This window comes from Schistocerca nitens, chromosome 1 (genome assembly GCF_023898315.1).
Source record: "Schistocerca nitens isolate TAMUIC-IGC-003100 chromosome 1, iqSchNite1.1, whole genome shotgun sequence".
Taxonomy (NCBI): domain Eukaryota; kingdom Metazoa; phylum Arthropoda; class Insecta; order Orthoptera; family Acrididae; genus Schistocerca; species Schistocerca nitens.
In genome coordinates this window covers 354,488,255-354,913,643 of record NC_064614.1, presented here as the reverse complement: position 1 = coordinate 354,913,643, position 425,389 = coordinate 354,488,255, and the positions used below count along the sequence as shown (strand labels likewise).

The following is a 425,389-nucleotide window of genomic DNA, read 5'->3' as shown; positions in this document are numbered from 1 at the left end:
AATGGAAACTAAAACAGTAATTACTTCATACCATTTTAATCCTTTCTTACACCAGTTCCATTAGGTGTGAGGATTCTTAGTTACTTGCCATTGTGTAGCAAATTCATTGGTGCCTAAGTGTGTTTGTGGTTAATAGTGCAAGTGATTTAAATTGAATTGTGAAATACACATCACATAATTAAAAGTGACTCCTGCACAGATTATTCATCTCTGCCAAGGGTTTGGGGGTGTGTTGCTCAGTGCAAAGGTTATGAGGCATAAAACTGGAAATACCCAGATATTCAAAGAGAAAGTAAAAGGATTTAACAACTACTTCAATAATTAATCACAACATCTGCTATCTCAGCAATGTAAATTCCAGTTAACACTGTGTGGCTGAACATTACATTAGTATGTAAGCAACTGATAATGTTCTGTATAAAGTTACAGAAGTACTGCAAATTTTAGGTAAAAACAGCTGGGCAGTGATACAATTTTTATAGAACACTGCACCCTTAACTATAACAATAATATAATAGATCTGAACTATAGTGATGAAACAAAGTTTCATTCAATTAAGTGACAATAAGTGAGAATTACAGATTAATGAACAAATTGACTTTTTTGATATCAGGATATTTATAGCATTAAGTTAAATGGAAACATGAGAAGAAATATTCAGCAAAAATTAAGTAAATAATATGTTTGAGACTCAGCATTGTAGGAAGGGTCATGAACACAACCGGTAAAATTTGAGTTTTTGCTGCCCCCCACCCTGTCACCAATCAGACTTACTTTTTTAGGAAGAGAGAAAAACATAATATCAAAAGTTTGTACCCCTGAGGACTGTGCCTATGACAGCTGCCCACCTCCAGCCACCAGCTATGAAACTGCTGAGAATGTCCACAATTTGTATGTTTATTTAGATATAACATTTCCTATGGAAAAAGTGAAGGGTTAAGACTGTTAAAAAAGGTTGGGTGACAAGGGATTATAATTTCCATGAGACGGAGGGGAGATAGAAAAAAAAACTTCACTTTTCATCAAACACAACACTAAATCAAAATTTAGAAACTGTAGAATATAGTCAGATTTTGAACAGACACATGTAATAACAACATATAAGATGAAAGCCGTCTTGTATGTGGACAGATCATAAACTGGCACATAGGTTACACCAAAAAACATATTTTTCCTCTGGTACAAAATTACTTTCAGACCTAAGATAATTAATTGATCAGTTCAATAAATATTTTAGCAACATTGCTAAACTGTACTTCTAGAGTACTAATCTGACAGACCTACATGCCTTTCAGAAAAATTAAAGGCTACTGTTACACCTAGTCCTTGAAGTTAGATTAAGTTGAAGTCATTTAAAAACAAATATTTGCGTGTTTCACATTATATATTTAAAACCTCATTATGTATTAAAGCCAATATAGTTAATACAACCTTTTCAACTTTAACTTTCCAGAGTAGCTTAAGCAACTCACCTATTCAAAAAGGGAGACACTAATACAAGCAAGTGCCGTGCATCTCAACTTGGTTTTCTCACAACTAAAGTCAGTGTCACGTTGGAAGGTGGCCCAATTTTCAGCCGTTCTGCGCATCCCCCTCCACTAGCCACTGGCAAACAATAATATTTATTTTCTTTCTGAATGTCTAGCAACAAGTTACAGCTAGACAGCGAGAATCTCTCTCCAACATGCTGCACTGATGCCGTACTTTGAAACAGCTGAATTATTCATGCAACTGTCAGTTATTTTTATTTTCTATTTTTCTCATAGCAGTACAGGTGTGAATGTGAATCTGTAAATGTTAAACACATTCTTTTTTTTTTAAAAAAAAAAAAAAAAAAAAGAGAAGGGCAGGTGACGGCAATAAATGTGATGTACTTCACAAGTAGGTGAGGGAGATAATTTACCACATTTATAACTTTTTCAAACGTAGACTTGAAAGCAGGGCTCCTCCTGTTGACACCTGAAGACACAAGAACGGACTCCAGAACCATGTGGTGGTAGCAAGAGAACTGTAAAGAGCATTGTATGAACCGTACAAAAAGTTGGTTTCATGTGGCCTGGAAAGCATCAAAATCACAAGGAACCTGTAACACAATTGGATGATTTCAACAATGTTTTTTTAAAGTGCTCCATGTGAATGATGATTGTCTGACATCGCAAAAATCGTGTTACAACTATGTACGAGAAAATTAGCTTCCATGATAAGCGCTTCGTCAACGGAAAAATTTTAAGACATTGATGCCTGACATTGAGAAGAGTTTTTAGTTAAAAGAAGTGACGTAGGTGCAGCACAAACTACATCCCATATAAAGATTAAAGATACAAGAGGAGGAAGTAATTCAACAGTGTATTACTTGATGAAACACAAGCAAATTAGAATCAATCCAGGAAGATCCGGTGTAAAAGGAGTGATGGTACTGGCAGTTTCAAAATTTTCTTAGGATTAAGTTCTTGGATAAGTGTTCTTCATGCTGACTCTTCTTCTGGTTTTGTTTCTGCTATTAAACTTGTCTTTACATGTAAGAAAAACAGCAGTGACCACCATTCAGAAATGAATGTGGTCAGTTTCAGGACGAGATTCACAATTCTTGTCATACCTTGCTTTGAAGTTGGTCATTGCCAGTTATAATTCAACAGTGACAGAGAAAACACAAAGTACGAACACCAGAAAAGCGAATATTTTTCCCTGTCTAAAAAGTACGATAAGGCTATATGGAAGAAAAAAAACACACATTCAAGATAACATTCACTCAATCGCTTGTGCATGAGGCAATAGATAACAACCCACCTGTATTGTGATCAGTCTGTGCAGCATGCTGAAAAGCTTCAGAAAGAATAATTTTACAGGGAAGCAATGACTGATATATGTCTTGAACCTATAATGGTAAATTTACAATCAGATTGTTCGGAAACAGACTCAAATAGAAGAGACAGTATCATTATGTACGCTTTGGAACAAAGTAATAATATTTTTTAGTTTTAAAGTCTTGTGGTTTAAAAAAATGTGTTTGTCAACACATCAGTTGCATACATAATTATGAGAACTTCCAAGCCTTTTTGATTAGCACTTTGTATCCTTTGAATTATGCAGACTATAACATTAGACATATTGCCCAAGGAGAAGTTAAGCTTCTCCCACCATGTTGTATGCTCCAATAACACATGAGAATGCAGCTGGATAAATTTGTCACATGTAAACCCCTGTCATTTTCAAGGCATGAACTGGGTAATGCCCCAAAATGACAGTAATTGTTACTGGTCGAGATGTCGTTGGTATTCCATGTTATCGATCATCATTCCCTGGAGTTACTCGCAGATGATGGTTAATTCTTTGCTTGTTCAGTGGATTATAATTGTTTCTCACTGTAATGTTGAACGAGTTAGTTTACACTCACAATGCCCACTAGCAGCAAAAAATAAGACAACTTACTGACAATTTTTACGATAATCTTTTCATTAGTCTCTTCTACCACGTGTTCTTTTTTGCGCGCGCGCGCGCACACACACACAACCACCACACACATTTTTAAAAATTTTATTGAGAGAAGCAGTTGTCAAGCAAATATAAAGATATCAGATTGTGCTTAAGTTAATTTCGTTGTGCGTTAAATTTTTAGGTATAATACAGTTCAAGTCGCAATAAATAATACTTATTGCAAGCAGTTTCAATGATCTTGTCGTTGGACAATTGTCATTTTGAGAGAAACTGTACTCCACATATTCAAAAAGCTGTGTCCACTGTTCTCACATCATGACATCACGCAGAGTAAATCTGTGGAGCAGTGGTTGCCACATTGTCAAGACATGAATTAATATTTGTCTCATGATAACTGATCAAAATTGGTTTTAATATTTACTATTCGCCTCATAGATTTGAACTATAATACTATGTACCAAGGCAAATGAGCCTGACTGTCAGTAGCAACACAGCTCGGCAACACGGATTTTGTTTGACCGCTCTCTGCTGCACGCATGCACAGTTCTCATCCCTCCACTGCTCTGCCTCTGTGTGTGGAACTGTCATCTTACATGATGCAAGCTATAACAGTTTTTCTTAAATCAGGCTTAAAAGCTACATTGCAAAATATAAAGTAAAAAATTCACAAAATCAGCATGGTTTTGGCAAATAAGAGTCAACAGCTAGCCATAAGCATTCAGGATCTGGATAACAGAAAATACCACTAACATTTCACTAGATCTGTCGAAAACATTTGAAATAATTGAACAGGGCATTATCATCCACAAACTAGCTGAAAAATGTCTCGGGGATTCCAAACCAGTGCAGCAAATGATGATATTAAGGCCAGATGAGTTATTAGACTGGCACATTCATCCACTAAATCACTTACAGAATATGTTGTACCACATGTCTATCTGAAGACTTCTGTTTCCTCCTTGACATTGATAATAAAATTAAAAGTGATATGACTGGATCAAAAAATTGTGCAGATGACACCAGCATTTTAATTGCACCTGCAAATAAAATGTCCATACAGTCATCAGTCACTGAAGTGCACTGAGACTAGGCCAAAACTGGTAATTTTATTAAAATAATGTCACGGCCTAGACCATTTTTTCCACTGATTTTACATAGCTCACAAGATCATTGTTTCCCAAAAATGTTAACAAAAATACTGTATCCTGTATTAACAGTAAACATCACCATCCTGCTTAATTCTATTAATGCTCATGCCATGTAACTAAGTAAATCAGAAAAAAAGCTGCAGTCCATCCCCTCAGTTATACTAGATAGCTGTTGTATCTCTGCTATTGGTACCTTAATATTTACTTGCTTACAATGACATTTTTCAAATAGAAAATTCCCCCAGGGGTCTCGCCACTCTTTGGAGGGTTAATGCTTGGTGACCATGGGGCTCCAGCCTTTGCAGTATCTTTTCCCTTCTGTGCTGCACGTCTCTCCTCTTGCTATTGTTTTTCCCCTCCCTTGGGGACCAAGGCTGGAGTGTTATTGGGAATGTTCTGCACTGTCAGTCACTGACGTAAGAACAGTCTGACCACTTTTCTTCACTCCCTTTTCCTTTTTTTTTGTTTCCCTTCTCTCACTCCTCCACTTCAGCATTTGAGCTTCTTCTTCTTCCTCCTCCTCCTCCTTCTCCTCCTCCTGGTGCACTCCTGAAGGCCAGCCTATGTGTCTGACACGTAACAGATGATTGGGTAACGTGTAATTCCCAGCCCCGGTTCGACCAGTAGGGTTCACACATACCCCTGGTACTCGCCAGGCCCAGTGAGGGGTGAGTGCCTGACCTGCAATATTCCCAAATTGCCAATTGGCCCTTCTGTCAGGTGTTTGGGAGGTGTGACCTGAGGTGTGAACAAGCCTATAAGGTGGGTGTGCCCCCTTGTGAAGGAGCACGCCATTGTTGACGCTGGCAACCAAGGGGATTTTCTCACAATTAGCCCATGATCTTCTCACTCAACGTCTGTGAAACGTAAACGTAAATGTAATGAGGCTAAAGATTCAAAGAACCTTCCCTCTGCACCATGGTTCCTAGTGGTCTCACGTACTGAAGACTCAATCCTTCGCCAAGGTAAATCCGTTTATTATTCACAAAGGTGTTGATGCAGTTGCCGGCTGTGTGAAATCCTGCTGTCGTTTATGGAATGGTACTTTGCTTTTGGAGACTACTTATGATTCTCAAGCACAACTACTGCTTGCCACCTAGCTTCTCCATGGACATCCTGTTCGCGTCGAGGTCCTTAGAACTTTGAATTCTTCCTGTGGTGTTGTTGACACTCGGCTGCTCCATGGTCTCACCAAGGCCTAAATCCAATCTTACATCTGACCAGGGTTTATTGACAGCCACTGGGTAATGAAAAAGGTAGGTTCCTCCTCAGTGCCCACTCGAACTCTTTTTCTCACTTTTGATAGAGTGGTGATTTCGTCCCAGATCAAAGTAGGCTATGAAATTATCACAGTCCGACCATACATTCTGAATGTGGTGGGTTGCTACCAGTGACATCGTTTCAACAACACTAGAATGTCTTGTTGACACCCAGCCAAATGTGTAACCTGTGGTAGGGCTGCACATGAGAGCGATTGTCCACCTCCTCCTCCTCCTGACTGCATCAACTGCAATGGCGGCCATGCGGCCTCCTGTCAGGATTGTCCCATTTATTTTGATGAGCGGACTGTCCAAGAAATTTGGGTAAAGGAAAAACTGCCTAACCCAGTCACTTGCATGTTATTGGATAGTTGTAAACCCCATGTTCTCCCATGTGGCGCCTATAGTTCTGTTCTTGTTCTCTCTCACTCCATGAAGGACATGGCCACACAGACATGTGACCTCCAAATCAGCTCTGAGGTTGTGAAATCACCCGGTGTCAAGGTAGCATTGACATCCCCCCCCCAATTCAGCTGTGCAACAAGCCATCAAGCTCTTGCCTCAAGGGGCGAAGCCTCCAGCGACACAACCAGTAGGCCGGAAAGAACAGTAGTAGTAGTAGTAGTAGTAGTAGTAGTAGTAGTAGTAGTAGTACTACTACTTCCCTCCAGCCAACCAATACCTGACTCTTCCTCTAACCGGAAAGGAGCGAAGAAGTCCACCAAAGGCAAACTGTCTTCTCCTTCACCACTTCGAAGATCATCTTAGACGGTATCACCACATGATACCTTAGCCCGGCCAGCCTCAGTGTTGCTGGTGCGCACCACCTAACGTTTTTCAGCATTGGACTCCACAGACTGACCGCACAAGCAAGCTGATGCTTCTGTGGGCCCCATGGAGCAGGATACTCCTGTTTCTGTGCCCCATAGGTGCAACTCTTTCACAGGCTGTCTCTCGGCAGCTGCCGAGGTGACACCCCTACATCTCTTCCCCATCATGACTCTTCTCCAATGGAATGTTTATGGCCTTTGGTCCCACAAAGAGAATTTATGGCTGCTTTTAGCATCGCAGCGTCCCCTTGTACTCCACCTTCAGGAAACGAAATTGCAGCCTCAAGACCGCTTTGAGCTTTCTCATTTCTTACTGGTTCATTTTGGCCTCTCCCTGAGGTCTGCATTCCATCACATGGGGACATCATGCTGCTCATAAGGTATGACACTGTCAGCCCATCTCCCTGGCTACCCATCTTTAAGCTGTTGCAGTTCACCTTTTCCTCTCCCACTTGACTTTTCCCCTCTGCACTGTTTATGACCCTCTGTCATTTGATTTCACCAGGGCACACTTCCTTCAGCTTATTGGGCAGCTACCTCCCCAATTTCTGCTACTCTTAATGTACATCATCCCCTTTGGGGTTTTCCCAGAACCTGTTAGAGCCCTCTTCGCTGATCATCTTAACCAACTCAACCTCTTCTGCCTTAACACTGGAGTACCCACTTTCCTTTCCAACTTCTCGCACAGCTATTCCTATTTGGACCTCCTCTTCTGCACTGCCCAGCTTGCCCTTCATCTCGAGTGGTTCATTCTTTCTGACACCTACTCGAGTGACCATTTCCCATGTGCTATCGATTTGCTGACTCCTACCCCACCTGCGTGCACACTCAAATGGCAGCTTACTAAGGGTGACTGGCGGCTTTACTCCTCCCTAGCAACCTTTTGAAGCACAAGATTTCCCCAGTTGTGATAACCAGGTGGAATATCTCTCAAACGTTATCCTTACCACTGTGGAACATCCCATTCCTCACACTTCCTCTTTACCACACTGTGACCCAATGCCTTGGTGGACTGAGGCATGCCGCTATGCAATTTGCCCACGGAGATGAGCTCTCCACATTTTTCAGCCATCCTATGATGGAAAACTGATGCGTGCAATGTGTCACCGCATTCTTCGGGATAGCAAAAAAGCTTGCTGGATTTCATTCATCAGTTCTTTAACAGTTTCACTCCTTCCTCTGTCATGTGGGCCAATTTCCATAGTAAACGATGTTATCGTGGACCCTATTGCTGTCTCAAATACCTCGGGCTGCCATTTTGCAGAAGCTTCGAGCTCTTCCCATGATCACCCTACCTTCCTCCATTGGGAATGTGCAGAGGAGGCTTGGGTGATACCATTCTCTTCTCAGAATTGTGAGTGCTACAAGGCCACCTTTACTAAGAGGGAGCTACATCATGCTCTCAGTTCATCCTGATCCTCTGCCGCAGGGCCAGACGCCGTCCACATTCAGACGCTGCAGCACCTTTTTCTTGTGGGCAAGCGCTTCCTGCTTAATGTGTACAACCACATCTGGGCAGAGGGCACATTTCCTGGACTTCGGCATGAAGCCACCATAATACCCTTACCTTAAGACTGGTAAGGACACAAACCTCCCTTATAGCTACCACCCCATCTCTCTCACCTGCTGCACTTGCAATGCGATGGAAAGTATGATTCATGTCCGACTGGTACGGTGACTAGAGTCTCGCAATTTACTGACGAACATCCAGTGTGGATTTTGAGTACCTTTGTCCACCTGTCATGAATGATTTTCTGCTGAAATCCCAGACTGTGGCCGTGTTTCTTGATTTGGAGAAGGCCTAAGACACCTGCTGGAAAACTGGTATCCTCTTTACTCTTTAAAAGTGGGGCATCCATGGCTGCCTGCCCTGTTTCCTACAGTAATTTTTAAAAGACTGAGTTTTCAAGGTGCATGTGGGTTCTGCCTTGTCGGACGCCTTTATCCAGGAAAACAGTGTGCCTCAGGGCTCCATCCTGAGCATCATCCTCTTTGCTATCACCATTAACCCTATAATGGCCTGTCTCCTGCCAGGCATCTCCAGCTCCCTGTTTGTTGACGATTTTGCCACCTATTGCAGTTCTCCATGGACCTGTCTCACTGAGCAACATCTTCAGCAATGTCTTGACAGTCTTGACTCGTGAAGCATCGACAATGGCTTTCGTTTATCCACTGACAAAACCGTTTGTATGAATTTCTGGCGGTGCAAATGGTTTCTCCCACCATCTTTGCATCTTGGGCCTGTTGCCCTTCCTTTTGTTGAAACTACAAAATTCCTGGGGCTCATGCTCGATAGGAAACTCTTGGTCCTCCCATTTGTCTTACCTGGCAGCCCGCTGTACGCATTTCCTCAATGTCCTACATGTCGTCAATGGTACTTCCTGCAGTGAAACATCCTCGTCCGTTTGTACCAGCCCCCTGTCTGTTTGAAACTCAACTATTCATGCCTTGTTTGTGCATCTGCTTGTCCATCCCTCTTACGCTGTCTCAACACTATCCATTATTGTGGCATCCGATTGGCCACTGGTGCCTTTTACACTAGCCCACTTGAGTGTCTATGCTGAAGCTGCTGAACTACCACTGTCTTACCACCGTGACTTTCCCCTCAGCAGGTATGCATACCATTTGTTTGCAATGTATGGCCTCCTCCTTCAATGATTTCCTTGATTGCCAGTATGGGGCACATCCCTCTTCTCTGTTATCTCCTGGAGTCCGCTTTCGGCACCTGCAACTTTCATGGTGGGTGTGAACCCTTCACCACCTTGACTTCGTGAAGCAACCCATGTTAACCTTGGCCTTCAATCGCTTCCTAAGGACACTACTCCAGCTTCGCTCTATCGCCTTAAGATTCATGACCTTCACATGGAACTTCGCGATAGTACCTTTGTGTACACCGATGGCTCTTGGACTGATCATGGGGGCTGGGATTGTCATTGGTGCCCGTGTCTTTCGATAGCGGTTTCTGGCAAACTGCTCTGTCTTTACAGCCAAGCTCTTTGTCCTGTATCAGGCCAAGGACTATTCAACTGTGTCCTCTGCTCAGACTTACTCAGTGCCCTTCAAAGTCTGTGTGTTGTACACCGCCCATACCTTATTGCAGTGGCTCCATTGAAACTGTCACTTGCTCAGTCTTGGTGGAACCAGTGTGATGTTTGTGGATTCCTGGTTATATCGGTCTGCCAGGAAACGAGGCTGCTGATGCTGCTACCAAGGCAGCAGTCCTCGTACCTCAGTCCACTAGTTCTTATCCTCCCTGTGATCATCTCTCTGTTGCAGTCTGTCCCTTTGACATCGCCAATGGTTCTCCCTTCATGGGCATAAGCTCCAGCTTAAGCGTCTCCCAGCAACTTGGATGATCTTTAGATTAGATTAGTTTTCGTTCCATAGATCCGTGCTGAGGAGATCCTCGTGGATGTGGAACATTGTCTTGACACTCTTCCAATGGAATGTCCACAGCCTTTGATCTGACAAAGACGACTTAAAGCTGCTCTTGAAATTGCAGCATTTGCTCGTTCTATGCCTCCAGGAGATAACAGGGCAAAAAAGAATGAGGGTAATAACTTTACTTCTATTCCATTTTTGGGGAACGTATCATATAAGATAAGAAGACTTCTACAGAAACAATACCGTTACAGAGTTACCTTTTCCGTAAATAATAGCCTGAAACAAAGAGTGATTCATACTATTGGAGCATGGGAAGAATTTGGCACTAAATCCGGAGTTTACAAAATTACTTGTAACGACTGCCCAAACTATTACATTGGACAGACAGGTAGACCCATTAAAGTAAGGTATAAAGAACACATGCTAGGTAAAAATGGGGAAAACGTACGTAATTCCACGTTTGCCAAACATCTATGGCTCTTACAGCATACGCCACGTAAACTGGATGGCGTAGAATTGCTTCATGAAGCGAGTAAGGGTTACAGACTGGACCTGTTCGAAGAATTAGAGATTTTCAAGCATCTGTCTCTAAAAGATGGTTTTGTTCTTAATGAACAGGTGCAGCTTAGAAACAAAAATTTTTAGACAGTTTGAAACCCATCCTTGCCTTAATGTAATATAGTCTGGTTGACTAAAAGTTAGTTTTCTTGCCTGTTGATGCTGGTTAAATGCATTTTTCCTGTCTTGTTGGGATTTTATGTATTTTCGATATTTGTTGTTTGTGATTTTCAATGTGTATGTGTGGTTAATTGACTTATGTTTTTATTCACGACGACAGATGGTTTCGTTTTACTGTAACATTTTCGCTAGTATGCATTTTACTGCTTACGTTACACGAGACTCTCACACATTACACTAGTGTCCTCTCTTGTTAGATGTGTTCCATAGCACAAGCTTCATCTGTTTGACACTAGGACACAGATAAATTGGTTCCATATTTTCTATTTCACATAGATGTTTTTAAATGGTCTGATATGTTTTATTTATTAAGACAGAAGGTTTGAATTAGCACAACTTTTATTAATTTTGATGCGCTTGTGTATGCATCCATGGATTTTAATATGCGCGAGTGTCTGGCACATACCACAAGTGCCCTCTCTCGGCGAAACCATCTGCCCTAGTGCTTTCACACTCTCGTCACGATAGTTCATAGACAAAGTACTGATGCTAAACTGTGTTCGCATTGACCCTGTGTCCATAATCATGTTGTACAAATGAGATGATGTCTTAACTACTGACGACGCCTTTTGGCACAATTGTTTTATTAACCTCCATTGCAGGATGTAATTTTAGTAAGTAACTAAAAGATTTTGTGCCGGTAATACTCTGGTAATTTTACGGTTACTTAAGCTTTAGTGTTTTTTCTTTCTCATTTCCGATACTAAGGTTTTGCTAATAAGTGTCTTCCTGTTCAGGATTTTTTACTTCTGATGAAGGTATATTTATATATACCAAAACCTTGGTCAAGTATTTCAATAAATCTTTATCCAGCAACTGTTTTGGCTGTCATCATTTACCGTAAAGATATAGGTGTTCATTCTTTCCACACGCTGTAAGAGATTGGAATAATAGAGAATTGTGAAGGTGGTTGGATGAACCCTCTGCCAGACACTTAAATGTTATTTGCAGAGTATCCATGTAGATGTAGGTTGTGTCCCTGTGTCTTCACCACTGGTCTCCAGGGAATTAAACCTCTCCCTGAGGCCTGGACGACCACCTCTTGGCCCTTGTCACTAAGAGATCATTTTAGCTAGGTTGCACATTGCACACTGTCTTCTTAGCCATTACCATTTAAGTGGTACTCCCCACCACTTTGTGCTCATTGCTCTCAACTTTTGCTGTTCACCATTTCCTGATGGAATGCCATTTTTTTAACCACTTACATTCTCATTTGTTTGCCATCCGAGTTACTGGGCATCTTGATGAATGAAGCTTGGGCTGTCAACTGCGTTTTACCTTTTATCCGTTGTAACAATATGGCAAAGGCCATTTAACCTTTAGTTCAGGATCTCCACTTTTCTATAGCATATTTTATGGATCTTTCTCCAAGTCGCTGTTTTTAGCTGCCTTTCCTTCTAGTGATTGGGATTCACATGTAGTCATTTTTAACTCCTTTTTTGTCATGTTTTTGACATGGGTGTGTATAACCCTAGTTTTTGCACTCTAAAACAAAACATAAAACAAACAAGCTATGTCACGGGCATGAAACAATTTGATGTGTTGTCAAGGTAAGACTACTTCCAGGCAAGAGGAATGGATTGATATTAACATCTCAGTTTTCAAAGTGGAGTTTTGTGAGCCACACACAGGCAAGGTCACAAAACATATAAAGAAGAAATTTTTTTCATTTTCAGCTCTGTTAACGTTTCATTTCCAAGTTTTATTATTTTCTGTGGGGAGACTAATATACAAAATCCAAACTAAGAGGCAGTTAATAACTTCTGCTCATTTAAATGAATCATCGTCCTGTTGCAGGTAACTTTCTTATGCACTTTTGAAGAGACTAGAAGGCATGAAATTAACCCATTTCACACATTCCAGAAGTGATTTGTTTGTCTCAAGTTTTATAGATTGGTGTTACTACAGTATATTTGTTGGGAAATATCACAAGTCACTTATCGCAAAGATAGCATATGGGTAATCATTCCTATCAAGTCAAAACAAAATTTTAATACTCTGCCAGAAACACATACTCAGTACAATTGCTACTTTTCAGTGATCTTGTAAATTTTTTAATAGCTTCTGTGGTTGTATTTCTTAAAGTGAGTGTCTGATGGTGCATCACAGTATCTACAAAAGTAAATCTGATGTATCTCTATTTAGTTAATTACTGGGTGCAGTGTTTCTGCTGCCACTGTGAGAAAATAATCATTGAATTTGGTGGCCAATTATTGGAATGTGTTTGCCATTTGTGCCATAGTTATGTTATGGGGGCTCAATTCAAAAGATGTTTCTTGTTTAATTTGTGTCACCCTCAGGATGTTCCAGGAGGAGTGGTAAATATTCAGGGATATGACAGGAAAAATCGTTTGAAACAATAGAAATTTATATGGATATATGTCCTATTCTAAATAATTTCAGAGAGAGATGACATTTAATGTATATTGTTATTTTCTGTATTACTCAGTTCATTGTCATTGTTTACAATGAGTCACAGTAGTTTAGAGGAAGTTGAGACAAACATTTTGTTGCAAGGGAAGTTGAGGTCTATAAAGTCAAGAAACTACCTCAAACTGGATTCCAAAAACTGTCTAAGCTACAGTGCAAGTGTTTCATTTACAACATTCTCTCGCTCTCTCCATGCAACCTCATAGCCCTAAAGAAAAAATGAATAGTATTTTTTTTCCCCTCCAGGAAAGTTACAATTTTCACTCTGCCATAGTGTGTGTGCATGCACATATGAAACTTCCTGGCAGATTAAAACTGTGCTAGGCAGAGACTTGAAATTGGAACCTTTGCCTTTCGGGGACAAGTGCTCTACTGACTGAGCTACCCAAGCACAACTCGCAACCCATCCTCACTGCGTATCTTCCACCAGTACTTCATCTCCTACTTTCCAAATCTCACAGAAGCTCTCCTGTGAAACTTGAAAGACTAGCAAGGCAAGAGTCTGAGTTAGTCTTGGTCCAGCACACAGTTTTAATATGCCAGGAAGTTTTAATATAGTTTACTTTTGTGCTGTGACAGACTTCTACTTGAGGCCACAGTTGTAGAGTTATTTATGAAAAACATACAAAAGTGACATTAAATGTGTTCAATCTCGGATACCATTTGCAATCGGACAATGTCCATATGTTTATTGCTTCAATGAGCATTCCTGTCATCAGTGGACACTGGCCATTCATCCTGGGACACCCTGTAGCGTTTGTGTTATTCTTGGAGCCTTATGTTTTGAGTGTAGTACACAAGTTTAACTTTTTTTCCACAATGGACTGGATGATTAAATATTGATGGTACTACAGCCTGCCCGCATATAACATTGGAGTCCTTCCTATTTGCAAATGAGTATTTTTAGAGCAGATAAGGAGATGCGCAACAATTTTTTTCCATAGCAACAATATAGGAAACCCCTGTAATATTCACAGCTCTTAATCCAGAGCAAAAAAGTATCAAAAGTGTTCACACAACGCTTAAATTACTCAGTAGCCTACCCAGCCCTTTTAAAAGTAAGGGTAATTCATACATAGACACACTCATCATAATAATATTAGAATCCAATATGGTCTACATAACAAAGATAGCTGCCTACTACTGGTGAGACATGGAATTCTGCACTGAGCCAAGAAAAAGCAATGTGTTCCTGAGCAGTGAGGTTTGCAAGTGGCAGTGATAGCATGGATACTAGAGGTTGCACTTAATGTTCGCCACTGCCACTGCTGCCCCCTGTCTCCCATGCATGTGTGCATATGCTGTGGGAACACACACAAATGGAGAGTGGAAGGGGTAACAGCCAATGTATATAGGATGTCAACCTGAGCAGAGCAGCAGTCATTTCCAGGTGGTAACAAATCTGTTTTCTGAACATTAGGTTTGTGCAGAAGTTCACAGTGTTTTCATTTTGCATGTTGGTATTTCAGTTGCCATGGATTTACTTACCAATTTTCATTTTTTATTTGTAGTTCACTATTGCTGTTTGAGTTTACATAGTGTCATTTGGAGAGAGTGCAGCTGTGGTTTCTAGAAAGTGGAGTGCCAAGTAGAGAAGTTGAAATGTTTCCAACACATTACTCTGAGTTCAATAGAGGGGTGACAGCAATAGTGGCAGCCAGAAACATTCGTGCTGTGTATGGGGATAATGCCATTGGACAGAGCACAGCAAGAAAACTATTTTCTTGTTTAAGGAAAACCTTCAGAGTTCGACGAAGATCATTGAACACATTAATCCGCAATGATCCACATCAGTGTACTCGAGAACTGGCAGATGTGATGAATTGTGATCATTCCACCACCATGCAAAATTTGTATGCAAGGGGAGGTTGAAAAACCACGTGTATTGGCATCACATGCTCTAAGCCAAAATCATAAAAATCAGCGGGTGGCCACATGAGCATCTCTGCTTGTTAGCCATCAATTGGCTTATGCTAACATAAGAAAAAGGTTGAGCACAAGCAAAGCAGCAGCTTCTTGTACAGAGGCCTGCTTCAATCCACAAAAGATAATGTTATGCACCTAGTGGAACAGTGACGGTGTGGTGTACAATGAATTGCTTACCTGAAGTGTAACCATAACTGCTAATATCTGTCAACAACTGAGACATCTTGCAGAGACAATCAAAGAACACTGACCAAGAAAACTGCACGAGTAGACACTACTCCACAATAACATCTGCCTGCATTCTGATGACGAAAAACATACAGGAACTGGGTTTGGAAGATATTCCACACCCAACTTCTTCACCTGACCTTGCACTCTAATAAGATTTTCACCTATTCTGCTCTCTATCGAACAACTTCCAAGGAACTTCTTGTGTGGATAGAAATATCCCCAAACATGACTTGAGTTCTTCATCATAACCACATAATTTTTACAGTTGTTGATTCAAAAAGTTACCCACTTTTGACAGACCTGTAAATAGTGAAGGAGAATATATTATTGATGACTAAAATTTGTTACACATACCTGTTGTGTTTATCAAACTTATGGGAATATGCTTAGAACCTAAGTACCTCCAACTTATGTAACCCAGAAGGGTACCTCAGAGTAGTGAAGATTGAAACTTAGAGATGACTTCAATATGTGATGCTTTTAATATCTTACACAGTGCTTGGTATTGGGCCCATTGTTCTTGATTGTTGTTAATGACCTTTCACAACAGTTTTCAACAGCTGATACTATACTATTTGCTGATGACACCAGCTTCATTATAAAAGGGAAGAATGATTGAGATGCAGCAAAAAATTGACAAAACAGCAGAAGTGGCTGCAAAATGGTTTAAAGATAACTGACTGGTTGTCACTGACAAGAAAACTGTATGGATGAACTTAAACTATATAAGGAACCAAAATAGGTCCAATGTAAAATTCACATGATTAAATAGCCAAATTCAGTAAAAGAATCATCAAATTTTTAGGATTGTGAGTGGATGAGCATCTAATATGGGAAAAATATGTAGAAATGCTTAACAAAAAATTAAGCAAGGACTATTACATATTAAAAATGCTTAGAGATTGCTGCAATACCAAAACAGTGTTAGTGCTTATTACACATACATGCATAGTCTACTGAAGTATGGTATAGCATTCTGAGGAAATACCTCTTTTGCAAAGCACTCTTTTAAGCTTCAGAAGAAACTTAAGATTAATAAGTTATGCTGCTTACAGAGCATCATGATCTTACCATCTATGTTTGAAAGTGAGGGAATATAGTATAGTTGTAGGTAAACAACTAGAATTCTCTCATATACAGATTTATTCACACTTAGCTTCTACACAGATACAAGTCCGGAGGCTAACTGCCGTTAGCGTCCAACATCCTGCCCCAAAGCCATCTCCTCAAAGATAGCACACTTGCGCACAGAACAAATATCGATATTTATGGCGCTCTACGCCACATAGCCCGCCCCCCCCCCCCCCCCCCCCTGCACAGTATGGAGTACGTCCCTGTGAATGGGGGGGGGGGGGGTTGAGAAGTTAGGAAGGTAACGCACAGTTCTTCCGTGTCAGGCAGAAGCTGTCGACTGGTAGGAGACCGGGACGTGAAACCCGGTACGTCGACGGTGAAGTCAGCAAGCGACGCCAGCGGTTGAAGACGACGTCCCGCCCTGGAGTGGAGGTGTAGCACTTCGTCAGCCGGCAGGCGGAGAATCACCTTGCCAGAAGGCCTAACAAAGGCACGCAAATTGCCACACGCAGCACTTCTGCTCAATTTAAAGCGGCGCACCACACGAGATTCTGCACTTCCTCCCTCAATATTGTCACACGCGAGTACCACACACACCGTATCGCCATCTATGACAACAGATAATTTATGTATGTCATCAGGGGGCACATATGTTGTGAATTCTTGGATGGCACCCGTACGAGCAATGGTAGGGAGGCAGGGAGGTGTGGGAAAGCCATGGCAGGGGGAAGCATCTGCTAAGAGGGGGGTGGCAGGTGCACTGGACTGCGCAGGAGACAACCTTGGGCGATCAGCTGACAGACGAGGAAGGGTGACCGAAGGCAACGAGGAGCCAGCGTGGATTGAACGGCGTGACAAAGAGCTGTCACATGAAGATGGTAACACAATGGTAGAATCCGAGTGGTTGGCAGTTCGACTGCGAGGGCTGTGAGGAGTGAAGCCCCGAAAAGATTGGCCGCTCGAATTAGATGAACGCGGAGAAGGAGCAGTGCTCGGCAGAGAAGCACACTGGAGAATCAATACACAAATGCATTGTGTGGGAAGATGGATGGCCGCTCGAAGCAGGAGTGGGAGAAATAGGGGCAGAATCAGGGAGGTTCACCTGAGGCTCAATGAAAGCCGGTTTCACTCGGTTGAGTGAGACCGTGGTTACAGAGTCTTTTATGAGGAGATCCATGTTATTCTCAGAGCGTTTGACGACCTTGTAAGGACCTGTGTAGGGTGACTGAAGCGGGGCTTTGACTGAGTCATCTCTGAGAAACACGTACTCACAAGAGTCTAGCGTGCGCGGTACGTACACGCGCAGAGGTGTATGAGCAGCCGGAGGGGGCGGCTGAATCTTGCTGCAGTGCAAACGCACCCGCTCGAGAAGTGAAGGGAGTTCAGAGGGCTGTGGAAGTGGGGTCGGAGTGACCAATTTTCCAGGAAAAACCAGAGGTTGGCCATACACAAACTCGGCTACGGAACCCTTGAGGTCTTTCTTGAAAGTCGCACGAAGGCCAAGAAGCACGAAGGGCAGTGCCTCTGTCCATAGTGAGTCATGGCAATGCAGGGCAGACTTTAAGGTGCGATGCCATCGCTCAACAAGCCCATTGCTTTGGGGGTGGTATGCAGAAGTATGAATTTTGACAATACCACACATTTTACATAAGTCAGAGAAAACTGAAGACTCGAACTGTCGGCCCTGGTCAGTGGTGAGGTAAACAGGTGAGCCAAATCTAGAGATCCACGAATCTAAGAATGCTCGACTTACTGTCTCAGAGGTAATGTTCAGAATAGGCACAGCCTCAGCCCACCGAATCATCCTGTCAATAGCTGTAAACAAGTAACGGAAACCCTCGGAGGGGGGCAAAGGGCCTACGAGGTCGACAGGAACATGGTGAAACCGGCCTGGCGGTTGGGCAAAACAGCCAAGGGGTGGAGAAGTGTGCCTGGAAACTTTGTTCTGTTGACACACCATGCATGCCCTTGCCCAAGACTGACAGTCACGGCGCATGTCTCTCCAGACAAACTGTTCAGCTACCAGACGGGTGGAAGCTTTGACACCGGGGTGTGCTAATGTGTGTAGTTTGTCAAAGACCTGGCGTTGAAGGGGCTTAGGAATGAATGGCCACAACGTACCAGTCAATTCATCACACCACACTAAGTCAGTTATGCCAGAGAAAGTAGAGCGTACCGGTTGGAGAGAGGAGCTGTGGTCTGAAATTAACTGCATGGTATCGGGGTCTGCCGATTGCAACCGAGGTAGGTCCGTTAAGTCTATTAAGGTTGTGACAGCACCAACACGCAAGAGAAAATCAGCGACCACATTGTCCGCTCCTCGGATGTAGCAAATGTCATTTGTAAATTGCAAGATGTAATTGATGTGACGAAAGCGTCGTGGGGGCGGATCAGCCGCAGGATTTTTTATGGCAGGAACCAACGGCTTGTGATCGGTGAGCACATAGAAATCTCGTCCCTCAACATCAGTTCTGAAGTGTCTTATGGCCTCGTAAACTGCAAGTAATTCTCTGTCGAATGCTGAGTATTTCTTCTGCGCGTTGTTTAGCTTTTTTGAGAAAATAATTAACTGTTCCGATGAACCTGCGTGATTCCTTATAGGTCTGAGGGCGTAGCATCTCAAGAACACGCTTGATCTTGTCCTGTGGTGGTGTCAGACCGTCCGATGATACAACATAACTTAGGAATGTGACGGATGACTGGTGCAATTGAGTCTTTTTATTGTTCAGTTCAATACCAGCGGCCGCTAAAATATCTGTCACGACTTGAACACGCTCCTCACTCTGTTCCAAAGTAGAAGCAAAAACCAATATGTTGTCCATGTATACGAAACAAAAGTCTAGATGGGATAAAGTTTGATTGATGAAACGCTGCCACGTTTGGGGGGCGTTTTTCAACACAAACGGCATAAATTTGTATTGGAACAGCCCGAAGGAAGTGGTTATGGCAGTCTTTTCAATGTGTTCCGGAGCCATAGGAATCCGATAAAATGCATGCTTACAGTCCAAAACAGAGAAGTACTTTGCACCTGCGAGCACATGATTGAAGTCTGCGATGTGTAGGACCGGATATTTATCAATGATGGTGCGGGCATTTAAACGCCTATTGTCTCCGACCATACGCCAAACAGGATAGGACTAGCCCAGCAACCGGAAGAAGGTTCAATTATTCCCTTTTGTAACAGATCGTCCAATTGTTCTTTTGCAATTTTCATAAATTCCGGCTTGAGGCAGCGTGGACATTGCGATATGGGCGGCCCATCGGTTAGACGTAACCGATGAACTGCGCCGTTAGTGACTACTGCAATACATGGCACGGCACAACAGTCATATGTCCGTGAAGCGGAGCAGGCAGTGGCAGACGGGCCAAGCTGTGGCGCTGAGGGCACGGAAGTACAGGTGTGCCACCCGCTCGTAGGCTGCGTAAAGGCCGCACACGTGTTAACATGGGCGAGGTTGGTACACTGGTTCTTGGTAGCGGGCCATGCCGCTATGAGCGCTGTAGGCACGAGTGGGCGTGGCCGGACAGCAGATGGCCATAGTTCATTGCCACGAGCTTGGCAAGTTAATTGTCCATTCGGAACGCAAGGAGCATGAGCACTCGGGCATACCCTATCATTACAAAAGGGGGTGCTGACACAGTTTACAGAGTTCACAACATTGTCGTTAACGTGCGCGGGCACGGGAACACCAGATTGGCACGGAGTGACCTTGTCTTTAGCCGACGAATCGTCTGCTTGTAGTGCCACGAGGCATTGTTGTGTGGAGGCCAACTCGTGGTGTATGTCGCGGAGATGCAGCAGCATTTCCATACGTTCCATCCGCAACTTCGAAGACTTGGCGCACTCCACTAGCCACTTGTTTGTCCAAGATTGCAGCTCCAAGGATAGGTTTACACACTTCTTAGCACAGCACACATGTTTGGTGTTAGCCGAACTGTCACTCGGCGAAGCGAAAGGAATATGTTTGTTAACGGAGGGATAAAACACAGTATTTTTCACAAAATCTAGTGACAACTGATAGTGCTTGAGGAAATCAATTCCGAGAATAGGTTCTCCAATTGTTGACACTAGAAACGTCCACTCCAGCTTGCACTCGGGCGAAAGTTTCACTGTATACAAAGTGGAATCCGAACACTGTAGGGTAGACAAGTTCACTGCACGAAGTACTGTTTTGTGTGGGTGCACTTTATTGGTTGCTAGGCGAACCGGCAGCAAAGAGATGTCTGCGCCAGTGTCTACCAGAAAACATACACCTGATCGTAAATCGCAAACATAGACCCGACCACACTTACTGTTATTGTCCGAAATAGAGTACAACGTGGGATGGTGCCCGTTGATTACATCGCAGGAGGTGGCACCGTAGCCTACCTGCGGTTGGAGTTTGGGTAAGAACACGGTGACTGTCATTTGCAAGCTTGCTCCCCGAATCTCACGTGGAAGAAACAGTAAGGTTGGGTGGGCCTGTGCTCCTGTGGGTAGTTGCTAGGTGACGGAGTATGTGCCCCAGAGTCTTCCACAGAGGCCGATGCACTGTCGTTGCGAGGAGTTGAAGGTGCAGGCAGGGCGGCTAGTTTAACAAACTTGTTATTAGCAGCACCAGACAAGGGCGTGGCGTCAGAAAGCATCATAGTGCGGTCACGTCCAGACTGCAGTGCATGGAGCTCACGTTGCCTGGCGGAGTATGCTCTGTCGGCGGCGCGTAAACGTTCATTTACTGGCCTATCTTCATACGCAGAGATTGCAGTCTGGACAGGCAAAGGCAGCTTTTCAGTCCAGATTTCTGCGAGCGTGTCATCAGGCATAACTTGCTCATCGACGAGAAGACGGATGCACCGCCACAGCTGGGACGGAGACCTGTCGCCGAGACGCTCTTCATAGATGAGCTGTCGCACATTTTCTCTCCTGGTTTTTGAGACGCGCTCCAGTATCGTCTGTTTCGTCACAGCATACTTCCCTGCTAGGGGGGGTGCTTTGACCAGATCGTAAATTAAATCGACGCGGTCTTGAAGATGGTTCATGAGGCAGGCAAAGCGTGCGTCATCGTCCAAAGCACAGACATTGAATGTCTGCTCAACCAGGTTAAACCAGAACTCCGGGTAAGCGGGTTTCAAGTCTGGTAATTTCGGCAGATTCGGCACTGCAGTCACTGCGGAGGTGCGCCTATTACTTCGGATGGAAGTAGAGCATGCAGAAGATTGCGAGTCCGAATTATTGGCGTCCCGTAATGCGGGAATCACGAAATTCACTTGACGCCGGCGGGGCGGCTGAGAAGTGGCGGACACTCGAACGGCGTGAGGATCGTAGTCAAAATGTGCATTCTCATTGACGTGGTAATTCGGAGAGAAGCCACAAGTGCTTAAGTACGCCGGTGAATGTCCATTATGCACACAGTATTCACTCAACCGTGAGTGGTGGGGCTGGTTGTAGATGTCGAAGTAATTACTGTCCAGCACAGAATTGTGACTTGATTAGAAGCAACACAAGGATCCCACACATGTCCACTAGGATGCACACTCGGTGTGATATTTGCTGTTTGGCGAGCATTGAACACCTGTTGACTAGCCGGCGCAGAAGGATACACACGTGGCGGGAACTGATTCGAGTTTGAATTTACTACTGGATTTTCCAAAGTAGCAAAACCTCGCTCGACGCCACGAACTGTATTGAGTTGTGTGTTCGACACAGGAGTAGGAATGTTCCAAACAAAACTCTGTGGAGAACACGTGGGAAGGTACAGGCTAACAAAGCCAGAGTCCACGACCGTTGGCGGTTGGAAGATACTGGCGGCACTGGAATTCCACTGCATGTTCTGGCTGAAGGATTCCGAAGATTCTTGCGGCATGTCCACTATGACGGCAGGAGTGCTGGAGAGATGTTGCTGGAATCCGGGCGGCGGTGAATGCTGAAAGGCCATTGTCTGGAGCTGAACAAAGGCCCTTGCGATCGCAGAGAAACCCGACGCGGTAGGCGCGAAAATAACCTTCGGGCGGTAACTCGGACGCGTATTACGCAAAAATGGGGTCACCAGTGAGGGAATATAGTATAGTTGTAGGTAAACAACTAGAATTCTCTCATATACAGATTTATTCACACTTAGTTTCTACACAGATACAAGTCCGGAGGCTAACTGCCGTTAGCGTCCAACATCCTGCCCCAAAGCCATCTCCTCAAAGATAGCACACTTGCACACAGAACAAATATCGATATTTATGGCGCTCTACGCCACAAAAGTATCTGCTTCAGATTTTTTTTTTACAACAGACTGCCAAATACCATAAAAATGTTAAAAGGAAACACACTTTAAATAAAATTAAAGCAGCTGTTAATTGCTAAATGTTTGTACTCCATCAAGGATTTTTAATGTTGTATGTACTTTATTTCTACTACTAAACTATTATTATTTTTCATGTATGAACTGACTATGTCCACAACTGTAAAAGTTATTATGGATAAATAAACTATTATTATTATTATTAAAAACCAACAAGTTAGAGCTTTGAACAGTGAGACCCACAATTATCAAACAAGGAACAAGGATGACTATCATAGGGATGAGCACAGAAAATCATTACATCAGGACAGTGCTGTTTACAAACCAAAAATTATTTACAGTGCATTGCCAGATACCATAAAAAATACCAAACATCAATACATTCAAAAAAGAACAGTTCAAAAATCTAATAAAAAAACAGCTTCTACAGCATTAACAAGCATCTGGAATTCTGCTCAAACCTGTAGGTCTGCTTCATAACTCTAAACAAAAATTCATAAAGCTATTCCTAGGTAAAACTGAACTACTTTTATCCATATATGTATCTAATTATGCACCTAACTTTTGTGCTGTATGTTACTATGTCTATTTAACTAAAGTAATGGTATTTAATAGTTTTAGTAAAATCAACCAAGGTGTTTCACTATATTAACTGTATATAGGCATATAATTTTATAATGTAATTAAGTAGAATAATGTTTTTGTTATAAAGATGTGTTATTACGAATGATAAGATTTTGTACATTATGTAATATTTTATACTGTTTTATACTTTAAGTCCAATATCATGAATGTGATAATATGGGTGATAAATAAATAAATAAATTAATTAATTAATTTCCATTTATTTATTTGTCTCTAAATCTGATAGAAAATCTAGATTGTGAGAAGAACATCCGCAGCAAGCCATAATAAATACCACCCTCCACTGTGTGATACCGATGGTAATGTTAACAATGACAGCATCACTAAAGTGGATTTAATAAACAGTTTTCAAAATTTCTTCACCAAGAATAACTAAATTATGCAGAATTAGGATCAAGAAAAACTGCCAGCATGAATTATTTAGAAGTAGATATCCTTGATATAGTGAAGCAGCTTAAATCACTTAATAAAGACAAGTCTCTGATTAAAATAGTATAGCAATTACTTTTCTTTCAGAATATACCCCATACTTAGCAACTGAATACAACAGCTCACGATCAGTACCAAGATGGGAAAGTTGCCAAAATCACTCCAACACAAAAAAATAAGAATATTCTGATGAAATACAGATCCATTCACTGACACAGATTTTCAGTGAGATTTTGGAACACACTTTGTGTTGAAACATCATGTTGAAGGTAAGTCTAATATTGTTCTTCTGAAACAAAACTACCTCAATCCACATGAAGTGATGAGTGCTGTTGATAGTGGGTCTCTGATTCCATATTTCTAGATTTCCAAAAAGCTATTCCTCACAAGTGACTTCTAATCAGATTACATGCCTATGGAGTATTGTGACTGGATCCATGTAACGGAAGGAAAATAAAGTAAAACAGAAGTGGTATCAGGTGGTCCTCAAGGAACTCACAGGCCCTCTGCTGTTCCTAAAACGATCTAGGAGACAACTTGAGCAGCCATCTTAGACTGCCTGCAGATGATGCTGTCATTCAGTGTTTAGTACAGTCATCAGAACATAAAAAAATAACTTAAACAGGTATAGCAGTATGGTGGGAGAAGTGTCAATTCTCTGAGTAAGAAAAAGTTTGGGGTCATCTACATAAATAACAAGAGAAATCCATCAAATTTGGTTACATGATAATCAATCAATCAATCTAAAGGCTATAAGTTAAACTATGTACCTGTTGTTGTTGTTGTTGTTGTTGTTGTTGTGGTCTTCAGTCCTGAGACTGGTTTGATGCAGCTCTCCATGCTACTCTATCCTGTGCAAGCTTCTTCATCTCCCAGTACCTACTGCAACCTACATCCTTCTGAATCTGCTTAGTGTATTCATCTCTTAGTCTCCCTCTACGATTTTTACCCTCCACGCTGCCCTCCAATGCTAAATTTGTGATTCCTTGATGCCTCAAAACATGTCCTACCAACCGATCCCTTCTTCTGGTCAAGTTGTGCCACAAACTTCTCTTCTCCCCAATCCTATTCAATACCTCCTCATTAGTTATGTGATCTACCCATCTAATCTTCAGCATTCTTCTGTAGCACCACATTTCGAAAGCTTCTATTCTCTTCTTGTCTAAACTATTTATCGTCCACGTTTCACTTCTATACATGGCTACACTCCATACAAATACTTTCAGAAAAGACTTCCTGCCACTTAAATCTATACTCAATGTTAACAAATTTCTCTTCTTCAGAAACGTTTTCCTTGCCATTGCCAGTCTACATTTTATATCCTCTCTACTTCGACCATCATAAGTTATTTTGCTCCCTAAATAGTAAAACTCCTTTACTATTTTAAGCGTCTCATTTCCTAATCTAATTCCCTCAGCATCACCTGATTTAATTCGACTACATTCCATTATCCTCATTTTGCTTTTGTTGATGTTCACCTTATATCCTCCTTTCAAGACACTGTCCATTCCGTTCAACTGTTCTTCCAAGTCCTTTGCTGTCTCTGACAGAAGTACAATGTCATCGGCAAACCTCAAAGTTTTTACTTCTTCTCCATGAATTTTAATACCTACTCCGAATTTTTCTTTTGTTTCCTTTATTGCTTGCTCAATATACAGATTGAATAACATTGGGGAGAGACTACAACCCTGTCTCACTCCTTTCCCAACCACTGCTTCCCTTTCATGCCCCTCGACTCTTATAACTGCCATCTGGTTTCTGTACAAATTGTAAATAGCCTTTCGCCCCCTGTATTTTACCCCTGCCACCTTCAGAATTTGAAAGAGAGTATTCCAGTTAACATTGTCAAAAGCTTTCTCTAAGTTTACAAATGCTAGAAACGTAGGTTTGCCTTTTCTTATTCTTTCTTCTAAGATAAGTCTTAAGGTCAGTATTGCCTCACGTGTTCCAATATTTCTACAGAATCCAAACTGATGTTCCCCAAGGTTGGCTTCTACTAGTTTTTCCATTCGTCTGTAAAGAATTCACGTTAGTATTTTGCAGCTGTGACTTATTAAACTGATAGTTCGGTAATTTTCACATCTGTCAACACCTGCTTTCTTTGGGATTGGAATTATTATATTCTTCTTGAAGTCTGTGGGTATTTCGCTTGTCTGATACATCTTGCTCACCAGATGGTAGAGTTTTGTCATGACTGGCTCTCCCAAGGCCATCAGTAGTTCTAATGGAATGTTGTCTACTCCCGGGGCCTTGTTTCGACTCAGGTCTTTCAATGCTCTGTCAAACTCTTCACACAGTATCTTATCTCCCATCAAGTAGGTAAAAAGACAAGGGCTAATAGAAATCCTTGGGTAACAGAAGAAATATTGAATTTAATTGATGAAAGGAGAAAATATAAAAATGCAGTAAATGAAGCAGGCAAAAAGGTACTATGTACCTAGGAACTACAATTACTTACAAGCTGAACTGGAATGATCACATAGATATTGTTTTGGAGAAGGCACACCAAATACTTAATTTTGTTGCCAAACACTTAAAAGGTGCAACAGGTCTACTAAAGAGAATGCCTGCACTATACTTATCTGTCCTCTGATAGAGTACTTATCAGATAGGATTAATGGAAGACTTAAAAATGTTTGTATTATGAAACAGAGTAGTGTGTGTTATGTATGTGATAGGTGAATTGGGTCGGCAATAATAGAAAACCAAAGATATTTTTGTTGCAGTGAGATCTTATCATGGAATTTCAATAACCAACTACCTTCTCTGAATTGTGAAAATATTTTGTTTACAACCAACATATGGACAAATGGTAATCATAATAAAATAAGAGAAATTGGAGTTCACCTGGGAAGAGTTAAGTTTTCATTTTTCCCCCAACATTGTTAGTGTTGAATGGCAGAGAAAGAGTTTGAAGGTGCTTAAAATAGCTGTCTGCCAGGCACTTCAGTGTGAATTGCAGAGTAGTCATGTCAATGTAGATATAGATGAATTCTAAAAGTTAGAAATATGTCAGCAGAGTCAGATTACATTTCAAGAACAAGATTTAAATTATGAATCTAGGAATATATTTTCATTTTCTACATATTCTTGTAAGAATTGCGAGTAGAGCATTGGACTAATTAGGGTGAACACATGCCTTTAAGCAATCAGTCTTCCAGTGCTCCATATGTCAATGGAATGGGAAGAAGCCATAATAATGCCACAGTGAGAAGTACCCTGTGCCATGCACTTCAGTGACTTGCAGAGTATGGATGCTAATGCAGAGGTAGTTATAATGTAGTGAAGGCTTTTGTGGCTGGCCTTAATTACTGTTAAGCATACTAGGCTGAGAGGTTCATGGTTAATGAATAAAACTGTTAATTAATGGTCTGTCCTCAACTGCGGGGTGGCGGCACTTTCAGAGATGAAACTGTGGTACCCTCAGATTTATAGAGGCATTGCAAACTGTGTAGAGGACACCACAATGTGTCATGTGATTCTGAATACACATGATTCTCTGAAAGGTGACAGTACTCTACATTACAAGTAATCCAAGGTTTCAATCTCATCAGTATTGGTGTAGCATACATGCTACATCCATCTTTAATTTTTTTTTCCAGCTTGCTGTGCCTGATTATAGCATATTCCTTACACGATGTGTAAGTGCTCTTTCTCTCTCTTCCATTTCTGTGTGTTCTCTGTATATGGCAGCATTGCTTGAAAAAAAAACCGTTTATTAGTGTCAGCAGGTCATACAGAAATAAAGTTAATTTTTGTTTTTAGTAATTTCAGACTAAAATGTGTTTAGGATATGCTATAATGTACTGATATACCCTACTCTATTGAAGAGTGATTCTTTATTTAATCAAAACTACAGCAGTATTTTTTATTCCACATTCAGCAATGATCTATAATTACCCATTCCAGTGAAAATACTTCATAAATTTTAGATGTTTAATATGGAGTTTTCCAAGGACAACACATTTTTTTTTTTATTTTCCGACAAACACACTGATGACAAAAAAAAAATCGCAGCATCGAGGAGGAGGAGGAGGAGGAGGAGGAGGAGGAGGAGGAGGAGGAGGAGGAGTGCAATGTTAATGGAAGTTGATACCCATGTATGTACATCAGAAAGATGATGTCTGCTCAAATTTCATGCCAGTCACTTAAGAGTGGCACTAGTAGCACTGCTGTGAGCATGTAAATCAGGTCTTCATTACTGTTAAGCATTCTAGGCTGAGAGGTCCATGTAAGAATGTCTGGTTCCACAAGGGGAAATTGTGAATCAAACTTTAACAGCTCTTGAAGGCAAAAACAAGGTATCACTGCTATTATGTGATCCACGCAAAGCATTAGACTGCATTCTTGTTGACAAGCTAATAAGGAAGCTGGAGTTTCATGGGCTGTGTGGGAGCACATTAGCTGTCATTCATTCTTATTTAAGCAACAGCAAATAGTTTGTCTCCATCAGGAATGAAATTCCTCCTTAATGGAAATCAGCATAGGTGTTCAACAAAGATCTATTCTCAGGCCCCCCTTCTTTATTGCAGCTCTCACTCAGTGATTTGCCTAAAACATAGCTCATTCTGTCATATGTTATGCAGATTATAAAATGCTATTTACCACACATTGGAGTGTGTCAGATCTGAAAGAAACTCTTGATATAGCCTTGGACTGGTTTGTAGCTAAAAAACACCTGTGTAGTCCTGATAAAACTCAACAACTCCTAATGTGAATGCATAAGTCACTAAAATTTTAGGTATTTACATTGACTCCAGACTCAACAGGGAGGAACATATCAATCACGTATGTGAAAGAAATATCTTGGGCATCAGGACTCATTTTAAAGCTAGGGTCCCATTTTGAAGCTAAGGGATTTAGTGAGCTTGGATTACTTTAGGGTGACATACTTTCGACTATGCCAGTCACACATGTCATATGGTCTGATTGTATGGGGACACACCCCTCACACCAAGAATATTTTAAAAATAATAAAAAAACCTCCTATATATAATGCATACAACAGGATACAGGTAATATTCTCACCCTCTTTTTTTTCTTTTTTAAAGGCTCTGAATACTCACAATTATAAATTTATGCTTACATGTGCCTGTGCTCTATGATAAAAATAGTATTTCAGAATTTGCTGCTAGGGGAAAAACTTGTGAACAGCGCTAAGGCCAATTTAGATGTACCAAGACACAGGTTAGGAAGAACTGGAAATTCTCACCCGGTGAAACCACTTAAAATTTTCAACAGATTACCAGTTTATGTTCAGTCTACAGATCTAAAAAAATAAAAAATAAAATAAAATAAAAAGAGAATCTAAATGGAACAGTTGGCTGTCAGAGCCAGATGCCTGAGGAGGATATTAGCATTTAACAAATTTTCTTATAATCTACTGTATCACTGTGTGATGTTTATGTTGTCAGTGATGTAGACTATCTTTCCTGTCTCATCTTTGATATGTTGTTACATTTGTTGTGATGTGTTGAAATGGCAGGATTGTACTCATTGTACGTGTGTCATGTGGAAATAAAATACATTCTTCGACTGTGATGTGCTGTGCATCTGCGTGCATTCCCTGGCACACTCAAAAGAAGATTAACAGGTTATGGCCCAAGATCGCCAACCCACTGTGACATGGAGTAAGGGTGCCATCTACATGAAGACAGGATGGAAAATCGTTCAAAATGCTGGGAAACTGTGAGTACTGAAAATTTTCCCTTTTGCAGATTGCGAAGAGGATTTGCAAACGATATTACGAGATCAGTGTGAAAGTGATAGATGCGACTGAATTCCTTGAAGTGGGAAAATATAGGAATGGAAAGTTTTTCTTTCCCTTACTGCACAATATATTTACAGTAAAAATATGGTGGTGATTGAAAAATCAAACTATTGAACGAGTATAATTACCATCACTGGATGCAGAGAATAAAGGGAATACTCATGAGTAAACAATGTTGGTGGGCTATCGGTCATGCCATGGGAAAACATCCACAACGGACAAACATAAAGCAAATGAATGGATGACCGAAATTCTACTAATAACTGTATATAATAATTTACATGAGGATGTACAAGACTGCCAAACAGCAAAAGAAATATGGGATGCACTGAATGATTCACACAGGTACACATTTTGATTTATGGGATGGAATGCTTGCATTAAAGGAATATGCAAACATCGAAATGGAAGTAGAAGAGTCGGTGTTAGATTGTCTTGCAAGGCACAACACACTGATGTTCAAAGTTTGTAGTTCTGGCATTGAATTATCAGACCAGCAAGCAGCTGTGCGTAACTTGATGGGTCTACCTTCTAAATACGAGACTTTTGCAAGAAGTGTGTAGTGTGATGAGAGAGATTTCTCGCTTAAGAAATTCAAAATCCAACTGTTAGAAGAAGAAGGATGGCCTAGAGAAACAAAATGTGAAAGTGATGTGAGAATGTTAAAAGTTTCACTATTCAGAAGAGGTCAACCTCAACAAACAAAGCAAGGAAGAGGTATTCAAACTGGACGAGGCCCTGGGAATGGCCAGTGTGATAAGTCTGGGAATTTATGAGAAAACACATGATCATGGTCCACGATGTTTTTATTGTCAGGAATAAGGACTTATTGGAAAATACTGCCCACGGTTCAGTAATAACACTTCAAATATCGAGCATGCAAACTGTAGGAAGGAGGTAGATAAAACATCAAATTCTGTTACACTGACTGCAGCAAAAGAACACTACTGACAGAGAAACATACAAAACTCACTCTATAAATAAGTTACATGTCTTCATGTTAAACACTGCTGTGTATTCACAAATGACATACACAACTTTCTGTGAAAACGAAAGTAACAAATGTGTGGATTCTCAACAGCGGAACAACAGACCACATGACTTACCACCTCAATAAATTTGTCACTTTCACTGAACATAACAGCCAGTAAAGGTAGCAGGCATTGTATGCATATGCTTGTCAGAAGAATGTGGAGGATGTCAGCTGAATATAAAAACAAATGGCAAGAAGCAATATTGGAAGTATTGGAAAACTCAATGCAAAACCAAACCTGGGCATTTGTAGCATGTACCAACAACACAAATACATACAAAGAAAACAGGTATTCACACAGAAAAATAATAGAATGGAAAAATTGCTAGACACAGGCATAAGTGTAGTACTATTTATGAGAACAGCAGCTGCACGAGATTTAAAAGTTCATCATTTATATGTTTTTGCAGCCTATTTGATGACTGACATAAGAAATGAAGCCTATGTGGAATTACACATGGGTTTACAGATGCCACTGACAAACTAAGAAGAAAACTCAGTGGTATACCAGATCAGGAAAAACAGGTGTGAAAATTGACATGTATAGTGATGCAGACTGAAGAGCTGATCCAAATCATCATAAATACTTTAGCGGATATTTGACAGCAGTAAGTTGGAGCAGCAAGAACAATCAACTGTGGCAGTAAGTACTGCTGAAGCAGAGTTTGTTTCACTAAGCGAAACTGTAGGATAAACAAAGTGGATGAACAGTTTTCTTAGTGAGACTGCTCAAGATTGTTTTTTGTACCATCCTTTGAAAATTTTCATTGATCATCAAGTTGCGAAGAAACTTGCTGAAAATAATAAGGCTTCAGAAAGAACTAACATATGGATGTAAAGATGTTCTTTGTACAAGAGGAGATGGAGGTCAACAACATCAGTTTGGAATATATCGGAAGTGAGAAGAACGTCGCTGATTGTCTGACAAAGGCAATTGACAACCTGAAGTCGAAAACCAATCCGAAGTTAATGAGGGTCATGGACTGGAGAGTGTGTGAGGGGGGGGGGGGGGGGTGTTAGTGACATGGACTATCTTTCTTACGCCATCTTCATATGTTGTTACTTTTGTTATTAGGTAATGAAATGGCGGGATTGTATCCATGCATTTGTGTCATGTGGAAATAAGGTGTTCTTTCAGCTGTGATGTACTGTGCATTTGTGTGTGTTTCCTGCCACGTTCAAAAGAAGATTAACATATGTTTTGTATCATTATGCATCTATATTTTTTTATTATGTTCTGTCTACATTATCCAATTATTACTGTACAATATTTGTACCATACTCTATCATAGTGTAATTTATGGACACTAGCTCTTAGATATCATCCTGTGGCATACAGTATTTTGTTACTGTGGTGCTTAATATGTATATTAGGTAGCTGACATAAGGTTTTATTTTATTATGATATACCTGTATGTATTATTACACCATGTATCATACAACAATGATGCAGCCTATTTCACTATAAAATGAGCTATGGTGAATAAAAATTCTTGAGTCATAATTCTATGATGAAAGTTTGGAAGACGTGAAAGTTCTGATAAACAACATAAAAAATTGCTTACAGAGCATGGGCACCTCGAGAGTGGCAACCACTCCGTAGAAAAACCATGCATACGGGAACAAAGTCCCAAGCCTTACATCAAGGTAAGAATACATAATTGAAATATTTTAACAAAGAAGAAGAATAAGAAGCATCTACAAGATCTGAAATTTGGGAGACTAATGTTACCAGACACTTACCAACAATAAGACACCATTAACACAATAAAGAAGAAATACAAGAAGTACTAAACCAAAGGTTTTAGCAATTACAGTTATAACGACAGAGTTGTGATACTTTATTGCAGTGTCAACAACTGTGGAACACAAATATTGCAAATAACGTATCTACAACTTATGAATAAATGTTATTTATTAATAAAGAAATTGGGCTGAGTTAACCTGAGTGAAATTAATTTTAAGCCAAACGCGAGAAAATTCAGCTTGACAGCAGCAGTATAAATACGAAACTGTTAGGCAGATAAACAACAGTAAACATGCCTTCCACAATGAAGTACCGGTATCACATGTATTTAATCGGAGAATGCCTCCCCGATTAAACTTGGAAATCTCCCAGAGGAAAATTATTAACAATAATGTACATTCCACGCTACCATCAAGAGTGAATCAGACCAAGAATTGTGATTGTGCCCATACAGTGCCACCATCTACAAATACCTCAACGTGGTTGCCAGCTTTTGATGAGTTCCGTCCCATTCTGAAACAATCCACATCACACACAGTGCACAGCTCTGAGACGAGTGACTCAGTAGCTGGCATCATATCCGCCGCACAACTGACTCAATACGGTGGGTATCATTAAGGAAATGATTATAAATTACAACACAATCTCAGCAAGTGGCTACCTTAGTCAAAGAAAGCAATATGTAGAAATAAGAAAATCAGAGACATTCAGGCACTGCAGGTCAGATATACTACATACAAAAAATGGCGTCCCTCAGGGATCTGTCCTTGGCCCTTTTCTTTTCATATTGTTCATAAATGATCTCCCAGAACACATACCAAATGCCACCTCCTTTCTGTATGCAGACGACACAAATATCCTGATAACCAGTAGAGGTGACACACTGCAAGATGCAGTTAATGAAACTACTTGTCATTTACAATCGTGATTTGAAGCAAATAGACTACTCATAAATACTCAAAAAACTGTAAGTATGAAGTCCCATATTAGACAAAATCTAACCCCCCTTCAATGCAGTTATAGTTATCGCAAAGATGACATTACGAACAGGCAGGACACCAAATTTCTTGACCTTACCACCAGTAACACACTAAACTGGAAACCATATATTGAGGCTTTGTCACAAAAGCTTAGTAAAACCTGCTATCTATAACGATCATTAAAAGACACAGCCAGTGTAGATACCTTGAAGCTGGTGTACCATGCCCTGTTTGAGTCTGTCATTAGCTATGGCTTAATCTTCTGGGGAAAGAGCTTTGATTCTCTCACAATTTTCAAGTTACAAAAACAAGTAGTAAGAATAATGAAATGTAAAAAAAGAACTGAACACTGTAAACCATTATTTCAACAGCTAAAAATCCTGCCACTGCCATGCCTCTATATATTGGAACTAGCTTGTTTTACGGTACAGCACTTGGACGCCCTCGACAGAAATGCAGACCGCCACACACGACACCAGAAACAAAACGCAGTTACAAATTATAGCCCACAACACAACATTATATGCGAATGGGGTTAAATGTATGGGCATTAAAATATACAACCACCTCCCAACAGACATAAAAACAAGCAAAAACCCAAAAATAATGAGAATTAAATTAAATTTCAGCTGAAAAATCAAAATTCATGACAAATATAAAAAATGCACCAAAATACATAGAAACACAAATAGGTAAAATAGAGTGAGTAAATAAATTTAAATATCTTGGAGAAACTATACAACAGAGTGGACTAGAAAAATCTGCAATAGATGTAAGAATTAACAAAATGGAAAGAGCATATTGTTTGACCAAAAATATTTACAACAAGAAATGTATATCTACAAAAACAAAACTAAAACATTACACCACAGTGGTATGACCAGAATGTTTATATGGATCTGAATGCCTAACGATGAACTATAAGATGGACAAACTAGAGGTACTGGAAAGAAGGATTATTAGAAAAATAATGGGTGCAATGAAAACTGCAGATGGTTGGAAAATAAGAAGTAATGAGGAGATCTACAAAAATATAGAGAAAATATCTGAAGTAATGGCCAAACGAAGATTAACCTTTTTTGGACATCTCTACCGAATGGATGGAAATAGACTAACAAAACAAATATTCCTATATTTCTGGAAGAAGAAATTGACAATAGCATGGATTACAGAAGTAAGAAAAGATCTTGAATGAAACAACATCAAAGAATCAGAAATAGCAGAAAGAAACCGTTTTAAAAACAAAATACTAAATTTGGAAGGCTTTCAAAGCAGAATAAATAAAAAATCGGGGACAACATGGACAGAAGAAAGGAAGAGACTTCATGGGGAGAAAATGAGGGAATACTGGAAAACTTTGAAACAACAACAAAGTAAGAAGAGGAACTGAAGTTGTTAACGTGATCCTAGTTGGTCAATACGGTGGTTTTTTTAATAAATTTATCCTATATGTATTCTGCTATGTGACTTATGTACCACAACTGTCATCTCTCATCATATACCATCTTAACATAATTTTTCAAATTGACTTGTCCTATATCATGATGTGCTTTGCTGTACAAATTGTATGATCTACAGGACCAATAATAAATCACTGTTTTCTATTCTGTACATGAATTTCTTGAAACAAAATTCTAATTACTTGCGATACGCTGTTTATTCAGTTGTATATGTTTCTACTTAGTAAGATAATTTAATTATTGTATCTTATCTATATTCTGTCTGTATCTCATACATGTTTTCTGCTATGTGAACTATGTACCGCAATATTTTAATTACTTGTAATAAGCTGTATATTCACTTGTAGATATTTCTACTTAGTAAGATAATTCAATTATTGTTTGTTACTCATATCTGTCTGTATCTCTTATATGTATTCTGCTATGTGCAGTATGCACCACTGTCATCTCTCATCATACACCACCTTTTTTATATTTTGTCTATTTATCCTATATGTATTCTGCTATGTGACTTATGTACCACAACTGTCATCTCTCGTCATATACCATCTTAACATAATTTTTCAAATTGACTTGTCCTATATCATGATGTGCTTTGCTGTACAAATTGTATGATCTACAGGACCAATAATAAATCAAATCAAATCAATTTCCCATCATTATATTTAGGATAAGATTAACTAGAAAATTAGGGAACACTTTATCATCAACATTACTCATTGAGTCTACTTATTTGGATCAGAAGCAAAGTATTTCATCTAAGGCTTTCATAGATAAGCAAATGACAGTGGTGTCGTTCACGCAGGCAATACTGCAACAATTTGCTGATGTCACCAAATAATGGAGAAAATGGATCATAGATTGCTTGATTTGACTTCGTAATTAAATCGCAGAATAAATCGCACAGAGAAAAGATTAGATTTGGGTTTCAAACATGTCAAGGATATAGAGGAGCATCAAGAGATCATCGAGAAGAAATTGGGCAATACAGTGTGAACATGTGTGTAATTTACTTCAACGGACTGGCACTTTACGCTATTATCTCTCCTCTCTCTTCGTCCTCGCCAGCACAGGGAGTATTGTAGGACTGGTGCTCCCAGAGTCGAATGCTAACCCCCATACTTCGGCTACGGAAATGGTATTACGTGATATCTGTGACTAGAACTCTTTCAGCTTTCGCAATAATGTGTTTAGAATGTGAATCATAGATCATGTATAGTTCCAGATACGTTCTTCTGACCTAACAAAAATGATATGAAAAGTTGAAACTCCTCGGATCTTCGTTTTTGCAGGGAACATCTATCTGCGTGGAGCTTCTATCACTATATAAAATATTATTTTGCCGTACTGTTATGCGTGAGCAATGTCTTCTATAGTACCAGCCGTATGTCCGTGCATTTCCTGAGTAGACCATCCATTGCTTTTCTCTTCGTTACTATCCGTTATTTACGACCATTTATGTACGCTAAATTATTTTCATCTGAAGGGCCACAATGGAACTCGCAATGTCCATTAGTTATCCACACCAAACGTGCACGCCATGGCCGAAATTTTTACTGCAGAATTCGTATGCAGTTTACCCTTTACAATATGAATTCAAAAAATAATAATTTTTCGAAGGGTGCCTACTGTATACAGGGTGGTCATAAACAGTTATAAAGGCATGGAAGGGTGTTGCAGGATACGTTGTGCTGAGAAATAATTTTTAAGAAAAATATTCGATATGTTACACCATTTTCAATTTAATTAGCATTGAAGTTAGCCAATCAAGCCGTTGGCCCGAATTCAAGTGGCACATCTGAGACATTGTCAGCATACGTGTTTTTAGTTTAGTTTTCTAAAACCATACAAGAGAGTGATAAAAAATTGGACATGGGATCGTAGTAGGGATCGAACCCGAGCCAAAGGCAGAGCAGTCTCGTGCGCTATCATTTATGCTATGAGAACAACAAACAGTAATAAATCTATCTGGCGGGCTGCTTGAATTTGCCGCCAAAACGATCTGATTGGCTAACTTTACTGCTAATTAACTCGAAAATGGCACAACACACAGAATTGTTTTCCTTAACAACTATTTCTCAGCACCACAACTTACTCTGAAACACTCTTACAAGATTTTCAGACTGTTTCTGGCCATCCTGTACAACGAATATTCGCTCGAAACTTCATATTTCCAGGACCAAGGACCTTATTTCTAGGCTACACGTTGAGTGGCGAAGTTGGAGGCACATCGTATCTCTGCATAAATGACTGAATCCACCATTTACTATCTTTAGTTGAAATAAATAATGTACTAGCAGTGAAAATGTCAACCACCATCAGGATTCCAATTGACTTACTTCCGTGACGAGCACCACCACACAGTCGTGCATTAATGACCTTGGCTACAAATGCTGGTAACAGACACTTACAAAAAGTTTTCATAGATTAATCTCAAAGGACGGCTCAAATCTTTTTGCCGAATCAGTGTCTATACTAAGTCACTAGCTCTAGAAACATGGAATTTTGTGCTATAATGCAACAATCTGTCTAATAACATTTCTGGAATATCTTTTGCTGCTCGTGCTACATCGAAGCGAACTACTCGCTAATTGGATACAAAGGATTCGAAATATTAAGTAAATTAGGTTGTACCGCAGGCCAGGTTATCATTTCAATTTCACTATGGAAGCCATAATTTTCACAATAACTTTATAAAAACAGTAATACGTAATTTGATAATGTAATGGCTGTAAAATATTTTCTAAGTGACTTTAAAAACTGACGAGTACCAGTAGCTCTACTGCAAAACTACGAAATTGTAAATAAATGAAACATATACAGTTTTTTAAATATACCACAGCAGGTAATATGCCAAAAAGTCCCTTATTATTTATTTTATAGAACTGTTTAAATTAATAAAGTGAAAAACTCTCCTTACAACATTAATATCTACACCAGATACTCACCGATTGTTCAGAGGGCCATGTTGTTGAAATCAAAGGCATGCAACTCATTTACTGCAAATCAGTTTTAGAAATTATGCCTGTCACTTGAATTATTTTTTACAGTTTTATAGCTCTAGTTCCTTTCACAGTCTGTTTTAGGCAGAATAGTCGTCAATTTGATAGCTGGCATATCACATGTAACAGCGCCAATCTCCAGCTGAGTTAATCGTTAGGTTAGCCATGCCAATGGCTCGTCCACTGTCTTCTGCTCTCTTGTTTCTTTCACAGAAATTAACATCACTGTTACTAGTTAATTCTCTTAGCGCTGGATACCGATCTTACATTTGTAAGACTTAAAAAAATGTCTACACGTTTTATAGATAATATAATATCGCACAAATTTTATACAAGCCAATAAAATGCAGAGTGATTAAAATTTTAACTTTAGCTGCTTGAGCCAATTTAGACGGAAAACTAGTTTATGAGCACCCAACTTTACAGGAGTGATGTTCAGAGTGTGCACTCTTACCACTGTAGGAATTGCGTTGTTAGTAGACTTGCCTTTAGGTGCATGTACAATGATGGAAAAAATATTAATACACTGTTGTTCATGTAGAATAACTTTACTTATTGCAACTAAGAATCACAGCCAGAGATGTTATTTGGTAAACTAACTAATTTGTACATATAATAGGATTAACTAAATTAGCCTACTGCAGAAAATAAATAAAAATTCCGCATCAGCTGTGTTCACGAAGAGGGGAAAAAGTACTCATACATAAAAAAATTCAAAGTTTATAAATATAATGACAACGTTCATACTTTGTAGGCATTGCTCTTCTATTCATCACTTTTGTTTAACCCTCCGGCATCGAATAAACCAGTTTTTTGATAGTCTCTGAGTTAATATTTTGCATTTCTTGGTGTAGAAATTGTGTGAGAGCAGTCTTATTTCGTATTTCATGTTTACTGACCATTCTTTCAAGTGTAAGCCAAAGATGTTCAGTTGGTTTAGAGGCTGCAATCTGTGCTGGAAACTTGAGTACATGGGGAATACGGTACAATAACAGACGCTGTATGCTTAGGGATATTGTCTTGCTGATAAAAGTAATCTGTGCCTAAACCCTACTTTTTTGCACATTTTTCTTTACGATATGTAAATACTGAAATCTATCCGTAGTACCTACAACAAAACAAGTTGCTCAACACCAGATGTGGCCGTACACGCCCATACGACAAGTACTCCAGCAGTGTGCTTTACTGTAGGTTGAATCTGTTTGGAATCCACCGCAGTATTTGGTCTTCATACCAAAGTTCTGTCATCATTTACAAATATGTTTAATTTACTTCCCTCTGTGGATAGTACCTCGTCCCAGAAATTTATGTTAATGTTTATATGATCCGTAGCAAATTTAAGTATCAATTTCTTGTTCTTCTTGCTGATGTATAGTTTTCTTCTAGCTGTCCTAGCTCAACGACCTGCACTATTTAAAATATAGCAAACAACCCTTGGTGTGATTTCCTTACCGAGTTTGTCGTTAACATGCACAGATAATTCAGAAGCTGTGAATTTTGAATGTGTTTTGACCATCCCTATTAATACATATATCTTACTTTGCTATGCGTTGGCTCCTATGGTGGACCTCTTTTTTCGCTATTAGTGAGAATATTTCTTTCTCTAAACCGCGATTTTATGGACTGCACACTTGCCCAGCTTCTTTCAATAATATCAGATATTTCTGAAAATGATTTTCCTTTTTTTTGTGTTAGGAGAAAGCTATGTGTATTTCCTCTACAGTTGTTTCCTTCCCTTTGCGGCCCATTTTGCTGTTGCACGGCATTCGCCGCGTATGAGAACCAACATGCACGAGATGCAACTTGTCACTAAAGGTGTTCCTTGTTGCAAGCTGTTCGTTAGTTGTTTCTATGGTTGCGTTTCTTGTAGTGTATGAATACTTCTTTCCCCACTGTGTGAAGCCAGCTGGTACAGAACTTTTAATTACTTTCTCCAGAAGACTAATTTAGTTAATCGTTTTATATGTACAGTTTAGGAAGGAAGCTCCATGATATTACTTTACCAAATAATATCTCTAATAGTTTTAATAAATCAACGGTGTTAATAAAACAACGGTGTATGAATACTTCTTCCATGACTTCGTATAAGCTATGCATAAGCATCTTTGTGCATTACTACTGTAGACAGACAACATGACTCTGGACAAACTGTTTTATCAAAACAACAGCAATAGCAGTGCTGCTCTTCGCAGGTATTGACACATTGCAGGAATCAGGAGAGGTCCTCTTTCCGCACCGGGGATAAAGGATGTAATTCGAAAGTTAAAATTAAGTGGCGATTTGGGAACGGCTCCTGGGAGAGGCAAACAGCCAACTGCGCCACAAATTGTTGAAGTTACTGTTGTCATGGCCTTGAATGCTGGGCGCAATTTGCGATCTTCAAGCAGTCCACGAGTTGCCACGACAGCTGAATATTCCATGGTCCACCGCTGCTATGGGCAGCAATAAAGTAATTTCTAGTGCGGATCCAGACAGTCGTGTATGCAGAATATCATCTCATGTGGGAAATAAAATTGTTTCTTTCACTGGTTATTTCTCTTCCGAACGTCCTCACAAATGTTTCCAAAACGTTTCATTGTCGTACGATATCTACATCTACATTTATACTCCGCAAGCCACCCAACGGTGTGTGGCGGAGGGCACTTTACGTGCCACTGTCATTACCTCACTTTCCTGTTCCAGTTGCGTATGGTTCGCGGGAAGAACGACTGCCGGAAAGCCTCCGTGCGCGCTCGAATCTCCCCGGGAGGTATAAGTAGGGGGAAGCAATATATTCGATACATCATCCAGAAACGCACCCTCTCGAAACCTGGACAGCAAGCTACACCGCGATGCAGAGCGCCTCTCTTGCAGAGTTTGCCACTTGAGTTTGCTAAACATCTCCGTAACGCTATCACGCTTACCAAATAACTCTGTGACGAAACGCGCCGTTCTTCTTTGGATCTTCTCTATCTCCTCTGTCAACCCGACCTGGTACGGATCCCACACTGATGAGCAATACTTAAGTATAGGTCGAACGAGTGTTTTGTAAGCCACCTCTTTTGTTGATGGACTACATTTTCTAAGGACTCTCCCAATGAACCTCAACCTGGCACCCGCCTTACCAACAATTAATTTTATATGATCATTCCACTTCAAATCGTTCCGCACACATACTCCCAGATATTTTACAGAAGTAACTGCTACCAGTGTTTGTTCTGCTATCATATAATCATACAATAAAGGATCTTTCTTTCTATGTATTCTCAATACATTACATGCGTCTATGTTAAGGGTTAGTTGCGACTCCCTGCACCAAGTGCCTATCCGCTGCGGATCTTGCTGCATTTCGCTACAATTTTCTAATGCTGCAACTTCTCTGTATACTACAGCATCATCCGCGAAAAGCCGCATGGAACTTCCGACACTATATTGTGAAAAGCAATGGTCCCATAACACTCCCCTGTGACACGCCAGAGGTTACTTTAACGTCTGTAGACGTCTCTCCATAGAGAACAACATGCTGTGTTCTGTTTGCTAAAAACTCTTCAATCCAGCCACACAGCTGGTCTGATGTTCCGTATGCTCTTACTTTGTTTATAAGGCGACAGTGCGGAACTGTATCGAACGCCTTCCGAAAGTCAAGGAAATTAGCATCTACCTGGGAGCCTGTATCTAATATTTTCTGGGTCTTATGAACAAATAAAGCGAGATGGGTCTCACACGATCGCTGTTTCCGTAATCCATGTTGATTCCTACAGAGTAGATTCTAGGTTTGCATAAACGACATGATACGCGAGCAAAAAACATGTTCTAAAATTCTACAACAGATCGACTTCAGAGATATAGGTCTATAGTTTTGCGCATCTGCTCGACGACCCTTCTTGAAGACTCGTTTTTCATGGAGGTCCTATCAACTAGCGAAAGATCAGTTTCACTACCCTGTATTTCTGCTCTTGCTGCTGACCTACACCGAAGAGACAAAATATTATGACCACTGGTCACCACGAGACTGAAAGCCGCTTGTAGAGTTACGCTGTAAGGAAATATACAGTGTCTCTCGCATGGGCTGTCAGGTACATTTTCTCTGGTGGTTCAGCAGACATCTGCAATTTATTTTTTGCAATGTGTTTGTGCAGTCACCCAAACAAATATTGCTCATTACGACTCGCATGCGACGTCCATTTTCCGAGGAAAGTGTTGCTTTGTTTCTCGTTACAAACAAAATGATTTTTGAATAGGAAGTTTACGAGCCCATTCGACAGAGTGGTCCCGTATTAGGCTATTGCGTTATCCATTTTATCGATATGTATTAACAGGAACAATAAAACACGAAGAAAAACTAGTACTCCAGCAGGGACTGAGGAGTCCTGCTGCGTGCTGGTAGCAACCAGTGCGTGTCAGGGCGGTGTTATCGCTGCTGGTGTACTGGTTATTCTTAGAGTTTTACTGTTAACACATGTCGATAAAACGAATATCTCTCTAAACTAATTTGGGACCCCTCTGTCGAATGGGCCCATATCATTCCTAATTAAAAATAATTTTCTATATCATGGGAAACAAACCGAAACTTTCTGTCGCCGCTGGGTGTCGCATTAAAGACGTGAGGAGCAATATTTATTTGGACGGACGCCAACTACACTTTTCAAAAATGAAAATACAAATATTTGCTGAAACGCAACAGAAAATGCGCCTGAATACTCCTAGGAGAGACCCTTTACAGTGGAACAGAAACAAAGGGGGAATCAAGGGCTGTAAAAAGGAAATCCACTGACATAAGCGACTTTTACAAAACTCAAATTATGATGACTGGGCTCCTGTGGACAAGCATCTCGGAGATGGCGAAGCTGGCCACATGTTCGTGTGTAACTGTCTTTCATCGGCCTTTTAACAACTTTCCACGAAGTGTGTGTCCACTAGGAATTTTTTGTTTTCTTTATTGAATTTCAGTGCCCCATATGGGGTGGGCTGGCAGCAGCATAGGCGCCGCTCTTCAGCCGAGAGACAGTACATAACAGGGAGACATTTAAAACAACATAAAGGAGGAAATATGGCGAAACAGACATATTAAAGGCGAAACATAATGGAAGATAGCGTAAAAAGGGGGTGACTGTAAAAATGGTGATAAAAATCTAAAAAGCGTACACAAAAACCATGCACTGTGACGATTAGAAGAAACACGAGGCGAAGTATGGTCGGAGCATAAAAGTTGTGATTCGACCAGCCGGACCAAATGGACACCCATAATGAGGCCCCTCTCAAATTCTGTCACGTGCTGATAACGCTATCTCAGGCGAGTACGCGGCACGCTGTATCCTCCATAGTGATCACTCAACATGTTACGCTTATCACGCCTCTTATATACCCTACCAGGCAACAACAACATTAATGCACTCTGGTTACTGTTCTACATGCCACAGAGAAATGCGAGTCTAATAATTTAACAGGGCGATTCAGAAGTAACTGTATGCATTTCGTGGGTGTAATGTATGAATCAGAATACGAGTAAAATGTTAAATAAAGTTTTTTGTGAAACTGCCTTGTTTTCGAGTTATGATGCATAATGTAATTTGTGGTAGGCACTACATCGAGGGCTTTTAGCGAGTCGTGGTCGCCTGCATGTCGACTGATGTTGCTTTGTCGTTGGCGCCCCTGCAAATTTCAGTCGGGAGGCAAGAGAGTATTTCAAGAGTTGCTTATGCTGATAAGTGGACACGACGCGCAGGATTAGTTGCTTGGCCCGCTAAATCTCTGGATCTCAACCTCTGGACTTCTACCTTTGGGGTCGTCTCAAGGACCTCGTGTATGGTGCTGCAATTGAGATAGTAGTACAACTACTGCAGCGAATTGAAAATAGCTGTGCAGTTATGCAGAATGAAAAGAATGGAGCCTGCAACATGCCACTCTTTTCGACTACATGGACATCATTTTGAACATGTCCTACGGAAACGTACAGTGCATAGCTGAGTTAAATTTCGGGTTCCATCTTGTTATTGCTTTCTGAGAAGAATTAATTTTGTGTTGCACTTGTGATCCCTACTCTACTGCATAACTCTGAACTAAAGCAATTTCAGACTTTTTTTTTTTTTTTTTTTTTTGTCAGGCGGTGTATTTAGAAGAGATATTGTGCAGTGGGCTGCACGTGTTCGGGACATCTTGAGCATTCTCAAAGGCTTTAGATATATCTTTACTATTTATGTCTTCTGTGTACATCGGAATGAATTCGCCAAAGAAATACTATTAACTTAACCTTAGCAAAGATAAGAAGAAAACGTTCACACAGACAAACGAATACGAAACAAACGATTCGCATACATGTGAAAACAATGTCCTATTGAAAATGAGCAAAGGTTCGTTATACGTTGACCCTAAAAAAGAAATAACACCGGTAAGCAGAAGAAAAAGAAGAGGAAGCAGTTAATGTAATAGATGAACTACCATTAGTTGTTATGTGGAAAGGATGGGCCTATCGTTTGAAAGGTAAGATATTGTTGTCTACCATCCAACCCAACACCAACCCAATCGAACCCCTCTGCTTGCACACAACCTTCAGAATACCTAACGTTTTCTCTCTTCTAATTTATCCTTCTCCAGCGCAGGTCTTCAATTTTTAGTTGAGAGCAGTGCTTCTTGTAAGACCGTTACCAGTCTGTAACGCCTTTTAAATACCCGTTTATGTATTTTTGTTTTACTTTTTAGTTTTTTTTTTGTTTTAATAAAAGTCGAAGGAAGTTAACATTCTAACTTGATATTAATAGCAACAAAGATGGTCACCTTTGTATTTATTTAAGAAAATTATGTAAATGTTACAGCATTTAATTGTACTGCTTTATCTTTACTTACTTTCCAGCCTTTTGGCAGAAGAGCAAGATGTCCGTACTGCGTACTGCTCAGTCCAGCAAATTGGGACGAGGAGGGTGAAATAACTATAAATAAAAAGAGTAAGTTACTCACTTCTGTATAAAAGAGAGCCTCGGATCCTTAATCTGGCCAGCATTCATAAAATAAATGAAAAATTTAGGACTCGTGCCCCCATTTGAATGTTACATGTGACCGCCTTGCAAAACGACCCTTTCTCTTTAGCTAGTAGCGATCGCTTCCTGGCGTGTATCTCCAATAATTAGAGGCAGTGAGGAGGACTCTGCCACACAGATAAGCGGCCCATTAAGGCGGCGACGCCAGAAGCTGCTGCGGCGCTGTGCAAACGGGAGCCAGACGCGGCCTCGCGCTGCCTCCACGCTGCCAGACAGCGCCGCAGCGGGAGCAGACCGGGGTACCGTCCGTGCCAGTCTTCATTCAGCGCAGCAGAGGTGGGAAAACATAACAGCGATGCAACAGCATCGTTGCAACAATAACAATGTATTGCATTATAGAAGCACATAACGAGTGGTCTGAAAACGCGTGAACAGTGTTACAAGTGGAGTCTATTTAATATTTTTGGCAGTGGGACTGAAAGACTTCAGTCTATAGAATCATATTATCTTACGTGATGTAGTTAAAATAAGCTTGGTAGCATTTTCGCACAACTGATACTTCGTTAACAAAATGGTGCAGCGAGTGTAGTTCGAACAGCAGAAGGGAATTTTACGGTGGGATTCTGACAGGACCTCGAAGGGAACGATCTATTGATACGTAATCTGCATGGTTTCAGAAAAGATCGTTCTTGTGCAACGCAGCTAGCTCTTTATTCGCACGAAGTAATGGCCGCTATCGACAGGGGATCTCAAATTGATTCCGTATTTCTAGATTTCCGGAAAGCTTTTGACACCGTTCCTCACAAGCGACTTCTAATCAAGCTGCGGGCCTATGGGGTATCGTCCCAGTTGTGCGACTGGATTCGTGATTTCCTGTCAGGAAGGTCGCAGTTCGTAGTAATAGACGGCAAACCATCGAGTAAAACTGAAGTGATATCAGGTGTTCCCCAGGGAAGCGTCATGGGACCTCTGCTGTTCCTGATCTATATAAATGACGTGGGTGACAATCTGAGCAGTTCTCTTAGGTTGTTCGCAGATGATGCTGTAATTTACCGTCTAGTAAGGTCATCCGAAGACCAGTATCAGTTGCAAAGCGATTTAGAAAAGATTGCTGTATGGTGTGGCAGGTGGCAGTTGACGCTAAATAATGGAAAGTGTGAGGTGATCCACATGAGTTCCAAAAGAAATCCGTTGGAATTCGATTACTCGATAAATAGTACAATTCTCAAGGCTGTCAATTCAACTAAGTACCTGGGTGTTAAAATTACAAACAACTTCAGTTGGAAAGACCACATAGATAATGTTCTGGGGAAGGCGAGCTAAAGGTTGCGTTTCATTGGCAGGACACTTAGAAGATGCAACAAGTCCACTAAAGAGACAGCTTACACTACACTCGTTCGTCCTCTGTTAGAATATTGCTGCGCGGTGTGGGATCCTTACCAGGTGGGACTGACGGAAGACATCGAAAGGGTGCGTTTTGGATTATCACGTAGTAGGGGAGAGAGTGTGGCAGATATGATACGCGATGTGGATGGAAGTCATTAAAGCAAAGACATTTTTCGTCGCGGTGAGATCTATTTACGAAATTTCAGTCACCAACTTTCTCTTCCGAATGCGATAATATTTTGTTGAGCCCAACCTTCGTAGGTAGGAATGATCATCAAAATAAAATAAGAGAAATCAGAGCTCGAACAGAAAGGTTTAGGTGTTCGTTTTTCCCGCGCGCTGTTCGGGAGTGGAATGGTAGAGAGATAGTATGATTGTGGTTCGATGAACCCTCTGCCAAGCACTTAAATGTGAATTGCAGAGTAATCATGTAGACGTAGAGGTTAGTTTTGCTGTATTTCTTACCTCTATGTATAAAAGGCAATGTCCCGAGTGACTGACTCACTCAGACTCACTATCGCTTAGCCCAAACCACTAAGAATAGAAACTTGGAATTTCCAGAGGGTGTTGATCTACAGGCGTCGTTTAAGAAAGAATTTTTTTAAATTCCACGCCAGAGGGGGTGAAATAGGGGATGAAACGTTGTTTGAAAATATGTCGCTATTAAGACAGTTTTGATGCAAGACCTACGAAAACTGGTATTTGGTTAATTGGTCAGGAATAAAGAAATACTTGTTTCAGCATTTTTGGAAATTTGGCCCTTATGAGGGTGGAATAGTGAGTGAAAGTTTTTTTAAAAATAAATCATCATTAAAGAACTACACATTGCTTTTAAAGCTACATCTATGATAATTGGTATTTAACTTTTCAAATAGAAATAAAAAAAAATACGTCTGTCAGTGTTTTTGGAAATTCACCCCTATGGGGATAAAATAGGGCATGATAAGTTTTGTCAAATTATCCAAAGCCTAATCTATGAAATCTATGAAAATTTGTATTTGGCAACTCTGTCAGAAAGAAAAAAATAAGTGTTCCATAGTTTTTGGAAATTCAACCTCCAAGGACGTGAAATAGGGGATGAAAATGTTTAAGAAAATATTTCGTTGTGTTAAAAAGAAAGCTAAATCCATGAAAACTGGTATTTCACTCCTCGGTTAGATATAAAGAAATATGTGTTAGGAGATGAAAGTTTCTACGGAAATATCACAAGAACGCAAAAGGCATGATTAACAAAAACTTGGGACTCCAGCTACCATCGATTTTTGGTTAGAAGTGCATACGGAAAAAACCATGCATTAGAAACATAATTAGCGTGAAAAGTTTAGAATGTGCTGCAATTTGTAAACTAAATCAAAGAACGCTATTTAACAGTCGCTACAACAAATTGACTTTATCAGAATTCCCTAGAAAAAGAAACGGCTCATTAATACATTAATTTTTCGGTAGGCCTAATACATGTTTACAAAATTATTTTTGATGTAGTTACTACGCAAGCGCGAGCGAAGCAGCGGGCGCTAAGCTCGTACTCTCTATTTTAAACAGTTAGCCACGACATCATCAGCTTGCACTCGAGCAGCTATGATCCGCTCAACTATTTTATACTGAACAGAGTGTTTGGAAGTGTTATCCACGCATAGCACGCTTCTGTTACGACAGGAAATCTCCTGTTAACAAATAAATAACACAATTGCAATACAATGCAAAAGAGTTGAAAACTGATCCGTCGACGCTAGCAGACCAATAATTCTGTAGGAAGACATATTAGCCGAGACTCCAGAAAAGATATTCCCAACAGAGAGCTTCGATGTCAGTTTAATTAATAGCATATTTGTTAATGCAAATACAAGAGTATAGCGTAGATTCGATGTTTGATAATGAGCGACGGTTACTCGAACTAGTCGTGAATAAACAGATGTAATTCATAATACATTAATATTGTGACTGATTACAGGAGATAATTTTCAGAACAACGATTGTTCAGACTTATAAATTCAGCTGTCCTATTGCTGGCCCCGTCTGAGTGTGTTAAATACAGCCTTGGTTAGTAAAGCGCTCATTCTACATACACTATGTGAGCAAAAGTATCCGGACACCCCCAAAAACATATATTTTTCATATTAAGTACATTGTGCTGCCACTACTGCCAGGTAATCCATATCAGCGACCTCAGTAGTCGCAGCGCTCTGCGGAACTCGAGGAATTAAGGTGACTGGGTGTCGAATGTGGTCAGGTGATTGGGTGTCACTTGTGTCATACGTCTGTACGCGAGATTTCCACACTCCTAAACATCTCTAGGTCTACTGTTTCCGAGGTGATAGTCAAGTGGAAACGTGAAGGGACACGTTCAGCACAAAAGCGTACAGGCCGACCTTCTCTGTTGACTGACAGAGACCGCTGACAGTTGGAGATGGCCGTAATGTGTAATAGGCAGACATCTATCCAGACCATCACACAGGAATTCCAAACTGCGTCAGGATCCACTGCAAGTACTATGACAGCTAGGCGGGAGGTGAGAAAACTTGGATTTCATGGTCGAGCAGCTGCTCATAGGCCACACATCACGCCAGTAAATGCACACGACGCCTCGCTTGGTGTAAGGAGCGTAAACAGTGGACAATTAGGCAGTGGAAATATGTTGTGTGTATTGACGAAACACGGTACACACTGTGGCGATCCGATGGCAGGGTGTGGGATGGCGAATGCTCGGTGAACGTCATCTGCCAGCGTGTGGGGTGCCAACAGTAAAATTCGGAGGCGGTGGTGTTATGACGTGGTCGTGTTTTTCATGGAGAGGGCTTGCACCCTTTGTTGTTTTGCGTGGCACTATCACATCACAGGTCTACATTGATGTTTTAAGCACCTTCTACATCTACATCCATACTCCGCAAGCCACCTGACGGTGTGTGGCGGAGGGTACCCTGAGTACCTCTATCGGTTCTCCCTTCTATTCCAGTCTCGTATTGTTCGTGGAAAGAAGGATTGTCGGTATGCTTCTGTGTGGGCTCTAATCTCTCTGATTTTATCCTCATGGTCTCTTCGCGAGATACACGTAGGAGGGAGCAATATACTGCTGGACTCTTCGGTGAAGGTCTGTTCTCGAAACTTTAACAAAAGCCCGTACCGAGCTACTGAGCGTCTCTCCTGCAGAGTCTTCCACTGGAGTTTATCTATCATCTCCGTAACTCTTTCGCGATTACTAAATGATCCTGTAACGAAGCGCGCTGCTCTCCGTTGGATCTTCTCTATCTCTTGTATCAACCCTATCTGCTACGGATCCCACACTAGCCGGCCGAAGTGGCCGTGCAGTTAAAGGCGCTGCAGTCTGGAACCGCAAGACCGCTACGGTCGCAGGTTCGAATCCTGCCTCGGGCATGGATGTTTGTGATGTCCTTAGGTTAGTTAGGTTTAACTAGTTCTAAGTCCTAGGGGACTAATGACCTCAGCAGTTGAGTCCCATAGTGCTCAGAGCCATTTGAACCATTTTTTTTTATCCCACACTGCCGAGCAGTATTCAAGCAGTGGGCGAACAAGCGTACTGTAACCTACTCCCTTTGTTTTCGGATTGCATTTCCTTAGGATTCTTCCAATGAATCTCAGTCTGGCGTCTGCTTTACCGACGATCAACTTTATATGATCATTCCATTTTAAATCACTCCTAATGCGTACTCCCAGATAATTTATGGAATTAACTGCTTCCAGTTGCTGACCTGCTATTTTGTAATTAAATGAAAAGGGATCTATCTTTCTATGTATTCGCAGCACATTACACTTGTCTACATTGAGATTCAATTGCCATTCCCTGCACCATGCGTCAATTCGCTGCAGATTCTCCTGCATTTCAGTACAATTTTCCATTGTTACAACCTCTCGATACACCACAGCATCATCTGCAAAAAGCCTCAGTGAACTTCCAATGTCATCCACCAGGTCATTTATGTATATTGTGAACAGCAACGGTCCCATGACACTCCCCTGTGGCACACCTGAAATCACTCTTACTTCGGAAGACTTCTCTCCATTGAGAATGACATTCTGCGTTCTGTTATCTAGGATCTCCTCAATCCAATCACACAATTGGTCTGATAGTCCATATGCTCTTACTTTGTTCATTAAACGACTGTGGGGAACTGTATCGAACACCTTGCGGAAGTCAAGAAACACGGCATCTACCTGGGAACCCGTGTCTATGGCCCTCTGAGTCTCGTGGACGAATAGCGCGAGCTGGGTTTCACACGACCGTCTTTTTCGAAACCCATGCTGATTCCTACAGAGTAAATTTCTAGTCTCCAGAAAAGTCATTATACTCGAACATAATACGTGTTCCAAAATTCTACAACTGATCGACGTTAGAGATATAGGTCTATAGTTCTGCACATCTGTTCGACGTCCCTTCGTGAAAACGGGGATGACCTGTGCCCTTTTCCAATCCTTTGGAACACTACGCTCTTCTAGAGACCTACGGTACACCGCTGCAAGAAGGAGGGCAATTTCCTTCGCGTACTCTGTGTAAAATTGAACTGGTATCCCATCAGGTCCAGCGGCCTTTCCTCTTTTGAGCAATTTTAATTGCTTCTCTATCCCTCTGTCGTCTATTTCGATATCTACCATTTTGTCATCTGTGCGACAATCTAGAGAAGGAACTACAGTGCAGTCTTCCTCTGTGAAACAGCTTTGGAAAAAGACATTTAGTATTTCGGCCTTTAGTCTGTCATACTCTGTTTCAGTACCATTTTGGTCACAGAGTGTCTGGACATTTTGTTTTGATCCACCTACCGCTTTGACATAAGACCAGAATTTCTTACGATTTTCTGCCAAGTCAGTACATAGAACTTTACTTTCGAATTCATTGAACACCTCTCGCATAGCCCTACTCACACTACATTTCGCTTCGCGTAATTTTTGTTTGTCTGCAATGCTTTGGCTGTGTTTATGTTTGCTGTGAAGTTCCCTTTGCTTCCGCAGCAGTTTTCTAACTCGGTTGTTGTACCACGGTGGCTCTTTTCCATCCCTTACGATCTTGCTTGGCACATACTCATCTAACGCATATTGTACGATGTTTTTGAACTTTGTCCACTGATCCCCAACACTATCTGTACTTGAGACAAAACTTTTGTGTTGAGCCGTCAGGTACTCTGTAATCTGCTTTTTGTCACTTTTGCTAAACAAAAAAATCTTCCTACCTTTTTTAATATTTCTATTTACGGCTGAAATCATCGATGCCGTAACCGCTTTATGATCGCTGATTCCCTGTTCTGCGTTAACTGTTTCAAATAGTTCGGGTCTGTTTGTCACCAGAAGGTCTAATATGTTATCGCCACGAGTCGGTTCTCTGTTTAATTGCTCAAGGTAGTTTTCAGATAAAGCAATTAAAAAAATTTCACTGGATTCTTGTCCCTGCCACCCGTTATGAACGTTTGAGTCTCCCAGTCTATATCCGGCAAATTAAAATCTCCACCCAGAACTATAACATGGTGGGGAAATCTACTCGAAATATTTTCCAAATTATCCTTCAGGTGCTCAGCCACAACAGCTGCTGAGCCAGGGAGCCTATAAAGACATCCAATTACCATGTCTGAGCCTGCTTTATCCGTGATCTTCACCCAAATCATTTCACATTTAGGATCTCCGTCAATTTCCTTCGATACTATTGCACTTCTTATCGCTATAAACACGCCTCCCCCTTCACTGTCCAGCCTGTCTCTGCGGTATACATTCCAATCTGAGTTAAGGATTTCATTACTGTTTACGTCTGGTTTCTGCCAACTTTCTGTCCCTAGTACTATATGGGCGTTGTGACCGTTTATTAATGAGAGCAGTTCTGGGACCTTTCTATAGACGCTCCTGCAGTTTACTATTAGCACATTAATATTGTTATTCACTGTTGCATTTTGCCTACTCCTACCTTGCCGCGTCTCAGGAGGCGTCTTGTCGGGCCTAGGGAGGGAATTCTCTAACCTAAAAAACCCCCATGTGCACTCCACACGTACTCCGCTACCCCTGTAGCTGCTTCCGGCGTGTAGTGCACGCCTGACCTATTCAGGGGGACCCTACATTCCTCCACCCGATAGCGAAGGTCGAGATATTTGCACCCCAGATCTCCGCAGAATCGTCTGAGCCTCTGGTTTAAGCCTTCCACTCGGCTCCAAACCAGAGGACCGCGATCGGTTCTGGGAACGATACTACAAATAGTTAGCTCTGATTCCACCCCGTGAGCGAGGCTTTCCGCCTTCACCAATTCCGCCAACCGCCTGTACGAACTGAGGATGACCTCTGAACCCAGACGGCAGGAGTCATTGGTGCCGACATGAGCAACAATTTGCAGTCGGGTGCACCCAGTGCTCTCTATCGCCGCCGGTAGGGCCTCCTCCACATCTCGGATGAGACCCCCCGGCAAGCAGACAGAGTGAACACTGGCCTCCTTCCCCGACCTTTTCGCTATTTCCCTAAGGGGCTCCATCACCCACCTAACGTTGGAGCTCCCAATAACTAATAAATCCCTCCCCCCGTGTGCCTGCTCGGACCTTGCTGAAGGAGCGGCCACATGTCCACTCACAGGCAGAGCGGGCGATGCCACACGGCCAGCCTCCACATTTACCCTCCGCCTCGTGCGCCGCGAACGCCGCTGAACCCGCCACTCCCCTTGGGGAGAGGGTGGCCCAACCGCGCCCGGTACCCGCGAAGATGTCTCGACAGCAGGGACAGTGGGTGAAGCATGTAACACCTGGGGTGTACCTTGCGACGCACCAGACCCCCCATTGCCGCTAAACTCCGAGGCAGCAGCCTGAAGACGGCTGACCGCGGCCATCAACACGCTCAGCTGTTCGCAAACAGTGGCCAGCTCCTCCTGCGTCCGTACACAGCAGTCACACATCCTATCCATCCTAAGGAAACATCCTATCCATCCTAAGGAAAAATTTACTGAAGAGAGTTAATCAACTTTTAACTAGACTGCTAATTCACTAAAGGCGGCTGACTATTGACTAAACTGTGATTGCTAGCCACTTCTTGTAGAAAACAAAGAAAATAGCACTACCTGTCTCTGGACTGTATTGAAAACAAACACTAGCACTACTGGCACTGTGGTTGACTAAAGGGAGTCTCTGACTGTATTCAAAACAAACACGAAATCTATGGAACACTATTACTAGTACTCGACAAATAAAGCTTCCTAAAAGCAAAAACACACGGAAGAAGAAGTGACAATTAAGAAAAATACAGTTAATACTTAAATTAAGGTAGCTCGCTGCAGAGCAGACGTGAAGTAGACGGCGGTTAGGACGACACTGACACTGCTTGCTTCCCACTGTTGAAGAGCAATTCGGGGATGGCGATTGCATCTTTCAACACGATGAGCACCTGTTCATAATGCACAGCTTGTGGCGGAGTGGTTACACGACAATAAAATCCCTGTGATGGACTAACTTGCACAGAGTCCTGACCCTCACTGACCGACATCGATACATCTCCTCAGTGCAGCACTCCATGAAGAATGGGCTGCCATTCCCCAAGAAACCTTCCAGCACCTGATTGAACGTATGCCTGCGAGAGTGGAAGCTGTCATCAAGGCTAATGGTGGGCCAACACCATACTGAATTCCAGCATTACCGATGGAGGGCGCCACGAACTTATAAGTTATTTTCAGCCAGGTGTCCGGATACTTTTGATCACATAGTGTAGATCAGTCTTAGGTGGGTCCTTCTACCACAATAAACCAGCAAAACTGGTAGAATTCTACTTACTTTCAGCCACTGTGATTGAACCAGGCCCTGGTCTGTCTGTAAATATATGATTTACTACCTGTTTGCTTGCCATGGTGTCTCGTCTGAGATGTTGCACCAAAGCGTGCTTCGTTCTGGGAGGTAGGCCGAATGAGTAAGGCACCTCACCCGACCATTTTTCTGGTGCCCAGATCTTGTGATAATGGACGTTCGCTCAAACGCACTTACCTTGACATTGTGTATCATGCTGCCGACTTAAGGGCTCGAGTCCTGCAGCAACTACCTACTTGCCATTTACAAGCTAAAGCATGAATTGTCCTGTAATCAATGGGCCAATCAGAGCAAATTTATCTCCTGACAGGAAACCATTTACTTAGCAGTGCGACCTTCCTAAAACAATATAAAGATTAAAGCACTTCCACAAATACAACTGTGTCTGCCCATCTTCTCTTATCCTCTTTCTCTGATCCTGAGGCTTGTTTACTATAATTGCAAACGAATCTTGAAAGGGTTAATCGGTTGGTATAACTGGTGTAGGTGGTATGAGAGAGACCTCTCCAGCTTCTTGGTCTGTGAGGATAGTAGCTTCAGTGACAATATTTCGCATAGTTTTAATCTGCGAATAGGTAGGATTACAATGTATCAGACGATTCAGATTCCTTAGTAATATTCTAATCATAAGCTGGTAAGCTATAAATACAACTTTCTTGTTTTCTGTGAAACCAATGGCGTGGAAGCACTTTCTTGTGTATATAATTTTTGTTTAAAATTATATAAAAGGAGAAAGAATGTACTCCGCTGGAAAAAATTAGTACAGCCTTTTATAGGTTTCCAATTCACTCAGGATTTTTGTTTCAACAGTGCATAGAGAATACCTGAAATGATTACATTTGCAGATCAATAGCACAAGCTGGTTTGAGGTACCAGGTATCGGCCCATGCTGAAACACCCATATACAGGGTGACAATTATTGAACTATATGAAATAAAATCGTCGTAACTTCTGAACGGTTTCCGTTAGGACGTTCAAACTGCACGGTTGGCCGCGGGGCATGGCGGGAATTAGTATGTGCTGTATGGTTTGGTTTAACGACGAAGCCCACTTTCATTTGGATGGATCGTCAATTAGCGAAACTGGGAAGTTTGGGGAACTGAGAATCCGCGTTTCGCTATCGAAAAGTGTCTTCCCCTCAACGGGTGACTGTGTGATGTGCAGCGTTCAGTCACGAAATAATCGGTGCGATATTCCTTGATGGCACGGTGACTACCGAACGGTACGCGAAGGTTTTGGAAAATGATTTCATCCTCATTATCCAAAGTGACCCCTATTTCGACAAGTTGTAGCTTATGCAAGACGGAGCTCGACCCCATCGAAGCAGGAGAGTGTTTGATGTCCTGGAGGAGCACTTTGGGGACCGCATTCTGGCTCTGGGGTACACAGAGACCACTGGTATGGGCTTCGATTGGCCGTCATATTCTCTGGATGTGAACACATTAAAGACAAGTTGTACAGCATTAATCCCAAAACCATTGCTGTGCTGAAAACAGATATTCAGAAAGTCATCGACAGCATTGACGTTCCGTCACTTCAGCGGGTCACGCAGAATTTCGCTATTCGTCTGCACCACATCATCGCCAATGATGGCGAACATGTCATGATCTAATCCGACTATCTGCAGTGACGTTTAACGTGTTGAATAAAGTGTGTGCATTACGTAGTTTGTAACTAATTTACGTTTTTTTCATATAGTTCAATAATTGTCACCCTGTAACTATGTGGTGTAGCCTCCATAGGTGGCAATGCAGGCACTTACTGGCGCCCAGTCGATCGTACTGATGGCGAATACTGTCCTGAGGTACGTTAGGCCACGCCTTCTCGACCTGTTCATGTATTTCTGTAAGAGTTGTTCGTTGACAAATCGAATGAGTCTCTTCTCATCCCATCATATCTGACATGTGCTCAATTGAAGACAAATCCAGAGACCAGACTGGCCACAGACAGTGAGCAAGCGTTATCCTGTTGGAAAAGCACCTCACCTTACTGTCACAAGAACGGTAAAACATTCTGCACGTACTGGGAGCTGATTAGTATCACCTCTAGAAAAACCAAAGGTGAATGAGAGTTGTAGCTTATCTACGGTTGCCATATCTAGCGGGGAACTCGTCGGGACACTCTGAGATGGGGGTGTAGAAATGAAGTAAGAATTTCATTTCATATAATGACTTTTTATTTAGAACACATTTACATGAAACTTGTTCCGACAGAAGTATCGGTAAACCATATTTTTCGGAAGATTTCACCTTTTTCAGCAAGTATTTTTTCCGTTTACGTATTTATAAAGCTCCGTGCAAGTCAGCCTTTAGTTAAACTGGCACTGTAAGATTGATTCCACGGTCCACGGCAGCAGTCAATTTCCCTCATCAGTCCCCTGGGCCGACATCAGCGAAAATACTCTTTCCACAGGGGTGTTGTGTGCAAGAATAGAAAACAAATACCAGCATAATTTTAGCAGCTGGCATTTGCGTTCAGGATTTTCGGTTTTCTTAAGAAAGTAAATCCAACTTTCTTCCACGGAGTGTTTAGACTTCCATTCTTCCGTGTCACGCTTGATTTCTAAAAAGCTCTTCAGATACATCTATTCCTAAAAACAATTGTTGCCTGAAATATTCACAGCATTTTTAGTCACAGGTATATAATATTGTGCTACTGGTAATGTCGTATTTTCTCGAATCACAGCGCTAGATCTAGAAGCTGCTTGCATCGTCGATACAGGACACCCATCATGCAGTGCCATCTGTGAGACAACCTTGTCAACATAGACTTGTTGACATACACTACTGGTCATTAAAATTGCTACAGTTCGAAGATGACGTGCTACAGACGTGAAATTTAACCGACAGGAAGAAGATGGTGTGATATGCAAATGATTAGCTTTTCAGAGCATTCACACAAGGTTGGCGCCGGTGGCGACACCTACAACGCGCTGACATGAGGAAAGTTTACAACCGATTTCTCATACACAAACAGCAGTTGAGCGGCGTTGCCTGGTGAAACGTTGTTGTGATGCCTCGTGTAAGGAGGAGAAATGCGTACCATCACGTTTCCGATTTGATAAAGGTCGGATTGTAGCCTATCGCGATTGCGGTTTATCGTATCGCGACATTGCTGCTCGCGTTGGTCTAGATCCAATGACTGTTAGCAGAATATGGAATCGGTGGGTTCAGGAGGGTAATACGGAACGCCGTGCTGGATACCAACGGCCTCTTATCACTAGCAGTCGTGATGACAGGCATCTTATCCGCATGGCTGTAACGGATCGTGCAGCCACGTCTCGATCCCTGAGTCAACAGATGGGGACGTTTGCAAGACAACAACCATCTGCACGAACAGTTCGACGAAGTTTGCAGCAGCATGGACTATCAGCTCGGAGACCATGGCTGCGGTTACCCTTGATGCTGCATCACAGACAGGAGCGCCTGCGATGGTGTACTCAACGACGAACCTGGGTGCACGAATAGCAAAACGTCATTTTTTCGGATGAATCCAGGTTCTGTTTACAGCATCATGATGGTCGCATCTGTGTTTGGCGACATCGCGGTGAACGCACATTGGAAGCGTGTATTCGTCATCGCCATACTGGCGTATCACCCGACGTGATGGTATGGGGTGCCATTGGTTACACCTCTCGGTCACCTCTTGTTCGCATTGCGGCACTTTGAACAGTGGACGTTACATTTCAGATGTGTTACAAACCGTGGCTCTACCCTTCATTCGATCCCTGCGAAACCCTATATTTCAGCAGGATAATTCACGACCGCATGTTGCAGGTCCTGTACGGGCCTTTCTGGGTACAGAAAATGTTCGACTGCTGCCCTGGCCAGCACATTCTCCAGATCTCTCACCAATTGAAAACGTCTGGTCAATGGTGGCCGAGCAACTGGCTCGTCACAATACGCCAGTCACTACTCTTGATGAACTGTGGTATCGTGTTGAAGCTGCATGGGCAGCTGTACCTGTACACGCCATTCAAGCTCTGTTTGACTCAATGCCCAGGCGTATCAAGGCCGTTATTACGGCCAGAGGTGGTTGTTCTGTGTACTGATTTCTCAGGATCTATGCACCCAAATTGCGTGAAAATGTAATCACATGTTATTTCTAGTATAATATATCTGTCCAATGAATACCCGTTTATCATCTGCATTTCTTCTTGGTGTAGCAGTTTTAATGGCCAGTAGTGTAAATGGAACTGACTGCGGCTGCATTTACATGTTGTAAGATGGCTTTACTTCAGTACTTGAGCCAACTCGTAACACTATTTCGCAAAATCGGGACAAATCTAGGGTCTTTTCGAGATGCTGGGGACAAGAAGGTCCCTAACAGTGATGCTCCGGATATATCGGGGTGGATGGCAGCCCTAAGCTCATCGCGCCTCAGACCTGTAAGGCCTAGGGTGGGGCTAGTGTGTCTTGGACGAATACACACAACGAGGCAGCGCTCAACAGGTCTACGTCGTACCTGCAAACGACCATCAATTGCGTGCAGGCAGAATCTGCTTTCATCGCTGAAGACTACAGCGCTAAGTGTCACTCTGGCATCAGCAGTCGAGCTGTGCACATCGATGCTGTGTCGCGACCGGAAGATGGGCTAGAGGTTGGCGTGCCCGTAGTCCCACTGTCAGTAACGGGTTCACAAGTCTTCTTATCTGTGCTGTGATACGTGTACGACCTACCACTGCTGCCCTTATAGCGTGACGATCCTGGCGGGCGTCTGTACTGCGTGGGCGTCCAGAACCTCGTCCACTGGTGTGAGAATGTTCATGTGACCACTAATACTAGCATCGTTGCATAACTGACGCAGCATGTCCAGCTTGTATGGAAATTCTTCAGAAGGACTGTCCCGCCTCTCAAAAGATCACAATTTGACCACTTTGAAACTCTCTCAGTTGGCTGTAGGAAAGAAGAGTATATCCCCGTGGCGTGGTCGTCTGCTTGCTTCACACGTTTGCACCACACTGAGCCTTCTGGCAGAGAGCATCCCGTATTAAAGGGTAGACACATATGGCGCTCCTTTAGCTGTGCAATTTCGCTATCTGTTGGTGGACAAGCCGGCCGAAGTGGCCGTGCGGTTAAAGGCGCTGCAGTCTGGAACCGCAAGACCGCTACGGTCGCAGGTTCGAATCCTGCCTCGGGCATGGATGTTTGTGATGTCCTTAGGTTAGTTAGGTTTAACTAGTTCTAAGTTCTAGGGGACTAATGACCTCAGCAGTTGAGTCCCATAGTGCTCAGAGCCATTTGAACCATTTTTTTGTTGGTGGACAACGCTGAAACCGTTATCAGCACATCAGTTGGCATATGCTGTCATCGGATCAAAATCGGCGTCGTCTTTCCAGGTGCGCAATTTTTTTTCAGCTGTGTACATGGGAGAAATTGTTTGTCTAATGGTTTACATGCTCTGTTATCGTAATTAAAGCTTACTGCGAGAAAGAAAACGAAACCGCACATTTTCACAGCATAGCATTCTCTCTGTCGCAATCAGCTCTGACAGAAAACCTATACATTATCATTTTAAAAATATGTACCGTATGTAGGTTTATAAACGTGTCGTGTAAAAATTTGACGTAAATCTGTCAAAAACTTCTCTCCCTCCCTCTCTCTCTCTCCCTCTCTCTCTCTCTCTCTCACTCTCTCTCTCTCTCTCTCTCTATCCACACAAATGTTTGTTAGAGAATTTGAATTAAACCGGACAAGTCCTTTTCGAGATTTCTGCTAACAATGTTTCCCCATTATATATTATATGCATATTTATATACTATGTACAGTGTGACCTAAAAGTCTGTTAAGATTCGAAAATTTAATACCTCACGGTATAATATAGGTTGTTGTTGTTGTTGTTGTTGTCTTCAGTCCTGAGACTGGTTTGATGCAGCTCTCCATGCTACTCTACCCTGCGCAAGCTCCTTCATCTCACAGTACCTACTGCAACCTACATCCTTCTGAATCTGCTTGGTGTATTCATCTCTTGGCCTCCCTCTACGATTTTTACCCTCCACGCTGCCCTCCCATACTCAATTGGTGATCCCTTGATGCCTCAGAACATGTCCTATCAATCGATCCCTTCTTCTAGTCAAGTTGTGCCACAAACTCCTCTTCTCCCCAATCCTATTGAATACCTCCTCATTAGTTATGTGATCTACCCATCTAATCTTCAGCATTCTTCTGTAGCACCACATTTCGAAAGCTTCTATTCTCTTCTTGTCTAAATTATTTATCGTCCACGTTTCACTTCTATACATGGCTACACTCCATACAATTACTTTCAGAAACGACTTCCTGACACTTAAATCTATACTTAACAAATTTCTCTTCTTCAGAAACGTTTTCCTTGCCAATGGCAGTCTACATTTTATATCCTCTCTACTTCGACCATCATAAGTTATTTTGCTCCCTAAATAGTAAAACTCCTTTACTACTTTAAGCGTCTCATTTCCTAATCTAATTCCCTCAGCATCACCCGATTTAATTCGACTACATTCCATTATCCTCGTTTTGCTTTTGTTGATGTTCACCTTATATCCTCCTTTCAAGACACTGTCCATTACGTTCAGCTGCTCTTCCAGGTCCTTTGCTGTCTCTGACAGAATTACAATGTCATGGCGAAACTCAAAGTTTTTAGTTCTTCTCCATGGATTTTAATTCCTACTCTGAATTTTTCTTTTGTTTCCTTTACTGCTTGCTCAATATACAGATTGAATAACATCGGGGAGAGGATAAAACCCTGTCAAACTGCCATTTGGTTTCTATACAAATTGTAAATAGCCTTTCGCTCCCTGTATTTTACCCCTGCCACTTTCAGGATTTGAAAGAGAGTATTCCAGTCAACATTGTCAAAAGCTTTCTCTAAGTCTACAAATGCTAGAAACGTAGATTTGCCTTTCCTTAATCAACCTTCTAAGATAAGTCGTAGGGTCAGTGTTGCCTCACGTGTTCCAATACTTCTACGGAATCCAAACTGATCTTCCCCGAGGTCGGCTTCTACTAGTTTTTCCATTCGTCTGTAAAGAATTCGCGTTAGTATTTTGCAGCCGTGACTTATTAAACTGATAGTTCGATAATTTTTACATCTGTTGACACCTGCTTTCTTTGCGATTGGAATTATTATATTCTTCTTGAAGTCTGAGGGTATTTCGCCTGTCTCATACATCTTGCTCACAAAATGGAAGAGTTTTGTCAGGACTGGCTCTCCCAAGGCTGTCAGTAGTTCTAATGGAATGTTATCTACTCCCAGGGCCTTGTTTCGACTCGGGTCTTTCAGTGCTCTGTCAAACTTTTCACGCAGTATCTTATCTCCCATTTCATCTTCATCTACACCCTCTTCCATTTCCATTATATTGTCCTCAAGTACATCGCCCTTGTATAGACCCTCTATATACTCCTTCCACCTTTCTGCTTTCCCTTCTCTGCTTAGAAGTGGGCTTCCATCTGAGCTCTTGATATTCATACAAGTGTTTTTTTTTTTCAAAGGTCTCTTTACTTTTCCTGTAGGCAGTATGTATCTTACCCCTAGTGAGATAAGCCTCTACATCCTTACATTTGTCCTCTAGCCATCCCTGCTTAGCCATTTTGCACTTCCTGTCGATCTCATTTTTGCCATAAAGTCGGCAATGTTGGCTCTTAATATTTCCATGCATACATCCTTCTCCAATGCTTAATCTATGCTCACATTTGCTCTGAAAGCAATTATTTAATAATTCTTGCGAAAGTGGAATGAGGTGGAATGGAGCGTGGACTCTGTCTCATTGCCATGCTTCAGTGTGGTGGATGCTCTGTCACGAGTGATTGAGCACACTGGGCGCTCCCGCCTGTTATCTGTGACTCATGTTGGCACTGATTACACCTGCCTCATGGGTTTATTTAGTTATTTATTCATCCCGTTGCTCTTATATAGTACAATGTGCAAGATGATGTTGGCATAATTCTAGTCTTCGTAATCAAGATTTACGAGTAATTTAGACCTATATATTACAAATACGAAAGTTGCAAATTACATATATTTAAGTTCTGGTATTCACTTACTGAATCTACGTGGATAGCCGTCTGTGTTAGAGCGCTGCTTACCCAATGGGGAGATGCTTTGGCCAGGATCAATTCCCCGTGGCGGATTAACAACGAGTATTGGAGTGCCAACCAACACGGATCTGGTTTTTAGGCGGTTTCCCACCTCCAACTAGGTGAATAGTGGGCTGGCACCCAAGTTATACAATTCGCAAGCTTTACACACTTCGCAGGAAAGGCATCCTTCCATGAGGAACCAATGACCTCGTAGTTTGGTCCCTTTAACCCCTTCAGTCCATCCATTCATCCTTAAACTAAGCATGCCAAATCCGTAAATAACCACGTCGATTCTGCGCTGATGTGGGACAATGACACAAGAAAAAGAAGAAGAAGATTTATCCATTTACTGAATAGAAGCACTGGTACTATAGATATTCCCTAACAGAGCTTGCAAAAGCGTTAATATTCAGTATACATTTTATCTCCTTTGGCAGCTTATTGACACTTTCATTCCCATATAGCATGTACTACTCTGATACAAACTTGTACGGCTGCGAGTACATGAAAGTTACCCTTTAAATTAGTGTTGTGATTATGTAAGGACCACTTTTTCCCAAAACAGTACTACTATTACATAAAATTTAATTTTTAAAAATATACGTTACACTGAGGTGACAAAAGTCGTAGGATATCTCCTAATATCGTGTCGAGCCTCTCTTTGCCCAGCGTAGAGCAGCAGCTCGACATGGCATGGACTCAACACGTGACTGAATGTCCCCTGCAGATATACTGAGCCACGCTCCCTCTATAGCCATCCATAAGTGCGAAAGTGCTTCCGGTGCAGGATTTTGTGCATGAAATGTCTTTCGATTTTGTCCCATAAATGTTCAATAGGATTCACATCGGGCGATATGGGTGGCCAAATCATTCGGTTGAACTGTCCAGAATGTTCTTCAAACCATGGCTTCGTGGGGTCTGCGCCACTCTTGAACTCAACCATCAGCTCTTACTAACTGAAATCGGTACTCACAGTTTCCAGTCGTCTAGGTCCAACCGATATGGTCACGAGCCCACAGTTTTCCATTCGCCCAGGGTTCAACCAATATTGTCACGATCCCAGGAGAGGGGCTACTGGCGAAGTCGTGCTGTTAGCAAAGGCACTCGCGTTGGCCTTCTGGTGTCATAGCTCATTAACATCAAATTTCACTGACTGCCCTAACGGATACGTCCGTCGTACGCCCCACATTGATTTCTGCGCTTACTTCACACAGTGTTGCTTGTCTGTTGGCACTGACAACTCTACGCAAACGCCGTTGCTGTCAGTCGTTAAATGAAGGCTATCGGCCACAGCGTTGTCCGTGGCAAGTAGTCATACCTGAAATCTAATATTCTCGGCACGCACTTTACACTGGATTTCGGAATATTGAATTCTCTAACGATGTCCCAAACAGAATAGCTTACAGAACATTTGCAGTAAACATTTTCAGTATGGTCTTTTTAACAACATTCAACCATATGCCTATTGAAGTAATAGTGATACATGCTAGGTGACTGTTGTCTTTAATGCTTTCCTGTGAAAGAGAAAAATCTGCTTGTAAACTGACTTGAATCTGAGTTAAAAGATGATAGAAACAGGATGGAGTGATGGATTGAGATGGGGTTGAAACAGGGCACGATTGGTGGACTGATGATGCATTCTAGAGAAATGGAGATGTTGCTGCAGGTCGTTTATCCCGCAATGAACCATATTTTCCTTTGTTCTCTCGGTATGTATCATTTGTGTGGTGTAAATTGTGTACAATTGCATGTTCTGTGTGTGGCTTAGGATGCTATCTACCTGCAATCATTAACACCAAACCTCTCCATACCACAGTCAGCAGAGGAATTCCAGAGCATGTGTGATGAAACATGTCCATCGATTGAAAACCTCCTCTAAACGAACAAAGATGTATGCATCTTGAGCATAAATCGAGTCCTCAGTTTCATAACTGCAGTGGTTCTAAGCTAGTGGCAGGTGTTTGTGAGGTACTGTAAACCCAATGTATACATTTGCTTGACAGATGTTGTGTGTGGTAGAGACTGTGTTCTGTTTCTGGAGTTAGAGCAGCATGGCGTGTAATCTCATACATCTAACACTGCTACTTTGTGTTTTATCTGTTTCCTTGCAAGAGGCAACTCCATTGCTGATGAACATTTTATAGGACTGATGTGAGCTTAGAATTTCTGAACCATGATCAGATGTAAACAGTGGGTGCTATATACCTCCAGAAAGCTATATTGTGCATTTATCACAAAGACTATGTTTTTCTTTGATGTAGAAGACAGTAGTTTCATCTTCTTAAAGTCTGTCACAGTAGTGAGTGGGTAGAAAACTTGCAGTGTTGATTTGAGTCAGATGTTGGACGTACGTGTTCTGCATTAGAGTATTAAGAGTGTTGCACTCTGCATGACTAATATTTCGAAAACCACATGGCTTTGACGTAGTGTGCCTTATTTAGGTGCAGAACTGTGTAGCCTTAGAAGTGTATGTGTTTATGTTTTATAATCATTCCTCTCTTGCCAATATCTTCTTGGTACTGACTGCAGACTCTAGAACAATACATTAGAATTGATAGTGCAGTTGATTGATATAAAATGCTTCTACCTCCGTCATGCATAAACGACATGTTTCTTCTAAACCATATAGTCTATCATCACAACGCTCTCATATCTACTATACACCGATAAGGGTATAACCTCCTCGACATGCACGCATCTGGAGAGATCTTAACCACTGAATGGGTACTGTGAGTAAGACTGCTGTGGAACAGTCTTTGAAGAACAGCAGTTATGGACTCATTTCGCTCTGTCCCTTCATGAGACGTGGAATGTAGTGAGTCCTACTTCTGTTCAACTGGAAATTAAATCGGTGACCGTGTTTAGGGAGGGTTAGTCGAAGAAAGTGTGGAGGGATCTTTCAGTCCTCAACTTTATCCTAAGATAGCGAGAATGCTCTTTGACTCTCATCCATATAGGGAAAGATGGGCAATCGTAATAGTAAATTATGCTCTATGACGGAAGAGATCGAAATATGTATATAACCTAACTGCATCAGATAGGATGCTGTCTGGTGTAATTTGGTGTATATGTTCGAAAATTAACAATGAGTGGATGTGCTGCACAGTAATCTATCTACATTCGCAATCTGGTATATCCAAAATAGTGGAGGGGTGGTTTAGTAACGATACAGAAACTGGGAAACATCCTGTCATGTCATTAGTTGGCATTGAAATTACGGAAAAAACTGGTAAAATTGCTAAAACTGATCGCACTATCAACTGTGGTGCTTAGTACAGTGTATTGTCCTACAGTATGTGATCAAAAGTATCCGGATACCCACAAAAACATATGTTTTTCATGTTGGATGCATTGTGCTGACACCTAATAACCGGTACTCCATATCAGCGACCTCAGTAGCAATTAGACAACATGAGAGAGCAGAATGTGGAGCTCCACGAAACTCACGGACTTCGAACGTGGTCAGGTGATTGGGTGTCACTTGTGTCATATGTCTGTATGAAGGATTTACACACTCCTAAATATCCCTAGGTCCACTGTTTCCGATGTGATAAGGAAGTGGAAACGTGAAAGGAAACGTACAGCACAAAAGTGTACAGGCCTACCTCGTCTGTAAACTGACAGAGACGGCTGACAGTTGAAGAGTGTCAGAATGCGTAACAGGCATCATCTATCCATACCATCGCACAGGAATTCCAAACTGCATGAGGATCCACTGCAAGTACTACGGCAGTTAGGCGGGAGGTGAGAAAACGTGGATTTAATGGTCGAGCGGCAGCTCATAAGCCACACATCACGCCAGTAAATGCCGAACGACGTCTCGCTTGGTGTAAGGAGCGTAACCACTGGACGACTGAAAAGTGGAAAAACGTTGTGTGGAGTGACGAATCACGGTACACAATGTGGCGATCCGATGGCAGGGTGTGGGTATGGCGAAAGCCCGGTGAACGTCATCTGCCAGCGTGTGTAGTGCCAACAGTAAAATTCGGAGGCAGTGGTGTTACGGTGTGGACGTGTTCTTCATGGAGGGGGCTTGCACCCCTTGTTGTTTTGCGTGGCACTATCACAGCACAAGCCTACATTGATGTTTTAAGCACTTTCTTGCTTCCCACCGTTGAAGAGCAATTCAGGGATGGCAATTGCATCTCTCAACACGATCGAGCACCTGTTCATAATGCACGGCCTGTGGCGGAGTGGTTACACGACAGTAACACTCCTGTAATGGACTGGCCTGCATAGAGTCCTAACCTGAATCCTACAGAACACCTTTGGGATGTTTTGGGACTCCGTCTTCGTGCCAGGCCTCACCGACCGACATCGATACCTCTGCCCAGTGCAGCACTCCGTGAAGAATGGGCTGTCATTCCTCAAGAAAGCTTCCAGCACCTGACTGAAAGTATGCCTATGAGAGTGGAAACTGTCATCAAGGCTATTGGTGGGCCAACATCATACTGAATTCCAGCATTACCGATGGAGGGCGCCACGAACTTATAAGTCGTTTTCAGCCAGGTGTCCGGATACTTTTGAGCACATAGTGTATATCGACAGTGTCTTTTCCACCTCATCCATCCACTGGTAAGCTGTTGATTACCACATAATGATTGACTGATACTACTTGTCTGAGATGGATAGAGTCTTGGTGGAGCAATACCTTCCAGGGTTAGCCAGCACCGAAACAGTGATTGTGTACATGAATTCAACTCTGTGAAACAGAACATCTAGACATCTGCTACTCTGTCACTGTAAAAGATGAGATTAAATGTAGATGTCATAACATTCAGACAGCTGTTTGGAAACGCTCTGCAATGCTGCAAACTCTTCGAGGTTCCATATGTTGTGACGTATTTCCCATTTTTGTCAATAAGAAACCATCTTGTCTATTGTGGGAGCAGCATAGTTTACACCATGTCATGTCTAGCTTTCTGTGAGAGCCAATGGATCGAAACGTGTTAATATTGGTTTAACACTTGATACAGACCTCGAAGTTGTAGTGGAATAGCAAAATGAATGGCGTGTACAAAGATGCAGTCATTTAGTGCTTGGATGTTTTACAATAGAAAAACAATGTATCAAACTGCTTATGAAAGCACAACACAGGAAGTCACTCTTGCAATTCATAGTCTTTGGAATGGAGAGGTGAGGGGGAGGGGAGGGGCGGGAACAGGGGATGGGTGGGGAAAGGAGAGGTGGGGAGGGGAGGGGAGGGGAGGGGAGGGGAGGGGAGAGGAGAGGAATGGAGGGGTGGGAAGGGGAGGGCCAACAGCGCCCTCTGTTGTTGTTGTTGTTGTAGTTGTTGTTGTGAACTAGGTCAGTTGGTCTTGGACCACTAGGTGAAGAGACAAAATTTGATATTCCAGCAATAAATTTGAATTTCCCATTATTTTTTTGATTTCTGACCAAAATTTCAATTTCCCACCATTTCCAAGTGTGGGGGAAGAGGAGGGGAGGGGATGGGAGGGGAGGTTCTGGGGAAAACCTACGACATCATCAGAGGGTGGCATGTATTTAATTGATCAATTAATTAATTTACCTAATTATTTGATATCAATTTGGTATCAAAAGTGGGCACAGAGCCCCATCATACCAGTACTCACACTGAGCTGTCGTGCTGGCTCCACTAGACCAACAGACCCTACATTTTTTCCCAATACTCTGAAAAAACAGGAGTTTATTGTAATGGGCAACTTATCACTTTAACGTGGTCACTAGATTTGAAAACAGGAATAACTTTGGATGTTTCCAAATGCTCAGGTTAGATACCCAACTCTAATGAGTGGTTACACATGTGAGTGAGGGACTCGGCTATATTTTGGAGAGGGAACTATAAGATCGTATGAGATATGCAATCAGTCTCTGTTGAGTATGTTGTTTTTAGGTTTTTAACTGCCCTGTCGAAAGAAGGATGTCCAAGTTCAGGCTTGGAAAAAAAATGCCTCTGAGGCGGAGGATCTATCTGATGCTGTGATAGAAGATGAAGTGAGAGTCTATATGGAAGACAGATGGGATCCAGTATTAGAGTTTGTCGGAGTTTGGTCAAATAAAGTAAGAAGTATAGAAAATATCCATTCGTAATTTCTAAAATTGTGGTGGAAGTGGCAACCAAACGATTATTCCAGTATGTGTGTAGAATATATGAGACTGGAGGCATACCAACAGACTTTCGGCTAAACGTTGTCAACACAAACTCGAAAATAACGTATTGGGCCACCTCTGGCCCTTATGCAAGCTGTTGTTCTGCTTGGCATTGACTGATGTCATGTCCTCCTGAGGGATACAGTGGTAAATTCTGTACAATTGGCGCGTTAGATCGTTCAAACTCCCGAAGTGGTTGGAGAATCCTGCCATAATCCTCGAAATCTTCTCAGTTGGAGAGAGATCTGGCGACCTTGCTGGCCAAGTTAGGGACTGTCAAGCACGAAGACAAACAGTAGAAACTCTCATCATGTGCGGATGGGTATTGTCTTACTGATATCTAAGCCCAGGATGGCTTGCCATGAAGGGCAACAAAACTGGGCGTAGAATGTCGTCGACGTATTGGTGTGCTGTAAAGGTGTCGCTGGTAAAAACTAAAGAGGTCCTGACATGAAATGAAATGGCATCCCTGACCATCACTCCTGGCCATTGGGCTGTATGACGGGCGATAGTCAGGGTGGTATCACACTGCTGTCAGGGGCGACTCTAGACAAGTCTTCACTGGTCATCAGAGCTCCGTTCGAAGTGGGGCTCATCGCTGAAGAAACTTCTAGTCCAGTCAACGAGATTCCAGGCTGATAGCGTGTGACACCACTACAAAAGAGCTTGTTGGTGCACAGAGGACAATGGTAATCGGCGCAAGGCGTACCGTGAACTGCGCCCTCTTTCTGTGAGCCTACTATTAATTGTCCTTGCGGTCACTGAAGCACCATTTGCATGTAGGATCGATAATAATGATGTACGCAGGGGGCTGAGCGTCTGGCGATTGTTCGGCCCTCACGTTCTGTCGTCTCTCTATCTCGACCACTTACTTCTTGACGTTGCGGTCTGCCATGGTTCACTCATTGATGCCTACATCATCTAATTATGGCATCGCTCCTATTCAAACGTTGAGCGATTCGCCGGTTATTCCATCCGCTTCTCTGAGCCAAAGTACACGTTCTCTCTCAAATTCTGACTTCAGCATATGTTGTTCACACGCCTGTCTGTGAGGCATAGTTCCTGTTTAATTGAGTACAGGGTATGAATTTCCCAAGGACTTTATGCCCTGGCATTGACATGTCCGATGTTTACTATACTAGGCAGCTGTGCGATGAAATTGCGCTGCAGCGTCACACATTCATCCATTTTGAATTTTCCATCGATACACGTATGACTATCATTTTGTGACCAACTTCCGTAACTTCTTCGTGGGCGTCTTAGAGTGTAAATGTCAACGTCCATAGCTTTTGCTCGTTTTATGTCCTTTCGTACAACTTTTGTAAATGCTTTGTGTGTGCATACCTGCTGTGACATTACGTTCCTTGCAAATTTGGTGTAATGCTCTCTTTTTCTGATAAGAAATTTTAATTCCCTTATTTATGCAGCCATAGCCTCTTGTATCATTTCTGATACCATTTTAGTTGGAAGGCTGTGTCAAAGTGCTTTATCATTTTCCTAGAAATATACTGCATTTTCTATCTAGACTTTCCATTTCATTTACAGCAATCCACTCTTCACTGTACAATAATAAGCTAGAATTGGTTATGTTTTCCTGTCGGAAGGTCCTACGTTTGATCTTTGATATGTTGTTTTATGCCTGGCCTCCTTTGATGGTAACACGAATTATTAAACCCTTATGGTCACTGAACCCAAATCGTACACATTGTAAGGAATATTTAAACTACTCTCTGCCAATCAGGATTTGTTCCAGGGTTGTGTGACTGATGAGTGTTAGTTTCGTTGCAAAGTCTATTGTGACAGTATTATTTGGTGATATTTGTAGAATGGTTCTCTGCTTACACTTACTGTGAAAGTCTACGTTAGTCAACAGAGACTATAACATCACATCATTTTGCACTTACTTTATTTAGAAACCATTATGTTTTTCCAGAAATACTCCAAAATGTCCTGGTGGATAACAATGCATTGTGACAGTTATCAAATTTAAATTTGGAGTTTTAATCGCTGCCATCTCAGTCGCCTTTTACTAATTTGAAGAGTATATTAACTATATTAGCAACATATGTGTCATGCTTGGCTAATGTGGCTAGTAGGTGTACAGTAGTAATCAACCAAAGATAAATTTTGAAGGGAGAAACCTTTAGTTTAAGTACAGTACTTCTCATTTGTAAGTGTTGTTACTATTGCAGAGGCGTCCTTTTGGAGAGGTAATGCGTGTTGCACAGGTGTTCAATGATTGTACATCAGTTGTAGGTGCATGGTGCTGGTGTTTCTGTCCTCGAATAAGGTCACGTCTTCTTTTATGTTGTGGGCTTCCTCTTTTTCCCGCTTTCGTTAAATTCTGGAATTTGTGTGTGTTTTTCTGTATCTGCAATTTGTCGTTGCTTTCGAATCAAATCAGGCAGGAATTCGTCCGTTTTAGCACTTTTGCTGTTAAGGATGGCATAACACAATTAAAGGCTTGATTTTGTTGTTGTTTTCGCGGAGTACTTTTTCTACTGTGTGAGTTACGGTTGTGGTAAGATCTCGGCTGTCGCACTAATTCAAGCGCGCATCATGTCCAGTGAAACAGCTCCTTTCGTCGCTAGACCACTAATGCATAGTAACATAATAATAATAGTAATAATCTCTCTGCTAAAGCATGACCAATCAGGTAGATCACACCTGATTAACGAAGTTATGCCTTAAAACTGGGGAAATTTAAAAATTTCAGCATTGCGATCAGTTTCTTTATAAAACTATTGGTTTCATTTTATTTTACGTCGTCTGAATCTCCAGTCAAAACGACAGTAATTTATCTTTAGACTGGAGTGTTCATTGGCTATGCTTACAGTTATCTCGTCGAAACTAGCTCCAGGTTTTACTTCGCCGTAAACATATCGTTCTTAGCACACACTGACATTAGATTCGAAATGTTCCGTAGACGGCTACCGAAAAATAACTTTACCTTCATTTTTTTCGGACACAGCTGCAATTTCACGACGATCTTTCTGCGTCCATTTGTGTTTGAGTGACGAACGTACCTGTTATCATTTTTTTCCGTTCAGTGTTTTGTAACAGTGCTATTTACAAGCAACAAATTTGTCACATTTATCTTACTCATCCATTGAATTTTCTTTTGCACACTATTCAGAGATACGTTGTTCGTTGGTCCGTGCCATGTGTCCACAGTCTCTTTTCTAAGTCTATGTATTTTTCACTGAGAACAATGTTTTTTACAATTCTCTGGTAACAGTCGATAGTTAAGTTTTATGTCTGACAAAGATTATCTCTGCTGATCACGTGTAAACTTGAACACGCCAACTTTATACAGTATTTATATCGTCCGACTCGGCAGTCGGCAAGACAGCGTCGCCAGGAGCACCTTCGTAGACGTCCAGCGCAGCGCTGGACGAAGCATCAGGAACCGAAAAGTTTCTTCGACCACAGCCAGAAGACTCTTTAGCAACTATGACATCCGGTCGTGAAATCCTTCATTATAGGAATGTGTTTAAAGCATCGATCTCACTCTGAAGCACTTGAATTATTTCATTTTAGTCCCTGACAGCATTTATAATTTCTCGTTAATGTAAGTTCGTAATATAAGTATTACATGAGCGTGTAAAGTCGTTCTTTATGAATTATTTTTTGAATATTTCTCATGGAATCATCGTCACATTCAGTTTACTGAATTCCTTGTACTACCTTTTTAGGAACACTTTACACTTTTAACTACATCTTTTTCCATTATTGTTTCACTGAGGAAGACAATAGTGCGGTTGCTTTAAACGGTCACACTGACGTCAAAATGACATACAAAGCACTCACTCCGACTTCAGGCCACGAGTGGCCTACCGGGACCATCCGACCGCCGTGTCATTCTCAGCTGAGGATGCGGATAGGAGGGGCGTGGGGTGAGCACACCGCTCTCCCGGTCGTTATGATGGTATTCTTGACCGAAGCCGCTACTATTCGGCCGAGTAGCTCGTCAATTGGCAACACGAGGCTGAGTGCACCCCGAGAAATGGCAACAGCGCATGGCGGCCTGGATGGTCATCCATCCAAGTGCCGACCACGCCCGACAGCGCTTAACTTCGGTGATCTCACGGGAACCGGTGTAGCCACTGCGGTAAGGCCGTTGCCGAAAATGAGATATGAGGGGTAGTTAAAGTAAAACGAGAGAGACGGAAGAAAAATAAGTAAACTGTTTATCATTTCAGACTGTTAACACATTTATCCGACTATGATACAAGTCGGTCAATGCCTTCATGGAAAAATGTTTGCGGTCGCCTACAAAATCACGACTGTACACGGGCTTACACATCTTCGGCCGAAACAAATCGACAGCCATGAATGTCTTTCTTCAGGGCTCCAAAAATATGGAAATCGTATGGGGACAGATCGGCAGTGTATGGAGTATGTGTAAGTGCTTCCCAGCGAAACTTCTGCTGCGTATTTAAAACAACATTGGCAACTTTTGGGTCCGCTCTCTGGGAAGCACTTAGACATCCCCCATACAGTCCCATCTGTCCCCATGCGATTTCCATATTTTTTTAGCCATGAAGAAAGACATTCGTGACCGTCGATTTGTTTTGGCCCAAAATGTACAAGCCTGGACGCAATCATAGTTCAGTAGGCAACCGCTAACACTTTTCCATGAAGGCACTGACTGTTTTCTCTCACACAGGGATAAAAGTATTAACATTTATGACGATTATTTTTGAAATAATAAACAGTTTACTTGCTTTTTTTCCATGTGTCTAGTTTTCTTTTGATTGCCCCTTATACACTCCAGGAAATTGAAATAAGAACACCGTGAATTCATTGTCCCAGGAAGGGGAAACTTTATTGACACATTCCTGGGGTCAGATACATCACATGATCACACTGACAGAACCACAGGCACATAGACACAGGCAACAGAGCATGCACAATGTCGGCACTAGTACAGTGTATATCCACCTTTCGCAGCAATGCAGGCTGCTATTCTCCCATGGAGACGATCGTAGAGATGCTGGATGTAGTCCTGTGGAACGGCTTGCCATGCCATTTCCACCTGGCGCCTCAGTTGGACCAGCGTTCGTGCTGGACGTGCAGACCGCGTGAGACGACGCTTCATCCAGTCCCAAACATGCTCAATGGGGGACAGATCCGGAGATCTTGCTGGCCAGGGTAGTTGACTTACACCTTCTAGAGCACGTTGGGTGGCACGGGATACATGCGGACGTGCATTGTCCTGTTGGAACAGCAAGTTCCCTTGCCGGTCTAGGAATGGTAGAACGATGGGTTCGATGACGGTTTGGATGTACCGTGCACTATTCAGTGTCCCCTCGACGATCACCAGTGGTGTACGGCCAGTGTAGGAGATCGCTCCCCACACCATGATGCCGGGTGTTGGCCCTGTGTGCCTCGGTCGTATGCAGTCCTGATTGTGGCGCTCACCTGCACGGCGCCAAACACGCATACGACCATCATTGGCACCAAGGCAGAAGCGACTCTCATCGCTGAAGACGACACGTCTCCATTCGTCCCTCCATTCACGCCTGTCGCGACACCACTGGAGGCGGGCTGCACGATGTTGGGGCGTGAGCGGAAGACGGCCTAACGGTGTGCGGGACCGTAGCCCAGCTTCATGGAGACGGTTGCGAATGGTCCTCGCCGATACCCCAGGAGCAACAGTGTCCCTAATTTGCTGGGAAGTGGCGGTGCGGTCCCCTACGGCACTGCGTAGGATCCTACGGTCTTGGCGTGCATCCGTGCGTCGCTGCGGTCCGGTCCCAGGTCGACGGGCACGTGCACCTTCCGCCGACCACTGGCGACAACATCGATGTACTGTGGAGACCTCACGCCCCACGTGTTGAGCAATTCGGCGGTACGTCCACCCGGCCTCCCGCATGCCCACTATACGCCCTCGCTCAAAGTCCGTCAACTGCACATACGGTTCACGTCCACGCTGTCGCGGCATGCTACCAGTGTTAAAGACTGCGATGGAGCTCCGTATGCCACGGCAAACTGGCTGACACTGACGGCGGCGGTGCACAAATGCTGCGCAGCTAGCGCCATTCGACGGCCAACACCGCGGTTCCTGGTGTGTCCACTGTGCCGTGCGTGTGATCATTGCTTGTACAGCCCTCTCGCAGTGTCCGGAGCAAGTATGGTGGGTCTGACACACCGGTGTCAATGTGTTCTTTTTTCCATTTCCAGGAGTGTATGTCGAAGAAAGTGAATACTGGATAGAAAGTAAACTGAAATCGCTAAACACATGATAAGCTATTGGAACTGACGGGATACCAATACGATTCTACATAGAGTATGCGAAAGAACTTACTCCTCTTCTAGCAGCAGTATATGTAGGTTTCTGGAGAAGTGGAAGATTACTAATGATTAGACAAAGCGCATGTCATTCCTGTTTTCAAGAAATGTCCTCGAACAGATGCACGAAACTGTTGCCCTGTATCTCTGTTGATGACATTTTTGGAGACCACAAGTCTCCTTTGTGGGAATCAACATGGGTTCCGAAGACACCGATGGTGTAAAATCGAGCTCGCTCTGTTCGTCCACGTGGTACTGGTGCCCAGGTCGATGCCGTGTTCCTTGACTCCCATAAGAATTCGACAGAGTTCCGAACTGCCGCATATTGAACAAAGTAGGAGTTATATGATTTGACTGAACAATTTCTAGCAAACGGACGTAAAAATAAGTTCGGCCGCATCCAAGGGCGAGTTGTAGGGTTGTTACTTTTCACAATAGATACAAATCACCTACTGGAGAACGTCACACGTCCCATGAGGCTTTTCGCGAATGATGCTGTTGTACACTGAGAAGTTGCAACGCTAGAAATCAGTAGCGATATGGAGGAAGACCTGCAGAGGATCGACACTTGGTGAAGGGACTTCAACGTAAACAAATGTAACGTATTGCGCACAAATAGAACGACCCACTATTGTATGATTATACGATTGTAGAACAATCACTGGCAGCAGTCATGTCCATTGAATATTTAGGAGTATTTGTACGGGACAACTAATCGCAGGAAGGTAGATACTAGACTGTTCATTGGAAGAATGAAGTAGCTTGCAAAATCATCGGTCGACCAGTACCTGAATGTTGCTAGCTAGTCTGCGTTCTCTAGCACATAGGACTAATAGAGGAAATAGAGAAGGTTCAGCGCGTTTCTTTACATATTCATTTAGAAAGAACGAAAGCGTCGCAGAGATGATCAACCAACCCCAGAGGCAGACGTTGGGGGTTGGGGATATGGGGAGGGGCCAGGCATTCTGCATCACGGTGTAGTTTACTGTTAAGGTTCCGAGAGCGTACCTTCCTAGAAGATCAACAAATATATTGTTTCCTGTTGTGTCTGCCTCGCGCGGAGGTGAAATTAGAGAGCCTCGAGCTCACACTGAACCTTACAATCGTCTCACTGAGCACCGTTCTCGACTGGAGCGGGAAAGGGGAACAATAACAGCAGAACACAAAGCACTCTCGGCTACAAATCATAAGGTAGCTTGCGAATATAGATGTAAATGGAGACGTCGTGTAGACAGCAGTAGCATACACTCACAGCATCTGTCCAAAGAGATGGTCACCGATCTCAACGCATGCACTACGACTAAACATAAATTTCTGCCACACTCTCTCAAATGTCACTGTACTAGTTGTGCAGAGCGAAAGGCAGCCAGGTCTCTTTCAAACAGTGCCTCTTCATTTCCTAGTCGGATTTCATACACGAATAACGTCACGTAACCCCAAGAGAAAAAAAGTACTGTCGTCACAAACGACTTTGTACAGTTTCTAAGGTAGAACCAACAATACGAATATTGACACACACTCTTTTTTTTCGTAAACCAGTTTCCATTGCTGATATTAAATGGTCATGAAAACATCCAAGTTCCTATTCTTGACTCGCTGGTCGTTTGCTGGATTTAAGTTTCCGCAATCGCTATTTGTTCCGTGTAAACACACTACTACAGCATTTGAGTCGTGATTGGGTTGTCACGTTGCTGCTTACTTTTTAAAGCTTTAATTAATGCAAACAAAGTGATTTTGTGTGGAATGAAGGGGACGAAGACTTATTGGTCTGACCATGAAGTTATTTGTTGCCACTGAAATGAAAAGAAGCATAATTCATTTTTGTTACATGGAAAGAGATACATAAATAATGAGATATTTTGTTTAATTAACAAAAGCGAACTGATTGGCAACAAATCTGTATTACACACAGCTGTCTAATTTTTATAGTGATATATCCATTCTCTCTTCTAGTGGCAAAGACTCTCGTACAAAATCAATGGCTGATGACAAAACATTCGCTAATTATGTGCACTGCAGTGGGATATATTTACTCATTATGAAATTTTCTAGACGTTTCCCTTTTTCCGACACGTTAGGTGTACATAATATTTCAGCAGGGATTGCTTAGCACCTTTTGTTTACGATACATGTGATCTAGATGTTTGTAATGAAATAGTTCTGCGCGCTTTTTTTCATTGTGAATGTGATTGTTAAACATTTCTAGTTCAGTCTCTTTCTCCTCTTCCCCCTCCTTACAACTTTACTGACATCCAATGGTGATTATTATTAGAAAGGCACTGATAACCTCATTTCACAGTGGGGGCTGTTACGAGTATGTGGGCGGGTTATTCGTCGACCTAGCACAAGGCTGAGGAAAGCTGAATCTGCTTGCTGGGGTTGACGCGAGTTGGTTGGAAGAGTACGTCATGCGGCCGCCCCGATCATGTCTAGGTGCAGCGTCACCGGAAACGGGTAAATTGTAATGCTGGGTATTTGGTCGGCTGTCGCTCGCGTTGCCTTTCTGTAAGAATTGGCGGAATATCAGACAGTCTTAAAGGTGGCTAAGTTACAGTTCTTTGAGATTCGACAATGTCTCACAGTCAGATATTAATGCAAATCTGAATACATCTGTGATCACAGAAAAATGAGGCACATCCAATGGCACAACAGTATTTCAGTATCTTTAAAACTACAGAAGTTAATATTTCACACCGAACAGACATTTACATAATGAACATCTGACTTAACAACATTTAATAGCTTCATGCGATTTGAACAAATAGTGTCTCAGATTGTAGTATTGCACTATAGCTACCATCCCTGAAACTTACGTATCTATCTCTAATTTTTTTAAATTGATTTATGACGTCTTTTATATCTTTCTCATTATGCGAATGTTTGTCAGAACATCGTATTCACTACCTTTACACTGCAAATGAACACACCATGAATACCTCATGTTTTTTCATACTTGTGCATTTATTTAATGAGCAGTTTACTATTTTGCCAGTAACTTTAGTTAAACGATGATTGCAAGTACTATTAAAAACTGCGCTAATTTATAAGTGATTAATCGCATGTGTTGGCAGATGCCATGACTGAAAAGAGAACTAAAAGACGCTTCCAACCAGAAGGCATAAATAACTGTTTAAACAATAGTTCAGGACAATCTGCTGACATTTATCTCGAGCATACTTGTGCAAGAATGCTGGCTTATTTTTTGTGAACCAACTATTACTTACATTTATTGTAAATTATCTGAGTGTAGCCGAATGTTTATACATTTCTTTATTTAAATATACTTGTAATATATTAGGTTAGTGTGGGGAGCTGGTCAGCTTGAATCACATCATGTCTGTAAAGCGTAAGGGATGATGTATGGTTGGTGGAGATGGTCTTCAGCCAATGGAGAAGCATAAAGTAGCACAACACTACAGGGGTCAAGTGGAGACTGGGACTTCCCGAGTGAAGAACTCAAGGGGGCGATTCTGGACACTTTATGTCGAGTTCTTGAAGAAGGCAGACCATCATGATGTAACGTGCCTCATTCAGGCATATAGGTGATTGAGTCTGGGCGCTGAACAGTCACTACCATACCTTAGCTTCTGAAGGGTCTTTATATTTCGAGTGATCTGAATGTGCTCCAGAATAGGACTGTAACTATTTCCATTTGTATTAGAGAACTGATAATAGACAGAGTATGAGTTACTATTCTACGCATCGTGGGTGTTAATTTGTGAATCGTCATGCTGAACTCTGAACTATTTTGGGCTGATGAATATTTCGTGTGTTGTGATCACGAAATGGGCTTAGTTTTCGCGTATCTTCGATAACAAGTTGGGTTTGTGATTTTGCTACCATTCTCGTAACACTCTCAACCTAACTTCACCGCATTTGATAAGAGTGTTTTCTGTCTGTGTTTTAATTGAATATCGTAGGACCACTTTCCATTTATTTGAGATGTCCTTTCTTGAACAAAGATTATTCACCATAATTCTTTGTCGTCTAGATCAATTACAGACGTTGGAATAGAGCCGTTTTTATTAAATAGTTCATTTATATTTTATTTTACATTTCCGTCTGTTTTATTAATTCGCAATCCTAGCCAATGCATAGACTATTTGTCTGCAGGATCACAGCTAGAGATTAATAATTGCAGTGAGTTAGCTACGGCGCATGAAAGCAGACATGCGTGGCTCGACCCTATGATTAGATCGAGCTATATTTTTTAAGCAGAGTCGTTCATGTACCAGGCACCCAAAGTTTCAGTAACTACAGGTAAAGGCGCCACTGGTTTGCTCGTATGGACTTCTGTTTAGAAGAACGACTACTCAGGAGGCACCGTTATGTACCGTCGCAATCGGCAACTCGTGCAAGATACGAGCCTAATCGCTTTAGAATTGCAATTGTAATTCCAACACGCCACAATATTCTGTGATTTAGGACCCAAATCTATTGAATGTTAAGCAGTTTGCGTGAGGACTCTGAGCGTAAAATTTTACAGCAGTTGCGTGTGTGAGAATTGGTATCAAAAGCTGGGTGTGAGGAAGTTCGCCGCGGAACTTCAGGAAAGAAGAAGAAGACTATGCAGAGGCAGCCACGGGAACGTGGGTCACGGGAGGCGACTTCGAGATCTTCAGCATCGGCACTTCGGACAGCAGCAGTACAGAAGAAGCAGCCAGCATGGCCAAGAAGTTAAGTACTTGTGCCGACATCGTTAAAATGTGCGAACAATATCAGTGATGTAGCTTCCAACGATTAAGCAATCACCCAGCATGTGTAGTTCAGATAATGTTAGTGGGTGAGTTAGTGCAAAATGTGACGATTGTGTTGTGGTCTTCAGTCCTGAGACTGGTTTGATGCAGCTCTCCATGCTAATCTATCCTGTGCAAGCTTCTTCATCTCACAGTACCTACTGCAACCTACATCCTTCTGAATCTGCTTGGGGTATTCATCTCTTGGTCTCCCTCTACGATTTTTACCCTCCACGCTGCCCTCCAATGCTAAACTGGTGATCCCTTGATGCCTCAGAACATGTCCTACCAATCGATCCCTTCTTCTAGTCAAGTTGTGCCACAAACTCCTCTTCTCCCCAATCCTATTGAATACCTCCTCATTAGTTATGTGATCTACCCATCTAATCTTCAGCATTCTTCTGTAGCACCACATTTCGAAAGCTTCTATTCTCTTCTTGTCTAAACTATTTATCGTCCACGTTTCACTTCTATACATGGCTACCCTCCATACAAATACTTTCAGAAACGACTTCCTGACACTTAAATCTATACTTAACAAATTTCTCTTCTTCAGAAACGTTTTCCTTGCCATTGCCAGTCTACATTTTATATCCTCTCTACTTCGACCATCATAAGTTATTTTGCTCCCTAAATAGTAAAACTCCTTTACTACTTTAAGCGTCTCATTTCCTAATCTAATTCCCTCAGCATCACCCGATTTAATTTGACTACATTCCATTATCCTCGTTTTGCTTTTGTTGATGTTTATCTTATATCCTTCTTTCAAGACACTGTCCATTCCGTTCAACTGCTCTTCCAAGTCCATTGCTGTCTCTGATAGAATTACAATGTCATCGGCAAACCTCAAAGTTTTTAGTTCTTCTCCATGAATTTTAATACCTACTCCGAATTTTTCTTTTGTTTCCTTTACTGCTTGCTCAATCTACAGATTGAATAACATAGGGGAGAGACTACAGCCCTGTCTCACTCCCTTCCCAACCACTGCTTCCCTTTCATACCCCTCGACTCTTATAACTGCCATTTGGTTTCTGTACAAATTGTAAATAGCCTTTCGTTCCCTGTATGTTACCCCTGCCACCTTCAGAATCTGAAAGAGAGTATTCCAGTCAACATTGTCAAAAGCTTTCTCTAAGTCTATAAATGCTAGAAACGTAGGTTTGCCTTTCCTTAATCTAGCTTCCAAGATAAGTCGTAGGGTCAGTATTGCCTCACGTGTTCCAACATTTCTACGGAATCCAAACTGATCTTCCCCGAGGTCGGCTTCTACCAGTTTTTCCATTCGTCTGTAAAAAATTCGCGTTAGTATTTTGCAGCCGTGACGTATTAAACTGATAGTTCGGTAATTTTCACATCTGTCAACACCTGCTTTCTTTGGGATTGGAATTACTATATTCTTCTTGAAGTCTGAGGGTATTTCGCCTGTCTCATAAATCTTGCTCACCAGATGATATAGTTTTGTCGGGAATGGCTCTCCCAAGGCCGTCAGTAGTTCTAATGGAATATTGTCTATTCCCGCGGCCTTGTTTCGACTCAGGTCTTTCAGTGCTCTATCAAACTCTTCACGCAGTATCATATCTCCCATTTCATCTTCATCTACATCTTCTTCCATTTCCATAATATTGTCCTCGAGCACATTGCCCTTGTATAGATCCTCTGTATACTCCTTCTATCGTTCGGCTTTCCCTTCTTTGCTTAGAACTGGGTTTCCATCTGAGCTCTTTATATTCATACACGTGGCTCTCTTTTCTCCAAAGGTATCTTTAATTTTCCTGTAGGTAGTATCTATCTTACCCCTAGTGAGATAAGCCTCTACATCCTTACATTTGTCCTCTAGCCATCCCTGCTTAGCCATTTTGCACTTCCTGTCGATCTCATTTTAGAGACGTTTGTATTCCTTTTTGCCTGCTTCATTTACTATATTTTTATATTTTCTCCTTTCATCAATTAAATTAATTATTTCTTCTGTTACCCAAGGATTTCTACTAGCCCTCATCTTTTTACCTACTTGATCCTCTGCTGCCTTCACTACTTCATCCCTCAAAGCTACCCATTCTTCTTCTACTGTATTTCTTTCCCCCATTCCTGTCAATTGTTCCCTTATGCTCTCCCTGAAACTCTGTACAACCTCTGGTTTAGTCAGTTTATCCAGGTCCCATCTCCTTAAATTCCCACCTTTTAGCAGTTTCTTCAGTTTTAATCTGCAGTTCATAACCAATAGATTGTGGTCAGAGTCCACATCCGCCCCTGGAAATGTCTTACAATTTAAAACCTGGTTCCTAAATCTCTGTCTTACCATTATATAATCTATCTGAAACCTGTCAGTATCTCCCGGCTTCTTCCATGTGTACAACCTTCTTTTATGATTCTTGAACCAAGTGTTAGCTATGATTAAGTTGTGCTCTGTGCAAAATTCTACCAGGCGGCTCCCTCTTTCATTTCTTAGCCCCAATCCATATTCACCTACTTTTTTCCTTCTCTCTCTTTTCCTACTACCGAATTCCAGTCACCCATGACTATTAAATTTTCGTCTCCCTTCACTATCTGAATAATTTCTTTTATTTCGTCATACATTTCTTCAATTTCTTCGTCATCTGCAGAGCTAGTTGGCATATAAACTTGAACTACTGTAGCGGGCGTGGGCTTCGTGTCTATCTTGGCCACAATAATGCGTTCACTATGCTGTTTGTAGTAGCTTACCCGCATTCCTATTTTTTTATTCATTATTAAACCTACTCCTGCATTACCCCTATTTGACTTTGTATTTATAACCCTGTATTTGCCTGACCAAAAGTCTTGTTCCTCTATGCCACCGAACTTCACTAATTCCCACTATATCTAACTTTAACCTATCCATTTCCCTTTTTAAATTTTCTAACCTACCTGCCCGATTAAGGGATCTGACATTCCACGACCCGATCCGTAGAACACCAGTTTTCTTTCTCATGATAACGACGTCCTCTTGAGTAGTCCCCGCCCGGAGATCCGAATGGGGGACTATTTTACCTCCGGAATATTTTACCCAAGAGGACGCCATCATCATTAACCATACAGTAGAGCTGCATGCCCTCGGGAAAAAATTACGGCTGTAGTTTCCCCTTGCTTTCAACCGTTCGCAGTACCAGCACAGCAAGGCCGTTTTGGTTAGTGTTACAAGGCCAGATCAGTCAATCATCCAGACTGTTGCCCCTGCAACTACTGAAAAGGCTGCTGCCCCTCTTCAGGAACCACACGTTTGTCTGGCCTCTCAACAGATACCCCTCCGTTGTGGTTGCACCTACGGTACGGCTATCTGTATCGCTGAGGCACGCAAGCCTCCCCACCAACTGCAAGGTCCATGGTTCATGGGATGGGGGTGGGGGGGGGGAGAGGAATGTGACGATAACAGGGACGATATTAGTGGGGCAGACGGTCTAGAATCGGAGGAAGGAGATGTAATTGCATTCTGACAAACATGAACTCTAAAATGGGGGTACTGGGTACAAAGATAGGTTCGATAAAGACAGAGATGGGTTTTGTAGAGACACGGGTAGGACAAAGTGTGAAAGCCGAGATACAGAAAATTAAATCCGATACAGAAAGGATGATAGATTCAAAATTAGGAACTATAAGGGCAGGTGTAGGCAACATTTCTGAAGAGATTGGTCTGGTTAACACCAGAGTCGACACAATGAAAAAAGATTTCGGGGGCAAATTGGAAAAGGTACATTACGAGCTGGATGGCGATTTTAGTAATTGTGTACTGAGGCAAAATGCACACTAGGAAGTGACCACTAAGTCTATTAACAATTTGTCTGGCTGGTTGGTTGATTTGGGGAAGGGAACCAAACAGTGAGGTCATCGGTCTCATTGGATTAGGGAAGGATGGGGAAGGAAGTCGGCCGTGCCCTTTCAAAGGAACTATCCCGGCATTTGCCTCAAGCGATTTACGGAAATCACGGAAAACCTAAATTAGGATGACCGGACGTGGGTTTGAACCGTAGTCCTCCCGAATGCGAGTCCAGTGAGCTAACCACTGCGCCACCTCGCTCGGTAACAATTTGTCTGGTTGAGTGTGAAAAACAGGTGCTGAAAAATAGACAACAGTTGGCAGCAGAGATCTATAACGAAGGTTTTCAGCGGGAACAGCAGATTAAAGACTTGCGGGCAGAATTACTTGCTTCAGAAGCGAAACAGGCTGCTACTGTGATGTGTGTTCCATGGGGTAATTCAGGAACGACAAAGTGTCTTGCAAATGATGACAAATACCACCCAGATTATGTATGTAGAGATGGTTTTGTGAGAGGAATGTCGGAAGAGATAAAAAATTAAATTAAAGGACATCTTGAGGGAAATACATAGTCATGGGCAAATGTAATGAGTGCTTCACTTACTAAGTATGAAATGTTTGAGAATTGTGGACTGAAGCATATAAATCGTCCGCTGGGAGTGTTGACGGAGATTACGGCGCTCAAGATATGCTTACTGGAACATTTACAAAGGGATTTTGTCCACAGTCTGACAAATTCCATAGATGAATTCTTAAATTTAATTGAGCAACTTGGACAGGCGTTGAAATTCAAGCCACATAATGGGAAAATAGGCAGAGAAATGGGTACCAGAAGGGGAACAATTGTAATATCCGCAACAACTATAATAATTATAACAGAAATAATTATCACTGTATAATAATTTTCAAAGGGGAAATGGAAATATGAACTTTCATAATGGAAATCAAAACCGGGAACGGCGATTTGAAGGGCAACCACACGAAATGTAACGGCGGAGTACGAGGTCGGGAAACTAGAGATCGCGGTATCTCATGTCCGGAGATAGCACTGAAATAGCACTGAAAAGGACACGGTATTTAAAAAATTCTCTGGGTGTCGAAAATTCGACACGTAAGCCACAAACTTTGGGGATGGAGGTTATGAGAAATAAAACGAAATGGGGAATAATTTTAAAAAGCGCGACCATAAAGGGGGGGGGGGGAGGCAAGAAACGTAAAATGTGTAGAGAAATTTGATAATGATGATATGAGGCTGGAAAATTTATTTTGTGAAATGGAAGTGAATGGTGGAATGAATGTATGTTAGTTGTAAGATTCTGTGATCAAAAGAGAAGCTGAGGCGGATCTGAATTTGATGTAAGTGGAATGTGTGACGAATTCTGATGAGGTACTGGTCTGCAACAACAATTATAGTAATCTAGGTGAAAGTAATGTAGATGATTTTGGATCGAAGGAAGTGCATGAAGCTATCTCTGTACCCACGCCAGCTAGAGACGAATTTTGTGACGTATCGACGGAAGTATGTGAGGTTATTTGTAAGGCGACGTAGCAATAATCTTGTCGACTGGTGATGAATTTTATTATATATCGGCGGATGTGGGGTAAATTATTGTCGTTTTAGGTGCTGAAGTTGCGAAGGTTCAAACTACTGATCTACGAGAAAGAAATTTGTACATTTATTTCTATGATGGATTTGAACCGATGGCTCTTGATGAAAGCATGAGTTATGAGTGGAGGTTGAAGGACTAATGTGAAATTGTGTTATTATATTACATCATAAAGTAATGGAGGCGTCTGAAAGGGGAGAAAATGTGAAGGAGAAAGGGTTGGTTCTGACTGTATTTTAACTGAATATTGTAGGATCACTTCCCGTTTATATGAGACGTCCTTTCTTGAATAAACATTATTCACCATAATTCTCTGTCGTCTGAATCAATTACAGACGTTAGAATAGAGCAATTTTTATTAAATTATTCATTTATCTTTTATTTTATATTTCTATGTATTTTATTAATTCGCAGTCTTAGCCAATGCATAGACTATTTGACTGCAGAATCACAGCTACAGACTAATATTTGGAGCGAGTTCACTGCAGGGCATGAAAGAAGATGTGCGCGGCTCGACCCTGTGACTACATCGAGCAATTCTTTTTAAGCAGAGCCGTACACAGCCTAAGTGCAGGGTGACAGTAGTTGGACTATATGAAATAAAATCGTCATAACATCTGAACGGTTTGCATTAGGACGTTTAAACTGCGTTTGGCCGCGAGGCATGGTGGGAATTAGTGCGGTTTGGTTTAGCAACGAGGCCCACTTTCATTTGGATGGATACGTCAATAAGCAAAATTGGTGGATTTGGGGAACTGAGAATCGCATTTCGCGACCGAGAAGTCTCTTCACTTTTAAATGGGTACTGTGTGGTGACCAATGTCCAGTCACGGAATAGTCGATGCGGTATTCCTTGATGGCACGGTGACTATCGAACGGTACGTGAAGGTTTGGGAAGATGATTTCATACTTATTATCCAAAATGACCCTGGTTTCGAAAAGATGTGGTTCACGCAAGACGGAGCTCGATCCCATCGAAGCAGGAGAGTGTATGATGCCCTGGAGAGGCATTTTGGGGACCGCATTCTGGCTCTGGGATGCCTAGACATGTTCCACATCCTGGAGGACCTCCTCACAACGGACCAATTGGAATGAAAGTAAATCTAATGTAATCTAATCTAATCTAGAGGCTACTGGCATGAGCCTCGATTGGCCCGCCATATTCTCCGGATATGAACACATGCGACTCCTATTTGTGGAGCTATATTAAATATAAGGTGTACAGCAATAACCACAAAACGATTGCTGAGCTGAAAACAGACATTCAGGAGGTCATAGACAGCATCGTCTTCCGACATTTCAGCGGGTCAAGCAGAATTTCGCTATTCGTATGCGTCAGATCATCGCCAATGATGACAGGCATATCGATCATGTCATAACCTAAATCCAAATATCTGTAAGTTGTTTACATGTTGAATAAAGTGTGTGCACGCCGTAGTTTGTAACTAATTTATGTTTTAGTCCATTAAATTTCGGGCATGCAGCCGCGCAAATGAAATTTCCTTCACTGATATTTCGGCCGCGTATCGTCCGGCCATCCTCAGAGTGAGTCTCAAGACTGACGACAAGAAGCCAAGCGTGGCCTTATATGCCCCACCGCGGCGGTACTGCTGGTCGATGGCAAAGAAATACGCTTACACATTCACCTACTGTGGCGAAGGCGTACAGACATTCGATTCGCTTATCGATGTATGTTCGGCGGCGGTGACACCATTCTCTGCAGTTTAATTACCCCAAGAGCCCAATTCCATGCTTTGTCCAAATTAAAACAATTATCTCTATTTATTAAATTATTAGCTAATCTAATCTCTATAGGTTCCTTGAAGACAGATTCCCAAAAGGAAGAGGTGGATGTTAAAATCTATACATCACTGTAATTCATGGAATGCCCTGTATCAATACAATGTTTGGCCACAGCTGACTTGTCTGGCTGTGATAGCGTGTGCATCTTCGACGCTCCACACATCCCTCATGAACGGTGTATGTTGTTTGACCTATGTATGACTTCTCGCAATTTCTGTAAGGAATCCGATGCGCACCCGCTTTACGAAACAATAAATCGTCCTTTACAGAGCCGAGTAAAGCTGCAATCTTCGTGGGGAGGGGGGCGGAAGATAACCTTAACACAGTGTTTCTCAAGAATACGGCCAAGGGGGTTACTTGAACAAGACGTCTGGGTCGTAAGGTCCTTTTCTTGTAAACTATTCATTACAGTCCTATCAGACACAACGGCTACAGTGGCCCTTCTGAGATCGTCTTGCAGTGCTCTGGCGGTATCTGTACGGCGCAGCAGCGCAGAGATGGCCACATAACGATCTTTACGTGGTTGCGAAGCGGCGGTGACCTTGACCTACTCGCCTAGTGCCCTTACTGCCTTCCTGTAGCCTGTCCACAACCTATGGATGACACATGGAGAGTCATAGGCATCTATAGCAACACAACCCATATTCCATCCATTTTGGATCAAAACTGCAACTTGCATTGCACTAAGATATCACATAGCATGTGCTTGGTTGAATACAATGTCCATGAATGATAACTGTCATCTGTGAACCTCACTGAAAACACTAGAACCCCGGTACTCACTTCCTTCTGAGGAGCGCGTAATACAGCCAACATGTGGTGAATGGTTTTAATTGTTGCCTACATTGAAAGCGAAGATCTCAAGCCATGCAATAAGACCTCAGGTACCGCCTGTATAAGAAAAAGATTTATCATACTTTACGTTGATACTCGTGTTCCCCTAATTCCTTTCAACAGTGTTATCAACGCATTACGGCAATCCATAATGGACTTGTATGTCTTTGAGCAATCAGGTACTCAGAGATCTCGTTTGTGGCTGTGTCCCTGCGTCTGTTATGAGACACATTACATGGCATACCTTACTGAAGATCGATGTGACACACTTCCGATGCATGGTGAATGCAATGAAAGAGCAAAGGATCAATTTAAAGTTTTGTTTTAAGCTTAGCAAGACACCGAAAGAACGCATGCAATGCTGGTAAGTGTTTATGGGGATCAAGCTCTGTCCATGATGTGTGTGTACGAGTGGTTCGCCCATTTTCGAGGAGGCCGGGAAAGTGTTTCTGACAGTCCCCGTAGAACCCGGAAGAAAGCCTGTTCTAAAACATTCTGACAGACGCATTCCAACACAGATTTCATGTGAAAATTATTTGACCATTTAATTGACAGCTTGCAAGATGCAGCAGGAAGTTGTTTTGGCAAAACTTGTAAGTCAGGTAGGAAGACATTGTTAACAAATGAAGGGATGTTCGAACATTGTCCCTTTTACTCATTAGCCTTGACCAGAAGACGTGTAAGCGATTTAAGCAGCTTCTATCCTTTTGTAAATCTCCGCAGTTGGCGTCAAATGTGAAGTTAACGTCTGAGGCAAAAATACTGCGAAGTGATAAAGCAGTAACTAGCGCTGCTGGGCTGTGGCGGCTGGAGACTCTGGAACTGCTAAGCTCAGTGTAACCGACCGTGGTTTAAGAACATGTGATACAAAAGTCTAGAATATTCTTTGCTGAAGCACATTTAGCGCTCAAAAAGTGATTAACTACATTACAAAATAAGAAAAGTAAGTAACTGTTAGCCTAGGTATTTATTCTTGCATTGCAACTTGCCTCGCTAACAGTGAACAACTACAATTTTGCTGCGAATTTCACTTTTTACAGATGTACGAGGCTGCGAAAGCCTGAATTCCATTTAAACTATTAATCTCAGAAGAACGCTATGGACTGTGCTGTCCATCCCATGTGTGAGGTCTGTACTCAGACGAGGGAAACAAGTTCCCCGTCTCATGTAAGCACGTCAATATTGGCAGCAAATTTTCGAAAAGAAGTAGAGGTTTCAGTAATTCAAATAAGAAAAAATTAACCAAACGCAGACTTAGCACTTCTTCGGCTAACGGGTTAATTCCAATGTTAGCACAGTAAATAACGTATTGATTTTGCAGGAATCTCGTCATTCCATATTGTGATAGCAACACGAATTTACTGAATGTTGCTGTCGTAGTGAGCTAGAACGTTGCTGTCCCTTACCAATATTGTGCTTCATTGTCAAATTCCGTTGATTTCTGTTGCTGTTTTTCCGCTACTGTTTAGCAGAATGGTTTCGTGGATGTAGGACAGTACACATTTAGCAGCCACACTTTCATTATGCAGTGACTTACATTTGACAATTCGGAGCGACGTTATGCATCCTTTTGGATCACAGACAGTTCCTTCCTCCTGTATGAGCTGCACTAAGGCTTTTACCATTTATATACGAATGCCCAAGATTTTATTCGAACTTTTGTTTCTTAGGACATTTTTATCACAAAGAAAGCAAAACGCCGTTTCAATCAACTGGCTGAATCTTTCTTCCACCTAAATAAACACCCTATACGATATAGAGAAAGAACAGTTTGCTTCAAGTTGTTCCATGGAGTCACCAACAAATTTGCTGTTGATTCATAAGCAAATAATTTCGCTTTTTATTATATTTAATCAGCTAGTACTCGAGCATAAGCTAAAGGTTTCTATCGCTCCAAACCACACATCAACGTTTTTAATATTCTTCTTCGTTTTAAATACATTTATGGGATCTACATCATCATTTTTTCTGTTTTCCGTCTTTTCCTTAGTCGCTTTAAATTCTTGGAGGTATGTATCGTCTATGCAACCAATTGAAGGCAGTTTGTTTGTTACCATACGCGTTTCGCTCCATTTATTTGGGAAGCATCATCAGTAGCCTGTAATACATGTTTCCTTTCTTACTTACAATAAAAGTATTATGTTGTAAATATAATATGCTGCTATATTACATTTTGTATTATATAATATAGCAGCATATTATATCTACAACATAATACTTTTATTTTATGTAAAAAAGGAAACATGTATTACAGGCCACTGATGATGCTTCCCAAATAAATGAAGCGAAACGCGTATGGCAACAAACAAACTGCCTTTGATTTGTTGCATAGACGGTACATACCTCCAAGAAACATTTATGTGATTTTATGAATAGATAGATGCATCTCTTCCAGAATTTTCCCGGTCATTTGTGTGAATAGTATGTTTTACCATTGAACAAGGATGACGACAAACTTGAAAGGAAAGAAGCTTTTTAATCAATCCATCGGCTTACACCTTTGTCATAAAGCCATACGAATTTATTCCAAGCGTCTATCTCATTCAGGCTCAAGAGACTTTTGCAAGTAGGTTTCTGATAGGAATCAGACCATTTGTTCACCTCCAACATTGAACATTGCTGAAAGTTTTCTTGCCGATAATCGTGTCCGACGATTCAGAAACTTCCGTCGCCCTGAAGAAGATGGAAAAGATAATGTGACGTTGAACAATAGCTAATAAGAATGTCTCTTTTATGTAATACTGCTAAGTACCGTAATTAACCATGAGATTCAAAGTCTGAGAGGTAAGACCATCATAAAATGTTGAGAGATTTAAAGTTACGTTTTTCAGGAGAGTATTTTCCTAGTCCATTATACTGTTCCGTTACATAATTTTATGCAGAGATCTTCAGTCAGCAAAAACAAAGACATTTCGTGTACTTGATTAAACGCAACATTGGCCATGAACATTACGGTAGGTTCATTGAGAGATACAAATCCCAAAAGGATTTTACATAATATCATACGAATTTCTGTATATTCTCCTGCCGATAACTATGGGTAGACTGATCCTGTATGACGATATCAAGAAGTCCACTGGCAATGGTCATCGGCAAAATATGATTAACACTAGGCATGCAGTCAAAAATAGCTGAAACATACTTTACTGTTTGACATTTTATCATCAATAGCATTAGCTAAGATTTGGGGCAATTTGCTTTCAATAATTTTTCTTAAATAATTTAGATGTCATGTATTCTCCGTTTTAATACTCCAGACATTTACGATCATTATAGAATCAAAACAGGAAATCTATGGATCTTTTTTTGGAAAAAATACTATTTACTATTATTATTACAGAAGACCAAAATCTGTGCAATTAGTGCTTTTTACTAGAGCTGTTAAACCCTGCAAGATTTGATGATAAGGATTTATCTTTTATTTACAGTTTTATCAAATCTGTACTGGCTGCAGCTGGATTTTGTCTAAGACTTCTACGTAAATCAGTTGACGAGGGTAAATTTTATATTCTTGACGCTTTTCCCTTGTAAAGAAGGAACTGATTATTTATTATACCAGTCGTCAGTCCCTTTGTGACCAATGCAGGCGTGTGTACTTTCACTAAAAATTTTATAGCAAAAACAGAATCATTTATAGCTAGAAACAGGTTCTGGGGCTATTCGCGGTATACCTTTTTCACATTCGGAGACTTTGTGTTGTGCTGTTAACTTTGTTCAGACACATTCTCAACTTTAAGTGTTCTCAGTTTTATTGCACCCATTTTTAAATTTTCGCAGGAAACTGCCTCTGCGTAATCGATTGCAGTGTTTCCTTGACTTTTTTCCTTTGATCTTCTTCAGGCTTTTGCTAGGCTCAGGCTAGTTGTTACGTCTACGTCTTCACTGAGTCCACCACTGATACCAGTTTTAACGACTGGTATCAACACGTAATTATCTCTTATTGAGGATCAGAGGGACTGGCCAATGTTCATTCCAGACGCCGACGCCATGCACCTGTAACTACCCATGAGCAACAAAGATTGAGAGGCTGCTCACCATCCCTCTAGACTGAAGTTTATTAAGACCCACACAAGGACGACTGACTTATAAATGACAATACTGACTGAAGTGAGACTCGAGGACTCTGCCGATACATGATCAGAACAGCAATTGGTGGTATGGATCCCAAGATCAGAAACTTAAGAGGCACTCAGGCCATTGTGAGACCTGCTGAGAGCGCACACTGCCGAAGTTTAGCACTATTCACGTCTCTCTCCAAGTTCTTAAGGCGTTCTCTCACGGGACGTGAAAACGTTCGCGGACATGGAGTTCGTGACGCCACATCATAGAATTCTACCTACCACTACATTGTTAAAAGTGAAAGTAAGGATCTACCACGTCAGACTTTTGCCTCGTAAGGAGGAACGTGGTCAAAAACATGCAGCATCGCTGTTACGTCACAACAGAACTTAGAATAGGTCTTATTGTATTGAGTGGATTTTATATTATACCGTATGTGGTATGTATATGAGCTGTTTCAAAACACCAGCACATTGAGGTCCTCTCGAAAACGCGTCATTTTAGGTACGATTTGATACAATAAAATGACAAGAAACTACATCTCGGTAGTTTAAAACTTATCGTATTTGATGCTTTTCGTGCTATAATCTGCTTGCTATGAGGTTATACTATTTCACTGTTGTGGCACAATGGTGGTTTACCAAAAGCTTGTCGCTTTTGCCACACTTCGTCATGATTAAAATCAGATAATGACATTTGTAGTTACAGCATTTAAACATTGTGTATCATATACACTGATCAGCCAGAACATTATGACCTCTGCCCGCCGCGAGATCCTCTGCTGCCTGGTGGCCCTCAGGGCACGTACTTGTCGAATCCATGGCACACAGAGTCACTGGAGGGTTGTGTTCCAGAGGTGGAGCAGTAGGTGGTCATAATGTCTTGGCTCATCAGTGAACGTTAGGCACTGCTGTCATACTGAACCTGTAAAGTAAAGTATGAGTGAAGCAGTGACGAATGGGGAAATATTCTAGCGACATAAGTGGTGCAAATGCGGAAATCCGCTGATTTAAGAGACTTTGACGAAAGCCAGATTGTTGTGGCACAGTGCGTGGGAGCAAGCGTCTAGGAAACGGCGAAGCTGGTCGGCCGTTCGCGTGCTACTGTCGTGATCGTCTATGGAAGGAGGTTGAAGAATGCCGAAACTACGAGTAGGAGACAAGAAGTTGGACGTCCATACCTCATGTCAGAACATAGGGATCCGAGCGGTTATAGGCGCTTCTGTCTGGAACCGCGCGATCGCTAAACCATTTGCCCGCCCTCTAAAGTAGGATTGGCGGCGATTTGTGGCAGATCTGACGACAGAGTACAGTGTTGGTGCGGCACAAGTGTTTTGGAGCTCACCATTCAGCGCTTGATGTAGAACATGGTGTTCTGCAGCAGAGGACCCCAATGTGTTCCCCTGTAGACCAAACAACAGTGGGCACGGGACCATCGAGATTGGACCGCGGGTCAGTGCAAAGCTGTCGGCTGGTCGTTTGAATCTCGTTTATTGTTAAACCAGGTCGATGGTCGTGTCATCAATGCAAACGGCTGCTTGAAACATGCAGCGCACCACGGATGCAAGTCTGTCGGAGCAGTATTATGTTATGGGGTATACTCACCTGGGCTTCCATGGAACCTGCGGTAGTAATCGAAGGTACCATGACAGTTGTGGTCTACGTGACCGTTTTTAGGTACCACCTGTAACCCATTATGCTTGATGTCTTCTCCAACAGCGATGGTATCTTCTAGCAGGATAACAGTCCGTGTCAAAAGGCCAGAACCGTGCTGCAGTGGTTTGAGGAGCATGATAATGAACTCACGTTGATGTCTTCTCCGTCAAATTTGGTTGATCTGAATCCGATGACACCCAGCTGGGACACTAATGGGCGCCAGCTCCGCGCCCTCAAACCAACAGCCCGTAAATTACGGGAAGTGTCTGACCTGTGCGTAGGCACCTGGTGCCACAAACCTCTGGAAAACTACCAAGTACTTGTCGAATCCATGGTACGTAGAATCACTGCTGGACTGCGTTCAATAGGTGGACGAACACGCTTTTAATTAGGTAGTCATAACATTCTGGCCCATCAGTGCTGTTATACTGAAGCTCTAACATAGTTGATAGCATCGTAAAATATAAACAGAAAGGTAGTAGGTTTATGTATAACTGTTTACAATTTCTTTTCTCCTTTTGTTTCTCAAAATAATTTGGGACTTTCTTATAGATTCAGTAGAAGTATTATCAGTAGTAGTCAATATTTTTTTGTTATAAATAATATATTTGCTGCAATTCTTGTTGCAGAGGCCAACAACTGGAATGTTTCCCCAGTGGCCAGAAAACTTAATGTGACAGCCATTATGTGTCAGATAGTATACACAAATTACATACTGTCAGATTTCGGTATTATGAAACTTAGTGTAAATGATATCTGTCCCTCTTTTTTGTTTGTGTATGGCTGGTCAAAATCTTTTTAATGATGGCGACTAGCTTCGAAAAAAATCTATTCTTACACTCGAACGAAATTTCGAAACTAATCTCGATCTTGAAACTAGTCGGCCGCTGTGGTCGAGCGGTTCTAGGCGCTTCAGTCCGGAACCACGCGGCTGCTGGTCAGTATCTTTTTAATGGTGGCAGCTAGCTTCGAAAAAAATCCCCTCTTCCACTCGAATGAAATTTCGAAACGAATCCCGATCTTGAAATTAGCCGGCCGCTGTGGTTGAGCGGTCCTAGGCGCTTGGTTCGGAGCCACGCTTCTGCTACGGTCGTAGGTTCGAATCCTGCCTCGGGCATGGGTGTGTGTGATGTTCTTAGGTTAGTTAGGTTTAAGTAGTTCTAAGTCTAGGGGACTGATGACCTCAGATGTTAAGTCCCGTAGTGCTTAGAGCCATTTAAGCCATTTTTCTTGAAACTATTTCATGAAGTTCATTGCTTCAGAGTGAAGGTAGTCAATACAACATCGAGAATATGGGTACTACGCATGTGCAAACTGACATTAAACATTATATTTAAACTATATACAATATAAAACCGATGGAGATGAAATTTCATTAACGAGTAACTTCTAGTAGAATGTATTTCAGATCGTTTTACGTCATACATAGCGTTCCTGAACCGGCAACTCCCTGTGCAAGCCATCGACGAGTCCACAATCTTCTTCGCGATTTACTCCTTCCTTCTTTGACGATCACTAACAGAGAAAACGCAACTATTTTACGCAGCTGCTTTCAGTGCATCCATTTTCGTAAAGAAGCCTGGTGATCAGCGCGCCAGATGCAAACGAAAACTGCCGCTGTAGAATGCTTCGATTGCAAATCACGATGAGCAGCACATATTGTGAGACGTAGCAGGTCCCTTCAGAGAGTGGAGCAGCAACGACGGAGACCACGTCTGGCGTGCTTCGCGATGAAAAACACGTCCCGTGTGAGGACGGCTGTAGAGTTCTGACAAGCGGACCTATCTTGCTGTGTGAGGCGTGAAACTGTCTCGAACTGCGATTCCAGGGGGCATTGAAGGCTGAGTGCACTAACCAGAACTAAACGTTAATTATTAATTTGTACTCAAAGCTACGATACTAATAATTTTATTTCACGTATAAACATGGTTCAAATGGCTCTAAACACTATGGGACTCAACATGTGAGGTCATCAGTCCCCTAGACTTAGGACTACTTAAACCTAAATAACCTAAGGACATCACACACATCCATGTACGAGACAGCGTTCGAACCTGCGACCGTAGCAGAAGCGCGGTTCCGGACTGAAGCGTCTAGAACCACTCGGCCACAGCGGCCGGCTATAAACATGGAAAACAGTTTTATATATGTGACATGTTTCTAAATATGTATGACTCATATGTTTAATTGGGTCTCAGAAGTTGAAAGATAAAAATTAATTTGACAGACTAGTCACTAAATGAAGAGGATGTAAATAGGAAAGAAATTTGCGAAAAACCGTTATAAGAAGAAGCATCAGGTTATGGCGACATCTTCCATGGCACCCTGGCATTGGTCCTGGAATTATCAGCAGACGGCGAGAATGTTGGGACAGGTGAAGACGATGGACGTTGCGTCTTACAGTGATTTTATAAAGCGATTGAGGACAGCTTCATACCTTTGGAAAACGATAAATGCTGTATGTTAAATAAACTGAAATGGCTATCGCACGTAACTATAATGATAGCTCTGAGGAGGCAAAAGCAGCCGTATGTAATGTGTGCAGTTCGTGCAGTCCAAACTGACGTGCAGAAAAGAATTTGAGTAATCACGTGTAAAAGCGTCTAAGCTTTACACGAATGACCAAGAGTATGATCATACCATACGCCATCATTTCGATTGTTTGAAGCGTCAGGTGAAAAAAGGTAAGCATTGTTCAAAATAAAGTATTCATGTGTGTGCTATTGGTGCGCTGATATGTTAGTGACCTTCGTCATTAAAGCGTTCCTCGGAAGACGGCCCGTGGCTGTGTGCTCGTCATTAGCGCCACTAACCGGCTTGTACTGCCCACTGTTTGTAAACATCTGGCGCACTCAGCGCAGCAACGCAGGCCCACCCTACTGCAGAGTTGTCTCAAGTTCAGATCAAGCTGCAAAACTATTCGTATTACACAGACAGTTACGTTTTTCTTCTTAATGTATTCACGTGACGTGCAGCACGTGAATCGTATTACAGCAATGCTTAAATTGGAAGGAACACACAGAAAATGTTGTGGAGAAGGCTCACCAAAGACTGCGTTTTATTTGCAGGACGCTCAGAAAATGTACGGTCTAATAAAGAGACTGCCTACACCACGCTTGTCCGTCATCTTTTAGAATACTGCTACGAGGTGTTGGATCCTTACCAGATAGGATTGACGGAGTACATCGAGAAAGTTCAAAGAAGAGCAGCACGTTTTGTTTTATCGCGAAGTAGGGGAGAGAGTGTCACTGAAATAAGACAGGAATTGGGTTGGACATCATTAAAACAAAGCCGTTTTTCGTTGCGGTGGGATCTTCTGACGTAATTACGATCACCAACTTTATCCTCCGACCTACGTAGGGAGAAACGACTACCACAATAAAACAAGGGAAATCAGAGCTCGCACCGAAAGATACAAGTGTTCGTTTTTCCCGCGGACTGTACGAGAATGGAGTAATAGAGAATTATTGTGATTTGCAGAGTATTCATGTAGATGTAGATATAGATGTAGAACAGCGACTGTTCAGCTTGGCACAGAGCAATGATGAGTTACTGTGATATTTGCAAACAGATACAATGCAAAACTTCCTGGCGCATTAAGACTGTATGCAAGACGAAAACTCGAACTCAGGACCTTTGCCTTTCGTGGGGAAGTGCTCTATCGACTGAGCTACCCAAGAACGAGTCGTGACCCATCCTCACAGCTTTTACGTGCGCCAGTACCTCGTCTCCTACCTTCCAAACTTCATAGAAGCGCTCCTCCGAAACTTGCGAGACCAGCACTTCTCGGAAAAAGAGTACTCTAGTGGACTGACAAGGCAGCCAGTCCACAGTGACGGGTAGCCGAAAGGCACGCGTACACACACGCCGACTGGCGTGAAGTCTGGAACAGGATACGTTATGAATGCTATAAAGAAAAGAACGGAGCTTCTAGTATACTTAACTTTTATTCACTTCTGCGGTACATCGCTCTTGATAATACAAGTGAGACTCTCTCCAGATATGGTTAATGGCGCCTTGCTAGGTCGTAGCCATGGACTTAGCTGAAGGCTATTCTGTCTCTCGGCAAATGAGAGAAAGGCTTCGTACGTGTAGTCGCTAGCAATGTCGTCCGTACAACTGGGGCGAGTGCTAGTACGTCTCTCGAGACCTGCCTTGTGGTGGCGCTCGGTCTGCGATCCTGACAGTGGCGACACGCGGGTCCGACATGTACTAATGGACCGCGGCCGATTTAAGCTACCACCTAGCAAGTGTGGTGTCTGGCGGTGACACCACAAGTACCGCGGAGACATGGCTTAGCCACAGCCTGGAGGATGTTTCCAGAATGAAATTTTCACTCTGCAGAACGTGCAGCACTTGCCCACGAAAGACAATGGTCCCGAGTTCGAGTTCGGTGCGGCACACGATTTTAATCCACCGGGAAGTTTCATATCAGCGAACACTTCACTGCAGAGTGAAAATTTCATTCTAGGTGTCTCCACAATATCCTTTCTTCCAGGAGTCTTATAAGTTTCGCAGGAGAGTTTCTGTGAAGTCTGGAAAGTAGGATAATACTTGCCCGCGAAAGGCAAAGGTCCCGAGTTCGAGTCACGGTCTGGCACACACTTTCAGTCTATAAGAAACTATCATATCAGCGTATAGTTCAGAGAGATAATTACATTACAGATGCAATACAACATGCTTGATTGATGCAAACGGACTGACCGCAGTTGATAGTAATTATTGATTGATATTCACGTCTTAGTGAAAGAGACAATTTCAAAGTACTAACTGTTACATTTACACCAGGAATATGTAGAAGTGTAGCTCTTACGAGGCGCTCCAACTGAAATATCAGTGGTCTTGTACCACATGTAGCCAGTGTTATTGTGCCTTCTGTCGCAGTTCACTCCTTCCCTGAAAGCGGAAGCAGTCAGTAAACTAACCTCTACTTTTATCTTCAACTCAACAACGGAAAGTTTTATCAGTTCCATTTTTGCCACTGACAGTCTAATACCAGAGTTATCGGTAATGTACACTGATGTGACAAAAATCTTGGGATACTTCCTAATATAATGTCGGACCTCCTTTTGCCCGACGTAGTGCAAAACCTCGACGTGGCATAGACTCAAGAAGTCGTTGGAAGTCCCCTGCAGAAATATTGAGCTGTGCTGCCTCTACGCCCATAACTGAGAAAGTGTTGCCAGTTCAGGATTTCGTGCACGAAATGACCTCTCGATCACGTCCCATCAGTGTGCGGCGCGACCTATGTCGGGCGATATGGGTGGGCAGATCATTCGCTCCAATTGTCCAGAATGTTCATCAAACCAATCGCGTAAGTGGATCGAAACAGCATATCCAGACACTCTGGGATGATAATGGCATTGAAACAGAGGGTGACACGCGTAAAGCTGAAACACTAAACACCTCTTTCCAAAGCTGTTTCACAGAGGAAGACCGCACTGCAGCTCCTTCTCTAAATCCTCGCACGAACGAAAAAATGGCTGACATAGAAATAAGTGTCCAAGGAATAGAAAAGCATCTGAAATCACTCAACAGAGGCAAGTCCACTGGACCTGACAGGATACCAATTCGATTCTACACAGAGTACGCGAAAGAACTCGCCTCCCTTCTAACAGCCGTGTACCGCAAGTCTCTAGAGGAACGGAAGGTTCCAAATTATTGGAAAAGAGCACGGGTAGTTCCACTTTTCAAGAAGGGTCGTCGAGCAGATGCGTAAAACTACAGGCCTATATCTCTGACATCGATCTGTTGTAGAGTTTTAGAACATGTTTTTTGCTCGCGTATCATGTCATTTCTGGAAACCCAGAATCTACTCTGTAGGAATCATCATGGATTCCGGAAACAGCGATCGTGTGAGACCCAACTCGCTTTATTTGTTCATGAGACCCAGAAAATATTAGATACAGGCTCCCAGGTAGATGCCATTTTCCTTGATTTCCGGAAGGCATTCGATACAGTTCCTCACTGTCGCCTGATAAACAAAGTAAGAGCCTACGGAATATCAGACCAACCGTGTGGCTGGATTGTAGAGTTTTTAGCAAACAGAACACAGCATGTTGTTCTCAATGGAGAGACGTCTACAGACGTTAAGTAACCTCTGGCGTGCCACAGGGGAGTGTTATGGGACCATTGCTTTTCACAATATATATAAATGATCTAGTAGATAGTGTCGGAAGTTCCATGTGGCTTTTCGCGGATGATGCTGTAGTATACAGAGAAGTTGCAGCATTAGAAAATTGCACCGAAATGCAGGAAGATCTGCAGCGGATAGGCACTTGGTGCAGGGAGTGGCAACTGACCCTTAACATGTATTGCGAATTCATAGAATGAAGGATCCTTTATTGTATGATTATATGATAGCGGAACAAACACTGGTAGCAGGTACTTCTGTAAAAATCTGGGAGTATGCGTACGGAACGATTTGAAGTGGAATGATCATATAAAATTAATCGCTGGTAAGGCGGATGCCTGGTTGAGATTCGTTGGGAGAGTCCTTAGAAACAAAGGATGTGGCTTACAAAACACTCGTACGACCTATACTTGAGTATTGCTCATCAGTGTGGGATCCGTACCAGGTCGGGTTGACAGCGGAGATAGAGAAGATCCAAAGAAGAGCGGCGCGTTTCGTCACAGGGTTATTTGGTAAGCGTGATAGCGTTACGGAGATGTTTAGCAAACTCAAGTGGCAGACTCTGCAAGAGAGGCGCTCTGCATCGCTGTGTAGCTTGCTGTCCAGGTTTCGAGAGGGTGCGTTTCTGGATGAGGTATCGAATATATTGCTTCCCCCTACTTATACCTCCCGTTGAGATCACGAATGTAAAATTAGAGAGATTCGAGGGCGCACGGAGGCTTTGCGGCAGTCGTTCTTCCCGCGAATCATACGCGACTGGAACAGGAAAGGGAGGTAATGCACTGGCACGTAAAGTGCCCTCCGCCACACACCGTTGGGTGGCTTGCGGAGTATAAATGTAGATGTAGATGTAGAACAGTTGGGGCACAGTCACATGGCGCATTATCATGTAAAAAAATTCCATCGTTGTTTGGGAATATGAAATCCATGAATAAATTATTTCCAGTCAGTGATCGGTTCAGTTGGACCAGAGGATCCAGTCCGTTCCATGAAAATGCAGCCCACACCATTATGTTGCCACCACCAACTTGTACAGTGCCTTGTTGTCAACTTGGGTCCATGGCTTCGCGGGGTCTGCACCAAACTCAAACTCCACCATCAGCTCTTACCAACAGAAATCGGGACTCATCTGACCAGACCAAGGTCTTTCCAGTAGTCTAGGGTCCAACCGACATGGTCACAAGCCCAGGAGAGAAGCTGCAGGTAATTTGCTGCTAGCAAAGGCACTCGCGTCAGTCGTCTGCTGCCATAGCCCATTACAGCTAAATTTCTCCGCACTGTCCTAACGGATACGTTCGTCGTACGTCGCACATTGATTTCTGCCGTTATTTCACGCAGTACTGCTTGTCTATTAGCACTGACAATTCTACGCAAACGTCGCTTCTCTCAATCGTTAAATGAAGGCCATCGGCCACTGCGTTGTTCAAATGGTTCAAATGGTTCTGAGCACTATGGGACTTAACCTCTGAGGTCATCAGTCCCCTAGAACTTAGAACTACTTAAACCTAACTAACCTAAGGATATCACACACATCCATGCCGAGGCAAGATTCGAACCTGCGACCGCAGCGGTAGAGCGGTTCCAGACTGTAGCGCCTAGAACCGCTCGGCCACTCCAGCCAGCACTGCGTTGTCCGTGATGAGAGGTAATGCCTGAGAGTTGGTATTCTCCGCACACTCTTGACATGTGGATGTCAGAATACTGGATTCACCAAAGATTTCTGAAATTAATGTTCCATGCGTCCAGCTCTAACTACCATCTCGTATTCAAAGTTGGTAGATTCCCATCATGCGCGTAATCACGTCGGAAAAATTTTCACATGGATCACCTGAGTATAAATGACAGCTACCGAAAATGTTCTCCCTTTTATATCTCGTGTAGGCAATACTACCGCTGCCTGCATATGTATGTATATCGCTGTCCGATGACTGGTCACCTCAGTCTATCTAACGCTGCGTTGTAGCAAGATATTGTACTTGTGACGGAACTCTCCGTTTATTCTTTAGCCATAAATCCAACTCTCTTCATACTGATTCTATTGTTTCGCAAGCAACTTCGTACTTAGCTTTTGTAGAACGTGAATAAAAGACATTTACCAATGTCCTCTTCATGCCTGCATTTCACTTCCAATTTTCCTTGCGGTTTAACCTATTCATGATAACTTTTTCTAAATTTGTACTAGATGTTCCTGACCTACTGTACCAACCATTTTCCTTGGACAGGACACGCCCGGGATAATGAGTTCTAGTCATACATTTAGAGAAAAATGAAAATGGTGAAAAGTCACAATTTTAACCTGACTTTTCTCACGTTTAATGCGTTTTTGATCACCTTTTAAAAGACTATTAGGTCGCGTAAAGGATGCGATAGGCAGATTTGCAACGCATCGGTAATAACTAAACAATGAATATGCATATATTTCCTTTTTCTTATAGATCCGCAACTTCCTTTTTAATTCTCATTACAACTGTAACTTGCCATCACTGTGCACTTCAGGCAGCTTGTAAGTGTAGTAGGCGCTTGTCAGAGCTGGGCAGTAGGACGAGGGAAGGACATTCTTCTTAATGGACAGAGCGAACCTGGGACCCTATTCTGTCGTCTCCAGATTTTTTTTAAGCTTTTTTCCTTAGCGAACATTTTCCTTTGCGAAACTGAAAACATGAATGTACATTTCGTTTTACTGATTTCACTGTGTTAGAAATTGGTCTCACTCTCTCCTTGCAGGGAATACAGCGCCATCGGTAGAGTGGAATCTAAGGAACACAGTCACAGGACGCAATATCACCACCAACCACACAGTTCTAAAGTGTTGTCTTTGTAAGGCAGAACACGCGAGTCTACATTTCGTTTTACTGCATCCACTTTGTTAGAGATTGTCCTTCCTCTCTCCTTGTAGGGAATACAGCTACATCGCCAGAAGGGAATCTTAAAACTGCAAATATCATCCACCACACCCTTCTAAAGTGTTTTTCTGTTTGGCTCCAACCTATTGTGTGGGAATGCTGTAGCATTATGGGAGCGCAGGTCCTATTGGCAAAGATGTTATGACATCAAGGCCGCGGCTGTCGTGTACCCCAGCTGTAATAGAAATCACAAATTGAACATTTGCTTATACAAGACTCTTTTATATTTCGATAGCAACAAAACACTCGTGGCTTTCAGGCCTGTGGTTGGAAAAGACAAGTGAGAAAGACAGAAAATTAGTGGGGCTATGAGATTTCGTAATTCCCACCGGGAAACGTACACTACACTCTTGATTCTACTCTCTTCACTCTTGATACACTGAACCAGACGGGCCGGACCGCGCTGTTGTCACCAGATCAAAGTCATCTAACTAATCCCATGCGATTCCAGGAATACAGGATGTATCAAAAAGAATCATCCGATTTGGCACGTCTATGTTTCTGAAACTAACAAACATACACAACGAATTTTGTTTTTTGATGAACGGAAAAATCAAAAAGTTTTTATTCATACCTTTTCATAAGTGTTCAATAGGCCCGCTCCTTGAGCTGCACGGTATATGTCAATGCGGTATTCAAATTGTTCCCACACTGCAGCGAGCGTGTCTTGAGTTACAGCTCCCGCAGCTGCTGTTATGCGATGTCTCATTTCATCCATTGTTGTTGGCAACATAGGCACATAAACAGTCTTTTATAAACCCCCACAAGAAATAATCACATACGGTTAGGTCCGGTGACGTTGGAGGCCAGTAATGTAAGGCTGAATCATTTGGTCCAGTGCGACCGATCCATCGTTCAGTAATCCTCTGATTTAAAAATTCCCGCACTTCCACAGATGCCAGTGGGTGGTGCCCCATCCTGTTGGTAAATGAAATCTTTCGAATAAGTCTCCAACTGTGGGAAAAGAAGTTCACAAGCATATGGAGGTATGTGCTTCCCGTAACAGCGGTCTCAGCAAAGAAAAAAGGACCATACACCTTTTCCCGTGAAACTGCAGAAAACACATTAAATTTTGGAGAGTGCCTCTCATGTTGTACAACTTAATGTGGTAGTTCCGTACCCCATATTCTCACATTATGACGCTTCACCTTTCCATTTAAATGTATGTTGCCTTGTCACTAAACACTAACCGTGGAAGAAAACTGTATCCACCATCTTGCCAAGAACGAAATTACAGAACTCCACACGTTGTTGTTTGTCACCTTCCCGAAGAGCTTGCAGTAGCTGAATTTTGTACGGTTTCATGTGTAAACGTCGACGCAGCACATGCAAGACGGACATCGGGGGCATGTTGAGCTGTCGAGCTACACGGCGAACGGGTTTCTGCTGTTTCCTCGTGAAACTGCGGCTGATGTGGTTCAAATGGCTCTGAGCACTATGGGTCTTAACTTCTAAGGTCATCAGTCCCCTAGAACTTCGAACTACTTAAACCTAACTAACCTAAGGACATCACACACATCCATGCCCGAGGCAAGATTCGAACCTGCGACCGTAGCGGTCGCGCGGTTCCAGACTGTAGCGCCTAGAACCGCTCGGCCACACCGGCCGGCCCGCGGCTGTGTGTTCGACGCCTGTGGTAGACACAGGGTAGGCCCAGAGGTTTGCCTTTAAATAAACAACCTGTTTCTCGGAATTGCTCATGCCATCGTCTAATGCTGTGCGCTGTAGGAGGATCCACACCATACCTAGTACGAAAGTCACTCTGAACAGTTATTACTAACCCGCAGTGTGCAAAACGTAGAACACATAACACTTTCTGTTGTCCCGACACCATTTTTACTAGAAACGATGAGGGCGCACACTGCTGCTACCTAGTGGGAACCCTGTAAAACTCAAGAGTTTGCTCTTTCCAACATTACGTTGTTCACCCACCACATATCTCAAATAACATAATATAGTTGTGATTTTTTTTTTAAATCGGATGATTCTTTTTGATACACCCTGTACTTCTGCCTTCGCTTGGAGTCGCGGACAACGTTTGCGTAGCCCTATGCAATTTTGGAATGACCTTCTGCCTTAGCATTCAGACAAGCAGACAGCTTTATGTTTATGAAGATGGCATCTATTCTTTCGGACATGTCACAAGAACAGATGCCATTGATGACTGTGCAGCTCTCTAGAATGAAATTACAATTAAATCAATACCATTAGGTGCTGATGGTGGTTGATATACATCAAGGGCGACAGTTGAAAATGTGTGCCCCGACCAGGACTCGAACCCGGGACCTCCTGCTTACAAGACAGATGCTCTATCAATCTTAGCCACCGAGGGCACAGAGGATAGTGCGACTGCAGGGATTTATCGCTGGCACGCTCCCCGTGAGACCCATCGCAGCTTATAGTCCACACACTACATTCGTAGTGCCCCTGCCATTATCCCTATTACTCGCAGCAGGCAATCCACTGAGTCCCGTAAGAGTTCAGGCAAATCGTGTGCATCCGCACTGAAGGTCATCCGCCGGTGAGCCTTAAACGATATGAAGATGCCATCTGTCCTTTCGAACATGTCCGAAAGAACAGATGCCATTGGTGACCGTGCAGCTCTCTAGAATGAAATTACAATTAAATCCCTGCAGTCGCACTATCCTCTGTGCCCTCGGTGACTCAGATACATAGAGCGACTATCATGTGAGCAGGAGATCCCGGGTTCGAGTCCCGGTCAAGGCACACGTTTTCAACTGGCTCCGTTGATGTGTATCAACGCCCATCAGCAGCTAATGGTATTGATTTAATTGTAATTTCATTCTAGAGAGCTGCACGGTCACCAATGGTATCTGTTCTTTCGGACACGATTGGCCTGAACTCTAACGGGATTCGGTGTATTGTCTACCGCGAGGAATGGGTACAATGGCAGGGGCACTACGAATGTAGTGTGTGGACTGTAAGTTGAGAATGTGGGTCTCACGGGAAGCGTGCCGGCGATAAATCCCTGCAGTCGCACTATCCTTTGTGCCCTCGGTGGCTCAGATGGATAGAGCATCTGCCATGTAAGCAGGAGATCCCGGGTTCGTGTCCTGGTCGGGGCACGCATTTTCAACTGTCCTCGTTGATGTATATCAACGCCTACCAGCAGCTAATGGTATTGATTTAGTTGTAATTACGCTTTATGTTTAAGCTCCTGCCTTGTCAGGTTCAATTTTGTCTTTAGATATGAGATTTGATGAACGTCTGGTTCAGATTTCTGAAAATAGAGTGTACTAAGCATTTTTCGAACCAAGTAGGAGAGCTTCACGCTAAGTCCAGGTTCGGTGTGAACATCACTCAGAATCATATATTTTAGTGAATTTAATCATTATAACTTTATTCATACTGACAGAATTTTTATTAACCTGTAATTTGATTGTTGGAAGTTTATGAGGCGTTTCCATTGGGCATGTTGTCGCCCTCATTAAATTAAATTCCAGTAGGGATTTTTCGGTACTTATTTCAGCGTAGAGCAGGGTTAGTTGTATTTCCACCACGAACCACTAGATGTTTCTTTACAAATAGACGTATCATGCAGAACATGAGCCAAGCCATCACACCATGAGATGCAACCACGACGGCGCAGCACAAATGTTTGATATGTAAAGTATAGCTCAGCTCCGGCAGTGCATGAAATTCGGTGCCTACTCCTTCCGCAGCTCTGTTCATGATTCAGTTGATCAGATTTTCAAGCCAACTTCAACACTATTGTGCACATCCAGTGTTGAGCAGGAACAGCTTATTCTGACGTGAATGAGCAGTGGGAAAACTGTCAGACCACCACCATCCTTTTCCCTTGCTTGAAAACAAAAGTCATAACCATTAACTAATTTCACTTTGTATTTGTCTAATGACTCTTGCTTATATTCACCGCCTCAACAGCATTGTTTCCGAAAGATTTTCAATGTTCCTTTTTGTGGTTTGTTCAAATAAATGAAATTCTTAAAACGTACTACCTTTCTTTCGAGTTATAAATATCAGTCATCATTTGTATCTGTAGATGATTCTTAACGGGCAACGGCTTTGACGCAGTGGATACACCGGTTCCCGTGAGATCACCGAAGTTAAGCGCTGTCGGGCGTGGTCGGCCCTTGGATGGGTGACCATCCAGGCCGCCATGCGCTATTGCCATTTTTCGGTGTGCACTCAGCCTCGTGATGCCAATTGAGGAGCTAATCGACCGATTAGTAGCGGCTTCGGTCAAGAATACCATCATAACGACCGGGAGAGAGGTGTGCTGACCCCACGCCCCTCCTATCCGCATCCCCCACTGAGAATGGCGGTCGGATGATCTCGGTAGGCCACTCGTGGCCTGAAGACGGAGTGATGATTCTTAAAAAAGATACAGCCACTGACTGAATTTCATACAATTATTTTAGAAGGATGCTTAATTTTTTTTAGTAAATTTGTTGAAAGTGATTATTCATATGTCAAGGTTCCCACCCTTGAGTGGCTAACTTATTCATACGTTATCCAGTATCCACTTTGTAATTTTGTTAGGCATTTAACTTACGGGAGGGGGGGGGGGCGGTGTTGTGTTTCACATACACGCACACAATTTGAAGTTATTCGAATATACTACAAGCGAAGGGGTCAAGCAGTGGAAGGTAATATAACCAGGAATCGGCATGACACGAAATTAGTTTCAGAATTACAAAAAATGGTTCAAATGGCTCTGAGCACTATGGGACTTAACATCTATGGTCATCAGTCCCCTAGAACTTAGAACTACTTAAACCTAACTAACCTAAGGACATCACACAACACCCAGCCATCACGAGGCAGAGAAAATCCCTGACCCCGCCGGGAATCGAACCCGGGAACCCGGGCGTGGGAAGCGAGAACGCTACCGCACGACCACGAGATGCGGGCAGTTTCAGAATTATACGAAGAGAATGTACCAAAAGTAGTATAATTACATAGAGACGTTACTATTAAAATTATTTCTGACTTGGAAGTCTTTCACATATGTGCCTGTTTGGTAAAGCTATCAAAAAAATTTCCTCATGTTGTGACATATGGAGAGGATCATGAATTTTTCTGTGTCGCTGGAGTTGTAGAGAGCTTAAAAACCGTTTCTCATGTATTTTAAATAGCGATATTTTTTATAATTTCAGTGCCACATAGCTTCAAATTTTTAAACTAACAAGATTCATCATCTTCAAGAACTATTATGGAAGAAAACGTCTGGCTCTTACCAGTTAACTACTGCTAGAAACAGCTGACAAGTCTCCTGAAGTTAATCAAGTTTTTAAAATTCCAAATTGAGGAATTATTTTTTACCTCCATACAACATTAGCTAGAGGTTTTTAAACCTATCCCCTATGCAATAAAATTTGTGGTTCTTTCCTTAGCATGATAGAACTCACGAGTGATGATAAGATTTTTATTGCTTTTAATAGATGTAATCAAATAACGTCAATACATCAAAAATACCTGTCAGAAAAAAGGTTTCGTTCTGAAAGTCATAGTTAGCGATAACAGTTTTACACCGTCTTCCTATTTGAAATTCTAAAGTTGAATTTGTTTCCACCAATTTTCAGCAGGTTCCTATTTGTATTTGATTCACGATTTAAATTGCAGATAACTATTCGCTTAAAATGTATCTCACAATCAGTCAAAGAAATCTGCTAGTACTGTTTTCAAGAAAAAAACTAGGGGGGTGGGAGGGGGCGTTAATCCTCAATGAAGCGCCAAATGTTCAAAAATCATAAGAAACTTAAAATACATTTGATAATAATTACTACTGAATGTTGGTAAGAGATCACAATATTACAAATGAAAACGAGTAAAGTCTAAACTAGTTAGCTGAGATTGTGGAAAAACATTAATTCAAAGGGGAAATTTCGGACATATGTGCCTCTAACAATCTAACAATAACTACTTCATTTTCATTACAAGGTTATTCAGAAATATACTACTTACTCACAATGAGGTGCACAGTGGTTTATTAACCGTCGATGCTCTTCTGTCAAATAGGATTGAAAATCACACATAGACCGCTGTATATTTGGTTATTTATAAAATTAATTCACCTGACAGATATACTGCAGCGCCAAAGGAACTGGTACGGGCATGCATATTCGAATATAAAGATACGAAAACAGGCAGAATACGGCGCTGCTGTCGGCAACGCCTATATAAGACAACAAGTGTCTGGCGCAGTTGTCAGATCGGTTACTGCTGCTACAAAGGCAGGTCATCAAGATTTAAGTGTCTGAATGTGGTGTTACAAGTCAGCGCACGAGCGATGGGACACAGCATTTCCGAGGTAAAGATGAAGTGGGGTTTTCCCGTACGACTATTTTAAGAGTGTACCATGAATATCAGAAATCCGGTAAACATCAAATCTCCGACATCGCTGCGGCCGGAAAAAGATCCTGCAAGAACGTTCAACGTGACAGAAGTGTAACCCTTTTGTAAATTGCTGCAGATTTCAATGCTGGACCATCAGTCGAACCATTCCACGAAACATCATCGATATGGGCTTTCGGAGCTGAAGGTCCATTGGTGTATCCTTGATGACTCCACGACACAAAGCTTTACGCCTCGCCTGGGCCCGTCAACTCTGACATTGAACTGTTGGTGACCGGAAACATGTTATGTTGCCAAATCGGATGAGTCTCGTTTCAAATTGTACCAAGCGGATGGACGTGTACGGGTATGGAGACAAGCTCATGAATCCCTGGACCCTGCGCAAATTGGTGAAGGCTCTGTGATGGTGTGGGGCGCGTGCAGTTGGAGTGATATGGGACACCTGATACATCTAGATACGACGCTGACGGGTGACACGTACGTTAGCATCCTGTCTAATCACCTGCATCCATTCATGCCCATTTTGCATTCCGACGGACATAGGAAATTCTAGCAGGACAATGCGACACCCCACACGTCCAGAATTGCTACAGAGTGGCTCCAATAACGCTCTTCTGAGTTTAACTGCTTCCGCTGGCCACCAAACTCCCCAGACATGAACATTATTGAGCATATCTGGGATGCCTTGCAATGTGCTGTTTAAAAGAGATCTCAATCCCCTCGTATTCTTACGGTTTTATGGACAGCCCTGCAGGATTCATGGTGTCAGTTTCCTCCAGCACTATTTCAGACATTAGTCGAGTCCATGCCACGTCGTGCTGCGGCACTTCTGCGTGTTCACGGGGGCGCTACACGATGTTAGGCAGGTTTACCAGTTTCTTTGGCTCGTCAGTGTATGTTATGAAAGAGAATATAATACCTTTCAAACAGCCAAACATTATTCATGAGTAGGGGCCAAACAGACAACATAGAATATTACAGCAAAATATTAAATAATAGCACTTTTTAAATAGCTAACAGGATACTTTGACTAAAAATGAAATTAAAATAAAAAATTACTAGAACAAAGGGAATGAAGAATTCAGTAATTTTTTTTTAAATGAAAGCAAACGAGATAACCTAAATTATTAAACAGCAAATAAACTCACGACCATATTGACTACAAGAATCCATAAGCCTTAGTGAGGGGACTGTCTAAACAAGCAAAGAGGGAAATCTAAGAACTGTTTTAAGAGATAATAATATGACGTTACTGGAACATAGATATTTGGGTTCATAGTTCACAAAATCTTATTTGGTAAAACAATAGACGAACCCAAAAAGAAACGTTGTATTAGACGAAAATTGGATCAATTATTACAAATAAATGTTTGTCAATGCAGATGCGCCATGTTACACAGAAGCTAAGAAAATCTGTGAATTTCACATTGTTAATGGGGTAAATTGGAGCACTCTGTGACGTAATTTAAAAATAGAAAAGCAAATGAGAATAATGATACTAACGTAAACATTACAAAATTTCGAGCCCAAAACGTGTTTGTGCAATGATTAATTAATTAAAATTTGTATGTAAGGGGATAATATTGTGGCAACTTCTTCATATCAGAGTAGCACTCGCATCCTACGTCTGGGTGTTTCGCAGTCTCTGTCTTCCCTTGCAGTTTTTACTCTCTCCCCAAGTGCTGTGCCATACTGCCTTCTTCTTGTCAGTGTTTTCTATATGTTCATTCCCTCTCCCATTCTGCGGAGAACCTCCTCATTCCTTATCTTATCAGTCCATCCTAATTTTCAGCGTCCTTCGATAGCAACACATCTCAAATGCTTCGATTCTCTTCTGCTACATTTTTCCCATTGTCCGTGGTCCACTACTATACAATGTTGTACACCAAACGCACATTCTCAGACAATTCTTCCTCATGTTGAGGCCTATGTTTGATACTAGCAGACTTATCTTGCCCAGGAATGCACTGTATGTTTGTGTTAACGTGCTTTTTACGTCCTCCTTGCTTCGTCTATCATTCGTTATTTTGCTACCAAGGTAGCAGAATTCCTGAACTTCCTCTACTTCGTGGCCCTGAATTTTGCTGTTAAGTTAATTGATAATCTCATTTCTGCTGCTCCTTTTTAATTTAGTCTTTGTTCAGTTTACTCTCAATCCATATTCTGTACTCAGTCCATATTTTTACTCTTGCAAATAACTTGGCCTCTGAGCAGGAAAGCATTCTTGTCCTCAGTGCTGGGCGAGTCCATTTCTCTGTTCTGAAGGGACACCTGCTTCAGTTGCCTGTCTCCTACTGAACTGTGTGCTTCGTCTGTTATAAACGAAACGTTAGGCGTGCGTACGCCGCGCCGGCTGCACTGTAACGTTCCTCAGTTTTAAAGAAACTACTTGGTAAGAGTAAATGATTCTTTTGCATCTTATAGCCTCATTTCTCAGCTTCATGATGCAGTATGTATCACTTCTTTAATTGTCGTAGTTATTGCGACACTTCTATATTAACCCATTAGCGCCGGAATTATTTTTTTCGTGATTTTTTTTTTAAATTTGCGTTATTATGTCTGTAAAAGGCATAAATTACACAACAGATTTGTTTCGACGAAAGTCATTACCGCCTTTAGCGAGATATTTGATGTTGCATACGGCAACGCTAGGCGCTTTCACTACCTAAATTTATATGGATTACAACTTCAAGTAAAATAAGTAGGTTATTGAAATTTCTTATTACATATACAAGTTTTGTGCAAATGTATTATTCAGTCTTCATCGTACAATTGATACTTCACAGTACAATTAATAATCAAAAATCAAACCTTGAACTCAGCATTATTATTAGATGAAATGGAATAAAACAGTCAATACACAATCCCACATTACACTTTGAATTCATTGTTCTCACAATAGATTTACAGTCCTTGTGTGCACACCTTTTCTTCTTCTTTCCTTCTGTGTGTGGGACGAGGTGGTCAGCCTTATCAAACCTAATTGAATCTGATATGCAGCTGTCGGAACATGCCCTTGATGCAGGTCTCCCGGCTCCTTTTGGTAAAGCTTGGTGTCTTTGCAAGTACACTGTTGCTACTTCTCTCTTGAAATCAAGCTGATCAATAGTTTGGTTTCTTGCTTTATTATACAAACTCCAACTGTTTTGTATGAAGACATCTAACATCCATGTAAAGAAACACCAGTACCATTTCTTGCTTCTTATTGCAATACTATAGCATGCTAGATTCTGATCCATCTGATCAGTACCTACCATTATGTATTATATTTGGCTACCAGTTTTGGTCTGGGAATCATTATATTTCGCTTTTTTAGTTTTGAGAATCTCTTGACTTGGTCAACTTCTTGTGCACCACATGAAGAAGAGATCATTGTGACAACTGAGTTGTCCAGCCACCACACATACAATAATCCATCATTCTTCTCTATTCGGATCTGGGGGCTCAACAAACACATCACCTTCAATATCGTCATTATAAAGAATCTCCAGCGATTCAGAAAGCGAGAAACCTCTTCTAAAACAAAAAATAGAAAATTCATCCTTTTACTGAGTACAAGCGCCTAGCGTTGCCATATGGCAACACCGACGTACAAACGGCCTAAATGAACGTAATTTATTTCACAGCAAGTAGTAAACTCCAAAGAATATGTATTTGAGTATTTAAAGCACAACCATACTATAAAACCAAATTATATATCGTAAGTTACTGTGTAAAACATACTTACTCGAACTTATACTCCATTTTTCTTCGTCATTCAGCAAACAACGACTTCCAATACTGCTTACGTCGCAGAATTTAAATGTATTGTTAAAACTGTTGCATTGTAGTGATCTTTACAATCTTGCGGAACGGAATCCAGTGCTGCCAACACTCTCGCTTCGTTGATGTCGTGGAATCAACGATTTTAAAAAAGTGTTACAAACGTTGCCATATGGCAAAGCACGGCGCTAATGGGTTAAGCACTGTGTGAATTTCGAACAATTCGCAGTGAAAAAGAGTGGTAGCTATAATTTTTCGTTTGATGGATGTTAGGTCGTACAATGCTGTGCTCAAAATGCAGGTAACAATTTTAAATTCCCTTTACACCTGAGACGATATCTATATCTACCTTAAATCTTGAGAAAATAGACTGTATGTAGTGCTCACACTTCAGACCTCCTTCCGTGCCTAGGAACTTATCCTAGTAGTGTCTAACCACTCTCATCATGTTCCCAATTACTTTTCAAGTCGTATTAGACCTTCATTACCAGATGGCACTTGTATTCTACATAATAACGTAACTTCAGTACTTGATAATTTTACTGTGCTTTCAAAATAACAATCGAAAATTAAGTTGTCTATCTGATTCGTTAATTTCCACTGAACTTTAGTCAAGAAATTAGTAATTTACCAGTAGAATAAATTGTTACCCCATACTCATTTTGCGTAAATATAGAAGGAAAATAGGTATGTGTCAAAGTGACCCCGTAGTAATGACGAAATAGTCAGTGTGGCATCCCATCTGCACCAATACATCTCGCATCACCATTATCCCTTAGCTACACAACCGTAACGTGATTCCTCCTTAAAGATCTTTATGTTCGAGCACGCTACCAGTCATCTGTATTACTAGTGCTAACGGAATAAACTCTGTTCATGCCTCATGGCTCAAATTCACAGTTGCAGACTTCCTATGAAACGGCTTCCAGCGGCAACAAAAATTTGATTTTCAATATTTTATATGATTATTGAAAAATTTTTAAAATTTAAAATGCTATTATAATCTAATATTTCATGTAATTATTGACAAAATTTAAAAATTTAAAATACTACGATAATCTAATCATTAAGAGTTATAATCTTACATTTAAGTTTTACCACACCAGGTCAAGTTTTAAAGTTGGAAATTGCATACAAGTCTTGGGATAGTGTAACTCACGGCACGCAAATACCCTGGTTATATTCATCCAGTATCTGAGAATCGGCGCACTTGGCGACTGTCAACAAACTCTAAACATAATTTCAAACTTTTATGAAACCTCTTCTCGTCTACGCCTCCACATAATTACGAAAAAAAACTTTATCGTTTACTACATTTTCGCTGTTCTTACAGGCAAACTTCCGCATCGGGAATTACGTTTTGATTTATTACTTCTTTCTTACTAACGCTATTAGCAACACATTTTGCAGAGGAATATCCTCATGAATTACTGAGTGTACCTGATAAATTATTCCATTGTCCAACTCATAGTTCAGGAGATTTGATGTCATAAACATTGAGATGCGTGAGAAACAAGCTTTTGCTTGAAATGGGGCGCTGTAAAACTTCAGCATCAGGCATGACGTTTTGAATATATTACTTCTTTCCTACTGCCTCTGTTTGCAACACACTTTGCAGACAGTATCTATGTATATCACTGAAAGTATCTGCAAAATTATGCCGTTATACGACACTTAGTTCGGGACGTATGACGTCATAAATATTTAAGTACTTGAAACACTTACTTTTGCTTAAAATGAAGCGCAAATTATCCAGACTATATTCATCCAGTGTTTCATGATGAAAATACTTAGTGACTTCCAACAAATTGTAAACATAACTTAAAAATTTTATAAACTTTTTCTCGCTTTCATTTTTAACGTCGAATATCTAACAGGTTGACTCATTTGTAAAATAATCAGAAGTTTGGAGCTGTTTTATACACGAGGATTCGATTCTTTCAAGAATCGGGCTGTTAGTGGTTTCATCTAATAAAAGACGATAATGCAGCCAACCCAGCAATAACAAACGATCCACGCGTTTGTCTCATGCTGTCATCAATCTATTACATAAAATCGTATATTTTAAATTTCTTCATTCTCTTAAACTAAATTTATTATTTTTATCGACTGGAGCCCCTTTATTTGCAGCCAATGACAACTCGCCTCTAAGTAATGAACCGACAACAAAAATAAATTTTCCCCTCTCCTCGCAGCCAAATAAGTCTTTCTTCCATCAATTGGGCACAACTCAGGATTTTGGGTTTTTTCTGTACTGCTGGTTGAAATTTAAGCCTCAGCGCGCACACTGTAAAAGAAACAGTACATGGAATCCGAGTGCACTAATGAAGGAAACCGCGTGTGATGGCAAAGCGGTTTAAAGCCTGAACTCATATTGCTGAATTCCAACAATCCTGATTTTACTGCGCCGTGATTTCCCTTAACCACTTGTGATGAACGTAGGGATGGTTCCTCCAACATCCTTCCTTCGTTCGTCCTTGTGCAGACAGACAGCAGCTAAGTGAAATGACTTCGATGTTCGCGAATTGATAAACTTAGGAGAAATATAATGCGTTAAGGGGAGCCGGAGGTGGTCAAATCCAGAAAATTACGATTTTTTTTTGCTACCGAAAATTAATTGGAACATTCCTCTTTACTGTAAACATTGAACTATTGTTCTACTCGCCCTAGAAGTGGAGTTATTACCATTTTCCCCCACGCCTGCAGAGGAAATGGGCGGCCGCTGAATGCATCTAACACCCTCTCGTGACTTCCTCGCGAACTGCTTGGGATTTTCTCGGCCTGTTACGCATACAGCGCCTTATGTTACGCATACAGCGAGTGTGCAAGGGTTGGCTACATTGTTTTCTGTTACAAATATTACCCATATTTCCTTACAGCTTACTCCTATTTTCCTCAGAATTTCGAACATCTTGCTCCATTTAATATTGTCGTACACTTTTGTTCTGGTTACGATGCCACGTTTTAGTAACCGTGTATATAAGAAGAGAAAGAACGTAGAGAAAAGAAAATTAACACTAATACCAAGTTGCGATACTACAATGAATAAGAGCGCGGAACATCGTCTCTTTGCTGTTTACCGTTTCGAATTAGTTCAGTGTTGCGCCTGTTGTTGGTAGTATTATACTTCTTGTGTAAAGCGGGTAATATGCAGTATGTACAAGAATCAGGAGGGAACAATAAAACTAATTTTTCATGACTTAGCACGGCCAGAATTGTTACACAAATGTCTACACGGAAAGACGCAGAATCCTAATGAGAGCGTAAACAATTTGATTTGGAAAGTGATTCCTAAAAGGGTGTTTGTAAGCATAAAAACACTGCACTTTGGCATTTATGATGCAATAGCAACCTGCAGCCAAGGGAACAGTGTGAAGTGTGAAGTTCTGAAGGCATTAGGATTTACAGCTGGGGTGAACACTGTACGAGCACTAAGAAATATTGACTGAGAAAGGATAAGAGGAGCAGAAAGAAGAGAAAGGCATATGAAGTATGATGGAACAACAGGCCAGAAAAGAAGACAGAAGAGGAAGCTTTTGGAGGATGAAGAAGAAGACCCTGATAATCCATCCTATAGTGCAGGAACGTATTGAGAAACTTTGATAGCCATTTCCTGTAAATTAGAATTTTTCGAATATAAGAAACATTTTCTCAAAATCCACTCAAGCTAGAGAGATGAAATTTTTATACAGCACTCCTAGTGGTCAAACTTACATTGTAACACAGCCATTTGGCAATCTGTTCAGTAGTTTCATTTCTGTTTAATTATAAAACAATTATTTGTAAAAAAATTTGGGTCATTAATAAAAAAATAATTGTAAGGAAACTAGAAAAGATACTCCAAAATCGCTCAGTCATAACTGCAATACTAAACCACTCTATATGTAAAAAAAATTCAAATTTTTCTATTTGGTAGTTTATTCATAAATGTTCCTCAAACTTAGTGATTTTAACATGGGCAGCATAGGCACCTCCGGCTTCCCTTAACTGACGTTTGATATGATTTAAGCTCTGCCCTTTCGCTGTCTAAGCAAGCAAACGTAGGAAGGCACGAGCGTTGAATCATTCGAGCGAGTACAAAGAATCCTCTAAAGTTCGTTGCCTCTACCTTTTGGGAGTATGGCGGTGGTAGCTAAATGTCATACGCCGAATAAATAAGCGGCCCAGCTGAGGAACAGCTGCAGTAGTCTGTACGTCTGCGGCTCGTCACAAGCTGAACGTTTGCTGTGCTAGCACTATCACCAAGGATAGTAACTAACTCTGTTCCGAAGGTGAGTGCCTTAAACTTTGAAAATCAGATAATGCTATATTAGTCAGAATATTTTCCGATTTCCAGAAACACTGCACTCTACAATTTTTGACACGTTCTTGACATACCAGCAACACTCGTAGTGAGCAAACGTCAAATGCTTCATCCTCTTCTGTACTGTTCACTACCACCTTTGACCAATATAACCGGTAACTTAAACTTTCAGTCATTTATGTAATCTGTGTTACTAAACCGCTGTCTCGGAACCCGAAATCAGTTGCAGTGTGCCTTTCCAACTGTTACCAGGGCAAGAAATTTTGATTTCCGGCATTTCTCGTAATTATTAACCTAATTTAAAAACTTCAAAATGCTGACATAATCTACTCATTAAGAGGTATAATCTTAAGTTAAATGCTCATCACAATAAGACAAGTATTACAGTTAGAAACTATGTGTGTGTCTTAAAGGCAGCATAAACGACAGCGCGCTAATACCCGGACTATATTCATCCAGTATTTGAGAATCAGAGCAATTAGCGACTTCTAATAAACTTTACACGTAATTTCAAACGCTTACGAAACTTTCTCTCCCAGACGCCTTCCACAAAATGATGAAAAAGGTATGTCGCTTACTACATTTTCGTAAGCATCAGCATAATGCATGACGATTAGATTTATTAATTCTTTACTAGCGATTCCGCTCGCAAAACAGTTTTCAGACAGTATCCACATATACTACTGAATGCGCCTACAAACCTATATCATTGTACGACACACAGTTTAGGAAATATGACGTCATTAACACTGAAATGTTAAACTAGAGCGCAGATTGCCCAGACTATATTCATCTAGTTTCTCATAGCGAGACCTCTTAACAACTTCCAACAAACCCTAAGCCGAATTTCAAGTCTAAACTAAACTTTTTTTCGATTACATGCTTAAAGTCAAATATTTAACACATTAAGGGGGGACGTACATGAAAATGTGAAAAATGTCATTTTTTAAATTTATTTTCTTTCGTTAGCTCAACTCATTGGCAATAATCTCCTGAAATTTCACACTCCAAATCGCAACCTAAGTAACTTAAAAAAATTAAATGCCTAACGTGTTCGTCCTGCCACGCCCACTTGGTTGAAGAGACTCTTCAGTATTAGTTTTCGTATTACTTACGGAAACAACAAGACGGCTTTGAAATGTATGTAGTATATTCTCTTTGTGTTGTACATCGTATGTGACTGTTGGACATTGTCGCTGGAAACAAAAGACAACGATAATCCTTGTATACAAAGTCGCGAATACTTGTATTTATTTGCGTTGTTGTGCTAACTTCGTCATTGTATTTTGTTGTGTTTTTTAATAATGCCACGACAAAGAAACGTTTTCAAAAAGATGTGCAAGAAGCGTGTACGTGCTTTATTAAATTGCAGACACGCAAATAATTTCGGTCATAGTACCGAGTTGTCTGACGAGACTATGAGTTATAAACATGTGAACTCTTCTCCCAGCAGCTCAAGACAGAAGATTTCAAGTGTCAATATTACTGAAATGGTGATGACTGTCATAACACTGGATATCGGATGATTCAGATTGAGTTGTTGTCTAGTGCAGTGCAATTAGCATGCGTATGCAAGACATGTGGTTTAGACAATCTGGAATTATTCGATGATGGTAACAGAGTGGGCGTGGTGTGTATGTACATATTTTATGCAAGGACTGTGATGCTGACACTTCATTTAAAACATCAAGATCAAAAAATGGAGCGAATATGAGGTTTTTATATGGCATAAGATGCATTGGTGTAGGAAGAGGAGGAGGAAACATACTCTGTGGAATGATGAATATGCCAGCACCATGTGCTAGATTTTGAACGCCAAAAACTGAATTGGAGAAGGCACTTTATGAAGTTTGTGAAGAGAATTTGTCAGCAGCAACAGCAGAGTCAGTAAGAGAGAATGACGTGGATCGTAATCACGTGAACACTGATCTGGTTGTTTCATGTGATGGCACATTTATGAAGAGAGACCAAACATCCCTATACGGCATTTCCAGTGTGGTAAGTGTTGATGTAGGTAAAGTACTTGATGTGCAAGTAATGAGCAAGTACTGTCAAAATTGAAGGGGATAGACACTCAGCATATACTTATTGGCTAATAAATCCATTGAAGACCTTGCAAAGCTGACAAGACAGAAAAGAAGAAGACAGAAGAGAAGTGTGGAAGGAAATGAGGACAATGGGTATAGATATGATGTCTTTTGAAGGAGGGAACGACAATGAAAGAGCATGTTAAACTTTAAAAGGAATTTTCTCAGAACTACTATTTACGTTTTTCAGGTAAATTTTTCTCCAAAACTAGAAAAGATGTGACTGTGATATTTTGCTTGTCTTTTGTATTATCTATAAGAAACATGTTCACAGAGTGAATATTTAATTTCATGCATGAATGCCAAGATATATAATTAAGAAGGTAGAATTTTAATGTACATTATTTCAGTTAAAAAACAATTAAACATAGAAAATCGTTAAACGTCAATAAATTGAAATGTTTCTGTGGGTTTCTTTATATGAATTTAGAGATTATACTGTAAAATTTACTAGACAATTTCTTAGAAACATTCTTGGTAAATGGTACCTATGTGAATCGTGAATTCAAAAATTTAAAAATTTCCAAACAATTTGAAAATTTCAATTAAAATTACAAAAAACTTTCAGTAGATTCCTTGAACTACCATCAACCACTGTACATAATTTCAGTTATATAACTCAAAAATTATGGATTTGGTGGCAGGTCATATTTGTACCTGTATTTCACGTAGGTCCCCCCTTAACTCTTTTGTAAAGTCATCAGATTCGGCTATTTTATACAAAGGAGATCGATTCTTTAAGGAATCGGGCGTTTAGGTGTTTTCTATGACATGGCTTGTCAGATTAATGAAATAAAGAAGAGAAGTTGTTTACAACATGGAGGAAAAATTGCGAAGGCCACACGTGTTAACCATAATGAACACATGTTCTGTTAACGAGCTTGTGCGGTAACAGGTAACACTTGAGGTGACACCGTAGGCGAACAATTACGACTATAACAAACATGCTGAAGAGACGCAGTAACAAGCGTAGAAATGTTCATTCATGAAAATCTGCGCCGAAATGCAACTAGGTGGCGCTCATAGATGATAAAATTTTAGTAATTCGTCACAACGTTGATGCAGAAACATTTTTAGGGAGTTGCTTTTTTGTATCGAAACATTTTCAAAACACGCAACACGAAGCCTAGTCAGAAAAGCCGAGCAACTGCGCAATGTATTTTCCAGTCGGTTTTTATGTGGCAAGTAGAAGAAACGTCCTTAACCTGGCTAACTTTCAGATATCCGTTTTAGGGTCATGACACGGCTGGTTTATTTGTTGTTAGGACTTCCACGCAAACGTCAGACCTTCCACTGCGAGCTTAGCATTATCAAGCCTTACCTAATATTCTTTATGCTCGTTGTTTCGAGGAATGACAGATTTCTGATATCATATATCGGACAGTATCTTCTCCTTCCTCCGGTTTTTTATCTGTTGACTGTTTTCCTAAAGAAACTGGTGTCTAAGCCAATTAATATGTCTACTCTTTAAGAAAAAGTATTTTTCTCTCGAACAGTTGCAAAATATTGATATTTTGACTGTCTGCCACACACGTATTTTAGAAATATGACTAATTTTTTGACTGATTTATAAAATTATTCATTGAGTATTCATTATTCACAATATTAAAATAAAGCCACAATAGTGGTATTAACTATTCGTTCGGTCGTTGCTCTGGTTTGTCTCACGTAATTGTATACGCAATTGCTGTGTCTGTCAACTGATATCTTGTAACATAACGAGTTCTTTTTTCTAAGTTCGTGTAGGCAAAAGATTGCTTAAGATTCATACACTATAACACATTACAGTAGTAAAAAACACATGGATAACGTGACGTTCCGTGTAAAAAACGTAAATTTAACAATTTCAAGATGGCCATAGCATCCTGAAACGAGCCATGCCGTATAAAGCTATTTTTTAAGAAAACGTGGTTGCTGGCTCTTCATTCAGAAGACACGAGTCCTGTTCATCTGTCTTGTATTAGCGACGTTGGTGTAGCTTTCAAATCCTTTAATTGGGAAACAAAGACAGAATACATGTTAATGGATCATCTCGATTTTACTGATTGAGTTGTATTGTCTGCCTCTAGTTGTTGTTGACTGGGTTCAGGGCGCTCAACGTCGACGTTATCAGCAGAGATTTAATGTTTTTGTGCTTATAAGAGTAAAGTTCGTAGACCTATGATTTCAATATTTTATCAAGGTAATAATACTTTTAAAAATTCAATTGGCTATCTAATAAATCACAGACACATGTGTTTTTTATTGATGTGTGGGTGGTTGATCTACATCTACGTGACTACTCTTCTATTCATAATAAAGTGCCTGGCAGAGGGTTCAATGAACCACCTAGCTGTCTTTCTACCGTTCCACTTGAAACTTCTTAATATAATTTTACTTAAACTGCTGAATGCTTACTCAATGTTCTTAAACTGCTGATTGAAACTTTACTTGTCTTTATCGTTTCAACACTGATCTACAGAATTTGCCTGACATACACAATACACACTTCTCCTATTCATTAATTACCCATAATATTCAAACGCAACGCAATCTGACTATTACTTAACAAAAATGAATGGCCCTGAATTAGAAGAAATCCTAACAATACGCCATACATTTCATAAGTTACTTACCTCACAGAAAATCTTCATTACATGAACTACCGCAATACAGCAAGCACCAATACAGCCAGCCAAAAAAAGATTCTAACTGCTGTAGGCTCTAACTACTAATAAGCATGTGGTTAGCAAAGGAAAGATTTTGTTGCAAAGCACACAATGTATTTAGCAAATTTTACCTTAATCATGTGACATACAGTTCAAAAACTATATAATCGTCCGTGACATCCGGTTCCAAAAATTATATAATCGTCAACAAAATTAAATCTCTGTGACGGACACGTCCAGACCGTCCGCTCGCACTAACACTTCAGACCTCTAACCTCCATCACTGCTAACTATTAACTTCCAACCTCCATCACTGCTGTCTATTCACTCCCAACTGCGAGTCCGACCAGGCACAGAGTTTCTTACAGAGGGCGCACAGCGCTGTCAGATATTTAAATATAGTCTATAGCGCTGCCAACGTACAAACACATAAACAGGCTACTTACATAGCCCACTGCTCCTCTCAAAAAATTTTACAAAGTGCTTTGGGCAGTGGCCAAGATTAATTTATTAAAACTTTTTTATATTAGCAATATCAAATAGATCAGATGCACACGATTAGTAATATACTGTTGGTCAATAAAGAAAAAAATTGTCCTCACAATCCCTAAAGACAGTCTTAATCATTCATCATAGTAGTAGTCTATGACAGCTTTATGCACAAAGTCTGAGCAGTATTTGAAAGTATACACAGAAGTAGTGGACGTCCATGCAGTCTTGAAGAAGTAGTGTTGTCCTCCCAGCGAATACACAGTGCTGACTCGTGACATGAAGACTGATAATGGGCCACAACAGAGCAAACCCACAGCAGAGTCAGTCGAAGTCTTTAAGAATATTGGTAGAATTGGTAGGTCACCAGAGAGCAGACCCACAGTATTCCTTGTAGAGTTTATGGTAGTATTGGGCCACCAAAGCTGCAGACCCACTGTAGTCCCTGTAGAAATTATGGTAGTAGTCATCCGTTGCGACTGTGTGGGTGCACAATCACAATTGAAGAGTCTTGATGGCACTGCAGCAGGTCTATAACCAACACTTGTGCACTTACTAAATCTTTTTTTGCAATATACTGAGAACCAGCAATGCTGTTAACCAGTCCCTTGCTGAATTATGAACACACGTGCAAGCACAAACATAGTGATATAACATCTAACATTTTAAATAAACAGTACGACAAACAGACAAATGTATGAAGTAAAATGAATCCCTACTATTTACTGAACTTGAAGAAATGGTGTCTATACAATAACAATTTTACAGCATAAGAATACAATTACAAACGTACAGAAAACATAATTACAGTCAAGAACATGATAATACAGATAACATTTGTAGTAATACAGGTCTTACAAAAGAATAGAAATAAACATATACATCAGTATTACAAGAATTATGACATAAGTAAAGAAATGAAAAAATTAGAATATTCTTAGAAACATTAACTTCTCACATGAACTGTAACTTTCAACCAAACCTACTTCATTTCCAACTAAAACTTCATTTATCTCTCTTACTTCAACATTTGTTCCCCCCCCCAAAAAATGCTATTTATCTGTATTTATATTTTCGTATCTTTCTTACCTCATCACTTGTTTCCAAGAAAATCCTACTTAACAAAATAATTGTTCCTCATTATACAATACTTTTTGGTCAAACCTTTTTGTTATAGCCTCAAAATGCATTACTTCCCAACTCATCATAACCCATTTTCTTGTACAGCATAGCCGCACTTAAACTAACTTAAATCTACTGAGCTCAGATACATGAACTAGAGAACGAGGCAATGCAGCAGCACAAAACAATTAACACAAACAACAATGACAAAAATGCAAAGCAGTAAGGCAAGCAGCAGCATATCTAAGTTGGCAAAGAAAATGTAACATTATGACTAGTACAAAGCACTATGAAGCAAACAAATAAATTAGTGGTAAAATTGGCTTAGCACAGTAATACAAAGTAAAATTCAGTAGGACAATGCCTGACAAATAGCAGCAGCAAACACAATAACTTATACCTAAACATGACAAAGCACAAGCAAAAAAAATATTACAGTAAAGACAGCAATGCAGATAAGAGAGATGTTTATTCACATATTAATGTCTATGTCACATCTGAATACTAGAGTGGTGCACCACAACAACTTATTCCACCAAAAAAATTACCAAGTCCTTGAAAAGAAAATTATGTATGCAATTCCTGTTACTAGTCTTTTCAAGCGCTCTTTCATATTGATCTTTCCTTTCCAAGTGCTCTTTTTTAAGAATGTAGGTCATAAAATTATTATTTAATGGATCTGTTGACAGAAAGTGTTTACATTAGCATATGTATTGAATTGTATTTTATAAAACCAATGCTACAGTGTAGCTAAAAACCGAATATCAAATAAAATAAGCAAATATGTACAAAGCAAAGCATAAAAACAACATTCACAAACCATATGGCATTTCAGAAGTCAGTAAAAATTCTCTCAACTTTCGTAGAGAGATACTTGTCATAATCACGTGTGTAGACATAAGAATATTTCTCATCACTTCATAAGCATTTCAGTAAGTAGCACAAAGTACGAGCTCCAAAGTGTAATCATATGTTTCCAACTAATAGTGCGTCATGTTTGTGGTGCGTTTTGCAATGAAATGTCAATAGCAAGGTAAACAGCCTCTCTTGTCTGCAGCTATGGGAGCGCTTACAGGAGTGCGGCAAGCATCAAAGTGACTAAAGCGGCACAAGTAAAGTTGAAAGACCACATAAAATGAGTATATTTCAAAGCGGCTAATGCGCAGCTGGGTGCAGCAGAACATTACATCAAGGCCACATTCACTTTTTACGAAAATATTTATGACAACAGTTTCAACTATAATGACAGTTTGATACCAATAAAAAATTTCACAGGTTGAAAATTTACAGGAGAAGTGTTTAGAAACGAAATTTCATCAATAACAGTGTCCAAAAATTTCTGTCAGCATTGTGGTACTCACATTCACATATATGCTCGCATCTCATAACCATTAAAGTACGATTCTTGGTTTCCAACATTTTTTTCACAAACCAGAGTCCCTAACCACTACTCATTGCCTTATTACACATATACATATTCGTCGATACTTCTTTAATATTTCATCATAATAAACATGTAGCATGATCACATTACTCATATAGCATCATCTTATTGATCATAAACATATCTCAACATCATAATACATATCATCGTCGTAATAATATCATCATAACAAATCAATAAAATCTCAAAATCATAGTAGCTTCCTTCAATAATTTCAAAATCTTAAAAAAATGCTCTCTGGCTCGTTTCAATAGTGTCATCTACCTCAAACGTACTTCAAAAATCATGATCCCATCATGATTTTTGGTTCCAAAAGTAAATGTGAACAGTTCCCAAAATTCAGACAAAATACAATTTCATAAGTGTGAGTAACCAGCTGTGTAATTAACTAGACATGTACCAGAGACTTAGTAAAAAATATCCATTTCTCTCTGCTAACAGTTGTGTAATTCTGCATTAGGAAAATATGGTACCGATGTGTAAAACTGTATAAGCAAATACCACATTAGCTAGGGCTCCTTGCGTTTGCCACACGCATGGTACACGAAGTGGGTGTACCCCCATGAGGGATAATGTAATTATACCTCAGATCTTAAAAAACTGCAGAATGAAATGTATCACGGAAAACCTTCTCTGTATCATTGTAGTTCAAAAATATTTCTAAAAATGTTCCAAGTACAAAAATTAATCACTCAAATGGGTGTTCTGTAGCGCTAAACTGTGCTTCTTGCTGTAAGAATTTCTGTCATTGCTTAACGGTAAAACTGTATCAAGTGTCGTAGTTATCGTCGTCCATAAGCCAAGTTCTCCAAAAAACCAAGTACCTACCTTGACATACACAAAAGTAAAGTGCTATGTGTATAAATATCGTAGTTTTTACGTTGATTGTCGTGATACTGAAAGTACTATACTGTAATGTATTGTTGTGTTAAGAAAATACGTGTCTCAATGTAGCTATGTCACAAAAGTCATAACTAAAACGTGTTTTACTTTCCAGAAGAACGTAGAAAAACTGCGCAGACATAAAATAGATGCAGCGCAAAAGCAATAATGAAAATTATGTCACTCATAATTAGCGTCGTAGTATAATCGTGTAGCTGTCAAACCTAGTACTGTGTCGACTTGACCTCTCAGAAAGTACTTTAAATAAAAATGTCTTTTCAAGTAAACCAAAATGTTGCAGTAAAACCTCATTAGCAGTATGTGTTCCAAGAATGTAAGCCTTACAGTAGTTACGCAATCATGCAACTAACAAGCAAAAATGTACACAAAATACGACTGTCGTCTGTTCCCCATAAAAGTGGACTCGTAAAATATAAGTTCCATAGGTTCCTGATTAGATAGTTATCTTCAAAACATCGCTCCATGTTAACAGTTTCTAAGTGCGACAAAGCGTGACAGTAACGTGAAGTGAAAATTTATGGCAATGACTAAGTCAGGAAGCAAATTATCTCTCAATAAACCGTTTTACACGAGAAATGTGGTATAATCTTTTGTTAAATTTTTTTCTCTGATGATCAGTTCGAAGGAAAGCAGTAAGAAAATTGGTAAAGCCAAGCTTGTGGAGGTGTATCATCACTAGAATTCTTAAATGTTCTGAATTTATGCATAGTGATGAAGAGCTCATAGTCAAAGTCATCGTGCCGCCGAGTAGCAAATCTGTCATTCTTACGTGAAGTCGGCGGTTCCATCTCAAAGTTCGGTGCACCCTACCGACTCCTTTCAAGTCTCCGAAATACCATGTATTATTGCCGTGTTACTTTTGTGTCATAATCATATCTACTGTTTCCTTAAGGTTTTCCTAATTTTTTACAAGATGCGTGACCGTATCGGTAGATGCAACAGAGTCTCAATGTTAGCCTGCAAGGTGTCGTGATTTTCATGTACAAAAATCTGCAGTTCTTTTATGTCAGTGTAATGATTCTGTAATGTGTCTTCATTTCACGAAAATATGGGCTGAAAGTGTTCACAAATTTGTGTTTTTACATCTTCAGAAAATTTTTGATGTTTCTATTCGATATCGGATCTCTCAGCGGTTAAATCTTCACGTGTTTGTTCAATTGTGTCTAACTTTTGAAGTTGTTGCAGAATTCGTTCCTGATTTTGTTCCATTGTGTCTAACTTTTGAAGCTTCTGGGTTTTTGATCAACTGTTTGAATTAAATACAATACCAATGCATAAATGACTGAAACATGTTCGATTGCGCTTTTCGGCAGTGCATTCGCGCCGGCAATATCCATATATCGAAAAACAGAAAGTGTGTCTTGACTAAATTGAGAAAAGGGTAATTACGCAAAACCTAAAGCTACGGAATTTGCAAGATTTTGTTCTGTTATTTCGCATTCCTGAGGCGAACTGTTACCGACCTATCGACCGACAATAGTTGCGAGTTCACCGATTGTTTCCATATCTACCCCGTTATTTACTGCCTGGTCCATGTCCCTATGCACAGTTATCAAATTACTGTCTTAAACATTTGTCAATTCGTTACAAGGTGATACTAATGAGCTACGTTCGTCGTCACTGTCATTTCTCAGTTTGCTTTCAGCCTAGTGTTACGCTTGTCACACGCCATGATCGTCACACTATTCCACACGATAACACACAAAAAGCAATTTGAAAAGCAAAAATAGGTAGACACACTAAAATAGCACTGAAATAATCAATATCTATTTAATTGCAAACGGGACTGCGAAATACGTAGTGCAAATCCACGTGCAAGTCACAACTGCTTCGCTCACTACAATGCAGTGCAACAACAAGAAACTGCAATTACAAAGGAAATTCTCTATACAATTACGCGCAAGCAGTAAAGAATAACTTATTTCTAATCGTGCACTAATTATTCAATCAGACGATTTCAGTGAAGTATCGTCAGCTAAGGGTCGACAGGTGAAACTTCTTAATATATTTTTACTTGCACTGAAACAACTGAGAAGGTGAAACTTCAACGTTATTTAATTCTGAAACTGCTGACTGAAAGTGAATGCAAGTGAACGTGTTTTAAACTCCTGAGCGAAACTGAACGTACTGACAGTTTGCTATTCTTTTTATCATTTCATTTCTGACCTACAGAATTATTCCTGACAAATACAACTCAAACTCATTCCATTCATTAATTACCCAAAATATTCAAACTCAATCTGACTGTTACTTAACACAAAAGAATGGTCCTGAATTAGAAGAAATCCTAACAATAAGCCACACATTTCGTAAGTTACTTATCTCACAGAAAATCTTCATTCACGAACTACAGCAATACAGCAAGCACCAATACAGCCAGCTAAATAAAAGATTCTAACCACTGTAGGCTCTAACTACTGATATGCACGTGACTAGCAAAGGAAAGATTTTGTTGCAGATAAAACAATGTATTTAGCAGATTTTACCTTAATCGTGTGACATCCACTTCAGAAATTATATAACTTAGTGGTCCGTGACATACAGTTCCAAAAATTATATAATCGTCAACAAAATTTAATCTCCATGAGGGACACGTCCAGACCGTCCGCTCGCGCTAACACTTCAGACCTGTAACCTCCATCATTGCTAACTATTAACTTCCAACCTCCATCACTGCTGTCTATTCACTCCCACAGAGTTTCTTACAGAGGGCGCACAGCGCTGTCAGAGATTTAAATATAGTCTATAGCGCTGCCAACATACAAACACATAAACAGGCTACTTACACACTCTTTGTACTTTTTTGATGTCATCCGTCAGTCCCACCTGATGCAGATCCCACACTGCACAGCAATACTCCAGAATAGGTCGGACAAGCATGGTGTAAGCAGTCTCTTTAGTAGACCTGTTGCACCTTCTAAGTGTTCTGCCAATGAATCCCAGTCTTTGGCTTGCTCTGCCCACAACATTATCTATATGATCGTTCCAATTTAGATCATTTGTAATTGTAATCCCTAAGTATTTAGTTGAATTTACAGCCTTCAGATTTGTGTGACTTACCGTGAAATCGAAATTTAGCGGATTTCTTTTAGTACTCATGTGAATAACTTCAAACTTTTATTTATCCAGGGTCAATTGCTACTTTTCGCACCACACAGGTATCTAAATCATTTTGCAATTCGTTTTGGTCATCTGATGACTTTGTAAGGCGGTAAATGACAGCATCATCTGCAAACAATATAAGACTGCTACTCAGATTTTCTCCTATGTCTTTAATATAGATCAGGAACAATAAGAGCCTATAACACTTCCTTGGGGAACGGCGAATATTACTTCTACTTTACTCAATGACTTTCCGTCTATTACTACGAACAGTGACATTTCTGACAGGAAATGACGAAGCCACTCGCACAACTGAGACGATATTCCATAGGCACACAGTTTGGTTTGAAGACGTTTCTGAGGAACGGTGTTGAAAGACTTCTGGAAATCTAAAAATATGGAATCAATTTGACATTCCCTGCCGATAGCACTCATTACTTCATGAGTATAAAGAGTTGGTTGTGTTTCGCTAGAACGATATTTTCTGAATCCGTGCTGACTATGTATCAATTAATGGTTTTCTTCGAGGTAGTTCATAATGTTCGAATACAATATATGTTCCAAAACCCTACTGCAAATCGACGTTAGTGATATGGGCCTATTACTCCTACTTCCTTTTTTGGGTATTGGCGTGACTTGAGCAATTTTCCAGTCCTTAGGTACGGGTCTTTCTGCGAGCGAGTGGTTGTATATAGTTGCTAAATATGGAGCTATTGTATCAGCAAACTCTGAGAGGAACCTGACTGGTGTACGTTTAGACCGGAGGCCTTGGCTTTATTAGGTGACTTGTTACATCGAGGATATCTACTTCTATGATTCTCGTCTTGGCAGTTGTTCTTGATTGGAACATTTACGTCGTCTTCTTCGGTGAAGGAGTTTCGGAAAACCGTGTTTAATAACTCCGCTTTAGTGGCACTCTCATCAGTAACTTCACCATTGTTATCGCGCAGTGAAGGTATTGATTGCGTCTTGCCACTGGTGTGCTTTATGTATGACCAGAATCTCTTTGGGTTTTCTGCCAGATTTCGAGACAGTATTTGGTTTTGGAAATTATTAAAAGTATCTCGCATTGAAGTGCGCTGTATACTTCGAACTTCAACAAAAATTCCCAGTCTTGGGGGTTTTTCGTTCTTTTAAATTTCGCATGCTTTTTTCGCTGCTTCTCCAGCAGCGATCTGACCCGTTTTGTGTACCATGGGGGGACAGTACAATCACTTATTAATTTATGTGGTATAGATCTCTCAATTGCTGCCGATACTATCTCTTTGAAATCACCCCACAACTTGTCTACGTTTACATGGTCAGATCGGAAGGAGTGAAGACTGTAGCCAAATGTCATAAGCCTAATAAATAAGCGGCCGAGCTAAGGGACAGCTAGCTGCAGTAGTCTTTACGTCTGCGGCTCGTCACAAGCTGAACGTTCGCTGTGCTAGCACTACCACTGAAGGATAGTAACTGACTCAGTTCTGAAGGTGAGTGCATCAAACTTTAAAAATCCGATAATGCTATTCTTTCAGTCTTCACTGCGTCTTAACGCATTTTTATCAGCTTTTTTAAATAAATATACTTTGCGTTTCTTTTTGATGGTTGTAGGTGTTACGGTATTCAGCCTAGCAGCAACTGCCTTGTGGTCGCTAATCCCTGTATTCGTCATGATACTCACTATTTGTCCAGGATTATTTGTTGCTAAGAGGTCGAGTATGCTTTCGCAACCATTTACGCTTCAAGTGGGCTCATGAACTAAATGTTCAAAATAATTTTCTGAGAAAGAGTTCAGTACAGTTTTGGATGACGTTTTATGCCTGCCGCCGGCTTTAAACGTATAATTTTTCCAGCATGTCGAGGGTAGATTAAAGTCACCACCTACTGCAATTGCATGAGTGGGGTACCTATTTGAAATGAGACTCAAGTTTTCTTTGAACTGTTCAGCAACTATATCTTCTGAGTCGGAGTGTCGGTAAAACGATCCAATTAATAGTTTAGTTAGGTACTACATCGCGGGAACTATCTACTCCAATTTCACTACAAGGCAAACTACTTCTGACAGCAATAAATACTCCACCACCAACTGTATTTAATCTATTCTTTCTTAACACTTGTAACCTCCCCGCAGAAATAATTGATAATATTTAAATGACAATGGAGCCAAGTGTAACCTCCCCGTGAAAATATGAAAATGAAAAGAATTGAATAGAATTGCAAATAGTGCCAAATGTTAGCTTCCCACAGTAATAAAACTCAATGATAATAAAAATGTACAAAAATGTTAAGTCCCCACAAAATTAACGTTAAGGTGAACCTGATAAATTTTATAAGGGCAGCTGCGCTGACCTTAGGCCCTGTGCAATAATTAATCTGATAAATTGATTCTGGGAGGAAAAGCATAGGAAATATTGTTTCAATTGGAATGATTCTTTTCTTAAAAACGATTGCTTTGAAAACAAAATTATTATTGGGGCATTTCTTGAACAAATTAATTATAATTAACAGATGTTATTGGCTGAGCGCAATGCTGCTTCATTACCTTATTTAACAATATACCTCGTCCCGAACCGTGACCAGAGACCCATGTCGACGCCCGCCGACTCCTCACACATAACTTCCGACTGAGTCCAACTCGCAACTGGACTCTCGCGCAGTCAAGCGCAGACTAGCAACGATAAATAACTCTGTGGTCAGAGATTCTGTCATGCCTCGCCATCGCTGGTACTGAATACATACGCGTTTCACACTGTTAGATCGCTTGGAAAAATTTCGGCTGAACTTATTTCTGGCTTTAGCCAGCTTTCTGTACCTATAACTATTTGAGCTTCGGTGCTTTCTATTAGGGCTTGGAGCTCTGGTTCTTTCTCAAAACAGCTACGACAATTTACAACTACTAAAAAACCTGGAAAAAGCCAGCCAGTCTGCTAAGTTTTCTGATAGTACGTGGACACACACGCACACACACACATACACACACACACACATTCTCAGATATACCTCAAATCCCAATCGGTCAATGTTTTTAAAAAAATCTAAAGTGCGGAAATTCCACAGACAGACGCAAGGTAAAACTGAATATGCAGATTAGTGTGACTGGCTGAACAAGCTACATGTTGAATAAATCAGTCTTCGACTGATTAAAATTTCTTACCTGATATTATAGGAAGGACTGTTGATAATGTATAAAATTTTAAAATACAAACTACGTTAGTTCTATTACTACCCCTGTCTAATCCAAGGGCAGCCCTTCAGAAAGCGTATAAAACACAGTTAGTTACATAATAACCAATGTGTCTTAGCGTTTTGGCTGCCTGACCCGTCAAAATTCCGATAGACTGCCGATCCAGTTATTTGACGGAGGACGATTTCTCCCTCTTATAAACAAGAAACCACGTATGTTGACGGTCTCCATCTGACTTCCTTGTGTTGCAGTGGTCATATAGGTTCTGAAACAGCCATAAAAATGGTCGGCATTCGGGAAACTTGGCCGGCAATCAAAGTATTAAGCACCACATGCAAGACCGTCCTTGCCTCGGAGCAAGAATCAATAAGCTAATGGAGAGTGGCCAGTAAGTAAACGTGGTAGGGCGACTTCGTCTATACTTCGCGGCTCTCTGAAGTAGGCCGTAGTACTATTTCCGACGTCACCACCCATCGACACTTCTCGTCGCTTGTTGCCAGCCACAATATCACGGTTACTGCCCCCCCCCCCCCAAGCCTCCTTCGCCATTACAGCTTGTTACATTGTTTCCAAATAAAATAAAATGCGTCACAACAAAACGTGGAGTTCTTATTGCCAATTTTTCCTTTAATTCTAGATGTTTCGTCATCTGATAGTACATGAATGCATTCATATTTTAAGATTTCATAGCGCACAGAATTCGTGGCTTCCGTTATTGTAGATTTCAGACGAAAGGGGGGGAGGGGTGAGGGGCTGATACAGGTTGCAGTCAGCTTGGACGAATTCAGGCAGCCCGCTCAAAAATTCTTTTAGAAACGAACGAACTATAGAATGTGCTATCATCACTTATGCCTGTTCTGCCCTCCACAAACCCTTTCTCATCGTTCCGTATCGGAACTGGTTTTCATAACTGAGCACCACTCAGTTGACCAGGTTGGACGATATTTCGTCATTTCAACTAATAATGACAGAATTTTGGGCACTTTTTTTAAATTAATGCAGTCATCGCTCTTTGGGCGATATTTTCGTTGATCAACGCGATTTTTTGGGTACAAAGGAAATCGAGGTGCGATTTTTACACTGTTTGTAATGTAATGTTATTTGTAATCATGTTTACCGCTCCGCTGCATTGTGAAATACTGAAATATTGCAACCCCAAAGTTCTCAATGTATGTGACAAAGCTCGGAGTGGACAACCACGTATGACAATCGACGAAACTCATCGGAATTGGGTTGATAATCTCATTACAAAAAACCGTCTGATAATACAGATACAGTGAGTGTGTAATATCACGAAAACGTGTACAGGCCATCATTACAGAACTATGGTACAGAAAACTATATGCATGGAGGGTGCTTTGAATGCATACTCCTGACACGAAACAGGGAGAGCTTATATCTGTCAATAGTTTCTTTTACTTTCTTTGCGTGAGGGTGATGGGTTCCTTAACAACATTGTGACTGGTGATGAAAGCTAGGTTCACCATTTGGACCCTGACAACAAGAGAACATCGGTGGAATTCTGCCACACAGGAGACCAAAACAGTTCAAGACCATCACTTCAGCGGGCAAAGTCATTCCCACTGTGATGTTCAAGGTGTGGTGCATTTGGAATTCATGCCTAAGGCACCACCATAATCTCAGCAAGGTACTCTCAGAAAACTGAAAGCACAAAAGAGTGAAGCACCATCTTCTTCAGGATAGTAATGCTAGACCACACTCAGGTGTTGTGACATCTGCAAAAATCCGACGCCTTGGGTTCACTGTCATCGATCATCTTCTATACAGACCTGAGTTGGATCTATCGATTGATTTTCCTCTGTTTCGAAAACTTACAGAATATATTCGAGGACTTCATTTTGATAGCGATGAAATGGTGCACGTAGAGGTGAGATTGAGCTTCCATCAACAAAATCAAACGTTCTACAGTGACAGAGTCAACAAACTGGTCTCTAGCTGGAAGAAATGCTTTCATCGACAGGGTGACTATGTCGAGAAATAAATATGTAAACGCGAAGAAATAAGTACATCGAACGTTAATTAAGTTCGCTTTATTAATGAGCTTTAAGATATTTACATATAAAAAATACGAAGGCTTTGTTTTTCAGCATTCCTTCGAAAATGATTTGTGCAATATTATTTATCTGTAGCGCCAGCGCAACTTCCGTAGTTTGCATAATATACATTACATTAAATACTCCCTACATGCAGCCGGCCGGGGTGGCCGAGCGGTTCTAGGCGCTACAAAATGGTTCAAATGGCTCTGAGCACTATGGGACTTAACTACTGAGGTCATCAGTCCCCTAGAACTTAGAACTACTTAAACCTAACTAACCTATGGACAACATACACATCCATGCCCGAGCCAGTATTCGAACCTGCGACCGTAGCGGTCGCGCGGCTCCAGACTGTAGCGCCTAGAACCGCTCGGCCACTCTGGCCGGCCTAGGCGCTACAGTCTGGAACCGCGCGACCGCTACGGTCGCAGGTTCGAATCCTGCCTCGGGCATGGACGTGTGTGATGTCCTTAGGTTAGTTAGGTTTAAGTAGTTCTAAGTTCTAGGGGACCGATGACCTCAGAAGTTAAGTCCCATAGTGCTCAGAGCCAAGCCTACATGCATCTCAGTGTCGTGATTACGTTGATATGATTGGTTTTTCGGTACAATGAATCTGTAATTTACTGTTTAATTTCAGAATATTGCTCAGCTGCCATAACTTTCATTTTGTGACAGCCTTCACCTTCCTCCAGAAGCCGATTCTAAAGCTACCTGTGCTCTCCACCCCTAGGACCCTGGCAAAACAAATTTTCCGCTCACTTGACCGCTCTCCAAGGCCGCCACTCTGGCCTTGGGCGGCGCGGGGTCCCTCATTATTGGAGGTATCTCATAGACTGTTATCTGCAGATAAAAGTGTCATTAGGGTTTTCTGCAGAATTCTTAGCGAGCCGTTCAGAATTGTGCTTGCAATTTCTTTTTCTTGGCAAATTGGGAAATAATTTTTTTACAAGCTTACATTTTTGCAGATTACTGTTTTCGTCGTAAAATTCTGCAAGCTATTCAAATTATGTACAGAGAGCTCTCAAAATGGCTCAAATGGCTCTGAGCACTATGGGACTTAACCTCTGAGGTCATTAGTCCCATAGACTTAAACCTAACTAACCTAAGGACATCACACACATCCATGCCCGAGGCAGGATCCGAACCTGCGACCGTAGTGGTCGCGCGGTTCCAGACTGAAGCGCCTAGAACCGCTCGGCCACTCCGGCGGCCGGCACAGAGAGCTCTAAAGCTATAGAATATTTTTCAAGAACTCTGAAAAAACGTTTATTTTACGAAATTCGGGAGCCAACTTCACTGAAGCTCAGCATTCGCTGTACCAATGCTCATGACTTCAGTAACTTTACGTAGCTGACAGTTGGTCAGCATACGTGGCATGTCGTAGTGTGTTATTGTAACAGTGTGCCACAATGGGTACTGTCAGAACCAAAAGCTGTGGTCTTCACTACAAACAAGAAAAAGTCTACTCCCACATGGAGAAGGGAGGTTATGGTTTTCCCTGCTGGTGGACTCAAAAACAGTTCTCCTTCAGATGGCTTACCGAAGTTATTGGAATACGAAATAATATCATGCACTAGAAGTTATGTTGCAAACAGGATACGGTGTTGTGGTATAAATACCGTCTCGCTTCATTTGCTGTCCTGGGGTTTGTGGGATAAATGCTGGATAAATATCTGTTCCAGATTTCTCCACACATTTAGGTTTCCAGCAATACGCTCTAGTTCCTGCACGTTTTCTTATGTCATGTAAACATCTCTTTATTCGGAAAATGCTGAGGAAGCACAGGCTGTTGCAGTCTCGGTTTCAAAAGAGGAAGTTAAAATGATGATAGGCAAAGGTTAGCAGAGATTCGAGAGTCTGTCAAAATATCTTTCTGCGAAGCATACAACTACCACCGAGAACTCGAGAAAATTCTTGTCGTATGTAAAATAGCTAAGCGGGTCTAAGGCTTCTATCCAGTCACTCGTTAACCAATCTGGAGTAGCGGTGGAAGACAGCAAAATAAAAGCTGAAGTTTTAATCTTCGCGTCTAAGAAATCGTTCACACATGAGTATCGCACAAATACATCGTTGTTCGACGATTGCGCATACTCCCTTGTAGCTGACATAGTAATAAGCGTCCCTGGCGTAGAGAAACAACTGTAAGAGTTGAAAACGTTGAAAACAAGTAAGTCGCCACATCCGGATAGAATCCCAATTTGCTTTTTCCGGAAGTACTCTAAATACGGCATTGGCCCCTTATTTAGCACGCATTTAACCCGAATCCCTCGCCAAGCACGCAGTCCCAAATTATGGAAAAAAGCGCAGGTGACTCCTGTATATAAGAAGGGCAAAAGAATAGACCTGCAAAATCACAGAACTCTATCTTTAATATTAGTTTGGTGCAGAATTCTTAAGCATATCCTGAGTTCGTATATAGTAAATCTTCTGTCCACGAATCAGCACGGTTTTAGAAAGCATCGCTCGTTAGTTACTTAGCCTGGCCTTTTCTCACATTATATACTGAAAACTATGGATGAAAAGCAACAAGCAGATTTCTAATTTCTAGACTTCTGAAAGGCATTTGACACGCTGCCCTACTGCAGACGTAACAAAGGTACGATCATATCAGATATGATGCCAGATATACCGAGCGAGGTGGCGCAGTGGTTAGACACTGGACTCGCATTCGGGAGGACGACGGTTCAATCCCGCGTCCGGCCATCCTGATTTAGGTTTTCCGTGATTTCCCTAAATCGCTCCAGGCAAATGCCGGGATGGTTCCTTTCAAAGGGCACGGCCGATTTCCTTCCCCGTCCTTCCCTAATCCTATGAGACCGATAACCTCGCTGTCTGGTCTCCTTCCCCAAAACAACCCATGATGCCAGATATGTGAGTGGCTCGAAGACATCTTAAGTAATAGAGCCCAGTGCGTTATCCTGGCAGGTAGTGTTCATCAGAGACAAACGTATCGTCAGCAGTGTGCCAGTGGGAAGTGCGATAAGACTGTTATTCTTTTCTATACATGTAAATGATCTGGCGGACAGGGTGGGCAGCAAACAGCGGTTGTTTTCTGTGGTCCACTGGAAGATGTTGAGGTTGCGCGACTGTAGGAGAGTACAAGATAACTTAGATAAAATTTGTAGTTGTGTGATGAATGTCAGCTAGCTCTAAATGTATAAAAATGTAAGTTAATGCAGATGAGTAGCAAAAGCCAACCCATAATGTTCGAATGCAGCATTAGCAGTGTGCTGCTTTACACAAACAAGTCGTTTAAATATCTAGGCGTAACGCTGCAAAGTGGAATGAAATAAAACGACCATGTAAGGATTGTGATAGGGAAGGTGAATAGTTGACTTCGTTTGATTGGGAGAATTTTTGGAAAGTGTGGTACATCTGTAAATGAGACCGCATATGGGACGCTAATACGACTCATTCTTGAGTTCTGCTCGAGTGTTTGGGATCCGCACCAGGACGGATTAAAGGAAGACATCGAAGCAGTTCAAAGACAAGCTGCTAGGTTTGTTACATGTTGGTTCGGACATCACATAAGTATTACGGAGATCCTACGGGAGCTCAAATGGAATCTCTGGAGAGAAGACGACATTCTATTCGAGAAACCTTGTTGAGAAAGTTTAGGGGACTGACATTTGAAGCTGACTGCTGATCGATTCTACTGCCGTCAACATACTTTTTGTGAAAGAACCATGAAGATAAGATACGAAATTGCGGCTCATACGTAGGCGTATAAAGAGTCGTTTTTCCCTTGCTGTATTTGCGAGTGGAACAGGAAAGGAAAAAGACTTTTAGTGGCATAGGGTACCCTCCGCCACGCACTGTGCGGTGGCTTGCGCAATACGTATGTAGATTTAGATGTAGATATAGAAGGCGAGTTCAGATCTTTTAGAAAGTTTTTGTCGTCGACACCACTCGCAAAATAATGAAAGGCAAAATCTTTATCTTTTACTACAGTTTCGATGATCAAGCAGCAAAACTTCAGCAGCAGGCAAGTCGTTTAATGTACTACTTGTTTACTGCTAACTATGTTCGCAACATATTTTGCTGACGGTATCCACATATACCACTTGATGTACCTGCAAAATTATACCATTGTGCAATGCATAATTCTGGAGATACGACATTATAAACATGACATCATAAACATCTGGGTCGACCCAGAAAAGTCTCCCAGCACAGTGACGTGCGAAGAAGGTGATCACGTAACTCTTGGAAACTGGATCGATGGTGTCGTTTTCCTTTCACCGCTTACTGCAGTATTTGATGATCGTTGTTGGAAAATACGGCGGTGGCCTGGTAGTAATGTACTTTTCAGGCATTGAGTCGCACAGTCTCAGCAGGGAAGAGGGACAGTCTTGCGGATGTCTGATGATCGTTGTTGGAAAGTACGGAGGTGGCCAGGTAGTAATATACTTTTCAGGCATGGAGTCGCACAGTCTCAGCAGGGAAGAGGGACAGTCTTGATCTGGGTCAATATCATGGGCGAATGTCGGAAGCTTCTCAACTTTATCGAGGGGAATTTGAGAGCTGAGAAGTCTTGGGACAACATCCGCCAACATATTGTCCAGTTCTACAGTCAAAATTTTAGCTTTGAAAACGTTAGGAGCCCACTATCCACAGCTCTGGAATATGATCCTTCAAGCAGGCGGAAAAGACCGAATGGAACGGCCTGTGGCATCATCTGACATGAACTCAATTAACCAATTAAGACTTGCAGTGGGTCGTTGCAGGAACCCTCCTCAGGTACTGGATGACCCCAGGGCCACCACTGTCGAACAGTGCGGTAGCATCTCGACCAACATGCCAAGGGGGATCCAAGTCTGTTACAATACTCAGAGTGGGGCAATGCAATGTTCAATGTTACCCAACACCAGTTTTTGGTTTCACAGACCCACTACGATGCGTATTTTCGAACAGACGGCATTTATTTTGATTATTGTTTTGTTTCTGTTTAACAGCACGACTGTTTTTAGGTTCGTGGGTCTTATTTATCATTTCCTGCTCCTCTTGAATCTAAGTCCACTCCCATAAGCAGTTATGAAACATATTTTGAGGCGTTTTGTATTCTCCATGAAGGTTTTGAAGACTGAGAGAGACCACGTTGTTTTCTTAAATACAGAGAACTTTTTCTTTGCAACAAATGAAGTGTTACGCCACTAACAAGGCTGGTGCACGTGCTCAAATTTTTTAAGGTTGTACCAGGCGAGCTCATGGCAGAGGAGGCTAGCTCTGGGCCGAAGAGCCAATCGGAATGTCAACAAGACGTACCGCCGATGTGACGGACGTCAGGGCACGAAGCGAGCATTGCCACACAACCTCCGCGGGAGGAAAGCAGAAACGCAAAAGCTGCAGTGCTACATAACAAGGTAGCATGAAGCACCCGAGCGTCATTGCAATAGCGAAACGTTGCGGAAACATCCAAGCTCAGAAACCCATAATAATTATTGAATTACCACAGCGAGCAAGGAGCGCTGACGAGACCGATAAACGAGAGCAAATGCGATCATACACCCAGAGCCACAGCATCATTGGTGCAGGCTTGGACCTTTGAATAACGAGGCTTTCAGAACTCAAAGACACATCCAACTGTGCTGTCATTCTGTCCTTGTTGCTGGAACCAGAGTGCACGATGGTTTACTGAGTTTCACTGAAGCTAATCGATGATGGTCTACCTGCTTGCCGACTTCAGCATCAAGATGCAGCCAACCTGATACATGTCACAGCCGTGGTGTGCCGTTGCTGCCTACTGAGAGATCGCGGATGAGAAGATTAGTGTGCAGCCAGCCCTCTTCCACTGAGGGACATTGTGGATGATCTACAAGCCGTCATCTCTGCACAACCAAATGTGGTGTGTTCGCACAGTAATCTGGCTGACTCGTGAACATCTGCTGCAGACTTGGTCGACCCCTGGTGGATGACTAGTGCCTAGTCTTCTTGATAGCTGACGTGCTGGACCACAATCACGTGTTCTCACTTGAGCGTTGACGGGCAGTCTAAGAGAGCGCTGAGGCGACACTCGCACTGTACGACAGAACGTCCGAGCGGCCGACGTCTTCTTGTCCCCACGCTGCGGCCGTGGCTCATTGACCTGCGGCAGCGACGTCACCACTCGCTGACGAATCGTCAGCTCTTCTTTGTGGCAGCATGGCTGCCGACTGACGCCCTGAGATACTTTATAACTCTGTAAACTCAACCTGAGAAATAAATGCTATTGCAGGTACCACTGTGTCACTGACACCTCCGTGCATAAACTAGACCATCCAAGCACACTCCGTACCCAGCCTCTTGCATACAACGCGACCCCAGCTCCTGCGTCGCAACAGTAGTAACTAATCTAAAAAATAAGAGTTGGTCATCATTTTTCAGTCTTACTGCCCAAGTCAGCGCTGTTTTTATTGCACCAGTAGCCAAATACTACACTACTGGCCATTAAAATTGCTACACCACGAAGATGACGTGCTACAAGCGCGAAATTTAACCGACATGAAGAAGATGCTGTGATATGCAAATGATTAGCTTTTCAGAGCATTCACACAAGGTTGGCGCCGGTGGCGACATCTACAACGTGCCGACACGAGGAAAGTTTCCAACCGATTTCTCGTACACAAACAGCAGTTGACCGGCATTGCCTGGTGAACCGTTGTTGTGATGCCTCGTGTAACGAGGAGAAATGCGTACCATCACGTTTCCGACTTTGATAAGGTCGGATTGTAGCCTATAGCGATTGCGGGTTATCGTATCGCGACACTGCTGCTCGCGTTGGTCGAGATCCAATGACTATTGGCAGAATATGGAATCGGTGGGTTCAGGAGGGTAATATGGAACGCCGTGCTGGATCCCAATTGCCTCGTATCACTAGCAGTCGAGATGACAGGCACCTTATCCGCATGGCTGTAACGGATCGTGCAGCCACGTCTCGATACCTCAGTCGACAGATGGGGACGTTTGCAAGACAACAACCATCTGCACGAACAGTTCGACGACGTTTGCAGCAGCATGGACTATCAGCTCAGAGACCATGGCTGCGGTTACCCTTGACGCTGCATCACAGACAGGAGCGCCTGCGATGGTGTACTCAACGACGAACCGCCGGCCGGTGTGGCCGAGCGGTTCTAGGCGCTTCATTCCGGAACCGCGGGACCGCTACGGTCGCAGGTTCGAATCCTGATCCGGGCATGGATGTGTGTGATGTCCTTAGGTTAGTTAGGTTTAAGTAGTTCTAAGTTCGAGGAGACTGATGACCTCAGATGTTAAGTCCCACAGTGCTCAGAGCCATTTGAATCAACGACGAACCAGGGTGCACGAATGGCGAAACGTCATTTTTTCGGATGAATCCAGGTTTTCTTTACAGTATCGTGATGGTCGCGTCTGCGTTTGGCGACATCGCGGTGAACGCACATTGGAAGTGTGTATTCGTATCGCCATACTGGCGTATCACCCGGCGTGATGGTATAGGGTGCCATTGGTTACACGTCTCGGTCACCTCTTATTCGCATTGACGGCACTTTGAACAGTGGACGTTACATTTCAAATGTGATACGACCCGTGGCTCTACCCTTCATTCGATCTCTGCGAAATCCTACATTTCAGCAGGTTAATGCACGACCGCATGTTGCAGGTCCTGTACGGGCCTTTCTGGATACAGAAAATGTTCGACTGGTGCCCTGGCCAGCACATTCTCCAGATCTCTCACCAATTGAAATCGTCTGGTCAATGGTGGCCGAGCAGCTGGCCTGTCACAATACGCCAGTCACTACTCTTGATGAACTGTGTTATCGTGTTGAAGCCGCATGGCCAGCTGTACCTGTACACGCCATCCAAGCTGTGTTTGACTCAATGCCCAGGCGTATCAAGGCCGTTAATACGGCCAGAGGTGGTTGTTCTGGGTACTGATTTCTCAGGATGTATGCACCCAAATTGCGTGAAAATGTAATCACATGACAGTTCTAGTATAATATATTTATCCAATGAATACCCGTTTATCATCTGCATTTCTTCTTGGTGTAGCAATTTTAGTGGCCAGTAGTGTATTACTTTGAAGCTGAATGGCTTTTAACTTCATTTGGAAAGTCACAGATTCGATGGCAGCAATTCATTCCAAAAAAAGTAAAAATAAAAACGGGCGTGTTGTTGCTCATTCCCTCAAGGCAGCTCGTCACGAAGTAGCATCTAGTTTTTGGATGTATTGCCCAGGATTTAATACTGACAGAATAACAATGTGATTGACACTTGAGAGTCGAAAGGGGGGGGGGGGGGATGTTGACGGTTCGCCTTTCGCTCAAGGCACAGTGCTCCGGTAGCAGCAGCTGTGAGACACCGTATTGCGCACTTCATAGGTTCACAGTTAAGGTGCACTATTGAGTTCGGTTTGCTGGCTTGTAATAGTCTTATTACCTTTCTACGCAGCTGCACAGTTAGCTGCACAAATTCCACAAAAGAAACATACCGCTCTGAGAAACAAAACATGTAATAATAGATCGTCAGCAGGTGACTGGTAACCGGCAGCTGAGGTAACAGAGCGATATGACAACTGTGCCCAGGACACACATTGTACCCATACTCGTGCTCTCTTTGGTTCTTGCTACATCAGCTGTCCTGTGAATAACTAGCTGTCAGTCACTTTGTTATTCTGATACAGGTACAGGTGTCAGACTGTGAGAAGTAGTACTCGCCTAGTTGGAAAATTTCTCAAACTAAGGTTGCTGCCATAGAAGAGGACTTCCAGAGTAATTAATCTTCACCAAGGCGACGATTGATTACCTCAGCTACAGCCGTATTTCACCTGGCTTTTAGATGAGTGTCGTAATGATACTAAATAAATCTCTCCAGAAAAATTGAATCCCAAGTGGTAGGAATTAATTACCTACATGCACCTTCCCCGCCTCCCCCAACCACAACCATAAAAATATATCAGTAATACAAAACAGACGCCAAGCTACAATATGTTATTTCATTTTGTATTTCAAATAAAACAAAGCAAACGAGTTACCTTATTCCCTATTACCTGCAAAGAATTAAATTTTCCAAAGTGTTTTAAAGCAACTTCTTCCAAATTTCAGAGTAATACCTCACAAAGTCCAAGTCATTCGTATAGTGGGTTGAAATGTTACAAATGAAAACAGCAAACATTCCCATCATGTGCAAAAAGTCCATACTTCGAAAGCAGTAGATTATCCTATCATCCCGCAATAATTTTTGCGTCTCGGGGTTATAACACAATCAGCGCCCTAACAATGTGAATTTCACTGAAAATTTCATACTAATTCCCCGCTTAAATGGTCAGAATTCGTTACAGATTTTGAAAGTAGAATTGCACGTACTGCTAAAAGACGCTACTCTTGATATACGCCGATGGAGGCTGTATTAATAGGATTCTGCACCGTTGCGTTGCACTCTGGAAATATTTGCACCTGTCTAAAGTGAGTGTTTTCGGGTGGATTAGTCATGTGGATTAATCACGGTGTTCCCTGGGAGTGAGTTGCCTCTCAGACAGCACAGTCTAACGCCAATTCCTTTGGGTGAATTTTCTATCTCACATGCAGTCCTAACACGCCAGGAATTTCCGAAAGGATGTGTTAAATGTCTATCAAAGGTGTCAACTTATAGTGCTGATGCGGGCAGACATTTCGATCACTGTTTGTCAAAATTGTGACTTCACAAGAGTGTTTTAAAGTTAGTTTCTGTTTTACACCTCGTGGATGAAGTACTTCATAATTACGAATCTATTTGTGAGAATAAAAGTTCGTTTTTGTGCTACGTTCTGCGTGTAAAATTAAAACAAATCTCTTTAGATTCAGCAACAACTATGCTCCTAAGGAACCTAATGTTGCCTGCTTGCCATTTCAGTGGTGCATCTTTTTCTAGTATTTTTTTATTCAGTTTAAGGAATAACGTTAATCGAATTTAGCTATTTACTCCGATATCTGGAATGGCAAATACTTGATAGCACGAATTAGGGTAACTGTGTGCCAGTGTGTTCATACCACGTAGAGAGACAGGATTTGTTGGACATGGCGCTACCATCGAGAAGTTTTAACGTAAACAGATGAGAGCGAGTGTTATCAGCAGAGGAAATTCAAAAGATAAAGTACGGATTACATTAAATTATCCTAAATTACTTTTAACTGTAGCCAACACTATGGACTACAGGCCAGATTTCATGTAAAATAGTATCTTCATGTAACTCCAAATGTTTTAGCCTTTAAAAAAGACTATCGAAGCGCCCACCTTGAATGTGTTTATATCATAGAGTTATGTTGTTACAGATGATCTGAAACACGTCAGATATCGTGAAAGAAAGCTAACATAGTTGACACGAACAAATAAATGGAGTAGTTAACACGTAAAATTCATACATCTAACTGAGAATGTCATTTTTATAACGATGTCCACACTATTTTGATAGGAAGAATTGCACACAAATTACATATCGCTTCCATGTGGGAACATTTTCATTTTCTGTGCCTAGCTATAATGGGAATGGGCAGTGTGCACTAATGATTCACTGCAAGTCACAATTGCTTATTTACTGTAGCGGAGCAGATTTGGCAAGTCTGGAAGCTGAACCACACCAGCATCCAAGCCGCTCGCTGTGCTAATGACTTAATGTGACACATGTACCAGTCAGCCCGGCTGCAGTTTACATACAGAGTCCTGTATCTGCTTAGCTACAGTAGATGTCGGGTTGGTTTCCGGAATAGCTCTCACAAACACAACACCAAACGCTTCAGACACCAAAACACTCAGATCAGCGTTAACGAGATTCATACACGGATGTACCACACGAAGTAACATCACCCACTTTCCCGCCCGACTGCTGTGACCTACTCACATGCCTTGTTGAAAAATATCTTTGCCCTTTGTTAAAAGAATTTCTGAAATATAAAATATTTAATTGCTTTTATGATTTCACTTTTTGACACAACTTCTTCATTCATAATATGGAGAATAAGGCTTACCATAAGCTGTCCAAAAAAGTTTGCACCTGTTTCAAAGTGTAGTGGAGTGGAAAGTAAACCTGCAATGGCAGTGCAGTACGGTAGAGCTGTGCCTCCAGTCCTGAATGGGACACTGTGGCTAACGTATACTGTTTCAGTCTGTCAACATGGCTAGAAGCGTCATCTCATGCCCTGTTAGAATGCGCGCGCAACGTCACTGTACTGCAAGAAGGGTTGTCCTCACCGCGAGCTGCCCTCCGAATTGGCATGCACCTCAGTGATCTCATTTGTACTGTCGCCCGATTTGTGAGATACAAAAAATTGAAGTCTGACTCTTAGTGCACGAAAAACCGGATTTTCTTAAATCGGAGCGAAAATTACCCAGACTATACAAGATGAATCACCTATAGCTTGCACCGCAAATGCTGCGGAAATGGAAAATGCTATTGATGTGCGCTTTCACAGAATGAATTGGTAGTTACGGGCTCACATTGTTAGCCAATAAACAGAGTGTAATAATACTTATAAAGAGTATTTTTTGTGCAAATATACATTTTTCTAAACGGAAGCATGTATGTTGGCACCAACAAACTAAAAGTAGGTAAATTAGAATGTCAGTGACGTTTATTACATGATTCTAGTGCGAGTCGCTTATGAGTTTCCACACCGACACTTGTTTGTGCTACTCAACCCGCTTAGTTGCTAGATACGATGTTTTAATGTTTGCTTACAGTGTGTTTGTGTGTTCCTTGAGTGCTTGTCAGTTAACACGTAACAGTCCAGCCAGAAGGCCGTGAGTGGACGATGGCATTTACCAATGTAGAAAAATCCGACTTGCTCATGGTGTATGGAGAGTGTAGGAAGAATGCAGTTCCTTCTTGTACGGTGTATGCGGCAAGATATTACAATAGATGTCAACCACCTCGACAGTTATCTATCAACCTCTCCAACCAGTTGCGTGAAAGTCGTAGTGTAGCAACTAGACAACATTTCGGAAGGAAACAAGTGACGACAAAAGAGGGGGAAACTAATCTTCTTGCCGCTGTTGCAGTTGATCCGCACGTTAGCTCCTGCTCAATCGCACGAGGAAGTGGCACGAGGAAGGCAAGTGTTCTAGGCATTCTCCATCGAGGTAGGTCCTATCCCTACCACATCTCTCTCCACCAAGAGCTGCACGGAAACGATTATGAGAATCGTGTTATTCTGAACGTAAGTATTAAAACAGGGTACGTCCGGCATATCTTGTTTAGTGATGAAGCCACTGTTACCACACGGCCAGGTAAACCGCCGAAACATGCACTATTGGTCTGTTGACAATCCTTCGTCAGATGAAACATCAGCGTTTTTGGAGTGTAAATGTGTGGTGTGAGGTAGTGAACCATAAGCTCATAGGCCCGTTTTTCGTGGATGGAACACTGAACACGGATAAGTATCGCAGCCTCCTAACAAACCATGTTCCACTGATGCTAGAAGAAGTTCCTCTGCAGACTATGGGGAACCTGTAGCACCAATATGATGTCTGTCCAACCCATAGTGCGCGAAGCACTACAGCCCATAGTGCGCGAAGCACTACAGCATGTCTTCACGAATTGTCTCCAAATCTTAGGATTTGACGCAGTGGACTTGTATCTTGGTCCCAGGATTTGACGCCTGTAGACCTTTTTCCGTGGGGAAAGGTGAAGGACGCTGTCTATTAGACGTAGCAACTACACCAGAAGATATGCAACGACGTGTAACTGGAGCCTGCTCGGACATCTCCGCTGAAATGTACAGCAGTCGTTCCATACTAGACTGGAAGCGTATATCGTCGCTGTCTGTGGTCATTTTGAAAATAACCTGTTATGGTCGAATGTCTCGTTACTGGTCAGGATCCACACAACTAGTTTATACACTTATGTTGTTCTTTAGTGTCTGCTACTCAGATGTTGCACAAGTATCGATTTGGGAACTATTCAAAATACGATATCTCGTGAACGACTCGCACTAGAATCCTGCAAAAAACAACAATGACATTCTAATCTACCCTGCTTTTAATTTGTTAGAGCCAATAGGCATTGTTACATTTTAAAAAAGCGTATGTTTGAACAAAAAATACACTTTCAAAGTATTATTACAATCTGTTGATTAGCTAACATTACGAGCCCCTGACTACGAATCCATTCTGTGAAAACCGCACATCAGTAGCACTTTCCATTTCCACAACATTTGCGGTGCAAGCTGTAGGTGATTCACCCTATAGGCCTATACTCACAGCGGTGGCCTCAGGAAGAGCTACGGTTCACCCCCCTACTACTATACGCCGATCCCGTGAAGATGCGGGACAAAGGCTTGAAAAAAAGAAGAAAAAGGAAGAGAGTGCCATGAATTTGATGCGCGAGTTGAAGAAGCAATCGTTAAAACGAAGAATTTTCTTGTTGTGGGGAGATCCTTCCACGAAATTTGAATCACCAACTTTCTCCTCCGAATGCGAAAATATTTTATTATCTCCCGCGTGCATAGGGAGAAATGACCATCGCAATAAAATAAGATAAATTAAAGCCGGCATGGAAAGATTTAAGTATTCGTTTTTCCAAGTGCCTGTCGAAAGTGGAACGGTAGAGATATACATTACCTGATCAAAAGCATCCGGACACACCTTTAAACTGCGTAATTGACCACCAGATGTCACGAGGGTATAAAAGGAGGCGAGGAGTATTGTGTTGTAACAGCTGAATGGGTCGCCAGGAGACCTCAATGACTGTGAACGTGGATTAGTCACTGGAAATCATTTGCGGAACGAATTCATCCGGGATACGTCAACTCTCTTAAAGCTGCCCAAGTGTTGATGTGATCGTGAAGGTGAAACGCGAAGGAACAACCACGGAGAAACCAAAACCAGGCAGCCAACGTGTACTGATGGACGGGGACCATCGAGCATTTCGGACCCTGATTGTAAAAAATCGCATGAAATCGGTGGAAGGAACCACTTGTCAGCGCTACCAGCAGTCCAGTTATCACAATGACTTTGCACAGGGAGTTAAAAAGAATAGGGCACAGCGGTCAAGCAGCTCCTCACAGTGCTGCAGTCAGCGCCAAGCCATGCTTGCCTTGGTGTAAAGAGCGGCACCAATGGGCAGTAGACGGCTGGAAACGAGTGTCTTCAAGTGATGCATCGTACTATACCCTGTGACAATCCGACGGAAGAGTTTGTGTTTGGTGAATGCTGGAGAACGTTATCCGCCATCATGTGTAGCGTCTACAGTGAGGAACGGAGGGGAGGTGTTACGGTGTGAGAGTATTTTTTCGTAGTTTGGTTGAGGTCCGCTTATTGCAATTAAGAAAACCCTAAATACAGAAGGCTGTGAATACATTTTACAGCATTGTGTACTGCGTACAGTGGAGGAACAGTTCGGATATGATAATTGTTTGCATCAGCATGACAATGTTCCCTGTCATGAAGCAGCACCTGTGAGGGAATGGACAGTTGACAATAAAAATCCTGAAACAGGCCGGCCTATCTGGAGTTCTGACCCGGAACCAATGGAACACCTTTGGGATGAGCTAGAGCGTCGACTCCGCCTCACATCTACATCTACATCTACATGGTTACTCTGCAATTCACACTTAAGTCCTTGGCAGAGGGTTCATCGAACCATTTTCATACTACTACTCTACCATTCCACTCGCTAATGGCGCGTGGGAAAAAGGAACACCTAAATATTTCCGTTCGAGCTCTGATTTATCTTGTTTTATTATGATGATCATTTCTCGCTGCGTAGGTGGGTCTCAACAAAATATTTTCGCATTCGGAAGAGGAAGTTGGTGACTGGAATTTCGTAAATAGATCTCTCCGCAAAGAAAACCGCCTTTGTTTTAGTGATTGCCATCCCACCTCGCGTATCATATCAGAGACACTCTCACCCCTATTGCGCTATAACACGAAACGAGCTGCCCTCCTTTGCACTTTTTCGATGTCCTCCGTCAATCCTACCAGGTAAGGATCCCTCACCGCGCAGCAATATTCCAGCAGATGGCGGACAAGTGTAATGTAGGCTGTCTCTTTAGTGGGTTTGTAGCACCTTCTAAGTGTTCTGCCAACAAAGCGCAGTCTTTGTTTCGCCCTCCCCCCAATATTATCTATATGGCCTTTCCAATTTAAGTTGCTCGTAATTGTAATTCCTAGGTATTTAGTCGAATTGACGGCCCTTAGATTTGTGCGATTTATCATATATCCAAAATTTATCGGATTCCTTTTAGTACCCACGCGGATGAACTCGCACTTTTCTTTGTTTAGTGCCAATTGCCACTTTTCGCACCATACAGAAATTCTCTCTAGATCATTTTGTAATTGGAATTGATCGTCAAATGATTTTATTACACGGTAAATTACAGCGTCATCTGCAAACAGTCTAAGGGGGCTGCTCAGATTATCACCTAGAACATTTATGTAAATCAGGAACAGCAGAGGGCCTATGATGCCACCTTGCGGAACGCCAGATATCACTTCTGTTCTATTCGATGATTTACCACGTATCACTACGAATTGTGACCTCTCAGAGAGGAAATCACGAATCCAGTCACACAACTGAGACGATACTCCATATGCAAGCAATCTGATTAATAGTCGCTTGTGAGGAACGGTATCAAAAGCCTTCTGGAAATCTAGGAGTATGGAATCGATCTGAGATCCCTTGTCAACAGCACTCATTACTTCATGGGAATAAAGAGCTAGCTGTGTTGTACAAGAACGATATTTTCTGAATCAGTGTTGGTTATGTATCAATAAGTCATTTTCTTCAAGGTGCTTCATTATGTTCGAGTACAGTATATGCTCCAAAATCCTACTGCAAATTGAGGTCAGTGATACGGGTCTGTAATTCAATAGGTTACTCCTATTTCCTTTCTTGAATATTAGTGTGACCTGTGCTACATCCCAGCGTCCATCATCACTGCCTTCGCTAGTTTGCCGGCCGTGGTGGTCTAGCGGTTCTAGGCGCTCAGTCCGGAACCGCGCGACTGCTACGGTCGCAGGTTCGAATCCTGCCTCGGGCATGGATGTGTGTGATGTCCGTAGGTTAGTTAGGTTTAAGTAGTTCTAAGTTCTAGGGGACTGATGACCACAGATGTTAAGTCCCATAGTGCTCAGAGCCCTTCGCTAGTTTCTGGTCTTGAGGAAGAGTGGGCTGCCATTCCTCAACAAACATTATTAGGCGTGTCTCGTTGTAAAAAAAAGCAAATAAATAAAATTATTGCATCGATTTATGTCTGATTCAAACAGAGGAATTTTATTAGAAGATTATCAGTAAACGAAATAAATTTGGAAAGTTTACTGGCTTCTTGATGGGTTGCAATGCCCATCTCAAAGGACGATCACAGAACGAAGCTAGTAAATGAGGTTTTTGAGATATGTAGCAGGATACAATTCAATGAATAGGAAAGAAAGAAAGATATTCGTATACAATTAGAAATTCAGAATGTTATTGAAATAATAATACAATATCAGAGATTTGGAAGGAGATTGTTCATTGAATGGCAACGTGAGACTATCCAAAACCATGAGTCCATATGTACTAAAAGGAAAACTAACCTTGAGAAGACGTAAAAGGAGACAGCGAAGTATATTGAAAAGAACCAGAGCGGGACCGCTCAAAGCTTGATGTAGATGACGTTGGCGATATTGATGATTGATGGTGTAACCGTTATCTGACCGATCAGAATGGTCTGTGGTTTTTCGTATTTTCGGGAATGATCATTGGCAACAACATATATGTACCGCTATAAACATTATTTCACTCTTGTTCGGGAAAAGTGGTAGGGGAACTCGGGGCGGAACGGGATACTTAATGTTTAACAATTTCTATAAAATAAGGGAACACAAGGGAACACTTCTTAAAGTGATAAAAAAACACCTTGTAGTGTAACCTAATGTACCTTATTTTAAAATCACTTAAAACAATACATTCTGCATTTTTTACAATTTTTCAAAGAAAGTCTTGCATATTTCCCGTTCCGCCCCACCCACGGAGCAGAATGGGATAAGGGTATTTTTTGTTAAATTATTGCAGAAACGTTGAATTTGAATTACGAATATCGTATTAAACTATGACAAAATGTTATATAACAGGCAATTCAGACTAAGGAATGTATAATTTAAACAATTAAAAAGTCATTCTTCAAAATAAGAAAATATTTTAACGTCATTCTGAAAAATGTACAATGCTTAATAACCACCAAACCACTAACTACTAGCCCTTTCGACAATACTCAAAAATCAGTATTTCCTCTTCATCTTCACTGTCTATGCCAGCACATGAATTGTGTGCCCACTCTGGCATGCGACCCAGCCCTCATTAGAAACGGAGTAGAAGTCCCCACAGTGGAGACACTCAGCATCATCTCTCTCTGATTCTCTCTTCTCCATCATCTTCTTCCTTTTATTTTTCTTAAGGTCTTTGATGTCCTCTGTTTTGGTTTTTTATTGTGTACAGTTTGATATTTTTGCCTTAAGTTGCAATGCACCTGACGTCTCTGTCCTGACATTGTTTATATTTGTGCACCCTCCTCCTTTCTGTAGGCCTACTTTACGTGCGATAGCATTCTGCAGTTCCTTCTTATAAGGAGAATTTGTTAATACGACGGTTTTTCCTTTTCGTCTTGTAGTCCGCCGAGTATTTTGGCAGATTAGTGGAACTGGAATGACAGCCTCGGGCGATATCTGGAAAGCTGAGTTGTTCGGCAGACATAGCTGGTTGGGAGAGTCTGGCATCCATGAACATCCAGGCTAGGCTTGCTTTCTACTTGCATCAAAATATGACGGGGCAGAACGGGACACTATCCCATTCTGCCCCGTCCCGTTCCGCCGCAAGAGCACTTTTGCGGTTAACAACTTTTATGGAGTGTAATAACTGACGTATTTAAACGCATTAAATAACTAAAGTATAACAAATGCCATGCACTTTCAGGGAATGCGTATTTAAAAGCATTAAATAACTAAAGTATAACAAATAACATGCACTTTCAGGGAATGAGTCATTTTAGGGTATATAATTAACAATTAACAGCTTACCTGGCGTTGCAATTCACCATACGTCAGACCAACGCAAGCGGTAAGGCGACGGACAACAATTCATTTAGATCTCGCACTTCAAACTAAATCAGAATGGCTGCCGTCACTTCCCTTCCATTCGGAGAAATAGTTACATGCCCATACAATAGGTTGCAAGACTGTCCAGTCTAGAAAAGAGCAATTTCCCATTGTGCCCCGCTATCCCGTTCTGCCCCGAGCTCCCCTACATATAGAAAGCAAGGAAAAACTGATTTAGAATGGTTCTCTTACAGGGAACAGGCTTGGTAACAATATTTTATTTCAGCCATAAGGTACAAACCTATTTGAATGCCTCAACCAGGTACTCTGTTTTTGCGATTAACATGCGCCGGCCGCTGTGACCGAGCGGTTCTAGGCACTTCAGTCCGGAACCACGCGGCTGCTACGGTCGCAGGTTCGAATCCTGCCTCGGGCGTGGATGTGTGTGAGGTCCTTCGGTTAGTTAGGTTTACGTAGTTCTAAGTCTAGGTGACTGATGACCTCAGATGTTAAGTCGCATAGTGCTTAGAGCCATTTGACCCATTGATTAAAATGCAGCTTTATAAATAACTTTGAGGTAGTGATACATAAGTATCTCGTGGTAAATTCTGGAAATTGGACTTAACACGATTCTGCCCGAAGTTGGGCGATCAACCGTTCCCTACGCAGCTCTTCGGCAATTAGAAATGATAAAAATATTCGACACATCCGTAAAAAGTACTAGTTCTGATCGATGTATATGAACTTACTTGTTTTGCACTCAGTCACTGGAGTTTAAAGTGTACAAAACGTTCCCAGAATACATTCTTGGCATAGTTAAGAGTTCTAAGAATTTATGCCTGTTGTATCAGTGCTGCAAAGTATTCTGCGAAGCTACACGGCGAGCAGCCTACCTCACAGGCGAACCACATATTGCTGGTGGGCGCTGCGTATTACGTGTGCAGAGAGGGCCCCAGCCCTTACTGGAGTAAAGGATCTCAGAGAATTGTGATCGTCTACTACTGCTTTATAGGCCTGCTTAGAATTAACTTGAATTGAAATACTGAAAGAAGTAGGCGAATTTTGCTATTTGATCCGCAAAATAACTTAGAATGGCCGAAGAAAACAGCATATTAAATGCAGATTAGCAATGTCAAGGACAGCGTTACTGAAAAAGAGAAACTTTTTGAAACTGAATACAAAATTAGATGTTGAGAAACCTTTTCTAAAGATATTTTGTTTGGAGTGGAGCCTTGTACGGAACGGAAACGTGGATGATAAACATTTAGCCGGCCGAAGTGGCCGTGCGGTTAAAGGCGCTGCAGTCTGGAACCGCAAGACCGCTACGGTCGCAGGTTCGAATCCTGCCTCGGGCATGGATGTTTGTGATGTCCTTAGGTTTAACTAGTTCTAAGTTCTAGGGGACTAATGACCTCAGCAGTTGAGTCCCATAGTGCTCAGAGCCATTTGAACTATTTTTGATAAACATTTCAGACAACAAGAGAGAAAGGTGCTTTAGAAATGTGGTGCTACAGAGAAGTGCCGAGGATTAGGTTGGTAGATCGAATAACTAATGAGGATTTACTGAACCGAACTAGGTAAAAAGAAATTTGTGACACAACGTGACAAAAGGAAGGACCCGGTTGATAGGACATAACCTGAGGCATTAAGGAAAAGTCAGTTTGTAATGGAGGGAAGTGTGGGAGGTGAAAGCTGTAGAGGGAGACATTGGTATGAACACAGCAAGAAGGTTCAAATCGATCTAGGTTGCAGTAACTATTCAGAGATGAAGAGGCGTGCACAGGACAGGCTAATGTGGAGAGCTACGTCATACCAGTCTTCGGACCGAAGACCACAACAACAACAACTACGCAACGTAAGTCATTGATTTCCGGTATGACGTTACTTGTTTTGTCAAATAAAGAGTGTGTCACTTCCCCAGTAACAAAATCAGTGGGATTCTGATGATTATGTACCAAGTTCTTTGAAGCATATCGTGTGAATAGACATGTTTGGTTTAGAGGTACAACAATATACTTCGAATCAACTACCACCGACTTTTCTTTGCTTCCAAACTTTTTTAGGTAACTATATCCGTGTATTCATTTTCAGTGGCAATGTAGGCCTAATGCTCATGTGTTATTACTGCCTTCTTACAGCTGTGGATGGGGTATTGCATGAGTGTGGGTAAGGTGATATTTGCTGCTTACGTTCCCGCAAATTCGACAGGCGGTACGAGTCGGGAGACAGGAGGGCAGAGTTCTCGATGAAGTGATGTGACGAAATAATCAGGTTTTAGCAAACAACGCTTAGGTGCGGTACCTTTGGTGGAATGCTCTGCCTACAATGTAGCTGTGGCTATCAGGAGGCCAGCAGGTACACCAAAGGGTTACTTACTGCGATCCCAAACAAGTGACGGTTTAAAGGTAGACAGTGGTATGAGGACCATAAAAGGGATGAATCAGAGCTAGCAGCGATTTATTTCACAGCTGCCAAAATAATAAAGAGAACGAGTAACAGTACAAAATATGGTTCAAATGGCTCTGAGCACTATGGGACTTAACTTCTGAGGTCATCAATCCCCTAGAACTTAGAACTACTGAAACCTAACTAACCTAAGGACATGACACACATCCATGCCCGAGGCAGGATTCGAACCTGCGAAAGTAGCGGTCGCGCGGTTCCAGACTGTAGCGCCTAGAACCGCTCGGCCACTTCGGCCGGCTACAAAATATGTAGAAGTGCCATATGAAAGAATAAAACCAGGCAGGGAGTCACATACAGAGACCCAATCCGTATGTGGAATAGTGTATTAATGAGTAGTGATCTATGTAGTTCCACAATAATTAAGATATCATGGCAGCATATGATGTGACATCAGAACAGCCTTATGCTTAAATAGTTAATTAGAGTAATGCTACGGTTTTCTTGTGGATCAGAATAATGCTAAATTTTTCTTGTTGTCACAGTACAAACCATTCTCAAACAAAGACTCCGACTCTGATTCCGTCGGAACAGGCATCTGAAGGCACAACGGTACCGACCGACCACCGTGTCGTCCTTTGCAGACAGGCGTCACTGGATACGGATATGGAGGGTATGTGATCAGCACACCGCTCTCCCGGTCGTTGTCAGTTTTCGTGACCGGAGCCGCTACTTCTTAATCAAGTAGCTCCCCAACTGGCCTCACAAGGGCTGAGTGCACCCCGCTTACCAACAGCGCTCAGCAGACCGTGACGGTCACCCATCCAAGTGCTAGCCTGCCCGACAGCTCTTACCTTCGGTGATCTGACGGGCAAGGCCGTTGGCCATTCCCAATCAAAAAACCTCACGTAAAAGAAGATGACATTCTGGTTCAGAATAATACATAACCAGGGCATCTGTGAGCAACTTCCGCACTTTTGCAGTTTTAAATAAGGCCAGTACTGTATTTGGAATAATTGTAGTCGTTTAAGTAAGAGGTAATGAAGAGAAATCATATTTGAAAATGAACCGAACGCTGCGAAATAATCATCATGAATTTATGATACATCCATGTATATGCATTTCCATGCACATAATTTTGGAAAAACTCTTTTCGGAGCATTACAATACCTCGGTGTAAAAGTTATTTGACGTAAGAATGTAATCTTTAATTGCAATTGCACTTCCTACTTTACGCTGTAGTAGCAATATAGTACCAGTAAATAAGTACACTATATATACAGTCAGTAATTACAAATATCTATTTGTGTCAAAAATGTGTCCAAAAATATGTTTTGCATTCGGAAAGTTTGTCCCGGCTTGTACGACGGGTAGAGATCATGGACTGTCAGTAGGGCTACATAAACCGTATCTTTAACTCGAGAGACATTTTCAGTTACAGTAAGCACGTTAGACGGTCGTAACAAAAGGTAAAACATAAATCACAATTCAAAGCGACAATGGCGAATATGTTTATTTTTCGAAAAGTATATTCGTTACGAAAAGTCGGCTTGTACGACGGGCAAAGATAATGGACTACCCCAGTGGTCACGGTTCTTATCCACGACAACGCTATATACAAATGTTACAGCTCATACGTACTTTAAAACAAATAAAATTGCATTTGTAATAATATAATATGAAAAGAGAGTCTTTTATTCGTGGTTAATAAGTTAGCTTTGTAAAATATGGGTACGAAGACAGTTAAAAGTCTCTTTTATGTTGAAATTTTCCACAAATAGTAAGTTTTAGTGCAAAATCGGTATGCAAAAGCCGATTAAAAAACCTTTCTAACGATACCTCATTCATCCCTGTACGATTAGTATGGGTCAAGAAAAAGGGACATTGACTTGAGAAATATACATATGATAGCAATAAGTATAGCGTAGGGTTTGTTTATAAATAGTCCGCGAGCGCTGGACGAGAGATTGTAACTAGTAATTTAAGAATAATCTCAATAAAAATGAGTCCGCAGCTCGTGGTCGTGCGGTAGCGTTCTCGCTTCCCGCGCCCGGGTTCCCGGGTTCGATTCCCGGCGGGGTCAGGGATTTTCTCTGCCTCGTGATGACTGGGTGTTGTGTGCTGTCCTTAGGTTAGTTAGGTTTAAGTAGTTCTAAGTTCTGGTGGACTGATGACCATAGATGTTAAGTCCCATAGTGCTCAGAGCCATTTGCAGCCATTTGCTCAATAAAAATGGTACATTTTAACATGGTAGAGTAACCAGATCTGCGCGAACAGTTTGACGCAATTAGATACGTGTTTTTAGTAGTACTAAGGACGATCTACGCATTTTTGCAATTTCTCTCTCCCTCTATTCGTTTAGTCGGTTCCGACTCTTCGTGACCCCATGAACCAAATCACGCCACTTTTTCCTGTCTTGCACTTTCTCCCGTAGACCTTCCAGGTTGGAACACATTGCTTCTGTGATGCCATCGATCCATCTCATCTTCTGACGTCCTCTTCTTCTAGCCCCTTCAATCTTCCCCAGCATTAATGTTTTTTCCAGCAAGGCATGCCTTCGCGTTGTGTGTCCAAAGTAGGTCAGCTTTTGTTTTAACATTAGACCTTCCAGGGAGAAATCTGGTTTTATTTGCTCCAATATTGATCTGTTGGTTCTCTTTGCAGTCCATGGAACTCTAAGAAGTTTCCTCCAACACCACAATTCGAAGGAGTCAATTCTTCGCCGTTCAGCCTTTCTAATGGTCCAGGTCTCACATCCATACATCACAACTGGAAAGACCATAGCCCTCACAATACGGATCTTTGTTGCTAGTGTTATATCTCTGGACCTTATAACCTTGTCAAGATTTGACATCGCCTGTCTACCGAGCAACAGGCGTCTCCAGATTTCATGGCTGCAGTCGCCATCAGCAGAAATCTGGGAACCGAGATAACTGAATGTGGTCACTACCTCCATGGTTTCTCCTGCTATATCCAACGAATTGGTAGGTGTAGTTGCCATAATTTTCGTTTTCTTCACATTCAGCATAAGACCGGCATTTTCACTTTCGTCTTTCACCTTCAGTAAGAGTGTTCTCAATTCTTCTTCACTTTCTGCCAACAGGATCGTATCATCCGCGTACCTGAGGTTGTTTACATTTATTCCAGCTATTTTAATTCCTGTTTCTCCTTCATCTAGCCTCGCATTCCTCGTAACATGTTCTGCATACAGATTGAATAAGTACGGTGACAGTATGCAACTTTGCAATTTAGAAGGCTATAATAACGCATGCGGCAGCTTTGGTCGCAGCACTCAGTCATGCAAACTTGTCAAGGAAGGACTTTTGTGCAGCCAGTGGAATCTTGCTTATGTATGGCCTAGATATAAAATTCAGACAGGAAATAGCAAAAAGACCTTTTCTGAAGTAGAGAAAAGTTTAAACATCTGAAGTAAATTAATGTTTTAGAAAGTCTTTTCCGAAAATACGTATTTGTGTAGAATACACGTAGATGGTACGCAGTACAGACGAGAAGAAAATAGAAAAATTTGAAGTGTGGTGTTACAGAAGAATGCCGAAGATTAAATGGGTAAAGCGGATAACTAATGAAATCAAACGGAATCTCATCGGGGAAGAACAGATCTGTGGCACAGCGTGACTAAAACAATTGATGTCTGGCAGGAATCTCTCTGAGGCATCAAGAAACAGCTAATTTGCTAATAGAGATAAATACGGCTGGTAAAACTGTAGAGGAAGACCAAGGTTTGAACACATTAAGAAGGTTCAAGAGAGTGGGTATTGCAGAAGTTATACAGAGACTTACACAAGACAGAGAAATTTGGAAAATTGTATCAAACTCGATTTTGGAATCAACGCCAGCACAAAAACAACCAAATGTTAAGCAGTCAAGAAATTGGTACGTTTCTTAAGATGACCACAAGCTTAACTGAAAAACTCTTCATGTACCACAGAGCTCAAAGCATGTAATTAGCTCAGAAACCGAAGACTGACATTAAAAACATCCAAATAAGTGCAAGTAGTACTTACGCACCAAGGTTGCTGTACAAACTTAATCACGTGGAGAATCTCGACGATTTTTACCTGTTATCAACATTGATACAGGCAAGATACCGTTCCCGGGAATTCCAGGGCTTTCGAGAATGTTTTAATTTTGAGTTTGTAGTCGGATAAAAAAAGGTTTTTTCTTTTGATACATTTAAAATTAACAGTTTTCAGACTTCTTTCTTTATTTATTCTGTGAAACCTTGCTTCTTCCCAAATTTCGTGATTCCAGGCCAACGAGAAGTGTTCTACAGATTTTGATGAGTGAGTTAGCGAGTATCAAAATATGTGACAGAAATCGCCGTATCGTTTGATTGCATTGACTTGGAAGCTTGAATTTTTACTCCGCCAAGGGACCATAGATTATAGTACTTGGCATAAATTTTAGCTTGATACGTCTAGACTTCCCAGAGAGGAATGAATTTTAACATTCGGACAGACAGACAGACAACGAAGCCATACTACGAGTAAACGGTTCCGCTTCTACCGATTCAGGTAAGTAACGCTAAAAAGTGGTTCTGTGAAGGTTCCGTTTTTACCAATTGAGGGTTGGAACTCTAGAAAGGAAAAAACCTCTTCCACTATATAAAAAGAATAATAGGGAACTTGATTATCCCTAACTGACACACACGCTCGATACCAACGTAGGTTCAGGGCAGTAGTGAGAAACAGCTGTGTGCATGTCTGGAAAAGTCCTTTGTGGTCACTGAGGAGTTACATTTCATCTTCCCAAATCATCTCGGCAACGACTTGTGGGATTCAGATCCGAGGACCTCTCTAGATAGTCCCTGCGTTGAGTTCTATTCATCTGCGAAATATCTGTCGTACAGAGAAACTCGATGTGGTCGGGCATAACCTTCCGAGAAATAACTATTACCTCGCTCGTAGGTTTGCTTCATGTCTTACACACATGAATGTTAACAGCATTCCTTTCTCGACCAGCGGTGTAACCCTAACCACCAGGAGACCACAGCAAAGAATTGATTATTTTCCACGGTGTTCCTGTGACTGCATCGGCTACCATTTTTCTGTCTAGGCGAATCGTCGACGAAAGTCATTCTGCAAACTGAAGATTAATTGTTCTGCAAATACTATATTCCTTTGTTCATTCTTGGCCCAATATCACTATAATTTTTACTGCCGGGACACTTAATGGGTCCGTATCTTCATTGTTGTGAGCTACACAAACACACACACACACACACACACGCGCGCGCGGGCGCGCGCGCGCATAGTCGAACATCTGACATACATACTAACTATTCAGAGGCTCGGATATATTGTTTCATAGAAACTTATAATTCATGAGCCACCTGTATGGCCTGCGGCAATCGTCTTGACGATATGGTTGGAATTTCCTGTGCAGTCAAGGGCAGATGAGAGTATTGCGCGGAAGCTTTTGGTCGACTTTGTAATAACTGAAGATTAGGGTTTAACGCCCTGTCGACGATAAAGTCATTAGAGACGGATTGTGGAAATTTGGAGAACGAAATTGGTGGTATATTTTCAAGGAACCATTTCAGCATTTTCCTTAAGCAATTTAGAGGAACCGAGGCAAAGATAAATATGGATGGCCACCCTGAGATTCAAACTACCGTCCTCCCGAACACGAGCCAAGTGCCTCACCACGGTTCCATTTCGCTCCATGACTCTGTAATGAAGTACCACGTGCAGCTCATACATCTCGACACAGTCTCCAAAATCTGTGAAGAACATTTCACAGTACATATTTTAACGATACCCCTACTTTTGTCGTCGTCTCTCCCGCTTCAAAGCGCGCAAGTATACTGCAACTCGTGGTCCAGGTATGTTCAAATGATTCAAATGGCTCTGAGCACTATGGGACTTAACATCTATGGTCATCAGTCCCCTAGAACTTAGAACTACTTAAACCTAACTAACCTAAGGACATCACACAACACCCAGTCATCACGAGGCAGAGAAAATCCCTGACCCCGCCGGGAATCGAACCCCGGAACCCGGGCGCGGGAAGCGAGAACGCTACCACACGACCACGAGCTGCGGACCCAGGTATGTTGTTATAACTTTACGATGGAAACTTCACGAAGAGAGTTCAGCGTTTTCGCACAGGAATTGTATACACAGCTGTTGCATTATGGGAACAGTGGAATGTTTTCCGTTATCTTTGAATCACGTGCTTATTAAGAGCTTTCCTCGAATAGAGTAGCACAGTACAGGATTGTGGAGAAACTCTGACGGCCATTTACTTTATTTCTTGTCACTTTCCTCTCTTCCAGATTATTCATAACTTTTGGACATACGTGTAAACTTTAAGTGTACCGTATCATTGAAGGCCGGCCGGGGTGGACGAGCGGTTCTAGGCGCTATATATTGGAACCGCGCGACCGCTACGATCGCAGGTTCGAATCCTGCCTCGGGCATGGGTGTGTGTGATGTCCTTAGGTTAGTTAGGTTTAAGTAGTTCTAAGTTCTAGGGGACTGATGACCTCAGAAGTTAAGTCCCATAGTGCTCAGAGCCATTTTTTTTCGTGTCATTCAAGGTGGCATCGGTGAGCCGTGTCTTCGGCTACTGCCGACACAACAGGCTGTTTCTGGTATCAGGGGGAAGGGGGTCTTGCTCTGTGGTCGTGGTCTACCATGCTGATTTCTCATTTGTCGTAATCTGTTAACAAAACCACTTGTTTCCCGTATATGGCAAAGGAATTCAATGTTTTAAAAAGATGTCAAATCTTTACGAAAAATAATTAATACTATGTTTTTGTTGATCTATATTTATGGCGCTGAATTTTTGATGTCGAGCCTATAGTACTAATAAGAATCGAAGGTTTAGAAATTTAGTGTCGGTGAAGAAACGTTCACACTCTATACAGAGGTCCCCATATCCATAATGCGGTCATAGAGGAGCTGAGTATCACAGCTACATTCTTAGTAGTATTCAATAAATCATGCGAACACTTCTTTGAACTCAGAGTACAACGCAGCAAAAATAACTTAGAAGAAGTAACCATTTCAGGAAATCTGACCAGAGACAACGAGGATGGGATTCCATAAACTGAATTAGGAAGGATAACATTGTGGGGCAGTGTGGATACCACAACAGCGTGGATGCAAACGAATATCCACTTCCTTAGAAGTTGGAGGGGAAAATGAATTTCAATTCGAAAGGACTGGGGTCAAATCCCAGTGCGCGCATCGTGCTTTTTGTTTCTGTTTTATCACTATATCGCTTAAACGGAGTGGTTCATTCAGCAAAGCTACAGCCGATTCCTTTACATGTCATTCAACTGGTGTTAGATTTTCCTGTCACCAAAGATGTCTCTGTCAGTTGGAGGTTAATTATAACTTGTTTTCTTGTCACATCATATGGCGGACCCCAGCAATGAAGGGAGGCAACAAACCAGTATACCATCAACATCACAGCAATATGATTTGCGAACAAAATAGCAAGGGGCCCTCCGCCATAAATCATCATAAATCAAAATAGTAAAGGATAGAGTAGCTATATTACGCTACAGTACAAGCCCTGTGTTTGGTTAAATGAGTTGCGAAACGACGCAAGGATCATGGTAGTCTTGTCGACATACCAGTACTGTTGTCAGTACGCCATCCTTATAGGAACAAGCGCCCTTAACGTATAGCTGTTATCCTGCGAGCAGTTGTATTTTTAGTGAAGTGGAAAGTTTTCTTGATCTGAAACTTAAATTTTCGTGAGATAGCTCCAACGGCTGGAACAAAAACGCGTTCCTCGTAACAGCTAGTTACGTTGTAGGCTGTGATAATATTTCCCACGTAAGGAGTCACGTAATTTTTTTTGCTACAATTGCGACGATACTCGTAGGAAGAATTGTAGTTATCCTTTCAAGCATAACAAAAGATAAAAAGCTTAACTGTCTCATTTTCTGTAACTAGGGCGTATGTCCTGTTATCGATGCAACGTACTTACTATGCTTAAAGTTGAGCTCCCTTATCTACTTTACGTTTCACGAAGCCTAAGCTATAAGCTTGTGTTCCGTGCTTGAGAACTGCAGTCTGTGTCCAAAGAGTCGGTGGCCAGGAACATTAATAAGCCAAGTATGTACCAATATCCCACTTCTTCGTTCTATTACTGATTTTAAGGGTGTGAGAAGACCTCCTGGCAGATGTTGATTAATATATTAAAAACAGAGAAAATTTATACCACTTTTGGGGTACATTTCACTTACTTCTCCGATATGCCAATGACGTTTCTAGTGAAATGATAGGAACTAGACTTATGGAAGAGGGGAGGGGAGAAATCATGAGTAGGGGAGAGTGGTGTACCTCCAAACACTTTTCACGTTTCCGTCTTTTGTAAGTCTTGTAATAGAAGTTTAATTTATTTTCTTATTGCATTTTAAAATGATAACGTTCTAGTTATGTAAGCTGCAGTCTTTTTCAGAAATTTTAATACTTATTCTGGAAAGTGAAGTTATACCGAAAGTGAAAATCTGTTCGACATAGTCATTTAGAAGTGTTGCAATCGAGAAAATCTCGTCAATACTATATTTAATAGTCTGTGTCTTACACCATTACCCTGTTACAAACAATGGATCAATAAGTGAAATCAAATTAAGAAGCAGTACTACATAAATAACAGTTACTGGTTAGAAACGTTTTGACGTTGAATCTATTGGCAACTAACACAGTCTTCCATTTTCAACACAGGCAAAACTGTTAAGGGGATACGGAATCGCCTATCCCCGCAATGTTAAAATATGGCTACTATAGAGAACATTTTCTCACAAGCTACTGGAGACAGAGTGATAAAATTTTTACTGTATGTGCATTGATATGTTATAACACTACTGAAACAACAGTTTACTGTCAAAGTATTTTCTTACAGAGATATTTTACATTTATTTTAAGTAAATTTTTTCCATCACTTTTTGCTAAATTATCACCCCTGAGTCTTTTGTAAATCAAGTAATTAAAAAATAGTTGTTTCAGTGTGTAAAGTGTGTAAAAGAAACCCATGTGACTAAGTCATAAAAATTTCAGACTTCTAGGTTCACCAGTGTCTGAGATAATGTTCCTAGAAGAAGTAAAAAGCAAGCGTACTGGAAACGGAGAAAGAAGATTAAAACATTACTGATCCATAGTTAATACCCCTTCACAGTCTTCCTAATCATCTTCGAGTCTTCTTTTGGCACCCCTCTGCACCTGTCTTGCTTTTTTCACTAGTGTCTTGATTATATTGTCAGCATGCCTTAGTCTGTGCTGATCTGAAGTCAACATAGAACGTACTGTGCGGCAACCAACACGCAAACCTAACTTTTGAAGGACCTGGCATTTAGTTATATTCCCAAGATTGGAGGTTGCCACAGCATCATACACCTCAAAATGTAGTGTATTAATTCCGACGAACACTGTTTTTGGGAGACGATGCCATATCACACTATTCAAGCACTCTTTGGGGTTCTGCGTTATTCCATGAAGACATTTCATCAGGAGACTTCTGTCAGCCAGATCTCTGAAAATGGGCTTTATTTCTTTCATGATGGCTAATGGTAGACTATGGGGGTTGGGTTGTTTGGGGGAAGAGACCAAACAGCGAGGTCATCGGTCTCATCGGATTAGGGAAAGACGGGGAAGGAAGTCGGCCGTGCCCTTTGAAAGGAACCATCCCGGCATTTGCCTGGAGCGATTTAGGGAAATCACGGAAAACCTAAATCAGAATGGCCGGACGCAGGATTGAACTGTCGCCCTCCCGAATACGAGTCCAGTGTGCTAACCACTGCACCACCTCGCTCGGTGGTAGACTATGGTGGCGAATGTATTTCTCTCCAGTTGTTAATCCCCTATTGTATTTACACCAGCTCTTTTCACCTTGGGGCACAAACCATGTTCTGGATGCTCGTTTGTGTGTGCGGCGTGGAAATACAAAGCCCATATAGCATTCCTCATTTCTTCAAGATTGTATTTTGCCTGATTGCAAGACCATAGCAATTCTGAATATGGTTTATTATGGAATCAGTCAATCTTCCTTTGCCATGCAAGGTTTTCCCATCATCTAGCTTTTTCCTTTTCATAACTGATTTTAACCTTCTCAGCCTGACTCCCATTCTCTTCTGCACATGATCTATTCATTCAAGTTTGCTTATATTTACACTGCTCCCATATGGTTTGCTTTCCAAAACTTCTTTGAATGCTTTAGAGTCACCATCTCCTCCATTGTACCACTCTGAAGAGCGATGAAATTTTTTTTCACCCCAGCAACCTCCATGCCACCACCACTACCATAATAATTGGCAACACAGTCATCACTATGTTCATTTTTCAGCCTATCTCTGCATCTACAGTATTTAGACATTATTGCAACATCAATAACCTTGCCAGTGTCAACACTACTTGCTGTTACAACACCATTGTTGGAGGTGTGATCCCTTTTTCTGCCACGTGCCATCAAAAGCTACTGTGAGGTCACGACTGCCATCATTTTCTTTCACTGCTTCTTCCATAGCTACCTGCATTGACTTCTGTGCTACATCTTCAACTGCGGATCGTAGTACACAGTTATAAGCATCAAACTTTGAAGGTACGCTTGGAAGATTTAGAACACCATATAGCATATCACCAGCTGCTTTGTCCTTACCAATTGTTCGCAATCCATGAACTAACCTAATATTTACACTACAAAGTTCAGTTTTCTTGTATCCATTATTTACAGTTACTGAAACAGAACTTGGAAACTTAACAGCTATACTTACAAACTCTGCATATTACATTAAACTGGGCAGCCAGGCCAACATGGGAATCTACTTTCAGAGAAACGTTTCCTTGACTTTTTTGCGGCACACACTGTTTTCAAGAGCTTCCCACAATATACACGTACTAATTAATTCAAAAACTTCTTTCCCTTTCTCAAGTAAATTATATTTCTCTTCCAAATTTTCCCTTCCAAACCGTTATGAGAAGCAATGATTTCATTTCGAGTAAGATCGTTCGGCAAATCAGTAGTAAGTGGACTCACAATTTCCAACAGTGATGATGAAGAACTGCTTTGCTTTGCTAATTAATCATCATTTCTTTTCTTTTGTCAGTTCACGTGCTTTTTAAACACTTTTGCTCTAGCTCTACGCATTTTCACTGCGAAAAGTGAAGCACTAAATACGAAATATCTCGACAACAACAACTTTCATATAGCACACTGTTTACAAACAATCCCGTCACAAAGTCAACGAATAACTTGAGGAAACCAGAGGGAAACATTTTCGGACAAATAGTGTATAAATAGACGATGGAAAGTGGGATATTTGAATTCATGTCACATAACTGTACTGCCAAAAGGTTTATGGTCAGCCATGGGAGACATGTATAACTAAAGCGAAATACCCGATCTCACAAATCTATAAAAATAAAATAGTTATAATTCTAGTAGAGCTATGTATAATACATCATTTTAAAGGGGAAACTTGGCGGAATACAATACGTTAATAAAACGAAAATCGATTTTTTAACTCAAAATCGGATTCTGTATCCTCTTAGATATAATATCTAAACAAACTCGGTCCATTTGCGAATATCATGAGTTCCGCGGTAGAAGACCCTCTTCCGTTTCAAGGTACAAGATGGTGCACGACCGAACACGCGTTGTGTAACTAGTTTTAAAAATATCAGAGTTGCACTCACCATAAAATTCAGTAACTAAAGAATTAAAAATATACTCGAAATAACTCTATCATATTATACAGGATTTAAATATGTGGAACTCGTAATATTTGCAAACGCTGCTCGAAACACAACCATACGTCTCACTACAACAGAAACAGTACAAAATGCCGGAAACCGCTTGTGATGGCGTCTAGTGGGCATTCCGTTACGTGATTCTAAAATCAGTCGCTAAATTGAAACATCGACCATCGTGAGTTGCTAGGTAAACTGTCCTCCACGTACGACACTCTCCCCTGTTGTTTAGTAGTCTACTTCCACGTTAAATGACGTACGCAACTCAGCTACTCAAAACGTAGCATAGTATTCAGCGTTTTAGGAACGTCAGGCGGAAGGTGAGATGACGTCCCTTTTGAACTGGAAGGTGGACACTTTTAACAACATATGTGATGACTGTACAATTCAGCAAATGACGAGTTTAATGCAGATTTGCTTCACAGAACACATCCTATGTGCTTCTATTTTGATCACTATATGTTTTTTAATCCTCGTTACAACAACTTTTCTTTTTATACGTACGTGAGGGCCCCAATTGTTAAATATTGTCCACTACTTTGGATGCATCGCGAATCTACATCTATATCTAGATTATACTCTCCAGTTCACGATTAAGCGCGTGGCAAAGGATTCATCGAACCACCTTAAAGCTATTTTTCTACCGTTCCACTCTAGAACGGCACGCGGGAAGAACCGGCACTTAAATCTTCCCGAGCCAGCTTTGATTTCTTTTATTTAACAATGATGATCATTTCTCCCTATCTAGGTGGGCGCCAACGAAATGTTTTCACACTTAGAGGAGAAAATTGGTGATTTAAATTTCATGAGAAGATCCCGCCGCAACAAAAAATGTCTTTGTTTTAATGATTGTGACCATAATGCGCCATATCACATCTGTGACACTATTTCCCCTATTTCGCGACAATACGAAACGAGCTACTTTTCTTTGCATTTTTTCTATGTCCTCTGTCAATCCTAACTGATGTGGATTCCACACTGTACGGCAATACTCCAGAAGAGGGCGGAGAAGCGCAGTGTAAGCAGATTCTTTAGTAGCCCTATTGCATATGTAGGTATTCTGCCAATAAACCGCAGTCTTTGGTTCGCTTTCCCCATAAAATTATCTACAGGATCAATCCAATTCAAGTTATTCGTAATTGTAAACCCTAAGTATTCAGTTGAGTTGACGGGTTTGTGTGATTTATCGTGTAATCGAAATTTAGCTGATCCTTTTTAGCACTCATGTGGATGACTTCACACTTTTCATTATTTAAAGTCAATTGCAACTTTTCGCACCATACGGATGTCTTGTTGAAATCATTTTGCAATTGATTTTCATCTGCCTCGTCGACGTCGATGAATGAGTTCGTAGTCGGGAGCTGCTGCACTGTTTGGAGCCGTTTGGCCCGAGCAGTGTGCCGCCGCTTCGGGACGGTGAACCCATCGTCTGGCGCCTGGTCTGCCTCAGTGGGGGCAGGGTCGTCTGCCATCTTCTGCTTCTGGCTTCTCCTGCAAACAGACTGAGAGAATGTGGAGGAGGAGTCCTCCTCTGTTGCTGCCGGCCTCTTCCTGGAGGGCTGCGGTGTTGCCATGGCTTCCACCTCGAGCAGGTCGCCAAGGTTGGCCTCTATGATAGTGTCGTCACGTGGCAGGATGGTGACGTCTTCTCTCGTCACGCCTGGCGGTACGGTTTCCGGTATATCTGTGGCCTCTTCACTGGAAGAGACCGGAGTGGCACCCAGCAGTGCACCAGTTTCTTCTGTAACTGGGTCTGGTGGCGCAACACTCATCAGGGCCGCCGCTGGCAGAACAGTGTCGTCTGTATTCAACACGCCTGTCAGGGCTCCCGACAGTACTCTCTCCTCTTCATTGACCACGCAACCGAGTGACTTTACGTACTGGTGGAACAAGTGGAGAGCTCGTTCGTCGGCTGCTCGTTCCCGGTAATCAGTATCCCGTGACATTCGGTGCAGGATGAGGTCCAATTGCGCCGCCGTAAGCGGGCCTGTTTCCCTAGAATATGCCGTCTCGTAGCCCATTGTCGTTTGCTGCGTCGTCGTACGTGGGGGGCTTGGCGGCGATCCGCCACACCCTTCGCTTGAGTAGCGTGGTCCTGCTTGCACTGCATCGCTCACTCGAGTGGGGGAACGTCCAATTTTTTTTTTTTTTGTGTGTGTCACGTGGTGTTTTACAGTTCCTTCGGCTTTGCCGAATCTACGTGTATTTGTGTGTGGTTTAGTTTTGTTATTCTCTGTGATTAATTTTTATTGACAAAAACAAATCGTTGGCTTTGGAGGGCATGGTCGGTAACAATAACGCCTTGCGGCTCCCGACCATCCTCGATTTATGAGGCGTGGGTTTTAGTTGTTTGGTTCTGTGCAGTGGGTGCAGCGGGTGCTGCTTCCCACTGCTTTCCTTTTGTGGAGTTGTGCCAGTCGGCCGCTCGGCGAGATGTGGTCGTCGTTCCGTGGCGGCCGCTGGGCCCGTTGTTTTCCGCCGCTTGCCCGCTGGGTACGGGCGTCGTACATTCATTGGTCTGCAGCAGGTCTGCGTCTCACTTTAACATTTATTCTCAAACCATTTAGTCAAGTGTGGTTTACTCTAGTTTACTCTATGTAGCTAAGGGTGGTCGTGCAGCCGACAGAGAGTGGGGGGGGGGGGGGAGTGGGCTTAGTTACTACATCTTAGATTTAGTTAGGGTCCTACGCTAAGTTGCTTGGGTACAAAAACGGTAACCCAAGGGTATCTCGATTTACACATTTATCTAACACTATTAGGTTACAACAAGGGAGCACAATCAGCTAGAAAAATTTTAACTACTAATCAAGGCACAAACAATTTAAACATATTTCTGTTCTCTATTGGTTCCCAACAAGGGAGCAAGGATTTTCAAGGACAATAACAGGGTATATTATGTTAAGGGGAGTGCTACTGGACTAAGCTAGAAACGAAATCTTATTAAACTATTAGGCTTTTCACTATTGCTTACTAATCTATGGGGTCTTGTATGATTTGGCGTGGCACTCTCTGCCTGTGCCACGTTCGGGGTATCACAGTACCTGTGCCCCTGAGTTGTCTACTTGTATCCTCTCGATTTCCACTGTTTCGTGGAGCTCTCGTACGGGTGTCCACGGTGGGGCGTCCAGAATCCACCTTAGTACCTTGTTTTGCACCCTTTGCAACTTTTTGTGGTTAGTCTGGCACGTGATTCCCCACGCAGAACACCCGTACGTTAGTGCTGGGAGGACTGTTGTTTTGTATAGTGTTCGTTTTGTTTCCATCCACATCTCCCTGCTGAGGAAGAAGGGCAGGAGGGCTTTTGCGAGGTTTATACCTCTCTTTCGCTTTTCCCCGATGTGAAGGTGAAACAACATTTTTTTGTCTAGTGTTACGCCCAGGTAATTCCTGGGCGTTTAGGGACAGCTGGTTTCTGAGTACCGGCCGCTTTCTTGTGAAATAGACAGCTGTAGTTTTGTCTGCGTTTAATGTCATTTTGTTTCCCCTACACCAGTCTTCTACCATGTCTAGTTGCCTTTGGAGGCGTGCTATGCTTGAGTGGTGCTGCCTGCCACTCGTGTAGAGGGCTGTGTCATCCGCGAATTGGGCTATCCTGGCATGCGGTGACAGGGGGATGTCGTTTGCGTATATGTTGAAAAGTGTGGGTGATAGAACCGACCCCTGGGGGATGCCGGCCCTCAGTGTCTTTCTTTAGGAGCGTTTTCCGTCTACCTAAACAAGAAACGTCCGGTCTGTCAGAAAGCTGTCTATTAATTTTGTGCACACATCGGGGATCGTCGTATTGTGGTGTATCTTAAATGTCAAGTTGTCGTGCCAAACCTTGTCGTATGCCTTTTCCCAATCGAGGAATACTGCTGCTCTTGAGTTTGTGTAGTTGAAATTGTGTGTAATGTGTTCTGTTAGTCGAAGGACTTGTAGCTCTGCAGAGACCTTTTTCTGGAACCCAAATTGTTCCGGTCTGATGGTTTCATCGTCTATGAGACATTTGTTGATCCTGTCCAATACTACTCTTTCAAGTGTTTTCCCCATTGTGGAGAGTAAACTGATAGGGCGGTGGTTCGCCGGTAGTTTTGGGTCTTTCCCTGCCTTTGGGATTGTAATAACTTTTGCTGCCTTCCCGGCTGCAGGGAATTTTTGTAGCAGCATGCAGCTATTTATTATGCGTGTTAGCAGGACTAGTGGTTTCCTAGAGAGGTTCTTTAGATGTATGTTTGAAATTTTGTCTAGTCCTGGTGCGGATCTGCCCTTTCTGCAGGCTATTATTTTCCTTATATGTGTCGGTGTTGTGAGTTCTGGTGCTCTTTGTGTCGGTGTGTCTCGGAGATTTTGAACTGTTTGTGTGACATTTTCTTCCTCAAGCTGTTCTGCGGCTGTGAGGTCGATCTGTGGTGTTGTGTTTTGCTCCTCGTACGTGTCCGCAAACAGTTCGGCTTTCGACAAGGCATCAAACACGGTTCCCTGGGGTCCTAGCATAGCCCTTTTAGCTGGTCGCTGCTGTCGAATGTTTTTGACCAGTTGCCACTCGTCCTGGGTTTGGAGGCAGAATGTCTCCATCCTGTCTTCCCAGGTTTCTGCGCGCCATTCTTTCAGCCGCTTTTCAAGTTCACGAGACAGTCTGTTCATTTCTCTCCGCTCCCGCGGGTCCCTGCTTCTTTGCCACAGTTTTCTGTGTCTGTTTTTCTGCCATCGGAGCTCCCGCAGTAGCGGAGGGAGTTCTGTTTCGTGTCTACCCGGTAGTATTGTGGTTGTCCTGGTCTGTTGAACGGCTTTTTGTATTTTGGATGTCAAGTATTCGACAGAAACGTCCAGCTTTTCCTCTGACGACAGGTCCAGTGTTGGGTCTATTGTGTCTGTGAGGACCCTGCGATACTGTTCCCAGTTCATGTTTATCACTTTTCTTGGGACGTCCGGGATAGAGTTCATCCTGCAGAGCCTCACTAGTACCGGATTGTGGTCAGACGTTAGGTCCTGGATCGTATCTAGCGTGACGTCGTCTCCAATGTTTTTCGTCAGCAGTACGTCCAGGACGTCCGGTCTGTGTCCGGCTATGACTGGGACGTGTGTCGCGTCGTCTGGGCCGCGGACGATGTAGCGGTACGCGTCCTCCAGTTGCAGGAGTTTTGTTCCTTTCGGGTTCGTTGTGCGGGAATTCCACGCTGGATTTTTAGCGTTTAGGTCCCCGCCCAACGCCACCCTATGGTGCCTGTCGAAGATCACTCTGAGGTCTTCTTCCAGCAACTGGCGGTTTGGGGCTAGGTATGCTGCCCCCACCGTCAATTTCCCTCTTTCCGTGTTTATTGTGACCCGAGTGACCTCGATGTCCTGCACCGGAGGCGCGTCCACCACATCGTGCGGGATTTTCCGTTTTAGGAACACAGCCGTACCGCCTCCTCGTTGATTTTGTCTGTCGGTGCGGTATCCCGTCATGTTCCGCAGTTTAAAAGTATCGTAGGGCCGGAGGTGTGTTTCGGAGACTAACAGGACGTCCACATTGTGATCCGATATGAACGTCTGTAGCTTCGTCTTTTTGTTTCTGATGCCGTTTGCATTCCAGATGCAAAGTGTTGTGTCAGTGTTTTGTCTGCGTCTTTACATGAACGCACTAAGCAGACCCTGTAGTATTATGTGTGTCTTTTCCGTCCTGTCCGATGCTTGACGGAGCGCATTTGCCGTGTGTAATATTGTTGTGACGATGTTTGAGTCCTGCTCGAGGGAACGGATCGTGTTTATGATCACCCATGGGGCGTCCACGAGCAGTCCTTTCTCATGTGTGTGTAGTGTGGCACTGGTTTTCTATTTGTTTTGTGTTGTCTCTTTTTGTATTTGCGTTGATTTTGTCGTGTTTGTTTGGATGTGATTTGGTGTTGTGTTGGTCGTTGGTGATGTTAGTGCCTCTCTGAAGGAGCGGCGGCGAGGTGTTGGCGTGTTCTTGTCTGTGCCTGCCGCCTCCGCGTGTGCGGCTGCGGCAGTGTCCGGATGGACCTATCGTCGCGCAGGGAGAGGTGGAAACTGTGGTCTTGTTTGTTGTGAGCGTGGGGGGGGCGTGGGGAGCGTGCGCCCTCTGTTGGGTGTGTGTCTGGTCTGTTTGCTCTGCGTGTCGTTCTTTCTGTTTCGTCATTTGTCGCCTGTTGTATTGTTTCCCCTGGAGTGGGGACTCTTACTGGGAGGTTTTCTCCGTTTGTTTGGTCGTGTTTTGTCTGTGGTGTGTCTCTTAACTCCCGGTTGGGGTCTGTACTCGTCTGTCTTTCGCCCTTACTTTTGTTTTGTCGGGGTTGTCTGTTTTTCGAGGGCGCACGCTGTTTGTGCTGTCCCTCTGTCGGCTGTCTGGGGCGGTGTATATACTTTTGGTGTTCCGGGCAGCCTTTCCAAGATGCTGGATGGTCTCCGGAGCACAATACACACTTTGGCGGCTCGCTCTCTGGTTTCCGGCAGTCTTTTGTGGCGTGGAGGCCCGCGCACTTTACGCACCTCGCCGGCATGTTACAATACGAGGTGTGGCTAGAAAAAAACCGGACTAGTACTGGTGAAACAATAAAACGAATGCAATAAGGCTGAAAGTCGAGTGGCCTGTCACGTGACTCTCGCTCCGCCTACTGCTCGAGTTTCATCTGCCTCCTGCACTCAGTCTGCCCATGGCGTCTGTTTTAAGTAGTTGACGTTTTGTCTGTGCGTCGGAAAATGTTGAGTGTACAGAAAGAACAGCGTGTTAACATCAAATTTTGTTTCAAACTAGGAAAATCTGCAAGTGAAACGTTTGTAATGTTACAACATGTGTACGGCGATGATTGTTTATCGCGAACACAAGTGTTTGAGTGGTTTAAACGATTTAAAGATGGCCGCGAAGACACCAGTGATGACACTCGCACTGGCAGACCATTGTCAGCAAAAACTGATGCAAACATTGAAAAAATCGGTAAACTTGTTCGACAAGATCGCCGTTTAACAATCAGAGCAGTGTCTGAGTTAACAGGAGTTGACAAGGAAAGTGTCGAACAAGTTTACCGATTTTTTCAATGTTTGCATCAGTTTTTGCTGACAATGGTCTGCCAGTGCGAGTGTCATCACTGGTGTCTTCGCGGCCATCTTTAAATCGTTTAAACCACTCAAACACTTGTGTTCGCGATAAACAATCATCGCCGTACACATGTTGTAACATTACAAACGTTTCACTTGCAGATTTTCCTAGTTTGAAACAAAATTTGATGTTAACACGCTGTTCTTTCTGTACACTCAACATTTTCCGACGCACAGACAAAACGTCAACTACTTAAAACAGACGCCACCGGCAGACTGAGTGCAGGAGGCAGATGAAACTCGAGCAGTAGGCGGAGCGAGAGTCACATGACAGGCCACGGGACTTTCAGCCTTATTGCATTCGTTTTATTGTTTCACCAGTACTAGTCCGGTTTTTTTCTAGCCACACCTCGTAGTTTGCCGTGTGCGTTAGGCGCTGGCAGCGGTGACACTGTGCGCGACCTTCCTTGGGACGGTAGGTTTCTACCGTCACCTTTGTGTGGAGGATGTACCGCACTTCGTATATCCTCTCACCGCCCGAGCCCCTGGGGAGGGAAACTTTGTACGTTGGCTCTCGGATGAGCCTTCGTGAATTACGTGCTCGTTTTTTGAACTGGTGCACGTATGTAGGTCTGAAACCTTTCTCTACAAGGGCCTCTCGTAATTCCTCCTCTAGGACTTGGGCTGGTAGGCCGTGGACGACCACGTGTAAATCCTTTTTCTCGGGCGGTTGGTGGTTATAATGCGGTACATCCCTTTCTCTTAGAAAGGCTGCCGCGGCATAGTAATCCCTTAGGGACTCGAAATTATACTTAACCGAGTCACCCCGGAAGATGGCCTTTAAGGGGCCTGATATCTTGCTTTTTATATCTTTGTTTAGTTTGGTGTACCCCTCTAATTGGTACACCACTATTGGTGGTACATTTCTTGGATTTGTCTCGTCCTCTCCGCTGTCGGTGGGCTGTTGTTGACCCGCGACGGCGGGAGTCGAGTTGTCGTCGTGTGACGTAGCGGTGAAAGCTGCTGGCGTATCCCCTGGTGGTGTTTGCTGTGGTGGCATTGGCGGGTTGACGTCTGGGGAGGCGGTTGTCTCGCCTTCCTCATCCGAGTCCCCTAAGGCGTCAAATTGGTTGGGACTCTCGAAATTGTGTGGTATTCTTGTGGGGATCTGTGACTTTCTTTTCCCTGCCCCTTGCTGTTGTCGTGGGGTGGAATTTTCTGGTGTGTTCGTCGTCGTCGGTCTGCTCGCAGATGCGGAAGTCGACGCGACGCGGTTGGTTGGGGTTTTTGCGTGGGTTTCGTGATGCCGACGCGGGTGCCCTTTGTGTTCTTTTGTGGCGCGGACAGAGCACGATTTTGGCGGCTCTGTCGGGCTGTGGAGTATTTGGCGCTCGCCGGTTTGGCGAGTTTCTTTTTAGCCATTTCTTTTGCTAATATTTCACTCTCCTTTTCTCGTCCCCGCTGCTCAGCGGGAGAAAGGAGTCGTGGTGTTGTATAGTTTGGCACGGTCGTGCCGTCTGTTTGGGTCTTTTCCCCGTCTGGTGTTGTGTTTTTTGTCAGTTTTGTATGGGGTCCTATTTTCCCCATTTTCTGGCTGGCGGAGGTGGTAGTTGGTATACCTCACGGGGAGGGCATTTTTCTCCTATGGTTAGGGTTTGTGTGGGAGACTACTTTCCCTGATCGCGAAATTCACTTTGCCCTAATTTATTGAGACTGTCCTGGCAAAGCGCGGGCTTGTCCCGCCGCAGCAGGGGCCCTGACCTTGCAGCGTTCCCTATGCTATCCAGTCCCTACTATTCCGGCTTTCCAGAATATCTCGCCTGTCTTTTTTGCGACCTGACTGGACACGAACAATTTTGCCTCTTCTTTCGGCGTCCCCGGCAGCGTAGGCGGCGGCTGAGAGCGCCCCCAGCTGCTGCATGGTGGAGCGGCGCGGCGTGCGGACGACCTCACGCTACGGCGGCTCGGCCGCGAGTGGGGAACGTCCAGAGCGGCAGGGGAGCGCCACTCGCGGGCGCGGACCGAAAAGGGAACACCAGGAGGCCACCACCGCAGATGGAGGCGGCCAGAGCGGGCGCGGACGGAATAGGGAACGTCCAGAGTGGCAGGGGAGCGCCACTCACGGGCGCGGACCGAGAAGGCAACACCAGGAGGCCATGATTTTTTTTTTTCTTTATTGAATTTCAATTCCCCCCGAAGGGGGCGGGCTGGCAGCAGCTTACTACGCCGCTCTTCAGCCTACAGAATTTGTTTTTAAAAAGATGAAGATAATAAAACAAATAACAGTCAGCGATAAAATCGGTGACTTAAAGGTAAAATGGCAGAAAATTCTGGAACTGAAAACATAAAACACAGGGTTGATGACGTGAAGAAAATACACAAGAAGCAGAAAAATAACAGATAGACAGTTAAAAAACACGGCGACAGTCTGGTTTCTGTTCGCAAGATATAAAATGCACATCCAGCGACAGCATGATTTCTGTTCGCAACACTGTGGAAAGACGCACAACACTGAACACGCACTTAAACACTGCACGAAAAAGGGGGCACAAATATGACATACCACAGCCGAGAGCAGGTGGGGGGGGGGGGGGAAACTGGACAGATGATGGAGAAATAAAAAAGGGGGGGGGAAGGAGAGGAAAAGTGAAGGGTGGGAGGGGGGGAAAGAAGCCAATGGAGAATGAGGACCCAGAAGAGGGGTGGGGGGTGCTGAGCAGAAGTGCCAGGGAGTGGGGAGAGGCCACGACCGCAGTTGGAGGCGGCCAGAGTGGGCGCGGACGGAATAGGGAACACCTAGAGCGGCAGGATAGCGCGACTCGCGGGCGCGGACCGACTAGGGAACGGCAAACAGAACACCAGGCACCGGGCAGGCATAAATATGCGATCCGGTCCAGCATGCTGCCCACTCGCTGAGTAGCAGTCGAGGGTTGAGTATCGCTCCTCTCACTCGCGTACTGTCAGCCATAGGCCCCCGCTTGCACGGGTGACAAAACAAGAGATTATTCGGCTCTGCTTTTATTAAAGCATTGGCGGTAACTCACTCACAGGTCTACAGCAAGCAGCGGCGGGCAGGATTCATTACTTTGCGACGCCCGGCAGCAGAATTGTCGTGTTTCTTTTCGTTCTGCAGGTTGTCGAGCTCCAGTGGTGCTTTGGGGTCAAAGCGGTCAACCGCTGTTGACAAAAAGCGCGTCTTGTATTTGCCGCGGGCCGCGTCGTCGGCCGTCTCGAGCGCCCCAGCTGCCGCAGAGCCAGGCTCTGCTCCTCCCAAGAGTAGGGAAATTGTGGGCCAGGACCTGGAAGCCGGCCGCGGAACCACAGAAAAGGTTTCCGCCGCCGCCGTCCATACCTCCGCGTCCACGAATACAGTAGGGCCAGCAATGCAGCCGGGAAACCTAACGGTGCCAACGAAGGCTGTAACTGGCACCCCCCTGACAGCGCCCCCCTTCTCCGCTCCAGACATGGCAAATAACACAGCAAATAATGCCACCCTACACAGAACACCAACAACCTCATACATTGTCAGTACTTGCAATCCCGCCCCTCCTAACCTCGTCCTAACTCCGCTCCTGCTTGCCAGCGCCACCGGCACACTACCTGAATACATTGAATCCATGAAAAATGGCAAGCAGACGATCCGTCTGCCGACCAAAATCCTCCCCAAATCCACCCCCTCGACTCAGTCCTCCACCCGTTCCAAATACCTTAAATCCCCCCCACACAAGTCCACCACATCCAAGCAGCGGCGTGTAAAGAAGGACAGGAAGGAGAAGCACTCCAAGGGGAAGAAGCAATCCACCAGCCCCACCCCAACCACTTCCACACTCTCTGAGGAGCCTGCGCCCCCGACAGCACCTGTCGTCGCTCTGGAAGGGGACCAGGAAACACCAGCACTGGAAGGGAACCGTGTAACCGGGCAGGATTCGGATGGTTTCGTGCTGGCGAAGAAAACGTTTCGCCAGCCGAGGCTTCCACCAGCCCGGGCAGTGGAACCCACCCCAAACAGATTCCAGGCGGTTGCTGAGGAGCCAGAGACAACAGAAAACACAACACAAACACAGAACAAAGTCGCCCACCACCTCCCCCCGATTGTCGCAGAGTTTCCTCAAAACTACGAGGAGCTCTTCGAGTTGCTCAAGACAGAAATCGGGGGAGGCAGTTTCCAGGCAAAACCCGCCGGTGGAGACAAAATAAAAGTCACAGTACACACACTCGAACACTGCAACACAGTCAAAACACTATTCAACACAAGAAACATACCTCACTACACATTCCCAACAACAAAGACACGAAACAGAAACATAGTTATTAGAGACCTTCCAAGACGAGTGTCCCCCCGGGCAATCAAAACAGACTTGACTGCCCGGGGGTACGTCATCAAGGTGGTACAGCAAATGGGCAGCATAGACAGCAAGTGGCCGCTGTACCAGGTAACACTCTCTGACATACCGCAAAACAAGAGGGAGATTAAGATGGTCCTGGCTGTGCCTGTCACCACGGAGCCGCTGCACAGTAAAAACAAGACGGTGCAGTGCTTCAGGTGTCAGGGCCTGAACCACATCGCTGCGCACTGCACCATGTCAGTGAGATGCAGGAAGTGCGCCGAGGCCCATGACACCAGGACATGCACACTAAAACACACGGACCCACAAATTAGGTGCGCGCTGTGTGGCAAAAACCACACAGCGGGTTACCAAGGTTGTGAGGTCCACAAAAGACACTCACAGCAGGCAAAGGCCGCCCCCCACACACGTAAACAAAACACGACAAACCCAACCAATTACACAAGAAAACAAAATACAACAACACACACAGACAAGGCCTGAGTAAAACCAAGGCCGGACACACCGAGGGCGACATATGCGGAAGTGGTTTCTCCTCCGAGGAACCATGAAAGCGTGGCCCAATCATCACAACACCAGACACTATCACGAGAACAACACCGGGAAATACACAGCATCAACGACCAGGTCCACCATGACGGAGGAAGCTCTAGGGAACCCCACACACACTCCCCCCCCCCCCATGGATCAGTTGTTAGGCGTAATGGTGCAGACCATGAACCTCGTCATGGAAATGATGAAGGAATTCAGGAAAGCCCAGAAGCAGAACACACAGATCCTCGTTGCCCTTCAGGCGACAGTCCAGCAGTCGCTCCCCTCTGCGACTTCCTCAGTAGTTTCAAAACCCCATCATGGATAGACGACCAAACATCCATGGCCTGACAATGTGCGTCTTTAACGCAGACGGCATTGTTAACCAAGAGGTCGAGTTCAGAGAACTCATGAAGGAGTTCTCCATCGACATATGCATGATGGGGGAAACCCACTTAAAACCGGGAATAAAAGCGACAGTCCCCAACTATGTTAGCTATCGCAAAGACAGGCCAACCCATGGCGGAGGAGTGGCAATATACATAAAAAGAGGGATCCCCCACCACCAGGTATTCTTACCAGCTACCAATAAAATCGAAGCAGTGGCAGTGGAAGTAGCCACTGCCACTGGACCCCTAACAATCGTTGCAATCTACCGACCCCCACAAGACCAGATAGAAACATAGCTACTCTAGGGCAAATTGGAGGCAAACTCATAATAGGGGGCGACTTCAATGCCAAACATCCTGATTGGAATTCTAGAGTAACCTCCAGAGCAGGCGCCAGATTGCAACAACTAGCGCGCAACCACCATTTCGAAACATGGGGTCCAGTCGAGCCCACACATTTTCCAAAAAATGGAGGCAGGCCCGACGTGTTAGACATAGCTCTCACTAGGAGGATTACGGGGTTTGTGACCGCGAGGACAATTAACAGAATGTCCTCCGACCACAACCCAGTGATCCTAGAGGTCGACGTGGGAGAATGGGCAGCATTCCCACGGTACCAGACGTCTTACAAACGTACAAAGTGGGAGCGATACCGAGAAACTGTCGCCTCTGATATCGCTCGCGCTCCGCCACCTACTGCCGAAACAGTAGAACAAGCGCTACAAGACCTAACAGGTACCATCCTGCAGGCAGCAGAAGAGGCCACCCCTCCACAAAGGGATGGCCCGCCGCCGCAAATACAGCTCCCGGAACACTTGCTAGCTCAAATTCGACATAAGAACAGAGTGGCAAAAGAGTGGAAGATAACCAGAAACCAGGTCACAAGGAGGCTGCTCAATCGTCTACAGAGAGAATTGAAGGTAGCGCTCAATGAGCACAGAAACCAGTAATGGCAAAACCGCCTCACAACCCTCAAAGTAGACGATCACACACTTTGGCAAGCAACCAAACAATTCACAAAAAGACGCGCTAGGATGCCGCCACTGCACGGCGAGCGGGGTGTGGCCTACAGCCATGCTGAAAAGGCCAACGCCCTCGCCGACACTTTCGAGAAGCAGTTCCAAGCGGCTGAACCCCAGGATGATGAGCTTGAAAGAGTGGTCCGTCGTCAACTGGCTGTCTTCCTCAATGCTGAGGAGGACCCAGAAGACGAACCCACAGTTTTTGCCCCTGAAGACGTGGAAAAAGTAATTAGGTCCCTCCCCTCCAAAAAGGCGCCAGGACATGACAATGTCACCAACCAGTTGGTCAGAAACCTCACACCCACGGCGATCGAACACCTCGCCAACGTCTTCAACGAGATTACTCGTACCCGCGAGTTCCCAGCTTGATGGAAACACGCGGAAGTGGTCGCAATACACAAACCAGGGAAAGACCCTCTATTCCCGCAGCACTACAGGCCGATTAGCCTCTTGCCAACTCTCAGCGAGATCTATGAGCGCCTCCTGCTAAGACCCATACAAGAACATATTACCAGAGAGCAAATTCTGCCGGATTTCCAATTCGGATTCCGGCAGAACCACTCTGCCCCACAACAGATCATGAGAGTGGTTGAAGCAGCCACAGAGGGCTTCAACCACAGAGGCTACTGCGGGATAGTGCTACTAGACGTAGCCAAAGCCTTTGACTCAGTATGGCATAGAGGGCTACTCTACAAGTTGTACACTCAAGGGTTCCCCGGGAGCATAGTTAAGCAGATCAAAAGCTATCTCTCGAACAGAACTTTCTCTGTCAAAGTAGAAACAGCCACCTCCACCAAGAGGCGTATTCGTGCTGGGGTGCCACAGGGATCGGTCCTGGGGCCCGTTTTGTACAGTCTGTACACTGCGGACACACCAACGGCCCCCCTGGTGCGCACCGCTCAGTACGCTGACGATACAGCCTTCTACACAAGAAACGCGAACAAGGACCTGGTCATCCGTAGGCTACAAAGGGTTTTAGATGACACAGAAACTTGGGCCCATCGCTGGCGAATCACCATCAATTCTGAAAAGACGCAGGCAATGCTGATTACCCGTAGGCTCGGAAGACGCGAACCTCCTCAACGCCCCCCCCCCCTCCACCTTCACCTAAACGGAACCCAACTCCCCTGGCGCAGAACCGCCAAGTATCTTGGCGTAACCTTGGACTCTCGCCTTACGTGGAAACCCCACATAGACGAGGTCCATAGGAAGGTCTGCGCCAGAATGTCCATCCTGTACCCAATCCTCAACTCATCCAGCTCCCTTTCCTGCTCAGTAGGAGTGAACGTATACCAGGCCCTGATCTGGCCAGTCATGGAATACGTGTGTCCTGTCTGGGGATACGCGGCGAAGCAGCACCTGGACAAACTCCAGAGGCTGCAGAACCGCGCCCTCAGGAGGGCACTGCGTTTACCCCTAGGATTCCCTGTTGACGATTTGCATGCCGCTGCAGAAATCCCACTCCTGAGAGAGCGTTTTCAAGACCTGGCAAGGCCCTTCTATGAAGGTACTTCCAGGTCGGGAAACGCCCTCATTCACTCCCTAGGTCGGTATGACATGTCCCGCGATAAACACAATCGCCCCATGACGATCTTCGACGACAAAGTCGAAGAGAAAAATCCCAATACCTATTCCCAAATCCTGCTCCTACCCAAATTACTACAATTATCTCGCCAAACCTCAGGCAAGTACCAGACTCACACAGAACAATCATCACATTTCACAGACGCCAAAAAAGTACAGAAATAATCACACGCACAAGTACACAGGGTAGTAAAAGGCGAAAGGCTACAAACTCCCCCTCACACTTCCCCAAAGAGGGGAAAGTATTAGATGAAAGCAGCAGCAGCATGCTACCCAGATGCCGCCCAGAAGAGATGGGAGGCCGGGCCGCCGCATTGTGGCCGCCTTAATGGAGCGTCTTGTCACCGAGGCGCTCGGTTTCGGTGGCGGCAAACCACGCCGAGATGTGCAGTGCTTCCGGTGCCAGCAGATTGGCCACGTGGCTAAATACTGCCGGCGCAACCAAGTGGTGCGCATGAAGTGCGCGGAAGCGCACGACACCCGCGACTGCACAAAGCCGCGCGATGTGGCGCCGAAGTGCGCAAACTGCGGAGTAAAGCACGTCGCAAGCTTCCGTGGCTGCAGTTATATAGTTAACTGGGGTCGCGGGAGCAACATGAGGAAGAAGAAGCGACGACGGAAACGTCCCGGCCGTGGGCCAGCGCCTGCGGAAGGGACAAAGCAGCAGCATCACCATCAGGGGGCTCCTCCGCCCCCCGCAAGACGCAGCCATGACGCCGCAGTGCCGCACAACAAGTTCCGTGCGGCCACAGAAGAGGCTATAGCGGACCTCAAAGCCGCATTTGCGGCAGAGAGGACCGCCCTACGGGACGAGCTGGCTGCGGCTCACAGAGAGATACAGCGGCTCGGGCTGAAGTGGCTTCTGTCGCGAAAGCCTTGCGGCCCCCTGCACCTACTCCCCCCCCCCCCCCCCCTCGGGGCGGGAGCCCACTGAGGCAATGGATCGGAGGCAGATCACGTCCAGCCGCCACCCAAGACGAAAGTGGCGGTGCAGATCACCAAGCAGTTAGAAGGGCTGCTCGAAATGGCCGCCTCCCACAAGGTTGAGACAGCCACCAAGCCAAAGGCAGCCCAGGTGTCCGACGAAGAAGAAGAAGCTCAGACGAAGAAGGTTCAGGCGAAGGCTGCTCCAGAGCAGCCAACAACCGTCCGACATATACCTCAAGTCGCCGGGAACGCACTTCGTGACCTTTTGATGGGGCCAGGGTCATGTACGTTCTCCGAGCCTTAACGTCATCGGCGCGTTGGGGCACAGGAAACCAAGACGATGCCGACTACAGACATCCCATTCCCTGGTCAACCAACACCCTAAAAATCCTCAAACGAGTTAAATCCCCCCATCCATAACCCCAATTACCAGACACGAGGGAAGAGACACTTTGTCCCGGGCCTCGGAATATATAGGGGTCTAGAACCCATCAGACACTCCAGTCAGTCAGTCAAGCAGCCAGTCTCAGGGAACACCTGATGACGTCGAAATATCGTGTTTGGAAGACGCTGATATCCGGCAGAAAACCCGATTTCCACGAGATGTCATCAAATCACCGGGAAAGTCTAATAAATTACATTATCGACTCTCATTAAATTGGAAAAAGTGTCGATACATGGACGAAAAAATATTGTCGTACCGGCCTATAAAATATTGGCTGCACTCTGTAAATATACTGCCAGTTTTAGATCTATATATTTAAGTATTGATTTATTATTAGATATTCTGTACATCAACAAGCAAGCTGCCTGCATATCCCCGTTAGAGCAAGAACAGAGAGGAAAACGATTACCACTTTGCTAACAATGGCAACTGCATGCAAGTGGCATGATAAAAGGTGTCCGATGTGTCCATCGTTCGGTTTCATCACAAACGGATTTGTCAGTAACACTCCATGCCGACTTCCCTGTCTTTTCATTTCTGCAAACGTCAGCGACCTGGCAGCTATAGTGATGTTCTATTATAATTTCAAAAGAACAATTTCATATATTTACGGAAAATTGCGAAAAAATATAATATGAAATAAAAATATCTCCACTCGATACTGCCATTTTGATATTGATTAATTATACAACGGCATTATAATTAAAGTTAAAGTTTCAAAACGCTGCAGAAAGAACAACATTGTTCAGAATGACTTAAAATTGCAAAGAAATATTATCGGAGAAGGAGGAAAAAGTATGGCAGAAGAAAAAAAAATGGTGTGAAAATTAATCATTAGATGGCGCTGCATGTGTCGGAAAACGAAAATGAAAACACCTGTGATGCGCACGACCCATTAAAGTCGGTATAAACACGCCGGGTACACGGCTTTTCCTCCTTTCGCGTCGGCGTCGTTCGCCATAACTGTGTTAATGCAGGATCGCGCTCTGCTTGTAAAGCTGTATTACAAGAATGATTGTGCACACGTCGCTCTACAGAAGTTCCGGACACTGAAGGGTTTGAAAAAAGGCGTTAGTCCGATGACTGCCATGGGTCTGGAGAAAATGATTCGGAAATTCGAAAAGACGGGTTCTGGTTGAGGGATGAAACGAATTAATTCGACGTCAGTGGAAGCAGTGGCCACAGCAATGCAGGAGGAGACGAGTGATGGTGTGCAAACGTGTAGTGCACGGAGAACTGCCCGAACACTGTACATACCCGTGAGCACGGTGTGTAAAATCCTAAAAAAAATCATTCTTTGCTATCCATTCAAAATTACCCATGTGCACGAGTTTCTTCCTGTTACCTGCCAGCAAGAGAGACCTTTGCTTTAGAATTTCTTGTTCGCATGGAAGTGGACAATGATTGACCGTGGAAGATTTTGTGGACAGACGAAGCCCACTTCTATCTGACAGGATACGTCAATTCACAGAATTGTCGAATATGAGCAACAGAAAATCCATACGCAAATCAACCAGTACCACTTCATCCACAAAAGGGTACTGTGTCATGTGGGTTTACGACATCATTTATTACAGGGCCGTATTTTTTCGAAGACATAGGTGCTTCCTATCCTGTTACCTGTACCGTCACTGGTAAGCGCGATGAATGTCTTTTGCGCAACCACGTCATTCCAGCTCTCCGGCTTTATGCAAGATGGCGCACCTCCGCACATTACAAATCCAGTTAAGCAGCTACAGAAGCACCATTTCGGAAATGCTAGAATTATCAGCCGCCATTTGCCTACAGCCTGCCGGCCGGGGTGGCCGAGCAGTTCTAGGCGCTACTGTCTGGAACCGCGCGACCGCTATGGTCGCAGGTTCTAATTCTGCCTCGGGCATGGGTGTGTGTCATGTCCTTAGGTTAGTTAGGTTTAAGTAGTTCTATGTTCTAGGGGACTGATGACCTCAGAAGCTAAGTCCTATAGTGCTCAGAGCCATCTTGAACCTACAGCCTGGCGTCCCGCTCACCTGATCTTAATTCGTGTGACTTCTGGCTGTGGGACTATCTGAAAGATATTGTGTTCAGTGTTCCGATTTCAAACTCAACTGCATTGAAGACACGCATTGTGCAATACATTCTGAACGTGACCGCGGAAACAGTTCGATCGGTTGTGGAACATGCTGTTTCTCGATTTCAACTTGTTGCAGAAAACGGTGGACAGCATATTGAAACGGTGGACAGCATATTGCACATGTTTTGCGCCAGTCACACGGAAATTAATAAACTGATCTGATTTTGACTGATGCTTTTTATACGGTTTTAGCTTCAGGACAATTAAAAAAACCGATGTGATTGATGCTTTTTATGCGGTTTTTGGTCTCAGGGCAATTAAAAACCGATGTGATTGATGTTTTTTATGCCGTTTTTGGCATCAGAACAATTAAAAACCGATTTTCCCATCCGATGCGATATGACCTTGCCGTGGTGGCTGGACTTACATAACTAACAGTATCACACCTGCACACCCAAACACACTGAGTAGTACAGCTTGTTTAACGTCAAACGTACACCTTAGGCATTGTTGCATGATTCATTTGTCATTTGTTATTTTTCTTCTGCAGTACGTTTTCCCCCTTCTCCGATAATATTCGGTTGCAATTTGACGTCATTCTGACCAGCGGTGTTATTTCTACAGCAGTTTGAAAATTTAACTTTAATTATAATCACCCTGTATATCGGGGAATAATATCGCTGATATGTGTCGGTAATTTTTGGAAAAGTATCAGTATATCGATATTTCCTCAACATCCCTACTTGATAGCACTTCGGAACTCAAGAGTGATTCTTTCTGCTGATTTCATGGGATTTTTTGCAGCCACCCTGTGTAAAACTTGATGGCGCCTGTCCGTCAGTACACGAGATCTGCCTGCCTAGTTTCGGTTCAGCTGTGGTTGTTCCTTTACATTTCCACTTCACAGTCACATCGCCGACAGGCAACTTGTACAGGTTTAAAAGGGTTGAAATGTCCCTGATGAATTTATTACTCATGTGACATCCAGTGAAAAGCCCACGTTTGAAGTCACGGGCTGTCTCGACCGATCGATCGTGCAGTCACTGTTTCTCTATTGACAGCACAATACTCCGCGCTCCTTTTATAATGGCGGGTCAGCCTTTCGTGACATTAGTGGTCAATTCGGCATTATATAGCGGTGTCCGGATAAGTTTGGTCTGATAGTGTATTTGTCCCAACAAAGGATGTAGTTCATTTATGTTCGTAGACATGATTTTAAATATGGCATGACGATAAATGTTGATACAATATTGGTGTACCTATAACTCTTTTTCCTCGTCTTGGTTGCAGTTTCTTTTAGAAAAACAAATAACTTGTATAATCTCGTACATTTACAAAACGTGCAGTTCATTAACATGACAATTTTCATTTCATTTTAAAACAATCAACAACTTGAAATACTTTTAATCTAATGTGAATAGCTGCTAGAAATACGCCTAATACTCTGCCACAGGGAGGGGATTCCATACACCTAGATTCCCCTAAATCACACCGGCTGCGGTTGTTACATGCGCCCACTACTAAGAGACAGTGAGCTTCGTTCAGTCTGTTGCAGGTACTTGTGGCGGCTATTGAAACAAAACAATTTATCGGAAAAGTTGGTTTTCAGTGACCAAGCCATGTTTTATGTATGTGTCTGAAGCACTGAATATCCACACGATTGACCTAAATTTAACGTCTTTTGTGCCACGTCGTCTTTAAAAGTTTTCGGGCTTTTTTTGCGGAGAAAGCTGTTATTGGTTTTGTACACCCAGACATGCTGCAGGAATGGCTTATGCCACAATTATAGCAAGACAGTGGAGACTTCAGTTTGCAACAAGACCACGCCATCTTTCAGATTTCTTTTTTACATGTTTTACATGTCATGTTCTGTAGGGCCAAATTGAGCAGCAAGTCTTCATGGTCATGGAACCAGTCAGTACATGAAATTATAACAGAAGAGTAATAACAGATAAAATGAAACGTATATGAATCTTATGCAGGCGACAAGCCGTGAGTTTAAATAAACATGATCAACAATGTAACACAGGAATTATGGTATTTTTTAAAATTTTTCCGTGTGTTCCTTGACAGAATAGAAGGAGAGGGCCATGAAGAAACTCTCCAGTTTACACTTGAAAGTGCATGGATTACTGTTTTCGATTTTTGAATTCACATGGCAGCCCACTGAAAATGGATGCAGCAGAATATTGCACGCCTTTCTGCACAAGACTCAAGGAGGTGCTGCCTAGTATTAACTGAGTGAAAGCTGCTAACTCTTGGGAATAAGCCGATATTGTTAACAACAAACGACGTTAAATAAAATGTGTATTGTGAGACCAGTATAAGAATTCCCAGATTACTGAGCAGGGGTCGACAGGAGGTTCGGGAACTTACACCACACATTGCTCGAACCGCACATTTCTGAGCCAAAAATGCCATTTTTGAATCAAAATATAACACCACGCGTCACAAGCGAATGAAAATAAGCAAAGTAAACAACTTTTCGTGCTGAACTATCATTTATTTCAGATACTGGCCCAATGGCAAATAAAGCAGGATTTACTTTTTGAACAAGGTCCTGGATATAGGTGGGCTTTGCACGACAGTTTACTATCCATCTGAACGACTAGAGATTTGAACTGTTCATTCTCACTAATCATATTTTCGCGATTACCTCAGTGGCGAACTGGACTGGACGTCCTCCCCATCATAACTCTCTTCCTCGGAGGCCCCCCCTTATCTCCAAGTGATTTCTTCCGATTTGGTTATGTCAAAGATCTTGTGTTTCCACGTCTGCTGCCACTTAATTTGGAAGAGTTGCAGGGAAGAATGATTAATATGGTCATTCACAATGACTTGTTGCCACGTGTATGGCAAGAGTTTTACTACCGTATTGACGTTAGCTGGGTCACAAACGGAGCCCACATCGAGTACCAGTGATGTGAGTTAAGAGCTTGGAGAGATTCTCTGTCTACTGATATATGTCTATTTTCTGTATGTGTTGTAGTTTTCACGGCATGTCTTTTTAAATCTTGTACCGGGTGATCAAAAAGTCAGTATAAATTTGAAAACTGAATAAATCACGGAATAGTGTAGATAGAGAGGTGCAAATTGACATACATGCTTGGAATGACTGGGTTTTTATTAGAACAAAAAAAATACAAAAGTTCAAAAAATGTCCGACAGATGGCCCTTCATCTGATCAGAATAGCAATAATTAGCATAACGAAGTAAGACAAAGCAAAGATGATGTTCTTTACAGGAAATGCTCAATATGTCCAACATCATTCCTCAATAAAAGCTGTAGTCGAGGAATAATGTTATGAACAGCACTGTAAAGCACGTCCGGAGTTATGGTGAGGCATTGGCGTTGGATGTTGTCTTTCAGCATCCCTAGAGATGTCGGTCGATCACGATACACTTGCGACTTCAGGTAACCCCAAAGCCAATAATAGCACGGACTGAGGTCTGGGGACCTGGGAGGCCAAGCATGACGAAAGTGGCGGCTGAGCACACGATCATCACCAAACGACGCGCGCAAGAGATCTTTCACGCGTCTAACAATATGGGGTGGAGCGCCATCCTGCATAAACGTCGTACGTTCCAGCAGGTGTTTATCAGCCAGGCTGGGGATGATGCGATTCTGTAACATATCGGCGAACCTCTCACCCGTCACGGTAGCACTTGCTGTCCAGCGCCATCTGTCGGACATTTTGTGAACTTTGTTTTTTTTTTGTTCTAATAAAACCTTATGTCATTCAAAGCATGTGTGTCAATTTTTACCTCTCTATCTACATTATCCCGTGGTTTATTAAGTTTTCAAATTTATACTGACTTTCTGATCACCCGGCATACAGGGTGTTACAAAAAGGTACGGCCAAACTTTCAGGAGACATTCCTCACACACAAATAAAGAAAAGATGTTATGTGGACATGTGTCCGGAAACGCTTAATTTCCATGTTACAGCTCATTTTAGTTTCGTCAGTATGTACTGTACTTCCTCGATTCACCGCCAGTTGGCCCGATTGAAGGAAGGTAATGTTGACTTCGGTGCTTGTGTTGACATGCGACTCATCGCTCTACAGTACTAGCATCAAGCACATCAGTACGTAGCATCAACAGGTTAGTGTTCATCACGAGCGTGGTTTTGCAGTCAGTGCAATGTTTACAAATGCGGAGTTGGCAGATGCCCATTTGATGTATGGATTAGCACGGGGAATTGCCGTGGCGCGGTACGTTTGTATCGAGACAGATTTCCAGAACGAAGGTGTCCCGACAGGAAGACGTTCGAAGCAATTGATCGGCGTCTTAGGGATCACGGAACATTCCAACCTATGACTCGCGACTGGGGAAGACCTAGAACGACGAGGACACCTGCAATGGACGAGGCAATTCTTCGTGCAGTTGACGATAACCCTAATGTCAGCGTCAGAGAAGTTATTGCTGTACAAGGTAACGTTGACCACGTCACTGTATGGAGGGTGCTACGGGAGAACCAGTTGTTTCCGTACCATGTACAGCGTGTGCATGCACTATCAGCAGTTGATTGGCCTCCACGGGTACACTTCTGCGAATGGTTCATCCAACAATGTGTCAATCCTCATTTCAGTGCAAATGTTCTCTTAACGGATGAGGCTTCATTCCAACGTGATCAAATTGTAAATTTTCACAGTCAACATGTGTGGACTGACGAGAATCCGCACGCAATTGTGCAATCACGTCATCAACACAGATTTTCTGTGAACGTTTGGGCAGGCATTGTTGGCGATGTCTTGATTGGGCCCCATGTTCTTCCACCTACGCTCAATGGAGCACGTTATCATGATTTCATACGGGATACTCTACCTGTGCTGCTAGAATAGAACATGTGGCTTTACAAGTACGACACAACATGTGGTTCATGCACGATGGAGCTCCTGCACATTTCAGTCGAAGTGTTCGTACGCTATTAAACAACAGATTCGGTGACCGATGGATTGGTAGAGGCGGACCAATTCCATGGCCTCCACGCTCTCCTGACCTCAACCCTCTTGACTTTCATTTATGAGGGCATTTGCAAGCTCTTGTCTACGCAACCCCGGTACCAAATGTAGAGACTCTTCGTGCTCGTATTGTGGACAGCTGTGATACAGTACGCCATTCTCCAGGGCTGCATCAGCGCATCAGGGATTCCATGCGACGGAGGGTGGATGCATGTATCCCCGCTAACGGAGGAAATTTTGAACATTTCCTGTAACAAAGTGTTTGAAGTCACGCTGGTACGTTCTGTTGCTGTGTGTTTCCATTCCATGATTAATGTGATTTGAAGAGAAGTAATAAAATGAGCTCTAACATGGAAAGTAAGCGTTTCCGGACACATGTCCACATAACATATTTTCTTCCTTTGTGTGTGAGGAATGTTTCCTGAAAGTTTGGCCGTACCTTTTTCTAACGCCCTGTATTCCTAGCCACAGTAATACCGTACCGTAGCGCACGAGACAGCCGCGCTAAATTTCTAGGGTTTATAAACGGAATTTCGTTTGGGGGTATGACCCATTGTATAGACATTAAGGCGGAGGACACTGAGGAGATGCAGCAATGGTGGGTGGGCTGTTGCAGAATGCGAGAGGCCCTGTGGTTGGTGGTGGTGGCGGCGGTGGCGGGTGCGGCACGCGGCCAGAACTTCACCGGCTGCGACCTGTACCAGGAGGTGACGGTGGGCACCACCTACACCCTCTATTCGCCACTGTACCCCAACTACTTCCAGGGCGCGTACGCCTGCCGCTGGAGCGCCGTCACGGACGCCGCCGCCAAGATCGTGCTCAGCTGCGACCCCTTCAGCCTGCCAGCGGTAACTCTGCCAGTCTCATCACCACGCATGTACTGTACGCGCAATGTAACTCGATAGATGTCACGGACGACACCAGGTGCGGAGGTATCGATACACGTCGCCCGGTATTCACTATTGTCCAGTATATGCCAAACTCATTTACGAAACAATACTTTTTTACAATAGCATTGTACAGAGGTATTTCATAATCTGTAGCATCATGACTTCTGTTTCGATTACACATAAAGATATTTACATTATTGTGCAAAATAATTTAAAGGGTCGTTATCTCCGCGTGTCATTTTATTTCGCAGGAACACTGTTGCATTCTTGCCCATGGCTGCTGACAGCCACTGTGTGACTGGGGCCCATCTCCAAATTCAAATTTTATTGTCACTTTAAATGAGGTTTGATATTGTTTAAACATACCACATTTCGGGGAACATTGTAAAAAAAATACTTATTGGTATGAAATATAGAACAAATATAAGGAGTGTTCAAATAGAAAGATACGAAACGTCGTGACAACCAAATGGGTTGGAATTTACTTATGTCACTTTGGGATGACGTAGTGAGACATCTAAGTGTGCAAATGTAGTGTTGTCACCTTCCTCTACAAACTTCGAATCTGTGTCTTAAGCATGCAGGGTTATGCTCACCGCCGGCGGGAATGGCCGAGCGGTTCCAGGCGCTTTAGTCTGGAACCGCGCGACCGCTACGGTCGCAGGTTCGAGTCGTGCCTCGGCCATGGATGTGTGTGATGTCCTTAGGTTAGTTAGGTTTAAGTAGTTCTAAGTTCTAGGGGACTGATGACCTCATATGTTAAGTCCCATAGTGCTCAGAGCCATTTGAACCATTTTGATGCTCACCGTCTTTTTCGACGTCCGAAATACAATACTCATCGCATTCCCTGAGCACGGAAAGAGCATTGGCAGTAACGTGCGCTATGAGACGCTCCGTAGCCTAGTCAAGTCCGTCACGAGAAGGGTTGGGTTGTTTTGGGGAAGGAGACCAGACAGCGAGCTCATCGGATTAGGGAAGGACGGGGAAGGAAGTCGGCTGCGCTCCTTGAAACCGTCAGGAGAAAACGGCCTGGGTTGATCAGGGAGGGAGTGATTCTGTTCGGCAATAACACGCGTCCACACGTCTCCAAGACCACACAAAATATAATGGCAAAGTTGAAGTGGGAGAAGCTTGAGCATCCGCCCTACAGCCCAGAAATGTCGCCTTGCGACTTCCATGCGTTTGGCCGCCAAGAAAACATCTCAAAGCGAAGCGCATCAACTCGGACAACGAACTGGACACAATGGAGAACTGGCTCCTGTCACAGCCACGGGTATTCCGGGAACAGACAATCCTTCAGCATGTGAAACAGTTGTACTCAAGTCTCCGGTGATTACATTTGAATAAAGGCTTCAATTATACCCACGGTTTTGTTTCGTATCTTTTCTTTCGATCACCCCTAATTTCTTATTAAACACTAAACATACTCCCACAACTGCAATTTGTAGTATCCATCATACGAGATACTGCTGACGAAATTCGAACGTACTAATAGTTCTTTATGGTACAGTAGGATGAATCACAGCACACAGTAGTACAAACGCGTGTATTGTCTAGCCACTATTAATAGCACTAAGTTCGTTCGTATCTTGCATGCAGTGTTATTCTCTATTACAGACAATCGAGTGAATTATACAGTCTGTGACATGACATTGTGTTGAATTTAGCCCCCGAAGAAATTACGCGAAGTGTTTCGACATGATGCAGAAAGTTTATACAGGGTGTCGCAGGAGAAATGGTCAATATTCAGGAATATGACAGGAATGATCATTCGAAACAAAAAAGTCCAGTAAACATGGGCTCTAAAATGCATACCTTATGACTTATGAACACTTCTTAATTATAGATACTGTGAAACAAATTTCTTCTACTTCAAGCTCTTTGCCTTCCATATTTTGTGAGGTGGTAGCATGAACCAAAACAAGAAAAAATGTCCAGTAAACATGACTCTGAAGTGCAATAGAAGAGATGTGCTTCACAGCAGTAAAGATGAACAAGTGCTCATACCACCTATTACATGCATTTTAGATTTCCTAACCAGTGCTCGTCACTTAGATTTTAGGTGAGTTTATTTCGTTTGTAATTCTCACCATGTAAACAATGAAGTATTGAAGTTAGTTTATATTAAGTCACAGAATAACTTCTGTGAAATTTGTTTACTTAGTTCCGAATATTAAAGTCTGTAACCCTATGCTTCTACGAAAGTGCTGAGAGACAGGCTTCCTGATTACAGAACTGACCTAATTTTTTCCAGAGCACATTTTTTGCATTCACATTTCTGATTTCCACACATATTTTCACTCATATTTATCCTATATTGACGGTAGTTACAAATTTAAATAATGTATATAAATGCAGTTTTCATTATATTTAATTATAATAATTTCGTAGGAAGAAAACAGTTTGTAGCAGACTTGTGCCACTGGAAGATCGTACTTTAATGAATGTTGGTCTGGAAAGTAGTGATGAAGACAATTATTAGGAACGCAAGACCATCACAGTTAAGGAACTGTATGACTGCTCGACAGAGATCTGCGCGGATGAATTTTCTAGTTTGACATTAGAAAATACTTAATAATGAATTGTTGCGAAATATATGTACGCTCTTTTTAATTTTATTTTTTAAATTGGATAAATTTACTTTGACTGCACCTCAAAACAAAACGCTAAGTATTATACTGATTTGCACACCGACGAATGTTTGGTGTAAGATGCGCTGCGATATGAAGTGTTCTGTACCCGCTCGTTCCCGTTGTGCCCACACATTCCACCTAACAGACATCAGCACATTCGCATGTAAACCACAATGAGTCTTGCAACAGCAACAGGTGGTATAGCGTAACGTATTGGCCTATAAGACTGTCAATGGCATTTTGCGAGCCTTTCGTTCAGCAAATGTTTGAATCACATTATCAAAGTCTGGTTGTTTTGCCAAATTAGAGTCAGACGCCGAGGTCCCCAAATCTGTGAGATGTTATTGTTGCATAGTGGATCCGAGACATTTTCAACAGAAGTCTGAGTGTTGAACGACCTTTCTTGCTTGAGCTTGAGCTACAGCCACTGAAACAGTGCAAAGGATGTGAAAAGCTTCACATACATTCGTAAATAAACTTGAAATTTTAAGCTCTTGTATCGTATTCGAAATGTATAATGGGTCCAAAGAAATATCTACAAAGTTTGAATTGTTTTGAAATATGTAATTTATTCTTTTAAATCTGTTACTACATCATTATAGTATTCACTGATAAACTTTCATGCCTCAGCGACCTGATCATTTAAATACAATCATAAAAACCCAAGTATTTCATCTGAATACTTGAATAATGATATCAAAACCAGTGGCTGTATTTGAATCCAACGTCGTTTATTCTTTTTAAAACATACTGCTAGTGTTGACACCAAATGGTGTCATCTTCAGGCCCCAAGTGTAACCTGCCGACAATGACTGTTTTCATATCCAATGAACAGAATCGTATGCAGCGGGCTAAAATTAACTGGATTCCGTACCTTCCGAGGCAATAGCAAGCCCAGCATACCAGTGTTTTTTTCCTTTATTGTAATTTCATGCTCCTGCCCCATATGGGCAGGGGAGGGCTGGTAGTGACACAGTCCACCGCTCTTCAGCCGAGTGGCTTTACAAACGTATAAAAAGAGGGAACTCACACATAAAAAGGCGAAAAAAGGGGATATAAAATCACAGAAATGGTGAGAATGATAGTTAAAATATACAGGGTGGTCCATTGATAGTGACCAGGCCAAATATCTCACGAAATAAACGTCAAACGAAAAAACTACAAAGAACGAAACTCATCTAGCTTGAAGGGGGAAGCCAGATGGCGCTATGGTTGGCCCACTAGATGGCGCTGCCATCGGTCAAACGGATATCAACTGGGTTTTTTTTTTTAATAGGAACTCCCATTTTTTAATACATGTTCGTGCAATACGTAACGAAATGTGAATGTTTCAGTTGGACCACTTTTTTCGCTTTGTGACAGATGGCGCTGTAATAGTCACAAACGTATAAGTACGTGGTATCACGTAACATTCCGCCAGTGCGGACGGTATTTGCTTCGTGGTATATTACCCATGTTAAAATGGACCGTTTACTAATTGCGGAAAAACGTTGATGTATGGCTATTGTGATCAAAATGCCCAACGGGCGTGTGCTATGTATGCTGCTCGGTATCCTGGACGACATCATTCAAGTGTACGGACCGTTCGCCGGATAGTTACGTTATTTAAGGAAACAGGAAGTGTTCAGCCACATGTGAAACGTCGACCACGATCTGCAACAAGTAGGTGTTTTAGCAGCTGTCACGGCTAATCCGCACATCAGTAGCAGACAAACTGCGTGAGAATCGGAAATCTCAAAAACGTCGGTGTTGAGAATGCTACATCAACATCGATTGCACCCGCACCATATTTCTATCCACCAGAAATTGCATGGCGACGACTTTGAACGTTGTCTACAGTTCTGCCATTGAGCACAAGAGAAATTACGGGACGATGTCAAATTTTTTGCACGCGTTCTATTTAGCGACGAAGCGACATTCACCAACAGCGGTAACGTAAACCGGCATAATATACACTATTGGGCAACGGAAAATCCGCGATGGCTGCGACAAGTGAAACATCAGAGACTTTGGTGGGTTAATGTATGGTGCGGCATTATGGGAGGAAGGATAATTGGCCCCCATTTTATCGATGGCAATCTAAATGGTGCAATGTATGCTGATTTCCTACGTAATGTTCTACCCATGTTATTACAAGATGTTTCACTGCATGACAGAATGGCTATGTACTTCCAACATGATGAATGTTCGGCACATAGCTCGCGTGCGGTTGAAGCGTATTGAATAGCATATTTCATGACTGGTGGATTGGTCGTCGAAGCACCATACCATGGCCCGCACATTCACCGGATCTGACGTCCCCGGATTTCTTTCTGTGGGGAAAGTTGAAGGATATTTGCTATCTTGATCCACCGACAATGCCTGACAACATGCCTCAGCGCATTGTCAGTGCATGTGCGAACATTACGGAACGCGAACTACTCGCTGTTGAGAGGAATGTCGTTACACGTATTGCCAAATGCATTGAGGTTGACGGACATAATTTTGAGCATTTATTGCATTAATGTGGTATTCACAGGTAATCACGCTGTAACAGCATGCGTCCTCAGAATTGATAAGTTCACAAAGGTACATGTATCACAATGGAACAAACGAAATAAAACGTTCAAACGTACCTACGTTCTGTATTTTAATTTAAAAAACCTACCTGCTACCAACTGTTCGTCTAAAATTGTGAGCCATATGTTTGTGTCTATTACGGCACTATCTGTTACAAAGCGAAAAAAGTGATCCAACTGAAACATTCATATTTCTTTACGTACTACACGAATATGTAATAAAAAATGGGAGTTCCTATTTTAAAAATCGTAGTTGATATCCGTTTGAACTATGGTAGCGCCATCTAGCGGGTCAACCATAGCGCCATCTGTTTTTCCCCTTCAAGCTATATGAGTTTCGTTCTTTGTAGTTTTTTCGTTTGATGCTTATTTCGTGAGATATTTGGCCCTGTCATGATCAATGGACCACTCTGTATACTAACATGGGGACATGCACTGGGGGACAGCTAAAAATTCGACATAAAATTAAAAGAATACAGCGTAATGCGTTACTTAAAATACTCTGGAGGAGTCAAACACAAGTTAAAAGTCGGCCAAAGTATAAAAATCTCACAGAGCGAGACACTTATAAAAAAAAAGTGATGTCCTTAGGTTAGTTAGGTTTAAGTAGTTCTAAGTTCTAGGGGGCTGATGACCTCAGATGTTAAGTCCCACAGTGCTCAGAGCCATTTGAACCAGCCAGTCACTGGCGTAAACATGATGTCTTTCAAAAAATTCTACATGACTGTGAATCCCAGTTACGAAAAGTTTATTGATGTGTGTTCCGTGGTGGTAACACCTTGACGACTTCTCTGCAACTTCATTACAGCAAGAGCCGGATTCCACGTCTTATCCATATTAAAATCATTATCTCTATTCATTAAGTTATTGATTAATCTAATTTCTATGGCTTCCTTAAAATAGACTTCCAAAAGGAAGAGGTGAATGTTAAAATCTTCACGTCACTGTAGTTCATCAAATGACCCGTATCTACACAATGTTCTGCCACAGCTGGCTTGTCTGGATGCAGTAAGCGTGTGTATCTCCGGTGTTCTACGCACTTCTCATGAACGGTGCGTGTCGTCCGACCTATCACAATTCCCGCAAGGATTCTGACACACACCCGCCTTATGAAGTAATGCATAAATCATTCTTCGCAGAACCGTGCAAGGCTCAATCTGCGTAGGAGGCCGGAAGTATTACTTTCTTTTTCCACATCACTTACTTGTGTTCTAGAATTCACACTGAATTCTCTGCTAATTTTTTGCCGGGAATATCCATTCGCTGTAAAAATACTCTTGAGGTGTGTGAGCTCTTCTGGCAAATTATCATTGACAGATATACAGTGTCCCCTGTGCGCTAAGGTCTTAAGGACACCTACGGTTTGTGAAGGGTGATGGCAGCTACTGGCATGTAAATGCAGATTGGTATGCTTTGGTTTACGATAGACAGCATGTCCTAATATGCCATCAACTTTATTTCGATCACTGAGAGGATATGAGCGTGGTAAGTAGAGGGAGGATCAAGCTGGTCACCTCTGGGTGCGGAATGGTGCAGTGGAAGATTTCCCGCAGTACTGTCAACACACTCGTTTTGCACTTGATACTGATCATCTAGCTGCACTGGACGCGATGCACAGAAGAAACAAGATTTTGTGAAAATGTTTTGAAAGAGACGTAAAACACAGATCATTCGCAAACAGTAAGCTATTCACTGTGTAATGATAGTGCCGTTCCACATGGCTATAGATTGTCTGTATTAGCAGCAGTCACAAACGACACAAAGCCTTCCAGATTCTATAGATGAGTTTCAAGGAGGTCTCACACGGGGACAAAAACAGTGAGGCAACCAAAAGTGGCTGGACAGATGTGAACAAACGCAAAATGAAATACATTCTTGAACGTAAACCGAGATCTAGCCAAGCTTCAGGTATCGCTGTTATATTCAACTACGAACGGCACGCGTTCAATGTCTTCAATATGTTGCAAGAGTCAGTCAAGTCAGAACAGTGTTCTACGTAATTGTTCAAAATGTGTTCGAATGTCTGTGTGAATTCTTATGGGACTTAACTGCTAAGGTCATCAGTCCCTAAGCTTACATGCTACTTAACCTAAATTATCCTAAGGACAAACACACACACCCATGCCCGAGGGAGGACTCGAACCTTCGCCGGAATCAGCGGCGCAGTCCATGACTGCAGCGCCCTAGACCGCTCGGCTAATCCCGCGCGGCTATGTAATTGTGAGTTAAGGGGGCCCATACCCGGGGGGGGGGGGGCAAGAGGTTCCCCTCCCCTCACCCCCCCCCCACCCGCTCTTAGGAAAAGGAGAAAATATGGTGCAGTTAGGTGTTTTTCTTTCAACAAAACTATTTAAAAGTCGGTGTTACGTACGTTTTTAACAAGGTTGGAACTGGAACCAGGTCTAGCCCTCCCCCACTACAAACTATTGTATAGGCGCTCTAGTTGAGAGTGCATTATGTCACTGCTAAGCGAAGTCGAAGGTGGGAAATTGTGGGTGCTCATACGGTGGATGTTTCTGTAACCGAGGTAGCCGAAGTGTCTGGTGTTTCGCGAGACATTATATTGAAGATTCATATCGCGTACAGGGAAAACAGAAAAACAAGATGCGCTAAATTACAACGCGGACGAAAGTGTATATTGAGTGATCGTGACAAGACCATCATTGAAGGGGATTGTGCCAAAAAGCAGGGGCCACCAGCTGCAAAACTCACAGAAGAACTGAATGTCGAACTCGTAAATCGTGTCAGCACCAAAGCAGCAAGGCGACCAAGAACGGCTCATCAGTGATGTAAATGTCCGTAACGTAAATACGTGGTGCCTAGATCATAAAACGTGGACTGTGGAACAATAGAAGAAAGTCATTTGTTTGGATGAGTCTCTTTTCACACTATTTCCAACTTCTGGCCGAGTTTACTGTGCAAGAGTGATGATTTGGGCAGTCATTTTGCGATATTCCATGGGCCGCAGAGTTACTCATCTAGGTGGCAATGATGCTTACCCTTTGTTCCATACGCAATACACTGCTACACTGTGAGAAAAAGTAAACAACTGTACTGTTTGGCATTGCGTGATGAGGAACGGTGCGGGGAGACAGTGTTGTGCAGTACTGGCAGCTTCGCGTCACTTGCTGATAATTTGCTATGGTAGAAATGTGTCGTGAAAGCGCATGATAGCTCTTCACTCAGGGTCACCCACTGTCAGTGAGTACACTGGTACTATCAATATAGCGCTACCTCCTGCCAGTTTGCATACGTCGGCAGTTGCTCCAACGACGACAAACGCTGGTCGGAGACAGCGGCTAAATTGCAGCTGTAAGACAGTAAAAAGTTATACGTGTATCCTTGCTGTTTTCACCAGTTCAATTTCAGCACACTTCTCATTAATTTCAAAGGAAGCTTGAACACCAGTTGAATGACTTCTATTTCTTTCATTATCAGTGGACAGAGCAAAGTTATCACGCTATAAATGGAAATTATTTACAATAATGCATCCCTGAAAATAAAATTAAATGAGATAACGAATTTTTCTCCAGCTTGAACATCAGATGCCTGGTTTTTGTGGTCTTGTAAACCATTGCACATTGAGGTAGAAACAAATCCTGGGGAGACCGATGGCCTTTGTAGTCTGGTCCCTTCAACCCCCACAAACCAACAAATCCTAAGCTGAATAAACTTGCCTGACCTTTTTCCCCATTCTGCACATTCTGTCTCTTTTCTTTTAATTGCCCCAGACTTGTGTCTAGATTCGATAATGTTAATATGACTTAAATCATGCTTGTACTCTGCACAACAAACTCACAAGCGTCAAAAGTTGTAAAACAAATCACTTCAGTGTTGCAAATTCAGAAGTATTGAGACGAGCTGGATTCGCACTGCAGTCAGCTTTTCGCATCGCTATGCATGACTTTACAGAACGAATGTTACTACTGCTCTGTAGTTCCCCCGCTCCGGGTACAGCTGACACGTAACTGATTAGAGCGAGGATCTTTTTGAGGAAGTGCAAGGGGAATCCCAGAGACAGTGTAGTTACAATAATTCTCTACTTCGGTACTGGCGAATGCTGTCTTCCGTTGACGCGAAGAGAACTGAGGAACGGGGATGGGGTTATTAATCATTTTTTGGCTGTTTATTGGTCTCAGTACTGGTAACTCGTAACCGGTGAAAAAAAAAACGGCACAAATTCAACGTCTCGTATCAATGGTGTTAAAATTGGCAGTTACTAATTAGAAAGTTTTTATCGGTAAAATTTCGATTTGTTTCAAATACTGTGTTATTAAAACTAAAATACAACAATCAGTGCTTGTTTAAAATAATCCCAAGCAACAGCCACGTGACACTAGAAGCGGTATGGTATTATTGAACTAATAATATAGCTGTCAACATATACAAGGGTTGGACAAAAATACGAAAACACCGCTAGAAAAGCATGCTTGAACATAAATACAGACGCTAGCCAAGCCAGTAGCTTGCCCTGTCGTATTTGACCACAAACGGCACCTCTGCAATGTCCTAAATATCTTGGAAGTGTCAGCCGTCGTCAAAAAGTGTTTTGTGTAGTTGTGAGTGCGTTAAGTCGGGACTAAGTGTATCCGAACGCGGAAAAATTATTTTTGCTCGTATGGTGGGTGTTTCAGTATCCAGCCAAGAGTCACTAATTGGACATTTATACCGCACACAGGGAAGGCAGGAAAATATCATCCGCTATGTCACAACGCAAAAAATTTTCAAATGTGTGTGAATTTCTAAGGGACCAAACTGCTGAGGTCATCGGTCCCTAGACTTACACACTACCTAAACTAACTTATGCTAAGAACAACACACACACCCATACCCGAGGGAGGACTCGAATCTCCTACGGGAGGGGCCGCGCAGTCAGTGACATAGCGCCTCAAACCGCACGGCCACTCCGCGCGGCAGTCACAACACAAACGAAAGTTTGTATGCAGAACATGTTATGAGGAATGCGAGACTAGATGAAGGAGAAACAGGAATTAAAATAGCTGGAATAAATGTAAACAACCTCAGGTACGCGGATGATACGATCCTGTTGGCAGAAAGTGAAGAAGAATTGAGAACACTCTTACTGAAGGTGAAAGGCGAAAGTGGAAAGGCCGGTCTTATGCTGAATGCGAAGAAAACGAAAATTATGGCAACTACACCTACCAATTCGTGGGATATAGCAGGAGAAACCATGGAGGTAGTGACCACATTCAGTTATCTCTGTTCCCAGATCTCTGCTGATGGCAACTGCAGCCATGAAATCCGGAGACGCCTGTTGCTAGGTAAACAGGCGATGTCAAACCTTGACAAGGTTATAAGATCCAGAGATATAACACTAGCAACAAAGATCCGTATTGTGAGGGCTATGGTCTTTCCTGTTGTGATGTATGGATGTGAGACCTGGACCATTAGAAAGGCTGAACGGCGAAGAATTGACTCCTTCGAATTGTGGTGTTGGAGGAAACTTCTTAGAGTTCCATGGACTGCAAAGAGAACCAACAGATCAATATTGGAGCAAATAAAACCAGATTTCTCCCTGGAAGGTCTAATGTTAAAACAAAAGCTGACCTACTTTGGACACACAATGGGAAGACATGCCTCGCTGGAAAAAGCATTAATGCTGGGGAAGATTGAAGGGGCTAGAAGAAGAGGACGTCAGAGGATGAGATGGATCGATGGCATCACAGAAGCAATGTGTTCCAACCTGGAAGGTCTACGGGAGAAAGTACAAGACAGGAAAAAGTGGCGTGATTTGGTTCATGGGGTCACGAAGAGTCGGAACCGACTAAACGAATAGAGAGAGAGAGATAGTGATAGAAGATCATTGAAGAGGATTGTGACGAAAAATAAGAGAACGGTAGCTGCAAAAGCCGTTGCAGAACTGAATTACGCACTTTCGAAAGCTGTCAGCACCATAACAACACAAAGGTAGCTCAATACGTAAGTAATTACAGGACGCGCTGGAATTCCAAACCACTCATCCATAATCCAAATGCCCGTAAATGGAAAACTTAGTGGCGAAACCTGAACTATGGAGCAATGGAAGAAAGTCATCTGGTCGAATGAGCCTTGTTTTACACTGTTTCCAACTTCTGGTGTCCCGTGAGTGAAGCGTGGTGAGGGTTTGGTGATGATTTTGGCAGCCATATTATGGTATTCCATGGTTACTCTGCAAGGTCGTATTGCTGCCAAGGATTATGTGACCATTTTGAATGGTTATGACCATCCCGTGGTACAACATTTGTTGCCCAGTGGTGATGTGTTCCAAGACGACAAGGCCCAGCTCGCACGTTGTGAGAACGACGATAAACTGTCACATCTCTGCTGGACACTGCAGTCCCCACATCTCAATATTACTGAGCGTTTGTGGTTTACTTTGGAAAGAAGTGTGCATCATCGCTATCCACCTCCCTCATCTTTACCTGAACTTGTCACTATTTTGCAGGAAGAATAGTATAAAATCATTCAGGACCTGTGTTTATCCACTCGGAGACGACTGGAAGCTGTTTAGAACATCAACGTGTTTTATACACCGTGTTAGGCATCGTAATGTTTTGTGTATTTGTTGTTTCCTTATTTTTGTCCACCACCTGTCCACAGACTAGCCTATTATTCGTCCGCAGAACAGCCAAAGTAAAAGTGAACTGCCATTAGCAACCTTGTGCTGGTAGAGACGTACACTACGGGCCATTAAAATTGCTGCACCACGAAGAAGACGTGGTAGAGGCGCGAAATTTAACCGACAGGAAGAAGATGCTGTAATATGCAAATGGCTTTTCAGAGCACTCACACAAGGTTGGCACCGGCGGCGACACCTACAACGTCCTGACCGATTTCTCATACACAAACAGCAGTTGAGAAGCGTTGCCTGGTGAAACGTAGTTGTGATGCCTCGTGTAAGGAGGAGAAATGCGTACCATCACGTTTCCGACTTTGATAAAGGTCGGATTGTAGCCTATCGCGATTGTGGTTTAATGTATAGTGACATTGCTGCTCGCGTTGATCGATATCCAATGACTGTTAGTAAAATATGGAATCGTGTGGGTTCAGGAGGGTAATACGGAGCGCCGTGCTGGATCCCAACGGCCTCGTATCACTAGCAGTCGAGATGACAGGCATCTTATCCGCATGACTGTAACGGATCGTGCCGCCACGTCTCGATCCCTGAGTCAACAGATGGGGACGTTTGCAAGACAACAACCATCTGCACGAACAGTTCGACGACGTTTGCAGCAGCATGGACTATCAGCTTGGAGACCATGGCTGCGATTACCCTTGACGCCGCATCACAGACAGAAGCGCCTGCGACGATGTACTCAACGACGAACCTGGGTGCACGAATGGCAAAATGTCATTTTTTCGGATGAATCCAGGTTCTGTTTACAGCATCATGATGGTCGCATTCGTGTTTGGCGACATCGCGGTGAACGCTCATTGGATGCGTGTATTCGTCATCGCCCGGCGTGATGGTATGGGGTGCCACTGCTTACACGTCTCGGTCACCTCTTATTCGCATTGACGGCACTTTGAACAGTGGACGTTACATTTCAGATGTGTTACGACCAGTGGCTCTACCGTTCATTCGATGCCTGCGAAACCCTACATTTCAGCACGATAATGCACGATCGCATGTTGCAGGTCCTGTACGGGCCTTTCTGGATACAGAAAATGTTCGACTGCTGCCCTGGCCAGCACATTCTCCAGATCTCTCACCAATTGAAAACGCCTGGTCAGTGGTGGCCGAGCAACTGGCTCGTGACAATACGCCAGTCACTACTCTTGAAGAACTGTGGTATCGTGTTGAAGCTGCATGGGCAGCTGTACCTGTACACGCCATCCAAGCTCTGTTTGACTCAACGGCCAGGCGTATCAAGGCCGTTATTACGGCCAGAGGTGGTTGTTCTGGGTACTGATTTCTCAGGATCTATGCACCCAAATTGCTTGAAAATGTAATCACATGTCATTTGTAGCATAATATATTTGTCCAGTGACTAACCGTTTATCATCTGCATTTCTTCTTGATGTAGCAAATTTAATGGCCAGTAGTTTAATTACCTGTATAATATTGCCGACTTGGCAACGCTCACTTCCATCATGACTGATGAATGTTAACATCTTTGGATATGTTGTCAAACCCAATGTGATACAAGATTTGTGTTACAATAACAACCTGGCATTTTCCGAATGAGCAGTCTGGCGAATCCGAACACTTGAGGTACTTGTGCTCCCAGCAAGGCTTGGACCCCGGGGATTTTGACGCCCCACCTTCCCCTGTCCACCCACTCGTCGCGACTGTAAATGACCTGATAAAGTAGTGTTTGTGATAGGGAGGGGTCCGCAGCGGCCCTCACGCAAAGTGCCAAGTTACATTCTGTTTGTACGAAGGTCGACCAATAAGACTTAGAATTTGATGACCATGTCATTCAACATTTCTTTTACATGTACTACTTGTCTACATGGTCTCCATCACGTTCTTTGGCCTTGTGCCATCCTTGCTTAAGAGTATGTATTCCCTGTTGGTGTGCTCGCAGCCATATTTTCCCTACATAGATTACACTCTCCTAGTGTGCAAAGTGAGTCTCACGTAGAAAATAGTTAAATGGTCCCAAGAGACGGCCGGCCGCGGTGGTCTCGCGATTCTAGGCGCGCAGTCCGGAACCGTGCGACTGCTACGGTCGCAGGTTCGAATCCTGCCTCGGGCATGGATGTGTGTGATGTCCTTAGGTTAGTTAGGTTTAAGTAGTTCTAAGTTCTAGGAGACTGATGACCACAGCAGTTGAGTCCCATAGTGCTCAGAGCCATTTGAACCCAAGAGACGGAAGTACGACGGCGCAAGAGAAGCACCCATTCTCTGCACTTCCCCACTGTATCCATCGCCCAGCGGCACTCCTATGAACTGCATCATTATCAGACTCTGCACCAAAAGCTTATGGATGTTCGCCACGATTTCCTCTTTCCACTACCAAGAATTCACTTATAACACGTTAACTGTAATGGGCGTCTCGCGAAGTCGCCGTTTTGGTGGTTCAATACCGCTCTGCTATCTGTCGCAATGCCGCTTACGTGCAGAGGAGACATCAAATTTGAAACTTTTAAAAAGGCGTTTTCCTTTCTCCATTGAAGGCTGTAATAAAATGAGGCGTCATTTATTGGAAGACCATCGTGGTACATCGGTCCAACAAGACAAAGCATCCGTGTCTAAAATTGCTAACATAGGCTATTAATATCGTATATCATTAAAGAGCCCTGAGCTTCTCACAAATCTCACGAAAGACGTACAGTGAAGAGGAAAGATCTTGAAATGTCTGTATGAACTGGATATATGTACAGGCTGGAATCCGTTGAATAGAGTGGAAGTGAATTTAGAGTCTAATGTTTCGTTGAGACGGTCAGGAATGGACAGCACTTTCTACAAAGATTAGGATCGAAATCGTCTGGAATATTTACGAAGAGACTTATCTTTACTCTCAATATCTTTCTGAAAACCAAAATGAAGGGATTGTGGGCGCAATCCTGAATGCAGTGACAGGAGATACATCGCAATTTATCCTAGAAGCGAGCAAATTAGGGTAACTGGTCAACGACGAGAAAACAAGTGGTAGTCTCTCGTCGACAAAATGATATGGACGCCAGTGGTATAGAAGGCCACAATTTTGAAAGAGACGAAACTTTCAGTCATCTGGGGTCAATATTATCGAATAAAATTGAGATGGAATAGGAAATTCGACAAAGAGTAATAAATGCGAACCGGTTGTACTACAGTGTAAATCATCTACACATGTAACGCACTGTATCCCAGGAAAGCGAGATCTATACATGTCCCTAGTGTGATCGGTTATATTGTATGGTTGTGAGACATGGGCAAGTACACAGACAATGAAAGAGAGTAACAGTTGACTTGAGAGGAAGATTTTAAGGAAAAATGACTGGAGATACTCAGTTGGAAAAGCTTAAAAATTATTTCGTATAAAATTTTTTGCCATTTTATTACTAATGCAACTGGTATTCACTGTTCAAAGACTGAAGCACACGAGTCATTAGGAAAAGTATTAACTCTGAATTAATAATGTACAAATGTTTATATTTTCCTAGCAGTGGCGAACATAGTTTGTGGTATACTAACACAACATTGCTGAAAGTTTCACATCTCGTCTGCAGACGAATCTGCATTCATCGTCTGTTGCGTATGTCTTCTTAGTTATTATTGCTCCGTAGATGTTGTGGTAAAAAGAAGATATACACTTCATGCCGGATTGAGGTTTTCTTTCTTCTTTGGGTCAATTGGAAGAGACCCGGAACACTTCTTTCGAAGACTGGTACCTAGCAAGGTTGGAGGACGACCTCGTTTGTTTAAGTTGACTTTCTGTCAATCTTCCCCGTGAAATGTATTTAATCTAACAAGATCTCCGGCTCATCTGTAGTGAGGATGAGCTGTACAGTACCTCCCAGAAACACCTTGTACCCTTCTTCCGAGATATTCTCCAGATAATACGCAGATTTCATGTCACTGCAGCATACAAAATCTTTTGAAGCCTTAACATGGGCACAAAATGGCATGTTTTGGCCACACTCCTTGAAGCTTCAAACTGAGGGGGGTAGCGCAATGATTAGCCCACTGGACCCGCATTCGGGAGGATGACGGTTCAAACCTGCGTACAGTCATCCTGATTTAGGATTTCTGTGATTTCCCTAAATCGCTTAAGGAAAATTCAGGGACGGTTCCTTCGAAAGTGTTCGGCCGATCTCCTTCTCCATCCTTCCCTAATCCGAGCTTGTGCTCCGTCTATAATGACCTCATTGTCGACAAGATGTTAAACACTAATCTCCTCCTTTTCCTATTCAGGCTTCAAGATGTTCACCCAGTCTTCAGGGGCATATGCAGACTGTGCATGTCGGTGAATATACTTCTCCACGACACCGAAGTCTCAATCTCTTGGCAACATGGAAGGTCCAGCTATTGTGTGAAAAATGCTGCTTTTTTCAGTATAAAGCATCTAAACATACTCAATGTTCCAAGTTTAGTTTTGCTCTGATCAGTTGCCTGACACTGCAATCAACTTATTCCCTCATATACTGTGATCTTAGAAATGCTTCAATAAGCATTCCTGTTTCCTCTGAACTCCTTGACGCTACCGTTCCATCCCAAACAAAAAAAAATGACCTGATGACGAATTACAAGGACAAACGTTGAAGTTAAATGTCCCCAATTTCCTCTTATAGAAAACTGGCCCATTAGAGAGTTCAGGAGTGATCATTGTTTCTTTTAGATCAAAAACTGCCTGCTCTGTTTGTACTTTCATATTATCTTGCCCTGCCTAGTCTTTTCTGTGATGTAATCCCCTCCGTATATTTATTTCTCTTAACTTTTCCAGGTCATTTGTCGCAGCTATCAATTCAATTTCATATTAATCGCACTTTGGGGAAGTATCTGATACTGGAAGTTGAATGAAATACTGAAATCTTCAATAAAGATGTGAATATACTTATCGAAAGATACAGGGCTCTCTTTGATGTCAGAGCAATATTCATATTTATAGTGCTTATAGCAACCTTGGTTATCAGGTGACAACCAGAACTGAAAATCCCCTCTCAAACATTTCCAACTGAGGTTCCCTCTACTCCATTTCTAGAACGCAGTGATGTTCGGCTGAAAATGACGAAGTCCTATATCCGCTCTCTATGCTGCCTCGAACTTGGAATGGAGAAGCCTCCCAATCTAGTGGTATACACGGTGTTACAAAAAGGTAAAGCCAAACTTTCAGGAAACATTCCTCACACACAAAGAAAGAAAATATGTTATGTGGACATGTGTCCGGAAACGCTTACTTTCCATGTTAGAGCTCTTTTTATTACTTCTCTTCAAATCACATTAATCATGGAATGGAAACACACAGCAACAGAACGTACCAGCGTGACTTCAAACACTTTGTTACAGGAATTGTTCAAAATGTCCTCCGTTAGTGAGGATACATGCATCCACCCTCCGTCGCATGGAATCCCTGATGCGCTGATGCAGCCCTGGAGAATGGCGTATTGTATCACAGCTGTCCACAATACGAGCACGAAGAGTCTCTACATTTGGTACCGGGGTTGCGTAGACAAGAGCTTTCAAATGCCCCGATAAATGAAAGTCAAGAGGGTTGAGGTCAGGAGAGCGTGGAGGCCACGGAATTGGTCCGCCTCTACCAAGCCATCGGTCACCGAATCTATTGTTGAGAAGCGTACGAACACTTCGACTGAAATGTGCAGGAGCTCCATCGTGCATGAACCACATGTTGTGTCGTACTTGTAAAGGCACATGTTCTAGCAGCACAGGTAGAGTATCCCGTATGAAATCATGGCGGTGAATCGAGGAAGTACAGTACATACTGACGAAACTAAAATGAGATCTAACATGGAAATTAAGCGTTTCCGGACACATGTCCACATAACACCTTTTCTTTATTTGTGTGTGAAGAATGTTTCCTGAAAGTTTGGCCGTACCTTTTTGTAACACCCTGTATATGGCTGAAAAAAGAAGTTGCATAACACTCCGCTCAGATCTCGTGAGTAGGAAATGAATTATGTAGTTTATGCAGATTTCGAACAGAAAATCTCGAAGGAACATTAAGCTATCACTTGTGGAGGATACGAATCTTAAGTTAGAAGCAGTGCAGAGAATAGGGAGGAGGCTTTGCGCAGCCACTTGTTGCGCCGAGATAGCGCAGTTCCCACTAAACGCTTAACATTTCCTTGGGGCGGAAAGTGCTACTACGACTGTGTTCCAAGAAGTCACAGTACGACTATCTTGTTCGTCCCCGCCCCTCTGTAACCTTGACAGCCCCTTAAATTATGGGTTTTTGTTGTTGTTATCTGAGACGAACGTCACATGGGCAAGGTCGTCGCTCCTCTAAGCACTTGACGACTCTTTATCAACCTGTTTGCAGCTGCTTTAATTTAGTCTCTACATTGTTTAGGTCCCTGGTACGGAGTGATAGACAAAAAGTAAATGAATAAATAAAAGTAAACGTTGCAACTTACTTTAACTTCTTTCTATGAAATAAACTGATAGATTTCTAGCAATTCATTATCTTTCGAAAATATTTTATACTGAGGATTTTGGTGTTCGAACATGTTTTAAATATGATTTTACTGTAAACAGAGGCTGGAGCAACGAAACTCGGACTCTTTCAGATAACTGCAGCAATTAACAAATTCTGCCGTCACATAAGACAATGAATTTGTAACAGGATGTTTCACGTGGACGCGCCTTACAGATTGGTTTCTTGTACTCCATATATTTTAAGAGTGCTCCACCATAATACATGACCTAAATTGGTTCTAAATTAATTTCTTTGTATTGTCCAAGCCCTGTGCAGTGGCAAGATGAAAGCGGGTTACAGTTTCTTGTATGGTAACAGCGAGCTTCCTAACACATGCGTTTCAGGTCGAACATCTGATACTGGAAATGGAGCTATAAGCAAAGTCTGGCAGCCCTAACGTGTATACAATTCAGTTACACAGTAATGTAGTGGCTTCGTAGAATCTCTGTCAAACGATATCTTTGTCTAGATTGCGGATTGCGAACGACGCAGCGCGTTATCTTGGATGCAGAGCCATCGGCAGATATCTGCAAATGTATTATAGTAGTAGCTTCATGGAAATTTGCTGGAATCCTTGCTGTTAATGGCGTCTATTAATGACAAGTTTCATCCAACTAGGACTTATAGAGCTTAATGATTACTTAACTACAAGACCACTTAAATTAGTAGGAAGATTTAGATGTACAGTCGTGCTCGAAAGTTTCCGAACGACCTGAATTGCATTTCGCCTGATTCTCATGCAAGCCACATAACGCAGCTGTCTAGCAGGTCCTCTAATCGCTCCTCGGTACAGTCGTTTGAATATTGAAAATGGTTCCAACAAGTCACCACTAGAAAACACTGCTCTGTATCGCAATAACTCAAGATGTAAAGCTATACCACGATACTACAAATATCAGGGAACACCTTATCACAGATAAGACTGTCCTTAAGGCTTGTAAACTCACATTTATTACAATAAATGACATACCTGAAATGTTACCACTCTCATTATTACGCCAGATAGGTAATGCATGTAGTAAGTTCGTCGTATTCATGATTTCCTCTTCAAAGTACCATACCGTACTTATTATTTAACACAAAATGACATTAAAAATTTAAGTTATTCACGAGCAGCTAGTTCAGAATATGTATGAACTTCAAATGACACGACGAACCGTCTCGTTCTGCATATGGATTCAAACCCAGGTCATGCAGACTAAGCAAAGATTTCGTGACTGACGGAAACTAACAGTCATTCCTAACTATGCATACAGAGAGTGATATACCTCGATTTTAGACAGTATTAGTTAGCAAATATCAACTTTAAATTACATAACGTAAACATTTTTAACGGACAGGAATTCCTACCCAGCATCTATTGTCCCTGTTAACGAACTACGAGGAATGTCAAATATTGCTTCTTTCTTGAGTTAAAGCTTTGTGTTGGACAGGGATTCGAACCCAGAACCTAATCAGATTGTTATTGAAGCATAATCAACTGCGCTTATCGGATTTTCTCAGCAGTAGCTAGATGTTTTAACTGAAATGACGAGACGAAGCATTAATTTTTTCCTTCCCAGGTCTCCAACCCGACACCTATAGCTGTTATATTCTAGAGAAAACGAACGTTAAATATGGTTTTTTACGCCAGCAGCATGTGAGCATGTTTGAAGTAGAAATAATATGACGAAGAGTTCAGTGCTGACTGCGAATCGAGCCCCACACATATCGTTGTTGACTACACACAAAGAGACGTCAGCTACCGAATTTTTCTCCACCAGCATCCTTGAACTTACAGTTATCTCGCAAATATTTCTGTGTCTCACTGGGAGTCAAAAACGTCAGATATCGTTAGTATTGACAACGAATGAAAATACATTAAAAGTCAAAATTATTATCCACCAGCAGATAGGTGTTCTCATGCTAGAGCTTGATAATACATAATGAAAACTTTAGTGCTGGGCCAGGATTCGAACCCATTCACGCGCAATATCTGGAGATGTTGAAGAATCTGCAGTTTTGAACAAACAACAAATTGTAGTCGAGCTGTATTGCCACGAAGGGATCAAATTCGGCGTTAAAGGCGGTCTGAGTTGCATTCACAGTTCAGAACCAATTTTATCGACATACAGAAGCTCAAATAAAAGATGGAATGAGCGTCCTGTACCCTACATAGCGTTTGTTTCGTCACAAGAAATAAATAAGTAGTATAATAAAGGTTACTGGTGATAGAGTTTCTACATGTCCCCACTTTATTGTGGTTCAACGTAATATCTACATGGAAGCGAAGGAATATCAAGACTAATGTGAATTTCAGACCACAATGCCATTACACCTTCTTCACTCGGCGTAGCCAGAAGAGAATAGAATCTGTCTCTCCCTATCAAAAATCATCAGCAGAAGTTGGAATCGAACCCAGACCATAAGTATATGAACCCATGATCAATCCAACAGACCACCAAATCCTCTGGTCATAACGCCGTTGCGCCAGACTGAATCAGAATTCTGACACACAGGCTCCCTGTAGTGGTTTGCAGCATGTTCAGTACATTCATTTACTTGGTTAACCGAATCGCCATGAACTACTCGTAGTTGCCTCAGTTACCCAGTGCATACATTCGACTCTATTTTGTAATCACCGAAATAAAATCACGCAACTTCCACCTACACAGAACTGCCAACAGTGTAGGATGCAGAAATTAAAATAGGATTCCTTTCCACTTGAGCTACTCTATAGCGCTATCTGTTTGTTGGAAACGTAGTGCAGTGCAAAAGAAAAGCTGTAACTGTCTCTCTCTCAGAAGTCTAGATCCGGTCATACGCATTATCTCACAGCATTTTGGAATGCGGAACTTCCGGAGGAATTGTTATTGACTTCTAGATGTGCTATACCTACCTGACAGCTAGTAGCGTAATGGTAAGCGTCGTGCACCAAAGATAAGATGTCGCGAGTACGAGTACATTTACTGCTACATTTTTTAAAACGCAATTCTGCTGTCTGCTGAAGTTATCGATCTAATGGAACTTTGAACACGATTTCCTTCACTTCTCAACCCAAAATAGTCGCATGTGGAAAAAGGGCTAACTTCTGCGACATTTTGTACTTTTAAGGTTTAATAGACGGCCAGGCTGCAGATGCATCTCGAAACTTTTGTATTGTGTATAGGGAGAGCGCATCGTGACAAAATACGTCAGAAAAGTATTTTCTACATTAGCTGTCGTGTGGTAGTGGCATTTTATTCTTCTTCAAACCTTTTTTGACAGCTTTAACCCAGACCAAGTTTTCTACATGCATGTAATCAAAAAACTGCATGTGCATTGTGAGACTGTTATAAAGAACACTAGAGAATTGGCATGTATCATTGATGATTAATTTCTCTCTCATGTTTACTATTGTTTTAACAACACTAAAAGAAACCTTACGAAAATTGTGCACTGTATTATAAGAAATGAAATAAAACTTCCCACGATAACCTTATGACAAAAGTCTGTTTTAATAAAACTGTACACAAGCGTGCCTCTATCGGCACGAATTAGTAAAATACTACTCACTTCGATTGCGATTGGGACTGTGTTTAATTAGTATGCTGTGTCACACTCAAGAGGTACGCAAATGCGGCATTTCATAAATAAATTTATGTATTCCTAGAAACCCAACATTTGCTTGTTAGCAGCGGAAAGAGGCGTTAACTGTAGTGCAGTATTGTAAGTTTTTCACCATTGCACTATGAGCCGAAAGTATTTTCTTGCGATTTCCTTATCGATGTTTGATCTGACTGCCTGTAGCTCTTTCACAGAAGGGATAAAAACGTTACTGTCAGCGAAACTGGAATTGCGAACCATAACAAACGCTTTTTCACAGGTCATAACCACAGAGCCAGCGAAGAGGTCATTGTTTTGACATCTTCTTACGTGGCCAATAGTGCCTAGAACTCGTGAACAGCTATTTAAAGGACGACATTAGTTGCGATTTCCACGTGCAACGAATTTCTTGGGCCTAAAACCGTAAATTTACAATCTTTTGTTACATCTCAAGTGATAATAACTCAGATTATTCAATGGAAATGACATGAAGAATCAAGTGATCTTTGATGCCTAATTCCGTCCACTCCAGGAAGTAACTCGTCGATCACAGAGTTGCCAAACATACCTTGCCGTGTTCCCAAATCTCAGTTACAGTACCAACAGGAAGAAGACGAACCAATGTGAGCCTACAGAGGGCTGGGAAGTGACCATAGCTGGCGTCGCAAAGACGCAGCTGCTATGACCTGGAATACGTAATGGTCTGATTCGCATTTCTGTAACTAGGTTTAGGGACTGAAGCGTAGTTACTAATAATACTCAGAACTGACTTCCTCCAGGAAATTCTGCAGACTACAAAGTTGACAGATCGAGCATATTGCCAGATAAAGAATTCTGAGGGGAGCACGACTGTATTGTCCAACTTACATGAACGACTCAGCGGTCAATTTTTTTGTCTAAGACTGTATCTACAACACATACTGCACACTGAAGACCCTGAAGAATTAAAAAAACTAAATTCGTTTATGACAGCAACATTAACTATAGCGTTCGAAGTATTCATAGTATTGTATACGTGTGTGTAAACGCCCTACAATGCCCCCTGAAGGAAGACAAGGATACACAGTCTAGCTTCAGTATTATAAATACGCCTCAGTTTGTGGATGAACTCAGACTTAGGTTGATAATCATTCTGAATATTTATCAGTACTGTACCCATTGGTGTTAAACTCGTTTTCAACCAACAATTCCCATAGCTACAGGAACACTGATTGTGAAAACCTCTTTGACAAAATACTTACGCAGTGCTATCAGATGAAAAGATCGACCTGACACAAACTGTGTGAAGTTTGTTTTACAACCTTCGTGATGCTTTTGTGATGAGATCGGTGAGCATGTGTGCCTTGAAGTCAGTGCTTCCGGCGATGGTTTCAAGGTTTCCGTCTTGTGCTGTTCCTCTTAGTCTCTCCCAGTCAGCTTTATGGAATAGTAAGTGTCAGGTGTGTACTGTTTTGGTCGTGTTGTTTTGTCTTGTTAGTCTCACAGTGATCGCGTTGTGGACGCTGACAATAATGTGGTCTTGCATTTTCCAGTCCGATATGCGTTCTCTGGTACCGTTATTTACGAATGTGATATCTATATTACTTTTCGATCCGTCATTTCTTCCGTGTGTCCGTATGTTCCCTTCTACGTTAACTACGTGTAGTTTTACTGTAGGACATCGTTTATTATGCGTCCTCTGTCGTCTGTTATGTTGGAATTCCACAGAGTGGACCTGGCGTTTATGTCCGAGCATATTAGAACCTTCTTACCTCATTTGTATTCGGCTATTAGCCATAGGCGCTATGGAATGACAGTATCGGGCATACAGTGAACCAATTATCCATATATCTCCTTGGTATGAAAATTTAATTGTTACCAAGTGTTCATTACATAATTCAGTTATTTTAACTATATTTATATGTTTATTTAATATGGAAACTGCTGCCTGACTACCGGTTATGGTTATCACATTTGTCAGAAAGCATGTTAGTTTGCCTTGGTTGGTGTATGGCTCTTATAGAAACAGTATATCTATATTATGTCTTTAACTGTTTTGGGAAGTTCAGCACTAACTTGCTTGCTCCTCATTGGATTCCGCTAAAGAATGTTCATAAGAGATGCTACGGGTGTTTAACGTGTACGTAGCTTTTGCTACCAGTTTGAATATAGTCTAAGTACGACCTCACGTCGGCGCCCTGGGACATAGGTGTGGTGTCGGGTGGTGTGCCGTGGTCGGCGTTTTGTGGCGTGTGCTGTGTATCTTGATGTTGCATTATCGTCACTACGTCACACGCATTAATCACCTCTTTTGTCACACGCAAGGCTCTAAAAATACTTCGCACCGTTTTTGGAAGACGCTTTTCTTCTGGTTTTACTGGTGTTACGATACCAGCTGTACACTGGGAGTAGGTTTCTTCTGATTCGGGTTGTTGTTGTAAGATTGAGAATTGAATGTTGGTGGGGGTTTATCGCTTTGCTCTTTTGCGGCTGTTGCGGTGGTTCCATTTGTTGGTGTGTTTTGATTATGTATGTTACATGTATCAATTGGGAACCTCTATTCATCATCATTTTCATTTTCATCGTCACCACCTTCGTATTCATAACGTATTACATTTTGTGTATTCGCAGTCTCCGGTTGTGATTCTGGGGTCAGTAGGGTTCCATGCGTCGATGTTTTTATGTCTATGTCTCCCTTTTCTACCGTCTCTTTCTCGCCAGTTTTGTTGTCGTTGCAATCTATAACATGTGGTTTGGTTACAGTACTTGGTTGTATTGTGCCCTGGTTGAGTAGTTCGCCTGGTAAAAAAGCTACAGGCTTTATGTAGTGCTCACATTTGGTTGTATTGTATTTACTTTTCTCCTTACTGGATTTTTCTAGTTGTGTTTGGTTTTCGATACTTGTGTGTTTTGTGTGTTGTCTTGAGTTTAACCTAGTGTTTCGATTGTCTATTCTCAACGCTGTTGTTGATACGACGGTGTGATCGTCCTCTAATTCCTGTATTCTTTGGGTTAACGAGGTTTGAAAGTTAGTCCAGAAGAACATCTGTTTGTTTATTAGTTTTTCTGCCTTGTTGTATATCGATCCATTTAAGGTCACATCGTCAATATACTCCACTGTACTTGTGTAACGGGCCGAGCGGTTCTAGGCGCTACAGTCTGGAACTGCGCGACCGCTACGGTCGCAGGTTCGAATCCTGCCTCGGGCTTGGATGTGTGTGATGTCCTTAGGTTAGTTAGGTTTAAGTAGTTCTAAGTTCTAGGGGACTGATGATCTCAGAAGTTAAGTCCCATGGTGCTCAGAGCCATTTGAACCATTTTGAACTTGTGTAACTCTCCGCTAGTGTTATTGTATGTAATAGTGCGGGTGTATGATCATAATTGCATTTGCTGTACGGTAGCAGGTCCAGCTGTTGGCGCCATGAGATGGCACGCCGGAAGTTTCTGCTTCCCGTGGAGGGAGATTTGTGCTTTCTTGTGGTAGTGTCGTGTATATTTTCATTCTCAGTGTTGTTCACTGTGTATTGATTAATTACCATAGTCATTACTGTCTATGAACCTGTCTAGTAACTGTCTGTATTCCTGCACTCTCCTCGTTTTGACTTATTACATTGTCTTCTGTTCCTACATGGAATACGTGTTGTGGTTTCCCTGGTCCTGCATTCGGACTTTTTGTGGCCGGCTTGGCCACATTTGCTGCATATAGCCTCTTGCTTTCTACATGTTGTGGTGGAGTGACCATAGTCGTTGCACGTACAATATTGAAAATGGTTCAAATGGCTCTGAGCACTATGGGACTCAACAGCTGTGGTCATAAGTCCCCTAGAACTTAGAACTACTTAAACCTAACTAACCTAAGGACATCACACACATCCATGCCCGAGGCAGGATTCGAACCTGCGACCGTAGCAGTCGCGCGGTTCCTGACTGAGCGCCTAGAACCGCTAGACCACCGCGGCCGGCTACAATATTGACACAACGGTGAAGTCTCTGACACTAAGTGACTCGAAGTCAATGTAGACCTTTTATTTTTTGGCGAGGTACCAATAAAGTTTTGGTGTCAACCTGACGGTTGTAGCCACGCCCTTTGGGACCTGTTTTGAAGGAAATTTTCGCATCTTGCTCGAACTCTTCTCTAAACGTTTCGTTGCTTAGGTTCTGCTCATAGAGACTCCCGAGAAATTCGTTGTCACTGATTCAGTCATAGACTCTGTGGTCTGTAATTAGAGCCTTCCGTTTTCTGAGACCTTCGTACACGATGGTGCCCATTTCCTCCGTTTTCTTCCATAATTTTTCTGCAGTCATCTTGGGTAGCAGTCTCTACGATAACTGCAGTTTGTGTTGTTCCAACTGATTTGATATGCAGGTTCTCTTCTAGGGAACTAATGCGGAACTACAGTATAAGGAGCGATCAAAAAGTTTTCATGTTATAGCGGGAGTTTCTCACGACAAGGATAAGAGGTCGCCCTAAAACTCTGTCCGCTCCTCCGCCCTCTTTGACAAATGTCAGAACGAGGTGACTCATTATACCGGAAGTGTTAGGCTGCCGTTGCTGATGACCTTTATTCAGAATTTAAGCAATGGTTAGGATCGAACCCAGAACCCATGTCGTTTTCATTACTAATCGAAGACAGTAGCCTTCGACAACGCGTGCAAAATGCTGCTGCTATCGTGTCATTGAGTCACATTTGGAATCATTCAACCCATATATATAACTGGTTGTAACAGTTTGTAAGCATATGAAATGGAATGGCCAACAGTCTCAACTGTAGGTAAATAAGGTGGCAGAGTTCGGTTCATTGGCAGAATACGGGGAAAATGCGTTCAGTTGCATACGGGATTGCTTACAAACCATTTGTGTGATCCATACCAAATAAGATAAACAGGGAATATGTACAAAGGATGACAACGCGAAACGTGACGGGTTTGTCTGACCCGCGGGAGGGGGTCACGGAGGTGCTGGAGAACCTGAGCTGGTAGATGCTTCAATGGATACGTGCACAACTTAGTGAAAGCCTGTTTACAAAGTTTCAAGGACCAGTTTTAAGTGAAGACCCTGGAGACCACCAGAAGGGACGCCTAAGACAAGATTAGACTAATTACAGCGTGCACTGAGGTATTTAAGCAGTCCGTCTTCTCGCACTCCGTTATTGAACGGAACGGGAAAAAGATGTGGTACATTGGTAAGCATCCTCTTTCCTTCACTTCATAGTGGTTTATACTTCAGTAGAAGACGCTGGACATGGATTCTGAGGAGTGGACATCAAATACCGTCCGGCCACAGTATTTAAGTTTGCCGAATATATTCTTTCGATTAGTCGAGTAACAATGCGGCCACTTTTGTCCAGTGTCGCCAGCGTAGCATATCCGGGCCATACAGAGCTTCGTGACAAGACGGTCTCACAGCACTTAATAATTTAACGAAGCGGCTTGCAGGAAAGACTTTGGCAAGGCCTTCCATTTGCCGTCTCTCTTTCGGGGAGACTTTCTAATCACTGACCACAGCGAACTTGGAAATTCAGTGAACAGTATTGTTCTATTTAGCCTTAAACTTATAGAATGCAACAAATAGCATTTCTGCTACTGCACCAGTTGCTGACTTACAAAGACATACTTTGTGCGATCACCAGTTTCGGTCAGAACTGCTGATCTTCAGATGACATTTGCCGTTAAAACTCTTATTTTGATATCAGTAATATGTGGCGGACTGATTAGTTGCAGCGATGCATCTACGATTCCATGGTATAGCTATATACACCAGAGACATAGTGTTAGGAGTATAGTGCGGATATTGTGGTCATTGGTACCTTAATATGTACACACTTCTGTGTGTAAGTTGTTTTTTCTCTGCATCGAACAGTCTTTCCACAAGCTCGTAACATGATTTACTACCTGATGTTTTTTGCACTGTCGTAACTGGACCACTAAGTGGACTAACCTTTTTGCGTCCATGCGTCCACATTTCAGCAGCTGACCTGATGCCCAGGAGAAAATAAGCATTAGTGGCTTGCTCTTTCCGCGTGTACTTCAAGGTGCCAACCAACCTAAAAACATCCTACTCTTAATAGCTATAAATATAAGCCTGCAAATGAAATAAATACTGATGTAACGTTGTTCGGTTTACTGTCCGCAGTCACGAATTAAAATATCTACACTTACACTCCTAACACCCCGTGTATGTGATGTGGAGCATAGAACTGTAACAAGTTTTTTAACCTATTTAAGAAATCATGTATGGGCAGAGAAAATATTATTGCGAAGAAGAACCCTCTGAGATGCGATACGAGTAACGCTATAGACTACGTGATACAAGTAATTGCCAGAAACCACTTGTATAAAATGCGGTCACTATTCGTTACCATTAATATATAAGCCTGTATTTACCAAAAGAAATTAAATTAACAGAGAAGCCGTTACTCTGAATAAGCCTTGCTGCCTTCCTAGAATGTGCTGCTCATTAATTATGGTTTGCTTAGTATTTACATGAGCGCACTGAAAACATTGACACGAGATAACAGTTATCTATGTGCTGTTAAGAATAGAGGCTTATTTGCCGCGGATGTTTTTACTTATCTTGGTATTAATAAGAATATCCAATCCCGCAGTATATATATAATCAGGTAATTTACAACGGAGTGACTAGTAACAAGCGTGTACAATTTTATTTCGAATTTTCTGGGATTCCCTGTTTTACTGCCTCATATCTGCAGGCAGCTGATTAAAGAGCTTTGTACTAGAACACACAATCTCACGCTGAAACGTTGACAAGGATGGAAGTGTATAAGTGAAATTTCCCATGTCTTGTCTTACGGCTGTATAAATTCCTGTTCATTTGAAATTGCTTCAAATTAACAGGATGTGAGTGCCTGAAAGTAATGCCATTGAGCAGGTATCTGCAAACTATGTGTACTTTTCACAATATTCTTATTGCTCGCTTTTGTAGCAGTACTTTCATTTCAGGAACAATACTCCAGACGATGGCTACACAGGACTAGAATGACAAAAGGGTAGAAACAAGGTAGCATTTTTTTCTGTTTTTCAATGAAAAGAGAACTTCAAAATCAAAATTTGTCGAACTGAGCTTCTAAATTAGTTTATCAACGAACTGTCAGTACTTTAGCTTGTTATCCTTCATTTTCATTTAGTACCTGACATGCGTAATTATGTTACATGTTGGTCATTTTTGTTTTCAGTTTCAAAATACACATTCTCGAAGTTGTAGACCAAGCTTGTCTGCTACAAACCTGTTGTATGTCGTTCAACCACAGCCTTATTGGTCCTTGAATAGTATACTTATGTCTCCGGATAACGTTAACGTTTTTTGTTTGTCGTTTAATGTCTTTACAAGGTCATTTATGTAGATTAAGAGCAGGAGTGGACCCAGCAACGAACTTCGCGGGTCTTTACACATTTCACATTCTACATTCATATCAAGTCAGTCTTTACACAGACGAATTCCTATTTCTAGCGAAATCGAACCATTTTCTAGACTATGTGCACTTTGTTACTACACGTCAGCTTACACTGACAAGGGAACCTCCCCATCGCACCCCCCTCAGATTTAGTTATAAGTTGGCACAGGGATAGGCCTTGAAAAACTGAACACAGATCAATCGAGAAAACGGGAAGAAGTTGTCTGGAACTATGAAAAAATAAGCAAAATATACAAACTGAGTAGTGCATGCGCAAGATAGGCAACATCAAGGAACGTGTAAGCTTACGAGCACCGTGGTCCCATGGTTAGCGTGAGCAGGTGCGGAATGACAGGTCCTTGGTTCAAATCTTCTCTCGAGTGAAAAGTTTAATTTTTTATTTTCAGATAATTATCAAAGTTCAGGCACTCACACATAATCAACTTCGCTCTCCAAAATTCCAGGACATGTTCAGATTTGCTTGGACATATACAGGATTTGACGGTCTACGCACGGAAACATTTGAAAACGTAAAAAACATATGTTTTGACAGAGCACAGGGAAAACTGTGCGACTGTGAAACTGTTGCATTCATTTGATGCAGTTTATGTGACAAACTCCTATGTTTTCATCACTTTTTTGGGAGTGATTATCACATCCACAAGAAAACCTAAATCGGGTAAAGTAGAAGAATCTTTTTACCCATTCGCCAAGTGTGCAAGTTAGGTGGGTCGACAACATATTCCTATCATGTGACGCACATGCCGTCACCAGTATCGTAAAGAATATATCAGACGTGTTTTCCTGTGGAGGGATCGGTTGACCTATGACCTTGCGATCAAATGTTTTCGGTTCCTATTGGAGAGGCACGTCCTTTCGTCTACTAATCGCACGGTTTTGCGGTGCGGTCGCAAAACACAGACACTAAACTTATTACAGTGAACAGAGACGTCAATGATTGAACGGACAGATCGTTACTTTGCGAAAATAAAAAAAGTAAAATTTTCACTCGAGGGAAGACTCGAACCAAGGACCTTTCGTTCCGCAGTTGCTCGATCGTTACTTTGCGAAAATAAAAAAAGTAAAATTTTAACTCGCGGGAGGACTCGATCCAAGAACCTTTCGTTCCGCAGTTGCTCACTCTAACCACGAGACCACGGCGCTGGTCAGCTAATACTGTCCTTCATGTTGCATATCTGACACATGGACTACTCAGTTTGTATATTTTGCTTATTTTTTCATAGTTCCACACAACTTCTTCCTGTTTTCTCGATTGATCTGTGTTCAGTTTTTCAAGGCCTATCCACTGTGTCAATTTATAACTAAATCTGAGGGGGGTTCGATGGGGAGGTTCCCTTGTGAGGTGACAAAAGTCATCGGTTACCTCCTAGTATCGTGTCGGACATCCTGCAGTCCGGACTAGCGCAGCAACGAGGCGTGGCATAGACTCAACAAGTCTTCGGAAGTCTCCTGCAAGAATATAGAGCCCTGCTGCTTCCATAGCCGTCCACAACTGCGACAGTGCTGACGATGCAGGATTTTGTGCACGAACTGACCTCTCGATTGTGTCCCTTAAGCTTTCGTTAGGATTCATGTCGGGTGATCCGAGTGGCCAAATCATTCACTCTATCTGTCCAGAATGTTTTTCAAACCACGGCTTCATGGGGACTGTGCCACTCTCGAACGCTAACATCAGCTATTACCAACTGACATCGAGACTCATCTAACCAGACCACGGTTTTCCATTCGCCTAGGGTCCAACCGATATGGTCACGAGACCAGGAGAGGCGCTGCAGGCGATGTCGTGCTGTTAGAAAGGCGCTAGCGTTCGCCGTATGCTGTCGTAGCCCATTAACGCCAAATTTCGCTGTGCTGTCCTAACGTACGAGGGTCACTCCAAAACAAATGCACACTATTTTTTTAATCCGTCTTTTATTCTACATGTTTGAAAGTTTTACAGTGTGTAGATACATCCTTTAGGAACAATATTTTCATTTCTCCACATAATTTCCATCCCTCTCAACTGCCATACGCCATCTTGGAACCAGCGCCTGTATACCCGCACGGTAAAATTCTGGACCAACCTGTTGGAGCCACTGTTTGGCTGCGTGCACAAGGGAATCATCTTCAAACCTTGTTCCACTAAGAGAGTCTTTCAGTTTCCCAAAGAGATGATAATCACATGGAGCCAGGTCAGGAGTGTAAGGCGGGCGTTTCAGTGTTGTCCATCCGAATTTTGTGATCACTTCCATGGTTTTTTGACTGACATGTATCCGTGCATTGTCGTGCAACAGCAAAACATCCTGCTTTTGCCGATGTGGTCGAACACGACTCAGTCGAGCTTGAAGTTTCTTCAGTCTTGCCACATATGCATCAGAATTTATGATGGTTCCACTTGGCAGTGTGCAGTACGAGCCCTGCTGCTGCGAGGACAATCCTCAATATTGCCGTGCCCGCTTTCATCACATAACCTGCTTGCCCACCGATTAACTGTACCGCGATCGACAGCAGTATCTCCATACACCTTTTTCAACCTCTTGTGGATGTTTCCCACTGTCTCGTTTTCACAGCACAGGAATTCTATGACAGCACCTTGCTTCTGACGAACGTCAAGTGTAGCAACCATCTTGAAGACATGCTGTGACGGCGCCACTCACAGGAACAGGTTGAACTAAGTTTGAAAACAAGCAGGAAAGATGTATCTACACACTGTAAAACTTTCACACATGCAGAATGAAAACTGTATTTTTACAAAAATAGTGTGCATTTCTTTTGGAGTGACCCTCGTATATTTTCGTCGTACGTCCCACATTGATTTCTACGGTTACTTCACGCAGTGTTGCTTGTCTGTTAACACTGATAACTCTACGCAAACGCCGCGCTCTCGGTCGTTAAAGGCGTCGGCCATTGCGTTGTTCATGGTGAGAGGTAATGCCTGAATTTGGTATTGTCGGCACACTCTTGGCAGAGTGGATCTCGGAATATCGAATTCCCTAACGATTTCCGAAATAGAATGCCCAATGCGTCTAGCTACAGCTACAACTCCGTGTTCAAAGTCTGTTGGTTCCTGTCGTGCGGCCGTAATCACGTCGGAAACTTTTTCACATGAATCATCTGGGTGCAAATGACAGCTCCGCAAATGCACTGCTCTTGTATACCTGGTGTAGGCGAAACTACTGCCGTCTGTTTATGCACATATCGCTATACGATGACTTTGTCACCTCGATGTATATCCAAGACTTTCTACAAGAGTGCACTTATTTATGTAATCTCTCCCATGGATGTTGGTTCTGAAGTTGAGGCAGACGCCAGAGATGTCCCTTTACATCATGGGATATCAAAGTACGAACGACTGACCGTCGCAGTCAGCAGTCAGATTTGTCGTGAGCGTGACTATTTTCTTATGAATTATGTGCTTGTCTGTAATGTCCGTACAAGTACGAGTTGGCCTGTACATTTATTCCAGCACCCATGTAAAATTTTCGAATCTTTCGCTTCTGTTCCTTAATGTAGACTACTTCCCCCACATGGTAATAGAAGCTATCCGCGTAATCATGTGGATGAAGGGGTTACTAAATGGTTCAATTGGCTCTAAGCACTATGGGACTTAACATCTGAGGTCATCAGTCCCCTAGACTTAGAAATACTTAAACCTAACGAACCTAAAAACATCACACACATCCATGCCCGAGGCAGTATTCGAACCTGCGACCGTAGCAGCAGCGCGGTTCCGGACTGAAGCGCCTAGAACCGCTCGGCCACAACGGCCGGCGAAGAGATTACTGTTGCACACAGTTAAATACGAGTGCAGTCAACGACGTCACATGTTCCATAACACTCATTTGTTCTTTCGTGACAACTGGCTGCAAGATCCGGTTCCAAACCAAAGAAGTGTATGGCATCGCGCCTCCAACGAAATCATGTTTAGAAGGAACTGTGGTGGGCAAACCAACCTTCGCACTGATGACTGTTCTACTTCACTGCTGAATATGTACAGGAAACTGATGAGTAGTTGCTCTTTGTTCACCGGAACATGTCTTTCACGTGCCAGGGAAGTAATTCATGACTATCAGGTCAACCACAAATCGTCCAAATGTCATTACCCAGAGTAACACGTTCCTTAGGTTCACCCGCTGTTCTTATCACGCCGTTGCTACTTTATCCCAAACCTGTTATTTCGCGCCTCCAAGGTTACGTTGGCAGTAAATAGCGCCGGAACATAGATAAAGAGTCTATGGCTTTGGAAGACAGCCACCTCACGAAACTTTTCGTGTCGCTACTTCGTAATATTTCTGTATATACCGATCGCTGTCGAGATGATCGGGTTTAAATCCGGCAACAGTCACTTTCCCTTTTATTTAACTTGTTTTATTTGTCTTTGCTTACACGCAATCATCTGAGTCAAATATTCATCACCAAGCAATACAACGTTTCTCGTTACTTACATCCTGGATTTTGTAGAATCTTGCAGGATGTGCACTGTGGCTAGAAGGCCGGCCGCGGTGGTCTAGCGGTTCTAGGCGCTCAGTCCGGAACCGCGCGACTGCTACGGTCGCAGGTTCGAATCCTGCCTCGGGCATGGATGTGTGTGATGTCCTTAGGTTAGTTAGGTCTAAGTAGTTCTAAGTTCTAGGGGCCTGATGACCACAAATGTTAAGTCCCATAGTGCTCAGAGCCATTTGAGCAATTTGTAGCTAGAAGTGTTGTTGTCCTAGAAGATGCCATCGAGATTTGGAAAAACAATCAGATATACCAAATACACAAGAAGAAACTCTGAAACCACTCATTTTTATTCTTTTGTTGACATCAAAGATTCAACGTCCTTAAATGTAAGTTCGCAACGCAACATAAACGGAAGTCATTAGCCTACACCACGGACACTGCAACATGGATCCAAAGCCTAATGACTTCAGACCAAGCACGAGCCCACCCACCAAGTTGAAAATTTGTGCCCACCGTAATTCGAAGCCGGTGTGTGACATAAGTTGAGAGTTTGGGTCTCACAGGAGGTATGTTGTGGTAGTCCATGCGCTTGTGCTGACCACTATGTCGGGATGGCGTTGTGGTCAGCGTATCTGGCTAGTAAACAGGAGACGTGGGTTCCAATACAAGTCCAGCACAAATTTTCAACTTGCCCCATTGATATAAATCAATGCCGACTGGCAGCTAATGTCTTTAATTCCTTAATTACCGATATGACAAAAGCTATAAAACATTGGAGCCGGCTGTTTTCTTTTTCCTTGTTTAAGCCCAAAGCATAGTGTTACACAGTCGAGATTTTCGAGTTACGGGTATTTAAACTGAACCAGCAGACCACACTCGAAAAATCATTTGTAAATCATACTGTAGTATATCGGGCTGTAACATTTCCATCGCTTCGTGATTTGTTGTCGATCATTCTTTAATGTAGACGATAACAACAGACATTGAAGACGGGTAAACATTGGTTGTCCACGTCTTGCTTCCTGACTTGCCCCTCCTGGCCTCTTGTCTGTCTGCTACCGCCACACTGTAGTGCTGCTCACTCGCTTCAAGACTATCGGTTGCTCTTCGTATTTTTGTCCCTTTCAGTACAAATCATTAAGTAAAATATCGACTTGACTAAATTCGGCCAGTTAAGAACATTTAGTTTCTAACGTGAAACAAACAAAGCGATCCTTCCCGTCGACGCTGGACTTTACGTGAAACGCTGCGGCATTATCATTCACTGGTGCACAAAAAATCATTAATATTCGTTTGGAATTTGAAAATACTGCAGATGATTTGATTGGCACATATTGCGGATGTAGATCATAGAGAACCAAAAGCATTGAGTGGTAACGCGCAAATAATTCATTTCTTAAACGAATACTTATCTTCGGGAAGTATAATTCAGTCGTACCCGTGAGTTCTTTTTGTAAAGAAGAGTAATAACCAGAGGAATATTTCCATTTAGTATTCCGTTTATTCTTTCTAGTTTCACCACAACAAAACAAACTCGCTACAAATTTTAACGGAAAGTAGCACATCGCTTCAGACCGATTAACACTCAACATAGACTCTCATGAATGCAATCAGACTAAAAACCCAGACTGAGGCATTTATAAAGTATAATAGTTGAGATGTTTTACAACTTTTGTTGGTTCTTAAACAGTAAAAAATTATAGTTTTCCGTATGATTATCTTTCCATCTGATCATGATTGAACATGTAATACAGTTCCAATAATTTATTAAGAATGTGCTACAACACACGTAAATTCTGTCCACATAATCTGCAAGGTAATTGAATGCAGTTTTCTGTTTAAATTTCATAAGTCACATTATGATAACAATTAATTTCAAAATATATTTAATTAATCTTTAATTACAAAGTAGTTTTTGAAGCTAACAATTATACAGCATCTTTATGTAGCAATGAGCAATATTCATCTATTATTTTCAAAGTCAATGATCTGGGAATGTGATATCAGGAATGGACGTCATATAATTTTTTTTCTAAAAATTTCTACAAACGTAGGTGTCTGTGAAAATGATTTGAAAACCTACTTGGGCATAATGTAAGTATAAATTCGTATGCAAGTAGCAACAAGATTGATCATCATAGTCGTCATCTATACACGATCGATAACTTCATAATATTATTTCCTAGTCTGCCACGTTACAACGCATAATGACTAGTAATTATTTGGTCTGAGTTCCTCAGTATATTTGCAAAAGCGACTTTACAAATATCTGGCGGTCACTGTGTTTCACTAAAGCAGCATGAGTAGTCTGTGTAAAACTGCAGAACTTGTTAAGATATTGCAGTGCAAACGAGGGCCGAAATCACCCCTACTACCAGCTGATCATTATACACTGATGTGACAAAAAGTCATGGACTAGCGATACGTACATATACAGACGCGTACACGTATCAAAGGGCAGTGCACTGGAATAGCTCTCATTTGTACTCAGATTATTGATGTGAAAAGGTTTCCGGCGTGATTATAGTCACATAACGTGGAATGGTAATTGGAGCTAGACGCATAGGACATTCTATTTCCGAAATTGTTACGGAATTCGATATTCCGCGATTCACTGTGTATAGAGTGTGCCGAGAATACCACATTTCAGGCATTACAACGCTGCGGCCGACGGTCTTCACGTAACGATCGAGAGCAGAGGCGTTTGCCTAGGGTCGTAAGTTCTAACAGATATGTAAAACTACTTGAAGTAACCGCAGAAATCAATGTCGGGAGTACGACAAACGTATCCGTTAGGACAGTGTGACAAAATCTGATGTTAATGGTCTGTGACAGCAGATGATCGACGCGAGTGTCTTTGTGAATAGCACGTCTACATCTGCATCTATATCATACTCCGCAAGCCACCTAGTGATGTATAGCGGAGGGTACTTTCGGTACCATTATCTGATCCCTCCAACCCTGTTCCACCCGTGAAAAGTGCGCGGGAAGAATGATTGTTGGTAAGCCTCTGTATCGGCTCTAATTTCACGAATTTCCTCCTTGTGGTCAATACGCGAGATGTATGTGGGGGGAAGTAATATGTTGTCTGACTTCCTGAAATGTGCTGCCCCGAAATTTCAATAGTACATCTCTCCGTGATGCACAATCCCTCTCTTGTAACGTCTGTCAGTGGAGCTTGTTTAGCATCTCCGTAACGCTCTCTCGCCAGCTAAACGATCCCGTGGCGAAACGCGCCGCTCTTCGTTGAATCTTCTCTATCTCCTCAATCAGTCATACCTGATAGGGATGCGAGATAGATGAACAATACTCAAAGAATCTGGCGAACAAGCGCCTTAAAAGACACTTCTTTTGTCTGTAGCGCCTCTCCTGGGCTCATGACGACATCAGTTGGGCTCTAAAAGACTGGAAAACGTGGCCTGATCAGATGAGTCCCGATTTCGATTGGTGAGAGCTGTTGGTAAGGTTCGAATGTGGCGCCACCTCACTAATCCATGGACCCTAGTTGTCAACAAGGCACTGTGGAGGTCGGTGGTGGCTCCATGAAGGTTGTAACCTCCCAACGGTAAAAATATGTATATAATTCACATTCAATGTAACCTCCCAACAGTTTATTACTCCTTAACCTCGCAATAATAACGTGTAACTAATCTCTCAATAAAATTGTGGCTCACATACAACCCTTCAATAATTAACTGACTGTGAATCTAAACTGGTAAATTTGGACGTCAGCAGTGCTGCGTCATGGCCCTGAAAGATCATTCTGAATAAACTGAAAAATCTTACCTCAATGAAGTCGCCGGATAAAGCGTATATATCTGCTCATATAAGAAATTTTACTGGCACAGCCCAGTGCAATGCTGGCCGCTAGATTTGACATGTATAAAGAGAAACAACAGATTTTTCCTTACGATAATCGGGATGACCATGGATTGGAGAAATTAGCAAATTCTTTAAATTCAGATGAGTGATTGTCAAAAAGTTAATTATATAAAAAAGATTATGATTACAAGATTTTTGAAACATTTACATGGGACTTGATATAACAATAGAACAAATTTAGTTTAACAAACTATATATGCGCGCTTCTGATTTTACCTTCTACTACATCGCTCAGGCACCGCCATCGCTCCCAACGACCGGCCCAGCCAACTGCATACACACGACTGCTAGCTACTACTTACTCCTACTGACACAGCTCTTACTGCAGCCAACACTGCTCTCTGGTCTGAGATTCTCTTATAGCTTACATATCGCAGACAGCATGTGAGCAATCCACCGCAATTACATCTGCTCGAGTGCGCTAGCAATAAATCCCTTAGTCACGGATCTCTTACAAGGTGTGGGCTCTCTACATGGAATGCACTGGTCCAACTGGAAATGGTTATGTTAGGCTACTCGGAGACTATTTGCAGCCGTTCATGACCTTTACGTTCCCAAAGAATAATGGAATTTTTATGGATGACAATGCGCTGTATCACATGGGCCACAATTGTTCGCGATTGGTTTGAAGAACAATTCGAGCGGAAGATTTGGCCCCCCTGATCGCCTGACATGAATCCCATCGAACATTAATGGGACATAATCGAGAGATCAGTTCGTGCACAAAATCCTTCAGTAGCAACCCTTCGCAATTATGGACAGCTGTAGAGGCAACACGGCTGAATGTTTCTGCAAGTGACTTCCAAAGAGTTGTCGAGTCTATGGCACGTCGTGTAGCTGCACACTTCCGGCAATGTATGTCCGACATGATATGAGGAGAGATCCCACGACTTTTGTCACATCAGTGTAGACGCGTCAGCTTAGCGGTTGGCCTTTCCCGTTGTGACGCTGGTGCCGACTGCCCACAGACGGGGCAGTGCGACACGGCGCGCCTCAGCGTGTCGACGTCTGGCGACGCATCGCTGTCGGACGCGCATCTGTACTGCGGCGAGGGCAGCTTCTCGCAGTCGTCCGACGCCAACCGGCTGGTGGTGGCGCTGCAGACGGCGGTCACCAACGCGGGCTCGCGTTTCTCCTGCACCATCACCGCCGTGCAGCAGCAGCAGCCGGCGCCCGCCGACTGCACCTGCGGCGTGAGGAAGCAGGTAACACTCGCAGCCTCATACATTACACATTGTCATCGTCTTTCATTCAATGTCTTCTCTCTTCACAGAGTTCATGTCCATCATTTCCTTGGTCGACCATGTCTCTCCTAGCTCGCCCGGTTGGCCGTGCGGTCTAACGCACGGCATTCCGGGCGGGAAGGAGCGCCTGGTCCCCGGCACGAGTCCGCCCGGCGGATTTGTGTCGAGGTCCGGTGAACCGGCCAGTCTGTGGATGGTTTTTAGGCGGTTTTCCATCTGCCTCGGCGAATGCGGGCTGGTTCCCCTTATTCCGCCTCAGTTACACTATGTCGGCGATTGCTCCGCAAACAAGTTCTCCACGTACGCGTACACCACCATTACTCTACCACGCAAACAGAGATTACACTCGTCTGGTGTGAGACGTTCCCTGGGGGGTCCACCGGGGGACGAACCGCACAATAATCCTGGGTTCGGTGTGGGGCGGCAGAGGCGTGAAGTGGACTGCGGTAGTCGTCGTGGGGTTGTGGACCTCTGCGGCTGCGGCGGGGACGGAGCCTCTCCGTCGCTTCTAGGTCCCCGGTTCACATACAATACAATACAATACAATACAATGTCTCTCCTTCCTTCTCCTTGGGTAGTCTTTCGTCATCATCATCATCATCTTGTTCTTCATCTCACTTCATGAATTACGGGGGTAGTTTGATAAATCTGGCTAAAAAAAGTAATAAAAAAATGTTTATTTCGTAACACCTTACTTTTCGATGTAGTTTCCTTTGAGGGAAACCTCCACTTTTTCATCTGACCAGAAAAATAGTTTCCGTCAAACTCTACAAAATACTCGTTAAATGCAACTATCACTTCTTCATTTAATGAAAAGTTCTTCTCAGCAAGCCAAAGTTCCAAGTTAGGGAACAGGAAGACGTCAGTTGGGTCTAAGTCTGGTGAATAAGGTGGATGAGGAACCAATCTATGGGGATTATTCCTTAGGAATCCCAACAAACAGCGACCATCATTTACCAGCTGATCAAATGGTCTTTGCCTTCTTCGGTGCACTTTCACCAGCTTTTGTCCATAATTTTGTCCGCAGTTGTGACTCTTGCGTGTAATTATTGATCCAGATTTCGTCAACAGTCACAAATGGGAGCAAGAACTCATGTAGACTGCGATTAAACATTACCAAACATTGAGTCGAAATGTGGTGCCAGATGTGCTTTTCGTCAATTTAAAGCAAACTTGGCACCCACGTCGCACACAGCTTCTTCACAGTCAGTTCTCCGTGCAAGATATTACGCGCTCGCTTAGTTGAGATGTCTACAGGCTCAGCAATCTCATGAAATTTTATTCGACCGTCTTACATTACCATATCATGGATTTTGCAATGGTTTACTTTGTGATAACCTCAATTGGACGACCGGAGTGCTTGTCTCACCACGTTTAAATTCATTAATCCAAAAGTAAATGGTTTTGAGTGATAGTGCAGTGTGCATGAACTTCATCCCGTTGTGTTGTAATTTGTGCGCCAGTCCAACCCTTCAAATGAAAACGTTTGATCACAACATAAAAATCGGATTTCTCCATTTTCAATCGTAGTCGATAAAGTGATCAATTCCGACGGCTGTCAAGAATGAACTGTACGCTGCACATTGTTGATATTCTTTATACGATTGTTGGAATAACCAAGCTTACCAACAATGAAGGCGCAACAAAAATGTTCCGTACTTTCATGGAAATTTACCAAACTTATCATACCACTCTCGTAGACATTCTTGCCCATTACAGCTTCACAGTTGTCTCTAGCGTATACAGGATCGTTCTCAACCTCTTTTTTTCCCTCAGGCATGAATTGCACACGTCTGACAGAACCGACACCACTCATATCTACAATTATATGGGTGCGACGGCTGTTCGATAAAAAAAGATTCAGTGCGGGTGCACAACCAACGCCAGAACTCCTACGGGAATCAGAAACCTGCTTGTAGGGGGTTAACGGGCCGGGATCGTTGCGGTGCGGCGAGGGGTAAGTTGCGAGTTTGGGGTGATGCAAAGCCTGTCCAGATGGCTGAGCGGTTAAGGTAACAGTTCTATAGAAGCAGAACGTCCGCGTTGGATACCTGGTCCGGCACACATCTTCAACTCTCGCCGTTGCATTGCCGCAGTGCCCTGCGCAGCTGGAGGTAATTATTTCCTTCCTCTTTCCCATCCCGTTTCCTTTCCATACTTTTCGCCTCAAATTATTAAGCCTAGTATTCTCCATTCTTTGTAAGCAACCAGTCCAACTCTGCCTTTTATTTAAGATTTATTATACACTTATTTTATATATCATTCTGTCATCTTCATTTCGTATCTTATCTATCCTCGTACATCCTAATGTAGGTAAGGCCATTACTTTATAAAATTTCATTTTCGTTTTTCTCCTAGCTTTACTTTTAACAGCTATTTGAATGGTCCCACATACAGTTTTAAATTTGCTAACTTTTTGCTCAGTCTGTTCACATTTGACATGTTTCTGCCTTCTCCCACATTCAGTTATTTCCTCATTATCAGCGTCTTCATTCAAATCATTTCGAATGTTTTAATTTTATATTAAATATCTTCTTGTGAAGCCCTTTACTCGCCTGAAGATTTTCATATATGCTTGTATTTTGATGTTATCTTTCTATTTATTTATCTACATCTACATACTTACTCCGCAGACGAAGCAAGAGCCCACCCATCAAACTCGGAAAAAACATGATTCATCGTACCAACTGACATTCTCCTCGGCGTCCAATTGGCGCACTGTCCAATTGCTACTTTGATCCTACATGTGTCATCGACTTAATTGGTGTAGATGCAATAAATTATTACGTGTGAGAGTAAAAATCACTCTCTGGGGTGTTCTTTCGACTTTAACGCCATAATTCTGAGTCTGTTCACAGGTTAGGTGAGAAGCGCCATTTGACTCGACTCTGAAACATTTGTTGTCCTCCACGGCTGTGCTGACAGACTGCCATTTCCATGTGTGGCTCAGTGACACATTGGCAGTGGCAGCTCTCTGACATTCAAGTTTAGTTTGCGAGATTGAGAGGACGGAATGTGACCAAAGCACAATATGATGGTCATTTAGTTCGCCTGGCTGTAACAGATCATACTGTTTGGTGCACAGCGTTCAATCGTTGACCTGTAAGTGCAACATATGCAGAAACGTTCAGATAACTTACTGGAATACAGCCGGGTGCCGCTGTCGACAACCGCCAATATTTTGACAAGTGCATACACTGTCATTTTCAAGGGAAAACAGTGGGGAAAACAGTGGTAAGTAAGCGCTATGCAAGGGAATTTAAAACCTCGGTTTCCAATTCAGTTGCGGATAGATCACACACACACACACACACACACACACACACACACACACACACACGAACCAAACATGACCAACGTCAGAAGTTAGCGATAGTGAAAATTAATAACCAACCAACGGGTGAGATAGCATTAACTTGAACCCTTTATTTTTTTACAAGGGAGAGAACAGGATTTCACGCAGAATTTAAGTGAAAACTTCCATCTCTATTAATAAGGTTACCTGGCAGTTTAATTTCAACTGCTTCTCTACTAACACTCTTCTAATAGCTGGAAGTGCATGCCGGAATCCGCGTGTTGTTATATTTCATAGGATGACCAGTACCAAGACAATGTTCAGCAACACCAGATTTGCTCGGCTGTTGCAAGTGTGTGTGACGATTGTGTTTAGTACACTGGTCCTCCACGGTCCTGATAATCTGATCAATATATGATATTCCAGAACTTCAAAGAATACAATAGGCACCCGCCTTACGCAAAGCAATATCATCCTTTAAGGAACCTAAAGAGACCCAAACCTTTCACATTAGCCGGCCGGAGTGGCCGTGCGGTTCTAGGCGCTACAGTCTGGAACCGAGCCACCGCTACGGTCGCAGGTTCGAATCCTGCCTCGGGCATGGATGTGTATGATGTCCTTAGGTTACTAAGGTTTAAATAGTTCTAAGTTCTAGGTGACTGATGACCTCAGAAGTTGAGTCGCATACTGCTCAGAGCCATTTGAACCATTTTTTAACCTTTCACATTATATTTCCGCAGAACGCGATCAGTCCCTTTGACAAAAAGGCCGTAGACTTCGGTGCCTCTTCGGTATTATAACCACTCTCCCGTTAATTGTGGCGCAGCGTACATCTGATCTTTCGCTCTAACCATTCTGACGAAAGGTTACCTCAAGATGGCCTATGTCACCTGACAAACTCTCAGGATACAAATTAGCGTGGACCCTGTGAACCGAGGTACGAAGTATCCCTTCACGCTGAGCCAGGAGGTGACAATTCTCCAGCTGTAGCTACAAGTCAGTGTGAGTAGGCTTACTATAAACGGCATGAGCCAACGTACCATCAACTTTCCTTTTCACCAAGGAAAGGAAGGCAGTCCTCCTTCACCTTGAAATGAAAATTCAGGTGGATTGAATTTAGGTGTTCTAAAAAGTCCTTCAAATTCTCACTGCCACAAGACCAAAAAAGAAAAGCATCATCTGCATATCTGAAAAAAACACTCAGGTTTCAAAGTCGCCACATCCAAGTACATTCCTCAAAGTTTTCTATAAAAAAGTTGGCAATAATAGGTGACAATGCTTCCCTTTGGAACTCCATCTGTCTGCTCACCAGTAATGGTCACTGAATGCAAGTCAAAACACGTTGAAATTGGTTCGATAGTTCAACACCAAACCTAACCTCAATTAACCGTAACGAACCATACAGAGGAACGCGAGAGAAGAGAGAGGACACATCAGAACTTACTAGAATATCAGGCATTCACATGCAAGCCCTCTAATCGACGTAAGAAATCCGCCGAGTTCTTAATGTGATGCTCGTACCGTCCTACTAGTGTGCACTCGACAGAGTAGCAAGGTGTTTTGCTACGTGATACGTCGGAGTAGCAATGTTACGATCGGCCTAAGGCGTTGCTAGCCATTTTTTCTGCTTCATTTAATGATTGTTTAAAAAATCTCGGATGTTTCCTGGGACTGGCCCGACAGTGCTTCATGGTCGTAGTCTGACTGAGAGCTTCATTCTGTAACTGCACGTCATTTGGCAGGATCGGTGCTGACCTAACAAAAAGTGTTGAGAGAAAGAACTAAAGTTCCTTGTCGTAGGGGACTATCAAGAGTCTTAATTATTATTGTAATGTTCCCCCTAGGTTAGAAGGCCTTTGGAAAGTTCAAAAGGAAGGCATTCCCTTTAGGCTGATATAAATGCTGCGCAAGCAACCGTGTGGTGCGTGACGGAGTGTACCCTGTACCACTACTGGTCATTTCCTTCCCTGTTCCACTCGCAGGCAGAGCGAGGGAAGAACGATTGTCTATATGCCTCCGTACGACCACTAATTCCTCGTATCTTATCTTCGTAGTCCTTACGCGAAATGTATGTTGGCGGCAGTAGAATAGATCTGCAGTCAGCTTCACATTTCGGTTCTCTAAATTTCCTAAATAGTGTTCGTCGAAAAGAACGTCGCCTTCCCTCCTGGAATTCCCATTTGAGTTCCCGTAGCATCTCCATAACACTTCCGAGTTGCTCGAACCTACCGGTGACAAATTTAACAGCTGCCTCTGAACCGCTTCGATGTCTTCCTTTAATCCGATCTGGTGCGTATCCCAACATTCGAGCAGTACACGAGAATAGGCCGCACCAGCATCCCCCATACGGTCTCCTTTACAATGAACCACACTTTCCTAAAATTCTCCCAATAAACCGAAGTCGATCATTGGCCTTCCATACCACAATCCTCACATGCTCGTTCCATTTCATATCGCTTTGCTTTAAACGACATTATTGTGTTAAGCAGGTCACCAGCAATACTGTATCTGAACATTATGCCGGCCGGTGTGGCCGAGCGGTTCTAGGCGCTTCAGTCTGGAACCGCGCGACCGCTACGGTCGCAGGTTCGAATCCTGCCTCGGGCATGGATGTGTGTGATGTCCTTAGGTTAGTTAGGTTTAACTAGTTCTGAGTTCTAGGGGACTCATGACCATTTTGAACATTATGGGTTTGTTTTTCCTACATTCATCGCACCGACTAGAAATTTTGTCTAAGTCATCTTGTATCATCCTACAGTCACTCAACTTCGACATCTTCCCATACACCACAGCATCGACAGCAAGCAACCGCAGATTGCTGCCCACCATGACCGCCAGATTATATATATATATATATATATATATATATATATATATATATATATATATATATATATATAGAAAATAATAGCGGTCCTGTCACAATTCCCTGGGGCACTCCTGACGTTACCTTTGCCTTTGATGAAAACTTGCCGCTGAGGACAACATACTGGGTTCTGTTACTTAAGAAGTCTTCGAGCCACTCACACATCAGGGAACCTATTCCGGATGCACGTACCTTCGTTAACAGTTCGTAATGGGCGGCTGTGTCAAAAGCTTTTCGGAACACTAAGAGTATGGAATCTGTCTACTGCCCTTCATACATAGTTCGCAGTATATCACGATACAATGATAATGGTACCGCCATAGATTTTAAAATTGAATATTTGTATTTTTTCGTTTTTTGTAGTGAAATTTTCTGATTATTGTTCAGCATGTTGCTTAAAATTTGTGCAGCTTGTCATCTATATCATTATGAAAATCATAACTCATGTTGCAGCCCAGATGTTTAAAATTTGATACATGTTCAGTTACTTTGTTTTTAAATACTAGTCTCGACCTTACTGAATATTTACCTTTAAAGGCGGCAACTTTTGTCTTATATATTATTATATTTTAAGGTTATATTCTGGACATATTTGGTTTGTACAGCTGAATGGAGATAATCTTCACTGCCTTGTATTATTACTTCATTCTCTGCATCCAGCAAGATGGTGCGCGGCTAGCACACTGGATTCGCATTCGAGAGGACAGCAGTTCGATCCCGCTTTTGGCCATCCAGAGTTATGTTTTCCGTGGTTACCCTAAGCTGCTCCAGAAAATACCGGGACGTTTCCTTTGAAAGGGGGTTGTTGATTTCCTTCCTCCTCCTTGAATCTTTCCGAGTTCGTGCTCCGTCCCTAATAACTCCCGTGTCAACGGGACGTTAAATCCTTATATTGCTACTTTTTTTATAATTTGCAAATGGTAATGTAACTACATCAATGTGTTTAACTAATTTAACTCTCAATAATTATGTATCTTCCCGCCCACATGTTACCAAAGATGTTTCGACTACGCTATATGTGTTTTTGTAGGAAGCCCTCCTTACACATCCTCCTTATAGCCCCGACCTCTCCCCATGCGATTTCCATATTTTTGGAGCCCTGAAGAGAGAAATTGTAGCCGTCGACTCCGGACGAAGAGCTGCACGCCTGGGTACAATCGTGGTTCTGTAAGCAACAGCAAATATTTTTCCTTGAAGGCAGTGACCTACTTGTCTCACAGAGGGATAAATGTACTGTTATAGCGATTACTTTTGAAATAATGAACAGTTTTCTCCCAACTGTTTCGTTTCCAGTTGACTGCCCCATATACAAGACCAGGCCTGGTAACAACACTACACATGAACAAGACCATCTTCCGAGAGCGTACCCTTTTTGTTAGGCAATGTAAATTATTATATTTCATGTGAAAAAGTAAAATGCGTTAGTTTGTTAACTGATCATATTTAGACATCAGGATAGAATAAAATTTCAGGCCACATTTCACGTCGACACACAGTAGAAAGAAGCGATGCATCCATTCGGAAAAGCTGATATGCAGTATGTGTAGCGGTGCACGCTGGGAACCTGATTCGGCGGGAGAGTTTGAGCACACTTTCGTATCTGAATAAGATAAAAATTAAAGTACGCATTGTCACTTTAGAGATATGCGTTGAAACAACGTAGACAAGGATACTGTAAAGACATACCTGCTGAATTTGTTTTGGAAACTGAAGCTCCGTAGCTGCATTTTATTGTTTTTATTTTATTTATTTATATTTCATTTTTTGCGACTAGTTACGTGGTTGCAGCCCCTTTCTCAAGCGCTTATTCTCACAGTCGTCCATGTTGTCGAGTTGAAACCTGACATCACTGGTCACAATTTGACTAAGATTGTAAAAATGGAATCGGCAGATCACATTACACGATTCCATTGCTATTTGGTCAAGATTTTGTGCTACTAAGAGTACTTATGTCACCTCCTTGGATTCACATCGTTTACAAGCAGTATGGCAATACCAGTACATCATTTCTTTTTTATTTTTGCTGAGACCTGGTACTTAGGGAAAGGCAGCATTCAGTGTGGACGGGGCCGTAATCAGTTACCGTTGGTTGCTCAGTGTTTTTTTTTTTTTTAATCATGCACACTTTATTTGGAAACAATCACAAATATAGTTGACAATAAGGAACAATTATCAAATTTGATTGTTAAGACACAATGTCTAATTAAAAACTTCTTAAGCAAGTTGAACTCATGGCTGAAGGCCTCATTGACCAGAAATACAAATTATTTGTCGGCTGAAGACCCTAATAGTAATAACTCAAAAACAATTTGACGGCTGAAGGCCTGGATAGCAAATTCTTAAGAAGCAGTTAAACTTCTCCAAGAGGTACTAAATATTTTTAAGAAAAGATAATCAGCAAAATTTCACTATTAAGAGACAATATCTAATTAAAAATTCTTAAGACCAGTTGCATTCACGGCTGAAGGCCTTATTGACAAGAAATTAAAATTATTTGTCGGCTGAAGGCCCCTATAGTAATAACTCAAAAAACAGCTGGACGGCTGAAGGCCTGGACAGCAAATTTTTGAGAAGCATTTAAAATTCTTCGAGAGATATTTAAAGAATAGTCATCAACATTTCAATGTTAAGATATTTTGTCTAATTAAAATTTCGTAAGACAAGTTACACTCACGGCTGAAGGCCTTATTAACAAGAAATTCAAACTCTTTGTCGGCTGAAGGCCCAAACAGTAATAACTCAAAATTAAAAAATATATTTTTTTAAATCATCACAATATGACGAAATCAAGAGAGTATTGGGCCTCAGACAGTGCTCCAAGGTTCCACCTTGGATAGTCGCTCAACTTCGTAAACGATGAGGCAGGCAGCCAAGAGCTGTATTCACTTAACCGGATGGCAACTCAAACTAGTGACAGTTTAAACGCAGACCAACACTCTTGCAAAATCTACCTAACGTCTGATTACCAATACAACGCTGGAATAACCCAGACAAGGTGGAACTGGCAGACAGCACAGCGTCTTCAGAATCCAGTGTTTGGAACATCCAGAAGCAGAAGGAAGCACTACGACCAAAGTAGTCCAAAAGAAACAAAATATCCGGACCACAATCAAGGAGGCTGTCGAACTACATGCCTTACCGGACACCAGCGGCAAGGCGAGGGAAGGTACACTACCGCGAAAATACGCTAACCTCCAGGGCAGGTAACTGGGGCGTTAGCGGCCACTAGGCAGAAAAATACCGCTGGTTGAATTTCACCAACAGTAGCGCAAGGAATTCAATGATTAATAATAAGAAGTGGAGGACGGCTAATTAATTTCGCCAACTCCAAACACTCCACTCGTTGCTCTTTGTCTCAGCGACCCTGCGAGCAGCAACGCGTGAACAAACGGCGTGATCTCAAAATAGTGGAGGTTTCACTACTGGGTTAATGTTAACTCAACTCAAACGTCCTCGGGCCGGTGGACAACGAGATTATGGCCCACGCAACTACAGCCCCTCGATTCAGCTGTGCCTGCGTGCCACCAGCGGTTCTGGCATGTCCCCGCACTGCCGGACCTCACTGCTGCTCCGTCCCAACTGAACTCCCTGACACACCCGACCCAGAAAACACTTGACGTCCCTCCAAAGATAGTACAACCGCACTAGATATCAATAACCGCTGCTGCTGCCACATGCAGACAGACAACGCTAGCAAGCGTAGTGGCGCCAGTAAACACAAGAAGAAAACGAGACGCCACTATCCCTATTACACGATGCCAACCTACCAATGGCACCAACGTGAGCCGCAATACGGCTCCACCTCCTCCCCTCAAACACCAACTCGGGGGTAACCCAACAAGTGGCCAAACGAAACTTAATTTGATTAAGATGAACCTGGTATTGCTTACCGGTGTGGTTGTCCTTAACTAGAAGATTAACTGGGCCCAATATACGCATAATAGTACAGGGACCCAGGAAACGGGGAGTGAACTCCCGGGAAAGTTACGGACATATACGTGGTCTCCTGGTTTACCCCTAAAGTCTCGTCGATTACGGTTGTAACGGTCAGCTGTTGTGGGCCCTGAGAATATTGCGCCTGGCACGATTACAGTTTTCTTTGACGATCTGAGGGGTAATATCCGCAGGAATTAGATCTTGAATTCCCTATAAGTTCGAAATGGGGGAATTAACAGGATAAGCAAAGATCAAGGAAACCTGAGTAGCCTTCAAAGCCTCATGGCTGGCGGTATTGAAAGCAAAACTAACTAAGCCAAGGGAGACTAGAATCCCACTTACTGGGCGTCTTCTGATGAAAGATAATCAGTGCGGATTTGAGATTACGACTGACCCTCTTCGCTATAGAGCCCTGCTGGTAATACGGAGTGGTAGTCACGTGCTTCACACTGCTTTGAAAACAGAAAGCCTTGAAGGGAGCCGAAAGAAAGGCCGGCGCATTATCACTAACAATTTGCTTAGGGGGTCCAAAAACACTAAATACGTTAGTTAAATGCGCTATAGTAGTAGCAGCAGTCACGTTACGACTCGGAAGAAGCCAGGTGAACCTCGAAAACGCGTCAATAATAACCAATACGTACCGATGGCCTCTTTTGGTGCGAGGTAAGGGCCCCACATAATCGATATAGAGTTTGTCCATGGGGCAGGATTCGCGCTCAGAACTCAAGAAGCCCTGCTGAAGAGCGTTCTTAGGCTTGGCCAAACGACACAACCGACACCGAGAAACCATCTCTCTAACGTCCCGTTACGCTGTTTTAGTTGACGCTGCATTTTCTAGACGCATGTAACGTAGAGACTTCAGAAAGAAAGGTCCACTTCTCGCCACACGCTAAACCCATTGCGCAACAAGAGTGGCGCTTTGTCAGAACAGAACACGTGTTCCCCTTTTTCCTACACACACAGTTCCGCTGCATCACAGTGTGCGACTGACATTGCGCGGATACTGGAAACGCAGCCAAAAGTTGAAGTACGAGGGACAGTACAATTACTGTGGTGAAAACGTCGAAATTGCATACGGATTCACCGTGAAATTCTGGCAATATGTGGACGAAATGCAAATGTCTAGTCCAGTTGTAGTGAAATGATGCCAACAATTTAACGAAGGCTGCACCGTGCGATTTGCATCTTTTCGGCAGGCTGAAAACATATCTGGATGAGTGCTTTCACTGCGGTTCTCGAACGGCTCAGTGACCTCTAACTGGATTTCTGTCATCGAGGTATGGAACGATTGGTAGAACGTTGCGACCATTATTTACAGAGACTTGGTAGCTACGTTGAAAAATAATATGTATCTGAGTCTTAAGACGTGTAGTGTAGCATTCGATAAAAGCTACTTGGCCTGCCATAATAGTGTCTAACTTAATTTTTGAAGTCCTCTCGAAAAATCAGCATCAACTTTAAGGTATTTTTGTTAGTAGAGATTACCAACTTTAAGTGGGGAAACCACATTCGGAGGCTGTTTGACACTGATATTTTGGGATTTTTTTGGGTGGGAAGAATTACTGAGAATTTAATCAAAATTTTACATCATTTCATTCATATTTCTAACTGTTTTCATGAATTTTTTTTTGAATAATTTGAGCCAAAAATAACAAAGTTACGCTGTGACGTCCGCTGAAGGTTGCGAGTAAAGTTCCCCAATTGCGTGCAGTGTAGCCATACCGATTTTCATCTGAAATCAAAAAGGTTTTGATTTTACATTAATAACTTATTTTCTAAGAATATGAACCTCAATGCAGGTGAAAAAAATGAAAATTAAAAATTTTGCACGCGTTGGAATAATTTACTTCGATTTTCACGATTTTTTCTCTAATTATACAAGAAAAATACCCTTAAAATCATGATATCAGCTCACAAGTTGGTTCATATAATTCATAACGATAGTATTTATACTTTTTGGGTTAGACTGCACTCAAATGTGAAAAAAATCATTTTGAGGTAAACGACTTTGAAAAATAAATTCTCGGAAACTAGAAATTCAAGGAATTTAACAATAATGTAATCTGCGATTCCGGCACCTTACAGTAGTCCTTCTTCTTCCTCATAGGCTTCGTTTGCGCTTGCAGCACTGCTTTCCTTGCTTTCTGACCTTCCTTCGATTCCAGTGAACTACATCTATTCTGCCGGCTCACGCGCTGGTTATCCATTTGTTCGGCATAATTGAAGCTTTGCGTGCCTACTACAATTCCTGCCTCGTTTATGACTATCAGAGAGGATGAATTTCCTTCATTGAATAAGCCCGCTGCTAAATACAATGCCAGTTCAACGACTTTTAGTCCGGAGTGCAAGTGTTAAGGAGCAAATCGCCAAGTAGTGGAATTAAAACTTTCATTCGCATTTTGTGTGGCCACCTAAACATCACTCCAGTATTTCACCCCTTGATAAATCTTCATATATTGGAAGAATTTCCTTCTGTACGTCGGTTCTATGCTCATAAAATTTAAAGAAATGCGAATTTCGCTTTGAAATTTTGACAGCGTATTCTTGAATAGTTAAGCTAACGGTTTATGCAATAAAAACATAGTATTTTTTGAATCTCCTAATGTGGTTTCCCCTCTTAATGCAGCTGTTCTCCGTTTACTACAGTGTTCAGTAGTTAAGTTTTCCCGTGAACGCTGTAAGACGACTGTTTTCACATATGTACAAAATTAACGGTGGCTGACAATTTTCCTCCGTTGTAAGTCTGGAGCGTCCAGGATCACGCTAAACTAACTTAGCAATGTACCAATTTTTGTACTCCTAATTCGTGTTTCATGCCCTGTGTGAGTGAACTATACATACTTCTGTGCATATATACAAGGCGTTGTGGATGATGAGTATTTGAAGTTGTCTATGACATTCACATGAAGGATTCAGATCTCTCCCATAACGACTATTTAAACATGACTTAAATTGCTCAAACAAGTTTTGTACAGCCTACGTATCTGTTAAGGTTTATGGGCTTAGGTTAAAAGGCAGTAAGGAATAAAAGAATAAGCCTAATGTAAAACTTACAGGCAGACTATAACTGTGTGCCAGAGCGAGACTCGAACTCGGTACTTGTGACTTTCGCGGGCAAGTTCTCTACGGCCTAAGTTACCCAAGCAATAATCACTCCTCCTCCCTCCTTTACTTCCAACAGTACCTTATCTCCTACCTTCCAAACTTCACAAAAGCTTTCCTGCGAAATTAGCAGAACTAGCACTTCTGGAAGAAAGGATACTGAGGAGACATGGGTTAGCCACAGCCTGCGGGATATTTACACAATGAAATTTTCACTCTGCAGCGCAGTGTACGCTGATATGAAAATTCCTGACAGATTAAAACTGTGTGCCAGAATGCGACCGCAGGATCTTTGGATTTAGTGGGCAAGTTCTATACCTACTGAGCTACCTAAGCACGACTCACGACCCGTCCTCACAGCTTTACTTCCGCCAGTACCTTATCTCGTACCTTCCTACCTACCACACTCCGATGCAGAGAGAAAAGTTCATTCTGGATACATCTCCCAGGCTGTGGCTAAGCCACGTCTCCTCAGTATTCTTTCTTCCTGGAGTGCTAGTCCTGCTAGTATTGCAGGAGAATTTCTGTGAAGTTCAGAAGGTAGGAGATGAGGTAGTGGCCGATATAAAGCTGTGAGGGCGGGTCGTGAGTCATGCTTCGTTAGCTCTGTTGACGCCGGCACGGTAGCTCAGCGTGTTCGGTCAATGGACTGACTGTCCTATGTAATACAAAAGATGAGTGAAGTACTCAACGATGAACTTGAAGGGATGTCGTGTGATGTCCGCCGACACCCACTGCCGAGAACAGTAACGAACAAAAGGGATAGAGAGGGAGAGAGAGAGAGAGAGAGAGAGAGAATGTCGGTAGAGCATTTGCCCGTGGAAAAAAAAGAAGTTGATACAGAACTTGGTCGCGAATGGCAAAAGTCCCGGGATCGAGTCTCCTTCTTACACACAGTTTTAATCTGCCTGAAAGTTTCACATCAGCGCATACTCCACTGCAGAGCGAAAAAATCGTTCTATAAGCCTCGTATGATTAAAAAATTAGCTTCACTATGAAATAAAAACAAACATTAACGCTGTTCAAGATGGACACCCATACTGATCGTGTGGAGGCGGTTGCCTATTGTCTGGGTCGGTGCAGCCCTCACAATAGCCTCCTAAAGGCAGCAAGTTATTCCGTATTGAGTATACCACATTTCCTCTAGTATATTGAGTCCTTCTTTTGTTCACTCAAGTTTTCCAGGTATGCTCCGACTCTACGTACTACACTACTGGCCATTAAAATTGCTACACCAAGAAGAAATGCAGATGATAAACGGGTATTCAGTGGACAAATATATTATACTAGAACTGAAATGTGATTACATTTTCACGCAGTTTGGTTGCATAGATCCTGAGAAATCAGCACCCAGAACAACCACCTCTGGCCGTAATAACGGCCTTGATACACCTGGGCATTGAGTCAAACAGAGCTTGGAAGGCATGTACAGGTACAGCTGCCCATGCAGCTAGAACACGATACCACAGTTCATCAAGAGTAGTGACTGGCGTATTGTCACGAGCCAGTTGCTCGGCCACCATTGACCAGACGTTTTCAGTTGGTGAGAGATCTGGAGAATGTGCTGGCCAGGGCAGCAGTCGAGCATTTTCTGTATCCAGAAAGGCCCGTACAGGACCTGCAACATGCGGTCGTGCATTATCGTGCTGAAATGTAGGGTTTCGCAGGGATCGAATGAAGGGTAGAGCCACGGGTCGTAGCACATCTGAAATATAACGTCCACTGTTCAAAGTGCCGTCAATGCGAACAAGAGGTGACCGAGACGTGTAACCAATGGCACCCCATACCATCACGCCAGGTGATACACCAGTATGGCGATGTCGAATACATGCTTCGAATGTGCGTTCACCACGATGTCGCCAAACACGGATGCGACCATCATGATGCTATAAACAGAACCTGGATTTATCCGAAAAAATGGGGTTTTGCCATTCGTGCACCCAGGTTCGTCGTTGAGTACACCATCGCAGGCGCTCCTGTCTGTGATGCAGCGTCAAGGGTAACCGCAGCCACAGTCCCCGAGCTGATAGTCCATGCTGCTGCAAACATCGTCGAACTGTTCGTGCAGATAATTGCTGTCTTGCAAACGTCCCCATCTGTTGACTCAGGGATGGAGACGTGGCTGCACGATCCGTTACAGCCATGCGGATAAGATGCCTGTCATCTCGACTGCTAGTGATACGAGGCCGTTGGGATCCAGCATGGCGTTCCGTATTACCTTACTGAACCCACCAATTCCATATAATTCGACCAACGCGAGCAGCAATGTCGCGATACGATAAACCGCAATCACGATAGGCTACAATCCGACCTTTATCAAAGTCGGAAACGTGATGATACGCATTTCTCCTTCTTACACGAGGCATCACAACAACGTTTCACCAGGCAACGCCGGTCAACTGCTGTTTGTGTATGAGAAATCGGTTGGAAACTTTCCTCATGTCAGCACGTTGTAGGTGTCGCCACCGGCGCCAACCTTGTGTGAATGCTCTGAAAAGCGAATCATTTGCATATCACAGCATCTTCTTCCTGTCGGTTAAATTTCGCGTCTGTAGCATGTCATCTTCGTGGTGCAGCAATTTTAATGGCCAGTAGTCTAGTATTTTCAGTAGTCCCACTGCTGTCCTTGCCCGTTAATAAGCGAAAATGTATGAGGTACGGTCGTTTTCCACTCATCAGTGGGGATCTGCGTGTACGAGTCCACTATGACTGCGTCGCGGCTGCTGGACTTTTGCAGACGCGCATCGTGAACGGGAAGGAGACGGGCGTGAACGAGTACCCTATGATGGCGGGGCTGGTGGACCTCGAGCAGGAGCAGGTGGTGTGCGGCGCCAGCATCATCTCGACGCGCCACGCCGTCACCGCCGCGCACTGCCTGCTGCTCTACACAGCTGACACGCTCGCGCTGCTCGTCGGGGACCACAACATCGCCACAGGTACGCTGCACTCTGAGTGACTGACTATCCTGTACTGCGCTTCGTGGACCTTATTTGGATTCACTTTGCACCAGCTAGTAGATGGTGAGACAGATTTATGTAGTGTCTCATCGAAAGACTGTGAATATTCTGATACAGACACCTCATGCCAAACTTCTTTACTTACATGCCTATAATGCACTGAAGTCGTCTTTTGTTTTCCCAGAAAGTACATTACCTCTGTAAGTCTACTGAGGCAACAGCACGTCCGCAATAAATTGGAACCAGAGAGAGAAAATTGTCGGGCCGGCCGAAGTGGCCGAGCGGTTCTAAGCGCTACAGTCTGGAACCGCGCGACCGCTACGGTCGCAGGTTCGGATCCTGCCTCGGGTTCAAATGGTTCAAATGGCTCTGAGCACTATGGGACTTAACATCTGAGGTCATCAGTCCCCTAGAACTTAGAACTACTTAAACCTAACTGACCTAAGGACAGCACACACAGCCATGCCCGAGGCAGGATTCGAACCTGCGACCGTAGCGGTCGCGCGGTTCCAGACTGAAGCGCCTAGAAACGCTCGGTCACCTCGGCCGGCTCCTGCCTCGGGCATGGATGTGTGTGATGTCTTTATGTTAGTAGGTTTAAGTAGTTCTAAGTTCTAGAGGACTGATGACCTTAGAAGTTAAGTCCCATGGTGCTCAGAACCATTTGAAAATTGTTGGTTACGACTCAGTTGGTGTATACGCGACAAGTCGCAAATCTGCTACGAAAATTTTGTGCCTAGTCCTATGGAAATTTTTTTTCTGAAACACACTAGTCCAAAAGTGCAATAAAGTGCACGCTAGTCGATGTTCAATGCATCTGTATTCCACGACATCTGTCGTCTTTCCCGGCAACCATATCTATAACTAGTCCGTCGCGAAAGTTTCAAGGAACACATTAGAACTGTTGTTAAGGGCCGGAAGTAGCGGATGACCGTCTATTTGTTTATGTGGAAATCGACTCATTAACCAAGTTACTGAGGTCAGATACTTCTATATAACTAACACTGGGTAAGACGATGATACTGGGAAACATATTTATTATTACGGTTAAGCGCCCGCAACTATGGCTCCCAGAGACTATTGCAGCAAAAATTTTATTTCAAAAAACGTACATATTTACAATGTTGGGAGTCTTTCTCTGTGAGCTCCTTGATGACGTATGCCGCCTTTTCTTTCATTGGTTCAACGAACTGAAGTCTTGTCAATTTTAATGCACATTTCGCCTTGGGCAATACACAAGGTGCTGGGTCAGGCGAAAACGTGGGTGGTCTAACAATGGGATGCTGTACTTCGCTAGAAACCTCTTAATAGACAATGCATTATGAACCGATACGTTGTCTTGATTTCCACAATTCGGGTCCTTTTTTCTTTATTTTCTCACTGAGTTGAGCGAGAACCTCAAGGCAGCTATGCTAGTTAACATTCTGACCTTCAGGAACCCAGCGAAATACACAAATCCCTGAACTTCGAAAAAAAAAACCTATCACCATCGCTTTGAATCTTTTTCGCTCTCTGTGAAGTTGGGTCCTTCCAGTGCATGGATTGGCGCTTAGTACCTGGATCATAAGTGAAACACCGAGATCCATCACATGTTCTCACTCATTCCAAGAAATTAGGAACATTTTCAATGGTATTCAAAATTGTTGTCGCGGCTCATCCTGTGTTTAACGCCGTTTCGTCAGGTTGGGAGCAGTGATTTCATTAGCACAAAAGTGCAATAAAGCTTCTTTGCTGATAGAGCCACAGTGGCGACAAAGAGCAGTGTTACGACTAATGAAATCACTGCTCCTAACCCGACTAAACGGCTTTAACCCTTGGATGCATATACAGGGCCTCCGAGGACCTTGTATGTCTTCATTTTTAAAAAAATCTGTAATTTTATGTTTGATTTCGAACTGCTTTCCAGTACTCTTTCACTAACACTGTGACATTCCTCCTATCAAGTCTGAACGAGATACCTTTTTAAGTTTTCTGTATAATTCAATACGTTTATCCATACACCGTGAACGCATAAGCAGGGCTTCAGAAGCCCTCACACATTTATAAATGTTCTTTAGCCTATATTGTCTTCAACATTTGTTTGGGAGCAGTTATTAATTCAACAATAACTGTAGTGGTATTTTCAGCAACAGGAGTGCCAACAGCAGCAGTAGCTGTAGTAGTAATAGTATAACTAAAAGATAATACACACTACTTTCACATATTGGCGATGTCGGTGTATTATTGATCTTTTTGCTATTAAATGTTTTATTATTGCATACTATTGTTATCCTGTGCTGCTCTTATCAGCCTCATTGTTACTGTAGTTTGTTTGTTGCTGCAAGGCCCATATTGTTACGAGTATGACTCGTTTAGTGCTGCACAAGCTGCTGTTCGAGAGACACGCCTTTTGATATGGCTTCGACACGCAAAGTAAGAGGGTCAGTCCGTGCAAATGCAGCTAATTTTGAAAGTGTTGTGGCTCAGTGGTTTGAAGAAGATGATTCATGCGAGGAAGGAAATATTTTTGAAGTAGTGAAGAATCAGCCAATGAACCTGCAGATGTGAATATTGAGGCAGATGACAGTCCTTCCGTTAATATTACTTCATCAGAGTCTGAAAATGAAGAACCACCACAACCAGGTATAGAAGACCACACATACATTAGTCGGAATGGAACGATTTGGAAATTAGATCCTCCTGCAACTTTTCGTACCCCTGTCCATAATATCGTAATGAAGGTACCTGGTCCAGCCCGTGGTTTGAAAACCTGTAAACCTAAGGATGCCTGGTTGGTTGGTTTGGGGAAGGAGACCAGACAGCGAGGTAATCGGTCTCATCGGATTAGGGAAAGACGGGGAAGGAAGTCGGCCGTGCCCTTTGAAAGGAACTATCCCGGCATTTGCCTGGAGCGATTTAGGGAAATCAAGGAAAACCTAAATCAGGATGGCCGGACGCGGTATTGAACCGTCGTCCTCCCGAATGCGAGTCCAGTGTCTAACCACTGCGCCACCTCGCTCGGTAAGGATGCCTGGGACTATTTCATCTCCAAGGAAATACTAGAGGAAATCATCAACTGCACAAATATTGAAGGCAGAAGAATGGCTGCTTTACGTGGTAAAACGTGTAAAAACGTTTCGCTTGCTGCAATCGAGGGTTTTCTTGGTCTTTTACTGCTTTCTGGTGTTGAGAAGAGTTGAGATGTCCCTATTAGAGAATTATTCTTGAATGAAAAGGCAAATCCTACATATAAGGCCACCATGTCAGTAAATAGATTCGAGGATATAAGGAGAATGATTAGATTTGATGACAGGCGTACCCGTGAAGCTCGATCTGCAGATGACAAACTTGCAGCTGTTCGCTATGTATGGGAACTATTTCTTGACAAGTGTAGAAATAGAATGATTCCCAGTGATTTGCTCACAGTTGACGAACAGCTAGTCCCATTCCGTGGAAGATGCAGCTTCACCCAGTATACGCCCTCTAAACCAGCCAAGTATGGCATAAAAATATTTTGGTTATGTGATGCTACATCTGCATATGCTTTAGACGGAATTGTTTACACGGGATGGAAGCCCCATGAACCTACTCAGAAAAATCTTGGATTGAATGTGGTGAAAGATCTTGCTAAAAGCATTGAAGGATCATTAAAAAAAAATATTACTGTTGACAACTTCGTTACTAGTGTGCAGCTGGCAGAAGAGATGCTTCAGAAGCAAATTACAGTGGTGGGAACAATCAAACAAAATAAACCAGAAATTCCTAATGAGATGAAACCATCTACCTCAAGAGCGATTCATTGCTCTTTGTATTTAGAGGTGACATTACAATGGTGAGATATGTTCCCAAAAAGAAAAACTCTGTAGTTCTCATTAAAACAATACATCACGACAGAAACATTGATGAAACTCATGCAAAAAAACCCAGATATAATAAAGTTCTATAACTCTACGAAGGGTGGAGTAGATCAAATGGACCAGAAAATTCGTTATTACACTTGCAAGAGACAAACAAGAAGATGGCCATTTGAATTATGGATGAATATGATGGACGTCACAGCAATGAACAGTGAAATTTTATTTTCCGCCCAACATCTGACATACCATAGTGGAAGAAGTGATAAAGGCGTTTGTTCCTAAGAGACTTAGCAGAGGAAATGGTAAGACCACTAATGGAACTTAGTATTCAGATCCCAAATCTTCCAAAGAAAATCGTTGATGCCATGCAAAGATGTGGAGTTCAAACAGATGTCATGTTACCGAACCAACTACCTGTTTCAGGAAAAAGAAGAAGATGCAATTATTGTCCATATAATAAACACAGAAAAAGTGCTATGACATGCATTAAGTGTAAATCCAACATTTGTAAGGAACATAGTGGCGTTCTTTGTGCTTCTTGTCTGTCACATGTTGAAAACTAAGAAAAATGCAATTTTATGTGAACAATGAATAATAACTTTTTGTCAAAATATTGCCTATAAACATAATATTGTGAATAATGAGTATGTTTTAACTGAAGAAAATGGTTGTAATAAATGTTATAAAATGTAAACTGCAACTTATAAGAGAATTAATAAAATCATTTGTATATGTTGTATGTAAATGGATGTAACTAACAAAAATTCACTCTTAGAGTTTTTTAAAAAAATTAATAAAATGTTAATCAGGCCCACCAGATCCTGTTACTGTATCTTAGGAATCTTTCAATATGACAATAAATCTGACAGAAATAAAGTTAACTCCAAAGAATGATTATATGAAAAGAAGAAAATTTTAGATTAGGGCAGGGCCTTGGAGGCCCTGCATATGCATTCATGTGTGTTTTCGGCACCATGCATCCTAGGGTTAAAGACAATATAAGTCTCGATAGGTTCAAGATATTGAAACGTGGTTTCCAGCAAACGATGGTACGCAGAGGGATGCGTAAGTTTATTGCGCCGTTAAGACTCTTGTATCAACAGAGATATTGAAGTAGATATGACTGTTTTAAATTCAATAATGTACTTGTCTAATGGCATTCGAAAGTTCTTTAAAAGACGAGCGCAATGGTATAGCGCTCCTTAATGCGGTGTAAATGCCGCCAAGACGGCCCCTGGTGTCACGTTCAGTTGTTGCGTGCCTCAGGAAGACAGGCTTCCACTACTAAGATAAAACGTGTTTCCTCCTAGCCATGTCAGCTACGGCTTTAATATATACAACATTATGCTAACTTCTGTTTATCAGAAGACCTTGGGAAAACTGTTTCAGATGTGTGTGTGTGTGTACTCATTTTTAAGTGAAAAGGTTTTGCGCTGAAACAAGCAAACAATCGAAAGGCTTGATACAAGGGCAGAGCCTGGCATTACTCCAGCCGCCTTGCCCTTCAATTAGTAAACACTTTTGTGGATATTTATGTGAAAGTTTTAACGCCATCACTATCAAGCATTGAGTCAATGAACTCGTCTTTTCAAGAGACTTAACATGCCAATAAAAAAATCACACTCTCCTCAATATCTGTTTCACACAAGACTTAACAGTATTAATCGCGCAACAGAATTACGTGCCGTGCTGGAAACATCGATTCGACGTCTTGATTCATTCACAACATAAAACGGGTGTTAAGTCTTACGTACTCATCCCGTTTACTTAAACTGATAGCACAGCTGAATATACGAGTACAAAGAGAAAGAGAAACGACACACCACAAAAAAACTATCCTAATGGGACAGAAATCGATAAATGTCATGCACAGACAAACAAATGACTGTATCAGAAAAACTGAATGATGTGTTCAAGAGAAAGAGCAAGTCAATAACGAATTGATCCACCTCTGGCCCCTATGCAAGCAGTTATTCGCTTGTCATTGTTTGACAGAGTTGTTGGATGTCCTCCTGAGGGATATCGTGCCAAATTCTGTCCAAATGGCGCGTTAGGTCGCCAAATCCAGAGCTGTTTGGTGGACCCTGTCCGTAATATTCCAAACGTTATCAATTGGGAGAGATCCGGTGATTATGTTGGCCAAGCTAGAGTTTGGCAATCACGAAGACAAGCAGTAGAAACCACCGCAGTGTGTGGGCAGGCATTATCTTGCTGAAATGTCAGCCCAGGATGGCTTGCGATAAAGAGCAACAAATCGGGGCATAGAATATCGTCAAATGGTTCAAATGGCTCTGAGCACTATGGGACTTAACATCTGAGGTCATCAGTCCCCTATAACTTAGAACTACTTAAAGCCAACTAACCTAACATCCATGTCCGAGGCAGGATTCGAACCTGCGACCGTAGCGGTCGCGCGGTTCCAGACTGAAGGGTCTAGAACCTCTCGGCCACCGCGGCCGGAAGAGTATCGTCAACGTATTGTTGTGCTGAAAGGGTGCTACGTATAACAAAGAAAGAGGTTCTGATATGAATATAAATGGAATCCCAGATCATCATTCCTAACTGGTAAGTGTGATTCTTTGGTAATGTTGTCCTCCTCCCATCCACCACATCTTCAGGTATCACACACAGACACACACACACACAGTTTTTCGAGGTGTAATGTTAATATTTTTCTAGTTTCTTTCCTTTATATTTATCTACTGTTTGTACTGATTAAGATTTTCGGTTACATAACAACTGCACTGCCAAAGATGGCATTTACTCTATTTTCGTACCTCTCTCTCTCGATGTGTAACGTCTTTTTCAGTGTTGTTTACGAATATTGTACAATCGTTGGCGACGATAGTCAATGTGTAATGAAGGCCATGTAAACCGAAAATCTGTCAACGAAATAAATTAAAGCTGTAGAACATCCACAATGTTGTGATCTTCATTTATGAATGCCAAACAGCTTAGATGAATTTTAACATGAACCACCGTTGAAGCAGATTTTCGCAATATGCAGGTGTAATTGCTCACCAGGTCATGACGAAACGTCTCTAGTGACTCTTGTAAACCCTCATGTTGGAGATTTAGCTCCGAAATGTACGTCGGAAATAAAAACCTTAAAGAAACCAAGTACATAAGTCCACATACTTTTATTCATGGATATAATTGAATATTGTAGAGTTAACATTTATACCCAACTCATAAGTTTAGTTTTTTTTGGAAACATCGGTCATCACGTGGCGGAGTACTGGAAAAACATGCTTTTGGTAACAGAGGCTGAAAGCACTCACAAGACATTGGAGAAATTGCGCGGTACTGTTTTGAGCTACAAGAAACTGGTGCAACATTTCGAATGTTTCACAAACGTTAATACAACAAATTCCTTGTTTGAAACTGTGTTTACATTTTTTATTTACGATCTGCTATTTGTTACACATTTTGACTAGGTTTCATCACTTTCTACTTCTGTATAAGTAACTCTCAAGAGATTGTACAGTGCAATTTGCCTTCTCTATTCGAGTGTTAATCGTTGGAAAAATTTATATCTATATGCCTCTGAACACTTCACGATCTCTCGTCTTATTATCGCAATCCTCACGCTGTGGCAGTAGAATGTTCACTCAGTTTTAGTCGAATACCAGGTTTCTAAATTTATACAACAGAATTGTTGGATGTGAGGTCCACCAATTGTGCAAAACACCGTTTTTTCTCAGTACCCAAACATGTTTCGGCACCACTGTGCCATCATCCATGGGTTTTCGTTTTTGTTTATTCTTCACATTTGGTGTGCATGAATTTTCCGAATCACTTTGTTGATTACTATAGGTCGCGTGGCATGTTTTCATGTGCCAAGCACGTGCTTTCTACCTAGTACACTGCACCACCACCAGAGGGCACTGTCGTCTGTTCTGTGACGTAATCCAAGATGGCGGCCATGACGTCAGTTGATGATGCAGGTACCATTATCCAAGATGGCGGGAAACAGTGTGGTCACCACGAGTTATAGACCAAGTACACAGTACTATCATCAGAGGGCACTGTCATCTGTTCTTTGACATAACCCAAGATGACTTTCTGGGGGGGGGGGGGGGGGGGGGAATGACTCAGCCTGCGCTGGGCTGCTTGTGAGAGTAAGGAAGGAGTGTACTTGATTTATTTTGCAACAATTTATTTAGGGAAGGATTTTGAGAGTTAGTATATTTATCACACTGATACAAAACACACGCTCTGACATACTTGGGGTCACGCCACATAGCCTGCAGACCTGTAAACCATTCCTAAATAATGCACAACAAACAATTCCTAAATTACCCGAATAATTACAGTACAGACATGCAAACCGCTCCTAAATAATGCGGTACACTGATGTGTAGACATGCTCATTACTTGTACACCATCCAAATAGCACATAGCACACCCTACAGACACGCCCAAGAAATAGTACAACAGACACGCGCAGGCACTGCACGATGCCCCCTGTCCACGGGACTGCACAGGAGGCTAGCGACAGCCCCCTTGAAGTGATGCAGCCGTCAACTGCCAAGCCATGCACGGGTGCCTGTTCAGGTCTCTCAAGCATGAGGCGGCAGCATCCCTTTCATACTTGACACCTGAGAAATTCCTCTCTAAATACATGTTCACCTAGACACCGTTGCTGACGTGACCACACAGGAGCAAAGACATATTTGCACACTGCTTCGACGCCGGATGCAATCCAGTGCGACCCATCACTCTCACTCTGCTGCCGATGGCATGTGAAAGATCTTCAAATGTTATACTGACATCACTAAACAAGCGCCAAGTCATCCTCTGGAACTCATGCGCATGTGTTTACCGCTGCTGATGCTATACCTATGGATACTGATGTCACAGACTACTCTATAGAAATCTGTTCCAGAATAGCACAGGCTGCTTTCTCCCTAGCGATCTTAATGGAACATACGAGCTGCATCCAGCCATGCGTATCTGCCCCAGTGTGACAGACTCATCGCCGCGAAACGTCACCATGGCGACCCACCATCTAAAAGGTTCTCAGTGCTATTCTGACATCACATGGCTATGTAAAATATGAGCCAAGTCGACCTCTCAGAAATTGTATACTGTCCCAGTAATACCTAAAGCTCACTTTCTTGATGTCTCAGCCACCCAGGGTGGCCGAGCGGTTCTAGGCGCTACAGTCTGGAACCGCGCGACTGCTACGGTCGCAGGTTCGAATCCTGCCTCGGGCATGGATGTGTGTGATGTCCTTAGGTTGGTTAGGTTTAAGTAGTTCTAAGTTCTAGGGGACTGATGACCTCAGAAGTTAAGTCCCATAGTGCTCAGAGCCATTTGAACCATCTTGATGTCTCAGCTTGTATGCAAGGAAATTCTTGCCCCAGCAGAACCTGTTTAAGAATATAGCGCGAAATAACGCCGAATGCATACCTCCTGATGGTCCTAACGTGGCACCCCGCCCATCTCATGTTACCCTTCCTGCTTTCAACATACGCAGACGTTCTCACCGCAATGTAGAGACTCCTATATCCCAGCACAAACGATGTTGTGTGAATTAATCGAGCATTATGATTGGCTCTTATCGAATTTACCTTCCAAATTACTGATGCAGCTGGTTTGGGAGCACCATCCGCCTTTTCTTTCTTTCTGCAGGCGAGACTTTCAGCAGCAGAAACTATTTTACACAGATAGACATATTGCACCGACAATTAAATCCTGCAAAGTGCCCCTACATATCGTCAAATATGAAAAGACTCTTACTCAATTACACTGCCCACCCTCTGAGGACAGGAGCTTGAATACTAGAGTGTGAAACTGATCTCCAACCCAGCAATACATCAACGCATACCTTGTCGATGTAGTAAACATACATTTCCCATCCTGCACCATACAAAATCATTCCTTTTACATCAGTTGTACATATATCATGAAGTCAGACAGCACCGTTTATACTCCTCACAGCACTAGATATTTCCATGCGAGGTCGGCCGTCATCCACCCCCGATCGGTGACCAGAGTGCCCTCAGTGGACCAAAGTCACTCTCAGAACTGTTCTACAAATTCAGGCTCGTTTCCCCTCGGCAAAAACACGTTACTGTTTCTGGTCCGGCCCTGCTTGTGTGCTCGCTTTTCTATACTTATCTCCAGACTTGGGGATTACAAGAACGCATGTATTTTCGCATGGTTTGCCATAATATTATACGAGTTTCGCGGTACTTCTCGATATCAAGCCCACGGCAGCATCCCACCAATCACCCATGCAACATAATTCCCAAGATACAGACTGGAAATTATTTCTCTACAAACCCCAAACTTTAGCGAGGTGGAGCATGCTCTAGACCACTGAGTAACTAGAAACTTGTCCCATCTGCAAAGACCTTTACGCGAGAACTCGAAACAAATAAAGGAAAATGATATTTCCAGTCATGAATACAGATGTCAGTGACGAAACAGATTCCAAATCATCCCTATAATTTACTGAGTCAACTAAGGTGTTTCTCATGTCTAGAGAACCGGCAAACATGTTTTTCACCTGCTAGATGCACACACCACAATCGATGTCCTCTCAACTAAATAAAGGCTCGAAATTTTCACCTGCTAGATGCACGCACCACAGTCCATGTTCCTGCAACTAAATAAAGATGTGAAATGTGCAGAAGCATTCAACTAAACTATATACATGGGACAGAATAATGGTTCAGTGCAAAGAAACGCCCCTATTCAATCTTCTCAAATTTCCACGGGATCACGAAAGATGCCCGACACATACTAAGTATTAGTTCGCTAATCTGCCGTTTAGAGGACGACACAATTAACTCAGCTACATTCCTGCACTCCAACAGATCTTTGTATTTGGATGGCTACTGCCATTAATGGGAAACATGAATCAGGCCCATCACAGAACACGCATAGACAGAATCATTTTACGAAATCGTTCACATATAAATTTTATCCCTGTACTTACAACTAAATGTTACGATCGTGGTCTCAGTTGAACGACATTCGACAATGAGCAAAGTATCGGAAATACAACCTGTTGACGGCTGTGGCTCTGGAAATAGAAATATCAGTACCATTCCTATGACTTCCCTTTGCTATCACAGTGCTCTGCGTCAACTCCATACCATCCTTACAAATGGACAGTCATTTCCTTTGCACATGTCGGAACACAAACACATCCATTATAAGCCTGATGCTCAAGGCGAACCTATACGCACTCCCTACTACTAAGTTTAATATTTCGTCAATAAATGACTCCAGACAATACAAAATAATACTCACAGAAAATGCATGTCTCATAAGTTTTTCTTGTGAGTGCTACCACCGTGTCTTAGAAAGAGAGATTGAATCGTCTTACAAACCTCCTGATGTTAAAAACTCGATCCCAACAACTACTGTATGTTACTGTCACAAGTGGTCTTGGTTCTACAGGTGCTCACAAGTATCCATGTTAAAATCTCTATCGGCTTTATAAATCCACGTATGGCATTACCTACGAATGACGTGTTTTTTTCGGATGAATACCGAGACGGTGATCGCCAGAGTGTATATTATCACACCACCAGTCTGGTTACATGTAACCCACGATGCAACCTCGTCATAAAATCGCTCAATTTTGAAAGTGATTCGGCTAAGGAGAATGGTATGAAACAGGTATTTGCAACCCCCTCACGCCGACACCACTAGATATTTTTCCAGTATTTGTAATGTATTCTGTCTCGATACCATGTCAGAGGTTCTGCAATATTTCCACTGAGTTATAGGCGATGACTAAGAAGTTTCACAAACATTAGTAGATGGTGTGCTGATTGAGGTTGTTAGAAGTGTACACTAGCTTTTCAGATCTCTGATGTTTCGCTGCTAGAAATGATTTCTATGATTTGGAATCATGTCTTTCCATTCAATCACATACCTGCGTTAGATCCTATGGAGAAGCCCTCTAATGATTACAGTCACTAGTGAATCATATTTCTGGCACTCTCATATCTCAAAACGAGCCACCATTCTCGAAACTATCTGCTACAGTAAAATTCCAACATTATTTTAGGTAGCCCCTAGGCATCTTGCAACTACCCTTCAAACTCTACGCTACCGTCCCTGTAGATTTTCGCATGTTGTTGTTCCAATGTAAGCTGGCCGGGGTGGCCGAGCGGTTCTAGGCGCTTCAGTCTGGAACTGCGTGACCGCTTTGGTCGCAGGTTTGAATCCTGCCTTGGGCATGGGTGTGTGTGATGTCCTTAGGTTGGTTAGGTTTAAGTATTTCTAAGTTCTAAGGGACTGATGACCTCAGATGTTATGTCCTATAGTGCTCAGAGCCATTTGAATCATTTTTGTTCCAATGTAAGTCGGAACTAAGTAGAAATCGGAGAAAGCTATATCTACCACCTTCTGCAACCCATGTAGAAACATACTACGCTGTGATAGGACTGTGTTTTGACCATTCAATGGAAACAGGAACTCAGAGAAGGACGAGGATTTCTGCTACTGCACTGTGGTACACTCCCAAACTACATACGAGTACTACAGATCCACGTCCATTCACATCTATCTCCCCAACATGCTATCGTCATTATTTCGTATCATCCATCAGAGAAAAATTACGAACTATAAAAGCTCAACTAACTTCATCCGATAGAGAACTCCCTCCTCCCATATATCAAAAACAAAGACCACATGCGTGCAGGCATTGAGTACGTATGACAGTCCTATTAAATATACAGGTATTGATCAAATGCACAGACCAGTTCAAAGATGGTACCTGCACTCTAGCAGGATGATCATATCCCGCGGACTATACTGTAAGTCGCAAGAGGCGCCCCCTGTGGCCCTGTCTTGTTGTTTGAAACTTTATTTTTCTTTCTGCTCTAACACACTTTGTACACTGCCAAACATGTTGTTTATCTGCCACAACCTCGAGGTCTGTGTCAGGTTCTGAACTGACATTAAGACGTTCTGATCCACTACCTCTCACAGACAACATCACCCCAAAGTACAGTTATCCAAGACGTCGCGCTGTGATGCGACTGTTGTAATTCAAGATGGCTGCCGTGACGTCAATTGATGACGCGAGTACCGTTACCCAAGGTGGCTGGAAAGTGCCACACCCCCTGCCACACGCCCCTGCGGGCAGTTTGAATTTTGGAGGCAAGATAGGTCATTTGGGCTACCTCTAGACGTCGGACTGTGTGAATCATAATGTTACTGCTGTTACCATACCACACTGCACACACTGGATGATTTTAAATAAAAGTTATTTACAACATAAAGAAATTGTACGAGTTTTACAGCGTTGGCGTGGGTTTCCAAACTATATTTAAACTCATCTGTCACATTGACTGAATAGCTGATGGCTCTGCGTTCCGTTTCGACTGATTCCTCATATTGCAGTCATGTATGTGATCGCTGTTTCGGTGCTAGCCATCTGCAGAAGGTGTCACCCAGCCACAAAACTCCTTCTACAACTCAAACAAGCGCTGTCAGTCAATCATTATGTGGTAACCAACAGCGTGCCAGGGGACGGGTGGGATGGATAAGACACCACTGAAGTACTGAAATAATAAGCATCACTGTTGATACTGTGAGCAATTTTAGCAATTTTACACTAATTTGAACACCAACCAATGATGTGACAGCGTGTTTCCCAATTTCAGTATCATAGCTAAACCCCCCCTTCTCCACTTTGCGAGTATCATTGCAAGTGTGGATAGATGACTATGCAGTACGTCCATTCATTGTTAATTCTCGAACACATACATCATCAAAGTATATCAGACAGTGCTCTACATATTTCTAACACCTCGAGCATAGTACTTAATTTGCGATCTATCTCTACGCTGATGGGAGTCACAAAGCATTCTCGCAGTCTTATGGTAAAATTAGAGACTGAAAGACCCCCTCAACTGTCTTTGACCAACACACCCTGCAACACCATCACCGATTTAATCTGCAACCGACCAGAAGTAGACCGCTACATTCCACGTCTCGTGAATGAATGGAGCTTACCGAGTGCACAAGATTTCTCGAGATGCGCCGTTGTCGACGAGATTAGCACTCCTTATCGATGTATAGTAACAGATTTGAAAATGTCGTGATGGAATAGCTGACGGTTAAGAAGAACAAGAAACGGATGATTTTTATGTGCGATGGAGCTCCAGGCGAATGGAGTTCGAAGCATTTTTACGTTAAGCAACCAAGTTATCAATTTTAAAGTATTATTCCAGAGTCTAGGATCAGTACCTGGAAGGTATTGGTAAGAGAGAACATAAACACATGCACTGCTAAGACTACAACGTTCTGTACTTAAAACAGGCTATAATGTTAGATCGCTTGCGTTTCCAAACTATCAGTCGTATGGAATGTAACGCTGTTAATATTCCAGTGTAAGAAATATATTTCAAGCGCAGGACATACATTCTTCTTCCCAGTTTCTCTACGATAAACTATGTTAGCGAACCGAAAAAACTACTGCCTTAAAACATCGGCTCTGAGTGATGCGAGCACAATATAGCTTTCCAGAGATGTATAGCATCCACTGTTCACATCCGATAACGGTTCACAAATTATACTATGCCTGCCTCAGCCCTATATAAAATGATCGTTAATAAGAAGGAGTACCTCTTACAAGGAAACAGATAAAGGCTTAGCAGCAGCGTCCGACATGTGAAAATTACAAGTCGTTCCGTCACTAACTCTGTAAACACCACATCTGTCAGGCAAAGGTATACACGCGGATGGCAGTGCCCCACAAACATCTATCGCTAACTTAGTTGTGAAGCTGAAGTCTTGATTTTACACCCAAGATGCGACAGGGGGATGGAGTACATCGCATAAATCATAGTTCGTTTAGAGGAATTTGTCACGTTCCATCACACGTGCGATGGAAGTCCTCTGATGACCGACAGGTTTACCATTAACTATCCCAAGTAGACAGTGCTTTAAACCACATACAGAACGCGTGGCAATATACGAGTGGAACACAGGCTATGTCTTGCTACTGATGAATCCTGACAGACCAGTGGAAGAATTGACCTGCAACAACTTCTTCCTGTCTAGAATGCATCATCAGTCCACCATTAAATCGTGCCTCGTTACAGAACCATCTCAATCGATCACCCCATACATTCTTTGTTATCCTGTAACGCAGATGCATGTAAGTTTATAGGCGGATGGCTCTCTGTCTTGCTCAAAAGCATCAAATACAGTAGTCAACTCGTGTGTATCACTGTACCTCAATAGACATGCAGTATAATGCTGCATCGACGGAGAAAAACTGACTGCTTCACAGATTCCCTTCGCTTCCATGTCGATGTGTTATCGGATTCCTTTTGCTGCCGCATACTTATTCCCATGTACAAATTTTTCTGCGCGAACCAGAAGATATGCAAGTGCTTCCTCAATTTCCCTGCATTTCGGTGTATATTTAGTCAATTTATATCTACACTCCTGGAAATGGAAAAAAGAACACATTGACACCGGTGTGTCAGACCCACCATACTTGCTCCGGACACTGCGAGAGGGCTGTACAAGCAATGATCACACGCACGGCACAGCGGACACACCAGGAACCGCGGTGTTGGCCGTCGAATGGCGCTAGCTGCGCAGCATTTGTGCACCGCCGCCGTCAGTGTCAGCCAGTTTGCCGTGGCATACGGAGCTCCATCGCAGTCTTTAACACTGGTAGCATGCCGCGACAGCGTGGACGTGAACCGTATGTGCAGTTGACGGACTTTGAGCGAGGGCGTATAGTGGGCATGCGGGAGGCCGGGTGGACGTACCGCCGAATTGCTCAACACGTGGGGCGTGAGGTCTCCACAGTACATCGATGTTGTCGCCAGTGGTCGGCGGAAGGTGCACGTGCCCGTCGACCTGGGACCGGACCCCAGCGACGCACGGATGCACGCCAAGACCGTAGGATCCTACGCAGTGCCGTAGGGGGCCGCACCGCCACTTCCCAGCAAATTAGGGACACTGTTGCTCCTGGGGTATCGGCGAGGACCATTCGCAACCGTCTCCATGAAGCTGGGCTACGGTCCCGCACACCGTTAGGCCGTCTTCCGCTCACGCCCCAACATCGTGCAGCCCGCCTCCAGTGGTGTCGCGACAGGCGTGAATGGAGGGACGAATGGAGACGTGTCGTCTTCAGCGATGAGAGTCGCTTCTGCCTTGGTGCCAATGATGGTCGTATGCGTGTTTGGCGCCGTGCAGGTGAGCGCCACAATCAGGACTGCATACGACCGAGGCACACAGGGCCAACACCCGGCATCATGGTGTGGGGAGCGATCTCCTACACTGGCCGTACACCACTGGTGATCGTCGAGGGGACACTGAATAGTGCACGGTACATCCAAACCGTCATCGAACCCATCGTTCTACCATTCCTAGACCGGCAAGGGAACTTGCTGTTCCAACAGGACAATGCACGTCCGCATGTATCCCGTGCCACCCAACGTGCTCTAGAAGGTGTACGTCAACTACCCTGGCCAGCAAGATCTCCGGATCTGTCCCCCATTGAGCATGTTTGGGACTGGATGAAGCGTCGTCTCACGCGGTCTGCACGTCCAGCACGAACGCTGGTCCAACTGAGGCGCCAGGTGGAAATGGCATGGCAAGCCGTTCCACAGGACTACATCCAGCATCTCTACGATCGTCTCCATGGGAGAATAGCAGCCTGCATTGCTGCGAAAGGTGGATATACACTGTACTAGTGCCGACATTGTGCATGCTCTGTTGCCTGTGTCTATGTGCCTGTGGTTCTGTCAGTGTGATCATGTGATGTATCTGACCCCAGGAATGTGTCAATAAAGTTTACCCTTCCTGGGACAATGAATTCACGGTGTTCTTATTTCAATATCCCGGAGTGTATTTCCCAACTCAAAAGTTTGAAATTTGGTTCAAAAGTGCCTACAACTTTCCTTTGTAACGGTGCAGAAATGTGGCGCCTTATGATGTCACCCTCTGGTTCTACGTCGCTTCAAACAGCAAGGTGTCGGTACATGCGTAAAAAAGGCCAGAGCATGTAAGGTGTGTTAATGATGTCCCATTCGCACCAAATTTCACCACAATGCTCCATAACGCAGTCGTAGACTATCATGCGATGGGAAGGTCAGTACACCCCGTTTTATCCACATTTCACACCTTCTTTTGACGCCTCTGCGATAGAGGTCAGTACCGCGACGCCCAGTGTTGAAATAACGCGAGTTTCTTATGAGTTGCCGAAGAAAACGTTTCAGACACACCGCCACTCATAATCGACACAAAAAGGCCTCAGGGGGGCAATAGGAAGTAGAGATGGGCAAAACTGTTCTTTTCAGAGATCGGATCAGAACTGTTCACCCTGAAATGAACTAGCTCTTTTTCATGACTCACCACTCATTCACAATAGAAAATAAATGGAAGGCACATTGCCCTTTAAACTTGGTTTATGCCAGTACTATACCTGTATTTTGATCTTATTTGATCCTATTTTGAAGTAAGACAGATAATGAGTAAGAATTTTGTATTGTTTATTAAAATTTCCATGATATGACAAAGTTTTTGATTATTGATTTATTTTGCACTATCGTGGTTTTTGGTTTGTAGCCATTATCATGGTCAAAGGTGAAAGTCATAAAATATCTGACATGTCTGAATGATTGTGATATTGTGACAACAATCATTCAGACATGTCAGATATGTAATAAATATTTCACCTTTGCACCTGATAATGGCTACAAAGCTAAAACAGCATGCTGATAACGACACTTTTGAGTGCCCCGCAAAACAAACCTCTACATCTAAATAGTGATAGTGTGAAATGAAGTAATAATGAAACTTAATCAAATTGTTGCATTTTCATTCATAAAGTACAGTATGACTGCAGTCTGCAATGAAGGAAGAAATCACTGATATGTTTATATTACATCCTGAGTCACTTTGAGATAGAAAAGTTATACATTTCATCTGGTGGAAAAAATAAAAATATTACAATAAAATTCTAAGTATTTTTATCAGGTAGGGAAATTTTGAAAATAAGACTGATTCATATTATGTAAACAAACTTTAATTGCATAAAAAGTAACATACAAAAACTGTAATATATTTTAGTATGCATAGTCGACACACACAATGAGTATATGTTATAGGAAAAACTAATCAATGTTCTGGTTTATAAATAAAATTTGTTCAGTTTTACTCGAAGTGAGTCTGTTCCTTCTGTCGTTGCATATTTGTCCTGCTTTTGAGAAGATATACTCACAGGGAACTGATGTAGCCCTCCGAAGACGCCTAAAATCGCAAAATCCGTACTGCAATAAGAAAAAAATATATAATTTTGTCTGTAAGACCAAAGTGCTGCATATAGCCTTACGCAGAATAAAACAAGGAAAATATTGGTGTATCACATTTTGCGATGCATTTATCGTTTCACTCGTAATTAAAGTGTAAATTCGAGTGTCCATAACAAAAAATCCTATAGTAAGAGGAGTCGTCAGGAACCTAATCTTATCAGTTTAAACAAATAAAAATAAAATAAAAACAAATGATGTATACATAACATAATTATGTAATATACATACCGGTATTACTACGAAGAACAATATCCAGTAGAGACGAACTCCGATGCAGAGGCGCTGAGTCAAGCAGGTCGAGCCACGAGACGTATTACTGCGTGAGCTAAGACTGCAGAGACCAGAGTGACACCTGAGTTGCTTTGCTCAACGCTCTGGCTAGAGTCGAGAGCGGTGGGGTGAGCGTTGTGTGGGCGAGTTCCGAGGGTGGGGTGAGCGGTGAAAGGTCACCAGTCACCCGCTCCGAGACAAATCTTCCATTCTCTTGCGAGCAGGTTGTTGCAAGTAGTTCTTATGTTCTTCGCTAGGAGGCTCTCTGTCCTGTTGCTCGCATCAACTGCCCAGAGGGCAGGACGTGCGACTGAAACGATCGCCGACGGAGTGCGATGCTAATTAAGGTGCGCCAGACACTGCATGCGGCAGAGGAAGCACAGAAACGGCACTGCATATGTGAAACACGAAATCCAATGGGGCACTGCACAATGCAGGCAGCAAGGCAGAAGCAGGGCAGAGGCAGGTGTTGGCTGTGTTGTGTGGCGTGCAGTGTGCTCTGACTAGCAGAGGCCCCGCTGATCTGCTCCGACCCTCTCTCTCTCTCTCTCTCTCTCTCTCTCTCTCTGCTGTGGGGAACGTTTGGAGCTGCTGTTCTTTATTTCTGAATCTCTGATTATTCACTCCTTTGAAAGATTCAACTCTATGAATCAGTTCAGGAGCAGATCCCCATCTCTAATAGGAAGACGTTGTTGACAGTCTTTGATACTGCTGACATCTCCATTATGATTCAGCCCTTCCCTAAGGCCGGTATTACACTATCAAATTTCTTTGTCCAATATCTTTGTCAAAGATATTTGATAGTGTAATAGGGACTTTGTCAAATGTCGTCCAATATTTGATCAAATCTAGGGCCTCGCTGTATATTTGATCAAAGAAACCGCTTGTCTTCTGTTCAGTGCAATGTGACATGTTACCACATGGAGCTCTAGCATCGCTGCAGCGTTCTGTCGTCTGTAGTGTTTTTATAACCATTGCCAGTAAATACAATTGGTGTGTGCCGACAACTACAAAATTAATAAAGATGTCTGAAGCTGATGAGATGCTTTACAACGTGAGGCACCCTGAATACAAAAATAGATTAAGAAGATTGGAGACCTAACCTAACATAACATAACATAACCCTCTCCTGTAGCAAGGAATGGGAGTGTTACAGTGAGCCTGTCTTCTGAAGATGTAGCAGTTCTTAAGTGAATATTGTGCTTTGTGATATTAGGATACACTTCATTGAGCACATACAGAAATGTATGCTCATCCATTCTTAAGTAATTGATGTACGACTTGACGTCTTCCACTGTAAGCTCACGCAACAAGTTTTGTTGAATGCTTTTATCGTGTCATCGTAAAACCCACGGCTTCACCCAGATTAGATTAGTTTTTCGTTCCGTAGATCCGTGCTGAGGAGACCCTCGTGGATGTGGAACATGTCGATTTTTTTAAGCTGAAATAACAATACTAATAGTATGAATAAATACAATACACCATTTGTTCCTATTAAAAATTTCGCCAATGGAGTAGAAGGAGTTGGCCAGTAGTAAGTTTTTCAGGCTCCTTTTAAACTGATCTTTATTTCTAACTAATTTTTTTATGTTTCCTGGCAAATTATTGAAGATGAGTGTTCCTGAGTAGTTGACCCCTTTTTGAACTATAGTAAGTGCTTTTAAGTTCTTGTGCAGATCATTTTTGTTCCTGGTATTGTATGTATGAACTGAGCTGTTTGTTGGAAAAAGAGATATATTATTTACGACAAATTTCATTAAGAAGTAAATATACTGAGAGGCAGTAGTTAGTATATCCAGTTCTTTGAAGAGGTTTCTGTAGGACGTCCGTGAATTTACTCCACAAATAATACGTATTACACGCTTTTGGACTCTGAAAACTTTTGGTTGACTTCAAGATTTACCCCAAAATATTATCCCATATGACATTATTGAATGAAAGTAGGCAAAGTATGCAAGCTTTTTCATTTTTATGTTGCCTATGTCTGCTAACACTCGAATTGCAATTTGTTAAGGCCTTTCTGCAGTTCTGTGGTGTGCTCCTACCAACTGAATTTATTATCAAATTGTAATCCTAGGACATTTAAGACTGTCAACCTCGTATGTATGGTTCCATTTTTCCCCCACTTCTTTTCCGCATGTGCACACAATGCAATTGGGGTACGTACAACTGCTGCGGTTAATAACAAGTTGTTGTCAGCCATCTTGAACTTTGACGAAAAATTTGATGACAGTGTAATACCCCCTCTAGCGCTACGTCAAAGATCTTTGTCAAATATATTGGACGGAATATTGGATCACATCTTTGATCAAATCTTTGACAAAGAAATTTGATAGTGTAATACCGGCCTAAGGACATCGTGGGCTAGCAATCCCACTGAACGTGATCTCACCGCTTTGGAGCGCAGCGCGACCGTAGTTTTTGCTCTGGTGTACAGCTTGGAACTGCTAGACACCGTTCAGATCCATTTGAGATATTTGAAGGCGAGAGGCAATTACGGGGTTTCGAAAAAGTAATCCCTTAATTTTGTTGCGCAGTGTGTAATTGGCATTTCCAGTATGACATTTATTGCATGCTGCCTCCATGTTGCTGCAATTTTTGTATGGCCGACTTGAAAATTATCTGATTTTAGTGAAAGAGGATCTGTTATGTTGGCTGTCTTTTTAATTTTAAATTGTCGTTTGGATGATAGCAGTTGTAACGAAATAGGCTGCATTTGGTCATGTCGAGTATCTTATACAGCAGGTTTCGTAGTATGTGATACACGCTAAAACAGATATGGGTAGTGTACAGGGACACTTAGTGAATAAGGTCACTTAGTGCAACAGTGTGAAATAGTTGTATCGAAAATGTTAAACTGTGTCACAGACCATTTAATGTATGTTCATAATCAGGTAAAGTAATGTACAGTTAGGATAAGTCATTGTCACTTTGATATGAATTTCAGGATGTTTTGAAGAGAAAGAACAAGTTCTGGAATCAGTGTTAATAGTGTATAAATATTAGTAACCTTTTTCATTCAGTTTTGTAATTATATAATTCAATTAGTAAAAATCATTGTTTACCATAACGCAAATTAACTATGTAAACCATTAATTTTGGAAAAGCTTAACACTTATGTATCTTTGCAAGTCAGGACAACATATTATTACGGAAATCACCATCTAAAAATCTGTAATTAAACTCGTAATTAATGTTTTTGAAACATTCTATAGAGAAATTCAGTGCAATGTTCACATATTACGAACACTAGAGAATATTCGTTTAAGCTGGAGACATAACCTGATTTAGAAACACAATTTGTATCATAAATACTGTTAGAAGAACGATTCATAAATTTTTTATAACACGATTTAAAGATTTTTGTGATGTACGTAATTTTTCCGCATTTTAGCCTTCAAACGTTGTACGTAAAAAGTCATTTTGAACGTTTGAACCGTAATTTTGATGTTGTAGAAGTATTACCAGCGCAAAATTGTTTCACAAAATCGCATATTTAATGAAATTACGTAAAGATATTCGAGAATGTTCTGGACAGAATAATACGAACTTAACTGTTAACTGCATGTACGTTTCGAAATTGCACGTGTAAAAGATCGTTAATTTCGAAAATATGATTATCATTGTACTTGTTTTAATTTCTACTAAAACTCTGTAATGTCAGTTTTTGTTGGATTAACTTATTGCAATTGTAACATCAAACATGAAATAACATATTAATGTCAAAGAACGTAATTGTCAAAAGATGTATAAATACACCTTGTCCAAAGCATTTGAGGGAGGGCAGGGGCGGTTGGAGTGGGTTCCGGTTCCTGGAAAGTTGTGACAGTCAGCTGTTATTTACATGTGTGTAATAAAGAAACGTTGTTAACAGATTAATTGGCGCACGTCTGGTACTGACCCAAGACTTTCTGCAGCGAAGTTATCACCTCCATAAATGTAAAACATGGTACTATCAGCTGTACTATGTTACAACTGAATTGATGGGATTGCTACGTTAGACTTGGTGAGTGGAGCTAGTATGAGAAGATGCGTTAGATTTGAAGTTGGAGATGGGCTTCTGGACTTAGTTACGTTTCACAATGTTCTTAGAGAATGCATTGCACCTTTGCTTATCTCAGTTATTGGATTTTTCGAGGCGCGCTGTAGATGCGAGACGCTGTAGATGCGAGAGCAATTTTCTCGGCATTATCCAATGCGGCCCAGGTAAGCCAAATAATGAGACAGGTTCTTTCTTTAAGTAAGTTTCACAGTTTTTTTATTTTTAGTTTCAAAGTTTTTAGTTTCAACTTTTTATTTTGGGCTTCCTGTTTTGAATGGCACGCATACCAGACCTTAAAGCTGATAGCTTACGCAGCGCTAACTGTTGGTAACAAAATTCAACTGCGAGAAGGCATACAGAAATCTAACTGCAAGAATTTACAAAATTTGTGCCCTGTCTGAAACTTATTGTTATCACAAAATCTGACTTTGGACTTCGATGAAAAACTGATTACCTTGAAACTAAAAACTTTGAAACTAAAAATAAAAAAAACTGTGAAATTTAATTAAAGAAAGAATCTTTCTTCTACACTGTTTGGCTTACCTGCTCCAGACTGGATACCGCCGAGCAAATTGCTCTCGCAGCTACAGCGCGCCTCGAGAAATTCAGTTACTGAGGTAAGTAAAGGTGAAATGCATTCTCTAAATCATTGCTATCATTCTTACTCATATTTTTTTGATAATTTTTGTAATAAATTGAAAATTAATTGACAGTTGGGATGTGGACAATAGCTCTGGGTTAAATGAACTCAATACTAATGTATATCATTTGGCATAATAACATTTAATGAAACTTCAATAACTGTTAACCTTTTTTTGCAATCACATAACTATGACCCAAGAGTTACAAAAATTAAACTTCACATGTATAATCTTTCCTTAAACAAAATTTCAGAATCTAATTATTAAATCCGTTTCACTCGCAATGGTCCGTAAATCCTAACAAAAAAAAAAATTAAAATCAAAAAGATGCCTGATCTGGATGTCTCACAAACAAAGAATGCTGCATTATCAAACCGCTGCCACAAATCAAACAAACAAACTTAATCATTGCGACTTTTCAAGCTATCCTGTCGGATCTGTTGCAAATACGCCTCTCGGGTTTGCCGTCGGATCGTATTGTGTAACTCGCACAATATTTCATCGATGCAACTGTTCGACATCATCAGATGGTGGTAGCTGCTGCTGTCACTCCTGCGAGGCTCGACTGATGATAATCGTGCGGCGGCGACGGTATTTATCATGTCGGGAGCTGGCAATATGCGTACGTGGAAAGACGCTCATAGCTGGAGGAAAGCGGCGCTCCTGGTGCCCCCTACTGGGAGCCCGGAAAGGCCATCCGCACGTGCGCTATGGGCAGTGACTGTGCGGCCGTACACTCCTGTGGTTAAAGGCTGAATTAAATCTCAGTAGTGCGTTGCGTCGTGTGATGAATTGGAAGTTCTTGTTTTCCCTGTTTTGATTCAACGGCAGCCAGTGCTCGATTCCAGGCGGCGCTTAGTTGAAAACCTGCATCCCTGTTGATAAGATTGTCCGCCATACGGATATGTATGGCCTCCTTAATAACACAATCCCAGAAAGATGACGCTGGGGATGAAATTTCATTCTTTTCGTAAAACATGCGATGTCTCGTGTCCAGGCAATGCTCTACCACTGCAGATTTAAGTTGCCCCACGCGCGTATGACGATGGTGTTCTACGCAACGTTCTTGCACGGTTCGGCATATCTGCCCGATATTAGATTTTCCACATTGGCGTGGAATTTTATACACAACACGTTTCCTAAGGCCAAGGTCGTCTTTGACCGACCACAATAAATTTCTCAGTTTTGCTGGTGGCCGAAAAACACAGTTGATGTCGTGCTTTTTGAGGATTCTTTGTATTCTTGAAGAGATGCCGCCAAAATTGGACAAGAACGCTGTTGCAGTGGATGCCTCCACATCTTCATTTAAATCCCTGCTCCGAATTTGCTTAGAACGGAATGCAGGGCGTATCTGCATATCGGAAAAGCCATTCCGTCGGAATACCGTCTACCTGGTGAGCTACAACACCTAAGAACGGTATTCTAACAGAATAGGACAGACTGACCAAGACTTCACTGACTGTACAGGACAGATGGTTCAAATGGTTCAAATGGCTCTGAGCACTATGGGACTCAACTGCTGTGGTTATCAGTCCCCTAGAACTTAGAACTACTTAAACCTAACTAACCTAAGGACATCACACACATCCATGCCCGAGGCAGGATTCGAACCTGCGACCGTAGCAGTCCCACGGTTCCGGACTGCGTGCCTAGAACCGCGAGACCACCGCGGCCGGCGTACAGGACAGAACTTGGCTCCAGATGCTCTGGATATTCCAGAGGCAAACCTGGAATCACTTCTATCGGTGGAAACGCCGACGGACGTGCAACAGGCCACCACTAACAGTGACGAACTGGCTGCAACTACTTTACATGACAGGAGGCAAAACAAGAAGAAGGCTGCAGCGTCCGACGCCCCTATGACGCCCACGGCAGCCACTGAAGATGGGTTTACTGCCCCAAACCGTAGGGGCACTGTCAAGCCCTAATCGTTTTGTAGAGGTGCCTGAAGATGGCATGGAAGCAGAATCCGCCCCTCCGGTGCGAAAGCTGTCCCAACCCCCGCCAGTGGTCATGAAGTGGACCGAGGACTTCATGAACTTCCGGCGGATGATCAAAGAGGTCGTAGACGTGAGGTCTTTCAAAGTTTCCGGGAATGACCCCTCCACCATTGACGAGCATAGGAAGCTGATGGACTTCGTTAGGGCACAGGGGTTGCATTGCCATATGCACAATACCGAGTCCATCAAACTCCTGAAGGTAGTCATTCGCCGCCTCCTCCTTAGGGTGGACCCCAGCCACCTGAAACAAGAGCTCGCCAACTTGGGCTATGCCGCCCGCATAGTCGAGCAGATGACATCTCCCAGGACGCACAAGAAAGTGCCGTTGTTCCTCGTTGTCCTGGCTGATCTTTCAGTTAGAATCAATCGCAGACATTGATGTTCCTGTAGAACCTCTCCGAGCCAAGAGCAAGAGGCTGCAGTGCTAGTCTTGTCAGGGCCTGGATCACGTTGCCTACAACTGCACTATGCCTGCATGCTGTGTTAAGTGTGCAGGCCAACACCAAAACAAGGAGGGGTCGGGTTGATTTGGGGGAAGAGACCAAACTGCGAAGTCATCGGTCTCATCGGATTAGGAAAGGAAGTCAGCCGTGCCCTTTCAGAGGAACCATCCCGGCATTTGCGCCTCAAGCGATTTAGGGAAATCACGGAAAATCTAAATCAGGATGGCCGGACACGGGATCCAAAGCAAGGAATGTCTCAAAAAGCGTGGGGAGCTGCAGTGCATTTAAAACGCGCAAACGTAGCAAGGTGCCACAGAAAGTGCATCCTGGTGTTAGTTTTGCGACCGTTGCTAGGGGGTGGACTGCGGAACAGCAGACCCCACCCCGTGGCGAGTGTCGCAGATCTTCCCGCCCATCGCAACCAGCCGAAAGTTCACAGTCTGTCTCTAGCGCTGCAGGGTCACCCCCTTCTCCCCCGGCCAGTGCCGAGGACGGACGGGCTGCTCCTACTACGCAGAATCTTGCTCGTGACGAGAGCCAGCCCGGTCCTGGCCCCCAGGCACCTGCGCCCCCCGCCCCTTTGGCCGCGGGTGCTGATGCCGAAGATCTGCAAGTTCTGCTGCAGACATTAAATAGAATTATGGTACAACTTCCACCACTTGTCTCCGCAGTAGCGACGGCCCTCCTGGCCGCCATTCAGTACCCCTTCCATGGCTAATAATCGTGTTCATGGCCTGACAGTCTACGTTTTCAACGCACAGTCTCATACCTCAGCAGGGTGAATTTAGGGAATTCAACTCGAAGTCCGTTCGATGGAACTCTTGCCTCACCAACGTCAGCAGGCGCCGACTAGAACGAGTTGCTCTGCAGCACGGCGCCATTGTCCTGAGGTCCTTTGACCTCACTATTTTCCCAGTACATGGACAACCTGACGTACTTGACATCGCCATTCTGAAGAGCGTCGATCAGTTTACGTCTGCTGCAACGAGGACAGCTCTGTCGTCTGATCATGTACCAGTGATCTTTGACGTAGATGTCATCGGTGCGGCGGTAGAGGCTGGCCGTCCGACCTACAGAAGGGTCGACGTCGAGCGCTTTCAAGCTGAGGTACTGACTTACCTTCCTGATGCACCTGACCCCATGGAGGTGGGGGCTGAAGCAGCCATCGCCTCTCTGAATCAGGTACTTCTACGTGCTGCAGATGTCGCCACTCCTGGACGTCGAGTTAGGTCTCGCCGCCTCCCACTACCAATACTTGAGGCCATTGCGGTCAAAAACTGCCTTTTCGTGAGTGGCAATTCACGAGGTAGCCAGCGACGAAATGTCGCATTAACCGCATGCGAAGTGCCATTTCAGCGGCGGTCCAAGCACACCGCAACAAGGATTGGGCAGACTTGTTGAGTGCCTCGATCCAGAAGACGGCAGTGCTTGGCGCGTCATGCACGACTTCCTGTGCCGCAGGCAGCGCATCCCCTCACTGCAGTCAAGATTACATCTGTGAGCCTGATGCCAAGGCCAGCGCCCTGATGGATCCCTTTGAGGCAAATTTCAGGCCTTTCGTCGACGTTGTCGACGAGGCTCATGTCAGGCTCATGGAAGAACGTCTTCCAACCTTCCTTGCTGCAAGAGAGAAAGATAACGTCATTGACCCCATTACTGCCGAAGAGGACACTTCACTACATCGGACACTTAATGCCCGGAGGGCTTGTGGCAATGACAGCATTGCGAATTTAGTACTCTGAAACCTACCTCAGAAGTATCATCCGTATCTGGCAGATATCTTCAACCAGATACTTGCTTCGGGTGTTTACCCTTCTGTATGGAAACACGCAGAGATGGTGGCCATCCCGAAGCAAGACAAGATTGCAACCGGGTCTTCCCCGGTTGTCGTCCAGTTACAGGCCCATAAGCCTTCTCCCATCCCTCTCGAAGGTATTCGAGAGGTTATATGCAAAGCAACTTCTTTGACATGTAAATCAAGAACATCTTCTCCAGGATGAGCAGTTAGAGTTTTGCGGCGGCCACGCCTACCAGCTGCTCTGATTCGTGGAACCTGCGATGAGGGCACTGAAAACGAGGGAATACCTAGGGGCGGTGTTCCTAGACGTCTACTATGCCTTCGACTCCGTGTGGCATGACGGCCTCGTTTACAATATCTTTGTACTCGGGGTGCCGACGTCGCACAGGGTCGTCCTGAGAGCACATCCCTCTGGCAGGACTTTCCACGTCTGGGTGGACCAAGGAACGTCCACTGTCAGGCTCATCCGTGCTGGAGTACAGCAGGGGTCCGTACTTGGCCCATGCTCTACTCACTTTTCACAGCTGATGCAACACGAGTGGACAGAGTGGAGTTGGCCCTCTATGCGCACGACACTTTTCTGTTCACTCGCAGTACGAATGTGCACCACACGGGACGCTGCCTCCAGCAAGGCTGTGAAGCACTTGGTGCTTGGGCCACCAAGTGGCGCCTCAAATTTTATGCAGAAAAGAGCCAGGTGGTTGCTTTCACAAGGCGGAAGGTACCTCCTAATCTTGAACCCCTTTACATTGCAGGAGGCTCCATCTCGTGGTCCACAACTGCGACATATATCGGTGTGAGACTGGATCAGCAGCTTACCTAGGTCCCACATGTCAAACGGATCAGGAAAAGGGCCATAGGGAGACTTCACGCCCTATACCCCCTGCTAAATCCGGAGTCGACTCTGCCCCCCCCCCCCCTCCACCGCTTCACGCTGTATCTGACACTGGTGCGCCCAGTGTTGGAGTACGCGGCCGTGGAGTGGGGAAATGCTGCCGACTCCTCGATCCTCTCCCATCCAGCGGGTGCAAAACGATGCGCTCAAGCTTGCACTGCGCCTCCCCCGGTTCTACCCCCCACCTTTCTCCATGAGGATACCCGGATTTCTGACGCTGCGTGGTCGTTTTCGGGTCTTTGCATGTCAGTTCTATGAAAAAGTCACTCCTGCAACCGGCTCATACAGGGACTGCGCCACCAACCACACACCGGCCTACGACCCGTTGGCCGGACCTGTTGCGGGGGTGACTCACTTCCCAACAGCCCCAAGTAACACCCCCATCAACTGTTAGGACCCCCACAACTGATAGGCCTTGCCCTTCCACATGATTTAGGCCCTGCAGCCACAGCACGCAAGTGCTTGTCCTGCCCCCATACGTACTTTACGACGTACCTTACGACGACGACGTTAGTCAGCCAGCCATCCAGCGATTATCATCAGTCGCGCCTTACAGTAGTGACAGTAGGAGCTACCACAACCTGATGATGTCGAGCAGTTGCATCGATGAAGTATTGTGATCGCGGTGGCAAACCCGAGAAGCGTATTTGAAACTTAATCATTACCTGTCATCCATTCTTCACCAAGAGTGTAATCGTGCTAATGTAAAAATCAGTTCTTTTTCCCGCCATAATAAATCTTCCATAAATTCATAATATAATTCCCAGAAATCTCGTTTGTTTGCTGCTTACTGCTGCTAAATCAAAACCCGGCTGTTTACGTCTGACACTAAAGCTCAGCTGTCTGTCTCCTCTCCTCACGATCAACAGATAATCCTGGCGTGCATCTTCACAGAGGAAAGATCACCTCTAACTTATCTCTTTGCAGCCATCTTCTCTTCCGGGGCTGCGCGCGCATGCCTAAGCAATTCAAACCTCACAAGTGTGATTCCAGACATCCAACACAAGTAAAATTTCTGCGAGAATTTATACACACACACCTTTCAAACTGTGTCCTTACGCAGTGTGACTTGCTCAAGATATTCACGACTGATGTTGTAATCGCATCCTATCTAGCTTTTTGTGTGTGTCTTTTTCTTGGGTTTACGCCTACTTTGTAATTGTTCTCGTTCTGGTCAGGGACGGACACGGACAAGGCGGCTCTGTACCGGCTGCAGCAGCTGGTGGCCCACCCCGACTACGAGGACAGCACGCACCTGAACGACATCGGCGTGGTGCGCGTCGTCGGGCAGATCACGTACAACGTGGCCGTGGGGCCCGTCTGCCTGCCCTTCCTCTACACCTACACCGACTTCCAGGGCGTTACCGTCCAGGCGCTAGGTAGCTGTCGCCTGCCCGCTGCACTAGCCGTCTGTCGCCACTTAAACACGAGCTTCTTTAAGCCCGATTTGTTTCGCCTTTTATTTTAAAATCATGTCCAGTGGGTATTCTCAAATGTCACACGATATTTGGTTTTACAAAATACAAATATTTATTAATTAATTTAATTAAAATTACTTGATAGTTGATGTTTGTCACTTGCCACTACAGGTTGCCACATCCGCTGCCTGCTACCGCTCGGTGATAAGAGGTACACAAACAAGGCGGGTCACTTCACAAATGCCGTTAATGTGTAATGCGGAGCAATGTTGGAAGCGGCCGCAGTGAGGGATGACGAAAATGTGAATACTGTGTCGACACCCTCCGCCACACACCGTCAGGTGGCTTGCGGAGTATGGATATAGATGTAGATGTAGATGTAAGTGACCAATGAATGAACTGCGGCAGACGATGTGAATTGAAATGCGTGTCCTAACCTAATCACAACCAATTGTGTGATTGGATTGAAGAGTTCCTAGATAACAGAACGCAGAATGTCATTCTCAATGGAGAGAAGTCTTCCGAAGTAAGAGTGATTTCAGGTGTGCCGCAGGGGAGTGTCATAGGACCGTTGCTATTCACAATATACATAAATGACCTTGTGGATGACATCGGAAGTTCATTGAGGCTTTTTGCAGATGATACTGTGGTGTATCGAGAGGTTGTAACAATGGAAAATTGTACTGAAATGCAGGAGGATCTGCAGCGAATTTTCGCATGGTGCAGGGAATGGCAATTGAATCTCAATGTAGACAAGTGTAATGTGCTGCGAATACAAAGAAAGATAGATCCCTTATCATTTAGCTACAAAATAGCAGGTCAGCAACTGGAAGCAGTTAATTCCATAAATAATCTGGGAGTACGCATTAGGAGTGATTTAAAATGGAATGATCATATAAAGTTGATCGTCGGTAAAGCAGATGCCAGACTGAGATTCATTGGAAGAATCCTAAGGAAATGCAATCCGAAAACAAAGGAAGTAGGTTACAGTACGCTTGTTCGGCCCCTGCTTGAATACTGCTCAGCAGTGTGGGATCCGTACCAGATAGGGTTGATAGAAGAGATAGAGAAGATCCAACGGGGAGCAGCGCGCTTCGTTAAAGGATCATTTAGTAATCGCGAAAGCGTTACGGAGATGATAGATAAACTCCAGTGGAAGACTCTGCAGGAGAGACGCTCAGCTCGGTACGGGCTTTTGTTAAAGTTTCGAGAACATACCTTCACCGAGGAGTCAAGCAGTATATTGCTCCCTCCTACGTATATCTCGCGAGGAGACCATGAGGATAAAACCAGAGAGATTAGAGCCCACACAGAAGCATACCGACAATCCTTCTTTACACGAACAATACGAGACTGGAATCGAAGGGAGAACCGATAGAGGTACTCAGGGTACCCTCCGCCACACACCGTCAGGTGGCTTGCGGAGTATGGATGTAGATGTAGATGTAGATGTAAGTGACCAATGAATGAACTGCGGCAGACGATGTGAATTGAAATGCGTGTCCTAACCTAATCACAACCTCGAGATGTGCAATCAGCAATCTGTGACAGAACTAAGATCACGATCAATTTGTTCATGGCGTTTAAGGCTAGCCTCTACGAGTAAACTCAAAACAGAAAACTTTCATAGTATGTTTCTTTGCATAGTCATCTTCCGCAACACCATTTCAGTTTTAGCGCTAAATAAACGAACTGTAATTTCTCTCTGTCATTGGTTACATGAAACTATCCTCATACGGGCTACACGGGATGCCACGTTATCAATCGATGAGCAGTACTGGTTGGCACAGGTTTGCATATTATAGACGCCACTAGCACATTCCAAACGAAGAAAGAATCGGAGGAAGAATAGTAAACGCAGAAACAGCAATTACGATGACGAAAATTACGAGGAAAAAGTACTGGAAATAAAAATTATATTTAAACCAGTTAACTGAATAAAAATGACAACCAAAGTCATTTGATTAGATATAGAAAAATAAAAGTTTTCGCTTCATTTGACGAAATTCGAACTTGCATCAGCAGTCCAGCTAGCACAATGACTGCACATAGGAAGTTAAAAAGTAATGAGCTGCAGTGGTCGAGTAGCTCCTCATAAGTCACAGATTTCTGTAATCAATGCTAAGCGACGCTTGAGGTGGTGTAAAGAGAAAAGACACGGGGCAAAGGACGACTGGAAACGAATGATTTGATGTGATGAATCACACTGTACCCTGTGGCAATCCGTCGGAAGGGTTTAGGCTTGGTGAATGCTTGGAGAATGTTAGCTGTCCTGGTATGTAGTGCCAACAATGAAATACAGAGGAGGTGCCGTTACGGTGTAGATGTACGAGGGTCACTCCAAAAGAAATGCACACTATTTTTGTAAAAATACAGTTTTCATTCTGCATGTGTGAAAGTTTTACAGTGTGTAGATACATCGTTCCCGCTTGTTTTAAAACTTAGTTCAACTTGTTCCCGTGAGTGGCGCCGTCACAGCATGTCTTCAAGATGGCTGCTACACTTGACGTTCGTCAGAAGCAACGTGCTGTCATAGAACTCCTGTGCTGTGAAAACGAGACAGTGGGAAACATCCACAAGAGATTGAAAAAGGTGTATGGAGATGCTGCTGTCGATTGCAGTACAGTTAGTCGATGGGCAAGTAGGTTACGTGATGAAAGCGGCCACGGTAATATTGAGGATTGTCCTCGCAGCGGCAGGCCTCGTACTGCACACACTCCAGACAATGTGCAGACAGTTAACGAATTGGTGACTGCTGACAGACGCATCACAGTGAACGAATTGTCACACTACGTTGGGATAAGGGAAGGAAGTTTTTGGAGAATACTGAAAATGTTGGCATTAAAAAAGGTTTGTGACAGGTGGGTTCCCAGGATGTTGACAGTGGCTCACAAAGAAACAAGAAAAACGGTATGCAGCGAACTTTTGGAAAAGTACGAGAATGGTGGAGATGAATTTCTTGGAAGAATTGTGATACAGGTGATGAAACATGGCTCCATCATTTTTCACCAGAGACGAAGAGGCAATCAGTGGAGTGACATCATGCAAATTCACTCAAGAAAAAAAAATTCAAAACCACACCTTCTGCAGGAAAAGTTATGGCTATGATGTTTTTCGATTCTGAAGGACTCTTGCTTGTGGACATCATGCCAAGCGGAACCACCATAAATTCTGATGCATATGTGATGACACTGAAGAAACTTCAAGCTCGACTGAGTCATGTTCGACCACATCAGCAAAAGCAGGATGTTTTGCTGTTGCACGACAATGCACGGCAACATGTCAGTCAAAAGACCATGGAAGCGATCAAAAAACTCGGATGGACAACACTGAAACGCCCACCTTACACTCCTGACCTGGCTCCATGTGATTATCATCTCCTTGGGAAACCGAAAGACACTTTTCGTGGAACAAGGTTTGAAGACGACTCCCTTGTGCACGCAGCCAAACAGTGGCTCCAACAGGTTGGTCCAGAATTTTACCGTGCGGGTATACAGGCGCTGTTTCCAAGATGGCGTAAGGCAGTTGAGAAGGATGGAAATTATGTGGAGAAATGAAAATATTGTTCCCAAAGGATGTATCTACACACTGTAAAACTTTCAAACATGTAGAATAAAAGATGCATTTTTTAAAAAATAGTGTACATTTCTTTTGGAGTGACCCCCGTATTTTTCGTGGTTAATGTGTGGTTCCCTTATTGAGCTTAAGAAAACCCTAAATCCAGAAGGATATGAACAAATTTTACGGAATTGCGTAGTGCATATAGTAGAGAAATAGTTCGAAGACGATGATTATATTAGCATGACAATGCACTCTGTCATAAGGCAGCGTCTGTGTGGCAATGGTTTGTGGACAATAACATTCCTGTAAGGAAATGATTTAGTTCCGGCCTGCACCTAACGGAGAGAGTTAAAACGTTGACTTTGCTCCAGACTGCAGCGTCCAACATCAGTACCTTCTCTGGCTTCAGCTCTTGAGGGAGAATGGCTGCCAATGCTACGCAGACATTCACACATCTCATAGAAAGTGTACCCAGCAGCTTTCAAGCTACCATGGAGACAGAAGGTGGACACACCCTACATTAATGTCCACTAACAGATGCCCCGAATACTTTTGATCAGACAGCTCAGATGTACCAAAGGTATTGTAGAATCCAAAACTGACTGGCTGCCCAGTGAGTGAATGGCCGTACTGCCCACAGGCTGGGGAACCACGAGCTTCGGCGGGCCGCTGTCCGATGTGCTGATGGAGACCAACCTGACGGTGATTTCACCCTCCGCCTGCGACTCCAACGCCGCCACGGCCGAGTACCGCGTCTGCACCTACAGGAACGGCACCGATGCATGTCAGGTGAGCTGTCTTCACCAGCAGCTGATGCTCTAGAACAACAGGGACACAGCAAATTCTCTACCCTCAGGCGGTGGGATCCCGTATGTTTCAGACCTCGGTCGTTAAGGGGAGGTTTACTATTTTTTGGATCAAAAAATTGATTTTTTAAAGTGCATTTTTGGATCCATAAAAGTGTTTAGAATCCACCCCTGAACCGGTTTTTCCTAATACGGAACGGAAATATTTGTTATTCGCTGTTGAACAAAAAAATGCACTTGCCTGAAATCGGCCTTTTTCACGCACCAGTTTTTTTCTTTCGGATGACGAGTTATTGTACCGGTGCTTGGGAGGAAGCGCACAAAATTCAGATGAAAGTTTGAACGCGTGCGTTTGTAAGTTAGCCCCCAAGGATTTCCATTCTGGTGCGAAGACTATGGAGATTGCGACTTTCCTGGCAGTGAACAGATACAACGAAGGGTATTCAGCAATTCTGAAGACCGTGACAACGATGGACGTCACCCTGGAACTCTATTCGACTCAGTTCGCCAAGCATTCGGACGACCACCTGATTCAAGCGGCCGAAAACCGCTTGTCACCGGCCATACGAGCGGCTCTGGGGCAGCGCAGGATGGCCCAGATCGAGCAGAACGCCTTCTATGAGGAAGAGGAAGGACTAGTTTATGGATCCGGAATAGCAGATTGAACATACGTTGCATAACATTGCATTTATATGTAGTCAAAACTTCAAACGCGTTTTTCTCGAAATGACGTTTTTTTATCGCGCGGTATGGTAACTTCAAATCTACTGAACCGACTGGCATGATTCTTTGTTTCCGACGAAGCTAACTAAATTGTCTGTAGCTGTACCACCTTTATTCCGATCCATCAACTATAAATATTTTTACTTGGCCGACGAAGTTGAAAATCGATGAAAAAAAATTTTTTTTTCAAATAGCCGCCATTTTGTTTCCTATGGTCCAAATAACTTAAGCGAAGTACAACTCCTAAAGAATCTTAAATACAAGTACTTCGCTAACGTCAACTCAATTTTGATTTCAGACGAGCCGGCTGACCTGTGACATACTGCACGTGGAGGTCTACATCGAAATTTTGTTTCGTTCCAACGGCACTTCCGCCTTTGCTCTTCGACATTTCCGGTCGAAAAATTCCAGTTTGTAGAGGAAATATCAATAAACATTTTGACCAAATTTGACATTGATATCTATGACACACCCCGAGAAAAAAATCTCAAAGAACATCCTTTTTTCGGGCCAAAGATAGTAAGCCTCCCCTTAAGCGAAGGCCGTCAGCGAGTGTTGTCCACGGAGGTAGTAATGCCTGAAATTTGACTCGTGGATCGCGAAATACTGAATTTCTAACGATTTCCGAAATGGAATGTCCCATGTGTCTAGCACCAATTACCATTATGCTTTCAGAGTCTATTAATTCCCGTCGAACGGTCATAATCACGTCGAAAACTTCTTCACATGAATTACCTGAGCACAAATTACAGCTCCGCCAATCCACAGCACTTTTATACCTTGTTTAAGCGATACTATCGCCATCTGTATATGTGCATATCGCTATTTCATGACTTTTGTCACCTCATTGTATTCTCAAATAGGTTAAGAGGTTCGAAATCCTAATAAGAATAGAAAAGGGCTTACTAAATAGACAAGTAATGCAAAAAGATTAGAATAATAATTGTGAAATCTCGAGATGGGAGAATTTGTAGTAACAGACGTGTAAGGCAGGGTTAGAGCTTGGCGCTTCTCTTATATAACTTGCACTTCAAATAAAGAATGAATTAAGTAAAAGAACATTTCAACACAGAAAAAAAAAACGCAATTCTGCACAGATGACATTTGGTCAAACCACACCCACTTGCATTTCTCCCTCTTCTTACCAATATACTAGTGCAGTCTGCAAATTAATTATCCTTGGCTGTATCCTTCAAAAGATAGCCCACAACTTGCAAGTGCAGGTGGCACAGCACGACAGGCTTGACTGAGTAACATAATTTATTCATTGTTAGTACAGTCAGAAACAAGATCGTCCAAACAATGTCATTAACTACATCCCACTGCAAAATCACAAGTAGCAGTTTGGTCAGATTATGTCAAGTTTTTATTACACAAACAGATTTTAACTGCTCAGCAAGTATAGGTTTCATATCACCGTATGAAATAATTTGTGTAGTCACGGGCCAGAGGTCAGTGTCCCGTATCGAACAACTTCACCTAAGACGCCAATTTAACATTAACCACAAAGTCATCCTGATTCAAGTATCGCCTAAAACTAAAGTTCAGCATTTATTCTCTAGCTGTGAATGTGACTAAATACAAATCACACCTTCAGAATACAAAATCCCACACAGTATTAGTCTGGTGTCTACGTGAGATAAGTCTCTCGCAGAAATGCCAGACTTTAGCAGTCACACACAATGCTTTGAGTCCAACAGCAGCATCCGCGAAAATTGAAAGTTTAACAATGCAACGATCTGCTCAAAAATAGAGTTCTGCTGCCTATCTCACACTGCGCGAATTTTACGAAATCCCAAAACTGAACCTCTGGTGCCACCGATAGTGTGTGCTGTGCGCTTCTCAAAGTGCGATAAGAGTTCAGCCTCAGGCGCAGAAAGCGCTGCTTAAAAATACGATCACTTCCTCCTTACTACTGAACTGCTTCAACTGACCAGCGTAAAATTTAGAAAAACATCGTTTATTTAAATTTAGACAATCGTTATATTAACCCTACAATAATAGATAGTCCTTCTACACCAGTCATTTTGAGACCTACATCTGCGTGTTCTCTTTCAATCGTAAAAATGATAAAACTATCAAAAATACATCAAAGAAAGAAGTATTATCTAAATATTATTCTACTCATTAAAATGACACTCTGTTTTGAAGTGGATTTTTATGCGCTTTCCTTTGGTACTATCAAACTTTACAGTTTTCACACCACTTTTGAATTACAGCCAGTTTCACTATACACCATTTCAATTACATTCAAATTTTACCATGAGTTCTTGAGAGCATCTTACATCTACGATCTTTTGAAAAGGAAAGTAGGTAATTTGTATGTTTACATAGTGTTGGCATTTTAATTATAGTGTTCTGACAGACTTTGCATGTTGCTTGCCTTTAATTGGTGCTGTAGCAACAGAACCGCTCAAAAAGTCGGCGACATACTTTGGTCAGATGAAGTTTTTGGTACAAGTTATCGTTTGACGCAGTGTATGTCTCTGTAGCTACATCAGTGTTAATTTATTGACAGGTGTAGTGGTGTGCTTAGTTATATGCCATAACGTCGCCGATTTTCAGCGTGCAGAGTGTTGTCAAGTGTCGATGAGCTCGTCTCACTGATACTGAGAAAAATTAGCGCTCAAATTTTTTGTAGTATCACTTGATTATACTTAATTCGATCTTTGCTGGATACAGCTTTCACAAGCTATGCTACCTACGGTCTAACACACCCGATGGTTTTTCCAGGAATCTGCCTTCTCCTCCCAGATAGGTCCAGCTTGGCATGCAAATGTTAAAACTATGACTCAAGTAACCGCCTTCAGGGCGGTAAGTCAAGATCTACGTGTGCTACCATATACAAACACACAGGACGATACGTTAAAGTGTTTCCTACCATGTTGCCACAGAGAAGCAATCTCCAGCATCACACTACAAACATTAATGTGCGACTCGGATTCGATTCCTAGTACCGCTTTCTCTTTAGTGCGAGGGTTGGATGGGGGTGCACTCAGCCTTGTCATGTGAACCGTGGAGCTCGACCGAGTAGTAGCGGCTCCACGGTCTGGATAGTCTGCAAAACGGCCGGTAGAGTGGTGTGCTGACCACATAACCCTCCATATTAGAGCCCTGTAAGCGCGTGGCCAATCCGTATGGCCCATATACGCCTACAGTGTGCGAGTGAGAGCAGAAATTGGCGAAGATTATCTGTGCAAATTTCAGCCGCGTTAGCGGATATGCACTGATCAACCAGAACATAATGACCACTGGCCTACTATCGATATAAACCCCTTCAGGAGATAGCAGCGTCACCTGGCGAGGTTAGGTTTGACCGACGGCGGATTGTGATAGCCTGGAAGCTACAGCACGACTTGGGCCGAGGAGTATTGTGGTGAGTGTCTTCAACACATGGCGAAACCAAAGTGAAATCGCGTCCAAACGTCGTGGGGCTGGACGGCCTCCCCTCATTACAGATGTCGGACGTCGTAGGCTGGGCAGACTGGAAAAACAGGACAGACGGCGAACTGTGGCGTAACTGACATCAGACTTTAATTCTCTGCAGAGTACAAGTGAGTCTGAACACATAGTGCACCGAACACCCCTAACGATGGATCTCCGCAACCGACGACACATGCATGTGCCGATGTTAACACAACAAAATCTGCAACTGTGAGTGAAAGGAGCACGTGACCAACGGCACTGGATGTTGGCGCAGTAGCAGAGCGTTGCATGAGCTGATGAATCCCGACACCTTCTTCATCATGCTGACGGGAGGTCGCGAATCCGTCGTCTTCCAGGGGAACAGTTCCTTGACATCTACACTGCGGGACGGAGACAAGCTGGTGGTGGCTCCTTTATGCTCTGGGAAACATACACATGGGCATCTATGGGTCCAGTGGAGCAAGTGCAAGGCACAATAACAGCGAAGGAGTATCTTACACTGAGTGCAGACCACGTACATCCTTCCATGACGATCATGTTTCCCGACAGCAGTGACATTTTTCAACAAGATAATGCGCCATTTCACAAGGCGAGGAACACAGTGGCGATTTCCATTTGATGCGCTGGGCACCCAACTCGCCAGGTCTGAACCCGATCGATAACATCTGGAATGTGATAGAACGTGGCGTCAGAGCTCATTGCCCCTCTCCCACCCTATCCAGAATTTACGGGAATTAGGTGACGTGTGTGCAGATGTGGTATCAATCTCCTCCAGCGACCTACCAAGGCCTCTTTGCTTCCATGCAACGACGAGTCACCGCTGTTATCCGAGCCTAAGGTGGACATACCGGTTGCAACTTTCGTATAGTTAATGTGTCACGAGGACGATTCTCGCCTTTCTATACCAACTGCAATTATTGCAGCAATGTCTTACCAAAGATTTAAAGGCAAATATCGTAATTCACCTGTACTGCTGTCCATAATTATTTACCAAACAGAACCCGCATTGCGTCAAGGGAACAAACACTAATTCTGTACAAGAAGTAAGCAAAGCAAATTTGGTGGCATTATATGTTATTCGTTATTTAAGTTACAAATAATCATTCATCGTGTTCTGACTGATCAGTGTACCCCCGGCCACGCCGCTGGCAGAACCGGAAGGGGCCTTTTCGCAGTCACGCGTATTTCACGCGCCTGCCCTATCTTCCGCATGGGCTGCGAATTTTCTGTGTGTGTGTGCGCGCGCGCGCTCGCGCATGTGCGATGCGCTTCGCTTAACACTAAACTTGGGAGAAATTTATACAAATCACGAATAACGTATACAGATAAAAATTATTAATGTTTATTCATGATTAACGAATATTATTCGAAAAATTATTCACTAACACGAATAAAAACAATTATTCATCATCTGTGAGTAAAAAGTTTTAAGAGTAATAGAAAAATTTTAAATCTAGTGCCATTTATTGCTCCAATTCTTTGTCATTTTTGTTTCTTTTAAATTATTTTTCAGGTCAACTCTTTTTTCAAACTCTTTTTTTCAGAAACTTTCTTTGATTTTCGGAAATTTACCGTTGCGACACCAAAGAAAATACGTTCTACACATGCAGACACATGCGGACACAGAAAAACCTCAAGGAGGGGGTGCTAAAGATATCTTGAGCTACCTTTACTTCTACAGTAATAAAAAATAATCAAGTTACATGCAACGTTTAAGAAAGTTTTATTTAAACTCATTATACACATATACAAGACAATGCCATTTTATGTAACAATGCGTTTTTAGGAATCTTCTCGAAAGTCACTATTACCAGAGATATACGCATCAATTGTTACGTTATTAGTAAAAAAATTGTTACGAGTCTCGTATTAGTAAAAGCATTGTTACGAGTCTCGTAACAATATTTTTACTGAGAAATTACTATGAAGTACTATTATTAATACTTCACAGTGAACTGATCACTCTCACTCTTGACTAATCTTCACACTTGTACTTGCTACAACTAGGACTACTTTTTACTTATTTATTCTTAGGTCTCAATATTTCTGGCCGGCCGGTGTGGCCATGCGGTTCTAGGCGCTTCAGTCCGAAACCGCGCGACCGCTACGGTCGCAGGTTCGAATCCTGCCTCGGGTATGGATGTGTATGGTGTCCTTAGGTTAGTTAGAATTAAGTAGTTCCAAGTTCTAGGGGGCTGATGACTTCAGATGTTAAGTCCCATAGTGCTCAGAGCCATTTTGAACCTTAATATTTCTGTTTCTGAATGTAAACTAGCTTCCTATTCGGCGAATAGTCCGTATTTATGACGCTGCGTATCGAAGGTTCTCTGTACAAGAAAACAGTAGAATATTCGCGACTTTTCTCGAATAAATGCCAGACAGAATAACGTATCGATATCACTGGAAAGGCCGTGACTTTTCTCGTAGGTATGTGTTAGAGCTAATGAATCCCGACACCTTCTTCATCATGCTGACGGGAGGTCGCGAATCCGTCGTCTTCCAGGGGAACAGTTCCTTGACATCTACACTGCGGGACATCTGTGTGCCAGAGAGAAACATAAAATACGATGAAGCGGACGCGCGTGCTACATGGGAAAGTATAGCTACTCGATAACCCTATTTAGTCGAGTCGACTGACGAAAGAAACGAACGAATAGCGTGCGGGCTGACTGGCGGGGTGGGCGCGGGTGGCAATGCGGGCGGGGGTGCGCGCCCCCATATGTATCCGCCAAAGTACACATGTGATGCACTCCTGAATTCGTCTATAAAAATGATTCGTCCAGAAGTGCCTTAAATTCAATGGCTTAAATTTCAGATTACATAACTAAAGCCTTAAGGTTCGATGCCCTGTTGGTCCTACAATTTCCTCCGTTATTTATCGCTTCTTTCAAAATAGCTCTGAGCACTATGGGACTTAACTTCTGAGGTCATCAGTCCCCTAGAACTTAGAACTACTTAAACCTAACTAACGTAAGGACATCACACACATCCATGCCCGAGGCAGGATTCGAACCTGCGACCGTAAAGGTCACGCGGTTCCAGACTGTAGCGCCTAGAACCGCTCGGCCTCCCCGGCCGGCTATCGCTTCTTTCACCGATTACAATGACAATAATGCCAAGTCATGTTGCACTGTATTTCAGAGAACATGTTGAAATGTAGAGCCCCTTCCGATTGGCTGTATAACTTTTCCGAAGAGGGAGGAAGTCAAGGACACACCATTATGCTTAGTAAAGCATGGACGAACACACACACCCATGCCCGAGGGAGGACTCGAACCTCCGCCGGGACCAGCCGCACAGTCCATGAGTGCATCGCCCGAGACCGCTCGGCTAAGCCCGCGCTGCTGCAGTGCTCAAATCAAACTTCGATTTGTGCACGGCTTTACTTGATTTATAGCCTAACAAACGAACATAAAAATACTTAGAGGCGGAAGGTCTTAGCAGTTAAAGAGCTAAAACGCACTAGGCAGCCTGACTGGGGTAGCCGCAGTGCTGAGCAGCCAGCTGACGACGGCCAGTCGTGACCGACCAGCCGAGCGAGATGGACGTGGAATGTGTTATGCCTTTTTTCTCCTAACACAGGCAAAACCTCGTTATTCAGGTTCAGTTTATTATAATTATAAAAATTATTTTTCCGCTGTTTGACTTGCTTTATGCGATGCGGATTATAAGTTCATTTACATACAAATGTTGGAGCATACGGAAAATATAGTGACTCATCTATTTTCAACTTTGCGTGAAAAACTCGTTTAATAATGATTTACGAATATCGTAGAAAGGTCCCATATCAAACAATGGAGTATCCGGTACCAATGCTGGACGTCATTGTCTGAGACGAGACGTTTGGTTTATCTGAAAATTACATGCGTCCTTATAGAGGAAGGAATTAAACAAACAACGAAAGAATCTTTAACTACCGACAAGGACAAGGCGGTTTATAGAATGCACGTTTAAAACTCTGACAACTAAATTGAGCACTTTTCATCGTCCAGCGGATGGTCGGGAAGAACTTGCAATTGCCATAACGTGTTTTATAAAATTACGTGCCAGAAAGAGATGGCTATAATCTAGAGACATGTTGTACGTCCCTCCAGAACTGGAAATTCCCCCATCCTAGAAGCTGTAGAATTTCGTGTTAGGATGCAAGCAACGTCTGTCTACTTCGACAAGTGAGCGGACACTGAAGGCAGCCACATGCGTTCTCCACCAGACACGCTGCTCACAACTGGGCGCGCAGAGCCAACTGGCTGCCTTGCAGTCCGACGTGTTCTGATGGTTGCCGCAGCTCGGAAATACAGCTGCCCAGTGCGCGTACTGCATGACACCGTCACTGTTGTACGGGGTGCCGCAGCCTGGCTGTCGCGAAAGACTAGCCTAGTACGTTACAGCTCTATTACTCTATCGCCTCAGCCCCATTCAACTGTCTCTGCACCTGCCTGTCCTCCCCTTCCCACTACCAACATGCACAAGAACTCTACGCGTAAGCAGCCAACGATGAGACTGCAGCCGACAAAACTCTTATGTTTAACACCTTTCTCAGATTGCTAACTCTAGCGCGTATGCGTGTCTCCTTGATATAATTGCGCAATTCGTTCGTGTTTGTAGCGCTACCAAATGAGTGAACAAAGCAAGAACACAGAACGGCTAATATCACCAGACTAGTAATCTAATGTCTCCTAAAACCTTTATGGAAAGCTACTGGACGTCTAAAGTCATCCATAGTGTTTTCCTTTACAATTAACTCTGAGTAAGCTTGCCGTTGGAATATGGAATGTTTTTCGGTCCAACAGGTGTCTGTGCGATTGCCTAGAGCTTTGAGATACAAAACTTTCTGAAGAAACGCTGGGTTCGAGTACATAAAAAAGACTTCCTAATATTGCAGAACGCTTGCAAGTTTCGTATAGTTAATGTGTCACGAGGACGATTCTCGCCTTTCTATACCAACTGCAACTATTGCAGCACTGTCTTACCAACGATTTAAAGGCAAATATCGTAATTCACCTGTACTGCTGTCCATAATTATTTACCAAACAGAACCCGCATTGCGTCAAGGGAACAAACACTAATTCTGTACAAGAAGTAAGCAAAGCAAATATGATGGCATTATATGTTATTCGTTATTTAAGTTACAAATAATTTATTGGTGAATAAATCTGTTTGAATGATCTACTTATTTGAATAATTATCCATACAGAAATTTATTCGAGTGACACACTTCTCTTCTCATCACGAAATCTTATGCTTCCTTTCTCTTCGCTCGGTTTATTCACGAAAGCAGACGGTGTAACTGGATTGAAGTTTTTTTTTGTCAATTAAAAATACAGTTGACAACTAGTCTGTTATCACGCTCCTCAACGTAAATCTTTTTAGTTTGTTCTGTTCAAAATACGTCTCAATGACAGTGCAATTTTAGCAGCTGCCTGAAAGGGAGCATTGTTTCATCACCTATTCTTTTGCACAAATATAAAATTCCACAACTAAAATAATGACCTTCAATAACAGTAAATATTCGATTATCTATTTAGTTTTCGCTATAGTGTGGTGAATCTCAGGTATACAGCACACTTTCTCCGTAGAAAACATGGAAAAATGACAGGTAAATAGAAATTCTAATTCTAAATGCATTCTTTCGCTTATCGGTCCTATTTGTGCCGCTACGTTCTGAAGAGGTTGTGTAGGCCACGACTCGAGGCAGCTACGAATCACTCGGTGAGTGAGGGCCACATGATACCGACTGCCAACCGCGTGATTCCTCGTGCGCGTTCATAGCGAGTGACATAGACGAACACTACTCATGTGGACACGCCACGCGGATGCGGTGTTCTACTCCATCCGGATGAAGTCGCAAGCAGACTATAAGACAGCGGCAGGCAGACATCCCTTAGACATCCTTTGACCCTTCACAGCCCAGCGAGGAGCTACGTAAGTAGTATCAAGAAGTGGAAGGAATACCTAACTGAAGTCTGGTAGCTCATTCTGTAGCTGTTCAGGATGGTTCCTTTAGAACACTGTCATCTCCACTTTTTCAAGCAGCAATCTGTCCACTGTGGGCAGAGTGCAGTATTTCTACAGGTACTACATAGATGTGCCTGATTTCCAGACAATGCTGCACAGAGGTGGAGTCTGTTTTCTTAAGATTCCAATTTTCGAAATAGAAGATAGAATAAAAGAAAACAAAGAAAGATGGTTCTTAGACATGAACAGATTGTAAGAAGGGATACCTTTCAGAATACCGACTTTTATTCCCTCATTGTAGAACCATTACTTAGAACCAATAATCAAATCATATGTTAATCTGTTTTCCACAATTTCTTGTAATCTCTAGAGTCTAGCAATGCTGATGATATTTAGATGATGATGATGATGATAGCAATGTAATTGGAGGCGTAGATGGGTGAGCAAATGGTTCAAATGGCCCTGAGCACTATGGGACTTAACTGCTGAGGTCATCAGTCCCCTAGAACTTAGAACTACTTAAACCTAACTAACCTAAGGACATCACAAACATCCATGCCCGAGGCAGCATTCGAACCTGCGACCGTAGCCGTCGCGCGATTCCAGACTGTAGCGCCTAGAACCGCTCGGCCACTCCGGCCGGCATGGGTGAGCAATAATGTTAAAAGCAACCTAAGGAACAGTTTGCTAATAGCCATTAAAAAATTTAGAAGTGCAGGTTTGCTGTGATACTATAATGTTGTTTGACGAAACGTGGATGTGTGATGTTACAGAGTGACTCTGGTGGCCCCCTGCTGTGGCAGGACCCATACAGCATGCGGCTGCAGTTGGTGGGCATCATCAGCTATGGGTCCTCCTGTGCTGTCTCCCCAGCTACCAACACTCGGGTCACTGCCTACCTCCAGTGGATCGCCCAGGTCACGCAAGGTAACATTTTTACCGTCAACTGATTACTATTATTACCTCTGGGAGGAAAACGTATATAAGGAAGCCACTTGCAAAATATCAGCTTTCAATGGTACAAAATATCAGCCAACCTTTTAAAAGGTCACACCACTTTGGAATGCTTTACATGCTACAGAATTAGTAACGAGAGGTCACGTTACCCTCCACTGCTTACTAAAGTCATAGCAGTGATGCAGTTGTACGTGCCTGCTGCCTGTATAGAATCAGCTCAGTAAAATTGGTCAAGAGATGACGGAATGGCAGAAAGGAGCAACGAGGTAGTGTGTATGTGCCTGTTGCTTGTATAGAATCAGTGCAGAAAAATGGGTCAACGTGAAGATGTGACAGAATGGTAGAAAAGTGCTGTCCTGTTTGAACCTCGTGAAATGCCATTCTTCACAGCGGCACACAAACCTGCATGTCTTAAGAGGGTCAAAAACACTAAAACTGGGCAGTAGCTGTCTGTAGTCGTGTAGTCTCGTCCGACAAGTCACAATTTTGCGCCTTTTCAAACAATGCAAGGCGTCGAGTGCACCAACGGCCCAATGGAAATTTTAACCTGCTGTGCATGGAGGGTGTAGCTCCATTCAGAGACGGTTCTTTGATGTATTGAGGGTGCTTTTCGTAACATAACTTAGTCCCAATCATTCCGGTTACTGTTAACATCGATCAGAATGTATATTTTTACATTATTGATGACCAAATGATGTTCTTTCTTCTACATCTTCATGATGAGTGTGCTGTGGGCATTCTTGTCTTTCAAGAAGACGACAGTCACATGTAGAGGGATGCACACATACTTTCCTGGCTTGATAAACACTCTGACACTTGTGAAGACATCGTTATTTTGCGATATATATATATATATATATATATATATATCTTGTTTTTTCCGTCTGTTCATATATCTTTGATGTTGTAGCGCATTTTTCTTTTGTCCTGTAATATAGAGATAAAAGTTGTTTTCTAGATGTAATATGTAACTGGAAATTATTTCTTTTTTGTAAGTAGATAAATATGTTTAGAGTTTATTGATTGTGGAAAGTTTTAATTTTTTTGTGTTTATCGTTTACTGTAATAAGCTTGGTAGAAAATAGTTGTGTGAACATATATGTAATTTACTTTGATGTTGTATAAACTGTGGGCGAGAGTATTGAGAAAGAGAGAGAGAGCAATATCGATAGTCGATCCAACAAAGGGGGTTTGTGTTGTTGGGTAGCGAGAGAGGCGGACACGTTTTACTGTGGGAGTTGTGACTTTTACGAACTGGTGAAGATTGAGTTTAGTGGCAAGCGATGTACGTTTTGAATGACTGTTTTATACCAGTACGTGATATGATAATAGTGAGTGTAGAAACTGGGCGAAGTAAATACTGAGACTGTGCCGTGAGACGAAGTAACTATGACAATGCAACCGAGAATGGGCGGTATTGTAGCTCTGTGTCTGTGAATTGAACTGCACTTGTATTTTGACTGTGTTTTCGTACACTCAAGTACTGTGAACTTACATATTTATTCGCGTTTCGATGAACTGTCGGACGCCTATAATCAGTAACAGTCGTTCTGAACTTATGCGAACTGTCTATTGTGTGTGAGTACATTCCCGCCCAGGACGGTTTTTCGCGATCGCTGCAGTCATAATACGAATTGACTTTCTATAGAATTCGCCGTCGGCAAGTTTTATAAACTGTGTGTGGCATAATAAACTTAAATTGTGTGTGCCAGAAACATTAATACTGTGTACATACGGACATCTGTAACAACAATTACATCGACCAACCTGTGGCCTGCAAAACGCCACTGTAATCAGATTTGCAGCTTAATGAATACCACCGCCCGCCCGATTACGAGGAAAAATCATCAGCTGCAATCACACGACCGTGGGAGCAGATCTCAGCGTTTCACCAGGACCAGCCAGCTGCCGTCGATATCGCGACCATCGTCACAACACACAAGATACGATTTAAAAGCAGCGCTCTCCTCTCAAAGACTCAAAATTATTGCAAACAATTTTAATTTCCTTTTGGCTAACATACACGTAACATTTGTCTTCTTTAGAATAAAAGTGTTCCCCACGAAGTGGTGTGTTCTATGTAGACATTGTTGACTTTCATTAGCAGTAACCATTTCCCTTGAATTATTTCCATTATTTTTTTTTTTTTTACATTTTAAATCCGCTGCCGCTGCATGTGTATTTTTTTATAACTTTTGGAGGTTATGTGTCTAAATTCGTGTGCCGTAGAATTTACCAGAAATATTGTAATGCCTTGCTACTTGTACAAGGGCGCCCGCCATTGACGTCGACCAATGACAGTGAAGCTCGCTTGCTATTGGTGCTAACATTCTATAGTGGGTAACATAGTCTAATATATACAGTCGCGACACTCTCGCTGTTTTTTGTTATACACCGCGACAACAGCGCCCCAAGCGGTGGAGAAGCTACGCTGCTAAATACGGTATTCAGTAAATGTAAACAGTATCGTTTATATATATTTTTAACATGGTTTTTACAAAAGGCAGCGTATGCAGCGCAATCAGTTGCAGTAATAATAGGAAGACGACATCACATTTGTCATTCTTCACGTTTCCTAACGATCCTGAGAGGTATGAAACATCACATAAGAGCGCTTTTTATTTACGATTTTTTTCGAAACTGTATTGAATTACTGAATTTGTTTTTCTTTTTTAGTATCTAGAAATGGTTAATAAATAGTAGAAGACAGGACCTACTGCAAAATAACGTGAAGTTTTGTGCATTATACACTCCTGGAAATTGAAATAAGAACACCGTGAATTCATTGTCCCAGGAAGGGGAAACTTTATTGACACATTCCTGGGGTCCGATACATCACATGATCACACTGACAGAACCACAGGCACATAGACACAGGCAACAGAGCATGCACAATGTCGGCACTAGTACAGTGTATATCCACCTTTCGCAGCAATGCAGGCTGCTATTCTCCCATGGAGACGATCGTAGAGATGCTGGATGTAGTCCTGTGGAACGGCTTGCCATGCCATTTCCACCTGGCGCCTCAGTTGGACCAGCGTTCGTGCTGGACGTGCAGACCGCGTGAGACGACGCTTCATCCAGTCCCAAACATGCTCAATGTGGGACAGATCCGGAGATCTTGCTGGCCAGGGTAGTTGACTTACACCTTCTAGAGCACGTTGGGTGGCACGGGATACATGCGGACGTGCATTGTCCTGTTGGAACAGCAAGTTCCCTTGCCGGTCTAGGAATGGTAGAACGATGGGTTCGATGACGGTTTGGATGTACCGTGCACTATTCAGTGTCCCCTCGACGATCACCAGTGGTGTACGGCCAGTGTAGGAGATCGCTCCCCACACCATGATGCCGGGTGTTGGCCCTGTGTGCCTCGGTCGTATGCAGTCCTGATTGTGGCGCTCACCTGCACGGCGCCAAACACGCATACGACCATCATTGGCACCAAGGCAAAAGCGACTCTCATCGCTGAAGACGACACGTCTCCATTCGTCCCTCCATTCACGCCTGTCGCGACACTACTGGAGGCGGGCTGCACGATGTTGGGGCGTGAGCGGAAGACGGCCTAACGGTGTGCGGGACCGCAGCCCAGCTTCATGGAGACGGTTGCGAATGGTCCTCGCCGATACCCCAGGAGCAACAGTGTCCCTAATTTGCTGGGAAGTGGCGGTGCGGTGCCCTACGGCACTGCGTAGGATCCTACGGTCTTGGCGTGCATCCGTGCGTCGCTGCGGTCCGGTCCCAGGTCGACGGGCACGTGCACCTTCCGCCGACCACTGGCGACAACATCGATGTACTGTGGAGACCTCACGCCCCACGTGTTGAGCAATTCGGCGGTACGTCCACCCGGCCTCCCGCATGCCCACTATACGCCCTCGCTCAAAGTCCGTCAACTGCACATACGGTTCACGTCCACGCTGTCGCGGCATGCTACCAGTGTTAAAGACTGCGATGGAGCTCCGTATGCCACGGCAAACTGGCTGACACTGACGGCGGCGGTGCACAAATGCTGCGCAGCTAGCGCCATTCGACGGCCAACACCGCGGTTCCTGGTGTGTCCGCTGTGCCGTGCGTGTGATCATTGCTTGTACAGCCCTCTCGCAGTGTCCGGAGCAAGTATGGTGGGTCTGACACACCGGTGTCCATGTGTTCTTTTTTCCATTTCCAGGAGTGTATTTCTAGTCAAACCAGTTCATGAGCGCGGAAAAGAAGACAGTATGGAATACAGTTCCTACGTTAATTGACGTGCCGAATAAGCCACAACTAGAGACGATGAAGAGAAAATTGCCATACAAACGTGAAAGTGTTACTGCAAAAACAATAAAACTGTCTCCTGACATAGAAGAAACAGCTACCACAAGTGTTCCTACACGAGAGACATCTATAAAATCACTAACAACGGAATCTGCAACACAGACATCTTCTGAAGATGAAATGCTTAGATTTCGTGAAATTATTCGCGTGTTGGAAAATCGTGTGAACTGTAAAAACGTGCAAATCATTAGACTTCGTACAAAATTACTATATCACAAGGAAAGTGCCCATCGTAACAATAAACTGCAATCACAACGTCACAGGACACAAGTACAAAAGGACAAGCTCATTTTAAAAAGTATTGGTTCAAGTACTTGAAAAAAGGTGCTCTCGATTTATTGATAAGCCAAATCAGTATACCATTGAATAGAAAACGTGGTGCGAGATGGAAAGATGAAACTAAATTATTTGCACTTAATTTGTTGTATTATAGTACTCAGGCATACAGTTTTTTATCACACTGTTTTAGCCTTCCATCAATACGTACCTTACATAGGTATGTGGAAGGTATACAATTAAATTGTGGGATAAATAATAACATATTTCATCTTTTAAAGCAGAAAGTGCAGCAGTTACCAGAAACTGATATAATTGTTAATTTGTCTATGGATGAGATTTCACTAATTAAAATTTGATATATGACGGCTCTAGGGATCGTGTTATTGGATTTGGAGACATGGGTTTCATTCGTACATCTGTGGTTGCTAATACTGCATTAGTTATAATGATTAACGGAATCTTCTCAAATTTTAAACAGCCATTAGTATATTATTTCTCCAAAGGACCAATAGGAGCCACCCATCTCACGCGTATATTTCTTGAAGTTGTCAAAAAACTCACAGAGATTGGTTTTGTTGTAAAAACGTGTGACTGACCAAGGCTCGATTTTTGTGGAGTGGGGGCACAGACTGGGTATCACACCGGTTAATCCATGCATAGTACTTGAAGGGAGTAAGATCTACTTTTTTTATGACACCCCACACTTGATAAAAAGCCTACGTAATAATTTATGCAGGTATAACATTATCCACACAACAGATGAAGGATGGATTGGCACTGCTTCATGGAAGGACATTTGTCAGTTGTACTCAAGTGATTGTGAAAGGAAGTACAAGTTGGCCCCCTAGCTCACTAAAAGAGCTGTCCAACTACCAGCATTTTCAAAAATGAAGGTAAGCACTGCAGTTCGTGTGATGAGTCATACAGTAGCAGCAGGCATTGAGACACTTGTTACTTGTGGCACCATATCATCATCTGCTACTGCTACTGCAGATTTTTGCCAAAAAGTAAACGATATTTTTGAAATATTTAATGCATATAGTGTTAAAGGGCCTGTATCCTTAAGAAACTGCATTACAAGTGCCTCGACACATTTGGAAATATTAAAGACACTGAAGCCATGGATACAGTCACGGAAATTTGTAGATGTTGACGGGAAAGATTTTTCATCTGGGATTAAGTGTGTTAAAGGTCTTCTGGGTAACATAAGCACTTTGAACATGTTTGTTGATGATGTTTTGGATGGAACCAAGTTATATTTATTAACACGCAAAATTAATCAAGTTCCACTGTAAAACGTTTTCTCAGTGATAAAGCATAAAGGTAGTTTTTGTAGCAACCCATCACCACGACAGTTTTGTGCTGTATTCAATAACTGTGCTTTAAGCAAATTAATGAACACACACCATGTAGCTACCTCCAATTGTGAGGGGATCTACTGGGATCAGACAATAGTGGATATGAAAGCAGCGCCCAAATTACTTGTTTCACCACTGTTGGACATCAGTGACACGAGTGCAGTGATCAGACTACCAAATGTGGAACTCCAAACAGACCTCGGAGAGGCAAACAGCATGAGGCACGTGTTTCGTTATGTATTAAAGAAACCGCTTACAATTCATGACTGTTATAAATGTAGGACAGTACTTGTAGATGGCAGCCAAGACTTAGATGCAAATGACAAAGTTTATTGTCATTTTAAAAGTTATGAAGGCAACTTTGGAAGCCTATTTATTTGTACAGAAGATGTCAAAGAATTTTAAACTCATCGTGAGACTAAGATGACTTCCAATTTTGATGAATATGCTCACATAAGTAATTGTGGTGCTTTCTTTGTGAACATGTTGATGGACATCCCCAATTTTCCACCTGGGTGCTGTGCTGAAACCAAGGTGCTGTAACTAAGACTGTTTGTGAAACTGACGCTCTTTTACATTATTAAATTCAGGAATCAAGACTTGGTCTGTAGGAGCAAGAGAAGAAATAAAAAAGTGTTGAAGTTGGCTCATTTGGGTTGCTAAAGTGTTAGGACTGACTCATTCATTTAATTTTAATTTCGTTAAGTGTATCAATGGGATATAATAAAGTTTTAAAACAGTCATGCTTTTTATTGAGATAACCTGATACCACAAAGAATAAGATGGAAATTGTATTTTTGGAAGCATGCTTCCTGCAAAGCAGTACGTAATGAAAAGAGATGTGTCGCTTCATTTTTACACAAGGAAGAGCATCTATATACTTCATATGTGGGATATACTGTGTATATTCTCTTACTTTCTTCAGTGGAATAAGTGCGACTGTATGCTACTTCTTAATTATTTCTTCGAGAATATGTTGCAGCTTATGTTGGTTCAATAGTTAGTGCTCTGTTTACTTATATTTCACGATTATTTATGTCTCTCGAAGTTCTCCTAACACTTGTGACGCAAAAATATACTAACTATTTTGTAAATTATGTACAGAACGAATTAAAAACAAACATTATTTTTACATCGCATGTACCGTCAGAGGAAGGCGAGCTTTCTGGCCACTAGGGGCGCTAGTGTCGCTTGAACTGTCAAATGGTAACAACTTTCACATCAGTGAGTGTCACGACTGTATATATTAGACTGTGGTGGATAATTCAAAGGTGGGTAGCGGTCAAACCACACGGGTTGTGATTACTTTGAATGAGAGTCGTGTAAAATTGTGGGTTCATCACTCAACTTTGGTATTCTTTTGTTTATTGATGTTAGAAACAAATTTTTTGTCAATGTCCTTAAATCTTATTTAATATGGTTATTCTATGCTAAACTGGGATAAATGCACGGTCAGATATTGTGTTGGGAAGTAAAATTTGGAGAAATGTCTATTTAGATACGACCTGATTTGGACTGCATTAGTTAACACGGTACTTTTCGGGTATTTTGGCGATACTTAGTGACAGGGTAGAATCACAGTCGTCACATACGGCGACCATGGAATGACAGGACAGGGTATTTTGACGCTGTCTTAAAGAATTGCAATCTTCGAATCTCAGTTTCAAAAATTTTGATAGTTAGTGGGAGTGGTTTGTTGGTGTTAGGATCAGAAAATAGACAAGATGACTATTAAAGAGGATGAACGTGTAGCCAGTTTTAAAGTGTGGGATGACGAGCAAGGGGAAAATAAAGAACATGAAATTGCTATGGAAAAGGTGGAAAAGGATACAGTAATTAAGACAGAACCAGAGGTTGATAAAGATGGAACAGGAGGGGTAAAAAGTATGTTTGCTGTACTGTTAGCGGAAATGAGAGGAATGAAAGAGGGCCATAAAGGTTTAAGAGAAGATATAGTGGGTATAAATAAGAAAATGGAAGCTGTTAGCAAATCACAAAAGGATATGGGAGAAGAACTAAAGAATTTAGATAGGAAATTTGAACAAAGGTTTGAGGATTTTAAAAGGGAACTAGATGATGGGATAGAAAAGAGGATTTCAAATATAAAGTTGGATATAGGCAAAGATTTTAACAAATTTAAAGATGGCGTTAAAGAGACATTTAAAGAAACTGAATTCGAGCTGATGGAAAAGCAAGAGTTTTAGGGAGGAGGTAAATGGAAGGGTAGATTGCTTGGATAAGAATATTGTAGCACAGGCTGAAGTGTGTGATAAAAGACAGACAGAAGTGAAGGAATATTGTGATAGAATTTTACAGGAACATAGTAAGAAAGCTCAAGTAGAAGTGGGAAGAATCAGGGAGTCCACTTCTGTGATTGAGAAAAGAGTAGGAACTTTGGAAAGAAAAATAGAAGATAGGAATTGTACAGCTCCATCTGTGGTAATACATATGAGAGATGGTAGTACTTTTAATAATATAGTATTTGATCCTAAAGGCAACGTCCATCCAGTGGCTTTGTGAATAGTTTACGAAGTCAGTTTACTGTAGAGTGGATTGAGAGTGATAAATTAAGGAGGGCAAGTGCATGTTTAAAGGGTGAAAGTTTAGATTGGGGGGCAGATGCACCAGATAGATATGAAACTTTTGAGGATTTTGTGTCAGCTTTTCCAGCAGAGTACTGGTCTAAAGAAAAACAGAGTGATGTAATTGAGGCTTTTAAGAAGGCACCATGGTATGATACCCGAAATACGGAGAGCATGAGAGAATATTGTGTAAGATGGATCAATAGGTTGAAGCATTTGGACAGTACTTGGAGTGATCGAGATACAATAGAAGTATTGATGGGGAAGTTACCTCCTAGTAGGAGATGTGGATTAATAGGGCATAATAATAATAATCTGAAAGATTTTCTGAATATGGTGAGAGATGTGGATAGATGGCAGACAAATTGTTCTTTTAATGTAAATAGAGATTCTTGGAGGTACCAAGAGACAGTGTGCGATTTGCAGGGGGGGATGGGGGGGATTTCCCCCCCTCTGCATCAGACCATCCCCTCCTGTGGTTTTAGTTTATGCATCCCAACCTGGGATGTTTATTTCCCACTCACTGGAGTAAAACTTTACATATAATTTAAATTTGTGGAGCCGAACACTGAAAGTTTTTAATAAGTCTTACTATTAATATGTTTCAGTTTTCTGTCATCAGAGTAAGTACAGCTTTTCACAAATGTGCCTCTACTTTTTGAATTCCCACCGTATACCGGTATGTAGATGATCTTGTAAATAACCTTTACCTATAATGTACTTTTTAAAGATATAACAAGGGATGGCTTTTCTGATAGTGCATACGCGTGAATAGTGAGTTTCGGCATTAACATCTATTTATAAGTAGCTGTTTAACCATGCGTAACGCCACGGTCCAAGCTAGTAACATATATAATTCTACTAACCCCCTAAGACATCCCCCCCACTGGTAAAAGCACAAATTGCACCCTGCCAAGAGAACAGGGAACAGACCAGTAGAGTGAATCAGGTAAATGTGAGAGGTAGGGGAGAAAGAGGTCGAGGGAATTTTAGGGGTAATGGTAGAGGTTATGATAGGAGAGGAAGTTTTAATACGGGAAATGGTACACCGCAAAGTAAGGGCCCATGCTGGGTGGGTCAAGTATCAGGGCCTACCAATGTTGCCAGTTGCCACAATGGTGTCAGATGTTTTGTGATGTGCAGCAATAGTAATACTAATCATGGTGATAGGGGTTGTGGAAGTCAGAACTTAGTAATTGAAGAGGTAGGGCCCAAAATTAACTGTGGGAATAATATAGAATCGGGAGGTTCATGTATGGAGGTATTTTCTCATATGTATGATGGTGTTACAGAATATTAAAAGGAGCAAATAGACAGGGAGAAGGAGAATGAAGTGATACAAATGGAAAGTATTGAAAGTGAGGAGGAAGAGACAAGTAGTGACAGTGAAGGGGGAGGAGAAGATGTACCAGAGGATACGTTTCTTTTCCAGAGTAATTTGCATAGGAGTAAAGGGGAAGAGAACGGGCCAGTTTCTGAAGTTATTGAGGGAGAGATTGCTACCGATTCCTTGAACCATGGTGTAGATACTGATGAGGAGGAAAAAATTAATGTGTTTATTATTGGCAAGGATAAGGATATGGCAACTTGTAGCAAGGAGGAAGAGAGTTTATGTGCAATTAGAAGGGAGTCAAGAGAAGAGGAAAGCTCAGAGATAGGTTGTAGAAAATGGAAATATGATAATATTGAAAGAGATTTGTTACATTAAGGTGAAGATATGGGGGATATTAAAGCTGGACAACCTTTTGTGAAAATGAAAACCTATGGTAGGGAACAAAAGGCTCTTTTGGATACAGGTAGTGAAATAAGTGCTGTATCAGAGGAGTTCTATAATTGTATAAAGGAAGGTAATGAGGTAATGGACGTACCTGTGTTGGGGTTAAAAATAATGGGTGCTACGGGCAAGTTGAGCAAAGTGGTCAAGCGACAGATCATCTTAGAATTTGAACTTGGGGTCATAAGCTTAGTACATAATTTTTTTGTTGTTCTTGGGCTCAGTGTGGAAATTATTCTGGGCATAGACTGGTTGACAGAGTGCAAAGCAGGAGTAAATTGTGGGGACGGTTTTGTCACTTTTTATAATGAAGGATTAGAAACAAGTGTGAAATTTGATGGATTATTTTTTTAGCGTATGGCTAATACAGACATATCATGAAATTACATATACATATGTACATATTGACACACAAGAAACTTAAGTTTGTCTTTACAACTGAATATCCAGTCCTTCAATCCAGCGCACTGCATCTGGAGTTGCTAGCAGGAAGTCCTCTTCGGCGCCGTGATAGGCTCGAATCCTGCATTCACTGACAATGTGGTGAACAGTCTGGTATGGAGCCCCACAGTCACAAGCTGGATCAGGCAGCTTCTTCCACTTAAAGAGAGCATCCCTGCATTGCCCATGGCTGGTACGGATTCTGTTGAGAGTAGACCAGGTCTTGCGTGGTAAGTCGAATCCACTTGGAAGTTTAGCACCTGAGAAGATGTTATGCAGGTGCACATCTGTCACTGCTTCCCACCGACCTTTCCATTCTTCAAGACGTTTGAAATTCTTAGCAACCATGTCAGCAGCATCGCACAGAGTTGGATGACATGATTTCAGTCTCTTGCGATTTAAAAGCGGCAGGTCGGTATGCATGGGTAGGTTAGAATTCCTGGAGATCTTATGGAATTCTCTCATAAGGGCAGTACATCTGTGTAGATCAGGAGGCATTATATCGGTTAACAGTGGAAGCCAATAAACTGGAGTAGATCTGATTGTGCCAGATATTATGCGCATTGTCGTATTCAGCTGGGTATCAACAAGCCTTGTATGATGACTATTCATCCAAACAAGTGCACAATACTCAGCACTTGAGTATACCAAGCCCAGAGCTGAAGTTCGCAGGGTGGTTGCTGAAGATCCCCAGGTAGTTCCGCATAGCTTATGGAGGATGTTGTTTCGAGTCCTCAGCTTTTGAGCTAAGTTAAGAAGGTGTTGTTTGAAGCATAGTGTACGATCCAGGATGACACCAAGATATTTTGGGTTCCAATTGTGATGAAGAATTCTGCCTCTGAAACTTACCTCCAGTTTTACGTTCGCCAACTGGTTATTTCGATGGAAGCAACACACTTCTGTTTTACTCACACTGGGTTGGAGTCTCCAGATTTTGAAGTAATTGTCTAATGCAGACAGGTCATTTGCTAAAATCTCTTCTGTTGTCTTCATTTCCTGGTGTTTGACGGCTAGAGCCAGGTCATCGGCATAGCAGTATTTTCTGGACGAAGTGTCAGGTAGATCAGATAGATATAGGTTGAACAGTAAGGGTGAGAGAACTGATCCTTGAGGCAATCCGTTGTTCAGCTTCCTCTCCTTACTTATGTTGCTTCCAGTGATTACCTGGAACATCCGATCACTTAGCATACTGTTAATCAGTCTAGCCATTGTTCTGCAGGGTATGATGTGGAGAAATTTGTAGATAAGGCCTTCCCTCCACACAGTGTCGAAGGCGGCAGTTAGATCAACAAATGCCACAGATGTTTTCTGCTTCATTTGGTATCCTGACTCTATGAAGGATGTGGGAGACAATACTTGGTCGCAGCAGCTACGCCCTGGTCTGAAGCCTGCCTGATCAACTGGAACATTCTCTAAGATAGCTCTACTTATTCTGTTATATATGAGCCTTTCAAAAAGCTTGTAGCAGCAGCTGAGTAGGGAAATGGGGTGATAGTTTTCTACCTTGTTGCTGGGTTTGCCAGGTTTCAGAACAGATATTATCTTCACCTTTTTAAACTCAGATGGAAGTTGACCAGTCAGCAGGATGTCAGTGAAAAATTCTGCCAGCCATTTCTTAGCTTTTCCTCCCACATGGATCAGGAATTCTGGATGGATACCATCGAATCCAGGTGCCTTAAGAGGTCTGAGGTCCTTCAGTCCAGAGTCAATGTCTGAAACTGTGAAGGGATGGGTATACTCATATGAGGGAGATGCCTTCTTTTTCAGGTCACGAAGCTGTCGTCTGATATGTCTTGTATGTTTATTGTCAGGAGGTACTCTTGAGGTAGTAATGATGTGGGAAGCAATTTGTTCTGGTGTTACTTCGGAATTTTTTCTGCATGCTGGTGCACTTCCTCCCAGTTTTCTCAGAAGACTCCATGCTTTCCTGCTCGAGTGGGTAAAGTCCATAGTTTTGACTGTTTCTGCCCATTTCTGCCTCCGAGACATGTCCAAGCTGGACAATAGTTCCGTAGCTATCTCTGGGTCACCACTTTGCTGGAAGTATTGGTACAGTGTTTCACTTTCCTCATTCCATCCTGGAACATATTCTTTTCGGTATCCTCTTTGCATACACTTTTTAGCTGTTGCTGTTACTGCACCAATGAAGCGTTGATTGTTATTATGTGATGGAGGTATCCATCGAATGGTCTTATCCAGTTCCGTTGAAAACTTCATCCAGTCGGCTTTCTGGAAATTCCATCGAGCATGCGGAGTTGATAGTATGACAGGAACAGTGCAGCCAATTTGTATTATTACAGGTCTGTGTTGGCTGTGAGGAAAGGCATCTATTACTTTCCTTGTGGTGTTGATGGGAAAGCCAGTTTCGTTGCAGCTAACAAAGCATAAGTCAGGATTTGAATCCTTGTCCCAAGCAGCTGACCTGAAAGTGCCTTGATCTTTGGCATCAAACACTAGATGAAGATTATTCTCTTCGATCCATTCTGCAAGCATGCTCCCATTTTCATCATTTTGAGAGTACTTCCAAAGTTCATGGTGACCATTGAAGTCTCCTATGTAAATTGCAGGATGTTCTGCTGTGTGTAGGACAAAATCGGGCCATGTTGTTTTGGGTGGTTTGTAAACATTTGTAATAGTAATGCCGTGCAATTGTATGACAACTGTATGTATATCTGCCTCCACACTTCCAGAAATCAGTGAAGCTTCGTTTATGTTGTTACGGACATATGTAGCAATTCCATACACCTCGTGGTGAGTTACACCAAGTGCAGAGTATCCAGGAATTCGACCTCAGCTTCGGAATATTTCTTCACTGGAAACACGAGTTTCTTGAATGGCGACGACATCGATATTGTTGTCCAGCAAAAATTTTGACAGGTAGTCACACTTTGCCCTGCTAATGCTTTCGATATTCGGTTGAAGGAGTCTGATAGTTGGTCCAATGTTTCTTGTTAATGAGCTCTGAAAAGAACTGTTACTGCTATTTAGTTGATATGTCATTGCCAGGAGATCCTGTGGATAGTCTGGCTGCCTGTAATCACTGTTGCTCAATTAGCACTACCCAGGAGGCACATGTAGGGTATTTTAAGGTTAAACCTACAAACGTGAGCAACGCTACCTCCCAATTTGATGGAATCTCTCATATTGACTCCTACTGTCATCACTCTCATTTTCAACTGACCAACTAAATCATTGCTACCCACTATCAATTTTATGTAATGATAGTGGGTAGCAATGATTTAGTTGGTCAGTTGAAAATGAGAGTGATGACAGTAGGAGTCAATATGAGAGACTTAGAGTTGAACTTGGATTATAGGGGTAGCAGAGAGGAGAGAGAGATAATAGAAGAATTGAAGAACCAGATGGACAAGGTAGAAGGGTTAAGTAAACAACAGAGTTAAGGGAAGTATTATGGATAAATAGAGACGTATTTTCAGACAGACCTGGTAAAGTTAAGAACTTTGAGTGTAAATTAGATGTGAAACCGCATGAACCCTTTGCAAGAAAGCCGTTTTCTATACTATTTGCGTTGAGGGAAGCTGTACATAAAGAGATTGAGAGAATGGTAGACTGTGGAGTTATAGAAAGAAGCAAGAGTGAATACAATAGTCCTTTAATAGTGGTGGGCAAGAAAGATGGTAGTGTAAGAGTGGTTATTGATGCTAGAGCTTTGAACGACATAGTGAGTAGGGAGACCGATCGCCCCGAAAATATGGACGGGATATTACAGAAGTATTATAATATGAACTACATGACTAGCCTCGATCTCACGGCCGGGTACTGGCAGGTTCCACTTGCGGAGGAGTGTAGGAAGTATACGGCCTTTTTGGTAAATGGGAAATGTTACCAATATACTGTAGTACCCTTTGGTTTGAATATTAGTGTGTCCGTATTCATTCGAGCATTAGACCAAGTCTTGGGACCAGAGTTGAGTTCTAGAATAACTGTGTACGTAGATGATTCGTTGATGGCCACCGAGTCATGGGAGGAACATTGTAGTTTATTGGATGATGTGTTTCGGGCTTTGAGAAAAGGGGCATGACCCTTAAACTTAAGAAATGTGAGTTTGTGAGAAAGGAAATAAAGTTTTTAGGTAGAATCTTGTCCACTACGGATATCAAAGTTGACCCTGAGAAGATCAAAGCTGTTAAAGAATGCCCATCTCCGAAGAATCGAAAACAATTGAAGTCCTTTCTCGGTTTATGTAACTTTTATAGAAATTTTGTATCAGGACAAGTGTTTAACAAACCAAGTTTAAATAAGTTATTGAGTCCTAAAGTGCCATTTGTTTGGACCAGTGAATGTCATGAAGCTTTTACGCAGCTTAAGGGAGGTTCAAAAGAGGATAGAATTTTGCATCATCCTGACCTTATTAGACCTTTTTGTTTGGGGACTGATTCTAGTGGATATGGTATTGGAGTAGAATTATTTCAGGATTTTGGAGAAGGTGGGAAGGAAGATCATAGAACAATTGCATTTGTGAGCAGGTCATTAACTAAGTATGAAAAGAATTATAGTGTGACAGAAAAAGAAGCTTTGGCAATAATGTGAGGATTTAGAAAATTTAGGGATTATCTGTGGGGAAATAAAACAATCATATATACTGATCATAGGGCTTTGACATTTTTCAAGAAATTTAGGTTGATGCATACTAGGTTGACAAGATGGGTAGTGTTCATGCAACAGTTTGAATTTGAAATCAAGTATGTTAAGGGTACTCAAAATAAAGTTGCAGATTCATTATCCAGATTACCTTTAGGGGAAAATGGGGAAATAGGACAAGATATAGATGAAGAGCATGTGAAATTATTCTATATTAAGGGAGTTCAAGGAGAAAAGAAAATAGAAAATATATGTAAATACATGAGGAGGTATCAAAACCATGATGAGATCTGGAAAATGATTAAGAGAGAGTTAGATATGCCAAATGGTAATAATAAACTACCGAAATACTATAAAGTGCATGGTGGAATCTTGTTCAGGCGAACTAATGAAAGTTCAGAGGATTGGAAGGTGTGTTGGCCTAGTGACTGCATTGATGAAATAATTGACTACATTCATTTGAGTTTTGGGCATATAGGTGCAAGGAAATGTATACAGAAATTAAGAGAATGTGTGGCCTTTGACAACATGGTAAAAAGAGTAAATAACAGGATTAGGACATGTGATAAGTGTCAGAGAGCCAAGGTTACAAATCAGACATGCTGGCTTCCTATGCAGAATGTAAAACCTAATGATTTGATGGAGTTATTAGCTGTCGACTTCTATGGCCCTTTGCCAAAGACAAAAGGAGGTTTTGCCTACATTTTTGTGGTATTGGAAGTATTTTCTAGATTTATTAGGTTGTACCCTTTGTGTAAAGCCACTGGTAGGGCGATTCTGACTAAACTTGAAAAGGACTATTTTTAAAATTTGGTAAGCCAAAAGCAATACTTTCTGACAACGGATCCCAGTTTACTAGTAAGCATTGGAAGGAAGGTCTTACTGACCATGGAATAGTGGTAATATATACGTCAACTTACCACCCAGCTGGGAACCCGGAGGGGCGCTATATGATGGAAATAGGAAGGTTATGCCGCACGTATTGTAGTAATAATCACAGTTCCTGGGGAGATGTTGTGGAAAATATTGAGGATGTAATGAACACAGTGCCTCATGATGTAACTGGGTTTACCCCATATGAGATTATGAAGGGAGAAAGATCCTTGAGTTTTGTAGAGGAGAAGTTGTCGTTTCCGAGGGATGAGTTAAGTTGGGATGAGAAGAAGAAAAGACTGCGAGAATTAGTGGAAAAGAGGTTAGAGGAGAGGAGGAGACAGCATGATGAAAAATTAAAGAAGGTTGAAATTAAGGTGGGAGACTTCATATTGGTGAAGACTAGAAAGACAAGGCCTGGTAGTTACTCTCAGATAACACAGGAGATACAGATATTAAATTTAATGAATGAAAAGAGAAAATACAAGGTGTACAAGTTTGCTTCCGTCATTTGCCAATAGGTGGCGACAACGGTAGGTAGTGGTCGAAAGAAACAGATCGCAGACATCAGGCAGTTAGCTTGGATCTCAGTCAACATAACCTCATTCAAATGTTAGTCGATTTGTGTCTGCAACATAAAGCTGTTATTGATAGAAAATGTCAGTTTACAAGCCTAATTCTCGTCATTTGCAGTAGGTGTTACTGTTTTGTTTCAATATGAAGAAAACAGCGGCTGAGTCTCATCAAATGCTCTCAATTTGCTAAGGATGCTGTTAGAGAAAGAACATGTTGTGAGGGGTTTAAACACTTCAAGAATGGTGATTTTAATGTTGTAGACTGGCATAGTGGTGAAAGAGAGAATATTTTCGAAGATGCATAATTGGAGACATTGCTGAATGAAGACTCGCATCAAACTCAAGAAGAATTATCATGATTAGTGGGAATGACACAGTAAGCCATTTCAAAATGTCTCAAGGCTATAGGCATGATTCAGAAAGAAGGAACTTGAGTCCTGTGTGAGCTGAAACCAAGAGATGTTGAACGGTGTTTGTGTGTTTGTGAACAGTTGCTTCAGAGGCAAAAATGGAAGGGTTCTCTATATTGCATTGTGACTGGGGATGACAAATGGGTTCATTATAATAGCCCTAAATTCAAAAAATCATGGGGATATCCCGTCCATGCTTCCACATTGACGGTCAAACCAAGTATTCATGGCTCCAAGACCATGCTCTGCATTTGGTGAGACCAACTTGGCATTTTGTACTGTGAGGTGTTAAAACCATGTGAAACAATCACAGGTGCTCATTATCAAACACAATTAATGCGTTTGAGCATAGCATTAAAAGACAAATGGCCACAATACAGTGAGAGGCACGATAAACTGATTTTGCAACACAACAACGCTTGACCCCACATTGCAAAAGAGGTCAAAACGTACTTGGAAATGTTAAAATGGGACGTCCTACTCCACGTGCCATGTTATCCAGACATTGCTCCCTCTGACTATTGCCTGTTTAGATCAATGGCACATGACCTGGCTGACCAACACTTCCGATCTCATGAAGAAGACACAAATTGGATTGATTCTTGGACCGCTTCAAAAGATGAACAATTTTTTTGATACAGAATTCCTACACTGCTGAAAGATGGGAGAAAGTAGCGGCCAGCAATGGAAAATACTTTGAATGATACATTTTAACCAATTTGTTTCATTAAAGCCTCAAATCTTGGGGAAAAAATGGCGGAAGCAAAGCTATACACCTTGTATAAAAATGCAGTGATGAAGCAGGCAAAAGGGAACACAAATGTCTAAAAAATGAGACTGATGGGAAGTGCAAAATGGCTAAGCACGAATGGCTAGAGGACAAATGTAAGGGTTTAGAAGCATATTTCACTAAGGGAAAGGTAGGTTCATCTACAGGAAAGTTAAAGAGGCCTTTGGAGGAAAGAGAAGCAGCTCTGTGAATATCAAGAGATCAGTAGAAAAACCAGTACCAAGCAAAGAAGGGAAAGCAGAAAGGTAGAAGGAGTGTATAAAGGTTCTATACAAGGGGGATGAACTTGAAGGCAACATTACAGAAATGGGACATAGAAGAAGGTGACATGGGAGGTATGACACTGAGAGAAGAATTTGGCAGAGCACTGAAAGATCTAAGTCAAAAAAAGGTACCGAGAGAACATGACATTCTGTCAGAACTACTGATATCCTTGGGAGAGCCAGCCGTGACAAAACTCTTCCATATGGTGTGCGAGATATATGAGACTGGCAAAATACCCTCAGACTTCATGAAGGATGTAATAATTCCAAGTCCAAACAAAGTAGTTGCTGACAGGTGTGAAAATTATCAAACTATCAGTTTAATTAATCATGGTTGCAAAATACTAACACAAATTCTTTACAGAAGAATGTAAAAATTGGTAGGAGCCAACTTCAGGGAAGATCAGTTTGGACTCTGGAGAAATGTAGGAACATGCAAGGCAATACTGACCCATGACTTACCTTAGAACATAGATTAAGGAGAGGCAAACATACATTTATAGAATTTGTAGACAACAAGGCCCCCGGAGTAGACAACATTCCATTAGAACTACTGTTAGCCTTGGGAGAGCCAGTCCTGACAAAACTTTACCATCTGGTGAGCAAGATGTATGAGACAGGTAAAATACCCTCAGACTTCAAGAAGAATATAATAATCCCAATCCCAAAGAAAGCAGGTGTTGACAGATGTGAAAATTACGGAACTATCAGTTTAATAATTCACGGCTGCAAAATACTAACGCGAATTCTTTACAGACGAATGGAAAAACTGATAGAAGCCGACCTCGGGGGAGATCAATTTGGATTCCGTAGAAATGTTGGAACACGTGAGGCAATACTGACCCTACGACTTATCGTAGAAGAAAGATTAAGGAAACGCAAACCTACATTTCTAGCATTTGTAGACTTAGAGAAAGCTTTTGACAATGTTGATTGGAATACTCTTTCAAATTCTGAAGGTGGCAGGGGTAAAATACAGAGAGCAAAAGGCTATTTACAATTTGTACAGAAAGCAGATGGCAGTTATAAGAGTTGAGGGGTATGAAAGGGAAGCAGTGGTTGGGAAGGGAGTGAGACAGGGTTGTAACCTATCCCCGATGTTATTCAATCTGTATATTGAGCAAGCAATAAAGGAAACAAAAGAAAAGTTCGGAGTAGATATTAAAATCCATGGAGAAGAAATAAAAACTTTGAGGTTCGCCGATGACATTGTAATTCTGTCAGAGACAGCAAAGGACTTGGAAGAGCAGTTGAACGGAATGGACAGTGTCTTGAAAGGAGGGTATAAGATGAACATCAACAAAAGGAAAACGAGGATAATGGAATGTAGTCGAATTAAGTCTGGTGATGCTGAGGGAATTAGATTAGGAAATGAGACACTTAAAGTAGTAAAGGAGTTTTGCTATTTGGGGAGCAAAATAACTGATGATGGTCAAAGTAGAGAGGATATAAAATGTAGACTGGCAATGGCAAGGAAAGCGTTTCTGAAGAAGAAAAATTTGTTAACATCGAGTATAGATTTAAATGTCAGAAAGTCATTTCTGAAAGTATTTCTATGGAGTGTAGCCTTGTATGGAAGTGAAACGTGGACGATAAATAGCTTAAACAAGAAGAGAATAGAAGCTTTCGAAATGTGGTGCTTCAGAAGAATGCTGAAGATTAGATGGGTAGATTACATAACTAATGAGGAGGTATTGAATAGAATTGGGGAAAAGAGGAGCTTGTGGCACAACTTGACTAGAAGAAGGGATCGGTTGGTAGAACATGTTCTGAGACATCAAGGGATCACCAATTTAGTACTGGAGGGCAGCGTGGAGGGTAAAAATCGTAGAGGGAGACCAATAGATGAATACACTAAGCAGATTCAGAAGGATGTAGGCTGCAGTAGGTACTGGGAGATGAAGAAGCTTGCACAGGATAGAGTAGCATGGAGAGCTGCATCAAACCAGTCTCAGGACTGAAGACCACAACAACAACAAGAACAACAGACTTACAGAGAGCTATGTTGACTGGAATACTCTTTTTCAAAATTCTGGAGGTAGCAGGGGCAAAAAACAGGGAACAAAAGGCTATTTACATCTTGTGCAGAAACCACATGGCAATTACAAGATCCGTGTGGCACCTGAAAGGGAGCAGTGGTTGAGAAAGGAGTGAGACAGGGTTGTCGCCTATCCCCAAGGTTATTAAATCTCTGCTCTAACTAAGTAGTAAAAGAAACCAAAGAAAAATTTGGAGCAGAAATTAAAGTTCAGGGAAGAAATAAAACCTTTAAAACTTTGAGGTTTGCTGATGACACTGCAATCCTGTCAGAAACAGCAAAGGACTTGGAAGATCAGTTAAAGCAGTAGATGAATTCCGTTATTTGGGCAGCAAAATAGCTGATGATGGATGAAGTACAGAGGATGTATAATGTAGACCGGCATTGGCAAGAAAAGTGTTTCTGAAGGACAGAAATTTGTTAACATCAAATATAAAATTAAGCATTAGGAAGTCTTTTCTGAAGGTATTTGTCTGGGGTGTAGCCATTTACGAAAGAGAAACATGGACAATAAACAGTTTCAATAATAATAAAAGCTTTTGAAATGTGCTACCACAGAAGAATGCTGAAGTGGTGATCCCATGTAACTAATGAGAAGGTACTAAATAGAATTGGGGAGACAAGAAATTATTGGCACATCTTGATTAAAAGAAGGGATTGCCTGATAGGATACATTCTGAGATATCCAGGAATCACCAATTTAGTATGGGAGGGAAGTGGGGGGGGGCTAAAAATTATAGAGGAAGACCAAGAGATGAATACAGTAAGCAGATTCAGAAGGATGTAGGTCACAATAGTTATTCTGAGACGAAGAGTTCTGAACAGGATAGAGTAGCTTGGAGAGCTGCATCAAACCAGTCTTCTGAAGACTAGAATGACAATAATATATGAGGAACCCACAGAAAAAATGGGGCACGTAGATGCAATTCGGAAATAAGTTTGTGGCACATTATGATGGCTAGTCATTGGTAATACCAGGCAGTTAAAAGTCTTTTCACAGAAGGAATGGGCCAAGTCCAAGGTTAGCTTCCAGTGTTCATGTTACACCTGTTAGGTCAGTTGGGTGGCGATTACAAAGATGATCAATTGACTTTTTTACTCTGTGTTGTTTCCTTACAGTAAAAGTGTAATACTAGTTGTAGTCCTCTTAGGATTTTCAAAATGTGAAGGTCATTACGAGACCAAGAGTAACCATCTGTTAACCAATCGGACAAAAAGAGAAAATGTTAGAGCAGAATGAATAATATTTGTAGGGACATTAGGACAATGTCTCAAAAGTTAGGCAGATACTGAAAATGCTGACTGCTTGAGTATTTCAAAAAAGTCAAAACACCATGAAAAGAACACCTTAGCAACAATTTTAATTTGTAAAATAACTGAAATAATCACTCTTCCTATTTAACCAGCTTAATATATATAACATTATTTGCTTGTAGAAGGCCTAGGCATCATGATTCCAATGCCAGAGATTGCTGTCTCTAACACACTCTAAGAATCAAGTAAAATGATACAATGAGTAAAATTCCCAGCATGCATGCACATAGGCCTTGCAAACTATCCTAAGAAAAGGAGGCACCATTTTTAACCACACAGTTGAATTTAAGGGAAGAGATACTCACTACGACACAAGGAAACAGGGATAATTTACCTTCCAGAATACCTATCAATGAAAAAATGACATGAGTTATATATAAAAAACTCAAACTTTCTGTTGCATATGGGATATACCTAGGGTTACCATCCATCCTGATGCCATGGGATCATCACTGTTATGGACCTTCTTGTCCCGACATCCCAACAAGGGCCAATTTTGTCCCAATTTTGAAAATACTGTTACAAGATTGGCTCAAGTACTGAAGTAGTGCCATCTGTTAGTGCAACATGTAAAAGCAGCCTCAGTTAGTTTTAATTATGTCAAAAAGTTTATGTTGGCAAGGTCACCTCGCAGACAATTACTAACATGCACTCATTGTTCATGTACGACATTTACAAAGAATCATCTTATCAGATTGCTATTCAGATGGGAACTGCCTGATTCTTCCGCATGGCACTGGCATTTTCTCAAATGATGGTGCTAGATCTAGAAGGCGTTTGCATTGTTGATACAGGATATGCAAAATGCAACGTTGTCTCACAGGTGGTGTTGCATGTTGCATATCCTGTATTGACAACGCAAACACCTTCTATATCTTGCACCATTATTCGAGAAAACACCAGACTTCTCCAGTAGTAAGGGGCTGGAACTATTTAAGCAGTGCCATGTGGAAGAATCAGGTAGTTTCCATTTGAATAGCAATCTGATAAGACGATTTTTTGTATCATCATATGAACAATGAGTGCATGTTAGTAATGTCTGATGGTTTGACTGCTGGTATCTAGGGTGTGAAGTGTATGGTGATACGTACATCAGTGAAGTGCTATTGTTAAATTCTTTATCATCTAATAAACTTATCACAGCTTATGAAAATGCTTGAAGATGGAAAGAGAAAGTGCCACTTTTAGATGACTACACAAGAGTGGTCTTTTGTCAAGAAAGGACATTTGGATCAGGAAGCATTGTGTGAGATTTGTAGCTGTTTCATCTCAGTCACTCACAGGGGCAAGGCAGATGTGAGGCATCATGTTTCTATGAAGAATCTTACAATTAGATTTGCAATAGCATTGACATGAATCTACATTCATGATTAAATAAGATACCCAGGAAGAATTGCTCAGTGCTTCTGCAGAACTAACAAAAGCTTATAAAGTTGTCAAGCATCATCAATCCTTCAGTTATCTTGAAAGGATGATATAACTGAATGCCACAATGTATCCTCACTCCAAAGTCACCGCAAAGCAGTCTACAGTCAGGACTGAAGCTACAGCCATTGTTAAAAATATTCTTGCACCACACTCCATGTCTGAATACATAAAAAAAGTTCCAAGAAGTTTCATTTTATGGCATTGGCACTAATGCATTGAACCACAAGGTTAAAAAGATGTTTTCATTAGTTGTTCTATACTTTACTGAAATTGACCGAATCCATCAGAAGCCGTTGAAGTTTGAGTCATTGAATAATTGGAGGGCTTCATCAATGTGGCCAGCAGAATATGTTTTATCAAATTAAAGAAGTAGGGAAAAAATGTAGAAGGAATTGGATGCCCTGCATATATTCCTCCACAATACTATATCAAGCATCAAATGGAGTTTTAACTGTCAACATTGAAAAAAAATCATCATTAAAATATTTTAATTATTTTTCAATATACATGGTAAGGACAGAGAAGTGAAAGATTCTGCTTCTATGTTGATGTCAATTATCGGACTCTTCTGTCTCACTTAAAACAAAATGGCTGTTGATAATTCCTACAGTTGAGAGAATTTTTAAGCTTTGGATTCCATTAAAACAATCTTTTTATGCTGAAGACAGGCCACCTAAAATAATTTTAGATTTTTTCAGTAATCTGATCCGTAAAATTTACTTTGTGTTTCTGCAGTCAAACTTGGCTCTGTTTGGAAAAAAAAAAACATAAAAAGTGTGGAGAAGAATAAAGTCTCGATATCTGAAATAAGTATTAATCAACACTCCAAGATGTCTGAATGAAAGGAAGACTGCCAGTTTTATTGTAAACCAAGACAAGTTTGAACAAATTAAAGAATGAGACCCTAGCCAGTAAATAATTAATTTAATTTTGAAATTTAAGGAAGAGACGATGTCATTCTATACCATAGCATTTCATTAGTTTGAGAAATGGGCTCTTTCTTCTAATAAATATCAAGTATTTGATTTGATGATACTATCTGAAACCCATATTGGGTGATGATTGAAAACACTATTATATACCTGACTAAAAATGATGTGAAGATTTCGGGTGTCTATTGTTTTGAGGAATGTATGTACCTGAAGAGCTTTTTAGAAACTAAGCATGACTTGGAAGAATGCAAGTTTAAACATTCCATGTAATAAAGGTGGATTTACTTTCTTAAGGTAACCAAAAATTCTGAACACAAATGCGAACTACTAAAATTATGCAAGAATTTGTTTTCCAACCTCACACACAACATTACTGTGGAAATAGTATTTTGCTGATGTCAGCCTAGTGGGTTCATAAAATAAATCAACTGCTGCCAAGGACTGTGGAATCAATTTTACACTGCCACTTTAACTACAAGCTGACTTGCAAACTCAGAGTTTTATAAATATTTAAAAGGAAAAGAGACTTGCTTAAAACGGTGAAATGTTCTGAAAATTATGGTGTACCAATGCTCCTGCTGCAACAAGTTCCATGAAATAGTGTTCTAAATAAAAAGGAATTGTATTTATAAAAAATTTTATGCCATTCCTACACTCCCATCTTGTCTTGATGATTTCCCAGCTACAAAGGGCGTTCAAAAAGTTTTGCACAGTCATCTCTAATTTTTTTTATTTTTTGCAGGAGGAGAATGAAATTTTTTGTGAACATACTTGGGACATTCAGCTATACATTGAGCCTACTCAATGTAGTCTCCATCAGCTGTGAGGCATCTGGCCCAACATTCTTTCCATGATGTAAATGCACTTTGGTAAAATTCCGGGGATTGACTTTTACACCATTCTTGACACAGGAAATATGGTCTTTCTCACTGTCAAATGTTTTACTGCACACGTGGGCCTTCAGATAACCAAAGAGGTAAAAATCAGATGGAGCCAAGTCCAGACTGTAGGGAGGATGAGGAACAATTTTCCAACCAATTTTCCTGATTTTCTCCTGTGTCATAAGGGCTGTATGAGGTTTGGCATTGTCATGGTGTAGTCTGATGAGCTGACCCTGAAGCTGTGGTCTGTGGGTCTTGATGACACATTGAAGCTTGTCCAATGACAAACAGTAATGGTCCCAATTAACTGTGGAGCCAGGTTCCAAAAAAGTTAATGAAAATGACACCACACTGATCCCAGAAGAAGGAGGTCATCACCTTTTAGACTGCTGTTAGTGAAAGTCTTCGTTTCTTCTTCCGAGGGAAACCCAGATGACACCACTCTATCGACTGGATTTTGCTCTCAGGCTTCAGACAAAAACAACCATCTTTCATCCTGAGTAATGACACTGTCAAAACACTGTTTCCACTCTTCAGTAAAGGTCTTCATGAGGCCCTTGCCCTCATTCTTCCCCATCGTTTTCATTTCTCTTGTCAATAATCTAGGCACCCAATGTGCACAGATTTTTCTGTTCCATAGTGACTGTACCAGTGATACCACACTACTCACTGACAAACAAGGCATTTCAGCAAGCTGTCATGTCATCACACATCTGTCATTTTGGATGATTTTATCAATGGTCTCCTTATTCACATCACTCACTGCCGTCAACAGTCTACCGCATCTTGGATTGTCCAGTAGAGATAAATCACCTTCTTTAAACCTCTACAACCACCGCTGAATACTGCTACAATCCACTGTGTCCTGTCCATAAAAAGGGAGCAACTTCCTGTGAATCACTGTGGCAGAGTCATCGCTGGTCTTGAAGAGGAACTCCATCACCGACCATTATCGCAACCTGACATCTACTTCACGTTCAATTATGGCTCACCTGTAAATAAAAGAAAAAAACTTTTATATACTAACTTATAGCTAAATGTTCCAAGTATGTTCACAAAAAATGTCATTCTCCTCCTGCAAAAAAAAAAAAAAAAAAAAAATTAGAGACGACTCTGCAGAAGTTTTTGTATATACTTTGTAGATATGGTAAACCTAGACATACTGAAAAATATTTAACAGAAAATTCAGCTTATGATTGGGACCTGTGTACCGACACTGGCTCAACAGGTGAGAAAGTTCAAGCAGAATTAAAAGGTTTGAATGCAATGCTTTGACATATCTCTGAAAAAGAAAAGTTAGAAATTACAAATCAAATAAAAGAATTTAGCATGGAAGACCAGGTTCATAAGCTAAGGCTGTTAAATTTTATTGTAAGTGCACAGCAAATCAAAGAAGTCAAAAGATGGAGGAAAATGAAGCAGTATACATGGACTATTTAAAAAAAGGAAAAAAAAATAGCCTACCCTTGTGAAGTATCATCAGTAATGATGCTTATTACAAGTGTCAACTGTGGTTTTACAGTTTCAAACTTCATCAAATGTCCAAGAGTGATGCAATTTTTATACTTACATTTAGGACGTAGGGAGTAAATGAGAGAATGAATTCGTTAGTTTTTTGTACAATTATGTGACTGAAATCCTTGATTCAGAAGTAAGGGTTCTTGTAATATTCTGTGATTTGTGCTCAGGACAGAATAACAACTGTGCAGTGTGTTTATATGTTCACTACATTGTCCATATGTTTTTACATCTTCACTACATCAACCATAGATAGTACCAAAAAATATTTCCAATAAAAGGACACTCTTAATGAAACATGATAAAAACTTTGGGTCAATAAAGCAGAAAACTATTACAGAGTTACCAAATGACTGGATTAAGGCTTTTAGAATCACAAGAGTTTATTAAAGGCTTTACAAAGTAATTCATGTTCAAGAATAGATTATACAAGATAGGACTATGATTTGAAAAGCATGTTACAAACAGAAGGTTTTAAACAACCTGCAGCAACCTGATGAATTCTTAAATTCTTATGCCCGCACTGAGCATGTAATAATATGTGTTTTGTAAGGTAAATCAAGAATGTTTTGCAGCTAAATAATTCTAGGGGTATACTTTCAGAGCTCCTGTCAATAACTTTCAAAATATTCAAGTCTTGAAGAACTTGAACAGTTTCGTGGTCAAGGTGTAAGAAATGTATTCCAATCCACCATGTAATGAACCAAAATTAAAGACAAAAAAAAAAAAAACTTTTGATGCTAAACATGAAAAATTGACTAAAGCCTACTAAAAAGTGATGGACTTACCATGTTCTTTTTGTGGCAACACATGTTCTTCCTCTACAGTCATTACATTTGGCTTGATAATTATATTGGTTACACTTGACTGGAGCGTTTTAAGTATTTTTTGTAATCTTGAAAGGTTAAATTTCCTCTCCTTAATAATTTACTAAATGTGATTTCCCCTGTTCCTTTGTTGGGCTCTTCATAAATCATTTTATGAAACTTTCTTACAAACTATCAACCTTAGGCTCCTCTCTGTGTTACCTATTCTTGCCAAATAGAAGTAGGCAGACTGGAAGTAATAAGAGTACATATATTTGCACTTTCTATACTGATTCAATAATATTTGCCAAGTGATTCTACTGTAGGAAGTTTTTGAATGAGCCAGCAGTCTTGATCCTTCCCTTGATGTCATCCATCAAGTCACTCTGATGTTAAACCCTAGAACTGCTATGATGAGTTTTCAATGACAAGGAAATGAAATGATAAATTGACAGCTGTTTATTTCCTTGTTATGTCTCTTTCGTACGAGTGTAGCTTTCAGACTGATAGTACGTTTAATATACTTCCTTTTGCTACAACTAAACCCATTCAATTATCATGGATACAAATCATGTACAAAAATGTTTTCTCAAACAGTGTGTTTCTTACAACTGCTCTTATGCAGTGATCAGCCAGAACATTAGACCGCCTACCTAATAGCAGGTATGTCCACCTTTGGCATATAACATTGACAGCATGTCATGACATGGAAGCAATGAGGCCTTGGCAGCTCACTGGAGGGAGTCGACACCATATCTGCACACACAAGTTACCTAATTCCAGGGATGGGGTGGGGGTGAAGAGCTCTGATGCTATATGCCATCTTCAATCACACCCCACAGATCGGGTTCAGATCTGGCAACTCAGGGGGCCAGCACATCAACTGGAATTCACCACTGTGTTTCTCAAACCATTCCATCACAACCCTGGCCTCATGACATGGTGCATTATTGTTGCAAAATACCACCGGCTGTGGGAAACATGGTTTTGTACATGGTCTGCAACCTGTTTATGGTACCCCATGGCTGTCATGGTACCTTACACATGATCCACTGGACCCATGGATGCCCACTGAGTGTTTTCCAAGGTATAACAGAGATGACACCAGCTTGTTTCCATCCCATAGTACAAATGTCAAGGAGCTGTTCCCCTGGAAGATGATGGATTCACGCCCTCTCGTTGGCATGATGAAGAACATATTGGAATTCATCAGACTGTGCAACACTCTGCCAATGCACCAACATCTAGTGCCAATTGTCACATGCCCATTTCAGTTATAGTTGCCAATGTTGTAGTGTTAACATTCACACATGTATGGGTCATTGGCTGTGTAGGCCCATTGTTAGGAGTGTTTGGTGCACTGTGCACTCAGGCATACTTGTCCTCTGACCAGGATTAAGGTCTGATGTTAGTCCTGCCACAGTTTACTGCTTATTCTGTTTTACTAGTCTCCCCAGCCTACAACATCTGTTATACATAATAAGGAGTTGCCAGACAACTCCACGACGTCTGGATGTGGTTTCACCTAGGTCTCACCACGTGTTGAAGACCCTCACCAGAGCACTCCTCAAACATCTGACAAGTTTTCCAGTTTCTGAAATGCTTATGCTGAGCCTCTGGGCCATCACAATCTACCCTCAGTCAAACTCATACAGATTGGGTACCTTCCCCATTCTACACACTCACTGATACTACATGCACTGTGTGTGTGTCTGACTAGCAGTCATTCCTTGCCAGGTGACGTTTGCCTGGATGGGTTTATATCGATAGTAGGTCAGTGATCATAATGTTCTGTCAGATCAGTGTAATATCTTTAATAAACTAAATTTCATTTAAACCAGATGAAATATATCACAGTTGGCTTCTTTTGTAACTTCTAGAGCAACTTATAATAGACAGGTTTAAATGATGAAAGAAATTATATGTAGTGAAAATTTAATTTAGCTTTATCACTACATCTGATAAGCTTAAAACAATAGCAGATTTTACTGACTATTAATGCGAATGTATGGGTTTTCTTTGTTACAGACACATTCTGCATTGCTTAGTGCAATTGGAATGTCTGAAAGTTGCTGCTGCTGAACATTCAGATAGCAAATACTGGACAGCTGTGTGAACTTCGGAACACACAACCTCTGTTGTTTGTTGTTACATTGTTATATCAATATTAATAAAAATATCATGCAAAAATTGTGACTAATTTGAATTTGTGTAGATTATAAACTTGAGAAGCTCCACAAGGAAACTGTTGATGTGCAAAACGAAATGCCATTCTGTATTCAATGTGAGTCACTGACATTGTTGTGGAGATAGTGTCATTTTATCTTTAGAGATTAGTACAGTATACTTCATTTTTGTGATTATTTGTCTAATTTTGGTATTGTTTCTTAAAATACCTTGAAGGGAACCTAACAGATTCAAGCAAATTCTTCATCCAGTGTGTGTGTGTGTGTGTGTGTTTTATGTTTTCACTTTTTTATGTAAAAAAGGCTATGGCATGCTACCTCCAACAGGACCATTCCTAGTGAAACACTGTTGTGCTCAAACTAATATTTAGGTTGCTAATAGGTTTTCTTATTTAGATATTCATTGTGTTCTACAAATAATAACACAAAAGTGTCTCTTCAGAAATGAACAGAAACCATTAGCAGAAAAGTTATTTCTTCAAAACAATCTGCAGTTTCCCCAGTAATATTAAAGACCAAATGTTTATCTGCTAATGCTTGCTTAATATTTGTCTGCAGATGTTGTTAACTATCCAAAGTTAATAATAGTTTGTGTCTGTAGCACTGGATCAAAGCACCTTGTTGGCAGTTTAGAGCATTACTGGGCATGAAATGAATAAATGTGGTTTGGATAATGTTAAATCCATGACAACAGCAGCAGCTGTGCATATGATAGTAAATTCAAATCATTGACTACTAAATTCAGTCACTTATTACTAAAAGGGGATAACTCCTCAAAAACTGAAAATGCATGTTTTGTCAGTTTAAGTTTCTTAAGACACAGACACATCAATTTAATTAAAATGGGAGGCCATCGTTGCCTAGCTGCTTGTAAAGAATGAATTTAAATATGCAATTTTCTCTTAACAGGGGACAACTCCAGAAGTTGTCACATTTTAGAAATAAACTTGCGACAGACCTAGAATCATTCTGAACCAATGGGTGATTTTTATTGAAAACTCTTGATTAACTACTCCATTTATTATGTTACAATGGGCTGCCCCGAGTTCAAAGTTTAAAAAAAGTGAGGTTCATTACTTTTTAGTATGCTCAAGTACACAAGTGAGGTTCATTACTTTTTAGTATGCTCAAGTACACTACACGAAGACAGATGGAGGTGCGTTTTATTGTTACAAGGAGCGCCGAAGTAAGAAAGATCCTAATGAAATGTATGCCTTTCTGTACCACTACAGTGAATTCCTTGTCCCCGTAAGAGAACTCTCGTTCAGTAATGCATGTAGCAGCCAGAATTGCAACCATATGTTTATAATAATGTTATTGTTCTTAGCAGAACAATAGGCTCAGACTGTAAACTCACATTTTGTAATTGTATATTCAGTTAGTCAATAGTGCAGTAGGTAGTCAGCTATTTGTTTTGAGACTAGTGATCAGTCTAATCAGCATAGTCAGCAGCTCAGACCTGTGCCAGCTGTCGCCTGTGGCATCTCCAGGGTTTCAAGTTACGTTATTTGCATTTTCCTGTGTTTTCTTAATAATACACATTTGTTCAATTGCTTGCATGGTTTGGTCTTTAAGAAGTTTTGTCTCATGTTTTTGTTACCTATAAGTGTAAATTCAGGCAGTCTGCCACTCAGTTGTCATTTCTTCTGAACAGCCCACTACATAGTTCACTGAGATATCAACATCCCTTGGTTACATGTTAGGAGGGCAACAAATTGCTTATCTAAGTTTCTGCCAGCTTTTACTGTTTACTCCTCAGTTAGTCATGATAGGATTTGTAGGATGCATCCCTGCTGTTCGTGAACAGTTGAATGTGGTTTTGGCTGTGATCAGTCGCCTTCAGACCACCACCTCAGTATGTAGTGGTAGCAGAGATTCTGGAGCAGTGAATAGGACACTTCATGTGTCGCTTGTTTCGGGCAAGGGCTCTACTGCCAAGGCACCCTCTAGTGCACCTAAGACAATGAATCTGTAGGGTGATTGGTGGATGGTAATGCATTTGCATAACTTGAGACAGAGGGCCATTGTGTGGGCTGGCCTTATGGCCTCACCTATTCTCCCTGTGAGGGTTCAAGCAAGAATATGTGAGCAGGGGTTTGCTAGTTGTTGGGAGCTCCAATCTGGGGTGCATTATTGAACCCCGTAGGCAGATGGTGTTCAGGGCTGGAAAGAAAGCCAATGTCTACTTGGTATGTCTTCCAGGGGGCCTCATCTGAGATACAGAGGTGGCCTTCCCTGCACCTATCGAGCATATAGGATGCAATTGCCTGCAAGTTGTGGCTCACATCGGCACCAACGATACCTGTCGCATGTGTTCTGATGCAGAGGTGGTGAAGACTGCTGGCCTCGCACGCTGAGTACAAGCTGAGCTTGCAATTTGCAGCATTTTTCTGAGAGTTATACCTGTCGCATGGGTTCTGAGGCAGAGGTGGTGAAGACTGCTGGCCTCGCACACTGAGTACAATCTGAGCGTGCAATTTGCAGCATTGTTCTGAGAGTCAATCAGGTTTCTTTGGTTTGGAGCCAAGTCAAGGGTCTTAGCCACAGGCTTCATCAACTCTGTGACAGTCTTGTCTGCAGATTTCTGGACCTGTGTTATCAGATAGGGATTTGTAGGACTCCCACTGATAGGTCAGGGGTGCACTACACAAAGGAAGCAGGTACTCCGATAGCAGAGTACTTGTTGAGCGCACATGGGGGTTTTTAGGCTACGCAGTGGATTGAGGTCCTCTCACGAACACTCGCCAGTCGATATGCATATGGGGAAATCAGACTACATTCAGAGTAAAGATGGTTTGACTGTAAACATTTTATCATTAAATTATCAAAGTATTTGTAACAAAGTTCCTGAATTTACTGCGCTCCAGGAAAATTCTCAACCTCAAATTATTCTTGGGACTGAGAGCTGGCTGAAACCCAAAGTGGAGAGCTCTGAGATATTTACTGAGCCTTGGAATTTTTATTGGAAAGTTAGATTAGATGCTGTAGGAGGGGGAGTGTTCACTGCAGTCAACAAAAATATTTTCTCTATTGAAAGACTGAGACTTGAATGGATTCATTGCAGGGGGTACAGACGGTCTTGAGCAGCTAGTTCAACAGCCCACACACATTGGAAAACCTTGGACCTTGTAGTTGCAAATGGGCCATACCTTATCGATGGCACCGGTATGGAGGTCCATGCATGAAGCATACAACAGCTACTACTGTCATACATTGGCTACAGATCTGGTCCTATGTAAAATTGCTAAGCAGGTCTAAGGATCCAATCCAATCACTCATTGATCAGTCTGGTTTGGCAGTAGATGATAGTAAAAGGAAGGTCTAAGTCTTAAATTCCACATTTAAGCATTTGTTCACACAGGAGAATCGTACAACTGTACCATCATTTGACCGTCTCACAGAGTCCCATATGGATGACATAGTAATAAGCATCCCTGGCATAGAGAAACAACTGAAAGAGTTGAAATTAAATAAGTCACCAGATCCAGATGGAATCCCAATTTGGTTTTGCAAAATGTACTCTACATCACTAGCACCATACTTAGTTTGCATTTATTGCGAATCTCTCCACCAGTGAAAAGTGCCAAGTGACTGGAAAAAAGTGTAGGTGACTCCTGAATATAAAAAGGGTGAGAGAACAGGCCTACAAAATTACAGACCAATATACTTAACATCAGTTTTCTGCAGAATTCTAGACCAAATTCTGAGTTCGCATATAATAAATTTCCTAGGTACCCAAAGCTGACGTCCACAAATCGGCATAGCTGTAGAAAGTATTGCTTGTGGAAAACCCAACTTGCTCTTTTCTCACATGATATACTGTGAACTGTGGATGAAGGGCAACAGGTAGATTCCATATTACTAGATTTCTGAAAAGCATTCAACACGGTACCGCACTGCAGACTGTTAAATAAGGTACGAGCATATGGAATAGGGTCCCAGATATGTGATGGCTCGAAGACTTCTAAAGTAATAGAATTGAATATGCTGTCCTCGATAGTAGGTGCTCATTGGAGACAAGCAATGTCAGGGGTGCCCCAGGGAAGTGTGATAGGACCATTGCTTTTTTCTATGTACATAAATGATCTGGCAGACAGAGTGGGCAGTAATCTGTGATTGGTTGCTGATGATCTGTGGTGTCAGGAAGTTGTTGAAGATCAGTGACTGTATGATGATAGTAGATGAGCTTGACAAAATTTCTAGTTGGTGTGATTAATGGCAGCTGGCTCTAAATTTAGAAAAATGTAGGTTAACGCAGATGAGTGTGAAAACAAACCTGTAATGTACAGATACAGCATTAGTAGTGTCCTGATTGACACACTCCACATCATTTAAATATCTGGGTGTAACATTGTGAAACAATAGGAAAAGGAACATGTATGTGAGGATCAGTTTATTGGGAGAATTTTAGGAAAGTGTGGTTCATCTGTAAAAGAACCACATATCAGACGCTAGTGTGAACCATTCTCAAGTACCCCTGAGTGTTTGGGATCCACACCAGGTTGGATTAAAGAAAGACATCTAAACAGTTCAGAGCCCGGCTGCTTGATTTTTTACCAGTAGGTTTGAAGAACACGCAAGTGTTACGGAGATGCTTTGAGACCTCAAATGGGAATCCCTGGAGGGAGAAAGACATTCATTTCAAAGAGCAGTACAGAGAAAGTTTAGAGAACCAGTATTTGAAGCTGACTGTAGAATGATCCTACTGCTGCCAATATAAATTTTGCGTAGGGACCATGAAGATAAGAAACAAGAAATTAGAACTCATATGGAGGCATATAGACAGTCATTTTCCCCCTCACTCTAACTGTGAGTTGAACAGCAAAGGAAATGACTAGTAGTGGTACAGTGTACCCTCCCCATGCACCGTGCAGTGGCTTGCGTAGTATGTATTTACATGTAGATGTAAATGTAGAACAGACAGTGGCAGATTTGATAAAATCTGTCACTGTTTCCTGATTGGAAAGGCACTCTTATCCACCATCTGACTGCAACTTAGATGTCATGAAGAAGTTATGAATGTGAAACAAGTAGTTATTCTAGATCAGTATGTGTCACTTATCACCGAATCCATCACATTGATCACTTGACATATAAAAATTTTATAACACGATGGATCCTTTCATACAAAAAGGTCATCTTCATTGAAACAATGGGAAGAGGCACCAGAAACAGGTCAAAGTGTCATTTGCTTCCTGTTAGTTTCTGTTTTATGAATACAGTTCAAAGAAGATAAGGCATGTAGTAGCTAAGCTCTATATCAAAGGATTCAAAGTCCATACCTTTATGTTAGTGAAAGCCAGGACACATTTTCCCAATAAGAACATTGGTATTCTCCAAATAGAAGCTTAAGTTCCCATAAATAAAAAAAGGAAGATGATTTTGAGAAACTAATTAAGTATATAATAGACTGAAAATAACAGATCTTTGTAATAAGCTGAAGACATAGCCTATAACAAAAGTGGACTAAGTTGTACAAACCTAATATAGTTCTGTGAACAAGTGGCCTATCATATTTGTAACATGTTTTTCATTCATTTTTTATTAATCATATCATCATTAAGTACAGTAATTTTATTGTGTAATTGTACACTCCAAACAGACATATATACTTTACATTACATTAATTGAACTCAAAATACTGTCATTCATTAAATATAAGTATTTATTTTTCATGTAATTTAAATAAGTGTCTTAAAATACATTTCCTTCCTCATTTATTGCTATAAGGGAATAATTCCATGTGATAAAAATCATCATAGAAGCTCCAAATATATTTCAAACTAGGTAATATTAGCCATATACTGACATCATGTCAGAACATGGGCTGAAAGGAAATAAATTTTTACAACATACAGGAATATAAAAAAGTTGCAAATTTCAGCAGATCTGAACATAAGGGTGGAGGGGTGGCAGCCTATGTACACAGTTAAATAGAGTATCATTCCATGGTCAGTAGACAACTGTACAGATATGCTGTTTGAAGCTGCAGCAATACAGACAGCATATTGTGGGGGAAAATGTTTGATAATAGGTATCTACAGATCACCAAACAGTCAGATGAATGGATTTCTAAAAGAGTTAGAAGTAATGTTACATAAGGCTAGCAGGGAATTCTCTTACATAACTGTAGCTGGTGACCTAAATATTAACACCCTAAAAGACAACTGTCATACAAGGAGTTTCCTAGATCTGATTAAAACTTATGGACAGTCCCACAAGATACTGTAAAAATACAGAAACATTAATAGATCAGATGATCACTCATGTACAACAGAACAGGCAGACAGTATAGCCCATAAATACGACTGTTCCAGACCACTATGGGGTAGTAGGTGAATTAGCAGGCAACATAGGAAAGTCAGAAAAAATATTTAAAGAGTTAAGACAAACTAAGCAAACAAACATAGATACGTTATAAAGGCTATTGGAAACTGAAGACTTTAGTGAAGTATACCTAAAAGAAAACCTAGATAAAGGACGAGAATGATTCTGCAAAACATAAGGCCATTACATAGATGTAGGTAGAGAAATAAATAAGAAGAAGAATAAAAATTGGGTCACAGTAGAAGGTAAAAAGTAAGAGGGAAGAGGTGAAAAGCATGTATGAAAATTGTCACTTAAGGCCAACCCAAGAAAACAGGAATGAACATAGGGAAAAGAAGAAAACATACACCAAACTGATGAAAGAGACTAGATTTCAAGAATTTTATTCACCATAGATCATTTTACAATGATATTGGCTTTGTCATACAAGATGTACAAGTACATACAGAATAACAAAATAAACTTCTGTCAATACATTATAAATACATTTGAAGCATGGCAGTGTACCAAATTACAAATGATAGCTTTTAAAAGCTAACGCAACAAGCTATCTTATAATCTAATATAATAAGGTATTTTATTGTTTATAGTATAAACTTTGTAATTACACACGATTAACCACAGCACAAAATAATATGTTTAACTACAGAAAACTTTTAAATGCTTATATTCTCCTCAGGCATCTCAAAGAATTCTTTAATGTCATAGAATGGATGATCTGACAGCCAGCTGTACCACTTAATTTTAAAAGAATTTGTATCCATAGACTGAACATGAATTGGCAGTTTATTGAACATTTTGAGTGGGTTAACTTTGTGGGAATTTCCTGTTCTCGCTAATCTGTGGTGCGGTATGTCTAAATTACCGTTCGCCCTGGTGTTGCGTTCGTGTATTTCCTTTCTGGCAATAAATTCTGAAATATTATTTTTAATATAGAGTACAGACACATAGATGTATAAATTTATAACTGTAAGTATTCTGAGTCTAGAGAAAAGAGGACGACAGTGCTCCCTATGACCTCTTTTACATATTATACGTATGACTTTTTTTTGTAATTTCAATACGTTTTTGATGTGAGGGGAGTGCCCCCATATAATAAGACCATATGAAATATGTGACTGGAATAGCCCAAAGTATGTCACCCTGAGGTACTCCAAGCTCACTACCTCCCTTAGTTTCAGGAGAAGGTATGCCACCCGAGATATTTTTTCACATACATGATTGACATGTTCCTCCCAATATAGTTTTGAGTCAATGTGAATACCTAAGAGTTTTACCGACTTATTGCCTACTTCATTTGATGTTCCCATTAAAAGTTGTTGTGTTTTGTCCGGGTTGCATAGGAGCTTATTGGCTGCAAACCAGTCCAGGGCCTTATCTAGTGTTTCTTTTGTTAGGTTATTCGGATCTGAAATGTTCTGATGTGTGGTAAGTAGTGTTGTATCATCAGCATAACACACAACAGGGTGAGCTATATTTTTAGGTAAATCATTAATAGCGACAATGAAGAAGAAGGGTCCAAGGATAGACCCTTGTGGTACACCTGTGCTGATTTCCATGATGGAAGAATTTAAATTTCTGACTGAAACGAATTGTTTTCGGTTACTTAAATAAGAATTTATCACAGATAAAGTGCTCCCTCTCACCCCATAAAACTCTAGTTTCCCCAGTAGTATGTCAACAGGAATGCAATCGAAAGCTTTTCTTAGGTCACATAATACCAGTGATACCATGTTATTATTTTCAAAAGCTGTTAAGGTTTGGTCAATGATTTCCAAGATGGCCCCTATTGTGTTCTTCCCCTTTCGAAAGCCAAACTGATTGTTACATAGGATATTGTGTTTTTCAAAGAAGTTGCTTATTTGTGTGTGTATCAGCGCCTCAAATACCTTTGAGAATATTGGAACAATGGAGACTGGTCTGTAGATTTGGGGGAGATGTTTGTCTCCTTTTTTAAAAACTGGGACAACTTTTGATACCTTGGGTGCATCTGGAAAAACTCCAAATTCTACACATTTATTAAAAATATAAGCTAATGGTTTGGCGATTGAGTGTATTGTCTTTTTAATTATGTTATTTGATAACCAATAACAGTCCATACTTTTAGAACCTGAAAATTTGGATACAGCTTTTATAACATCAGCAGGTGTGACAGCCCTCCATTGAAATGCCAGGTTAACAGGCAGTGGTGTTCCAACAAGGCTCATTTCAGATGAATTTGTTGCTTTGATACTGTTACTTATTTCTTTAACTGAGTTTAAAAAGTACTCGTTTAATTCTTCAGGATCAAGCAGAGCTGTTTCTGTGCATTTCGGTGTATTCTCTTGTTTTATTATTTGCCAGTCTGCCTTGCATTTATTGGGAGCTCTTTTTATATAGTTCTCCACTGCTTGCTTTTTTGCCAGAAGTAGTTTAGCTTTATAGTATTTTTTGCATTTCAGATATGACCTATGAATGTTCACACTCTGTTCTGCCCCTTGGTCAGAGGCTTGTTTATGCATCTGGTACAGCATATGCAAGTTTCCACTAATTTCTACTAGCTCTTGTGTGAACCAGTTCAGACTTTTCTTTTTCATTTCATTTGGATATCTAATTTTTTTTACTGGTGAGCAAGAATACCATAAATCTGTGTACTTTTTAAAGAAGTTACCAAAGCTAATTTCAGCTTCCCTTTTTCCAGATTGACAATTATATATAAAGTCCCAATCTGCACTTCCTAATCTATCAACAAACATATTTATGTACTCTTCCTTCTGTCTTCGTACCAATACAACTTCAGATTCTTCAGTTTTAACTGGCTGCCTCTTACAGAGGGTAAGGAGTAGTGGCTCACGATCTGCAAGTCCACTTCCTGCAAGTCTAACTGTAAAATCCTCCCTATGGAAATTCACAATAATATTGTCTATACAGGCATTCTTACGTGTGGCACAGTTATTTGTACAATAGAGGTCTAATGATCTTAGCATATTCAAAAATGTCCTAGCAACTGGTCTCTGTGTGTTTACCATTTCTATGTTGAAATCACCACATATAGCAAATTGACATGTTATGAAAACAAGATAGCAACCTCAACAAATATCACTAAAACCATATGGCCTCTCATAAATAAAAATAGGAAAGGTGAAGGTGTGGAAAACACTTGAGTTAAATGGGAGGGAACTTAGGGATGCACAAAATGTCAGCAATTCTTTAAACAAACATTATATTGAAGTTGTGGACAAATTAATAATTCAATACATCCAAAACAAACACAATGAACATTCCACATGAGACAAAATGCTTATTCCTGACCCCAACTAATGAATAAGAAATTGAAAAAATAATACATAGTCTAAAAACAAAAAACACTGAGGGACTAGATGGTATATCCACTAAAATAATTAAATGCTGTTTACAATGGGTAGTGAAGCCATTAGCCTGTCTGATAAACTTACCTACAGAAAAAGAAATATTTCCAATGTGCCTGAAAAAGAGTAAAGTAATCCCTAGACGTAAAGGAGGCTGCACAAAATACCCAGGAGATTACAGACCTATAACTATTACATCTGTACTCTCTAAAATAATAGAAATCATAATGAAAGACAGAATATTAAATTTCATACAAACATGCAATATTCTCAATGATGAACAACATGGATTCAGAAAGGGCAAATCTACTAAAACAGCAATAGCCAAATTCGTAACACTTGTAACTAAAGCACTTGACGAACAGAAGAAAGTCTGTGGTATGTCCCTGGACCGATCTAAAGCATTTGATTGTGTACGTCATGACATCCTATTAGAAAAGCTTCATTGTTATGTTATAAGGTGGAAAGCAATAGACATCATTAAATCATCTTTGGAAAATAGAAACCAGTGTGTAGAAATAAAGCAAAAAGTGAAAAATAATATTACAAGTGTCTTTTCAAATTTTGAAATTGTGATATATGGAGTTCTTCAAGGATCCATCCTTAGACCACTACTTTTCATTTTATATGTCAATGATATGAGCAAATAAGTATCTGATAGTGTAGTCATGTATGCAGATGACACTTCATTTGTTGTTACCAGTTCTACAACAAATGACCTGCAAGAGAAGGCTTCGCTAAATATGAAAAGTGGAAAAAATTATTTCAGGGAAAACAATCTCTATATAAATGGAAACAAAACAACATATATGCAGATAGATGCAAACAAAAAACATACTTTGGGCAACATCAAAGTCAGGCTTGGAGACCTAGAACTAAAGGAGACAGACAGCTATAAATTTCTAGGTGTAACAGTCGATAGGTATATGACATGGGAGAATCATAAATAACGTGTGGCAAAATAGGTTCAAGCATATTTTTGATGAAAAAAATGTCAAAGTCAGTAAACAGACACACTCTACTAAAAATATGACTATCATATAGAAGGAAGTAGGCTAAAATTAATAGAAAGACATCCCGTAAATGCTGGGCGCATACTGTAGAACAGTTTACCACAATGTATAAAGATGATAGAAAGTATGTGTCTTTTTTAAAAGAAAATTAAAAAGACATCTGATTAATATTTGCCCTTACAGTGTTAAAGAATATCTTGAAATAAAAAATTAATTACTATGTCAGTATACATTTTTTATAATGTACTTTAATGAATTTTTCTGTGAAAATTCTATAAAATATATGTATATATACATCTTTTACTAATTAGATATGTATATGCAAGGTTAAATGTAAACATAAATTGTGCAATATCATTGTGTGTCAGACCATCAGCGAGAGCGCATCGCTAGTTCCTGCTACTACTAAGGCAAATACACCGTTTGCTTTTTACATGTTTTTACGAGCTTCAAACAGGAGCTACTTATTTTCATTTATCTGTGTAGTTACTAGTTTATTTTTATAATTTCTTGCATGTTAAAGTGCTTACTAGGCACGACCTTTTTTTTTCAGTAACAGTGTAGTGTACAGTACCGCCGTTGCTATAGACAGTTGTATCGACTCTCGTATCATGCAGGCTTTTCTTTGTTTGGTTAGAACAGCTCAGAGTCAGTTAGACCGTCAGCGAGAGTGCATCACTAATTCCTGCTAGTACTAAGGCAACTACACCGTTTGCTTGTTACATATTTTTACAGGCTTCAAACAGAAGGAGTGCAGTAATGGATAGGAACTGTAATTGTTGTGTACATATGCGAACTGAGCTGGTGAACCTTCGCTCACAGCTTCAGGCTGCGTTGGCTTCCGTCACACTGCTTGAGGGTGCTGCCAAGGGGAGTCACTGTGAGGGATTGGACGCAGGGATGCGAGGGACGTCGAGCATGTCGCACGTGTCCTCCAATTGGTCCACTTCTGTGACCTCCCCGGGCACTGCCTGCACTGAGGTTGACCCCTCACCTGTCGTCGAGTGGGAGATCATTCCAAAGACTTGCAGGCAGCGAAAAACTTTCCATGGGGCCGATCGTAGAGCCTCCCCGGTTCGTTTGACAAACAGGTTTCGGGCGTTATCTGTGGCTGACGATGTCTCTGAGCCGGATGCAGTCGTCCACCATGTTCCAGAGGAAGCTTCTCGGCCCGCAAGGCCTGGGCATTCATTCACAGTAGTAGTTGGGAGCTCCAACATTAGGCACATAATGGGGCCCCCTTACGAACATGGCTGCCAAGGAGGGAAGGAAGCCAGTGTGCACTCTATGTGCATTCCAGTGGGAGTCATTCCGGATATGGAAAGGGTGCTTCCGGATGCCATGAAGAGTACAGGGTGCAGCCAACTGCAGGTGGTGGTTCATGTTGGTACCAGTGACGTGTGCCACTTTGGATCGGAGCAGATTCTGTCAGGTTTCGGGCGGCTAGCAGAAATGGTAAAGAGTGCCAGGCTTGCTTCCGAGATTAAGGCAGAGCTCACCATCTGCAGCATCGTTGAAAGGACCGACTGTGGTCCTTTGGTGGAGAGCCAGGTGGAGGGTCTGAATCAGAGGCCCAGGCGGTTCTGTGACCGTGTAGGCTGCAGATTCCTTGACTTGCGCCATTGGGTGGTGGGTTTCCAAGTTCCGCTTAATATGTCAAGAGTCCACTACACACAGGAGGCGACTACACGGGTAGTCGGGGCTGTGTGGAAGGGACTGGGCGGTTTTTTAGGTTAGAGGGTCTCAGAGAACCACAGAAGGGGAGTCCATCAGAAAGTGGGCAGGTAAAACACAGTAACGTAGTTGTAGAAACGATTGTTGGGAAAGAACCAGAGCTCTAAGCCCTAACAGAAAACACTGAAGCTCAAATAGTTGTAGGTACAGACAGCTGGCTAAAGGCAGAAATAAGTACAGCTGAATTTTTTTCAAATGATCAAACAGTGTTCAGAAAGGATAGAGTAAATACAGTTGGTGGTGGAGTATTTATTGCTGTCAGAGGTAGTTTGCCTTGTAGCGAAATTGAAGTAGATAGTTCGTGTGAAATAGTATGGGTAGAGGTATACCTGACAATCGGCCTAAACTATTAATTGGATCGTTTTACCGACCCTCCCGACTCAGAAGACATAGTTGCTGAACAGTTCAAAGAAAACTTGAGTCTCATTTCAAATAAGTACCCCGCTTATACAATTATAGTTGGTGGTGACTTCAATCTACCCTCGATATGCTAGAAAATTATACATTTAAAGCCGGCGGCAGGCATAAAACGTCATCCGAAATTGCACTGAATGCTTTCTCACAAAATTATTTTGAACAATTAGTTCATGAGCCCGCGGAAATGGTTGCGAAAGCATACTTGACCTTTTAGCAACAATTAATCCTGGACAAATAGTGAGTATTGTGATGAATACAGGGATTAGTGACTACAAGACAGTTGCTGCTAGGCTGAATACCGTAACATCTACAACCATCAAAAAGAAACGCAAAGTATATCTACTTAAAAAGCTGATTAAAAAGCTCTTAACGCCTTTTTAAGAGACAGTCTTCACTCCTTCCGATCTGATATGGAATGTTTTCAAAGAGATAGTACCAACAGCAATTGAGAGATATATACCACATAAATTAATAAGTGATGGTACTGATCCCCCATGGTACACAAAATGGGTCAGATCGTTGTTGCAGAAGCAACGAAAAAGCATGCCAAATTTAAAAGAACGCAAAATCCCCAAGATTGGCAGAGTTTTACAGAAGTGCGAAATATGGCGCGTACTTCAATGTGAGATGCTGTTAATAATTTACACAACGAAATTCTGTCTCGAAATCTGGCAGACAACCCAAAGAGATTCTGGTCATACATAAAGCACACCAGTCGCAAGACACAATCAATACCTTCTCTGCGCGATAACAACGGTTAAGTCACTGATGACAATGCCACTAAAGCAGAGTTATTAAACACGGTTTACCCAAGAAGACGAAGTAAATGTTCCTGAATTCCAATCAAGAACAACTGCCAAGATGAGAAACATAGAAGTAGATATCCTCGGTGTAACAAAGCAGCTTAAATCACTTAATAAAGGCAAGGCCTCCGGTCTAGATTGTATACCAGCCAGGTTCCTCTCAGAGTATGCTGATGAAATAGCTTCATATTTAGCAATTATATACAACCACTCGCTCACAGAAAGATGCGTATCTAAAGACTAGAAAATTGCTCAAATCACTCCAATACCCAAAAAGAGAAGTAGGAGTAATCCGCTGAATTACAGGCCTATATCACTAACGTCGATTTGCAGTAGGGTTTTAGAACATATACTGTATTCGAACATTATGAAGTACCTCGAAGAAAACGATTTATTCACATATAGTCGGCACGGATTAAGAAAATATCGTTCCTGTGAAACACAACTAGCTCTTTATACTCGTGAAGTAATACGTGCTATCGACAGGGTATGTCAAATTGATTCCATATTTTTAGATTTCCAGAAGGCTTTCGACACCGTTCCTCACAAGCGTCTTCTAATCAAGCTGCGTGTCTACGGAGTATCGCCTCAGTTGTGCGACTGGATTCGTGATTTCCTGTCAGAAAGGTAACAGTTCATAGTAACAGACGGAAAGTCATCGAGTAAAATAGAAGTAATATGCGGCGTTCCCCAAGGAAGTGTTATAGGCCCTCTATTCTTCCAGATCTATATTAACGACATAGGAGACAATCTGAGTAGCTGTCTTCGATTTTTTGCAGATGATGCTGTCATTTACCGTCTTGTAAAGTCATCAGATGATCAAAACGGCTTGCAAAATGATTTAGATAAGATATCTGTATGGTGTGAAAAGTGGCAGTTGACCCTGAATAAAGAAAAGTGCGAAGTTATTCACATGAGTACTAAAAGAAATCAGTTACATTTCGATTACGCGATAAGTCACAAAAATCTGAGGGCTGTAAACTCAACTAAATACTTAGGGATTACAATTACAAATAACCTAAATTGGAACGATCACATAGATAATATTGTGCGTAGAGCAAACCAAAGACTGCGATTCATTGGCAGAACACTTAGAAGGTGCAACAGGTCTACTAAAGAGGCTGCTTACACCACGCTTGTCAGCCCTATTCTGGAGTACTGCTATGCGGTGTGGGATCCGCATCATATGGGACTGATGGATGACATAAAAAAAGTACAAAGAATAGCAGCCCATTTTGTATTATCGTGAAATAGGGGAGATCGTGTCACAGACATGATACGTGAATTGGAGTGGCAATCATTGAAACAAAGGCGTTTTTCTTTGTGACGGGATCTTCTCATGAAATTTCAATCACCAGTTTTCTCCTCCAATTCCGAAAACATTCCGTTTGCAACCACCTACATAGGGAGAAATGATCATCACGATAAAATAAGAGAAATCAGGGTTCGCAGCGCAAAATTTGAGTGCTCGTTTTTCCCGCGTACCGTTCGAGAGTGGAACAGTAGAGAGATAGCATGAAGGTGGTTCATTGAACCCTCTGCCAGGCACTTAATTGTGAATAGCAGAGTAATCACGTAGACGTAGATGTAGATGTTGCATTTGGATAATTGCTTCATGGTGCATCGTTTTTCTTTTGTCTTAGAGTGTATAAAAATGAATATTTATTTGTTTGCCCCATACACAGTCCTATACCATTCAACCAACTCCAATGCAACCTTGGTGAAATGTTGTGTGCACACCGATGAGGGTTTCTGAATTAGTACAAGCAATTTAAAATAGTTGGAAAGTGACTCGTTTCAACAATGAAAATTTGGTGTGTCATTGCACCCACACTCATGAAGGATTCTGAATTAGTACATCCATTTTACAATCAACAGAAGGGACGTACGTCATTTCAAGAAATGTATGTATTTAATGTAGTTTAGTGATAGTTTGTCCATTTTTGGCGAACAATTGTGCATGCACAACATAACTGAATAGAATCAGAGACAAACAGTGACATTTCAGAAAATGTGTGACATTACAATGCGTTAATATGAAATTCTAATTGCAGGTTGATATAAGATAACAGTTATCACATGAATTTTCTTTTCTTTTTCCAAGTGAATTTAACCCATAAGTAGGTCTATACTTGTTTGAAACAAATAAGTTTACATGAAATTATTCAGGAAATTGGAATATACATGTAGTTATCATAACATTCAAACATTTTAGAGATGTATTTAATGATCTTTAAGATGTAAATACTCACTTCTCCTAATGACAAAAATTAAATGTCAAAACGACAGTGTATTTTGGATAATTTCTGTTTCATATGTAATCAGAATCATTGCTGATACATTCTTTGCAAATTGAAAATTAATGTTCCTTCATATTAACCTGCAGTAACTCTTGCACATAGTTTTAGTTTTATACTCCTTTTTTGGGGGACACACCTCTCGACTTCCAGAAGACAACCCAGCCTTCTTCTGTCTTGGCTCTTCCACTCCAGGGATGGACCACACATCACAATGGGTAAGTGAGGGCGAGGGTTTCTTGATTGTGCAGATCTTATCCACATCATTGTATACCACTTGCTCAGTATGTGTATGATGATCACTATCTGAAATGTGGTCATTTTTGCTCTCTGACCCATTATTTATCTTGTATTAGTTTACAGTATGTTCTACATAAGCTGCAATGTTTTTACCATGTTTGAATCTGCAATCTAACCCCAAGGAACAGTGGCTACAGCAGCTACATTAACACAAGTGTGGGGTATTTTTACCCAGGCACTAGAAGAGCACATTTACACAAGACAATGCATGAAAGTGGGGAACTTTCACATAGTTACAAGGTGGGACAGTTGGTTGAAAGGTTTGTGAAAGCTCATAGTAGAAGAATTTATCTAATAGTTATACCAACATCATCAAAGTTTCAGAAGGGTATATTTTATCCCAGTGTGTGCTTATGGATTAAAATAGTAATCACAAAGCATTCCTTTTGCTGCCACATCTGTTATGCAACCCAAATGACAAGCAAATCGTCAATCCACACCTCAAGCACGAAAGAAAGAGGCATCATGAGCTTCAGAAACAGACGAGCAATGAGAAGTAACACTGAAAATCGTTCACGTGTGCACTGCTCATGTCTGTTCATCTGAAACAGATAAGCAATGGGATACAAGAACAGAAATCGTAGGCAACGCCCCTTTTGCTTTAAAAGATAAGAACGGAAGGAACAGCAACAAAATGTAAGGGGAAAACTTAAAACTTAGCAGTTCATTCTAATCTGCAATAAAAATAGAAAGCTGCTGATCTGTTGCCTGCTTCTACATGATGTGCCTTTACTGCTTGTAGCTTTTGAAAACGGACAAATTAACATGAAAAATATAGTTTCTCAACCTCAGTTTTGACCCTGACTATTCATAATACCTAAACAGTGGTATGATCTTCGATTACAACATGATTTTTGTTGTTGAAAGTCTCGTCTGCAGAGAAAAAAAAGGCAGACGGTGCTCCCACACTGGTATCATCAGCAGTTTGGTGGGTAAATTCAGTAAAAGCCAATCAGAACACTACAGACTGGTTCAAACAAGATGGAGGCAAGGTATCTACAGAAAGTTCTGAGTGCAAGGTGATGTATTCTTTGTTCAGGTGTGCAAAGACAAGCTGAAGCAGAACGTCCATCTCTGGTCTGATGGCGTCACTCATATGATATTGTGGTATTAGTACATATCCAGACCAGTAGCTGTAGGACACTGAAAATTCCAGCCATGCTACCCATACATCTTCTGGTGATGCGTCAGCCTCGCTGGGCATGTAAACATGTGCGTGCGGCCGATAAGACTCACATGACCCATTAGGATTGCCAGAAACAATGCACCCTGCGCTATTTTGGGAAGAATTGCAAGATATTTCTATAGCTCATTCAGAGAGGAGACTTGGATCTTATTTAGATAGACCTGTGATGTCAGTAGAACATTGACAACCTTTTCGCTGCACCTGCGATGATGAGCCACTATGCAAACATCTCACTAAGTGTGATCCGTTATGTGAACATCTCGCTGGACTGCAGAGACAAAGGCTATGCATCATCGTGCCAGCAATGGTGTCTAGGTAGACACAAGTTTCGAGAAGTATGCCATGTATGAAAGGGATGCTGCTGCCTCACGTTTGCGGGACCTGAACTGACACCTGAGTGTGGTTTGGCAGCTGACAGCCGTGTTGTCACTTCACGGGAGCCGCCGGTGCATCCCGACTCCAGGGATCCTGAGTGGTGGCGTTCTGTGTGGTCCAGTGGAGAGGGGATGGCGGGCGGTGTGTGTTTCACAATTGGAAGTTTTTAACTGTGTAATTACATGCGGTGCGCAATTGGAATTAAAAGAAAGGCGATCGATTTAATTACTTCTTACAAGACCTGCATCTTTCCAAACAGCAGAGAACAATGAGCAAGAGAAATCCAACCCTGGCAAACAAATTTTTTTATAAATAAACAATATACCCTTGAATTTCCCTTCGTGAGAGCCTTCCTCTCCACTGCAGAGTAGCCGATTTCCAGGTAGGAGAGGGGTGGGGGAGAGGGGATGGGGTGGTGAGGAGACGGATCGATTCCCTGAAAAATTCTTTAAATAAATAAGTAAACTATATTCCATACACTGCCTTGAATCCCATAAATTTTTTAAATAAACAATATTCCACTCATTGCCTAAATTGTTTAAACAATTCGATTTCTGAACAAATTCTTTAACTAAATAAATATACTATATTCCATACACTGCCATAAATAATTTAACAATATTCTATAGATTGTCTAAATTGTTTAAACAATATTTCATACACAGCAGTCGTCCTCCAAATGACCAATCAACTGAGTCTTTTCCCGCCAAATTCTGAAAGGGGAGGGGGAGAGGTGCCGTGGGGTTTTACTAGAGGGGGGAGGTTAATTACCTGTGGTGGGGAGGGGGTGGGTTGGAGTTTCCCTGGGGGGGGGGGCAGAGACAATAGGTTAAGTACCTGTCAATCAAAAGGAAGGAACCTTTTAGTAAAACAATAGGTTAAGGACCTGTCAATCAAAGGAGAACAATATATTTTTCCCTGAGTGCATACCTGCCCCCTGATGTAGGCAACCCGCACTAACAAAATGCACTAATGCCCTTGTTGCCTTACTACTCACTGTCGGTGTTGATGGCTCAGCCGAGGCGTTCAGCTTTGTGTCGTGTCACGAGGGAGCAGTAACTGCTGCGCAGAAGCAAACCCATTTCTGACGTTCTGTGCATGACGTCACTGAGGAACAGCTCTTGGCGTGCGCAAAGTGTACGTCTGAGCTTTGTGTTGTCGTGGTTCGTCCGTGTTGTGTTTCGTGCGTGTTGTCGTTTCCGTTTGGTTATCTTTGTAGACGTTTTTATGATCATCCATCGCCATTCGAGGTACAGAGCCGGATAAGACTGTTGCTGTTGGGAGCAAACGCATCGTCTGGTGAGCCAGATGAAGAAGGAAGATTCGTGACTGCAATTGTTTTTGGTAATATCCTGCCTGATATGTCTGAGGCGTTGGCAATGGTTAAAGGAGAGAAGGAGATAGAAGATTTAGATTTTGGAGTAGGAGAATCCGATGTGCCTCCAATGTCACTAGCTTCTGATTGTAGCATTGAAGGATTTAAATATCTTGCTGGATATGTAGCTTATCGATGCAGACAGTATGACAGATCACTGGCCACACCCACTGGGGAGTTGCTGACACTGCCTGAGGAGATATCGAGAGGATGGCTGGGCATGGTTTCTCGTGGCGGTTTGCTTGTGCCTTCAGAAACGTGGCTCGAAACAATTAGCTAATTTGAATTAATTTTTGCCCAGATCCATGGACACGACAGTTTGTCCAGGGAAAGTGGTGTCATCAAGAACCTGTGCGGTATACTTACCGAGCGATTCCCCACTATTCACCCAGAAATCACTAAGATTTACGCTAGGACGAGAACATTTATCCGACTGCGTTGGCTGTCTGCAAAGGACAAGTCGAAGAAAGCAGTTGCCGCTCAGCAACGGAAAGCAAGGAAGTGGTATTTGTCATCGCTTTAGAATGTAAATAAACAATATTTGCGAAAGTTAAATAATATATAAACTTAGTGATAGAAGTGAAGGTCCTCTGACTGTATTTGTTTCACAACTAGCAAGACTCTACACTGACAGTGCCAAGGATTGGCTTATTGTTTCCCACACTACACACCAACTTTGCTGAACGGCGGACTCGGTAAGTTAATTTGCCACTATTTCCTGTAAATCGTATTTTGCAGCACTTTTTTTGATTCAATGCCCTTTTATATAAGTGAATTTTAACAACTAGGGCAAACATTATACATCCACCTTGATAAAAATATAAGCCAAAGGTTTGAGGTGTGAGAAAATTAAGAATGTGTGTGTGTGTGTGTGTGTGTGTGTGTCAGTTCAGGTAGGTAATTCAAATGCTTCCTACAAATAAGGCAATTGCATAATTTCTTGAGTGAAAACGACAGTGTTTTTGTAGACATGATGTAAACAGAATATAAATGAGCGTTACATAGAGCTTGTCTACAAGTTAACACTTTTCCCAGAGCCAAAGTTAGATAATTGAATGCTCATTTCGAACATTTACTTCGTAGAGTACTGCAAAACAGACTGTACTTTGCACTTATTTTTGTATAGTTTGATCTATAGACGCTTGATTTTATTAAAGTCAGCACTCAGCAGTGTCTGTTTAAAGCTGGACAAGCTACACAATATAGCAGTAACTTTCTATAAATAGCAGAATAACAATTTACCTTTTACTATTTCTGTAGAAACTGAAACATTTCACAAATACATCGCTTAAATGCGCGGGCTGCGTCTTGTAGCGCTGTTCCAGAGGCAGCGGCGGTTCCTTCGTGACGTCACAGCCTCAGCCAATGGCAGGACAGAACGCTTACTGCTCAACCTTATTTTTTTTACGGACCTTGGTGTCGTGTGGTCATCAAGGGTACACAAGTGGGCCTTCGGCTCCAAAAGCCCCTATCGATAATGTTTCATTGCATGTTTCGCATGTTGACACTTGTTGATGGCCTATCATTGAAATCTATCGCAATCTGTGGAAGGGTCACACTTCTGTCACTTGAACGATTCGCTTCAGTTGTCATTGGTTCCGCTTTTTTTCTGGCCACAGCGATGTCAGAGATTTGACCTTTTACCAGATGCCTGATATTCACAGTAAACTTGTGGGATGATCGTAGAGGAAAATCCGCACTTCATCACTACGTTAAAGATGCAGTGTCCCATTGCTAGTGCACCGGCTATAACATCACGTTCAAATCTGTTTAAATCTTGATAACGTGCCATTGTAGCAGCAGTAACTGATTTAACAACTGTGCCAGACATTTGTTGTCTTATATAGGCGTTGCCGACTGCAGCACTGTGTTCTGCCTGTTTACACATCTCTGTATTTGATTAATCATGCCTATATCAGTTACTTTGGCACTTCAGTGTACATGCGTGTGAAATTTTTCAAGATTGTAACAAAATATAATTGTCACCAGATGATCTGAAGATGAACAGAGCCCGAAATGCATAATAAATAATGACTAGACTACTATTGCGCGACCAACCAACAATTTTAAAGCCATTTCTATTTTTGTGATTACAATGGTCGCTCACCTCTGCCACGACTTTTAGGCACGCCAACGATAGACCGCATTATGTGAAGTAGCTATTGTTGTCTGTTTTGTTGTTGTTTTGAACTTCGCTGTTCGGAGTGGTTTTCGTTGTAAAATACGTTATGAAAACGAGTGATGAAGTAGTTTCTGACCCATCCCGTGAGTCACCTACCGGTAGCCTACTGTTAGAAGGAAGTCCAGCGACGCTCACAACATTATACTGCGTGCGACTGAATGCTACAAAACGGAAAGGGAGCAGAAAGATTTACTCTTCTACAAATCTTCCGTGAGAGCTGCGGCATAGACGGGTCAAAGCATGGAGATTCTGTTTACAATAATTATTCAAAATGGTTCAAATGGTTCAAATGGCTCTGAGCACTATGGGACTCAACTGCTGAGGTCATTAGTCCCCTAGAACTTAGAACTAGTTAAACCTAACTAACCTAAGGACATCACAAACATCCATGCCCGAGGCAGGATTCGAACCTGCGACCGTAGCGGTCTTGCGGTTCCAGACTGCAGCGCCTTTAACCGCACGGCCACTTCGGCCGGCTTCAAAATGGTTCAAATGGCTCAGAGCACTATGGGACTCAACATCATTCCCCTAGAACTTTAGAACTACTTAAACCTAACCAACCTAAGGACATCACACACATCCATGCTCGAGGCAGGATTCGAACCTGCGACTGTAGCGGTCGCATGGTTCCAAACTGAAGCGCCTAGAACCGCCCGGCTACATCGGCCGGCTCCAAGAATTATCCTGGTGAATTACTGAAAATGCCTGGGAAGAAAAGACGAGTTTCAATTGTACTTCCCTTTCCTGCCGTGTTGCTTTGTGTGTTAACACGGTTGCTTATTGTATTATTTCGGAACATTCTTACTACATTGCAGAGCCACAAACGAGGAAATTATCTTTAAACTTCCTACCACAAGGACATATCTCACAAGGACGTGTCGTATACTACACTCAGCTAAAAAACTGTTTATCCCCTTATAAACCAGGTTCGTTTTGCTTACATATATAACGCACATGAGCGCACACTGTCGCTTTTTACTGCGCAAGCAAAAACAAACAACGTGTCAGATCCGACACCGCCCTTTGGTAGGATGGTTAATACAGCCACATCACATTAAGTGAGGAAGAATAAGACACATAAACGGGACAGTGACAGCGAATAACCACATGGTTTTTACAGAAGTATGACGGTTTCAGTCAATGCGAATAACAATCTGCCATTCACGGTGTCGTGAATTTTAATTCTGTTTAATACTGTTTCGTTACCTTACAATATGTGTACTGAACTACTGCAGTCAGGGCCATTATTAGCAATGTTAATTTGTAAAAAAATTACACATTCGTTTACTGCGTTCACAAGGGTGGAATACTCGCAGAATACAAGAAATGTATTCGTAGTTGCGAATGTGGACAGTCTTCAACTGTATAATGGCATGACGACAATAAAAATTTGTGGCGGACCAGGACCTGACCCAGGATTTCGTGCTTATCGCGAGGGGTCGCTTTACTGTCTGCAAGATCATTAATAAGTGTCATGATGAAATGTTACTTTATAAATATATAAATGTATAAAAAAGGAGACCCAATTTTAATTAACGCCTGAAGCTATTGTAGATAATTTTCGTGTATAAATACATTTGTATATTAATTTAAAGAGTACTAATGAGAAGATGTATTTTTAATTATTCATGAATTATTTTGTAAAGAAGTATCTGTGAGTTAAAATGTGTAAACAAAACTTTGTGAAACATGACGTAGTAGGTGCATTCATTTGTCTAATGATTTAAAAAGCAGAATGTGACTTGTCCTTCGTTACTGAGATAAGCTGTGTGTCACTTGTACACTTTTGTTTAACAATTATGTTAATTTGATGCTAAGTAGCTGTTTTTATTTGAAAATCCCTTTCCTCGTTATTCATGTCGTATGTGATTCTATTATACATTGAAGAGATGTTGCTGGTGCATTGTTTGGTGGTCACAGATAAACACTGTCAGCGTTCATTCGCCGTTCAATCCATCAGATTGTAATTCATAAATCCCTGAGGTCATTTTTACCGATCTTTTTCTTTCAAAATCCGAGCAATGTTATTATGCAAACCGCTTAATATTCAGAACAGTCATTGGCCTCCAAAAAATGTCGTCTACCAATGCACTCGCCAGTCTGATGTAATGACGTCGCTAGAAGGAAGAGTTCAGCTTAATTAGGAAAGGGAGTAAACGTTTTCTGTGCCATGTTTTTTCATTTCAATAGCATTGTCTCCTGCAAAACAAGAAACATTCATGTAGTTTTCTCAACCAGTACTTATCAATTATTCAGTGCTTTTTTAAAAGTCATTGTTAGTAGCAGAGATAAAATCTACTAACATTATGTTTTAATTAATTAATCCATATCTATCTAACCAACAATAATATAAAATATCTTATTTTTTACTTTTTTATTGAGAAACGGTACAACGACCAGCAACGGTCCCAACACATTTCCCTGAGGCATATCCAAAATTACCTCTTCATCTGATGACGACTCTCCATCCAAGATAACATGCCGTGTCCTTCATATTAAATAGAATGTTGAATCAGATTGCCTTTCAGCTGTCTAAATTTCGAATTGCTATTTTATTTGAGCAAATAGTTTTGGAGATAATGAGTCAGCAAGTGATGACTGAAGGGATCGCTGTGTCAAAAGTCTACAGACACCAGTTACTGAATTCTGGCCCCTGTTTTGACTGGATCAGATGTGGGAATCTTCCTACACGTCAGTCAGAGGGCCTGAAGATGGCGTAATGTAGCGCTGAAACTGGTTGCTCAAATAAAATAACAATTGGAAAGTTAGATAGATGAAAGGCGTATTGATTCGACATTCTATGAGGGTTGCCCAGGAAGAAGGGCACCACATTTTTTCTTCAACAATTCTTTATTGAACGTAATGAGAATTACACACACAAAAGGATGGTGTTTTATCCACACACCCAAGTTTTCCACGTAATCTCCATCCCATTCTATGGCCTTCCTCCAGCGCAAAACAAGGGTGTGTATGCCCCGTCAGTACCAATCCTTGTTCTGGAGGTGGAGTCGGTGCTTCATTGTGTGCATAACCTCCTCATTGTGGAAGTCTGAGGCAGGTGGCTCAGGTGTGTCAGGTGTGACAGACGTAGATGGTCTCCCTGACTGCTGTAAATCGTGGAGCTCCACTGAACCGCCTTTTGATGACCTCATCCTCTGTACCCAGCGACTATATGTACTTTTGTCGACAGCAGATACTCCACAGACTTTCACAAGCGTTTGTGAATATTCCCTACAGTTTCTTTCTCTGTAGTGAAAAATTCAATGACGGCATGTTTCTTGTGATATACATCGCTTACAGACGCCATTTTGAAACTTTACTGCAGCTACGCTATCTGTTGGAAGTGATGGTAACTTGGTGCACTCACTCAGGAAACTTCAAAAAATACATTCGTAACGTATCGCATTCGTAGCATTGTTTTCGGCTGAGCAAAAAAATGCGGTGCTTTACTTCCTGGACAACGCTCGTATATTGAACAGCCGAATTCCTGCAACCATCTGTATAAAGATGTATTTACAGAGCCCCTACCAAAAAGGCCTCAGTCGGGTCACAAATTTAACCTGTTACCCATAAGATTTGACTTTTGACAAGAAGCATAGATGTTGAACTGAGTCAAATGCTTTTCGGAAATCAAGAAAAACTGCAGCTTCCTGACTGCCTTGATCCAAAGCTTTCAGTATGTAAGGTGAGAAAAGTGCGAGTTGGGTTTCACATGATGGATGTTCTAGGAATCTATGCTGTTTGGCATCGAGGAGGTCATTCTATTCAAGATACCTCATTATGTTTGAGCTCAGAATATGATCTAAATTTCTACAACAAATCATTGTCAAGAATATTGGACGGTAGTTTTGTGAATCACTTCAACTACCCTTGTTGTAGACGGGTGTTACTTGCACTTTCTTCCAACTGCTAGGCATGGATTTTTGTTGGAGGGGTCTATGATAGATCATAGTTAGGAGAGTGGCTAACTCAACTGCAAATTCAGTTTAGAATCTGATAGGGATTCCGTCTGGCCCTGGAGCTTTGTTGAATTTTAACCATTTCAGCTGTTTGTCAAAGCCACAGTCACTAATACTGATTTCACTCATCTGTTCAATAGTATGGGGATTAAATTGGGGCAATGCTCCTTGATTTTCCTTTTTAAATGAACATTTGAAGACAGAGTTAAGCATTTCAGCTTTTGATTTATTACCCTCAATTTCTGTTCCTGTATCATTCGCTAGGGACTGGACACTAAAGGCCAATTCATGCTGTCCATCATGACACTGTCACGTCTTGGCACTGTCATGTGAAGCTGTCTTCACACTGCCCATCACGGCGTGGCACGTCAAGTCAATTCAAGTCACATGATCTAAACTCGCATAGCTGACCTCAATTGTTTTTTCACGGGACTTGCGATCTTTGCAAGACGAATTTCTATTTTTTTTAATGCGTGAATACATATAAACTGCGGTAGCATATATAAGTTGATGCTGTAGTCCATATTTATCGAAAATGATAGTGATTAGAATCAAATGGTTTGCAGATTGCAGGGATAGCTTGTTCATTAGAGAAGGAAGGCAGAAGTGCAATACAACACAAAGAGTGTGAATCTGAAAAACGTCACTACGTGGCACATACGGGAAATTTCACACACATACAAAGAGCTTGAGGAACAGGAATTGCATTTTATGTTTTAGAAAGTCGAAGCACCAGTTTCTTTATTTGATATATCAAATTGCTTCCAGAATTACTAAAAAGCACACAGCACATGAGCTGTCATCAGATCCCATGAAAAATTGGTTAAGTTGCCAGTCCAGTGCAAATTTTTGTGTAATAGTCATATCTCCATCAGCACCTTTCCCTTCAAGATGCAAGATCTATAGGCTTTCTTTCCATCATGTTTTTGGCTTTTAATATACGGGGCATTCAAAAAGAAACAAGCCAGAGGCGTAATTACAGTAAACAATACCTGTATGTTAGAAGTATTGACCCTGCCTGTTGAGACACTAGTCCCACTATGACACAAGGCAGTGAATGGCTGCCTCATAAAATTCCCAGGGCTGCGATGTTAACCAGTTCCGCATGTACAGCTGGACATTGTCGTCCGAGGTGAATCGTTTGCCCCTCACAGCCTTTTTAAGGGGACCAAAAACGGTGTAATCACAGGGAGAGAAGTCCGGACTATATGGAGAGTGGCCGAGAACCCCGCATTCGAATTTCCGAAGGAGTGCGACTGTGTTGGCCATATGAGGCTTTGCATTCTCATGGAGCAGAATGACCCCACAGGTGAGATTGCCTGGTCGTTTTGATTTGATCGCTTGGCGAAGGGTGGTCAAGGTTTTCGAGTAATGCTGGGCATTCACTGTTGTCCCATGCTGCAGGAAGTGAATCATCTTGGTCAATGAAGAACATTAGCAAAACCTTACCTGCACTCGTGCAGATGATGACATCGAGCTGTATGTGCGGAACTGGTTAAAATCACAGCCCGGGAATTTTATGAAACGGCCATTCACCGCCTTGTGTCAGAGTGGGACAAGTGCCTCAACAGCCAGGGTCAATGCTTCTAACATACACGTACTGGTTTCTGTAATTATACCTGCAGCTCGTATCTTTTTTAACGCCCCTTATAGATCAAGTGCCTTATTTGTATTGTGGTTAGCTAGTGAAACCACATAAATATTGACCACTTATGCTTGCAAAACTGTTTCACACACAATCCAGAGAGCCACTTAAACAATAAATAAGCCTGCCACTAACACATATTTAAACAAACAACTTTAATACATTACTTGGTGTACACTTCGCAAAAAAAAAAGCGTTTTGCCACTGTTGCAGTGCCTGAAGATTGCAGTCCATTACTTTATGACATTACAAATGCCTGGCAATTTACAAATAAATCCCATTTATTAATCAGATTCTACTCTCAGTACTTTTTTCAATTCATGTTGCAGCCATATTGCTATTCATTACATTGTAAAATATTAAATATGGTATCAGTATGAACAAAAATCCATGAATGTAGTCAAGGGCAAGTAATGTGGTATGCTCATGTTATAAAACTAAGACAGCTGCCTCACTGCTTCAGTTAATCTTTCAACATTCATTATATATTTTAACAAAAGAAGTAAAGAAACAAAATAATTTATAACGATTAACAAACAACATACAACTGATATCAACCACAAAAGCCATGTCAAAACGAAATATAGAGATCTGAGCATGGTCATGTATTGCAACGAAATGAGCTTGGAGGTCACCTGATCAACAACAGGTAGGTGATGTCAACCGTCAAAACTTTCTTCCCTAGAAACCTTGATGATGCCGTAAGTGACGTCATGGGGCAGGGCTGCCAGAGTGGATGCCGCCATTTTGAATGCATTGCAGAACATTTTGACGGGAAGTGACGTGACGTGACGGACAGTGTGAATTGGCCTTAACTATGATGCCACTAACAGCCTTTATGTATGATCAGTATTTATTTGGGTTTTATGAAAGATCAGTGGACAATGTCCTACTACAGTAGACACTGAAGTCTTCATGCAATGCTCTCTTTAAAGTCAAATGTGTTTCATTCAGCGTCTCTCTTTCTATAGTCCAATGCTTTGTTTCACACTTACAATGCAGTAGTTTCTATTTTTTTTTAGCAGTTTCTTTACAGTGACTGAACACTGTGGAGGATTCCCCCATTAATATCTCTTTTGCCGGGTATCGTAAAAGAGGGTAAAATCGGCCATTCAGGGCAAAATCGATAACTTGCGACTTCTTCTATATTGAATCTACTATCTTAGATAAATTTTACTATTTTCCAAGGTTACTAAATGATAAGGTTTGGCATCAAGCTCTTCGCTCTGCCATTGGCTGACGTTGTGACGTCAGCGTGGAAGCAGGCGCTCACAAGCAAATGACAGGACATACGCATTTACTTTGTTTTTGACGAAAGGTTTTGTTTATATCAGAATTTAGATGTCTAAACTGCTTTTCTGCTGTTAAAATATTCCAGTTAAAACTGATAATTTATATTCTATCGTAGCTTATACCTAACATATCGGTAAAATATCAGATCACAACCAAACTGACACATGAAATGAGAAACATTGATTCAAATAAATCAGAAAGTGTTAATTTAATCGCACTGAAAAAACTTTACGTAACCGCATACCTACTGCAAATTATGATTATATTTATAAAAAAAACAAGTTTACTTAACATTTCTCCTCTGCAGTGAAGCTGCGAAGCAGTGTTGTAATTATGCAAAAACGTTCATATCAGTCTTGTAATGCTGTGATAAAATTTGGGAGATGTTTACAAACACAGTATCACACGCAACTACACGCTGTATACAGTAGTTCTATCAAAAAAGTATGTACCTATATACACAACTTTTATTTATAAAACAGACTATGTACTGAATTGATTATTGTGTAGACGTATGCCATTTTCTCCTTTTTCTTTGATGAGCTGTCTCAGATATTCTTGCTCTGTCTTTTGATGAAAGCCAGCGCAAACGAATAAATGTGCAAGTTGTAGCATAAATTCTAATTATCTCTTTATGTATATTGGGGAAAAGCTCATCAAGTGTTGCACATAACGTACTAATGATGCATCTTTCTCTAGACAAATTGTCACTGCCATGAAGCTGAGCAAACGTCAGCTCGAATTGGCTTATTGTCTCAAGCCATGTTTCTGAAGGCACAAGTAAACTTCCCCTAGAAATCATGCACAACCAGCTGATAGGTTTTTCTCCTGCAGTTTACATTAGCTCTTCCACAGGTGCGGCTAATGTTCCGTCATACTACCCGCACCGATGAGCTATATATCCGGCGTCGTACCGAAATAGCTCCACGCTAAAGTAGGAACCCACAGATGCTGAGGAACTCTCAGAATTTTCTGCAGTCAGTTCTATCCTCTCAGTTTCTTTCTGACATTCAACCACTGACATATCGGGAAGAATGCTACTGAACGCTACTGCAGTCACAAATGTTCCTTCTTCATCAGGTTCAACAAAAGAAGCACTAGATATAGGGATATCGAAAGCATTGGCACTTAACAATAATATCCTTATTCTAATTTTTATATCTACAGGAGTTGGATGGTCATAAAATTGTCCCAGGCATTTTACAACAGAAAAGAAGTTTTCTAGACAGTCCTGATTCAGCGTATCAGCAAGGGTGTGTTTGACATCGTATTCTCTTAAGTCGCTCAACAGACCTAAAAGTGACCAAATACATTTTATGAATCCTTTCTGTAAAGGTAACAAATGTCTTGATGATCCAACACACATGCTCTCTCAGCAGAATTTGCACAGACATTGCTCTTGTGCTTCGAAATGAGTTCCAAATCCACACGCCAGAGGTTTCTTACTTTCCAAGGTACTTGAATTGAGGACATATAAAGTATCATCAACCAGCTGTATGAAGTCGCTAGTGTCTCCTTCTTCTGGCATTAAATACCGGACAGCCTGAGAAGTTGTGTGAGACAGCAATTTGGTTGCTAAACGAACACTGTCGGTCTCTACCCTTAACAGTGATGTGTTGCTGACTTAACTTTGGGCACATTTTCATCTCGCCACTGTCTAAAGCCAAAAGTCTCTCGAAGAAGGATTTTGTCACTGCCTTATTTTCTACAATAATTCCTTCATCCAGCAAATGATACCGTAACAGCTTAAGCAAATGTGCGACACCTACAGACATTTCCGTGTATCGCTAGGATGAGGGAAACAACTGCTTATGTGCATCTCGCCAAGCTCGTTCCAAACGGAAATGTTTTTTGCTCCACGTCAGCTATACAACCTTATACGTATTGCTGGTTAAGGCGACAATAATTTCACTGAAGGGGGCAACTGTCATGCGAATGTCAAAATCAAAATAAACAGGTTGCTTTCAACTTGCAAACAGCCCACACACCATAACAACTAAAACATTACTGTGTGATCCTAACACCCTGTCCTCTTTTAAATTGTCTTCACGGGTTTGCCGTCGTATCACGTTGTGCAAATTCCACAATATTTCCTCGGAGCAACTTTCCGACATCTTCAGGTGGTTCAACCTTGCTGGTGGCCAGATACGACTGGCGGTATCCGCACGTCGACGCCCCGTTTCTAGAACAAGCGCGCGAAGAATGCGCAGGCATGGAAATCACGCATGCGCAATGATCTCCAGGTAGATGGTGCCATACTCAAATCTCCTCTGCCCAAAATCGCAGAGTGGATCTCCTGCGCATGCGCTGTACGCTGCTTTAACTAACAGTGCCGCCAGACGTTACTACTAAAGACCGTTCTAGGCCAATGTTTGACGGATCTGTTATCGAAAAATCTTGACTTCCGCGTTTTGATTTAATAGCAGCCAATGCAGGGTTCCAGGATGTGCTCAGCTGAAATCTTGCATCCCTGTTGATGAGATTTTCGGCTGTACAGATATGTATTGCTTCCTTAATGACGCAGTCCCGGAAAGATGATGCCAGGGATAAAACTTCCGTCTTTTCATAAATCAGACGACGTCCTGTATTCAGACAGTGTTCCGCAATTGCCGACTTTTCCGGTTGACGAAGGCGTGTATGACGCAGATGTTCATCACAGCATTCTCGTACTGTGCGGCATGTCTGGCCTATACACACTGCCCCACACTGACAAGGAATCTTGTACACACCACATTTCCTCAGTCCAAGGTCATCCTTAACCGAACCCAACAGGTTTCTCAGTTTTGCAGACATTGAAAAATACTCTTAATGCCATATCTTCTGAGGACTCTTCCGATTCGTGACGACATGGCACCGAAATAGAGCAAAAAGGCCAAAGTGGTGGGTGTCTTCGTATCTTCATTCTGCTCCGTAGATTGTACTCACTTGGGTCTGAATTCATTATGTATCTGTCTCTCAGAATAACCGTTTTGTTGAAACACTGTCTTTAAATGCCGTATTTCACTCTACATCTACATCTACATCCATACTCCGCAAGCCACCTGACGGTGTGTGGCGGAGGGTACCCTGAGTACCTCTATCAGTTCTCCCTTCTATTCCAGTCTCGTATTGTTCGTGGAAAGAAGGATTGTCGGTATGCTTCTGTGTGGGCTATAATCTCTCTGATTTTATCCTCATGGTCTCTTCGCGAGATATACGTAGGAGGGAGCAATATACTGCTTGACTCTTCGGTGAAGGTATGTTCTCGAAACTTTAACAAAAGCCCGTACCGAGCTACTGAGCGTCTCTCCTGCAGAGTCTTCCACTGGAGTTTATCTATCATCTCCGTAACGCTTTCGCGATTATTAAATGATCCTGTAATGAAGCGCGCTGCTCTCCGTTGGATCTTCTCTATCTCTTCTATCAATCCTATCTGGTACGGATCTCACACTGTTGAGCAGTATTCAAGCAGTGGGCGAACAAGCGTACTGTATCCTACTTCCTTTGTTTTCGGATTGCATTTCCTTAGGATTCTTCCAATGAATCTCAGTCTGGCAACTGCTTTACCGACGATCAACTTTATATGATCATTCCATTTTAAATCACTCCTAATGCGTACTCCCAGATAATTTATGGAATTAACTGCTTCCAGTTGCTGACCTGCTATTTTGTAATTAAATGAAAAGGGAACTATCTTTCTATGTATTCGCAGCACATTACACTTGTCTACATTGAGACTCAATTGCCACTCCCTGCACCATGCGTCTATTCGCTGCAGATCCTCCTGCATTTCAGTACAATTTTCCATTGTTACAACCTCTCGATACACCACAGCATCATCTGCAAAAAGCCTCAGTGAACTTCCGATGTCATCCACAAGGTCATTTATGTATATTGTGAATAGCAACGGTCCTATGACACTCCCCTGCGGCACACCTGAAATCACTCTTGCTTCGAAAGACTTCTCTCCATTAAGAATGACATGCTGCGTTCTGTTATCTAGGAACTCTTCAATCCAATCACACATTTGGTCTGATAGTCCATATGTTCTTACTTTGTTCATTAAGCGACTGTGGGGAACTGTATCGAACGCCTTGCGGAAGTCAAGAAACACGGCATCTACCTGTGAATCCGTGTCTATGGCTCTCTGAGTCTCGTGGACGAATAGCGCGAGCTGGGTGTCACACGACCGTCTTTTTCGAAACCCATGCTGATTCCTACAGAGTAGATTTCTAGTCTCCAGAAAAGTCATTATACTCGAACATAATACGTGTTCCAAAATTCTACAACTGATTGACGTTAGCGATAAAGGTCTATAGTTCTGCACATCTGTTTGACGTCCCTTCTTGAAAACGGGGATGACCTGTGCCCTTTTCCAATCCTTTGGAATGCTACGCTCTTCTAGAGACCTACGGTACACCGCTGCAAGAAGAGGGGCAAGTTCCTTCGCGTACTCTGTGTAAAATCGAACTGGTATCCCATCAGGTCCAGCGGCCTTTCCTCTTTTGAGCGATTTTAATTGTTTCTCTATCCCTCTGTCGTCTATTTCGATATCTACCATTTTGTCATCTGTGCGACAATCTAGAGAAGGAACTACAGTGCAGTCTTCCTCTGTGAAACAGCTTTGGAAAAAGACATTTAGTATTTCGGCCTTTAGTCTGTCATCCTCTGTTTCAGTACCATTTTGGTCACAGAGTGTCTGGACATTTTGTTTTGAGCCACCTACCGCTTTGACATAAGACCAAAATTTCTTAGGATTTTCTGCCAAGTCACTACATAGAACTTTACTTTCGAATTCATTGAACGCCTCTCGCATAGCCCTCCTCACACTACATTTCGCTTCGCGTAATTTTTGTTTCTGTGCAAGGCTTTGGCTATGTTTATGTTTGCTGTGAAGTTCCCTTTGCTTCCGCAGCAGTTTCCTAACTCGGTTGTTGTACCACGGTGGCTCTTGTCCATCTCTTACGATCTTGCTTAGCACATACTCATCTAACGCATATTGTACGATGGTTTTGAACTTTGTCCAGTGATCCTCAACACTATCTGTACTTGAGACAAAACTTTTGTGTTGAGCCGTCAGGTACTCTGTAATCTGCCTTTTGTCACTTTTGCTAAACAGAAAAATCTTCCTACCTTTTTTAATATTTCTATTTACGGTGAAACGCGTACGTTTCATATGTTTTCATTAACAGCGATGGCGAGGCATGACAGAATCTCTGACCAGAGAGTTATTTATCGTTGCTAGTCTGCGCTTTACCGCGCGAGAGTTCAGTTGCGAGTAGTCAGTTGCGAGTTGTACTCAGTCGGAGTAGTGTGTGAGGAGTCGGCGGGAGTCGACATGGGTCTCTGGTTCAAAAAATGGCTCTGAGCACTATGGGACTTAACAGCTATGGTCATCAGTCCCCTAGAACTTAGAACTACTTAAACTTAACTAACCTAAGGACATCACACAACACCCAGCCATCACGAGGCAGAGAAAATCCCTGACCCCGCCGGGAATCGAACCCGGGAACCCGGGCGTGGGGTCTCTGGTCAAGGTTCGGGACGAGGTATATTGTTAAATAAGGTAATGAAGCAGCATTGCGCATATCTGATAATGTAATGTATGTTAATTGTAATTAATTTGTTCAAGAAATGCCCCAATAACAATTTTGTTTTCAAAGCAATCGTTTTTAAGAAAAGAATCATTACAATTGAAACAATATTTCCTATGCTTTTCCTCCCAGAATCAATTTATCAGACTAATTATTGCACAGGGTCTAAGGTCAGCGATGCTGCCCTATTATTGTGGGTTTAAGGATTAATAATCATTTCTTAATTTTTTTGTGTCGAGTGTACATTGGCCCATTATTTTTCTATAATTTTTGTGGGGACCAAACATTTGGCTCGTTTTCATTATCATAGACTTTTCTTTTATTTCTGCTGGGAGGTTACGTTTTACAGCACGATGTCCATTCACATTTTATTATTTTCCATCATTTCTGAGGGGAGGTTACACTTGGCTCTATTCACATTAACATTTATATTGTCTTTTAAAAATTCTTGCTGGGAGGTTTCGATATCACTAATAAGTCATTTAATATTTTCACGGGGAGGTTACACTTGGCGACATCCGGGCCAGGATCGTATTTCTTTGAGAATCTTCTGAAAAGTAGTCAGATATCTGATCTTATTTACTAAAATATAATTAGCATATTTTGCGCAACACTTTTACTAATTTTGTGACTTTCTTTCCTCAGATCATCGGCAATTCGTTGCTCTTTATTGTATTTGTGTTTGTTGCTTTTTGTATTGTCTCTGTTTCATTTGTGAATAATTGTGACTTGTGTAAAAATGCCGCGAAAGACTATTAATAGTGCATCGCGAGGTATAATGAGTGAAATGGTCGACTTAAACAACTTCACCGATAGTACTTGTGACACGCAGTGTAATGATGACAATCCTGCGTTTACTGACAATCAGTGCATTTCAACCACTAATGATGATTTTTATCTTAATGATGAACAAACGAAATCAATTGTCTCCTCTGTTAATTTGACGACAATTGATGACGTGGGGCGCTCTGTTGTAATGAGCGCTGGCCAGTTCAACACAAACGGTTTGCAAAACTTAAGTAATGATCAGACAAATTTGTCTAATGAAAACGAACAGTGTAATCGGAATGCGTCGGATCTATTTAATTCCGATTTAGTGACCAACAGTACACATCCGATAAGCAAACCTTTTTGTGAATCACAGAATGACCAAATGGTCACACAAAACGTGACACCACTAAACAACACAGAGAATAGAAATGCTAATTTGGGCTCGGATCAAATGATGGCAATATTGCTACAAGTTCTTAAAAAACAAGACGACCTTAAAGAAGATTTTAAACAACAACTTAATGAAAATTCTAAACAACAGAATGGAAAACTAGACAACAATAATGAAAATTTCAAACAACTTTAAGAAGATATCAAACAACAGCTTAATGAAAATAACGAAAATTTCAAACAACTTAATTAACAGAACAGACAGTTAAATGAAAAATTAGACAACAATTCCAGGCAGCTTAGTGATCAGATTAGAGCCGTTGCCACACAATGTCATGATACTAAAGAACAGTTACGCGAGGAAATTGAGGCTTGTGCTAGGAAAAGTAGCGAAGAAATTAGGTCTGTTGCTCAAGAATTAAGGGATATGCAAACAGCTACAACAGAAACACTTAGAGAGGAAATTAGTACAGTCGGTAAACAATGCTCTGAAAAAGCTACACAATTACGCGACGAGTTTAAACTAATGACAGCAGAACTTTCGCTCACAATGGATGCAAAGATAGACACGAAATTCGACCAACAGAACACTCAAATTGACGAACGTTTTAATCTTCAACTACAAAACAGTGATAAGCGTTTCCGCAAATTTATACAGGATCAGAATAAAGTAAAACGTCAAGTCATGGAAACAATCACTGCACAGAGACAAGAAGATAAACGTAAAATGTTTGCGAAGGCAAAAACATACGTAGACAACAATATTGCTACAGTATCGGACTAAATTAATACCATCGAACAGTTGAACACAGAATTACGTGACGAAATTTCCGATCTTAAATCGAAAACAGACACATACACAACAGATTTTCAAACAGTGACCGACAGACTCGAACAATTAGAACTAACACAGGATTCCGATGTCGTCAAAGCTGACGTTAAAAAACTGAACGAAACCACACGTAAAATGCAAAAGCAGATTAATGCCTCTGACACTAAAACCGATGATCAGGTAAAAATACTGACTGAAAAATGTGATGAATTGGCCAGTCGTATTGATATTATTGAAAGTAATAATGACAGCAAATCAGACGATACTGCACCGATTTTGTTTAACCAAACACCTGAATTCCAAAATTTACAGCAGACAATCAATGAGCTCGATTCGTCTAATAACACATTGCGTAGAAAATTGTCAAGTTTACAGCAAGAGGTAACAGAGATGAAAAATATTTCAGGGTATAACACATCACAGCAGACGCCACTTTGCTAGTGGTGTGCAGGAAATCGCGTATCTGTTAGAAATCACAGTGACTGACAAGTCACAGATATCACAGTAGCAACTTTACAGAATCTAACTGCGATTTCAGTCACAGTTAGCAGTCGCAAGTAGTATTTCACATTCAAAGACATGAGCCATCTATTGGTCGAATTTAGCACTGCTTTCTGCGATTTCAGTGACAAGTCGCAACTAAGAGTCGCAAGTAGCATCTAAAAAGCGCGGTTAACCGTGGCATCTGTTGGCCAAAGTTCGTACTACGTCCATCTCTGCGGTACGCTATGGAGTCCAACTGCGATTTCCGTGAGAAGTCGCAACTAAGAGTCGCAAGTAGCAACTAAAAAGCGCAGTTAACAGTGCCATCTGCTGGCCAAAGTTCGTACGACGTCCATCTCTGCGATACGGTATCGAGTCTAACTGCGATTTCTGTGACAAGTCGCAACTAAGAGTCGCAAGTAGCAACTAGAAAGCGCGGTTAACAGTGCCATCTGTGGGTCAAAGTTCGTACTATGCCCATCTCTGCGATACACTATAGAGTCCAACTGCGATTTCCGTGACAAGTCGCAACTAAGAGTCGCAAGTAGCAACTAAAAAGCGCAGTTAGCACTGCCATCTGTTGAGTAAAGTTCATACTACGCTATTCGCTACCTAGTCAAACTGCGATTTCTGTGACAAATCGCAACTAAGAGTCGCAAGTAGCAACTAAAAAGCGCAGTTAACATACTTTTCCTAGTGTCATCTGTTGACCGACGTACGTACTTCGTTATGAGAGCCTTGTGCCTCACGAGATCGATGTGCTGTGTGTGCATATGAAGAAGGGCTTATTGCAATAGTGGTATAAGTCCATTTTTGTTCATTTTGAGATACAGAGTCGTAAAGTTAAATGAGCGCTGAAAAATCTGCAGTTGAGATACCAGAAATATTCAATCATATGGCTTCTTGCTAGAGATGAACCTTTATTTATGTTTGTTTGGATCACTAATTTCAGAAGCGTTATAGACAGAAAAGTGGAGGTAATGGACTTGTACCACTATTGAAATAAGCCCTTCATATTATATGACGACATGCACATTCAGCATCAGTTATGGTTGTCAAATACTGCTGTGACTCTGAATGTATTATATTAATAAGAAGCAACATTGCCTTTTTCTCCTGAAAATATCAAGTAACGTAACAAATGTGTTTGATTCTGCTTCTAATATGACAGTTTTGGTTAATACTCCACATGCCTACAGGACTTTGCAATGTTAACACAGCAGAACTCAGACATCTGTATAAGTGTAGAGAAATGAAAACGGTCATATGAATGCCTCACTTTTGTTCCGACACAGTTCAAGACTCGGGAGAAAAGTTTTACACCTGGTGTTCTACATGGCAACTTAACACACAAGAACTTTTTGCCGACACTACTACCACCTACATAAGTAAGCTTTTCCTGTATTACTTTCAAGTAATGCACTTAAGCTATTCCTGATTTAACTGGAAGATCTGTACTTCCCACTTTCATCAACAGCCTCAAAATGCATATTGTAGACTTCGGGATATGTTACAGGTCAGTGTCACACCAAGATTGTGGAGAAAGGGGGGGCGAGGGGGGGGGGGGGTGCGGCATGTCACTCTCCGACAAGTGTTTACCAAGTAAGTGGCGGAAAATTATGGGTATAGGATGGCTTAAACATGTGGAAAATGAGATTTTTATTATTCACTCACTGTATTTGACATTTATTATTCCTTTAAAATCGCACAACAACTTCAATAAAACACAGTTTAATCATTCACACACTTATTTCACAATTATTTCACTTTTAAACTGCAAATCCTCTAAGAGCTGTCTTGAATCTTCACGAGTCTCTCTCAACAGCTTTGATGTGGATAGATACGTACAGCAATAGTAGTCAGAGTCAGAACTGTGTCTGCAAAAACACAAGGATTATTAAACAATTTTTGCTGTCATTAATTACTAGCAATATAATTGACAGAGTAGATTGCTAATATTTGCTATAATGAATATCACATTTGCAAGAACGATCTTACTGAAGTAATTAAGTCCATCGAAACGCTTAGAAACTAACCTCTCGTCTGACGAAAACGGTCTAAAGACGCAGTGGCAATTTCTTCAGATCTGTTGACAATGATATTTTGAGTTATCACTTTACTGAGTGACTGAAATGTAGTTCAGGTACCTGTGAACATAACAATATGTTAGAATTCATTTTCTAAATACGAACTATTACGGTACTGTACGGCTACTTGCATATTAATTACACTATTAATATTTTCACAGTTGTTTCTTTAATACAGAATTAAAGCCAATGGAAGAAAAAACGTAAAACATACTTGCCAATGACAGGTTTGTTGAGATGCAATTTTCTGTGTTGACAGATGTAACTTTTTCATACGATGGTAAGTCGCAGAAATCGCAGGAATCACAGAAATCGCAGAAGTAGCAGAAGTAGCAGAAATCGCAGAAATAGCAGTGGCGGAGGGATACACGACCTATGTTGCTTAACTGCGACTCTTAACTGCGACAAATCACAGTTAAGAATAACAGATACTGAAAAGTAGCATTCACAGAAATCACTGATATCGCAAAATCGCAGTTTAGCCCATCACTACACTTTGCGAACATTTGTCAGACTCACGCAGCGCGTATAATTTGGGCAATTTACAGAGAGTACGCGACTTAAAAACTGAAAAGCTACGCAACTTGAAATCCGAAATGACACAGACAAACAGATTCTCACACAAACCTGAACGTGTTCAAAAATTCAGTGACGAGAACGTTGATTACGAGCAATTTTTATGTGTGAAAAGGTCTGAGGTATTTGAAAATAACAGAATACAGGTACACGTTTTGAACCGTATACGACAATTTGTTTTCAATAGCATTGCCTGTAATACAGAAACTAGAATTAGCATGGATACAGCAATTTGCTTCTGAATTTTTATCGCCATTGCCTGTAACGCAAAAGCTAAAATTTATTTGTAGCGCCTAATAGACCTCAGGGGATTCATTACGCTTTACGCATAGGGCCCCGAGCTGTAGAAGTGCTGTTTCATCTTTAGTTTTCTGCACTGCTGCTTTCTCTTCTACTATTCTTTATATCTATCAAAACAGCTCTTTAACTATTGCTCTATCTAGGATTAAGAATGAGTCAAGAAAACCCGATAAGAGAAGTTATACCGAAAGTGACACTTTTTCATTAGACGCTCCAGAAATGACAACTACGAGAACTTTAATACAAAAAAAAAAAATCTTAATTATCAGTATGTACAAAATTTTCAGCAACAGCGAACGCATTTCAGTAACAATAGACTTTTTCACCGCAACAGCATGAAAGTCAGCCGGTCAGCATACCTAACCAACAATGTAATGCACAAGGTCAACCAGGCTTTAATGTTTCGCCGCGTGCACGTATAGTCCCACCTACAACAAATAGTAACGCACGGCAGCAAGGAAATAACTACGTACAGAAAACACACTATTTCAATTCGTATCGCAATGCGCCGTATAGAAATGACTATCATGACAAACGTAAAAATAATGAGCACAAATTTTCAATGTACATTTATTAGGGTTTGCACAGCTGAATAAGTATTGAGGAGAAAAGAGACATCTTACTAATAACTATATTTGCACATTCAAGAACAAAAAAGATTACAGCGATCACAACACAATAATCCGCACACCCAAAGAGTCTTAGGCAATGCCAAAGAGGTCAAAGAGGTCTAATTTACACAGTGCACTTTGCTCCATCACACACGAAATATATTGTTCACACAATTCCAACACCCCTCCTTGAACTTATATTTTGTGTGTTGCTTCCACAAGATAAACCAAATAGTCCCACAATCTTCTCAAACTTCTCCCTTTCCAAGGGTTTGGTCAGAAGGTCAGCTAACATGTCTTCTGTACGTAGATAGTCCACGGCAATGTTATGTCGTTCTACATGATCCCGAATGAAATGGTGCCGTATATCAATATGCTTTGTCCTAGCACTAGTAACATCATTTTTAGCTAGGTTTATGGCTCCCTTATTGTCACAGAAGATGGTTGTAGGTTCCTCAATTAAATTGGGTTCTATTTCACTTATTAATGTTCGTAGCCATAATGCTTCCTGTGTGGTGTAGGATAGTGCCATATACTCAGCCTCTACGGTGCTCAATGCAACAGTTTTTTGCTTTTGACAGGACCATGATGTGAGGCCCCCCATTAATTTAAAACAGCAGCCAGTGGTGGAGTATCTGTCTCCCAATTCACTCCCCCAGTCCGCATCGCTATATCCCTCTAGTTTTGCGTTACCATCTCTATGGTATTTTAGCTCATAGTTTGAGGTTCCTCTTAGGTATCGGAATATTCTCTTTACAGCTTTCCAGTGCTTTTCCTTTGGGTCTCTGCAATATCTGCTCACTGCATTGGTGGCAAAAACAATGTCGGGTCGTGATGTTTGAGACAAATATAACAGACTCCCTACTGCTTCTAAATAAGGAACATTCTTGTCACATTCCACATCAGTCTCATTTACACTTAACTTCACTCCTACTTCCATTGGAGTGCTTATGGGTTTGCAATCACTCATGCCAAATTTCTTTAATATTTTTTCCGTGTATGATGATTGACTTATGCTCAATTCTTGTCTTTCTTCATCCTTAGTAATTTGCATACCTAAATAACGTTTAACTTCTCCCAAATCATGCACCTTAAACTTGGTTTGCAGCTGTTTCTTGAAAATTCTCATTTGGCCTTCACTTTCAGTCAGGATAAAGAAATCGTCCACCCATATCGCCATTATTATTATTTCTTCTTTTCTCCCTTTACTCCCTTTATAGTAAATGCTGGGATCTGCCTTGGATTGCTTCATATTCATATTTATTAGAGTTTCATGTAGATATCGATTCCAGCAGCGTCCACTTTGTTTAAGTCCATAAATACTTTTTCTCAAACGCCAAATCTTTTTACTTTCTGACCTGGTTTTTATGGCTTCCCTTGGTGGAATGACATATATCTCCTCCTCCAATTTCCCATTTAAATATGCCGTTTTAACATCCATATGATGAATTATTAAATTTCGTTTTACTGCCAAGGCTAAAAGATATCTCAATGATGCATACTTGACTACAGGTGAAAAAGTTTCTTCGTAATCTACCCCTTGTTTTTGTGAATATCCTTTTACCACAAGTCTTGCTTTGTATTTTGGTGATGAGCTTTCAGGGTTCTTCAGATTGAATACCCATCTTGCCTGCAGTGGTTTCTTATCTCCTGGCATATCTACCCATTCAAAGGTTTCGTTTTGATATAAAGATTCTAATTCTCTCTTCAGCGCTTCTTTCCATTCTTGAGAGTTTGGGCCACTCATTGCTTCTTCTGCTGTTCTTGGCTCATCATTAAAAGACTGTGCTGTATACATCTCAAAAATCCGGATATTCCTTCGGTTTTGGTACACGAGAAGAACGCCTTACATTGGTTTCTTCATGTTTTCCATCTACTAACTCATTGTCATCATAAATTGCTTCCATTTGTCCTTGGCTGTCGTCTTCCTCTTCTTCACTTCCTATTTCCTCACACAAGGTTTCACCTTCTGAACTAGGTGCAGTTGACTTAGTGGTTTCGCTCTCTTCTGAGTCCTTTCTATTTTCAAAGAATATTACATCTCTACTTGTGACAATCTTTTTAGTCAATGGATCCATTAATCGGTAGCCCTTTGAATTTTCACAATAGCCTACAAAAATATACTTTTTAGCTTTCGGATCCCACTTTCTTCTTAGCTGTTTTGGAATATGTGCCATTGCATCACACCCAAAAAACCCTTATATTGCTTAGATCAGGTTTCTTTCCTACCCATATTTCATAAGGGGTTCTACTCTTTAATGCTTTTGTAGGTGATCTATTGTTTAAATATACAGCTGTTGACACTGCCTCTGCCCAAAAATCTTTGGATAATTCAGCGTCAGTCATCATGCTCCTTGCTTTCTCAACAATGGTCCTATTAGCCCTCTCAGCAACCCCATTTTGAGATGGGCTGTACCTTATGGTAGTTTGATGCCTGATTCCCTTTTCTGCCAGAAGTTTCTTCAATTTCTGGTTAATATATTCTCTCCCATTATCAGACCTAATGATCTTGATCTTCTTTCCTGTCCATCTTTCAACCATATTGCAATATTCCTCAAAGATATCACTCACTTGGTCTTTAGAACTAAGAAAATAAACATGAGTATATCCTGAGTAATCATCAATAAACGTAAGAAAATAATAATTCCCACCTATGGATTCACACTCCATCGGACCACATACATCTGTGTGGATTAACTGTAAGACTTCTGTGGATTTACTCTTACTAGTCTTGAAGGGTAACCTTGCTTGTTTTCCCTTTATACATGTCTCACAAGGATCCTTGGACACACTAAAATTCTGTATTCCCTTTACCATATCCTTTATTATAGACATACTCTTTCCATTTAGATGTCCAAGCCTCCGGTGCCATAAAAAGCCTTTTGCTGAATATACTGAATCACTAACATTTTTATGTTTACTGTCAATGATATCCAACTTAAAAATACCCCTTTCGTTACTTGCTGTAGCTATAACTTCACCACTTTCACTGATTACTCTTGCACCCTGCATGTCAAAGGTGACTGTATTTCCTTTCTTGACAATTTCCCCTACAGACAGCAGGTTAGTTGCCACATTTTTCACATAATGAACATTGTGTGCTGTAACCATATCTGATTCACCATTTACACTTACATGTAGATCTAGTTTCCCAGCCAGGTGACACTGGAGTTTGTTGCCATCAACAGTAGATACTCCCATATGAGTCTTATCTTTGATGTCATAAAGGAGTGATTTATCTTTAACAATATGCACAGATGCACCTGAGTCTAAAATCCATTCCATATCACGGTTGCTCATCCCACCAAAAGAATAAAAACATGAGAGTGCTTTACCTTTGTTATTGGTCCTTCTCTCTGGGCTATCAGTAACATACCTCCTTCGCTGAGTGTCTGATCCTGGGCTTACTTTTTCTTTGCACTGAGACGCAATATGTCCCATCTTCTGACATTTATAGCACCTCACCGGTTTCTTCTTTTTGTTTTTGGAGTAGAGAGCAGACGCACCTTCCTTCTCCAATGTACAACAGCTTGGAGCACTCTTTACGTCCTGCAGGATTTTCACCTTAACACTGTCGCCTGTGATTGGTATACCCGAGCTTTCAAGTCCCATAATCATAGGTGCATACCTTTCGGGCAGTCCTGCCAAAAGCAATGTTCCTATCCATTCTTCAGCGATCTCGAATCCGATGTTTCTCAGTCGGTTCGACGTGGTTAATATTTTGTTAACGTATTCGTCTACACTCTTACATTTGTCCAGACGAGTGGTAATTAACTCGCGTAATAATCCTACTTTTCTCGTAAGACCACCATCCTCGAATGCACTTCATAAATTGTCCCAGACTTCTTTCGCTGTAGCAGCTTTTTCAACGTGAACATAATTCACCGAATCAATCAGCAATATCAATTTTGATTTTGCTTTCCTATCCTTACTTGAATAATTCTGATCTGTGGATTTCATTGTCCCATCTACCACGTCCCATAGGTCGTCTAAACGTAAATACGCTTCTACTGCGAACTTCCAGGTTGCATAGTTTTCGCGACCTATAAGTCTTTCAATCTGTGGAATTTGTGCCGCACTCATTCTTAACGGTAACTTGCTTTTTATTGCCGTAAAGAACACCGAAAAATAATGCGGAAAAAAAATTGCGATCGTCTTGTAAGGATCACTCGCACTTCACGTAAAGTCTTGTAAGGATCACTCGCACTTCACGTAAATTGGAACTTTTCCAATACTTTCTCCTTACTATTTTGTTGATATACTTATTCCAAATGCGCGCTGGGCCCATAACCTATTAGGGTTTGCACAGCTGAATAAGTATTGAGAAGAAAAGAGACATCTTACTAATAACTATATTTGCACATTCAAGAACAAAAAAGATTACAGCGATCACAACACAATAATCCGCACACCCAAAGAGTGTTAGGCAATGCCAAAGAGGTCAAAGAGGTCTAATTTACACAGTGCACTTTGCTCCATCACACGAAATATATTGTTCACACAATTCCATCAACATTTAATAACAGTCGGTCTCATCAGCAGCAAGAACATCAGCAACAACATATAATCATGAATGAACCAGACAATAGGTGTCATCCATAGCGTAGTACGTCAGGAAGAAATAATAGAACAGTACAAATAGATGAAACAGCATCCTCCCGATATAATAACACGTCAGATAGAATTTGATTAAATACAGTACAGATTGCATATTCCAGTAACGTAAGCAATAATTTTGACACGCAGAATCTTGTTCACGAAGACATTATCTGAAACATGCTTTGTTGTATGCACTACTTTTATCACACCCAGATCTTACCAAAAAATTTTCCATTGCCACCGACAGTTCTAACACCGCTTTAGGCGTACATATTCTCCAGGAAATTGAAGAAGACGGTTCTACAATAATTAAAAACATCGCATTTGCAAGTCGCATTCTGTCACCTGCTGAACGAAATTATTCTGTTACTGAACTTGAAACATTATATGTTGTTTGGGCTTTTACGAGATTTAGGCACTTTCTTTATGGCAGACATACCACCGTATACACAGACCACAGAGCTATACAGTTTTTACTTTCCGCTAAATTTACTCACGACAGGTTACGCAGATGGAAGCTTTATTTACAGGAATTTAATTTCACAATTGTTCACATTCCCGGCACACAAAATGTTATAGCAGACGCACTATCTAGTTCTCTCAGCAACAATCAGCAAGATATCGCAACCAACTTCTGCAAAGCAAATTTCAGCGTCATGTACATTCAGCAAGTTGCATTTGAAAATTTTATTTCGTCATCATTACAGGACATAGCAAAAGAGCAAAGTAAAGACAACGTGTGGAAAGAAATTAAACACCTTTGGCAAGATAAGAATAATGTTACGATTAGAAACCATTACACTGTACGCAATGACATTCTGTTTCGCCGCTCTCATCCTGACAGCAACAATTGGTTATTATGCATTCCTGACGAGCTTGTTAACAAATTAATATGGTATACTCATTTAAGTTACGCACATTACGGAGCCAGAAAATGTCTTCTTATACTGAGACAAAACTGTTATTTTACCAACATGGAGAAACGTATACGACGAGTTTTAGCGTCATGTAAAATCTGCCAGAAAGCTAAGTCAGACACAACTTCACATATTCCTCCATTATATCCCATTGTACCTGTTAAATTAAGACATATGGCCGCTGTAGATATTTTTGGTCCGATTCCCAGAACTAATAGAGGTTTTTGCTACATCTTTGTCGCAGTGCCGTGACTTTCACATTGGACAGAAAATATTAGTACGTACACACTATTTATCCAACAAAGGAAAAGGTAGGTGCAGTAAATTTGAGCTTCTATACGCAGGTCCATATCGGATTCGCAGCATTCCTCACCCCAAAGTTGTACACGTCGAAACTTTGAGAACCAGAAAATCCAAAGGCCACCATTGGTCAAACATCAAACCTTTTATTGAATGAAGACACTTTATGATTTAAGATGCTAAAATGCCATTTGCTAATTTTTATGATCACCTATGCAATTATATTCACATGACTACTTTATTGATGATTATCGTACACTGAGTACATTTTTGCCTCTGAACACTATATAAGTTTTTCACATATTACGTCTTCTGTCATGTTATGCTGTATGCTTAATTATGTAACTATAAACCAGTCATTATTTAATGAGTATATGATTTAAATGCAAGACATTAATCTCTGTTCATCAATTTCAGAAAGAAATGATGCGTAAAGGAAATAAATTAAACAGAAATGGGAATTTCACCTACGGAATAAACGAAAGAAGATGCAAAAACCTTATGAGGAAGAGTAAATGGATCAGAATTAACAAGCATTAACAAGAATATACTATACACATCGTAGAATAGCAGTCTTAACTAATTTTTTTCTTTCAGAATACAAGGCGATTGATGCAGGCTGTCAGACAGAACTACACATCTTAGTTTTAGTGATGGAATATGCTAGAGATAAGGAATAGTTATGTAATGAGTAATGAAGTGATTTTTTTGCAGATGATAATGAATGCTGATGAATAATGATGAAGAATATGCTACTATGAATAATGAAGTTTTTCTTTATAGGTGGTGATAATAATGGAGTTATGATAATATAGATAATGAAGTGATGGATAATGAAGTTTTTTTCTTTACAGATGAGGATAATGTGGAAGTTATGTATTCATGCTATGTAGTTATTTAAGTATTTGTTGCAGTTCGCTTTGACAGCAGGTGTTATATTGCATAGTATAATGACTGAAGGTTTTGGAAAGGACAGCTATGGAACACATTTTTATACACATTTCACTACCTGTTAATTCGAAGTTCACTACTTTTCAGCATAAAATGCGTTTCTTTTTTCAGCTTAATAATCCATTTTTCTTATATATTTTTGCAGGAGAAATTATTTATGAAATTAATGTGCTATAAGCAGTTGTTCATTTAACCCATGTCATTTATGAATGTGATCACATATACTCTACTTGTCATAATCTTGCTACAGCTGACTCATGACGAATGACGTTACACATTTTCATTTACAGCAACAACCCAAAAGCAATTTTTTTTTTCTTTCTCTTTCCCTTGTAATTACCCAACGCAATGCATTGCCAACAAAAAAAAATGTATTACCAGTCCCAAATAATGCTACTGGTTTAAGAGAGTTCTGAGTAATACTGATTAGCTCTTAATAGTATGTCACTTGAATAATGAATGCATAAATACTATGCACATAAATTCATTACTGTACTGGGATGACCAATGATTAATTAATAATGCTTTGTAACTGGGAAATGAATGCTACTGATTATTATATTGAGATGACCAATGATTAATTAATAATGTTTTGTAACTGGGAAATGAATGCTACTGATTACTGTATTGAGATGACCAATGATTAATTAATAATGCTTTGTAACTGAGAAATGAATGCTAATGCTACTAATTACTGTATTTGGATGACCAATGATTAATTAATAATGCTTTGTAACTGAGAAATGAATGCTAATGCTACTAATTACTGTATTGAGATGACCAATGATTAATTAATAATGCTTTGTAACTGGGAAATGAATGCTACTAATTACTGTATTGGGATGACCAATGATTAATTATCAACATTATTCTGTAATACTATGTTATTGACTACCTCCTGTTTTAAGTAATGACTACTGATGATTTGTAATTAGGCAATGAATGCCAATGTTCTCTGTAAAACAATTTATGAACATTTTTCTGTAATACTACATACATGGTACAGAAATGTTCAATAACTGGGCACTGAATGCCAGCAACTACTAATGTAATTCCCAATGACGACTAGTATGTGACTTAATGTCATTCACCTTCTGACCTAACTACCCTGAATTACTGCAATATCCATTTGTCCTGTATATCCTCTTGATCATGGAGCACTATATTTTGTTTTTGCACTAATTCTACGTTGGTGTGCCTTGTAAGAGCGTGGTGTTGACACGACATGCTGTCCACCACCGTGAGCGATGGAGATGTTATTATGGTCCCACTGTTTGGTGTACCTGATGTACTGCCAAAATGATAACATGGAATATTACTACGACATTTCAGTGTCTTGGGTACACTGATAAATACTTCTGGGAAAAGAACTTCAGATTATCTCACTTGGTGTTGTACTTCTGTGGAAAGATATGGACTTTCAGTGCAGCTGCGTGCAACCTAAAGTGCTACAACCATGATGCAATCCTTCCATTTCCTATCCTAATTCTTGTAACATAGTGAAAATCATTTTTTTGCTAACATCATTTATATTCATGGCCTATACATTTTTTTCGATTTGCTGATATGTTCTGAACTACAGTGCATGTGCACTTTTGTCATTTTTCTAACATGATTTCTACTTATTGTATATACATTTTGTGATTTGCTGATATATTCTGAATTTCAGTGCGTGTGCACTTTTATCATTTTTCTAACATGATTACTACTCATTGTATGTACATTTTGATTTGCTGATATATTCTGAACTACAGTGCATGTGCACATATGTCACTTGTCAACATGATTTTTGCCATTACGTTTATTTGTTGTGAATATGCTAAAGAGTTTTTTAGGGCATGTGCACTTAGTCATTTGTTAATATGTTTTGTACTCACATTTTGTCATTGTCTAATATGTTTTGTACTCGGTGCATGTGCACCACATTTACTTCATGTTCTACATCTGTATATTCTGTGATTGTAAAGTTAATTAGTCAAGAAAAAATTTGTTGCTCATGGCAAGTCCAAATGACTCACCATCGCTGCCAAATTTTTGCCCCCCCCAGTGGAGGGTTATGAAATGCGTACGTTTCATATGTTTTCATTAATAGCGATGGCGAGGCATGACAGAATCTCTGACCAGAGAGTTATTTATCGTTGCTAGTCTGCACTTGACCGCGCGCGAGTTCAGTTGTGAGTAGTCAGTTGCGAGTTGTACTCAGTCGGAGTAGTGTGTGAGGAGTCGGCGGGCGTCGACATGGGTCTCTGGTCAAGGTTCTGGACGAGGTATATTGTTAAATAAGGTAATGAAGCAGCATTGCGCATATCTGATAATGTAATGTATGTTAATTGTAATTAATTTGTTCAATAAATGCCCCAATAATAATTTTGTTTTCAAAGCAATCGTTTTTAAGAAAAGAATCATTACAATTAAAACAATATTTCCTATGCTTTTCCTCCCAGAATCAATTTATCAGACTAATTATTGCACAGGGTCTAAGGTCAGCGATGCTGCCCTATTATTGTGGGTTTAAGGATTAATCTTCATTTCTTAATTTTTCTGTGTCGAGTGTACATTGGCCCATTATTTTTCTATAATTTTTGTGGGGACCAAACATTTGGCTCGTTTTCATTATCATAGACTTTTCTTTTATTTCTGCTGGGAGGTTACATTTTACAGCACGATGTCCATTCACATTTAATTATTTTCCATCATTTCTGAGGGGAGGTTACACTTGGCTCTATTCACATTAACATTTATATTGTCTTTTAAAAATTCTTGCTGGGTGGTTTCGATATCACTAATAAGTCATTTAATATTTTCACAAGGAGGTTACAACGGCTGAAATCATCAATGCAGTAACCGCTTTATGATCGCTGATTCCCTGTTCTGCGTTAACTGTTTCAAATAGTTCGGGTCTGTTTGTCACCGGAAGGTCTAATATGTTATCGCCACGAGTCTGTTCTCTGTTTAACTGCTCAAGGTAGTTTTCAGATAAAGCACTTAAAAAAATTTCACTGGATTCTTTGTCCCTGCCACCCGTTATGAACGTTTGAGTCTCCCAGTCTATATCTGGCAAATTAAAATCTCCACCCAGAACTATAACACGGCGGGGAAATCTACTCGAAATATTATCCAAATTATCCTTTAGGTGCTCAGCCACAACAGCTGCTGAGCCAGGAGGCCTACAGAGACATCCAGTTACCATATCTGGGCCTGCTTTAACTGTGACCTTCACCCAAATTATTTCACATTTCGGATCTCCGTCAATTTCCTTCGATACAATTGCACTTCTTATCTCTACAAACACGCCTCCCCCTTCACTGTCCAGCCTGTCTCTGCGGTATACATTCCAATCTGAGTTTAGGATTTCATTACTGTTTACGTCTGGTCAACCAACTTTCTGTCCCTAGTACTACATGGGTGTCGTGACCGTTTATTAATGAGAGCAGTTCTGGGACCTTTCTATAGACGCTCCTGCAGTTTACTATTAGCACATTAATATTGTTATTCCCTGTTGCATTTTGCCTACTCCTACCTTGCTGCGTCTCAGGAGGCGACTTGTCGGGCCTAGGGAGGGAATTCTCTAACCTTAAAAACCCACATGTGCACTCCACACGTACTCCGCTACCCTTGCAGCCGCTTCCAGCGTGTAGTGCACGCCTGACCTATTCAGGGGGACCCTACATTTCTCCACCCGATAGCGGAGGTCGAGAAATTTGCACCCCAGATCTTCGCAGAATCGTCTGAGCCTCTGGTTTAAGCCTTCCACTCGGCTCCAAACCAGAGGACCGCGATCGGTTCTGGGAACGATACTACAAATAGTTAGCTCTGATTCCACCCCACGAGCGAGGCTTTCCGCCTTCACCAATTCCGTCAACCGCCTGTACAAACTGAGGATGACCTCTGGTCCCAGACGGCAGGAGTCATTGGTGCCGACATGAGCAACAATTTGCAGTCGGGTGCATCCAGTGCTCTCTATCGCCGCCACACGGCCAGCCTCCACATTTACCCCCCGCCTCGTGTGCCACGAACGCCGCTGAACCCGCCACTCCCCTTGGGGAAAGGGTGGCCCAACCGCGCCCGGTACCCGCGAAGATGTCTCGACAGCAGGGACAGTGGGTGAAGCATGTAACACCTGGGGTGTACCTTGCGACGCACCAGACCCCCCACTGCCGCTAAACTCCGAGGCAGCAGCCTGAAGACGGCTGACCGTGGCCATCAACACGCTCAGCTGTTCGCAAACAGTGGCCAGCTCCTCCTGCGTCCGTACACAGCAGTCACACATCCTATCCATCCTAAGAAATCAGTTTACTGACAGGCTTTCAGGATTCGATACGACATGTGCTGTGTGAACTAACATATGTAATCCTCTACCGCATTGTGCAGGTTGATGGCAGCTTGTGGCATGCAGAAAGAAATCTTTTGCGTTGGCTTGCGGTAGACGCTGTGACAAGGTTCCATCTGCTTTCCTTCGTACTAAAACATCAAGAAAAGGTAAACTACCATTTTTCTCCACTTCCATTGTGAAGTTTATATTCAGATGCCGAAGAAACGTAGGTAGAGTATCAAGTCCATGTGGCCACACCACAAATGTATCACTCACATACAGCAGAAAACAAGAGGGTTTGAGAATGGTTGACCATAGCGTTTTTTCTTCAAAGTCCTCTGTAAAATAATTGGCCACCACAGGAGACAAATGGCTTTCCATGGCGACACCGTCTACTTGTTCAAAATATTGGTCATCAATTAAGAAGTATGTTGAAGTTAGCACATGTTTAATTAATGCTACTATGTCCTCCTCAAACTTGTTCCTAATGAGCTCTAAAGACTCCTGCAAGATCACGTTTGTAAATAAAGACACAACATCGAAACTTACTAAGATATCCAACAATTGCAATCTAACAATTTTCAGGCGACCTATGAAATCTTTAGAGTTTCGAATATGATGGTCGCACTTGCCTACGAGAGGTGCCAATAATGATGTCAGATATTTGACAACAAAGTAAGTAGGTACTCCTATGTTACTTACAACAGGACGGAGAGGCACCCCATTCTTGTGGATCTTGGGTGGGCCGTAGAGTCTAGGAGTAGCTGCAGCTAGTTGACGCAAACCCTTAGCGACTTGCACTGGAATTGAGCTCCTCCTGATGAGTTCCAAAGTCTTTCTCTGGCTTCTACCCATCGGATCACTTTTTAATTTACTGTATGCAGGATCGTCAAGCAATTTGTATATCTTACTGTTATATTCTGTGCGTGAGAGAAGCACAGTAGCATTCCCTTAATCAGCAGGTAAGATGACGATGTCTTGGTCTCTTCTCAATTCTTGTAGAGCATTTCTTTCAGCTGAGGTGAAGTTAAATTTGGACTTTTTAGGTGAAGCGTGAATCAAGATGTGGCATGTTTCACACCTAATCTCTTCGGCAGCATCCTTAGGAAGTTTCAAAACAGCGTGCTCTATTCCACTAATCACATCTCGGATGGGAATGGTCCCTGGTGTAGGTGCAAAATTCAGACCTTTCTCTAGCACCGATACAGCAGCATCGTCCAAGGCCTTCTCCGTGGTATATATATGAAGAGAGTAACTGTTCTCAAAAGAACAGATACCATTGATGACCGTGCAGCTTCTCTGGAATAAATGATAATTAATTGTAACCCTTAGCTGCCGACAGGTGTTGTTGATATACCGGTACCTTGATAGGGACAGCTGAAAACGTGTGCCCCGACCGGGACTCGAACCCAGGATCTCCTGCTTACATGGCAGACGCTTTATCCATCCTCTTTTTTTTTTTTTTTTTTTTTTGTTGATCTCATTTTGTTCGATATTGTTCGTTGAATTTGTTCGGGGCGGATGTCCGATGACACCTGTTCAGGTTCCTTGTTGATCGATTTACTCAGTTTTTTTATTACAGAGGGTAGCTAACCCTCTGACCGAGCATGCTGAGCTACCATACCAGCGTCCATCCGAGCCACCGAGGACACAGATGAATAGCCCGACTGCAGGGACCTATCCCTTGCACGTTTCCCGTGAGACCCACATTCCCAGCTGTCTTCAATCTACATACGTAATGTACCTAATAGATATTTGCCCATTCACTCATTACTCGCGCACACTAAGGTGACGATTCCTGTAAGAGTTCGGGCAACCTGTACGCATTTGCACAGACGAAGGTCAATGGCTGGGTAGCCTTGACTTGACCCTCTTTTACACTACATATCTATCCACTACATGGTTAGCTATTCTGTGCTGAAAGTTTCAGGTTCCTCATAGAGATATGACACTACTGATTTTTTATCTAGTTTACTGAACATATATATCTTTCTGCTTCTTTTAGTTGTCCTTTAATAATCATTGTTGTCACAACCACATCATGGTCACGGACGTAAGTTTCAATGTGGACTTGCTCAAAGAGGTCACGTCTGTTTGTTGCCATTAGGTCCAGTATATTTTAATCATGAGTGGGGTTCTGAGTTATCTGTTTTAAGTAGTTCTCAGAGAAGGCATTTAGTAATGTTTTGCAGGATGTCTTACTATGCCCACCACTAATGAAACTGTAATTTTTCCAATTGATTGTTGGATCATGATGACGGTACAAATCCCCCCACCCCCAAATAATGAAGAGGGTGAATGGTAGGCTTCAGAAAACAGCCACACTTATACTTGCCTTCAACACACCAGTATTGCCAGAATACATCAAAGCTGGATACATTCATTTTAAGATGAAACTGTGTGCCAAACCCAATGAGGTTTTCAACACTGGGCACACCACTATGGGTGAAGCTACTTGTATTTAATGTAAAATTATCAGACCATTCTCTCTTTTGTTTCATCTCTTTCCCACTCCCCTTTTTCATACTGCCACACACACACACACACACACACACACACACACACGAAAGGACACAATAGAGCATAGTCAACTATTTCACACACACACACACACACACACACACACACACACAAGGACACAATAGAGCATAGTCAACTATTTTACAGAACATATGTATCTTTCTGCTTGTTTTGCTTGTCCATAACAAAACTGTAATTTTTGCAGTTGATTGTTGGATGATTAAAGGCACCACCAAAGATTACAATATGAATGGGTGACTTACGTACAAGTAAACTGTGGTTTTCTCTAATGTTTACATCAGGAGGTGAGTCTAGTGGGTGATAGAAGGATCCAATTACCATTTTATTCACACCCCTGATATCGAGTCTTGCCATAAAATCTTACATGCAGCTTCAATTTCTATCTCAGTGATGTGATGTCTTGTCTGTTGTGACAAATACACCAGCTAATACTTTCAACATAAACTTAAAATTTTCCCCAAAAATCTCACTGCTGTCAGTTTCAGGTTTCAACCAACTTTCTGTACCTAGTGTTATATAAGCTTCACTGATTTCCGGAGCACTTCGAACTCTGGCACTTTACTGGAAATGCTTTGGCAGTTAACCACTAGGATCTTAATACTTTCACCCATGGAAGGCATTTTCTTTCAATCTTACACTGATACTTCTGGGTCTCCTACAGCTATTGTTATCTGGATTAGATGGAGAGTCACCTAATCTAAAAACCCCTTGTATGTCCCTCACACAGAGTCAACTACCACTCCTTATGAAATCCAAACAATGGCTTACCACCTACTTACATACACATGACCAGTAGCACTTGGACATTGTTGATCATAAAAAGCAAGACATGCCCTCCCCAGAGAAAGGGCAATATCAGCTTAAAAAGTTCCAATAACCCATGATGAGTCCTATTCACAGTACCGGCATGAAGATCACTACAATTTACTATAACATAGAACCAATGACAACAATATTGCTCATATCGTGGGCTGAAATTAAAAAAAAATCTGTTAACTGGACAATCATCCTCAAAAGCATCATGAATTTCTGCACTTGTGTTGAAACAAAAATTAAAAGCTGTAATGAATTTCATTGTCAGGCATCATGTTTCTGGAAACAAATAGTGTTTGATGTCTGCCATTGAATGACAAAAACACTGGCATGTGCACACATTTTGATTTGGTTGCTCAAAAAAATCACACACCAAATTGATCAAGTTATCTCTGTATAAGTACCTATCAAACTACATGAAATTAATCATCTCAGCAGGAATACCAGATGTCAACAATGACTCAGCTTTATTTGAAGTCATCACCAAAAACATGATTCATGTCCCATATGGAATACTCAACAATAATTCATCATGTGCATCAGTAGTAATGAATGATGGATATCCCCCCTGTCATTGAATATCAATTGAAGATGGTGTCAAATCCATCAGTTTTGTATGAAGCAGTGGTGTTGAAGTTGATAATCATTGGGTTGTACCATGTTCACTGTTATTCTCAAAAAAGTACAGAGCACACATCAGTGATGAGTGTTGCAGATTGGTGAAACTGATGAAATACATTTGCAAATATGCCAACAAAGGAAGTAATATGGCAGTTTTTGAGTGGGAAATGCAACAACATCTATCGGTCAATATCAGCTAGGGCACTACATTAATATAAGGGGTGATCAAAAAGTTTATATCTGAAAACTGTATAGTCCAGAACTGATAAGCCAATCAAGCAAACTCACAGTGAGCATTGAGACAATCATCCCACTGGTGCACCAGGTTGAAGATAGCTGTTTGCTAAAACACAGTGTCCAACTGCGTGAAGAAGTTTATAACTCCCTGCTGCGGGAATTGTCAACCCTTCAAGGCCTTTTTTAAGGGATAGAGGGCAACATGTTTGCATGGAGAGAGATAGAACTAAAGGGATAGTGCTTGAGTGTGTCTCATTTGAGACTGGCCTCCCAGTCTTCTGTCGAATTCCACCAACAGGGAATTTGGTGCACCATTGCACAACAGTGGTTGTGTCCCATACACATTCTTCATTTTCCAATGGATGTCTACCGGTGCTTGACCTCCAGCAACCTAGAAAACAGTAACAGCATGTTTGTCTTATTTTGGACACATTTAGTAATAATGTCACCACAGTTCACATTTCTGAATTTACTGCACACACCTCAGAAAGACACATTAGGCCATCTGTAGATTATTCACCCAAACAATGCAGAATGCTTTTACTTTTGTTTACTGTTAATCAACGTATGTGGATCAAAATTCTTCCAAAAATTGATAACAAATAGTAAATGTTCAACAGTAAATGTGCCACTTTTTGCAAAACTTACCAAGAATTAAATCATCTTGAAAACGATGCAAACTGGGGTACTGCATTCACCGAGGCATCGAATACTGCCCACCCACAGCAAATATGCATGTTATTTGCAACCATACTGACAAAAAGTTTCCCACCCAATCCAAAATGTGTTTGAGAAAAATACAAAACCTACATGAGTGAGTGAACCCTACACCATTTGCATTCTATGAAAAAAATATCCAGACTTTCACTTCATACCAAATGTGTATAAAGAGGAGTTGATGTTAAATGAGGACATATTTTTGGCAGTTGATAACAAAGTACTCATACAACTGAGAATGGCAGCACTGAATTGATCTGCAGGTAATCTTTTCAGTCATTGTTTGCAACAAGAAATATACTTTGATGTCGATGAACTGGGTACATATTTTGAAATAAGTTTCTCAAGATACACCTCCATATGCCATTTGGACTGAAGGATGTGGCTCAGACCTGGAAAATATTTGCAGATGAGGTGTTGAAGGGTCTGGATTTGTGCTTTGTATATGTCAATGATGAATTAATATTCTCAAGGACAGCTGAGTTGCATGAGGAACACTGTAAAGCAGTACTCAACAGAATAAGGAAATTAGGCATTGTAGTAAATGAAGCAAAATGTGTTCTTCAGCAGAATCAAGTGACATATGCACCCTATCAAGGGAAAAGTGAAGGCGCTACAGAACATTCCGTAATAGAAAGATTATCAACAGTTGCGTCAGTTCCTATGAATCATCAATCTTTTTATAGATGCCGTCTACCTGGGGGACAGCAGAGATGCAGACACCACTGATGGATATACTAATGAGGAGAAACACAACAGGCAAGCAACTCCTGCTTTGGACACTGACCAAGCAGCAAGCTTTTCAAAAGGTAAGGGCAAGTTTGCAAATGCGGTACTGTTGTCTCACCTATTGGCACTGTTGCCAATTGTGGACACCAACCAGATGGCTATTGGTGCAGTGCTCCAGCAAAGTGTGGGAGGTGGATGGAATCCTTTAGGTTTTTTTCATGAAAGCTACCAGAATCTCAAACTAAATGGAGTGCATATGACAGGAAGTTACTGACAATTTATGAAGCCACACAGCAATTCTGTATATATGTTTATGCATGGCAATTTATAATGTACTCTGATCATAAGCTGATCACATATGCTTTCCAGGGTATGGAAGAAGGCTGTTCTCCTCAGCAGTTCTGCCTACTGAAATTTGTAGGTCAATTTACGAATGATATTAGGCACATAAAAAGGGCAGACAACATAGTGCTGATTTTTTCCAGAGGATCAGCGCAATTTCCGCCACAGTAAATTATGACCAGTTAAGAGCTGATCAAACTACATATGAGCAGCAACAACAACTGCTGTGAAACAACCCCACATCCCTTAAACTAAAACAAGTGCTGTGGCTGAGCAGGGGAGCCTTACTTTGGTACAATATATCCAATGCTCTACTGAGGTAATTTGTGAGGCAGTCGCTACAAAAGTCAGTTTTTGACAGCATCCACAGCCTAGCGCATCCCAGAATGAACATGACTGTCAAGCTGAGGACAGAGAAGTTTTCTGAATAGGTATGACAGAGGGTTGCTGCCGGTGGACAAAGATGTGTATAGCCTGTCAGAGACACAAAGTTGGCAGACAAGTGTACCAACCAGTGGGAGGCTCTCCAGAAATGACAAGTCTATTCTCTCACAAGCACGTAAACTGTGTGGGTCCACTTCCACCATTGGAGGGATACCGTTACTTGTTCACGGCTGTGGACACGCATACATATGGGGCAGAAGCATTCCGGTAGGAGATGTATCAGTGGAGGCGACAGCAAGGGCATTCATGTCTACAGGTATTTCATGATTTAATTGTCCTGCCCATGTCCCAATAGGGGTGACAACCTGAATCAACATTATTTCTGGAAATACGCAGATTATGTGGATTCCAACACCACTATACCACAAGCTATGAGCCCTCAAGCAATGGAATAGTAGAGAGATGGCATAGAACTCTGAAAGCTGCACTTATGTGCCATGATAATTGTTGGTCAGCAGCATGACCACTGATTTTGTTAGAATTGTGCACAGCAGTAAAACCAGACATTGGGGTGCCTACCTTTGAAATGGTTTATGCAGAAAAGTTACATCGGCTATTGGAGTTCTTTTCATAAAAAACAGAAGTTTATTGAACCAGAGCTGCTGTACATATTACAGCAAGTATGGGTAAATAGCAAAGCTACGTTCGACTAACACATCACATCATGAAATTCAAAAGATGTTTGTACACAGAGACATTGCAACATGCCCATGTGTGATGTAATGAACTGATTCTGTATGCACGCTACTGCAACCTCCATACTTCGAACTTTTCTGGATGTTAAGATGCAGTGGTCATATGCTTCAAATGGAGTATAATGACCAACATTTTACAGTGCCATGGAAATGGATTAAGCCTTCAAATGTGCTCTCTAGGTACGTGCATAAGCAACAGCAGGAAAAAAGGAGTACTGGAGCAGAGACTGCAGTCACACTTGACAAATAGGCAGAACAACTGATGCACGTAAGACAAGTCAACCAGGGCTCAAACAAATGCAGAGGGTCCGGTGATATATACAAGAGCAGGTCAACAACTATGATGTAGATCTCTGCTCTATCATTGAGAGGGAAGCTCTGCTCTATCATTGAGAGGGGGGTGGGGGGGGGGCTGTGTGGGAGACGTCAGTTGACAGCAGCAAATGAAATACTGATTATTCTTTGGCCAAATGGCCGAGTTGTTTGCACTTATTTATTCTTTGATAATAACATTCTAGATACAGCATTTACTAGCTGTCAAGAGAATTTTGGTTGTAAGCAAGTGGAATAAAGATAGTTACCATTCAGAATCGGATAGCATTTTGATTTATAATCTTAATTATGAGTAATACCTATAATTTGATTTATGAAATTGCTTAGTCTCAGCTTTGCAATGAACAATGACAACCATAAAAAAACATGTCAGTATCACCTATTGAGTTAGTAGCTTAGTTACTTATTCACCCAGGGATCAATTATAATGATATTAAATATGTCAGTCTAATTTAACAACAAAACATACTGAAACGTTAACCAACATTTAGATACACAAGCAGTCTAGTTAATTGCAAAACTAAAGTTATATGACTGATTGACATCTCACCATTTGTTGCTCCACACACTGAACTCTCTACAAACATTATATTTACTAACACACTTATGAAATCTAATCCCTACTGTTTGACAGGCACACTCAACTGATGAGAGACACATATGGAAGTAAGCAGTTGTCAATTTATTGTTCAGTTTACTTATGATTCAAAACTGCTCCTAGAAATGGTAGGATGTAACATCTGAGTGATTTGTTGGATGCTACCGAGAAGATGACACACACCCCTGGTTGCTTCAGCAACTTCAATAAGCAGATTTATTTGGTGAATAGAATCAATGGGCATCTGCCCACGTGGATATTTTATTAACAATTCACTTTGATTCAGCTTTGTCAATGCCACTGACCTCCTTTAGCAAGTCAATTAATGAAATATGTTATTTAAATTAAACAATGGAAACTCCATGTTGGAATATCAACAATATTAAAAAAAGGATAGATTGCTACTATCCTTAAAGGTGATCGGTGAAGGTCGAGACAGGCATAATGAAAAGACTGTTACACATTGTAGCTTTCAGCTAAAGTCTTCTTCAACAAAGAAAACACACACACATTCACACAAGCAAGCGCACCTCATGCACCAACAGCTTCCACCAAAATATGAATGCCACATGAACAACTATCTGGAGTAGGACAGGGAAGGGTGTGGGATAGCAGGGTATGGGTGTGGGGAGAGATTAGAGCAGTCTGGCGCATTGTGCAGGGGCTAGAGACTGCCAGGTGCAATTTCAGGAGGTGGAGTGTGCAAGAAAAATTTAAATTAGTTCTTGAAATGCATTTGAACACTGTCTCTTTCACAATGAAACTATTTTTAAGTACTGTTAATTACCTTAATATGTTAGTTATGAATCTTTGGTCATCATTTATTTTAACTATTGATGTTCCTACAAATTTCATCCTCCTTATGAGCTCAGCTCTGTCTCAGATTAACAATTTCAGGAAGGGGTCCTGAAAAGGAATAATTTTACCTGACTAGGCTGAAAAGTGTGTTCTGTGCCAATATGTGTTAAGGACTATGATGTTAACAATGTCAAGTCGAGTTAAAAATTATGGAGATATTAGTTTAGATTTTTTACCCGCTTCCCTGGTACTTTAAATATGATGTTGGCAACAATCACAGCAAAATGCCTCGGACCTTTGGAGGTGATGGAGTCCCACCTCTAATTGACAAGCCAGGGACTCCTAAGATACGACTCGGCAAACAAATGGTAACGAGATGGGGAGCTATTAATATCAGTGGGGGCTACTCTGGGAAGAAGGTAGAGCTGGCAGAGGCTGCAAGTAAGATGGGGTTGGACGTTTTAGCTGTTAGTGACATTCGGGTAAGGGGTGAGAAAGAAGAGGAAGTGGGAGAATACACGGTCTACCTGTCAGGAGTCAAAGGAGGAATAGCACAGTGGGGTGTAAGGCTTTACATCAGGAAAGAAATGGAACCCAGTGTAATTGCAATAACGTATGTAAACAAACGACTGATGTGGATAGATTTGACAGTGTCTAGCAAGAAAATTAGGATTGTATCAGTATATTCGCATTGCGAAGGGACGGATCAAGATAAGATGGATAGTTTTTATGACACACTCAGTGATGTAGCTGTTAGAGTAAAGGACAAGGACAGTGCTCTGCTCATGGGTGATTTTAATGCCAGGATTGGAAATCGAACAGAAGTGTATGAAAAGGTTATGGGTAAATTTGGAGAGGATATGGAGCCCAACAGGAACGGGGAAACAACTCTTGGATTTCTGTGCCAGTATGGGCTTAGTAATCACAAACTCCTTTTTTAAACATAAGAACATTCACCGGTATACTTGGGAAGGCAGGGGAATCAGATCTGTCATTGACTATATAATAACAGATCAGGAATTCAGGAAGGCTGTGAGCGACACACGTGTATTCAGGGGATTCTTTGATGATACTGATCACTATTTAATCTGCAGTTAAATTGGCATCGTGAGGCCGAAAGTGCAGGAGGTCAGGTCCATATGTAGGAGGATAAGAGTGGAGAAACTACAGGATAAGGAAATCAGGCACAAGTACATAACAGTGATCTCAGAGAGGTACCAGTTAGTTGAATGTAGTCAATTACAGTCATTGGAAAAGGAATGGACAAGGTACAGGGACACAGTACTAGAAGTGGCTAAAGAATGTCTTGGAACAATAGTGTGTAAAGGTAGGATGAAGCAAACAGCTTGGTGGAACAACACAGTCAAGGCAGCCTGTAACAGGAAAAAGAAGACGTATCAAAAATGGCTACATACTAGAACTCAGGTAGACAGAGAAAGTTATGTTGAAGAAAGAAACAAAGCCAAACAGATAATTGCAGCATCCAAGAAGAAATCTTGGGAAGACTTTGGAAGCAGGTTCGAGACTTTGGGTCAAGCTGCTCGAAAACCATTCTGGAGTGTACTTAGCAGTCTTCGAAAGGGAGGTAAGAAGGAAATGACAAGTATTTTGGACAGGTCAGAAAAACTGCTGGTGAATCCTGTTGATGCCTTGGGCAGATGGAGGGAATATTTTGAAGAGTTGGTCAATGTAGGTGAAAATGCGATCAGTAATGTTTCAGCTTTCAATGTACAATGGGATAGGAATGGTGATGGAAATAGGATCACATTTGAGGAAGTGGAGAAAATGGTCAATAGATTGCAGTGCAATAAAGTGGCTGCGGTGGATGAAATTAAATCGGAACTCATCAAATACAGTGGAATGTCAGGTCTTAAATGACTACACAGGATAATTGAAATAGCGTGGGAGTCAGGACAGGTTCCATCAGACTGGACGAAAACAGTAATCACACCAATCTTTAAACATGGAAACAGAAAAAGACTTTAACAACTACAGAGGTATCTCTATAATCAGCATTGTGGGTAAAATCTTCTCAGGTATTGTTGAAAGGAAAGTGCGGTACTAGTTGAGGACAAATTGGATGAAAATCAGTGTGAGTTTAGGCCTCTTAGAGGTTGTCAGGACCAGATCTTCAGCTTACAGCAAATAAAGGAGAAGTGTTACGAGTGGAACAGGGAATTGTATGTATGCTTTATAGATCTAGAAAAGGCATATGACCAGGTTCCTAGGAGGAAGTTATTGTCTGTTCTATGAGATTATGGAATAGGAGGCAAACTTTTGCAAGCAATTAAAGGTCTTTACATAGATAGTCAGACAGCAGTCAGAGTTGACGGTAAATTGAGTTCATGGTTCAGAGTAGTTTCAGGGGTAAGATAAGGCTGCAACCTGTCTCCACTGTTGTTCATATTATTTATGGATCATATGTTGAAAACAATAGACTGGCTGGGTGAGATTAAGATATGTGAACACAAAATAAGCATTCTCGCATATGCGGATGACTTAGTTGTGATGGCAGATTCGATTGAAAGTTTTCAAAGTAATACAGGGTGATTCAAAAAGAATACCACAACTTTAAAAATGTGTATTTAATGAAAGAAACATAATATAACCTTCTGTTATACATAATTACAAAGAATATTTAAAAAGGTTTTTTTTCACTCAAAAAAAAGTTCAGAGATGTTCAATATGGCCCCCTCCAGACACACGAGCAATATCAACCCGATACTCCAACTCGTTCCACACTCTCTGTAGAATATCAGGCGTAACAGTTTGGATAGCTGCTGTTATTTCTCGTTTCAAATCATCAATGGTGGCTGGGAGAGGTGGCCGAAACACCATATCCTTAACATACCCCCATAAGAAAAAATCGCAGGGGGTAAGATCAGGGCTTCTTGGAGGCCAGTGATGAAGTGCTGTCACGGGCTGCCTGGCGGCCGATCCATCGCCTCGGGTAGTTGATGTTCAGGTAGTTACAGACAGATAAGTGCCAATGTGGTGGCGCTCCATCCTGCTGAAATATGAATTGTTGTGCTTCTTGTTCGAGCTGAGGGAACAGCCAATTCTCTAACATCTCCAGATACTGTAGTCCAGTTACAGTAGCACCTTCGAAGAAAAACGGACCAAAAACTTTATTGGCTGAAATGGCACAAAAAACGTTCACCTTAGGCGAGTCACGTTCATACTGAGTTGTTTCCCGCGGATTCTCAGTGCCCCATATACAGACATTGTGACGGTTGACTTTCCCGTTAGTGTGGAAAGTTGCTTCATCACTAAACACAATCTTTGAAACGAAAGATTCATCTGTTTCCATTTGAGCAAGGATAAAATCACAGAATTCCATTCTTTTAATATTATCAGCTGCAGACAGTGCTTGAACCAATTTCAGACGATAAGGTTTCATAACTAACCTTTTTCGTAGGACTCTCCATACAGTTGATTGTGGAATTTGCAGCTCTCTGCTAGCTCTGCGAGTCGATTTTCCTGGGCTGCGAACAAATGCTTGCTGGATGCGTGCTACATTTTCATCACTCGTTCTCGGCCGTCCAGAACTTTTCCCTTTGCACAAACACCCATTCTCTGTAAACTGTTTATACCAACGTTTAATACACCACCTATCAGGAGGTTTAACACCATACTTCGTTCGAAATGCACGCTGAACAACTGTTGTCGATTCACTTCTGCCGTACTCAATACCACAAAAAGCTTTCTGTTGAGCGGTCGCCATCTTAGCATCAACTGACGCTGACGCCTAGTCAACAGCGCCTCAAGCGAACAAATGTACAACTAAATGAAACTTTATAGCTCCCTTAATTCGCCGACAGATAGTGCTTAGCTCTGCCTTTTGTCGTTGCAGAGTTTTAAATTCCTAAAGTTGTGGTATTCTTTTTGAATCACCCTGTATTTCACAGCTAGATCAGAAATGTAAGGACTACGGTATGAAGACTAGCATCTCCAAAACGAAAGTAATGTCAGTGGGAAAGAGATATAAACGGATTGAGTGCCAAATAGGAGGAATAAAGTTAGAACAGGTGGACGGTTTCAAGTACTGAGGATGCATATTCTCACAGGATGGCAACATAGTGAAAGAACTGGAAGTGAGGTGTAGCAAAGCTAATGCAGTGAGCTCTCAGCTATGATCTACTCTCTTCTGCAAGAAGGAAGTCAGTAGCAAGACTAAGTTATCTGTGCACCATTCAATCTTTCGACCAACTTTGTTGCATGGGAGCGAAAGCTGGGTGGATTCAGGTTACCTTATCAATAAGGTTGAGGTTACGGATATGAAAGTAGCTAGGAGGATTGCAGGTACTAGTAGATGGGAACAATGGCAGGAGGGTGTCCACAATGAGGAAATCAAAGAAAAACTGGCAATGAACAAGGTTACCCAAGAGACTCATGGGTTCAGCAGTAGCGGGTAGGAGGAGTCGGGGTAGACCAAGGAGAAGGTACCTGGATTCGGTTTAGAATGATTTTGAAGTAATAGGCTTAATAACATCAGAAGAGGCACCAATGTTAGCACTGAATAGGGGATCATGGAGGAATTTTATAAGGGGGACTATGCTCCAGATTGAATGCTGAAAGGCATAATCAGTCTTAAATGATGATGATTATGACCAATTTCACATCCAAAAGACAATTTCGTTTGGAAACAGTGGAAGGTACATTAGCATGAATTTACCAACACATGGCAGCAAAGAGAAATGTGGATTGAATGACATTGGCCAACACATGGCAGCACTGAGGGGGCAAAAGCCTTTCACATCGCTTAACCTTCTGAAACATTGCTTAAGATAACAATACATAAAATTTCCTCAGCACTAAAGTATGGCCACATTGCAGCCTAGAAGAGAGCAGTCTTTATCCTTCACTGTTCATGGCAACTGATCAAGGGACAGCTGGGGATCAGTACGGGGAGATGCATAGAACTATTAAAAAATGGTCACTATAGTTGTGTTGTTCTAATTTCATCATCATATTTGCACTTTGGTTATATACATGGTAATTATGTGTATCTATTTCTTTCATTTCTCTTTGCATGTACAATGAACCATGGATACTATATGTCGATATGGAACACAATGCACCATGTGTAATTGGAGCGATAACTTAACAAAGACAACTCACTAAAAAAATCAGCAAAATTTATTCAAACAAATGTTTCACACATTTTGTAGGGCACAATAGTGCTTCACATCTTCTGTACATCAATAAATAATTTACATTAATTATGTTTCTGTGATCAAGCTTAAACAAATGCATGCTTGAGATCAAGGAGTATTCATGGCAAAAATAAATTATTAGCACAGTACATACTGGCTTTTAAATCTACTATCAAGATAAACACGCTACTTACAAACATACATTACACATACATGGGCTGTTAAGGCCAAACACATGTTCCTTGATTGTGCAGCTGTGAATTTAGGCACATTAGCAATCACAACATATATGAGGCACTGACTGTATGGAACAGTTACATTGAATTCATAGCTGACAGATACACATCTATATTTATTAAATATGAAATAAACATACAACAGAAGAAACTATTTGAAAGGATGATAATATAGTTGTTTACACACACACACACACACACACACACACACATACACATAAATGCTCACACAGAATGGTAAAGTTGGGGAAGGGAACCAATGGTTTTAATACATAATGCATGCAGCAGAATATCATAGTCTAGATACAAAAATTGTACTTTTAAAGCATGCTTATTGCAACCTGAGATGCAGTGCACATGTAATGACATTATGCAGCATACAGCAGGTAAATAAATAATATTACTTTATGGAATGTACAAAACTCTCATGGGAGCCACAAATAATAATAAATTTCAATTTGGCATCTTATTGCACAAATGAAACTTAAATTATGAACACATCAACATATGTAAAAATGAATGAGCAGTCTACAACATATCACATAAAAGTTTACAGAATAGTTAATAAACAAAATTATTCCAAAGGTAAGGCATGACAAGTTTGTCAAATAAAAAAAATTATTAAAAAGAAAGATAATTACTAACAGTCAAATGAATGTTCTCTCTCATATCAGTTAGAGAATTCCTTACTGAAGAATTTCTAACTCAGTCATGCTACAACCACAACTGATAAAAGACACAATACACTGAATAACATTTGTGACTACATAAATTATTCTACATATAAGAATACTGCCCAAATAAAATGCATTCACAACTTCAAAAGTGGTGCGCCACATGCTTTGACATCATCTGGCCTTCATTGTGCCGAATGGTCCCCTAAATCATTAATTACTTTAGTGCTGTGTTGGCTGGAGTTAGTTTATGTAAAATATTCTGCACACAGAAATCAATGCAGAAACTTATTCAAGGAATATCAGAAGAGCTGATCTGAAACTGATACACTTTTCAGAAAAGAAAGCAAAGGTATAATTTCTCTACCACCATAGCACAACTAACAGCAGGAGATGCTGCCACAGATTGCCATATCATTGCAAAATATGTCTTAGAACTAATAAAACTCCTTAACACAACCTACTTCACAGTTCCATTCTCTACACTCATTCCCCTTATATACTGTTTCCAGTCTAGCTTCTGCCACATATTTACTTAGTTCTGCACACAATATAATATGATTGTTATATGAATTACAAATTAGAAAACTTAAAACACTATTTGTCTTTGCCTCATTCGTTTCCAGATATTTCTTAATCTCTCTTTCTGTATCCTTAATAGGCAAACAAAATGCCTTATTCAATTTACAGTTAGCTTATTTTAAATTCAAAATGATAAATAATGCAAAGTTTATCACGATCCCAAATATCTCCAGTATGTCAAATAAAAAAATAAATGGCAATTTTTTCTGATGCAGTGGCTATTAAACATTTTGCAAAGAATAAAATCAGGATGTTTGTCTCACAGGAGATAAGAAGCATTTACCAATGTAATGTCTGAGCTTTTGATCAGATTTTCTTAAGACATAAGGACTATTGTCTGCATCAGAAAATATGATGTGTCTGCTTATAAGGTATTATATTTGTTCATAAGCTTTTGTGTGAAGTGGCCTTTACTTGTACACTACAACTAACAATTTCACCTTGGCAAGGTCACTTTCATCGCTGAAATCAAAGTTTTCGTACTATTGTCTTAGTGTGGTTACACAGATTTAATGTCAACTGAGACATACAGAAACGCAGAGGTGAATATGTAGGTGTTCCCTTGAAAAGTGTTACAGTCACTCCTCCCTCGAGCACAGGAAAACTGCTTATGTTACTAATGGTACTGATAGCCAATTGCACTGACATGGATAAGAACAGTAAGACCCCATGAACTGTTAAGTGATGAAATCATAATATTCATTATTATTCCAATGATATCTGTAGACTGATACCTCCAATAAAAGTGTTCTGAAGATTTGCAAAAATTATCCAAGTCTGTATTATCATAAAGTGCCCATCATGCATAGCTAAATGAATATTACACAACAGAATAAAACAAGCTACTCACAGGCCATAACATGTTAGCACTTACTGGCATGAAAAGCACATATAGTATCATGCATGATACTAGTCAACAGCAGTCTATGCCAATACCCTGTGATTTTGGGTAATTTTCTAATGTTATTTGGAAAATTCTCCCTCACATGTGTGACACACACACACACACACAGAGAGAGAGAGAGAGAGAGAGAGAGAGAGAGAGAGAGAAAGAGAGAGGAGGGGGGGGGGTAGTAGTAGTAGTAGTAGTAGTAGTAGTATGTATGTATGTATGTATGTATGTTTCACCCGAAGAATGTACACAGTAAAAGCTAAGGTATTAGTGTTATATGAAGAGGGTCACATAATCACTTAACCCACACGAGAATAGAAAAAAAGAAATAGAAAATTTAAATATTTAGAGTATTAAAAAGATCAATGGACATAGATGAAATTCAAGAACTTTGTAAAAATATAACTGTGATTTTCAACATCAAATGATTCATTCGACTGAAATCTTTAAGTTTTCAAAAGATGTGCTCATTTACAGTTTACTGTCTGAATGTTTGTGGGCTAACAGTTATGGGAACTGTTTGTAAACTTCATATAATACACTACATCAATTTATCTCCACATTTCTCCCTAATTCAATATATGACAGACACCTTTGAAAATATTTCATAGCTACCAATATGAACAATATAGATTATGATTTCCATCTCTCAAGATTATCCATTCATAAATGGGAATACTATTTATGGAAGATAAAAGTGTGTAAAAATATGCAGTCACATATTCTATGAGTTGCATTTAAAACACAGTCAAGCGACTAGAGAGTGTGTTCATTTTTAAGAAAAACCTTTGATCTTAATTCCTTGTCATTAAGGAAGTCAAAATAGACATGTCTGGTTTTACAAAAGGCTATTTGGAAATTGTTAAAGGTTTTTAGTGATTGGTGGTGCACAGTACTGAAAAGTATTTATAGAAGGCTAGGCACTTAGCACAAAGATTTCCATTTAAATAAGAATATCTTGATATTTGTGTTGCTAATAGCTGGACCGGGCAGCGTTATCCACAAATCCTTCAAACCTATATTTGTGTTGTGGTTTATGGAATTGTAGTGCACTCAATCTAGTTCTACGAAACAGCATTTTTTTTTCTCCTTTGTGAACTCTTTAAAATGGTATGTAGTAGAGAACACTTCAAGGGGCAGTTTAAAGTAATGGATATATAGGAAATGTTGGGAGCCTACTAGATGTATTTATAAACCAAGTTCTTGTACTCTCTTTCCTGTTCACACCTCCAAATAGGTAGTTCACAGAAGTGATTCACAGTTCTTTCCTCACTCTAACTTATTCCATTATCTACAGGACAATGTTATAACATCTCACAGAAACTATACAAACAATAATATTATTGATTGTGTTGATCAAGGAATGTCTGAAGTAGAATTGGAAACAGTTTACCACTCTTGTATACAACTGCACAAAAGTAATATGACTGTGTTAAAAACAAACAATAGAATGAGAAAAACAAACCAATTGCTGTGTTAAATAAGAAATCCACACTCAACAGACACATAAACAATAAATTGGACACTGAACTCAACTTTAAAAATGTGTGTTTCTCTCTGTGCAATTGTGCACCCACAGACACAACTCCCTCTCTCCCTCTGTGAGTTAATAGGCCAGTAAACAAGAAGCTGACACTGTAGCTCAGCTTTCAAATTTCCATTACAGGAGTGTGCCCCTTCCTCATTTGAAAGCTCAGTCTTATTATGTCATTATGTAGCTATTAACTGCTCAACACTTCCTCTATATGATAAATGACTGTTTTCAGTTATACCATTGTTTGATAGTAATAGAAAATTACTTCAAAATCACACCCATACCTGTTAGTATGCCAAAAACTCACATTCACTGAAGTTCGAATTTAGAACCAGTCAAGCATAATTTTGCTTGAAAATAGTGAAATAGTGTTAGATATCCTGCTAAAACTGTACACTTACCATTCAAAAGGTAACAAAACTTTTTTGAGTTTCTCTTTCATGGTCCACATACAATTCTTTTCATTTTTCATAAAACAACCTCAAAAGGCAATTAAAAATTATTGACATAATCTTGTACCAACTAAACAGACAAACAATCCTGGCTAAACTGTACACACAAAAGATAAGTTACAATATAGTTATGTGAAACATTTCACTACAGATTTGCAATGCAGTCTACATAACAAGTGTAAGTTGAATTAAATTGAGAATAATAATTCCAGTACATGCATTTTATATACAGTATGTCAAAGCTGCACTGTGAATCAAATGCACAATGTGATAAGATAATATGAATGCCATCACAGTACAAAAACATCTATTATCACAGTAATCAAAAAGTCAGTACCACACACACACACACACAAAAAGAGATGGCCACAATAAGGAGAAACAGACAGATTCACAGACAGGCAGTTCATGTTACTTTCAGAAGTCCAGCTACCAGCATGGAGGACACAAAGACAAAAAAATAGATGAAAGTATTCCTAATTCTCAGAGATCAAACACTGGAAAATTCAGGATGGAATAATGACAATATAATGAAAAGGATAGTTCCTACCTACCACATAGCAGAGGTGCTGAGTCACAGATAGGCACAACAAAAATACTGTCAAATGTAGCTTTCAGCCAACAGGCCTTCATCAGAACATACATACACACACACACGAATGCAACTCACACACACGTGACCACAGTCTCCGACTGCTAAGGCCTTATCACACAGAGACAGTGGTCATGTGTGTGCGAGTTGCATTAGTGTGTGTGTGTGTGTGTGTGTGTGTGTTGTCCAATCCTGATTAAGGCCTGTTTGGCGAAACAGTCTTTTTGTTGTGCCTATCTGGGACTTAGAATCTCCACTATATGGTGAATAGCAACTGTCCTTTTCATAATATTGTAATTCTGAGAGATCTTGATAACTTTCCTTCTGATACCAGGTCGGCCCTCTTAGCTTGGTGTCTAAGTGACAAGCCCCCATTGGGTCCACAATGTTCTCTTTCCTCCACTTACGAAAGAAGCTGTGGTTCTAAAAGCTAGGAGTGCTTTATCTATTTTTATGTGTTTCTAGTGGGAGTTGCATCTCCTGAGGATAATTAATGTTTAACCTACCAGTATCTTTGTATAATTTTTACAATGTAATTTTCTTTTTATCAAAATGCACAAATGTCACACAAAAATCTGGGATGTTCTTAAAGCAGTGATGTACTGACTAGTATATATGGTTCATTAATGTATGTTATGGGTGCTTAAGGATATTTATGTCATCTGACACAGCAGTTCACATTGTTTATATGCTGGGGAGAGTTCAGAAGACTTATGTCCTGTAGAACCAATAGCAGATAAACAAATGTGTTACGTCAAAAGCACGTAATATTTACGACAAGAGTTAAATTTTTTGAAATGGCATAAAGAATTTTGTTCAATCCAAAGCTGAAGTGAAGATTTTATAAGTAAGAGGGAATACAAGATGTAAGAACAGAATTAATCACCATGCAAGTAGTTAGAAAAAAATAATGTGATACAAAATATGGAAGACTCAAAAAAGAGATATGAGAAAAAAATCACAAAAGGCTAACAGGAAGAGAATGGAAGGGAAATTTATTAAAGAAATGACAAATATGGGTGAATACGGTGGTGATATTGTCATCATGACAGGCTAAACCCCAACATTTAAATGGTTTACAATAGGTAATTAAATGCGAGTTAAATTCTTTTAAATGTTCTGCCTTATAATACAGTACCTAATTCAGAAAAATTACAATTATTGCTGATTGACCCAGAGGAAGCAGAAATGCACATTCATTACACAGCTTATGTAACTCTTTAAGAAGTAAAACACATGGTTTTCATAAAATATTTAACATACCATTAACATCTCTTGTAAAAGCTTCTAGGTAGCTTTGAATATAATGTCTGCATCAGTGTTCTACCCAGAATTTACAAAAATATTCGAATTTGTATGTTGCTCATAAAATTTAAAATTATACTTTAGTACAAGCCAATATTAAAAATATTTGTTGAGTACATCACACAATTTCCATGTATTAAAAAATTCAAATAATACCAGAAAATATACAATTTTGATTTTAAAAAACATGCAAGTTACGTTGTAAATACTGACGATATAGTATGAAGTTCTCAGGTGAAAATGCACAGAAGACATGAGTTCATATGAAAAACATAACAATATATACAATCACAAAAGACAAAATACAAACACACCAACCAAAAGAAGTAATTTACCTCATATCACTCTCAGTATAAAATGATAAATGTTAATTCGGATTGAAAACTACATATCCTAGCAAGAAACAATAGTCGTCTGATACATCTGTTCTGCAAGCATTCTTTAAATACAAACTGTTCTTTTTTTTGCTCAAATGTTAGTTCGTTTCCATTCTGATAGCAATTCTTTTAGTTCAGATTTTACTTTCCTTGCAGAACAATGTTACTCAAAGAGTTCCAGGGCTAAATTAGTTGCATTGTGGTAATTAAAAAGATATATACTAATTTTCATGTGTGCATATTGATTGTTTTGCACTATTAATGACTTTCTGGTCACAGCCTGTGCTGGCATCTGCACATTTCCTGACTGTTATTCATGCAATGTTCAATGGATGAACAAAATTATCTGCCCAGGTTTTCATTAAAATTGTCACATTCATAAACATTTAATAAGTTTTACAATGACACTTCTTTATGTGTGTTGACTGTCACCTCATTACACTAGAGGACCACACATCTAACACTTTTCTTTGAAGGAAGAAATTCACAGAATAATGCTATACTTTAAAATTTAAAAAGTATTATTTATAAATGCTAGAGTGTACCGATTGTTCAGTAGAATGCAAAACAAATATTTGAGGATGCCAATTTCAAAATCTGAACAATGCCTAACTCCACACACAATCAGCTGTTTTATTGTTCAAAACCTGCGACATAAGCCTTAGATGACCCAGTTATACAGCACTTTTGTAATGCTCAGACCAACAAAGGAAATATCTTCTTAAAAATGCTACAGACTCTTGACTGCTGGATTTTCACTGAACACTGCAGATGATTCACTGCATGCTTTTCAGCCACATAGGATGCAGATATTTTTCTTCATTGTCACAATGGTAGCGTACAAACAATATCACAGTTAGGTACTTGCAGTCACACATGTATTAGAGAGTAAAAGTGTATAAAGTTTTTCGTTGTGAAATACTCTGCACAGAAGCAACCATGTAACGTGCAAGAACCAAAGCATAATGTTCTCACTTTGCTCACTCACTACATAGTAGTCAAGAGAAATATCTCTTACAATGGGGGTGCAAATCCTCTCTTATGATGGGCTGCAACTCCTACGTAGGGACCACTTACTTTATGGCACTTAGTGATAAAATACCAGTCCGTCTAAGGTAATCTTCTTCCCCAACAGAGGCAAGCAGGCCTAAACACAAATTTGCTTGTTGCATCATTTTGAGAGATACATATCTCTTATTACACTTTTTAAAATAAATAGAAATTAAAATACTGCAGACTCGCCGTTGTTGAGAAAAAGAAAGCAAGCAGAGGAAGGAGTAGTGTTTACATGTATGTCTTCCACATGACAGATCATGTCCATTGTTCTGTCTTTGAACAGAATATTCAAACTGGTGTCTCACTCATATCTTTCCTGCAAAAAATAAGAAATATTAAAGGCAATTAAAACAGGAAATTATTCTATCATTACATGTAACAAATGATATGTTGTACTGTGAAATTATTTTGCAGAAGGTGCATGGGTGTCATACAATATTCGTCAACAAAGTTGACACCTTTTATTCTAATGAAGTAAAGCTCAGATATTTAAAAAGTATTCAGTTTATAAGTGCAACAGAATAACATTTCTGTCACATTATCTAGCAAATGTGATACTCACTGACGAGCCAGAACATTATGACCACCTCCTTGATAGCTAGTTGACCCCTCTTTAGAATGAAATACACAACTGATACTGCTTATCAGGGATCTGGCAGTTTATTGGTAGGTTCGTGGTGGTATGTAGCATTAGATGCACAGGTCATGTAATTCACATAAATAATGGGCCACTAATTTGAATATGCTGTGATGGTGCCTGGTAGTGACCCAGATGAGTGCCATAGAATTTACACCAAATGAATCTGGGTGCCAAAACATCAACGAGAGTTCACTATAATGCTTCTCCAACCACTGTAGCACAGTTCTGCCACTGAGACACAGACAGTTATACTGGTGAAAGATGACATCACTGTCCGGGAAGACTCTAAGCATGAAGGGATGCAGATGGTTCACAGCTATCAGTGTGTCTTCAATTACTACCACAGGTCCCATGCAAGCATAATACTGCTCCCACTAGCCTGCGTCCATGGCACACTGCATGTTTTGAGCCGCCATTCACCTCAGTGGTGGCATTTGTGGAGAGGACCACCGACATAGTGTAGCGAAAATGTGCTTCACCTGAAGAGCCGACATGTTTCCATTGATTGATGGTCAAATCCCAATGGTCCTATGCCCACTGCAATCCTAACTGATGATGTTTTCATGTCAACATGTGAACACATAGGGGCGGTCTGCAGCAGAGTTCCACGTTCAACAATGTACGATGAACGGTGTGCTCTGAAACACTTGTGCGTGCACCAGTATTGTGCCCTTTCTACAGAGATGGCACAGAACACCATCTATCCTACTTTACAGAGTGAACAGGCCTCCAAACCCCATGTTCTGTGCAGAGTCATGGGCATCCAATCATTTAGCACACCTAGTGGTAGTTTCATTGTCCTTCTGCCTCTTTCCATAGATGCTCACGACAGTAGCACATGAACATTTTAGCAGATTAGCCATTTTCGAAATGCGCATTCACAAGCTTCTGTAATAATCATCTTCCCTTTTTCAAAGTCACTTATTTCAACAGATTTCCCCATTTGCAGCCCTTATCTTTGCTAGTGTGATCCCCCGCCCATGTCTGTTCCACTTACAGACTTTTGTTACCATGTCATGTACCCGTAATGGTACCAGGTGGCATCCAGCGTTGCGTCAGGCAGTGGTCATAATGTTTTGGCTTATCAGCGTCAGCCACCCTATAAAATAAATAAATAAATTCAATGTCAATGTGAATTTTGCCACCTTTCCCAGCATGGAAAACAGGGATTTCAATAAAAACTCTGTGTGTACTTTTGACTAGTCACTGTTAGTTTCACAGATGATTTCATGTCAGGCTTTTGAACAAGACACAATATTTATTAAAAAAGTTCTGTGTAGGACTTGGCACTCTGAAAAATGCAGCCATCTTTTGTTTCAAATAACCAATTTTTTATGATGATGATGACATCATGGTGTCCTCCTTGACACAGCAATTCTCTTGCTCATCTTATGGAATAAGCACGAATTTGACTATAAAAGCTAAGCTTTGTCTTAAAGATGTGTTATAGGCCATGCAGAAAACCTGATTGCTGTCATTAACAGATAAAATTAAAATGGATGCTGGCTTTCTTATGTGTTATCACAGTGTGGTGTTTGGCATTAAGTTCTTATAAGTATAACTCCAGAAATGTCTTGGGTATATGCCCGATTTGAAATAGTCAGTGAAACAAAGGGTTATTTATCAGTGGTTTAACGTTATTTTATTTTGCATTGCCACTTGAGCTTTCATGAGCAAGTTGTTTCTTGTTGATAGAAATGTCACATTCAGCTAGGTTTCACTGTAATTGCAAGCACTGATCACCAGCTATATGCCTGCCAATCTGAGGTTCTGATAAAATACCAATTTAAGTAGTCTGAAATCACCTATCTGCATAAGTGTCCATACCACCATAAATGGCCTTTAAACAGGAGGGACTCCCTGCTGTGCATGTTACACAGCCTAATAAAAAAATAAATAAAATACCCAGAAAGAGAGTAGGAAATGAAACAAAACTTCATGGGTGAGAAGATATGTGACAAACTTCAGCACTTAAAAAACTGAGTCAAATTTGCAATGAACTTGGCAGTATGAGCCCACTTATCAGTATGACACAGTATCCTCTTCTGGTCAGGCTGCATGCAATGATTTTGTTGCAAATGGTATCACAAAGCATTTGTACTCTCGAGGCAACTGTTGCTGCTGGGCACTGATATCCTAGATAATAGCAGTGAGATGGAGTTGTCGTCCAAGCTAGTTCTGCAAGTGTTCTATAAGGGTCAGATCAAGGCATCTTGCTGGCCAGAGGAGGACCCCAACATCATGCACACAGTTTAAAGAGATGTGTGCCACATGAGGACAAGCACAGTTCTGCTGAAAGATTGGAACATTATACTGTTGCATGAGAGGGAACACATGAGGACACAGGATGTTCATGATGAACCATTGTGCCCTCAGAGTTCCCCCAATCACTATCAGCTGTGACCTGAAGTCATACCTGACACCCCATCACAACACTTGGAGTAACACCCCTGTGCCTCTCCAGAACACTGGAAGAATGGGACTTCTCCTCAGGTCACTGCCATATTCATCAGTCATCCATAGTAATGCAGAACTGTGAAACATCAGTGAACACAATACAATTCCATTCACCAGCAGTCCATGCTATCCAGTCATTGCATCACACCAAATGCAGCTGTTTGTGCTGTGGTGTGGCAATCTATGCATGGGACAATAATTCCCTAGTGCAGCTGCCGCTAGTCTCCAACCAATGGACCAATGGTACAGGATGACACAAAATATTGCAGAGTCCATTACTTGTTCTTGAAAGGAAGCAGTAGATGTGACAATATTTCGACCCTCCCTCGTTGTACTCACGCATGGTTGACTGGAACCTTGACACTGAGTATGCCTGCTCTCAAGTTCCTCTGAAGTCCAACGTTGGTCCACTGTCACATCTGAATGCCCCACTAATCTGGATCTTGCAGTATTTGACCAGTTAGCCAAATGGAGAGTGTTTCAAACTCTGTAAGGTGTTGATTATGTCACCTCTCATGGGTAAGTGACATTTTCATGTCCTTCACAGTGATCACTCAATGTCTGACGCTATTCACACACCTTACTTCCTCCATGAGGCCTAGTAACAACACTAAACATGAACAACATTAATATACTCTAGCAGCGCTTCCACCAGTCATGGAGAATTGCAACTAATCTTTTACATCCCTATGAATGGTGTGAACATGTACGAAGTTACATTGACATCTGATCATGTCTTCTGGGTCCTTCAATTTTTTGTCAGGCATTATATATCCACAGAACTTCAGCATTTTATATGTAACGTTGACATTTCAGAATTGCACAGAGGCATTCCACATTAAAAGTTCCCAGATGGTTTGTGTGTCTTCTCTGTCCAGGTGCCAAATCATGAAGTAGAATGGAAAATATTATTCCCTGGTAGAGGAGCAGTTCAGATTTTTGATGTAAACAACAGGCAGTTCATACCCTTCAGTTCAATTTGGTATAGGCAGCAGCATTAGGAATGCTGGTAGTAATTCCCATCTCGAAGTGACTGTCACCTAAAATTTTGCTTCTAATATACCACACACAAAAGTAGTCAATTCTTCAAGCTGTTATTCAGCTAAGTTTGAAGGGGTAAGGAGGAAGATTAGGGTTTACCATGCTGTCAATGGTGTGATCATCAGAGCCTGCTTTGCATGATACCCTGTAAGTCGAGGGCAAAAAATGGTTTTCAAACCTCTGATGTGAGGCTGCCCTGAAAGAGGGGTGTGTTGTGAGAGTAGCATCGGCCTGCTTTATAAACCTGTTTTTCAGGGGCTACACATGCATATGGCACAGCTGGGGGATGGACAGAGAAAGGGCATAGGAGGGAATGGGTAGCGAGAGGGGAGTTAGAGGTGATGGACATAAGGAGGAAGGAGGAGTGGGACACAGAGAGAGGGGCGGACATGATTAGGGAGAGGGGAGGCAGGAGGAGATGGATACAGAGAGGGGAGGAAGGAGGAGCTGAAGTGGTATAGGGGAGGCAGGAGGTGCTGGATAGGGAGAGATGGGAGGAGGAAATAGACTGAAAGATGGGGTCAGAGGAGAGAGAGAGAGAGAGAGAGAGAGAGAGAGAGAGAGAGAGAGAGAAGGACGTGATTAACAGAGAGAGGGGGAGAAAGAGAAGATGGATACAGAGATATGGGAGGAGGAGGTGGACAGTGGAAGAGGCAGGAGCAGGAGGAGGAGGAGGAGGTGGTGGTGATGGTCAGATAACAGAGAAGGTGGAAGGAAGATATACACAAAGTAGTGGTAGACAGACAGTGAAGCAAGGGTGGAAGAAATGGCCACACACACAGCGTTGATAGGGAGGGGGGAGGAGGAGGTGATGGATATATTGGGAGAATGGGAGCAGGAGGTAGCAGACAGAGACAGGGATGGAAGAGATGAGCACGCACGCAATGAGTGGGTGGGGGGAGCAGGAGTTGATGGGTAGATAGTGAGAGTGGGGACAAGAGAGAGAGAGAGAGAGAGAGAGAGAGAGAGAGAGAGAGAGAGAGAGACGGAAAATGGGAGAGGAGGAAGGAGGGATGGACAGAGAAAAGGGGTAGGTGAGGATGGAGAGAGGGATGAAGGAGGAGGAGGAGATGGACAAATAGAAGTGGGAGGGTAAGATGGACAGAGAGACGGGGGAGGGAGAGTTGGACAGAGAGAGGGATGGAGGAGGAGACGAGTGCAATATACGTGTCAAGTGCATATGCAGGTGAAGCCGTGGGGAAAAGGTTAGTTATGAATGTCAGGGGAACTGGTATGCCTGAGGTCACAGGCTGAGAAAAAGTTAGAAACAGGAGTAATGGTGGTCCCCTCATACTAGGCAGACTGCAACAGGTGTTGGCTAAGGTGAGGCCATGTGGCTAATGGCAGCACAACCTCAGTGGTGCAATATGCTTTATTGTTATTTCATCGCTGGCCGGGATGGCCGAGCGGTTCTAGGCGCTACAGTCTGGAACCACGTGACCGCTATGGTCGCAGGTTCGAATCCTGCCTTGGGCATGGATGTGTGTGATGTCCTTAGGTTAGTTAGGTTTAAATAGTTCTAAGTTCTAGGGGACTGATGACCTCAGAAGTTGAGTCCCATAGTGCTCAGAGCCATTTGAACCATTTGTTATTTCATCTGCTGTTTGCGAAGTATATCCATATACAGTTGCACAAGAAGTTCACTGGTGTTCAAAAGTTGTATTTTGAACTGGTAAGATAACTAGATTTAGATGTGTTTAGATTAGATGAATAAAGCTTATGTCACACTATTGCTTCATGTCACACTATTGCTTCATGTCACACACTGGTCCTGGTAAGTAAAGGTATGCTTATTTACTTGTGTTTATGCTCATTGCAGTGAAAGATAGTTACAGACGGCCTTCTGGTTGCAACAGAGTGCAGAAATTTAATAGTCACGGAGAATCTTGTGAGGCGTGGTGCTGGGCAAATCAGAACTATCCTGGTGTTTCACGTATAGTTACACTTAGCACCTTGGTTTGTATGATATCCCACTGGGATCACAGATTCAGCAAAGTTAAATTGAGGAGACAAATGTTTTGATTTAGTGGTTTTAGTCAAGGCTCCTTGAATTCTGGTGGAATTTGTCTTTGATTTGAAACTGGTACTGATGTACACCGACTTAAATGGAGGACGCAGGGCCTGAACAAGTTGTCTGTTTTTATCAGAAGTGTTGGGTACGGTACTTATTTTATGGTCAAACAACCTCTATCCATGCTCAGCATTTAATTCAAAGGTTTTACATGTACCACCAACTGGGATACAACAGAACAACTTGAGCAGGGCAGGTAATGCAGATGAGATTTTGGCTGGCTGGGGAGTTGCTGATGTGGAGGTTCACAGTAGTGCTAGATTCCAAATGCCTGTAACTGAGGCATCCATGGTTGTAAAGAGTTCTTTTTCATAGAGATGGTGAATGTTTTGTCCTTTTCACCTAACTTTGCACAAAATTGATGCTAAACACTAATTGACAGATGAATAAGTTACAATATACAGCTTGCACAGTAAGAATAATGAAATGGCTTCAAAACAGATCATTTACAGCCATGAATTAAATCTACTATCTTTGTCAAGCTAAATAAAGCTGTCCTCAACCAAAAGGTTTGTATGAACACCCACATCCTTCACTAGACGTGGTCCTATTGGAGGTGGTATCCCCTAGTCTGCTTCTGATCTCTGATCTAACTCTCCTAGCCAGTTATAAGGAGACCTAGTTTAATGTGGACTCGAAACCACTAGGCACCTTTGCATTTTTCGAATTTATAAATCACTGCCACATGTGAAAGAAGTGGTAAATGATGATAAATTCCTAGACCAACTGGGCATCAAACATTGCCCATTTGGATTTGCAGTTTGCCACTATCCACTGAGGCATGCCAATCAAGCTAATGACAGTCAATAATCCCAAACAACTGACAAAAATACTCTATATTGTTTCTTCTACCTCCAAATTCTTTTAAAGAATGATTGCTATAAGATGAAATTTATGCCAAAATTACACTCTTTCAATCTACTTAACTGGACAATACATTGTTAACAGTCTAACAAAAATATGGAACTAGTATATAGTCATTTTATCACAGGAGCTAAATGCAGTTAAGTCACAAAGTCAGTGCAAAACATGATAAATAATACACAAGAAATGGTATCAATAGAAAATACTAGTTACAAAAACATACTCATGAGAAAGTGCACTAAAGTCTAGTCTTACCTCTTCCCTTCATCACCAAAAAAAGGAATGCATGAAATAAAAAAGTTTTCACAGATCAATAAATGAAACTTACTTTCTAATCTATTACTCAATTACACAAACAATAACTGTACCAACACAATATATGAATAAATTGAAGAGAGGCACAACTATCTAAGGAGGAAACTCAAATATTTCATTTCAGCTGCAACAAATTGTTCTCCCAAGACTATTATATAAAGTGTGGCAGAAGCAATGACATACGTTTAGCAGAATTTCCACACTCTGAAGTACAATAAAAGACACACAAAACACGAAATGCAGTAAATGATTTATTGGAAAAACGTCTGTAATGGAATTTTCCCAGTGTTTTCAAAAGTAATCCTGAAATGAGGGCTGGTAATTACAGTACACTGTTGAAATGATCCACAAAAGTTCTGTGGCCATAACACATGAGCGGAAGAGGAGAGGAGCAGGAAAGCGGAAAGATGACGGGTGGGTTCATTGAGGGTGAGGGGACATGGACAAGGAAGAGGTGAAAGGATAGAGGGGGCAAAAACTGTTGGGTGGAGGGTGTGGTGACAATAGGTTCGCATAGGTGAGGTGGGGATAATTTTGGGAGTGGAGAATGTGTTGTAGGAGCTAGATTGGGAAAGGGGAGGCAGGGGGAGGTGGATAGGGAGAGAGAGGAGGAGGGAATGGACTGAAGGATGGGGTCAGAGAGAGGGGGGGGGGGAGGGAGGGAGGGAGAAGGAGGTGACTGACAGAGAGGAGGGGGAGGGAGGAGAAGGTGATAAACCTCTAGAGGGAGAAAGAAAAGATGGACACAGAGATAGGGGAGGAGGAGATGGACAGTGGAAGAGGCAGGAGGAGGAGGAGAAGAGAGAAAGGGGGAAGAGGTGATGATCAGATAACAGAAAATCTGGTAGCAGTGGGGAAGATGCATATGGCCCGGACTGTGAAGGAACCACTGAAATCAAGGATGTTATGTTCAGCTGCATGTTGTGCCACAGAATGGTCTACTTTGCTCTTTGCCATAGTTTCGTGGTTGCCATTCATTCTGGTGGACAGCTGGTTGGTAGTCACATCAATATCTGGCCTCTGATGGGATAGAACAAGCCTGTGACACGACTGGCATAGGTATTACTGGGTGGGTGGATTGGGCAGTCTTGCACCTGGGTCTTCCACAGGGGATTATCCCTGTGGCAGGGGCTGGGATTGGGAGTGGCATAGGGATGGACTGGGATGTTGTGGAGGTTGGATGTGTGACGGAGTACCACTTTAGGAGGGGTGGGAAGGATCTCAGGTAGGATGTCCTGCCTTTCAGGTCATGATGACAGTTAATCAAAGCTCTGACAAAGGATGAGCACTTCTCTGTAGCTGGTGCTTGGGGGTGGTGGATGGATTGGGAGTGTTTGGGGAAATGGCAGGGGATGTATGTTTACAGACTAGATCTGGAGGATAGTATCTGTCTGTGAAGGCTTTGGTGAGGTCTTCAGTATACTGGGCAAGGGAATTCTTGTCACTTTGCAGATATACTGTCCCCAAATTGTATGGGATGCATTTTTTAGAGTGGAGGTGATGGCAGCTGTCGAACTGCTGGAGGTTAATGGGTTTAATGTGGACAGAGATGTGGATGGAGCCATCAGAGAAGAGGACGTCAACATCCAGGAACATAGTGGGTTGTGAGGAGCATCTGAGGAGAGAAGGTACTGAGGTTGTGAAGGAATGGGGACAGGTTCTCTTGGCACTGAGTCCATATCATGAAGATATCTTCAATGAAAGTGAACCAGAGTGGAGGTTTAGGCTTTTGAGAGGCTAGGAAGCTTTCCTCTGCATTGTCCACAAGTGGGTTGCTATAGGAGGCTACCCACCCAGTACTTCCTATTCCTGTGCTGTCACAGGTTTATCAGAGACTGGGCTATGTGTGAAAGCAACCATGCCATATACCAGCTCTGCTGCAATCATTGCTCAAATTTTTATATCAGTACGACTATCAACCAGTGGTCCACCATGATGAACGACCACCGCCAAACTGTGGACAGGAGCATGGCAGATCCTCTGTGCCACAATGTGCAGCTGAACATAACAGACTTGATTTCAATGGCTGCTTCACAACTCAGGCCATCTGGATGCTTCCCTCAACCAACAGCTTTGTTCTCTGCTCCTGTATTTATCCCAGTCCCAACCTACCATAACCCACTGTCCCTATATCCTCCACCCAACATTTTCTGCCCTCTCTGTCCAATCACCTCCTCCCTGTTCATGTCCCCTCACCCCTCATTGTGTGTTGCCCTCTGCCAGTGCACCCAACCACCTTCTCCCCTTCCCTGCTCCCCCCCCCCTGCCCCCACCAACCAAACACATCTAAGCCTCACAGCCTCCTGATATCACACCTAGCATGTTTGTCATGCCTCCAGGTAGCTGCTGCACACTCTGTCAGACAGTGCTCTTTTCTCCACCGAACTGTAACTGTACTCTACTGTCCCTCCCCTACCCTGCACAACTCCGGATTGCCATTTTTTCATTCAAAGTGACAGCTGTATTGCGATCTGAGCTGTGAGCTGCCAGAGCTGGAGATGGCAGTTGTGTGCATGAGGTGTGCCAACTTGTATTAACATGTGAGAGTTCCCCCCCCCCCCCCCCCCGAAGATGTCTTTGCCCTAAAGCTAAAACTGTAACAGTCTTTTTTTTTTGTGCTTGTCTGCAACTCAATGTGTCATCTTCAAGACAAGTAGCAATCTATACTTTTCCTAATATTGTTGATACTCCAACCTGGAGTTTCTGTTGTTTAAGAAAAGAGATAAACCTTTTAAGTTACTCCTTATGTATACTTCCTTAGGTAACTGCAGTTTCTGGCTTTCTCAGTACATCTCTGAGTTTTGCCTGCAAGGAGTGGGGAAATAGACTACACTTTAGCCACATGTAATCAACTGTTCCATCTAAACTAAATTACAACTTAATATGCTCTTATTAACACACAACACACAATACTTCAATGATCACATAGTGTTTGTCTCTTTCTCACCACTGGCACTGCTGCCATCATTTCATACCTCCTCATTCACATATTCCCTCTCGCTCATACCTTCTCTTCTGTTGACATTCTTTATACATGTATTTCTGTCTCTAATAGCTATTATGAACTTGTTTAGTTTGCTCCCAGATGTATTGTTTGAGATTATGTTCAGTAACTGGAATGTGTCAGCATTCCTAATTAGGTATGTCACTTCACCCTGAGGGTGTTCATGTCTAATAGCTTCCACTTGGAGTGGGCATGTGAACATACCAGGAGATCCCTTATTCGCCACAGTCACACAATGCTGACAGTCTCTTTCCTTTCTGGGTACATATTAGGTGTAACGGCTGTGTTCTGTAATGAAGCCCATTGTGTAAGCTACCATTTCATGATGATCTCAGTGGGTGTTATAAATATGTTTCAACAACAAATAATGTTTTTTTAAGGAATACAGAATAGGAAAAATGTATATCTTGCTATTTATGTTAACTGTAGTGGTAATTATTAAGTTGCATGTATTGTAAGCAGCCTGAGCAAGGTGTAGTGGCAGCAGAGCCACCTATCAGAGATGACCTGGACCGCAGAAGCTGCTTGACATCTACAACATGAATCTGAGAAGATCCGGCCGACAACACTGGAGGCTATTATTATTATTATTATTATTATTATTATTATTATGGTTTTAATGCATTAAAAGGTGAAGGTGCTTCTTTGTCTGTGGTCAAAAAGGGTCTCTGAAGTTTTTCTTTTATTGAGTACGTGAAGTCAGAGAGAGACTTGGAAATTTGGTGATGTATAAGACTGCATACATCTATGTTAATATGTGGGAAGGTATTCAAACAAGCGTATATTAATTCTCAACTTAGAGACAAGTTATTTGTTTTACTTTTCTGTGATGAGTAAGCTTAGTCTGGATGTAGTAGAGAAATAGTGGGTTAATTAGCTGATTTTAACTCAACACCATGCGAGTAATGCAGATGCCAGACAGAGATTCATTGCAATAATCCTCAGGAAAAGTAGTCCATCAACAAAAGAAGTAACTTACAAAACACTCATTTGACGAAGACTTGAATATTTCTCGTCAGTATCAGGTCTGTACCAGATAGGATTCGTAAAGGAAATACAGAAGATCCAAATAAGAGCAACACATTTCATTAGAGGTTCATTTAGTGAGCATGAAAGTATCATAGAGATGTTCAGCCAAATCCAGTGTCCGACTCTGCAAGGCAGGTGTTATGCTTTAAGGTACAGTCTGCCATTAAAATTTCAAGAGTGTACATTCCTAGAAGAGTCAATCAGTATATTGCTTTCTCTTAACAATATCTCACAAAAAGACCATCAAGATAAAATTAGAGAGATTCAAACCCACTTGGAGGCTTACCAGCAATCGTTCTTCCCATAAACCATACCTGACTGGAACAGGAAAAGTTACTTCATGGTACACAAAGCACCCTCTGCCACTTGCTGACAGGTGGCTTGTGGAGTGTAAATGTATATGTAGATGTAGATTTCATAATTGTAGCTATAAAAAGTTATATCTCTTGCCTTTTTTGCAATTTTTAATTCAACATACTTACATGAAAGCAGAAATAATATTTAAACAATAACAGGTCAAGCAATTACAACAGATCAGATGCTTATCAATTTAAAAATAAAAATTCCAGTATCTTTTTATATCTTTGGCAAAAATGAAATTATTTCTTCCATGCAATTGTCTATGCAATGAGACCTCTGAAACAGAGATATTGCTAGGTGGCTCACACAGGTTAAAAAAGTATAACTTTTCACCTCACTGAAAGAATATATACTTGGTGATTATTCAAAGGTTTCTGGGTGATAAACATGAGAACACATTACACTATGTATATCTCCCAAAGAACGATCATACTGAATTCCACAATAAAACATGAATGCACTGCACTCAGCATGTCTCATGGAAAAGTTAATGATACATATTCAACAACAATTATAATTCTCCCAACAGTTGTAGTCAAGAGTGACTGTGGTTGAGTTTAGGATCATTCTGCCCACCTACGAGACGCATTCTCTGGCAAACAATGGTCATTCAGTAGTGCTCTGTTGTTAATGCTATAGACAATGCGAGCATTAAACCTGCTCTTAGCAAGTTATTTAGTAAATTTTTAGTCCATTTGCTGCAAGTTGTCATCGCTGATAATGATGGTAAGTGATGAGCTCTGCACAAACATGCGAGACACATAATCTGCAGGGTACACACTGTCTTCATGTGCACAGCAAGTGTATGTGTGTATCACAACTGTCGTTTGGAACCAGTAATGATGCAATCTGTCTGTGCCTTGACTTGTGCGAACTGCCATCAGTCATGAACTGGAATTCATAATTAAGTCGCACTGGATCAAAATTATCATCAGACCACGGGACATGTTTACATCTTTTATCATGACTATTTTTCAGTAATCGGAACTACAAGAAAAGAGAAATGTAGTATCTAATAAAGTGCCGACAGGCCAATCAAGATGTCAGAAAATAATATCTGACAATGTTCTGGCATTATAGTTTTTGCCTGACCAAAATAAAACAAAAACTGTAAGTGGAGTGGCAACATATTTTATCATTAATAGGGTCTTACCACTCTTATAAAAGTTTGTGCAGGCTACCAGCAAGGACTGGTTGGTCAAGAGGATGCACCTATCTTCCTGAGGTCACTGTGCTGCAGATCCGTGTTAGTCTACTTTTCTTCAATGTTTGCAGTTTGGAGGTACTGTATTTATTTATTGTCTGTGTCAGTAGTATTGAATATTGGAACTTTTGTAGAAGAGTGATTAATTTTTAAGGCTGAGTAGACAATTTTGAGAGTATAATCAATAGTCAATGTGAAAGTGAATGTGGGTGAAATGTTTAAGCAGATTGTGGAAAAGATGAGCGAGGAAAAGAATGAACTCAAGCAATCACAAGATGATGTAAAACATGAACTGTTAGTATCAAATGAAGAGATAAAAGAATTTTTTAATCAATAAAGAAGGAAATAAAAGCAGTGTGTCATGATTACAAAATGAGCCTGTCCCTCTTTAGGGTGGATGTTGAGGACCAATAGGATTACTGAATAGTGAAATATCTAAGCATAAACATGAATCAAATCAGAGAATTTTCAGTTGGAGGCAAGACACGGTATACTTGTCAAAGAAGTAGCTGAAGTGAAACAGCAGGAGGTCAGAATTCCATCTGGATTAAATTGAAGAAAATGACAACAGTAATGGAAGGGAACAAGTCATATCACATGTTAAGCAATTTGAAGTTAGTGTCACTGGCAAAACTGCCAAGGCCCAGAGGTGGGTCTTTGATAAGTTACAATTGAGACATGAGATGCTTGACAATGTGAGAGTGACTCAGAAGGATAAACCAATGAGTTTGCCAGCATCTGTGTTCCTAGCCTCCTCTCCTTAGGCAGAACAAAAAGATAGTACCGTATTTACTCGAATCTAAGCCGCACCTGAAAAATGAGACTCGAAATCAAGGAAAAAAAATTTTCTCGAATCTAAGCCGCACCTGAAATTTGAGACTTGAAATTCAAGGGGAAAGAAAAATTATAGGCCGCATCTCCAAATCGAAACAAAGTTGCTCCATTGTAATATGGAACACAATTTAGGTCGAATGAATGATGATACAGCTACAGCAGTTTCGTTCGAGTCGTAAGCTTAGCAGTAAAGCTTTACCATGTAGCCATTGCTATGCGTCAGCCGCTCCGTCCGCATTTATACGGGTACCCTTCCTTTTCCATGTGCTTCGTTTGGTTTGAATTGATTGCTTATTTTTCTTTGATCTGATAAGCACAGTTATCTTTGTTATAGGTGTTTATGTCACTCTAAGCTGAAAATGTATCTTTGCAGGCGCCTCTTTAGTACATTACATTCTACACAGAAATTAGAGTCATCTTAGATTTAAATATCTAGTCAATTGCCGTGCTTCATTTCTGACTGTATCACTATTAAGCATAAGAATAATACGAATATAAACATGACATGATATGTATATTCTTCCGTGTTTGCTGTTGTCTCACTCTAGTTTCGTAGTTTATTAGGCAGACAGGATTTAAATGAGATAGCAGCAAACATGATACAATACATAGCAAAATGTTTACATGCGTATTATTCTTATGGTGACGAGAATACTGCATGTGATTCACAATTTATAAAAGTTCCTATTAGCAACCATCTCTTCTCACAGATAGGAAAAAATTCAAAACGTAGAGTTGGCCATATTGACAAACATCCCAAACAATCTTGCCAGTCGGATTTTCGTAGTACAATGAAATCCTGATACATTCGAAGATGAACAATACCGAATTTGTATTTACTTCCTTGGATAATGTATGAAAATGCAGTGGTCGAAAGTCGGGGCGGAGAAAATAGCCCGTCTTCCACCTTTTTTTTTTTTTAATTTATTTATTGACGCAGAGGTTTTGGCGCCAGTATTTATCTTTGTGCCTACAAAGCATGCCTGTGTAGCGCTACATATATTCGACGGCAGAAGTAAGTTGTGGCGGCACCCACCAACTTTTTTCAGAATTTCTGCTTGCTTTGCACTCGATTATAAGCCGCAGGCAGTTTTTTGGATTACAAAAACCGGAAAAAAGTGCAGCTTAGATTTGAGTAAATACAGTATTCACAAACCAGTTTCACTTTCAGCAGACAAGTGGTTAGTTCAGTGTCACACATAGACACTGATAGTCAACATATGGGTACACCTGTCAGTACTATGGATCAAGTGTGCTTGGAGTTAGTGGTAATGTGCAAACTAATAAGTTGGATAAGTTGCCTGTGGAGAATGTAAAATTAATTAGTAATAAAAGAATAGAGAATGTGGTGAAATTACCTAAGAAAAGAGCTAATGATAAACTTCAAGAAATATATTAACTGAATTACAGGAAACCAATAATGTCACCTCCACTGACAGACAATGAAGGAGTATCTACAGAAGATACATGTTACTTTCTACGTAGTGTTTATAATAGAGGGAAACATTCCACGTAGGAAAAATATATCTAAAAACAAAGATGATGTGACTTACCAAATGAAAGTGCTGGCAGGTCAACAGACACACAAACAAACACAAACATACACACAAAATTCAAGCTTTCACAACAAACTGTTGCCTCATCAGGAAAGAGGGAAGGAGAGGGAAAGACGAAAGGATGTGGGTTTTAAGGGAGAGGGTAAGGAGTCATTCCAATCCCGGGAGCGGAAAGACTTACCTTAGGGGGAAAAAAGGACGGGTATACACTCGCACACACACACATATCCATCCACACATATAGAGACCAGGTATGTATATGTGTGGATGGATATGTGTGTGTGTGCGCGAGTGTATACCTGTCCTTTTTCCCCCCTAAGGTAAGTCTTTCCGCTCCCGGGATTGGAATGACTCCTTACCCTCTCCCTTAAAACCCACATCCTTTCGTCTTTCCCTCTCCTTCCCTCTTTCCTGATGAGGCAACAGTTTGTTGCGAAAGCTTGAATTTTGTGTGTATGTTTGTGTTTGTTTGTGTGTCTGTCGACCTGCCAGCACTTTCATTTGGTAAGTCACATCATCTTTGTTTCTACGTAGTGTTATTTTTTATTTTGACAATATGTACTTTCTTTGTCGCAGTAAGAATTTCTCATCCTAAAGTGATAATATAAGGCAATTAAAAATATACAAAGCATGGAAGGCTTGCACAGTATGCAGACTTTGAAGAAATATGTCCATTTAAAACAGGAAGAGAGATAAAACATTTTCATTGACTTGCAAGGAATCAATTACATTACTTCCACCAGTAAAGATGGTAAATTTGTATATACTGAGGGATCATATATTCTTAAGGAAAGTTACTGCAATAATAAAAGCATAGCAGAAGAAACACCCGATAATGACAAATACTCTGTATTAATTATCAAACCACAATGGGACATTCCTGACTACACCATAGAGGCTAGAAAACAGATGATGTACAAATGCAGTAGAAAACAAAAGTGTGAACAATGTAAGAGACGTTAGTGAACAATTAGTCATATCTGCCAGTCCATACAAACTATTTAAAATGGCTCTCATATGTTAAGTTTTGTTATAAGTTTTGTATGTAACCTACTGCAATTTTGTTTTTATAGTGTGAGCCTAAGTAGGTGAATTATACAATTCTTGGGGAGTATTGAGCTGTGGGAGAATGGCTAACAATAGACTCAAGGGGATACCAAATAGTGACTCTGGAGTCTATGGTAAATATAGTAACAGCAAAGGTGTTCATCTTAAGAACGGGTCACATAAATGAAAGCATTGAGAATGCATCAGTGCCAGGTGATTTTAAGTGTGTTTGTTGAATGTATAGGAAAATTATAGAACGGATGGACTACTTTGTGAACTAGCAGTATTGGCATTTATAATTTAGGGTTTATTAGGTAAGCTAATGACCTATTTGTACTGTTACCAGGGAAAAATGACAAGACACAGTAAACGTCCAAGGGAACATTTACCAGCGAGGAGGATAATTTGGAAAAAGAGTTTATGTTGTGAATTGTAAATGGAATAGTGTATGATGGGAGGATGCCAAGGGGGGTTCCCAGACCTATATTACTGTTTTGTTTCGTCAAGCTAAGGAGCTGACGATGATAATTACAGAATGTTTGTCGGGCTTGTAGGAAGCTGACTGTAATTTGAAATGCATAGTTATGTTGATATGTAGGGTCATAATGTAGAGGAAGTCAAATGATTACAACCTATCAACTGAAATACCTTATGCTCGCATACTGACTTATGTAGGCAACCTCTCATGTGAGAGGAAGAGTGAATGTATTACAAAGTACAGTTGTGAAAGTTTGAAACACCTCTTAGTATTATCAAAACACAAATGGATATGATGAAGTGGCAAATGGTAACACACCAGATAAAAAGGAAAAATTTAAGAATTGTTAGAAGATTAGATAAGAAACTGATTGTTATTCCTGTACAGTAAAAACCTGAGGTTAAGGTATACTACCCATGGAGAAGTAGAGTTCCTAAAATAACACATGTTGACTGTATCCTTCAGCTCAGAAAACCTCTTGAAAGGAAAATGATAAAGATACAAGTTACATAAGTAGTATAATGATTAACTGACATTATTGTTGAGAATATTTATGTTTATTATAATAATAATTATTGTCATCTTGTTGCTGTAATGGCATTACTCACCACTGAGAGAGAAAAAAATAGGAGAGGCTATATAAGATACCAGTTTGTAAGGCTGATCTCAATGGGTGTTGTTAGTACATTTCCAACACCCAAAAAGCCAGAGCCATTAATTTTATTTTTATTTTTTAAAGAATTTGGAGAAGGATAAATTTATATCTTAGAATGTCTGTCTCCCTCCCCAAAGAACAATGGACCTTGTCACTGGTGGGGAGGCTTATGCCTCAGCAATACAGATAGTTGTACTGTAGGTGCAACCACAATGGAGGGGTATCTGTTGAGAGGCCAGGCAAACGTGTAGTTTCTGTAGAGAGGCAGCGGCCTTTTCAGTAGTTACAGAGGCAACAGTCTGGATGATTGACTGATCTGGCCTTCTGCGCTGGTACTGCGAACGGTTCAAAGCAAGGGGGAACTACAGCTGTAATTTTTACCGAGGGCATGCAGCTTTACTGTGTGGTTAAATGATGATTGCATCCTCTTGGTTAAAATATTCCAGGGGTAAAATAGTCCCCCATTCGGATCTCCAGGGGTGGTGGGGTGTTCTACGGATCAGAGCGTGGAATGTCAGATCCCTTAATCGGGTAGGTAGGTTAGAAAATTTAAAAAGGGAAATGGTTAGGTTAAAGTTAGATATAGTGGGAATTAGTGAAGTTCGATGGCAGGAGGAACAAGACTTCTGGTCAGGTGAATACAGGGTTATAAATACAAAATCAAATAAGTGCAATGCAAGAGTAGGTTTAGTAATGAATAAAAAAAATAGGAGCATGGGTAATCCACTACACACAGCACAGTGAATGCATTGCCGTAGCCAAGATAGACATGAAGCCCACACCTACCACAGTAGTACAAGTTTATATACCAACTAGCTCCGTAGACGAGGAAGAGATTGAAGAACTGTATGATGAGGGAAAAGAAATTATTCAGATAGTAAAGGGAGACAAAAATTTAATAGTCAAGGTGGACTGGAACTCAATAGTAGGAAAAGGAAGAGAAGGAAAAGTAGTAGGTGAATATGGAATGGGGGTAAGGAATGAAAGAGGAAGCCGCCTCGTAGAATGTTGCACAGAGCATAACTTAATCATAGCTAACACATGGTTTAAAAATCATGAAAGGAGGTTTTATATGCGGAACAGGCCTGGAGACACTGGAAGGTTTCAGATAGATTATATAATGGTAAGACAGAGATTTAGGAACCAGGTTTTAAATAGTAAGACATTTCCAGGGGCAGATGTGGATTCTGATCACAATCTATTGGTTACGAACTGCAGATTAAAACTGAAGAAACTGTTAGAGTGTTTCAGAGAACAAGGGCGATGTAATTGAGGACATTAAGAAACGATTGACAAGAAAGGGGAAAGAAATACAGTAGAAGCAGAATGGGTAGCTTTGAGAGATGAAAGACTAAAGACAGCAGAGGATCAAGTAGGTAAAAAGATGAGGACTAGTAGAAATCCTTGACTAACAGAAGAGATATTGAACTTAATTGATGAAAGGAGAAAATATAAAAATGCAGTAAATGAAGTAGACAAAAAGAAATACAAACGTCTCAAAAATGAGATCGACAGGAAGTGCAAAGTGACTAAGCAGAAATGGCTAGAGGACAAATTTAAGGGTGTAGGGGCATGTATCACTAGGGGTAAGATAGATACTGCCTACAGGAAAATTAAAGAGGCCTTTGGAGAAAAGAGAAGCACTTGTATGAATATCAAGAGTTCAGATGGAAAACCAGTTCTAAGCAAATTAGGGAAAGCAGACAGGTGGAAGGAGTATGTAGAGTGTCTATACGAGGTCGATGTACTTGAGGACAATATTATGGATGTGGAAGAGGATGTACATGAAGATGAAATTGGGATTAGACAGCATTCCATTAGAACTACTGTTAGCTTTGGGAGAGCCAGCCCTGACAAAACTCGACCATCTAGTGAGCAAGATATATGAGACAGGCAAAATACCCTCAGATTTCAAGAAGAATATAATAATTCCATTCCCAAAGAAAGCAGGTGTTGACAGGTGTGAAAATTATCAAACTATCAATTTAATAAGTCACAGCTGCAAAATACTAACATGAATTCTTTACAGACGAATGGAAAAACTGGTAGAAGCCAACCTCGGGGAGTACCAGTTTGGATTCCACAGAAATGTTGGAAAACTTGAGGCAATACTGACCCTATGACTTACCTTAGAAGATAGATTAAGGGAAGGCAAACCTACGTTTCAAGCATTTGTAGACTTAGAGAAAGCTTTTGACAATGTTGACTGGAATACTCTCTTTCAAATTATGAAGGTGACAAGGGTCAAATACAGGGAGCGAAAGGCTTTTTCAATCTGCACTGAAACCAAATGGCTATTACAAGAGTCAAGGGGCATGAAAGGGAAGCAGTGGTTGGGAAGGGAGTGAGACAGGGTTGTAGCCTATCCCCAATGTTATTCAATCTGTATACTGAGCATGCAGTAAAGGAAACAAAAGAATAATTTGGTGTAGGAATTAAAATACATGGAGAACAAATAAAAACTTGGAGGTTGCCAATGACATTGTAATTCTGTCAGAGACAGCAAAGGACCTGGAAGAGCAGTTGAACAGAATGGACAGTGTCTTAAAAGGAGGATATAAGGTGAACATCAGCAAAAGCAAAATGAGGATAATGAAATGAAGTCAAATTAAATTAGGTGATGTTGAGGGTATTAGATTAGGAAATGAGACGCTTAAAGTAGTAAATGAGTTTTGCTATTTGGGGAGCAAAATAACTGATGATGGTCGAAGTAGAGTGGATATAAAATGTATACTGACAATGGCAAGGAAAGCATTTCTGAAGAGGAGAAATTTGTTAACATTGAGTACAGATTTAAGCGTCAGAAAGTCTTTTCTGAAAGTATTTATATAGAGTGTAGCCATGTATGGAAGTGAAACGTGGATGATAAGTAGTTTAGACAAGAGGAGGAGAACAGAAGCTTTCAGAATGTGGTGCAACAGAAGAATGCTGAAGATTAGATGGGCAGATCATGTAACTAATGAGGTGGTACTGAATAGAATTGGGGAGAAGAGGAATTTGTGGCACAACTTGACTAGAAGAAGGGTTCGGTTGGTAGTACACATTCTGAGGCATCAAGGCATCACCAATTTAGTACTGGAAGGCAACGTGGATGGTAAAAATCGTAGAGGAAGACCAAGAGATGAATACATTAAGCAGATTCATAAGGCTGTAGGTTGCAGTAGTTACTTGGAGATGAAGAAACTTGCGCAGGATGGAGTAGTATGGAGAGCTGCATCAAACCAGTCTCTGCATTGAAGACCACAACAACAACGTCTGTTAACTGTACTGTAGTGGTAGTTATTACATTTTATGTATTGTAAGTGGCCTGAGCAAGGTGTGGCAACAATATAGCCACCTATTAGCAGTAACCTGGACCACAGAAGCTGCTGGGTATCTACAACATGAATCTGCGAAGATCCAGCTGAAAATAGTGAAGGCTATACTACTACTACTACTACTACTACTATGGCTGTAATGAATTAAAAGATTCGTGGTGTGTCTAAAAATTTTTGAACGGCAACTTGGCGCATGTGTGCGTGCATGTGTATGGGTCTTTAGAGACTTGAGGACAATCGATACATGTCATGCACTGCATATGACTGTCTGTGTAAGCAGACTGTGACCAGTTGAACATAATCAGTGTGAGAGGCAGTGTCACAGCACAATAGAGCAATGTGTAAATATCAAGTTCTGCTGCAAATTGGGGAAGACTGCAATGGAGATTCATAGAATGTTGGTGTAGGTGCACAGGAGTGAAGCTGCAAGTGGAAAATGTGTTTACGAATGGTTTAAATGCGTCCGTGAAGGGAAGGAAACAACAGGATGAGCCACATTCAGGTTGGCCATTGAATAGCAGAGCCCCAGAAAAGATTGATAAAGTATGGCAAATGCTGGCACAAGATCGGTGACGGATTCTCAGATTGATCGTGTAGGAATTGGGCATTAGCAAGGACTCGGTGCACACCATCGTCTGCTATGAGTTGGGTAAGTGGAAGACCTGCTGCTGATTTGTGCCGAACGAGCTAACAGACGCGTAGAAAGCAAAACGGGTGGATACTGCTGCTGATTTCATTTCCATGTGTGACCAGGATCCATTGCTTCCGAACACCATCATCGTGGGAGATGAGATCTGGTGCTACCAGTTCGATCCGGAATCAAAACGGCAATCAATATCATGGTGTCCACCGTCTTCCCATGACCAAAGAAAAAGTCATCTGCAAAAATCAAAGCTGAACACACTGCTGATCGTTTTCTTCAATGACAACGGCATCATCCACAAGGAATTTGTTCTTGCAGGTCAAACCAGTAATGATGCATTTTACCAGTCCATTTTGAACTGATTGCTACAGCATATCCAGCAGTTTCGGTCAGAGTCGCACAGGACTGGAAAATGGATGCTGCTCCATAACAATGTTTCTGCACACAGTGCGATTTGTGTGCACCAATTTCTGGTGCAAAAGATGGTAACTGTTCTTGAACACTCTCCATACTCCCCTAATCTGGCTCCTGCAGACTTCTTCCTGTTTCCTTGCGTGAAGGCGGCCATGAAAAGTGAATATTGTGCAGACGTGAAAACCATCGAAAAGCGTGTGACAGCCATTCTGCGATTGATTTCACAGGAGGCCTTTGCTGATAGTTTCCAGAAACTGTACGAACATTGTCAAAAGTGTGTTGTAGTGGGTGGTGACTATTTGAAGGGCAATTGAAAACATTTATTTGTATATTTTGTTTTGTTTATTGTCTGATAGCACTCACCAAACTTTTTAGACACACCACGCATTGCTTTGTCCATAGTTAAAGAGCATCCATGGGAATTTTTCTTTTATCGAGTGTATGAAGTCGGAACCAGGTGCAGAAATTCAGTGATGTATAGGATTGCATATATCTACATTAATGTGAGGAAAGATAATAAAGGGAGTGTATTTTAATTCTCAGCCCAGCTGTGTTGTTTGGGTATGTTGGTAGAACACCGAAAAATATCATACTGGGAGATTTTTTGATAACAGGTAAAATGAAGTGGATTTTTTTTTCCCTTAATAGTTTGAAAACATGCGTTTTTCCTTTTTTTTTTATTTTTTTTATTTTGTGGGGCGAGCTTAGTTTGGATATAGTAGAGAAGTAATGGGACAATTTCCATTCAGCACTATGCCAATCAATGTCTAAATTTTGCTGAATAAAGCTCCAATGGTCCAGCAGAACTTATTTTGTAACTGAAGGAGTTGTATCTCTTGCCATGTTTTGCAATTTTAAAGTCAACATAGTTATGCAGCAGCAGCAATTATATTTCAACAATAACAGGTCAAGCTATTACATCAGAGCTAGATGTGTATCAATTTAAAATACAAATTATAGTATTTTTTCTTAAGTTTTTGGGAAATATTAAATTATTCCTTTCATGCAACAATACTTCTGATACAGAGATATTGCTAGGGCAGTTCACAGTTGATTAAAGAAACATTACTATTTGATTCTGCTACTGAAGTTTAAAAAAAGTGTAATCCTTTCACCAAAGTAAAAGACTATATAGTTGGCGATTTGTTTGAAGGTTACTTAATGACAAATATGAAAAGGCATTGCACTATGTGTCTCTAGCAAAAGAAGATCATACCTGATCCCAAGCTTAAATGAGAATGCATTGCACTCAGTGTGTCTTGTAGTAAAAGTAACAATAACTATCCGACTACATTATTATGTGAAATAGTAACTACTAGACCACATTGGAGAATCTAATATGGAAGAAATGGAACAAATGAGATGTTATATATACAAAGACAGTAACTTGTTCTCGAAAGAACAGTTATTGTTGATGACCGTGCAGCTTTTCCCTGAAATAAATGATGACTAACTGACAACCTCAGCTGCTGATAGGTGTTGTTGTTATACCTCGATGTGGACAGCTGAAAATGTGTGCCCCGACCTGGACTCGAACCCGGGACCTCCTGCTTACATGGCAGACGCTCTATCCATCTGAGCCACCGAGGACACAGATGAATAGCGCGACTGCAGGGACTTATCCCTTGCACGCTTCCCGTGAGACTCACATTCCCAACTGTCCACAATTCTACATATGTACTGTACCTTATAGACATTTGCCCACCGACTCATTACTCGCGCATGCGCTGGCGATTCCCGTAAGAGTTAGGGCAACCTGTGCGCATTCGCACAGACAAAGGTCAATGGCTGGGTAGCCTTTAACTATATATACAAAGACAGTAACTTGTTCTCGAAAGAACAGTTATTGTTGATGACCGTGCAGCTTTTCCCTGAAATAAATGATGACTAACTGACAACCTCAGCTGCTGATGGGTGTTGTTGTTATACCTCGATGTGGACAGCTGAAAATGTGTGCCCCGACAAACTTTACAAAAGTTTGCTGTGGAGAATATGTTTTCAGAAAGTACATTAGAGTTGCTGATAAGGTCATCAGAGACACAGCAGAAGTTCAAGTTGAACAAGGATGGGGAAGAAAATCAACTGAGCCCTGTTTATAGGAGCTATCCCACCTCTCACCTTGCAAAATTTAGGCACATTATGGAAAATTTAAATCATATGGCTGAATGTGGATTTGAACGTCATTCTTCCAAAATGCAGGTCCAGTGTCTCAACCATTGTGCCACCACCCACAGTGAAATGTATTCAGAGAATGAGAATGGAATTGAGGATTTTTCCCTACTTCGATCCAGGAAATATGTGCAACGTGAGGTGAATTGCTAATTTTTATGAAGCGGTATAATGCAAGCTCCAATATAAACTATTTAAAAAATAATCAAAAGTGCCAGTTGACAAACATTTCCAAATGTAGATAAGACAAGCCGCAATGAACAAATTTCTCATGGGCTTCTAGCAGAACAGTTTAGTAGCAAAATGCAAGGAGAAAAGTGAAGGCTTCTTTCAAACAATATTACTTCATTCTGCCAGTACCTTTCATTTACACAGCAAAACACCCCTAAAACAAGTATGGTAAAACCAAATAACAATTCTGTCCATTTTTCATCTGCTTAGTGCCTCCTTTACCTTATGATATTTTTATAGTTCCGTGGATTTTGTATAAGAACATATGAAGTTGCGAAAGTCAAAGGCAGGCAATTATTTGGGGTCCAAACAGTGGCAGCTGCTGTGACAGAGAACAAGAGCACTTGAACACTAATTTTTGACACTTTGCAGACTTATTGGTTATTTCTCTTTGAGTGCTGTTAAATGTAATTTAGATGCGGTAATCTGAAATACACAGCACTAAATCTACTGCACTGTGCTACATATTGCTCACCTAGACTTGGTAAAACTTGGCAACAGGGTCATTAACACACCTTACTATCTTACTGTTCACTTAAGGAGCTTCTGTGTATGCGTAAACTGGTGTGAAATAATTGCCTTACGGGCCAAATACGAGGGTGGTTTGAAAAGTTCTTGGAACGGAATACAAAAAAAAAAAAAAAAGTGCTTACATCACTGAAACTTTTTTGTTTTCCAATGTAGTCTCCTTGTAGATTAATGCACTTGGTCCAACAATGTTACAGTCTCTTGATCCCACCTCAAAAATGAGTGTTCTCCCGGCCTGCAAAGGTGTGGCAACAATTCATAAGTTATTTCGCGTAATTTTGCCATGGCGACTGCACATATTTGCGGGCTCGCTTTGTCTTGATGGAAGATGACTTTCTTCCTTGCTAAACCTGGCCTTTTTTGCATATCTTTTGTTGCAATTTGTCCAGGAGATTTGCATAGTATTCTTCAGTAATTGTTTGCTCAGTGGGGAAATAATCTACAAACAGAATCCCCTTCGCAACCCAGACCACTGATGCCATGACCCTTCCCGCCGAAGGAATTGTCTTTGCTTTCTTTGGTGGAGGAGAATCAGCATGTTTCTACTGTTTTGACTGTTGTTTTGTCGCTGGGGTATAGTAGCGCACCCAAGTTTCACCTGTGGTCACAAACCAGTGCTAGAAATCTTGTTCGTTTCTCCTAAAACGGCCCAAACATCAAACATCGTTCCGAAATGTCCATTCTCATGCATTTTTGATCCAGCATCAAGAGTTGCAGTACCCATCTTGCAGATAACTTTTTCATTTCTAATTCTTCAGTTAAAATGTGATATACCCTTTCAGATGACATCCGGTAAGCGTGAGCAATTTCACGCACTTTCAATCGGCGATCCTCCATGACCATTTTGTGCACTTTTGCAATGATTTCTGGAGTAGTAACACATATTGGCTGGCCACTGCAAGGATCATCATCGAAGTTCTCCCGACCTAATTTAAATTCATTTGTCCACTTGGCAACAGTTGAATATGTAGGAGCAGAGTTCCCCTGTGTATTCTGGAAATCGGCATGAATATCCTTTGCTTTCATATCTTTCTTTACAAATTACTTAATCACTGCTTGGATCTCGATTTTTTCCATCTTTGCAAATCACTACACGGGAACAACAACAGATCCACGTCACCACCACAGCTCTCTTCCAAGAGCACTGACGTGGCATGTGTTTACAGGCAACAGTCCAATGAATATCACATGAACGACTCGTTGTGCTAGCGCTAACCTCTCGTGATGATTCTGAGAACTTTTCAAACCACCCTCATATACACGGATTTGATAAAAAATGTGCACGATTAATGGTGTGGACTGCTAGCCCTTACCACTCAACTACTAGTTTACATCAATGCCACCAGTAGCAGCACACTGCAGCAGACTTTTATCTACGTTCACCAATAATCCTGCTAGATGCTGGCACCCTCCACAGATATGTGAATTCAAACACTATATATTAAAATTAGATCAGATATCAGTATATGTTATAGTTATACTGACAGAAAAACATATTTTGTGGGATTCTAAATGAGACATGGTACACAAAGTTTTGGATTTTATCATAGAGTAATCCATTTCAGGTGTTGAGAACCATAAAGCACATCATCGTCGATTGTGAGACTGTAGTATTTATTTGTGCTTATGACATCTGTTGTTCTCATAGTTTATCTGTACTGTAGGCCCACATTGTACATATATATTTAAAGATACATGAAAAGCAGCTCGCTGGTTTCTCTGATATTCACTTAAATGGGAAAAGAGAGGGGGGAGGGGTCACGATGGTGTGCTTTTGGCCCTTATGGCTCTCAGTGCCTCATTTGTATTCTAGTCAAGTGACGTTTTTGGCAGATAGTACTATTTGAATTGAATCATTTCTGCAAACAGCAGTTTGTGTTTGGAGCTGACGGTCTACTGTGCAGCTATCAGCTTTCCTGTGGAGTGTCAACATGAACTCTGTTGAACCTGTATTAAGCACTAAAAGTAAAGAAAATTACCAGGAAAGGCTAGCCGCATAGAAATTAGAGCATTCCAGACCAGATTTGCTGTCTGAGAAAGTGACAAAATCAAATAAGCATGACTACAAGTGAACACTTAATAAAGAAATGTATAATAAGCATAAGTCATTATGTGGGTGCAACGTAAGAATGCCTGATTTTCAACCCAGAAGTTAATTTGTTAAATAATACATGAATTAGAGAGTTTGTACATTTGTCCAAAAAGTAAAAAAGCACAAAAACTCCCACTTATACAAAAATGCAAAACAGAGAGTAGCAAAAGCTTAAATATTATTTCGTTCTTGCCATACACTGCATTTAATTATGCACAAAACAACTAAATTCCAGAAAAACAATTCCTTCAAACAAGTTATACATATTATTATTATTATTATTGACAGTGGCTGAAGTTGCATAAATATGTTCATGAGCATAACTGTTATACAGCAGATGCTATTAATTTCGCACTCTCATATTTAAGTGAATTTAAAAATCTGTGAACATCCAGAATTTGTGACTACGAGCCACCACTACGTCCAAGAATTCATCATTGAGTTTACTTCTTATTGGCTAAATAGTTATAATGTATGAATATTTTGTTTATACACTATCTTCAGGAATGAATCAAATTCGTTTGACTGTACACGTAATTTAAAATCACTACAAGTACAAGAAACTGAAAAGCAATTTTAATGACTTACTCAGATTCTGAGATCACATTAGGATCATTCAAAGCAGGAGGTCGCAATAAGGGACTAGGTGATGCACGTGCTTCAGTTTGTGGGTGAACTCTTCCTGAAAGAGGTACAATGTACGTAGTGTGGTCTTCTTCAGCTGTAATAGAACAAATATCACAGGAATTCTGATATACCAAAATGTCTAATCGATGGCATTAACATGTCATATTTAAAGTTAAATGATTATTAGAAGCTTTTCCTTTTGGTTTTATAACATAGGCAGTTCAATAAAATATAATAAACTGATATAATCATTAAGAAAACATTTATCCTTTATTCATGTCGAATTCATTTCTAAGAATCAAGGAGGAAGTATACAGTGTTAACTCTGACAATCACAATATCTTCCAATTATTTTCATAAAATATTTTACTGGGAACATAACAAAATACTGCTTCAATGTGTGATCCCTTAATGCCACAAAACAATACTTGGTCAATTTAAAAGTTTTACTTGCTACAGCATCTAGATGGATATAAAAGTTAGGTGAGTGACTATTTACATCTTTTTTCATTATAGAATACATTAACTGTGAAGATGTAGCTAAAATGAATGAACATATGCTTTCTTCATTGTTACAACGTGTTGATACTTCGTGAGAGATAAAAGTTTGTTACTTACCGTGCTTTATAGTTATTTCCAGTTTCACTGACCCCATACAGGGCATCCCAGGAAGAATGGTCTATTTTCAAGGATATGACAGAAATAATTATTTGAAGCAAAAAACTTCATACGGACATATGCCCTATTTCAAATGGTTTCTGAGATATAACACATTTAATGTACACTGCTGTTTATTTTCTGTATTATTCAGAACGCTGTCAGGTTTACACATGTGCACCAGTTAGTAATCATTACGCAATGTGTTTTTACAAAGTATCAATTGAGAAATACATATTTTTAACTCGTTTACCTCTAAGAATTATCATCCACGTCACACTACAGCCGTTGTACAGTTCACAATAAAAGTTAGAATATCACATCATGAACTTCAATGCATATGTGCACTCTCAGGAGAATATGTTGTGTGGCTTGTGGAGTGCCTCTGCACGTTCCCTAATGAGGGCTGCAGCATCTATAATGCACTACCAGTCCAAAAACAAATGTCCATTAAATGTGTGCTGTCTCAGAAATGATCCGGAATAAGGCATATGTCTATATGAAGTGTTTTTCTTCAAATGATCATTCCTGTCTCATCCCTGAATACTGACCATTCCTCTTGAGACACTCTGTATAACACAAACATGAATCAAATCTGATTACTGCCTCATAGGCCTTTCACATTAGTTACCAATAGTGTTGAGTTAACAACTGCAAACAATATAATGTACACATTTTTTGAACATGGAGAAAAACTTAATAACAACTGTTACATCTGAAGGTCTCCAAGATGACTTCAACATTTCCTACAACTTTTCTGCTGGTGTGTCTTCAGGCCAAAGACAGCTCTCCATGCTACTCTATCCTTTACATGCCTCTTCATTTCTGAATATCTACTGCAACTTACATCGATCTGAATCTGCTTACTGTTTTCATCTCTTGGACTCCCTCGCCATTTGTACACCTCACACTTCCCTCCAATACTGAACTGGTGATCCCTTGATGTCTCAGAATGTGTCCTATCAACTGATCTCTTCTTGTAGTCGGGTTGTGCCATAAAATTTCCTTCCTCCCCATTGCTATTGATCTCCTAATTTAATCTTCAGTATTCTTCTGTAGCATCACATTTCAAAAGCTTCTATTCTTTTCTCGTCTAAACTGCTTATCGTCCATGTTTCACTTCCACACAAGGATACAATTCATACAAATATTTTCAGAAAAGACTTCCTAACACTCAAATTTACATCTGATGTTAACAATTTTCTCTTCTTCAGAAATGCTTTTCTTGCCACTGCCAGTCTACATTTAATATCCCCTCTACTTCAATCATAATTAGTTATTTTTCTGCCCAAATAGCAAAACTCTCCCTCAGCTTCACCTGATTTAATTCTAATACATTCTAATACACACCAGTCAGGAAAGACAGAGAAGAGACGGCAGTGGCCCCTAGGTGAAGTGGACATATGCACCATGCCCGACTGGTGGCAGCGCACTCGATAGGAGCTTCAATGTTAGCCACTTTGTTATCTACCTCTATGTAACACACACTTGTGATCGTCTATTCTGAAGAAGACTGATTATTTTGTATGCCGCCAGTTGCTGGCGACACATCTATCAAAGTTAAGTATTGTAATTGTCTTGTTGTAATGAAACTCATTAATACGAGTTCTCTGATTGTTTATCTTGTGAACCAATTATGCACGATACCTAGAAACAACAACATGATGATGAGGATGGACGAATAACATGGCAATGAAGACGTCCGTATAAGATGGTGTCGATGATATAGGAGCCACCAGCTGCCACAGATTGCCTCCGTTTTGTTTTGTCATGGGCTTTTGTGCCTTGCTGGTGCCTGAATTCTATCTTGTCTTTTCATTGCAGAGGTGTGTTTATGTGTCTTTTCAGTGTCTGTTATAATGTTTTTGCAATTCAGTGTTTTCAGGCGGGCACTGCTGAACTTTACTTTGCTTGTGTGCTTGTTTTTCTTGCTTGCATCGTCTGTTAATTGCATTTGCCTATTCCACAATGAGTGACCCACCTCTCCCACCTCCTGCTTAGGTGCTCAGCTGCAAGCAATAGATACAACACAGGTAACACAGATGTTTCAGTTTCAGATGCACAGATTGCAATGCTTCTAAACATGGTACAGTAGTTACTGCATTGTGAGCACCCGAGTAAAATGCAACAACTGTAGTTCCATGTGCCATTCCACCTTTTCGCCAGTTTAACGAAAAAGAAGAGAAATGGCTTGAGTGGTTGCAACAGTATGAAATCCGCACATTCGCTCACAAAGTGTCAGGTACTGTCAAATTACATTACTTTTGTCAATGGTAGGAAGTGCAGTCTTTCGCTTCATTCAGAAATAGTTCCCTAACACCACTCCAAGTAAACTTTCCCATGATCATGTTGTAGGTTCTCTAACTATTATGAGCAACAAGTAAATGTGGTGGCAGCTACGTAGCAATTCTTTCATTGCAACAGAAGGTCAGAAAAAACTTATCGTGAGTGGGTAACAGATTTGTAGGCTATGACGACGAAATGCAAATTCAAATGTGCTTGTGGTGCTTTATATTCAGATGTTACATTGCATGATGCGATTGTGTACAGTGTAACTGATGATAAACTTAGAGATCAGATTTAGAAACAGTTAGATCCAACATTTCATCATGTAGTGCAAATTCTAGATCAGTACGATCCAGATGCCGTAACGGCCGATAAATTTGAGCAGCCACCAATTTGTCGGGTTCGGTCGTCCCTGCTCATGACTGGCCCAGTAGGCAGCAACAGCATGCGTGCACCAAGCCATGTAAACAGGTGGATACATCAGTGAATAGAATTAAGTCACGCCCTCAGCGCTACTTCAAAAATGGTTCAAATGGCTCTGAGCACTATGGGACTTAACATCTGTGGTCATCAGTCCCCTAGAACTTAGAACTACTTAAACCTAACTAACCTAAGGACATCACGCACATCCATGCCCGAGGCAGGATTCGAACCTGCGACCATAGCAGTCGCACGGTCCCGAACTGAGCGCCTAGAACCGCGAGACCACCGCGGCCGGCCCCTCGGCGCTACTCAAGGCACAAATGACAATGGAACAAACATAAGAATTCTGCCCTTTCACAAAAATTTAGTTACAAGGCCCATGTAATCAATGCAGTGTATTCAAAGCCTGCTGCAAGCATTAGCAAAATTAGCAAGCAAACAGTTTCTTCAGTGCTATGCCACTCCAACAAACTTTTTATTCATTTGTATCTCAGTGGAAAACGTGAAATTTCATATGGACATGAGTGCCTCTGTTACATTGCTAAATTGTAACACATATGAACTGTTAGGCTCCTCATGCCTGTCTAAAACTAGTGCACACCTGACGGTTTATAAAGGACAAGATATACCTCATCTCAGAAAATGTACTTCGCCTGCTATGTATTGCTCCCATACACGAACTGTGACTTTCACTGTGCTACGATCATGCAATTGTGGGACCATATTTGGACTTGATTCGTTTTATTTGTTTGGCTTTCAAATTCAGGACAATGTGTTGTCAGAGACTGCATTTAATGCAAAAGACATTGTAGCTAGCTCGATGAAAGAATCCCCTGAACTCTTTTCTGAAGGTTTAGGCAAGGCTAACAATTTTGTTGCATGTATTACTATGAAAGACAATGCTCAGCTGAAAGTTTGCTGGGCCAGAACTGTTCCCATTGCATTACGGGACAAAGTGGCTGCTGAACTTAAAGAACTGCAAGAGGCTGGAGCTATTGTGCACATACAAGCTAGTCAATGGGCAAGTCCACTGGTGATGGTGATGGTGGTGGTGATGGTGATGATGATGAAGATGATGTTGCTGTTTGGTTTGTGGGGCACTCAACTGCATGGTTATCAGTGCCCGTACAAATTCCCAACCTTTGTGCAGTCCAATCTTGCCACTTTCATGCATGATGATGATGAAATGATGAGGACAACACAAACACCCAGTCATCTCGAGGCAGGTGAAAATCCCTGACCCTGCCGGGAATCAAACCAGGGACCACGGGCTCGGGAAGCGAGAACGCGACCGCAAGACCATGAATTGCGGACAAAGTCCACTGGTTTCGCTCCCAAACCTTCAGGTAGCATTTGCCTCTGTGTTGACTTTAAGTACAGAGTAAACCCACAAACTGTGATTTATACTTAACCAATGCCACACCTAAAGGAACTCATGGACAGATTAGGCGCTGATTGCTACTTGTCGAAAACTGATCTTCACGATGCATATCTTCAAATACCACTAGCTGAAGGATCTCAAACTGTGTGTGTTCTGAACACTCATTTGGGCTTGTTTGAATATTTGCATTTCGCTTTTGGCAGTGCTTCCGCACCTGCTATTTTCCAACAGTATTTGGAACAGCTGACTGCTCAAATACCAACCATTCAAACTATCTGGACGATATTGTCATAGCAGGTCGTACACCTGAAGAACACATTGCAAATTTGTGTGCTTTGTTTCATGTGCTATCTGATGCAGGACTAAAGTGTACAGTGGACATGTATGATTTTTTGAAACCCGAGTTGCAGTATCTTGGTCATGTTATACACATTTAAGGTGTACATCCTCTTCAGTCATATTTGTTAGCCATATGTGACCTGCCAGTTCCTCATAATGTCACAGAATTGCAGACAGTCTTAGGGAAAATGAACTACTGTATTTGGTTCATACCGAATGCTGCAAAATTGCAGCTTTATTGCATTGCAAGAGCATCGCCTTTGTTTGGAGAGATGAGTGCCACAAACTTCTCAAAAACTTAAAGATGCATTGCTCAGGGATCGATGCTTGGTTCACTTTGATCCTGACAAACCACTGTGTTCAAGTTGATGCTTCTTCTTACAGAATCAGTGCAGTGCTTACACACAGATTTGGTGATAAAGACAGGCCTATTGCTTTCGCATCAAAAGTGTTGTCCAAAGCTCTGTGTAGCTATTCACAAATAGAGAAAGAGGCATTGGCTACAGTGTATGTTGTCACCAAATTCCACCACTATTTGTATGGCTGAAAATTCTACTTATTAATGGATCACAATCCACTGCAGTCCTTGTTTCATCCGATTAATCCAGTTCCTGTATGAACTGCCCAAAAATTGCAAATTTGCTCTTTCTTATTATCTCAATATCAGTATGAGATTGTGTATCATCAGACAGCTCACCATGGTAATGCAGACACACTTTCACGTCTTCTGATTGGCCCAGATACAGAGTTTAACACTTCTGCTGCATCTTGTTGTCACATTGATGCTCAAGATTCTGAATTGCTTTAATCCTTTTCTCTGAACTATGGGAAAATTGCACAGGCCATGGAAGCTGATTCTGATTTGAACATTTTGCTAAAATACATTCGCACAGCTTGGCCTCGCTCATTGCATAGCATAAAGAACTCACAGTGTGCCAATACTTTGCATGTCAGCATAGCCTCGCTGTACAGCAAAGTGTGATTCTTGTTCAAAATGACAATGGACAGTCATGTGTGTTGATTCCCACAGCTTTGCAAAAAGAAGTGCCACAAAAATTCT

At 41.7% G+C, this 425,389-nt stretch overlaps 2 protein-coding genes and 1 pseudogene across 4 annotated transcripts in view; 1 reads left to right on the top strand and 2 right to left on the bottom strand.

Annotated features, from left to right (window-relative positions):
• The first annotated feature begins 44,937 nt into the window (after positions 1-44,937).
• Positions 44,938-318,993, top strand: LOC126248801 (venom serine protease-like). Of its 3 annotated transcripts, none has more exons than XM_049950197.1 (8): positions 44,938-45,082; positions 189,321-189,552; positions 228,116-228,352; positions 244,328-244,526; positions 273,960-274,160; positions 278,401-278,549; positions 289,444-289,597; positions 318,831-318,993. In XM_049950197.1, the coding sequence occupies exons 2-8, from the start codon at positions 189,322-189,324 to the stop codon at positions 318,848-318,850; spliced, it is 1,191 nt and encodes a 396-aa protein (XP_049806154.1). In that variant the 5' UTR covers positions 44,938-45,082; position 189,321; the 3' UTR covers positions 318,851-318,993. The 3 variants fall into 3 exon arrangements, with proteins under 3 accessions (XP_049806154.1, XP_049806162.1, XP_049806171.1); XM_049950205.1 differs by lacking the exon at positions 44,938-45,082 and adding an exon at positions 116,156-116,255; XM_049950214.1 differs by lacking the exon at positions 44,938-45,082 and adding an exon at positions 161,711-161,798.
• Positions 72,098-72,215, bottom strand: LOC126211554 (5S ribosomal RNA; annotated as a pseudogene).
• Positions 318,994-391,888: 72,895 nt separating the features above from the next.
• LOC126247999 (protocadherin-like wing polarity protein stan) overlaps positions 391,889-425,389 on the bottom strand; it is a 368,259-nt gene continuing 334,758 nt past the window's right edge. Inside the window, exons 42-43 of the mRNA XM_049948622.1 lie at positions 419,205-419,337; positions 391,889-391,983 (exon numbers count right to left, since the gene is read on the bottom strand). Coding sequence (XP_049804579.1) covers positions 391,956-391,983; positions 419,205-419,337 — 161 coding nt within the window. The 3' untranslated portion in view covers positions 391,889-391,955. The remainder of the gene's footprint in view (positions 391,984-419,204; positions 419,338-425,389) is intronic.

What these genes read in the sequence shown, in the direction of transcription:
- LOC126248801 (XM_049950197.1), top strand. Translation starts at nt 189,322, where the DNA reads ATGCGAGAGGCCCTGTGGTTGGTGGTGGTGGCGGCGGTGGCGGGTGCG. An exon ending in ACGGCACCGATGCATGTCAG is followed by an intron (nt 278,550 to 289,443) that starts GTGAGCTGTCTT and finishes GTGATGTTACAG; the next exon opens with AGTGACTCTGGTGGCCCCCT. An exon ending in GATCGCCCAGGTCACGCAAG is followed by an intron (nt 289,598 to 318,830) that starts GTAACATTTTTA and finishes TCTTTGTTACAG; the next exon opens with ACACATTCTGCATTGCTTAG.